General features: G+C 41.6%; 4 protein-coding genes and 1 long non-coding RNA gene across 9 annotated transcripts; 3 read left to right on the top strand and 2 right to left on the bottom strand.

Moving 5' to 3' along the window:
• Positions 1-91,621: 91,621 nt before the first annotated feature.
• On the top strand, positions 91,622-102,773 carry LOC146891559 (uncharacterized). Of its 3 annotated transcripts, XR_014997004.2 has the most exons (4): positions 91,622-91,767; positions 94,173-94,239; positions 96,448-96,599; positions 97,072-98,895. It is a non-coding gene; the product is annotated as an uncharacterized LOC146891559 (long non-coding RNA). The 3 variants fall into 3 exon arrangements; XR_014997002.2 differs by lacking the exons at positions 94,173-94,239; positions 97,072-98,895 and adding an exon at positions 102,025-102,773; XR_014997003.2 differs by lacking the exon at positions 94,173-94,239 and having other exon boundaries at positions 91,625-91,767.
• Positions 102,774-220,840: 118,067 nt separating this feature from the next.
• Tars1 (threonyl-tRNA synthetase 1) lies at positions 220,841-237,372 on the top strand. The gene is made up of 19 exons (XM_048429565.3): positions 220,841-221,020; positions 222,890-222,970; positions 224,225-224,415; positions 225,541-225,664; positions 225,944-226,065; positions 226,497-226,614; positions 226,797-226,861; positions 226,940-227,018; positions 227,721-227,867; positions 228,754-228,852; positions 230,123-230,289; positions 231,595-231,757; positions 231,840-231,977; positions 232,302-232,379; positions 232,500-232,600; positions 232,687-232,791; positions 233,901-233,973; positions 235,924-236,038; positions 236,857-237,372. The coding sequence occupies exons 1-19, from the start codon at positions 220,967-220,969 to the stop codon at positions 237,003-237,005; spliced, it is 2,169 nt and encodes a 722-aa protein (XP_048285522.3). The 5' UTR covers positions 220,841-220,966; the 3' UTR covers positions 237,006-237,372.
• A 23,267-nt stretch (positions 237,373-260,639) lies between these two features.
• Positions 260,640-513,331, bottom strand: Adamts12 (ADAM metallopeptidase with thrombospondin type 1 motif 12). 3 transcript variants are annotated; one of them, XM_087896951.1, is made up of 24 exons: positions 512,954-513,331; positions 505,952-506,313; positions 418,963-419,098; positions 376,497-376,693; positions 375,569-375,652; positions 366,052-366,176; positions 362,700-362,849; positions 356,386-356,529; positions 355,659-355,803; positions 354,583-354,675; positions 353,320-353,465; positions 351,022-351,191; positions 342,881-343,014; positions 334,255-334,375; positions 325,062-325,306; positions 322,843-322,981; positions 314,648-314,774; positions 310,164-310,374; positions 299,394-300,500; positions 291,761-291,913; positions 282,341-282,520; positions 278,814-278,957; positions 273,610-273,766; positions 260,640-261,097 (listed from the first exon to the last, which is right to left on the bottom strand). In XM_087896951.1, exons 1-24 carry the CDS (start codon positions 513,078-513,080, stop codon positions 261,033-261,035), a joined length of 4,662 nt encoding a protein of 1,553 aa, XP_087753077.1. In that variant the 5' UTR covers positions 513,081-513,331; the 3' UTR covers positions 260,640-261,032. The 3 variants fall into 3 exon arrangements, with proteins under 3 accessions (XP_087753077.1, XP_087753076.1, XP_085532757.2); XM_087896950.1 differs by lacking the exon at positions 260,640-261,097 and adding an exon at positions 263,970-267,816; XM_085676631.2 differs by lacking the exons at positions 260,640-261,097; positions 278,814-278,957 and adding an exon at positions 263,970-267,816.
• Positions 513,332-536,971: 23,640 nt separating this feature from the next.
• Positions 536,972-542,228, top strand: Rxfp3 (relaxin family peptide receptor 3). Its single transcript, XM_048430122.3, has one exon. The coding sequence runs from the start codon at positions 537,522-537,524 to the stop codon at positions 538,956-538,958; it is 1,437 nt and encodes a 478-aa protein (XP_048286079.3). The 5' UTR covers positions 536,972-537,521; the 3' UTR covers positions 538,959-542,228.
• A 2,857-nt stretch (positions 542,229-545,085) lies between these two features.
• Slc45a2 (solute carrier family 45 member 2) lies at positions 545,086-573,046 on the bottom strand. The gene is made up of 7 exons (XM_087896949.1): positions 572,465-573,046; positions 570,483-570,659; positions 562,430-562,752; positions 551,798-551,941; positions 550,667-550,790; positions 548,335-548,546; positions 545,086-545,831 (listed from the first exon to the last, which is right to left on the bottom strand). The coding sequence occupies exons 1-7, from the start codon at positions 572,847-572,849 to the stop codon at positions 545,607-545,609; spliced, it is 1,590 nt and encodes a 529-aa protein (XP_087753075.1). The 5' UTR covers positions 572,850-573,046; the 3' UTR covers positions 545,086-545,606.
• Positions 573,047-576,716: the final 3,670 nt, after the last annotated feature.

Genomic DNA, 576,716 nt, shown 5'->3' with positions numbered 1-576,716 from the left:
CAATTCCTACTTCAGCAAATCTCATCGAGCCTTCTTCAGTGCAAGCCCACAATCCTAATATTCTCTCTATTGTCAGCATTTCTACTAGAACCTAAGTCCAAGTTATAATTTTCTAGGAGCTGCACTAACTTTCTATAATGGTTAATATAGGTTATCAATTTTGATTGACAAGTTCTTAGGAGAACAGCAAAACACATTCAGGTGGATCTGTGACAGGGTTTTCAGAAAGGCATCATGAGGTCTTGGACCCTCATGGCTTAATCCACTTATTGTTTGGAAAATTGAATAGACTACTGAGAGCGGCTGGAACTGCAGATGGTTGGGGCCTGGTGGAAGGAAGGAGGTAGCTGGGAACTGACCCTTGGAGATTGCATCATGCCCTGACCCCTTCCTGTTGTTGCTTTTCTCTGCTCCCTGTCCACCATGAGTAGCTCTTCTGCCACATTGTCCCACCACCATGGTACCCTGCCCTCCCTTAGGCACAGAATAAACAGTGATTAAAGGCTGAATCTCTGAAGCCATGAACTAAAATAAATTATTCAGTTCTGAAATTGTTATGTATATTTTCTACAGTAGTACAAAAGTGACTAACACATCTTCCTATGATTTAATCTTAACACAGATCCTTTGAAGAATACTCATTTAGATCAGGTTGAACTTCTATTGAGAATTCATAATTTCTCAATTCACTCTGACTAAAAGAGTCAAATGCTCAAGGCCTTGTACTATGTGTCCTTTCTTTCATCTAAGCTCTCTGGCATCTTCTCTTACTTCTTTCTCTCTTGTTCTGTCTGCTAACACTGAACTATTTTCTGTACTTAAAACAAACCAGAAACTTTCTCATTTCTCAAAACTATTTGTTCTTGTTGCTTACCCTGCCTCGTGTCTTCTCCTTATACATGACTCAGTCCTAAAATTTCCTTTAAGGTTTTTGTCCAAATGTCACCTTCTCAATGAAACCTCTAATAACTATATATTAAAACAGAATCTTCTCCTAGCCTATCAATCCCACCAAATTTTCCTGTTTCACTCTTGCCTAGAGGATGTACAACTATCTGGAACATTTTTATTTTATTTGTTTATTTATTTTTCTATCTTCTCCTGTGCATACCTCCATCCTCACGATAATGAAAGATTCATGGCACACTTATAAGACCACAAAGAAATGGGAAATTTCATTGCATGAAAGAAGTTTACTTTTTACCTTTCTCATAGTGCTTAGCATGGAGATGTCTGTATGTCCCCTATCTTGAGCCAGACAACCCTTAAATACACCCATATTGGACTAGCAACAAGGGATGTTAAATCTGAAAGAAATTTAACAGATTATAAAGGCATCATTGGCTATGACAAACTATGGTGCTATGAATGTAGTTGAACACATGTCCTTGTGGTATGATTGAGCATCCTTTGGGTATATATTCAAAAGTGGTATTGCTGGGTCTTGAGGAAGGTTGTTTCCTAGTTTTCTGAGAAATTGCCACACTGATATCTAAAGGAACTGTACCAGTTTGCATTCCTACCAGCAATGCAGGAGTGTTCCCTTATCCCCACAACCTCTCCAGCATAAGTTGTCATCAGTGTTTTTGATCTTGGCCATTCTGACAGGTGTAAGATGGAATCTCAGAGTTGTTTAGATTTGTATTTTTCTGATGGCTAAGAATGTTGAGCATTTCCTTAAGTGTCTTTCAGCCATTTTAGATTCCTCTGTTGAGAGTTCTCTGTTTAGGTTTGTACCTCATTTTTTTAATAGCCAGAACCTGGAAACAACCTAAATGCCCCTCAACCAAAGAATGGGTAAGGAAAATGTGGTACATTTACACAATGGAGTACTACACAGCAGAAAAAAATAATGATATCTTGAAATTTGTAGGCAAATGGATGGATCTAGAAAACATCATATTGAGTGAGGTAATCCAGGCCCAGAAAGACAAATATCATATGTACTCACTCATTAGTGGTTTTTAGACACAAAGCAAAGAAAACCAGCCTACAAATCACAATTTCAGAACCTAGACAGCAATGAGGACCCTAAGAGAGACATACATGGATCTAATCTACATGAAAAGTAGAAAAAGATAAGATCTCCTAAGTAAATTAGGAACATGGGGACCTCGAGAAAGGGTTGAAGAGGAGGGGAGAGGGAGGGGAGCAGAGAAAAATGTATATCTCAGTAAAATAAAAATAAAAAGATGGCATTGGAAGCTAGGAAAACCACAGTCGTGCCCTTTCATAACAAAACTAGACAAAAACCTCATTAGGGTTTCTGAAATCTTGTTGGGAAAATGTTTATTGTCAGAATAAACTATAAGACATCATTGCTGAAATCTGAGCCAGGAGTACAGATTAGAGTTCACAAACTATGAGAAAATGTCCAGAAACATTGAACTATATGAGGATTGTATGTTTTATGAGGTCCTGGCAAATGCTCAGTCAAAGCAAGTCCCTGACTATATTCCCACTCTATTTTTTAAAAAAAGGGTTTTAATATACAAGATCTTAAAAAGCAATAAGGTATGTTAAAGCTTCATCAATCTGGAGGCCAGCAAAGTGACCTAGCTGTTGAAGAATATTTGCGGCTTTCTGTCTTCTTCTGTATTAAACAGATATCAATAAGCTGCTATAAGCTGACACTTGCTGAATGAACACTCAGTTACATCCAATTGCAGCAGAAGGAGAAACCCACTGAGAATTTCTCTGAGGAAAGAATGCCGCAGTCTTTAGTCAGTAATTCCATTTCCAGCTAAAGAGGCAAGGAAGTGATGAGCGCCTTTCTCAGAGGCTCACTGACACCTAAAATCGCACATTTCATGATTCCGCTCTGCAACATAAAGTTTTACCCCAAGTAAAGTCCCTTGGAAGTTCATTCTTTCTCAAAATAAAAAATAATCCTTCTCTTCCATGAATGTAATAATGAAAGCATGAAATTAAATGAACAGCAATATTCTTTAATTTTTTGTATTTTTATTTATTTTTTTCTCACATTTTGATCATATTTCCCCCCTCCCCCAGACTCCCCAGAACATCCATCCCTCTTCACCCACCCACTTTATGTTCTCTCTCTGTAGATATGTAAGAATTAACCAATAAGAAACTAGAGCTAATGGGCCAAGCAGTAATTTAATTAATATAGTTTCTGTGTGGTTATTTTGGTTCTGGATGGCAGAGACAAATGAGCAGCCTCTTTCCAACACTCCATTTTTCATGCCACCCTTTCTTCAGGTTCTTGTTCACTGCCTGTGACCACACATCTACCTTTTGTGTTGGTATCTGTTATTCACAGATACTGCTCTTCTCAAAGAAAGTTCTAGTGGACACATTTTTCACTACCTTGATGGACAAACCATATCTGAAATGTGATTACTGGGAAAAATGACAAATTAATTCCTTTGAGAAACCTGATTTTCTGCTACAAATACATGCTTTTTTTTTAAGTAAAGAGTAAGGATTAATAAGAACACCCTTGATCCTATCAATAGTTGAGAGAGGCTCAGACTTACAGATATTTTGACATCTTGTCAAAATATGACAATAGATTGTCAAAATACATAAAACTTAAATCATAGTCAAACTGATTTGAATAATCTGAATGTGATGGGCAGCCTAAGACAGCAAATAGATACCACTGGGACTCATACACACAAACCAGCAACGTTCTACAGACATAGTCAGCGCTGTCATAGGCTGGATGGGCCTGAAAAAGGCTAAGTTATGGAAATTCAGAAACAGTTATTTCTGAAGGGAGTTCTAGAAGATAAACATCTAAAAGAAACTAAGTAAGATGCTTTTTTCAAAACAAAGTTGGAAGGATGTTTTATTATAACTTGAGAGGCCGAGGCAAAGAATCCAAGTGTGAGGATGACCTGGTCTAGGTAGCAAGATGTTTCCTAGCTCTAAAACAGTAAATCAAGACAAGAAAGAATCACACAGGTGACTTTGTTTTTATTTGACTTATTTAGCAATTATACTGAAAATAGTTTTTTTTTCATGCAATATATTCTGATGATGGTTTTTCCTCTCAGCTCCTCCTAGCTTCTCCCTACCTCTCCAACTACCTAAACCCATACCTTTTTTTCTCTGTCTTATTAGAAAAGAAATAAGCATCTAAAAGAATAATAATTATAAAGTAAAATTAAATAAAAATAAATCAGAAAAATTAGGATAAGACAAAACAAAAACAAGCAAGCAAACAAACAATCAGGATAAAAAAAAAGCCAAAGAAAAAGTACAAGAAATACATATAGATGCAGAGATACACACATTCACACATATACAAAAAAAAAACCATAAGAACACCAAACTGGAAGTCATAGTATATAAGCAAAACAAAAACAAGAGCAAAATAAAAGCCCAACCAACCAACCAACCATCCAAACAAACAAACCAACAAAAACTCAAAGCATTATAAGACAAAAGCCTCCAAAACTACCATTGAGTTTGTTTTGTGTTGGCCATGTACTGCTGGGAGACTGTTGAAAGTGGACCATTCCAAATCAGAAAGGGGAACTGCGGCAGTCTTAAAACATCTATCTACATAAATTCTTCACCATTCTACTACTCACTCCCGAAAGTTTAATTCTACTTCCCTACAGACGGACTTGCCTTAATGTTTCACAGCTGATAAGAAGCAATGTGTGAATTCCAAAAGTAGGTTCACGATGCTGTGGTAGCCCATGATTATGAATCCTCAGCCAACAATCTTGCCCTTAAACTCAGAGAACAAGAAAGCTCATACCACCTGGAAATGTCTGCCTGATAGCGTCAACGAGGGTCTAATTCAATACCTGGCATCAAACATGGACACGAATGCAGCAGATTCCCAGTCTCTCTTCTCAGTCTTCCAGTTGACACCCCAGAAACCATGTGTAGAGGTCATTCTAACCCTGATGTACCTAGCCTACATTCTCCATGACTTACAGACTCTGTAAAGCTAATGAACGACTGTTTTGTACAGTGGTTTTCTTACATGGGTAATCTGTTATACAGCCATAAGATCTGTAAGAGGTAGAGAAAAATGTAAGCATTTCTGTATGAAGCTACTGAAGGAAAAGGGTTGGCCAAGCAAGACAACCCTCAGTGATTTTTTAAGTTTTACTTTTAAATTCTTCTGTAATTTAATATGTGGCTACATTATATTTAGATCATATTCTTCCCCCACTCCTCTCTTAGCCCCTCTAAGCAGAGCTCCACAACATTCTCCTTCCAATTTTATGTACTTCCTCTTTTCCTCTCATAATCCAGAGTTCAGTGCTGGCTGCATATGTATAGAGCACCTCCCCTGGGGTGATATTTGTCAGTTAAGGGATTTTGAAAAAAGATTTTCGCCTTGCAGATGGTTGGTCAAACTCATGGTATCATAAAACTTAATGAAAAGAACATGGGTCAGGGAGTCATAAAACTTGAGCTCAAATTCCACTTTGGCTATATGTTCCCGAATCTCTTATACTGAGCTTCCTGACTGTCAATATCTGGAAGATCATATCCATTTATCTAAGGACCAAATCAGAAAACACTTCAAAAATACCTGAGCTAGTGTGTGAAGTTTCAGTGAGGAGTCTGCTCTTCAGCAGGTGTGCACCTACTTCGCATGGGCCAATACTGTTTGATCAGCTTGTTCCGATGGGTGGTTCATCTTGCCAGTAGGGGGATCACTTGGAGCCTGTCTTTGACTTAGAATATTTTTGGTATTAGGAAATATTTTCACTCACTGAACCTAGACGATACTTGCTGATCTTAGCTCTTCAATCCGAAAGCCACGGCTTGTGCAGTCAATGTCTTAAAGAACATCCACAGCTCCCAGTCAGAGCGCCAATATTATTATTATTACATAATATGGCGTTCTCCATTATAGAAACCATCTTGCCTGCTGGAAATATTTTCCAAAATCATATTTGGTAAACCAAGAATGAAATGCATCCTTATGAAGTTATTCACCAGTTTCAGTTTGTGTTTGAAACTCTTCACAGATTTCTTTGTAAGCTGTTCATTTCACATGAAGCAAGGAAGACATGTCTAGACAAATATTTCTTAAGCTATTTTGAAACTAAGCCTTTTCTGAAATGGCTATATACTGTTGTGCCCTAATGTTCTACTTTAACCACTTCAGATAGTTGCTTTATTGAAAGCAAGCTAGTTCTCAAAAATTAATCAGACATCAAAGTGTTCTGATTTTTATGAAGAAAAAAATTTTCTGAGGTATGAAAAAAAGTTAATTCTATTAGCAGAAAGGCATTTGCAGAGTATCTTTGAAGATCTTTTTAAAATTCCAATAGATTTATGAGCCTATGGACATGAATAAAGGAAGAGACTATATTCTGGTCTTAAGAAGGGACCGGGGCGAGGGCTCAATGGGTAAGAATGCTTGTTTCATAAGCATGAGGACCGAGTTCAAATCCTCAGCATCCCTGTGAAAAGCCAGGCATGGCTACACATACCTGTAACCCTAGTATTTCAGGGTGGGACCAGGTAGGTCACAAGCGCTTACTGGTATACCAGCTTCGCCTAAACAGCAAGCTTTCAGTTCAATGTAAGACCCTGCTTCAAAGTAAAAAAATAGGGAAAGACACCAGGCACCCTTGCCTGCCTTCTCTTGAATGCTTATCTGTATACACACACACACACACACACACACACACACACACACAGAGAGAGAGAGGGAGAGAGAGAGAGAGAGAGAGAGAGAGAGAGAAGTGCCCTATATGAATATACTGAAAATAAACAAAAACAGTTGTGATCTATGTGGCATATTTAATTACTGGCAAAGCGACCTGCCAAAACCATAGGATATAAAATATTACTTGGCTTCCAGAATCTACTATGGCTTGCAAAGAACTGTATTTGACCATGACACATTCCCAACAAATGTTGACGACACAGAGTAACTGGTTCAGTTGGGTTCTAGGCTGCTGGGATTGATAGACAAACACTTCTTTCTCTTCATCTGAGAGGAACTTTCAAGACAAAAGTGTCAGAGTCAGATTCAGGTGCCAGGTGGATCTCCTGTCTGTCTAAGGATTGACATCATAGATATGCACAAAACAATAGTGCTCCCTGGATTTACGGAATACATTTTATGTGATGGGGAAGAAGATTATATGCAAATAAAATGAAGCTTTTAATGTTTCCGATTGTGTTAGACACACATGTGGAACAGGACTAGAGGACAGATAGAACCGTTGCTGGTTTAATCCCCATGGCATAAATGGCCAGTGAAATCTTTACAGAACTCAGAACCAACCCATTGCTCAAACACTGTGGCTCAGAAAAGTACAGCAGCCTACAGCTTTTCCTCACATGAAGAGGTTTCTGGGGTAAGACACAGTCTTTCCTTTCACCAGCTCCTATTATAAGATTGGTTTTTCTGAGGGTTATGTGAAGATAGTGAAGACAGGGTTATTTATCCAGCTATTATGTGCTGTTTGACAGGAAGATGCCAGTACCATCTTGGCACATTTGTTAAGCCAGAGACTACTAAAATAGATGAATGAAAAAGGGGTTTGATGAAGGAGAGCAACCAAATCTGGTACCCAAGCTCCATCCCACAGAACCTATAAAGACACACCCTGGGTCTTTATTAGGAGTAATATTAGCTTAAAACTAGTGTTGGCTGATATGTGTTAGACTAACCTGGAGGCTTAATTTGTACTCTGTTGGATTCCCAGGGCAATACTGGCATTCATTAACTGCTACATATTAATATTAATATTTTCCATGTTGCCTTCATTAAATTTATGCACCTTAATTAAATGATTATACTGGAAGTAAATCAGATGATTGGCTGATTGTAAAATATCTCAATCCCCAACGTCTAAAAGCAACATATTAAAATCCAGTGCACACTTCATAATTGACCAAAGAAAGCAACTTATGGCACCGCAGAGAAGGTGTGATTTGCTTTTCTCTCTTTAAACTCAGGAACAAGATGAACACCCGCTGATGATTTTGGCCAGTTGTCCCTCTCAGGATCTGTTATTAGAATGCCTTTGGGTCAGCTACGTGTTGCTTTCGTACAAACAGTGAGAAGCTCAGCTTGAAACCCCCATTACAGAAAGATTTGACGCTGGAAAATAGGACTTGGCTTATGGATGCTGCAGCTGTCTCAGCCACTGCCCCCAAATGACCTGTGTCACAGAGCAGAAGGTGGGAAAGACTGTTGTCAGCAGGGCAGCCATGTTAGGAGGGCTGTTGTTGGGGGGTCTGAAAAGAGAGTTCCTTATGGCAAGGATGGGAGGCCAATGCCACCTCGGTGTTACTACAAAGACTTTCCATCTCAATTCATTATTAAATCTGAGAGAGGAATGGTGTGAGGAAAGGAGATAATTACAAATATACACCAGAAAATCTAGAGGAAGGCCAAAGAACAATCTTAATACAATCATTAAAATAGTCTATCCATTTCAGTATCAGAGATCCAAATGTAAAAATGAAGTGTACAAGTACTAGGAGAGGTGAATTTCTGTTATACTCCAAGAGCAAATGATAAGGTTTTTGACTTCAAATAAAATAAAGAAAATAAATAAAATAAAGAATAAAAAATACGCCAAGAAAGAAAAATATTACTATAGCCAAAAAATGATGACAGTTTGGGAAGACTTGGACAGCTGCGAGCAAATAGTTCATAGGAAATTCTAGCATGAGGAGGCTCTCTGAGTGTGTATATGCAGTAAAGAGTCACTGCAGGAGGAGAGCTAAGTTGCTCATGCTTTAGTAAGCAACCCTGATTAAACTAAGTGAGTCCCAAGCTGATGCCCACAAAAGATACGAAAGCAGGAGGGGACTGGGAGGAAGGGGATCTGTGGCAGTGAAAAGGCACAAGGAAGAGTAATGCAGGTGAGTAGGACCAAAATATATACGTACATGAAAATGTCAAACTGCTTTGTAGAACCAACAGATGCAAACCGTAAAAGATTTTAAGAAAGCATTCTCCCCAGCTGGGCATGCCTGCAATCTTAGAATTTGAAAGCTGGAGACAGAAAGATCAGAAGTTAAGGTTATCATAAGTGAGGTAGAGGCTAGCCTGGACTACATGTGGTCCTGTCTGAAGTGAGGTGGAGGCTAGCCTGGTCCTGTCTGAAGAAAACTGAAGAAATTGTCCCCTACAGTTTCCTTAACAGAAAGCTCTTTTAGAGAAAACTGGAATATCGTTGGCGGCTCAAATTTGGTTTCATGGCTAATCAATTGCAGTATTGTATTTAATTTTCAAAAACTGTGGTTTTCAAAACTAGATTTTCTGGCAAAATGTCAAGCGAGACGTTCTAACTTAAAACTGCTCAGTTAGGAAGACTCTCCTCTTCATCCAGAGTGTGTAACAAGATCTTTTCTTTTAATCAAAAACTTGTATAAGGGGGTGCAGTACATTCGATCAAGAGTGAATCAATGACTTTGGTCAACCACAGAAAAATCAAAAGTACTCACAAGTCGAGAAGGTGTATATATTTCAATCTCCAAAGATGAAATGAGAAAAACGATCTAAGACAGGGCAAGAAAGTTCATGAATTTGGGTTACCTGACAGATCGCCACATTGGGTGATCACAGAGAGGTTGGGACAACGATGGATGACTTTTAGCTCTTATTTCCTTGGGCAAGGTCTTTTATTAGAAACCAGTAGATAAAGGATGACCCCAGATTTCGGATATATGCAAATATTAAGGATCTGTGACATGGATTCTTCATGGATTCTTTCTTTTCTATATGTCCTACTCTTTAACATCTTGAAACTGGCAACATTTATGCAATTAAGTACTAAGTATGAGTTATTAGTTACCCATGTTCCTTGACTTTGATGGAAGATTCCCCTTAAAAGGAATAGTTTAGACGTTGGAACGGCAGCTTAAGCCTGTAATTCTAGCACTTGTGGGGCTGAAGCAGGAGGATCACTGTGAGCTTGAAACCATTTTTGGTTACATAACACCCTATCTCAAAACAAGCAAACAGTCAAACAACAAAAAACAAAAAAGCCAATCAAATAAACAATTAAAGTAATGACAACAAGACCACACAAAACTAAACAAGCAAACACACAGCTCTATTATGGCTGTATTGTGAAGAGCTGGCATTGCTCTTGCAGAAGACCTGAGTGCTTTCCCAGTACCCACGTTTGGTGCCTCAGAACCACCTGTAACTTCAGCTTCAAGGGATCAGAGGCCTCTGGCCTCCTGTGCACTCATGTGCACATGACCACACAAAGATACAGACCGACACATAATCAGAACTAAGATAATTTTTTAAAAAAATACATAAGCCAGAAAGAAACAGTTTAAATGAACTTCCCTAGATGATGCTCAAGTATACTCGGAACTGGAACAGACTAGAACTTAGCTCTGGGTAAGGTATAGCATCTTTCTTCGACATCCATTCACATTCCTGCAAAGTGCTTGCTTCTTTTCTGTCTGCTATTCATGTAGCCTCAGCTGGCTTTGAACTTTCTATGAAGCCAAGGTTGGTCTTGAACACCTGATCTTGCCTCTACCTCCTGAGTGCTGAGATATGTCATGACACCTACAACATTAAGCACAATTTCCATAATTTCATCTATCAGAAGAAATTCGGTCAGCTTCTCTGCTGGTAACCAAAATGTAGAAAAGGAAAAAGCTGCCCTCTACAATGGCTAATTTTCTGTTTCTGCCTGCTAAACAGATTTGCATGGCATTTGCTTCTGTGGGTGTTCTGGCAGTAGTGATGATTAGGAAGTTAAACTTGTGAAGATTGTTTTCCTTTTAATAAAACAATTTAAGGCCATTTATAGTCCCTAATTTCAACTAGCCATTTTTTATGGCATGTTCTACATGAATATAAATTTGCTGGACCAAGGAAAACACCATGAATGTTGTATTCACCACTTTTAAAAGCTGTGTCTTCACTGCATTAAAACATAATTTTCCCGTCCTTGGTTTGGGTTTTCAACAAGTAGTTGAGGCTTGTTCATAGATTCAGCTCTGGAAGTGTGAGGCACAAGAACAGTTTCAGACAGTGTGGTTAGGAGTTCAGACAGTTAATCGATAAAATGACCACTGCTTCTTAATGAACTCGTTTTTACTCCAAATTTTTGCTAAGAGTAGTTGTAAAACACAAAGCAATGAAGACTGAATGAAGCTTGGGAAGACAATGATGGTTGCCATGAGGTTAGCAAGACTTTGCTGCTCCTCAGAGCTGTCTACTGCAAACACATTGTGGATAGTGAGCATTCTTCTGACCAGGCAACCCCTCCTACCCACCCCCAAGTACACATATTTAGGTTCCCAATTCCAGACATTCTTTCCTCGATGTTTTTTGAAGTTGATCCTGGTACCAGACCAGAAAAGATTGTGGGTTCAAACTAGTAGGAAGCAATTAGGCGTTGATGGACTGTACAGTCTATTGGCATGATGGGGATGAGGGCTGAGAAGCCAGGACCTTAGATTCAAAATACAGTATGGCAGACCACCCACAAGACCAGTTTTCTGACATCGTCTGGAAAATGCCTGCTACGAGATGCCATGGGCCAAAGAACAAACTCAACCAAAGATGGTTTTATTTTTGTGCTTGCTTTTAAATACTCTCTCTGTCTCTGTCTCTGTCTCTGTCTCTCTCTCTCTCTGCCCTTTCCTCCCTCCCTTCTTCCTTTCCTCCCCCCCCACAAACACTTATTTAAAATTCTTTCAATGTTGTGTATTTGATTTAAAAACTCTCAACAAACCAATGCAACACAATCTACTTATAATATTAATTTCAGAAAACAAGTTCTAGACTAGTACGGTGAAGAAAATTGTGTGTCAGAGTAAGTAAGAAAAAACAGCATGTACAGATACAGGTGTACTGTGAAAGGTACTATGTATGTAATATTAAATGGAAATGAAGTAATCACTTTGAAGGGAATACAAAGTGTTAAAAAAGACTCACTTATAGGTGGATGAAGTGTCTATTTGGTTCTCTCATCTTTATAAATACAGAAAACAATTTAACCTTCAACCATAGCACCTCACTTAAAACAGAGCCTTTTGTAGTTAACATTTATACACAGTGTTGTCCATGAATACTTTTATTAGTTGACCTCATTACTGCTATATTGGACACTCTGTCAAGTAGTGGATATTTTATTTTTATTGGTCAACTATATTTGAATGAATGAAATACTGAAGATGCATTTGACGACTAAAGAACAGCTTTCCTCTACAACTCTTGCCCCTTTCACTGAAACAGTTTAATTATCAATTGTGATTGCATATTGAAATTACCTCAACAGCCCAAGGAAGTGCACTAACATTCTCAAGTGAGCGGGTGCTGAAACACCTGGACATTAGAATTTTCCAAAGTTCCTTGGGCAATTATAACATGCAAAGTTGAGAATCATTGCTCTAAACACACATTATGAATATAACACAAAATGAAGGGGTTCCCATTTGCTAGGCAATAATCTTGACACATGAAAAGAGCAGCTCACCATCGTATCAGTGTGTGGGCAAATCTGGACTCTCTATGAGCAATTTACCACGTTCCATTACTGGAGATCTGTAAAGCAACATCCAGACGCTGGAGTCACAAGATGTCTTTAATGTTGCAGACGGAATCCACAACAAAGGTAAAGACATATTCAGAGGAATAAAACCAGCATTACGTAGTTACTTTATGTGACTTCCTAAATTAATATCTTCAGAATAATTTTCTGTTACTGAAGAACTTTCTACATGTCTTAAACAATGTGTTTATCATACTTGAACATTCCATTTAAATTCTAGGATCCTTTACCCATTGAGTTTGATCTCAAAATTCTCAGCCCCCATCCCGATGACTCCATTTTTATCCACTGCAATGTGGATCAAATATGTAGTAACTTCATATAGTAGATTTATTGTCCAACCAACAAAAAAGCCACATGAAAGGAGGGAAAATCTGAGATCTGTAATGTGGTCACTGCCAAGTCAGCCAAAACTAACTCTTTGATATCTTTATGCTCTTAACATCTGCATTTTTCGCAGTCTCCAGTGTAGCGGGAGAATTAATAGAGGAGACAGATGAGAAAAAATGGAGGAAAAACAGCATAATAAATTATTATAATGTATCTTCATTAATCATACTCAGCCATGGTTTCAGCTGTTTAATTTTTCAGTGGAGGTTTCTGGGTGAGAGAACGAAGCTTTCTGTCAAGCTGTTTTATGATTCCTTACAAACCTTGGGATGGAAAAATTCTTAGACCGTAGTACTTAGATCTTAATTGAAGCCTCATTCCTGCTGGAGCACAAGAGGAAGAGTTCAGAGGGCGCCCCTCTTTGGAACCTACAGATTCCTTTTCTTTGATAAATACCGCTAGATCACTGTCTTCCCCCACAAACTAGCAGATTTATTTTTCTCCCACATTTCAGAAGTGATAATTGTCTAATAGCATACAGATGATTTAAACTCTTCCATGTAATTACACTTTAAAGGTAGGGATATTATCTCCCTAACCCATGTAATCAAGTCTCCTCACTGTAGAACCAATATGTAGAATGTATTGCAGTATCAGAGCAAATTCTTTCTTTGGTTTTCATGATTTTTGCACCAGACTTCAACCTCTGGTCACAACATGGCTTAAATAGTTTGAAAATGAGCCTTCTCTCCTACGCCAGCTGAGGGTGGCCTTTTCTGAGAGCCCACAAAAGAAGGAATGTCTGAGATCTTGAAGGTCTCTCTCTCTCTCTCTCTCTCTCTCTCTCTCTCTCTCTCTCTCTCTCTCTCTCTCTCGGGAGCTTTAAGACAACTCCTCAAAGACATTGCCAAATTCACCAAATTTTTCATAAGTCTGACCCAAATTGTAGACTCTGCACAGGGCCAATCACCAAGCCAACCTCATCTGGTTTAAATGTATAATTTCATTTGTTAAAGTGGTTGCCTCTTGCAGAGAGAACAGAAGTGAGTGCTGAGGTGTAGCAAGTTTGAAAAGAAGTTGAGGGGAGGCATGGGCTGCGAGAACAAACTTTAATTCGGCTGCTGAATTAATTCTTTTGAAAATTGCCTATTTTTGTCATTTGAGAAAAATAAAACAAGTACTAACAATGATGTTAGCACCCAAATACCTTACTGCTGCTGTGAATTGGAGCTGTGTTTCCAATGGCTGAGACAGAGAAAGAAAAAATAAACGCAGCCATCAACACAGCCATGGATCTCGAGGCAAGGCCTTGTACATGGAGTGGAAAGGTGGAGACAGGAGAATTGGCCTATCTTGTCTGGAGTATCTGTATAAACATACCAGAAAGGAGAGAAACGCTGCCTTAAAACAGGGTGGAAGGAGAGCACTGGTTTCTGTAGGGTGATTGTCTTCTGATTCTATAGGTATACTGTTGTGTGTGTGCACCTGCACTCTCGCACATGCAAAACACATACATACACACCACCAATAATAACGACAAAAAGTGTCAGTGAGGGTAGCTTGTAAAAGGGACCTGTGGTTTAGGACAGTAAGAACCTGGGGTTCTGTTGCATCACATTTGGTGGCCATGTGTTTCCTTCACAGTTTGTGATATGTAAGAAGTAACTTTCTCTCTCCTTCCTCCCCCTTCCTTCTCTCCCTCCTTCTCTCTCTTCACACTTCTCTTCCTCCCTCTTTCTCTCTTTACCTCTGCCCTCCTGTTTCTCCCTTTCTTTCTCCTCTGCCTGTTTGCTCGCAGTGCTAGGGCCTTGCACATGCTAGGCAAGAGCTCTGCCACTGAGCCAAAGCTCAGTCCTCCTGCCTCTGTTATATTCTTTATTTTTAAAAGCCACATTTTTATTGATCCAAACCAAACCAAACCAAACAATCTACTACAAAACAAAACAAGAAGCTCAATCCCTTGAGATTTACTATCATCCAGGCTGACTGTTCTATGTTCTTTTTTTAAAATCATGACCTTGAAAGACATGGTTTTAGCTTAATACACAGAAAGGTGATTTCAGTGGGAAGCTAAAAACTGATGCTTTCTCAGGAGTAAAGAGTACCAGGCATGGAAGCACAGAACTAAAAATTAATGGTAGTAACAAATGGTTAATATGAGAAAAATGCCCTTTAAACTTAAATATCCCTATAATTACACACAAGTTAAATCAAGGATTGTGTAAGTTATCATACCAAATTTGAGAGAAAAAAAATCAAGAAGGATAATGGTCCTGAGCAATGGTGGGGGGAATACTGTTATTTATTCAGCAAACACTTTTGAGACTTCGGTCCCCATCTCGAAGCATTATTGACAAGTCACAGTGGAGTTATATAACGACAAAGTTTCATCTATTGTTGAAATCCCCTTGCCCTATAATAAATAAAAAATGTTGAATGCAACAAACCCTGATAAGCATATCAAAGCAATGCGATGACAAGGGAAAGGCAGAACGGCACTGAAAGATGAATCAAGGATCACTATGGAGGAGTGTGTATCTAGCCTGAATCATGAAAGATGCACAAGTTTGTATAAAATGAAAAGGGGGAGAGGTTATCTGCCTCGGAGAGCATGTCCCGTGTGGTACCTAACAGGGGAGTAGAAATGCACAGAAGGCATTTGAGGACTAGGAAGTAGGTACGGAAGATGTGTGTGGCTACTGGGGTGTAAGTGAGCTCTGTGTGAGAATGGTTTGTAACGAGTTGAGATACAATACCAAGAACTGTTTGACATATTTTCTAAGTCAACAGAGTCCTTTATAAGATTTGGAATAATTATTCATTAAGGTATGGATTTTAGCAAAACCAATTTAATAGTAAAATAAGCAGAGTAAGAATCACACACTGGGCACCAGGTAATGAATATTTTTTTGAGTGTCTTCTCACTGGAAGGATCTGTAAAAGATGTTACAAATACACAGATGAGCAAAGCACAGACATTTCCAAGGAAAAATTTATAGTCGGATGGAGAAAAACCTATAAATGAATTTTAAAAACATTCGGTGACTTAAAAAGTTCTGCAGAAACATAGCGGCAAAAGTATTTGATCTGAATTTGAAAGAACAGTAGATGCTCTGGGGGACAGAATGAAAGTAGGCCAAAAAAGAGACACCAGCAACAATTCAGGGATAAAAATGGAAGGGTTCTCGAGGACATGGTGAGCAGATTTTAAAGACTCTAGCATATAGCGTGGTTCAAGAGCCAGAGGTGATAGGCCTGGAGAAGAAAGAAGTCAGCTTTCTTAGGTGGCTCAAGCTGATCCAAAGGCAACAAAGATGCAGCAAGAAATTTTCAGCCGTGAAGTAAGCATACAAAGACAAACAACTTAGAAAGTGTTGTGGATTAATCAGAAGTATATGAAGAGAAGGCCAAACAGATCATTGAAATAAAGCAGTTAGAAATAATAAAGGATATGACCATGACAATCATGTGGGAATAGAAACAAAGGGATAAACTCAAACAACATTTAGAAAGTTTTTTTTTAAAAAAAAAATCCAAAAAATAAAAGAAAGGAAAAAAAAAAGATGGCGGGCAAAAGAAAAAAAAGAAAAAAAATAAAAGAAAGGAAGAAAAATAAAAAAAAAAATCCACCCCCAACAGACTCTTAGCAAGTGATTAGGTGTGGTTAGAAGTGGGGAAAGCAAGAGGAAAGGATGACCTAAAGATTCCTGGACTAGGACCACAGGGTGGATGATGGAGAGGAAGGACAGCCTTGGAAAGTGGGGTGGGGAATGGAGTATTGAGTTCAGTTTGGGGTGTGTTACGTTTCAAGTGTCTCTGAGTCAATACAGAGAAGGACTTTATTGGGGAGATGACACAAGTATTGGGGAAAAGGCTTGGACAGGCCCTGTGAGTCATCAATACGTAGACGATTACTGAAACCAGAGAGTGAATGAAGTAATCCATGAAAAGAATAAAGTAAGAAGAAAACCTTCACCTACTCCAGGCAACTAAGACCCTCTAAGCCCAAAATAAAGAGGAAATAAGGACAGCTTTTAAAAATGAAGAAAGGGAAAAAACAGAGTCCAATGAAAGCGCCTATCGAGTGTTGTACAAAAACTGTTCAGTTGGAGGTGAATGAATTACAACAAACACTAGAGAAAATTGGGTATGGTGATACCTAAGTCTTCTCAGAAACATTGGCAATGTGACATTTTGGATTTATTGTTGATCGGGGTATAAGGGCTGTTGTCTCTGGCAAATGGGCAACAGATTGGAAAGGTAGAGACATGCATGCTTTAGGTTATTTTCTTAGGAATGGTGCTTTTGGGGAGATGACTTAGTCAGTAAAATGCTTGCCACAAAAGCGTGAGGCTCTCAGTTTGGATCTTTACCACCCATATGGACCAGGTGAGGAGTATTTGTAATCTAAGCCTTGGGGAGGTGGAGCTAGTCAGAGCTCTCAGGCTGCTGAAAACCAGTCTAACCTGTCAGGGAGCTCCAGGTTCAGGGAGAGACCCTGCCATGATAAGCAGGGAAAGGGTTGAAAACTACACTCTGACCTCTACACACATGCACAAACATGGACATACACATTCTCGTTCTCACACACTCATACATGCACATAGACAGACATCCAGGCATGTACACACAAAAGAACAATATTCAGGAAGGAAGGAGAAGCAATCACACATTGGGAGTGGAGGGTAGAGGACAGACTTCTTTTTTAAGTTTGTATACTAGCTGGGATAAAAAAAATCAGTTAAGAGGAGTGGAATAAGGGATATGTGGTAGAAATAGTTTTGAGGTTGAGAACATCAGGTAGAAAATTCGGAGGTAAAAGTGGAAAGTAATCAGTTTTCTACAATGGAGTAACACTGAACATATCATCACGCTCATGATCAGGAGAAGCTGACCAACACAAAATGGACTCCTTGTCTTTTATATGTTTTTTTCATACGGTTTGGTGTTTTCTGTCTTTTTAATTTTTGTTTTCTTGATTATTTTTCTTGGTATTCTGAGAGAGAGAGAGGAGAGAGAGAGAGAGAGAGAGAGAGAGAGAGAGAGAGAGAGAGAGAGAGAGAGAAAGAGAGAAGGAATATGAAGTTGGGTGGTTATGGAGGTTGGGAGTATCTGGGAGGTCTTGGGGAAAAGGAAAGGATATGATCAAAATAATGTATGAAAAAATTAAAAATGATTAAAACTGCTTGTTTTCATCGGAGTACTTCTGGAACCATCACATTAAGATATCTTAGATAAAATGAAGCATTTTCATATATTATTTTCATTGCTAGGATCAGAAATACCTTTCCCTGAGGTTCAAATAAAGATGAGGCTATTTCCTCATCTTTAAAGAAGTAGCTTAGGGGAAAGATATTTGAGTTGAATTGTCTTCCTGATGAATGCTCAGCCAAAAGAACATTCTTTATAAATACATATCTACCTTTCCCAAATCTTAGACCAAAAAACAACTTCACAGATGAGTAAACCCAATGAAAGATAAACGAAATGTTTCAGGCCACTTTTATTACTTTAAAAGTTAAAGAAATATTCTTCTCTAATACATTACATCCTGACAACAGTTTCTTTTCCCTATCTCTTTCCAACCACCCTCCACTCTCCCTTCTTCCCAAGATCCACTTCTCTGTTTTCCTTCAGAAAAGAGGAGGCCTTCCACAGGTATTCCCTGAACATGACATAAAAATGTTGAGGGAGGCTGCTTGTTCATCCTTGACACCCAGAACCAAAATAACCACACAGAAACTATATTATTTAAATCACCACTTAGCCCATTAGCTCTAGCTTCTTTTTGTCTAACTTATATCCTAATTTAAGCCATCTCCATTAATCTGTACATCACCACGAGGTCATGGCCTACCAGCAAAGTTTCAGCACATTTGTCTCCAGCAGCAGCTCTATGGCTTCTCCCTGACTCTGTCTCCTTTTCTCCCAGCATTCAGTTTAGTTTTCCCCACCTACCTCTATTCCCTGCGCGAGCCCAAGACAGTCCTTTATTAACCAATGGTATTCACAGCATACAGAGGGGAATTTCACATCATAAAAACATAGACTAAGACTAGATATAAACCCTCATATCAAGACTGAATGAGGCAACCCACTAGGAGAAAAAGGGTCCCGAGAGCAGGTAAAAGAGTCAGACATACCCCTGCTCCCACTGTTAGGAGTCACACAGGAATACCAAACTTACAACCTCAATATATATGCAAAAGACCCAGTGCAGACTATACAGACTTTTGCTACTTCAGCCTCTGTGAGCCCCTCTGAGCTCTGCTTAGTAGATGCTGTAGGCTTGTTCTCCTTGTGTCCTTGATATTCTAGCTCCTATTATCCTCTTCCTCCTCTTCAGTGATGTTCCCTGAGCTCTCTCTAATGTTTGGCTGTGGGTCTCTGCATCTGCTCCCATCCGTTGTTGAATGAAACCTCTTTTATTATTTTTTAATTGTTTAATAGTTAAGGTTTTGATTTAAGCAATGATGAGGGTACATTGGTTTCAAGGGAATGTATCTTCTAAGAATTAAAGCTGCTATGGTTTCTGTTATAGACTACTAGACAGGTTTTTCAGTGACTCTGTGGACAGGGGCACTTACAGTTCAGACTTATTCCTGAACAAAACTAAATACAGTATGGTAAATTGTATCTTCAGAAGAGTCTGTGTAGACTCCAAAGACATATTCTTTTGTGGGATAACCCAAAATTTATAGGAAATTCTGGATAATAAGAGCCCTAAGATGGAGACAACATAAATATACTTGGGCATAGTCTGCAAGGAGTAGACTGTACCACACAAGTAGCTTCTGTATTGCCCAAGTCTGGTATGTGTTCACCACTCAAAGCTAACAGTACTTCCTGCCAAAGCCCACATTGTTTTCTGTGCTGATTTATACAGTGGTTGGGGTGTGGGGACAAGGAAGAGAAGGAGTGAGGGAAAAGTTAAGAGCGAGAGAGAGACCAAGCATTATACTGCGGTTGCTCTCATGTGTTCTCTTACCCTGGTTAAGGTGGAGGAGATGATCTTCAGTCATTTCTGCAGTGTCCACCGTGAGCCTCAGCATCACAGCACAGTTATTTGACTCAGTTGTGGGCAACAGCAGTGCTATTTTTTTTTCTGTTTGTTATATCTACTTCTACACCTCCACCACTACACTGGTAAGTCAGCTGTGGGATGTCACCTGACTGGGATGTCTCCTGATTGGACTGTCAGCCACCCATACCCAGTACCTAGAGAACAATACCTACTTCTATTCATATGTTCTTTTATAGTGGTGCCCCTGCTTCCCCAGGAAATATTCTTTGCGTTACTCTAACTCCACATTGACAAGCTTATTATGGCACTGTCCGCAGAGTTCTGCCACAAGCAGTTCACATTTTCATCTAGAATGACGAGCAACTCTTTGCCACCAGGCTATTAAGGACAGGGATCCTGCCTTTTTGCCTCCCAGTTTCCCACAGGTGACAGTAATGGGTATTGGTGGAGCAACCTTGCTCAGCCACACTTTGTCCCTGTGAGATGCAGGGAAAATAGTTGTAGTCTTGGAGAGAGGAAAAAATTGAGAGAGATTTAAGACCAAGAAAACGTACTGGTGGAATTCTACTGTGGGTGGCTGTATTTTGTAAGGCAGCTTTTGGAATAGAGAGAATCTTCAGAAGGAAGAATGAGCCAAGTGTGAGAAACAGGATGGGGGATAGAATGGGGTCATGTGTTGGTTTTCCTACACCTCCATGACACCATGTTCACATTTTCTGCAACACACCTACATCCATTGGCATTTAAACAATGGGTTTATGGTATGAAATACTGAAGAAATTAAACTCATTTCATCCTCATTATTATTTAAATGATTGCTGACTTATAAAGAAGAATGGTAGAAAACTGCCAGTAATATCTGTATTATATTGTACTTTTACAATGTTTGTAAGTGGTTTGCTATGGTACATCTCAATCCTCATTAAAGCATAAGCAGAAATAAAACCTGTCAGTCTGTCCACAGCCTGGACCATGTAATTACCACTTCTGGTACTTCCCACACTCTCTCTTATGAACCAGGCTATAAACTCTCTAGAGAGGGGTGTAGCATGATGTTTTTTTTCTTCCCCCTTAAATCTGAGGCTTTTGAACCAGTGCTTCACAGTGGTGGTCATTCCTCAGTATCTATCAGGGTTGGGTTGGAAAGTCCTCTCATGAGTATTCAAATTCACAGATGCTTAACTACCCTCTATGACATGATATGATATTAGTTTCATCTAATCTGTGTATATTTTCCCATATAGTTTAATTTTAAATTATTGTATCAATTACAGTATCAATTCTGTGTGACTAGTCATTGTAGTATATTGTATAGGGATTAACTTCAAGACCTCAAACATAAATATGTTCAATACAGCTACATTCACCCCTAATGTTTTTATCTACATATGTGGAGGGAAGACCAACTAACTATGTTTGTTAAATCAATGAGTCCAAGCACTACATTCTAATATAAGGTATAGGAAGAATCTAGAAGCCAATGTACTAAAAATACAAGTTTCACCATCTTCTCAATTTGTATATATTAACTGAATAATTTAATACATACTCAACATCAATGGCAACACGTGGGCTGATGGCATTCACACCTTCAACTACAGTCCAGACTTGTAGTGCTGGTGCCACGCTCTCCTCCTCACTTGTAGTTGACATGTCTGTGGACATTTCTGTCTTAACAACACCAAACACTGGTCTTCAAACCTCTCAAGTACATCCTAACTCCCTCTACTATTAAAATATATTATACAGGATGACATTTACTATACAGTGTGCCCAAATGGAAGACTGAATAATTCTTGACTCTTATTTCTTCTCTCCTCAAATAATAGGGAGGGGTATTGTGGGGGCATATGAGAGTCTTTCAGCTTAAAGGCTTGACAAGGCTTGGATTCGAGATCTAACAGTTGTCTGACCTCAAACACATTGCCATCTTTTGGATTATTCACATTATTTACAAATTGAAAATATGAATGACAAATTTAAAGCTTTCTGAAGCAACTACATATGGAGTATATAGTTTAATCTTTTAGTGCCCTAGGCATGTGTTTTTGCTGTGTCACAGAATACACAATGGCCAGTGTAGTTCTAAGTTCAGAGGAGAGAGGACTCCATTACTTCTCTTTGATCCTCTGAATTAACAGGCTAATGGATAATAGCATAATTTCCCTATAAGCCTTTAAAAGTAGATGGAAACAAGAAACAGAGAAAATTACAGAAGAAATGATGTCAGAGTAAATAAGAATTATTTTTTTAGTGTTTTGCCTATATGACTTCTCTTTCCACTCTTCTCTGTCACCATATATACATATATGTATACATGTTCATATGCATATACACACATACATACATACATAACATTAAGATGTACATATGTGCATGAACATAACTTTTCAAAATTATTTCCAAAAAGGTAAAAAGTATAATATGATGGGAAGAATAGTCTGCAATTTTCCTAGTGGGAGAAGAGAACAAAGAAATTTAATGAACAATCTAAATCAGACAGGGACCCATTAGACAATCAAAAACACAGCTAATATGGAATGTTTGGTCTGGCTTGCCGGGGGGACGGGATAGTGGGAGAAGGCATGGCCAAGAATTGCATTTTAGTGACTCACTAGCTCCTACAAAAACGGTGACTTCTGAGAAATACAATTTAAAAGAAAATACCTATAATAAAATCTGTGATGCCATACCAAAAATAACATTCTCATAGAGGGGGAAGCCCTCACTTTTACCAGCTAAGGAGAACTTACACAGAAATCACAGAGAATGTTTCTGAGGGTCTCCGGAGGCTTGTGTGTGAGGGTGTTTGTTTGTTATTGGTTCCGCTATTCACTCCTTCAACAAACTGTTAAGTGTTCCTACAAACTTAGGCCATTGCAGGTGATGACAGAGCTAAATTCAGGTATGTAGGCTTGTGACAGTTTAACAGGAATGAAGATAATCAGATACAGAAAAAGCAATAAGGTGTGGTGTGTCCTGAGTTAACACTGTGCTGGGGAACAGGGGATAAACCAATCAACTCAGGAATTCCCTCAAGGAAGCATCATTAAGATGAAGGAGTCAAAAGATCATCAAGCAGTAGGGATAGTGTATGCAAGATTTCAAAGGAGGAAAATGAAGAAATGAGGAAAGTTAGAGTTGGGTTTGAAACAGCTCTAAGTACAAGGCAGGATATGAAAATTTCTAAGTTAAAAATTTAATTACATTTATTTATTTGCTCATGAACATGTGTGGGAACACACTTGTCGTGGTATGTGTGTGGAGGCCAGAGTGTTCATTTGGGGGGTAAGTTGAGTGGGATGCCTGTAAGTTCCAAGGAACTTTGACACACACACACACACACACACACACACACACACACACACACACACACACATATATATATATATGCATTTGTAATCTGCACTCTAACCATGATAGTGGGCATTACCACCTGCTGTGAGGTCCATTAGTATCCTTGTCCAGTCCTCTGCCTTTCTTCTCCTATTATCTCATCAGGGTGAAGCATGTTCTTCTGCTGTTATTAAAGATTGGTTTTGCTTGTTCTAGGACTTTTTAGAAGCAGGGCATTTCAGATGAGTTTTTTCACTGTTAGCATAATAATTGTGAGATCCCATCATCTTTATTGCTGGGTAGTATTTGATTTTATGATAGAATTTGTTTATCCAGTCGTCTACCATAATCCATCATTTCCTGGGCTGAGTCTAGTTTTTGGTTACTGTGAAGCTGCTATTCAAGTATGTATATATTCAAGTATGTACCCCTTTGTAGATGGAAGTTTTTACTTTTCATGGGTAAATGTCTAGAGGATGAATTGCTGGGTCACATGGCAAGTTAAAAAAGTCTTTTCAGAAGGACTCTCAATGCTGTCAGCATTATCATCAATGTTTAAAAGTTTTATTTTCCAGATAATGGCTACAAAAGTCTTAAAATCATGGAAAATATAATTGTTAAGCAACCACTAAATTCTACACATACGATAAGAGAAATTACAACCAAAAGACCAGGAAAATGTACTAGCTATAAAACTAGAGACTGTCTTTCTTAGAGCAATATTTGACAGAAGAAATTCAGACACTGTCTTAAGAACAACGATTAGGAACTCTCTGATGATACCTGCTACAATGAAAACATCTTTGCCTCTGAAGTCACTTCCTTAGCTAGGAAATGAAATTCAAGTTATAACCATTAAGGACACACATCACTGAATTCATTTTTATTTTGGGAACGTCCAGGACAGCCTCACTGAAAAGATATTTTGTTTCCACTGCTGAAGGAAAGAGTTGAAGCAAACTAGAAAGAAAATAATAAACCTATGATATACACTTAATTAATAGAAAAGGAGGCCATGAATTTAAAACTGAGCAAGGAGGGGTAAATAAGAGAGAGGACTTGGAGGGAGAAAGAGAAAGGGTAAATAATGCCCTTATAACCTCAAAAAGTAAAAGAAACAGTGAAAAACTGCCATTCCTGGGATACTGAAACAAAATAAGTTCTTGTTGTGAAATAATCCCATTTGAGAGGTCAAAAAAGTGGCCATTGAAGTTAAAAGTCAAAGTTTTTGGTCTGTGAGTTCAGTACATCTGGTCTAGGTCAATATGTCATATATATCAAATGAAAGATGTCCTGTGAATTTTCATGATAAACAGTTACCCAAAATAAAACACCCCATAAAATCATGTTCTGAAAGAGTACTGTTTATGTTTCTCCCTGGAAACTTTTGTCCTGCTGATAACCCAAACGCATGGCTTGCGCCATCTGCCTCTCTGCTCATGCTAAAGAGAACAGTATAAACACTGTTTTTATAGCAGTGTGATGGTGCTTTGGAAGGCTGCTGCGCATTGTCAGCATTTTAATATGGCATAACTGAGATAGCTGGGGTTGAAACTGAGGCACATTTTTAAGAAGGGCTCCACAGGCATCTCTTTTGCCAAGGATATAGGCTTATCCAGCTAGGCACTGGGGTGGTAGCACATGTTATCAAGAGGAGAATAAGATTCACCACCTACAAATCTCCAACTTTACTGAAGAGCTACACATAACCAGAAAAAGAATATTTCTTAACACAACAGACAGTGAGATAGAAGTAGGAAAAAAAAGAGAGATCGATTTCTGAAGATTCAATCCTCCTTGCCTAGTTTCAGTATAGATATGTAAGTTCTCCAAATATTGGTTTCATAGTCCATAAAATGATCTTAAAGAACTTCCATGACTCTCTGGTATCTATATCCCAGATCCCATGCCTAGCACTTGTGAATATGACCCCATGTGGAAAAAAGTATTTTTATATATGGAACTAAGGATTTTGAGAAATAATTCTGGATTTTCTGAGGGCCTTGAAGCTTGTGTGGATATGAGAGAAACAGAAGAAAAGGGTATTATAGATAAAGCCATGTGTAGACAGAAGGTAGATGGAATCATTTAATTACAGCAAGGGCCACCCAGATTCAGGGGAGGCTAGAAGAAGCAAGGAAAGACCCTAATCAGAGGGCATCTCATTCTGAAGACATGTCAATGTAAGGATCTGAAGAAACAGTTTATTGTTTTAAGCCACCAAGTTTTGATGACTTGCTATGGTAGCCTTAGAAACCAATAAAGAGACCTCAGAAAGTTTTAGTAGAAAATATCAAAGACACAGTGCATCAGTGAGTGAGCATTTAACTAATGCTGGCTACTGTGGGAACAATATTTGTTCTTATAACATTTATGTTGAATGGTAGAAATCTTAGTTAAAAACTAAAAACATATACAGTGCTCTAAAACAAATTCAAGCAGTGACTAGAGTTTTGAGTGTGACAAATACTTCCATCACAGGGGCTAATTATCCAACTATTTTATTCCTAAATTCCTGGAATTTATGGATCTAATGTCTTCAGTTATTGAGTTATGTGCTTGATAAGTGATACTTACTGTTGTGTTATGACCCTCTCATCTACAAATGTGCTGGGTCATATTGAGAACTATTTTGGGGAAAATGGGGTCCAGAGACCACAGGTTGGACATAACTAGTATAAGGGTAGTGTGAATCTAGCTTTCTTGAGTGCTGATATGGAACTCACTTGTAAGACTACATTTATTGAAGACTTCAAAAGAGTAAGCCAGTGTGTTGATGTTCCTTCTTGTTTTGTGAAACATCACTAGAATGGAATCAGCAGAAAAATATTATATTATGTAAGTAAACAGGAAGTATATTGTAAGCAACTTCCAAAACTCTAGAATTGACAGAGACATCTTGCTGCCTGGACAGTTGCCCAAAGTTCTTCCATATTATCGAAGCATCTATCATTAGCCTACAGGCCCATAGTATCCAGCAGACTTTTCCATGAAGCAGGAAATTTCAAAGACAGTTCCACCTATATTGGCAGCTTGTCAGTCACTTTCTTCGTGTACAGCAGAATGTCTAGCAGACTCTTTTTGTTCTTTCATGAAGCAGGAACCCCCGAAGGACCATCTCATATCTAGGCAAGTTTAGCAGTCATTTCTCTGTGAGTCCTGTATGTCCAGTTCATGCAGCATAGCATCAAGAAGTTCAGGAAAGAGAAGTTTCTTGCCCAAATGGTTAACAAATTCCATAAGTAGCCTGTTCAATGCCCGCCATCCTCTTGAAGTAGATTTGTACTGGCAGAAGCATATGTGTCTCATTGTCATGAAAAGTCCTAAATTCTTAAAACATTTTAAATGCCATATTCTGAAGGTCTCTGAAAGATTTGAAGAATATCTGTCCAACTGAAATATATCTCTATATCTCTATATATATAGAAAACCTAACAAATATGACTATATGACTACAAGCTTGATTGACTATTACAGATGATTATTCATTAACCTATATTTCTTAATTATATATTACAGGTTTAAATGAGCTACACAAACACAATACCTTCATCAAGAGCATATATATATTATATATATATAATATATATATATAACAAAATTGATCTCAAATTTGTATCAATAAGCCAAGATCCATACCAATGCAAAGTATCCATCTCTATAACATATCCCCTTTTTAATTGTAAACAAACATTTATAAACAATATTTGGGAATTTGGGCATAGTTCTTTCCAAACTGCTTCCTACTTTTTGTTGGGCAAAGTAATTTTTGGGAGTTTTCACAATGACCTTTCAGGGGGTCTTGTTCCATCAAACCACATTAGCCTGGAAGGAATCCAGAGGTTTCATCCTCTGTGGAAACAAAAGCAGAGCCACTTTTCCAAAACAATATATCCTTAGACACAAATTTTGAAGTCAAGATACCTTTAAAATATATGTTGGTTTAGCTTAGCGGCCCATACAATGAAATGTCTCTCTATACTTAGCTCATTTACAGTCAAAAACTCAAAGAAAACACAGTAATATACAAAATCCAGACTCTCTGTGTATTTTCCATCTTTACATGGTTTATTTTTTTACTCTATTACTTTTTCTACAAGTTTAATATTTATTTTACTATCTTTACTCCTTTAAGCAATGACTGTCTGTACTCTTTTATATTATGACTGTCTATACTCCTTTTCTTCTCTTTCTCAAGCTTATGCACATTTTTAAGACACACTATGTCTCATTTAGAGGTCTTTTATGTATGAATTTGTCTTTATTATATGTTTTATCTGTAATTATTTTTTGACCAGGAGCAGTTTTAAAATGATAAGTGGAGTGACTAAGACTAAGACTGCTTTGCCTTTTGGCTCCACCTAGTCCAACATGGCAGAGGTTTGTTTACTGTCTCCTTGACGCTGGGTGGGAGCCACACTCACCACCTCGACTATGGTAACCAGTTGGCCCATGCTGCCACCAAGTAACTTACAGTATACTGTCCACAAGCCCCATTCAAGTGTTTGGCCTCCTGAAAGAGTCAGAAGTCATGCGGGTAGCATGGCCCAGGAAGCTGCCGTTTTGAAACTATGTGGTTTTTTTGTTTTGTTTTGTTTTTGTCTTGTTTTTGCTGTTACTGCTGAATCAGGAAGACCTCTCTCAAAGGAGACACTGTGGCACCCCTGTTTGCCACCAGCAAACAGAGTCCATCTAAACTTTGTTATTTTTGTGGGTGTCTAGAATTCCTTTCCAAGTTCTTTCAGGTTTTATGTGGATTTAACTGGCACATGTTGGTGCACCAATTTGTTGACTGAGGCTGTTTGCTCATTTCCCGGCTTCCCAGACTCCTGAAATAATCACACAGAAACTATATTACTTAAATCACTGCTTGACCAAACACTTAAGTGCATTGCTTGCTAGCTTTTATATCTTAAATTAACACATTTCTATTAATCTGTGTATTGCCACATGGCTGTGGCTCATTGGGCAAATTTCAGGTGTCTGTCTCCTCCTGTTTCAGCTACATGGCATCTCCCTGACTCTGCCTACTCTCACTATATATCTCTTTCAGCCTGGCTTTACTGTTAAGTCATTGGCCAAAAGCACCTTCTCTATTCATCAATGGCAATAAGACATATTCACAGCATACATCACCTCCCACATCACACATGGGAGGTATTGTTGTGATGCACATGGGAGGCATTTCTGTGATGCACATAGGAGGCATTTCTGTGATGCACATGGGAGGCATTTCTGTGATATACATAGAAGGCATTTCTGTGATGTGCATGGGAGGCATTTCTGTGATGCACATGGGAAGTATTTCTGTGATGCACATGGGAGGCATTTCTGTGATACACATAGGAGGCATTTCTGTGATGTGCATGGGACACATTTCTGTGATGCACATGGGAGGCATTTCTGTGATGAGCATGGGAGTCATTTCTGTGATACACATGGGAGACCTTTCTGTGATGCACATAGGTTCGTGAGTGCACAGTGTGGTAAACTGAGAAATCAGAAAACATTTTAAAATCAAAATGCATTCTCCTGTTAGGTTGAAAATTTTACCCTCGTGGTTAGGCTGGTAAGTCTGGATGCTTTGGAGATGTTGAAGCATTCCAAAGAGCCTCCAATGAATTTAGAATGCCAAGAATGTGCACATATTTGGTATTTAAAATTCTAGACTTGCATTTGCTAATCCAATTAAGTCTAGCTTTGCCAGGCAGAGGGGCTGAAAGTACATTTCAAATTATGTAGTTGAAACAGAAAGACTCAGAGTATTTGCATGAAGAAAAACTCTTTGCAACTTGACAATACCTATTTCTAAAACAACTGCAAATATTAAAGTTACTAGCATTCTTTGAAAATGGTAACTACCATCTTCAAAGTCTCTCAGACATTCCCAATGAAACTGACAATTAAGGTAGGAATCTTCTGGGGTTAAGATTATTTTAAGACCACTGTATACATCATTTAGCATTTCTATATCCCCATTTTTCTCAGGAGCATTTATCTTAAAATTTCTGCTTAATTAAATCATTCAATTATTTTGTTCTTTTTTAGAAAAATAATTCCAGTGAAGGTTTTAACTCTCTCAAATAATCACTGTATATATTTCATCACCTGGAGAACACTGTAGGCTGGTTAAAAGGACAACCTGTGTTAACGTTTCATCTAGACAACAGAGTCGTTGTGATAGATCTCCACTGGAGATATGCTGATTTTTATTTATTTATTTATTTATTTATTTATTTATTTATTCATCTCCAGTCTGGCATTTTTATACTGGCAAATAATATTTTTAAACTGCCATGTCATTTAACCAGTGGTAAATTGTATGTAGAAATTGGGGCTCTTAAAAGTGAAACCTCACATGAGAGAGGAAAGATATGTTATCTTGAAATTCTAAGTATGTCTCTTCTGGTTTTATAGGGGAGTTAGTGAACTTGAAAACTATCTTAAACCCCACTGTCAGAAGGAAGAAATTATATAGCAATGATAAACATCATAAAATAAATCATATTTAAACAGGGCAAAGCAAAACAAAACAGATAGAAAATAACAACAATATTCCCAATATGCAAGGAAAACTAAAGGAGCTTAGACATTATATACTGAACTAATAAACAAAATTACTAAGAGAAGTTGTATTTATTTTATAATATAGTGGAAATGGGCACGGGGAAAAGAAAAAGGGGAGAAAATTTAAGCGGAGAGCAGAAATATACAAGGTTAAGGTAAGAAAACAAGGCAAATACAAAACAAAGCGACTTGAAACAAACGTCTATGGTTTATTCTTGCCAAGAAGATGGAGAATATGGATGCTTCCTTCTTCTTTTCTTCCAAGATTCTCAGTCTCCAAGGCTCATTAGAGGGAGTAGAGAACTGTGAAAGGCGCAGACAAGTCAGCCAAGAAACAACTATATGAAGGTCTTTCCTTGCTTTCCCCACCATTAGGCATTAGTCAAGAAGAGGATCTCTGTCAGGAGGAAATTATGCCAATAATCTCTATACACACACACAGTAATGCCATAAATGCAGGAGATCTCCTCAGACTCCTCATACTGGCCAAACCTGCAGACCGCCCAGTTGAATGGTCCCTTGCTAAAGAGGCCCTCTGACAGTGACTGATAGGTATGGGCAATGTCAAGCAACAGCCACACTAGCTGTTTCTACGAAAAACCTCTGGGGTTCTGAGAGTGGAGATGTTCCACAAACAGAACAGTCTGCATTGGGTACTGAGCAACCCTCCTTGTCCATCCATTACTCTCAGCACCTGCTTATGTCTTTGCTCAGGTCTCGCTGCTGCTCCCACATGGAAGCATCTTCCATACTCCACCCATAACATAGCCTGTCATTTTCACCCTGTAGACCCAAATCTGTGTCCAATTTATGACCAGTTTCCTGGACACAGATTGAGTCTCAGAGTGATAGCTCAATTAGGCAGTGAAGTGGAGAAGCCATTGTGACTCATGACATAAAATATCTCCCCCATCATAGGGCGGTTCCTCAACATGACACCAGTGAGCAAGCTAGGAGATGAAGGGAAGCTCTTTTCTATGTATGTTCATTGTACAACTCACAGGTCTTTCATCTGAATCCATGCGTTTGTAGACAGTCAGATTCTGTGTCTATAGTATTCCTTGTGCTTCCCTTTCTTCTGCATTTCATGTCTCCAAGAGGACCCCTTTCTCCTCTACTATGCTGCTAAGTACCCATTTTATGAACCCAGAGTCCAGTCAGTGTTTATGAGCTTTACTTGGTCTCCACATACTGTTCAATAGTTTGCTCCTTGACTTTCCACACCCATCCATTCTCTCCCCACAGCCTTGCACCTGATATTTTGTTTTATGCTCACAGAAATGGGAGATTGAGTCTTGGGTCTCTGATCTACAATTACCCCCCCCCCCCCCGAGTGAAGAGTAGTATTTCCTTTGATGAAATTGAAAGTGTCACTCTCATGCTAACTATACCTTGTGATAGCTCGGGCTTTTAAGAATAAATGATGAACTAGGACAGAAATTAAAAAAAATAGGAGTATAAGTGTGAATGAGGGGAATTCATCTTTTGAAGTTCATAGTTCCAGTGAGAGGAAGATTTCTGAAGAAGACTGTATGGAGGGCAGAATATTTCATTTAGCATACTGGGAGAGGGAGATGTCAAGGCAGAGAAGAAACTGTTAGCTAACTGGAAGATGAAATATCGCTATTTTATAAAGGTAGGAGAAAAACAATTTTATTCAATGTAGTGATGCTGGGTGATTACAAATGCTGTCTAAAACTCAAGGAGAATCACTGGGAAAGTTTTGGTTTAGGAATTAAGGTCTTAGATATTTAAAAGAAACCCCTGAATTTTCTCATACAACTTATTTGATCATATTCTCTCTTCTTCCTCAACTCATCCTGGATTTCCCCTGTTCATTTAAGGCATCTTCAATGATGAAATGATTGAAGGCACTTTGATTAGACAATCCCTAGCACGCAGTGGTCCTGATGTTGATGGGGTGATGCTTTTCTGGTCATCATGGTCAATAATGACCTTTATGATGTGATGATAGTTGTTTAGATAAATAGCAAACCACACCATTGAACAGGTAAACAGAGACATTTTCACGTATCCTCGGCTTTCCAGAAATACTAGGCATTTATGGAAATGTAATCTTTGCTTCAAGAGGTTCATTTTTTCAAGCTGGGCGGCGGTGGCACACACCTTTAATCCCAGCACCCAGGAGGCAGAGGCAGGCAGATCTCTATGAGTTCGAGGCCAACCTGGTTCACAAGAGCTAGTTCCAGGACAGGCTCTAAAGCTACAGAGAAACCCTGTCTCAAAAAAAAAAGTGGTTCATTTTCTATGGCCAGCAGAAAGATCATAAAAGCCTGAGAAGCCCATTTAGCTGGCCTAAACTAGCTTCACATTCCCACAGCCACTATTGATGAGGTATACTAATAAATAAAAAGTTTACACATTTATAAAAATCCTTCAGAGGAATGGGTGCCAACATGAACTTTTTCTTGTAAATTATAGAGCAGATTTCTAAGAGTAAACAATGAATCAAGTGTTCCCCTCACCGCGGTCCTCTATTTTCCCTGCAACATCAGCATCATTAAAAACATTAATTTCTCAGCTTCTAATTGCACAGGGCTCTGGGCTGTGTGCAGAGTTAGAGGGCCGGCTCTTTTCCTTTAGGGGTTTCAAATATAAAACCATAAAAAAAAATAGAAAACACAATCTAAGTCAAGAACACAAACTGTGTTAATAAGCAAAAGGCTATTCAGAGTCTCTCTGAAGTTGTTCCCATGGAGATCCAGCAACTATATTGCTTTTAAAGGATATGTAGGATTTAAATAGAGGATATAGAATTTTGACATGATGAAGGAAGGGAGAGGAAGAAAGGTAAGTCAAGGATTATCTCCGAGGAAAAGTGAACAAAAAAATACTAATGAGGAAGGGTGAATCCATTTTGGCAATACTCACTAGAACTGTTTGACCAGAGCAGGGTTTTCTTGCAGGCGAGCAGGACAAAGAAGCCAATAGGAAGGTTACAGAGGACTCTGAATTCCAGTTGAAAAGTTTGAACTTTATCCTTCACTCATGAATGTCACCAGCAGAGACACTGCATCAACAAAGAAGGAAAGCCACAGGCTGTGGAACATTTAGGAAGGCTAACGTGATGACCTTGGACCACCCTTTTATACGACACAAATAGTTTTCTATTTCTAATTTCTCTTTCAATAGTTGCAGAATCCTGCTGTTTGTCACAACTGGATATTGATCGAGTGACCGCTTGTGGCAAGGCCTCTTGGGCATGCCTTCTGAGCCCTCAAGTTGGTAATCTCTCAGTAGACATTCCCGACACTTTGAGGAAAACCAAAGCAATCATAAATAGCATCGATTCAATTTGCATAGTGCCTTTCCTTCCAAATACTTCAAGTACCAAGGAGAGCCTGGCTCTTCCCGACGAGACCGTGCCAAAACTCACTGAACAAACTGCTTAAGAGGGATAAAATCCTTGAACAAATGCATCTGTAAACTTTCTCTCTTCCTCCCTCATTACAATATGTACAGAGTACTGCCCTGATCCAGAAAGTTGCCTGAAGCAAATTATCTCCGTGTCAGGAGTAGAAACTGAAAGGCAGCCTGTGGCAAGTGCTGTCCCTGAGTCTCGACCAGACTACTGGGATCAGAATATGTCTCATTAACTCTTGGATGACCTCTCTGACCCAAAGAAAATAAAGTATCTTTTGGAAAACCGTCACTGTAAATTGACAGTTTGTACCTGTATATGCATAATGGGGTACAAAGGGATAATACAATTTATGGGTACAATATAAAATTATTACATTAAGATAACATAGTCACCATTTCTGTTTTTTGACAAGAACATTTAAAATTACTCTTTGCTATTTTAGTATCTAATTTGTTATGGTCTACCATATTTACTATGTTATGTGACAGAAAATATTTTTCTCCTTGTCTGAGATTTTGTGTTGTTTGGTCATAATCTCTGTATTTCTATCATCTCCTAGAATTTGTAACCTCTGTTCCCTTCTGCATCTGTGAATTCAATTGTTTTAGATGGTGGATATAAATGAGAGCATCCAGCATTTGTCTTCCTCTCCCTGGTTTATTTAACACAGCGTTGTTTTCTCCGTTCATATTGTCAGAAAGGACAGAATTTTCTTTCTCAGCAGAGACTATTCCATTGCTATGTGTGCACACCATTTTCCTCATTCACCCAACTATTATAGGCGATGTCACTTCATAAATTGGCTATTGTGAATAGTGCTTCATTGAACTTGGCAGTACAGAGACTTTTCCCTGACATACTGATTTCAGATCTTTCAGTTAATACCCAGGAATGGACTTTCTGGGTCTTACAGAGATCCTACATTTAGTGTTTTAAGGGGCATCCATGGAGTTTTCCATAATGTTTGCATTCATCTAAATGACCATCAACCATGCACAAGGGTTCTTGTTTCTCCATTTTCTTGCCCAAACTGGCATCAGTTCTCATACATGGGCATTCTGAAAGATGCCAGGTGACAATCTACTGGGTTCCTGATAACTGGAGGTATTGAGCATTTTTGTATACCTCCTGACATTTGCATGTTTTTTTTGGCAAAATGTTTATTATCAATTACTTCTTTATTTTTTAATGTAGTGGTTTAAGCAAACCACTATTGTTTGTATTTTTGCACTCTTGGTTATATACACCCTATGTAAGAATTGATCACATGTATTTTCTCCCAGTTTATGGGTCGCATCTTTCCATTTTATTGTTTTCATTGCTGGCAAAGACTTTTCAGTGCGATGTAATCCCATTTTTGCTTTGTTGCCTGTCCTTTTTGGGGTCACACCCAGAGTTTCTGACTGTTAAGCCCACTGGCAGCACAGGCAAGCAATGTTCCCTTTATAAGTTGGCTGAAGGATTCCATAAGGCTCTCTGCTCTTCATACACAGAAAACAAGGGTTTCATTTCAGTACCTGAAATGCATATCTATCATAGGTGTGAGACCAGTCTCTAAGATACAGGCACTCGAATAAAGTACACATAGCATCATTTTCCTATGGAAAATATGATAATTCACAATATATCTTTTATCTGAGAAAGAATTCAAGATAAAGAAAATGTACCTAACAATTATAATAGTGTTATAATAGTGTGTGACAGTCAGCTATGACGCAACTCCACTGGAGAGGTGATACTTATCAAGGTGAAGTGAAATTTCAGGCCATCTGTCATGGTATCCATATCCTGTATAGTCTGGCTATTATGTTTTTGGTCATTGTGTGATAATTTGGAAACAAAGCATCTATTCCCAAAGCTCAAGTTTTAAAGATTGGTTGTGGGTGGGTGGCACCATTGAGGTCATGAGACTGGGCCATGAGAGTTCTAACTTCATCTCTGCTTTGTGTATGCCATGTCTCCTGGCCTCCAGTACTATAAAACAGAAACCTCCTATTTTCCTAAATAATTCTCTTGCAGGCTTTACCATCCTATCAGTAGGAAATAAATATATCAGTAGAATAAAGCGGTGGTTTAGTGTGCCCTGTGGGAGAGACAGTCCACAGAGGGCAGAACTATAAAACTCTTCTCAGCGGAGGCAGCTTTATTGGCAAAGACTACGGAGAAGTCGATGCCTAAGGACACTGAGAGCTGACAGTAAGTTCTGTGAAAGCAACAAGCTGAACCTTAGGCCATCTAACGTGTCAGAGACTGAAAAGAGAGAGCCAGTGAAAATCCTCAAAATTATTCCCTACAGCTACACACCTAAAAATGTAATTTGGCCTACCTTTGGCCTTTACTGACAACCAATAGAACAAACTGTTGGTTAGTAGCTCAGTACACTAATAGTTAATAACATACTAGCTAGAACTACTGGTTTATGGTATAAACTTCAAATACTGGCTTTAAGACATGTTATGTGATATTTTGTTTGTATTATGACAAGCCTGAAGGATCAGAGAAGCAGGGAGCAGCCACCAGTCCCTTCCTACCTCTCCCATTCCTCAGTCCAAAAAGGCCAAGATCCTGTCTTCACCTTCCCTTATCACTTCCTGTCTCCTCTCTGTACAGCCCTCCAGACCTCTATGCTTAACTAGTGGCTAGCTCTACCCTCTGACACCAAGCAAGCTTTATATGTCAGAACACAATGAAAATATCACGTAATAAGCACATAAACTCTTTCATATGTGTGCGTGCAGTGTATGTGTCTGTGCACATGTGCTTGCAAAGTCATGGTTGTGGCTGTGTGCCTGTGAAGATCAGATGTCAATAGCAGGAGTCTTCCACTGTTTTACATTCCAGCTTACTTGTGAGACAAGGGTCACCTGCTGAGTCTAGAGTCCACCTGTCCAGGGAGACTGGTTGTTTAGCAAACTCCTAGGATCCTCACATCTTCTACCTGATGGAACAGGTACATGACACCTCTGCCCTAGGCAAATATTCCACCAACTATGCTGTCTCCTTAGCCCTTGCTACCTAAACTCTTTCAACTCATCTCAATTTAACATTATAGTCTTCCTTCTTTCCAGATGTTATCCATAACTGCAGTCATAAAACATTTCCCTTGCCATGACCTGAGATCAAGATTTAGTGCGTGATGGAGGGACAATGAGTTTTGTTGATATGCAAAACAAAAATATTAGGAGAAAGCGGAGCATACTTTTCCAGATAGACAGCAAGTAGTAGGTGACAGAGAAGGCAGATAAAAAAAAATAATGATTTGTGTATTGGGGGGAACTAAAGAAATATTAGCAGTTAGACATGAATACTACTCTTGTTGGAAAACTTGGTTCACTTCCCAGAACTCACCTTGGGGGACTCGACTAATAACAGATACCAGCTTGTCACTTCAGCTCTGGGGAATCCTGTGCTCTCTTCTGACCATGGACACTTATGGTCACAAATATATAACTTCCTCCACATGCACACACACATAGGTATAAAGAAAAACAAATCTAAGAATAAACATAAATTAAATTAAATATGATTGGAAAAGAAGGTTAAAGTCAGACACACGCCCATCAGTATTGTTATGGTACTTGCATCCAATGAATTCAGTAGGAACACAGAACTAGACGATGCTGAATACTGCTCCTGAGGGAAGTGTGGAGTTAATGTCTAATAAACTTCTCATACGTTTTTTTCAACCAAACAACATGCAGCTTTGTTTTATATATGCTTCTGTTCAAATAGGTGCAATTTTATACGCATTCTAGATTCATAGATGCAATATTATTTACACTCTTGATTAATTAATGTTGAACTTGTAACTAGGCTTTGCTTATCAAAAATATCTATTATCTACCTTTATCTAATCTAATCTATCATCTATCTATTGTCTATCATCTATCCATCTATCATCTATCTATCTATCTATCTATCTATCTATCTATCTATCTATCATCTATCTACCTATCATCATCTATCATCTATCATCTACCTATCTACCATCTATCTATCAATCTATCTATCACTCACCTATCTACTCTCTAAAAGGCGTATCACAGCCTTTTCTACTTATGAACACTATTCAGCACAGCCACCTTAGCCTGATGACCATTTTAAAGAGTGAAATCAGCAACATAAGAGCACAAATATATGGAAAATGCCTCACAAAACTGATCGAGTATGAAAAGCATAGGTGACTTTATGAGGAAAAAAACAGGAATAATATCCCAGGTTCTAACCTCAGCCGGGAGCTGAGGGCATTCTCATGAGGCTACTCTTTTTCCTTTCACTGGTCTCCGTGTGCCCACAGATGACCGTGAGAATGCTACAAGAATCGAGAGCAATGGATTTTACTGAATTGGCAAATTAACCAAGATGGAATTTAGGAATAATAAAGGCTAATTTTTAAAATTCCTTTTTCAGCCGTGTTTATTTTATCTTTGTCTATCGGAGAAATTTTCCTCTCATTGGAGTATCTTGACTGTTCTCATGGTTTTCCTTGGAGTTGGGCAAGCTCTTATGAGCAGCTGTTTGCCAAAGAAATGAACTCTGCAGTAGCCTACACTCTTCCTGGACTCTTCCCACAAAAGCCTTCCGCCAACAAGCCTCTGTGCGCTTGCACTTTGTTGATGTCTGGGATGGAGACAAGCCCTGGACAATCAACAGAGGCCTAAATAAATAAATAAATAAATAAAAATAGAAATTACCCCAAATAAGGGAAAAGCATCTTTTTCTGTTAAGCTGCTGAGATTTAAGATGTATTTGCATTTAGCAGGCATAGCTACCTTAAGTACTGACCAGCTGCCATTTTAATCAGTGCAAGGAGGCTCTGTGCATACTTCTCCCATTTGATTTACCAGAAGACACACTCTGATTGCTCTGCAGGGTCTGAAGACATCATTTTATCAAGGCCACAATGATAAGAAGGTTCATATTAACTACAAGTTTCCCATGCAGATTTGCGGTATATGAATTGCCTTTTAATTGCACTAGCAAACTTAAATTTATTGAATGGATTAATTCACCAATAGTCATTGGCATGTTAGGAGATATACTATTATTTGTGTATCTGATTTAGTTGACAGATAGTTTGGCCTGAAAGAGGCAGAATCCACAGGGAAACCCTAGCTGAGTTCAGCAGGGCAAATGGTATTGAACGCACGTAAACTCAGGAAGTGAGGGGGCAAGTTACTTGTTTCCGCTCTCAGCATTTCGGGAATGCTCTTAGCCTCTGGCTCTGGGTTCAGCTTTTACTACTCTCCTCTCCTCTTTTCAGTTTTCTCTTCATAGAAAGTGAAATTTAAGAACCCGTTCAAAACTAGCCCCCCTTCACTTTGAGGGGAAAATTAAAGTTATTTTGCAGGCTGTCTCGTGAGCATGCTCTATATTTCGAAGTTACTCAACCTTTTGTTGAACTGAGAGCCTCTATCTTGGCTAGCTTTCCAACTCTGGGGGAAAGTTTTTTTTTTTTATCAACAAACATCTACTGAAAAATTTTGTTTAGAGCCACTGTTAGATACCATGACTGACAAATGACAAGGCCTTTTTGTTCTAGACAACAAAAATTTTGAACAGCACATTAAACATGGTAATAAACCCCGAACACAGGTATGCACAGAGTTCTACAAAGGCACAGAAGAAAGACCAGGAAAACCAGTGAAGGCAGGGACGGTGTGAGAAGAGCAGCTCAAACTTCACAGCAGAGAATATTGGAGCCTTTGCCTGGGGTTTATGAGAGTCTGACATGGGGGATTCCGAATAGGAGCTGTAGTCTGAACCTATAATAAACCTGAATAAAGTAGAAACAAGCAAACCTGAGGAGCCTTCGCATAACTTGTAACATGGGAGCAAGATGAGTTTTATCATCCCTCACTGCTGTGTAAGAACAGCTAAATCAGCAGCTGAAAGGCCTTCGTTCTTTCCCCTAAACATAGTGATGGCGGCGGGGGTGGGGGTGCATGTTCAGTATATTTGGTCTGTTATCAGATAGAGAATGGACAGAGACCGTTGGTATAAGTACAACAGTTACTGGGAGGAACCTGCATCTTCCGTTGGAGAGGGCAATAAAACATCCCTGAAGTCAGTCTTGGAAAGAGAATGAAAATGTGTGCTGGGGATTTATTGAGCTGTTTGCTCGGTGGTGAAGGCCTTCTCTCTCTCCCCTCAGACTGTATGTAACCTCTGCATTGCTCTCATTTGATCTGATGGGATCACTTCCTGCAGAAATCAAAGTCCTAAGTTCACCTGGGCTTCAAGGGCTAGTTGGGGGTGAAAACAAAGGCCATGGCTGTGGAAATCAAGTACTTAGGCTAAATTTTATCTTAAACCTTTGGCCAACCATGACTATATAGCTTTTTATATGTGGTTAGATAATCTCACACTGAGTTTTCAGGACTAATAATCCTAGACTGAAGCACATTAAATTAACTTCTGGGTTAACAGAGAGGATAAGGTTCTTAGCAATATTTGTGTTTCCCTATACTCTTAGCTAACATTGCTACCCCTTAGTCTTCTGTGCTTCACCCCAGGATTAATTTCAAACTAATTAAATGTGGGTAGAGATGCTGGACACCACTGCCAGTTCTATTTTACCACAATTTTTCTTTCAGCCTCTTCCACAGTCTTCTTCTTGGGCAGCTGACTGGAGGGAGGTGGGCACAGGGCTCTGTGGGAAGCTAAGTATGAAAGACAGAAAAGTTTCCTTGGGTCTGGGGCTTGGAACGATTGTCATTTGCTTACCCATTGCTCACTTTTTAAAGATGGATTTTTAGATTCGGTGTGTGTGACACGCACGTGTGTTCTTGCAGAGGCCAGAGAAGAGTGCAGGTGCGTTGAAGCTGAAGTTACAGGTGTTCGTGATGCGTGTGCTGGAAATCCAACTCAGGTTTCCTCTTCAGCAGCAAGTACTCTCGACTGCTGAGCCATCTCCCCTGTCCTATTTACCTCCTTATAATGGGATAGTCACATGAACAGGAAATAAACTTGCACTGCGAACACTGTACATTTTGGGTTGATTTCTAATAGCTATCAGAGTATCATAAGTAACGCAGAAAGTGAAAAACGCATCAGAAACAATCCCGAAAGGTGAGATGAAAACCTGAACCGAGGAGCAACAGAGGAAACAGAAAGAAAGGTTAACTAGGTATTATTACAATTGAGACAGGGATAACCTGTACCTAAGTCTGTGCAGTTGTATTAAATGGCTTAGTGTGACTCATCTCAGGGATCCATTAGTGATGTTGGATAATGGACTCAATGCTTTTTGGCATAGCATGCTGCCATCGATTGAACATGCATTCTGTTTCTCTCTTCCATTTGTAAATTGATGGTCTTTCCCGCTTAATCAAACATTCATCGTGTACTGGCCATAGTAAGTTCAAAGAAAGTATGAAATTTCAACTTGATGATTTCCCCACATGTTTATTTGTTGAAAGCAAGTCAGTCACTCCTGTGTACTCTGCAAAGCCCCGCTGCTTTAGAGCCTCTGGACTAAACCCGAATCGCTGTCTGCAGAGGCTCACACATTTTGTAAAGAATTGGAGCAATGAATTTGGGGTGGTAAAATGCTTCTACCGCACTCCAATTTAGAAGCACAATTATGGACTCCAGCCAAGTCAGACTGTAGTCATTTATTCCTTCCTGTCTAAAGTCCGCATCAGTTTCGAACTAAATGTCTTCTTTTTATTAAAACTTCCACAGCCATTATTCTGCCACTGTGGGCTCCTGTTTGGAACGTCAGATACTTTCTATAAAAAAAAAGTCACAAAATTTAACAAATAAATGAGGAAACATTAATTAATGAAAACTATATAAGGAGGAGGTGTTACTGCACCACATCACCCAGCTTCTTTATGTAATGTCGACTCTCTTCTAAGTCAAGTGGTCATGTTTTAAGTCAGCTGGGACTGACATTCAATTGATGTCTTTCCCAAAAAAGCAGATGGGTAAACTAACCTGGGCTCAGAGGTGCTCACAGAGCCTGATCCAACAACCAGGGAGCCTGCATGGGACTGACCAGGGCCCTCTGCATATATGCGACAACTGCGTAGCTTGGTCTTCTCGTGGGACAACTAACAGTGGGAACAGGGAATATTTCTGTCTCTTTTGCTGACTTTTGGGAGCCTACTCCTCTTGCTGGGTTGCCTTGCCCAGTCTCATACAAGGGGAAGTGCAACTTGATAGGCCACGTTTTGTCAATGTCCATGGGAGTCCTGCTTCTTTCTGAATAGAAAGGAGGAGGAATGGATGGGGGTATGGAGGGGAGAAGGGGTGTAAGACTGGGGGGAAGGTGGGAAACTGCAGTCTGGATGCAAAACGAGCAAACAAACAAATAAATATTTGGAAATGTAGATGAGTAAAGACTTCAAATTCCTCTTCTAAGCAATCCAGCTGTAGAGCTGTGCTAGTCCAGAGATCTCTATCAAAATAAAATTTGCACTGAGATGAACGCACCACCATGTTTGCCCCAACAGAATCAAGTGGAATTTATAACCTACTCCTATGACCTCTCGGATTGACTTCTTCTTCTTCTTCTTCTTCTTTTTTTTTTTTTTATTAACTTGACATAAAACAGAGACATCTGGGAAGAGGAAATCTCAATTGAGAGAAAAAAAAACCTCCATTATTGTCTTTCTGTCAAGCTGTAGGGGTATTTTATTTATTGATGGTAGTTACGGGAGGACCTAGTTCACTGTGCAGATGGTTCTAAATCATAGAAGAAGAAAGCAGGCCAAGCAGGTCTCTGCTTCAGTTCCTGCCTCCAAGTCCCGCCTAAATCCCCTTCACCATGGACTGTGATCAGGACTTATAAACCAAATAAACCTTTCTTTCATAAGTTGCCTTTGGCCACAGTGTTTATCAGTAGTAAAAAAGCAAATCATAGCACTTGCAGCATTTTGAGAATTCCTGGGGGGCAGAATCTCCCCAAATTTCCTGACAACATCACTACATCTACAGAAAACACTTATCATTTGTTCTCTTTACTTCCAAGTGACAGAATATTGCCTTTTCTCATTCAAAGAGAAGGAACACATATATGAATTAAAATTATAAGCCATGCATTTCTTTTTTTAATTAAGTGAATTTCTTGCTACAATTATCAAAATTGATGATATGTTATGTTATATTGCAGAAAATTCCTCTCTGCTTGGTGCATAGCTTAGCATAAGGAAGGACACGTCAAGAATGATCTTCCCCATGCAGCAATCGACTGTAGACCATGGCTGCTCTCCAAATTATTTAAGGGAAACAACCTTAATGAACAAACACTGGAGGAGAGCTGTTTCCATGGCAATTGAGCTATCAGAAAACACAAAGTCAGATATTCATTCTCTCACTAGTTTATGTAGTTCTATTTTTAACTTCTTGGAACTGGCAATTGGATCAACAGGAACTCATTTTCCAAGTGAGTGTTTACTTTTCAAAACAAGAAGACACAAATCATGGTTCAGTTATCATTTCTTGAAAATATGACCATTAATTCCCCAGAGGAAAATAGGAAAGAGGAGAGGAGTGTTTTTATAAAGAACTTGAGGCAAGTGGGTGATGAAGAGTAAACAGGAAACAATATGGTTCTTAATTGGGCTTCATAAACACACTAAACGCCTAGTATTTAGGGAACATTCCGATACATAGGATGGTGAGCTGATATCTCAAGGGATTCGGGTCTGACATATGCCATCAAGTGAAGAGAAAATTCCCATTCAGTTTTGTAAAATTCTGTGAAGTTTTATACTTAGTGTCTCAGAGCATTGAGGAATAAGTTTAAGTCCATTGACAGCAGGGTGGTGAGTTGCCAGAAGGATGAAGATCACATAGGCTTGGAAGGACGGGTTAAAGCTGGAACGGTCAGTGCAGACGGAACAGGGCACTGCGGGGATCGGAAGCAGTAAGTAAGCTGAGACAGATGCAGAGAGGTTAGCACAGGGAGTTCCCAGAAGCTGATTATTATCCCACTGAGTGTGACCAGGTGTCAAGAGATGACACTGGGACATAAAAAGATTCTGTGATTTGGATTGGTTCACATGAATGTCTATGGAGGACTTCAAGGTGCCCTTCTTGATAAAAGTAATTCGAGAAATGACCACGAGGATTGTAGCCACTTTTTATTTTTGAAATTATGTTTGTGTGTGTGTGTGTGTGTGTGTGTGTGTGTGTGTGTGCATATACAGCACACACACATGTGACTATGTAGAGATCAGAAGAATAACTTGTGGGAATTAGTTCTCTCCTTCCACTATGTGGGTTCTGGGAATTAAACTCAGGTCTTAAGAATTGTCAGCAAGCACCTAAACACCCTTCCCATGTGCCCTCTTGCAAGTCTACCATAAACTACTATAAAATCTGTCTTTACATAACTTACAGATTTTATGAGTCTATATATGGTCACTTATTCTTGTGTGGTCTTTCAGGAGATGGTTGACTTGGAGGCATACTTTTTATTCATAATAACTGGCTAAAATGGGCCATAAGGTTATTCAAAGACAAAATGCAGCTTTGCCACCCAAAAGTTGCACACTATATCATGCATAATTATGGATTTTACTATAACAGCTATCGAAATAGTTTTACTCTTCTTATAAGGTGGTAAGTTTGCTCACTGGCCGGCCACGAGCTCCACACAGTTCACAGAATTACGGCATTTAGATGGGTGGACATGAAAGAGTCCCTAACGGACTATGAGCAGAATGGATTTCAACACTTCAGAGACACGAAAAACATGGGCTTTTCATTCACTCACCTCCTGGAATGAACAAATCACACAGTTATTGGATTAAGCTATTTAGTCTGCTGGGACTCTACACAGATGTGTGGCTCAGATAACTTCTGCTAGCCCGCACTAACATGTGGGGGGAAGAAAGAGAAAAAACAAAAATGTTACTTCCAGGTTAATACGTTTACACAGCACAGTTAAGCTCAAACGAGACAGAAGCTCTGTCTAAGGAGCACAAGTATTTGACTAAGAAATAATTCATTATTTTGGATTAGTTCTAAGAAATGAATAATTTCCCACTGTAACACTGAAATACTAATGAGATACTCATGAAATGTGGCTAAGTTGATTTAAATTCACTAATATTTACTATAACCATTGTTCCAGTTTTACTTCTGATGTTACGGTAAAACACCCTGATGAAAAGCAACTTAGGGGATCTAGGATTTATTTGGCTTTCTACTCTAGATCACAGTCCATTATTGCAGGGTAGTCAAGGCAAACCGATTCCAAGAACACATTAAAAAAATTATCCATTGTGATCAAGTAGACTTCATTCCAGAGATGCAGGGCTGATTCAACATACGCAAATCTATCAATGTAATCCATCATATAAATAAATTGAAAGAAAAAACCATATGATCATCTCATTAGATGCTGAAAAAGCATTTGACAAAATCCAACATCCCTTTATGATAAAGGTGTTGGAGAGATTGGGGATACAAGGATCATACCTAAATATAATAAAAGCTATTTACAGCAAGCCGACAGCTAACATCAAACTGAATGGAGAGAAACTCAAAGCCATTCCATTGAAATCAGGAACAAGACAAGGCTGTCCACTCTCCCCATACCTCTTCAATATAGTGCTAGAAGTTCTAGCAATAGCAATATGACAACATAAGGGGATCAAGGGGATTCGAATTGCAAAGGAAGAAGTTAAACTCTCGTTATTTGCAGACGATATGATAGTATACATAAGCGACCCCAAAAACTCTACCAAAGAACTCCTACAGCTGATAAACACCTTTAGTAATGTGGCAGGATACAAGATCAACTCCAAAAAATCAGTTGCCCTCCTATACACAAAGGATAAAGAAGCAGGGAGGGAAATCAGAGAAACTTCACCTTTCATGATAGCCACAAATAGCATAAAATATCTTGGGATAACTCTGACCAAGGAAGTGAAAGACCTATTTGACAAGAACTTTAAGTCTTTGAAGAAAGAAATTGAGGAGGATACCAGAAAATGGAAAGATCTCCCTTGCTCTTGGATTGGGAGGATCAACATAGTAAAAATGGCAATTCTACCAAGAGCAATCTATAGATTCAATGCAATCCCCATCAAAATCCCATCAAACTTCTTCACAGACCTTGAGAGAATAATAATTAATTTTATATGGGAAAACAAAAAACCCAGGATAGCCAAAACAATCTTATATAATAAAGGAACTTCTGGAGGTATAACCATCCCTGACTTCAAACTCTATTACACAGCTACAGTATTGAAAACAGCTTGGTACTGGCATAAGAACAGAGAAGTCGACCTATGGAATTGAATAGAAGACCCAGATATTAACCCTCAAGGCAAGAACACAAGCACCACATCCTCGATCAAGAGAAATCAACAAGGAATCCTCCTTTGCTTGCTGGCTGCTATTCAGTGATCCTCCTCTCCTCTCCTCGAGTCACAAGCAGCAGACAGGTGATGATCTCTCGAGAAAGGCTCTGTCAAATCTGCCACTTTTCAACTTGGGGCGGGTGGGGGGGGATGACATAAAGTCTCTGATGTTTTTCTCCAGAAATTATGTGCTCTGCATTTTACAAAGACATTCGGCATTTTTAAATTCATTTATTTATTGGTGTGTTAGGTGCACATGCCAGAGGCTAACATGTGGGAGTTGGTTCCCCACCATCACCTTCACCGTGTGGGTCCGAAGGCCAAACTCAGATGGCTAGGCTTGGTGACAAGTGCCAAAAACAGACATTTTTGGTGTTTGTAGACAGATATCAAGGAGGTTGAAAGAGCGAAACAGATGCAGGGAGCTTAGTACTAGACAGGAAAGCTTTTCACCTCCCCATGGCTGCCAGAAAACACCGACATAAACTAATGTGGGGCAGGAGAGTTTACTTGAGTTTATGGTTTCAGACATTTCAGCTAATCAAGTCGGAGGGTGTGAGACAGCAGCAGAGAAGTTTGTGTCATAGTGGCCAGGAAGCAGAGAGGGAGAGTGGAAGGGAACAGAGAGGAGAGTGGAGAGAAACAAAGAGACAGACACCTGGGCAAGACATAGCAACCAAGGACATGCCCCAGTGACTTACTTCCTCAGTGGGCCTCATCGTGGTCCACGGGGGCACTGAACCTTCAACAGGTGCACTTGTTGGCTGAAATTCATATTCAAACCACCACAGGCATCAGCACAGTAGACGGAGAGTAAGACACTTCAAGGGTTGATCTTGTATCCTGCCACATCACTGAAGGTATTTATCAGCTGTAGGAGTTCTCTGCTAGAGTTTTTGGGGTCACTTACGTACACTATTATATTATCTGCCTTAACGAAAGTTTGACTTCTTCCTTTCCAATTTGAATCCCCTTGATCTCCTTTTGTTGTCTTATTGCTATTGCTAAAACTTCAAGAACTATGTTCAAGAGATATGGAGGGAGTGGACAGCCTTGTCTTGTTCCTGATTTTAGTGGAATCACTTTGAGTTTCTCTCCATTTAATTTGATGTTAGCTGTCAGCTTGCTGTTTATTGCTTTTATTATATTTAGATATGTTCCTTGTATCCCTGCTCTCTCCAAGACCCTTATCATGATATGGTGTTGGAATTTTTCAAATGCTTTTTCAATATCTAATGAAATGATTATATGCTTTTTTCTTTCAGTTTATTTATATGATAACTAGAACAGTATCAAGACTGCTGGTTGAGATGATCAAGCCTCACAGAATATTCTAGTCAGGGCTTGACCATAATTCTAAATTTTCTTTAGGTCCCCATAAGATTATCAATGCCCCCAATCAGCAGGAAGTAACCTAGAAAACTACACCCACATTACCAAAAAATGGATTATAGATGTTTGTCTTTGTTTAGAGTGTTGGTTACAAGTTATTATGGATAAGGGTCAGGAAAAAAGATAACCAAAGGAGATTAGATTCAGAGTTGTTGGTTTGAAAAAAAGGAGGAGGGGAAGTGCTGTGGGACAATGGTCTTGTACCCTGTAAAGATTTGTCAGTTTTATTGGTTTAATAAAATGCTGATTGGCCAGTAGCCAGGCAGGAAGTATAGACAGAGTGACGAGAACAGAAGAATTCTGGGAAGAAGAAAGGTTCAGTCTCCAGTTGTCACCCTGATTCAGAGGGCTCAAGATGAGAATGCCTCACTGATAAAGGTACCAAGCTACATGGCTAACACAGACAAGAATTATGGGCTACTATAAGATGTAAAAAAGTTAATAAAAAAGCCTGAGCTAATAGGCCAACCAGTTTATAATTTAAACAAAAAAAAGACACTTCAAGAGGACAAACAGAATAATAAAACTTCAAGATTGTCCACGCTAAACCTTGTAACAATATCATGGGGATTGAAATATCTTTAGTAAGGAGTAGAGAGCTAGTAAGAATATATAGGAACGGTTATATGGTTTTAATATTTCTTCTTATTTTATGTGCATTGGTGTTTTGCCTGCATGTATGACTGTGTGAGCATGTCAGATCTGAATCTGAAGTTACAGACACTTGTGAGCTGCCACGTGGGTGCTTGGAATTGAGCCTGGGTCCTCAGGAAGAGCAGCCATCTCTCCAGCCCAGGATATATGATTTAAACTGATGTTTGTAGATTATTGATCCCAATATCTCCTTCCTGGTCGTTCAGTCAGAGTTCTTCATATTGACTTTGATTACTTTTCTAATCACCTTTGGAGTGACCGTATAATTCCAGGGTTAATAAAATGAAAAGTAGGCCTTGAGAGACCTCTGATGCTTAATGCATGTCTACTCATACCTCAGCTACTGTTGTACGAGATCACCCTGATTGTCTTATTGGTCTCAGAATAGTGGAAGTCATGTGGAGCTGAGACAGGCATGGAAAATCCCAGGCAGCCTGCTAATGTGTGAGAAATAGTAAGAGATTGTTGCTTTAACTCACTGAGTTTGGGCATGAATATCAGGAAATTAGCTGTGGTCTGTTGGGGTGGAGTTAGGAGATTTAGGGGACTCAGGTTTTGTCTGTTTGTAAAATTCCATGAATATGTACATGTGATGAAGAAGTCATTTAGTATTAGACCCATTGTCTAGGCCTGGAAAGACACAGCTACCATGAGGCAAGAAAATTGCATCTTCAAGTTATACCTGCATTGCAGAGTGAATTTAAGGTCAAAGCCAGGCAACTTAGGGAGACTATTTCACACTGAAGAAAGGTCTGAGGACATAGCTTCATGGTAGAGCACTTGCTCAGCATGCACAGGATCCTGTGTTCAATTGCTACTACCGCACGAACTACAAAAGGCTATTCATATATGCAAAGGAAGGAAAACTGATCCCAACTTGGAAAGAGCACATACATGGAAGGGGAGAAATCAGAGCAATACCAGAAGACATGCTCATTTTAGTAATGTGGAATTTAAACATCAATTTTTCTATAATTTTGGTAGTATGTATTTCTAGATAATTGATCTGTGACTTATGTTTAAATATATATTTTTGAGATTATAATTTAAAATTACATTTCTCCCTTTTCTTTCCTTCCTCAAAACCCTCCCACATATTCCTCTCTACTTTCTTTAAAATTCCTGGCCTCCTTTTCCCCTGCCCAATAATTGTTATTGCATGTATATATGTACATACATATACATTTCTAAATATAACCCATAGAGTTTATATGATGTCTATATGTGAGTCTATATGATGTGTATCTTTTCGAGGCTGTCTGGTACTGCATAACAATTGATGTGCTTCTCTCTAGGGAAGGCCACTCTCCTGCTCCCAGCTTTTCTCAGATGACTATAGTTTGTCACGTAGCGTTGAAGTCTCATGGACATCCCTGACCAGTTTGACCTGTTCATTGGTGTGAACTTACCTTTTGAACACATTCCTGGAGATAATTCATTTATAAATCCATTGCATATAAAGTGTAAAATCATGACCTTTGACAACTGTGATCATGTATGAAAAGCCCTTGTTTCAATTAAGACAGAATGTGTTCACCACCCCCTGATGCTTCTTCATGCCCCTTGGCCATCATTTCTGTTTATTCCCAAATCTGCTTCCACAGGGAATAAGTGACATGCTTTGGTACTGCAAACTTGCTGTGTCTCCCTAAAACTTTACTTAAGTGATGTCATACTTGACTACTTTCTGGGCTTTTCAATGGCATTTTTGAAGTTGTCTGCATCGCTCTGTAGATCCACGATGTGGACATATCACAATTTGTATACACTGACCCATTATATGGATATAGAATTTTTTTTACAGGTTTGGGCAGTTGCAAATATGACTGCTATGAACATTCATGTGCAAGTATTTGCATAACCATACACTTAGTATATAACTATCTAAAGGAAATAAAGGCCGGTCTGCATGTAAATGTTCGTATACAAATTTTAATGACTGTACTGTTTAAGGTGGAAAGAATCAATGTTTACCAGTGTATGGGTAAAATGTAATCTATACATGGAATACACACACACACACACACACACACACACACACACACACACATATGAATGAATACTGTAGCATATTACCACATAGATAAAATTGCAAAGTATTATACTTAAGGGAACAGCCATATATTGAAAGCGCTCATGCTATATGATTCTGTTTATGTAAAATTTCCAGAAAGCATATTAGGGGTTGCCATGAAGTAGAGGTGAGTAAAGGAATAGGAAACTATGAATTAATATGTATAACTGTTTCTTTTTTCTTTTCTTTTTTTGCTTAAAGTTTACTTTAAGTGTTACAAATGCTGCTGACACATAATTTTTATATTTTAAGATGCTACTTATTAGTTCCTTGAGAATTTCATACAGGGTGCTTTGATTTTGATTTAATCAGTTTAATACTATGACCATTTAAGTTGAGTAATAGTAATAGGTTCTCCTATAGGGTCCATAACCTGTTTAGCTGTAGTTTGTTGGTTCGATAATGGTGCCAGATAAGAATTTATCTCATCAACTGGGGCTTAAATCTGATTCCACAGTTTGTATTTTTGACCTAAAGAAGCAATCAGCAGGAGTTGGAATCGAATATAAAACCAATAAAGATTTCTGCCACACCTAACTGTTGCTATGGTTTGAATGTTTGTTTCTCTAAATCCATCTGTTGAAACCTTACCATCAAGATCCTGGAAACAGCCTGTAGGGAAGTGATTAGGTCTCGAGGACAGAGGCATAAAGAATGGGGTGGTGCTCTTCCATTAGAGGTCCCAAGGAGCAGCCTTACCTATCCTTCCAAGTGAAGACATAACTAGAAGGCCTCGTCTGTGAACTCGAATGTGGGTTCTTGCCAGACACTGAAGCTGTCACTGCGTCACTATCTTGATTTTGGACTTTTTTGCCTTCTGGCCTGTGAGAAATAAATTTATGCATCATATAGTTTGAAGTGTTTGCTTTTGTTTTCCCAAAGAACTGAGCATTGAGTAAAAACAAATGAATTAATAAGAAGGAAAGAAAGAAGTTGAGGAAGGAGGGGTGGAAGGAGGAAGGACTGGCTACAGACATTAATCCATTGCATCATGTCTCTGGATGCTGTTTTCTAGAACATATCAATTGTTATACAAATTTTGATTTTTTAAAAAAAATTTCTTTTAAACATTTCTAAGCATAACAGACTAGGAATGGCATATTAGGAATCATAAAGTAATTCCAGAGATTCTAGAGTAGGAGTCTCCAATGCCTCAGAACATGAGCCTGGCTCCCAACCCAGAACCTACAGATACTCATCAACATTCCTGGTCGGAAGGATGAGAAAAACATGCCTCCCTTACTCCTTACTCTCCCCGTCAGCCCAGCCCTGACCAACATGTGGCTTCTTTAATTATTAAATAGACGGAACAGTTGGGCAGCTTATCCCAGGGAAGTGTGGGCTCTTATACACAGGGCTGGGGTTGTCTGAAGCCATCATCTCTTGGTTCCTTAGCACAAGGGGCTGTATTCATTTGCAGTCTCCAGCAACACATCCACAAGTTGGCCCCATAATTAACTAAACAGGCCCCTTCATTTAGGAGTGCCCAAGTCCTGGAGTCGGGCCTTTCAGATGCATCTCTTCGAGCCTATGCACTGGGAGGGCAGAGCTGTTTACAAAGGCAGACTTATCTTTGACACGAACCAACACACTAACACGCGTTTCGATTCAGTGTCAACGGCCCACGTTCTAGCTTCGCAGTGGCCGCCACTATGAGACTCTCCCAGTCTGTCCTGTTTCTCTTGTGTTCCTTTAAGGCGCTCTACTACCTGCTCCCCTGGAGAATACAGCCGCTAAAGGAAATATTCTTGCTGGTTCCCAGATCCTCAAGCCAAGAGACACGGTGAGTTAGCCCTAGGGCTCTGCAGGAAAATATCTTAAGCATAACGTACAACTGATTTGGTGAGGGTTTGCTAATGTAGGAACGGCCTCCTGCCCCTGAAGACTTTGCTATGGTGATGGGAGTGGGTCAGAATGATGTGACTCCCAATAAGAGGAGTATCAGAACATTTCTTCACCTAATTCTTTTAGACTTGGTGCAATCAATGTATTAAACATGCATCAATGCCTAGAATTATTAATGTTAATTTCTTTGCACTGGTTAAAACAAGAAAAGTGGCACAAAGGGTGCTTCCCATGCATCAGGAAGGCAGAGTCATATCGTCTAAAGCAGACACCCCACAGTACACAAGAGGCCTCCAAGTCTATGTATATTTCTTCTTCTCCTCCTCCTCTACCTCCTCCTTCTTATTGTTATTATTGCTTTACTGTAATTATTCTAAACAAAACCAAAAAAATCTACCAATTCTTTTATGCATGCTTACCAGGAAAAACGTCTTTATAGAAACATCGAAGTCAGAAAATCTTGGATCACACGAAACCTCTGATTCCTAGTAAGGAACAGAGAACTTACTGTTGGAATGGAGCTGAAACGTCATCTAGCTCGGATCCATCTGGAGAGTGTGGTCAGTAAAACCCTTCGGGAGATTTTAGCACACTCCCCGAGGAAGCCATGACTCTCGGTCACAGAGGACTATAAAGGTTTCATTCATGACCTGTGTCCTGACTTGGCTGGGATTCTAGTTTGGACTTATCAAAAAACCTCAATGTGCCTACATTTTTGATTTGTGTAAGCCAGCCAGCTGTGTGACAGTTACCAAAAAATAAACAAGCAGACAAAACCCTAAACCCCAAAAGTGGGGCCACCGTCTTCAAGGAAGTTGAAAGCACACTACCCTTCACAGCGCTTTTCTAGAGCAGCCCTCAGACCAACCCTATCAGTAGAGGAAGAGCCCACACCAATGGGAAAAGCATGAAAAATCAGATGCCTTTGTTAATGGGCAGAATAGGCTATTCCAAGGTAGAGACTTGGGAGTGTAAGCTATGGAGATTGATGAAAGTCATTGCCACTCTATTTGTGATGACAGGATTAGAGACCATTGTCCCACAGAAGATGTTATTATTTCCCTTATCCATTCTTTGGTTGAGGGGCATCTAGGTTGTTTCCAGGTTCTGGCTATTAAAAATAATGCTGCTATGAACATAGTTGAGCAAATGTCCTTGTGGTATGATTAGAATCCTTTGGGTATATGCCCAATAGTGGTATTGCTGGGTCTTGAGGTAAACTGATTCCTAATTTTCTGAGTAACAGCCATACCAATTTCCAAAGTGACTGTACCAGCTTGCACTCCCACCACCTCCTCTTATTCTGCATCCTCGCCAGCATAAGCTGTCGTCACTCTTTTTAATTTAGCCATTCTGACAGGTATGAGATGGAATCTCAGAGTCATTTTGATTTGCATTTCTATGATGGCTAAGGAAATTGAGCATTTCCTTAAGTGTCTTTCAGCCATTTGAGATTCCTCTGTTGAGAATTTTAGGTTTAGAAATGTACCCCATTTTTAATTGGATTGTTTGATATTTTGATATCTAGTTTCTAGAGGTCTTTGCATATTTTGGAGATCAGTCCTCTGTCTGATGTGGGGTTGGTGAAGATCTTTTCCCATACTGTAGGCTGCCATTTTCTATTGTTGACCAAGTCCTTTGCTTTACAAAAGCTTCTCAGTTTTATTAACTGTTTATTAATTTTTAATTAATTAATCAATTGTTATTAGTTATTTATTAATTGTTGCTCTCAATGACTGTGCTACTGGAGTTATATTTAGGAAGTGGTCTCCTGTGCCAATTGATTCAAGACTACGTCCCATTTTCTCTTTTATGAGGTTTAGTATGGTTGGTTTTATGTTGAGGTCTTTGATCCATTTGGACTCGAGTACAAGGTGATAGGTATGGATCGATTTCCATTCTTCTATATGTTGACGTCCAGTTATGCCAGCACCATTTGTTGGAGATGTTTACTTTCTTCCATTGTATATTTTTAGCTTCTTAGTCAAAAATCAGGTGTTCGTAGGTGTGTGGATTGATACCCTATCTGGGACTCCAATTCAATTCCATTGAACCTGTCTGCTTTTATGCCAATACCAAGCTGTTTTCATTACTGTAGTTCCATAGTAGAGTTTGAAGTCAGGGGGCGATGTTGACTCCAGAAGTTTGTTTGCTGTATAGGATTGTTTTGGCTCTCTTGGGTTTTTTTGTTTTTCCATATGAAATCAAGTTTTGTTCTTTCAATTCTGTGAAGAATTTTGCTGGGATTTTGATGGGTATTGCATTGAATGTATAGATTGCTTTTCATAGAATTGCCATTTTTACTATGCTGATCTTACCTATCCAAAAGCATAGGAGATTTTTCCATTTTCTTATGTCTTCTTCAATTTCTTTTCTTAAAGATTTAAAGTGCTTGCCATACAGGTCCTTCACTTGCTTTATTAGAGTTATCCCAAAATTTTTATGTTATTTGTGGCTATTATAAAAAGTGATGTTTCTCTGATTTCTTTCTCAATCCATTTATTGGAAATAGTCTTATTTTTTTTAAAAAAAATCAAGGCAAGGTTTAGTACAGAGAGTGCTTGTAGCTGTCAATGGCTTATTACAAGGAAATATTTATTCTAGCATATTTCTGTAATTACAAAACCATAAATATTTATATTTGATAATTATGAAAGCATAAATATAGTATAACTTTTTATGGTGATTAAAATGAGTCAGAGAATTTCATTGCTTTGAATAAAATGAAGCCTAGTTACACTGTAGCAAATATCAGAGCTCCCCAATACTCTCCAGGCCTGTTGTGTTTCATTAACTTACAACTTTCTAGTTGGCATCAAGTTGGCATGAGGACCAACTGGCAACAAAAGATCTCTTTTATCTTGACATCTATTAGAAATTCCAGCTTCTGCTGAAGTCTTTGGGCCAAGGTGAATTTTTATTATGATTATTTTAATTTTATTTATTTTTATCCATTTTACATTACAACTACAGTTCTTTGTCCCACCCTCCTTCTACCCCTGCTCACCTCTCTCCCACCCCACCCCATCCACTCCTCCCAAAGAGTAAGGCCTCCCGTGGGGAATCAACAAATCCTGGTACATTAAGTTGAGGCAGGACCAAGCCCCTGCCCCCTGCATCAAGACTGAGCAAGGCATCCCATCCCAGGGAATGAACTCCAAAAGCATAGCTCATGTACTAGGGATAGATCCTGGTCCCACTGCTAGTGGCTCTTCAAATAGACCAAGCTACACAACTGTCTCCCACATGCAGAGGTCCTAGTTCATTATCATAAAGGCTTTACAACTGTTGGTCTAGAGTTTGTGAGTTACCACAAGCTTGTTTTAGCTGTCTCTGTAGATTTCCCCATTATGATCTTGATGATGCCTTGCTCATATACACAATAAGACAGATTCAGACATAAAAGACCTCAAAATGAGTCACAGTGTTGGATAAATGTATGTAGGCTTGGAAGAGAGAAGAAAAGGAGTATAGAGAGTTATAAAAAGAAGTAAATGGTTTAAAAAAGAGGTAGTCTTTAAAGGGACAGAGTACAGACAGTCATAGATTAAAAGGAGTAAAGAAAGACTAAGCCACATAAAGATGCAATATACATAGAGAGTATGGACTATGTATATTATTGTGTTTTCTTTGAATATTTTGACTGTGAAGGACCTACACAGTACAGAGAGACATTTCATTGTATGGACTGTTAAACTAAACACACACACACACACACACACACAATCTTGATTCCAAAATTTGGGTCTAAGGATTTGTTGCTTTGGAAAAGAGGTTCTGCTTTTGTTTCCACAGAGGATGGGAATCAGTGGATTCGTTCCAGACTAATGTAGTTTAATAGACCACGATCCCCTGAAAGGTCACTGTGAACACACCCCCAAAAATTACAACTGCTGACTGGGATAAACCTAGCACACAGGGTACACCATGAAAGACCTGATTAAGAGTGACTCCAATCAGCAGGAAGTAGCCTAGAGAACTAAGCCCATATTCCAAAATATTGTTTATAAATGTTTGTTTATATTTAAAGGGGGATATACTATAGAGATTTACATTGGTATGGATCTTGTTTTGTTGATACAAATTTAAGGTCAATATTACTCTTTGTATATTTCTACTCTTGATTAAGATACTGTATTTGTGCAGCTCATTTAAAAATGTCATGTATAATTAAGAAATACAGTTAATAGATAATCATTTATAATAGTCTTATAGTCATGTTAGTTAGATTTTCTAGATGTACAGAGATGTATTTCAGATGGATAGGCATTCTTCAAACCTTTCAAAGACTACAGAATATGACATTAAAGATGTTTTGATAACTTAGGACATTTCATGACAGTGAGACACATCTGCTCCTGGCAGCACCAATTACTTCAAGAGAAAGATGGGCATCAAAGAGGCTCCTTATGGAGTTGGTTAAGCATTTTGATTCTCATTTATTGGCTTATTTTACACCATCTCTACATCGTCAGAGCATGCGAATGTTTCTAATTTTCCATCCTTGGGCTCATATTTGTTTTAATCTCATGTATATAATAATCTACATTGAATGTTTATCACCAGTCCCATTGGTAAGGTTTTTCAAGCCCTGTATTATTTAAACAAAGCCCATCTTTGAGTAGATTCTTTTTTCATTGTTTTAGGATCTGGATACAAAAATCTATTGTTCTTAATTTTTCCTAGATTTCTTTTTTAATATTTACATAGCTGTTCTTTCATTTGTGTTTTAAATGTTTCAAGTAGTTTCATGATAGTCTTTTTTTTAACTTGTAAATCATTGGATATTTTTGAGAAAAATTACTTCGCAGACTTTGAAACCTACAACTTTCTCCTTGGATACTTCTCTACCCTAGCTGTTGCAGGTCCATTTTTCCGAGTTCACTAACTTTTATGTCTGTAGATTTGGGTCTTTTTATTTTTAAAGTTTTCTTTATCATTTAAATATTAGCTATGTCCTTGGGCTCTGATGTAGGATTTGTTTTTCTTTATTGCTTATCCTCCATTTTAGCCATTTTCTTTCTGTTTCTTTTGACACAGTTCTTTGTTGCTTTTCCTAATCTTTTCTGTTTGATAGGCCATACTATTATCATTTGAGTTTGTTGCTTCCTGGGGATTTGGTAATCTAGTCTTCTTGCCCTGATACTGTCCCACTTTTCTTGTCTTTTTCCTGAGCTGAGTAAATCCCTTCCGAGAGTCACTGCTTTCTGTTTATTTTGTCTCTCGTGGTTTCACCTCGGCAAACACTTGTTCAAGAATTCTAAATCAGGTATGGGGAATTTCGTATGCCTTTTCTTCTGTTTTTGTGATGTATTTAGGTGAAGTATTTTGATTCTGGTTTTGTTGCTTTATAATACCTTTCACATAGGTACATTCACTTTTCTATAATACAACTTGTTTATTCATAGTAGCTTACAAATTTTTAGTTAAATGGTGCCCTCTTCTGTCAGTGTAGCAAAGGCTGGATTTTATGAGGGAGGGGGCTGAGGAAATGGATTTTTACTTAGTAGAAAGTTTTGTAAGTTTTCATTTTTAAGTACACGAAGCATCTTCTTACTTTTTAAATATAGTTTTCACCCTAAGAGTCTACTTTAATTTATTTAGTTTCTCTTCATGAGAATTTCAGTTTTACATACATTGCCAAATTGATCTGCACAAAACCTATACTGAAGCACACTTCCCATAGCAGTGTATTCACCGGGCTGTTTCCTTACAGCTTTACCAACGTTTATTACCAGATCTATTAATATGATCATGTTATCCAGCTATCTATGATTTAGTTGAGACTTTTTCTTGTGTCTAGTGATTTCTTATGATTATTTTTATTTTATTTATTTTTTATTCATTTTAAATTCCAACCACAGTTCTTGCATGTGCCAGGCATCACATGTGCCTGACCAAGCACTCCACCAATCAAGCTGCATTCCCTTCTCCTTTATTCTTTACTTTTCTTTTCTTTTTTAATATTTGGAAGCCATTACAACTTTTGCTTTAATGTGGGCCCATATTTAAGTACTTATTTGAACATGGAATTAGGGCTTGTTATGAATTTAGTTCTTTCCTTTGCCTACAAATACACAAAAAGCAGGACAATTAGACTAGACTGCACATTCACTGTAAGGGAAAATTTTACAGGCTGACCTAATCTAATCAAGTTCATTCACTCTCAAATTTGAACTGGCTCAAGGCTGAGTATCTGAGATAGATATTCATATGGTCTTAACACTAAAATGTCCTATGAAACTGCAATTTTAGTTTCTGTTGAAACTAGTATCATGTTGTGCTAAAAACACTCATCCAGTTTGACAGTTACAAGTAAAATGGAAACCGGAGAAAGCTAATTGCAAAAAGGAACAAGGAAAGACACTGAGTAACTAATAGGAATAATGGAGACTTCAGTTCTTTGTAGATTGTGAATGTTTATTTTGTTCCAGTGTTATTTAAATTATTTAATAAATGCTTTTGAGATTGTCTCTTTGTAGCTTTTGGAGAAAAATTGCACTTTTGCATAAGCTGTGGCTCCCTTTTTCTTAATTATAATACATTCCCTGTTAAAAGCAGTAAATTGTGCTCCTTATTATTCCGTATGTGCGAATAGAGTCAAGGTAGGAAAGAGCCAAGGAAATACAAGGTTCAGCTCAGTAACTTAAAGAATGTACATTCTGGTGTAGGCAGGTGGCTTTTTTAAAATTGCAGTTAATTCAGCACAGACTTGACACCTCCTTAGCAAGGTACAAACATCAAATAAATAGGAAATTTAGATGTTTAAATTTTTATACTAAAAATTTAAGATTATCTTTCTAGGATCTTAAGCATTCATCACTTGCTTGTGGATGAATTGAACTTGAAAATACATTAATTGTAACAAAAATAGACATTATAGATGGTTCTTCTAATACATTTTCTCCCAATAATATTCTTCCAAATTTTCTAGAAAAAAATGATCTGAAATTATACCAAATTTTCTATAAAATTTCCTAGTTAGTTAGAAAAGAGGAGGAGAAGAATAGGAGGAGGAAGGAGGAGGAAGGGGAGAGATACTATGGGATAATGCTCTTGTATACTGTAAAAATTTGCCACTTGTATTGGTTTAATAAAAATGCTGATTGGCCAGTATTCTGGCAGAAAATATAGGTGGAGTGACCAGACTAAGAAAATTCTAGGAAGAGGAAAAGCAGAGACACAGTTGCAAGCCAGAACCAGAGGAAGCAAGATGAGAATGCCTTATTGAGAAAAGGTACCAAGACACATGGCTAAACCTAGATTAAAAACTATGGGTTAATTTAAATTGTAGGAGCTAGTTAGCAATAAATCTGAGCAAGTGACCAAATAGTTTGTAATTAATATTAAGCCTTGAAGTGAATTTTCAGGAACTGGTGGGTGGGAGAGAAACCTCCAGCTACAGAGACATGCTTAGCTGCACTTCGCTGTGACTAAAGACTTGTCTGTGTGCTCATACCTGTCCACTGATGGACATAAACAATCTTACATAATACAAACATCAGATGAGATATACAAACAACCAAGAGAAAAGAATCAAAGCTACTTCATAATTTTCCAAAGCCTGTCACTACAAAACGCTAACCATTGATATCTCCGGGCTACTCTTGACTGCTGCTTCTTATGAATGAGTTACTTCTCATGCTCTCCTCCTCTAGTTGCTGAAACATAAAATTATCCCCTCTTTCTGAAAATATCCACTTTTCAATAAATCTCTGCTCTCTTGGATAGTCCTTTAAATCTCCCAGTCAAAGCTTAAATGCTATCGTGGTTTCATTCTGACAATTTTGTTAAAGTCTACTTAAGCTGTCCTCAAAAAATCCTATAGAGTGGATGGCATAGACAATAGAAATGTATTTCTTGCAGCTCAGTCAGGAAGTCTGAGGTCACAGGACAATATGGTGAGTTTCCTATGAGGGCTTTCTTCTTGATTTGCAGACCTGCCTGATCAATTAGCATTCATAAAATGCCTTTTCACAATCTGCAACTAATTTATACTTATTTTCCAATTCATCCCTTGTTCTGGAATCAATGATGGGTTGATTAAAGGGGATAAGACAACAAATTATTCATGGCTGCATGCATTTGAGAGCCTAAATGTATAAAACCAATATAACGAGCTGAGGAGATCAAAATCAGCTGACAAGCAACTTGTTTGATAAATCCCGGCTTTCTCCTTGAGCTGATGAGATCAGCTGAGGTATTGGCTTTTCCTTTGGCCCTCTTCCGAAGTTATGTCTACTGAATTCTAAGGCTAGATATTACTGAAGGGTTTTTAAAGTGATGTATTTTCCCCCATGACTCCAGATTCTCCAGTTCTAAGGATGATGACAGAAGTCTTCTAAATTACTCTACTACAAAAATTGACCCTACCTTTTAGCTTCAAATACTATTCTTGCGCTTTGCTCACTCACTGTGAGAGCCTCAGGATGCCTCTGTTTGCCCCTTTTTGTTGTGTTATTGTTTTCCAAGGAAATCCAATTTTGCACAATATGTTTTGACAACTAAGAGAAAGTCCAAACGCCTTAAAGAACCAATGCTTCTGCTTCAGATTCAATTGCTCTCACCCTTCTGGAGAGCTAACTAGTGAGCAAAGAGAAGTTATGGCAATTTGTCAACTGCCATCAGCCTCATGGGGCTCTTCAGGCTTCTCTATTCCCATCATCGCGGAGTTGGGGTGGCAACAAGCACACAACCCTCGTACTTTGGCATCGGTCCTGGATACGTTTCAATGCCATTCTGGTTTTACCATCACCATTGACAAACTTCTCTTCCAGCTTCCATAGTTCCTCACCTTCAAGACGTTTGCTAACACTTAAGATAATACTGTGACCGAACAAGGAAGCTGCTAAAAAATAATCGAAAGAGTACTGAGAAGACCGATTTTGCTGTTCTGGTCTGCTCACAGCAGGTCTTGCTATCTAACCAGGGCATCTTTGAACTGTGTGTCCTCCTTCCTTGCTCCTCTGAGTTCTGAGCTCCAGGTGTGCTGGCATAGCAGGTTAATAAAGAAGTGCCTAATATGACTGAATGTGTTTCAGAATCTCATGCTATCTCATGTACTAGAAATGGTCTAGATATCCTGATGGGCTGACTGAGTGATAGCAGTTAAGTTTGGCTGAACAAATAGATTAAAAGATTAGTGACTAACTTACAGGCTGCGCACCTATATAGTGAATGTAACTAATTCAAGGATAAATGTCTAGGGCGTATGGTGCTTTCTTCTTGTGATTGTTGCATTATGATACATTTTCATCCCTTTATATAAAGTAGATTTTCTTTTGCAGTAGGTTGCATATGAACAGATGTTTTTGAAAATCTAGCCCGGCAGACTGTCTTTTGACTGACATTATAAAATCCTCCATATTTCCTTATAAGTGATGTGGATATGTTTCTGTCATTTTGCTTTTGCTTCCATGGCTCCTGTCTCCTTTTGTCCCGTGTTCTCGTTCAGACTCTCCTTTTGTGTCAAAAGAGTTCTTCCTGTATAGTAGTTTAGTAGTTCGCTTTCTGATGTTTGTACACATTATAATTACTTCGTTGATATTTGCTCTGTGGCTCATAATAATGCAATTTTAACTAACCAGAACCAGCATAATATTTATATTAACTTAATTCTAGCATAACATGAGAATGTTAAATCCTATTCCCAGTCTCTGTTTTGTGGTGTATCTGCTGTTTGTGTTATGTATGTAAGTGTTTCCTAAAAAAATACCCTAAACAAGTCATTATTGCTATTACTTTACAAAAATCTTTTCCTTTTTAAACCTTGTAATATTATCACTTAAATAATTTTATAAAAGTAATGGTAGCAAATGCACACTTATGGGGATTTTAGCTATTACTATTCTTATTTTCATGCATATCTTTGTGTGTTTCTATAGGCTGCTATTACCACTGAGAATTCTTCCTTAGCTCAATATGACTTTGGCCCCAGGAGTCTCCTCTGTGGAGTTATTAGCAAATGTACTGCATTTCTCAATCACCAATCAATGTGGCTTTATATGTATATTTATATCTTTTATGTGTTTTGTTCTCATCAGTTTTATGAGTATAAATATGCCTTTATACATTGCGGTGGTTTAAATAAAATTGGCCCCTCTAGGCCCAAAGGGAATGGCACTATTGGAAGGTGTGGCTTTGTAAGAGTAGGTGTGGTTTTGTTGGAGGAGGTGTGTCACTAGGGGGTGGGCTTTGTGCTTTCAGGAGCCCAAACCTGGCCAGTGTGTCACTGTCACTCCCCGCTGCCTGTGGATCCAGATGTAGAACTCTCAGCTAACTCTCCAGCACCGTGTCTACCTGCGTGCTGCCGTGACAACAATGGACTAAACTTCGGTACTGTAAACCAGCCTCGATTAAATGTTTTCTTTTATAAGAGTTGTTATAGTCATGGGTTCTCTTCATAGCAATAAAACCCTAACATACAGTGTCACATGATTATACCTGTGCGATATGTTCTTCATTATCTTATCTGTATTTGAATGCCTGTCCCCAGGTTCATTTGTTTCCTCTGAAACAAATTTTTGTTTATCTGAAAAGTCTTTATGCTTTCATTGTTAGTAATAGTTTTGCTGTAAATAGAATTCTTAGTTGATAGCTACTTATTCCATCCTTTTCCATTCAGCACTTTGAAAACGCCACTATACCAAACTTCTTCTCAATAGCTCTTTCTGAAGAAAAGTGAGCTGCCAGACTTAGGGACTCTTTCTTTTGCTGATATCTCTGTCCCTTGTTTTCAGGATATTTACTGCAGTGTGCCAATCACATGCTATTGGGTAATATTCGGAACCACGTGTCCTATCTGCTTCATCTTTCTCTCCCCTGGGAGAAAATCCTTGATCCACGACTCTGGCACTGGAAATAAGGGAAATGAGTTTTCTATGTGATGTCACCTTTTGGAAGCTCAGCTCATGGAGCATAGCAGTTTAAAGGTCTCATGGATCTATCCATCTCAGTATGAAAATCTCAGACCATGACTGGGGTGCATTCTGGCGTGATGCTGTTTTGTGAGATTATGAATCCTTTAGACTTGGGACCTTATGAGCTGACATAGGTCATTCTGGATAAGCCCTTAGGACTGTATGTCAGACCCATCTCTGGCCTGATCATACAGTGATGGGGTTGATCTCTGGGAGCTCCTATCATCACCTACTGAGTCCTATTTGTCAACCTTCCCCACCAAGATGGACTATACTCTCTATACCATGTTCCCCCATAAATATTTCTTCCCTCAAGTTAATTCTTTTAGGTCTCCATCACAGTGACAAGAAAATTAACTAAATATGGAGTAAAGGCAAACATGGTCTCTAGTATTGTCACCTAAGATAGAATGGATCTCTGTATTGAAGTTAGTTGGGACTTCCCAGATATGTAGATCAATATCTTTCAAAATGACCAGTTACTATTTCATTGATTTTTTTTTTTTTTGGCAATAGCCTGGGTTGTTTAGGAGTTCCCAAGGGACCGTTTTTCCCTACAACTAGATTAGACATCACCCATTTCCATCACTAAAGGTTCTATTTGGTGGTGAAAGGTGTCTAGATGGGGCTTTGTGTCCCCTGGTTTTTTTTTGTGATTCAAGTTAGACTTCTTTCATGTATTTATATATTTTAAGAAATTTACATTAGTTTCCCATACAACCTCTCAAATGGCTGTTTGTTTTAGCTGTCCTGCCCATATTCTCTTCCTTGCCCATCCTTAACTATGTATCCTATTTCCCCTTTCTAGGGAGTCCCTTCTTTCTTCTAAGTTAACTCTATAATCAATCCTTGGGTTAATATGAATTATAGCCTGCTTACTTAATACTCGACAGCTAACATCCACATATTGGAGAATACATACTGTATTTGATATGTCTTGATTACCTCACTCGGAATGATTTTTTTTTCTAGCTCCATTCATTTACTTGTAAATTTTATGATTTCATTATTTTTTTAAATTGTTGAGTAACATTACATTATGCAAATGTACCCCATTTTCTTTATCCGTTAATCTATTGAAGGGCATAGTTTCTAATTTCTGGCTGTTTGAATAGAGCAACAATGAACATAGTTGAGCAAGTGTCTCTGAGCTAGATAAAGCATCCTTTGGGTATATACCATAGAGTGTTATAGCTGGGTCTTGAGGTAGATATATTCCCAGCTTCCTGAGAAATGGTCACATTCATTTACCTAATTGCTACACAATTCTGAAGCCTTATGATCAATGGATGTTTCTCTTACCCCACATCCTCAATAGCATAAGCTGTCATTTGTTTTATTGACCTTGGCTATTCTGACTGGTGTTAGATGAAATCTCAAAGTAATTTTGATTTGCATTTCCCTGATGTTGAACGTTTATTTATGTGTTTTTTAACCATGTGTGCCTAATCTTGTGAGAACTCTTTGTTTACATCTAACCCCAATTTAATTGAATTATTTGTTTTTCCAATGCCCAAGTTTTTTTTTAGTTCTTTATATATTCTGTATAATAGTCTTCTATTAGATGTGTAAAAATATCTTCCCATTCTGTAGCCCACTGCTCTGTGTAAATGATGGTGTCCTTTGCCATATAGAAGATTTTCAGTTACATGAGGTCCCATTTATTGTTGTTCTCTGTGCTTATGTTATTGGTGTCCTGTTCAGAAAATATTTTACTGTGCCAATAGTTCAATACTGTTCTCTACTTTGCTTTCTGTCAAATTCAGTACATGCAGCATTATGTTGAGGTCCTTAATTCACTTGGAGTTGAGTCTTGTGTAAGGTGAAAAATATGGATCCATTTGTATTCTTCCACATTCTGGCATCCCGCTTAACCAGCACCATTCATTGAAGATGTCATAATTTTTTCAATGTGTATTTCTGCATTCTTCATCAAAGATCAGGCATCCATGAGTATTTAGACTTATGTCTGTGTCTTCAATTCAATTCTGTTGATCTATGTGTTGGTTTTAAGCCAATGGCATACTGTTTATATTATTATAACTCTGTTAAATAATTTGAGATCAGGGATGGTGACATCTCCAACAGTTCTTTTACTGTTTGGGATTTTCTAAGCTATCCTGTGAGGCTTTGTTTGTTCATCTCTCTCTCTCTCTCTCTCTCTCTCTCTCTCTCTCTCTCTCTTTGTGTGTGTGTGTGTGTGTTGTGTATATGTGTGTTTCCACATGAGGCTGAAAATTGTCCTTTAAGGTCTATAAAGAATTGTGTTGAAATTTTGATGGAAATAGCTTTGAATCTGTGGATTGCTTCAGTAGCCTAGCACTTTTCACTATATGTATCCTACTAATCCATGAGTATGAGAAATCTTTCCATCTTCCAATACTTTCTTTTATTTCTTTCTTCAGTGTATGAAAGTTTTACTACACAAGTCTTTCATTTGCCTGCTTAGAGTTACTCCCAAGATATTTCTTGAAGCTATTGTGAAAGGTATTGCCCTTTGATTTCTTTCTCAGTCCATTTGGCATTTCTGAATATAGTCTATGTGTTGGCTGGCGATTTGTATTTTTCTCTGATGAGAAATTATGACTGATATTACATTACCTTCCTTTGTCCCTCTGTATTTTGCTGACCTGATGTTCCATATTTAGTTCCTATCTTTAAAACATTGTGTTCAACATTGTTTGTTCTTTCTTTGCATGCACTTATCTTGATGACTGTCTTGGCTTGACAGTCCTATGTTGCTCTTCATAGGACTTTTCTCATATCATTTCTTTGCTGAAATATAAGTCCCTTCACTTGCTTATGAGGACATTGAAGACTCTTGAGTTGCTCTTTCCTCTGAGGTCCTTGTGGAAAGTGCTGTTTTTATGTGGCTCCCATCCTTCAAATGAGAGGTCTGACTAATGGGAATCTTTCTCTTTTGTAAATTACCCCCACGTTCTATCCAGCTTTTTCTGAAGTTTCGGGCTCTTAGAGTTTTACAGGCGTGGGTCCATGTGCATGATTATTCTCAGCAGCTGTTCCTGGAATGCAGTGACCCCCCTGTCTGCCAGCACAGGCATCTTTGGGAGAGACATTTGCAACTCATAAAGTAGATGCTGGAAATGCTAGAAAAATTATAACAAAAATGGTGTACCTCCCAACTAACTAGGTAGCAAAGTACTGAATAATCAAAGTTAATTTTTAAAAGACATTTTTATTAGAGGAGGAGGAGATGAAATGGGGGTTAGGAAATTCAGGTATTTTGGGGGGAAAGGGGATTAGTGGAGGGTGAAATAGTAGAAGGTGACTATAGTAAAAATGCATTGTATGAAATTCTCAAAAACTAATATAACATTTTTAAAGAAACATGAAAAAATACACTTTCATTAAATCAATTTTTAAATCGCTTTTTGTTCTCAAACAGTTTTGCATATTGAACAAGAAAGATCATGTTGCTGCTATTTCCCCTCAGATATGTTAAGTGAAGATTTAACCAGCAGAACACTGATTGTTATTCATTAATTATTCATTTGTGCCAAAGAGTGATGTATTATGTTTGGACATGCTCAACAATTTTAGAGCTTCGGTCTGGAGTATTATAAGTAACATGCTCACAATGTACTTTGGCAACATTATGTATATTCATACCTTGTTCCTAGTCACACAACTGGAATATACTTCCCATTCTCCTCTGAAGTTAGAAACAACCATATGGCAGAGTTACAAACAAGATAAATTCAAAGGAAGAGCTGTGTACACTTCTTGGCTCAGCACAGAGTATCATGTGAACCTCTAACACTGAATGGATAATGCCCCAAAGAGTGAGAGAAACACAGCTTCAAGGTGGAGAGAGCCTGGCTTCTGGAAGGTGTAACCCAAAGCCCTTGAAATCTGCACCGATATATGTGAACATGAAGTAAGACCTTATTGTAGTATACCACAGAGATTTTAAAGATTTTAAAAACAACGAGGATTACTGAAGTGAGTTTTGATGTAGCTTCTTCCTTCATAAGGGATGACATCTTAAAGATATGAACGAATCATCTTCAGAGACTTCTTTGAATCCCACTCTAACTTTATAGATCTGAATCCACAACAGTCCCCAGTCCCATATGATCTGAATGTTACCACAATGATATACATATATCACTGAATCAAGAGTTAGATAGTAAGTGGGAAGAAGAAAGGAAAGCACATAAACATCTTCCTCAAGTGAACGCTTCTTCAAAAGCCAGGGAGATGAGACAGGTTCTTTCTAGAGCTGGTAGTGATGACCTACTTGATGAATACTTGAGGTACCACTATCACAAGTACACCGTTGAAGAGTCAACAGGATCATGTGAAAAATGAAGACATTAAGTCTTAAAAGAGTTGGATCTAAAGTATAGCATGCTTTGACTGCCTTTGCAAAGGAAGCAGAAGCCAAGGTCCAACTCAAAGGATACTTGATTGCCAATTCAAAATGATGCATTATCATAATTAAGTTGTGTACAAACCAAGAGATGGTTTCAAAATAAGAAATTAAGTATGCTGAAGAAATGCAACATCTGTTTAGTATCTCAGAGGGTTCTTTTTGTCAACACGTAGAAAAGAATGTTGAAGCTGAAATTATACTCAATTCTACTGTTAAACCCAGTATCTAGGGTTTTAAAAAACAATCCCTTAAAGAAGTGTGTTTTCTACAGAGTTCAATGCAGGAAACTTTGACTTTCTGATGGAAAAATGTGTGCTCCGGAATGTTTCTATCATTTTTCTCATGGAAAATGTGTGCTCTGGAATCTCTCTATCACCTTTCTCATGGAAAATGTGTGCTCTGGAACGTCTCTATCATCATTGTTATGGAAAAATGTAAGCTCCAGATGTCTCTGTCATCTTTATGGTGGAAAATGTGTGCTCCAGAATGCCTCTATTGTCTTTAGGGTGGAAAATGTGTGCTCCAGAATGCTTCTATTGTCTTTATGGTGGAAAATGTGTGCTCCAGAATGCCTCTATTGTCTTTGTGGTGGAAAATGTGTGCTCCAGAATGCTTCTATCATCTCCGCCTCTTTACTTTCACAGCTCATCAGCCCCTAGAGAGCATCAGTTCATACCTTTCATAAACCAAGGTTAATCTCAGAAGTACAGACAGCACTTTAGTTTTGAGCTCTTCCTGCACGGCATTGATTCCGAAACATTCAGTTGACTCTAGTTGAAGATTCCTAAAGTTTAGATTTTGTCTTATAAGAGGTGTCACATTACACTCTCCTAATGTACATCCACCCGTAGCTGTTGCTGCTGGAGAAAACTAGGCTTGCATTGCAAGGCGTGTCAGAGAGCTGCAGTGTATTAATGTGGGAATTGCTACCCAGAGTTATATTTCCCTGCCCCGATTTGAGGTGCTTATCTGCAAAGAATCATAACTTCCCTCTGCTTCTGGAGCTGGATAAGGAAGTTTGAGTGCACGTGATTATTCCCTGACCCCTAATGGGGTCAGGTGAGAGTCCCTCCTTGGGTCAGGTGACAGTCCCTTCACAGCCCCCTCCCCATTTGGTGCCATGGTATAAAAGCTAGCCCCAGCAGAAAAATAAACAAGCTGCTGTTTCACCTCAACCTCGTGCTCTGTGGATTTCATTCAACCTGGACACCGTCCGCTGAGACTCGTGGTTCCAGACCGTGCTGGCGCGGTACATTAACATTCAATAGTGCCATTATTTTATGAGTGCGAACAGTTTAACACTGACTTAGTTACCTCACAGCTCTGATGAATCTCTGATTGTACCCAATCGATTTAATCTTATGAAAAATCACTCAGGCTGGAGAGATGGCTCAGAGGTTAAGAGCACTGGCTGCTCTCCCAGAGGACCTGAGTTCAAATCCCAGCAACCACATGGTGACTCACAACCATCCACAATGAGATCTGGTGTCCTCTTCTGTATGTATACAGAACACTGTATACATAATAAATAAATAAATAAATAAATAAATCTTTTTTAAAAAAGAAAAATCACTCATAAAAGAATGTACAGAATGTTTCTTTCTACCTTTATTCACTACCCATAAGTTAATGTCTTAATTTTTATACTTGTATTTAAATTATGTGTGCTGTAAGATAATCGAGTATTCAGCTCTCTTCTGCTTCTGTGATGAGCATTGAAATATTAGCATTTCTAAACTTAAAAAATCATTTTCATGAAAGTAATTATATATTCATTAAAATGGGCAAGTGTGGTGCTCAAAATCAATATAGTAACCTTTTGCATGGATGTAAGAGATGATTGCTGAGTTATATTAACATATGCAATAGTTTAAAAAACTCTTAAACAAATCATATAAAATAATAATTTGGTGTTTTGGTGGCAAGAACTTGAGAATTTTCAGAGGGGATAAATAAGTTCATGCATGAACATTTTAATATATTTTGGATACTCATAAGTGACCCAATGAATGCGGTGTATATGTAGGAACTAATGCAGTGGTTAAAAACCAACTGGTGGTTTTACAAAATCAACTCTAATGAGGTGGGAATTATTTTTATAACCAAGGGAAAGAACTATCTAATATTAGGAAACATGTTCATGCTGGAAAAAAAAACATTAAGCTGCCTTTATACATTGACTAAAATTAAATGTTATATATATATATATATATATATATATATATATATATATATATACATACTTTTTCAGCTTTATAGGAAAATATAGCAACAGAACAATAGCACCGTACAATGATTCATAGTCTTCGGTATGTGCTGAGTGTTTAGGAAACTAATTGTTATAGTTTGGATCTGAGATAATTCTGTGTTTTACGTATAGTCCCCAGCCCATGATACCATCGAGGGGCAGTAGTGAAAACTTTCACAGATAGCGCTGAGGTGGAGGAAGTCAGGACATTGGTGATGTCACTGAAAGAGATCTTTAGACCATGATTCATGCCGCCTTCTTTATTTGTCTCCTCCCACTTCTCTTTCCTGGCTGCCATCATCAGTCACTCCTTGCTTACAGTGCTGATGCTTCCCCTGGTTACGTTCTTGAAGGCAATAGGATCAAGGATCGTGAGCCACATCCAGCAAAACTCTAAGTCAGAATCCATCTTTCCTTTTAGAAGGTGAATGTATCAGGAGGGTTTCTTTGCCACACTGACATGATGTTCACTAATGCATTAGTGTGCCTATTTCCCTTTGGCTAGCAGTGTTTTCTGTTGCTGCCTGGGCGGGGGGGGGGGGGGGGTAGTTCCCCAGACAACACAAGGCTCAAAATGAGTCCACAGTGCCAGCGAATACTAGACTTTTCTATCTGAGAGAGTTAGGGAAAAAGACACTCACACTCTGTCTTGATGGCATCCTTTTCTTTATTCTCTATTTTTCTGCATTCTTTCTCCTATATACTTTTTTCCTACATCTTATATACCCCAATAAAGTGTTTTTTTTGTCAGGCGATATAGGAATTACAATGCAGTTCCACTCTGTTTTTCAAGTGAATGATTACAATGAATATAAAACAAACAGTAAAAAAAAAAAACAGCATGTTTTTCATATCCCTTTCGTGATTAAACATTTTACATAGTACAGGTGAAAAACAAATTATCACGAGAACCCACATCCATTCATACCCAAGCAACTTGTTTTAGGTTAATCATGTGGGCAAGCGAGATATTTTCCTCAGTTGGGTCTTTTACTGTCAGGTTTCATTTTGCAGTTACAAAAAAAAAAGGATTAATTACTTTATTGCTTATCTCTCAAAGGAATCAAAACCCTAAACTTTTATATATACAAGCAACAAATGGTGAAAGCGAAAACAAGTTACAACAAAAAGACAAAAATTATCAAAACAAAACAAAAATCTCACTAAGCCCACCAACTGATGAAAAGATGATGAAAATGTGGTGCTTTTGGAGGGGTTCTTTTTTTAAATTTATTTATTAATTTATTAAAAATTTCCATCCCTCCCCGCCTCCCTTCTCCCTCCCACTCCTCACCTCCCCCCCCCCTCTCTAGTCCTAAGAGCAGTCAGGGTTCCCTGCCCTGTGGGAAGTCCAAGGTCTTCCCCCCTCCATCCAGGTCTATAAAGGTAAGCATCTAAACAAACCAGGTTCCCACAAAGTCAGTCCATGCAGTAGAATCTAAACCCAGTGCCATTGTCCTTGGCTTCTCAGTCAGCCTTCATTGCCAGCCACATTCAGAGTGTCCAGTTTGATCACATGCTCCATCACTTCCAGTCCAGCTGGCCTACGTGAGCTCCCATTAGATCCGTCCCAGTGTCTTAGTGGGTGGACGCACCCCTCATGGTCCTGGCTTCCTTGCTCATGTTCTCCCTCCTTCTGCTCCTCATTTGGACCTTGGGAGCTAAGTCCAGTGCTCTAATGTGGGTCTTTGTCTCTATCTCCATCCATCACCAGATGAAGGTTCTATGGTGATTTGCAAGATATTCATCAGTGTGGGTATGGGACAAGGCCAGTTCAGGCACCCTCTCCTCTGCTGCCCAAGGAACAATCTGGGGTCCTCTCCTTGGACCTGGGAACCCCTCTAGAATCAAGTCTCTTGCAAACCCTAAAATGGCTCCTTTAATTAAGATATTTACTTCCCTGCTCCCATATCCACCCTTCCTCCATCTCACCCATCCCATTCCCACAAGCTCTCCTGAATCCCCCCCTTCTCCCTTCTCTCTACCCATCTCCCCTTACTTCCACACCCCACCCCCTGTGCACCCAAGTTTTGCCTGGAAATCTTGTCTACTTCCAATATCCAAGAGGATAACTATATGATTTTCTTTAGGTTCACCTTCTTATTCATCTTCTCTAGGATCACGAATTATAGGCTCTAAGTCCTTTAATTAAGGCTAGAATCCACTTATGAGTGAGTACATACCATATTCCTCTTTTTGGGTCTGGGTTACCTCACTCAGTAAAGCATTTTCTATTTCCATCCATTTGCATGCAAAATTCAAAGTGTCATTGTTTTTTTTACCATTGAGTAAAACTCTAATGTGTATATGGTTCACACCTTCTTTATCCATTCTTCTATTGAGGGGCACCTAGGTTGTTTCCAGGTTCTCGCTATTACAAATAGTGCAGCTATGAACATAGTTGAACAAATGCTTTTGTAGTATGATAGGGCATCTCTTGGGTATATTCCCAAGTGTGGAACTGCTGGGTCCTGAGGGAGGTTGACTCCCAGTTTCCTGAGAAACTGCCACACTGATTTCTGCAGTGGCTGCACAGGTTTGCATTCCCACCAACAACGGATGAGTGTTCCCCTTAGTCCACATCCTCTCCAGAATAGGCTCTCATTGGTGTTTTTGATTTTAGCTATTCTGACAGGTGTAAGATGGTATCTCAAAGTTGTTTTGATTTGCATTTCCCTGATCACTAAGGAGGTTGAGCATGACCTTAAGTGTCTTTTGGCCATTTGAACTTCTTCTGTTGAGAATTCTCTGTTCAGTTCAGTACCCCATTTTTTAATTAGGTTAATTAGAGTTTTAGTGTCTAGTTTCTTGAGTTCTTTGTATATTTTGGAGATCAGACCTTTGTCTGATGAGGGGTTTGTGAAGATCTTCTCCCAGTCAGAAGGTAGCCTTTTTGTCTTAATGACAGTGTCCTTTGCTTTACAGAAGCTTCTTAGTTTCAGAAGGTCCCATTTATTCATTGTTTCTCTTGTTGTCTGTGCTACTAGGGTTCTTCCTAGGAAGTGGTCTCCTGTGCCCATGTCTTGTAGACTACTTCCCACTTTCTCTTCTATCAGGTTCAATGTGGTCAGATTAATATTGAGGTCTTTAATCCATTTGGACTTGAGTTTTGTGCATGGTGATAGATATGGATCTACTTTCATTCTTCTACAGGTTGACATCCAGTTGTGCCAGCACCATTTGTTAAAGATGCTTTCTTTCTTCCATTGTATACTTTTAGCTCCCTTGTCAAAAATCAGGTGTTCATAGGTTTGTGGGTTAATATCTGGGTCTTCTATTCGATTCCATAGGTCGACTTCTCTGTTTTTATGCCAATACCAAGCTGTTTTCAATACTGTTGCTCTGTAATAGAGTTTGAAGTCAGGGATGGTAATGCCTCCAGAAGTTCCTTTATTGTATAAGATTGTTTTGGCTATCCTGGGTTTTTTGTTTTTCCATATAAAGTTGATTATTGTTCTCTCAAGGTCTGTGAAGAATTTTGATGGGATTTTGATGGGGATTGCATTGAATCTATAGATCGCTTTTGGTAGAATTGTCATTTTTACTATGTTGATCCTCCCAATCCAAGAGCAAGGGAGATCCTTCCATTTTCTGGTATCCTCTTCAATTTCTTTCTTCAAAGACTTAAAGTTCTTGTCAAATAGGTCTTTCACTTCTTCTGGTACAGGGTCAGGTTCCCTTGTTGGCCAGGACCTCGCCCTCTGATGGATCTTCTGCTACAGGATCAGTGCCCCTTGCTGGCCAGGAATCTCGCTGACAAAAGGCCTACCTTGCTTCAGGCAGGCTATTGCAACACAGGAACTCCCTCCTGCCGGGTTGCACTTACCATCCTGTCCCAGTGCCTGAACAGGCTGGAGGTTTTCTTTTTTATTGATATTTATTGAGCTCTACATTTTTCTCTGCTTTCCTCCCTGCCTCTTTCCCCCCCCCCCCGCTTCAACCCTCTCCCATGGTCCCCTTGCTTCCAATTTACTCAGGAGATCTTGTCTTTTTCTACTTTCTACTTCCCATGTAGATTATATCTATGTAAGTCTCTCTTAGTGTCCGCATTGTGTCCTAAGTTCTCTGGGATTGCGATTTCTTTGCCTTCTCTGAGAAGGCTGGCTTTCTTTGCTTTATGTTTAAAAACCACATATAGGTGAGTACAAGTGATAATTGCCTTTCTGTGTCTGGGTTACCTCACTCAAAATAATGTTTTCTAGCTCCACCCATTTTCCTGCAAAATTCAAGCTGTCATTATTTTTTGGTACTTTTATACAATGGTGTATTATTCATCTGCTAAGAAAAATGAAATTATGAAATTTGGTTAGAGCTAGAAACAATCATCCTGAGTAAGGTAACCCAGAACCCAAAGGATAAATATGGTATGTTTTCTCTTATTTATGTTAACTCCAATCTGAATAATCACTTAGGTTAGATGGATAGTAAGGGACCAGAGGGGAGGAGGGAGTCTTCTAAGAAAGGGAAATAGGACATGGTGCTATAAAGGAGAAACTGGAATAGGAGGACTAAATGGTGAAAGGGATGAGAGGGTGTGGTAAAGGAGAAAATATGGGGGTGACAATGAACACTAAAGTCCCTTTAAGAAGCCATGTGGAAACCCATTACTGATATATACCTATGTGAAAAGAATTTAAATGGAGTTACCATAAAATAGGGAGAAAATGTCCCAACTAGACATCTTATGGCGGTTTATTTGTTTGTTTGCTCATTTATTGGTACAGGGTTTCTCTGTGTAACAGATCTGGCTGTCCTGAAATTTGCTTTATAGCCCAGCCTGGTTTTGAACTCACAGAGATCCACCTGTGCCTGCCTCATAAGTGCTGTGATTGGATGTGTGCCACCAGCAACTGACTATGCCACTTTACTTTTAAGACAGGGTCTCTCACTGAATCTGGAGCTCACGGATTCAGCTAGACTGTGAAGTTGAAGAAGCTGCCTGTCTCTGTACTCCAGTGCGGGGACGGATGCTGGTGATCTGAACTCAGGTCCTTGTGCTTGTGTGGCAAGCATTTTACCAACCAAGCCACTTCCTCAGATCCCTGAAGCTAGTTTTAACCAATCAAGCCACTTCCTCGGATCCCTGAAGCTAGTTTAAACCAATCAAGCCACTTCCTCAGATCCCTGAAGCTAGTTTAAACCAATCAAGCCACTTCCTCGGATCCCTGAAGCTAGTTTAAACCAATCAAGCCACTTCCTCGGATCCCTGAAGCTAGTTTAAACCAATCAAGCCACTTTCTCGGATCCCTGAAGCTAGTTTAAACCAATCAAGCCACTTCCTCGGATCCCTCAAGCTAGTTTAAACCAATCAAGCCACTTCCTCGGATCCCTCAAGCTAGTTTAAACCAATCAAGCCACTTCCTCGGATCCCTCAAGCTAGTTTAAACCAATCAAGCCACTTCCTCGGATCCCTCAAGCTAGTTTAAACCAATCAAGCCACTTCCTCGAATCCCTGAAGCTAGTTTAAACCAGTGTTTTAATAAACATATTTATGGTTGATGATTTTTCATTGATCAATCATTAGAAAAAAATTTCTTATTATACATTTGCCTCAATCTTAGTTTTTTTTTCTGTTTGCCAAATAGGACTTCCCACTTTACTTACATTTAAGTATTTAGAATGATAGGAAAGATGCCCAGGGTATGGAAATTCCTCAAATGGCATCAGTTATAGCATGAGGATAAAAAAAAAGAAACAAAGAAAATGCGATGAGAAGAAAATATTTCTTACAATTTTGTGTTAAATAACCAACAATTAGTAAAGTAAGGGCAGTCCAATCTCAGAGACTGTTAACAACCCCAATGAACTAGGTAGTAAGAAAAATAGCATTGCTACTCTAACTAATTGCTTTAAGACATGGATCTTCCTAATAGAAGTTGGCTGTTTTGTCTTGCCATGTTTATAACATATGTGTCTCAGAAAACAAGGCCCAAAGTACATGCAGGGCAGTTACATAACTAACCACATTGCAGTTCCAGGGAATGAAGTAAGGGGAAAAGTGCCTGTATTTTTAAATAGTAGTCTTCAAGATGATAACTCACATTTAAATAATCAAAACATGTAGATAGAGTCAAAATTCAAATTTTAGAATAAGAAAGATAAATTCGACCTAACTAAAAATAGGAAGTCTCGGATGGGAAAAAAGAAATCAAGTTTCTTCATCTTACACCCAAACAAACTAAGAGCTATAAAAAGCTAAAAATGAAGTTACAGCTAAACCAAGTGTCATTGACCTGCGGTCTTTGCCCCGAACACTCCTGTGAGACATCGAAGTGGCTGTTCATGCATACACCCTTGTGCATGAGGGCAGCACTAATTGGTCTCAGGGTATTGTAAAGAACAATATAAAACAATGGCAGGATGTGGGGTTAGAAGGGACACAGGGTTAGGGTACTGTAGAGAGGGTAATGAAGTAATGTAACAAAACATGACCAAAATACATTGAAAAAATGTGTGAAACTGTTTTTAAACTTTTTATTGAAAATAGATTCTTCTCTCATACACTATATCCTGAGCATGGTCTCTCTTCCCACCACTCCTCCTAGTTCCCCTTCCATCCCCCTCTCCCCAGATACATTCCTCCTCCATGTCTTCGTCATGAAAAACTCAAGGTTATAAGAAACAGCAGCCAGACAGGAAGAAACAAGATACAATACGGCAAGGGCAAATGCCCTTCTGTCCTGGTGGGGCGAAGAAACCCAATGGGAGACAAAGAGTCCTAAGAGCAGGCAAAAGAATCAGAGAGCTACGCCTGCTCCCTCTGTTAGGAGTCCCCCGAAAACATCAAGCTAACAGCCATAACGAATATGCAGAAGAAGATCCGAGGCAGACCCGTGCAGGTTCGGTGCTTGTTGCTTCAGATCGCCCTGTGCCCACCTGACCCCTGCTTAGTTGATTTGGGGGTCCATGTTTTCCTGGCGTCCTCCATCCTCTCTGGCTCCTATAGTCTGTCCTTTTTCCTGTTCCTTGGGGTTCCCCTGTCTTCAAGAGACCTGAAGGAGACCTCCAGTTTAGACATTCTCCCAGCATTGCCAGTTGTGGGTCTCAGCAGCTGCTCCGATCTGCTTCTCAGATGATGACTGAATCAATCTATACTGTAGCAGATCATCATTAAGAATCATTTCATTGACTTTTGTTGTGGGTGGGGGCAGTCATGTTTTGTTCTATCCTAGGTCCCTGGGTTATCCAGTCTCCAGTTCCTGACTCTGCAAGCAATAAAGGACCTGGGCTCCCTCTTGTGGTACAGGCCTCCAGTTAAACCAAATACCGATTGGCCACTCCCCCAAGTTCTTTACCACCTTTGCCCCAGCCCATCTTGCAGGCAGGACAACTTGTAGGTTGAGGGATTTGTGGCTGAGTTGGTGTCCAAGTCTTTCTTTCCGTGGCCTGCAGAGTACCTTCTCAAGGCAGAAACTGGAATGTTGGAGTGAAGACTCCATGCCAGCACCAGCTAGACCTCTCCGCATCCAGTGAGCTGTATGTAAGTTGTCCTTGGCAATGAAGTACCACTGCCAGGTTTCAGAAAGAAACCTTCTGTCCTAGCATCAGCCTGGGTTGTTTAGAGATCTCCATAGGACCTCCTCAGCTAACAGATTAAAAGAGTGTAACCCAGTTCCACCAATGGAAGACTTACCTGGCTACAAAAGATGGCCAGTTCAGATTCCATATCCTCCATGACTAGGAATCCTACTAATAGACAGCTAGGTGACTATCGAGAAAGAAATCAGTGGTATAAATGAGTTTATATGGTAGCAAAAGGTCAGGGGAGGTTTATTCTATTTGGAATACAGAGATAGGGAGAGAGGTCGAGGAAAAATCCCTAGAAAAGATAGCATTTAAGATTTATCTTGCCTTTCAGAAATGAAGATGTTTTCTACAAAGATGAAAGGAAAGGAAATGAATTTAAAATAAAATTGAAGACAGTAAATTAAAAATATAGATCTAAACATATAATTGTACCCACAGAATCTCAAGTGAAATCCAGTGTGCATTTATAAAAATGTTATATTGGAAAAGATAACAGATCTCTTCTGGGAAGTATTCCATTCATCACCAGAAAAACCAATGCTCGGTGCCTCTGATCTGCCCTGAACCAACTAGAAAGCGAGAAAAGAGCTAGAGAACAAAACTAAAATGGGGGGGGGGGGGGTCACTCTAGTAACACTGAGTACACCAAACAGAACAAAAAAGTCTCAGCGTAGGAGAACATGCTAGAAGGCCTGGAGAGGCAATAGAGAGGGTAAAACATGAACAAGGAAAAGAAAAATGGACCTTGGAGTTCGGGGAGGGTAATGTGAGCATTCCCTCAGCTATTTGCCCTCCTAAAAATAGAAACATCACCAGAGACACTTGGCAGGGTACCAATGACCCTGAACTCAAAGTTGAGGGAAGAATTCTCCAGTTAGAGATGTTTAGACTCAAGGGTGAATGACATGATTCTGATGAGAGATTGTGTGATTTAGGGGCGAAGAGTTTAGGCCCTGGAACGTGGCCGCCCTGTTTACAGGCCACCACATCTGCTTGGACTTTTGGGACAAGTTAGTTATTCTCTATCTATTTTGGTTTCTTCATTTCTGAAATAAGAGGAAAATATAGTGTCTTCCTTACAGAATTGTTACATGGATTAGAGAGTTAATATATGTCGAGTGCTTAGAAGAAGCAGGATAGAGGCAGAGGTATCAAACTTTAGGGAACTATTTTTAGATCCATTGTGAATATTGGGAGGTTTGAAGAAAGGGCCATGAAGAAATTCACAGGGTGGTAGGAACCGGGAACCTTTGGAAAGGAAAATAAAGGAAGCCATTTTAATACTGTCTGGGAGCTGTGGCTTTCTGTAAGAGCTGGGGACATGAAAAAGACATAGTCACATCCAGAGATCACACTTGAATTTATATAAAGATGTCTTTAAGAGGAGGGCCTTTGTGAAGGCTAAGCAGATAATGTGGACTCCGCCTTCACCAAGGCTTTCACTTTGTTTCTCTACAGTGGGTCAGGCCTAGCTGGGGTGGGGTGGTAGATTAGTTCCATGGGGAACTAATTTATTATAAATAGAGTTATTATAAATGATCATTATACTTATATAATATATCTATATCCTGGGTGACTTGTCCTCAATGACTTTATTCACTGGCAGTTTGTCTCTCTGCCTCTCAAGCCTTGCGGAATGAATGAGTTAACACCACGCATCGCACGTGGATGGAAACAGGTGTGAATTGCGAAGGTGGAAGACAAGGCCCAGGTCTCACATTCTGAGCACTGTTGCCTGCGACCTTCATCCCATTGACGCGTGCTGTAACTCATAAACTTTCACACCAAAACCTCACCTGGATTTCAGCCTTGGGACATCTGTAATTGGGTAAAAAGGAAATGGTCATGCAGCCTAGGGTGATGGGAACTCTGCCAGTGGGTGCCTATTGTTCCCAAGTGGTTATTAATAGCCTTCCCTCTTCTCTTGCTAAGTGCCACAGTTCAGCTAATAAATTACATGGCCTCAGTGTGTTCCATGTCACAGAGGCAGAAACGGCATGCACTCGCTGATAATGCTGGGCCCAGAATTTTATAAGCACGGTTCCATACCAATGCAGGCTACTATTCTTTTTTTAATGCAATATCCTGGTATTAGTTTTAACTACGGAAAAAATAACTTAAAGGCGTTCCCTATCTTACCTGCAGCGGGAGGGCCATCTGCTAGAGAAATCCGATATTCTCAGCACATTGACTTAGATTCCAACAGAAGGTGGCCGAGTTAAATGATCTCCGAGGTTCATTCCGACTGTTGCACCTGCAAAACAAAACAAGCAGCCCCCACACTTCCTGTTTCCTAAGCAACACCCCCTCTGACCGTCGCTGATGTGAGCTCTCCAGAGGACTGGTCTCTCTCGGGATTGTCCTTTTCTTCACCCAGTCCTTCCTGACATTTACTCTCAAGCTCTCTGCTACAGGATTTTGAGTTTAGTGATAATATTCGAAGAAGAGTTCTAATTTAGGGGTTTGCTTATTTTTGTCCTTATTTCACATAAACTCCTGACATAGTCGAGTTTATTAAGAGTCAGCGGTATTCAGCCTTCTTCTCGTGTGTGCCTCCTGGCTTCTCTTCCCGCTATTGTCCACTAAAGACTACGTACCATATGTGACTTATGGCTTTCTCCAGACTGTAAACATGCGTAGCCAAGCATCTCCTAAGTGTTCACTCTTTTTTTCCTTCCCCCCGATGTCTCTTTTCAGTATCTCTTCTTTCAACCTGCCTTTCTCTCACTGAGGGATATAATAAGAACTGAGTCTCTCACGTGATGCGCTGTATAACCTGTTCCCTCAAGAACGTGTGTATTTTAATGTATGCGAAGAGCAGCATGGACGTAGTTAAGGAGGGTCGGCGTAGAGTCCAGTTCGAAGAGAAGAAGGAGAAGAGGTTTGGAAACGCTGAACGATGGCGATAGAAGAGCAGAAACACGAAGATGAGAAGCGCCGAGAAGAAGAGCACCCGGCTGAAATCAGGCAAGCAGAACACCACTCTAGCTATGGTTTTTATTTTTGTTTTTATTTTTATTTTTTGAGACCGGGTTTCTTTGTAGCTTTGGAACTATCTCTTGTAGACCTGGCTGGCCCCGAACTCACAGAGATCCGCCTGCCTCTGCCTGCCGAGTGATGAGATTAAAGGCGTGCGCCACCACGTCCCGGTCACAACTCCTGCTACGTGACCCCTGGCAAGGAACAGGGAAATGCATACAGCGCTAACAACGCAGCTCTGCTGGCTGTGGTGAGGAACCTGACAGGACTACCCTCAGGGACAGGTTCACAACCTTCACTAACTTCAAATTTAGTTGTAGGTTTTGATGTAAAGTGGTGTCTCCAGCGGACTGGTCACAGGGGAACAGAATCGCATGCTTAATATATGAAGAAAGTGACCAGGTGCCAAGCTGAGAAAGGAACTATCCTCCAGTACTGAGATAGCCTAGGGTACAGAGAACAGGGAGCAACCAAGGTCTGGCAGCCCCTGCAGAAGGGAACCCGCCCCTCCTGAGAGTACAGGACATAGCAACACCAAATGCGGGGGAATTCCTCAACGACCGAACTCAAGGGTAATTTTACTCAAAGGTAAAATGCCAGATGGAGGTGGCAAAAACAAACAAACAAAAAACTTATTGGTAAAAATGATCAGTGACATCAGAGAGGGTACAAACAGATGAGTTAAATCCAGGGCCTACTGAGGAAAGTCAGCAACACAGAGGAAAAGGGTCAGAAAACCAACAGATGAAATTGCAACACGGAGAGAGGGAAAACTCGCAATGAAATTGAAATCTTCAAAAATAGAGAGGCCAGAGAAATGGCCAGGCAGGTAAAGGAGCTCGCCATGAAGTCTAGTCACCCAAAGGACCTATAAGATGGAAGGAGAGAGCTGACTCCCAGAAGTTCCTCTCTGACTGCTGTATGTGTGTAATGACACCCCTCCATGCACGCGTTTACAATGAATGAATAAATGTGCCTGAAATTTTAAAAGACAAATGAGGGAGATTAAAAAGTTAAATGAGTTGGGTGGTGGTGTCACATGCCTTCAATCCTATCTGAGAGAGAGATAGAGATAGAGATAGAGATAGATAGATAGATAGATAGATAGATAGATAGATAGATAGATAGATAGATAGATAGAGAGACTCTATGCTGACTGGCCAGTGAACCCTGGAGAGTCTCCTGTTCCCATCTTCTCTGTGCTGAGATTACAAGGGTAAAACCAGGCCTCTCCCTTTACACTGGTCCTGGGGATTAAGTCTGAATTTGGGTCCTCAAGCTTGTGTGTCTTTATAACCCTTTATAGTCTGAGGCAGCCTGCTAACCATTTATTTTTTTGTCTGAAAATATTCATATAAACCTGAGATAGGCGACGTCAATAATACATTGAACCTTGCCAACCCTTCCATTCTGTGACTCAAGCCCACTCTTTATTACAAAATACATGCACTAGAAATAGTATTTTAACTTGCTTGAGTTCATTACCATGGTTTGCCCTTTGACAGAGAGTGAGAGCAACAGCGTTCTCCTCAGGGGGAATCCAGTCAGCAGGCAGCCCTACCACGGCCAGCCTTCTTTTCACACCCTCTTTGCCACTGATTCCTTCAATTCATTGCCGCAGAAAGCCACAGAGCGGAAGCAGGATTTCCTCCACACAGGGAAACTTCTAGTTCTGCTCTTTCCCTGGCTGACTTCATGTTAGAAAGCGAGCACAGTCTATGGGAAGATATGCATTTTCTGTTCAACAGCAACAAAGACTTCCAGGTTTAAACATATTCCCCCTTTCCTATAAGTAGGTCCTGACGCCAGGCTGGTTCACTGCATGGCCCGTGGGCTGCAGCTGTGGATTCGCTGCTCTAGACCTGGGGTATCAAGTGCATTTCTTCCTCTGTGCTTGTGGCATAGAGAACAAAGGGAAAGATTTCCCTGAGAAAAATCCTGGAGCCAAGGACCCATAACCTTTTCTCACACTACAGAATAGGGGTGGGGGAGTGGCAGGCTGTCAGACCAACCCATGTTCTTTGTCAGCTTTCCTGTCTTCAAAGGGCTTCGGGGCTCATAGGAATTCCTTCCCAGGCACCGCTGCCCCATGAAGCTAAAATCACCCAGCAGCAGCTATAGAGTCTCTAAATTTATAACCTTCAGCCTCTTCCCACCTGTATCCAACTACAAGAAAACCTGTGAAGAGTTTAGGAGACTGAGAATGTTCTTTGTGCATCTTCTGGAGTTATTCCTCAACTGACAGCTGCAACTTCAGCTGCAGAAGCATGCATCTTACTCCTGGGGAGTAGTGCATATTACTGCTCCCATCTTCACTAATTGGGCATAAAATCTTCCCTTTCTCTTTGAATAATTTCCCTTAGCTGACCAGGGACCTTGTCTTCTCTATTGTGCTTGCTTTCTTTGAGAACACTGGTTTTTCTGTCGCAGTACGTGGTACACTACAGAACACAGTTAGGGAGACCATACAAACCATGTATTCTCAATAGGCTGCAAATCCTTTAATGTGGGGGATTCTGAATCCTTTTAACCCCACACTACAATGTATCTACTTCAAAAGTGCTTACCAAAGCAAAATCTATAAGAGGTGCATGTTCATAAACTCTTAAAAACTAGCATATTCAACTAGCAACTAGCCTGTTCATAAACTCTTAAAAACTCAGAATTCACTGTTTCTTTAGAAATGTCTTATCCTAGCATGCTGTTGACATGTGATTCTTCCTATCAATAACATAGTCATAAACAAACACACACTCACAAACATACATACACATATACATACCTCACACTCATACATACCACATGCACATCACACATAGTCACACACTCACAGACACATACCCACACATCTACACATACACACTAAACACATGTGCTCACAAATATATATACACATATACATAACTCACTACACCACACACGTATATACTGTACACACATACACACTTAACACATGCACTCAAAAACACATATACACATACACATACCTCACACACTACACACATATATACTGCACACACATACATATCACAATCAGACACTCAGAGACAGATACACACCAAACACTTGCATACATACCCCTATAGTCTCTAGTCACTCTCTCTCTCTCTCTCACACACACACACACACATACACACACATATATACACACATACATAATTAAGCAAAATTAGTGACCAATATGTTTAAAATGCCCTGAGATCTGTTCAGTGACACCTCAAGTTTCTTACGCATGAATTAATATATCTTTCTGTTGTTTATACACAAAAAATGAAGAGGAGAAAAGCAAATAAATAAACAGAACAAGTCAAATAGTTGAGAATGGAAACCACCTATTTCAAGGCTTCCAAGAAGTAATCCAGTAAACTTTCTTATAAGAATGGAAGTATTCATAACACTCCATCCAGGTCCTTGGTTAAACCTGTTCTTAATAGATACTGATTACCTCTGTAATCTCATGGAAATGCTGCCCCCATCCAGCAGGTTTAGATGTGTTGCCTGTGCGCAATTTCTGGGAGTTCTTCCTATTGGCTGGGATTAGTGCTCCTATGAGAAACTTTGATTGGAGTCGAAGAGAGCATGCTCTTGCATCTCTACTTCTTTGTTGTGAGAAGACAGGGTTGGATTCTGGGTTTTGTTCCAGCTGAACAATTCACATATGTTATCATACCCATCCCCCCATAAGATATTTTATATTCTATTACTGTTCCATCTAGAAGCCTTAAAGTGATCTTCTTGCATAATCGTTGTAGATGGTCGAAGTATTATACGAGTCACACCCCTTAGCATTTCTCTTACATGTTTCTTCCTCTCCACCGTTAACAAACTTTTTTGTGTGTTTATGTGATAAAAATTAAACCCAGGACCTTGTAGATGATGACTATGTGCTCCACCATTGGGTCACATTCTAAACCTTTACTGTCTTCTGATTCTCTTCAATTATGACTATAATTACTTATAAGCCATCCTGACTTGGTTCATTCTCCATTCTATTTCCCTTCAACATAGCAACATTGCCACAGAGGACTCTTGCTACCATCCAGATCTTATCACGATCCTTTCGATTCCCCTCCTCCTCTGGGTTTTCCTTCTCCAACACTAGTATCTCTTGGTCCACATCAGACTCTGGCATGGTCATGACTTTCACGGTTGTTCTTGGAACTTGTTGGCACCTTCACACCTTCACACCGCTATCCATCCATTCCTTGTTGCTTTCTGCAGTAGGTCTTACTAGCCGTATATGTCCAGTGCTAATCCATCAACTCTGCAATCCTCATGCGTAGATTATCCCCCTGAGGAAATTCATCTTTGCCTGCCACATGTTAAGGAAACTTTGCATGTACCAGAAGCATAGTTCCATTCCACTGTGCTGTACTTTTCCTACGACTATCTTCTTCAACATGTGTGTGGGTTCTTTCAGGTCAGAGGATAAGGATGCAAAATCTGTAATTTCAAAGTTCTTCTGATGACCAGTCAGATAGTATGTAAGGTTCCCATTGGCTCTAAAAGTCTGACCAAATCACACTTCTTTTATTGTACTCATGGCTGTTTGGATAAACCAGTCTTTAGATCCAGACACTGGGTTCCTCTGAGTGGCACAGAGTAAACAGAGTTGGGATGGTGAGTCTACCAGACCTCAGAATTAATGGCTTCGTCTACATTTTAGGCCAACAGGACCACATGAGAGCCCGGTTTCCTTTTCTTTGTTTTCCGACGGTAGCTTCTCAAATGAAAGAACTTGCATATTTTCCGAGAGTCTGACTATTCTCAACAATGTAAGGGTTGATTATTATTTTCATCTGCTAACATTTCCTGCTGGGCTCTGAGAGGCATCTAAAAAATGAAGAAATTCTGTCTTGTGTCTCACTTAACAAAAATACACTAAATAAAATCTGAACATGGAGACGTGGAATTTTCAACAAATTTCTGTTGCTTAGATAGTTAAGGAGAAAACAAAAGAGGCGAGCAATGCTTCACTGTGCCAAGCTAAGCAAACTTACTTGCTTTCTTTTCCACCCCCTCTCTTCTCCCTCCCTCTCTCTTCTCCTCCCTCCCTCTCTTTCTTCTTCCCCTCTTCCTTCTTTATTGAACTAGGCATTTCTAACCTCTAGAATCAAAGGCTAATAACTCAACTTTCAAAAACAGTAGTAATCCACAAAATGAACTTATTGACTGATGAATCGGGACTGTGGCATTCCTTAGAAACTGTTGGACTTTAAAAGCTATCCAGGGTTGAACAAATGCAATTAATCAACTTTATTTTTTATTAATTTTAAGTCACTGATCATGTAGTATAGAATTAAATTTAATATGAAGTCTTATAGTAGTGTGATGGTTGTTTTCTTAGATTCCTGCTGTCATTCGAGATTGGCGAAGGCTACAACTAACTACAAATTCCCCGGTATTTAACTGAAACTGTAGCTCTTTATCCTGTTCTCAGTCATATCACGAGAAAGAGTTAAGTCTTTCTAAAACCACGAGACGCAATATCCATTCATTCATTTAACAAGATTATATTGAACCCTTACTGTGAATGAAGCATATTTCAAAGTTGACCGTGACAGTTTGAGCCCGTTTTTAAATAGTCTATAAACAAAGACCCTTGAACAGACATGGAGAGCAATGCTTCACTTTTGGCAATGCAATTCGTGCCACAAAAAGCAAAACTTTGCAGAACGTGGGGAGAGTTTCCTGGCATAGAAGATGCTCGACATGATACTTGGGAAATAAGTAGCAGGTTGACAGAGCTTCAAAGGAGGAGACACTTCTAAGCAGAGAAAGCATCAAGCACAAAGGTGATGGATGTGAGGTTTAGGGAACTTTGAGGAGCTGTGTACGGCTTAGGAACGGCAAGATTCTGCAGAAGTGGTGGGAGCCATGTTTGGAGAGATGATTTAGGCAGTTGATGTCTTGGATTAGCAGGGCAGTATTTTCTTCAGAGCTCTTTCCACATTACAATGTGGTGTCTTCTTTTTAGGTTTGGCTTCCTCTCAAGAAGCCATTTAAAAACCTTCAAAGCATCAATGGAACCCCTTGGAAGTGATTTTCTTCCCAGTCTTCCAGGGATATGGTGTCGCCTTCTATCCTGAAGAATTTATGGTCAAATAAGGCGCTCCAGAAACCAAGTTCTTAAAAGGCTCCTCTATGTAATTAGAGCCCACTCTCTGTACCCATCTCTACCTGTTCTGGTTATCATTCTTCTCATCTCTCTCATTTCTCTGCAGTAGACAGCTGGCTGGCTCCAATGATGTTCCAAGTCAACAAGAGACATTAGGGCCCTGGTTGGCAGTGTTAATATTCAGAAAGGTACAAGTAGGCAACCCTTGATAGATGTGGTGAATGTAAAAGCTTAGGCATGTACTCAGAAATAGTCTTGTTTTCACACTTTAAGTTTAGACTTTAATAAGAAAGAAATTGAGTAGAAAAGCATCCTTTGCCATTGCCATTCATACTTTATCAACCCAAGGATAGGCACCAGCAGCTGTTGATTGTAGTTTATAAACGACTAAGCTGTAAAATGACAAATAACATGGTTTCATAAGAAAATAGCGTGGAAATGCCAGGGTTTTATAAAAACAAAAATTACACTAATTATCCACCGAAAGTTTCAACATACACGAACACAGCCTTTGGTTCTGAGCAAAGTTACCAGCTCTCTGCCATTTATAGAACAACAAAACTAGCAGCCCCATACATGCCTCACCCCATACATGCTTCACTATATACATGCTTCATCTCATACATGCCTTACCTCATACATGCTTCACCCCACACATGCCTCACACCCGTACATGCCTTACCCCATGTATGCTTCATTTACCCCCATACATGCCTCACCCCATACATGCCTCACCCCATACATGCTTTATTTACCCCCATACATGCCTCACCCCATAATGCCTCACCCCATACATGCCTCACACCTGTACATGCCTCACACCCATACATGCCTCACCCCATACATGCCTCACCTCATACATGCTTCATTTACCCCCATACATACTTCACCCCCATACATGCCTTACCCCATATATGCCTCACCCCATATATGCATCAACCCATACATGCCTCACCCCATACATGCCTTACCCCATACATGCTTCATTTACCCCATACATACTTCACCCCCATACATGCTTTACCCCCATGCATCCTTCACCCCCATACATGCCTCACCCCACACATGCCTCACCCCATACTTGCTTTACCCCATACATATTTCACCCCATGCATGCTTCACCCCCATACATGCCTCACCCCCATACATATTTCACCCCATGTATGCTTCACCCCCATACAAGACTCATCCCTGTGACATGGGATTCCCTTCTGTATATGTGTTGCTTTTATTGGTTAATGAATAAATAATCTGCTTTGGCCTGTGATAGGGCAGAATAGAGTTATGTGGGAAAACTAAACTGAATGCTGGGAGAAAGTAGACAGAGTCAGTAAGATGCCATATAGCCTCCAGAGGAGACATGCTGGAATCTTTCCACGAACTTGTGGTGATACACATATTAATATAAATGGATTAATTTAAGATGTCTGAGCTAGCTAGAAAGATGCCTAAGCTATAGGCCAAGCAGTGATTTAATTAATACAGTTTTCTGTGTGACTATTTTGGGTCTAGGTGTCCAGGAAATGAACGAGCAGCCCCTGCCAACACCCCTATACATTCTTAACCAACAGTGACCAAGAATCCTCTTTACACACTTGCCTCACCTAGCATAGCTAAATATGTGTTCTGTTCTTTCAGATTCCCCAGGGCTCGCATGCATTACTTTCCAAGGCAAAGATGAGGTGAACCCCCAGCCTGCCCAGTGGAACAGGAATGACTAGCCTGCTTTCATTTGCTTCTGGCTTTCCTTTGATTTGGTCCCCTCTGTATCTTGGGATCATCTTTCGATAGGATGGCCAAGATGCTTTAGCCAAAGACAACTATAAAAACCCTGTGTCCATCTCAATATGGTTTTCATTTTAAATTCAAAACCTAGTCACTCCTTATACAGGAGTTCTGGAATTTCTGACTTGAAACTGAACATATTGTTTGTTTCCTAGAATTGAGTCTCATAACAGGTCCTTGTTGCCAATAGAGAATGATCACATCAGAAACCAATCCATCTTTTCTCAAGTAACAGACATTGGCAGACACACTGAATTCTGGGATTGCTTTAGTCTTTGGCTGACCGGGTTTAGATTTTATTCAAGTTACATGTTCCAGAGATATGACTTACCAGTCCCTAACCTTGTGATGGGCCTTAATTCTTAGAACACATAAGGCAAACAGAGATAGAAGTAAGGGTAGATAAATGGTAAGAACAAGACAGGGAAAGATGGTCTAAATGGTAGAGTGCCACTGAGATGACTCAGTGGTAGAAATCCTTGCAGCAAAGGATCAACTCCCCTCAGGCTATATCTGTACAGAAACACATACACAAATGCAATCTTAAAAAGATGTATAGGTCTATTTTTAATTGAAATAGAATTATATCACTTTCCCAACTCTGTCTCCTCCTTTAGTCCCTTCCCCCAGCTGCCTCCTTTAAACCCACCTCATGTCCTTGACTCTCAAGTGGATAGCCTCTTTTATCTTTGGCTATTATTGTTACATACATATGTGTATGTAAGAATAAATATATATAAATACAACCTGCTGAGTATGTTTTTGTTGGTGGAATTCCAAGGCTGGCCACAATTCACTGATCGGCCAATAAGGATGCTCATCCCTGAGAGAGAGGCTAATACTTTCTCCTGGCAGTTATTAATTACCTGCACTTCCTAGATTAGGGGTGGGACCCTGTGAAATTTACCCCCGCTTCCACTTTAACATGCCTATTGATGTTGCCTTTGCTCCAATCTTGTTTGTGCAGCCATTTCTAGAGAAAGGGTTTCACAGCAGACTTCCTGGTATTCTGGCTCCTACAGTCTTTCCACTCTCCTATGATGTTTGCTGAGTTATAAATGCAGGACTTGTGCTGTAGATGTATCCACTGTGTCCAGGCTCCCAACAATCTGTTTATCTCTGCCTAGTTTCCAGCTGTGCTTTCTGCGCTGGTCTCCATTAGCTGTAGCGAGGCTTCTCTAATGAGGACTGGTAGTCACACTCATCTGTGGTACAAGGATGAGAGTTAGAAAGCAGTAAGGATTACGTTGGTCTAGTAGAGTAGGACTCGTAGATTCTTCTCTAAGGTCTGTGACCTCATTAGCCCTGGGAAGCTGGTTAGGCCCCCAGTACCAGGCATGATTTCCTTCCCGTTGAGTGGTCTTTAAATCCAATTAGACGGTTGTTAGTTGATACCGACATGTGTGTGCCACCAGTACCTTTATGAATATCTTGACATGCTGGTAATTAGGGGGGTCCCATATGCACACACACACACACACACATGCATGCATACACATGCACACACACACGCACACACACACAAAGTATATCTATAGTGTGACTTCTTCATTTACTCAAACCAACTTATCCAAGCTTTATTAGCTCTGAATGAGATCACAGAGTAACAGAGGTTACACAGTTTCAGAACTACAGCCTTATACTGTGGTTTATAAGGCTGTGAAAAACTGGTGGTAGAATTTATAGCAATAAATATGACATATTTAAAGGCAGAGCACTTTATTGTTCATGTTGCCTTAAATTTATAGTGTTTGACGTTTCTTTATCAGTGAATTTCTGAAAAGAATGAATAATTCTTGTAATAATAAGCCATGCTTGGATAGATAGAATTCTCTATGAGAATTACATAGACTATGTGTCATTTGGTTTAATATTTTTTCCTGGTATGAGTTTTTTTTTATCTCTTTTATTGGAGATAGATTCTTTTCATATAACATATTCTGATTATGGTTCTCCTTCTCCCTACTGCTCTCAGTTCCTTCCCACCTTCTCTTCCACCCAGATCCACATCCTTTCTGTTTTCTTAGAAAACAAATAGGCATCCAAGGAATAATAATAATATAAGATAAAACAAAGACAAACAAATTGAAATAGGGCAGACAAAACAGCCAAACAGAACAAAGAGTCACAAAACTAAAGTACAAGGAATTCATATAGAGACACGGAGACACATATGTTCTCACATAGAGAAATCTCATAAAAATATAAAACCAAAAGCCATAATATATATGCAAAGGACCTGTAATGTGCAAAAAGAAAAGAAAAGAAAAAAATGTCCTGTCTTAACATTATGAGACAAAGAACCTCCAAAGATGCCATTGAGTTTGTTCTTTGTTTGCTATCTACTGCTGGGTGTGCTGCTTACCCTTAAGAGTGGTTTGCTTCCCCGGGGACGCTCCCTTGGAGAAAACCAGTTTTTGTTTGTAAGTGGCTATCAATTGGAGATAGCTTCTGGGCTAGGGATGGGTGTGTTCGTCCACTTCTTTCAGCTCTAGGACCTGCTTCTTTTGCAGACCCATGAAAGGCTGTTTGCATGTTGCCTAAGTCTCTGGAAGCTCCTTTGTGCACCGGCTCTATTGTGTCTAAAGCCTTTACTCCTTGGTGTCCTTCACCGACTCAGGCTCTTACAATCTTTCCCCATCTTTGCAGAGTTCCTGCACCTGAGGGTAGAGATTTGATGAAAACATCCCTTTTGAGGGCTAAGGCTTCTGAGGTCTCTCATCCTCTGCCCTTTCTCTGGTTGACCCTGTGCACACTGTCTGGCTGTGGGTCTTTGAAACTTCTGATGATATCTGAGCAAGGCACAGATCTGAGCACAGCAGAATATTGTCAAGAGTCATTTTATCCCTATGTTCCTTTAGCAGAATAGTAGTGCTTGGCTTTTGTCTAGTTTCCTGGGCTTACCTAGTCTCAGGTTCTTAGCCATCTTAAAGTAGCATTGGTTTGGGGTCCCACATCATGGCGTGGGCCTTGATTCAGGTAAGGTGTTGGTGAGATGCTCTCACAAGGTTTGTGTCATCATTGCACCAGTGGATCTTTCAGGCAGGTGACCACTGTAAATCAAAGGGTTTGTAGCTGGAGTCTTATTTTCTTTTCTCCTTTGGTAGCCTGCAGGATACCTTCCAGGACCACGAACACTAGTGCACAGGGATGAAGGTTCTGTTTAGGCACCAGCTTGACTTCTCCATGTTCAATGAGTTGTGTAGATGTTTTCAGCAATAGGCCCTTACCATCAGTTTTTGGAGAGCCAGGTTGTTTTGGGATTCTCATGAGACCTCTCTGGCCAAGAAGTTGATTATATGTAACCCATTCCTGGTATTGAAAGCGTCATTTGTTGACAAGAGTTGTCCAGTTAGCAATTTTATTTAGATCACCTTCATATATGAATATATTTTTGGAAGCGTCTACTGAATTTAGTTTCCAGTGATCCTTCAAATGGCCTTCGACAAGTTATCTCTACAATTTTCTTTCTATTGTAGGAAATTTGGTCACCACAAGACCCTAAATATTGATAGAAAGATCTGTCTTAAGCAATTAAACTGAATAAAAAGAAATATACTCCCAGCAAGAAGATCCATACTTTATTCACTAAAAGGTGAATATTTTATATCTGCTCTTAGCCATTCTGCAGGTACTCACAATAATCTTTCATTTGAGTTTTAGGCTAGTGCTTATTATTATTTGAATAACTCCCAGTTGTCAGGCATTGTGTTGGGTACAATCTTACATTTCCCCTAAGCCTATCACCAATTCTGAATAGAAGAAGCTACCCTCAAGAGAGCATACTGTGGTCCTAGGTATAGTATATGATGCCGACTCCATCCTATTCCAATGATTTCAAATATTATCCAGATCTTAACATCATTTAAAATTTTCTTTGAAAGCTTATTAATCCAACAGTCACTTTTGTGAAATGTCTTTTATCCTTTTCTTCAAAACCATATGACTTGAAGTGAATCCATTTCCGAGCATGCTGACTCTGCTAAATGTCTTACCACACCTGCTCTGTATCGTAAGATTAAAATGCATTAAACAATCTGCTCCAAATTCACCACTGGCAATAAAAATAACGTGAGGTAAATGGTATTGTGATACATAGACTCCCCTACCACCTTTATCAGGACCACATTTCAGCATACTGCCTCGAAGTTGTGTTCCAGCAACTTCAGAAAGCAAAGCGTGTCTGACTTTTGACACGCTGCCAAGGCAAATGACAAGGACGTGACGAGCGGAGCGGAAGCAGAGTCTGGGGTAGTTGAAGGTCAATGGCAGAGGAGTTCTGAGGAGCACATCACAGGGAAGAGTGGGGGACAGAAATGAGGTAACGAGGACGTGCGTTGCTGAAGTGTTCATGGCCCTCGGAGAAATGAATCGGTAGGGCTAAATGCATTACAGCTGTATCTCTGTCGGCATTGTTTGGAAAAATTAACAAGCTTATTCCAAATGTCCTTTACATGAGTGAGACCAAACTAACCACAGTGGATGCTCAGTATAACTCACCAGAGTTTCTGAGTATAGACAATGCGTGACTTGCCTGGACACCATCTGATCCAAGCCAATGTTATGAGTTGGGTCTCAGGCCTCTGCTCTTTAAGTTAATAAAGGTTCTGTTTGAGTTTTAGAAAATTTTTCTTCAGAAAGTTTAACAAAATCCATCAAGTTAAGCTCTCTCTATCTTGTGTGTGTGTGTGTGTGTGTGTGTGTGTGTGTGTGTGTGTGCTTCCAAAAGAGACTTTCTAGGCAATAGAGCCTTCATCTTTTCTTTAGATGGATATTTTGTGTCTTTTCAGATCTGATGGATCTCAGTGAATCTTCTGAAATGAAGTATGATTTTTAAAAAAACATTTTGATTCAGGTTTGGCACTGTTTAGAATATACTCTGCTAATTCATCAAAACAATGACTCAATTTTTAACCTGTGGATAAAAGACCTGCAGATGTTGGCAATGCCAGCTAGGTGTATTTTTTAGTATCTCTTTAAATCTTTCTTAATGTAGAAAAGACATTTAAAAGCCTCCTTTTCGTGGCAGTTGGCAGAGTACCTAAGACCATAACAAGTTGCTTCCCCAGTAAATGTCATTTTCCCTTAACCACAGAGCTATGATTCAAATACTGCAGGGTTCTTTCCCTGCTCATCTATGAAAAAAATAGAGTTACTGTGGAGTAGGGGACTTCTGGGGTACCAACAATTTAGAATTAACAGCTTCCAAAATGGATTTTCAGGCCAACTATCCCAGAGGTCTTGCAACTGGTCTATCTGTGGACACTTGCAAAGAGAGGGAAACACAGACAAGGCAAATGGTAGGAGCTTAGACTGATACAGTGGCTAAATAGCACCATTACGCTCAAGAGATGAAGTTCAAATCTAGTGTCTATCAGTGCTAACTTTATAACCAATTGCAAGTGGACTTCTTCCACCTGGTTTCCCCATTATAAAATAATAGAAGTAATGACAGCCTCTGCCTGCTAGTTTTCTATTTCAGTGACAGAAATGGAGCAGCAGTAGTCGGATGTTTTGTGGCTTCAAATAACACCACTGTCTTGCAGTTTCCTCCAGCCGGGAACCACTTAGGTTTTCACAGGCAGAAACAAGGTGCTAAGCAGGTGCGTTCTCATCGGGAGGCTTGGCACATAGGTCTGCTTCTGAGCAGCGGGTTCATTTCCATGTCCCTGAGTAACTGTGGGATTTGCTTTCCTGACGGTTGCAAACGGAGGTTTCATTTTGAACTCTTAGGTGCTAAGGGCTCTCCTTGGCAGGTGTTCATCACAGCGTACCAGCTTGCCACATCAAGGCCAGCAGGAGAGTCTTAAGTATTCTCCAAGTCTCTTCTTTCAAGATTGTCCTGGTCCCTTTTAACGGTGTACTTGTTTAGATTGAACCCACACAGGAGGTATCGATTAACTCAGAGCTATCTATTTATGGACGTCGTGTAGATATTTCTTCCCTTTTCTTTTTCATCTTATAGAAAAACAATAACACAGGAATGGTCTTTACAGCCATAGGCTTTATAAGCTCAAAGAGTAGCAACAGTGACAACAGGTTTATGGTGTGGGAGAATTGTCTGTATTCTGTCAATCATGTTTTAAATAAAACGCTGATTGGCCAGGCAGGAGGTGTAGGTGTGAAAACCAGACAGGAAGTGGAAATGATGCAAGGAGAACAGGAGAATTCTGGGGAGGAGGAAGTTGATTCCTCCCGCTCCTGCCCAGATCACCGAAGCCGTAGGATGTGAGCTGCCCCACTGAAAAAGGTACTGAGCCACATGGCTAAAATAGATCAGAAAAATGGGTTAATCAAGATGAGAGAGTTAGCTAATAAGTAGCCTGACCTAATGGGCCAATCAGCTTTATAAATAATAGAGATCTTTGTATGGTTTTCTTTGGGACTAAATAGCTGGGGGGGCGGACGGGACAGAAAACCCCCAACAAGCAGGCCCCCTCATGTTACAGGTTTAGGGATATTTTAGAGTTCTGCCTACGTCAATAATCTCAGAAGACTCCTTGAGATTAATCTTTCAGTTATGTGAATCATCTAGAGCCTCGGTCTGGGCAAGTAGTATGTAAATTTTACCATTATTATTTTTTACAGGGTAGATTGTTTAGTCAAACAAGGTAGACCTGTGACATCATTGTGGTCTGTCCAATTGGCTCCTCTTAATTTGTTCAAGGGTTGCCTAGTCATGCCTCATTCACAGGAAACTTTGGTCTAACACAACCAGCCTGAAAAATGCTTCCTAAATGCAGCTATTCGGACAAAAATATCTGCTCCTTTTCATCTAGAACAGACTTGGCAGAGTCCTTCCCAGGACCAGTGCAATAGCTATGTTCCCTCCAGCAGGTGCCCAAGGTGAGTGCTGGTGGTACTGGGGCTCACACAAGACAAGGCTGCTGGGTTTTCTGTCTGAATCACTGCAGATGTACAGCCAGCTACAGCCAGACACGGATAATGTCTACAAGAGGCTGTTCTTTCCAAAGCCACTTCCCCACCCTACATCCCAGGTCACACTCTGATGCTGTAGGCGAGCTTGACTCCATCAGCTAACCCACGTCACTCAGACAAGTCAACAGAACTCCCACACTCAATCTGGGAAAGGAAAGTCCTTTACTTTGGCTTCGTATCTGATTAGATCCAGGAGCAGGTTTTACGTTCTACAGACTGAGGCACACTTCCTATGGAGAGGGAGGTTTCTCCTTTGTGCCCTCCTCAGCGGCATGCCTCTCAACAGAAGACTAATAAGAATCAGTTATTTTTTGCCTAGCTCGTCTTCTCTCTCTCAGAAGAATATGCTGTGTAGACATGCAGGGCCAGCCCCTGGAAGGTGGAAACAGATGGGCATAAATCTCCTGGGAGTTTGTCCTAATGTTAGTGGTAGTTAAGCCTGGGTGAAGGAAAAAGTATGCTGGGGCCTTTGAGTCTGAAATCTACATGATGAAGGATTTTTGAAAGCATGTACTGCTCAGTGGTAATCTTTACTGTGACTTGTGCTTGCTAGAATTGCCATCACAAACCAGGTATGTCAATAGCAGAAGCCTGCTTTCTCCCTTCTGTGTAAAGCTTAGAAGGTCAAGGTCAAGGTAGGCACACTGGTTTCTCCCTAAGCCTGAGAACTCTTTGACTTGTAGATTTTGTTTTCTCCCTATGCTCTCTTGAGGTCTTTCCTCTGTGTATGCCCTTCCCAGTGTACCCCCTCCTCTTAGAAGGACACCAGTCACAATGGATGGCAGCCAATCCATATGACTTCATTTTTCGTATCTTTTGCATGCCCTGTCTCTATAGAGAGTCATTAAGTTGAGGTTCTAGGAGATTAATACTTAGACACATGAATTTTAAGGGGTCATAATTCAGTCTGAAACACCAAGCACAATGTCCTTATGAAGACTGTCAAGCTCATATTTTATTATTGAGATGAAGGAATATAAACGTTGGTAGCATATTAACTGTTGATGCCTAGACCTTGACCAGAATCGAAATGTTCTCTGCCCCATGAACAAGCAACTGTGAGAACCAAAGGCAGTAGTGTTTGACTGCATATGGCAAAGGTCAGGTAGCTCCATTTCACTGTTCCCTGTATGGTTTTTACTCACTGATATATCCCTATGTCTTTGAACAGTATTTGTACTGAGGAACTGTTTAATAACTATTTGTAAATTGAAGGAAGGGTGGTTAAAATCAGTTAGGGAAACAAGATTTTGTGTTTTGTTTTTGTTGTGGACTTTGTTTTTTGTTTATTTATTTATTTATATCTTTTATTTTTTTTATTTTTTTTGGAATGAAATGCTGTCAAAACCTCACTTATTTTCCAATAAAGGTTTCTGTTTGCAGAACAGGCTAATCATTAATTCACCATTTCTTTGCTGTGTATCTTTCTTCCTCTCTCAGATTGGCACATCTTTAAAAAAAACCAAGAACCATTTGGTCTCACCACAATGTTTGGGACATCATGAGAGTTTATTTAATACCTATAGAATGACCTGGCTGTCTTTCTGCAGAGGGATTGTTCAGTTACACTGACAATGGATAGTTTTCCTTGGGCTTAAAGAAATAGTTCTTTCTACTGTATCTTTATTTTTCTGCAGGCAGGAAGACCTCGTGGCAGAATAATGATTACGCACGAATGGTTTTAGAGTCTTTCCTGCTGCCGTTTTCTTTAAAATAATCACCATTCCATAGTGTCCCTGAACAAGTCATTTACATCTGTGACTTGCCTAACACTACTTTGTTAAGCTATGTGCACACTTAACAGTAACATCCACCCTCATACCAAAACATAATTAAAATTAAAATTCATTACCCTATTCTGATAAGCAAATATATTTGAATATATTTAAATTAGAATGGATGTATATTTGTTATACATTTTACTTTTTATAATCTCGTACATATACAAAGTATTATGATCTCTCCCCCCATTACCTGCTCTCCTCCACTCTCTCCTGATGACTCCCTTCTTTCCAACTTTTCTTTACCCTTTTCATGTCTTCCGTGTGTGTAGCTCTTGTGCAGGTAGCCACAGCTACTGTGCGTTTATGATTGTCCTGGCTGTGTCTTATCCAGGAGACAGTGCCCCATGGTCCTCCACTCCAGCCCTGGATCTTATCATCTTTCTGCTACCTCTTCTGCCACATTCCCTGGGTCTTGGAGAGGTCACATAGAGTCACCAAGGCTGAGCACTCAGTCGCCGCTTGATCTCGGCATTTTGACCCATGGTAAGTCTCCATTGCTCGTTGCAAGAAGAAGCTTCTTTGGCTCAGGCTGAGAGCAACAGTCATCTGCAATTATAAATATTTAGGAGGCAGTTGGATATCAGTTCCACTTAGAAAAACTTGAAGGCATACCCCTGAAGGCCTGGGACCTCCCCAGATTTTTGACCAGATTTACATATCTTTTTGAATAATGATAAGTGTGTGGAAGCCACTGACCTGCAAAACTAAAGTTTCCATGACTGAATAATGAGTTTATCTGAAACGCTTCCCACTCAGTGGGTGTAGCAGCTGCCTCCTTGAATGGCTTCCCGGGGCTGGTGGTGCTCATGACCTTTGTAACTATTACAACAATTAAATTCATTCTTTAACTGTCTAGATTTTGAATATTCCAAATAATCTTTTTTTGTATAGACTTTATATCTGTGTTTCTATCATTTCATGAACAATGTCTTTCTTCTTATTTTTTTTTTTACAGGTCATAATGTCAAGAGGTCTAGAATAATGAGAGCAGACGATAACAGAACTGGATTTCTTTTTAAGTTAGGAGAAACAAAGATCCTCTACTTACATCAGTATAGGAGGCAACAGGAATCCCAGAGAAGGCAAACATTAAGACAAAACCAGAGCTCTGCATAATTAAAATTAAAATACATATTTCTGGTTCATTTCTAACATACCAAGTGACTCTCAGTTTTCAACACTATAACGTTTTCAAACTGCATATTAATGCCATTCTCACAAATTCTAGGCAAGGGAGGCAGGACATGTTTATCTTTTTTATATTTATTTATTTATTTATTTATTGTGCACATGTATGTATGAAAGGTGTGCACATGCCCTGGAATGTGCGTGGAGGCCAGAGAATAACCTGTGGATATTGGTCGTCTCCTTCCACCACGTGGGTTCTGAAGATCAAACTCAAGTAATCCAGCTTGGCAGCCCTCGCTCACTGAACCATCTTGCTGGTCCAGGACATTTTTCTTATCCTTATTTAGTAGATGAAGGGCTAAGGCATAAAGTGTTTTCATAAGGAATTAGAATTATTTAATAGAAGAACTAGAACAAGCATCCAAGCGTTCCAACTTTTAGTTCCAAATTAGTGGAATATTTTATTTTTAAAAAATGTTAGCTCCTACAAGATGGGCTACTATGAAAGGGATGGAACACAGGCTGCAGGGGGCACCCACAGTAACATCAGCAGCACAGCCTCCGTCCTGAGGAGCAAGACTGACTCCACTCTCTGTCAAATGACCCGCGTAGTAGCAAACTCCCCTTGTTCGAGAGCAACCCCTGTAAATGTTGGAGAACGGAAACTCAAGTGCCCGGCTCCTCCTGTGACTTTATGTTGGCAATGATTCTAACTCACCCAGTTTAAAAAAAAAAAATGAGGCAAGGATCATAAAGTCTTTAAAGGGGAGAAATTAATTGGACCCTATTTTGTTTTGTCAGCCAGAAAGAGAAAAATCCACATCCAGGTGCTTGCCTAAGACCAAAGGAATAAATTATATACACCAAGCCTCACAAATTCTAAACTAAGACTTTATGAGGTGTCAGATCGTGAACTGACTTTCCCTACCTGTGATCCCCACCAAATGGTTTTATGTGGCTTGTAATTCGAATGTTTAGTCTGCAGGACTCAAGGAACAAGTGAGTTCTCCTTGAACGGAAGCCTGGCAAAGAGCTGAGTCACTTGGCTTCATGAGGCTCAGCACAGGCTGGACCTTCGCCCGCGGAGAGAAAGAAAGGACAATGAATTTGAAAGTGACTGTGAGGAAGTGTAGTGCAAAGACTGGTGTGGTCAAACCTTAGGAAGTTCTCCCAAGGCCACTCCTTTATCTGCTTAGTAGAGGCAAAGCTGCCAATTGAAAAGAGCTGTGGTTCCAAAGCGGTTTATCTCCAACAGGCGGGGAGGTGGAAGAAGCAAAGCTAACAAAATACCCTTGAACTGTCTTCATTCATTCAAGGAGGGAGACCTTGTGTATTCCGTGAAACACCAAGGAGATCAAAAGACCGAAGGACAGAAAGGGGCCCGACAGAGCCATTGATCCTGTCGCTTGTGTAAAAGTCACTTTCAGGGCTACAGATACCCGTTTTAAACCTTAACTCAAAATTAGGATTCAAAGGAAGCCCATGTCAGCCTAAGAATCTGTTTTAACCCTGTTTCTTCATCTGTGGGTCTGGTGCTGAGTAGACCCTAGCTGAGCAGTCATGCTGGCCTAGTCCAGCTTTGTCATTTTCCTAACAAGGGAAAACTACGCCATCAGGTTAGAACCACGACTGAAGAAATCATGGGCAACAACACTAGAATTCTCTGTTTTTCTTTCCTTTGGTCAGGTGGTGACGGGGGATACATGACTAATTATTCTAACAAGCGTTTAATGAAAGCTACTTAACTTTATTAACAGAAAGCGATCACATTTTAAAAATAGTTTTCAGAAAAAACCTTATTCCTGTGTCCCACTTTATTATAGACAGTAGGGAATTAAGTATATCATACGGTAACAATGTTTGCGACTTAGATTTATGGCCTCGTTTAGCCACTAACTACTTAACTTCATAAACAGAGCTCACCAAATGTGGCCACATTACTCTTCAACGGCTGTCCCAAACACACAATTTGTTTGTGTAATCAGGTGTGTCACCTCTGCTTTATCCAGTGAGCCCTCAGAATTTGAGATGGCACCTCCCCAAAAAACAAAAACAAAAACAAAAAACGCTGCGGCTCTGGATTTGGGGATGGTCAAATTTCTTTTCCTTTTTGAGATACCAACACCTTAGTATTCTGCTCTCCTAGTTCCCCAGTTATTGGTCAAATACATCAGGGTTAAAAAGAAAAAAAAACCAAGAATCAAGAAACATGATGAGTGATACTTTCAAACACTGTATAGTTTGAGCCTTGTATGTAAGCAGAGCAAAAATATAGAGCCCTTTTGTTTCTATTTGGAAAAGCCCTTGTTTTGTTTACAATGTGTCAAAACGTAAAGAAATAGGATGATTCCATTTTTTCATTCCGTCCGTTTCAGCACAAGCGGCATGGAGACCGAAAACTGTTTAATACTATCTCTTCCATGTGAGCGCTGTTGCTGTCCACGGAGAAGGAGTGTGGTTAAGGTGCTGTTTTCATCTCATAAAGTTGTGGTTATTATTTCATATTTTTATAGAAATAATCACTACCTAAATGCATGGGGTGTTGACAATTTTTGAAACAGGGCCAAATAAATCAAATTCCCAGTCCAAAGTAGGCAGAGCCCAAAGGCAGACCAAGTCCAACACCAAACCAATGACTCAAAATAAACATGGTATCGCTCAGAGGCCCTTGCAGAGTGAGGGCTGTAGAAGCGGAAGTGGTTTCTGAGTGAAGAAAGAAGGGATCCCCCTAACGTGTGACAGAGTAATAGAAACTCGTGGAATAAAACGGGATTCTTAAGATTACTTCTCCAAACCAGGCTTTTCTTTAAGAGCCTCTACTTTCCCCAGGGAGAAAACAGATCCACTCCAGGACAACAAACTAGATGTCAAGTGTGCACAAACATGTTACATCTAGATGTGGGAGCACTGATGTCTAGACATAAAGCCACTCCATCCCTTTTAGTTATTGAGACCTGGAAAATGTCCTCAGCTTGAGATGCAAATGATGCCTTTCTCCTTAAGAAAATGGAAAAAGCGTCTCATGAAGAGTGGACGTACTTTGAACCTTGTTAATAAATCAATCTGTGAATACGAGCCCACTGCACAGCATGATCAATCAAAAGCTGTACATGAAATGGGAATTTCAGAGCAGAGCCCGGAGTCTTATCACAATTGCTTCCTCACAGAAGGAGCCGATAACAAACTCAGGACAAGGCTGCCGGAATGCTGTTGGAAACCTTGTTTCATGTTGCTCTAGGTATCAAAATAGGAAGCAAACAGCTTTCGAACTGTCCTGAGAATTGCCTAAAGGAAGTACTGTTTCCTCTCCCTGCACTTGTTCGGTTTGCTTATCTTTCGGCCTCCAGTACAGCCCTCTGCAATCTGGCTGAGACCGTACCACAAACACCTTCTTTTCCTATCTGCTTCTGACCTACAGTCATTCAGCTACCCCAGGATGTTCCCCTTTCTCTGTAGCCAACAAAATGTGATACGGGAAGGGAAGGTGCAACCCTCACTGATTTCCAGGAATTCATCTCTTATGCAGACAAGCAAAAAGATCAATTCTTGCTCATGGATGTACCCACACACTGTGGGACAGAACAGGCACCACTACTGCTTGATCAGTCTGTTGTACCACCCAAGCAGCATCTCAGCATGACCGAGCTACGTCATCCGGGTCCTCCGCACTAACCAATAAACAGCTCTGGGTCTCATTAGCTATTCAACCTAGTGCAAGTGCCTACCAAGAATAACATGTAAGCTTATTTTACAAGGAGCTGGGGTTTGTGTTACCACCTACTTGTGATTTTTAATACGACATCATCACCGGCCTGGCACCTGACATTTACACAAGGCTTTTCATGAATGTATACCCTGCAGAACATCCAGGCACCTGGCCGTCCACATCCTGCAATGGGCCAAAGAAAGCTCATGTATTCACCCTGTTGCCTCTGCTTGGCTTTGCATATTCCGATTCATGTAAAGGTGTTCTGAAAGTTAAAATTCCTAGGTCATCTGATTTCATTTAACCTGAGCATTTTAATTTGAAACACGAATGTTTTAAGAGGATAGCAATTCAGGAAAGGACTAATTAACTCATTCTGTTAGGTACCAAACCCACCTTGATTCATGGCTTGGCCCTCAGTTTTCCAACATCTACACAGTTATCTTTCAGATAACTGGATGGTTTAAAACTAAATGTGCTTTAAAAAGACAGGAAAATCTAGGTTTCTAAAAGCCTCTTAAATATTCTGGTGTGGGGAGAGGGATTAACACAAAGAAGACAAATTACTGGATACTGTATCTATTTTTAAATTTTCTTTACTAATCTAGAAAACTGTTCTTTAATTACAATTTGCTAAAATTGTACCAACTTTACCATAAACTAAATCCATTTTGATTTCTCTGTAAGTTGCGTTTTTTTCACTAAGATTGGAAGAGTATTTATGTTGCTCTATAGAGAACCATGTGATTTGATAGTACCTGAGGTATTGCCATTTCAGTGTTAATCAAATAAATATTAGGTTTCTGTGCACAGTGAACTAACTGCATCTAGTATTTATTATATTAAGGAAATCACTTCAGTAAAGCTTTATGGAGAAAATTTAAGCAAAATATGTGCAGAAAATTATTAGTATTATGCTTTGGTTGGAGAAATGAAAACATGCACTAAGTAAGATTAAGTTTTATAAAAGTTGTGCGAGAGTCAAATGAAAGAATTCATCTGTGCAGACTATTTACTCTCCCATATCATCCTATTAAGCATCAATTCCTTCTTTTCCACATATTTATTCAACAGGAAAACACAAGAGCTTTTCTGCAGAAAAATCCACCATCCTCTTCCAGGACAATTGAACTGAGTAGGACTATAATCTGAAGAGATGTAAGGGTCTCCAGTGAGAACCACCATGGAGGCTTGACCCGTAGAGATGTTAGCTCAGGTCTTCTAACCTACTGTGAGTGAGCAGTGGCTTAGGGACACGGCAAGAGGAAAGAGACGGCGACTCACAGGCCAGTGACAAGCCTGTCACTGCCGGATCTCCAAGCTTCTCTTATCCAGCTGTTTCCTCTCATCAATAAGATAAAGTTGTTCCTGTGACTCAGAATCCAACAACAACAACAAAAAAAGGAACAATGTCATATTCACTTTGTTAGATATGAAGAAGAGAAGCAAAACACTGGACTGTAATGTGATCCAGGGATTAACAACATTGAGCAGCTGCCTCCACTCTGCACTAGAAGATCCATAGTTTATAGTTAATATCTAAATTGACTCATTAATAACCATCCTGTTAGATAATGGAACCAACAAGGCAACATTTATTCACTTTGCGTATCATGTCTTCACATTCCTTTCTGAAGAGTAGTTCGTTGTTGAAAGAGTTGGATAGAGAGTGATTTATGAGGTGATAGATGTTCCCCTAAATGAAGTAGACAGCTGGCATCCATGAGTCCTTGCTTCTTCCCCAGGAGGACACTGTGGTTGCTAACAACAATGGTCTCTTTGGGGAGCTTTAGTAAACTAAAGTAAAGAAATATGAAAAGTGACATGAAGTTTTTACTTATTTATTCATATTATTTGTAGTTAGTGCTAAGACTCAAATTCAGCGCCTTAGACACTGTAGGATATCCCTGTACCACACAGTTACAAGTCCAGCCCCAGACAAGGGTTTTTGCTTATTTTTATGAACTCAAAACACAGAGTATGGATGGGTTTTTCAATTCTTCTTAAAACTTCTCTAAAATTTCAGACCATGGTTACAAGTTCCTTTGAACTTGAGGAGATGTAATATGTATCAGTCTCTAAAATAACAATATTGACCCTTCCATTCTTGTCTCTGTCTTCCAGTTTGCTGTAACCTCATTATACTAAGATTAATTCCCTTGCCTCGTTAACTGCACAATGGGGCCCCATCCTCACAGATGTATCAGGCAGCACTCAAAACATTTGCGATCAGTCAAACCTGCTAAGCCAGAAGTTGGATAGTCAAGACATCTTAACTCTCCATTTTAATGTGTACATTTGAATCTTAATGGATTACATTATTACAATATCATCCACCAACATAAGGTTTACAACTGGACGCCAGAGAATCCAAGTGGGATTTCTGTGTTTTCTATCCTCAGAAACTAACCTGAATTCTTGTAGTCATGCCAGATTCCAAGAGACATCACAATTAGGTCCCAGAAGAATACACTGCAGTTGAAGAGGATATCCCCTACCGAACTCTGTGGGGCAAAGGCTGGCCAAAGCAATGTCCGCATTCATGCAATTATGTACTTAATTACACATGGTGAATGGAATCGTTATAATTATGACTAAGGTCACACTAAGATTAAGCTCCCCCCCCCACCTCAAATAATGTGCCAGAGAAATGACATAATTCTGAGTTGGCTGTCGTTCAATACATCATACCTCATTTCCTTCCGAAGCATTCGGGTGAAAGTTCATTGAAGTCAAGGTTTCACCGGACTTTAAAACATAATGGGAAAATAGGCCAAGTGGAGGACAGGACAGATTTTAATCAACACCACAATACCTTCCATGACATTTAACTCACAAGCAGTCAATTACACTCACTTGGATTTTAGGTTCATGAACTAAGCAATGTAAGGTTTAAATAAAAGAACTCAGCAGGGCACCCCTGTGGTGAAACTATGATGTGTGGGAGACACTGAGAGTTGGGAATAGGAGCAAGGAAGGAAAGAAAGTCAGGTCCAGTTTTTCTCCTGCTTTGGCTTTTGTGGCAGCTATTTGCGGCATTGCTTTCCTCTTGTTTGCAATGTCTAATATACCAACTTAAAATTTCAGACTGGTTAATACAAACACTTAGAGAGTACCTAGTGTATATTCTAAGTCGTCTATCATATTAGATACCAGAAATTCTTGGACAATATGAAAAAATAGCAATTTTTAAATATGAGGAAAGAAAGTATGTATTCTTACAATACATATTTATTCTTTCAGCATCTTTGAGAAGCAGAATTTCAATCACATATATGGAAAGAAACAAAATCTAATAATATTTCAGTAGACTTTAATATAATATTTCAGATCTCATTCTGCTAGGCAAATATCTGAAATTATTTACTTCATTTAGGCATCACAAGCTCAAGATACATATTTTAGTCTTTTCTTTGTATAATTAAATAACTTTCACTGTATTTCGTGTAATTATTATTAGATTTATATAAGCATGTAATGATTTCTAATAAGTTCTTCAGATGTTTAGGGTAAATGATAGTATTTTATATATAAAACATGGTGCTCTTGACATAGAATAAAATAAAACACATAGTTCTTGCCTATAGGAGTTTATTTATAATCATGAAAATAAGTTTAACTTTGAAATAATATCCAATAAATTTAGTGATATTCTTAGAATCTCATTTGACTGGCACTCTGAATGTGCTTACCCTATAACAAATATTTAAAACAACTACTTCAAATTTAAAACAAGGGAGTTATAATCATCAGAAACTACTGATCAATAAAGACCGATGAAATATTATTTGCGCTGAAGAGCCTGTCGGGTACCAACTGAGGGATTTTAATGGGCTGGATGCTTAGCATGGGTAAGAAATTTTAGTGTGTTCGAAAATTACCTAGAAATAAAGAAAAGGGTTCAAACAAGGTTTAACAAATGGACTTTATATGACAAGGCTGTAAACTGCCACTTTAACCTTGCTGTGTTTCTCCACAAAACACAGCACAGGAAAATCCAAATGCTCAGGAGATAAATTGCAAGACTCTATCAACACATTCTATTGTTCTCCACTAAAGCACAAACCGTTTAAGCAAAATCTCAAAGTAGCTGTCGCTGCATTTTTTTTTTGAAAAAGCGGGTAGATTAGTTTTAATCAGACCATATTGCTACAGACCCAGCAAGAATGTTACTTTTTACAGAGAAAACCAACTGAATAACACCACGTGTTCCTCCCAGAAACAGTTGTCTTCAGAGATGCAGTTCTAGAAGCAGCTATAGTTCGCTTGCCAACACGATTATGTCTTTGTCTCCATAATCCTAACAAATACATCTAGGACTAAAGGTGTAAATGCTGTGCTGATTGTAAATTACTAGAATCACTGGCTAAAATATTAAAACTACCATCTTAAATTGCATGATGCTTTAATTTTTCGATGATTCCATATGGACTTTGCCTTATTTTGGTTTTCACTACTATTATGAAGATTGAAGACAGAATCAACCCATTTTATTGGTCTTTCTCAACTATAGCACAAAATTCCTAGGTAAAATCTCAACGTCTCTAAGTTATTTGGGAAAAAAATACTTACTGGCTCACAGACCTAGGAACTTGTGTGAGTTCAAATACAGAATATTATCACAACAAATGAACACGTACGCCAAATCCAGGGCTGCAGAGTGAGAAATTATTATGACAGGAAACAGAAAAGCCTCCTTCTTCATGATTCTCAGAAACAATGCCTGGAAAGCCTGCATTTCTCCCTGGACATGAATTACAACGACGTCACACTGGCCCTAGATGCCTTTTGAAGAAGAAAGACCAAGCATTGCTCTGAGAACTTTGGCCTCTTTTTTTCTCCTCCAGGATTGGGTTGTTTGTGGCTGCTTCTTCTCCTCTGTGGGGTTCCTTTAGTTTCTTTATTTGCTTCCTTATTTGCTTTCTCTGTCTTTCCTCTGTGTAACAGTGTAGTTTTAATCAAGAGCCAATTGTAAATAAAGGTGGTTAGATTCAGTATGTAAATCATCACTTCTAACAAAGTTCTTGTAATGACCATGCCAACTAAACATAATATAACTCATGGCAAAGGACACATAGTGTACCCAGAAAAATATTTTATAATAGCCCTTAAAACTCCCATCCTGAACTTAGTTTATGCTCTTTCCTTTATTGGTTATTTAAATTGTCTTTTAATTGATCAAACCAGACAATTTCTGCCAATGTCCCTAAATTGTGGTTTTAGACAAGTCTAAAATGAGAGAAAAAATTAAAATAATCAAGGCAAAATACAACAAGACAAATTCACAAGGTGGGGTGAAGCTTCAGAAGGCGGTCATTATAGAAATGTGAATGAGTCTTCCTGGAACATTTTAAGATCTGGTCTACAAGAGTCAGAAGAGTTAAATTGCTCTCCTGAATCTAGCAGTAGAGTGTGTGGGTTGTGTGAACATACTAGTCTCTCTCTCTCTCTCTTTTAAAAAAAAATCAGAAAAGACTTTTTTATTGGTGAAGTAATTATGTTGAGATTTTAATTGCATGAATATATGCTGTTGGTGCTCATTTACAATTCTTTTTTTAAAACTGATTTTTATTGAGCTCTACATTTTTCTCTGCTCCCCTCCCTGCTTCTCCCCTCACCTTCAACCCTCCCCCAAGGTCCCCATGCTCCCAATTTACTCAGAAGATCTTGTCTTTTTCTACTTCCCATGTAGATTAGATCTATGTATGTCTTGCTTAGTGTCCTCATTGTTGTCTAAATTCTCTGGGATTGTGGTTTGTAGGCTGGTTTTCTTTGCTTTATTTACAATTCCTTTTTTTTAATCTTTTTATTACTTTATAAATAATGCCAATCAAAATTTCCACTTCCTCTCCTCCTCCCACTTCCCTCCCGCTCCCCCGATCCCCCTCCAGTCCTAAGAGAGAGCAAGACACCCTGCCTTGTGGGAAGTCCAAGGCCCTCCCCTCTACATCCTGGCTTTTAATCCCAATGGTACATGCCTTTAATCCCAGCCCTAGAGAGGAATATAAGATATAAAGTGGGGTGGGGTGGGCAGGGGAGGAGGGAAACAGCTCTCAGACATAGTCTCATTCTGAGAGTCAGGAGGCAGGACCGCCATTTCAGACTGAGGTAGAGGTAAGAGCCAGTGACTGACTGTTTTGCTTTTCAGATTTTCAGATTGAATCCCAATTTCTCTCTCTGAGTTTTGTTAATTGTGCTTCAGAAGACATTACAGTGTAGTTATATTATTAGGGCAACAGATACTCTGTGTGATGATTCTGTATATATTATTTCATCAAAGGAGACTGCCTTTAAACTGTAGGATTCTCAAAAAATGAGATTATGGTATCTTATATAACATAAACACCCTTGCTGGTTTCTTATGCCTGCATACTTTGTTGTATGTGATTCAGTTTCTCTGATGAGCTTGGGAAAATTTACTTTAATATGCATAAAAAACCTCTCTATCTGTTGAAAATGTTTCTCTGCTTCCAAAAGAAAAAGCAAAAACAATGCTAACAACATTTTCTTCTAATATATCTGATTGACATTACATATTTCTAATATATCTGATTTGTAACACTAATTTGCCTCAATGCAGATCTTCTTTAGCCAATACAGACTAATCAACTTACTTTAGAATTACTGTGCAGTCAGTATTTCCCTATGAGGCTAAAAGACACACAAGGAACAAGTGCAGAACACGTTAAAGTTAAGTTGGGAGTATAGGCCCCAGCCCCTCACATCTATCCCAGACCCCAGGCCTGGTCTGGACTCCAAATCCCAGAAGGCTAAGTCCTGACACTCCCCAGGATATTTAAATGAGCTCCCCAAAGAGGAACACATGATCCCTTTTCCTTCCTCCCGGTGGTCACATTCGCGGCCCCTAGGGGCTACCCGACAGCACAGAACTCCCATTAAACCTGGATACTTCTTAATTTGGCTTGTTTTGATTTGTCTTGATTGGGAATTTTGCATCGGCAGGGAGCTCGTGTTAGGAAATATTTTTAACAGTCAAAACCTGTGATATTAAATGCGAAGACAAGTAACGAGAAGTTAACTCATATTAAGCATCCTAGGAAGGAAGCAAGTCAGAAGAGACAGGAACAGGGACAAAAAGAGAGTGCTGGAGGGGAAGTCAACTGCAGGGAGGAGGGAAGAAGAAGACAGGAAAGGGGAAAGAAAGAGGGAGAAAGGAAGGAAGAGCAGTTGGTGAGAGGGACAGGAATAGGAAAAGAAAGAGGAAGTGAACTGAGAGGTGGTAGTGCACACTCTTAATCCTAGCATTTGGGGGCTGAGGCAGGCAGATCTCCCTCTGTGAGTTCAAGGCCAGCCTGGTCTACAAGAGCTAGTTCCAGGATAGGCTCCAATACTACAGAGAAACCCTGTCTCAAATAAATAAATAAATAAATAAATAAAAAGAATGAAAAAGAAAGAGGAAGTGATGGAATTCAAAACTATTATCCTTATAATGTGTCTATATGTCATGTGTTTAAAATATAGCATCTGAACAAAATTGACCAGCACATGTCACATAATTGTTGTTAAGCCAGAGGGAATTTAACTGATCATGTGGCATCCCTCCACTGAATTGGATACTGTAATAAAATTTCAGAACATACCAGGTCATTTAAATATATGTAGATTTGGAGTATTTTAGCTTTATTTTATCTTATGATTGTTGCATAGCAATTGTGATAATTGCAAGGTGTGATGTGTTTCTTTCATACAAGTGTACCTTGTGTGAAAACAAATCCATGTTCAGGAGAAGTGAGAGTAGAACCCTGTCTTTACCATATCCAAAATTTATATACCATAAATTAAACACTTTATGGCTCCAAACTATGAAACCTTTAAAAGAAAACAGGAGAAGTGTTCATGATATTGTATTGGGCAAAAAGATTTTGGATAATATCTCAGATGATGGGCAGCAAATACAAAATTAAATAGAATTTTATATTAAACTAATCAGATTCTTTGCATAACAAAGATAATCATCAACTGTAGAGGGGTGAAAAAATGAGCTAACACACAGAAAATACAAAAAACTAAGTCAATAGAAAAATAAATAATGCAATTTAAAATCTAGGCTAAAGGCCCAAATACATATTTCTCAAATAGTTAATGGATACATGATTTTTTAAAAAAAGCTTGTTGTCACTAGCTATCAGAGAAGTGAAAATCAAAACCACCATGAGATGAGTTAGAAAGCACTACAAATACTGGCTGGGAAGCTAAGGACGTGGAGAGAGGCTCAAGCTTACTGCGAGGGAGAATGGAAACTTAGGACATCCATTGTGGAAACCAGTAGAGAGGTTGCTAAAAACTTTCAAACAGAGTGGTCATACGATCTGGCAATTCCAGTACTGGGTATATGCACAAAAGAAGCAAGATCAGTATGTCGAAGAAGTATCTGATACTCATTGATGTATCACTCTCAACTGCCAAGATAAACAAGGAAACCTGAGTGGCCATCAGTGGATGAGCAGATGAAGAAAATGTCCTACACAATATTCTATTCTACACAATAGAATAGTATCCAACCACAAAGGATGACAGTTTGTTATGTGTGACAGTGTGGACAAAGTTACATAATGCTGCCTTCACTGAAACGAGCCAGCCACAGAAAGACAAATGGTGCATGACCTCCACTCATGTTTGATACTTAGGTAAAATTCATCTCAGAGAAGAATGGAGGTTTTGGTCATTAGAGGTCAGGGAAGGGAAGGAGAGGGGCAAGTGTATAGGGAGAATTTAGTCAGTCGATTCTAAGTCACATTGGGACAGGAGGAATAAAGTCTGACTTGATACTGGGCAAGAAGTGGTTCTAGGTTCTAGGTTCTCAATAAAGAACTAGTAGGAATGAACAATTTAGCCACAATGATTCCAATCCGATTCCTACTCTGAAAAGAAACATATTTGTTACAGAAACACTATAATTCTTAGGTTCTCTCCTCTTCAATAACAAGATTATACAGCCACAATCTTGCCATTTAATCCAATCTCTGTGGGCTATAGATAGGTGAATGGCTTCCTTAGAAGTAGTAAAAGTGGGCTGTCAACTAGTTGACAGTAAATTAGCAATAAATAAGAACAACATGAAACATTAAGGTTATATACATAGATCTAACTAATCAGAAAAGTGTTACCAGGTATCACCACACTAACTAACACTTATGTTTATGTACAGAAAAGGATATGGTTTGTTATTACAAACAGCCACCTCAAGTCATTGTTGGAGACAGAAATTGTATATTGTTTGATTCCTTATGGAAAGCTGGAGTGTCCTCTGCTGCGTCGCAACTAAGAGCTAGAGAGGTTAACCAATGTGAATATGCGAACACTAAGAGCCATTGATAAGAGCTTCAAGATAGCTCCGTCTATAAAGTGTTTACCACATAAGCATTACTTGAATTCAACTTCCCCCTATGCCCAAATAGGGCATGTTGGCAGGAGGCACTCCTAATCCTAGTACTGGAGAGACAAGGACTGGAGATTTCTTGGGGCTCACTGACTAATAGTCAGTCTAGATTAATTGACAAGCCCTTGGTCACAGAGAGAGACCTAATCTCAAAAACAAGGTAGATGGCAATCCTGAGGAACAGTACCTGAGGTTGGTCTCTGGCCTTCAGATAAGCACAGAGGCACACAAGCACACAGGTGCACCAGCTCAGGTATGCACTCATACACACACAGTCAGTATTTTTATTCAGGAACATTTTTGACACTAAATCCCTGAACAACTGCTACTTTTAAGGCATCGACTCAATATTGTATAGAAAACAGTAGGAATAATGGGTAGACTCTTCTCTCAATACTTTATAATCTGATAGGAAACCAATACTCATGTTATTACCTGCAATGCCCGGGGCTACATGGTGAAGCACACTGGAGGTAGTTGGGCGAGTTAGCACTTTCTAAACAGAAATCTTTTGTTTATCTGTGGACACTAGCACAAGGAAAATGGTAGAATTCGCTGACACATGAATCCACAACCATGGAATTAGGATAAGTCTTTAAGTTTGAATTCCAACTCTCCTTCTTACTAGCAGGTTGATCTTGGGAATTCACCTTAAAATTTACTTAACCTTCCTCTTAATCTGTACAGAGTCTAAAAATAATAATTTGAAATAGTAGGCTCTAACATAGAGTGTGGATGCTTAAATATGCAACAGAAATAATGCTTAGCATTTATACTTAGTACTTGGTATTTATTCTTCATACTGTACTACATTCACTGTCTAAAACCCTCTGCATATTTAATATTGTGGGCACTATCAACAGTGCCTTATGTACATGGGAAAATCAAGACAAGTGTCAAGTAAGTGACTTACGAAGGAAACACCGATGTGTAACAATCAGTGTTTGGATTCACACCTCTGACATCAGAGCCTCCAAAGAGTGGCATGTGCTCAGCTCAGCAAGATCGCCGTGAGAAAGGAATTAAATGTTTCATAAGTAAATAACTCTTTCTCCATCCTTGAGTGGGGACATTTCCATGGAACTGCCCTAGGAAACATTAACCTAGGAAACGAAGTGGGAAGACATGAACACCATCAAGTCCAAGTCAGGAGGAGTGTGGGATCAGTATTGTGGTTCAATGAGGTAAGAGGGTGAGTATAAAATGACAGGCAGATACTCACCTTTTCTGTTTTGTTTTGTTTCTTTGGTTTTTCTTATTGATTTTTATTGAGCTCTACATTTTTCTCTGCTCCCCTCCCTGCTCTTCAACCATCCCCCAAGATCCCCATGCTCCCAATTTACTCAGGAGATCTTGTCTTTTTCTACTTCCCATGTAGACTAGATCCATGCATGTCTCTCTTAGTGTCCTCATTGTTGTCTAAGTTCTCTGGGACTGTGATTTGTGGGCTGGTTTTCTTTTCTTTATGTTTAAAAACCGCATGTGAGTCTTTGTTTTTTTGAGACAGGGTTTCTCTACAGCTTTGGAGCCTGCCCTGGAACTAGCTCTTGTAGACCAGGTTGGCCTCAAATTCACAGAGATCCACCTGCCTCTGCCTCTCCAGTGCTGGGATTAAACATATGTGCCACCACTGTCCAGCTAAATATTGATCACTTTTAATCCCTCTGTTAGAGTTAAGCAAGATTGTAAAACTCTTTCAGAATAAACAAATATACTAGGGAAGATTTCACAATTAAAGATCAATAGATCTAAGTCTCTTGCATTTTCCTTTAGTTTTTAACATGGGTAAAAGATTTGCTTTTTACCTATCACAACACTATTTAATGTCTATTTATTTGTTTTTATATGTATGGGTGTTTGGCTGACATAAAAAATATATGTGCATGTAATGCCTGCAGAGGCCTAAAAAGGGCATGGGGTTCTTGGAACTAGAGTTACAGGTTATTGTTAACCCCCATGGGGGTGCTGGGAATTGTACTTGGGTCCTCTGGAAGAGCAGCCGGTGGTCTTGATCACTGAGCCGTCTCTCCAGACCCACAAAACTATTTTATTAGTTAAATATTGGAACTGAAAGGTCCAAAATACTTTTTTTTCCCAGACAATGTTTCTCTGTGTAGCTCTTACTGTCCTGAAACCCACTCTGTAGAACAGGCTAACCTTGAACTCACAGAGATCCACCTGCCTCTGCCTCCCTGAGTGCTGGGATTAAAGGTATGCACCACCACAGTCAGGCCCACAATTATTATACTAACTTGATATAGAACATTCTTGGCTTGCAACAAATGTGAAATAAGTGACTTTTAATACAGAAACTTGCAAAGAACAAAGTAGCATTAAGAAATGCAGGTTTCCTGTGCCAAAGTATTCAAGTGTACTTCCCACTTTCTCTTCTATGAGGTTCAGTGTGACTGGCTTTATGTTGAGGTCTTTCATCAGTTTAGACTTGAGTTTTGTGCATAGCAATAGATAGGAATCTTTTTCATTCTTCTACATGTTGATATCCAGTTATGCCAACACCACTTGTTAAATATGCTTTTTTTCATTTTATATTTTTTACTTCTTTGTCAAAAATCAGGTGTTCATAGGTGTGTGGATTGATATCCGTGTCTTCAATTAGATTCCATTGGTTCTCCTGCCTGGTCTTATGTCAATGCCAGGCTGTTTTCAGTACTGTAGCTCTGTAGTAGAGTTTGAAGTCAGGGATTGTAATGCCTCCAGAACTTCCTTTGTTGTACAGAATTGTTTTGGCTATCCTGGGTTTTTTGTTTTTCTATATGAAGCTAAGTATTTTTGTTTTGAGGTCTGTGAAGAATTTTGCTGGGATTTTGATGGGCATTGCATTCAATCTGTAGATTGCTTTGGTAAAACTGCCATTTTTACTATGTTAATCGTTTCACGTTTTAGTTTAAAAAGTCAGTTATGGGAAGATTGAGAACCATTTCCTCTTCCATCAGATGAAGCAGATGTTAATTGGTTTGCCCGTCTAAGCAATTTCTTTCTTCCTTATTTGCATTCTTGATTCAATTTAAATCTCCTGTCCTGGCTTAGCAGTTAACAACAGACACTGTAACTAGAGTGCAGACTATGGTACAGTATCTATACTCTCTTTCCCTTGTAGGACAGGCCCACCAATTGTCCCCATCTGTGCAGTTTTCATCCTGTGACAGCCTCTCTTTCTGGACATGGTCATTGGTTAAGGAAAAACACCTTGATGAAAGTCATGCTTCTCGCCTGGCTCAGCACACACCATGTGACTAGCTGGTGCCCCCACTTGCCCCAAATTCAGGTCCTCCCAGCTCCGAAGGTCCTGCTGCCAGGAAATAATTGTCTGGGCATGACAGAACTATGCCAATACTCAATACTGTTCTCAATCCTGCTTCCTCACTTCCCTTAAGGGGCGGATTATCCATTTCTTCCCCAAGAGTTCCACCTGTGACAACTCTCTGCTGTTTGAAGTTTAATATATGAACTAAGTTTAATATATGAATATTTCATAAATGAGAAATGTAATAGAAATGAAAATTCCAAAGCTCTGACATTGATGTAGCATTATCAACCAAGGTCCCATGCCAGATGCTGTCTATTTTCCTAACATTATTTGCTGCAGGAAATTTGTTTTCTTTTTTCATAATTAAATTTCTAATTCCAAAGCAATATATTGTATTCACTTGTCGAGCCAGCTTATTCTAAATGGATTTTCTATAGTGCTTTTCTTGACATGGATGTTTTTTAAGGACATGAATGAATTATTCTGTAGATTGTCCTCCAATGTGAATCTGTGTTTCCGCAGAGTTAAAGCTAGCATTGCTTCCTTGTGAGTCATGAGTTCGGCAATACTGCCCTAATCCTGAAACTTATACAACTAATTCCAAAAGGTCTGAAAGGTTTTGTCATCTTTAATTGAATTGCTTGGCATATGATAAGCTATCTCCTCCATAATAATGAGACGGGATGAAGTAAATTGCAGAAGCACAATAGGATCCTTTTGAGGATATATAAAGCAATAATTTGTTACCTAAATATAAGGTTGTGTCATCACTGGAAAGCAGTCAGCGGAGGCATGAACTAAGTGAATACCTATCTTCTTGGCTCGTTCTCTGAAGTTCACCAATTTCCATTTGACAGTAATAAAAGACGCACTCTGAGTTTGAGAATTTTGAGAGGTGGAGTCAATGCTAAGTCGCCTATGGCTGAGTCATGTGCTGGTCATATATATGCTTTATTATTTCACTTTACTTAGCCTTCTTGGATACTTTATAATGATATTTTAAAAGATTTATTTTAATTATAATTGTGTGTGTGTGTGTGTGTGTGTGTGTGTGTGTGTAGGTACTGTGGAGTTCAGAAAAAGGAATTGGATCCTCTAGACCTGGAATTATATACAGTTGTGACCCACCCAGTGTAGGTACTGGAACTGAACTGCAGAAACAGAAAGAACTTTTAACCACTGAGCCATCTCTCCAGCCCTATAATAATGATAACTTTAATAACATCACATTTTACTGATGAGAAAACTCGGACTTTTGTATGGTGCCTTTTGTACAATGATGAAATAGACAAAAAGAATAATTGGAATCCATTGTGAACTTTACTTAATAGGAGTTTTATAGTTCATATTTCCAAACCTATTATCTCGAAAGGTATCACCATTACTATATCTTGATAAACATATCCCTTAAGTACTAACTGATTACCTAGAGCTGAGTTAAACATTTTAAAAGATAGAGAAAAAAATGATAGAAATATACCAGATTTCAAGAAAGGTACCGTCTCAGCTAGAAGGTTTCTTACGCTGGAAAAGTTTCCAACTGCATTCTAAATATTTGTTTTTTATGCCCATAGATAAGTGTAGCTCTCCCTGCAAGTCAAATGAGTAACAACTATTACAGAAATCCACAGTTGCTCAAGAAGGAAAGAAAAAGATGGGGTATCAAACCCTAGCTGAAACATCTGTATATGATTCCTATACCTCAAACTCAGGCAACAGTGCGAAAGAGAAGGTGGAAAGATTTTAAGAGCTAGAGGACCTGGCTATCTCCTGTGAGACAGTGTCTTCTTTATACAACAGGGATTCTAAGCCTATGATATCTCGAAAATACGGTTGCCTAAACAAGATATACACAATGCCATCAGGAATGGGGGAAATCTTACACAATCTTACCCCGAGATGAAGAGCAACAGGTTATTAATGGCTGAAGAAAGAGGGAGACTCAACCATACTTAGGGATGAGCCCCTGATAGGTTAGATATTCTGTCCTAAGTAGTCAGTCACGAGCACATACATAGAAACGGGCAACATTAAGTGGACTCAGTAGGTTTTGACACACACACACACCTTCATACGCATACACAGTACTTATATACACACATATGTATATATTATATATAATAGTTTTTAAAGGATAAGCAGTAGTAATAAAAGTTGTGGCCATCAGTTTGAGAGGGTGTTGAGAGACACAGGAGGAGCTGGAGAGTGGAAATGATGGTATCATAGCACTCATGCATGAAATCCTAAAAAAAGTTTAAAAAAAGAATGAATCAATCCTGCCTATGTTTGACCTTTAGTTTCTACTAAATAAATTTCTTTTGTTTAAATAATTTAGCTCATGATAACCTGTTGCTGAACTCATAGAACAGATGCCTCATCTAGCTCAGATGTTTCTAAGTCAAATGTGTGTGTGGTATGAGCAGTTCCAAAATATTTACCCAAGGATTTCCCCCCAGACAAATTCCAACTAGACAATAATGCCTAACACTGTTTGGTAAATCGGAAAATATCTTGAATGAAATCAGAGATTTCAATAGCCCAAAAGGGATAAAGTGAGTCATCACCACGTCCTGCAAATGGAAAAAAGAAAGAAAAAAAGCAAGCACTACTCGGAGAAAACATGTGTACCAAATGACACAGTACGGACCAAGCAGGGAGGCACAGGTGCCAATGACAGCTGTTCTGTAAACCCTAGAATATAAATCTCTACTTTTGCCCTTTTCTTTATCTGAATACAAGGACTAGTTGTTTTTACTGTTCTATGGTATTTACTCCTTTTGCTTGAGGCTTGATTTAGTGATCTAAACATATTTTCAATTAAAAATAATTATAAATGAAAATTGCCTGTGACATAGTACTTTTTGTTCAGGATTAATACTTAACTTAGTGTGATGTTTTAAGGCACATTTTGCAGTAAAGAAACAATGCATCATGCCCATAAATAAATTAACAAATTTGGAAGATTTTTGACCCAGAGAACAAACATTTTACCCAACTAAGGTTTGGTGCTTCAACTAATATCTGATCATAATCTACATCAAAACCTGTGTTACACCCTCATCTGTCCTGAAACTTATCCCTATTTTGGTTCCAACACTATTTTTCTACCACACAGACAAGGGTGTTCCCTTTCCTACTTAAAAAGTAAGATACTTTCCCACCATCTATTGACCAAAGCCAAATGTTGTCTCTAATCTGGCTGCGTCTTTCTGGCTTAAACCCAAACTTAGATATCTACTTCCCTACAATCCACCATTGGACACCTCATTTGGAAACAAAACAAGACAAAAAAAAATCAACTTGGCCACGTTCTATTCCCCAAATACTGCTTCTGCACCACTGAAAGCATCCCATTATTCCTGCCTGTTTTGTGTGTGAAATGTAACAGATTTCACATGTCATTATTACCGCCTGGCAGGTTTTGCACTGTCCCATGTTCCCAGTGACAATGGCACAGGGGTGGGAATGTGGTCAGATACACCCACTCAGAGAGGTTTTCGCTGACTTTCCTCCCTAAGAGAGTAGCTCTTTCCTTGTGCCCCATTCTGACCTCTCCAGCAGCTTTATTTTTCCTCTTAGCATTTATCAACATCAAACATGCAACACATTTACTTACATATATACATATTTTAAGAGTATATTACCTTTCTTCTGCCTTCAAAGTACTTAAATCCTAAAGACACATAAACTTTGACCCATTCATTTTTCTATTCTCTGGCTAGATTTTTGTCATATCACAGACACTTATTCAAAACCCTATTTGAATTGGAGAATGTATTTAATGAGCATTTATCAGCAGTTTGATATGTGTAATGAAATATTATAGATACTATATACCAAAAGTAAACAAAACAAGATCCTTTCTCTCATAGAACTCAATATGCTCTAGATGGAGGCAATAAATAAAACAGAGGTCTGGTGTTACTCAATTTCAGATGGTGATAACAGGACTTTATTCACTGTTTCTGCACTTGGTTTGAATTTATAATGATTTCATGATTCACAGTATTTGGGGAGGAACATGTTTCTTCAGGGATGGCCATATTTTAGCAAAATTTGAGTAGCATGTGAGTTGATTCATTTTTGGCAAAGTAAACTCAGAAAGGAACAAATAATGAAAAAGAAAGCATTGTAATATCATATATAAGGAAAGCTTTGTTGTTTTATAAGAGATAATTTTTAAATTTATTTCCTAAAACAAAAGACCCTATGGTTAACATCATGCAAAAGAGCGATGCGGGAGAGCAGCTGATCAAATAGTTTCAAGATGACTAATACAAAATGACAAAGTGGAGAATTCATATAATACACGTCATCATTGATTAATCAGAATGATGACCGGCTTAGACGCTGCTTAGAAACCCATTACTACAGATGGCATGAGAGAATCTCCACTGATTCCCCTCCAGACTGTTCACTCGGCTCTTCCCCATACTCTACAATATGCCATGCCATTTACCTATGGTACAAATTCCATAAGAAAACGTTTGACGCTTGTTTCTTTGAGGCTGGTTTGTTTTGCTTGACACAATGACCTTGAGTTTCACCCATTTCTGCCAAACAACAGCATCTTGTTCTTATTTGTGGCTGGTTATCCCACTATGTATATTCATACCCCTTTTTCTTTATCCGGTCATGCGCTGGTGACACCTAAGCTGATTTTATAACTTTTCTGTTGTGAGTAGTGACGTGATAAACATCTGAGGTGTAATTTGGGTCTTAAGTGCCCCCCCCAACCAGACACCAATCTTGGGCGAGTGGTCACTCTCATACAAGGCTACTTTGATGTAGTGGAACCCTTAGGAGTTCTCTGCTAGAAGGAGGAAATTCGAACATTGGAAGCATACCTTTTGATTTGTTTGGAACTCCAGCCCCTTCTTGTCACCCTCTTTGCTTCTCAGCTGCCATGAAATGTAGAGGCCTTTCTGCCATGTCCTTTGGTGATGATACATTCTGTTGCTGGGGTTCCAAAGCAAAAGATACAAGAAATCATTGTAAAACCTCTGAAACTGTGGGCCACATTCAACCTTCCTTTATTTAAAGTTCATTACCTCAATACTTTTATCACAATAAGGAAACTCCAACTAACGGAACTCTTAAGCCAGCAAGTCCATGAACAAAAGTAACTCTGAGTAGATAGGGAAATGGGGTTGACAAGAAGTCCATATATGTTAACCAAGTAGCCTTAACATTAGTTTTTCACATGAGTATTCCCAATACTTGTTTTGTTTATGTGAATAAGAAGTGTCAAGAACCTCAGAGTCCTTTATGTTTATGTAGTAGATAATAACCTAGTTATCCAGCATCCCGGGACATTATTAAATTCAAGCATCCAGTGCATCTGTACAGGAGAGTGCTGTATAATTTGAACAGATGCACAAGAGATGCTACTCAAGTTGCAAATTAGTTGGACTGAAAGATCTCTGTAAATATGTGTGTTTGAAACAGCAGTTCCAATACCCAGTCAAGTGATTTCAACAATACTCTATGTACAATTCTGACCACAATACTTTCCTACCAAGTCAGAGAGGGCTAGAATTGTAGCTAGATTCTATGGAAAATAAAAACATTTCAGTTCTAGTTGAACTAGAATGAACAAACATTCTAGTTCATAGAATACCTGAAGGCCAGAAGGCCTTCTTTTAGTGGACTATGTAAAACCAGGATTAAGGTAGTCACTGTAGGGATGGGCAGGTGATCTCTGACTTCATTGCAACTCCAACTACTCTCTAATTGACTTCCCCCAGTGCCATGGCAACACATAATTGCCGCAACGGCCAGAAAGAACCTTAAAAGAAATTATAGAAAGGCAGCATCCACTACCCATAAAATCTTGGCCCATTCCCAGAAAATACATGAGCATCTTTCCTTTGTTAACCTATCCCCCTTCAGTTCTTTACCCTAGACCTATAATGGGAAGACACTGACTCTCAGGCTTTGATGGGCAGGACATTGACTCTCAAGCCAACCACTTTTCACTTTTTGTGATCAAGAATAAAATTCTTTTTCCTACAGCCAATAGAGATTTAGTTGCATTATATTGTAATATTTAATGAGAACATGACCTATATTTAATGCTCTAACATGACCTATAAAATGAAGGATTCTACTTCTAATCAGGGTCTTCTTGAAGTAAAGGAATATGATGTGGGCTGGTCATTTAGATCTGAACCTCATTGACATTTTAGGCTCCCTCAGGAGAAAGGGAAGTAATTAGGGATTATTAGGAGCTAAGGTCCTAGAGAATCTCTTCCATCAAATATGAAAGATGAGATTACACAAGTGTGAATTCTCAAATTTTCATTGCTATAGCAAAGTAATCACGCCTGGTTCTCTTATAAAGAGAAGAGATCACTATCTTGCAATGGACCAGTGGGTTGTGTGAGTGCATATGTACAGACCAGAAGTCAATTCCTCAGGAGCTATTCTCCTTGCTTTTCTTCTGACAGGGTCTCTTGTTGGATCTCAGAGCCTATCAGTGCCCAGCCAGTGAACCACAGGGATCCTCTTGCTTCTGCTTCCCCAGTACTGGAACTATAAGCACGCACCAACACACATGGATGTTAATGTGAATGCCGGGTGTTGAACTCAAGTCCTTGGGCTGGCAAAGCAGGCACTTTACCAACAGAGGGAACTCTCTAAGTCTCAGTTTGCATTTGCTTAAATGTTATCTTGAGAGATTTTTTTCAAACAATGATAATGATTAATGAATAATGATAAGTTAACATTTTGAATTAAATTTGGCAAGTATTCGAAAAATGTACATTTAGTACTCTTGATACTTTCATTAGCTATATTTTTTCTCTTTCTTTCCATCTCTCTGCTACCTTTCTGTTCGAACAGATAAAAAATTTACAAAATTAACTAGCATCTTCACATGAAAGCCCAAAAGATCAAACTGAGAACCGTAGCTATAAAGAAGAATCATCTGAGATGAGAAGGTAAAGCCCAAGGTTCTTCTACTTGTTTCCAACGTAGAGTTGCCTCTAATCCTTAATAATGTGATTCCCACTACAGAAGAATGTTCACCGACACAGCATCCATTAATGCTCCCCATAAACACCACAAGTACCTCAGGAATCCAGGATCCTCGCCCCTCCTACAACCTTACCTAAAAACCACATTCATGAAGGGACTATCCAGGAGGCTCATCCTGTCTATTTTTCTAGTCCTTTCCAACACCTCTCTCCCACATGCACACACACACTCAACACACCCTTGGCTAGTAGCGCAGTTGTTTTTATTTCAACAGTAGGACATGATTCAGGACAGGAAATGAGAATTCTGTTAGATGAGAAGAGCAGCCATCTCATCCCAATAGTGGAGGCACTGCCTTTTCATTTCCTATGACTCATGATTCTTTCTTTCTGGCTTCTTGTAAGAGGGAGAAGAGGAGGGAAAACCTTGAGTTTTGACAAAGAAAGAGAAAAGTGTACTATGAAAATCAACTGTAAGAACTGCAAAATCTTTAAGCAATACATGGAGTTGTGTAAGGCACTGGTCTGAAAATCTAGTTCATCTTAATTATTCAATTAATTAAATGAACTATTAATTCATAAAATTCACGTTTGCATTTTTAAAGTGAAGGTTCCAGGACCTGTGACTTGAACCCATTAAACAACAGGCTTCAAAGATTAAGGCAAATGTAATGTTTCTGAGGTAGCATTATGAAGATGATAAAGTCCTAGAATTCATTTGTAATGGGTAAACAAAGTCATCCAATCTGTTAAAAACTGTGACCTGATAAGAAATGCTAATGAACAGATCATCGTACATATGCAATCTTAGATGAGCAAAGGATACGATTATACAAAATCATGTGTAGCAGGGAGCAGAGTATGAGAGTTTTGAGTTTTGGAAGAGAGGAATTTGCCATTTGGAGCTCCTTCACTCATTCAAGAACAAATGAACTCCTTCTGCGCTCTATACGCCAGACCAGGGTGCAGTTTTGCAATGATGGGATTTACAATTAATAAAAGCCGGGTATCAAGCTCTTGGCAGTGAAAGTGTAGCACAGAAGAAAATTTACAAATTTTATGGAATAGCGTAAAGAAAAAAAAGAGAGATAATGAAGAAAATCACTGGAGATCGCTACTTTAGATTGGGTTCTGAGAAAGTACTCGGTGGGAAATGTTTTATAAACTGAGACCTCTAAAACAACGATGAAAGAATGCGTAGATGACAAGGCTAAGTTCATGAAGTACACTGGTCTTGAAGGACCTAGCATAGTGAATCGATAGTCTGAAGGAAGGAGAAAGGGTTAAGACTGAAGAGACACAGGCGATACAGTCCTTTGTCTGTATGTCATGAGAAAGTAAAATACTCAGATCAGTCTGCAGAGGTCAGAGCGATCGGACTTTAAAAAGATGCCTTTGGATTCTGAGTAGAGACACAACTGAAGAAAGAACAAGAGAAGAGAGAGGTAGAGAAGGCTAAGAAGAAGTGGGAGATGAAGATTAGCTTAGTCCAACAGGGCTAGAGTCGCTTAGAGGTTCACGAGTAAAATGATCGACGACAGTTTTTTGGGTTTTTTTTTTGTTATTTTTTTTAAGATTTATTTATTTATTATGTATACAGCATTCCTTTCATGTGTGCCTGCAGGCCAGAAGAGGACACCAGATCTCATTACAGATGGTTGTGAGCCACCATGTGGTTGCTGGGAATTGAACTCAGGACCTCTGGAAGAGCAGCCAGTGCTCTTAACCACTGAGCCATCTCTCCAGCCCTCAACGACAGTTTTGAAAGTGGAACAGATTATATTTAGGGACAGTCAGATGCTAATATTAAGTGTGAGGAACAGAAAGAGTAACCAGAGATTTTGGTATGATATATATGTTGACGGAGTTGTTGTTTACTGATGAGAAGATATAGGAGCCGAAAATTTGAGTGAGACATAAAATTCAGTATCTGGTCTGTGAAGTTTGAGACGCCTGGGAGGAATTACAGATATGAGTTCAGGAAAATTGTGTTTACTAGAGCCCTGGATCTAGAGTTTCCAAATGAAGAAAGTGTTGAAGAAAGACCGGGAGAGAGCCTTTGATGTACAAGCTGCAGTAAAATCTTCAGTAATGGACGCAAACAGTGAGGTTAATAATCTGCCTTTCCTTACCAGGATATATCATCCAAATGATGGCTAACATTTCTTACCCAGGTAGTAACTCCTGCAGACAATCGAAGGATCGGTATGACGGAAAATTAGAGATATTTGGAGAGAATTTCAGGGCCATGAAAAGTCAAATGGAACTACCCAGAACTAAATACAGAGGATAAAAAGGGAATATGATCGGTGAATGGGGAATATAGTAACTAGACTATGGCTATGTGAAGTTGGAGTCCTACAGGAAGACAGGAACATACAGAGCATTATCTGGAAAGATAAAGACAGACATCTCCAAAACTGATAGATCATCTCTAGGACCAAAATTCTCCCAAGTCCCAAGTAGGTTTAAAAAGATTGACAAAAAATATTAGAGAAAAAGTACACAAAATAAAGAAAAATAAGACAGTTCCTCAAAGATTGCTTTTAAAGGAAGAAAAAAACCTGACAGCTTACTTCTTCATGCAAAAGCAGAAAATAAAGAATCAATGGTAAGAGACCGTCCAGGTTCTTAATAAAAATAATTCAGTCTAGGATATACTCAACAAATGACTGATCATAATAAAATGGAAAATACAGTTTTTATTTAGACAAAAAAATTAAAATAATAGCAGGGAGGTTGGAGGTCAGAAGACGGGGCTTGACTACTTCTGAAGGCCTTTTATAGTCTGAGGCTAGCAGTGTTGATTAATACTAGGTGCAAGAAGCAAGGGTTTCAAGCTACATCTCTAGGGAAGCCCCTAGAATGCTGGTGAATGTGATTGCGGGTGGCTCTCACCTGGAAGCCCAGCAACTGGGAAACTGAGACAGGAATACAGCAAGTTAGAGTCTGTTGCATATTTATCATTACCGTGTCTAACTAAAAAAAAAGTAAGTAGAGAGATGGAAATAAAGTCAGTGTCAAGAATGAGCCTACAGTGGACACATTCTGAACTAACTGTGCCAAGGGCTTAGAAAGCTCACGCCAAGTAAGTAAACTCCAAGAACTACAAACTCTTACAAAACTGAACAAAACAAGAAAAGATGGATACTCAGACATTTCAATAAACTGAATTCATAAAAAACAATCTTCTCCTTATTTACCGCAAATAAATTCTAGACTTCACCAGAAAACTATACCAAGAAACCAAGGAAATCTTGATTATCTATTTTACACATAACATTACATTTTTTTTTAAAAAAGCAGAGACCATTTCAATAATTTAACTTTATAAATTCAGCACAACATTACTCTGCAAAATTAGTCACAAGTTTCTGAAGAACATTACAGGAAAGGAGACTGTAGGCTACTCTAAGTCAGAAACACACACACAAAAATTCTAATAAATGGTCTAACAAAGTAATTCAGCAATGTACAAACAGGAAAATAGATTAGGACTAAATTGAATTTATTTCAGGAATGCAAAATTTATTTACAATTTGAAATATAATTTAATATAATTTCCATTTAGAATCAAGTGAGGAGGGCATGGCAGCGGGAATGCGAGGCAGAAGCTGTGGGCATGAGAGGACAGTGCTCCTGTTACACCTGTAGTAACGGTGCAGAGCTGGACAGGAAGTGGAGCGAGCCTGTAAATCTCAAGACCTGCCTCTGACGATGCTGTTTCCCTGTGCATTCCTCCATGACTCCAAGCCTTCCAAAATATCACCATCGTTTGAGAATAAAATGTTCAAACACAACAGCCTACGTGAGACATTTCACATGTAAGCCTCAATAATCTGCAATAGAATAATATGTGCACGTGTGCGCATGTGCACACACATGTGCATACAAATAGCATGTCTGTACACACATGCCCACACATACATACACACACAAATAGCGCGCACACACAGCAGGTACATAAACGAGAAATGAGTGTCGTCGTCAGTGTCATTCACAGATGATAAGATAGTCCTGCGATAGCATCCACAGGTATTTAGAATATACCAGTACTAAACAGAAAGTAAAATCCACTTTTTTTTTGTTAGAGACTCATTTCTTATCTGTTATGGGGCCAATTACCCTATTAAAGAAGTCTTGTTGTGTTTCTTTGGTTTCCTATAGTAGTGAGAATGAAATTCGATGATGAAATTCAATTCTTGATGAATAAGTGACACCAGGAGCTGCCATGTTTGTGTCTAATGCTCATCGCTGCTTATTTTGCCCACTCACTGCCCCTCTCGGTACACTGTCTTCTGCAGTTTCCTGATTTTCCGGTTCTCATTTCTCACCTCTGCCTTCCTTGCAATTCGGGACAAGTTTTTATAAAATGCACACTCTTACTGTTTTCTTAGTCTCTACACTTCATCTCCTACATTTTCTTTAAACATTAAAAGGGGAGGTGATGTGGGAGTCCCCTCTGTGTGCTGTGATTACCATTAATGAATAAAGAAACTGCCTTGGCCTAGTTGATAGGGCGAAACTTAGGTAGGCAGAGAAAACCGAACTGAATGCTAGGAGGAAGAGGAACAGAGTCAGAGAAAAGCCATGGATCCTCTGCCTGAGATGGACGCCGGTTAGAATCTCCAGTAAGCCACTGGCACATGGCTATACACAGATTAATGGAGATGGCTTAAATTAATATGTAAGAGTTAGCCAATAAGAAGTTAGAGCTAATGGTCAACCAGTGTTTTAATTAATACAGTTTCTGTGTGGTTATTTGGGGTGTAAGCTAGCCAGGCAGCCAGGACAAACAAGGGGCCCAGTCCTTGTAACAGGCTTTCACATCAGAAGTTGAAACTTCCCACATTCTGATCATCTTCCCCTGCTCCCTGCCTACTCTTACTGCCCTCTGTCGCGTATACAAATTCTCTGTAATGTCAGAAACTGGGCTCTTTCCTAAACCCAGCAGCTCTTTTTCTTCCCTGGGTTTTTGCTAGTGTGCGGTTGCCTTCCTTACGGAGTCAGTGTGACCTCTCTCACAACTTGACATTGCACTGAATGTCGATGGAAAAGCCAAACCTCAAACCCTAGTATGAATCTTCAGGGAAAAGATTGTACTATAAACTCCTGAAGTTTTGTATGGTCACAGTTCAACGCTTCTCAGAGTGGTTTACTCTCTGCATTGCGTGTGTCCATGTACATGTCCAGTCTCTCAAGCGCTTTCCCAGGGTGAAAACGAAAACAGTATTTTTGAAATCAAAATAATGTCACTTGTCAGTAGTTACGATGCCCTTAGCTTTTGGAGAGGTTTGCGAGACCGCTTTTGTTTCCATGATGAGCGACAAGCGCACTGTAGAAAACGCCTTTCAAAGACGGAGTCTAGCAGCAGACTCACACAAGCTGAACGCGGGAGAACTCAATGCTCAGAAAGCGGTTATCTGTAGCTAACTGAGAAACTGGGCTCATCTACCCTTGGCGTAGGTCTCAGAGAACTGGCATGTGCACTACAATTAAATGTCTGCTTCTCAAAATATACGGGCAAAAACAGGCAATAAAATTAAGTGCAAGAAAACACCAGATTATCATTACCTTCTGAGAACAGATCATGATATCTCCACGATGCCAAACTCGGGTTTAGTCTGTTTTAAGCAATGTGTAAGAGAATTCTTTTTTGTTTAGTTTCCTGCATCCCTTCCAAGACTCCTTTTCAACGTACAAGAAGACTAACTGGCTGGAACAAAGCAAGGATGGGCCCATTATTCCCATTACTTCAAAAGTTTCCTTGTACAGAGTGCTGAAAAGTTAATACCTCCAGAGAAAACTAATCAGAAGCATGTCTGTTCGATAGGAATGAGATGCTCTGGAAATCAGAGACCCAAGAATGACAGCAGCCAGAAAATTATGAATGGTTTTCCAATGGATCACTGCTTGGAAGTGAGGCCAAGAACATTCAGTGTAACAATCAAATCAATGTGCCATGTCACATGTGACATTAAGACCCTGCAATGATGTAATCTCACTGGTGAGGAATTAGGACTGGGTCGTGGAAGTACTGGCTTGTCATTGTGGGATTAAGTGTTGACAAAACGTGAAGCTAGCTGTCACTATTTCTCTTTTGTAGGAAGCAAGTGACAGTTATCATTGAGACTTACCTAAGAGTAAACCGATAGCCCTGCCCCGTGGATTGTTAAGTGAACCGACAACATTCTTACTTTCTCCCCAGTCTGATTCTGATCAGAGCTTCATAGTCCACACATAATCAAGTATGATGAGGGTGGGTCTGTGAGGATAACCCCATGGGGCCATCTAGCCAAACACAGCTGCAGAAAACAAGTCGTGCTGTCTGGAAAAATTCGTGATGGACAGGGAATGGGAAAGACTGCCAAGAAAAATGGTGGATTCCTCATCAGGAACGCTTGCTACAGGGGCCACTCCAGCACAGGGCAGAGCAAAGCAGCAATGACTGGTGCAGCCTGTTCTTGAGGACTGGTCCCTGTTGGGAAGATGAGCCATCAGAGCCATATAATTATTTCCATGGATTTATCTCTGTGCATTTTTTAAAAATGAGTTTTCGTGACACGGAATTGGCCTCACATGAGTGCTGTGAATGTCAGCACAGTTCAAAGACTGGAAAGTGGGGAGGACTGGGCTGCGTGCATCCAGCCCTGTCCTCGGTTCACATCAGAGCAGCAGCAAACAGCCTTTCATTTTCCTTCCAGAAAAGCCGTGAGTTCTTTTCATTTCATCCGTGGAGAGAGAAAAATGAAGATCACCAAAGCAAAAGTGTCACCATGCACCTCGCCAAGAGCAAGTGTGAGAAACAGGATAGCTGCTACAAAGTTGTCATGGGAAGCCCTACGTGACTTATGGACGTTTTAATAACACTGATAACAAGGGCCATTTGCCAAGACAAAGGCATAATTGGCTTTGTCAAGATTTTGTTTGGGGTAGAGACTATAAATGGTGTAATTATACATAGATATATCTGAAAAGGTATTCTTCAAAGTAGAAAAGAAAGTCCGATTAGAGGGATCAAAGGCTGACATTCTAATTTTTAGAATTGCAAATTTATTTGCAAATCTTAATTTTATTGATATTGACACCTGTGAAAGCAATGGACTGAGAAAGAATGAGAAGGCCAAAAGTGGAAGGTGCCTAAATCTGTAAATAAAACATGCTCAGTCCATTTAATGTTACTTTCATGTATGTGAGTTCAGGGTTGACTGCTTGGAATTGGATACTCAATTAGGGGTCTCATCCTTGGGAAAGGCTTTTTCTCCCACTCTCAGCAATATCCTGTATGTTTTTGTCTCTGGGTAGGACCCAGAGTTTTTGCTTCCATGTTAGCATGTCTGTTGGTGTTGTACTTGTTGAGGTCTTACGTAAGCAGCTATGTTATCAAGACATTCTGGATACCATCTGGCCACTTCAGAGTTAATCACATCACACTAAAGAACTATCCAGGCCTGACTTACCAAATAAATTGTAGTAACCATAGAGGAACCTGGAGTGGAGGAGTTTAAGGTGGGAGATGTGTAACTGAGGAGGGAAGACCCACCTGGATGCAGGTGGCATTGTCCCATGAGGTGGATCGCGGACTGAGCATAAGGAAAAAAGAGAAAGTGACCTGAGCACCAGCACTTACCTTTCTGTATCCCCTGATTGTGGCTGGCATCTCAGAATTCCACCACACAGCCCGACCCACCAAATACTGACTGTGTGCTCTCAGACTGTGAGTCAAAATAAATCTTCCCTTAGGTTGTTTTGTCAGCCATCCATCTGATCATAAAAATGTGCAAAGTAAATACTATACTAGAATGTTCATGAATTAGACCAAAGGCAATAGGTTAATTTACCATAACAGAAAGTAATTTGAAATTTGAGACTTATGGTCACAAGTTTTAGGCTAAGACTATGTATCTTTAGACAAGTTATTTTCTATGTGAAGTAATTTCTTTCCCCCTGTGATAAATATTTCAGACATGTTTTAAAGGCTGATATGGAGACTTAGAGTTATGTATAAGAAAGCAGTAAAGTGTGGTCTACTATACCCAATACCATTATGTAAAAACAAGCTATTAGAATTACAGAAGAATTAGATTTTGAAACATTAAAGCAAAAATAACATTTATTTTCATAAGACTTTAATCACTTAAATGCTTATTAATTTAAGGAAAAATAAATTATTTCTATACTTTCAGATGAAATCGGGCACATGCAGGTGGTGTGTCTGTAGATATTTCCATACCTTTGAATTAGATTCCTTTACATGTCAACATACTGCCTCAGTGGTTTCTAACAGGTATTTTGCATAATCCCAACAAAGTTCTAAGTGGCAGCTGTGGATAGCAAGAACCAATTAAACACACAGAGCTCTGGAATTGCCACTCAGACTTCAATCAGTGTAAATCTTGATGTAAATGCATGCTGTGGAACAGAATACTTGTTTAACCATGTAAAGATGTGTTGTGGTGCTTTTGTTTATGATGAATTTGTATAACTATATAAAGAGTCCTCAAGGGCTGTGAACCCAAACTAAACTCTGCAATCTTTATAAATAGAGACTCTGCCCTTCTACATTCTTTATCTTGGCCCTAAAATAAAAATCCTTTCATCTATTTATAGCTGAGCTGCTCCTATCTTTTTGTTTATTTAGATGTTGATAAAAGAGCCCTTTGCCTGCTTGTGACTGTCATTGCTCCCAATTTTAAAACCCAAAATGCTATGAGAAACTCAAACTTCACCTGCCCATTAATCTTTTTGTGTCACTTCCTGGGGGATCTGTGTCCAGTCACACACTTGAGTTCGGTGTGACTTGTAATATCTACATCTCCTCAATCTGACCTAAATGGCTCCGTCTTGGAAATCAACAGAAGGAGGTCATCTGGCTTTACATTTTCTATGTGGTCTAGGTAGTCTTTATAGTAAATACCAATCCAGCATGCAAGAATAAACACTGACCTTTATATTTTTTCTGCTAGTACTACCGACATAACTATGAAAGAAAGAAGTGTATTTGTCTATCAAGCACACTCGAGACAGTCACTTTTTATTGTAAGAGAACACTCTTCAGTGTCTGTCACTAATATTCTTTTCCATTCTTTTCAGCTGAGAATGTTCAGGGCACAGCATGTTTCCCTTAAAAACTGAAATGCCAAAGAGGAAGACAGGTTGGGGAGACTGCTCCATTGTTAAAAATCATGACAAAAAAATCACAAATTAATACCACCCATCTACTGTTCTGTCAAAGGTCAGCCCTCTGCAAGATGCTCTTCCCTGTAAAGAATGCAAACCAGTGTGTATTCAGAAAATCCTGAATTTCTACATCAGAAATAAGCAGGAAATCATTAAATAAAAGATGTTGGAGGCATTTTATTTTCTCCCAATGAATTAGGGCACTCCCGGGACATCAAAAAGTCATTGTATTTGGTCATCTTTGGGCTTTCCCTTTGAAGTGGCACAAGTAGCAATAGCCAAGGAAATGTGAGCCTGACAGCTTGTGGTCATCTCCCTTGAACTTGTTTATGGGGTGTTTCTTTGAGTTCCCAGAGTTGGTCCATGAAGATGCTTGCCTTTAGCCTGTTATCCACAGGTAACTGTTTCCAGCTTTTATATACATCCTTCCTCCCAGAGTTGAATTGATTGAAAGTATGCCTGCCCATGGCACCCTTCTACAGTCTCCGCCCACCTACTTAAAAAAGATAACTTTTCACCCTCCCAGGATCTTACAGCGATCCATGCTCCAGAAATGTCAAAACTTCTGAGATCCTAAACAATAAATCATTTTAAATATTAGCACCAGGATGGGGAAAATATTTATTTTAGTAATAGCATCACAAAATCTATTTGAGATAAGTTGGCTTCAAATTTGTCAAAATTGGAGAACCAGAATAAACTTGTCAGCAGGTAGCTCATTAAGATTAATTGTGATAAAAGTTCATCGTGTGGGTTTTGGTATTTATTATGAGGAGAAATATCACAGATTGTAGGGGATCTTGCGGGAACACCAAACCAAAGCTCACCACTGCTGCAAGCTTCTTCTTTCTAGTTTTTATCTACTTATTTGCATAATATTTTATTAAAATTCATGGATTAAAAATTAATAGAAATAAATGTGATGTTCAGCCTTGCTTTATCCTAGCAATAAATATCCACAGGCACAGGGGTTACTGGGTAAAGACACAGATTGCCCCAACTTTTTCATTAATAAGAGAAAAATAGATAATAAAAGTGCTTTTTATCTTAGGTGTGACAATTTGTAATGCAAGGCCTCACATATGCAAGACAATGCTCTGTGTTTTCTACCTCTGAGAGACATCTGCAATCAAATACACTTCTTTTGTTTTTAATAATAATAAAATAATAATACTGTAAAGACAATGTAATACATAAAGTTTTTTAAGTAGTTGGAGCTCTCTGGTCATGGAACACTACCAAAAAATGTATATAATAATAGATACACATTTTCAAGAGATCTGTAAAAATGACCTGTAAGGTCATAGAGTAGCCGGATGTGGTGGCACAGGACCGTAATCCTAGAATGTGGGAGACTAAAGTAGCAAGATCACTATAGTTTAAGACCAGCCTAGACTAGCCAGGTGGTGATGGCATACGCCTTTAATCCCAGCACTCAGAAGGCAGAGGCAGACAGAACTCTGTGAGTTTGGGGCCAGGCTGGTCTACAAGAGCTAGTTCCAGGAAAGGCTCCAAAGTTACAGAGAAACTCTGTCATGAAAAACAAAAACAAAATACAAAACAAAACCAAAAAAGACCACTCTAAACTACATGCTGAGTTCAAGGCTAGCCTAGGCTACAAACCCCACCTGAAGGAGAAGGAGGAAGAGGAGATGGCATATGAAGAAGAGAGAGACAGAGGGCAATGGTGGCGGCAAAGAGAAGAAAGTTATTCATATCATGACTTCTAATTTAACGGAAACTGTCATTTTAGGAGAGAGGAAGATATTGAATTTCTAAATACTAAGAACTTTTTCAAGTACTTTTGAACATAACTGTAGTCTGACACATCGCTACATTTCTATTTCATTATACCATGTAAGAAATATTACAGAGAAAGAGGAAATGGTTCAGTTGGCAAAGTGCCAACTACACAACTGAAGACCGGAGTTTAATCTCCAGGACCTGCAAAACATCCAAGCACAGCACTTCAGGTCAGTAGCCCAAGTCCTGAAGGCACAGCAGAAGGCAGAGACAAGTAGATCCCTCCCTGCATTTTATATAGTGGAGTAATTTTCCATTTTGAGAAAAACAGGCCAATGTCGGCCTAGTTGAATCTCTAGGTTTGGTGACAAACATTGTCTCAAAACTATCACTCAAAACAAGAGTGATAGAGGAAGACAGCTGAAGTCAACCTCTAGTTTACACACACACATGCGCATATGCGTGCACACATACATACACACAGAAACCTCTGTCGCATGTCAATAATTGTAACACAATAGCCAGTGTGTCATTTGCAGATAGTTTACTTACATAAAAATATGCCAAATTATTAATAAATGGTACCTCCTGAAACTGAGAAGCTTCTATAAAGCAAAGGATGTGGTCAACCTACAAGATGGGAAAAGATCTTCACCAATCCCACATCTGACAGAGGACTGACCTCTACAATATACATAGAACTCAAGAAAATTGACATAAAAAAATAATTCAATAAAAATTTCAGTATAGATCTAAACAGAGAACTCTCAACAGACAAAACTCAAATGATTGAAAGATACTTAAAGAAATGTTCAACATCCTTAACCATCAGAGAAATGCAAATCAAAACAACTCTGAAATTCCATCTTACACTTGTCAGAATGACCAAGATAAAAAACAATGATTACAACTTATACTAGAGAGGATGTGGGGTAAGGGGAATACTCCTCCATTTCAGGTGGGAGTGTAAATTGGTGTAACCACTTTGGAAATCAGTATGGCAATTTCTCAGAAAATTAGGAAACAACCTACCTTAAGACCCATCAATACCACTGTTAGGTATAAACCCAAAGGATGCTCAATCATACCACAAGGAAATGTGCTCAACTATGTTCATAGCACCATTATTAGTAATATCCAGAACTGGAAACTACCTAGATGCCCCTCAACCAAAGAATGGATAAAGAAAATGTGGTACATTTGCACAATGGAGTACTACACAGTGGTAAAAAAAATAATGACATCTTGATATTTGCACACAAACGGATGGATCTAGAAAAACCATATTGAGTCAGGAAACCTAGACCAGAAAGACAAATATATTATGCACTCATTCATAAGTGACTTTTAGACATAAAGGAAAGAAAAACCAACCTACAATTCACAGCCCCATAGAACCTAAACAATAAAGAAGACCCTAAGAGAGACAAACATGGACCTACATAAAAAGGAGAAAAAGACAAAGATCTCCTGAGTAAATTGGGAGAATGGAGTATCACAGGAGAGGGTAGAAAGGAAGAGAGGAGGAATGGAACAAAGTAGAGAAAATATATAGCTCAATAAAAAAATAAAAAATAAAAACATGTCAATTTAGAAATGCTCAAGGAGATTGATAAGTATTTTTCAATGATGGTGTGATTCTCCAGTATGTCCAGAGGTTATATTATTCAGTAAAGACAGTAAGGTTTGAAAGGCTCAGGCTAATGAGAACCATGTGCTCCTGTATCACTCACCCTAAATGCCAGCCAGCATTTGCTTAGAGGCCTCACTGGGGTCCGCAAAACTGTATGTGAGTTTTCCTTCAAATGCAGCCCTTCACATTTCCACTACATTGTCAAAGGCCTGATGGTGCTTCACTCAATCTTACCTGATGGTATTCATTTTAGTTTTTATATAGCATCATCACCATTAATGATGTTTCAGATGGAGATATGAACGTAGATGGGGGACAGACAACTCTCCAATGGCTACTTTCCAGCTCAGCCACCATTCTCGGAAACTCTACAGTGTCGGGCTTTCCATCTACAAAAGAAAGAAATGATCTTTTTGTAGATTCTTTGTTGTTGTTGTTGTTGGTACTGCCGACTCCCCAATAATGACACAGAGACTTATTCTTAATGATAAAACATGGGCCAATAGCATAGGCTTATTTCTAACTGGTTCTTATTTGTTAACCCTTTTCTATTAATTACTTTCTGCCTTGTGGCTTTATCACCTCATTTTTGTAGTTCTCATACTGTTCACTCTGCATCTCATGGTGACTACTAGCATATCTGCCTTCTTTCTAGCATTCTCCATGCCCAACAAATCCTGCCTATCTATTCATCATTTGGTTTTTTAACTAAACCAACCCAAGTGACACGTCTTCACAGTGTACAAAAAGATTATTGAACAAGTGTCTGCTTATTAGTTCACTGGGATTTTTGTAAGAAAAGTTACTCTATTGAATTTGCAAAAAAAATCTACAAAAACTCAAGTAGTGTGATTATTGTTTAATCTAATATTACCGATAATTTACTATGCCAAACACTATTTGGAAGAGGAAATACAGGATGCAATTTTCATCCTTAAGAGGTTTTCAAAGTAGTTAGAAAACAGTATGTGGAGTGTTTGTTAGTACAGATATAAACAAACAAACAAACAAACAAATAAATAAATAAATAAAAATGAATACAGACCACAAAGTAACATTGCTGCCCTGACATGCACATTCCTCAGGAACAGAGAATATTCTCTGGTTACGCCCTGGGGGACATAGTTCATGAACTTAAGGATGTTTTTCTGCTTTCCATCCTAAATATTAATTGCTTAAAAAAAGAGCGCTATGGATTCTCTGGCTAGCTCAGTCTCCAGATTCAAAGAAAGAACAGTGTAAGGGGAAGCTGGAATTTTCAACTTGTATATATATTTGTATGCTGTTTGGAAGCCTTGAGCTTTTTATGATGAAAGAGAAAACAGAAAAATCATGTATTGCTTATGGTGAGGATGCCTTTAAAGTAAACAGCAGTATGAAACAAAATTTAAAATTTCACGGTAGAGGGTAGGTCAAAACACACCTCTATTATGAAACTGTGTTCAGTCTGACAAGAGGGACAACAAAACGTATTCAAAGCTAAAATTGTTTATAGAGAGACACAAAGTGAGCAAATACAGAAGATCCAGAGGAAAAGTCAAAAAGAGAAATAAAATACAAGTTTAAAGACCCATTCGCTGGGAGTGTACTCACCATGTCCGAACAGTGAAGAGAAAGGCCAAGTGTTTTAAGAAAGGAAAGGAGGAAGTGTGGGGTGACATCATGGTCAGACCCAGAAGATCCAGGTGGCCTTTGCAACCTGTGTTTCCAAATTATACTTTTAATCTAAGTGTATACAGAAGGCTGTAAGCATGGAATAGATATTAGGTATGTTTTCAAAAGATTATTCTGATAGTTTTGTAGATATGTAAACTGGAGGTCCTGTGACTGATACGTTCTAAGAAGAAGGAGAAGAAAGGAGGAGAAGGAAGAGGGGAAGAAGGAGAAGAAGAAAAAGAAGAGATTTTAAACTCAAGGCATTCAAGGGGAGAGATGCCAAGAAAACTGGTGTTGAGACAGACTTTGAATTCAGCCTTGAGTCAATTACAAAAGCAAGCAGTCTTAAGGCAAGGATCTTCCTTGATTTACTCCTCTCCTCATCTGTCTTGCAGCTGTCCAGATGTCTCTGCTACTAATTTCCACCCTGCCAAGTTAACAAAATTCTCATCTTTATAAAGTCTATTGCCTTGATGAGATTCCTTTCTGATGGAGTTGTAGAAGGGAAAAAATCTTACTCTGCACACGTTAGCATAGTAGGCTAGCAACTGTAGGTCTCTATGCATTATTTTAAATAAAGCACAGGATAACAGTTTAGAAAGTGTATACAAATGTGAGGAGAGTTTCAGACTATCAGGAATGGCAGGGTGGGCAGCAGTATGAAGAGTATCTTTCTCTGTAATTCACTTCTGTGTATGACTATATGAAGTGATATTGACTCACCTATATCTATTTTAAAACCAGGGGAATTTTTTCATTATTAGAAATAGGATTACGTATTCTTTGGATAATATAATCAATAAATAAGTATAATTCTTTACTTTGACAAAAAATATGCCAAAAAGGTACCAATGTCTAAACCCATCATTACTCAAGTGTAAGATCAGCTAACATTCCTTTATGCCATTGAAAGCTCAACCTAGCTACTAAATAAACTCCAAGTTTAAAGTTGGAACTCTACCTACATTCTATTTATTTTTAAGAGTGACAAAATAAATAAGAAGATGTTGTACTGATAAAACACTTCAATTAAATTATCATAGCATTGCCCAATGTGCCAAACCCAACAAGGCGAGAAGATGCTCCAAATACATTTGGAGAACTTCACAGCCTAAGGCTCATGGAACATCAGGGAAGAGTGGGACTGAGACAGAGGTTCAGTAAATCTGCTGTGAGATTGTGACTCTTTAAATGACAGAGGAGCTTCGTCAAAGACACCACAACAATACAGCTGCCTTCCTGAACAAGGACATTTCTAATGTGGAAGGGGAGCACCTCGTAGAGCCCTATCCATAGACCAAGAACTGCACACAAATAAGAAATCTTGAGAGGGGGAAATTAGTCTTCCCCAGGCATGAGTCCTTATGTGTGTGTGTGTGTGTGTGTGTGTGTTTGAGGGTGTGTGTGTATTGTAGCAATATCAAAGATAAAGAAGCCATAATTTCAGAGGGAATAGGATGATGCATGGGAGGAATCGGAGAAGCAAAAGGAATAGGAGAAATAATCTAAATATTCTTTAATTAATATGAGGTAAAATACAAAAGCTTGATTAAAACTTGGAGTTGTGGTTATATGAAAAGTAATGTTAGGGAGGCTCCGTCCTTACCATGTTATGTGCTAATATCAGGCCTGGCAGTATGTCTTCTGGGGTGTGAAGAACAAGTAATAAAATTAAGGCAGCTAACACCAACACAGAAAGAATGGTTAAAACACTGCCATTCTCTCCTTTACAAGAGCCTGACTTTGGGCTTTCTTGAAGGCTTCAGGGTTACCTTGAGAATATTCTTCAAAAAGTAAAAACCTAGCTATGTTTTTAAACTAATATCATTCATATTTTTAATATACATGGGTGCATTTGTGTGTGTATATGTGGGAGGTAGCAGAAGTGTACTTCAGATGTCTTTCTCAATTACTTTCTACCTTAGTTTTTGAGACAGCACCTCTGAACTTGAAGCTCACTGATTAGGCCAGACTGACTGGCCAGCAAGCCCCAAGGATCCTCACAATTGTCTCCACCTCACCACCCCTGGGATAACAGTCATGTACTGCCACATCCTATTTCTGTTTTTCTAGATGCTGGAGGGATGAACCTACATCCTCACACCAAGTGCTATCCTGGATGAGCCACTTCTTTATACTCTATAACCATCACACATCTTGACAAACCCCTCTATACAGAGAAAGAGGCACAACACATTCAGCATCCAAGGGCAGTTAAAGTTGAAGCATTGAAACAGACTTGTTAGGTGGTGGTGCCATCTAGCTGCTGCAATGATGAGGCATTATTTATTGTTATCAACTCCCAGAAGAAAGAAAATGTTACCATTTTGTGTAGGCAATGAAAGATGTAGGCATCCTTTCTTACATCGTGTCTCCACACAGATGAGAAACGAGAATGACACAGGAACAATGTTGTGAGATAATCCCTGAGTAACCGGCCTCTTTGTGGCAGCTGGACCATGACAAGATACTTGAAGGAAAACAGTTTCTAGTTTTTATATGGGTTTCAATCACCTTGGCACAATTAGAGTTAGTAATCGAGTGTATAGATACAGTCCTCACATATTAATGCTTATGTACATGTCGAGCAGATATGAGGACAATGTTCAGTTTCTATTATTATTCTCCCCCACCAAAATATCCATGGTAGAACTATGAATTATATTTAAACTATAACATACAATAGGTACTCAATCACTTTATTTATTTGTAATACATTTTATCTCTTCCTTTTTCTAATCATAAAGAACATTTCAATAACCATTTTCATCTACATCTATTTTTATTGTTAGGGAAGTTAATATATTCATATAATGTGTCTTGATCAAACCTACCTCCTTTCCCCCTTCTCCAAATCTTCTTCTATCCCCACTAAGTTTCCTTTGCAACTCCATGTGCTCTTTAAAAATACAGCAATACTGAGTCCACTTAGTGCTTTTTTATGTGAGTATAGGATCACCCACTGCAGTGTGGGCAGCCTCTGGGGCCACAGCCCTGAAATATGCAGGGTGCTGTTTTCCCCATCTTCCCACCAAGTGACTATAGCGCCTCAGATCAGGATGGGACTTTGTGAGCACCTCCCCATCCATGCTGGAATTTGATGACTTGATCTTGTGCAGATCCTGTGCATGCAATACCAACCATTGTGAGTTCATGTGTAAAAATAAGCCTCCTTATCATGTCTGTAAAACACCGGCTAAATACAAGCATCTTATATTACATCCCAAACACAAGTTCCCATTACACTAATACAAAATAAATAAAATTTTAAAAATGAAGCCAACTAGAATCAACAAGATTGCTAAGTGAAAATATGTTTGTTTCCAAGGTGAATAAATATTTCTAGACTTTTTCCATAATAATCTCTTCACAATTCAACATATCCTTATAGTGTGTTTGTTGCTCGGTCCCATTCTATACATAGTAAGCTAAATGGCCAAAGCAGACAAAACTTTCATCTTAATGCAATGTAAAATTACTGACAAGACAGTACACAATCAATCAATTATCCAAGCAATGATATTTCAGATGAAGATAAATAAAGGGAAGGAAATGGAGTGTATCTCTGAAAAGAGAGTGAAATTTCAAACAGAATCATCAAGGAAGGCTTCATTCTGAGCGTAATTGGAAACAAGTGCAATATCCAAGGTGAACACACATGAGCTTTTCAAAGAACATCAGTGGCCCTGTGTTCGGAGCCCAAGCATGGTGGAAGACTAGTCACGAGAGTGAGGGTGAATAGGTAGGAGAGTGTAATGGAAACTCTTGGCTCCTACAAGCATATCCAGTCATTCCTAGGTAGTCTATGGAAATTGGGGCCAGGACACTTCTCCCCAATATCAGAATTTGTAGATGTCCAAATGCCCTTACATAGAATGGTATAGCATTTACATGTAACCCAAACTCACTCTCCTACATACATGGGTGTTCCCTTCCGGGTCCTTCACTCCCCAAGATCATCTCTCCTCTTCTCTCTTACTTGTGGTATTAGGGATCAAACCAATGACCCAGTGAAGTTAATCAGTCACTCTACTAACAAATCATATTCACCAGCACTCTGCATGTCTTAAATCATGCTTGCTTAAGTCTAAGGATGTGGAAGCTGTATATATAAAGCGTGAGCTGGGCTTTCAGGACTTTTGTGTGTTCCTGTGTGTGAATTGCCCCTCAGGGTGAAGTCACATATAAAGACACATGTCCCATGCATTGTCCTTATAGGAAATTAATGAAGTTGTCTCCTGTGAGGATGCTAAGATGTTGCAGGGAGTGGGCCCCTTGTTTGTCCCGGCCGCCTGGCTAGCTTACACCCGAAATAATCACACAGAGACTGTATTAATTAAAACACTGCTTAACCATTGGCTCTAGCCTTCTATTGGCTAATTCTCACATCTTGATTTAACCCGTTTCTATTAATCTGTATTCACCACGAGGTCATGGCTTACCGGGAAAGATTTAGCATGTCTGACCTGGCGTCTCCATGGTGGCTCTCTGACTCTGCTTTCTCCCTCCCAGAATTCAGTTCTGTCTTCTCCACCTACCTAAGTTCTGCCCTAGCAGGCCAAGCAGTTTCTTTATTGATTAACCCATGAAAGCAACACATAAACAGAAGGACCTCCTACACCACTAAGAGAATGAGAAACAAATAAGCAGCTTTTAAGGAAAAGTGAAGTATGCCTCATGAGTTTATGTTAATAGTAGTAGGCTGAGGCCGGGAGCACACTGAGACATGCATAGAACCCCAGAGTAAGGAGTGTTGAAGATAGAGAGGCTTGCAGCGCTGACCTAAAGACACGAAAACCAGGAGAGTCAAATCTCTTTTTCAAACTGTTTCATAAGATCAACCCTTATAAAAATGGCAGCCTTCACTATTGAAGGCGACTGTACTGAATAAATGTAACAATTGTTTTCTGTTGTGCCAGCCTTGTTTGGGCAACCAATGAAGATGGGGGAAATGTCACAAGATCCCATCTCTCAATATACGTTAAGTAACACTACAGGGATTCAGCATGGGGGTGTGTGCTTGCGTGTGTATAGGTGCATGTGAGTGTGTGTGTGTATAATAATTAGAGGATAAGAGGTGGACAGTTTGAGGCAGAGCGGTGACTATGGAAGGGGCTGGAAGGGAGGGGGAAGCGTGAACATGGTGTGAGCACAGCACTTGCATAGGACATTCTTTAAAAAAAAGTAACTAAAGAGTGTTTGCAAAGGAATTCCCACAAGCCATCTTTGCGCACAGTGAAATCCTGCTATAGTTAGAAATGTTGTGGGGTTTTATAGAACAAATGCCCTTTTGCTGTCAGCTACAGCTCAGAAAATACTCACTTTGTGAGGAAAGCCCTCGATGAAAGCTCGGAGGTCAAGGACCTCTGTCTGCTCCCATTCTTCCAGACTCAAACCAGTAGGTGCGTAGTAAGTTTCACAGCTTATCTGTGGCTTCTCTGCAGTTTTCAGAGAGCGGCATTCATGTCCCCGCGTCAATTCAACAAGGCTGTATTGTTGGACGATGTCTTGACTTCTGACATCTTCAGACCCCTGAGGTGGAAGTCAAATTTTTAAACAGAACAGCTCTATTCAACTCATCCTGAGGCTTAACTAGCATTTTTTCTCCAAAGCAAAAGATATTTGCTATCCTTTCTAACCCTGTCATTAACATTTGAACCTACTGCAGGCAGAAGACCTCTTGACCAGACCCTGTTCAATGGGCTCTTCTGTTGAACCCTTATCAGGAGGCCTATTTGGAAACCAAAAGCCTAAGGACTCTCGTGGCATCTCTAGTGATCATTAGGTGCTGAAACTATACCAGATTGTTCTAAAGAGAATGTCACTTCCTGGAAATGACCTGGACCGGGTGCTAATGTAGAAAAATGCATGCAAGCAGACCTTCTAGAATCAATGGATAAGGTATTTCACCTAAACTAATTGCTTACAAGATTTAAACTGAAGCAATATGCCTTTGAAACACCCATCTCAGGCCAGGCAGTGGTGGCACACGCCTTTAATTCCAGCACTTGGGAGGCAGAGACAGGTGGATCTTTGTGAGTTCGAGACCAGCCTGATCTACAAGAGCTAGTTCCAGGACAGACTCCAAAGCTGCAGAGAAACCCTGTTGAAAAAACAAAAAACAAAAAACAAAAAACAAAAGAAACACCCATCTCCATCCTGTACTACTTTAAAGTTCAGCAGAAAGTACGATACTCTTAAAACTTAGTTACTGTCTGGTTCTCTTTAATATAGTCTATGAATAAACTGGCTTAAAACACACATAGCACATCTAAAGCTAAGAATGAAAAAAGTAAGTTTGAATGATCAAGATTTGATAACTCATATGCTGAATCTAAGAAATATGGCTGAATACAAAGATCCATATTTAGGCTTAAAGCATCCATTGGAAATATGGAAACTAGACAAAGGTATAATTTAACATGCTTTGTAGGAGAAAGGGAAGTAGAGTAATTAATTGCAAACTTATTTTATGACACAAATAGTCCTCAGAAAAAAAACTTGTTGACTGAAAAAAAAATAATAGTAGATCCCTGGCCCATTTTATATGAACTGACCATGTGTGTTTGTTTGAGGAGAAAGAAAACTTTGTGGATCATGCTAACCAGTTTCAAACATGCAAGAGTGAGAAATTCTACCCAGTTTCAGAAGATCATTTAGTACGAATGAGTAGATGCCACAGAAGGTTGGTTTCTGCCCAGGGTTTGACTAGAACTTTTACAAATGGAATGCTTCCCATAGAGGAGAATGTTGGCTTTGAGCAGGCTGTCCAAGGGCAGTTTGAATATATTTGCTGGGTATATTTGATCAGATAAAAAAAATTCTAAGATTCCATCACAATTCTAACAGCCTTTCATTTTAAAATGAACATTTAGCAAACAATTCAACTGATTCCAAGCACCATTTAGTTAGGCGTTAACTAATGTACAAGAGGAACAAAGGCTAAGCCCACAGGTATTAACCCTAGAAAACAACACTACAGATTGGTACCAAAGTGCATAAACGTTATGAGAAAAAAACTCACTGATATTTCAAGCTGTCATCAAAGTTACAGAAATCTGATAAAAACCTTAAAGCAACAGACAACAGAAAACAATGGTCCCTTCCTACTCTAAGCCCTGACACAAAGGCAGAACAACTTAAGAGGACTAGAATACCAACCTGGGTTCAAGTATACTACAGTTCTTTTACTGCCCAAGAATAGCCATCACTCCCAATGAAGGAAAACTCAATAAATCACTTTTAGAAAGAGCAACTGAATCACACGAAGCTCCTCACTGCTACCAGAAAGATCAGAAAGAGTTATTATTAGCAACTTGGGAAAGGCACATTAAAAACCACAGCAAAGGCCTTGAATGTTTAAAAACTCACATAGTTTCCATCTGCATTTAAAGCCGTAACTAAATGTGTCTAAGCACTGGACACACTGAGGTAAGAGACAAACCAGATACACAATAGAGTGTACAGGGAAAGTAAACCACAGATGCGGAGGAGCATAAAGACTCCGAGCTCAGAACGCTCTTATACTGAATGTTACACAGTTCACATGTTGCTGAACTATGTGTGAATTTCCACATTTTACACAGACATTAAAGAACATTCCTGGCAAATAATGGAGGAGCTTAAACTCAAAACAGACATTTTCAAAACGTAGATTTTTGGAAACATCCTTAAAGGTCTGTGGAGCTTTTATCTGGAGCTGTCGGATGAGCCTCAGTCTCTCTTTGAGAGCTTGTCTCTGTCTTCAGTGGTACGGCCTTGTTACCAAGTCTCAAGGTGTCTCTAAATGTCAGAAGTTCCCATACTGCCTGAGAAGGTCTGTATGCCTGTACACATGCATGTCTGTCCTTCTCCCAGAACTGCATGTTCCAAAGCCCAGTCAATATCTCCTCCCCATCACAGTGGAGAGAGTAAATGAGAGACTCCTCCTGAGATGCAAGGCCATAGTCAGACCTCACTGTTCTTTCCTGGAAAACAAATTGAGAATCATTTACCTAAAAACATTCTGGGATTCGAGTTGGTGTCCCCAAGCATACCACAATTATGATATAGGCTTGGAGTATTGCCATTAACATATTTTTAAAAATTACTTCTGAAATCCTTTGAAATAAAATCTTTTCAAATACAAAGCTTCTTCTTCTTAAGACTGTTTCTGGATTTTGTTGCAAAAGTTGGTCTTGACTTCTTAACAAGTTCTCCATAATCAAAAGTAATACTCGTGAGTTAGAGCACACATGTTTTGGCTATTTATTTTCCCATTGTTGAAATGACAAACTTTCCCAACTCATCCAAATACTTCTAGTCTGGGCTCTCTTTAGCATTGATAATATATAACTGCAAGATAACTGGCCAGTGAAAGTATTAATTTGGGTCAAAAAATGGTCTTTCCCCTCTAATCAATATAGTTAGCCTCTAGGATACCTCATACTCAAATATACGAATCAATTTTTCAAATCCTAACTTTTCTTGCAGTAGTGGTGTTACCGTTGGGTAAAAGAGTCTCTTGAATACTAAATCTCCTGCCTCTGCTATCCCAGTCACACACATCTAAAGATCTTGCAGAAAACCACGAAGAAAATAAGGGTAAGTTAGGCAAAACACGCAAAATGTTGTGTCTGCTTAAGGCATGCTCTCTATTATTGTGCCACACATTTCTTTTAGGGCTTGGTTGCTTTTTAAATCTTTTGTTATGGAGTTTGGAGTGTGCCTTAAAATATAAATATTTATAGTAAAGAAAAGCAAAGCCATATAGTTTTACTGGCAAACTCCTCCCGGACATTCCAGGCTTATTTATTTATTGCAAGTGGGGTTTTTATGGTAGGGAAAGGAGTAAGGGCCTGAAACACATCATTAAAATATCTAGGAATACATAGGCTAGCTCTGTATCATATTCACAGCCAACTAGTATCGTTGCTCAGGGACATCCAACTCTCCGTGAGCAGTTTGTTAATCAGTGGCCCATCATGCCTTTTTCAGAACTCCGTAGGCCCCCAAACTAAATTATGATCCCAAGACAGTTAAACCTAAGACGGAAACTCCAAGCGAATGAACTCCATCTGAACTCCAGAGTGGCAGTTCCTTGACTCTCTCACTCCAAGATGGGCTTTACCCACTGCCTTTGGCCACTGCCAAAGCTGTTAAGTTAAACTTACAGCCTCTATACAGCCCCATTCCCCGAGCGACAAGCCTGGACAACTGTATCCTGTTCTGCCTCAGTAGCCTCAGCTTTCAGTATAACTAGCAAGCCATTAAACTGCTCTAATATCTCTTTGGGGGCCGAGTCCAGGTTGCAGAGCAGTGTAAAGCCAGTCTCCTGGAAAGGGCTGCACACTGAAAAATGCAAAATGACTCCAGGTGAAAGAAAAAGAACAGACTGTGGGGTCATCAAAAAGCAGCGTGGTGACATGCACTTAACATCTTTTGCAGTTCTTTCCGGCTTCTTCCTTCAAAATTGCAAAGAACCACGTTATAAAATAACTTGAACTATGTTTCCCTTCCCCTTTCATGTATAGCTATAACCTCATACAGTCAGAAACTATGACGTATTTATGAAATACAAGAGGAATATCACACTTCAGATGTCTGAGACATTGCAGGTAAGTAGATGCACAGATAACAGATATTAATACGTATTGAGTTTCCCTTGTGGAAATGCTCTGAATCAGAAGTGTTTTGGATTGTGCAGGATTTTGAGCATACATAATGATATACATTGTGGGTGACGACACAGTATAAATGGGAAAATAATTTGTTACAGGTATACCGTGCATGCATAGCTTGGAGGAAATCTATTGTATTGCAACCAATCACATTCGTTTAGCTGCAGAATTCTCCAACATGACATCATGTTGATCCTCGAAATGTATCTCAGATTTTAAAATTGGTTAGACTTCATATTTCATATTTTTGTACTGGGGGTCTCAACCTGTACGCCGTACATATCAATGATATATAACAGTGATATATAACAATAATATATAACAGTAATATATAACAAAAACATATAACATTACCAATAGACATTAGATTACGTGGCAGGGGAAATCTCACAAGTCCCACCCTAGAGAAAACTCGTGACTGCTAAGAGAGTGAAAAAAGTCTGTCTTTCCCAGAGATTAGCACCAAAGCTGGTTACCCAGTACCGAGTGGTCAGGCCTGAGAACATATGCAACGCAACACTAAACATATTCATCGGGTTGTATTTATACATTTATATGAGTATGTAACAATTATAATTAAAGAAAAAGAGGCCATAAATTTAAGAGAATGTGGGGGGTGACATGGAAGGAATAAGATGGAGGGGCGACATCAAGAAGGAGTTGGAAGAAGGAAAGAGAAAGGAGGGAAGTGATATAACTATATTTTAATTAGAATTCAAATTCAAAATATACTTTAATGTCAAATATATTTTAAGACATCTCATAAGCAAAAGCTATATTTTACATGGTTCATCAAGACAAAAAGGAATGTCTTCATGACAGACTGTATCAAATATGTAAATTACAGACTCGCACTAAGCCAACGCTAAAAATAGGTGGATATAAGCTGAAAAACATCAGAGGATTTTCCACTTATCAAACAAATGTTATCTTATGAAGACAGAACTGAAATTCTGTATCATTCTTGAAAAATGGAGAATACAAAATGCCCCTGGAATAGGAGAGAAACACTTAGCAGTTATAATCCGAATTTACCATCCTGTTTCCTCTTGTTCTGTATACTTTGTCCATCACTGTGAAGACTGACCCTGATCAAATAAACCTCTTCTATGAAGCAATTATGTTTGAATGTCCTCTTTGTGGTTCCCAATTTAAGATATAAACTTTTCAGACATTTTTCTCTGGGGAAAAAATCTTTTTTGGACCATCTTTCCATCTAGTACCCCAAACCTGAAAAAATAAAGGCAAGTTTATTCATGTTAAAAGAGCTTGGAATGTCAATAATGGATGAGGGGTAAGTAAGAACATGATGTGCCATCTTCACAGGTTTTCTGTAAGCTTAAAAATTATTCCAAAATAAAAAATATATTGAATTGAAAAATATTGATCACATATTGGTCCACTATTATCAAGCTATAACGAGAAGTTGCTTTTTTAAAAATTGCTTTGACATCAAGATATACAGCCTTATAAGAAGAGCTGTAAACTTTTCACTGTGAAAGACTTAGTAGCAATGTATTATTGTGAGCAAGTATTACTTAATTACCCCTTGATGTGTTAAAAATACGGCATAGTAAAGTGTGTTATAGGAATATATTTAGTGGTTTAGAGCAACCTCGCCAGGCAGAACCAGAGCAATCATGACGACGAAGAGTTGGGTTCACCAGGAAAATGCCCCCGTTTCCATAAATAACATTAGGATTAATATTTCCATGATCAGAAATCTCCTTTTCTCTCCAAGACGGACATAGTTTACTCTCCAATCTGAAAGCACATGAAGCTGTGGGAGGCGGTGCTTTCTCTAATGTCCCAAATTAGGTGGTACTTCCCTGGCTCGCTTCAGTGTTGAATGCATAGTGTGGGTTAGGTTGCCACTAAGGTTCTTGTGAGTAACAGCCAGTGATACTGTGTTCTCGGGGGTTTTTTATGTCCGAACCCAAGGTTGGTGGGGCTCTGGACTTCACCCATTTTATGGCAGAGTTAGAAATCATCTCAAGCAATCTCTGTTAGAGACATGGTGTGTCATCCCAAACAAACAAAATAAAAACAATGGTGCCTACTAGGCCACCACTAAAAACCAAAATCTTTGGAATTCTGGAAACTTGGTAGTATTACTCAGGAACTCACTTTCACTCCCTTTGGGGAAAGAGCATATGCTCCTCAGTGTTCACATCTCAGCTAAACACTCTCTTAAAAGAGAGTGTTCCTTGTTCTTCACAGCTACGTTGAATGCTTCACACCTCAGTCCTCATCTAAAGAAACTCCCCTGTGCAGCGATTATCAGTCCTGACTGTACTTTTGGCTTTGTCTGCATGACTATTCAGTTGGTATTTCAGTCTCTCCTTCTCAACTCCACTAAAGTAAAGGCCACCACTCTCTTTTTTATTTTCCTTTAGTACTAGGGATTGAATGTAGGTTCTCAGACACTCTACGCTAGTGGGTCTCAACCTGACCACTCTGGGGGAATCAAACAACTGGTTCACAAGGGTTCCTAAGACCATTGGAAAACACAGATATTTACATTACAATCCGTAACAGTAACAAAATTACAGATATGTAGGAGAAAGAAAAATAATTTTATGGTTGGGAACTGTATTAAAGGGTTGCAGCATTAGGAATGTTGAGAGCTACTGCCCTAGGTGAATGTCTAACAATAGCTACAAAACTAATACTTCATTCTTATCTTCTAAAGTGTGTATTCCACATTGCAGTGAAGGTTTAAACCTAACAGTTTCTTTCAACTGCCTTAAAGCGTCTGCTCAAGCATGACCTTGGCCATTGGCATTGGTCTTTCCTGACCACCTCCTGTCAACAGCAGCTCCATCGCTTTACCCTCGCTCTGGCTTAGTTTTTTTTTCCAAGGCATTTAATTATAACGTATTATTTATCTGACCAGTTTCTACTCACTCAAGCCTCCACGAAATTAGAATTTGTGTGATTTTTGTTCTCAAGAACCTACAGAAGTCTCAATAGATATTGGATAATCAAAAATAGCTTGCTCTTGACTGAAAATAGTATACTATTAGAAAGTCTACTAAAGATGAGGAGTTACTTTTAGAATTCGGGTGCAAAATATGACGAACAGATACAGGATTTAGTTTAATTTTACACACATACGCTAGCATGCCTCCAAATACATATTTGCTTTCTTTAAGGTCCCCGACTCAGGTATACATCTACTGATTCTCAGTAAGTCTTCCATTTTTCAGAACACTATTTTATTATTTACGCTGGGAGAAATTATTTCGAATTGTTTCAAGAGTACCAAGTGATCACCTTCTGAATTTGAATTTGATCTTCAATCCCTCAAAAGAATCACGTGGAGAAAGTGATGGCAGATGAAACAGATGTGAGGCTGAGTGAATCCAGTTCTGGTCAAAGCCCCAAGAGGAGCACACGAACTCGGTGATTCAGAATCCGGCTCCGAATGCTATCACCCTGGCAGTGTTTGGACGCAGTGAACACTCCCTCTGACAAATGTGCCATCATTTAGAAACCACTTGGAGGGAAAACGGCCATTTCCTGCAGACACTAACTTAAACTGAGTTTATTGCCTCCATTTCGGATGTATAAATTTTCTTCTGTAAGGGGTCAGAGAAAGTCCAAAATAAGTTCATGTGAATTTCATCCCCTTTGAGCTCTTAGTGTTTTAAAGTGTACATCCTCACCCTGTGTGCTCAGTTCACCAGACATGGCTTGCCTTTTCCTTTTCCCTAGAATCCCAAAGCTCTGTCAGGGGGCTCGTGACTAGGTGCTGCAGTGGGAACGGGTTAGAAGAGAATGTGTCCAATAAATGTGTCCCCTTTGTTTATAGCAATTCACAGTTCACACAGGAACTTATAAAATGAACAAAAGGAGATGCTGCCTGGCTCTCCACGGTTTCTGGGAAATATCAGAACATGAGTTAAGGAAAAGTCAAACGAGACAACTCAGCTGGTCACAGACACACCCTGTGTGGGTCACAAAAGATTAAACGAAGACATGGATGGCCTTTGGTGTGAGGAAACCCCCCGGAGATGACACCCACACATCTTGGTTTATGAGGCCCAGCAAATAATACTAGTAATGCTTCCAAATGGCAAACACATGATATTAAGATGTCACTTGGTCCCTTTGCCTCAAATTTTACCACCAAATATAAACAATTTATGAAGGATTTGGTCTGTAAAAGTTTCCTATAAAGGAGATACTTTTGAAAACTGGCCTTTGGGGGTTTGTGGTAAACTTTGTAATGCTCTCAGATAGCAGGTGCTAATCCCTGGGACTTGTAAATGCTACTTTATAAGTGTTGGGTTAAGGAAGCACAAGGCCATTGCAGCGAGAATGCCCTTCTAGTTCATAGGCTAACAAGCTGCAACCAAACTCAGCACTACACAAACAAAACATAAATTAGGCATCTATTTCCTAACAGTCAGCTGAGCTTCAACCAATCACAAACAAGCTTCAGCTGACTGCAATCAGTCTACTGATCAGAAGACATGCAGACCTGCAAGGCAAGTAACTTTCTGAAGGCCTCCTGGTTCTGGGTGCTGCTGAGTTCAGGAATCATCACAGCACAGATAAACTGTTAATCGGACATAAAGACTTTATTTTAAAATTAGGAGACAGTATCTTTACATATGTGATTGTGTTAAAGATTTCAACACATAGAAAGGTTCTCTTTGTGTGATCTCAAGAAAAGCATGTGTATCATTGGAAGAATGAAGAGAGGGAGAATTGTGGGAGAAGTGACTTTGGAAGCAGAGGAGACTGGAGAATGACAATCATGAGCCATGGGAGAGTCACGGACGCTGAAGACAGAAGAGCAAGGAATAGACCTTTGGACAGAATGCAGCCCTGCTGGCCTCTCTCCACTGCACCACAATCTCCATTCTTAGGCGACACTACTTTGCAGTTCTTTTTGCTTGCACAGGGTCTTACCATGTAGTCCACAATGGTGTCTTAGCACAGTGACGGAAAGGTGATGAAGATAAAATGTTTGCTACAATGCCTCAAGGTGAACTCGCCCCTGAGGAGCAGTCAGGTCAAACAAACACTTCTTCCTGTAAGTTTCCTTGGACATTGTGCTTTATTACAACACAAAGTAACTAACACCAAAGAGTTTGTTGGATTCTGATGTAAGACATAAACCTACGAAAACCCACCTTTGCTAAAAAGTTGCGGCAAAACTCTCAGCAAAAGACAAAAAGGAACTACCTGACAAGTCTGAAAAGGAAGCAAAACTACTTCGAAGCAGAAGACAGCTAATAAGGGTGTGTGTGAAGGTCTTGGGAGCTGCTGTCTCTTGGCTTCTTCATCGTTCTGATTTAGGGAACGTGGTCACTATTGTTCTTTTTCAAAAATAATATGATGTTGGGATGGCCCGGGCGGCCTGCAAGCCAGGCAGAAGCTGCCGCCAGAGCAGTACAGGGTCCCCAGGTGAGCAGCAGAGTCAGGCGGCTGGATGCAGTGGACGAAAGAGTAAATGGACATAAGGCTATACATAAAGCTAGACATTTATTACTTAAAAAAAGGGAGACATAGACAAACATAGAGAGAACAAAGACACACATGCACACGACACGAAACAAACACACACACACACACACACACACGCGCGCGCGTGCACACACACACACACACACACACACACACACACACACGAGAGAGAGAGAAGATGGCGGCGGGGGTGGGGGGGGCTCAGAAGTGGCTGGGGTGGGCGTGGTTAGTTCTTAAAGTGACAGCAGAAGAATAACAATCACCAATTGGAGACAAGGTGTAGGAACGTTAGAGGATACGAGCTCAGCATGAGAGAAAATGCTGAACAGTGAAACTAAAATATAGCAGCCCAGAGTTCCTTAGGTAAAACTGTGCACAAACACATTCAGGAGCTGTTTGCTGAGAAGTCACAAAACACAGATGGAAAAAAGAGAAAGAAAGCCTAGAGGAATGTAGAGATAACAACTGAAAGGCAAGGCTGTTAACCTGACGTTTCTCACCAGACTGAACTGTTGTTTCAGTGCACTTGTAATAAATATACCATAACTATTTTCCATAAATCTAAAAGGGTAGTGGCTTTAGAATCTTAAAACTCCTAGAAAAAGATCTCCCAAAATCTTAAATTAAGAAATTTACAGTACTTTATTTCGAAGTTTTAATGCTAAAGTAGTCCAAGGGTCACAGTCTTTCTAAAAGAAAAACAAACAAGCAAATGAAACCGAAGGAATTGAGAACCTGGGAATGTTTCTGCACAAATGTGGCTAATCGGATGCCGACAAGGTGCAAAAACTATTCAGTGCATAAAGGAATCGTCAATTTTCTTCCCACAAATGGACACTGTAAATAAAAACAAAGCAAACATTGACTTAAGCCTCGTTTCTTATATAAAAATTTACTGTAAAGGCATCATATATGCAAATGTAAAACACAAAGCTACCAAAATTTAAAAGAATACTTAAAAGAAAATGTTTCTGTTACGGAGTTAGGCAGAAGTTCTTAGAACAGTAGAATCTGCTATAAAATTTGTGATAAATTAGACTTCACCAAACTTTAATACTCAACATTAAGAAATGTTAAATCCCAAACATACAGCCTATGTTTCTTGTGTGTAATTTTAGGTAAATAGAAATTAATAGTTTTCCTTAAGGCTTTATCAAACAACCTTGATGAATATTAAAGGAAGTTAACCTAGTAGGGCTGACAATGTCCCCTACAAGAATCACAGACTAACAAAAACTCCAGTAGCAGACACAACAAACCTCTTCCTAAGGGTTGGTCGGAATACGACAATGACACCCCAAATGATGTGGATTATCAGTGCAGTCTTTTTTGTCTCTCGGGGGTTTAAGGTAGCCTCCTATTGCTGAAAACACCACACATTTAGGGCACATGACTCAATCGACTTGAACTGTGTCTAACCTGAAACCCTCTTTCCTGAAGTCTAACTTTCATGGATCTGAAAAATATTACAAGTTAGGTAAACAATTGATCAGCTCAACACCGATGAAGCACAGCAATTACCAGCATAGAAAGATAGGCATTAAAGGTGCAACGAGTGGTACTCACATATTGGATGCAACCAATAACTGTCTAATTGGATAGTAGTGGGGGGGTGGTATTATGCCTGGTAGTGAAAACCTAAGCCAGATTCCCAGGGCTGTGAGGTCATGGGCCTTAGTAAAGGATTTGTTAACACCACGCTGCTAGACCAGCATAATTCCTTACCACATCTAACTTTAATCCTTATACCAACAGGTAAGTATAGCTACCACCCTTCTTTTATAAAGAAACTTCTCTTTACAAAAACAGAGGCCATCATGAAAAACCGCAACTGGACACAATGAGAAGATCACTGGATCATGGTGAGTGCAGCATTTATATGACAGACACATTTCTAGTGCAGACACATCAATACTGTAGCTTCTGACCCTGTGGCTCAGGAACGATTATGGAAGAAAGGGCAAGAAAGATTCTAAGAGCCAGAATATCAGGAAGTCTTCTGTGAAACAGCCTTTCCCAGTTACAGCTACAGAAAAAGGACCAGAACATTAACAGTGTCAATGGGTATGCTACCATCGGAGAGGGATTCCACACCTAAACAGTGAACCATTGGCAGCTATTGGTTGATGGGAAATGGAGAATTAACCTCTCCCGTGAATGAGGCCCCTTGTTAGTCCTCCAACTCAGAGTATTAGCCTTGAAACCATATAAACTACCAACAAAGATAAACTCAGTGAGTTCTAGTTATATATATATATATATATATATATACACACATATATATATATGTATATATATATTTGTGTATGCAAGTACATGTGTGTGTTTATTTAATGACTATAATTAAAGGAAGAGATTACTAACTTGAGAGCATGGGGGCATGGGAGGAGCTCAAGGAAAGGTAACTAGGAAGAGCTAGAGGAAGGAAGTGGGAGGCATATCTTTCCATTTCAATTTAAAAATAAAATAAATAAAAATAATTAAAAAAAATCTTTAAAATGGCATCAGAGATGGCAAAATGCCTGAGCAGGTGAAATCACTTTTTGTTCAAGCTGATAACCCGCGTCCTATCTGGAGCCCAGGTTTGAAAGCTGTATGAAGTGGCAGGCATCTGTGATTCCAGAACTTCTACAGCAAAATGGGAAATGGAGGCAAGAGAACCCTCTGGAAGTCTGTGCTTGCTAGCCTAGAGAACATGTAATATTAGAAACAAAAGAGACCATGCAAACGTGAAAGGAGAGAATTGACTCCCCCAAATTGTTTCTGCACAGAGGTCACAGTGCCTTCACACAACAGCACACACATGCAGTAAATGTTGAAAAAAAAAAAAAACAGGAACAGAAAGGAAAAGGAAAACTGATCAATAAATGTGGTACAACCATGCAGCTAAGCATTGCCTAACCATAAAAATCAACAAAGTATAGATACGCACAATCACAAATGTAATCAGAGGATACAGTATGCTAAATGAGACAGAAAAACTTAAAACTTTACAACTCGTATTATAGTCTTTGGTTCTTTTTATATTACATTCTGGTAAAGGCACAACAGAAGAATGAAGAGCAGAGACCGGGCAGTTGTGGTGCTCGCCTTTAATCCCAGCACTTGGGAGGCAGAGGCAGGCAGGTCTCTGTGAGTTTGAGGCCAGCCTGGTCTACAAGAGCTAGTTCCAGGTCAGGCCCCAAAGCTACAGAGAAACCTTGTCTCAGAAAGAAAAAAAAAAAGGAATGAAGAGCAGATAGAAGGTTGCTATGGAGGGTGAGCAAAATGGAGTTTTTAGGGGGAGATAGGTGATGAAATAGCATTCTGTATTTTACAGTTGGCAATTCGTGTGTTTGCCAAAACTCACAGAAATACACACATGCACACTCATGGAGAGAGAGAGAGAGAGAGAGAGAGAGAGAGAGAGACAGAGAGACAGACAGAGAGAGAGAGAGAGAGAGAGACAGAGAGAGAGAGAGACACAGAGAGAGAGAGAGAGACAGAGAGAGACAGAGAGAGAGAGAGAGACAGAGAGAGAGAGAGAAACAGAGAGACATGCTTAGACAGAGAGACACACACAGAGAGGGGATGTTGCTGTATGGGGCAGTCAGGGGGATTTATGGAAAATTCTCTCTGGAACTGTAGAGGCACTAAAGGGATTATTAGTGGCTCTGGATGTTTTCTCGAGTCCACCGACCTATGCAGCGCTTCAAGTCAGATTGCCGAGGTTGTTTTGTTGCCTAAGAACACGAGTGAGCAACAAGGCTGTAGCTCTGGTTTTCATTTTCCCCGTGAAATTAAAGAGGTTGACATGGCACTGTGTAAAGCCCGTGTTCTTTTGCTTTATCTTAAACAAAAGCTGATGAAACATAACGGTTTCCATGGCAATGACATTTTTTATTCAACATCTAGACAAATAATTGTATAAAAATGCACAGTCAGATGGTGCGGAAATCTTGAGTGCCAGGACTGACTCGGGCTCCTAGCCGAAGAATTGGACACTTGAAAATCATTCCTGCATTTTCCCGACAGCTAAGTTGGGGTCTCTTGCTTTCACATTTCCTGTGGTAGGGAGGGGAGCCTGGGGTCTTTCTCTAGCTCTTATCACTGAGAACATGTATGGGAAAGCGGAAACGCTAGTGCTGTGGAGCCCGTCACTACACATGTCTGGGCATTGAATGTACGTGTATGGCTTGCATGTGTATGGTTTGCATGTGTATGGTTTGCATGTGTATGGTTTGCATGTGTATGGTTTGTATGTGTATGGTTTGCATGTGTATGGTTTGCATGAGTATGGTTTGCATGTGTACGGTTTGCATGTGTATGGTTTGCATGTGTATGGTTTCGTTCTTGGGGTCAAAGTAGAAGGTTTTTACAGATAAGGCCCATTCTATTTGTCTTTAAGGCATTTCATATAAACTTGGCACCACACAGGCTTAATTGAACGCTTTGTTTCAGACATTAAAAGAAATGGTCCAAGAAGTGATCGTACAACAGGGCTATGTGCCAAAACCACACCTAAAACCCCAGTCCTCTGTCCTGTGCTGTTTCCCCAGGGCCAGCTTCACAAGCATGTGACCTATGAGATCTCAGAAGACCAGGTCCTTTAAGACAGTCTTGCTCTTGGTTTAATGTTCTGCTGTTCCTACCTTAAAATTATTCTCATTTTTCAACAAGGAGGCACCCCTTTTTATTTTTAACTGGATCCATAAAATACGTAATTCATTATAATCCTATTACAAAGATTTCCATTGAAAGAAAATTCTGTACTCCAACCAACTAATAGGATGAAGAACTAGGGAAATGAAAAAATTTTAGACAAAATTTATGGAGATGCGTTGTGTATCTAAGAGACTATCAGTCAGCAGGGGCCTGGAAAATTGCATCATGGGAAGCAATAAAGAGCTAACTCTAATTAGTTTCACTAGAGCCCAAGCCCAACTGCTGTGGGACAATGGTCTGTACCCTCTCACTTGTATTTTAAATAAATGCTGATTGGCCAGTAGCCAGGTAGGAAGTAGAGGAGGAGTGACCAGGCAAGAAGCAGAGGCTGGGCAATGAGAATTCTGGGAAGAGGGAAGCTTCAGTCTGCAGTTGTCACCCAGACACAGAGAAAGCAAGATGTGACTATCTCACCAAAAAAAGGTACCAAGCCACGTGGCTAACATAGACAAGAATAATGGGTTAATGTAAGATGTAAGAATTAATCAATAAGAAGCCCGAGTTATTAGGCCAACCAGTTTATGATTAATGTGGACAGACCTCTGTGTGTTTATTTGGGACTAAACAGCTGTGGGACCTAGCGGGACAGAAATCTCTGTCAACACCCATCCTCAATCAATGAACCATACGTAGTGGTTAACTGGGAGAAGGGGGGCTCATGTTTTTTACTTGTGTAGTTTACTTGAATGTTATCCAACTAAAAAAGCCTCAAGGAATCTGATTTTCTTTCTCATGCAGAAATAATACAGGTATCTCATCATTTGGGGATAGAATATCTAGATAGGAGGAGTGTGTTCCATTTGGGGATTTGGGGGAACCTGATTGTTAGAAATATTAGCATTGGACAACAACGCCAGTAAGTACATTGGGGAAACTGAATCTTTCTGTTCAATAGTGGTGTCACCCAGGAGTATTTGCAGTTGGAGTTGGGGTTAGGTATAAAGAGTTGCTGATCATTCATTCTGTCCTTTCAGCAAATGTTTCCATTGACAATCACTTCTAGGAGCCTTAAAACACTCAGCTCCAATTCCCAGTTTCCCACTCCGTAGTGTCACAAGGAGCATCTCACCAATTCCTCTCACTGCACCTCAGTCACTGCATCTGTAAAAATCAAGACCAAACTTCCCTGGGTTTCAGTGGGAAAGAATCAACAGTACAACTGTGTTTAGTTAGACTAGCTATGGACAATTCCAAGTTCCAATACTGGTTCTGCTGCTGTGTGACTTTGTTTAAGTTTTAACCTTTCCATGCCTCTGCAAAAAGGGTACAATGATGTTGACATGGAAAATAACAGGGTTCTACACCATTGTAAAAGTGAGGGGTCATAAAAAGACTTCAGGGCTTCTGGGTTCCAGTCCAGTATGTAGGAAGACTAAAGTATCATTTCCATGAAGAAAAATGATGAACAAAGTGGAAAAGAAAACAGACATAACAACAACGCAGACTTCCTTAGATCATCAGAGAACTAAATCACAACTCACGCTGCTTGCACAAAGCTTTCAGACACAGTCAGGCAGTTGCTCAGAACCATATGTTATGGCACAAGCAACTAAGAAACAGAAACCTTTGAGAGAATTAGAGTGTCAGAGTGTTAAAATAAAAATTATAATCAGTGAGCTACCAAAGACAGTGTGGACAATTTGAAAATGAAAAAAAAAATAGGGAAGAATGGAGAAGATATAACCAGCTCCAGATCCCTTTAGACTTTAACAGCCTTTAACATGAAGAGATAAGCAGACAACTACATTCCCTTCTAAGTGTTGCTGGAGAAGCGATAGACTTGAAAAACTTAGTACTATGCTTTTAGTGAAACTTACAGCGTATCCAACTGACTCCTATACACCTGCCTTTAGGCCCACAGAAGAGTGCAATTCTCAACCCTTCCAGAGAAGCTTTTTTTGTAGTGTTTGTGTGTGTGTGTGTGTGTGTGTGTGTGTGTGTGTGTGTGTGTGTGTGTAGTGGAGGGGGTTTTAAAGAGATCACAACAGATCAAAATGCAGAGACTAGTAACTGTGGAATGGAATACCCACACCCAAACTGTATATCTACGGCATATTCTCTTATTCTTTTTAACTCTCAATCACTTTTAACTTTTATTTCTTGTTCTCTCATATAATACATCCCAACAGCAGCTCTTAGTCTTATTAAGAGATTTTAAAGACATTGGGTAGTATTCCTTCATAAGATATGCTTCAGAAATATGTTCTAACCATCTGTGAATTGTCTTCTCACACTCTTGAGTTTCTACTGCCTAGTCAGCTTTAGCTGTCAACTTAACAGTGTAGAGTTACCTGAGAAGTGAGTATGAAAACACACATACAAATACCATTGTACAGACCAAGCAGGTTATATTTATGAATATGTGTGTATGTGCAGATAAACGCATGTAACAGTAAGTAATGAAAAAAGAGGCCATGAATTTGAAAGAGAGGAAGGTGGAATACTGAAAGGGTTTAGAGGGAGGAAGGAAATGGAGAAATGTCATAATTCTATCATTCAACAAGAAAAAGAAAAAAGTCAACATACAAAAAATAAAAAGACAATTGTCTCTGAGAGTAGTTACACATTTTACCACATAGACAGGTTCTATTCCAAACCAAACTCAAACTTTTTTTTTTTTTTTGCAGTACACAGTGCATAAAACTAAAAATAACAGCAGGGGAGAGAACTTAACTACCATTTAAACAGGCAGGGATTACCTGGCAGACAAAAGGAGGGTGGTGCTTGGAAGGAGACAGAGTTCAAAGAGACCTGCCCATGTTGTCACATGTAATCAGAACCACATGGGTGACTTTCTCCTATTGTTTAAACTGCACATTTGTTTCGGAGGCTCTCGGCTTGCTTTTGACAAGGTCTCATTAGTTGGGACCAGCTTCACATTTGCAATCCTCCTGTCTCAGCTTCTTAAGCAGTAGGATCACGGGAGATAATACCACAGCATCTGGCATCTGGTATATCATATGCATTCTATTTGTTTCTTGAAATCATTTTTATTGTTTGGCAGCTTTATATATTTATACCATGGATTTTTGTAGCTTTCACCCCTATTTCTCCCCCTCATCCTATTTTCTATCCTCCTGGAACCCTTCTTCACGGGGCTCCTTCCTACTTTTATGTCTCCTTCTGCATGACACACACTGAGTTTAATAAGAGTTACTTGCCCGTGCATGGGTGGGAGGCTATGGAGCAAGGAGAATTTACCTATGACTACACCTCTGAAGGAAAAAGGATTCCCTCCTTCCGCTGCAGCTAATTGTCTATAGTCTCTTTAGGAAGGATGGAGCCTCAGGGGCTCTTCCTCCTTCCTTGCTGAAATGATAAAGAACCCGATCTTGTGAGGTTATTACATGGGAAATCCCAGCTGCAGAGAGCCCCTGAGTGCAGCAGTCACATCATGTCTAGAGGGCAGCTTTCTGGTCACATCTCCACAACCTCTGCTTTTTCATTCTTTCCTCTTTCATCCTAGGAGTAAGAGGCAGAATACTCTATCATCATGTATGCTTGCTACTCTGACCAGTTATGGTGATAAAGCAAATGGCAGATGAAACTCTGAGTTATGGATTGATGGTTTGTATTTTTCCTATCATATAAACCTTGTTACAGGGTGCAAAACAGAATAGCCTAGAGCCTTGGGATACAGCCAAGTTCACTAATTCTCCTAAGAGCTCTCACGTGCCTGTCATCCAGCAAATCACTACTTCCTCCTTTGCTCTCAGGGAAGTCCACGTCTACACTTCTCCTTGGCGGCTGTCAATGGCCTTACATCTTTCATCTGCTGGTTTTTAGCCTTTCATGTCTGTGTTTTGTCTTCCAGCTCATAGCCTGGCACACAACAGCCCTTTGCTCATATTTATTCATAAGAAATCATAAAGGTTTTTATGTAAATCCACATTAAAACACGTTAAAGCAGCCAGGCAGTGGTGGCGTGTGCCTTTAATCCCAGCACTCGGGAGGCAGAGGCAGGCGGATCTCTGTGAGTTCGAGGCCAGCCTGGTCTACAAGAGCTGGTTCCTGGATAGGCTACAAACCCTATCTCAAAAAACAAAACAAAACAAAACAAAAATCATGTTAAAGCAATGTTCCAGTATTTATTATCATCTTTTCCTGAGTGGGCCTAGGCAGTTTCTTTTTAGGTGGTGCTAGAATCAAACCTGAATGTGTATGCTAGGTAAGTTCTCTACCACAGCCATGTGTATCTCCAGCCATATTGAATCATCATTTTCAAACACCCTTTTCCAGTCCAGTTCTGAGCGTTGAACATTCGTAGAACACAGTTATTTATTTTCACTTCCTTGTAAAAAATGGATTTAATCCTGAAGAGAAATTAATTTCCTATTATGAATTAATTTTGCAGCTTCCACTTAAACCACAAGATTCAATTATTATTTCAGCAAGTATTGTTAGAGCCTACCACAAACATTTTGCCATGCCATTACCATGACTTAATAGGTCACCCTGAATATTCATTTCCCTCCTTGCCAAGCATATTCTCAGTTATAAGAACCATTTAGAGGGTAGAAGTATGTAACTCATTAATTACTATTAAAAAAAAATCCTTCCCTTTGAAATAGGAGGTTACAAGAAAAATTGCTAGATAGAATTGCTAGCTTCAACATTGCAAGGTGAAGGCCCAGACCAAACTACACATTTTCCAAGTAAATATTTACAGTTTGTTTATAATTCTGAAATCCCTCAGTGGCACCCCAGGCACTAAAAATGAGAGAAGAACAGAGATAGAAGAAAAAAACACCCGTGACTTCTCTCCTCTTTCCTTCAACAAGAGATATTCAGTTAGTAGTTTCTAAAACAGTCTAATGGGAAAATCTGAGAATGTTGTGGGAGATTTCCGTGGGGTATTTGGTAAAGAACAGTTTTCATTGTGCTGAGTGTCTCTCTCTTTCCAGGGATGAAGTGATTGTCTCCATCTCGACTCTAGTCAAGAACAATGAGAGCGCAGTGTAAACACTCAGAGAAAGTGCCAGTCATCTCCTGCTAGGCCTGCGCCCTGGCAACCGGCATCCTAACTACTACCTAGACACTGATGAGCGAGGCTATCTTCATCACGGCTGCTCAGAGACAAGCTGATTGAATTTCCTTTCTCTGCACTTTTGCATCTTTGAAGCAAAAGATGAGAGATGGGTAATCATGAGCTCAATATTGGGCACATCTAAGTGAGGACCAACCATTCAGGCACAAGTCAAAAGAGGTACCTGGGAGAAATAGAAGATGCTTTCAGGTTCCAAGAAAGCTTGCTCATGTGTCTACCTGCTTCTGTCTTTTACTCTGTTCAGTGAATTTCATGACAGTAATCGTATTTCTATTAAAACATAAAGATGCCATATAATCTTCTACTCAAAGCCCTCCAAGGGCTTTATATGTGACACAACGAATTGCCTGAGCTCGCTGTGACCTAGAAGGCCCCACACAAAGGAACCACTTTTGCACCCAGATTACTGTCTTTGCTCTATTTCCTTACACTGCAGATAAGTCAGCCTTGTATTCTTCTGCCCCCTATTCTTCTGCCCTATACACTTCCAATTCCCTCTGCTTGGAAATATTAAATGCCATGGAGACCTGGTCCTCAGCTTCTCGAAGCTGCCTCTGGGTCTCCATCTCAAATATCTTCTTCCAATCACTTTCTCTGCTTCCATTATCTCTTTTCTTGTTTACTCATCACTGTCTAATTCATATATGTATACATATTATGCATATACTCTTAGATATATATGCTATATTATGGCTTGTCTGTACATACTGAGAGATGTGTGTGTATATATTCATGTTTCTCCTGTTATAAACAAAATTTCCACGAAGGCAGGAATTTTGTCTATAGCTACTATGTACTGAAAGCCTAGACCCTCTGCATATATGTGACAGTTGTGTAGCTTGGTCTGTTTGTAAGGCTCCTAGCAGTGAGATAAGAATCTTTCCCTGGTGCTTAGCTGGTTTTTGGGAACTTGTTCCCCAGGTTGGATTACCTTGCCCAGCCTTGATGCAGGAGAAGGAGCTTTGTCCTACCTCAACTTGATGTTTTGTTCAAGCCCATGGGAGGCATGCCCCTTTCTGAATAGAGATGGAGGAGGAGCAGATGGGAGGGGGGTAGATGAAAAGTGGGAGGTTGGGGGATGGGAGGAGAGGAGGCAAGGGAAACTGTGGTCAGTATATAAAATAAACAAAAATGTCAATGAAATAAATTAAATTAAAATATTTTTTTAAAAAAGCCTAAACAAACGGCTCTGCTCAATAAATACAATTTGTTGAATGAGAACATTTTAATAAAATGTTTGTGAATAACTACATTTATAAGGCTGTTGTTCCAAAGAGGATGCCAAAGTGGAAGAAACCGGAGACTCAGAGAAGGAGGCAGCACATTTATATGCAGTTCTACTGGAAACAAGATGAGTCAAGCCTCTTCTTCCCTCATCTTTCACAATCCTGGTGCTCAGATTTTATTCAACTTTGATGAACTATGCTCTTTCTATTTGCTTCACTTTTGTTCTCTGTTCAATAAAGAAATTTCCAAAGCAGGACATACTGGCAGATACCATTAACCCAAGTATTAAGCACTCAGGAAAGGCAGAGACAGGAAGATCTCTGTGAGTTCAAGACCAGTCTGGTTTATATAGTGAATTTCAGGATAGTCAGAGCTACATGGTGAGACTCTGGATTGAAAAAAAGAAAGAAGGAAAGAAGGGAAGAAGGGAGGGAGGGGGGGAATACTTCCTTGTGATGTGGGATTCCCTTCTGTATGCTGTGAATATCATTGGTTAATAAAGGAACTGCTTTGGGCCTATAGCAGAGCTATAGGGGAACAAATCTAGGTGGGGAAAACTAAACTAAATGCTGGGAGAAAGGAAGCAGAGTCAGAGAGAAGCCATGTAGCCCTGCCAGAGACAGACGCTGGAACTTTAGCCGGTAAGCCACAACCATGTGGCAATGCATAGATTAATAGAAATGGGTTAAATTAAGATATAAGAGTTAGCCAATAAAAGTTAAAGCTAATGGGCCAAGCAGTGATTTAAATAATATAGTTTCTGTGTGATTATTTTAGTTCTGGGTGGCCAGGACAAACAAGTAGTCTCCCCCCAATGTCCTTGCTTCAAACAAACAAACAAACAAAAAACAAAAAACCAAAAAAAAACAAACAAACAAGTCAAACCAAAATAGGGACCCTCGTCAATAAACTTAGAAAAAATTGTACATTCTTTGTTCTTTTCTTCCAGAGTTATATGCCGAGGTGCCAGGCATCCTGCAGTGACTCCAGCAATGGTGGCACATGTCTGAAATCACAGTTCTGAAGAGACCAAGGCAGGAAAATAATGAGTTTGATGCCAGGCTGGGCTATATAGAGATTACAAAGTACACAGTGATAACCCTATGCAAAGCAAAACACAGAAATGTGACTTAGACATATGGTATTCTTTGTTTAACCCTGTATTTCCAAACTTAACTGACTGAAATTTCCAGCTCTCATACACCAACCAATAAACCCCTCAGAAAGATACATTTTGGTAGGCGATGGTGACTGAATTCAGTACCTCCAAGGGAAGAGATGGTGGCATAGCAATAGGCGGAGGTGAAATGCTGAATAAAAACAGTTGGTTTGCTGAAGAGCCAGGTGTGGTCCCCAGTTCCCTTGTCCTTTATTCCTCCAGACAGGAGTTTGTCCTGCTTTGTTTTTGCCTTAACTCCAGGAACCAAGAGTTCTTGGTGAGTCTACAGTGACGCCCTGGTGCAAGTCACACCTAAGATCACACATTTGCTGCTTTCACGACACCCACAGTTCATCTGCAGTCTCTGAGGATGGGATTTCGCCAGTGCACCAGCTCCCTTTGAGGAGAAAAGTTTAGTAGAAACTACAAAGAGAAATTCATAATTTTACCCCCCCCCGAAAAAAAATCCAAGAGTTTTGTATCCACCAAACTGCTTAGCAGTACATTTGTGAATGATTAACAACTACTTTCTAATTAATTTACCAAAATAAAATGTTAAGTTAATTTACTTTAAGTAAAAAGGTCAGGAAAATACATTTGGTTAATTGAAAGACATCTGGGTAGTTCGTCTCAGTAAAATGACCCAGAAATAGGTACTGTGGATGTAAAGGCACTTCACCAATGATTTCAGACTTTGATTATAACACCTCATATTTTTAGTGTTTCGTGACTCACAAACAGCCTGTGTCTCTTACCTCATCTGAAAATTCCTCATTCAATGTCATTTTTTAAGGTATAACAAAATCATGAAGTGTCACGATAAGCATTATAAAAGACAGCATATGGCCAGAGGTCACCCAGAAACACATGTTTTAAATGGAAATTGATCAGAAAAGTTTCAAAACAGAAATAAACTAGAATTGTAAAATAAAATTTCCAGAACAGACTCCAGTGCACTAGCCAAGGGCACTGTTTATTTCTGAATACCATGCTGCAAAATCTTAATATATGTATGGTGTGTCAAGACACTGTGTCCAGACAAAAGCGAATGGGATGAAGTCTGGAAGTCTTCTGAAATGACACATGAGACACGAATGTTGTTCCTGTGGAAGAGGACATGTCCAGGATGCCACCATTAGAAGCCTTTAGATTCCACACCTGTCAAGTGTAAAGGTGGCAGTCAGTGACACTGCAGTGCCGTGAGAGGAGATCCTGTACAGCGTACTGAAGGGAGAAATACCCATCCCAAGGCCACAGAGAACCTTCTAATTCCCGCCTCTCCCACATTCTCAGCCTTCCAGGCTGTTCAACGGAAAGACAAATCCCTAAGAAAAGAAACTATTGAATGAGAGACCAGGCTATTTGGGCACTAAACAAAAATCAAAAGAGATCTACTGCCTTCCTCCTCGGTAACTTTGAAAGAGATTTACATTGGTGAGGTCAATTAAGCAGCCTCAGCAAATCCTTGAGCTTTGAAGAATCAATGAGTTCATCTTCTGAGAACAGGCCATGATATATTGATCAAATTTTATGTATATGATCAACGTTCTCTCTCACAGTAGCAAGATTATTAAACATAAAGTCTGCTAAAAATATGTGTAAGCAAAATCCAGAATAAACTGACCGTCACTGAACACACCCAGGACCTAGGACAGCACCAGGGACGCAGCAGGAACTGCGCATGGGTGGTTTAGTGTGTGATACAATTGTACAAAAGCTGCTCAGTTTTTTCACACATATCACCTATCAGCTCACACCAGGTAGCTTGCTACACCTATTTTACACACTCTGTTTTGCCCTCTCTTACAATGCTTTTCAACTTAATGTTATAGCCTTAAGTTTCATCAAATGATACCCTAGAGAAGCTATGATTGAAACCATCACATCCCTTATGCAAGAAGTGTGTTAAATCTCTCCTGCAATTAAACACCTTTAGTAACGTGGCAGGATACAAGATCAACTCCAAAAAATCAGTGGCCCTCCTATACACAAAGGATAAAGAAGCAGAGAGGGAAATCAGAGAAGCATCACCTTTCATGATAGCCACAAATAGCATAAAATATCTTGGGGTTACTCTAACCAAGGAAGTGAAAGACTTATTTGACAAAAACTTTAAGTCTTTGAAGAAAGAAATTGAGGAGGATACCAGAAAATGGAAAGACCTCCCCTGCTCTTGCATTGGGAGAATCAACATAGTAAAAATGGCAATTCTACCAAAAGCAATCTATAGATTCAATGCAATCCCCATCAAAATCCCATCAAACTTCTTCACAGAACTTGAGAGAACAATAATCAAGTTTATATGGCAAAACAAAAAACCCAGGATAGCCAAAACAATATTATAAAATAAAAGAACTTCTGGAGGCATTACCATCCCTGACTTCAAACTCTATTATAGAGCTACAGTATTGAAAACAGCTTGGTATTGGCATAAGAACAGAGAAGTCGACCTATGGAATCGAATAGAAGACCCAGATATTAACCCACAAACTTATGAACACCTAATTTTCGACAAGGGAGCTAAAGGTATACAATGGAAGAAGGAAAGCATCTTTAACAAATGGTGCTGGCATAACTGGATGTCAACCTGTAAAAAAATGAAAGTAGTCATTTCTATCTATATGGATAGATAGTAGTCCATATCTATCACCATGCACAAAAATCAAGTCCAAATGGATTAAAGACATCAACATTAATCCGTCCACTTTGAACCTGATAGAAGAGAAAGTGGGAAGTAGTCTACAAGATATAGGCACAGGAGGCCTCTTCCTAAGTAGGACCCCAGCAGCACAGACAATAAGAGAAACAATGAATAAATGGGATCTACTGAAACTGAGAAGCTTCTGTAAAGCAAAGGACACTGTCAGTAGGACAAAAAGGCTGCCTTCTGACTGGGAGAAGATCTTCACCAACCCCTCATCAGACAAAGGTCTGATCTCCAAAATACACAAAGAACTCAAGAAACTAGGCACTAAAACTCTAATTAACCCAATTAAAAAATGGGGTACTAAACTTAACAGAGAATTCACAACAGATGAACTTCGAATGGCCAGAAGACACTTAAGGTCATGCTCAACCTCCTTAGCGATCAGGGAAATGCAAATCAAAACTACTTTGAGATACCATCTTACACCTGTCAGAATAGCTAAAGTCAAAAACACCAACGATAGCCTATGCTGGAGAGGATGTGGGGTGAGGGGAACACTCATCCATTGTTGGTGGGAATGCAAACTCGTGCAGCCACTGTGGAAATCAGTGTGGCGGTTTCTCAGGAAACTGGGAGTCAACCTCCCTCAGGACCCAGCAATTCCACTCTTGGGAATATACCCTAAAGATTCCCTAACATACTACAAAAGCATTTGTTCTACTATGTTCATAGCAGCACTATTTCTCTCCTGCAATTGATGCCGGTGAAAATGCTTTCGTCTTTGTCTCCTTCCGCCTGCTCTGCCTTCTTTCCCTTCATCCCTGCCTCCCCTTTCTTTCCTGAACAAGACAATGGTAACTCTAAACAAACTTAGTTCCTGTCTTCCCAGAAGTGCCAGGAAACTTAGGTAACCCTGTGTTCTAACCTTGACCTCCCGAATCCCTCTGCTTCCCTAATCTTATAGCAAATCAAGACTTAAAACCATGGTTTTGGCTGCAATGGATAGTTTGGTTGAAATATATATATTAAAATACATTGAATAAATATAGTTATATGAATATGGTATATAATATATTAATATAATATAGAATAATATATAAAGAAATCTGTTCCCTTGATATGCAAATCAATTTAAAATATAGTTATTAAAAAAAAGAAAAAAATTAAGAAAAAATATAGCTATTAAGGAAAGAACTCAGAACTTTTCTAGTCAAACCTCTATAAACTCCTGCCCTGAGTGCCCTAGATACCAAAATCATCCAGCAGTTCTCATTTAAAAACCACTCCACATATAATTTTTAAATTTTAGGTCATGTGTTCATGGGATACATGGTAAGCACCCATTTGAAAAAATCTAGCTTGTTTTCATTGTCTATGGCATGGAAACAATCAGTGCTGGGCATATGAAAAGTGTGTTATTTCCACACATGCTTACACATGGGGTTTTGGAAACAGGAAGGCATTAGGTAGCCAGCAGGTGGAATCAACACGAGAATTCAAGACGGACTGTAGACCCAAGAATATTTAGGCTAATGCCCGAGCTGCAGTGCATAAATGTATCAATAGCTATGAAAATCATCTATGAGTGAAATATTTCTGTAGAAAATGTGCGAACATATCTGCATGGCCATTGAGACAGGAAATGTAATTACTCCCGTCTTCACTGCTTTTTGCCTCTGACTACTCCGGCTTTAATGCTGCTACAAACAGATTTTTAATCTTCTTCCAGGGAAGTATGAACCTGGGAAACATCAGGACCCCAGAAAGCATTGGAAAACAAGTATAAAATGAGACTGCACAAGAGGAAGAGCTGGCCTGGCTCTTGCCACTCGCTGTGGAGACAGAAGTGCCGCTGACAAACTCGATGAACAAAAGAAATCAAGTCATCATAAAAGGCTAAAAATAAGACCCAAATTGAGATCAAAAGAAGTAGTGAAAGACTTGCCACTAATCCAATCGCCATCTCGTCAAATAGACACAGGCAGGTCTTGGCGTTTTGAGCTATGTTCCAGTCATCTAACTTTCAAAGACACACGTTAAATTGCTGGTATGTGAATAACTACGCCTGCAGCAGAGCCCTTGGGGGAAACGTTGAAGAGCGTTTATTGGTCCAGCCGTGCAAAACTGTCCTCCAGCTCCTCAGTCAGATCGTCCAACAGGAAATCTTTAAGGCAATGTTTTAGCTCCACTCCTGACATCTCCTTACAAATGGATGTGATGTTTGGCATGGATGACTGTTTATTTAGGTGTGTGAAGGCTCTGGCTGTTAACTTGGAAGGAAAGTTATTTCTCTACCTCCCTTAGAGACTGTCCAAGTATTTGTTTGACAGAGTGAACACCCATGACACAGAAGAGAGGGCCTGGGCCAGACTTCTATACAAGTTAGTGCTGAATTTGTCCTGACACTTCTCCCCCGCCTCTTTGGCGAGGAGTGGCATCCCCTGCCTTTAGCTGTCCTCCTGGAAGAATATAAGCATCCATCCTGATTTCTCTTGGCCAGCATTTTGTGGTCACCTCTAACAGTTGACATCTTCTTTCTTTCCGTCATTCTTTTAAGTAGAGTCAAACGAATAGAGTTCCAACGGGATGGTCGTATCTCATTTTGTTGCTCTTCATGAACGTGGAAAGCTTTTCAGAGTATAAAGGAGAGAAACTGGACTGGTAGAATGGGACATTCCATAATGGGTTTAACTGACCTGTTCATAGGTTCACAGGTTCGCGTAAGTTAATTACACATAAAAGTGATCACACCTTATGTCCAAGACTGACCTTGGAGAAATGATCATTTCCTTCCATCCACTGGGAACAATGTGCAACATATAATACTTGCCATCTATCCAATATGCTATCGGTAAGATGGGTAGGAGGTGAGTGTGTGTTTGGGGGTGGGGGACAGATAGACAGAGACCAGGAGACCCAAAGAGAGAGGCACATCCAAACCCAGTAAGTTTTCTTAAACTATTCAATGGATGCAATTTTAAAGTCATAAGACTTTTGAAATTCTTTCTATGATCTAATTTGACTGGCTGAAGCATCATTCTGTACTGTCTCCTAAGGCTGCTATCTGAATTAACAGACTTTTCCAATATAAATCTCCCAGACATCCAGGTGACCTCCACAGAACAGGCCTGAAACTCCCAGAAATCAAGCTGATAGCGGTAAGTTCCAAGAAACAGAAAGGCGCTGTTCTTATTTGTCCCACCCTAAAAATGCAAACTTTCCCAAGAATCACAGACACAGGCCATCTACATCAGGACTAGCTCCAGAGACACCCTGGCTATAAATGTGCACCATTCAAGTTTAGCAAAGGAAAGGGCTTGGTGAAAAAAGACAATGAGATGTTGTGGAGAACTTGGATAAATGAAACGAAGGTAGAATATGAAAAAAGGAAAGCACATAGGGCATTTAGATGCATAGAAAAATGGGAAATTTTAAATCCTTAATGTGTGACTATGACAAGGAGGTAATGGCGGGTATACTTTAAAGCTTGCAAGTACAGGACCAAGTGAGAAGTTCTGTGGAACTGAAGGACAGGCCAGTCGGTCAGTCTTATATTTCCTCCTCTGGACCCTCCTCAGCACTAGCCATGAACGATACATTACAGTGTTTAAACTGTTGGGGAAAGTGAAAGGGCCTGGTCTGTTGTTGCCTATTTGTTTGTTTGTTTGTTTGTTTTACTTTGTTACATGCTCGTACAAACACAAATTCTTCCCTCTGAAGCAGGTCAGAGGAAAAATTCGCATTATTGTTAACACCTGTAAGGACATAGACTGTGTCTCTGTGGACACAGAGAATGTAATCTATGTCTGAACAAAAAAGTTTTTGGTCCCTCTACATTCCTCGTCCCTTCCAGGGCACACTGAAATCTGGCCCAAAGATAGCTAATTGCACAGTAGAATTTTGACACAGATAGTTTGTCTGTGTACAGGACCAAAGGGAGGGTGAAGAAGCCTGAGGGCTGGGCGTAAGTACATGCTGGGAGATTACAGACACTCGGTGTGCAGAACAGTTGTTTGCCAGGCCACTCAGACCTCAGCACACTCTTTTTTTTTCTGAACTGATTTCCTTTATCGAACTTTGTTTCAAAGCTCAGATCTCATGCAACTCTGGCACGTGCGCTCTCTCTCTCTGTCTCTCTCTTGATGATTCCTCACATCAAGCACAGGCGTATGGGTTGGAAGAAAAGCTCAGTGTTTAAGAGCACTTGCTGCTCTTCCAGAAGACACAGGTTCTATTCCCAGCATCTCCATGGCCTGTAACTCCAGTTCTGAGGAATCTGAGTTCTTCTGGCCTCTTCAGATACTGAATGCATGATGTGAACAGATATAAATGAGGTGTCATCATGAGACACTCATCACATAAGTAAAAATTGACCAGGTTTATTATTCTTGACTGTAGTTAAAACAAAGGCAAAATTCTTAGAGTTTGTAATCTGGGAAGATGTGTGCCATTTGAAGGTTGGAGGCCGATATACAGGTGTAACTTGATAACAGCAGCCTACAGAATGGGAAAAGATCTTTGCCAACCCCTTATCTGACAGAGAGCTGGTCTCCAAATATACAAAGAACTCAAGAAAATGGTCATCAGAAGAACACATAATCCAATAAAAAATGGGATATAGTCCTAAATGGAGAACTCTCAACAGAGGAATCTAAAATGGCTGAAAGACATGTAAGGAAATGTTCAACATCCTTAGTCATCAGAAAAATGCAAATCAAAACAACTCTGAGATTCCATCTTACAACCTCTATGAATGGCCAAGATTAAAAACACTGATGACAACTTATGCTGGAGAGGATGTGGGGTAAAGGGACCACTCCTGCATTGCTGGTAGGAGTGCAAACTGGTACAGTTGTTTTGGATATCAGTGTGGCGATTTCTCAGAAAATTAGGAAACAACCTACTTCAAGACCCAGCAATACCACTTTTGGGTATATGCCCAAAGGATGCTCAATCATACCACAAAGACAGGTGCTCAACTATGCTCGTAGCATTGTTTGGCATAGCCAGAACCTGGAAACAAACTAAATGCTTATTGGCCAAAGAATGGATAAAGAAGATGCAGTACATTTACACAATGAAATACTACACAGCAGAAAAAAATGACATCTTGAAATTTGCAGGCTAATGAATAATCATAGAAAGCATCATATTGAGTGAGGTAACCCAAATCCAGAAAGACAATTATCATATGTACTCACTCATAAGTGGTTTTTAAACATAAAACAAAGAAAAACCACCCTACAAATCACAATCCCAGAGAACCTAGACAACAAAGATGACCTTAAAAGAGACATACATAGATTGAATGTACATAGGAAGTAGAAAAAGATAAAATTTCCTGAGCAAATTGGGAGTGTGGGGATCAGGGGAGAAAGTAGAAGGGGAAGGGAAAGAAAGGGAGGGGAGAAAAATATATAGCTCAATAAAAACAATAAAAAATTTAAAAAATTGAAGCGTGATTGAGGAAGAGAAAAAAAAGCAAATGTAACTTGATTATAAAAGAAGTTTAAATAGCAACAAAAAAGTATCCATAGGTAACCACAATCGGGAAATGTACAGAGGACTTACTTTGAATAGCTCATGCATGTTAATGGTGATCAGGGGAGAAAGGGCGTTGGAAATACTGAAAGTGCATGTTTCTCCTAATGCAAATAGTGTTTATGACCCTATTTATAAGCTTTTAAAGCAGTTGTTAGCACTGGGCACCAAGTCAGTTTCTAGCCAGGGCCTGGCAGCAGAGTAATTCTCGCAGTTAATAAAATGCAGAGTGAGAACAGGATATGGATTTATGCCTCCTGAGAATTACTGCCCTCAGAAATGATCGTGTTGGCATGGTAGTTTGGGGCACCTCCAAGGACAGAGAGCACCTGGAGGCTCGTTTAACACAGGAAGAAAGTGCAGAAGCAGATAAACCACACAGGTGATAGACATGGACGCATGCTGCTCTCCTGGGAGAGCCAAAGGACCCTGAAGGGAGGTGGGTGTGCTCCAGATGCCATGAAGCCAAGTGGAAATGGAAGGTGGGTTTTTTTTTTTAGGAGAAAATTGCAATTTTAGGTTGTCACATAAAATATATAAATGAAACAGACCCAAAAGAACAATATAAATGAGGAATTTTTCCTCGTTTTTGAGTGAGTAACATCATAAACTCTTTTCCTGTCCTTTTCAGTGCCCCTAGGGGTGACAGAGGTGTCAAGAACCATAAATTTTCACATTTTCTTGCAGTGCATTTTCTCTTGGGCTGATTGTGTCAGGTATTAATCCCGGATAAGTCAGTGAGAAAGGGTGGGGAAATGACCAAACCCCTCCCCAAAGGGCAATTAACACTGAAGAAAGCAAAAACTCTAAGATGAAGGGAAAAGACATATAGATGGAAGAACTTGTGGATGAACAATCTTTACACAGTTACAGAAACACTAAATGTCATACTGTGGGCAGTATGGAAAGCACAAGAAAGAAAAATTCCCAGTTCAGTTTATTCTGCAACACAGATGCTATACAGAATTGTACCAATGGAAACTTTTCATTTAAACATTTGGGAGTGATAGAAACACCTAGAATATCGAAAAAGAATCACCAGTTGAGGATTGGGAACCAGAGGTGGAGACAGAATGCAACATAAAGGCGATTTCTTTTCATTGTAAGCCTTGTAGAATTACGTCATCTTCAAAGTGTTTCTTCAGGTTCTTATTTCACAGTGCTTTGAATAAAACACAATTTTAAGAGCATGTATTGAAAGTGTAGCCACCATGAAACAAGACAGGCAAACACGTTGGGAAAGCACAATGACTGTATTAAAAACAGTTGCTGTAAGAGCTAATTAGCTGGCAGCGTGCAATTGAAAAGAAGAAAATAAATTTATTGAAATGCTGCATAGAGACATAATTATTTCTCTATGTGTGGATGTTTGGCATTCATCACTCCTGTGAAACAGCTGTGTGCTTGGTGCCCAGGGAGGCCAGCGCAGGGTGTTAGACCCCTGGAACTGGAGTTGCAGGCAGTTATGAGCCATCATGTGGGTCCTGGCAGTTGGATCTGTGTCTTCCTGAAGAGCAAAGCCGATGCTATTAACAGCTTTACCATCTCTCCAGCCCCACTGCACAGAGACTTCAGCAGGAAATAATGGAAGTGTGTAGAGATGCAAGGTAGAGAGAAACTTCCAATATATGCCTAACAGGACTGCCAATGTGTAAAAAGAAAAATAGATTATGAAAGAGAGGTAGTCCAAGGACAGCGTCAACATCCTCCCAGGCTTCCCTGTTCAAATTGCTGAGTTTGAGTCTGTACTGTTTACATCAAAGTGTACATATGTTTCTAAAGCTTTGCAAAGCATTCTTCTGAAATACCACTGGGTGGACACCATGGTAGACACCTGTAATCCCAGTACTTGGAAAACTGAGATAGGAAAAATCACAAATTTAAATCTAGAAGGGGCTACATATGAAGACCCTGTTTCAGAAACAAACAAAAGAGTAAATAAGAATTAGAAAGGGAGAGAGAGAGAGAGAGAGAGAGAGAGAGAGAGAGAGAGAGAGAGAAGGAAGGAAAAAGGGAGGGAAGGAGGGAAGGAAGGGAGGGAGGGAGAGAAAGAAGGAAGGAAAAGAGGGAAGGAAGGAAGGAAGGAAGGAAGGGAGGGAGGGAGGGGAAGGGAGGGAGGGAAGGAAGGAAGGAAGGAAGGAAGGGAGGGAGGGAGGGGAAGGGAGGGAGGGAAGGAAGGAAGGAAGGAAGGAAGACCACTAAGACCATGTAGGGCTTCTATGGATTTAAGTCCCCATAGTCTTGGCTGTTATGAAATTGCAGCGAAGTTCAGGTTAGGAATCTGAGACTGACCAGTTCTCAGCCACCTGTTCTCCACATGACATGAGTAAGTTCCCGTGGATCCTGAGTGGGGTTTTGTTTCCCTCTTTGTAAAATTCACATAACAATATACCTCCTTCATCCCAAGTTTGCATGGATGAAGAAGCCATTTGCCATGCCAGAGAGACTGAGTGAAATGCTTAGAGTATCACCTGCTTAGAATTTCACAACTCTTGACAGTAATATTTTAATCAGCCCTAGTAGCTAAATGAAGGGAGTTCTGAATTCGTCAACACACTGTGTAAGAAAATTAAACTTCTTAATTTAAAATCTAAGCTACTCACGTTTCTCTCTAGTACCTCTATCAGAAAAGTATGACAGTATCGAGTGAGAAACTAAAATACTAATTTCTTCATTCTAAAATGAAGACACTCCAGTTATGAATGCTTGCAATACTCAGCCTACAGATTGCTAAGAAAAATTAAGGAACCTATCTTTAAAAAAAAAAAGTGAAACCATAAAGATCTAAAACCTGTTTCCATCATCGCTTTCACACCATTTAGTCAAGGGAGCACTACCGAACGTGTGAGGGAACAGGAAGGCAGCATGCAATGCATCCTGGGAGGACTGTTCTAAGGGGGGAAGAGCCCCAAGCACTTATGAAAATGCTTCCCTTGGTTTGGTAATAAATGTCTACAGCACTGAGTGTTTGCCAGCATAGCTTTCCTTATACAATGGCTTTGTGAACGTTTTTTAAACGAATGGATGAACTGGCGCTGTGGATGATCTGGAACCACAAGATGAACACGCAGTAATGGTCTTACACAGGACTTCATGAACATTTCCAGATTTGATTGCTATGAGTCACAAATTCCAGAGGCCTAATCCTTATCCCTACCACAGTGCAGTTAGACTTCACAGGTCCCTGCGGAGAGATAGAGAATCAATTCTTTGCGAATTTTAGAAATAAAGCCGTCTGCTTAGGTTAGTAAGATGTGAAGACAAGTTTGGTACCTGAACAGAAAAATGAGAAAGAGCTACATGCAAACTTGCCATCCACGTTCACGAATAAACCTGACAGTGATTCCAGAGGACAGTCTTGCAAAACAGGAAAAGAACTACTATATCGATTCATATTTTCACCTAAGATGGAATTTTTAAAGCAAACTGCTTCCAACAGACTTCACAGTGTAACAATTCTTTTGGTGGACGCCAAGGGAAAAAGTGAGCCAATTAAAAGCACAGGTTTCGATGCTGACGTGTGTCATTGTTTCTAAACTTTTCCTCAAGAGAGGTTTAGGTGATTTCTTTTTTTTTAATTTCCTATGGAAAGGGGCAAGTTAAAGTGCCTCGCACTCCGAAGAACTGTCAAAGAAAATTCTTAAGGAAAAATAAAGTTAAGGAAAGGCATGTCCACATGAGCAGACTATAGCCTTTGAACCTGAAGCATGGTTAGAACAAGAGGAGCAAGTACCGAAAGGCCAGTCACGCAGCCGGATGCTGCAGTGTGGTGGGCTTTACTAGACCGTGGCCAGTGACAGTCTCAGAATGTGTCCCAAAACCTGATGGCACTTGCTTATTTTAAAATGTCCAGCAGAGTCTCCAATGTTGAAACCTGCATCCCTAGTTGCAGTGTTCTTCTGAGGGATGTGGAGTCTTACAAGAGGTGGGGTCTAGCTGGTAGAGGCAAGGAGGTCTCATGTCAGTCTACAGGGTTTCCGGGTCTGCTACCATGGGAACAGCTGCTCAACAGCTGCTCCAGGCACCATGGACAGATGCAGTCAGCCACCCTTGTCCACTAAGGTGACTGTGCCTCTCTGAGACCATGAGCTAAAATAAAATTTTCCATTCTGAAGTTATGTCAGGTAATTCCTCTGCTTGTAGCCCTATCTTGCCTTATACAATGGCTTTGTGAACATGTTTTCTTGAACTAACACACAAACCAGTGCTAGGCAAGATCTGGAACCACAAAATGAACACGCGATAATATTCTTTCAAAGGACTGAATGATCAGTCCCAAATTTAATTGCTACGAGTCACAAATTCCAAAGGCCTAATCCTTATTGCTACCATGGTGCAGTTAGATTTCAAAGGACCCTGAAGAAAGAGAATTAATTCTTTGCAAACTTTAGGAAAAAAATGAACACAGAAAACTGGTATCAGAGAAGTAGGGTGTGATGGTTTAAATGAAAATACCCCCCCTCAAAAGGCTCATGTGTTTGAATACCCAGTGCCCAATTGGTGGAAGAGTTTGGGAAGGTTTAAGAAGTATGGCCTTGTTGGAGAAGACGTGACACTGGGTGAAGAGGAATGTGTCAGGTGGGGGGGATGCAAATAAAGGAATCCCCCACTAGCTCCTAATATGGCATAATAAGGGGTTCTTTATTAAAAGAGAACTCACAGATCACAATGAAGAACAGGACTGGAGTTCAACATCCAGGTGTGGTGAGTGGGGAGCAAAAGAGCGAGTGGGTGGTTCCATGGGCGTTTTGGTACCCAAAGCCACACCCAACCTGGCCCAGCCTCTCAAAGGCCATTGGCTGAAGGAGGTTCCCCATCAACTGGGTGGCAGGCTTTGGGGTTTCAAAAGATTCATACCTGTCCTGTGCTCAGCCTTGCCTGCAAGAACCACGCGGGACACAGGATTCTTTTGCAGAAATGGCTTTAATCCTCTTGGGAGCTAGAGCATAAGCCAACATGGCGGAGACCCAGATATGATGGAACCCATCCCTTATATAGGAAACAGACCCTGCTTCGGACGTGTCATTCTTGGATTGGTCAACTGCTCCCAGTCCCAGGTGATACCTTGGGAGTAGTGGAAAGTTACCAACACGTGTGAGCTTTCTAGCTCACCTGGTGGTGCAGCGCCATCTATGGTGGAGAGTGTGGTTGCGGCCTTCTACATCTCCCCCTAATTTTACTTCTTTGCAGAAAGGCAACTCCCTCAAAAGGTAAAGATAGAGGTCGCACTTCCCAAAATGAAAACATTAAAATGGGCTTACACGGAATCTGCCCCTAGGCTCATGACACCTGGAACTTATCCGGCCTGCCCTCTGCCATTTTTCTGGGAAAGGGAACATACGGCAGGAAACCCTTATGCAGGACGACATATCTCTCAGAGAGGGCCATTCTCTGTGCGATGCTCTTCAGCTCGACAATCTTCAGGGCTAGCTAAGCCAAGCATTCCACCCTGTGCCATGGACCACAGTCCTAGGGGTGCAGGAGCTGGTTGGCTTAAACCTTACTGCTTTAACATAGATAACCATATGTCAATAGAGGCTCCCTGTTCTAGGGCAGCCAGCACTGTGCAAAAACCATTTTGTCCCTATGGCTTTGGGATTAGAGTCAGCAGACCATCCAGAGGAGAAACACTATTCCATAGCAGGACCATTCCAAACATTCCAACCCCCACCCATTCTTTGAAGTAGGAGATGAAGGACATAATCCAGGATTGGAATTCTTTGGCCAGGCTTATGTCCACTCGCGTGGAGTTGATTGTCACGATGGACCGTCTCAAGGAGGACAGCAAATCATCAAAATTCTCCTGCAAGATACAAAGACAATTCTCGGGACAAGTTAGCCATTTTTATAAAGTTTTTATATGGTACATTGGTCACACATAAGGCTGGAGTTTTCCATTCATAGCCCAATTGGGCAAGCTGCCATAAGATATCCACCTGTTCTTTATTTTACCTCTAATAGATGTATCTATGGTAGCCTGTTGATCCAGGGCTGTAGCCACTGTGGTAGATAACTGATTGAGGGTCTCTGTTTTCCATGGTAAAGGCCGTGCTGCCATTTAAAAAATGTATAATGAACAGAGCATCAGGGGCAGTTCCTTTATTATTCCCCCTTTTTTCAATTTTAACAAGAACTGGTAAGTTCTCCAGTCCAATTACCTAGAAGATAACTAGACAATTGCTTAATAATCTGGGATCGCAGGGGCATAACTCTCCAGCTGCATCAAGAAGTCTGTAGTATCCAATTTTTAATTTGAATAACCATGGCATTTTGTAACCTGTCTTGAAGATACCCATAGTGTTTAGCAAAAATAATTGACAGGATAAGGGAAACTGATAGCAAGCAATAACTGACAAAACAAGGGGAAATCCAGCAGCACAGCAATGGCACAGCAACAACAACATTGCAATGTACAGCAACAACAGCACAGCAATAACTGACAGACCAAGGGCAGGAGCTGGACCATCCCTCAGGAACCCGCCAGCTCCGCAGCAATCAGGCCAGACAACTCCATAGCAGAGGCTTTGTCCTCAGGCCTCTGGACAGATGAATCCACAGCATGAATGTCAGTAGATGTATGTTAGCATTCCTAGAAAAAAAACATCTCCCAAAATAACATTTAAGAATATTAAAAAACTCAGTGTAAAAATTTAGCATAGTCAGTACTGGAAGTAGGCTGGTCTTGAACTTAGAGACCTATAGGTCTCTGTTCCAAAGAGCAAATCTTGTTTGCCTGTGCCATTACAGCAGGCCTTAGAATTAAACCGTTTTAAATAGATTATTGCTCCAAAAATATGAGAAAACCGTTTTCCTGTTCCCAGCCTGGAGTCCTAAGATGACGCGGTCTAGCATTGTTTATCCCATCCGTTGCCTCAGGCGATAGGTCCGCCTTTGTTACCTAGGATACCGGTAACCAGGTTGTCGCGCTTTTATTATGATAATTACGACCAGCCCTGCCTGAAGTCAGCATCATTTAGCATAGCCAAATGGAACCAGAGTCATTTTAGGCTCAGAGACCAGCACAGTTTTAGGTACATAGCAAGCCTTCTGGCCTGGCTGCTTGTGGCATCGCTCTCATTCCCGGCACCGCCGTGACACCCTCTAGGCCAGGCACCAACCGAGCCGGTGCAACGTGCCTCCCACCATAGCCACAGAGCAAAGCTCTGCTCCAGCTGCCCTCCAGTCCCAGCTGCACCCACTCCGAGCCCAAACCAGCGTACGGAGCAAAGCGGAACTCAGAGAAGCAGGCTTGCTGCTCTGCAATCACTGAAAGGACCTCATTTAATCTTTTAGGGAATTTGGGCGCCGTTAGTCTCTTTGACTGCTTCCTGCTGAATTGGGCCGCTGTATTTTAGGGGTAAACACTATAACATTTCAGGAGGTCTCGGTGATTCAAACCACGTGGATCTCAAGCACATACTTAGGCTCCCATCCTCCGTGGAGGTGAAAACAGAACCTCTTTCCCAAAACATCATATCCTTAGCAGTTTTTAAGTTTAAATATCTTTCTCCTATCCAGTACACAAAAGACAACATGAACAACATAACATAAAGCTTTTGACCTTGTAAATCAGCCTTCTTCCCCATTTTTACTTTCTTAGAATCATTGGGGGGTCCTTTTTAACTTATCTGGGTGTGCACGCATAACCTCCCACTGCTGCTCAGTTTTTGATATGCTCTCTTGACTTTAGAGCATACCTCTCTGAGTATGCATGTCTGTAGTTCTGAATCCTCCTTGTGTCCAAGGGGTCTCCGGTGGTGTAAAGTTTTTCTGCTTCACGGGTTTCAGCACCAGATGTCCTGCGCTCGGCCTTGCCTGCAAGAACCATGCGGGACACAGGATTCTTTTGCAGAAATGGCTTTAATCCTCTTGGGAGCTAGAGCATAAGCCAACATGGCGGAGACCCAGATATGATGAAACCCATCCCTTATATAGGAAACAGACCCTGCTTCGGACGTGTCATTCTTGGATTGGTCAACTGCTCCCAGTCCCAGGTGATACCTTGGGAGTAGTGGAAAGTTACCAACACGTGTGAGCTTTCTAGCTCACCTGGCGGTGCAGCGCCATCTATGGTGGAGAGTGTGGTTGCGGCCTTCTACACATACCCTTCCCAGCGTGCCTCTCTCCTGTTGTCGCAGATCAAGATGTGATCTCTCAGCTCTTCCTTGACACCACATCTTTGTTCCGCTATCATTGACTCTAACCCTCGGAAACCGGAAGCCCAATTAAACACTTTCTTTTGTAAGTTTCCTCGGTCATGGTGTTTTTACCACAGTGATAGATGATACATCTAACTATGTACTTCACGAACACATGGGACTGCTCTGCAGATGCATGTGCAAATGTCTGAAGATGAGATCAGAATGCCCGTGAGAATACCAACAGTAAAATATATTCAAATTATCAGTTAGAAACAGAATCAGGCATGGAGGTGCAGAGTCTGAAGCTTGTTCACATGGTTTTTGAACTTGCTGTGGTCCAGTATTTTCCCACTATTCTCCCTCTCCTCCCTTTTGGAATGGTAATGAAGAGGCTGTGCCATTACATGTTGAAAGTATATGATCTGATTTTTTATTTTGATTTTACAAGGGTTGCAGTTAAGAGATTGCCTTGAGACTCAGAAGGGAGGGACATTGAATTCTGGACTTTTAAACAGTGTTGAGACTGTTATAGACCATGGGGACTTTTAGAGTTAGACTGAATATATTTTTTTCATTATGATATGGCTGCAATCATATGGGGGCCTGGGAGTGTAATGTGATGGTTTGAATAAGAATGGCCCCCATGGCTCACACACTTTAATGCTTGGGGAGAGGCACTATTTGAAAGTATTAGTAGATATGGCCTTGTTGTAGGAAGTATGTCACTGGGGGTGCACTCTGAGGTTTCAAGTCCTAGCCAGGCCCAACGTCTCTATCTCTTTTCTTGCTGCCTTCTGATCTGGATGTAGAACTCTCAGTTACCAACTCTGCCTGTGGGTCACCATACTCCCCACTATGAGAATAACAGATTGGACCCCTAAAGTGGTAAGCAAGTCCCAATTAAATGCTTTCTTTTATAAGAGACACCAGGGTCATGGTATCTCTTCACAGCAATAGAACACTGACAAAGACAGGGAGTCAGTGAATAGGTTCTTTGTGGTGCTGTGGAGGTAAAAATGCTGTGGAGATGCCAGGATGCTGGATAAGCAAGAAAAATGGGACAACTGCCGAAGTAATCTATAGGCCCTTAGTTAAACCAACTCAAATAACATGTGCTGAAAATTACAGGACTAAGGACAAGAGGTACCTAGTCCTTGTTGGAGTTCATATGATATCAACCCTTTCCCTAAAAAGGGAAAAAGCTTTGAGGCTTGCTGTTTGTCCTACTAGGCTTTTGCATATATTTGGTCCATTCCCTTTCAGAATAAAAATGTTTATTTTTGCTATTTATATTGGAACTTTGTAACTTTTTTATTTTACAGGCTCATTGATAACAGATTGCTTTGAGTTTCAGTAGAGACTGTAAACTTTTAATCACTCTTGGCAATGTTAAGATTTGGGGGATTCTTGAAGTTTAACTAAATGCATTTGGCCATGAGTCTCTGTGAGAATGGGATTAGAGCATCGTGATTTAAATCTGAAAAGCCCCCATGGGTTTATAGTTTGAACTCTTTAGGACTCTTGGTCCCCACCTTGTGGCAGTACTTGGAAGGGCACAGAGATTAAGAGACAGGGCCTGGCTAAAAGCAATCAATCAAATAAACAAACAAACAAAGAAACAGACTCCTAGGTCAGCCTTTGAAAATTATGCTTTCCCCTCGTGCTAACCAATTTCCTTTGTCTATATCTATTTCCTTCCTAATCTATGATATGGACAGCCTCTCTGCCTCACGCTCTCATTGCCAATGACAGACAATCTGCCATGCCTTCCTCACTGGGATGGACTGCAGCTGGACCGACTGCAGCCCTCTGATACCATGAATAAAAACAAACCTTTCCTCCCCTAAATTAAAGTATCACAGAAACTGAATGAATAAATAAACCAATCAATAAAATCAATGGTACGTTTTGCTGTCTTACAGTATCACCTGCTCCTTTACATCAAGCCCTCAGTCTTTTTCTGTTGTTGTTGTTGCAGGTATTCATGTCTACAGAGGAGAATTTGCAGTCCTAAATATAAGACCCTATGTTTATCTTCATGGAGTTTTATCCTGATAAACTTAAAGTAAATCCTAAACCATCAAAAGTTATTTGTGTTGATTCTGAGCAAGAGACTGCCCCAGCTTTTAAAGCCTGAGGAGATTTTGTTTTACTTCCCTTCTGTAGTTTTGACCAATGATGTTCCAGGTAGCGGTTACTTTGTCAGGACAGATCCCAGACCAGGGACAATGTTGTGATGCAGTAAAGCCTTCTGATGGCTTGTGGTGGACAGAGAGCGAGAACATGAAGTACTTATCCCCCGTTGGAAGCTTTGGTGTGGCTAATCGCTACAGTCTAGCCTAGCATGAATCAAAGGCTACAAGTTTTATGGCATAGTAACTGATACACTAGGTACAACATGCCAGCTTGAGCGCTCCATCTCTCATAGGTAATTGTAATGCTAAATGACAAAGAATTTCTCCCCTAGTCCCATAGTTTGTTGGAATAAACACTTCGGGCACTTGCTTTAACCTACCACTTCCACTTCAAAGGAACTAGTTTTCAAGCCAAAGATCAAGCTTTAAAGATAGAGGTACACAGTTGTTCTCAAAAGAACCTATTACAGCATCACGTAAGCATCCCGATATTCAATTTAATTGTAAGTTATGTTATTTTGTTCTCAGAAGGCCATCACCACACACAAAAGAATCCTCTGTTGTGTTCGCTTGTGGGTGGCTAGGGTGGGATCACAGTACTGGAAAAAGAAGGGGAACGTTCAAATAAAAATTACAGTTGGAATTTCTAATATGCGGTAGGATGAATTTGGCTGAGGGTCAAGTAGCAAGTCCAGAAACATACCAGAGTAGTGATTTAATTTAACAACTGTGTTAAGAGCACAGGATGAACTTCTCCAACTCTTAAAACATAGTCCTTTGCCCATATAATGATTGCACGGAACAGCGTATCATTAGCCATTGCTTATTGACTTCCAGCTTCATGCTTATTTCTATAATTTTTCACAAGAGAGTAGTAATTACGAAGCAAAACTTTCTTAAGTTTCATTTAAGCCAACTACCTCTCCTGGCAACACCTAGTCTACATGAGATGTACTCAACTGATGTCTTTTAAAGCACATTTTAAGGAGAATTTTGTCAGCTAATTTGCAACATAATTAACTAAAATGCCACCACATCTAAAGAAAATGTTAATGAAACCAAACTTTTAAAAAGCTCTAAAGATGAATTTATATATTTATACTTGTAACTTTTTCAAAGTAGCTCTCAATAGTGTTTGTTTTTATTACTATTATTTACTTCAGCTTCCTTTATGAGAACAATCATGTCACATACTGAAATTAATGCATGATTCTCTAATATTGGGGAAAATGAAAGTTTTGATACATTTAAATAAACTTTACATGTGTCCAGAATATTCAAAAATATTTTTAGATGTCATTAAAATTAGGATATCTGGCATTTTTGTTCATGGGCTCTAAGAGAAATGTTATTTCCCTTTGTATCCCAGTATCATCTGAATCATTATTTTCTTTTTCCCAAATATCTAGCTAGAAATAACTTCAAAAAATATCAAAGACACACCAGCTAACAACCTCCACTATATCTGTGACCACTGGAGGCTTGGCCCAGACTGCCCCTGGACAGGTAAGCATCTAGGCTCCCTATTGGAGGGCTCAGCTCTCTAGGCCCTTGCCCTGGGAAGAACATCCCATTGCCCCACCCCTACACACCCAGCCCTAGAGACCCCAAGAAACCTCCACACACCCCTTATCATCCTCCACCACATCTATGACTACCAGACCCTTGGCCCAGATGGCCCCTGGATAGGACCAGTCTGCCCTGGAGAGGAACTGAAGAGCCTATCAGCATCCACTGGGGGCATGTACCCATCTGCACCTGGACGAAGAGCAACCACCTAAGCCACAGGCCCCATCTTCACAGATTGGAGGAAGAGAGAATCCCTGAAACACAGACCCTACCTGCACCTGCTGGAGGAAGAGATAGGCAGACAGTAGTATAAGAACACATCCAACAACATAAATACCAATATGGCCCCACCAGAACCTAGTAGTCCTACAATAGAAAGGCCTGAACATCCAAACCCAGCAGAAGCAGAAGAAAATAACATTCAGTTTAACTTTATGAAGATATAGAGACCCTTAAAGAGGAAATAAAAATTCCTTTAAAGAAATGGAAGAAAAGACAAACAAAAAGTTGAAATAAATCAATAAATCTCTTTTAAAAACCCAAGAATAAATAATCAAACAAAAGAAACAAACAGCACAAACAGTTCAAATCTTGAAAATTGAAGTAGAGGCAATAAAGAAAGCACAAACTGAGGTGATTCTGAATATGGAAAATCTGGGTAAATGAACAGGAACTGCAGTTGCAAGCATAACCAACAGATTACAAGAGATGGAGGAGAGAATCTCAGGAGTTGAAGATTTGAAGATATGATAGAAGAATTAGATTCATTGGTCAAAGAAAATGTTAAATCCAGCAAACCCTTAACACAAAACATCCAAAAATTCTAGGACACCATGAAAAGACCAAACCTAAAATTAAAAGGGATAGAAGAAGGAGAAGAATTTCAGCTCAAAATCACAGAAAATATATTCAACAAAATCATAGAAGAAAACTTTCTCAACCTAAAGAAGAATATGCCTATGAAGGTACAAAAAGCTTACAGAACACCAAATAGACTGAACCAGAAAGTCTTCTCACCATACAATAGTCAAAACACTAAACATACAGAATAAAGAAAGAATATTAAGATCTGCAAAAGAAAAAGGCTAAGTAACATAGAAAGGCAGACCCATCAGATTATCTCCGCCTTCTCAATGGAAACTCTGAAAACCAGAAGGTTCTGATCAGATATGCTACAGACACTAAGAGACCATGGATACAAGCCTAGACTACTATACACAGTAAAGCTTTCAATCACAATAGATGGAGAAAACAAGATATTCCATAATAAAACCAAATTTAAACATTACCTATCCATAAATCCAGCATTACAGAAAGTACTAGAAGGAAAACTCCAACTCAAGGAAGTTAGCTGTACCCACAAAAACACAGGCAACAAGTAACCTCATACCTCACACTAGCAAACCCTAAAGAAGGAAAAAACACAAACACTACCTCCAAAAAATAACAGGAATAAACAATCATTGGTCATTAATATCTCTTAATATCAATGAACTCAATTCACCTATAAAAAGACACAGGTTAACAGAATGGATATGAATGGGGGTTCCTCTTTCTCCCCATCCTTGCCAGCATTGGCCAGCTATGCCATTGATCTTACCCCTTCTGACTGTGACCAGAAGAAATCTCAAAGTTGTTTCAACTTTTATTTCCCTAATTTATAAGGATGATGAACAATTTTTGAGATATTTCTTAGGCATTTTAATTTCTTCTTCTGAAAACTCTCTGTCCAATTTTTAATGGCCCATTCATTTTCTTGACTCTTTTGTCTTTTTTACTTCTTTATATACTTTGAATATTAGCCCTCTATCTAACAGATGTACAGTTGGCAAATATTGTCTCCTGGTCTGTGGGGTTCTTCTTCGCTTGAATGTATCCTTTGATTGAATGAAGAGTTTTAATTTTACAAGATACCAACTGTTAGTTGTTGGTATCTGAATGCAACAACCAGAGGACAACCTCAGGTGTCATTCATTGAGAGCTGTTTACCTTAGTTGTCTTGAGACAGGATTTCTCACTAAACTGGAGCTAGCCAAGTAGGTGAGGCTGGGTAGCCAGCAAGTCTGAGGGATCTTCCTATCTCTGTCTACCCAGCATGGGATTACAAGCACTTGCCTCCTCAATTGACTGTTTTTAATAGACTCTGGGGATCAAGCTCACGACAAGCACTTAAACAACTGCGATATATTCATCCCTTAAAACATGCTATCAATAGTTTTTGTTATAGCTTGAGTATGAAAGGCACCCCAGAGACGCAAACATTAGATTTTCAGCTGGTGGCATCATTTTGAGCCGTTAGAAAGTAGAGCTGACTGGCGGATACCAGCAGGGGATGTCCTCTGAACGCTATACCCGGCCCTGGTTCTGAAATCGCACTCAGCTTCCTAGTCCATTTCCCTTTCGCCTATTCCAACCACTGTGGGTGACGTGCTCCCCATACCACCCCATGATTCCCTGTAATGATAGACTGAAATCTTTTTGAAAGTTTGAGTCAAGAATTGAATTTCCAATCTTAAGGGGTTTCTGTCAGGGATCTTTGTCACAGCAACCACAAAAGCAACTAGGAGGATTTTGTCATGGGGAGAGGAGATCACCTTTGGGGTAAAAACTTAGAAATTTATCCCTTGATAGTTTGATATCAGTGATATATAAATCAAGAGACAAAAGAGAAAAATATAATGATATAAAATGGTGAATATTTTAATGAGAGGGTAAAAAAGGAACCTGGGTTTCCTTCCTGTATTGTATTCTCTTTTATTTTATTGAGATAAGATTTTGGCTGATCTTGTACTCTTGGGACTGCAGGCATGTATCACCATGATTATTTTTTCAGGCTAAGATTCTTTAAAAGTGGGTCAAAGATATAATAGTGAGTTGGTTCTATAACTTGCTGCTAGCATCTGCCTCCTTTCGTCAAATTTTATCATTCAGGGAAGCCTGTAATGCATCCCACACAAAAAGCAAAGCTGCTCTACATATTTCTACTACCAAGTGTCATGTTAAGGTGCTTCTGGGTTTCAACATTACAAATATATCCCCTGTACCCTGAGGAGAATGCTGGGCCCTAAGTAGGCAGCTGCCATGGTAGATCCCCTGGCTCCCAGATAACGGCCTTCTTTTATCAGTAAGCCTTTTCCTAAAGCAAATAAGCAAAGAAAGAAATCCCACAGAAACTAAGAACAACGTGGGGCCCTAGGGAATCCAGGGAATACTCAACTTTATCCAGACAAACTAAAACACACTCCCAGGATGAGATAAGGTTTGTGCAAAGGAAGCTAACACAATCACTTAAGAGAATTTCAGAACTCAGTCACTCAAACCAGGTCACAGGAAGGTAGCCACAACATCCAAGGTCAACCCTAAAGGAAATTCACACGAACTGGTGCCTTGATTTGCCTCTTTTGTTTCTCTGGGGCCTGAGGTCAGTCTCTCTGGTCATCATGTGTGGGAAGAGGCAGCAGGTACCGGTCACAGCCCATGTTTCTCCGTACTGAGCTCTGCAGCACCTCGGCAGTCTGAGAAGGAGTCCCTATAAATTAATAAATCTGGAACTTTAAATATCAGATAGAGTAGCCAGTTCAACAAAGTCACCAGATGAAAAGAAACACAGTAGCTTTTTTAATTTCAAATAAATCTGAATTTCAGACAAATAACAAATATTTTGAATACAAGTATGCTCCAAGTACAAGCATTTGGTATGTATCTGAAGTTAGAATTTAATTGGGCATCCTGTAACTAATTCCTTCGGTCTGGAAGTCCTGCTCTTGGCATTGTGGTCAACCATACTACTCAGACCAAAACCCCTTTTAAAGACTCTCCATGAGAATGGATTCAAAGGATGAAGAACATCCCTTCCCCTAGTCTCTGCAGGGTTAAGTGTTCAAACTTGTAGATTTGAGTACATTCCTGGAAACTGTCAGGAATGTAAAAATAAATGAGAGTGAATGGCCATGCAGAGCAACTTCACTGGAGATCACAACATGAGTTATGGTTCTGTGTTAATGGAACCAGTTTTCTTGTATCACTCATTACCCTTGTTTTCTGCCTTTGCCCACAGATTGAATTTTCAGTTTTGAGAATATACTGTACTGAATACAAGACATCCACATAAACCTATGTATCTAGCCTCAGGCTTTTATCTCATTCTGTAGACACAGAAGACTACTTAACAAGGAATCCTTTTATATGACTCCTAGTATTTTAACCTCTATCTCAAAAGCCCTTTCCAGCCCTACTCAACTGACACAAGGTCTTGCAAAACTCAGCACACATGCTACATCTTTAAAAGCTATCTAAAGCCCTTTCTGAAATATATGGCTGGAAGATTGAATAACTGATGCACGCGTTGATGAACTTATTGTTATTAAATTACCTTATAAAATGTTCTGGTCTCCATTTTTAACTTCCAAAAAGTGACTTTAGAGCATGGGTTTTAGAATAAAGCAGACCCTTCCCCCAAAATTAAGTATTAATTCTGTGACTGAGGTCTGACCTTGGGAAAGAGATGTAACATAAGTGAACTCTAACCCTTTGTTCCTAAAACTGAGACAGCATAGCCCATTTCCCAAGGGGTTAAATGAATGGTTAATTAGAGCACCAAAACCGAAACTCAGAGTGAATATTTGATAAACTGAAGCTTTTATCCATTTAGCATTATTCCTTTCAGTAACCCTATATTAGAACAATCAAACCTCTTTGCTGTACGTAATTGCTTAAATTTGACCAAGACAAGTTCATATATTGCTGTATATCAAATTATATCCATTTAAGGATCTATGTGCATAGTTCAGCTGCAGGGTACATGGTTAGATTGTGGGGACTCTAGGGTCAATCCTCAGCACATAGATAGATAGATAGATAGATAGATAGATAGATAGATAGATAGATGATGGATGGATAGATAGATAGATAGATAGATAGACAGACAGACAGATAGACAGTTGAGATTGAGATAGAGATGAGACATATCTGGAAGGAATAGAGAGAGAGATAGAAAGAAACTAAATTCTGAAAACTCAGTGATTCTTTCACAGTTCCAAGGCAGCTCATGAAGAAGCCAAGTTCATCTTTAGACCTGCTAGGGAAAAAGCCTGGACACACCACACACACCATAAGGTTTCTTTATTTTCCATTCCAAGCTCTTGCCAAGGTCAAGGTGATTAACTCCATGTGTGAGGAGAAGTGTTGGATAAAGGGGATACTGTGATAGGAGCAAGGGAATCATGCAAAGAGGTTACCCTCAAGCAGTGGTTCTCAGCCTTCTTAATGCTGTGACCCTTTAATACAGTCCCCTACGTTGTGGTGACCCCTCAACCATAAAATTATTTTTGTTGCTATTTTATAGCTGTAATTTACTACTGTTATGTGAGTTCACCACCAGCCTGGGCTACACACATTTCAAAGCTACCCACACATACACAGTGAGACCTCATCTTTTTATAAGAAAAGAAATGAAAAGTGACCTCTATAACATGTACTTTCTCCATGGGTGGGTGGAAAGCATCATTTTAGAGACATTTTGATAGGCATGAAGCTTATTTATTACTTAGTTTGGGGTAAGTCTATTGAAAACTGAATTGTAAGAAATAGACTTAGGGAAAAAAAACTCAAACAAAGATGAGCACCAAAATCAAGAACGGTCCACATTTTTTTTTTTGCATAAAACTCAAGCCAAACATTTGCAGAGTAGTTAAAATGCTTCCAAGTGAAGCCCTGTGGAAAGCAGTTTGCGGTCATGGGCCATCCCTTCTCTAGTGGTACACTACATCCTTTTAATACTCATTAGGAAAGCATCTCCATCTTCATCCAGATCATGAACAAAAAGGATGCAGTTCTCTGGATGCCTGACCAACCTCAGAAGGCCTAGGCCTGTGTGCTTCACTGAGGCTGCCATTACCAGGGCCACTCTGGGATTCAGAGGGTTCCTTCCTTCAATACAGACAGCCTCCTGTTGTTGTTGTTTCTTCCTGCTCCAGAAAAAGGACACAAAGATGTGTCTTCAAGCATCTATTTCCTCGTGGTGACTGGGCCTCCAGTACAATGGAGATGTCTCACTGAGAGCTATTCCCAGTCATTTCCGTCAATAGTGATGTGCCCTCTATTTCTGGGAAAGTCAGTGAAACCCAGCAGCCTCTTTATGGTAAACGTTGGGGGTTACTGAAGAAAATGACCAACAGTAGTGGATCACAACCTGAGATAGGAAGTTGGAGGAGGAGCCTGAGAGATGGGGGAACATGGGTGCATTATCCTGTATTCTCTGGAAACCCGTGTGCCCATTTTTGTGCATGAGACATGAAACACTGATGAGACTCCTCTCCTCTGACCTCCAGAGGTATCTGAACAGACTCCTGGGGCGAGGAGGGTTTTAGGTGGAAGGAGGCTATCTAAACAAAATAAATGACCCTCAGTACCAGGCTGCTGATGCGGTCTCATCTAGCAGTCGCAGACTATTTGATAGCAAAAGTCATATTGTCCTGCCTCTGGGTCAGGCTGCAGACTCAGCAGCTACATGCAGTGAACTCCAGTCATGAGCATCAGCCTTCATTTGGTCCTCTATGTCTTTGAATTCTGTTTCTTTACCCTCTCAATCTCTTCTCCTGGGACACTGCCCAGTCGGGCCTTTGTGATTAATTCTTAGTCACTTGATTCTACTTTTCTTAATGACAGAAGCCTTGAGACAAGAAGTAGAGACATCTCAGGCCTTCTATGGGTTAGAGTGTTTTATGGTTAAAATACAATCCACCATGTTCTGCTCTTGCCTCCGCATCTTATCACCATGGAAAAGTACAATGCAACCTTTAATCTGTCCTTCGGTGTTTACCCAGGAGTCTTTTGGCACCCAGGAAGTGGACACTGATGCTATAAAGAGATGGGAAATTTGTCACTTTCACACAATTCATCTGAGCTGGGTCAGAAGAGCCCACTACTGTGTGAAGGTAGAACTAACCACACTAAGGGATCTAAACTGCTGGGGCTGGGCCTGGCTCGCGAGGTTCAGCTGCATGCAACAGAGTGACCCAGTGTTCCCTGACCTTCAGTCTCTGTCATCTATATCTACCTTTCATGACTGGGAGATTCCTTAATGACCTAGAGGTATAGGAGGTCATAAGGCAGGGAATAGGGAAAGATCAAGGAGTAATTTGCACAAGAGATCTATGAGGAATTGGAATGCTTATCTTTTCAGAAGTACTGAACATAATAAAACTGTGATTATTCCCCAGCCCATTGACCTCCATGCCATCCCTAGTGACTCTGTGTTCCTAATTATGTGACTGTGTCCTAAGAAGGGACTCCATCACAGTGCTAGGCTCTGGAATATGACAACTACATCCTACGCACCTTCCTTATAATAGCTACCATTTTGTGGATTGCTATATGTGTCAGATGCTGGATTCTTACAGTTACTTTATCAAGCAGCTAACCTTTCCTCAGCAAACAAGAAAAACAGAGGAAGGAGTCTTGGACGTAGAAGACCAAAGCTATGATCCACATTTAACTTAAAATCCAGTGCACATATTCTAATTGACACTTCCCATAGAATTTCCATAATAAAAAAACCTTTCCAATTGCTGTCACCTATAGAAATGTCTAACTTTTTTGACTTCTTTCTATAATATTAAATTAAAACTTTCCCAGGCAACTCTGTAGTACTGTCTGTTTTAGATTTTCTTTTATAATTGAGAATTGCTCCAGTGGTAAATGGCTGAATATTTTAAATTCTTCCTGCACGTTCCATTCACTCTGTTTTCTACCCAGTTCCATACACTTTAAGGCCAGCCTTCATGGACAACGTTATTCATTTCTCTTCTTTCTGGCTTCAGTCTTGTTTAGCCAATGAAAGGCACTGGATGGACGTGGAAAAACAGTGGTGAAGATAATGTTTCTTTAGTCTTTGCATTCTAGCAGAGCTAGATATAGCCATGCTACCATGGTGGGTCCTTCTACAACAGTGGTTCTCAACCTGTGGGTTGTGACTCCTTTGGGGGTCACATATAATATGCACTGAATATCAGAAATTTACATTATGATTTATAACAGTAGCAAAATTATATCAATGAAGTAGCAACAACATAATGTTATGGTTCGAGGGGTCACCACAACATGAAGACCTGTATTAAAGGACCGCAGCATGATGGAGGTTGAGAACCATGGTCTACAACAACCACAGCTTCCTCTAAGACCACAACTATCCTCTTTATGATGAACCGCCACCTCCCCACCTGCTCAGTACCATGATCTCGCCACCATTTCTAGTGTCAATGTGCTTCACTGTGCCTGGTTACTTCTCCTTGAACCTATGCCCACCTGTTTCCAAATATAAAGAATTGTTAAGGCAGGCAATGCCACAGAATAGCTTTAAAATGTATTTAATAGAACGGGATCACTAAAGTTTGACAGATACTGAGTTAATTCTAGTTACAAAGAAGTTCTTAAATATTCCTCAGGTAGTCCATTTGGAGATCTCATTTACTCCCTGTCAGCACTCTGACTGATACAACATAAACTGAAATCTACCCTTTGAATCATTGCTAATAGTTCATCTCATTCTACAAATATTTATTGAGAACCTATCGTGTACTATACATTGGGTTTACAATGTTTAACAGACATGGCCATTACTTTCTTAAAGCAAAATAAAGCAAGGTAGATTAATATTAAACAAATGATCATACAAACAAGTGGGTAACTTTAATTGCAATGCTTTGAAGATTTGGATGGCCCGGTGATGACTTGTGTAGGGTATCAATGCAGTTAGGGAGATGAGAAAAGACTTGAATGAAAGAATTAACTGGGAATATTGCAAAAAAAATGGTGTGGGGGTGGTTAGAAACTGTGCATGGAAAGGAGGACTAATGATTTTCTGGGAAGAAGATATGATATGAGGAGAAAAGCCAGTTGAAATGACTGTTTACCAAACAGGAAAAAGGATCTCAGCATTCTACTAAGTTCTACGGCTCTCCCAGGGACTCTTATGCCTGACTGCATCTGCCAAACTACTGGTATAGGTGTGTGACTTTTCTGGGTCAATGATCTGTAAGTGACAAAGCTGGTATTCAAATCTGGTCTTAAATAACTAAAGGCTGAAGGTGTTTTCTCTCTGCCAAACATTTGCTTTTCTTCTCTTTTTCAGACACCATGGCTGTACTTGTCACTGGCTCAGACTGGAGAAACAAGCACCCTATTTTGTGGCAGAACTCTTCTGTTCAAATCCTGGTTCTGTTACTTAGGCCTTGGAGACCTTGGGCAACTCTTCTGATCCCACGAAATGGAGAGCCTTCACTACTGCAATTGTACTTCTCAGGTCATTTACAGATGTCAGTCATTCACATTCTCTGTGGATTGGCGTTTTCATTGGAAAACATGGTTACTAAATCTCAAAGTCTCTTTCTGGATGAGAAAGATACAAAGATTCAATGATCTGCCCCTGGTCACACAGCTAGTAAATATAGAGCCGGAACTGATTTCAAAGCTCTTGGCTTCCGCTTCAGGGCCGTTGAAACATACTCTCTAAATTCACATCATAGACTTCCAACAAAGAAAGAAATGTAAGTAACCTCAAATTATACTCTCAATACTGTTGGCAGGTCACAGTCACCAGCTCCATCCAAGCCTACAGAGAGGAGTCTGATCTAGCACAGACCGTCCGCAGTTCAAAGGGTACCTGGCCAATTTTCAGATGACTTCATTGGCTCTGGGATTACAAGTCACTCTACTACTATGGGCCTGAAGAGCAGAGAAAGCCATGGAGGCAATTTCTGGTTTCGATCTAGCATGGGTAGGAGCCATTGGCATGCATACTCTGCCTAGGTCTTATCGGAAAGCCATCCTTTGTTAGAGGCCAGAGGGATCATGCTTCCATTTATAACAGCTGAAGATGATAGTTACTCCGTTCTTGCAGCCTGTGAGGACTCGGGGAGCAGACAACCCTCACTGAAAAATTACAGAAAGGCAAATGACATGGATAGTCCCTGCTCTCAGAGTTCTGGAAAAGCAGTAAAGTAAGTAATGTCGTTGGTGAAACAAACCTGTCTTTGAAGTCAGACGTTGTGGATTCAGAATCTATGTCTTCCGCTCACTAGTGCTGGCAGCTCTTTGCACAGCCTGGCTTTGCTCTCCAGTCCCACATTAGAGCAAGGCTTCCTTGTCCACTAAAGGTTCAAAGGTGTCACGGGACTAGCTCTTCTCAATGAATCGTGGGGACAGCTGCATGTTATTTCAAGTCAACCATGCACTGGTGGAATGACATTAGGGATGTTGTTTCCCCTGGGACGGCGACACTTGTTCAGCAGCCTGGATCCTAATTGCAGCATCTGGTCCCCTTCCCCGACTCAGCATGAAGGTGTGGCACAGCAAGGAACAAACCTGTGTTTTCATCTCTGAGTGTGTGTATAACCGCTACACAATGCCGCCTATGAAATAGGAAGATTGGCTTTATTGTTTTCAGCAAGTACTTGACCTCTGTGGGTGAGTTTCTCACATTTACAATAGGGATGTACACTTTCTTTTCGCAGGGTGGTAAGAATTTCCCACAATCTCAGTAAACCACTCCACCGTTCTTCGCACATATTTGGTCCTCAGGCAATGTCATTAAAACAAGAAAGAAAGGCAAAGGGAAGCAGGATATCCTTAACCAAATAAACAGTGTGCAGACTCTGTTCAACCAGTCACCTAGGCCCACAGGCAGGAAGATGAAAGACAGCCATATCTACCTTCAGTCACATACGCACTCCCTCTTCTCACAGACAGAAGCGCACCCCCTGCGAAGTGGATTTGATTGGTGACAGTTTTCGGGTTCTTTGACTGCACCCTGGCAGAGAATAAAGAGACACCGAGCCTCGCAGAGAATAAAGAGACAGTGAGCTTAGACTCTGACACACCTGTTTTAGCTTTGGTCATTCCCTGGGAAAATTTGTGTGTACACTAAAATATTTAATTCCGAATGTATTCTTGCAAAAGAGGGATTGTTGTTCCTGTTTATAGTCATAGGTAGGAAACTCAGGACTGGGAAAAATTCTTTTTTATTTTATTAGCATTCAGCTACTTGATGGCATTGACAAAGCCAGAATCTGCACTCAGACATTCTTGGTTCACGGTACTGGGTTTTCAGACTTTGAGGTTTTGTTTCCCCTAACCTCTATTCGGCAAAAAACAAGACCCGAGTCACCATTTTATCTGGGTAAGTCCTGTGTGTAAATTCAACGGACTCCTGGGAATAAAAGCGTGTTGTGACAGCAAGCACAATGAAGTGGGGTGGGCAGGAAACTAGACAGAGCTGCACCAACACTACTCCGACGTCCCTGCTCTGTAATTCTATGTGTGCAGAGACCTGTAAACACGGGCAATGTGGCATCTGATTATTCTGACACAACATGTGATAGGTCCTCCAATTTAACCAGAGGGCAGTTGCTTACCCCAGTGCAATTATGCTCACATTGTGCCTGGCAGGTTGGTGCTGTAGTTCATAGGGTTCACAGCTGGATCAGATCACCCATGTCTCCTCTCCCACAGCAGCCTGCATAGCACTTTCTGGAACTATGAAAGCTAGCTGCCGGGGTCGAAGAGCACCATGTAGCTGTTAATGAAACAGGTAGGAATTGTTCCAAGGAGCTTATGAAACAATAGTCATCACTTTAGTAAGACTGGGAATACATTTTAGTCCTGTATTTTTTTCATTTTCATAAATGCAATCATCAAAAAGGCAACTGTGTAAATATGTATGGAAGAAATTCTATTATACTAATAAAATAAAATTATCTCAATTTGGGGGTTATATAACAAAATTTTATGATGATCAATAATTTATCCACTGACTATTTTTGCTGAAAGGAAGGAATTGACAACAGACCATCTGAAGTAACAATTTTTTTTTTAATCTGTCAGATTCACCTACATTCTCAAATCTGGGCAGCACAACAAAAAAAGTATTATTCAAAGCAAGCACATGATTGATATTCTTCTCTGAATTTTAGGAAATCTAAAAGGTCTGAGAAAATGAAAATAATGCTGACTCAAAACCATTTTTTTCTATATATCACTTAAGTAGATTTTATATTCCTTTAGGTTTTAAATGCAGTTGCAGATTCCATTCCGTTAACATTGGAAACATCTGTCATAAGCAACTTGGCAAAGCTTTACCTTATCCAATTAAGTCAGCTGAGTGAGACTCTTTTCTATTTAAGTTGTTAATACTGTCACTTACATACTCTAAATGTGGGAAGGAGAAAGGAAGAGAGGAGAGGGGGACAAAAGGAGAAAAAAACCTTTGCTATGACTACTATCATCTTTAACATTTACCCATTCAGAGGGTAGGCCCTGAGCAGTACCAGAGTACTCAGTACCAGAGTCTAGCTCCTGAATATAGAAACACCTAAAGCAGGTCCTTGATAGGAACTATTCCAAAAGAGATGGAAATTGTGCTGGTTTGAATGAGAATGGCCGCCACAGGCTCATCTATTTGAAGGCTTAGGCACCAAGGAATGGAACTGTTTGGGAAGGATTAGGAGGTATAATCTTGTTGGAGGAAGTATGCCACAGGGAGTGTGTGGAGGGGTGTTCAAAAGTCCACACTAACCCCATCCTCTGCCCATACACCCACCACCTGGAAACCAAGGTGTAAATCTCTCAGCTACTGCTGTAGTGACATGTCTGTTTCCCACATGATGATCATGAACTAACTGTCTAAAACTGTAAGCCCCAATTTGATGCATTCTATGGTAAGAATTACCTTGGTAATAGTGTCTCTTCACAGCAATAGAACAGTAACAAAGACAGAGGTTATAGGTAAGGTAGGTTTAGGAAGAAAAGTGAACTGTCTTTTGGATAATTTTTTTGAGATATCTTTTAGGCATTCAAGAGAATCAAACAATACCCAACTGAAGACTAGAGTCTCAGAAAAAAAAAACAAACAAATCTCAGTATTGATTTATAGACATGGAAATTGTTCTGGATGGAATCAAGGGATGAATATACACAAGAAAGACTAAGAGACTAATGAAATGTGGTGAGTGAGTTAAAAGAAAAACATATGATAATGATAACTAGACGGAAAGTTTCCAGATAGTGGTGTTTTCCACTCATGTTAGAGATTTCAAGTTCGAGTGGGCAATGGTCAATGTCACTGTTGTATTAAGTCAATAGAGGATCAGAGAGGCTTTGACAAGAGTAACTTCAGGTGATGAATGGGATTGGTTCAGAGTTTTCTACCCCCACCTACGACATCTGGGCATTTCAGGAACCAACAGAAAATGGAAAGTTTCTTGGCTTTACTTCTCACACCTGCTCTGAAGTAGACCATAGCTGACTGATTTTCTTCTAAAAGTAACAGTGCTTCCATCCCAGGGGACCCTTGCCGAACCTGGAAAGAAGTGATGATGTCCTTGTCCTTGAAGACACAGAGTTCTAAGAGGGATTTCAGTTATATATTCTAAGTCACCACCAGTTTACCAGCCTGGAACATATGTTCATCCTCTAACCATAATTCTGTGTTGCTGTTCAAAAATATACATCTGTCTCTGTTACTTTAGGCCTTCATTCCTAAGACCTATAAATCTTTTAAAATAGTATTTACATTTGTACATTCTTTATTGTAGGGATCATGGCATGACCAATCGAGATTCTACATTTTTTTTTCTCCCTCATACAGTGAAAAAATCACTAGATTTAAGAGAATGAGAGAAAAAAACTGGAGACAATAAATGAATACAGTTCCCCAAGAAATCTTGTTATAAAAGGGAATGAAAGAATGGGGTAGAGCCCAGTAAGAAACGAGAAATTCAGAGAAGTGTGTTTTAGTGTTTGTGGCATCAGAAATAGAAGTTTGGTTACAAACAGATTGGGAATAGTCGAGCAGGAGTTGAAAACTGGTAATCCTGGACAGAAGAGAAAATTCTATCTTTGAGAACATGATCTTCGCATAGACTGAACCGTGGGATTGAGCGCACAAATGAAAAGTCTGGCTCTTCATTTGGGTGTAAAGAACTTAATAGTGGTGATAGGGTAGTGAAATATACAGAAAACCAATGTTCAGTAGATATCTCCATGGTGAAATAGTAAAAGATTATGAAAAGTCACTTACCAATCCCATCATTGTTTTTCTGTGGGAACAAGGAAGACGCCGCTGGTTTGAAGACCAAGTGAAAGGACAAAGCAGTCACTTGGGAGAGTGAGATTTTGAAAAGACTAGGAAAATGTGAACTGTGTGTCAAGATGTCTAAGGGGAATGCTAGAAACTCGGGGCTTGAATTGATAGTGATTCCTGTAAGCAAGAGTTTGTCTTTTCCTACCATGTTAGCCAGTTTGATATAAGCACAGCGTAGAAGGAAAAGCAGAGTTAGCAGCAGTAGAGATATTGACTGCTATTTAAGGGTGATAGAAAGAGAGAACCTAGACAACAGAGAGGACCCCAAGACAAACATACATGGATTTAAACTACAGGAGACATAGAAAAAGACAATATCTCCTGAGTAAATTGGGAGCATGGGGGCCATGGGAAAGGGTAGAAAGGGAGGGGAGAGGAAGGGAGGAGAGCAGAGAAAAATGTATAGCTTAATAAAAACAATAAAAATGTGATAAAAAAGGTGACAGGATGGGGTAGGAGTTGATAACACAAAACGGAGTAAAATGACTATGGGCTGCGGAACTTAGCTAAATAGTAATGTGAACATCATTTAGATGACTATTTTCTTCTGTCTCCCCCTCGGTGCTTTGCTCTTACTTAATTGTGCAGAGGGAAGAATGGTAAGACTGTTCTTCCCACCCACGTGGCCTTATAATTAGAAGCAAATCATTTCAAATGGGTCGAAAAACTCAGCTCTAGCCTCATAGTTTATTGTTCTGTTTCACAAAAGTCACAGAAAGAAATAAGGCAGAATCTGCAGGAACAGAAATCCAGCCAGTGGTTGGCAGGGGTTAAGAGGGAGGCACGACTGCAAAGGGCAAGAAAGAGAGAGCATTTGTCATAGCAGACACGGTACACACTTTATAAGTGTGACTGCTCCCCAACATAGAAATGTTTTCAAAATTTATTGGGCTGTACAGTAAGAGTGATAATATTTATTGAATGTATAATATGCACACATAGAGCATTTTCATCACCATGAAAAGAAAATAACTCCTAACTCATTAAAGTTAATAAAGATTTACTGACAGCTGGTCTAAACTAGAGCTTCAAATGGTTTAGCGCATTTCCTGAATGCCATGTCCAAAGAAGCAGGCAAAGAGAAATGAGTGGTTGGTGGTGCCCAGGCTGTGCAAGCATTTGGCTAGGCTAGGTACGCTCTCACACGGCCTGACTTCAGTCCCTACAATAATTCCAAGACGAAGAGCACACATGTACGAGAGCTCTTCACAACAAAGACATGCAAATGTCACTGTATTCGTAGGCTTTATTTAAATAAAATTTGTCTTAGCCTTACTTCAAATGAATAAAAGTCAGCCACTACTTAATTCCTTCCCCTACCCAAAGCAATGCCCAACTTCCATACAAAGTTCTATGTGGTGGCTTTTTGGATAGGAACACCAGTGTGCAAAGAAATGCAATTCCTGTGTGGACTTGGAGCATAGAGTACCAGTGCTGTATAAAGAGGGTGAGAGGATGTGTCAGAGAAAGGCAAAAAATATCACCTTTTAGTCTTACATTTTTCTATAGTAATAATAACAAGACAAGAGTCAAATCTCAAAGAATTATGCAATTGTATAGGCAACTCTTACCTATATTTTAGAGGTTAAAAAAAATCTCAAATTTGGGCCAGACATGGTGGTATCTTTCTCCCAGGCAACTCTCCGTGAGTTTCAGGACAGTCAGGTCTACATACATAGTGAGTTCTAGGACAGCCAGGACTATGTAGAGAGACCTTATCAAAACAAAACACACACACACACACACACACACACACACACAAAACAAGGCAGGCAGTGGTGGTGCACAACTTTAATTCCAGCACTCGGGAAGCAGAGGCAGGAGGATCTATATGAGTTCAAGGCTAGCCTAGTCTACAGGGCTAGTTCCAGGACAGCTAGGGCTGTCTCAAATAAAAGAAAAGAAAAGAAACAAACAAACAAAAAAAGCAAAAAGCACAACCAAACTAAAATCCAAGGAGAGGAAGCTATTTGACCAAGGACACATTGGTTGACTGGTGTGTGTTGTATGTGCTCAGAATTTGGCAAGAACTGTGCTCAACCCAAGCTACAGCTAGAGAAAGTGGAAATGGATATCTCAGAGCAGGGTCAATGGATGCAAAGGTACTAAAGTAGACTTCAGGGAAAATGAGGATTTCAGCAAAAGTGAGCTGACAAGATTCTTACTGAAGACAGACAAGCACACATATCCCCAGGGGGTAAAAGTGGATGAGGAACCTGATCAGCATTGAAGGAGATCAGTAATCAAAGCTGACAGGTTTTGCTGAGCTGAATAAGGCATAAGGCTCTTTGGTAAACCTATTACAAACATGTACATAGATAAGCTTAGTAGGCGGTTCAGGCGTCACATTAGATTTTGGCCAAGCAAAGAGTTTTTGTCCATCTTTTCTCCTATTAGTTCCCTTATACCACCCGACGGGATTAGGAAACAGCTACTGAAACTAGAATACCAAAGGAGTAACTGAACTCAAGTCAGAATTGTGCACCAAACTGCCTGCCAGCTCCACTGTGCAGAAATAAGCTGACCATTGTTCGGTGCTTCAACTTATGACTGTGTATACAATCACGTGTTGTTGATTTTTGCTAGGCCAACAGAACAACAGAAAGCTCTTGAATACCATGACAACCAAGTGTCGGGAATGGCTGCAATTTATATGGTCTTCTTCCAGCTTTTAAACTACAGTAATTAAACATGAACATCTAAGCATATTTGCTCTGATTTCTCAACAGCTGTCACACATGAGTTTAGAAGGGTAAGGCAGACCCTCTAAGTGGATATCAGTATTTATAGTCATTAAAAATAAATACCCTGAGAAGTTGTTGGGGGTGGGAAGAGAATGCTACACAAAGATGGAGTAGGGGTTCAAGAGACAGGTGTCCAGTACTGAGGGTTCTATGATCTAAGTGGTTGTTTCACCCCTAGAGTTCACGGTGAAATTCAACATCCCCCTTCCCTACTGCGGTATCAAGAAGCGAGGCCGCCATGCTGATGAGACCTTATGTGTATAACTTCTCTGAACAACACCGGTGGAAAAGACAGGCAAACATGAGAAATGGTCTCAACCTCAGACAAAGAGCTACAGGGAACTAAGGAATGCTGAGGACGGGAGAAATAGTTTTCCCCAGGGAAAAGTCTCACAAGTGGTCAGCCCTGAAATCATATGCATATAAATAGCTTTGTATAGACTGAGAAGGTGTATGTATATACTTAGGAATACACACACACACACACACACACACACACACACACACACCAACAACTAAAAAAAAAAAAAGAGTCCATGAATTTGAAAGCAAGACAGGATACATGGGAAGTCTTGAAGGGAGGAAAGAGAAGGGGTAAAATTTAAGCAATTATTTTTTTTTTAAGTTTTAAAAGAGACAAAGTCTTTTGATAAAATGATTACAACATAGATTTCTCCTTCATGAACTGATTTTCTCACACCAAGGCAAGAGGGAGCAAGATGGGGCTGTTTTGCCCTTCTCCATCTCCCACTGCAAGTAGATCTAGGTGATACAGTGACCACCGGGAGAGGAGCAACATCCTATTTGCAGTACCATTTTGGAGTCAGAGCCTGAAGCCCTCATCACCTGCTAGCACCTTGATCATAGGTTTCCCACCCTCTCTATTTTGTAATTAGCTCAGTCTGTGGAGCTTTGTGTACAGCGGCACACACACATAGTGTTGTGCCCACTGGTATAATAAGGGCAAGACAATTATGCACGTTACCAAGTTCTCTCTTGATTGTACTTGAGCCCAACCCCAGAGGAGGGACTTCCTGTCTGTTGCTGTAACATGGCCAAACGTGTGACTAGGGAACTATTAGGCCCGAGGTGAGAATTCGTTGGTGGTGTTTTTCTAAATGATCATATTGTCATTTATGTCTATAGCCACAGAGTTGTGCTGTTTCCAGCCTCATCAGAGAATGTCTTACAGTGGTGAGTAGTGGCTAATGCAATGATGATTGCTATTAATATTCAGGGTGCTGATGTAATCAACTGTGCTGAGTCATAGATAATATACCTATGTTAACTACTACTGCCACCCCAAGGCTCAGGCAGCATCACGGCAGAGGGGGCAGAAAGAATGTAAGAGCTGGGGAAGGTGACAAGAAGAGCTCTGAAACTCTGTCCTCTGGGTGTGGCGTTTCTGTGTAAGTTTCACACAGGAACTCACAGTATCCGGGGTTACCTGCACAAAATCAAGCCCGTTAAAAATGCCAGCATGGAGGAGAGAGGGCTTGCTGAGGCTCTACCCCAGCTGAGGTAGCTGAAGGCAGCTGGGAAAAATACAATCACTTTTCTTTGCCTGTGTGGACACTGGTTGTTGCCCCAGGCCCCAGTGGGTGAGCCCACACGTAAGCATAGGACGGTACTGCTTGGTTTCAGCAGGTTAAATATATCGAGAGGCACACAGTTGGGAAGAGATGTGATGGCCTGGTCCTCGGGAACTGGAATGGGGAGTGAAGAGTAGTTATGATCAAGGGTATCATATTCGTGGTTGGAGTTTTCAAAGAATACATTTTTTTAAAGTGAGAATTAGCAAAACATGTATTAGCTAATGGAGGACTCTGTAAAGGCAATATATGGAAGAGAAAGCTGCAAATGAATAGTAACTTCAATTTAGAAGGTGATTCCTTCTACAGACAATATACTCTCCGACCTCCTTAGAGAAGACCTCATTACCTAGGCCCGGTAGAGTGAGCTTAACAAACAACCATGTCAGAATATAATACAGTAGCATGTACCATGTACAATATATACAAGAAAGCAGGAGGCATTGGGAAGGAAAGTCAACCCGCAAGAGTAAGCAATCTTACAGTCTTTTGTACACTTGCATCTTATACCTACTGTGCCAAATCACTCTCTCTACTCTTTCCACTGTTAAAATTCTAGTTTGTGCTGATGCCATTGTATTGCATTTTGCATTTCTGAAGTTTTTTCCTTGGTCATCTCCATTAAATTACTATAGTCATTTATCTTCATAATAACCATATTTAAGAGAGGGGGAATTTAACCTAGGCCATGACATACAATACCAGCAGTACCTTGAGCAGGTTGCTTAACGTGGGATCCTCATGCTCTCTGACTCCCACTTTATGTTCCACCCCTCCCCCACTACACTGATATTTGAAAATTAATGAAATAATTTTAAGTTTCCCATAGTGATGGATGCTTCTAAACCTTGCTTCATGTCCTAGATTTGGAAGGCTAAGAATAATATCCATAAGTTGATGGAAATTCAACAACAGAAAATGGCATTCTAGAGGGAAGAATGCCTTTTAAAGCCCTGAGTCCTCCGTTCCTGGCATGCCGCAGGTACCCAGTGAAAGCAGGGACTTCAAATGGGTTGGATGGGCCGATTATTGTTGGAATGTTCACAGATTAGTTATATCCAGTGTTTTCTACAACACTTTCTTGTATCCTTCCATAGGGTTGAGTAATCCAGGCAAGGAGCAGGTTGATCCAAACTCTCCAACTCTTCCTCAATGTCACGAATTTTCTAAAACCCCAATGCATTCCTACCTGGCAGTCTTTGGGCTGTTTGTATTTTGAGACAGGGTCTCAGGCTGACTTCAGACCTGAGAAGTCATGTATGATCCTCCTGCCTCTGCGACTGCTGGTGCTACAGGAGTAGGCTACCATATCTGGCTCCTCCCTGGCAGTCTGAGTTTTCATTTTTTTAAAAATCTCAATGAATATACAGCAAAGTTGAATTCTTGCTGCAGGTCTGCTGTTATTTCACTTCCTACAAATGCTAGTACCATCTAATGTTTGCAAAGGTTTTGTATAATAAAATCATAGCAGAGAATTCCAATCCACCCTTACACATACTCTAGGTGCAAAAACAGCCTGGATTAAAACTACATAGATGACAATATCCGAACAGGAATCCTCATGTATGGTCCAGGAAAATGAATAAGACATTGTCACCCCTGCACTCCTGATCCATCTATCTCTATTTCTTTATTATTTGAGATGTGTTACTTCATCTGTCTGGGCCGTAGGACCCTGTTTCTGCTCTAGGTGAGCTGGCTCTTTAATTTGGATCATTAAGTTCCTTTAGACTTCAGTGTTCTGTGGTTTTACAAGTTTCCTTACAGATTCTCGGGCTCTATTCTTTGGCATCCCGCCTCCTCTGTCCCTGCCTTGTCTCATGGCCTGTCAGTTGTACAACAATAAATAACTGGTTGGTTGCAAGAGAAGCATGTGTTGGATCAAGCTGATGTGTCTGCTCTCTGGCCCCCAGAGAGGACAGAGAAGGCTTTGATGTCTGAATGAGTTCCATGTTTTGACCTAGGGACCTCCCAATTCCACGTAGACACCCTTGCCAAGTATATGAAACAATTATTTACAATTAAAAAAGCATTCCATACCTCTTTCAAAACTGCCACGATTGCTTTATTTTTAAAGCGGGGGGAGTGTAAGCCCACATATTCCATTTCTAATCCTGAAACATAGAAGGGGGAAAGGAGGGCTGTATTGGGACATATTCTTCATATACAGATGCTGTTTAAAGACAGGAAAGGAACATGCTGAGTGAGCTGATTTACATGTTAATGTGGAGCTAAATGGACCCTTGTTAGCACATGGAAGAAGCCGCCATGCAAGACTAAAAACACTCACACAGTACTCAGCAGCCTGCTCAAACCAAGACCCCAGCCATTCCTGCATAAGAGCTTTATGGTGGCCCATGAGAGTGGATGTCTACAGGATACAGAATAATCTTTGTCTCATGAGATTTATTGCTTTTCTTCCCTAATATTATGTCAATGATTTCCATAGATCTGCCTTCTTCCACATCCTCCTTACTCCTTCAGAGAAGACTAGCAGTTTTCTCTGCAACTCTAATCTTGACAAATACATCACTTCCTTACAGATTCTCAGGCCCTATTGTTTGGCATCAAGCCTCCCCCTCGTGCTAAAGAGTTGGGATATGCTACAGAATATTTCCTCAATCAGTTCACTCAGCATATCAAAGGCTTTGCAAGGTCTTGCTCAGGGTAAAGGTTCTCACTGCCAGGGCTTAGATGTGATTTATCTTTCAAGGGATCATGTACTACGAGACCATCGGCATGATGGTACATACCTATTATCACAGTACTTGGAAGGCTAGGATAAGAAAACTGCCTTAAGTTCAGGGCCAACTTGGGCTACACAGTGAATTCCAGGCCAGTCTGAGCAATAGTGTGAGACCCTGAAAAAAAGCAAAAACAAAACAACAAGAAAAAAAAAACAATACGTGGAAATTAGGAAAGAAAGGTTAAAATGGTAGAACTTCTATGAGAAGGATCTTCATCGAAGGAAATTCAACCTGGGTCATCATTCTCAGAAGAAATTAGTATAGTCCTTTTAGAACCCTGATTACTTGCCACAAGGGTGGTTTAGTGCAAGATCAGCTGAGTTCTACAAACCCTCTCTTTCCTGTTTCACTGTTTGCTCTCTCTCTCTCTCTCTCTCTCTCTCTCTCTCTCTCTCTCTCTGTGTGTGTGTGTGTGTGTGTGTGTGTGTGTGTCTTGCTCTCTCTCTCTTTCGGTCATGCAACCAAAAACCTATCCACTGAGCCACCGTGTGCGTGCTGGGAATCGAACCTGGGTCCTAAGGAAGAGCAGTCAATGCTCTTGACTATTGAGCCATTGTAGATGGAAGTTTCTGTCCTACCTGGTCCTGCAGCCATTCAGTACCAAAGAAACACACAGAGGCAGAAGGGCGGGGCCGCTGCGGGGGCGGAGCATCACAGGTACCTGGTGAGTGCTCTGCTCTGCCAACAGAATGGCGGGCAGGGGTAAACTAACCGCGGTGATTGGAGACGAGGACACGGTGACAGGTTTCCTGCTGGGCGGCATAGGGGAGCTTAACAAGAACCGCCACCCTAATTTCTTATGATGCAGCCAAGGACTCCATCCTGCGCAGGGCCAAGGGCATGTTCACGGCCGAAGACCTGCGCTAGGGCTCCTCTGCCGCCAGCCCCCTCTCACTACCAGGCCTCTCCCAGTTTGCCATCCTCTATTTAAGCTTCAAGCCTTGGTTTCCGGCCCCTCCCTTCCTCTTCACGGAGTGGCTCCTAAGCTGTTGGGGTTCTGCTGTTCAGATCCAGGCTGGTTAGGGAGAGAAAGCCCAGCCATCTTCTCTCCCCACCCCTTCCTCCCTGTGCTGTTACACAGTGTCATTATTGATATTTAAAGAATATTCTCTCCAAAAAAAAAAGAAAGAAAGAAACACACAGAGGCTTATATTAGTTATAAACTGTTTGACCTATTGCTCAGGCTTATTATTAATTAGCTCTTACAATTTAAATTAACCCATAATTCTTGCCTTTGTTTAGCCATGTGGCTTGGTACCTTTTCTCAGTGAGGCATTCTCATCTTGTTTCCTCTGTGTCTGACTGGTGACTGACTCTCTGCCTTTCCTCTTCCCAGAATTATCTTAGCCTGGTTGACCTGTCTATACTTTCTGCCTGGCTACTGGTCAGTCAGAGTTTTTATTAAACCAATATGAGTGAGAAATCTTTGCAGAGTACAAAAGCATTATCCCACAGCAAGCCATCTCTATAGCACCCAGAAAATAGATTAATACAGCCAGAAGCAGCAAAACTTTTGGAACCCAAGGTTCATCTGATGCCATCTCATGTTCCCTAGTCTCAGACATCCATCCTGATTTCTTTTGCCCTTCATCACAATCACCAGTTAATCATCCGTTCTCCTCCTCTGAAGGACAATAGCTCTTTATTGCATTCGCTTCTAACTTGCAAGTCTACTTTAATGTTAGAGATGCATACAGGTGTGCTTTATTATTATTTTGAATCTTGTCTGTTTTAATTTTATGTATTCTGATATGAACAAAATCCTGGTTCCCCAGTCTTCATCTAACATACACCTGTTACAAGAGAGTAACCTATAGGTATTTGATATATGATTCAAACAGGTTAAGAACTAGCAACTTTCAAATGTCTACACCATCATATGCAAAAACAACAGAATTTTCAGTCATTTTTTTTAGTCCGATGCTCAAAGCTAGAATTTAGAAAGTAAAAATAGGAGACGTGAACACACCATTTGTCTCTGCATTTGTCTTTGCTAACTAGACAATTCCAGAGAAACTGCATAGCATCACCCTTTCATCCTCACATCTGGAACTGGGTTTCAGACATTTATGCAACTCATTTACTGCAATTAAATTTGACTTCATTGGAAAATATCAGTTTCAAGGAAGTTTCTATAGTGTGATCATATGGCTATGATGAATAGCATTTGTAGGCCCAATGTGGTGTTATAGGGTCTGATGCTAAAAATTTACTGCCTAAAATGATTATTCTGTTCATTGAATATTTTAATTATGTTTTAAGCTTACAAAATAAAAGTTATAAACAGATGATTACTTTTCAAAGTATTTTAATCCCATAAAATGTCACTAATATCAGTTTTCTTCATGGACAAGTTCCCAGATAGGTTATCCAATCCAACATAGCCATCCCTAAACATATGTATGTATTAGCCATGTCAAATGGTGATTTGTGTGTATGTGCGTGAGTGTACAACTACAGAAGAAGAGGCCGTTTATTTGAGGGAGAGCATGGGAGGATCTGGGGAGAAAGAGGGACAGAAATAATGTGAGTACAGTATTCAGGTGAAATTCTCTTTTAAAAATGTAAATATAACTAATATTAACACTAGGGTGCTGAAAGAAATTAGGTCTGGTTTTGAACGCCATGACAAACAAGTATAACAATAAATGTTCAATATTAAGTCCTCTGGGCATAGAAGAAGGAAAAAAATAAAGTACTTGTTATCAGTAAGGATTTGAATAAACCAGTAAATATTCATGTATTGGTCTCTTCTTTGTATCTAATTCCTGGACATGAATTATAATTTATAATTATATAATAATTCCTGGACAAGAAGATAATATGTCAAGTGGAAGCTTATGTAAATTACAAATGTAGTTAGCAGTAGAAACAGAGCAAAAAGTTTAAAGATACCTTTGTTCTACCCACATCCCCACAGTTTCTGCAATAGTTTCTCTCTCTAGTCCAGGCTCTGGAGGGCCACGCTTGTATCTTTCCTAGGGTCTGGTGCCAGTTGGGAGTTGACATGAGAAGAGACCAACCCGGAGATGTGCCTGATAAAAACCAGCAATGAAATTCCTGCACGGAAAGAATACACGTTGGATTTGAGAACAAGTTGATTTTAAAATCAACCTGAGGAATCCCAGACCTCTTTCCTGTGTACCATTCTGACTTGATTCATCCTTCTTCAACTACAGAATTCTCCTCTAACCCAGAGAAGAGCCTTAGGAGAGGTCTTGCTAGAGACAAAAAGGCATGCTCAAGTCTTCAGGCACCATGAAGCTGCCGATTCTCAAAGGGAATCATCTTTATGATGTAATTATGAACTCCTACGTAAAAGTCCTAGGAACAGAAACAATGATTGACAAATGAATGGAGTTCAAGTTTTTAACCACAGTGCCTCCCTTTGCCTTTGACCTTAAATATAAAAGTGGACCTGGTTCTTTTTATCCAGTCATCTAAACGTTCTCTTTCTATCAGAGATAAATTTGATATCAGTGATATATTTGTGTAGATATGTCATATGAAACTAACAAGTAAGTAAATCTAAAACACTCAAATTTCTTTGAAAGCCTGAAGGAAGTCAGTTGACAGATTTTCTTAGGAAGGAGCAGAGAGCAGGAAGTTTGAAGGCATTGTTAGCTTCTCAGGAAGATTGCCTAGGAGAGATAAGTTGGGGTGGAATCTGCCCTGGTCTATATATATGTGACTATACCTGGGTGGTGAAGGACAAACATAGATTCTAGTAGAAAATAAATGAAAACTGAAGAAGTTGTTAGATGCTCTGGATGAGGTTTATAAAAATCCCCCAAATCTACACAGTCAGACTTAGTCACCAGCTACTAGCCCTGTGCACACAATTATTTCCACTACAAGTCAGACAAACTTGGCGTCTCCACTTTCTCAGCCTTTCCCATGATGCTACAATGTTAAATATACTGTGAATGTGTTCTAAAATGTTGCCGAATACCAACTGTTTAGCTTTCCCCACTGTAGCCAAATTTTACTTGCATGAAATCATTTAGAGAGAGAAGAGGAAGGTCGCAAACCTGGAGGTGATAAGATCTGGTCCCTGACCCTGGGGACCCCAAGGACTCATATCCGAGTCAAGGGAAGAAAGAGGGACTCTATGAGACATAGTGACTGACAGTTTGGGTGAGAAAATATGGCACAAAGCGTGGGAGCAGGGCCCTCTCCCTTCTGCGTGAGGCACCCCTTCAGCACTGAGAAAATATTAGGAAGAGTGCAGGCAGGGGCACCCTCTGTAGCCCAGCAGAATTCCAGACAAAGAGAACAGATTGATTTTGATTAGTGTTCTGTGACCTCAAAGGTATACACATAGTGATGCAAACATGTATGGGTGAGGGCTGAAAGGAAATCACCAAAGTGGGAACAGTGATTATTTATGGCAGTAAGATGAACTGTGTTTTATGTAATTTCATAGGATATTATCTATTTTCCAAATGTCGTATAGTGAATATGTATGACATTTAGAAACATGAAAACTTTTTTTTTCAGAGACAAGGAGTTTGTACTCACCCTGTCGCTGATTTGCTCTGGACAGCATGGATCCTCCGTGGAAATGTTGATTGTGTACTGTATCTAGAAGTGCACTTGATGATCACCAGACCAAAATGATACACTGAAATGAAACCTGTTTTTAATTAGCAACTAAAGGGTCTTGTTTCTTGTTGCCAAGCCTGAGGACCAGAGTTAAATCTCTGGGACCTACAGTGTGGATGAACAGATCTCCATACATACACCCAAGCATGCTCCCATGGGTGACACACACACACACACACGCATGCAACACACACACACAATCAACATGCAGGCACAGACATGTGTGCATACATATCTGAAAAAATAAAAATAGAATAAATAAATTTTAAAAGCAGAAGAGGAGTTGACAAATTTCTCTGTTACTGGTATATAATTACAACTTTTATCTTTTGTTCTTTCCAAAAACGTCAGTTTTGTCAGAAATGACAGAGAAGACCATAATTATCACTCTCTGGGACTAATCATTAAAATTGGTGCGGTATTTTCCTAGAATATCAATTCTAACTCAATAAGTAGATAATTGATCAACTCTCCAGGCAGTTTGGGGGTTTTCAAATATTACACATGCTATGCTGGTGTCTCTAGAGAGGGATGAAATGGTTTACACGTGTAGCATGCTGTGTATCTTGCTGTCACTTATGTGTACTCTCTACTTCATCTGTAAGAGGTTCCCTTGAGACAATGGCCTTCAACAATTTAATTTAATCCCCATGTAAACCTGTACCTTAATCACATATATTTAATTGACTGTCCTAGAGAGCTATAACTCAACCTAGTATCTGAAATGTAATCTAGTCCCCCTCAGTTGGACCCAATTACAGCAAGAAAAGGATTCATTTTTCTAAAAACAATACAGGAAGATGATATTCAAACACAGGTGCCCTGTGGGCCTCAGGGTCAGACAAATGACTAAGGCATGGAGACACACAAACTCTGAGGGGCCGGGCTTGGACGTAGGTGAAAATGAAAGCAAGGCAGAGGATGTCAAATGCCAGCATTCCTAGAAATAAGAGTCTGCAAATGCATGATGCTAGGAAGGAAGATGGAGACCTAGAAAAGTGCTGCCCCCAGGGCATCACTAAGCCAAATATGTTTTGGTGAGTGTGATGTTAACAGCAACGGTGCTTTGTATCACTACTCCCATAGAATAAATTACAGATGTCGGTTTCATTGAATCATAACAACAGTTCATTCAAAGGACATTCAGAATTTTGAAAAGTTTTCCTACTCATCCACTCTCCCACCAAAGTGACCCCAATCTAAAGATCAGGGAAGGCTTCAGAAGTTGAATGATTTCATCATGATGATGCCATAAAAGTCTCCATCATAGACATTTGTATAAAGGCATGCATGGTTTTTACCTGGAAACCTGGTACTTGGCATATATTTATACCATTCAGAACTGATTGATTAAGAGGTAACCACTGAATTGAAGAAGTTCGAATTTCTTAGGTCGAGTTCACTGGGAATCTCTGAAACTTAAGAGAATTAACTACATCCTTGCTTTAGGTCCATGTTTTTCTTTCTGATGCCCTCTGTCCAGGTGGCCTGCGAAATCTAAGAGGAGAATTTTGCAAGACCCCCTCCATCATAGAAAATCTCGACACTGAAAATACGGACAACTAACTCTCTAGTCAGTTATGTTCCTGTTTGATCTCAGTCTGCCCAGGGAAGCAGGCAAAGCCAGCTGGGAGACAGGGAACAGAGCAGCGAGTGTCTCCTCCTTGGTGGAGAAAAACCAACTGAGATTGTGAATATACTTGTCTCATCAAATTAATGGCTCTGCCTGAGTAAAGACCCAGCAATCTTGTAAAAATGAATTCACTTTCCCCATTATAAACATTATCCAACCAAAGATAAAGCCCATCAGAGTTTGTCAAATCTCAAAGGAGGATGGGAAAGGCAGTCATGAGTCACTGTAATTCTCCATCAGCACTACCTCCCCAGGCTTTCTCACGGTTTTCATTTGCAAAGCACTGTTCTTTAATTTCATTGCCTGGAAGGAGAGTGGGAACAGAAAGTAAGTGCCTTGAGGGTTTGTTCTGTTTTCTAAGAAAAAGATAGGGAGGGAGAGAAGCAGAGAAACAGAGAGAGTCAAGTGACATAGAGAGAGGCAGGCACACACAGAGAGAGAGAGAGAGAGAGAGAGAGAGAGAGAGAGAACCCTGAACAGTTTTGCTTTCAAAGGAAGTACATAAAGTGAAAAGATTACTAAATACATCTGGAAAGTAGGAAAATCTAAATCCTACCTTTAAGGCAAAATGAGTTGAAGTAAAATAGTCCATTGTTTTCAAAGTGATTTTGACCCATATTATCAAGATAATCCAAGAAACATCTGTAAAACTTGTTCCTTGAGAAAATATGTTTTCACTTTTAATTTATAGCACTTGCCAGTTAGGGTGATAAAATTATTATCACATTTCCTAGTGTTCTTCTGGAAGTCCTTAGATAGAAAGTCAAGTTTAAGGCATAGAGAACACAGCCTGAGGCAGACGGAATGGACGCCGAAGCACAGCCCTGTGTGTGCTGTGTGTCTTTGAGTGGGTTAATTCATCTCTCTGAGCTTTGTCTTCATCACCACTAATCAAATCTTTCTAAGGTCGTGACCCCTTAAAACATTTCCTTATGCTGTGGTGACTCCCAACCGTAGAATTATTTTTGTTGCTACTTCATAACTGTAATTTTGCTACTCTTATGGATCGTAATGTAAATATCTGATATGTAGGATATCTAATAAACTACCCTTGTGAAAGGGTCATTAGACCCCCAAAGAGGCTGAGACAGGAGGGTCACGGGTGCCAGACCATCGTGGGCTGTACAGTAAAACACTGTCTCAAAGAAACAAAGAATGAAGTAAGTTTGCCAATTTCCACAGTAAAGATTTTTTTTAAGTATCGACATTATGATTACTCTCGTTTTTATGCACAGTGACTTAGAATCCCCATGTAAACTGGTGAGAGGGGAACTTTCATTCTCCATCTCAAATTTCTTCCCAAATTCCTAACTATGCTGATAGAGCAATGAGTAACAACAACTTTCAGGAAGAATGTTTGCAGGGAGAGCGGGACTCCCATATATAATATTTTTCACATATGCATTGTCTTCAGGTTCAAAATGAATTTACTAAAAATCATACATTATCACTGGCTCATCACAAAAAATAGTATCTCATAAATTTTCCTGAAAACCAAACAAAACCATGGCCCAATTATCCTCAACACATCTTGTTCTGTCTGAGCTCAGTTTTCTTTGAAGTTATTGAAAATAGGAAAATAGAGGACCTCCCCAGAGGGGTTCTGCACCTGACTCAAAGTTCACCCACAGCCTCTGGGTTCACCCAAATTATCACTAAAGGAATCTGTTAAAGGTGGAAGAGTGCAGACAAACTGGACTCTAAAAGTTAAAGTTTTCCAGAAAGGCACTTAAAGTGAGAAAGCACGTCCCCTCCACTATGCCCTGGCTTGCTTCCCGATAAACTGGAGAAACTTGGACAAGCTGACAAGAGACACTTCAAGGTGTCACTGTGTTCTGTTGGCATCTCCTATCAGAACACACTTTATAGTAAAATGAAAAGGTGAAAGCAAACGGTACAGACACCTGGCTGCTTATTTCTGAGGCAGAAACAAGCAACCTGGGAATAAACATTAGACATTTCCTCCGGAGACCTCGGCTGTCCTTTCTTCCCTTTGGCCGAGTCACCTTAGAAATTATTTCATTCAAACAGGAAACCTTTACAAATGTACAACTTTTCCTTCCAGTCATTGAACTTCAGAGACTGAATGCTAGGTTGTGAGTTAGCGTCGGAAGGAGGAGTCAGAAGCGTTAGAGCTCCTTGCTGTTTTGATTCGTTAACATTTCATTTCTTTCCTGAATGCCTCTGGGATTGAGCGGAAATGTAAGATTTGAGACATGGTGACAAAACTTACAAGGAAAATACATCACCTGAACACAATAAACAGGACCAATGATCCTATAAGGTAATCAAAGTAATCGGGTCGTAAGAATCGTGTTTCCCAGTAACGGGCAGGTAAACACAAAATTCCTGCACTAAAAGAATGCACACTTTCTGGTTATTTATTGACTCTAATTCCATTAACTGTTTTGCAAAGCACACGGTTGACTTAAGGGGATATAGAAATTCAATCAGGGCACACGTGTGGACGGACACACATGATTGCCGTGCTCCCTCCCTGAATCCAACTGGGAGCTTTCTGTACTGAGCAACTTACATTGTCCGAAGATTCTGGTCACGGAGAGGATTAAAGAAAGAGGGAGAAAGTTTCAATGCCAAATGACATAAAATAAGAAAACAGAATAACAACTAAACTGCACCCCAGTGTAGTCTCCGTTCGGGTCCTGGCCTCCCTCATGCTGCAACTAAGTAGGGCAAGCGAGACGGACGGGATAAAAAACAAAAGCTAGTCCCTCAGTTTCATAAAGCTCCATATAGCTGGAGAGCAGCGTTCCTAGATGCACTAATGAACAATCATGGCTGCGTCTCAGTGTTGTTTCAGAGGCTGCTCCCATTTTATCACCTGTGGGAAAACGTCTGATTTCTGTTGTGGGGTATCTACTAGAGAAGACGGCTTGGCCACGGGTTTAAGTCAATAGAAAGTCTTTGCCAGCTGTCTGGCGACTACCCTGTGTGTTCAGGATCCCAGCGTACCCAAGTTTTTCTCAGGATGAGCTTTTAAGACTAAAAACCATGTCCTGGGTTGACATACTTTGGTTCACAAGAACAGATAGTCGGAAGTTGAACTACAGGAGCCAAAATGCAAGGTTAGTACTTTTAGAGACTTTCCCGGAACTACTTTGATGGAGATTGTTTCCTTGGGACTGGAGGTGCTATCTACATCCTGAGTTTTACACCCTGAGTTTTACAATGGCACTTCTGCCACAGAGTCAGTTGGATGAAGGCCCGGGGGACTACTAAGGTCTGGGGACTTTTACAATTTCACCATCCATGAAGAAGTTGGCTATATAGAAACCACCACGTCTGGTGGGTCATGTCTGTAATCTCAAAATACAGGAAAGGAGGGAAGGAGGAAGGAAGGAAGGAAGGAAGGAAGGAAGGAAGGAAGGAAGGAAGGAAAGAAGGAAGGAAGAAGGCCTCATGAATTCCTATGAAGTTCTTGTATTCTCTCACCTCTTCAGCTTTGAGCCCCTTGGTTTTCTCAGCTCATCTTCACGGGGTGGGATTTCCCAGGAGGATGGGTGCACACCATTTTTTCTGCCATCTCCTTGACTGCTTCAATTATACAGCACTGGGCAGTTTCTGCGATTCACTCATCACATAGCACCTGCAAACATCAGTGTTCTTCTCCATCTCCTAAGAAAACAACGCCAGTATTAACACTCATCATTTCAGTATTAACACTCATCATTTATATTGCATGATCCATCCTCAGTTCCACTGTGGGAAAATAATTATCGTCAATTTTCACTTGTATGCCTTGTCTAAATGACTCTCTCATATAAGCAGAGCTTCCTGCTTTAGATACCAAAGCTTCATTTTAACCATTTTGTATAAAATCCTTCTAAATATTAAGAACTTGTGTATCACAAAGACAGAGAGTATAGATGCATGTATTCTTAAACGTGACTGCACTAACAAGGTTGTAATGATATCTGTTATCTTTAAATGATATAGTACAGTTCTGTTGCTTTGAGTCTAGAAAATCCTCCCCCTGTTCTTATCTGTGGTCACTGCTGTCTCTTGATCCTATTACTATTGCGGGTTCCTTCATACCACTGAATTACTATAAACCAAAAAGTTATGCACTCATATTTATTAAGAAATAGTTGCTAATCAAGGCTGCTGAGAGGGCATAAAAACTCATGTTAAGTAGTTTGATGCAGAAATCCTACAAAAGTGATTTCCTTTCTCAAAGAAAGCCCCTTCCAAGTTTCTCTCCATGACTGTGTTCTAGAAAGACTGGAAGTGGCCGAAGTCTGGAGCTCAGATTAGCCAGGGGGCCTGTGAATTTCAACGTCTGTCATTCAGCCGTAAGGAAAAGAAGTAGCCCATGAGTAATATTATTTTTGTAACAAGCATTTTATTGTTATTTTTTACTTCATTCATTCATTGTTTCATCCATTTGAGTGATGCTTTTGTTTATGTAAGATTCTGTCGTGTATCCCACACTGGTTTCAATTTGGCAATTCTACCTCAGACTTTGGAGTACGCGCCGCCACCATGCCCATCTGTATAGTATCTTAAGTCACAGATATTTTGAATAATACCTTCCCAAATTACTAAGAGGAAAAAGGTAAAATTTTCACATTTGAAAACTTACACACAGAAAAATCTTGTCCAAGCACCATTCCTTTAAAGAGAGATCAATCCAGTGAAATACCAAAGTTTGTGTTGACACCAACTAGCTGTCAGCACTTAAAGTCATTTGATTTACCTAATCCAACTAGCACATTTTCTAACAATTAATTCATAGCACTGGGGGGGAAAAAACTCATCAGGTATTTTGCCCTTTACTGGAAGACAGCAAAATATTCTGTGACAAGGGTGCCATCTAGTGGTCGCTCCGTTAACCAATGGCCTGACCGACGACCATCACTACATCCATTGTATGGTTAGTTAGTTACTGCTACTATAGGCACACATTTAGAATTTTACACTAAGAGGTATCTGGGGTAGCTACTCTAAACTTCTATACTTGATTTTTTCCCCTGTGGCTGTGATAAACCCTGACCAAAGTCAAAAACTTGTGGAAGAAAGGGTTTGATTTGGCTCACAATCACAGCCCATTGCTGAGGAAAGCCCGGAAGTAACTCAGGCGGAAGCAGAAATCAGAGAGGAGTTCTGTTTCCTGGCTTACTCTCCAAGGCTTGCTTAGTCGGCTTTCTTATACACCCAAGGACCACCTGCCTAGCGGTGGCACTGCATTCCTGGATCCTCCCACATTCATCATTAATCAAGAAATAGCCCACAAATTTACTTGCGGGCCAATCGGATTGGGGCAGTGAAGGTTCCTGTCTGATTCGTGCTTCTGTCCATTTGACCACAAGATAAAACAAACCAACCAACAAAATCCAGCACACCTTCTTGGTTTGCACTTGAGAGAACTGAGAACTGATATGGCAAATACCCTGACTTAATGTCATGCTCCTAAAAGTTACTCCATTGATTGACTCGAAATCAAGCACATTAGATGTTTATATTTTCTTGCTCCTCACAAAAGACACACACACACACTTGTGCATGTATGTGTGCACGTAATTTTCAAAAACACAAATGTAATACCTGAGTTATTCTTGATTTCTCCTGATAGCTTATAAAATAGAGTTCCTGGTTCAGTAACTGAATGTGTTTTGCTACACTTTGGGTTGTGATATTTTTTCCTTAAGTATACTGTGAGCTCCCTTAAAGCACAAATTACAGAGAAGCCTGGGACAAAGTATTAGCAAATGTTTGTTGATGTAAGACCACGGCGATACCTAACTATCCAGAATAAAGACAAAGAATGTCTCGATTAAATGAAGCAAGCAACAGGAGAGAGGATCAAAGAACCGACAGAGTTCCCTGCTGCGCGATTGCTTCCCTTCAGCCAGTAGCTCATAGTCTCCCCCAAATTCGATCTACTAAAATGACAGCAATCAGGGAAGATACGTGACCTCTAGGTGAAGATTATGTTCCTAAGTCTCGTTAGCAACCAAAGTTGATAAAGGAGCACACAGTGACTATGTGCCACTTCTGAGTCTGGGACTTCAAATGTTTGGGATGTGAAATTCGACTGTGGTTTTCTGTTTCTTTGCGAGGCAAAATGCAAAGTGCCAGCAGCCAAAAGTATAGTCGCTCAGGTGACTATGCCCTTTGTGCATCGAGAAGGACCCATAGCTCCACACTTGGGGTGGGGGATAGAGAAGGCAGAGACCAGCTACTTGTTTTTTTTTTTTTTTTTTTTAATGAAGTATTACTGGAGTACTGTTGTATTCAGTTTACTTTCCCGGTTGTAGCGGTCTGTGCACTGCAGCAGCTGAGTTCTTATAGTAGCCTGTGTTATCCTGGAACTCTACAATATTTATTTATCACTCTCAGAAAGGACTTGCCAACCCCTTCACCCTGAAGTACATAGAAGGTGGCACAGGAACAAGAGGAAATCATGTTGCTAAAGCCATCATTTTCGTTAATGATAAGAAAAAACCTAGACGTCCATGCTAATCTATTCTATTTAGAAACCCCTTTCCTGTGCCAAGTAAGGCTCTGCCTGTTATATTTTATTTGGATATCTGTGTGCCTTTTAACTCTTTGCCTAGGCGTTATTGGTGGGGGGCGAGGCAGGGAATGGAGAGAAAGCAAGAATGTAGATCCACTAGTGTTATTGGGGTCAGGGTAAATTTCACCAGCAGAGGGCTCCACTTGAGCTTTAATTTGCCTCCCATTAACAAATTTCACCAACAACCTGCATCCTGGATAAACATCATTGTTTCCACCGTAGTTCCACTGTCAACTTTGCCAAGATTAGTTCTCAAGGGTACAAATAATTAAAGGTGATCCAAAGTCAGCGTGGATGAGAGGGGTGGGGTGGGATGTGAAAGTTAATTCAGGCGTGCGTTTGACTAGGGAAGGGAACCCCGTACTATGGGGGTGCTCCCCTCTGGACCCCAGATTGGTCACAGACCACTCCCAAACACAGATTCCAAAGCTCAAACTCAATGCAAAAAGATCCTTTGTTAAGTAAAGCAGAGAGACCAGGTGGCTGAATCAGACCCAGGCAGAAACAGCTGCCAATAGTTTTGCAAAAGATGTGGAAAGAAGACAAAGGGGGAAGTCTGTGTTAAAGTGAATTAGGACGCATTGGTAAGTTATGATTGAATATTTTAATTAGGTTAGTCAAAATAATTAATTTTGATTGCTGGATCTTGATGTTTTGATAGTTGGACCTCTGTGATCAATCTCAGGAAGTGGCCATATAAGGGAATAGGCCTTGGTGGCTGGCTTTGGGAATGCAATTTATTGATTTAGCAAGGGGCAGAAGGGTAAAAGGCAAAACCCACTGGTGCCATGTTTGCCATGTTTAGGTCTATTTGCCATACTCGGGCCTGCTAGAGCCTTCAACTGTGCCTTAAATTCTCCGAAATTTCATCAACCATTTTTCAGGGTGTTCTTGCTTCTAGATGACAGCAGGTAGGTAAAGGAATGGAAATTGCCTCCCCTAATGTGGATGGGCTTCATCCAATCAATGGAAGATTCCTAGTGGGGGAAAAAAAAAGGCTGATCACTAGGCAGGGGGTATAGGCAGGACTTCTGGGCAGAGAGAGAGAAACTGGGAGGGGGAATCCAGGCACACAATTTCACCAGCAGACTCAGAACAAGACAGATGTAACCAAGCCGCATGGCAGAACATAGATTGAAAAATTATTAATTAATTAAGTTATAAAAGCTAGCTGGGGAAAAGCCTAAACTAAGGCTAACCTTTCATAATTAGTAATGTCTCCGGGGCATTACTTCAGGCTGATGGTCCAAAGTCTGACAAGAATGCTTGCTACACCAATTCCTTATATTAATCTCTCTCCATACATGCCATATATTACATGTAATACATAATATATTACATTAGTGTAAACTTTTAACTACATATGCATGCATGATATATAAGTGCACATAATTATATATGTCTGATATATGCATTATATGTTCACAAAAAATACAGCTCCTATCTCAAAGGGGATAAAATTTATTCTGAATGTGTGACTGTGGCTCAGAAACAATGACTGAAGATACCCTAAAGATCATGTTTTGAAGTTCTTAACAGGACGGTTTAATGAAGATTTTATAAAAGAACAAAGAAAATCATAAATCAAAATACTTCAAAATGTGTTGGTGGAAACATCAGTTAGACTGGACACTGCCAGACTGCTGAATCTCTACTGCAGACCCAGACGTCATCTGATGGCATTCTTCAGCTTTGGGCTCGGTCTGTTTCTACACCACAAAAACAGACAGACAGACGAACAAACAAACCATTTTACCTGAAAGCCACAAAGATGTACAGGACAGATAATTGTTCAACAGATGCTTATCCAGAAGCTAAAGACAGCCCTAGATAATTCAGCTCTGGTCCTGCAGCATTCCAGTGTTCTCAAATTACCAAGTTTGCAGAAATCATCGAGCCTTGAAGGGTGTTTAACACATAGAGCCTGAGGAACTCTCCCTTAAGCTCAGTTTTGTAGTAGACCACCTGCCGTCTCCTCTCCTTGCTCTCTGTGCCCATTCCCAGGGATCTAAGCAATTCCTCTTCCAGAGCTTTCTTCCTCACCCTTTATCTCAACTTCCTACAGGCCAGACACTGCCTCAGGAAAACTCTCAGGTCACGCTAGCCAGGGAATCAGGCCCTCCTGGAAGACTCAGTTTTCTGCCCTCATGTAACCTCTAACCCTCCTGCTTTCCAGCTCAATCTCCATTCCTAAGCATCAGCTCCCAATACCTAGAAACAAGTTCTACCTGGGATCCCCAGTGGTCACACTTGGCAAGGACTGAGAGGCAGTCCCTACCAGGTAACCTGCAGAAACCACACACTCCTAAGATCCAGCAAGGACAACAGAAACCAAGGACTGGAGAACCCACCGTGCAAAGAAAGACCAGATATCAACATCAAGAATTACAATCACCCCAAACCCAGATGCCTAGACATCAGACATAAATCTACACACCAATGTGCAATGAATGGTCTGTCCTGTCTCTTTAAGACACAGACCACGCCCACTCCCTCCCAGTCTGCTGAGGCAGGCTGATCTTCAGCTTCCAGCCTGAGTTCCTTCCTTTTCCAACTTCCTCTCGAAGAGGCAACTTCTGTCTCTCCCTTCTCTCTCTGTCTCTGTCTCTCTGTCTCTCTCCGCCTCTGCTCTTCTCCTCTTCCCTTCCACAACTCACTAAATAAATATCTAACCTCACCCTGCATGATGTGCCTATCCATGTCTCTGTCTCCTGCCTGCCGCTCTGTGACTCCCTGATGGGAACCAGCCGCCTTCAGAGACCTGTGGCATGGTCTCCTGGGGTGCCCATATGTCTGTCTCTCATAGTGGCCTGCTGCAGACACTTGGGGAACTGCACCGTCCCTGCCTAGGACTAGCTGCTCTCAGGTATATTTAGTCCCTTTTTACCAGCCAGTTTTGCTTACATCTGACTTAACATTTTTATGACTTTTGGATAGCATTATTGGACGTGTCTCTAAGTTTGATGATTAGCATTCACAAGCCCTAAAAGGAAGCATGTAAACCCTACCAATCCCCTGCCTTGCTGCAGTCTGTTCACCTGATGATCCCCTGGGCAGCTAGGAATAGAGATTGTTCATGACTTTCTTTCCTTGCCTAACACACATAGGTCCCCGGGTTTCATTCCCAACATGAAATAAAGATAAAATTCATGTAACTTTCCCATGGTAGGACATTTCATTAGGTGTAATTTTCACCCACTTTCTCAGGCCATTTTGCATCGTTGCCATTGATGTAAAATGAATTATCTCATTTCCTTAAAATAGTTGTTTTAGGACAACATTAATAACTCACTTATTTGGTGGCTGGAGCCATGGCTCAGCAGTTCAGAGTACTGGCTACTCTTCGAGAGGAACCAGGTTTGAAGCCCAGCACTTACATGACAGCTCAAAACTGTCTAACTCTAATTCTTGGGGATCCAACCCTCTCTTTTGGCCCCCACATATACAGGCAAAACAGCAATGTACATAAAATTAAGAAAAAATTAAAGACTTTAAAAAAATCACTCATGTATTTGTATGTGAATTACAACACCATTTACATCTTCATTGACAACTAAGAGTGATTCTAAGGACATGAGTAAGTACTCAGAGTCAGTGTGGGTGCAGGCCGATTTGCTAGGAGAGAAAATGATCTGACCATGCAGAGAAAACTGGGTCTTTCTTTACTGGCAATCGCTCAGGGCATTTCTAGTACAGTCTTCCTTTGATGATGCCCAAAGGTTGCACATCTGGAAGTTAGTCCTTTACACTATATTCTCAGCTGTGAGTCACTTTTGGCAAAGGTAGCCTTCTGAAAAATGAGAAGAGGGACAAACGCAGGATTTTACAAATTTACAGCAATCGGAGGATAGTATGTTCCCTGGAAATGAGAAGCTACTCATTGAAAAGTGATTCAGGAAGTATTTGTCCTAGGCAAGTGGATCTCTGTGAGTTTGAGGTCAGCCTTGTCTACATAGTTCCAGGACAGCTGGGCTACATAGTGAGACCCTGCCTCCCCCACCCTCCTCCGCCAAATGTAGTGGTGATGGTTTAGGGTGGACATGGTGGCAAACGCCTTTAATCCCAGAATTAGGGTGGCTATCGCAGTAGGCTCCCAGATCCGTCAGTTCTATATTGCAAGTTCGAGGCTATCCCTGATTAAATAACGAGACAAACAACAAACCAAGTAGGGGTTGCTATTAGGACAAGCGGTCCAACTAAAGTACAGATGCTTAAATAAGAGGAAGCTAATCTCGAGCCTCCCCGAGATACAAATGACTTTCGTGTGGATCAGAAGTTATTTCCCGAAATAAAATGCTGACTGTATTTGTGTGCACTGAGGAATGACTGAGGAATGGTGCTTGTCCTACAAACCAAATCGGTCCCGTTCCCATGAGGAAGACTTGAGTCACCGCTTCAGACTGTCCTTGTCACCCAACAGGCCATGAAGAGTGCATCTGAAATAAACCAAAGCGCCAGAGACCACATCCAGTTTGCCCGTTACTTCCGGGAAACTCAGTCCAAGCCGCTCGTTTTCGCTACGGTGGCCGCTAAGGCCCTAGAGGTGACAGTCAGACGAACAGGAGGGCGCTTGCGCGCTTCGCTTCAAAGTCTAGAACTGAGTAAAGGGATTTCCTAGAAAGGCTCGTCACTCCTCCAGCTATCCTATTGGCTGAGAAAAGGGAGAGCCCGCCTCTGTGAGTGTCCCATTGGCCGCACGCCCAAGGCAGCAGGACGGGGCCTGGCGCCCCATTGCATCAGCTGGTTCCGGCTAGGCCACGTGGCGCACGCGCAGTGTGGAATTGCTGGTCCTCTCCGCCGGCTTAGGCTCTTTTCTGGGGTCTAGCTCTCGTGTTTTGTCTCTCAGCGGTTCTTCCATGTCGGAGGAGAAGGTCAGCAGCCCTTCGGGGAAGATGGACGGCGAGAAGCCGGTGAGCAGGCGCGGTGGATGGGCGTGTCTTGGGAGCCGACACTGCCCGGCGGGAAAGTAGCAAGGACCTGCCGGTATTGGGGGTTCCAGCAGGCAGGAGCGGTCCGGGGGTCATCCTCGTCCCAGAGATCTGTGAACTGAGACTGAGTGGCTTGCTCAGAGCTAGACAGTGACCAGGCGGGGCTTGGGCTCCCACGCTTGTATTTTTATGCTTTTAAATAGGCGGAAAGAACATTGCAGAACTTTGAAAAAAATCGTCATCTTTGTGGAGCAGAAAGCTCTAGTTTAGGAAGGAAAAGCCAGTCCCCGAGATCAGATCCAGTTTGCCAAGGATTGGATGCTTTATGATATGCAAATGGTGAAGACTGGATGGCTCCATTTGACAGACTGCTTGGAAATTAGTCCGGGGCAGGAAGCGTCCTAGATAACTTCACACACGTTCCCCCTTAGAGGCAACAAATGTCCGGTGTATTTATTTGTCCTGGCACTTAGCCAGACAGCGCAGGTGGCAACACGAGTAAGAACGATTTCAGACGGGGGGGTGGAGTGTCCCCAAAAGCCTAGAACACAAGACTGGAAAATCGAAGTTTTGTATCATCAGCTTAGTTGAGTTATAGGTGAAGCTCCGAACGTGCTACCGTCAAACTGTTTTATTGGTTTTGAAAAAAATGAGGTCAGGTAAACCAGGCAGGGCAAGGCTGTCCAGGTACAGAGAGGGTGAGTTGTGTCTCAGCTATATTGGAAGAGACAGGAAATACAACAGTCCAAGATATCAGTGTTCTTCACGTGCAGGATTTTAAGCAGGGATTGTATTGTCAAAACTGACCTGGCACTGGGGTTTGAGGAGAGGGGAGGCCATGTAGCAGGCTGTTTCAATAGTCCAGGGGAGCTCTGCTAAAGTCCTCGTCAAGAGGAGTGTCCGTCCTGATTGGACAGGTCACTAAAATACTTATGTATGCATTCTAAACTACAAATTTAAGTATTGAGTAATGACTACACATAGATTTTATTTCTATTTCTGTGTTGTTTCCTTTAAAAAATTGTGTTTTACCATTTCAGCTTGGTTACCCCTCTGCTTCTTTCCCGACTGTCCTTCCATCCTACTCTTAAACCAACCCCTGTTAGGTCAGGGCCTCCCGGGTTCTTAAGATTAATGTAAGGCTAGACGTTAGCCAAGATAGTCGCCCCTGAGCAGGCTGTCAGTAAAACATTAGATGAAGATTTGGTGAATGAACGACTTGGAGTGTAAAATGTGATATTGTTGCCTCTGTAATAATCAGGTATCGTAAATTGTGGAAAGCTGACTCAGTGGGATACAGACCTAACCCCACAAGTCCTTTTGTCCCGAGCCCCACAGGCTAAAACCTTTATTCCTTTCACATTTCGTCTTCACAACAAGGTTGTTGTGAAGGACATAATTACACCCAGTTCACAAGACGGAAAACAGCCTAGAAGGAGTGAATGTAGTGTGTGGTCACCCAGTCCACTTAGCTCCCTTGGAGGTAGCTTATGGGCCATTAGGTAGGGAGGGAGATAATTACCCCCCAACACACTCACACCTAAGTGACTCTTACTGAATAGGTTCTTTCTTGTTGCTCTGTGTTTCATACAGGTCTGAGTCTGAAGGGGAAAGTTATAGGAGCATTAGAGAACGTGTACATTGATAAATGGCCTTCTACTTTTTTAGGGCTTGTTTTTGTTGCAACTTGTCTAACTTGTCTTTACCAGAGAAGGAATTTCCAATCTTTCAAAATAAGATTGTGTTTTTTTAAAAAAATCTTTTTAGGTATAACTTTTTTAGCTGCAATTTTGGAAAATATGTCAAATAGAGCTGAAAGATGAGAACCTCTCTTCTGTTCTGCTTCTTTAGGTGGATGCCAGTGAGGAGAAGCGAAAGGAAGGAGGCAAGAAGAAGAACAAAGATGGAGGCGGAGACGGAGGTCGAGCGGAGGTAATATAAGTGATCCTGCCATTGCTTGGGTTTCAAAGGCTGGTGGGGAACAGGGAACTGTCCCAGACTTACCCTCCATGAGGAGTGTGTGTGTGTGTGTGTGTGTGTGTATACATGAGTATCCATAGCGTGTCACACATGTGGAAGCCAGGGAACAACTTGCAGGCATTCCTTCTCCACTTTTCCTCCTGGGGATGGAGTTCAGATGTTAGGCCTGGTGGCCCCTGTGTAAAGATTCTAATGGTCACTGAAGGTGGTGTGGTAGCACAGGTTGGAAAACCTAGGGAGAAGATTAAAAAGGAGCCCATGGGGGAAGAAGGGTTTGCAGGCAGTTGACAGTGCAGAGGGCCAAGTGTATTGTAAGATGACCTCACAGTGGATTTTCACAGAATCACAAGGATAGAAGTAGAGGAAGGGCTGCGGTTGTCACTGGGCTGCCAAGACTCGATGCTGACTTCTCTATCTTTAAACGATGTGTTAAGGGGTAGGGGCTCTGTGCTGGGTTTCTATAAGCACATACGGAACCAAACAGAATCCTGTTCCTTGATTTCTTTCTTGTTGCTTGGATCTGCATCTGGGGTCTGGTTTACTTACATCCGGAGAATTATTCAGTTCCTAAGCTCAGTGACATAGAACTGCAGTTCAAAGCCATCCCAGAATGCACTTGGTTCCTGGTGCTTGAGGAGGCGGTTCTGCGTGTTGTTCTGCTGGTTTTGAGTTTGAACTCCTGTAAACTGTGCTTTGCTGTTTTGCATTTAGTCACTGCAGTTTTATTGGAGACCTTGGAAAGCTGCTGGGATGTAGGAACACAAAAGACTAAGCTTTTCTGAAGTAACTCAATAAATGGACTTTAAAGAGTTAGGTATAAAGCTGGAATAGCGATGAACACACTTCCTTAGTCCTGGCGTTTCGGATCTAGAGGAGGAGAATTGAGTTCTAGACCAACCTAGTATGCACAGTGAGACCTGTCTTAGAAAAACAAAACACAAACCCTGCTTGTGTAATGCTGATTAAGCTTAGAACCATTTCTGTTCGTAAAGGTTTTGCAGGTGATGTCAGATGTTATTGCCTGTGTTCATCCAATCCCTGCTCATTTTATGCCAGTGTCATTGTGGGAGGAATCGCTGATAGTGAACCTTAAGATTTGCAGGGAAAGAGTTATATGCTTGTCTCTTCATTTCCTTGTTGTACTTTGGATGGAATTGTGTGACAAGTATTAGTGATTACTTAACCACTTCGTTTGTTTGTTTACAGTTGAATCCTTGGCCGGAATATATTAACACGCGCCTTGATATGTATAATAAGCTAAAAGCAGAGCATGATTCTCTCCTGGCTGAGAAGGCAGCAAACGATAGCAAGCCAATTAAAGTCACTCTGCCCGATGGCAAGCAGGTGGACGCAGAGTCCTGGAAAACCACACCGTACCAGATTGCATGTGGAATTAGGTAAGCAGTACACCTCCTTTGACCTTCCACGGTTTATAATGTAACTAAGTGTTCATTTGTTGTCTCGCCAGGTATATCCTGATAATATTCTTACGTTTCTGCTCAAGGCGTGAGCAGAATTTACTTATTGAGATCTTTGAAAATCAAGGGGATGTAAGCTTTGTAGTCAAGACTCAGTGTTAGTTTCTGAAGGCTTAGGAAGCCACATATTAGTTTTTCTGTTAGGATTGTAAAGCTGCAGGAGCAGAACAGTGTTCAGCTTTTACTTAAGTGTCTCAGTTTTGAGCTTATTTATGAAAGTAGGTCACATAACAGGGAAAGTTAAAAAAAACCTGGTATATCATGTATGGAAAAAATATGTTCTGTGTTTATAAATTCAACAAAAAAAGCTATATATAGTTAGTCTTGAAGCCTATTGGATTATAAGAAATTATGAATAACAGGTATTTTACATACTTTGTGACAGGAAAAGCTTTCTTAATGTTGTTAATCTTATTTTTTAATGATTTATGTATTTACTTTATTTATTTTACTCATATTTTGCCTGCATGCATGTCTGTGTGAAGGTGTCAGATTCCCTGAAATTGGAGTTACAGGCTGTTATGAGCCGCCATGTGGGTGCTGGGAATTGAGCCCTGGTCCTCCGGAAGAGCGCTGGCTGCCATCTCTCTAGCCCCAACTTTCTTATTCTTGATCAGATTGATAGGTGATCACTTTTTCTGGACAGGGTCAAACGTCACACACCTTAGACCAGTTGTCAGCAAACTATGATGACAGCCAGAAGCCTTACATTTAAATGGTTGGAATAAAGCAAGACAGCTAAGAAGAATGCATACTATAAAGCTCATGTGGCCCTCACAACATAGGGTTGTAGTCTGTCTTAAATTTGACACAGACTGACTTGAAATATGTAAAAAAAATACTAGTGGCTAATTTTCTATTTGTAGAGCCGTGGCTTGGGGGTGCTGTGCTGTATTTAATACCTACATCACCTGGGTAGCTTGAGAAGCAAGTGTTTAATGTGGATGCCTCTGTTTCTGCATCATTGTTTCATTCTCTCCGAAAACCAGTAGTTTTTAATAACTAGTCTTGTCAGATGAGCACCTGGTTTGTTTCTGTTTGAAGTCAGGGCCTGGCCGACAACACAGTTGTCGCTAAAGTGAACAAAGTAGTCTGGGACCTGAACCGCCCGCTGGAGACAGACTGCACTCTGGAGCTTCTCAAGTTCGAGGACGAGGAAGCACAGGCAGTAAGTTTCTGCTAGCGCTTATTGGATTTACAGAAAAGCCTGGACCGCAAGCTGCAGAAGGGGAGTATCAGCGTGTCCTTGTGTGGGTCAGGGGTTCTCGGGGGTGACCTGGGGGCCACAGATGTTATGGACATCTCACTATTACTGTGGGGCCTCGATTCACAACCGATTCACAATGGAAACCTTGCTTTGGGTGTGCTCCCCTCCGTGTCTCTCACACAGTATCTCATCACGGATCTGCCCAGACTAGCGCCACCCCATCTGTCTCTCCATTTCCAGGTGTATTGGCACTCCAGTGCCCACATAATGGGTGAAGCCATGGAAAGAGTCTACGGTGGATGCTTATGCTATGGCCCACCAATAGAGAATGGGTTCTATTACGATATGTACCTTGAAGAAGGGTAAGTGAAGACCCTGGATGAAGGGAAATCTGAGTAGCCACATAGGTGTAACTTTTAAAGCATTGTCAGTGAAGGTGACAAATTTATAGCACAGAGTATAACGCTGCTAGTTCTAGTTACTGACAGAAGTTGAAGTACTGAGAGTTACATGTAGAGAAATCTCTGGGATTGGTGGAAGTGTGCCCAGAGGCATGTTGGGAGATGAAATGGGCTCTCATTTTCCTTATGATGGATTTTGGAGAGATGTCACTTGTGAGAAAGTTCTCCACAATAGCAGAGTTAGAAGCCCTTGAAACTACAAGTATAATTTATGAAAAATATAAATTAAATTCTAGTATATGTTGCAAGGCTCTATTTTACAGTAGTAGAGGAAAAAAAATCCCTGTATTGATTCAAATGGAATATGGAAAGATGGCTTTTTCCTCCTGCAGGGGAGTGTCCAGCAATGACTTCTCTTCTCTGGAAGCTTTGTGTAAGAAAATCATCAAAGAGAAGCAAACTTTCGAAAGATTGGAAGTGAAAAAGGAGACGTTACTAGAAATGTTTAAGGTAAACTGAGCCCTGACCACTTGTATTTTATCAGCCAATCCTTGAAGTAGTGCACCTAAGTTTCCTCTGGAGAAACATGAAGTGCTGGTGTGCTCTGAAAAGTGTGATTTGACTCACATTCCAGCTGCATGTTTAGAGATAAACACGAGAGGCCCTGGTGACGTCTCATTTCTCATTTTCAGTACAACAAGTTCAAGTGCCGGATATTGAACGAGAAGGTGAATACTCCGACCACGACTGTCTATAGGTGAGGATATTCAATGCTGTTGCACGCAGCTGGTGTGTTACTCTGCCTTTGCTAAACTGCCTTTTCCTTCATCTTTAGATGTGGCCCTCTGATAGATCTCTGCCGGGGTCCCCATGTCAGACACACTGGCAAGATCAAGACTTTAAAAATACACAAGGTAAAGCCTGCTGTGGATTGTCTAGCGTACTTACGCCTCCCTTTCCATTGCTGCCTCCTTCCTAACGGCTTGTTTCTCATCAGTATATGGAGGGTCAGAGCTTTTGTTTTCGATGCTGTGTCCTGACTGGGGTATTGTATGTGTCGTTTGTACCCCAGTACTCATGACCAGGGCTACCATATGGGGACGGGGTCCAGCACTCACAGGCCACCGTGGCTTCCAAAGCTTTGGGACTCGGTGTTGGGCTTGGCTAATGATCACCCAAGTGGCTCTTTTTCATACAGTTCATCCTGCCAGTTTTAGACCGGCTTAACATGCTGGAATGATTGGGTCCCCGAGTCCTGGGAATAATCATGTCAGCTGCAGGTGCCTTCCATCGTTTGCATGGCTTCCTCTCTGCTTTGCACGTTGGTTTTGGGGGAGGAGCCCTGTGTTGGAGTAGTGTTCATGGGGCTGTGATGTGGGAAAGAGCCTTCTTAAGAAAAGCAAGCAGAGGACTCTGTGCTGTGGAGTGAGTCCACCCACCTGGGGGAGACATCAAAACAGTGGGAGGTGTTACTAGGGCTGTGTGTTGTGTGGAGTCGCCTTGTCAAAGAAATTAGTGTGGATTTACTTTTTAAGATCATTGTGAGAAATAGTATATGAGTAACGAGAAATGTTTACAGATCTAAGGGTTGTGTCGTTGTTGGTCCTTGCTTTTAGAATTCCTCCACATACTGGGAAGGCAAGGCAGACATGGAAACGCTGCAGAGGATTTACGGCATTTCCTTCCCCGACCCCAAGCTGCTGAAAGAGTGGGAGAAGTTCCAAGAGGAAGCCAAGAACCGAGATCATAGGAAAATTGGAAGGGTGCGTTACAGTGCTGTCTGGCGTGAGCTTTCCTCCAGTTCATTTGTGTTGCGCCTGCTCAGCACTAGGTTTCCTTTTGAAGAGGGTCTTAGATTTCAGGTTCCCTGATCTGGGAGCCAGTCATATCCACAGTGTCCTTCGGAAACATTCAGAGTCCATTCCTGTGACTGTGACTGAGGACAGGGCTGGGGACCCACAGCGTTCTGTAAACAGCACTTTAGAGCTGGCAGAAGTAGACTGGGAGCCCATCTCATGGGTTCCTTGTGACGCTGTAGAGTCTGAGTCTGAGAGATCAATCTAGCTGTTTCTCCAGGGATATGCCAGGTCCCCAGTGGAGTCTGTGCTGTCTTTTCCTTACTGCCCAGCTGCTTCTGACTCTCCTCTTGTAGGAGTTACATTTGATTCTTTAAAATTTTTTCCTCTATAAAATGACGTTTACTTGGCTTGGCTGCTAGGTCTGCCCTCTGCCTCCTGGAAATAAATGACTTGCAATGAGGAAGCTGGCAGTGATGGGCGGGTTCCTCCCCAAGAGCTTTTAGCCACGTTCCTGTCTTTGACCATCAGGTGTTTTCCTTTGTTCTTTCTTGCTGTTCACATACAAGCAAAGAACAGAACAAGAAAACCCAGATCTCAGCGCTCTGGGGACTTCTGTCCCATGTCACTGCTTCCCAGCGTTGATTAGACTGGTGACTGTCAGGGAGGTGACAGATTGGTTCTAAGCTGTTAATCATATGCAATTCTGTGCCGTTAAATTGTACCCAAGAAACAATGACATGTATTCTTTAATATTGGCATAGTTAAAGCTTGGAACATAATGACAGATTTCTGAACTGAGGAACTCCAATCATATATACATTATAAATGATTTTTTGCTCTTTTTATCCAGGACCAAGAACTATATTTCTTCCATGAACTCAGCCCTGGAAGTTGCTTTTTCCTACCCAAAGGAGCCTACATTTATAATACGCTTATGGAATTTATCAGGGTAAACTTTTATTTGTTATTGTCTTCTGAAGAGTTAAGGTATAAGATAATTTTATTAGCTAGGGTCTGCTAAAAGAAAGATAAATCTATATTGGAGGGGAAAAATCCATTTTTTTTTTAAAGTTGAAGTCTGTGACTTCAGAGATGTTTAGGGGTTAGAGTGATTGCTGCCCTTCTAAAGGACCCAAACTCATTTCTCCAGCACCCACATCAAGTGCGTCACTTAAGCTCCAAAGGAGCTGCTGGCCTCTGCAGGCACCTGCATACACATAGCATTCACTCAGTAAGCACAAATACACACATAAAATAATTTTTTAAAAAGTTGGGTCTGGTGAGATGTCTCAGTGGTAATTACATCTCGACCAGAAGACCTGAAGACCTGAGTTTGGATGGCAGCTTCTGGTCTTGCAGCTCCCAACCATGTAGAGCTCCAGCTCCAGAGGATCTGATGCCTTCTCCTGGTCCCCATGGGTACCCACACTCGGTGGCACACGTTCATATAGACACATACATACGCACATGGATGTATCTTTTTTAATGTTGACAGTCTCATAAATTATTTAGAGTCATTCTGATGTTTGCTTTTGGGCATGGAAATGTGCAGATGAGGCCGCTCAGCACTAAGCAGCGAGCAGCTGCTGAGCTTGGAGGGTTGGTGGCCTTTCACCTGGGAGTGTGCTGTGTCTCTCTTTAAATTATGAACTATTTCAAGCATACACTTAAAGAGAAGAGTTAGGTTTACTTGCCACCAGATTTAACATATTTGTGTCGGGCTATATTTGTCCAGTTTTTGTAAAAAGAATAAAAGGGGTGCATACTGTTTTATTTTTAAGAAAGCCCCCTTTAAACTGTTGTGCAGTTGCTGTGGCTCCTCACCCCTGTGGTTTACACCTCCATATATATGTATCCGCCGTATTTTGTGCTTGTGTTTCCCTCAGCTCACATGCAGGTCCTGTTTATGTGTATTAGATAACATATGTCCACTTGTCCCATGCTGTAGTCGTCTGTGCCCGCTGTGGAGAGCTTCTTCCCCCACAGTAGCTGTACGCTTACCAATGCCCAGTGACACACGTCCTGTGCTCCTGTCCTGCTAGGCATGCCAAGGCAGTTGTATTTCTGAGTGTTGGTACACCACCTGCAGGTGGAACTTCCGAGTCATGGTATATGTGTCTGAGGTTTCACTCCATAGTATTAAATTGCTCTGAAGTTCTTTCCTCCCTTCACCAAGGCGAGCATTGACTTCCCCGTATGTGTGTGTTCTGCTCTAACAGAGCGAATACAGGAGAAGAGGATTCCAGGAGGTCGTGACTCCCAACATCTTCAATAGCCGCCTGTGGATGACCTCTGGGCACTGGCAGCACTACAGCGAGAACATGTTCTCCTTTGAGGTGGAGAAGGAGCAGTTCGCCCTGAAGCCCATGAACTGCCCCGGACACTGGTATCGAGCAGCTTTCTATTTTCTTCCCTTTTATTGAATTTACCTCCGTGTGTCTGCACTGAGTCTGTGCCACTTGTCTGTGAGTTCCTGAAGGCCCGGATGAAGGTGTGGGAGCTGCTGGGGTTAGTGGTTGTGAGCTGCCCCGGTGGGTGCAGGAACTGCACCCGAATGCTCTGGAAGAGCGGCGTGACTCTTAACCCTCAAGCCTCTCTCCAGCCTGCAGCTGTGCATGGCGTTGCTGTTTACAGTTCCTTGTTCCAGATTCCTGTGGCGCCTTTGACAGATGTCAGTGTAGAAAGGAGCCTAAGAGAGGAAAGAGGTGTGAAGGGAGCCAGGGGAGAGCATATGGGTCGTAGAATATCTGTGCCATGGAAGCAGAAAGGAAAGCTGCTGCTCAGAGGGAGGCAGGTGAGGGCGGAGGGGATGTGACCTAGAACAAAACATGAGGCTCTCCCTGTTTGAAAGTGTCAGAGGAAGCCCAGTGCATCTGCTAACACAACAGGAAAATCAGTGATTGGAATACAACATTTCACGCCGATTAGATCCCACCCTTTATCGACATTCAGGGGTGCTCCTGGGGTTATAGCAGCAAGCAGACTGCAGAGGGGGCTGGATGTGGGGCGGAGTGTGAAAGGGGGATGAAGAGTGACTTCTGGGAGGCCCAGGGGTGACACAGATGTCGATAGTCCGTCCATGTGTGCAGCTCCGGAGGAAGGGGTTCAGGCAGAGCCGCCGAGAGGGTGGCACTGTTCAGAAACGGGCCTTGCACACCAGAGAAACAGCGTTCAGTTTTTGAAGCTCTTTGCGTCTGACTAGAGCAGGTCTGGTCCTGATTTCCAGTGTAGAAGTAATTTGTATGCAGCTAAAACTGTTTCTTCATTATGAGCCATTCATTAAACCTTCGCATTATTTGAATATAGTGTTGATATTAATGGCAATGCTGAGCAGGAGGATCTGCCTGGAGCCCTGGGACTACATGGCTTCACCCTCTCTTGGCCACAGTTAGCTGCACTGTCAGCCACTTGTCGTTTTACACTCACACAAGGGCTTCTGTTGCCGTGTCAGGCTTGGGCCTTGAAAAGATGTTGCTTGTGGCAAACCAGAATCAGCGACTTTGACAGCCTCCCATGTTACTAAATAATATTTGAGGAAGGGTTTTTTGTGTGTGGATGTTTTAAGTTGTTCTCTTTGTTGTTACTTGTGATTCTCCCAGGTCTCACAAATGCTAGGCAAGCCCGCTGCTGCGGGACTGCATCCTTCACCGCGTGCAGTTATCCATGGCTTTTGCTTTGCTTTCTCCTTCAGCCTTATGTTCGATCATCGGCCAAGGTCCTGGCGAGAGCTGCCTCTGCGGTTGGCTGATTTCGGTGTGCTTCATCGGAATGAGCTCTCCGGGGCTCTCACCGGACTCACGCGGGTCCGAAGATTCCAGCAGGATGACGCCCACATATTCTGTGCCATGGACCAGGTATATTGCCCTGTGGGCCAAAATCTTCTTGACAGACATATTCAGCAGGGAGAAAAATAACTGCATTTTTTTCTTCCTTAAGATTGAGGATGAAATCAAAGGTTGTTTGGATTTTCTTCGCACAGTATATAATGTCTTTGGATTTTCATTTAAATTGAATCTTTCTACTCGCCCAGAAAAATTCCTTGGAGATATTGAAATATGGAACCAAGCCGAGAAAGTAAGTGATCCCCCCCCCCCCCAGGAAGTCTTAAGTGGCTATAATCTAAAGAAAATGGCAGTGTTTCTGGTATTTAAGTGGGCTGATTTTTTTCTGGATGGTCTTCGGGTACTTCAGAGTTGCTGGATGGTTTCATACTCAGTCAGTTACTACGGCATAGCTTTAAAGGGGCCTTTGGTTCATTAGGAGGATGCCCTTAGCTCAACACAATTACACAGCACACAGTAGGGTCAGGAAAACACCCTGGAGACTTTTACATCTAAATTAGGTGGAAGGAAGGAACATTGCGGATGAATAAAATGTCAAATTGTTTCTGCTTTGTAGCAACTTGAAAACAGTTTGAATGAGTTTGGCGAGAAGTGGGAACTGAATCCTGGTGACGGAGCTTTCTATGGTCCAAAGGTCAGTCCCCTAGAATATTCGGGTAGCGTGAATTTTAGTTGTGGATAAAGAAGCATCCCTTTAAATGGGAAACAAAGAAAATTAAAAGCCTCTTATTATAACTCAATGTTTGCTTTTCAGATTGACATACAGATCAAAGACGCGATCGGCCGCTACCACCAATGTGCAACCATCCAGCTGGATTTCCAGTTGCCCATCAGATTTAATCTTACTTACGTAAGGTGAGCTTCTGATATCTGCTCTGTGCTTCAGGCTGTACAGAGGACAACATAAATAATAAGATACGGCAAATCCCTCTTTTCTGTAGCCACGACGGTGATGACAAGACAAGGCCTGTGATCGTTCACCGGGCCATCCTGGGGTCGGTGGAAAGGATGATCGCCATCCTCACGGAAAACTACGGGGGCAAATGGTGAGGCCCTTCTGTTTGTTCCCATTAAATTGTGCAGGAGGAACATCTAACGTTCACGGAATGGGGAAGGAGGCCAATGACGAGAGTGCTCTAGAGGGAGCCATACTCTGGCCCTGGTGTTTTAGGATGAATACTTGTTGGGGCTAGAAATGTAGTAGTTCTGACTGGGACTCACGTTAATCCTCAGCACACATGTTCCCTGCAATACTTGTCATTAGAATTATTTTTTGTTTCAAAACTCAATTTGTTTGAATATTACATCAGGGGCTGGAGAGATGACTTAGTTAAGAACACTGGCTGTTCTTACAGAGGACCTCAGTAAGATCCATACATAATGTGTTTTTGATTGCTTCTCTTTGCTTTGTGGTTTTTCACCTGAATGAATGGATAGGTTTTTGAATTATCTTGTTCAGTTTTTCTCATCAGAAATGGCAAGTATTTTGCCATTTAAGAAGTCAAGCAGTTTTTTATTGAAAAAGAAGTAACTAGAACATGCTGAGCCACAGGACAGTGCCCAGTGACTTCATCTAAACCCCGAGAGCCGCTAAAAGGCTGCCAGGGTTAGCAGCACCCGTGGCAGTGTCTTCCATGTGAACAGTATAGGGTTAAAACTTTTGTAAAGTTATGTTGTGCGTTACTGTCATTTCAGTAAATTTTTCATGCTTCTTATGTTTTAAAGTACATAAAATCAAATAGGTCCCTGGTACACATTCTCTGTGTGCACATTTTTTAACACGAACTGGGGCTAAATTGGGAAAAGCCCACAATTAATGTGGATTCATTGCCTGCTCCACCCTTAGTGCCCGAGGCAGCAAACCAGCTACTGGGCTTTCAGCAGTGTGGTACAGGATTCGGGAGAGGAGGCCGTTCCTGTTACTAGTCTGTTTTACTGTCCGCTGAGCAGCACGAATCCTGTTCCAGATCTACACCGACGGCTGGATCTCCTTCCAAGCCATCTTCCCTCATCTTTAATAGTTTGCTTTCCAAAGCCAAGTTATAAAGGCCTGAAAGTCACGTTTGCGTGTTTCAGGAAAAGATGCTGCAGGCTGAGCGCATTCCCTTCTAGCATGTGCCCAAGCCTATACTCACTGCTGTCGTTTCTTCCGTAGGCCTTTCTGGCTCTCTCCTCGCCAGGTGATGGTTGTTCCCGTGGGGCCAACATGTGATGAATATGCCCAGAAGGTAATCCTTAAGTAGGGGTTTGCCTTACATTAAAGCTGTTCTTAAGCTTTTTGCCTTGGGAATCTTATTGTACAGTCCCCGATGACTGGGCCTCAGCTTCCTGTCCTAGTCTCTGAGTGGTTGGGGTTGCCAGCATGCACCGGCACACCTATCCTAGTGACTGTGCCTTTAAGCTTTCAGGTTGGTGGCCGTATATTCTTGTCAGATCGAGGGCTCCCTACATCAGAGCGTAACTTGTCTTTTAGAGCTTTTTCTTAATGATTCTGTGACCACATGTATTCACTTGGTGTTTCAGCTATATTTTAGTGTGATGTTATAAAGAAAGGAATTAGCAAATACAGCCTAAGCTGTATTATTACATAGAATTACGTATCCCACTGAGGTGCCTGATACTTGCTGATTTGTTCATTGCTGATGCAACTTCCCTCGGTGGCTTGAAGTTCTTTTCATCTCATGGTGGCAAGACAGTGTCTTCCCCTCTAGCAAGTATGTGAACAGTCCTGTGAACTTTGCTCCTCAAAGAACAGTCTGTTCTGCTAAAGAGTGTACATGCTTAGCAGACAGTCAGGAAGGCTGGGTGTGGTGGTGAGCCTGCATCCCAGTAGCTGGGTGGGTGAATCAGGAGTGCACAGGTTTGAGACCAGCCCGGACGACAGAGTGGTGGTAAGCCGTGGCAGGAGGGCCCAGTGGGCTAAGGTGCTTGCTGAGCAAGCTTAACAATGTGAACTCGATCCTTGGAACCCACATAAAAAAGCCAGATGCATACATGTGTGATCCCAGCACTCCCCCAGTGAGATGGAAGGTAGAGACAGAGTAGTCTAGAGGACACAGAACGTCAGAAACAAGACAGACCCTGTCTCAAGACAAGGTAGAAGTGGCCAGCAGGGTGGCTCAGCAGATAAAGACACTGCCACCTAGCCGATGACCTGAGTTCAGTCCCTGGAACCCCTCGGGTACAAAGAGAGAACTGACTCCCACAAGTTGCCCTCTGGTCTCCATATGTGTGCATGACTAGACATAGAATACTAATAGTAATACTAATAGTGAAATGTTTGCATTAAAAGTTTGGGCAGTGAGCAGTATTGTTAACATCAAAATAGATGTTGAGCTGGGCAGTGGTGGCACACACCTTTAGTCCTAGGGCAGAGGCAGGCAGATCTCTGAGTTTGAGACCAGCTTAGTTTACAGAGTTCAGGGCAGCCAGAGGTATACACAGAGAAACTCTGTCTTGAACCCTCTCCCCCCTCCACCACCAAAAATGATGTTTATTCTAGAGTATCAAAATTATGCTCTGAACTCGTTTCTTCAGTTTCTTCAGGGAGGTTGTTTGTTTGTTTGTTTGTTTTGAGATAAATTCTCACTGTTAGGTAGCTCTGACTGTCCAGGAACTAGCTTTATAGATCAGGCTGGCCTCAAACTCACAGAGACTCTCCTGCCTCTGCCTCCTGAGTGCTGGGATTAAAGGCGGGTATACCACCACACCAGGCTGTGTATTCGGATCATAAGCCTGTTTAAGAAACACGTTAACATTAAATCAGCCGTTCCTCAGAGCTTTCCTCGTTTTGTGCATGGTGGTTTTGTGTGCACAGCTGATTTCCTTGCACGTACATCAGGAACTTGGTGTGATCGTAAGGGGGTTCTTTATGTTTTATTTCTTTAAAAAGCTGATTAATTTGATTTTTGTGAGTGCTGACCTTTGCAGGTTTTCTAAAATGTTTATTTTATAAGAGGAAATGTCCTTTTTTGTTCAAGTGATGGGGATCAAACTCATGCGTGTTGGGCACTACAGCTGTGTTACACCCCAGCTCCAAAATGTAAATCAAGTCATAATTTTGTGTTATCAACTTCAGTATTTCTATTAGCATTTCCTTGCATAATTAAATTCACAAAATGTGTTAAATTCTGTAACAGAATTAACTGATTTTCATTTTGACTCCGAATTGTTTCTAGGTACGGCAACAATTCCATGATGCCAAGTTCATGGCGGACACGGACCTGGACCCAGGCTGCACCTTGAATAAGAAGATCAGAAATGCACAGCTGGCGCAGTATAACTTCATCCTGGGTAAGAAGCGAAGCTTTCCCACCGTGCAGGGAAAGCCACCGAAATCTTGAGCTCAGTGAGTCTTGGTTATGCATGACTTCACTTCCTGCCGTAGTCACTGTTCTGTTAGTGTGAGGAGGCACCATGACCAGGGCAAAGCCGTTAATTGGAGGCTTACAGTTTCAGAGGGTGAGTCCATGACCCATTGTGGCAGGGAACAGCAGTTAGGCAGGCATGGCTGGGGCGACAGCTCAGAGTCTGCGCCTGACCCACAAGCCCAGGGGAGGGAGGGAGGGAGAGAGAGAGAGAGAGAGAGAGACTGGGCCTGGGGTGAACTTTTCAAAGCTCAGAGGCAACCCCTGGTGATTCACCTCCAAGACCACACCTCCTAAACCGTCCCAAAGTTTCACCAACTGGGAAGCATGCATTCAAACACATTTTCATTCAAACCCCACAGTTCCCTTTTTGGTTTTTCTTACTTTTTTGTGGTCCTGGGAATTGGACCCAGCGTGTGCTAGGCTCCTATAAGCATGATTCTAAATAATCAGTGTGCTCTGTTTGCTAGCAAGGAGGTTTAAGGATTAGAAAACTGCCAAAGGGTTGTTCACAGAATGTCTGCCTTCATGGAATTGCTGTTACATCCTTTTTTTTAAGTTTGCTGGATTTAGTGACTCAGGATGAAAGTTTTAGGAACTTAAAAGTTTGTAGGTCCTTTTTTAACTACAAACTTTTATAACTCTAATGTACATGGTCACCTGTCCATTCAGTGCATCTTCAGTTACAGGATGATTTCTGCTGTCCAGGACAAATCCCACAGAGTCTTGTGTCTTATTTTCTAGTTGTTGGTGAAAAAGAGAAAGCCAGTGGCACAGTGAACATCCGCACCAGAGACAACAAGGTCCACGGGGAGCGCACTGTCGAGGAGACCGTGGCGCGGCTGCAGCAGCTCAAGCGGTCCCGCAGCAAGCAGGCAGAGGAGGAATTTTAACAGGAACGTGGCTGGCACCGGCTCAGCCTCAAAGAGGACCAGTGCTCCGTCGCATAACCTTGTACACTGTGGAACGTGGGTTTATCATGAACATGGAAAAGTTCTGCAGTCTGCATGAATCAGTCGTTTTGATCTGGACAATTCTTAGAGAATGTGTTAGGTGGGCATCAATAAAGAAATTGTTAAAATTATTTTATTCATTAAATGTCTCAGTAATGGAAAAATGGGGGGGACATGTTCCAATTTAACAGGCTTATTTTGTATAAATTCAATCAATTAAAAAATAAAAATTTCAAAAATGTGCTTAAAGAACAGCCAGGATTGAATTATGGTGTTAAAAATTAAAATTTCCTACTACAGATATCAAGACCTGGCAATCCTCGTGTTTCTGTGGAAGCACCTGGGTCAGATTGTGTGTCTCAGTGTCCAGCAGGCAGTGCAGGAGCGGCTCTGAGGGTGTGTGGGAGGGCAGGTCACAGGTCACAGGTCACAGCGTGTGCCGATCCCAGCTGGGGTGAGGTGAGCACTTCTGTTTGAGATGACACTTATTTCTTTCTGGGTAGAGAGCTTTAACGTAGCTGAGAAATAAACTAGAGAGCTCATGTGCCCAGGAGCACTCTGGGATAGATCTGACTGATGAGATAAAAGTAGAAGCCCCTGTGTAGACATTTTTAAATTTTTATTTCTTATTTTTGTATGCTCTAAGTATGCTCTGTTGGTAGTTTTAGCTCTGCCAAGAGAATACAGATTTTCTAATGGAACCGCTGACATTTAATTTCTTCGGTGTTCTCAGGTTTTAAATACACCTACTTGAAATGATTATTCATAGACCTGAAGTCAACCAGAAGCAACCACCAATGTCTAGGATTCTAATATATAGTAAGGACACTGCATTTATTAGTTTAGATCCACATGTGACTCCATAGCATAATCCCATCCATTTGATTACTGCTTGTGGCTGCTCACCCACTTGTCTGACAGACTGGATGTGTCAAGTCTGCATGTTTACTATCTGGTGTGGTAAAGGGAAGGAATTTGTCCTTTCCCTGCTGGTCTTGCTGCCTTTTTTTTTTTTTTTTGGTTTTGTATAGAAAGCAGTCTGGCTGACTTCCTGCAGTCTTGAAGTGGTGAACAAATGGAGGAGCGGGGGTCGGCTATGTGCTGTGGCACATGCGCAGGTGTGGTCCCAGGTATCGGGGAGGACAGGAGGACCCCACAAGCTTCAAGCCCATGTGGGTCATTTGATTAAATTACTGTGGCCAGATTTCTGATAGTGGTCCCTAGTTTACATACTCAGTTTCATCAAAGGTGACCACTTTTTCTGTCTTCTTTTTGAGATCGTTTTGAATTACCAGGATTGAACATCCTCCTATATTTATGTGCCGTTGAATCTCACCAAAGTTTAGTCTTTTAATTCCATCTCTGAGCATCTCCTGCCTCTGGTTCTTCTCAGGATATCCAAGGCCAGCCAATCATTTACAGACCTTTCGCCCAACACTTGCTTTGCTTGCAAGTCCTGCTTAACCTGTTGGATAAACACCTAGCCTCTTCTCCAGACCTAGAGGTATGAGGTCAGTCCTGTGTGAGAAGAGTACTGTATGAAGTAGGAAGAGTTAGACCCACTCCCTGTTGGTGAGTTTTACTCCCAACTGCTCCTAATTTGTCTGCCCAGGTGGAGCTCAAGGCCCTCCATAAGGAGTATGTCTTTCAAGTCTTGTCTTTCTCAGTTTGTGTTTTGGCTTCTGGAAAGCGCAGGACTTACGAGTATTTCCAAATGCCCACACTCCGTGTGCTCAGCCACCTGACTGAGCTCCTTCTACTTTCTTAAATGCAGCTCACACCGGTGCCGCCATCCCTGCATGAATGATATCTTCTACTATCGGCGAATCAATCCCACACCAGTTATGTTTTAAGGGGTTATTTATTTTGGGGGGTAAAACTTACATACACCATAAACCGTCAGGAAGGGAGTCTAGTCGCTGGAGCAGGAGCCAGGAGCAGGAGCTGGGAGCAGGAGCCGGGACCAAGCACCAGAACCAAGAGAGCCTGATCCGGATCTGCTTCTCTTTTTAAAAGAGAAATATACCACGCCCCAGTGGGCTGGTATTTCAGCAGCTATTGGCTGACGGAGCAGAAGTCGCTCCCCGCTGCACTGTGGGCTTGTGCTTCAGCGACTATTGGTTGAGGCAGCGGAAGTTACTCCCACAACATTCCACCTTTTAAAGCTAACCATTCTAAAGCTCCTGGACTTATGAACTCACAGGTATGGTCTGTGGGGTCAGAAAGGTGGGTCAAACTTCTCTGAGCCTCTTGCTGCTTGTTGGATGTGTGTGCTATATCTTGTGCACAACTGTTATGACAAGTCTATGAGTTTCGTTTCATATAAGAAAGTATTGATGTTCTGAAACCATTCATTGATTTGCTCCTGCCCCAATAGTTACCCTCTCTATGCCATCTTCTCAGTGGCCTCAGACCTCTCAGACTAAAAGTGTCGTTGTCCTTTCTCTTGTACTGTATGTACTCCATGCTTAGTGCTGACTTCGACTTCCACAGAACCAAAGCGTGGTTTCCAAAGAGCAAAAAGTGCTCTTGGTTGCACTGAGAACTCAGATTCCAATGATAGAGTTAGTCTGGGCGGTGAATGAACTGGATGTGATCCTTGCTCATCTGGCAAGAGAAAAAAGAAGTCAAAACACTTGCAATCTCAAGGCTTTGTTGGCTGAAGGGAGCTTTGGCTGTGGTAGGAGCGTGGTGGCAGCAGAATCCTATACAAAGGGCTGTGGGGAATGGAAGGAATGGACTGACAGAAAAGGTGTCCTGAGGAGAGGGGCCTGGACAAGTGGAAGAGAAGCAGCAACGGGGTAATGATGGAAGCTCAGATGGAGCAAAAGAATGAAGAGTTGAGTGAAAGAAAAGATGCCGTTTAGAGCAGCTTCACAATGGGATGAATGTGCGTTGTTATGGAAACAGAAACTGGTTTACCCGAGGCTTCCTTAAAGCTTGCTTCCCAAGGGATGGTTTCTGAAGTTTTCGACTTCTCCAAGTGCGGTTTGTATCTGAGGTAACACTAAGTTTTAATTTAAGGATTCGTCCTCCGACTACTGACATCCAGTATTTATTTACTCTGGTGAAGTTTGAACCCTGGGCATAGCTAGGTATGAAAAATACAAATAAAGAAATGTAAAATTTACCTTCAGACAGCAGAGGGCAGCCTTGCCCTCTTTATCCAGATAGATGCAGGCACAAAACAAGGTTGGAGCAATCAGTTAGATTACCTTAAGGTTAGCTTGAACTAACTTGAATTGCATTGCCCCTCCCCAGAGAGGAGTAATGGGCTCCAGCAACATCATTGAATCATACTTATAACTTGAAATGGGGCTTTCCCTGGCCATTTTCAGTAGCTTTTAGAGGAATAACCAATATTGGAAAGTACACAAGAGGCAACAAAGGGACTGGTAAGGACATGGGAACTGTCCCTGTCGCCTCTGATGTGACGAGGATGAAGGAAAAGTGTCAGGTCAGGAGAGACAGTGGAGAGATGTCTGTTTTGTAAACAGAAGCAAATGCTTATGCAGAATAAACCCCAGTGCTCAGTGCTTCAGAACGAAGCTGCCACAGAATGTGGAGCTGCAGCAGTTAACAGTGACGCCTGTCAAGAGAAAGGATCCCCAGGAGAGGAAGGGCTTTGTCATTCATCTTGGAAATAGTCCAGCCGAGGTGTATTCTCAGAGGTCCTGTGGAGTCTAGCAGTGTGTTTTCGGGATCCCGTCCCTCACATCACTTGCAGGGCAGGTTGCTGTGAAAATGTAGGCGCCTGCACACTGAACCAGTCTGACAAGAAGCCCAGAGGTCTCCGTTCTCCACTGGAATAAACAGCCTAGGAATTCTTCCACCCTCTCGCACCGTTTGGGAGCAGGATTAGATGGAAGCTAGTGTCTCTTGCAAACTACATATACACCAGTGAGCCACCCTCCAGCCCTCTTTTTACTTTTTGCTCTGAGATAGACTTTCATTAATTTGTGGAGGCTGGCCTTGAACTCACTCTATACTCCAGGCAGGTCTTGAACTTGTGATCTTCCTACCTCAGCCTCCTCCCAAGTAACATAAGCGTGCTTATGTTTCAGACTAAACTTAAAACACCATTGTTTTCAGGGTCCCTAGAAGCTGTCGGTGATTGACTGAGGTTGAACACTGGCTCACCACAGGTTACTATAGGCTAGCAGGAGGGCAGAACTCTTGGTGAATGTACATAGGTCTGGGTTTTTTTTTTTAAATAGCTGCATGGAATTCTATTCTGTGGCTTTATTACAGTTTAGTTCTATTAAATATTAGAAACTATTAGGAACTTCAAGTTCCTTTGTCACTTTTTTGCTTTGTTTTTTTTTATTTTATTTTTGTTGCTATATAAAACTATGCTTCAAAACCAGTTGTTTACGTGCATTGCTATGTAATGCTCCTTCCTCACTTACAAAGAAGAGTTTCTCAGAAGTGGGATTCGAGGTCAGAAAGTCTTCTTGTATCTTTAGTTTTGTAATCACTGTCTTAGATAGTTTAGTGGTATAAGAATGGCCTTCTTTATATTTGAATGCTTAGTCATCAGGAGGGCCACTGTTTGAGATCAGGAGGTATGGCCTTGTTGAAGGAAGTGTGTAGTAGGAGGCCACTTGTTCGTTTTCCAGCTGCCCAGATTCCCGAAATAATCACACAGAAACTATATTATTTAAATCACTGCTTGGCCAATCACTTAAGCATATTTCTAGCTAACTCTTACATTTAGAATTAACCCATTTCCATTATTTTATATTTTACCATGAGGTTCGAGACCTACTGGCAAGGTTCTGCCTGCTGACTTGCATCTTTCTCCTCTGGCAGCTCCATGGCTTTTCTCGGACTCCGCCTTCTTTTTCCCAGCATTCGGTTTAGTTTTTCCACCTAATTATATTTCTGTTAAGCTACTGGCTGAAACAGATTTATTCACTAAATAATAAAAGCAACACATAGACAGAAGGACTTCCCACACCAGAAGTAGGCCACTAGGGGTGGACTTTGAGCTTTCAGAAGCCCACACTAAGCTTGGCAGGGCTCTCTCTGCCTGCAAATCAGGATGTGGCTGTCAGCTACTATTCCAGCATCGGGAGTACTCTCTGCTCCTACCATGCCCCCACCACACTGATAATGGACTAACTCACTGAAACTGTAAGCAAGCCCACAATTAAATTCTAAGAGTTGCCTTGATCATGTTGTCTCTTAGTGACTCAAACAGATGGTCTAATAAACCCGTGCCAGACTGCCTTTGTTCCACTTGCTCACAAACACTAGTAATGGACCATTTCTCAAACAAAAACTACTTTCCCAATCAGGATTGAAAGGTACCAAAAAACAATAAAATTATTTTATTACTTTTTCTAATACTGTGACATAAGGCAGTATGTCTGTTGGGTGACAGAAATGTATACATTACTCCATTTAGAAGAAAAAAAATCACATTAATTTTGCTTAAAGATTCTAGCTTTGCTTTCAATCTAAAACTGGCAACAATTCATTCCCCCCCAAAAAATGATAACTAAGACAAGGAGAAAGGATTGAGTAGACAGACAAAAGCTGAAACAGAAAACAACTCTCATTTTGAAGTTCTGTTCCTCATGAGGCCAGCATAGGAGACAGAACAGAAGAAAGCACTGGTGGTTATCCTTCCTGGGAAGGATTCAGGTGGCGGGAACTCGGTTATTTTGACAACTGTCTCTGGTCTGTTTAGGGAATCTAGCTGCTACCTCATAATCCGGACTTTCTCCATGGTCAGTGTCCCAGTTAGGGTCTCTCTTGCTGTGAGGAGACACCACGACCACGGCAACTCTTATAAAGGAGAACATTTAATGCGGTTGCTTACATTTTCAGAGGTTCAGTCCATTATCATCATGGTGGGACACAGCAGCACGCAGGCAGACATGCAGGCAGAGAAGCAGCTGAAAGTCCTACATCTTGTAGGCCACAGGAAAGGAAACCCAGTTGTTATTTTAAGCACATGTGAGACCTCAAAGCCCACCTCCACAGTGACGCACTTTCTTCAATAAGGCCACACCTACTCCAACAAAGCCACACCTCTTAACAGTGCCACTCCCTTGGGGGGGCATTTTCTTTCAAACCATCACATTCTAAACCCTGCCCCCAACGACTTGTAACCATTTCATAACGGAAAAGCGCATTCAGTCCAACTTCAAAAGTCCCCAATAGTCTACAACAATCTCAAACTTATCTAAAAGTCTTGAGTTCAAAGTTCCCACCCACTGGGAAGCCCAGACTCATGTTCTCAGACATAGCTTACCTTCTTCTGAGAGTCTCTCTTCCTCGTAACCTTCATGCTTAAACCTACATTAAAATATTGTTAATAAAATTTCCAGTCCTTCTTCCCTATACTTGGATAGCCCTGAAGTTCATTTCAACTTTGAAGCCACCAATCCTGCGTTGGCGGGATAAATAAATACGTAATTTTTCAAAAAGAAGGGCAGGGGGAGATTGCAATCTGTAGGAGGTGTTTGAAGCCAGACAGAGAAGTTATGAAAGTGGCAGTTGCTCCCAAACAGCAGACCCTTGGCCCTGCTAATGCCGCCTGTGGAAGCAGGCACCTCTCCATCAGCATCACCCTTTCTGTTTGCTGCCTGGGTTCTCTTGGTCTTTCCTCATCGGTGAAAATCTCACCCTATATGGTATGACTTTGAGGCAAGTTTGGGAGAGGGTTACCACCTGATGACATACTAGCCCCCACTTTTCTTTAATTTTTATTTTTCCATTCAATTATTTACACTTCCTTCCCTCCTCCCAATCACCTCTTGCTCCCCCACACCCCCTCCTCCGTCTCCTGCCCTGCTTGAGAGAGGGCCAGGAATCCTGCCCTGTGGGAAGTCCAAAACCCTCCCCCTACATCCAGACCTAGGGAGCTGTGCATCCATATAGACTAGGGTCCTAAAAAGCCAGAACATGCTGTAAAAACAAGTCTCAGTGCCTTTATCAATGGCTTCTCAGTCAGCCCCCATTGTCAGCCACAATCAGAAGGTCCGGTTTGATCACATGCTCATTCAGACCCGGTCCAGCTGGATTTAATGTTGAGGTCGCTGGTACAGAGGCACTTTACATTGTAGCACAACTCTTCTGGGTGAAGATTTCAGCACTAATGCGATGGGAAACCTGTGACAGAGCGTGCCCGAGAAAGCCAATGGTCCACGTGAATCAGAAAGCTCACCTTGCATGATGTAAATATCCTCCTCACCTGTCATGCAGCATGTGCTATTTGAGCTGCTAAACAACCCACTTCCTCCTTTGCAAGTGCATCTTTCCCTAGCACAGTCTTTGGCTTCTGTTTCTACCCAAGGTCTTGTTCAGGGACCCAGGAATCTGGACTCCTCCAGAGGTGCCCACTGAACCCAGCATCTCCTGATGCCAATAGTTACTAAGTCCTGATGAACAGTGGGCACAACCATGCCCACAGCCACTTTTGCTCTCCTCTTCATCACTCAAATATCTGGCAGATGAAGTTTTGACAGGGTCTTCCCATGTTCTCGAGGCTGGCTTTGCACGTGTGATCTTCCCACCTTAGTCTCCCAAGTAGCAGGAATTACAAGCATGTGACATTTTGCTCAGCTTCTGGGACACTGAAATTCAATGCACCACTGAATGACCTGTGCTCCACACCATGGGCCAGAGGGCCATCCTAATTGTCATCAAAAATCTCTTTATGATATCGTTCCAAAAATATAACCTGGAAAAGAAAATGGCTGCTTTGGCTGTGGCTGTGAGGATAAGCATTGCATTGAACTGGTTGCTGACTATGAATTCAGCTGGGATTTTCTTGGGGTGGAAAAAGGGAGGTGACCGGGGGAAGCCCAGACGCTTCTGAAATGTTTTTCAAGTGCTGGCCCTTTAAATCACCATATCTAGATCACCTTATATTCTTGTTCAAATTCTAGGCTGATCTTTGACACAGCAGATTAACAACTTGAAGAGAATACTGAACAGTGTATTTTAACAAGATCTTTACATGAGTTCTCCTATCCACTGAAGCGGGGAAAAAAAAAACCTGTCCCACTATTCACATTGGAAATACAAATACCATGGCTCACAAATTCTACACTGAAACATTTTTCTTTGATGAGGACATTTGAATTTCATGCCTAGCATTTCCTTGTAGTCATTTAGGCTCATTTTTTTTCTAGGCAAATGCAGTCAGAACCCAGCCTTTTATTTAAGCTATTAAATCAATGTCTTTCTAGATCAGAAAACAGGGATTGCTTTCCAACTTCTGGACTTTAGCCTCTAGTTGGCATTTATTTCTTTTTAATTGTTTTACTTGTGAAAATGCCGTACTAAACACAACGAAATATAATAATACCTATGATCATATCCCTTGTTTCCCCCTTCAGTTCTCCCCATATCCCTATCACACCTCTCCCAACTTCATGTGTTTTCACTTATTTCTTTAATAGCCCACCAAGTAAGTGTTGTGCATGTGGGCCAGCCAGCGAAGCAGGAAAACCTACCAGTGGCCACACCCTCATAAGGAATGATTTGCCCTTCCCCAGAAACTACCTACAGCCAACAGTTCCTCAGTATGGGGTGGAGCCTCAGGGTCACTTATCCTATTACATTTTTTTCCTTGGAATTTATAAGTCACTCTCCTTCAGGAAAATATTCCCTCAACTTTTTTTCACTAGGCAGTCTTTAAAAATACCCTTGCTTTAAGTTTTCTGAGCACGAGGCTCTTGCAAAGGCTGCTAATCTAGAGCTTTGATGCAGGATGGCTATTGACTTTGCTCACTTTCCCAGTGGGTAGAGCGGCAGGACCCACCCTTCAAACTCACCTGGACCGCCCTAGCTCTTCACATTGTGATTATCCTTCTACCACAATCATGGTGAAGACAATTTCATTGAGTGAGAAAGATTGGATTGAATTAGCCAGGCCATGAAGAATGCAGACTTGTCGGGTAATCAAAATACTCCATCCAGATGGACAGAAATTCAGGGTGTGCAGCTGCACTGGCTGAGCTGGGGAGACGGAGCAATGACTGCTCGTCTTTCCAAATGCCTACTTGCTCACTGTTAGTCAGGGCTCTCTAAAGTGACAGAGCTTAAAGAATGCGTTGATTTATATATGCCTAGAAAAGGAATTTATTAGAATGACTCAAAGACTGTGGTCCTGCTAATCCACCAATGGCTGGCTGTGAGTGGAAAGTTCAAGAAATCAGGAGCTGCTCAGTCCATGAGGCTGGATGTCTCAGCTGGTTTTCAGTCTGTCCTGGAATCTCTAAGAAGGCTCTAATGCCAGTGAGAAAAAATGGACTTGCTAGCAATAGTGAGGGCAGGCAGGCAATGAGCTGCATCTTCCATGTCCTTATATAGGCTTCCAGCAGAAGGTGTGGCCCAGATTAAAAGTGTGTCTTTCCACCTCAAGGCTCAGATTAAAGGCGTGAACCCTCCATTTTGGGATTTTAGTTAATTCCAGATATAGTAACGTTGACAACCAAGAACAGCCATCTCACTCGCTCGCCACCATTGGTCACTGCGGACAGACAGGGCCTGCAAAGCAGGGTGAAATCAACCACACTTTATAGACGGCTTTAGAGTTTCATGCATGTGCTTATTCCTGACAGCACTGTGGAGAAGCCAGGGTTGTCAGCTTCATGCAAAGAAGTGAAGGTCAGTGAGGTTGGTCTGCTGAGGGTAAGAGAGTACAGGAGTTATGGCTTCCACTGTATCATGGTCACTTGGCCTCTTTCTTTGAAGAAGATGCTGGTACCCAGGGAACTCCATTTCCTAGAGTGAACAGAGCCTATTGTCCCCTGGGGCTCCTCTCCCCATGAAGACTGAGTCTCCCAAGAGGGCAGGCAAAGTTCTCAGGGAGCTGCCCAGCCCTGGAACCTATACCCTATTGAGAATTGTCCCAGGGCCGGTGGAACCTCCAAGGCTCGGTGCAGACTGGGATGAGAATGAGATCTCTTGTCAGGGCTCTTCTGCATGAACCCACGTTCACCAGCATAAGGTAGAACACATCCCACGTCAGAGCCATTTCTCTGGTGACATCTCAGCAGCGTTCCTCACTCACCCACTCATGTATAGTATGCGGTCACTTGCTTGTTTTCCAGCTGCCCGGACTCCCAAAATAACCACACAGAGACTGTATTAATTAAATCACTGCTTGGCCTATTAACTCTAGCTTCTTATTGACTAACTCTTACTTCATATTTTAACCCATCTCTATTAATCTGTGCATCACCACGAAGTCATGACCCTACCAGCATCAGTCTCCAGCAATGGCTCTACAGCTACTCCCTGACTCCACCTTCTTCCTCCCAGCATTCAGTTTAGTTTTCTCTACCTAGCTCTGTTCTACCCTATCAGGCCAAGCCAGTTTCCTTTATTCATTAATGGTAATCACAGCATACAGAGGGGAATCCCATATTACTCAGGTTTTATTTTCCTTCTACCCTCGTGTAGGGCTTTAGCACAAAGACTTGGGTGTGCCAGGAAAGCACCTCACTGCCGAGTGACAGCTCGCCTACTGCCTCAATTTGTACCTACAATTCTGGGGGATTGTTTTCTTAGAAAAGGTTACATCGAGTTACCTCAGACCCAGTCCTGCAACCTGCATGTGTGCCCACGCTCTGGGGGCATTAGCCATTCCAGGGAGCTAATGTCTGAGAACTTTCCAAGCCATGTGGCTCACTATTCTGGTGATGAGCCTGATTATTCTTGCTTGCTTTCTGATTTAAATTGATGTGCAGAGGGAGTGTGGGATAAGAGAAGTCACAGCAACATCTGAAGACGGGGTGCTCTAATTAATTGGAAGAGTGTGTTCCAATGCAGGGTCCTCTTTCCCTGGAGCAGGTAAGCCAGAATAAACTAATAATAATGTCAACACGTGCGTAGCAAACTTCAGCTCTTATTACTACATGCTGTCCTCATAGATAAAATAGCTTTACTGTAAGGTAGGCACAGAGCATTTAAGTGCGCAGAACAAGGAACAGAGCGGAGATTCCAAATAAGGTACTTGGGTTCGGGTACCAGATGGGTAACTGGGAAAACCTCCCACTGGTGCCTTCTCATCCAGGGCTTCCTCCTGCCCCTTCCCACATCACCTCACCTTCAGTCGCTCCTGGCCCAGCGCTTATCTCTTCATGAGTGGTTTCTTGAGATGGAAAAATGCCCTGTTGATTAATAGGAGTAGGAATCTTATAACCTTTAGCCCAGAGATCAAAGTAAAATTTTCAAAAGATTGCCATTTGTTCTATAAAGACAAAGACGCGGTAACGTATCTGTGATACGGTCAGTTGTTAGTAGCTAGCAGAACAATGAGGCTAATTAAACAGAAAAACAGTACGAAAAGGCGCTTTCAACTTTCTGGCTTCCTGAATTTGTCATTTAGAAGACAGACTTGGCTTGTAATTAGCCTTTATTTCTAGAAAGTTCCTCCTTAAAGTGATGTGCTCAGTGAGAAGAGAGTAACAGATCCCTTTAATGCTTTAGCATATTCTTGTGACTTAAATAGACAGGACTTTAAGGATTGGGATACGGTCTCCCATTGATGAAGCAGATACAGAGAGAAATGGGTGTACTTCGTTAAGCATCTCATCAAATGGATCCTGGGCTATAAATAGAAAGTTACCAAAGCTGCTTCTGCAAAAGCAAGGAGACAGATGGGATCCTGGCTAAGCGTGCATAGCCCCACCGTGATACACTCCTAGATCTGGATTATGACCTATAGCCTACAGGTTAAATGCTTGTCTCCAGTGTGGTTCAATGTTGGAGCCTTTAAATAATGACATCAAATAGAAATCTTAGGTCACTAAGGACATGCCTTAGGAAGAGGTTAGGGAATGTCATTAATAGTCTCTTTGGCTTCTTATCTGCCACTGAAGTGAGCAGCTTCCTCCATCACGACTTCCTACCATGAGGTACTTACTGCCAAACTACAGTCTCTAAAACAGTAGGGCGGGCTGGAGAGATGGCTCAGCAGTTAAGGGCATTGCCTGCTCTTCCAAAGGTCCTGAGTTCAATTCCCAGCAACCACATGGTGGCTCACAACCATGTGTAATGAGGTCTGGTGCCCTCTTCTGATCTGAAGACATACACGCAGACAGAATATTGTATACATAATAAATAATAAATAAATATTAAAAAATAAAACAATAGGGCTAACTGATGCTGGAACCTCCAGAGCTATGAACCCAAACAGACCATTTTCTCTATTATCTTAATGATCTCAGATACTTTTTTTTTTTTTACAATAACAGACGACCTACTAGCCCAGGAAGGTAGCTCTCTGACCTTCTCTCAGACTCTTGAGGTCACCTTGGCTCCATGCTGAGGTAGAGGTGACTGAGAGCTGGCTGGAGGTGGGGGATCGACACGATTGACTCTTGAAATGCTACGTCTAGATTTTGATAAAAGCTCCGAGCTACAGGCAATGCACCTAGAGCACTCACTTCTCTATTTTCTAGACAGGATCTTCCTTCACGAACTAGTATCAGGGAACTTCCAGCTCAGCCAGCACTGATATTAGCCCCGCTGGGAAGTGCTCAGATCACGCACCAAACTACAGGGGGAAAGTCTATAGCCCTTTGGCATGAAGTATTACACGTTTGTGCCATTCATTTGTCCCAGCTTAAGTAAAGTCTCTTTAAAACAGGGTGGCAAGGGTCTTTGCAACGTCACCTTTATGCTAACCAGAATATTGGCCTCTTAAATACATCCATGATCTAGGACTTACAGCAGCCTGGGAGTATGTTAGATTACATAGCCAGCTGTTGAACGGCTGACATTAAGACAAGGGGATTACCCCAGTTTATCCAGGTGAGCTCATTAAAGATGATTGCTGTATTAAAGGTCCAAAAAAGAGGCAAAAGGGAATCAGAACGATGATGTGAGAAGGGGATCCAGAGCCAAGGAATGGAGGCAGTCTCGAAGGGTGCTTTAAAAGGGGCAGAGACTCACTCAGAGACAAGAGAAACACAGGCCTACTGCTGCACTGATTTTAATCTAGAACAGCCTATAGCACCATAAGAAAACAAATGTGCTGTTTTACACACACACACACACACACACACACACACAAACACACACACACACAAATGTGCATACACAAAACAATCTCAGACAAGCTTCCAGAAAGGAAAGCCAGCAAGATTTCTTCTTTTCACTTTCCCCCTTTTTTTGTGTAGCTCCAGCACCAGCTGTTAGGTTGTGCGGCATGTGGCCGGGTGCCACAAGCATTGTGTTGCCTCTTCTTCCTGGTACGGAGTGGGAGAGTTACCATGAGAAATACTCAGAAGCTACAAACGTAAAGGAACTCATTTCAGCATATCTGTTTTATAGCTCAGCACACTCATAGGCAACGGGGAGTTGCATCCATCTGCAGGGACTTACTGTTCTCCTTTGGAATTGTCCAACACGGACGTGGGTCCTGGGGCTCTGGCTTGAAATGAAACATCTCGGTTAACTGTCGACCGGTGTTAATTAAGCAAACCAGCGGAAAATGCTCAGACAAAAGCAGCAAGCATATGTTTTGACAATAGGCTGTGCACCGTCTTTCATCACCAGCCACAGAAATAGGACATCAACATAATGACAAGGCCAGAGAGTATCAGTGGCAAAGGCTTTTCATCCCCGTCACACTGACGTCCCAGCAGAGATGAGCCTCTCAATGTCATCGGCCAACACAGGACTTCCTTCTCTGCTTCATGGTTCCAGTTGGCCCCTCGGAGCCTTCTTTTCTTAGATAGTTATGTGGTCACCACTTCTCTGCAGCTACGTCTTCCCTGCTCTGAAGGATGCTGGGAAGCGATGACCTCATCATAGAGAGTTCAGGATGATGGCCAGCCTTGGCACTCGGGAAGCAACCGCACAGGGCTGGGTTCTATTCATCTGACGTGACGATAACGATCGCTTCATTGAGAAGCCTGTCCCTGTAGTCACTACTTCTCTGTTCACATCAGATCTGACTGATTCAACACCAGCTGAGAGGAAGAACTCAGGTTCCCACCAGCTGTTCACTCGTTAATTAATTCAAGAGATGTTTATTATATGCCAGGAAGCCGTCTATGCCCTGAGGAAATGAGAGAGAGCAGTACCACTGGCATTCTTAGTCCCCATTTCAGTGGGGGAGAACTGATAAGTAGGAAAGAATACATGCTATGAAAAAAACACGACAGGAAGGGTTACAGCATCCTTGGGGGGGTGGTCAGGCTTACAGTTTTAAGTAAGGTAGTGACAGAGACCTCACTGAAAAGGCAAGATGTCAATAAAATCAGCGGGAATGATAGAGGGAGCCAAGAGGAGATGCTGTGTGCATGTCTAGGTCAAAAGCCTTCCTGGGAGAGGGGACAGTGCTTTCAACGATCCATTTATCACCAACTAGGGATTGTTTCCATCACTTCCTAGCCTGCTCTCTATGCACAGGGCTACTCTTTGAAAGCATCTTTTCTTTTGGAGTTTGGACCACGTAGGCAACGTTTTCCTGCCTTGTCCTCCTGCTTTTGAATAGCTAGCAGTCGCTTCCCATATGACTGACTCGGAGACTTAGTCTACCATTTCTGCCCCTTAGTTCCTGCTGCAGTTTGAATATAGTTAAAATGTGGTCCGCAAGGGTTTATGTTGAAATCATCCCTGCTGTGGTGTAGGAGGAGGGTGGGAATTTAACCTGCCTGTGGCGTTTAGAAGGGTTTGGATGCTGATAAGGAGTATGTATGGTCATGGGCATATGTTACCCCCAGTGGACTAAAGAAGGAAGATCACTGGAGTCATCCACACTCAGCTATTCGCCATGTGCTGTCCCGGGCCATCTGTCTTTGCCAGGCAAAAGACCGTCACTTGAAGCTTCTCGACATCGGAACTGCAGAACCATAAGCCAAAATAAACAGCCTGTCATCAGCTATGTGACCTCCAGTATTTGAGGGTGGTAATGAAAAACAGTTCAGTGTATGTCCCCAATATAAGATATCCATCCATTTGTTAGTGCTCGGAACATTAGACTCTGCCGTATAGAATTATCAATATGCAGCATGTTTTTTCTTTCTTTTAAAAGTAGCCATTTCTATGGTTCAAAAAATGGACCTTGTTTGGCACAGCTGTAGGACATGACCAAAAACCTGCTTATCATGCCGGTGCCATGCATACCCTAGGGAAAGAATTTGATACATGTTCTCTCTCTTCTTTTCCCCTCACTCCCGAGTTTTAGCAGCTGAACCTTTCCCACACTCATATTTGACCCTTCTAGGTAAATGGCCTTTGATGATGGTCAGCTGATCATGAACTGAAGGGACAAAGAAGGCAGGGAAGTCTTAAGACTTCTCAAAGGACTTGAGTAAGAAAGCAGGGCAGTCTTGAAACTTCTCAAAGGGCTGAAGTAAGAAGGAAGGGTAGCCTTGAGACTTCTCAAAGGGCTGGAATAAGAAGGCAGGGTAGCCTTGAGACTTCTCAAAGGGCTGGAATAAGAAGGCAGGGCAGTCTTGAAACTCCTCAAAGGGCTGGAGTAAGAAGGCGGGGCAGTCTTGAAACGTCTCAAAGGGCTGGAGTAGTGCCTCCAGGTGGAACTGTTTTCTGCTGTTGCCCTAAACGTGCTGTTGGATGCTTTTCCTCCCTCGTGTTGGTGTATGGGTACTGGGTACACACCTACTGATGGGAGTGGGGTTTTCACTTGCAGGTCAACTATCAGTTTAATATAACTGACTCAAAGAGTGGGACCCAAACGGGAGCAGTGATATTGAAGTCACTGGGAAGCTGTATCTAACGTCTCAATTCTTCTGTATGTCACTGTGGCGCTACAGCCAAGACCATTCATATGAACTGTGAATAGCAGTTGCCATCAGATGTTAACCTTGCCAAAGCTGTTGGTTGGACTGCATATTTGCTTTGCTGTGTCAGAAACACAAACACATGTATGTGTGTCTTTCCACAATGTCAGAATTTACCAAATAATTGATTCACAACGGTAGCAGTTTGTCAGATACTTCCACTTTGCTTCACAATCCTGGCCAAATCATACACAGGTTCTCTTATTCCAATGTGAGTTGATAATAATATCTCTATTACTAACTAATATTGACACATATATGCAAAGGTGCATGCGTGTGCCATGGCACATGTGTGGTGGTCAGAGGACAATTTGCAGGAATTAGGTTCTTTTTTTCGCCCTTATGGGCTTCAATGATCAAACTCAGCTCAGTAGACTTGGTGGCAAGTGACCTTACACAGTGAGCCACCTCACCACCCTCCCCTTTTGTGAGACAGGATTCCAAATAAACACAGCTGACCTCAAACTCATCATGTAGCTGAAATTGGCTTAACCCCCTCCTGGCTTAGCCTCCTAGTGATGGGAATGCAAATATGATCAATAACATTCAGATTTCATTTTCTCAAACTACAAATACCCTTGTCTTCTTCCAGACCGCTAAAAGGTTCTGGGCTAATTGACTTACTGGGTCAAGGATTTGGGAGTCGAGAGCCTCTCTTCATCCTTAGAGCATCGGTAGAACTATTTCTTACAAAGTTTGAGGTCTTCTCCCGACCTGAGCCAATCACTGGCACTTGGGCAAAAAACACTGCAATTTATGCAAGTCTTTCCATGTAACTTATTCAAATTCAGTGCTGAGAGCCGAGGACTGGAAGTTTGCGTCATTAAACCTCCCCTTAGGAAAATTGCAAGCGATAATGAAAGAGTCTAAGTAGACAAAAGGGCAATGGCTTTGTCTGTGACTCTGACCCACCGTCTCCAACCTGACCAGAAGACCAAGCCTAGAATAAACAAACAACCCAGAAAATCATCTTCCTGTAAGTCAAGATTGTAGGAAGCCAACATCAAAAATAAATAGACTATTCTTTTTTTGTTTTCCATTTAGTTGGTGGTTTCTGTTTATGTCCATAGAACAAGACCGGATCAGAAACTAAAAGTCTGGATTAATGTGGGAGAACAACAGAGTGTTTTTTGCTCTTGTTACTCGAGATGACAGAAATAGTTGACGAGGCAGCATAACTGTGGAGGAGCCAGCCTCCTGTGACAGCTGAGTGATAGGTCGTGCACTTTGGTCCAAGCATCTTTACCAGACCCTTCCTCATACATCAGTCTGTATAGGGATAAAGAGACTCTCCTGGAGATCAAATACTGTCGGGACCATCTTACCAGCTGAGACATAGATAATAGATGCCCTTGGCTCCCGGTTCTGAGTGCCCTTCTTGGCATCCCATTTCTGCTAACCTTTCAGATGGAGAGGAAACGGCAAATTCCCACACACTTGATTTTGCTGATATTTCAGTCATTAAATCTGCACATCATGCTTGATGACTTGATAAGGTGATACTGATTGAGTCTGGCTTCCTACGGTGAAATATGAAAGGTATTTGTGAGGAAATGATTTCTGATGACCTATAATTGGGATGAGAACGAGCTTCTTTGTTTAAGTCCAGAGGGAAGCTAAGTGGGACTTGGAGTTAGGTTTTTCCCACATATGGCCTTGGCCTGCACATCCTTTGCTTCTGGGATTTTGATGAGTCACATTCTTGGCAGTGAGCAGAGCTGGTAGGCAGGAATGGAGGCGGAGGGCCATGAGGTAGGTTGAGAGCATATGTCAAAGTTTGAGTTGAAGATACATTGTTTCTCAGTCACTGATCTCATTATAGCCAGGCACAGGCATGGTTTTACAGCCCGATTCCTTGGATGGCCTTTTGAAATCCTGGGCTGGCATGTTTATCGAGGCACCCATTTTCCAGACATTCATATAGTCCAGTGGTTCTTAAACTGTGGACCAAACTTTTCAGAGGGGTTAAATATCCCTTTCACAGGGGTTGCATATCAGATATCTACATGTCAGATATTTACATTTTTATTTATAACAGTAGCTAAATTACAGTTATGAAGTAGCAATGAAAATAATTTTATGGTTGGGGGGGTCACCACAACATGAGGAACTGTATTAAAACATCGCAGTATACAACATGAAGAATTACATGAAAGGGTTGCAGCACCAGGGAGATTGGGAACCGCTGATCTAGTCTATATTCAAGATGAGCCTGGATCCTATTTGACTACAGGTTTCCACTCCCATAAGAATCTCTGCTCGTGGTTAGAAGTCTCATGATCTGCACTGGTCCTGAAAACAGAGTGAAGCAACAGAGGCCTCTGTTCTGCACTTATTTTAGAAAGACGGCATGTCAGAAACACGGAAATACAAACATCTGTGGTTTACTGAGAGCTTTGTAATCAACGGAATAAACACGAATGATTGACGTGGGGTATACACACTTGGCTCCTCAGGCTAGAGAAGGGTGTGGCTGGGAGCCTTTAAGTACAGTGTGGAGAATTGGGACCCAAAAAAATAAAAAAAATAAAATCAAAGAAAGTGTTGCTTAATGGTCCTTGAGGGGCCTGTCACATCAGACGCCTGGATAACTGGATGCTCCCCTCATTCTTCCCCAGTGTGGTGGATGATTTCCATTTTCTATTTGACTGGAACTGGAATCAACCAAGAGATCAAAGTCTGGGCACATCTGCTCTAGGAGGGATTTTCTTGATTAGGTTCATTGAAGTATAAAAACATCATAATGTGAACTCACGTCAAAATGTGAGTGGCACCTAGCACTGGTCGTTCAAACATGATGTGATCCAGGGAGAAACATTTGCCTCTTCCCTGACTGACTTGGTGTCTCACTGATGAGTTCCAGCCTGTTCTTTCATTATTTCCTCTACCCTGCTGCGGTTGCCACCACTCCTGCCGCTGTCATCCTTCCCTGACCCCCCAAATTCAGATTTTTCAGGTTTCCAATGTGGAGTGAAGACCTATGGCTCTCTAGGACTCTGCCAAGCCTTCACCACCAGAATGGAAATGCTGAGAGCCTCCTGGACTGAACAGCTACTGGGTCCTAGCCTCCCCAGGTGAAGACAGGCATTGCTGTACTCTCCAAACCATACTGTGTAAGATAATCTAATAAATAAATTCCTTTTTAGTTTATATTAATTCTGTGGGATGGTTCCAGTCCTCTACAGAACCTAACACACCATGTGATATGGTTCTGGAAAGTTTTGAGAACTGTAGTAAATTATGAATTAGAAAGGGAAGGCGTGAAGCCAATGAGCCAACTTGTTGAACTCCATAAAAAGCTCAGTTAGGTAAACTTCCATCATACATCTGGATCTAGTCACCACGCAGGAATCCCAAGCCTGTCCACCAGGTTCTTATGGGCAGGGCTGGCTTGTTCAGCCTGTCAATCACAAGGGCAATTCTTTAAGGAAGATGTAGGTGATGCTGGACAGGAATAGGGAGAAGGCCTGGAACCTAGGCTGTTTTATGACTGAAATCCCCAGCATATATGGACCTTCTGTATCCTCTTACCCTTAGCCTAACAACTGCCGGAGCAGCACGGAGCAAGTATTGTTCAAACAGAATAGGCAGAGGGATAGCTGTTGGGGGAGGCTTCTTGTTCATTTTCCGGCTGCCCAGACTCCCAAAAATATCACACAGAAATCTATATTAATTGCAAAACTGTTTGACCAATAGCTTATTTCTAGCTAGCTCTTATAGCCTAAACTAACCCATCTCCATTAATCTGCGCATCACCATGAGGTCGTGGCCTACCGGCAAAGTTTTGGCAGGCTCCACCAGAGGCATCTGTCTCCTACAGGCGGCTACATGGCTTCTCCCTGACTCTGCCTATTCTCTCTCTATATCTCTTTCAGCCTGACTCTATTCTGTTAAGCCACTGGCCGAAAGCAGCTCCTTATTAACCAATAAAAGCAACACATACGCAGAAGGACCAGATATCAACCTCTTGGAGGCATAGTAAGCAGCTTTAGAAGAGGTTGGAACTTTCCTTTCTGGACTCCCTAGGCCACAGGAGGCTGGGATTTGCAAAGAGCAGGGCTCAAGCTATTGCAGGCCGAGGGCAGAAGGACCCATTCTAGTCCACTCAGCTGAGAAGCTGTTGTGTCCACAATCTCTGGTGCTGGTGGCTGGACACGGCAGGACTCTGGACTCTTTTGTGTCTCTGGTACTTTGTCCCCCAATCTCAGTCTTAACGCACTACCCCTACTACCACGCCTACAACAGCATCCTCCATCACAGTTGGTTTGCTCTCCTGTTGCTAAGGACGAACCCCTACTACCATTCCTATAACTGCATCCTCCCTCCATGACAGATGGGTTGCTCTCTCGTTGCTAAGGACAACCTCTGCATTCTCCCTTTTACCTTTTCCTCTTGTCTTCCTTAGTCCATTATAAACATTATCTCTCCCTCCTTCGTGTTCCATCGTGTGCAGTGTACTTGACTGCAATTAATAACTCCGCCTATTTTTAATACATCAGCTGCAAAAGGAATAACCTACCAAATGGTCTTCTGGTGAAGGTGGACCTTGGAGTTGTGCTATGAAAATACATAAATATAAGCATAGGACTGCATTGCATGAATTAATAGCTGAGTTTTAATTTGATATTTGTTTAAAGAAATAAAATCCTCATGAGGGAGGCATACAGTTATAACAGGTTCATTTCAGATTCCTCCCTTCTAAGGAATCTGAGGATTTAGTTTAAAGGTAACCCTTCTTTATTCCAGAGTTAGGTCTCCCTTAAGTAGGAGAGGAGGCAATGGTTGTAGTATAGTACTGAAACATAGTATTGGAGTATGTGCTTAGAATAAGATCCTATGTTTGATTCTCAGTACTATTAAAACACACACACACACACACACACACACACACATTGGAGAGAGATGTATTAATACGCTTGTCATCTTATTTCAACCTCCCTTCTTTTCTGAGGCTCAGTGCCCATTGAAGCAACCACCAGACACATGCAAGCACAGGTTATGCTCATCAGTGGTTCTCAAAATATTGCAATAAAGGAGTTGCTTTCTGGGGCTGTGCAACACATCTGTTTCCCAATCCACATGGGTTAAGGGAAACTAATTTAATCTCCTGATTCATTAGTTCATCGATTGTCTGTAATCTAAAACAGATGCAGACAATCAGCGGAGGGACAAACTGCCCTGCTATGCAGCCTCTTTACGGAGCCCCATGGCTCCATCTATTGACTTGATTCTTAGCTATCCCCTCCAAACTGGAGAGAGTGTTCCTGCTCATTCGGTGATCAGCGCTGTCCTTGTTCGCCACTCTAATTGTTTCTCACAGGGGCTTCTTTTCCTCTTGAGATTTGACGTTGGTTTGAAATGAGAAATGCCGGCTTTGGTTGGCAGGGGAACAGGTTATCTCTTCAAGGTGGCCACCTGGTTGCAGACGACTCATGACAGCCAGGTTCAGATTTGCAACCAAGACTAGGACTATGATGGGTGCCATGTGTCACTGGGTAATTTGCTGAAGGTCTACAGGAGGCTAAACCAGAAGAAGTCCCATGTAGAAGCCATGGGTGATTCACTTGCTGATGCCAGCTCAGATACCAGTGTACGTATATCAGAGGACCTGCGGAGGATTCCAGCTGGCAGGAGCTCAAACCACTGGCCTTTACAAGAAAAAAAAATCAGACATTATTAAAGACAAGCAAAGTTGGTCCCAAAGATTTTCAAGGCCGTTGCAAAAGGCGAGAGACCCCATTGTAATCTGCATTCAGCTCTGCTTTGTGTAGAACTTACTGGGTGTTTTAAGGATGGAAAGTGAGGTATTAGGGAGGGAGGGTATGTGGGGACTTGTAAGAATTAAGAAAGTAATCAAAAATTATAAGGAGCAGGTACAGAAACGGTCCCTATGAACTGCTGTGTGTCCTTGCTGGTTGGCGTTTACAAAGTCTGAGTTGTGCTCGCTTCCAGGAACCGAAGGACTTGAGCCCTAGCCCCCTACATGATTACATTTATAAGGAATGACTTTCAGGCCCCTGGGACTCCTGGGCTGTGGGAGATATTCTTTCCAAAGACAAAATGGAAGAATTTAGAGTTATAAGTTTTTAGTAAATGCTTTAAGAAAAGGGTCAGAGGCCTATGCTAACTGTTCTTTAGAACAAGTAATAAATTCTCTAGCAACCTTGAACTTTACCAAACAGTAATTTGAGTGCAAAGGGGCGTGTCACTATACAGTCTTTGGCTTCTAGAAACCACTCTGGAGTTTGATTATAATGAGCAATGTGGAGGTTTGAATGAAGTTATTTGTTTGTTTGGTCTTTTCACACTGTGGTTTGATTGGAACCCTTGGGAATTTTCCTGCCTTAGGCTCCTTAGTGCTGGCACTGCAGATGTGTGCCAATGCCCCTAACTTTGGTGGAGTGATCTTCATCAAGACCCTTTACCATTTTCAGTATCATGGAGGAGAAATAAGTTGCCACTCTGGGCTCTCAAGTCCTGCCTGACTGAATATGCGTCCATGTAAAGTAGTAGTTCCTACATTATGTTGGGGGATAATTTGTAATGCAGTAGTAGTAATTGTCACAGAGGTTTTTCTGAGCACAGATCAGCCTGTCAAGGAGCTGGGATGTTACATCCCTGGAGCCCTGGCCTGAAGAATATTCAGCGACATGGGTTCAAACAGGAAGATTCCTTCTTTTATGCTTGAAACTCTGCCTATGGCTTATCCCTAAGCTGGTGCTGGGTAGTGAGATCAGGGTCTTCGAGCGGGAAAAGCAAATCATGCACCATCAATGCTGTATCAACTATATCGGGAAAAACTCAATTAGCTAACAGCTTCCTGAGGGGGTTGTGGTAGGAAACTATATAATAGAGAAGGGTTAGCAGCGGTCAACAGTGGGCTTCTCCCACTGGCTAGACTCTAAGAAGTCACGCCACAGAATGTCAGCAGACCAGACCTCAGAGAGCCCTGAATTCAGCCTTAATAATTTCCACCCAAGAAGCCTACGGCAGAGGAGGCACTCACGGTCTTGATGTGGATAGTCTCCACGATTGAGGAAACGCTGTAAAGTTTTGTATTTTAAAATGCACGCTCCAAACTCCGATGACGTAAAACCATTTCTCTCAACATTGAATCCAGTTAATGAGTCAGCACTGCTTTCTGTTCTTTCTTCTCCTTGCTTTCCACATCCCTTGTGTGCCGGGCCATTGTCCAGCATCTTTGCTTCACGAGTAGAGTCATCCTACCTGCATTTCCTCAACGTCACGGGGCGTCCTCCCCTGGCCTGATGTGGCATTAAAAATGTGGCAGATTTGCTCATAGTCTATAGTTTTCTGTGGTTGAACTGAGATCACTGCTCATTTCTCTGCTGCTAGTTCAGACAAAATAGGCCATTTCCTTCCCTGGCACTCCGTGTCTCCTTCAAGCACTGGAAGGAACTCAGGGAAATTATTACTATTAGACATTAGCTGAGAGGACACAGGGCTCCTCGGGCTCATCTGATGGATCCTGTGTGAGTGGGCACCTCCAGGATCATCTTGTTCCTAAATACTTTTAGGGCTCCTGAAATTTGTGTGGCTGTTTCCGGAACCTGCAATAAATTGTGCTAGCTCTGATGGGAGTATAGCTCTATGTCTTGGGTCCAAGTGACTCACAAAGTTTAGCTCCCAAAATACTATCTTTCAAAGCTTAAAACAAGGTCGCCTGTTCTTGCTCCTTAGCTTGGCATTTACTATTTAATTAATATGTTTTATTATAACATTTCTTTACTCCTGAAATTTTCATATATGTTTACAATGTTATAAGATTATACAATCCCCCCACTCTCTTCTCCCAAGTCTCCCTATATTTCTCTCCAACCTGTCCCCCTCCCAACTTCCTGTCTTCTTTTAAAGTCCCATTTAGTGCTGCCCATCCGTGCATGAGCTGTGAGGTCATCCACTAGAACACAGGAGACACACCAGTTGGAACACCCTCAAGAAGAGTGGATCTCCCTCTCGCTGCAGCTAATATCTGCCAGCAGCTCTTCAGTAAGACCTGTGGGGCCTGGAGAGCGCCTCCCCCAGATAACATGGAAATTTTGATTGGTTTGGTGGTTTGAATAGAAAATGTTCCTTTACAGTCTTGGGCATTTGAACACTTAGTGTCCAGCAGGTGGCGCTGTTTGGGTAGACTTGTTGGAGGAAGTATGACACAGGATGTGAACTCTCAGCTGCCCGTTTCTGCCATTATGCCTGAAGTCCGCGGCCATGCTGCCGCCATGACTGTGGACTCTGGAACCGGAAGCCAAAACAAAGTTTGGTTACTGTGCCACATCACAACACTAAAGTAGCGAATTCAACAGCCTGTAGAGAAACTTACTATCCTATGAAAGTCAACCAGTAGGGAGGAGTCAACTAGAGATTGATTTTTCTGCATCCTGTAATCAAAGTATGTGGTATCTTCAGTAACAAGGACTTACCATCTCGATATTTTGGAAAACCCAGGGTAATGACAATAGCCTGTGTTGTTTTGGAGGCCTCTGGAGATCCCCTGACCAACTACTTCTAGGGAGGTATCCTGATCTTCGCACTGAGATTTTCATTTAATAACCCTTGTCTTCTAGGAGAGGACTTCTCCATCTATGCAGGGTAATTCGGTTTGAATGTTTGTTTAAAGGCATATTTTGGAATTAGATTACTAACTGGAAGATTTCAACAAGGCTTTTCTATACATGCTTGGTTTTAGTTAGCCTACCTGCTACTCCCTTCTCTACCCTGACCCTGTTCAATACACTCTTCTTTCATATAAAACGTTTTCTACTATCCCTGTAGCTACTCTTTACTAGAGTCTACTATACGCTTTTTAATTGAGTTGTGAGGTAATAGCCTTCCATATTGCTTCTATATACTCTTTCTTTCAATTAGCCCCACCCATTCCCCCTATTTCTCTCATACTCCCACAACACTCCCTATTTAAACCCCTTTCTCCAGTACCTTACCTCTCTGTTTTTGTTTGACCTATAATCTGCATCTTATCTCATTTAATGTAGTTCTATATTCTTATAAAGTACGTATGTGTCAGTTAGGGGACTAGGCTAGGAAATAAGAACTATGTCTGTTGTCTGAGGTTAATGAATCATGCCCTCCACTTTTCCCTTTCCCCTACTCCTCTTTCTTAGCTCAGTGCCCCTCTACAGGAAAACCTTTGCTTCAGCTACTTTGCTGCTTGCTATGGAGGGTGGAGATGTGGAAGGTAGGAAACCTTTTGCATCAGCAACCCACACATACTCTTCAAGCCAATGTCCCTATTAGGAAAGCTGATATTTTGATCTGACTAATTATGTGTACTTTCTGTTGATTAGAGTCCTCAGTTGGAAGAGGATGATTAATTCAAACCCTTTAGCATATCATTGTTCCACGATTTTGCTTTTAGCTAATTGCTCTGAGTTTAAAATTGAGGTATCCTAGTTCCTAGGCTAGCCCATGGGGTCCGGGGTTAGCTTATGATCACAGCTCCCTTCCAATGTCAAGATAATTTTTTTTCTTTTTTAAAAAATAGTGTTTTTACTATTTTTTTGAGAATTTAAAACAAAACATACGCACAATGTATTTTGGTTATAGTTATGCCCAACTCCTCCCCATTAACTCCACTTCATGCTTCTGGACCTTCCTAACTTCATGCCCTTGTTTTTTGAATATAACCCCCTGATTCTAATTTGCACTTCCCATATGCTTTCCATCAGCCCAATGTACTTTGAATCCATATGCAGTTTCTTTTGAGGTCTTTTGATCTATTTTAGCAATCCCTTCCTGGGGTTCTAAATTTTAGAGTAAGCTTCATTTTTATTTAACTCCATGCCCTGTTACCATCCCAAGGTGATAATTGCTTTAGCACAGATCTTTCCAACCTCAGCACAAATGATATTTTGACCCAAACAAAAAGGGAGGTAGCTGTCCTGTAGAGTGCCCAGCAGCATCGTTGGCCTCCAGTGATTGAATGGCAGTGGCCAGTATCCCTCTACTCCCACTTGTCAAAACCCAGGACATTCCAGACATTGCCATGTGTCTCCTGGGGAACAAAATCTCTCCTGAGATTTTAAGAGTGCAAAATGTGTAAAATGTGCAGGACACAGCCGGAGGAAAAGCAGGCCTTACTCTTCCTAACAGGACCAGGGTGGGCTTCCTAAGGTCAGAGACATTCGACCAGAATTTTTAAGGGCAAGAAAGAGTTCTCTGGTGGTCATAGAATAGTTTGAAAGGTACAAACAGGGAGGTGTCCCTGTGATTTGGCATTGACCAAACTCATATTTCCTACCACCCAAAGTGCATCTTCAAAAATTCTAGGAGTCACCTACCCAGTCCAGCTGGCTCTCTTTCAATGCTTTTGAAAACAATCAATGCTTATATGATTAGTGTGTTCCTTCTCCATAACAACACCTTTGCTGCCTGAGCTTAGTTCTGGGGGGTCTGACTCCACCAGATCCAGTATTGTGAGGTATTTTAGGCATCACTTCAGATGATCCTATTTTTTTTTTGTTCTTGTATGTGGTTGTATGAATGAAAATAGCTCCCATAGCCCCATAGAGAGTGGCATTATGGTGGTATGACCTTCTTGGAGTAGGTGTGATTTTGTTGGAGGAAGTGTGTCACCAGGAATGGACTATGAGGTTTCAGATGTTCATGCTAGGCCCAGTCTCTCTCTCTCTCTCTCTCTCTCTCTCTCTCTCTCTCTCTCTCTCTCTCTCTCTCTCTCTTTCCTTCTGCCTGTCACTTCAGATGTAGATCTCTCAGTGACCTCTCCAAGACCATTTCTGCCTGCATGTCCCTGAGCTTCCCACCGTGATGATAATGGACTAAACCTCTGGACTGTAACCCAGCCCCAATCAAATACTTTCCTTTATAAGAGTTGCCAGATCATGGTGTCTCTTCACAGCAGCAGAAGCCCTGACTAAGACACTGCACATTCATGAGTTAAGTTCGACTCACCTAGGGTATGATTCATTGGGTAATGTACTTGTCTAGGGGTGGGGAAGGAGGGAGTCTGGGAGGAATGTAGGAGGAAAAAATTGATAGCAACTTCTTCCATTGCTAAACTCCATGGTAACACCACAGTGGGAGGTGAAAGCCTCACAGTAGGAGTCAATGAATCACAAGGGAACCTCAATGAGTTTGACCATTTATTGATGCCACACAAAGACAAGCTATGATTACAATTTGATTTTAATACCGAGGTACTCATCCGGTACAGGAGGAGTGGGGGATCAGCTGGCGGGGGAGCATAAGAACAGAAAAGACAATGAATTAGTCATGTGTGTCATACCACCGTTTGGGAGGGCAATGATAGGTAGAACAACATTTCCCCCACCACATTACTTTTACTGACACAACTTAAAATAAAAATACTTGAGTTTAAAAAAAAATATTTGATTTAGCAACAAGAGTGTATCAAATATATTGGCTAGGTTATAGCACCAGGAAGCTCATGACATGTGGCCTTTCGCTGGGAAAGTGGATCACTGTGGATTGAGCACCAGATAACCTGTCCCAGAGCTTCATCTTGAAGTGAGAAAGGAGAAAGCCAAGACTTGTACTCTCTAGACTTGCAACACGTAGCTTTCAGAGAACTTCAGCTAGCTAGGTGGAAAGTTAGGGTCTGAAATACTTACTATAAGCCTCAAATTGCGCTTCAGATTCTTGTTGGAGGTTGTTCCAAACAGACTCCCTGAAAGCATTGCATTGGAATGCCAGTGGAGACATAGTTGCCTCAGGAGAACAGAAGGAGGTGTGTATGCTCTTGTTTTAGAAAACTTATGACTGAACAGTTATTCCTACACAAGAAAGCAATCCTTTGTTACGGGACACGATTCATGACTTGAACAAAATATTCATGATGAAGTTTCCAGGAAATATTGTTCGCTTATGACACAATACTGTTTTGATGTTCAAGAATTAAATAGCCTATAACTTTTTGGAGAAGAACTAAGTCTACCACTCTGAAAAGCAATGTAAACCTGACGTGATGTATTTAAGCACAAGGTCCTGAGGTGGACCTCTCTGGCTCATGGTAAGTGAGTATCCAGTGTCTCTTGTTCAACTTCTTGCTCACACCTTCAAAAGGTTACTGAAGAAGGACATAGATGAAATAAACCAAGGCTTCATATTTGACCCTGTGAAGACACTACCAGTTCTTGCTGTCAGAGTCATCCTAACATCCAAGGTCCTTCTAGCATCTCAAGCACCAAGGTTCTACGGAAACACGGATAGTCCATGGTTGAGCAGGTGACAAATGAACAGCAAGCACACATGACACCTGCCATAGGAGTCCCACTCTGCTAGAAGAAAGAGATAGCCAGGATTGTATTTGAGAAACTGGAGAAAGATCTAGAACAGAGCAGCTCTCCACAGGCTTTTGATGTTCACCACATGGGCAACAAATGACATGGCTTATTTTTTGTATTGGGCAATCTGGCCTAGTTTATCTTGCTGAGGTCAGTAGGAATCCAGGTTGTTCCTGAGTTCTGTAAGCCTGGTCACACCCAGGACTCTGATGGACTGTACTTTACCCTGTGCTAGAACAGTACCAGGTTAAGTTAAATTCACATGGCTTACTAAATTAATCCATCCGAAAGCCTAGACTACTAGTCTTTGCAAATTTTCTCAGTAGAAAAAGCCAGGTTCTCCTCTACTTCTCCATTCATGCCACTTACAAAGTAATGCAAGTATGTCTCTGAAATTTCTATTTCACAAGAGTTTGTCATTGACCAGCAATGTTTATATTTACAGACAGAGTATAAGAAAGTATGTTTACCTACACATAAATTCCCTGGCTTCAGCAAATATGTACTTTCTCCTATTTCTGGTATTCCTTTGAATCTTATACAAAGCCCAGTGTTTGTTTTCCACAGGAATTGACTAGAACAATACATACTAGTGGCTGGAAAAGGAGTTTAAAAGTGCTGGGTGGAAGCAGTGCGTGTCTTTAATCCTAGCATTCGGGAGGCAGCGACAGGCAGATCTTTGTGAGTTGGAGGTCAGCCTGTCTACAGAGTGAGTTCTAGGACAGCCAGGGCTACCCAGAGAAATCTTTCTCAAAAAGCCAAAAAATAAAAAAAAGAGTTTAAAAACACATAATATATAATGTTGTTTTCATGGTCTCAGAGCAAGTAAAACTGGCTTTAATCTGCAGCACCATCTCATACAAAGCAGGAGTTGTCTATCTGAAAGTTCATATATAATTAGTCATTCATATGACTACTAGCTAATGTCTCTGTTAGCTCCGCCACCATCTAGGTATTAGCACCAGGTTTAATAGCACCACTCTACTGAGTGAGTAGCTAACGCCAGGGAGATGTGGGAGACTGCACTCCGGAATGAAGATGATACATATTGGTGCGTAAGCCTACGACTATGTGATCCATCACACAAAGGCATACATGGCCTCAAATCCTGTCAAGGGCTGGTTCTGAGCTCTTTCTCTGGGGCTTATCTCTCTGAACACACCCATCCTTTCTGTCTAGCTTCAGTCCATTGGCTTACCTGGAAATTCGCTCTGAGTTTCTAATCACGGCCTACCCTGCGTTCAGTAGGAGGCAGTGTCTGGAATAAGCATTTTAACTTCTATTTCAGTGTTCCGGACCCTCTTGACTTGCTGGTCACCACAAGGTAGCTTAGCCTTTGTTTCTGTGTGTATGCATATAAGCATGCATGTGTGTTGCTAGAGATCAAACCTACATACTTGCACATGCTAAATATGAATTCTACCCCAGGTCTCTTTCTCTAGACACAAGAAAGTTTTAAAAGTTGCTAGGGTACACTAAATAGATTATCTCTCATACTTTTTAGATCCTTCTACCTAAACTATAAATTTCTACTAAATTCCTATACTTAGTACAATTTATCTGAATCTTTGAAGTGGTTTAACCTGTAACCTCACATTTCCTCTCCAGAGAGATAGGATGATTGACAGCCATCACTCTAGTTATAAAAGCTTTTGTGCATGACCCATTTGCACTGGGAGGAAGGTGGGATCTGAGGTCATGACCCAGACAGAAAGAAGCAGGACAGGAGAGAGAAAGGCAGTCATCTGTTCTGTGGAAGCCAGGAAAATTCAGAGAAAAAAGGTCGCATTTTCTTTCTTATGCTAGCAAGAAGTTGGTTTACGTTCATTTGCAGTTTTAGGACCTTTAGTAGAAACTGAGCTGAAGTCAGAGGTGACATCTGGATGGCTGCTCTGATCTCTTTGGGCTGAATCGACATCTGAGCATCCTTAATCTCAATCTCAAATCTCCATGGTCTCTCCCAAGATTTGAGACTTCCAGTTGTGAAGTCCTGCTGGGATGGAGGGAAGACCGAGAGCCGGCTGGCACGTCTTCCTGTCCTTAATAACTACTGAGTGAATGTTCCTAAAAAACCCAGGGCAGCCAAGGAGGATATATTCCTGAAGAAAAATTAAAAGGATTATCTGTTCCCTGGGTAAGTGTGGCTCTGCTTCTTGATACTCTTGAGGTAGTTTGGGAAAAACCTGTTCTCTGTTTTTATCTTTAAAGGGGAGAAGACATCTTTTTCACAGACTTGGCTAATCTGGTACTTTCCCAGGAACTCATCTCAGTTGCTGCAGAATTAATTCTCTCAAATACCTGTCTTCCTATCAGGGAGCAGCTCGCACCAAGCTTTCTGTGAAGAACATTTTGTGGCTAGGCAAACACATCGCACTTTGTTTTGTTATGATCCGAAGTTGAACCTAGACTGTATAAAGTGAAGTATTAATGAAGTGACCTCTTGGACCATGTTTCTGGGCAGCGGGCTGGGGAGGTTGATGATGGCGGCATCGTTCTAGAGGGGGTCACGAGTTTGGAGCAACTGCTGCTTTCTCTGCCTCTGGGTGTGGATGCTCTGTGTCTGCGGACACGAGAGGCAGCACTGGGCTCTCACTGAGGGCACAGAGCATTTCCTCATGGATTTCAGCGTCTGGCAGAAGCTGGTCGAAAGCCTGTCCTTTGTGCACGTTAAATCTGTGGGAGACGAAAGCAATACGAAACGAATCAACAGTGGCAGTTAACAAGAGACCCTCCCCTGGTCATCGCACGGGGAATAAGAGGCTGCGACGTGCTCAGCCCTACACAGGTCCTACATCTCGCAGCCCTCCCCACAAGGCTCAGGAATGTCTGAGGGAGGGAAGAAAGGTTGTAGGAGTCAGAGGTGGTGGAAAACATGAAGGAAACAGTGCTTTCTAGACGCAGCAGGGCCATGGCACATTTGAGCTCACAGCATTGGGAGAGCATCACAAGATCCGAGCAACCTCCAGCCAGAGCAAAAGACCCAGACTACAGAAAGGACATGGGCATGAAATCCCACCACCAGCTGAGGGACCATTGACCTTGATAGCTGCTAGGAAAGCGTCATTTCATTAACGATGTGACCCCTGTTGGTCTGTCCACACAATTGGGCGGGTCCCTACACACAAGACTAGATAAACAGCTGGCCTCTGAATGGTACATCAAGGATAAAGTTTAATTCAAGGGCAATTTGTGGGCAATCTGATAGCTAGAAGGACCATGCCTGCAGGTGCAGCTTCTGGGGGAAGTATGTTCTCAGGGTAGCTCTGATCCCTTATGACCTCGAAAGTTCTAGATAAGGCCTGGAAATCCCTGCTCTGTCCTTTACCTACACCAAACTAGAAAGCAAAATTGGTCTCTTTTCTCAATAAAAGGAACTCAGAGAGTCTGTGCATCTCTCTTCTCCTCCTCTCCTCTCCTCTCCTCTCCTCTCCTCTCCTCTCCTCTCCTCTCCTCTCCTCTCCTCTCCTCTCCTCTCCTCTCCTCTCCTCTCCTCTCCTCTCCTCTCCTCTTCATTTTCCCCTCTCCCCTCCTCTTCTCTCCTCTCCTCTCCTCTTCATTTTCCCCTCTCCCCTCCCCTCCCCTTCCCTCCTCTTTTCTCCTCTCCTGTCCTCTTCCAGGGACTCTAAGGTTTAGCTTTTGCTGCACCGGCACCGACAAGTTTGGTAAAACAAATTGAACTCAACAGTGAAGAAATAAGAAGACACAAATTTGGAGTGGGAAGGGATGGGAGTGTGGAGAAGTGGATTAGGGAAGAGTTGGGGGAGAGAGGATAAAATATTCAAAATACGTATTTATGAAATCCTCAAAGAAATAGTAAAAATGTTTTAATACATCCAAAGGCTAGCCTTTGTAGGCGAAAAGCACAACTTCTATTAATGTAATACATTCTAAATATACCAAAAAAGGATCATGGCAATTCACCATAGTAGATATTTAACAAACTATCAAGTATCAGACATTATAGAGTGTTTGTGTTAAACTACCATCATTCCTGTGTTCATGTTAGGCATTCCCATTGTGCCATAGCTACCTAACTGGTAGGCAAAAAATACCCATTCACTCTTTGCTTTGGGGCAATTCTAGAGTTGCTTAGAGATGTTAGTAAGTAAGATTCCTAGAGGGCCATTGGGTGTACAGCAATATGTGTGCAAGAATCTTGTTCACACAGCTACCAGACAAAGGGGATGAGAAACATTAAAGTAGGCTTATGTACAGTCTACATTTGCAGCCAGAATAAACCAAAGCCAGTCTAAATCAACAGGCATTGAATGACCTATTTATATTGAGAGGAAAGGAAGACTGTAGTTCTAAACTATGAGAACAGAGGTGTTTGGCCATGAGGCATTGTCAGGGTAATAGTTGAAAACAGTTCAATTCCCAGCACTACAAAAACAAAACAGAACAAAAAATTCAAGAAAATAGGTATAATAATTGGTGTAGGATGTTCTTCTGTTCATGTGTTGCTTTCATTGGCTAATGAATAAAGAAATTGCTTTGGGCCTGATAGGGCAGAACTTAGGTAGGTGGAGTAGACAATACAATTGCTGAATTGTAACAACAATTAAAGAAAAAAGAAGTTTGTGAACTTGAAATAGAGCAAGGGCTGGTAAGTACTTTGGAGGGTTTAGAGAAAGGAGGGAGGAAAGGGAAGAAGAAAACTATGAAATTATATTAATCTCAAGAAGACTTTTAAAACAGATGGCACCTAAAATAAGTAAAATGATCTATAGGAAAGCAATGAATTTTGTATGAACTCATACTAGATCTTACATAACGAATATAGGGTATTCATTGTGATGCCTATCTGGCAAGAATCTTGGTATTGAATAATTTGCTTTCAAAGCTTCTTGGTATATATGGGGTCAAGAAAAGTAGTTGGCACCTTAAGTCAAAGAATTTCTTGCAACCGTTCTTCCCCGTTGCCTCTCTATGAGTAAGCATGAAGTGAATAATTAAGTTGTGCTGTGCTGATAATTACTGGTGATCCGTTGTTATTTGCAGCAGCTGCCAGCTAACTGTTAATCACAATCTAGTCAACATGAGAGTTCAAGATGAAGAGTATGTTTACATTTAGTTCAGGTTTGGTTACCGAATATTTTATTGTCCAGAAATTGGACAGCTAAAGATAATCTATATATAGTTAAAGATGACCCATAATAACAGGCATGATTGAGGTAGACCAGATGGTTTCTTCCATTTTATAAAAGCCATATCATAGGAGGGGTTCAATAATGTCAGCATTTTACAATGGTTTAATTAGAAAGTGATAGGATGAAATCAAATTGGCTCCTTAATCCATGACACAATGTCCTTTGGATTCTAACTGGCACCTGCATCACCCATGAAGTGTTTCAGCACATGGTCTGATTCAGTAGGATTGTGGTGATTATGGCCTGAGATCCACTCTCTGTAGCAAACTTCTGACAGACACCAACCAGCTTGTCCAAGCACCACACTTTGAGTAGTAAGAGCTTGGCAGTTTTGGAAACGAGCCCTAACAGGATTCTTTTTGTATTTTCAGGGATGACAATTGGAAGTCCCTTTCAGGTGCAAAAATCACAAAGCAAGTACAGGTGGTAAATCTTATTTATCATATTTATCCCCCAGGACATCGGGATCAGGATTTCCAAGTCAGATTTCTCCTGGCCTCTATGCCTACATAGCAAACAAAACACAGGCCATGATCACTTAAGGGATTCATGAAGCCTGTAACAATCATATCCTACCTCAAATTCATGACTTTCAATCATTCCCAATCTCAATTGGACACAGTAACTTCGCCATCTCTAACACCCAGTTAAGAAATGCAGGCACTGGCTGTTCTCTCCCCTTTTTCCTTCCTTCCTTCCTTATTCCCATTAACTTAAAAAAACTGAGTTTATAGTCAACTTTTTTCTCTTCCCTTTCTTTCCTCTATACCCTCCTATATACCCCTCCTTTCTCTCTTTCAAACTCATGGTTTCTTTTTGCATTAATTGTTATTACATGCATACACACACACACACACAGAGACAGATAGATTCCTACATATAACTTGCTCACTATGTATAATGTTACTTGCAATGTATGTTCTCAGGGCTGATCACTTGATTTTGGATAGCCAGTAGGTGCCTTCTTCCCTGGATAAGACACTTCCTCCCACTCCCATCATTTCTCAGTTTCCTGTGTTCTTTGCACATGGTTAAGGTTTCAAGGCATTTTCCCATCAATGTTGGCAAACACCTAAGGCCCAGGGAACATTGCGGAAGAGGGGGCAGCAAGACTGTAAAAGCAAGACCAGGGAGTTTGCTGTGAGACTGTGCCTTCTAGTAATGTCAGAGGCTACACACAAAGAGTCGCACCAACATGGCTTCCTAAACTTGAGCTGAACAAGGATGACACCACTGGTCGTGCCAGAAGCAATTTCTTTCCTTTGCTCCCTCCTCTGGGTACTTCAGCAGCTCCTTTCTGCCTCAGAGAGGAAAAGCACAACTCTACCAGTGTATTCCGTGTGTTATTTACTAGTGGAGCTTGAGGCTGCTTCACAAGCTCTGCCATTCCCTAGCTTTCCTTGCGTTTGTGTCCTTGAGTTCGCTCCATCTAGCCTTTCTCCTGCCTGTTCCAGAACTTGAAATGTGCTCTTGTCCCCTGAGCTAGCTCTCTGTCCTTCTCCAGCTCTTTAATCTAGAGATTCTATAACCCATGGAGAAAAGATACCACGAAAATGGACATAAAAGCTTGTGTTTGAATCTGCTCATTTCTAGATGAGGACATTTCAGCCTACTGGCATAAAATGACTTGTCTGAAAGAAGTACCAGCTGTTTCAGATGAAGGACTTGTCTTCTGAGACAGTGTCTCACTATTTAGCTTAGTCTGGCCTTATAGCGCCCAGTCTCCCTACTTGAGTGCTTGATTACTAGTATATGTTGCCAAACCAGAATAGGCATTTTTTTCAAACCATATTTATTATTTTTGATGTGTATGAGTGTGCACCTGCCTGTGTTTATGTGTATCATGTACATGTAGGAGCCTGGAGAAAGACATTGAGTCACCTGGAACTAGTTATAGGTAGCTGTGAGTCTCTGATGTGGGCACTGGAAACCAAATCTGGGTCCTCTGCAAGAGCAGCCAGTGCTCTGAACTGCTGAGCTGTCTCTCTAGGCTCAGGATTGATTTGTCATTTTAAGTATATCTAATACATGGTGAAAGTCTTCACAAGAAGTCTGTAATGTTTGAGTTATTTTCTCTCTTTATACCCCCAAAGAACACATAACTCAGAGTTAAAAAAAAACTTTATAAAGTTACGTAGATGGAAAGTTACTGCTCTGGCATGGAAAATGACTACTGCCCATTTTCAAAGCTGGGGCCTCTCATCTGAAGACATGTGGCATGCCATATATGAAAGAGAGACCCAGGTTCTGCTATCAATTCTGTGTGTCACAAACATACCACGGGTAACCTCCCCAGGCCACCCTGTGGTACACCTAAAGTGATTCAAGGAACGCTATCAGACGTTACATTTTCAGCTATGTGGTAAGGAATGCTGGAGAACGGACCTAGCACCATGAACTCACTGGGTAGATGCTCTGCCTCTGACCCACCCCAACCCTAAACCAGATGCTTTTGAAAGTGAATTGAATGTAGCCGATGGTACTGATTGTCCACTGCTCAGCTCTTCCTCTTTGGACTCCTCTTGCCCACTGTTGTTGTCTCCCCCTTTCCCTACACAATTTCAAGCGTCTCTCCTTTAATTCCAAAACACTCAGACTCTAAGAAAGATGCCCACAGACTGCCAGAAGAACTTCTTTGTCTTTAGTATAAGTTTTAAATGCTAGCAAAATCAATTCCTCTGAGGTGGATAGCCCTTGGTCAGCGAGTAGAAAGTCCAGGAATGTGGACTCAGGAGCAGATGGCGTTTATATATACCTCATAATACCTCATGATACTGGAGCTCTCTTGCAGGTCAAGCTGCATTCTATGTACCGGGGACTCTGCCTGTTTCATTTTATGTCATGCTTCTCTCGCTTCCTAATTGTCTTCCCTGAGAGTATGTCCTTAATGAATCCTTTGCATATATACATATATGCAATGCTTCACTTCAGAGCTGAGTTGTTTCTGGGCAACCAGACCTAAGAGAGTATACTTAGATTTATAGATCATTCTGGACTTGGATGGGTTCTTGAGAAAGGCTAGAATATCTCTCAGACTTTGAAAAAAAGTAATTCTTATCTGTGTGAGATGACATCAGTGTAAATATACTCTGAGACAGGAAATGAGATGTGGTAGTTCCTCAAGGAATCACTCAGAAGTTATTAAATCACATTTCCTGCTCTCATAATTCCTGCCTACCCTCTTCGGCATCAAGATTTTCTGTTCAGCAAAGGGGCCAGAAAACTTTCCACAAGCTGAATCATGAAGGATGACTTACTCATGCAAAGACATCTCCACCACCGCATCCCTGCCCCACCTGAGCAACCAGTCACCTACCAGCACTCGCCCAGCAAGCTTGCTGGTTGCATTTCTGGAATTCTGGGGGTCTGAGTTCGTGGTCACAGAGGCACTGGTGATCTTCAGTTGTCCTGTTTTCTGAGGGGATACAGTGAACGGCCCTCTTCTGAGAGCCCCCGCCACAGGAAGCGGTACACTGAAAGAGACACAGAAAGAGTCACAGTTCCTCCCGAACGCTACCAAGGGAGCATCTCTAACCCCGCCACAGTCAACTGAGAGAATGTCTAAGTTACCAAGGGCCCTTTGGCGCTAGGCCCACTGTGAGATCAAGCTGTAATAAACACTGCACCGCCATAGTTGAAATCCAAATCAATCTAAACTGTGACTTTAAGAAGAGCCCCGTAGTAGAGGCTGTTGAAATGACTTTAACTCAGTGTGCTAGTAGGTTCTCTGTAGAATGAGTTTCTTTTTCCCACATCTGGGAATGCCCTGCTGGTCCTATCACACAGCTACAATATTGGGTCCAGCTAGCACATGCTAGTACGACAGGACCATGCCAACTCTACCATATTTGACTCACCCAAGGCAAAGTATTTGGATCAATGTGGGTTGGTTGGTCACTTTCTTGTCAATTTGTAACAGACGTGGAAAGAAATTCAATTTTAGTGTGAATGGTGCAAAAGTAAGTGTGGTTGGTGGCCACATTTCCTGCCAAGAAGCAGGAGGATAAGAAACCAGAAGTCAGAAACCGTGAGTGGGATGGAGCACACCTTTGAGGAGGAGTGAGAATGAAAGATGGTTTGCAGGGTACAGTCTTAACTCTGACTAAAACTCTCAACACCAACGCTCATTTTGACACTGATATATGACAAACATTCATCTTGACATTATCAATACATGATGTGAAACATAAGGGGAAAGGCTGAACTGAAAGGAAAATAGAAGAGAATCTCACTGTGTAGGCCATGGTGTTTCCAGTTTCTTTAGTTAAGTACTGATTTGGGGCTAGAGGTCAAGCACAGAACGAAGGGGCACAGAACGAAGGGGTGACGCTGTTAGGAAGATGAGAGTAGTGTGCGAAAAAGGGGGAGCTTGAGAGAAAAACAATGGACAATGGACATTGGACTGAATAAAGACTGTAGTGCATATAGGGCAGACATGGGTCTAGAGGTCTTTGAATCTCAGTCTTGTTGGGCCATGATTGCTCTCCAGCCCCACTGACATAGAAACCACTGCAATGCCAGGATTGGGCTCCCACAGTAGTGGCTGAGTCTCTGGCTTATGGAAGTCACTTCCTTGAGGCAATTCCTAATAATGTAATAAATTGTGACTATTTTCTTACTTTATTTGTGGTAAAATATAAAGAAAACTCATAAAATTTTCTATTTTAAGCTTGTATACACACACACACATCCTTTTCTGTTTTGTTTTTGAGATAGGGCCTTGTTGCATAGCTCAGCTGGCCTTCAATTCATAGTCATCGGCTTCCAAGTGCTGGTGTTCCAGGTGCAGGCCACTGCACCATGCTTCACTTTAAGTCTTGTTAAGTACACAGTGCAGCAGCCTTGAGAACATTCTCGATGTACACCAAGCATCTACTGAACTTTTTCATCTTATCAAACTTAAACTGCATTTTAAAACAACTTATCATCTTTCATCTCTACCCCAGCTCCTGGAGAACTCCTTTCTATCTTTTTAATCTCTTTTGATCACTGTAGGAGTCTCACTTAGTAGAATAAGACAGTTGCCTGTTTGTGACCAACTTATTTCAGGTAGCATAATTACTTCTAGTTCATCTGTGTCACGGTGTGTAGATTTCCCTTCTAAGGTGACACAATGCCCCATTTCTGTCTGTCCCACATTGCTTTTACATTCATTCAACAAGGGACATCTGTGCCCGTTCCATGTTCTGGCTTCTGTGATGTACATACACACTTACAGATTTTTATTTTATCCTATGATTTGTTATTTTTTAGACTTATCTTTTTTATACGAGCAAAACTTCCCAGAACAGAATCCAAGTTCCCCATTCTCCACGCTTTAAAGCAATCAGTATGATTTCCAATGAATATTCACTGTCTAAGTGGCTCAAAAGGTAGCTGAAGAGAAAAGACATTAAGCTTAGAAGAGTCTATTTGCCACTTGAGATATTATTGGAGGCTCAGAACACTAGATAAGACAATTTCCAGACTGAGATACCATCAATCAGCTCTGAATGTGGCTCACAAAAGCTCATTTCTCACAGAGACCTCTTAGATAGGGGACAGGTGACAAATGGGACTTTTCTTAATGTCTACACCTCTATTTTATTTTACTGTTATAAAGCCCAACCGTAACAGCAAGCAGCATGGGATCTCATGGTTGAATTAGAGAGAGTTTTCTGTGACTAAATCTAAAGATAATTTTAGTCAGTCAGTTCACCTCAAATATCCCACAGGTATTGGCAAGAAACAATGAAATAACTACTCAGATAAAGCAGGCAGGATCAATAAAAGTCTGTAACAAAGGCCAGAAGGAAGAAAGATGGAGAATAATTAAGCCAGATTCTGGAAGAGTCCTGGACTAGGGCTTTGGAGAATTGGGATTTCTGGCTGTTTATCATCCTGGATAATTTAATCCTCCTTTCTTTTTCTTCATCTGTAAGATAAGATTGCTTCACAGAGACCAAGTGTAATCATTTGGTTTCCTGTTCCCATGATAAACACTGACCAAAACCATCTTGGGGAGGGGGGGGTGTTGTCTTACATCCATCATCCAGGGAAGCCAGGGCAGGAACCTGGAGGCAGAAACCGAAGCAGAAGCTATGGAGGAACGATGCTTACTGGATTTCTCTGAAGCTTGCTTAGTTTGCTTTCTTACACAGCCAAGGACTGCCTACCCAGAGGTGGCACCATCCACAGTAGGCTGAGCTCTCTCACTTTAATCATCAATCTATTTACTATAGAACTCAGTCACGTAGGACAAGTCACACTAACAGCAGAATTTTTCTCTGGGATAGGGAACTTTCATTCCTCCCCATCATTAATGAGACAGTGTTATTTATGTAACCAACAAACCTTGGGAAGATAATAAATCTTGTTCTCAGCTACAGTTTAATTATTTTGTTTACTTCTCTATCAAATAGGCTGGCCATCTGGCAAACTGCTTTGTGGGGCAGAAGGAAGGCCCAAACTTATGAAGTCAGACTAAACCTAAGACTTAAGAGGCTGTATTCATGTCTAAAAAAATGATAGTGAACCCAAGGACTTGGGACCCAAAATAACCTCTCCTTGGGACTTTTGCTTCTGGAACATTTGTTATTTGATCCTTTCTCTTTTGAAAGTATTTGACATTTTTGTCTCTTCTAAACTCCAGATAATGAACATGGACTCACAGCAGCTATGAGACAAGTAGTACTTAGGGGATGAGCAATGAATGTGAACCGCATAAAAACACGTTACAGACCGGTGAGTATGGTGAATATCCATAAATACAAAGGGAAATTAATACTGAATCTAAGGTACAGTGGCCAGAAAGGTGACTCAGAGGTTATGGGTACTTTCTGCTCTTCCAGAAGACTCAAGTTATCGCTTCTCAGCCTTTTGGCTAAGATCAAATGCAGAAGACTCAAGTTCAGGGCCCACCACCCACGCCAGGTGCTTACAGCCCCCTGTAACTCCAGCTCTAGGGTATTCCAAATCTCTACCCTCCAGGGCATTGCACTCAGGCATGTACACCCACCTGTATGTAAACACTCATGCAGATGCATAATTAAAAAATAAGGCACAGTTGCTATGAAGGGGAAAATGCGAAAAATGGTTGGAAGAGAGTTACCTGGGGATCAGGGAGGGAGGGAAACCCAGAGGGTTAAGGAAGAGGGGGGATAAATAACATTAAAAAATGTTTGAAAGTGACATAGAGAATCATAATATTTTATGTTTACATAATAAATAAATACACACATATATCTATATAATTTAATTGAAACTGCCACTTGGGGTAACAGTGATCCCTTCAAAACTACACTGTCTAACAAAACACCTCAGTTCCAGACATGGGAGTTCAAGGGATCCTCTCAAACAATATACATCATTCCTGTTGCCCTGGATGCCTGCCAGAAAAAGAAGGTAAGATCCTTTCGCTGAAGACATCACATACTTTGGACAGAGGACTTGGAAGAATGTCTGGACCTGAGGACTAGCCCCCATTTCAGAGGAGCTCTCCAAGCTGACAAGAGAGAAAAGTGGCCAGTAGTCCTATTCGGATGTAAAGCCTATGGACCACAGCAATGAGCAGCGTGGAAGAGATTCCGGAAGGACAGTAGTGGTTCTGATATTCTGGGGGTAGCCAACAGCTGTGCAGTCAGACTTAGGACCCGATCGATAGGAGGGGATTTATGTTTGGCACTGTAAATGTAATCAAGCATTGGCTGGCAAGGCATTGGACTCTAGGTGATCACTCACTGTTGTCATTTTCCTAACCAATATCATGTCTTGCTACAGTTATCCTTACGTCTACACGAGTGTAGCTCCCATCCCTCAGCAAAGAAGCAGTAGGAGAAACACAGAAAGCAGCAGCTAAACAAAATGCAGAGTTCAACTCGTGGTAGCGTGCCTGCCCCCAGTTAATGCAATTATAGCATAATCCCTATGCCGAAGGCTCAGGGAACACTGTAGAGAGGGGGTGGTAAGGTCATAAGAGCCAGAGGACCAGGAATTCCGCTGTGAGACAGTCTCTCCTGGGAAAGGACAGAGAGCAGGAAGTATGGCAGAGTAGGGATGAAGGTTTGAATCCGAGAGGAGCTGGGGAAGTGTCAAGAGCAAATATAATTGTGATACATTGTATGAATCTCAAAGAATTAATACAAAACTAAAAACATTTAAAATCTCCATAAAATATTAAACATGGCCCCTTTTCATTCAGTTCTACAATCTCCAATCTTTTTGCTTGTTTGTTTTGTTTTGTTTTGTTTTGTTTTGAGACAGGATTTCTCTGTAGCTTTCAAGCCTGTCCTGGAACTAGCTCTTGTAGACCCAGGCTGGCCTCGAACTCCCAGAGGTCTGCCTGCCTCTGCCTCCCAAGTGCTGGGATTAAAGGCGTGTGCCACCACTGCCTGGCTCAATCTCCAATCTTATCAGCAAATTTTCATGTAAAGGGATCTGTAAATTTAGAAATTTCTTAAAATGTGCTATAAAGTTTCTTTGTAGTGATAACAGTAATAGTAATAAAAACAGGCAGAACAAGGCACCTATAACAACTCTTACCAGGTCCCAATTCCCTGTGGACCAGTGACAGCAAAGGTGGCTGTTGCAGGGCATGGTGGATGCAGGTCTTTTTGTCCAGTCACAGAGGCCTCCTGGGCAAGACACTTCTCTCTCCTGAACCCCACCTCCGCAGGACCTAGAGCACTGACAGACAACACGGAGAGGCGGAGAACTGAGGCTGAGGAAAGCCAACGATAAGAGCAAACTTTTTGGTGTCATTTTGGCTGCGTGCTAGAGAACTTACTAATGGTGTTAGAACCTGGAGCCTCTTCACATGCTCCTGAAGGGACTGGTCTTTCAGAATAGATGCAAGGCTATCTGTCTGGCACAGAACAGACTGGATGTTACCTGGTGCAAGTTTTTGGTAACAAAAGTGTAAATTTTAGAGTTTCAAATTTGTGATGATGGGGCTGGAGAGACGGGAGAGCAGTTAAGAGCACTGACTGTTCTTCCAGAGGAATCAGGTTCGATTCCCAGCACCCACACAGTGGTTCAAACTGTCTGTGCCTCAAGTTCCAGGGAATACCATGTCCTCTTCTGGCCTCTGCCGCCCATGGTATAGAGATATGCATGCAGACAAAATACCGATCCACATAAAAAAAATTATGTTTATTTTTTATTAATTAATTAATTTTCCCTGCTCAATCACAGTTTCCCCTCCTTTCCCTCCCTCCCTCGTTCCCTCTCTCTCTCCCTCCTTCTCTCCCTCCCTCCCTCCCTCCCTTCTCAACCCCACCCCTATTCACTCCTCCTCCTTTCTCTTTAGAAAAGGGCAGTCCTCTCATGTATATCAGTCAGTCATGGCATATCAAGTTGCATAAAATTTTAAACATATATGATTAGCTCTGCCACCCTGTAAGGGTGACAGAAAAATGTGACAGTCGTCCTTTCCCACTAAATAAAGTTTTAGAATGGAAGCTTCTTTTAGTTAGTAAAGTGAATGGGCTTGGTAAAGACTATGATACGTGGATAGTAATGCTCAGAAGATAAATTCAAGAGAGCAAGGTGGATTTCTGGAGGGACACATGTCTAAATATGTCAGGTTGTTGCTCATCAGAATGATTTTTACATGATACATAGTCTCGATTGCATGATGCTCCCAAGAGGAAACTAATTCACTAATAATCTTTGAAAAGTAATGCAAAGCCACCTTGAAGATGCCTCGCTATGACAGTTACAGCAATAACAAGCTGTGGTTGTCTTATCAGTGTCAAGTACACCTCTTGAGGCACTATGTGTATGGTGGCATCACAGAAAACAGGAAACTGTATACAATTAGCCACATATGCCCCCCCCAAAAGACCTAACAGGTTGTCTTCAGAAAATTCCAGCTTTGAGAATCAACCTATATTCCTGACCATGATTTATTCAACCTGTTTGTAACCCTATGTGAGGAGCAAAGTAGAATTCGATCTTTGGATTCTTGTGGCTCTACATGTATACAGATGGATTCAGGGCCAGTTGACTATATAGATGGAAAAGAATATAAATATTTCTGTAGCTCAGTGACTCTCAGATTAGCGGTATCAGCTTCTCTCCTAGAGGAGATATATTATAGATTCAGAGTGTCCCACCTGAGAGCCCTAATTAGACCCAGTGGGCATCATTCTGACCGGATGATTTTGAAGCATGCTAACAATCGACTAGCACGGATGTAGATATGTTGTTATAGGTAAAACACATCAGCCCTTTAATTAGTCTGCGATAGCTGACATTTCCCAAATGGGCCCCAAATATTCTCACGATGGTAAGCCATTAAATAGAGCAACATGACGACCGGCGAGTGTAAGCTTCTGAAGTTGTATAATCTCTAAACTGCTCCGGGAGTTACATCTCTTTTCTCCACCGTATCTTCAAAGAGAAATCTTCCACCTTCACACTTTGCTCAGAATAAAGACATTTAGAAAGGTTGGTTGTAGGAGTTCTTTGGGGGAACAGATTGTTATTGGGGCTCCCCAGCTACTGAGGAAATACAAAGATAATCTTTTACATAATAGACAAGACCTGACTGGTAGATCATCGCTGTAGAAGTGTTGAGTCAAGGTCTCACTATATAGCCTTGGCAGGCTAGTGGCTCCATTAGCTCAGTATGGAAACCAGGCTGTCCTCCAATTCATAGAGGTCTGCCTCCCAGGTGCTGAGCTTAAAGGCATGTGCCACCATTCCTGACCTCTGAGCACTCATTAAAGGCATGTGCTACTACTTCTGACCTCTGAATACTCATTTCTGATTTTCTAAAAATGCTATTTCCCTCGACTTGGAAATCCCAACTTCTTTATAATTTTTTTTTCGGCACTGAACAAGTCCAGGCTAGGTTTAGCGTACAAGAGGAACTTGGAGGCCTAGTTCCATGCATGGGAGCCCCAGGTGCTCCATGTACTCTAGAGTCGAGTAACGAAGGGAAGGAGGAAAAATAGAGGACCATGTCCCACTATCCCACACCGCCCCAGGAAACACCACACAGTGGTTCTGAGACCTACAAGTCAACATGAGTTAGTGATCAAGCATGAAGTAGGAAGTCCCAGGGGAGTCAACTTTCTGGGCTAAGTCTGTATCTTCAGGCTGTGAAGCTCCCTGTTCTTTCTTGTATGTTGCGAGTATTCCTAAAGAACGATAAGGCTTCAGCCTTTGTCCCCAGTTCCCTCAGCTCTCACTGAGCCAAGTTCTATGGAGACATAGGCACAGACACTAACTAGAGTCTGCCTTACATTTGAATAAATACTTTATCATTTATTTTCTAGTTGTGTAGCCTCAAGTATATTTTTCAACGTTGTTTAGTTAAAATTTCTTTATCTATAAAATGGAATGAATAAGGGGTACTGCCCATATCTCTGTGAGGTAACAGATAAAATACACTATGGACACACGCACATGACATTATAGTCTTGGCTTCTCATCTTTGTCCTGTGTGTGGGTATACTTAGAAGTATTATCTTAGCTATTGATTTATTTATCTCCTGGGAAATGAAAAAGATAACCTTTTTTTCCATAGTCTAGACACCAAATCCAGCAGACACGATCCTCCCATTAAAGAGGCACGCACAGTCTCTTTTATTGATGCGAACAATCATCTGGATATTTAATTGAGATAGGAATCTAAAACTATGTGGTGGGGGAAGGACCTCACCGTCTCTCTCAGGTTGACTGAAGAAGGCTCAGACCCGTGTGCGAGGCTATTATAAACAGCTCATCAAAGTAGTCTGTTTTGAATCATTTCATTGTGTTCCTATCCCCAGCAGGGTCCCCAATTATCCAATATTTCCATTGCGAGACTGAGTTCTTATTAAAAACCCTGCACTGTCACAGCTGAAACCATACCTATCATTTCCCAGTGGATTTTTTTCAGCTCCTGCAAGGGTTTGACGGGTCACTGAATGGAACTGAATCTCTGGCATGATTCCAATGTGGTCCTCTGCCACTTCTAGACTCATGTTAGTACAGCAACTCATGACCTATTGGACTCAAACTCTGGGACACTGTAGATGCTGAATAATACGCTGTATAAGGCACCCTTTGGGGTGCATTACCTGGCTCCAGGGCTCCACGTGCCATTCTTCACAAGGCTTCAGGTTACAGCTCATGCTCAGTGGAGGAGGAAGGCCGGCCAGGAACTGGCAGTGAAACGGCCGCAGGCTCCGGTGGTGGTCCTGGCTGTCCATGCACTGAATCTCACGGATCTTGAAGCCTCCACTGCAGTTTCGGGAGCACTGAACGAAGAACAGAAGCAAAGACAGAACCTGAGTCCTTGGCATGAAGGCTTCATACCCCATCACTGTGCAAGTTCCAGGCTCCTAATGTGGACAGGTCATGACTAGTCTGCACGTACTCTGTTTTCTTTCATATTCATAGAGAGACAATAACATAAGCAGATCTCCTGCTTAGGGCATCTTGGTGTCAGAAAACCCATGTTTATATGCATGAGAGTTTGGATACCTGTCAACAGTGCATGAGCATCCCAGTTTCATCTCTCACGGATTATGAACCTCTGTTGACTTTGACGTTGAGCCTCAGGTGACGTATTTATAACCTGAGAAGTGTAACTGCCACCTCACAGGTTGCTAGAAGAATTGTGAACTTGTGACAGTGGAGAACCTGCCCTGCCAGCACAGGGTACAGTCTGTCTCAGAGGATGCCCATCCCTGCTGAATATCTGCATTCACTTCAAGCAAGAAAGCACCCAATGCCTCCTGGAATGGGGCATTTTGGTCTCAATGGAAGGACCACTCTGACCGACCACCTTTGCTTCTTCCTCAGAACTCCTCTAAAAACCAGTTTTATCTATGTCTCCAAAAACAGCATAGGTTCTCATGTCTCTTAGGAAGGGCTTATATTAGAGAATTGAGCTGAATAATTGTCCAGTGACTTGACTCCCAGGAGTGAGCAAATCTGTCATTACCTACGTCAATCACAGAATGTTTGCTGGATGGGCACATGTCCACAGAAAGCCCGCAAATGGGCCTATTAGTAGCCCTCTTCCTCCAGCTCCAACCCCGTGATGCAGTCCCTGTATCCTGCTCTGTGCCAGGACATCGCAGGGTTCACCTGTTGGATTTTCATGTCATTTGGACCAGAAAAGCCCTGGTAGTTTAGGCTGCCCACAGTCAAGACTGTCTCCCTTCTGCTTTTGATTGGATTCTAGTGCTTTCCAGATCCCTGTGGTTTCTGCTTTTGCCATGCATTTGGGCTTGAAGTGGGAGGACAGGAGACAGACACTGACACTCACCAGGAGACTCTCTTGAGCTCAACACTGTGCCTTTGTGTTCCCTATATCCTAAATGTCCCTTCCTTCACTTTCTGAATTACATCTACTACTCTTTCTTTAAACATCAGATAAAATGAGAACACTAAAAGCACTTTCCTTACCATAGCGTGTACACATGGCTATGTGTCATTTACCACAGCGTGTGAGTACGGTTATGCATGTGTCAGTGTAGGTTTGTCACTGTGGCACAACTGTGGAATTGATTCTCTCCCTCCAGTTCAGATGGGCTCTGGGGCTAGAACTCAGGTCATCAGGCTTGTGAGGCGATCACCCTTTCCCAAAGAGCCATCTCATTACTTTTTAGAATGGAGGTTTTCCTTAAATAAACCGCCTCCTAATACTGATTTCCATTCCTTCTCTCTCTGTAGCACAGCACTTGAAATGCAAAAGCTCTCATTTATTTTGCCCATGGGTTCTGTCACCGTGACTGCCATGGTGGAGGGACCCTATCTACCCTGTTCAGCACAGCATCACCGTCACCACCATGGTGGAGGGACCTTATCTACCCTGTTCAGCACAGCATCACCAGCGCTTAGCATGGGGCCAGGCACAGCATGGATGGTCAGTGTGGATTTGTTGAGTCAAGAAAATGAATTCTGAGAAACTGCAGGCTGGACCTTCACAGGGTAAACCAATCTCTGCATCACCACCAGATAAAGAGCATTGTCCTTCTTTCTCCTCTCCTCCCCTCCTCTTCTTTCCCTCTATCCTTCTTTTCTGTGCCTTCTTCTCCATCTCTTTCCTTCTATTTTCCTGTTTTCATTTTTTTTTTAAAGATAGGGCATCTTGCTACATGGCCCAGCTCAGTCTGACACTTGTGAACCTCCTCCTGCCTCAGCTTCCTGAGTGCTGGGACTGCAGCTATGTGCCCCCGTGCCCACCAATAGTGTGCCGTTATCCTCTCAATTCTTTACAGTAATCTCCTTGACAATCTTAACTGAGAAAACGTGCCGCCGAGAAAGGAATGCAGGTCCTGGAGGATGGCTACACATTCCCCTTTGATTCTCCTCTCTAATCAGGAAACATTATGCTCTCCTGGCTTTCATAGAAACCATCAGTGGAGGGCTGTTACTGGGCAGAAAAATTGTCCCTCAAACAATTTTTAGTAGAAGAGTCCAAAAATACTGCTCAATCTTCCCCACTGTTCGAGAAGATTCACCAAGGTACCTGGGAAAACCTTGGCCTGCGTCTTAGTTTGCTTTCTGTTGCTATGATAAAAATGTCCTGAGAAATGCAACTGAATGAAGAGAGAGTTTCTTCTGGCTATAGTTGTAGATTCCAGCCCACACAACAGGACTCACAGTGGCAGGATTCCCAGGGAGGTGGTCACATCCTCTGCTCGAGAAGCAGGAAGGAATGCTTGTGCTCAGTTAACCTTCTCTTGTTCTGCGGTCTAGAAGCCGCCCTAGGGAAAGGGGCCACCCATCATAGAAGGGCCTCACAGGCATGCCTAAGAGACTCTCTCCCAGGTGATTCTAGACTCTCTCAAGCCATCACCACTAAACACCACAGTCTGTAACCTAAGAAGACATGGACCCTCATGACAAAGGGGTAGACGGATGCTCTCATGCCTCCAGAAATTAAGTATGGTCAACACTAGCCAGACAGCTTCAACAAAACACACATTTAAAACTTTATCGTCTTTTGTGTGTTAAGCAAAAATACAAGTAAATAAATAAAAATGTCTGTTTATTTAAAAGCAAATACATAAATATTTTTTAAAATTATTTATTTATTATGGACACAGTGTTCAGTCTCCATGTATGCCTTCAGGCCAGAAGAGGGCACCAGATCTCATTACAGATGGTTGTGAGCCACCATGTGGTTGCTGGGAATTGAACTCAGGACCTCTGGAAGAGCAGTCAGTGCTCTTAACCTCTGAGCCATCTCTCCAGTCCCTAAATATTTTTTATTTATCCAAAATAAATAAATAAAAGTAAAAAAGTAGTTGCTACTTTAAAGTTAATTAGTTAGTTTGTTGTTTATTTGTTTATTTATTTTTGATTTTTTTGAGATAGGAGTTCTCTGTAACTTTGGAGCCTGTCCTGAAACTTGCTCTGTAGACCAGGCTGGCTTTGAACTCATAGAGAACTGCTTGCCTCTGCCTGCCTAAGTGCCGGGATTAAAGGTATGTGCCATCACTGATTGGCTAAAATTAGCTTTATTAAGAAAAGGAATTTCACAAGAAACAAGTATAAAATGGGATTTTATTTTCTTATGGTCTATTTGTTGCTACAAATCACTGTTACCAAATACAATTTCCAAATTAGCATGCTTCTGTTGTCGAAAGCATATTAACACAGCTAATGGGAAATCAAATTTACTACCAAGCGATAGGCAGTCACAAGGAAGACCCTCACGGACTCTGAGGGCATCACCTTCTATTAGCGAGGTAGAAGTGGCAGTGTGTCGACGTCACTCCACTCCTCAAGCCGCTCTGCTTTTGTGTGCAGAAATCCAATTGCTACATTCCTAGTACGGAGCCTGTGGGACAGCTGAGGACAGGAGTCAGGCTCAGCCAGACAGAAAAACCGGCTAACGCTCTGTCAAAATCAAGTAAGCCTGATGTTTTCCAGTTACAATGTCAAGTGCTTTAACTGAAGTGTTTTGCAAACCAAATCAAGTTACAATCAAGCAACCAACAACAACAAAAAACGAAGAACAACAGCATCATCAAAACTATTCTCATTTTGCATGGATGCTTTGGTTTGGTGCTGGATAGGTGCATTAAGTACATTGGGTACAGAAAACGTGAAATTTAATCTAAGGTTCCACAGCTTCTGTTCAAATGCCTGTCCTAACTATAGAAGTTCATTGAGTTGTGTATACTTTGGGTCTGGCTAGTTTTAGTGTGTGATGTTTTTATTCATTTTCATTTCTTGTAATGAGTTTATAAAATTAAAGAGAATAAAAATATCTTTACTATTGGATTCACTGATAGAAATGAAATGGAATGTCCACCTCTTCTTTTGGGGATGAGTTTTTGTCACCTCCCGCCAGCCGACCGGCAGCGGGGTGGAGGTGGGGGGCAGCTGCGGCTTACGTCATAGCCTTCCTCCGGGTACTGATCCTTCCCACTGTCACTACAGCCTGTGTGCTTCCCTGAACGACGCATGCACCCCTCAAAAGTGTTCAGCTGTTATAATTCCTTCTCTTGTTCTCTTGTCTGTTCTGTCTGTCTGTCTGTCTCATGTCCCCACTCCAACATGACCTTTCGCTCTTTTGACCCACCCCAATAAACCTCTTGCCCCAGACCCCCGGCATGTGGCGTGTTGTCTTAGCGGCAACCGTGGCAGGGCCTGCCAGAGGAACCCATTTCACAGCCTTATCATTACGGTTTTGATTTGTGACATCTTTTTCACATTGGATTTGTACAGTCCGCAGAGGCCTATGATAAGGAAGTTAGGGAGTACAAGGTCAGGAGGTCACCACAGAGCATTTCATTATGACCCTGGCACCAAGTGGCTGCGTGAATGTGGATGAATTACTTTTCTAAGACACTACTTCTCCACGGATGTCAAAATAAGTATAAACTGGTGATTAAGGGGTACAAACATTCCCAAGTGTCAGAAATAAGCATGGATTGCTACTGTTGTATTTGAGAACCCAAAGTTTCTGGCCAAATACTAAACCAGACTATAGGCCTTAAAAGAACGCCTTCCTTTTTATTTTTTCTTTTGCTAAACATATTCATAAGACCTTTAAAATCAAGTAGTGATTGAATGGCGTACATTGAACTTGATAGAGTTTACAAATATGAAGATACACAGTTGGGTTGGTAGAGAAGAAGAACATGTATCTGGGAGGAGTCAGGTGGCGAATATGATCAGAATATAATGTATGGGTTTCTCAAATAATTAATAAAACCATTCCTAAAATTTTCATCATCCCTCTGTTCCCCCACTTCCTTTCTTCCCCTTTATTAAATAGTTAGCATGTTCCAAACTCTGCATCTCTAATGCAAGTGCTTTGTAATGGTATGCTGAAGAGATTTACATCAGTAAAGAATAGGCCGTATTCCATAAGTACCCAGGACCTCATGATGCTACAAAGAGGGGGTGGTCAGCTTCTCCTTATAAACGGAGGAAAAGCTTTATTAGAGTAGGGGAGTTTAGGCTAAATCTTTAAAGGAGGTGCTGAAGGCAAAGTAGAGTGGGGGTACAGAAGTGGAAAGTGTGACAGGCACAGAGGTCCACACTGCCATGCAGCATGACTCGTCTGAGAGCAGCAGGCTGGTCACAATGTGAGGCCAGGGTAAGCGAGGGAAGAGAGACTTAGTCAGAGGCCACCGCGGAGGGTCTTGTGGTCTGCACATCAGTGGTCCGGGGGTGAAGCTTTCTGTGGCCCTAATTGAATGAGATGACTTGATTTGCATTCTGTTGCTTCCAGCTATTTTTTCATTAGTGGTCTCTAAATTTAATAAGCTTAATGGTGTAAAAGACGTCATGGTTTAAAAACAGAATAAATTATTAATATATCCAGGGTCAAATAAATGCATATATTTTCAGTGTATCATCCACTTTCTTGCCACTCAGTTTTGCTTCCTGGGGATGAAAATGCCTCTCTGATATATAATTCTACGTGTCGACTTTTATGAATTAAATTTTAATATAAGTTTCTAAGAAAGTGCTTTGGATGGAAAAAGGAGTCTATTTGTATTTAGTAAGGCAAAGGCTATAGCCCATCGTATGCATTTGTAAAACATTCAGCTCTATAAAATGTAGCAAATACCATAGAAAACCTGCAATTCAAAAGCTATGCGAATCTGAACCAGAAAAGGACTAAGTCATTAACAATCTATGAGACCGGATGCTTCCAGGTTAGGCTGCAGTCTCCTCTCGTTTTTAGCAAAACTCCGGATGATGAAGTCAACTATTGCTAAAAAGAAAATTGCCCCAAGGGGGTGGAGGGGCATTTCTAATTCATTCCAGGAAGAAATACCATCTTTTTGACTTAATTCCAAAGAGGACAATGTTCAATTCAAGAAACACAGCAGGGAGACTAACAAGTCAGCAGTTTGCAGAATGGATGCACACTGTAAGGAAGTGTGTGGAGCTGAAAACCATGGGTGCACTGGGTGTCAGCACCAGTGGAGAGGTCTTCAGGAGCATCTTTGGAGCATGTTGCATTTCTCCCACCATTTCCATGTCCCTCAGAATTCATTCTGAAATTGGTGCGTGTTATGCAACTGCTGTGCGTATTTATTATGCAGTGTTTCCTCCCGTCTGCAAGGCTAGGATAGTTTCTCGGAACTGAGACTATGCAGAATGAGCTTCATAACCAAGTGGGTTAGGAGAGGAAACACTCAAACCCCAGTTTCTTCAATAGAGATTAAATTTCTTTGTTAACTTAGTAACACAATGGTTTTTGAAATCATCCGCACCAGGCACCTGAGGGTATTGGTGAGCGCTGGCATCTGCAGGTGACCAAAAGGTCGTGGAAAGTTGAGCACTTCGCTTAGCACTGGACAAACAACTTCTCTAGTCGGTACTCCTCTGACAGGATTCACCTGTCCATCGGCCTCTTGCTCCAAGTCCAGGAAGTCAGACATTAACAAACACCTAACAGCCACTTCCGGACCTTCACTCTTTAGCTCAGTCTTGCCTAGAGCTTTTCAGTTTTGAATAGGCTCTTAGCATTTATTGTTGTTTTGCACACTGTTTGAATCTAGAATGTTTCTCAAAGGTACATGTGGGAAAACCTTGTTCCCCAGCATGGTGCTATTTGGAGGTAGCAGAAATTTTAAGGAGTGGGAGGTCTCAAGGGTTGCTGCCCTTGAAAGGGATGTCACTTGTCTTTTCTGTATTTTGCCTCCCCAATGCCAGGGGGTGGCATTGTTTTACCGCGCATGCTTCCTACCATGGCTGCCATAGCCCAAAGCAACGAGATCAGCTGGTCATGGATCAAATCCTATAAAACCGTGGGTTAAAATAAGTCTTTTATTTTTATAAATTGATTATCTCAGGTATTTATTGTAGTGGTAAAAACAAACAAATAAATCTTTTGATCCTTACACAACCTCCTAAGTTAAGTAGAGGCAATATCATCTAATATATTACTGAAGTGGGAACATTAATCCTCCAAAGAGGCTAGATGAATGGATCAGTATACACACTAATTAGTGTTCACGATTCCCAGCGCACCACTGCCGCAAGGATGGTTTCATTTTCTGAGACTGAGTCTTGCAATGCAGTCCTTGCTGCCTTTGAACTCACTATGCTGGACTCAAATTTAAGACAATCCTGCTCCAGCATCTCCAGCCTGGGGATTACAGCTACGAACCACCATACCGAGCTTGCCTCTAGGACTCAGTTCTGTAGAGCTATGCCTTCCCTAGCTCACATGCATGACAAGCTTAGGACTAGAATCTTGACTTTGTTTCAGTCAGGTTAATGCAGAGAGAGAAAGGAAGCTATCTCTAGATACTGGGAAGACAGAAATCTAAACCTGCAACCTTGTTTCCTGTTGGATATGTGACAAATGGATACAGACACACAGCAGGCTTGGTCATGAGAAGGAAGTCACATCAATCTGGCCAGGAATCATGTGTTGGGAAACCCCCAGAGAGTAACTGGTATGATGCCTGTGGGCACAGGGAAGATGCTACCACAGCCTGGGGTCTAAGGAATTAAAGGGCTCTGTGTTTGGATAGAGATCTATAGACTAACGTAGAAGGGTTGACATAAAATTGAGTTTTTAATTCTGAGAAAGTCTCTGAAAAACATCAAACTACCAACTGGGAAAGTCTAAACTCTCTGGTGGATAGAGGAGTCTGGCCAAACCTCAGATATGAGCTCCCAAATCTTTCATTTGGGATGTTCCAATGGCTAGTTTGCCTCAGACTTGACTTGACCTTTTTGAGGGACAAGCCATTTCACTTCTCTGCCTTTCTCCTGTCATAAAATTCCAACAGAAATGATTATTCTGTTACAGGTGAATGGAATTTTGAGACAAAGGCAACACTTAGCAAAGTCTGAGAAATGAGACATTTCTTTGGATACTTTTGGGTATGAAAGATAATTTATAAGTAAGTAGTCTGTCTTTGTATCCCAGGTCTGTTATCAGTTGGAAGGAAAAAATAACAACAAAGGAATGTAAATTTATCCTTAAAAACAAATAGTGCCAATGACAGGGAGACAGGGAGGTTGGGAGGAGTCACTAGATTGCATAGTGATTTTCTCCAGAAACGAGCCCTACCCTCCATTCAGAATCATCCTTTGGGGAATGAATCATAAGGTATTCCAATGACATTTATATCCCTGTCTGAAAGTAAGTCTACCTAATGGGTAGGTCTATCCAGTGAGACACCTTATGATCTTTTGAGATATGAGCTGTCTGCTAGATGAAGGAAATAACATCTAGACTTTAGAGGGTCACAAGCCTTGGCAGACTTTCTAGGCTGCCCCCTCGCCAAGTCTTAGAGTCTTTGGGATCTGGTGCATTGCAAAGGAGACAGGGATCCATGGAAGCATAGAGTTGGGTCTTTATGGAACAAGGAAGGGGTAATAATAGCTCACACCTGCTTTTGCCAATGGTAATAAAACATTCATAGCATACAGAGGGGAATCCCATATCAGAGATTATTCTTTAAACCATCGTCATCATCATGAGTAGTAGTAGCATTTGCTATGTGTATGTGTGTGCATGTGTGAAAGACTGAGGGCATCAGCTCCCCAGGAGCTGGAGCTACAAAGAGTGGTGATCCATCCCATGTGGGTGCCGGGAGTTTGACTCAGTTCCTCTGTATGGACAGAAAGCACTCTTGACTGCTGAACCATATCTCTCACTTTCTTCCATTTTAGCCAAATGAAACTGTTTTGTGAAGAGCCATCGAGCCATGAATTAATTATATATGTGGTGAGGGGTAATTTTTCATCGTACAATTATAATTTTTATACAATGCAAAATTAAAATAATAGAGAAATATTGTACTGCATGTTGGACAAAGCAACTAATTTTGAAAACTTAATGTTTTGTACCAGCTTATCTCATGACAGTAAGGACACACAGGTAAAAATCTGTGGGTTAATACGAGTCTGACATCAAGGCACTGTCTAACTTAGAGTAAGCTGATGTCTGGTAGCATCTGTTCTTCTTTAAAGAGGCAGGAGGACACCTTGACCAAGGAAACACCTCTAGCAAGTGTTTATGCAAGACCCAGCCCTTCCCCTGGAAACACAGTTACCTCGCTCCAGTTTCCCACTCGCCAGCCAGCACAGGGGCGGAGGTGGCACTTCTTAGCAGGGTCTGGCCTCTGAACGGCTGCGCAGTCAGCCTTCCTCCCGGTGCTACACTCCACGCTCCTCCAGTAGGCCCCCAGCCCGCATGTGGTGGAGCACTGCAGCAGGAAGGAAGCAAGAGAAGGGAAATGAGAAAACTGTTCAGGTGTGTTCCTCACTTGGACCCTGGAGTCAAAGGTTTCCTGTCCCCAGAAGCTAGGGCTGTCCTGGATATGAGTACACACAGCTGCAGTTGGGGATCACCCAGCTGTATATGGAAGGAAAGCCCAGTGCAAATGAGAATGTGCTTTTGCTTGATCAGGTGCCTGACACAAACACCTGGGCTACAAGCATATGGCTATATTTCATACCACTCCAGTCCAGCATGGCTGTCAGATGTGAGCATATGCTCACACCTCATCTGTAAAGTGGCAGTGACTTTTATCCACTTCCTTTCAATGGTGTCAATTAGTATTATTATGGGATAGACAAAGACACCGAAGCTTAATGCTGCCTTGTCCACAGAGGACGATGGGGCGTTCTTCCTCTAGACCCTACACCATATATCCTGGTAGCACCTCTCAAACTTCAGCATCTCTAGATAGCATCCAGGAACCCTGATAAATGCAGATTCTAATCAGTCAGTATCCTCACTACTGCTGTCAGAGGCTGCATTTTTACCAAGTTCCCAGATGATGCTGACGCTGTTGCCTCTCAGACCACAGCTGGAGCTGGGAAGAAGTGACAAAATGCTGCTTGTCACTTGCTCTGCCGGCAGGGAACAAGGAGTCACCTTTTCCATAGGGAGAGCACCTTTGTCTCAGGCTGTTTCCAGTCACTGATAATTATTCAGTATCACAAGTTTAGCTTGCGCTCACCTTGAAGATTACACAGTTTTTCCCTGTTGGTCTTTTTTTCTCCTTGCATCCTCTTTCCTGCTTACCCTTGGGAAAGGTTTGTTTCTGAATCCATAAACACAGCTCTGAGCATATTTATAAGAAAGTTCTTTTGATAAATTATATAAATCAAGAACAGCCTTATGTTTCCTTGGCTACACATTTGCCCTCCAAATAATTTTGTGCTTCATCTGGTGCACATTTTGGTATTATATAGTGCACACACACACACACACACACATTCACATTTAAATCTTAGATGAAATGTAGAGAAGGGAAAAGTAGAACACACCAAACATCATAATCTTATTTCAATTTATTTATAGAGGAGCTCTTTCCTCACCCTTAAAATTCTTTAGGGCTTGATCTCTACCTTCTGTTTCTCTATGAATATCATTGCACGTCTCCACAGTAGACACAATGGCATCTGATGTGTAATTACCATCTCATGGATTAAGCCCCTAATGTTCCCTGTCATTCACACTCACACTCTCTCCGCTTCTCTCACCAAGAGATGGAATCATTTTTTTCAGCCACTAAGTGAAGGCCACTCTTGTGACTTCTTTGGCTAATAGGGTACGGAGGCTAATGACATGCTAGTTACCATGTTTTGCTTCCTGCTCCTGCTGCAGACTCTGCTTTTGCCATGAACATGTGCCTGGGTTGCACATCAGAGGATGAGAGCTAACAGGAAAGAGAACTAGACGACACAGTCGAAGCTACCCCAGGCCAGCTTTCAGCTGACCTCCGGCAGGGCCCCGAGAGGACAAGATGAGATGGAAAGAACCTCCTGGCGAGGGTATAACTATGTGGTGAACAATCACAGTTCTGCTGTTTGCTAACTGTGGGAGCCTTTGCCAATTAGGCAAGCCCGGAAAGCTGGTGGCCACAGTAGGATCCCCTCATGTTGGGTTGCTCTGAGAAATAGAAATTACTCATGCATACCACCTTGCAAAGGTCACAGAGACAGTAAGTACGCTGTGTTATTAACTTAATAATGTGACATAGAAGGAAAAATAAAAGTTAGGCAAGCCTAGGAAAGTTGCTAATGAGATCACATTGCCAGGCTAGTAATGATCTCATTAAATCTCAAGAGATGGCCATAGTTCCTTGGGCCATATTTGTGCTATAAATTATATATATTATTTCTGGAGCTTGGAGTTTGGTCCTCCTCAACAGAATTGGCTTAATTCTCTTTGACAGTTTCTATTTGGGCATCCGGCAACAGTCCAAAAGTAAAGCTGACAAGAGGAAATCCACAAACTATGGAAAAAGCAAAGCAAAAACCACATTCTGTCGACTAGAGGTTTCCCAGTATTGAATTACTTTCAAATTGGAGTAGGAGATGAGAGGAAGCAAGAGGACTTTGAGGAAGTGGAGGGATAACTTCATTCTGCCCTGTGACCCCTGCAGCAACTGAGTGATCAGGTCTAGGAATAAGGTGGGGTGCTAGAACTGGAACAGACTCTGAGGGTCAGGTCAGCAGCTACTGGGAAAAAAAATGCTCTGATAGATGTGGAAAATTATTCTGCCACTTTCGTTCTCTTGACTCTGCAAGACTTCATTTAACTGACTGGCCCAAGGAATCTGATTGAAAAAGGAAGCAAATCAAGGAGATGAGGGATTCTGCCAAAATAAGAGTCACAGCAAGGCACAGTACACAATGCTTACTGTTTCTGTTACGTGAGTGCAGATGGAAAAATGTCCCTGTCCCTTGTTATGTGCCTGGTATCCTTCTTTGATCTCATATCAACCTTAGGAGTCAGATCTGATGGTCTCCTGCTCAGATGAGGAAACTGAGGGGGTGACAGGATGCACCTATTCTGGGTTCAAGTCCAGTAACTGCATTTTCGAACTGCATGCCTTTTTATAGAGTCAACTTCATTTTTGCATCAACTATTAATTCTGAAACCTGAATTAGTAAAAGAGATGTGTTAAGTACAGTGAAGGCCTTGGGCAATCATTTAATGCAAGAGAGAGGCTGAGGGTGCATCCTAAGAGAGACTTCAGATCAGATCCTAAGAAACGTTAGAAATGGTTTCTGGTTTAGGGCCCAGAAAAGCTTTAGGGAGAGGAGGCTTAAAATGACCCCAAAGAACAGGAAGGATGTGAGGGCAGAGTGGGAGGGGTAGGAGAACCCAGGCAGAGGAACAGCATGGAGGAGACCCTGGACAGGGACAGGCAGAGAATAAAGAGCATTGGGCACTTGAGAGTTTTGAGACCTAAATGGATGTCTGAAAGCAGTAAGATTAGAAAGTCAGTTTATGTAAGGTTGCAGTGTCAATTGGATGTTGGACTAGATTTTCTTTATTTTCCATTTCCCTCCCTTTTATTATTGGCAGAGTACATTTCCTCTGATTTGTACTGAAAAGACAGGTGTTAGTAAGAAGGACACTGTGGTGGTTAGAACAGTCCTCTTAAATCTCTTGCAGTGGTGTGAGGAAAAATTTCGAGAAGGGAAAGAATGGAGGCCCTCGGACCAGTGGTGAGGCAGAGGCAGGCGTCCTGGGCAAAGCTATACACCGAGGGTCCTGCATCCCTAACTACCGAGCTACTATTGGTACTTTGGGCTGGGGGGTCCTTCCTTATTAAAGACTTTGCTGATTACTGTAGGGATTTTTATAGTTGTTGGCTCTCAGATATTAAATATGATCATTACTTAATAACAAACAAAACCAGGCCCATTATCTTTTATATCCCTCCTACTCAAAGACTAGGAACTTCGAGGCCTTCAACTAGCAGGGAAAAAAAGGGAATGACAGAATTGATGAGTTAATCTGACTTCAAACAGTATTAGAGCTTGTTTTCATGGGAGAGAGGCAGATTAGTTTCAGTGGTGATTCTCTGGTTTCTGAGATAATGTAATCGAGAGACGAGTGGTTGATTGTCCTGAGAGACAACCAAAAGAAATAGTTTCAGAAGTGGGCAGACATAAAAATTAGGGACCATTGAATGCTCAACAGCCAAGGCTTCCATTCTGAAGTCTGACTTTCTCTGGCAAACAAATATATGAAACAATTTATCTGAAAAATACATAAAAGGCGTAGTCCCTACGTCCTTCCATGTAAGGGACCCCTGCCAAGTAGAGAACTCTAATTTTCATTTGTATTCTTGTTGCTACCATGATTCAGTTCCTCTTCTGTAGTCAAACTGCTTACAGTCAGCAGCTCTGGTGACTGTAGCACTTGTCTATCTGTCGGGGAACTCGGATAAATTCAATATGATGATTATTTTTGTCAAAGTCTAATAACATTTGAGTCTAAATAAATTGTGCCTTGATTTACTATAATCAAAATGTCTTAACCTGTAGGATCAAAAGTCATTATAGTTTATGTCTACTCCATTATGCTTTAGTTTTTTTTAGCTATACTAATTTTTTATTGAATTAATTAACATTTGTCAACCGAGTAGCATCTATTGACTTCTAATACCAACACTCAGGTCACTGCAACACATTTCAATTTAGCAGTTACACAGCTGCCTTTGGATTTGAAGATGGATAAAAAGATAAGAAGATTGGTCATCCAGAAACAAATACTTGATTGTAGGTTTTTTTTTTCTTACTTATTCACATACTATCATATGATGATGACCTGGAACTTGCTATGTAGCCCAAGAGGGCTTTGAATTCACAATATTCCTGCCTCTGCCTCATGAGTGCTAGAATCACAGGCATCTTTGTTTGTGTTTGTTTCTCAAGGCAGAGTTTCTCTGTGTAGTCCTGCCTGTCCTGGAATGTGTTCTGTACGCCAGGCTGGCCTCAAACTTAGAAATCTGTCTGTCTCTGTCTCCCAAGTGCTGGGATTAAAGGCATGCGCCACCACCGCCCGGCCACAGCCATCTTTTAAATAAAACTTTCTTATTATTTCTGGACCAAGGAGAGCTGTTCATCCTTACTAATAATCCTAGTGTAGGACTCTCCCCAATTAGTGGGCTAGCGTCCTAAGGGATCATCCCTCATACTACACCTTCCTCCATTTAAGTACTAAGCCTATCTTCCCCAATGACATCTGTGACCTGCCAATGACCAAGATGACTCACTCCTACTTATAAACAGTGCCACAAGCCTTCGAGTAAGTCTTACATAACACGTCATTCCTTACCAGACTCATGTCTTTAAAACATGGCTGTTCTCTAGGGTGTCACTCCTGGGCCACAAGTTTTTACAGTGTACAGGTAGTTTGGGGGTAACCTCACTCATTTTCAAGGCTCTAACTACCACCCATTGATCATGGCTGCTAAATTCTCTCTCTAGCTATTACCTTCTTCAAGAACCTCAGACCTATATACACAAAACACCCTTGTTATACTTGGACATCTCAGAGGCACCCCTAGTTAAATTCCATCAGCTCAAGCCACACCCACTGAATTGCTTTGGCACAGGAAGATGGCAACCTATGTCTTTGTTACTTAGGGATATGGCATGATTTCAGAAAGAAAGACACATTTTGAGAATGCTATTTGGAAAGAGATCATTCCAAGAAACCCTGAGAATGTCAAACTTACTTGAAAATTTCTACACTGGATCAATGGTAGTGATATTGTAGGGGCCATTTGCGGTTTTGTTGTTGTTGTTGTTTGTTTGTTTTTGACTCCAAAAGTAACCAAAAGGTGCCCTCTATGTTATTATAAAATTCTTGTGGAATATATTATTTCATCGTCTGTCATCTTAGGGTTATCACATAACCGACATTATTTGTATATGTAATGCAAGCAAAGGCACAACAAATAAAGCCAAAGGCACAGAGGATGCTAATGTTTTCTCATTTGCAACGGGAGGGATTTCGGGTTCTCAACCATCTATCCGAGTTCAAATCCCTGTTCCTTCCCTTAGTGGTTATGATTTTAGTTACTTCACCTCCCTCAGCCTTGCCTCTGGTTTGTCATTAATCTCTTGGGCTGCAGTAAGTATTGTAGTAGATAACTCACGCTAATTAGCTTAAAATTATACTTCTAACACACCTTCGCCCTTTGTTTCCACGGTCAGCTCTTGTGCTTACAGTCCTCCAGAACTTACCAGGCAGGACTATGAGTGAAAAACTTGGCTTAGGAGATGCATCTTTCTCCTTTCAATAAATAAGATTACTATGAGTACGAATACCTTTTTATCTCTGAAGCTTGGCTTTTGTGAATAGAGATAAGAGGTTGAGCCACCAAGGGAAAATGTGATGACTCACTTTAGAAACAGAACACACATCCATGGGAAAACACAGTTCACATGCCAAGAAATACAGATTTGATACAGAAACTTTGGGAGTTTTGAATTTACCCCTAGGCTACCAGGAAAGTCAGCACCATGACCCACTGAGGCTCGTTAATTTACACAAAAGGATGCTATGCCCTTAGTTTGTAAGTTGGTGCTAGAATTCGGCATAGAGACAGAAGGTTATAATGAAAAAGACAGTTCATTATTACATTGAAAAGTGAGGTCTTTAGCCATTAGCATCTTATGTTTCCTATTTGTAAATCAGCATATATTGAATAGACAGTATCCACTATCTAGCGCAGCCAAAGGGAAAATAATAAGAGACCATACATGAGAGTGTTATAGAAATTAGCATGCCTTCTAAATTGCTGTTACTATATTTTTGTTCTCATAGTAACAGCTATTATGTACTAGATATTCATAATTAACTGCTCTAGCTTGGCTCCCTCTAGAAAAGAAAATAAGACATAAATTGTAAAAAACCTGAATTATTTGAATTTATGATTACACTATTTTATAAGTTTACATACTAAACTTTTATTGAATTTCAAAAATTAAAATAGCTAAAAAATTACTTTGGTGCCTCAGAAGGATGTTGCTGGTTGTAGAAATAAAACAAACAAGCAAACAAATATTTAGTCAAATATTTAAAGCATAAAAATGGGGCCCAAAATTTTACTAAAATGTTTAGTTATTTTTATTTATTATAGTTCTTTCAATGAACCATAGTAAATGTTTTAAAGAGGCCACTCAAAGAAAAATAATTAGATAATGAAGTGAGTGCCTAGCTCTGTCAACAGTCAGGTAATGTTTGTGGTATGTAATTATATATTAATAAAGCAATTTAAGTGTATCACAGGTCGACCTTTTGGTGGATATTTCCTCTCAAGCTTGTTTTGCCCACACAAATAAAAGATGCTAAGTATTCATCTACAAATCAAAGCATATTTATCCCTTAACACTAGAACAGGATACTTGTACTTAGATATAAAATATTGCTGACATAGTAAGCTCTGTAATTCAGAGTTTATCTCAGATTTCCATTCCAAGGACCTGTGAGGAAAGGTCCTTACAGCTGCCCCTCATCAGAGACCTTTGGAGTGCACGGCTGGAAGGGACCCCAGAAATCTCCATCCTAGACATATTGACCTGCAGCTTGAGCACCAGGTACAATACAGGAGGAGACTGGGTTCTCCACGCTCACACTCATCCTCCCTCCCTCCTCCTCTACTCTTTGCATTCTTTCTTTTCTTTCTATTTTATTTCATCAGATTTTACGTAACTAAGCTGGCTTTCAAATCTGCTCTGCAGCCCAGGTTGACATTGAACTCACAATCCGCCCATCTCAGCCTCTCAAGAGCTAGGACTATAAAGCATGCCTCCATGCCCAATTAGACAACATTTTTATGTAAGTTCATTTCAGAATTTGTGCAATATACCATTTCTAGTTATTATCCACATAGAATCAGGCCTGGAAAAGGAAACTGAATCTCTTACTTTACTCCAGTTTCCGACAATCCAGTATGCAGGGCTGTGGTCCTTCATCAGCTGCTTGTAGTTGGAAGCATTTAGCAGAAATCCCTCAGCAATCAGACTAGATGCATCTTCCTCAGTCAGGACAGGTCCAGAGCCTTGGGCTGGATTTGTATCATTTGGCAATGCCAAGTGGCCATGGTTTTCTAACTTTTCTGAGGGTTTCGGCTGGTGGCCTCCTCCAGGAGGGAGTGAAATGTTTCTTGGTTTTTCAGTGATTACCCACTCAGCTCTAGGTGTCTCATTTTTAAGGGACCAGTCAGGTGGCGAGCCTTCCGTCATTGTACTGAAGGGAGGCCATGAGGTCTCTTCGCCGACATAAGATGTTGGTGGAGGCTCAAGTGGTATTTCTGCCTTCCTCTCCACAGGCGACTCACGGTCAGGTGCTCTGACCTTGTTCCATATCACAGAGTGGTTTTCATCCTTGTTCATAGGCTGGTCACTGTCTTCCCCTGAGCCGCTGTGGATCTCCACTTCTGGATCTGGGGTCAAGGTATCATAAAATGGAGTTACTTGCCAAGTCACAGCGTGGCTAGATGATAAGCCAGAATTACTCGTGGTTGTCCCAAAGTCATCCTCTGAAGTAGGACCTATAGCTGAACTAGAAACATTTTCGTCATCGGGCTGGATACTCACAGACCAGGATGGGAGGGGGGCCTGGGAAGGGCTTCCGGAGGAAGTAGGGAAGTAGGAATCGTCTTTAGTTTGGGTTGAACTCTTCTGCCACGCTGTCTCATCTGGTTCTTCTTCGGGTGCTAGAGTGGGGTCGTGGCTGCTGACTGCTGTGGTGCTTCTGCTGACAGACTCAGGCACCGTGGATGTGGACAGTGGCGTGGGCCTTGACGTAGGTGCCGGGATGGGCCTGAAGGGGTCGTCCTCTGACGTTGGCTGGTTTTTCCCACCAGGGCCTACATCCTTCTTGAGTTTCAGAACTCTGCGGCTGGATGGGCACTGCTGGAGGCCGCACAGAGCTCGGCTGTTGGGTTTCCGTGTCTTGTCACAAGGTTCGTTATGGTTCTTGGCACACGTGACGCTGCGTGTGCGCACTCCACCACCACAGGAAACGGAGCACTGGAGAAGAGAGACAGGCGTTAGTTTAGTAGGAAAAAATGCCTTTCTTCTACGGTCGTGCCCAGTGGTGATGAAGTGTGCAACTAATGTTCTATCTCCGCTTGGCTTCTTTCCTTTAAGGTTTACAACGTCTCCTGGAGATCAGCCATCCCATGACCAGCATGAACAAAAACCATGATACAGGCAAACTGAGGGCTCTTTGGGTTTTAAAGCCTGGGCACCACAATCTACAAAAAGTGCAATGGGTCTCTTTAAGAACAGTAGAGATTATTACTTCTTTCTCAGGGCTACGATGCTATTAAATAAAAACAAAATGTTCTCAGATTCTCAGGATTGTACAAAACGAGTTATATCAAAGCTTTTATATTTAGAAAATAATGATTAGAATTCATGTGGTTTCTCCCAGGTGTCACAATCATTTATCTACGGCAGATAGAATTACATGGAAAGATAGATAATCACCATACTCAAATACTTATGTTCTAAGTTTTTTTTTTCTGAACTTGAAAAATGAGAAGTTAACCAAAGGTATAAAATATTCTTTTTCAAAGAATTAGGTCCTGCTATCAGTGTGACATTAATTTGCACACTGAGAATGTGACATATCTCCCACCCCAGTTTCATTTCACATTACTGAAGGTTTGCTGAAGCACAGGTATTTATATTTACACTAAACTTTGATTTTAGTGTAAAACCTGTTTCATCCAGCTCTATAGCTGTTAAGCATACATAGTTGCTATGTAACATGGGAAAATGATATACTTCGAAAGGTCCATACTTTTACCAAACTGCTTCATTTTTACTTTTCCTAACCACACATTTTTTTTTCAACCAACAAGCAGCTAGTACAGGAACATGGGCTACTCATGTCCCTTGCTGTCCATTTCACAGTGATTTATATTCTCTATCTTGTATCCTTGCAGTCACAGCAGATTTCTCCAGGGTATGCCTGCACACTACTCCACGGATTTCACAGAGCCTCATAGCCATTATTCTGTGTGATATTTGCAAGATTTCTGCAAGATTTACAAGGCAGGGGTGATTCTTTCTCCCTCTGCAAGAGAGGAACCAAAGGCTCCAGAGCTCACTTGGAAGGCTGCAGGTTAGCCTCTGTAAAACTCAGGTGTTTTAGCATGCTTTCTTTTTTGCACCAAAACCCAGGGCAACACAGACCCATAGGCTTTGCTTAGTGGGCTGCTCGGCGCTTTTGATGTTAGAAGAATAACCGAAAGGCTGGGGTGTTTCTTTTTCATACTTATATGCCCAGAGAATTAAGGTATTTGATCACTGTATGTATTTGCTAAGTGTTTGTTTTACATATATATTTTTGTTTTATGGTGGGGGAAAAAACCCAGGAATGGTGAAATTTTTACCTATAGGCTTATGCATTCTTTAAAGCTTAAGTTCCTTGCTTCCTCAAGTCCTATTGATGTAAGTCTCCTTTTTTTGTTTCAGTTGAGCACAATTCCTCAGGATGCATAATAGCTCCGGGGAGTCAGCTTGTTTGGAGGCAAGAAGCACCTTTGGATGCAGGACACTGCAGAGCTAAGGCAGTGTCAAGTACAGATTGGGGTTCAGGGTGCTGTTAGTAAGGGATTGGCCAGCAGCTAGAGTGCTAATCTATGGTGGGATCTGTTTTTTACACACAAGGAAACACATGCTATTTCCCACCAATGAGGAGGCTGTCACTTAGGAATTATTATCTTCTTCTGGAGCCTCTGTGGCTCCTTCTATTCTTCACTGGGAGCCTAAAAAGAGTAAGTTTGAGGTATTTATTTTTCTGCTTTGTCTCAGATTTCTGCCATTTTTGAATATGAAGACACTTCATGGGCCGTTCAATTTAGTCATCTCTCATCACCTTGGATTTTTCAAATCTTCACTTAGTAAATGAATTTATAACTACAACAAAGTAAGTTTCCTGAATACATTCCCCCACAGGCTAGCTTTGCTTCTAGTGTGGATTCACAAACAAGCTAATGCCAAGTAGTCTAAAGAGCATGTGGTCCCTCTTGCAATTTTTCTCTCCAACAACCATTATAATATCTAACAACATAAGGGGATTCTTCTGTGTCGTCCCTAGGCTTATGGGTTATTCCAAGAGCCCTGCAGTGGCCATGCCTTAGTCAGCCTTAGCACAGGGCATGCTGTAGCCAACAGGACGCTATCTACAAAGTACACTGAGTCCAAACAGGGAGTTGTCTTTTCTCTCAGCCGCCAGAACAAACAGTGCCTCTTTGTATTCAGCCCGGAGCTCCTTCTAACAGTGTTTATCTCCTCAGGAGATGTCAAGCCCTTCAGATGAGATAAATGCAACTGTGTGGTGTACATACTTAAACTGCATCTCAGAGTACTTTGGGAACTCTCACAACAAATCTCAGCTATGATTATCATATGCCCCGACCTTATAATTTTGAACCCTGTACCAGGCAAGTAGCTTGCTATTCTTTCTATTTGTGTCCTCTCTGGACACAAATTATTCTGCCCTTTCTAGTTACCACTCCTAGATTAAAGCCTTGAGAAAGCCTATGAGAAAGGGGTCTGCTGCTAACTCCACCCACCTGAGGTACACAGGGGCCAGGGGAGCTCAGTGGTTGCACAGAGGTCTGGCACGAGAGAGCCCATTCAAAGACACAACAGGAACTTATCAGAGGCTTTGCGCCAAAGGGGCTTAGTGAGAAACAGCTAATATTTTGCACATAAAACATTTCTCCATGTCTTATGAATTTGTAATTGAATGAGTGGGCTGCATACCAAAATTATGTTTGAACATAAACTAAAACATTACATGTTATGATTTAACATGTGTTCCTTCTTCTCTCTAAAAGTAGACACATCAGAGTCAAATTGGCTTCTATCTCAGAATGTGATCTAATTAAGAGACATGTTTTTTTTTTAAATAAAATCAACTTAAAATGAGTTTTGTAGAGTGGGTGCTAACCCTGTACAATCAGTATTCTTATACAAGGGGAAATTTTCAACAGAGAAACATCTTGTAGGAAGTCTACCATGAGAAGACGAAGGTAGGATGTTCTGGTTCATTTACAAGTCAAGGGAGCTCAACGATTTCTAAGAAACGTACATTTTTTCCTTTTGATTTTGCAATTATTTGGTGAGACAAAGTCATTTCATTCTGAGAGACTCAGATCTCAGTAATCATTATGTATATCGTGAATTCCAGCAAAGTGAGAAAGATGACTCTCAAATTGTTTCCAAACAGAGTATGTTTCTCATGAATTCTAGGAAGTACCATATTGCTTCATTTCACAGACTCTTGAATGTACGGCACTGCTCAAAGTGGAATCAGTCGTAGCCGCCTGCATTCACAGACTGCTTCATCACTTGGCAGCTGTGTGACTTGACCATGTTGGTAAGCATCTCTATGCTGCAGTTTCTTCACCTGAAAATGAGGCTATTTTGTTACTAACATACATAGGGTTGACTTCCAATGTTCTTTTGAGTTTTTGAAAGTAACACATTCGTTTGTTTTTAAGGCTCAAGCACTTGTGTGGAGTTTTGAAACACTGGGGTGGAGGGGCTGTGGAAGCAAGTCTATAATGCTTTATGAATTAGCATGGATCTGAGCTAAAGGATGGGGTAGTTTAAGATGTCCATAGGCCAGTTTCTTTGGGGTTTTGTATACCTTTGATGGACAAAGATCGGAAAACTAGCGTCACCCAGAAAGCCAGTCTTGTCCTGTTAGATAGTGGCACATCCGTTAGTGGCACACACTATTTTTTAGGCAATATAATGTTTACACAATTTATTTTATTCAACCCTTACAATAGTAGAAATGAGGAAAGAGTTAATATTAGGTCAAGATCACACAATTAGAGATTGCTAGGGTAGGAAAAAACTAGAAAATCATTATCCTACTAAGTCTCTCTAACAGGAGAATAAACATATTGGGTTATAGTTATTGAAACTGAGGCCTATGAAGTGAAATAATTACCTAAGATCGTACTGTGACTTTATGCATACAGAGTCTGAGTGGTTCTTTGGGGGGTCTTTTCTCCTTCCTTTCTTGTCTGAGATTCATAAAGACAGGCACATTTATTAATTACATGATGTTTCAAGGAGTTTCCTATCTATCCACCCACCCACCCATTCATCCATCCATCCATCCATCCATCCATCCATCCATCCATCCATCCATCCATCCATCCATCCATCCATCCATATATCCACCTGATGTGGGAGTCCCCTCTGTGTGCTGTGATTACCATTAATGAATAAAGAAACTGCTTTGGACCTATAGTAAGGCAGAACTTAGGTAGGCAGGGAAAGCTAAGATGAATGCTGGGAGAAAGAAAGGTGGAGTCAGTTAGACGCCATGGAGCTGCCGCCGGAGATAGACATGCTAAAACTTTGCTGATAGGCCATGACCTTGTGGTGATGCACAGATTAATAGAGATGGGTTAAATTAAGATCTAAGAGTTATTCATTAAGAAGCTAGAGCTAATGGGCCAAACAGTGATTTAATTAATACAGTTCCTGTGTGATTATTTTGGTTTCTGGGCAGCCAGAAAATAAACAAGTGGTCTACTTCCAACATCCATCCATCCATCCATCTATCCATCCATCCATCCATCCATCCATCCATCCATCCATCCACCCATCCACCCACACATCCATCCATGTAAAATGATGGCACAACTTGCATCAGAGCCTATAAATGAACCATTCTCTGTGTCTTGGATTCAAGACTATAATCCTGACAAAAGATGAGTGTGGTGAGGTACACCTTGTTCCCAGATACTCAAGAGGGTGGTGTAAGAAGATAAAAAATCAGAATCTAGCTTGGGTAATCTAGCAAGAATTAATTTTCAAATGAATGTATAAGTTTTGGAGTTTTGTTTGTTTAGCAGGAGAGGCCTTGCTTCACAGCAAAACAGACAGAAACCCATATATAACTTTGGCGATTATTTACCGTAGGGATGCCTCTTGCAGAAGACATGTGCCTCATCTATGCCCTAGAAAGAATGCAGCACCTACTATGTTGTTTTAAGTGCCTAATGCTTGGGGCTACACTGCAAACCACAAAACAGTAACCATGTGGGTTTCCTTCATGCTTAGATCGTGGTCTCTGTTCCTAGTTATGACCATAATTTTTATTTCACCACCACAATGTGTAGAGCCTTTTACTGTAAATAACTGAAAATTTTTCTGAAGAGACACTCTTTAGACATACACCTACATGTGGCTTAAAGAAATGACATTTTTGCTGAGTGTCCATGTCTATTAAATGGAGTGGACAGCAGCGACAGCCATCCATCAACCCATATTAAAGCCAGGCTGAATAAACAGGCAGGGAACTGCCACTTAGGCAGAGTGTACATAAAGCACACAGGAAAGTGGTTTAAAACCACTTTTAAATCTTTACTCTTCTGCCACTCAGAGATTGCCTTCAAATAAGAGATGGATGTGAATTTCAACTTATCATTTATTGAACTCTTGTGTAGGAAGCAACTTATATTTCAAGGTTTTCAAGTTGCAAAATGAAAGTTAATGACCTGTTTTAAGGGTTAAACAAAATAGCCTGCGTAGTCAGGGAAAGCATTTGGCAAATGACAGGTGGCATTATTGGTGCCTCCATTCCTATGCCTTGTGCGAAATGCCTAGCCAGTGTTTTCATCTGTAGCACTTTTGTTAGGACCTGTGCTAGCAAGAACTTGGAAATACAAATACATCTGTACCTAGAGAAAGCGTAAAAGTCTTAACTGTTGCTATGTTATGGGTAGTGAGAACATGGCAGAGAAAATGAGATTAAACCTAACACATGGTAGAGCCAAGATTTAAAGGAAGGGAGCCTTGATCTAGCAACCACAAACCCAATACTAGACTGACTGCCTCACACATAGCAAGCTACTGAAGTGTGGTACTTGAGCAAAAAATAGGAGCTACAGAAAATTAATTTGTCTTTCTTTACAATAAATAGAATTGCCATTTTTTGAGTTAAAAAAAAACTGGGCTGAGCAAAAGCAGGACAAGGTTCTTGGCGAGGCTTGAGATTAAGGTGGTTGTTGAGAGAATGAATTTAGGTTGGGGAGGAGTGGGAACCAATGGCTGGAGAGAAGAGGAAACAAGGGTTTCCTAGGGTGAACAGAGAGGAGAAGCCCCCTCCAGCCCACTCAGTGTTTCCCAGAGTTGATTGTATTGGCCTGTCAAAGCAGAACCCACTTTCCCTTTATAACGGGCTAATGGAGGAACCTTGCTTGGCTATCTCACGGATTTTGTAGCAAGGACCATTTAACAAAAAACTAGGGGTCCTAAGTTTGGGGATCTTTTGGTGAAGTTATCTCATACTTAAGCAAATCCACAGCTCAGTGTAGACCAAGGTAAATCTAGAGCACTTCTCTGCTTTACACAATGTAGGCAGCAAGGTGAAGTTCTAAGGACAAATACTGTGTGCTAAGAAATGCAATTATCATCACTTTTATGGGGGATGGAAAAGAACATTATCAAAATATACTCTATATTAAATATTCTTAATGGATATATTTTTATGCTCTAGATCAGTGCATCACTTAACCCTCATCAGAGAAACATCTTACAGTAGATAAAAATTAACACAGAGACCTACAGCTGGGCAATGTGCGGAGTGAGAGCACTTAGCCCTAAATGGAATGTATTTATCAAATCCTTCCTCTAAAAGTTCAAGGATGTATGCCAAAGAGGAGGTAGTAAGAGCCAGAGGTGGTGGAGAGCTCCAATAAGACAGGATCTTCTAGGCATAATGGGACTGATAACTGTAGGAACTCCCAGAGACTGGCAGCACACACAAGACCTGCCTAGGTTCAAACCAGACAAAAATCTCAGAACTGAGAAGGGGAAGCAGACACAAGACCCACACTTACTTAAGTTGTGTGCAATCGATCCCTACTGGGAAAGGGAAATCAGTTCTTCCCAATGGGGCCTCTGGGTATATCAACCACACTCCAGGCAAGGTCTTACGCCCAGGAGTAGTTGGCCAACCCAAAGCACACTCCACATTTTTCTGTGTGCGCTGTTTGATTTGTTTTGGTATTTTTTTTTTGCCTTACTGGGCTTTTGTTTGTTTGTTTTTGAGCTTTGCTGTTTGTTTTGTGATTATTTGGGGGATAGAAAGAGAGCAAGAACATAAGTTGGTTGGGTAGGGAGGTGGGGAGGATCTGGGAGTAGGGGGAGGGGAAATGCGATCAAAATATATGGTTCTGTTTGTTGTGTCCTATTCTGGTTTGTTTTTATTTTACTTTATTTTAAGGTGCCTCTTTGTCTTTTAAGGAGAAAGGGTATAGATTTGGGGAGAAGGGAAGTGAGAAGGATGTGGGGGGAATTGAGGAAGAGGAAACTGTGATCAGAGTATACGGTATGGAAAAAGATTCTATTTCTAATGAGCTAGAAAGTTAGATAAGATATGTAAGTAAAATTTTAATAAAAATATATACACATAAAATTGCACAAAGGTATCCTGGCATAGTCAGAATGTGAAAGACGTATTTTTATTTATCTCAGCAAAGCTCATTGAGGGTTGTTATCCAGACAACCAAAGGAGGAAAGAAAATCTACCCAACGAATCTGCGGATGCTGATTTACCTAGAGGCACTTGGCCTACATCTTCTAATGAAGGTGCCAGCTTGATTCCTGCACAGCACTGCAAGAGGAAGCTAGAAAGTGGATTCCACATGCGCTGTCAATCAGCAACACAATGACCTGCTTTGGGAACCATGGACACTAGCATGCTTGTCATCTCATGCCAACTCCTTTGGTCTCCTGCGCTCCAGCTAAGGCAGGTTATTATGTGCTGCACACATGGGCACAGGAAGGTCTCCTCAGCCAAATCTGTAATTACAGTCTTTTGAGAAAGCCCTGGGATTCTGGCAATTAGCAAATTCTACATGACAAGAATTATTAAGTGTTTTGGATGCAGCCAACACATTTTTTGGTAAACAAATTTAATGGGTCCATCACAATACCCCATTCAGCCTTATTTGACAACACTGTAATTTATAACAGTCTAGGTTGGTGGTGAACAGGTCAGGCCAAACACAGGCTACAATTGCTCCTTCCCAAGAATAGCAGGGAGAATATTCTGACTTGCCATTTATGTGTGCAGATGTACCAGTGCATAAATCCATAACATGTCTATATTAACTGCTAGACATACTATCATTACATGCACCCTCCATGGGTGTTCTCTACTACCCACCTCCCCTCTACTGCCCCAACTTTCCTTTGTCTCCCATTTGATAGGAAGTTTTCACACTCTGAGAACCATGAAAACCAATTCTTTACTTTAGCCCACATACTTACTAGAACACCTTGCACAGAACTAGAAGTTAAATGATCCCAATTATGATGGTATGTTAAGGAAATTGTCTAGGAAGGTTATCGAAGATGTTTGGTTCACACGAGTACTCTGCTTTCAAATAAGCATCTTCAGAAATGGTAATTTTATTGATGCAAAATCGAGACTCCTTTAGATGATGTTTTTAGAGCATCTTTATAAACTACACAAGAAATCTTTATTCATAATAAAACACATGTTAAAGGCAAATGTTTTATCTCAGTTAAGTACATTGCTTATTGAATCATCAATGCTTAATCTAGTTATTTTTCTATAATGTCTCCTGTGCCAAATATTTTCCACTTCCCAAGATAAGTCCTCTAGAAAACTTCTGAAAATTTCTGACCATTGTTATAGGAAGCTTGCAGCATCTCGAGAAATTGCACAGGGGCCCGTGGGCTGTCAAAGCTCTTGCTACCAAATTTAATGACCCAAGTTTGATCCCTGGAACCTACATGATGGAAAGATAAAACTGATGCTGCTCACAGTTGCTCTGTGTCCTGCACACGCGTGTCATGGCACATGTGTACACATATACAATAAATAAGTGCAAAAAGGTTTGCTTAAAGCACATACAGTGAGATCAGTATTGTTCTTAAAATTCTGGTGTGTTCATTTCTAAAGGTTATTGATGGTCTGGATGTTTCTTAGGTCATAACAGAAATGCACACAGCAAAACAGAAATAAGGCCTTTGGAGACACCATCTCCAAAGAAAGAAGAACCTGCCTCTCCTCAATCACCTTGGGGCACAGCATGGCCTTAGGGACCCAGATTTCACAGTGACACATAACCTTTAAGCCCTCTGATTTCTAATTATACCCACAGAATTAGATGAATTAATTTGCGAAAAATGCAATGCTAATTTGAGATTTTGAACTGCTAACAGATACCCCAAATGCATGCCGAGTAGATGGATGCTTTGAACAGTTTCTGAGTCAAGTGGATTTTCCATTTTGCCGCCAGAGTAACCTTTGGATTTAGTTAACTTCAGCAGTGAACTGCCAACTGCTTTTACAGACTGGCCGTGGGGGCTGTAGTATGTGTGTGAGGCTTTGGTTTGTTACAATAGCCTAACAACAGGTCAGTGGATATCACAGTAAGAATCAATTAGCTGCCATGAACCTGTATCAGTGAGATTCACCTGATCCCTGGTAAATAACTGCCCACTCAGTAAGCGAGGCTATGCGTTTGTAAGACTGGAAACAGGAAATGCAGTAAGCAAGTCAGATGGAATGGATACTATATAGTAGGCAATTTTATGCCAAATCAATGTGAAGAAATGAGTAAGAGGCTGATGAAGCAGGGATTACACCACCATCCCTTCAACCTCGGAGCTTACCTCACTCCAGTTGCCCACTGTCCAGTCTGATGGACACAGAATGTCTCTGTTACAGGAAACCAGGGCCTTGGGCTTCAGCAGATGCTTGCAGTCTGTCGCTGGGAGAGCCTGTTCATCAGAGCCCATGGTCTGGATGCACAGCACTGGTCTCTTTTTCTCTCCATAGGGTCCGCATGTTGTTGAGCAGGCTTCCCACTCCCCTGCCCACCACCTGCAGGCAGACATGGACATGTAAGGAGATCACCAAAAGTAGATGTACATTCATTCAACCACTGGGCGAGAAAATAGGCAGACATATGTTATAAAGCTGGGAGATTCCTGAGATGATGCAGGCTCTGTGGGTGTTTTCTGCAGACAGGGTCACTGTGACCTGGGTTCAATTATCAGCACCCATATGCTAGTTCACAATTATCTGTAACTTCAGTTCCAGAGGACCTAATGCCATATTCTAACCTCCAAGGACACAAGGCACATAAGTGCTGTACATACATACTAGCAAGCAAATCACTTATGCACATAAAATTTAAATTTTACTTTAAAAAGAATGCTGTCTTTTAATGGGAATAAATGCTTGTATTTTAAGTAAAGGAAATTGAGGTCCAAGGTTCTGTTGTGCAGCTTTGACCAACTTTAAGCTTCACTTTGTCATCTGTTTAGCGAGGTTACTATAGCAACCTCATCAGTACCATGGATTGAAGGAAATACCACTTCATGCAAACTGAAGAGCACAGAGCCCCTCACTCCCTACCATCACTGGTGATGCATTGGTATTTTGGCTGTAGACATGGAGTTATCATATTCAATCTTTCTCTAGGTCTCCTGGCTCTGAGTTGAATGTTTTTCTATGCCACTGCGAGACAGATATGAGTGCACCCCATTTATGATTTAGGTGATGTGGACTCTAACCATTGCCTTCACGTTACCCCCGATCTTCTGTAAGCTGCTTGTTCACAGTCTCACTTTCTCACTTTACAAAAGGAGAAAAATAACTTAAATCAGATCATTTCTTCCATCTCAGAAGTTCCTACGAAGTTGAACAGTCAGATAAATCAATGTTTTGGGGTTCTTTGCGGACAAGTTAATGGGGGAAGTTCTTTGCTTATGAGTGATTGTTTGAAAGTTCCAGAGCGGAACCAATGGCTTCAATGAAGTGTTGTGGAAAGCAGCAGGGGTCCCTACTGGAACCCTCTCGCTTCTTCCTTCTGCATCACGATGCAAACCTTCATCAGCACAGAAAACAGAATTAGTTTCTTTTCCTGGTGGAGCTGGGGTCCACCATTGGCCTGTGGACACACAATTCTTCCATATAAGGTTCTGTGCAGTAAATAAAGGAGACGCTTCTATCTTTCCCAGGAAAACAGCACATTATGGGAAACCCTGCAATTTTGACCAGGGGGAGGCCTTCTGGCCTTAAGATAGCATTCAATTTTGATAATCGTGATGAAGTTCTGTTCTGTTATTTTTATTTACCACTCTTAATTTTTGTATGGGTATTAGTTTTTATACATTTTATCTCAAGTTAAGACTTGTAGGAGAAAGCTCTTTCTCGATTCTATTAGTTTCTTCACTTAGCATATAATTAAGATCACTGATTTATTCTTTGGGCTTTAATTCTGGTTGCCTCATACGAATAAAGAGCTAATACTTGACAGTGTGATGTGAAAGCAAATTAATGCCCACTGTATTAATCTAATTACTTTGCCCTACCTCTGACATTTCCAGGGGAGGCAAGGCAGATTGCTGAATATATAAAATGTCATTTTGGAAAGGCCCTAATCTGAGCTGACTGAAAGCCTAATTTATCTAATTACTTGCTACAGGGCTTTCAGTTGTATTATAACAGAGCGATAATGGCCCTTTGTGTATTCTCTTTCTAGAACATCCTCCATAGTCCTCAAGGAGTGACCGTGTGCTGGTGATGTGATTAAAATCTGTTGCCTAAAGTTCATGAGTTAGAAACTAAGTCTCCAGTGCATCAGTGTTGGGAGGTGAAGCCTAGCGAGAGTGTTTGGGTCATGCGAACAGAGTGCTTATGCATGGATGAACGTTACTACACACAGCGCCTGTGGGAGGAGGCTTGCTCTCCCTCACTGTTCTACTGTGTGGGGTACATGCCTCTCTCTTATCCTTTCAGCTGATGTGTGAAGCTACAACAAGAGGGGCCTCACCAGACCAAGTGCTGATGCCTGTTCATCCTGACATCTCTTTTAACTCATACTTTTTTCTATTAGTGTCTCCCCATCCATTGACCCTTGCCCTGATACTCGGATACAGACTCCCACTTGTCAATATTATGTTTGGTGCTGAGACAAATATCTTCTCCTCAGTAAATTACTATTGTAGTGGTCCCCGTGCTTGTCATGTTGTTGAATAAAGGGTGTATTACTTTATTTTGACAAGTATCATTGAATAATTTTTTTAATAACAACTAACTCACAACTGGTCAATGAGCAAACATTGTGCGTAGTGTTCTTTAATCACAAAATGTTAGTTGATCTCTTACCTTTATGATGCAAAAATTCTAAGGACTGGGTCTATATCACATATTATTACTGTATTAACATTTGGGGAGCATTATGAAAGTGTTACTATCCCTGTCTGAATCACTTGTAAGGAGGACCAAGAAACCAAGGCCTTGTAATAAACACCCAGTGAATTATCTCATCAGGACTGGAAACAACTGGTGTTCTCAATGCCGAATAAATGGATATAAATTTCATCTGTAAATTTTGCCTGAAATAATGGACTCTGTTGTTTTTGTATGAGTTATAAATAATGTAGAAGTTTATGTCAAAGTGTGTGTGAGAGAGAGATAGAGAAAGATAGAGACAGACAAAGCCACAGACAGACACAGAGAGACTGTGCTTGACTTAAAGAGCCCTTAGCTTTCCTGGAATACTTTTTTATGGTTTGGATAGGGTCCCACTTTGACAGGGAACCTCTACACCCCTCTCTTACCTGTAGCTTATTTATTTATTTATTCAACCTATTTCCAGTGTTCGCTAGGGTAGCTGCCACTGCTATGAGCCAGGTTACCTCACTAACTCTCAGACAACTGAGATCAGAAATTCCAAGAAATTACCTATAACCACACAGGTGAAAATCCTGCACAACAGAGTAATCCAGTCTGAAAATTCAAAAGCCCTGAAGGAGGGAAGCCTGGGTGAAAGTCCCACGCCGTTCTTTCATGCAGCAAAACCACACAGCTGCCAGAGTTGAATGAAAAGCTGTGGTATTTATTAAATAATCTGAATAAGTATGTTCATAGCTGTAACCTTGCAGAACTTTGCTTTGCCAAAAAACAGAGTCAAGAAAAGTCAACTGGGGAGAAGGAACACAAATGACCTCTCCCTGCAGGCAGATCTTCCAAAGAATTGCTTTCTTGGCAGCTCTGGTCTTGAATCGTTGGCTGCATCATATACTTGCTCTATGGTTTGGATAATTTGACACTTTTATCAGATCTTTCTTAAAACGTCTGTCTTGGACACTCCTTGGGGGAAGATCAACCAATGGTGAATTTGGATTTAAGGCCTGAGACATTGCTGAAAAAAAACTGCCTCAAGAAAAAGAGAGTGAAACCCTTTAGGAGGGAGAAAGGTCAGTTGTAGGTGATGAATGTGAGCTTCTCCAACATCGTGGAAATCAGATGACTGAGAAAGATGCATGAGAACTTCATGTCCTGAGGAAACCTGACTCTGGAGGGCACATTGGCTCTGGCTGGGATTGCACAGTAGCTGTCTGGCACCTGGTGACCATGTGAATACATCATCCCTGCCCCTCTAACTGCCATGGCTGCATGACTGTCTGCATGAGAGGAAGCTGTGTAGCCGGACCATTTCTAACTTTTGCTGTAGATCTAAAGTTCCACCTATAAGCTCAGCTTAAGAAGCACAGAAGGAGGAAAGAATATCCTTTACTGTATTCTGGCATGCTTCTCTCAGATCCAAGAGATGATGAAATGCTAGTACATGATAAAGCCTCGAGGATAGGAGGGGATCTATGGATGGTAGCTGGGAGAACAAGGCCTAAGTAAAGTGCTGGACTGCAGCTCCAGCCCAGACAACAGCCTGTTTCCTAAATCCCCTCTTTGGGGAAGCCTGAACTAAGAGTAGACATGGTCAGTTCAGAGTATCAGTATGAAAACATTCTCATACTGTATGAGATTCAATGGGGACATGCCCTTGGAAACCAAGCCCGATAGTTAATCAACTTCTGGGTGAATGCTATGTATATTATTTTCAGCAGTTTGAGATTAAATCTTAGCAAAGAAAAACATACAGTGCATCAACTTTGTAAGAAGAATTGCTCTCTGGAAAGAAAACATCCCCACAGCTTGCCACAGGCTGACAGCACAGCCACCGAATCTTTCGCAGCTTTGCTTTAGCAACACAGCCCACAGTCACCACTGAGTGTGGGAGCCCTGTTAAATTAGCTGTCTGGGCAAGGGACGCACAGAGGCTCAGCTGCCTGGTATCAAGGGTTACCTGGGTGGACAATCCTTCTCATAGCACTTCTTCTGTCTGCCACTCGGCTGTGTTTCTGGGTTACAGAAGGTGGCTTTCACTATCCCATGGCCCTTCTTAACACAGTGGGCAGTCTGGCGGCGGATACCTGGAGAAAGTAGCACATATGTTGAATTCTGAACCCATGCCAGTGTTATTGTACAAAAAGCCCATGTCCTTTGAGAGGCCCTGGAGAGAGAATGGCATTGATACTTCCAGCCCAAGTTGAGCTTCCAGATGGTTCTGGTTTCCAGACATTTGAGCTGGCTTCTACCGAATCACTGCAATCACTTGAGTCTTCCTGGCGGAGAGGCCAGACAGATTATAAATTTTTCATCCTTTGTGTGCCTTGTACAAATGTCTGTCTCACCAATCTGTTAGTGTGATGGAGTACTGGCGCTCACTGCATTAAATGGAGAGTGGTTTCTCATATTGAAGAGACATCTATACGGACGAAATGAGTGCCAGCTCTCTTCCCTTCTCCCGTCAAGACCAATTCACCTTAGCTTCCTGAGTTTACAGAGCACGGGCTCTGCTGATTTCTTCTGTCTCTTTCTGTCCTGCACTCTTGTTCTTTCTTCCTTCCACACCTGCTCTGTTCCTCTGAGGTCCCTGCACTGAGCTCACGGAAGTGGTCCTATGGATGACTGTGATTTCTACTGAGGTCTAGAAATTGGTCTATCTTTTGTCTAACTACTCCTCCTAATTCTTCTAGTCTAGGGATAGTAACCTTGCTCCCCCCCCCCTCCAAGTGTTCATGGGCATCATTTGCCGTCTTTGATTTCTTTTAACACTACCCATGCCTGTGAAAGTAGCCATGGTGGTGAGCTCCAGTGTGACAACTGTTTCCCGCTGGGGTCTCTGAGTGGCATTATCTCCTCTCCAATAATGAACATGGCAGCTTAGAGTGAAAACTAAACCCATAGACTATTATTCTTCAGTGGTATGCTCATCAGTCTGGAATCCAGTTTTGGAACAGTGGCAGCTCTCTTTAACATGGGGATTGTAACAGCTCTAGTGGAGAGGTTAGAATCGGGTCATGCTTTTAAGAGTAATTACTATTATGTAACCTTGTAAAATCAGAGAGTATGAGCTTAGACTGTAGCTGAATGACGGTGATTTTTCTATGAAAATAAAATCCATGGCTTGTCACTAGCTTTTTTCGTTTTTAAAGCCGGACACTGCCCCCAAAGAAATTTTTCTAAGTAAGGATGCCAATTAACCCGTCCGATGCCATAACACTACATTATTTTTAACCTGAAGACATTTACTTGAAACTTCTAAGGTGGAAATCAGCCCTGTGCGATGGTTCACCAGGCTGGGGGAGCTTACAGCCAAGCCCGACAGCTTGAGTCTGATTTCCAAGCCCAGAGCAAGTAATGAGAGAACTGATTCCTGTCGGGTGTTCTCTGACCACCAATTATCCACAATGGCATGTGTGCCTGCACACACACACACAGAATGCTCTTTCCAGAAGATTGCAGATCCCTTCGCAAATACTAATCCTACTGGATATTGATGGTATAATGCCAATTAAGTGCCCTGCGCCTTGACTTTAAACCTGTAACCCACGCTTTACAACTTGTTCTCTTGAAAGGAAATCTGCCCCGAAAGCAGGGAATGTGAAGTTACTCATGAACAAAAAGGCTGCACAGTTCGTTACAGCCTCGATGTGACATTGGGATTTTTAAAATAGAGTCTGTGATGCAGTGAGTTTATTCACAATGTTTTTAATCCAAAATTTAGTCTAGGATGGCTGAGATAAAACAATTGAACTTTGCGACTGAACAGCTTAGCTTTGCAAACAAGAGTGCAGCATTTCCAAAGTGTCAAAACTTAAAAGATCAAAGCGGCTTCAGGCAGTGACTCAGAACATCATCTGGGCAGATTTGAAGTTGTATCAACTCAACCTTTGAAGTACTAAATATGATCTCTTTCTTTACGCCAACTCATTACAATAATATCAGTACAAGGTAAAGTTCATATTGTCACATAAATTATAATCCTAGTACTATATAAAATGATGTTAATAAGGTGAAAGTCTAACAATTTTGAGAATAAATAGATTTATCATGAAAAGCACTTCATAAATACCAGCACACAGAAATAATACCAACTCCAAAGCAAGAAGGAAATGGTGAAGATTGGATAACCATTTATATTATTCAAAAGTACAACTTATTCTGCCAATTTTCAACTTCAGTTCCCATGGAATATTGATCTCATTTATTTTCTTGACTCCCCCTTTGGCTCTGTTTTATTTGACCAATGAATCCATATTTAGTCACTAAAACACTAAACTCAATCAAGGAAAACTTGTATCCCACTACTAATAGTGTGCGTGTGTGTGTATGTGTGTGTGTGTGTGTGTGTGTAATTATTCCCACAGCACTATCTATTATAATATATATGTATGTACACACATATGACAGTATGCATGCTCTATATACTACTATATATTATATGTGTTATATATAACATATATTCATGGGGTATCAATTCCCTGTGAAGACACTCTAATTACTGGAGGTTTTAAGATCAAGGTTGAAGACACACTCTGAGATTGGGATACAGAGAGATTTTAATTTATCCAGTCCACTCAAACCTGCTTCCATTCCCCATAATTCAATTTTCTTCCTTTAGATGATTGAAGCATCAATTCCACAATTCATATTTTCCCGCTCAGAAAATTCACTGACTTACTACTGACTTCAACTATTGATTAGACATACATGAATATGCTTGAGTTTATCATTACATATTGCTAACATACTTACATATTTCATCAGTGAGTCCCAAAGCCAATACCATTTTCCCCACTGGAATCCAGGAACATGGTTATATAATTTCATAAACTAATTGTTATGTTATAGGAAACTTTGGGGAAAAAATGTGAAAATTTGTCCAAGTGAAAGAATGGGCTATGCTTGAAGAGTGTTGAATAACGCTGTTGGGAGATGATGTTTCTGCCCTGTGAAGGAACCATTCACAAAACTAAGCAGAATCATCTTTTTAACTCAACTGCGACTCCCTCCCTGTAGCCACTATGTGTAAGTCAGGCGAAGCACACAAAGAGAATCAGAAAAGCCTAGCAAGCCCCACAGCTCTTAACAACCACCAGGTAAAGCAGCCCTGCAGCATCTCACGGAGCTCACTGACCAAGCACGGCACCACCCGAGAAACAACACACAGCTGTAATATTAGAGAAGAAACCCGGAGAAGAGAGGGCCTAATCTCTGCAGGCTACAGAGGGTTTAAAAAAAGTAATGGGTTTTAGGAGAATAAGAGACCAGTAGATTAGCCACCGGGGTGGTGACGTGCACCTGAAAAGCTACTAGGTCTCCACTTTCCTCCTTTATGCACGTGGTAAACTATAGCTCATCTTCACTGGCTAGCATATGCTAAACCTCTGATAAGTAGTCTTATTATCTCTATGAAGTCTCACGTTAAAAAAGTGTCTTAAAGGTTTTGTTTGAACAGGATGCAACAAAACTTTCTCCAATTTTAACTAACCACTGTTTCTACTTGGGAGATGCCAACCTAAGAGACCTCAGGATGCTGCTAGATTACATTGTTATTGTGGTACCCACTCCATCCCTGTTTTGGTGGCTCCACTGCCACCTTTCGATCCCTTGTGCATTCCATTCTTTTCCCGTTTTATTCTCCATTTTTATAACGTGGAAAGTTTGAACTTAAAGATAATAACAAATGGCCACTGAATGATTCAGAGTTCTGTCTCTGTATTTTACATTGTGAATTGTGTGAATATCATGTCTCATCCTCTGTATCTCTCGGATACTACAGTAGATAACTCTGGAATTGCAATAGGCCATATGGTGAAGTCTACACGGTCACTGTGAAAATTCCACTGAGGCTTTATACAGAATGACGTTTTCCCACTTGGGCAGGGGTGCTGCTGAAGGATGAAGCTGTAATGAACCCAAATGACGCAGGGACATCAGCGAAACATGTTCTATTCCCTACCTAACTTCAGATGTAGCTTTATGTTCATAGTAAAATCCAGCCACTTAGCTCTTTGTCCCTGATGCTCTGAAATCCTGTGCCTGATCTGGTTATATCTTGAAACAGAAGAGAGTGGTGGAGGCTCTGCTTCTCTGTGTGAAGTTTAAACAAGAGCTTCCCTGAGAGCTGAGAATAAGATGGAATTACAGGTTGAACAAGTACTTGGAACTATATTCACAGTGACTTCATTTTTCTCATGAATGATCCTCCAGGAAAGAGTTTTCTACCCCCATTTATTTCCTGCTAAAATTGCCTTTGCCTCTCTGGGAGTCTGGCCCATCCCAGGCCACAGGCCAGGGCAATGCTAGAGGCAGCCACAGGAATCAAGGATGGATTATCTATAAACACCCATGTAACAGTTGTCAGGTTTCTGCCATTGGCCTAAACTGATTCCTAGTTTAACAGTTTCTAAACCTTATATATGTATACATTCATGATCAAAATACATCATATACATGCATGAAGTTCTCAAAGAGTAAATGAAATATAGTAAAAATGAACGTTTCAGGAGCTAGAGAGATGGCTCGGCCCTGTGTGTATGGCTCTTGCAGACAAGCCAAGTCCAGTTTTCTGCACCTGCATCAGGTGGCTCACAACTGCACTATGACTCCAGTCTCAGAGATCCAACACCTGTGGCTTCTGTAGGCGTTTGCACAAACATGCATACACACCATTTCCACACACACACACACACACACACACAATTAAAAATAAAGATATTTTTAAAGTAGACATTTTATTCTTATGACCTCTAAAAGCTATACCTAGTTTACCATGCTAAATTGGGGAAAGGAAGAATTGCTTATGAGCTAGATTATGCATGACCCAGTTTTCTGAGTCTGGACCCTATTCTATGACTGCTTCTTCAGGGTAGGGAAGCAAGGAAAGAGGCCAAGTAGAGTCATGAGGGAGCCTATAGAGGAGAAGTGTTGGGAGCCACCTGGAGGCACAGGTGGTCCTGCAGTTTGGAGGTAGCCACGTGGGGCTGAGCACCCTTGCCTGCACATGCTCAGACCAGCAGAATGGCATTAACCAATCAGGACAGCGTTCAAGCCTCTCCACCGCTTAAAAGCAGCTGCCTCGGGGCCCAACGCTCTCTCTAAGCTTTCTCTCGTCCCTGCTCTATCTTCCCTTCCCCCAATTTTCCTCAATCAAGGGAATGCTCCAAATAAAGATGTGACCAGAGAAGGAATTCTCGTTTTTGGTGGCGTTCATTCCTGCCGGTCAGGATGGCCCCCCGCAACTGGTGCTCGAAACCCCGGGACGCCAAGGGACCCTGACAACTACGCCGGGGGACCCTGAGAAGGAAGCACCCAGCAACGTGCTGTAAGCCCGGGAGAAAAAAAAGCTGAAATCAGACACCAGGACAGAGAGCCGTGAATTTCAGAACTCTGAGAACGTGGAGCGGTGAGTGATGTCAGGTGAATTCCTCCAGAAAGGGGGGGAAAAAGAATTTCAAAGTATAGGCCTAAAAAGAAAAGAAAATACAAAAAAAATCAAAGTTAAGGTATCTGAAAGAAGGTACAGAAAGCAACGGGGAAGAAAAATCCCTTAAGTTCAGTGCAGGAGGAATGTGAACAGCAGCAAAAAAGGCGAGGTAACTAAGGCGGGACTATGAGGACGATGGGGTACGGGAGACCGCGGCTTCCGCTCCCTCTCCGTCCACCTCCGTACTCGCTGTTAGAGACCGGGGCAACAGTCTCGTAGGGAGGCGGGCTTGATCGAGTTCGAAGACTGCCTTCCCTATTCTTAAAGAGCCACAGAGCTTTTGGAGGTGATTTTCGCCTAATTTTGTTAAGAGAGCTCAGTCTCTGGCTCTCAGGTACAGAAAACTTGAACTTTGTTTGAGGAAGTAGCCGGTGGTGGTGGCGCACGCCTTTAATCCCAGCACTCGGGAGGCAGAGGCGGAAGCTGCAAGCTGCGTGGCAGCGCCGCTAAAGACCTAAAGACGGAGAGGGGCCAAACTCTGAACTGTGTTTCCATAGCAACATGGGCGGGTGGAGATGAGTTCCTAGAGAACGGGGCTCCGCGCAGGCAGACCGGGCAGGAGAAGCCCCCCCACGGGTGGGCGGATGCCCCCCTCGCCGGAGCTTGGCGGTGCGAATTCAATGCCTGAGGTGAGGCTGAGTTACAGTTCGCAGTTACGGGATAAACGGCGAGCCCGCGCACGGCCCGGGGCGGAGCCATGCCTTTGGGCCATGCGGAGCGCGCCACAATGGGCCTCAGAGGCGGGGCAACCGCTGCTGTCTGCTGCTGCCGCTGCCGCTCAGCCACAGCCGCCAAAAATTTAGTCAGATAAAAACATTTGTCGCCAAAAATTCAGTCAGATAAAAACATTTATCCCCCAAACAACGTCCCTTTGTCAGCAGGAAGTAGTCAGATGATCGATGGTCTACGCCCACTCTCCCTCAAAGAATTGGTCCTAATTATCATAATAAAGGCGCGTCAACCTGGTTACCATTACCTATTGCCTGAGGCAACAGGTGGAATTAAACAATGCTACCTAGAGGTTTTTCCATCTGAATAGGGGAGCTGGAGAGATGGCTCAGAGGTTAAGAGCACTGCCTGCTCTTCCAAAGGTCCTGAGTTCAATTCCCAGTGACAACTGCTTTGGTTTTTAGACATAAGAGGGGGACTACATTACCAGTGACAGCTCCCCCCAGAGAAAGGATTTCTCTTGCATTCTTTACATTTAATTTTTAACTCAAAATTTTGCTGGTACAGGCAAACAAGATTTGCTTTTTGAAACAGAGACCTGCAGATCTCTAAGTTCAAAACCAGCCTACTTCCAGTACTGATTGTGCTGAATTTTTACACTGAGAGTTTTTAGTACTCTTAAATGTTTATTTGGGAGGAGAGCTTTGTTTATGTTTTTCTAGGAATGCTGACATACATCTGGATGCCAGCAAGACTGACAGGAGAAATAAAGAAGAGAGATGACCCAGTGGATGCTGAGTGTCCTGCTGTGGAAGATTCATGTGGAGGCAGCAGAGATGACCTTCTGGGCGGAGTCAAGAGCAGCTGTTTCACACCATCGACTTGAGCAACACCCTGTGCAACCTCTTATCTCTTAACAATTTTCTGACTGACTCTACTTTGCCTTTTCCTTCCTTAGGAATGGGTGGGAGCAGAGATATTCTTGGCATGCTGCGTCTAGGTGGAAGTGCTGTATGTCTTTGATTGGTGTGCTACCTGCTAGCCCAAGTGAGGTGGGGACCAGATTGGAAAATAGTTTTGCCTTATTGCTCTTATTAACAAGAGAAGAGGGAGATGTTGGGAGCCACCTGGAGGCACAGGTGGTCCTGCAGTTTGGAGGTAGCCACGTGGGGCTGAGCACCCTTGCCTGCACATGCTCAGACCAGCAGAATGGCATTAACCAATCAGGACAGCGTTCAAGCCTCTCCACCGCTTAAAAGCAGCTGCCTCGGGGCCCAACGCTCTCTCTAAGCTTTCTCTCGTCCCTGCTCTATCTTCCCTTCCCCCAATTTTCCTCAATCAAGGGAATGCTCCAAATAAAGATGTGACCAGAGAAGGAATTCTCGTTTTTGGTGGCGTTCATTCCTGCCGGTCAGGATGGCCCCCCGCAGAGAAGAATGGCTTCCTAAAGCATTCTGTCCTTCACTTGGATTTCTCCTGCTACATCACACACCTTGAATGTCTGCTACGCAGGTGCTCTAGTCTTATAGGCATTAGATCCAGGAAGGAGGCAAGAAGTTCCCCAACAGACTCAAGTGTGCTCCAAAGACAGTCACAGAAATGAAGCTCCCACATAGGACATTATTTTTAAAGCTCCTGAAATGAGTGGGAGCCCACACACCAACAGGCCTGGCTTCTTCCTTCACGGGCCTGAGCAAAGTTCATGTATCACTCAGACCACGTCTAGGCTTTCCACGTTAAACCTGCATCTTCATATTTCCCAGTCTCCCTTTGCGGTGGAGTCGTACCCATGTGACGGAAGCAGACCAATGAGATGTAAGCAGAATGCCCGTTCCTTTAAGCCACACCCCTCACAGTGACTGCTCAAAGGGATCTCTGGGATGCGTCTGTGAGAGTCTGAAGATGGACAGGCAAAGAACAGAAACTACGGACTCAGATCACCTCTTTGACCTACTCGGAAGCTGGTGGGGTTTGCAAGGACAGCAGCTGTTCCTCACCTGTCCCACACGTCACACTGCATTCGGTCCAGCGGCCAAACTGCCAGAAGTACAGAAACTTCTCCACGTCATTGTCAAGGCCATCTTTCCGGACTGTGTACTCATACTTGATACCGGGGTTAGTCACCTGGAAGAGGAGCTAAAATGCAAGAGAAGAGCCACGTCAAACCGTCATGAGTATAGATTGGAAACCGGTCATTTAAAAATGCTACCCAGAAGTTAGGGAGATGGAGAAGCAGGTAAAGTGCTTACTGTGTACCCATGTAAAAAGCCAGGCATGGGGCGAGCATGCACCAATAATCCCAGCACCACAGAAGCAAATCTTAGGGTTTGTGGGCCAGCCAGTCTAATTGAATCAGCAAGTTTAGTGGGAGGTATCTCAAAAAAGTCAAATAAAATGAGGCAGGTCATTGAGAAACATAGCCAAACTGACACCGATCTCTGGGATATTTGCACACCTGCACATACATATTGTTGTAAATCTGCTGGACTGGTCAGTCACCTGGGTACCCTGTCTCTTTAAGAGACAAGCCCCACCCACTCCCAATCTCCTCCTCCTGCCAAAGCAAGGGAGTTCTCTCTCTCTCTCTCTCTCTCTCTCTCTCTCTCTCTCTCTCTCTGTCCATCCCTCTTCTGAAAAGGCAGCTTCTGTTTCTCTCCCTTCCCTTTCTTCCACTTCCTTTTCTTCTTCTTTTTCTTTTTTTAAGTAAATTTTATTAAATTATAAAAGTTTCCATTTCCGCCCCCCCTCCCAACACCCTCCCACTCCCCCCACTCCCCCTCCTCCTCCCTCTTCGTCCCCCAGGGCAGTCAGGGTTTCCTGCCCTGTGGGAAGTTCCAGTTCCTTCCCCCTCCCTCCAGGTCCAGGAAGGTGAGTGTCCAAACAGACTGGATCCCCAAAATCCAGTATATGTAGAGGAAACAGGTCCCAGTGTCATAGTCAATGGCTTTTCAGAAAGACTTCGGGCCAGCCACAGTCAGAGAATCTGGCCAAATTCTGAGAATCTGCCCTTCTCTCCCTTCCCAATAATCCTTACTCTTATGCAGTTCCCAAATACCCACTAAACAAACTCTATACCCAAGCTTTCTCAGCATGGCATAGCTATCTGCCTCCCACCTGCCAAGGGACCCTCACAGTCACAGGTCACCCACCACTGCCTCTCCCGGGACCTGTCTCAGGTCACCGTCATCTGAATGATAACACATACACATACATGAACACATGCACATAAAACTTTACAGACTGTCTCTCATTTAGAAGTAGCTATAGAAGTATGTGTTACTGTGGGTGGTTTTCCACCTATGTCTCCCTGTAGTTGTCTATCACATCTACTTTTGCTGTCTATATTTATACAGTCTATATTTACACAGTTGTTTAGTGGCTGAAATATAGAAATTTCCATCCATGTAAATAGGGAATTTTAATCATATGGACATTTCACTGTGGGATTCAGCCAATACATCACCCTACGCCCCATGTACTTACTATCTTCAAAACAAACCTATGAAGTATCTATGATGGAGTTTGCATAAGGATTAACGCAAAAACATTTGTGCAAACAGATTACTATATGACATGAAGTTAGCAATCAGATATTAACTTGTATTACAGTTGTTGTCTTAAGGAAGCTCCTTCTCTAGCTCTTGGTGGAGGACTAACTTTAATGTCTAGTAGTTCTAGGACAAAATATGTTGATAGAAACATTGTCCTCCATCTTCCAAGAGTCTTCTGCCTTCTGGCTCTGAATTGACCTCCTTCTGGTTTTAGGATGTGACAATCTGACTCAGTTGGACCATCTCTCATTCCCGAGCTACCTTGACCTACTCAATACAGTCATCCTATTTTCTACAGTTCTCTGCCTCGCAAAGACAAAAATCTTTGATGCAATTCTATAATGCCAGCCCTCCTTGCGACACCTCAGTTCATCACTACTGCTGGGAAGCCAGCCTGCGACACTTTAGACACGTGAGGAAGAGACCAGCCTGACAACTAGGTTAAAACCTCCCAATGGATGGTTTTAAGATCTTGGATTTTGTTCCTGAGGTTACAGTAGTTCTAAAGAATAAAGAAGAAACAGCACAAATATCTTTCTTCTTCCCCGTCCTTTGTTAAGGAAACTAATGGTTCACTGTTAACATCCTCCATTAAACGGCGTGGGAAGGAAATGAGAAGGATGCTAGCAAACACACTGGTCAGCAGCTCTCTTCTCTTCAGTTACCTGGATCCACACTGACTCATTGGTGGGGCCTGGAGCCATCAGCTTCTCCAGATCGCCTTTCCTGTCATACTGGAAGACGGTCCCTGCCAGTTTATAGTTCCCATTCCACTGGATAATAAACCCTCCATTGAGGTAATACTTTTCTGGATCTTCACTCCGAATGGCCAGGAAGTTTCCAGCTGCCTTGATTTCCATTATCCTTATATCCCTCGCCCCTTTGGGAATAAGTCCGATGTCAACATACCCTAAGGACGAAAGAGACAATAATGAAGGGGGCATACTGGCTTCTCAGCTAGTACAGCCTATTAACCTCTTGTCAGCATCTCCACCCTTCGGTGCCCATGCTGCATGACTACAGGGATGGGCAGAAGCACCGACTGTGTTGAATTAGAAAGAGATTAGGTAGGGGCAGAATTCTCAGGAGCTTCATGACTTAGCAAGTCAACAACTCAGTAACAGTAGGTGAGCAATACAGAAGGGACTCTGAGAATTTATGGTTGATCCCACATTTATTTTTCTGTGACTCTATATGAGTGGCTCAAAATGTCTGAGCTCCATGTTAGCTTCTTACAGGAACTGCTCCCTCCCCCTTTTATTGTTGCCATCAGATCCGCTCTCCCAAGCAATTCACAGACTACATACACACTTTCCTTCTTCACCATTGCCATCGTGTCAAAAATAGATTCTTAGATATAATTTAACCCAAGCTGCCATTCATTAAGAACTTCCAGAAGGAACCCTGAATTGATTGTCACCTGGTTTGCTTCAATCAGCCCGTGATGAAAACCTAAGTTCTGAGCCTGGCTTTCTGTACCATTGCACAGTCCTGTTCATCAGGAGGCCGTCCCTTCTCGTTTCCTCCTATGTTCGGAAAATTACAAATTTATAACTTATTCCCAGTGCTCTCATCTGGGTTTCTGGGGAAAAAGCCACATATCTATTTTAGAGTATAGGTCAACTCTAGCTGCAAGCCTCTGTTCAATGGTTGTCATGGTAAGAGTCGCACTGGGGAGAGAAGAAATGGACACCTAGTGGTTGCCTTGTTCACTGGCTCGCTACACTCCCATGTTATGCTTCCCAGGAGCCCTGACTTCATAGGACGTAAGGAGCATGGGTTTTAAGATGGCCTTGGCTTCCAGTTTACACATTATCTCTATGAATTGCATCAGTACATCCCCCTCTTTTCAGTTCATTTAACTCTTTTGAATTTCATCTGTACAAACAATAGGAACTGAAGGATAATGGGTGAGGATTCTCTCAGATCTACCATTCAGAGAGTACATTTTCTCTAAGTGGTTTTAAGGCACTAGTCATCCTGCTAATTCTCCGTGAGTGCTTGTGTGCATGCCATGCATTCATGTGTGTGTGTGTGTGTGTGTGTGTGTGTGTGTGTGTGTGTGTGTGTACAGGCTCATGAACTAGCTGATTGGGTCAGAGAAGTGACTGGATCCTAAGAGCTCTAATGTAATCTGATGGCATTATCAGGCTGCAGTAAAAAGTAGGAGGTAGGGGCTAGCTAGAGCCAGGAGACCTCAGTGGGTATCCTCTGGAAATCCGATTGTCATGTGATTAATAGTTACTGTCACATGCTCCTGTTGCCATGACATTCTGTCATCTGGGACCCAGAAACAGTGGAGTCTGCCAAGAATGGACTGAAATCCCTAAAGCCCTGAGACAAAATCACTTTTTTCCCTTACGTTGTTTCCTCTCAGGCGTCTGTAATGACAACGCAAAGGTGTGACTAACACAGCTCTTTCCTCCGTCACCCGAACATGCCTAGGTCGCTTTATCCTGCAGTCGAATTTCAGGTGAGTCTTGAAAGAGTCAGTTCAACTCCATTTGGCTTTCATGACCTTGTTTGCTACAACTCATTAAAGCCATTAATTCAGGGAAAAAAACATTGATCACATGTAATTAGAACTAACAAAAATTGGAAAAATACCTTGGGGTATTGCTCTTTGTAACCATTTTCTGACTTAGGATATTACATGTCCTCACACCACAGGGCTCAGCAGGGAAAGAAAATGGCATTAAATATTATCTATGCCACCTTGTTTCTGGCTTTACATAAAAAGGAAAAACCACATAATCATTTTTTAAGTTTGATTTTTATTTTTCCACATAAGAATAAACTTTCCAAAGTGGTAAATAATGATCAGACAGACTAAAAATGGAGAAGTACTAAATGTAAAATAGAAATTCTTAGTGAATATCCGTACCTCTTCTGGATGCTTGGAAAGAGAAAAGGTACTGGTAAAAGTGAAATTTCTTGCATCTTCCCCATAGTTAACAGCTTCCACTTAGAGAAAAATGGAAATTACAATCTGACTCCAAAGAAGAAGTCTCTGGGTCCATAGAGACCACCCAGAGAATCTGCCTATCACATCCGAGTCTACAACACTCGAGGTCCATGAGGATAGGGCAAAAGAAGTCAGTCTTATGGAACTGTTTTCTTTTTTTTTTCTTTAAATGTAGTCCACAGAGGGGAAAAAAAAGTATCTGATTCACTGGCACACTGGGTTTCTGGTCATTGTCATGTCTAAGAAGCAGGTGCTCAGAAAGCCGTCCCATGACTAGGTCTGCATAAATTTCCTCCAATGATGTCTGCTAGTGGCAACCCAAACAATGTTCACTAGTGGCCCAATGCTCACAGTGTATGTGAGGAACCTCCTGAGAAAACGCTCAGTTTATTAAATCCATCTTCTGATTCCTCACAGGAGTGCAGTGGCCCGTAGGTGTCTGGCTCAGATACAGCTCTGTCTTTAACACGAGTCACAGAATGAGGAAGAACTATATAAAAATTAATGTTCTCAAAGTGGGGGAGGGGAGAGGCAGGGAGGGGAGCAGAGAAAAATGTAGAGCTAAATAAAAAATAAAAAGATATATTTGTACAAAGAAACAATCATAAAATATAAAATGGGTACATGGAAGTAAAAACATATTTGGTCAAAAAACAAAACAAAAACAAAAAACAAAAAACAAAACAAAACAAAAAGTCTTTTGTAAATCTGAGCAGCTCTGCCTTAGATCTAAAGTTTTAGTCTCAATTATTTCAAAAGTGTGATATTCTCATAACATGTGGTGAGATATCATAACTATCTTACTAAAGGTAAGTAGGAAGGAAAGGTAGGGGAGGGGACAGAAATTGATAGTGTCTTCCTGTCCTTACTTTCAGAGCACAGGATTAGAGTCTTCAACCCTGGGAGGATTTCAGAGCCTGGATGTAAAAACTCTGAAGAGTCTAACTGCGCCCCCTTTCTTCCCTTCCATACCAGCCAGAGGCTTCCCGGGAGAACACAACAAGGCAGGGCAGTAGTCTCCAGTCTCCGGTACTTTGGTTCTAAGACAGTCACACCCCTCTTACCACTGTGCACGACCTTTACCCTCAAATCCTCCCTGGAATGTTTTCTTGTGGGATTCTCCTACCTACTTGCAAGTCCTTGTCCAGGTCCTTAGTTCCTTAACTTGGATTAATGTTATGTCTGGTGGTGCTGAGTTTATCTATATCAAGAAACTTTATATGTTTTCAGAGTTAGCCTTGCTAAGATGTTGATTTCATGATATTTATCAATCCAACATCATACAACTGTCTCTGTTTTCCCAAATCAATAGCAAAGCACTGAGCTCCATGGTAGAACATGTAACTTTAAGTCTTAGAGAAATGTAATTTCTTTCTAAAAGTATCTCTCCCAGCCCCAACCCCTCAATAGGTATGTTACTTATTCATGCATGGATACACCCTTCCTCCTTCTGGCTGTGAAATGAAGGTCTTTGGAGGGTTCCACTCATTCAAATATTCAGAATATGCATTGTTGTGGACCTGGGCAGACAGCAATAGCAGTCTGTGGGCGCTGTCAAGCTCCAATGTGTATTTTATTTCCAACAAATAGCATGAGAGCAGTAAGACATTTCTATGAGAACTCAATGCAAGGCTGCTGGAAGCTGGTAGAATCTGGGCTGCCAGATGCACACATCGTTCCAGGAAGATGTGAACTTCCTTTGTCCTTTTACTGTTTTTTAAACTGTAAAATATTATTTTTATCTTCCATGCTTATTTATGAAAATGAAATTATAACTGAAGTGTATTGAGTAGAAAAAAACTCATTCAATTCAGATGTTGTGCTGAGTTGTAATAATATCCTTATGTAATAAAGCAACAAATGTACTAAACTCATATATATATATATGTGTATATATATATATATATATATATATATATATATATATATATATATACCTGTGGACATGGAACTTTCTCTCTCTCTTTCTCTCTCTCTCACACACACACACAAACACACACAACTGAAAAATAAAACTTTTCTTAAAAGAAGTTTGGCTGTAAAAAGTCATGATTACTATTAGGATCTGAATAATAAGCCTGGACAACCTTTGTGGGGGAAAAGCAGTTTAATGGTCCATCAACTTCCTTCTGGAGCAGAAATTAAATTTTAACTTCAACTAACAGGTCAAATGCCAGAGTGGCATCTTTGTCCTTAAAGAGGAAATAAAACATTCCAGGGGAGGAAAAGGTAAACAAACAATTGGAAGAAATTAGCAAATCCCTTAACGAAAGCAAAGAAAGTCAAGATGAAAACAATCAAACAAGTGAAGGAAATGGTTCAAGACTTGAAAACTGAAATAGAGGCAATGAAGAAAACACAAACTGAGGGAATTCTGGAAAGGGAAAATCTGGGTAAACGAATGGGAACTACAGATGCAAGCATAACCAACAGAATACAAGAGATGGAAGAGAGAATCTCAGGTATTGAAGATACTATAGAGGAAGTAGGTTCATCAGTCAAAGAAAATTTTACATCCTTACTGTTTCTTAAGAGCCCTCAAACAATAGTGAAAAGAGTTTGGCCAGTATTTCATGCCTCCTTAGCAGAAGGTAGTAGCAGCAACTGTTCCTCTAGTGAGGAAGAAGAGGGGAAGGAAGAAGGGTTGGGTCTAACTACCATGGACATTTTAATTGGAGACCATTTTTTAATAATGTAAACACCTTTAAAATAACTCTTGTAAAAAGAACCATGAGTAAAGGTGAACTCTGAAGTGACCAATACCCCAAAAAAGCAGCTTTGTTTTAGAAGACTTAAGACATCAAAGCAAAGCCATCAGGAAAAAAAAACAAAAACCAACCCAACTTGGATAACCCCTCATCTGAACATAGAACAGTCAATGGGGTGCTGTCCTTTATTAGCAAAACACTTAGGAATCAATCTTAAGAAAAAGTAATTTTACCTAAATTTATACAAACACTTATGAAATGCATACTCCAGATAGAGACTGTGGCCATCTGGAGTTGAGTAGGGTAGAGACAAAGACCAAAGACAATTCTGTTCTTAGTTAATAATCACATCAAGTTAAAAGAAGGAAGTGTAAGGCAAGAGACGGCAGCAGCATAGAACAGTTTGAGAACAAATACAAAGAATATATAATATTCTATATTATTCTATATAATGAATGCAGCTCCTTCTCTAGCTTTGAAATGTACATGAATTCTCTATACCAATTCAATGTAAGTGCATTTCATTGTTCTTCTGCTGCTTTTCCTTGCTTCATTTCCATAGTGGAACAGAGGTAGACAGTGCCTTTTTTCCCTGTGTCAACCTTCATTAATCATGAAGCAAAGATGGAATCTGGTAAGTACCCTGTGGTCTGTGGACACAGACCTTACTACATGCTGCAATCAAGAGTGACACTCTACCCTTCCCCCGTGCATTAAGAGGGGCAGGATCCAAAGCTTTTGGGAAATCTTCAGGCAAGGACAGTAAAAAGCTGACACCAATTCACAGGTACCAAGGACGACTCAAGCATTTCAAGCGGCAAATGGGAGAAAGAGAACAGAAATCACAGAGACTCAGAGCGATGTCAAAGGCGTTGTGATAGCATGTGGCTAGAGGTGCAGGCCAAACTGTTTATGGCCCCCTTCTCTTATGTCCAAGAGACTAGGGAAGAAGGAAAACAAACAAGAAAATAAACCAACAGCAGAAGTGAAGTCTAATTTCCTACTCTATTAGAAGGTCAAATAGAGAAAACGTGGGAATAACAACCAAGGGCATCACGTAAGAAGTACAGCATAGCGGAGCACAAAGTGACAGGTCTTTATGGAGAAATGAGCTGAGGTTAGGAGAAGAATTAGGCTGTTATGTTAGCATGACTTTTTATAATTTAGGCTAATGCAACCATATTAAATAATAGAAAGGATGTACACAATTCTTTTGTTTAGGTATTTGAAAAAGTAGCCATCACAAGGCGCTTAATCGTAAGTTTGACACATACTGGATTATCATTTTCACCCTCAGCAAGTCATTAGAAAGATGTGTTTCATCCATATTAAAGCTATCAGTGAAAACAGGAAAAGTAATCTGTCAGTATTATTACCAAAGGGCAGGGCAAAAATCATTTCACAATTTGACCTTAATCAGTCAACAGCCAAAAATAAAAAGATAAGGATAGAATCTAGATAAATTGAGGCTATTTGCTAGTATGTTTATAAGGGGGAATGGGTCATGTAATCAGTTGAAGAAAACCCCCAATATTTAAATACTTCATTCCGCATACTAAGTCCATGTAGCAGTGAGACACTACTTTATTGGGACTCTGAAAACCAGTGTCCTTTTATATCTGAAATTGCCACGATTTCCTATTGTGATGGTACCTCTAGGTAGCTGGCAATGCTTCTCTTTAAGGATCTATTTCAGTACTATGTGCTAGACTGCCCATGCCCAGCACCTATACTCTTTTAGAACCTGGAGATGAATTCCCACCCCACCCTGCCCAGTGGAAACCACTGGATACCATCTCACTCCACTCATATAATTTCTACAACTGAGCACCAGTTGGTGGCCCATCCTTTCTTGGATGCTTCCTCTTCCTCAAGGTCCTACTGATGTTTCCCAGGATCTCCTACCCATTAAATAATGATTTATATCTGAATTCTTGTTTCAGAGTGTACCTGGAGAATCTCAGTTAAAATACTCTAAGTAATCTTCATCTCTTTCATGTGTAAGACTTTACCATCCTGAAATCATGGCTGGTACCAATGAGAACTACCGTTAACGGAGGTGAATGTGCATGGGTCATAGCTCATGTGAGGTAAGTCTCACTACACCCACCTAGGTGCACCAGGAGCTCAAAAGGCTGTGCAAAGAAGAAACCTTGTAAGGTCTGAATGCAGGAAAGGAAAGGAAAGCGTGGGTAAATGGGAGGGTTATGAGATAAGAGAGATGAGTACTTTACATTGGTAAACTTTGGTTTATTGATACAAATTTAAGGTCAATATTTTATGTGTGTATTTCTACTCTTGTTTAAGGTATTGTGTTTATACAACTCACTTAAAATGTAATGTACAATTAAAAATTATGGATTAATAGATAGCCATGTAAAACAGTCAGACTTGTAGCCATGTTATTTAAGTTTTCTAGATATACAGAGATATATTTCAGTTAGATAATATTCAACACTTCAAAGATCTATATAATATAGCATTTAAAATGTTTTAAAAACTTAGACTTTTCTTGACAGTGAGACATGTCTACTTCTGGTAGAACCAATTACTTCAGAGAGATTGATGAGCATTGAAGAAGTTTGTTATGGAATTTGCCTTCAGAGTGACAAGGCTAGCTATTTGGGCAAGAAATTGTTCTTGCCTGGACTGCTTGATGGTATGCTGTATGAACTGGATATGCAGGACCCAAAGAAAAGTGACTGCTGAACTTTTGAAAAGATGGGATAGTCATTCAGTGTTCCTGCTTCACAGAAGATACTGCCAGGCATTCTGCAGGACAGGACACAGCAGAAAGCAACTGATGAACTTAGCCAGTATAAGGCAGAACAGATCTTCAAATTTTCTGCTTCACTGAAATGTCTGTCAGATATTATGGACCTATAGGCTGACGAAGGATGCCCCATTACAAAAGAGCTTTGGGTGACTGTCCAGGCAGCAAAATGTTCCTGTCATTTCTAGAATTTTGGATGTGGCTTACAATGCACTTCCTGTTTACTTAGGTAATACTATTTCCCTTCTCAGGCCTTTGATGGAGTTGAAGACAGATAGTTATAGATAAATTAGATATGAAACTTACCAGATATAAATAGACTAAATATTGTAAATGTATTTTTTGCTTAATAACTGTTTTGTTATATATAATTTTACTATGGAAAGTTAAAATTTTCCTTTTTAATTAGACAGAAAAGGGGAGATGATGTGGGATGTCTTCTGAATATGTGTTGCTTTTATCGGCTAATGAATAAAGTTGTTTTGGCCATGGCTTAGTAGAGTAAAGCTAGATGGAAAACCAGAACAGACATATATATATATATATATATATATATATATATATATATATATAGAGAGAGAGAGAGAGAGAGAGAGAGAAGGTAGAGTCAAGGAGAAGCCATGTAGGTGCAGAAGGAGAAAGACACCAGAACCTTAATGGTAGGTCACAGCCTCGTGGTGATATATATATATATATATATATATATATATGTATATAATTTATTTAAGATATAAGAGCTAGTTAGAAACATGTCTGAGCCATCAGTCAAACAGTGTTGTAATTAATATAGTTTCCACATGATTATTCAGGTCTGAGCAGCCAGGAAACAAATAAGCAGTCTCTGTTAACAGTTATGTTAAGGAGAAGAGCTTCCCTGAGACTCATAAGGCATAACTATGTGGGATTCACAAACTGGAGATCTGAAGTATTGCTGTCTATCCTCCCCTTTGACCCTGAAGCTACACCTTAGTACTGTTGTCTTCCTACCTGTTCCATCCTGACTTCCCCATCCTCAAATACAGAATCCATCTTCTGAGTATGTTCTTCACCAACAGCTTTTGACCTCATCTCTCCCCCGGTTTTTGGTTTAATCCAATGTCATTGTCTTTCTCCTGCTACTCTTAATGATGCATATTTTGAAGAAGGATGCCCTCCTAGAGACCACACTGTTATCTAATCCCTTGAGCAGCCAGGAGCCCTTTCAGGTCAGTGTGACACTTCTTGTATTTTCTTAGCAACCCATGTTTTTCCTGTAACTGCCAAAGGGAGCTGATTCCTTAGTGGTGAGAAATATATTCTATTTTGAAGTTTTTACAAACTATTTTTAAAATAAAAACAAGGAAATTAACATTTTTTTCTTTTTGGCTTTCCAACGTCCCTAGATACTTGAGTTGGCTGGGTTTGTTTATTACCGGATCCTTCCTTCTGTCTAAACAGCTTCTTCACAGTCTGGCAGGCAGAGCCATCTCCAAGGCACACACCACAGCGATCTTCAGTAGCATTAGAATCAATCTCATAGTCACAGCCGACCTTCTGTGGGGAAGAAAATGTTAGAATGAATGACTTGACTAGAAGACCTTATACCTACCTCTATCTTCACTTCTCATCTCCCACATTATTAATCATAAACTGAGGTGTTTGTTTTCTTTTCCTGGTAGCAGGTTCAGGAATAACCAAAGCACCCTACTATTGACCAAAAAAAAAAAAAAAAAAAAAAGAATCATCTCTCAACAGCCATGTGGGGGGGATTGGCCTCAAGACAATAATCAACATTTCAGATGCTCAAATCCCTTATACAAAGGGCATAATGTTTTCATATAATCTATTCTTTAAATCATCTGTAGGCTAATCATAATAGTCAATACAGAGGCCACACCTACCAGAAAACCAGGTAGACTACAGATTTTCTCTCTCTCTCTCTGTTCCCTCAGATCCAATCCCCAAGTCTAGTTCCTAGTGCTGCAACAGAACACCAACTATAGCCTTCCCTTACCCCTGCCCACATATCCTGTAGATCCCACAAACCATCCCCTCCTAACCTCTCCCCCCGCCCACTTTCCAGACCCTAACTCCAGCAGACATTATCTGCTAACCCAAGTACAGCTCCTCCCAGGGCAATAAGTAGCCCGAAGGCAGATCCACACCTCTCCTACTACTCCTTAAATCCAATCATCCCAGTCTCATTCCCAGTTCTGTAGTAGGAAACCTGCTGTGGTCTCCCTTTTCTCTATGACCCCATCCCCTATGGATCACAAAGGCATTCTCCTCCAATCTTCCTTCCTCAAACTCATCCCAGTGACCCAGCCTCCAACAGCAGCAGGCAATCCCCGTGAACACACCATGCCAGGAGAGCAGGTAACACAGAGCCATCCCACTTTCTAAAAATCCAGAGAGGAAACAGAAACCAAGGAGCAAAACACTCACCCGACAAAGACAAATCTAGAAATCAGCAACTAGACCTATAACCATTCCAAACCTAGATCCTGAGATGCCAGTGTCAAAGCACAATAAAAAACAGTCAGGGCAATATGTCTCCACTGGAGCCCAGCTGTCCTAGCACAGAAGACCCTGAATACTCCAACATGGCTGAAGCATAATACAAGGACCTTAAAACAGTCTTTATGAATATGATAGAGGTTCTTAAAGAAGAAATGAATAGATACCCTGAAGGAATACAAGAAAACATAAACAGGGAGGAATAAATAAACAGTAAGGAAAAAATAAAAATGTTCAAGAAGTGAGGGAATTCTGGAAATGAGGAGAGGGGAAGAGAAGAGGAGCTGGGATCAGTCAAGGGAGGGGAAACTATAATCAGGATATTTTGTATGAGAAAAGAATCTATTTTCAGTAACAGACAAACAATTAAAAATACCCAATACAATGTAAGTACCATATAATCAGTTGTTCTATTACATTATATATTTTATAACATATATATGCTATGCTGTAAGCTATATTTATATACTGTACGCTATAAGGAACAAGAAAAAGGTCTCTACATGATTATTTCAGGCATTTTTCCTCAAATGTTTTTGATCCAAGAGCCATTGAATCCTTGACTAAAGCACCAATGAGACAAAGGGTGACTGACCTTGCTTAGGAAGGGGACAAGAAGACAGTTACTGCAACTTCAAGTCCCCCTTGGTCAGAGTTAGAACTGAACACAGTATGAAACGCCCAACTGCAACAACCAATTGGAGCTGGAGTTGGTGGAGTAGCAAGTCTGTGTAGATAGACACCTGTGTAATCCTTCTTCTCACCCCAGGGATGATGCAGCTGCTCAATCCCTTTCATTTTCTCACTAGAGTTAGTCTTTTTGGTTCTTGACTGGGAGTAGCAGGCAAACGTTGGAGGATTCTAGCCTGTTGCTGAGATGATACCAGACCAAGAATCAATGAAATCTTTAACCTTGGGCACCATCATCAGGCCCTTTAGAGTCCCCCATGACCCCTGCCCCAGTGCACCTCACCCCTGGTAGTATCCAACCTATCCTGTGACCTTCCTTCCCCCCACCTTTGGAGAGAGAATTAGCTGTTCCCCCTCTTTACTAAACCCAAGTTTGTTTCCATGCTCTGGATTAAGTCCATCTTGTGTTCTGGATCCAGTTCATTCTGTGTTCTGGATTCAGTCCATTCCATGTTCTGGATTCAGTCCATTCCATGTTCTGGATCCAGTACATTCTGTGTTATGCACAGTGGTCCTTCTGGATCATCTTTGCCTCACTTCTAATTCATTTTTTTTAACATGGTTAACGAAATATTTGTTAACAAATCTTTTTCATTCTAAAATCCCCAGAATGGAAAGAGGGTATGATGAAATTTCAAGTTTTCCATAGCTCAAAACCCCTGAAATCAGGCTGTCAATCTGAAAATTCATGGAACAGGTGAATTTCAAATAAGTGTCTCTGGTTCAGGCCGCATGAGAATGTGGGGGAAACCACCATAGTCCTTAATTTCCTTTCATGTTGGGTATAAGAATTGTGTTCAGATAGATTATTGTTCTTCTCACAGATAGCTTTCTTCAAATTTTAAATCCACCTCAAATCTTACCATAGGAAGGGAAAAGGTTTGAGGCTTTATCCTCTTGGCCAGCAGAGCCTCATGGAAACCAGCTGACATCAAATTCTAAAGTTAGTCACTTTCAATTATCTTGTAGGTGCAAAAACTATCTGCTACCAAATTTAGTTGGTGAACAAAAAACACTAAGAGATTTTCTGAAAATCAAAACTCAATTATACGAGTCACAGTGGAAAGAAGAATGTGTGCAATAGATGTTTGCACTAGCTAGAAATAAAATGCCAACCCTCATACAAGTGCCATGCTTACGCCAACCTTGCGCACTCTCTAATAGGCTGGCCTTTATAAATCATATTCTCAGTGACCTTCATTCGTCCACTGACTTGGAGTAAGGCGGAGAAGCATATTCCGAGACATGTTGATTTTGAAGTGTTTTCTTTAATCTCTACCAACAGAGGAATGCTTTTAATGTGGACAGTCTGGCAAACCAAAAATTAAACACAACTCTCTCAAGTCCATGCCTTTCTACTTGAGTGGGTGATCGTGTTTCTCCAGCAATATCAGCACACATATCTAGGGGCAAGAGTTGGAGACAAGAGACCCGAGTATTTTCCTAGTATATTTTGTCATGGTACTCTAGATTACTGAGGAGACCTTCCTTTCTTAGTTACAGATGTCAGCTTGACACAGCCCAGAGTCATTTGAGGTAGTCTCAGTCGGGGACTGCACGCATTAGATTGACCAGTGGGCATGTCTGTGGGACATTTTCTTAAATGTTAATTGATGTAGGAGGACCCAGGCCAATGAGGGCAGAGCAAGCTTTTGTGCTACTGAGGTTTAGAAAAATGTTGGACTGTAACCTGTAAGCTGAAATAAACCTTTTCCTCCCCAGGTTGTGTTTACTCATGGTGTTTATCATAGGAACAGAAAGCAAAGGAGAACACTCCCCTAAGAGTTAAAAACTAAATGAAGTGCTTAATAGGTCAGTCCTCCCTGCTGTCCATAAGTCAAGGGGGGCTGGGAGGACTCTGAAGAGAAAGAAATACATTTGAATCTGACAGCATGTGCTTTGGCAACAGGGACCTTTCGTATGGCCTTTCTGCCGTCAGAGGGATGAGAGGTGGCTGTGCGGCTGTGAATGTGATCTTACGGAGGAGAGAGGATCATTGCAGATATAATCAAAAGAGGAAGAGGTCACGCGGGATTACAGTGGCTCTAAACTCAATAACCGGCGTCCGGATGAACAGTTCTGCAGACACAGACACATGGAGTGAAGACTGCCCTAATAAAGACGGATGGAGACAGAAAGTGAGGTAGCTAAAGGTTAGAACTGACATGGGGTGTCAAAGTCTTCACTAAGCCTTCAGAGGGAACGTGGCTGCCCCCACACTTCATTTCAGACTTCTAGCTTGAAGAATTCTAAGACAATATGTTTTTTTGGTCTTAAGTCACCAGGCTTATAGGAAGCAGTTTACGATAGCCCTGCTATAGTTTTATTTTTCCTGTTTAAGCTGTAGAAACTAGTTCAGAGAGGCTAAATCATTTCCCCAGTCACATTTGAAGCTCTTACGGCACCTTGCATCTTGGCTCTTTGATAGCTCACCATTGCTGTAAATGTGGAGCCCAAACCCTTATTGTGGGGTCCATGACCCCACCACACCCATGGCTGTTCCTCCAGGCTCACTGCACAGTCTCTCCCTTCAGCACCTCACACTGCCTCCAACACTCTCTCCCACGGTTAATTTATACTTTCACTCAAGACACTCTGAGGGGATACTTCTAGGGAACTTGCATCAGACTGTCACTGGGAAAGACATTCTCGGACCACTTGAGTAGAGGACACTGAGGGGTTGAAAGTTTCCAGAACAATCTCTTTGGCTCTTTGTCAGAGTCTCCAGCTACACTGTAACCACCTGTTACTGAGTGGCTGACCTCACCTGTGTTTCCAGAGCTTGTATTTGAACTCAGACTTCTTGGTGGCAGAACTTGTTTTGAAATGGTGGTTTGTTGTTTTCTGCTAAAGAGGAGTCAGGGCTTATTTTTTGTATCTGAAACTTGGTTGATAGCTAATTCAGAGAATATAGCAACAGAATAAGAAGACTAGAGATGCTAGAAAATTCCTACAACCTAGATCTTAAGAGGATATCTTATATCTAGGCCATTACACATATTCTTGACATAAGTTTTTGAACTTAAAAAATTAGTGTGAATCTATAGAAGGTAGCCAGTTGTTGCTCCTAAAAAAGATCATAACTGACATCTAGAAAAGAGGAGAAAGCCAACTGAGAGAAATTGGCTTATTCTATTAAGTTCATTTAATGGATTTCAGTAGATAGCCAGGACTCTTCATATTTTGCTCAAAACACTAGTTTTCATATGCAAAATAAAATAGTATCTTTATACATGCAAATTTACCCAGGTCTAAAAGCCAATATTAGCATTACCTTTCTGGTGACTACAGTTCTCAGCCCTGACTGCATAATAATCGTGTTGGAAGCTTTTAAAATATCACTGTCCCTGGCACAGGATTCTGAATTAACAAGTTTGAGACATAGCGCAGAAATCAGTAATTTTTAACAGCTTCCTGATGCTCTAAAATAAAGCTAGGATATCCGTGATAGCCAGAATTACTTCTTTAGAGTAAGTTGGAGCTGTTGGGTCCTGAAATATGTAAACTGACCTAATCCAAAATACATGTTTTGGGCTTTTTGTAGCTGCCACAAGAAGTAATTGGCTTAACAGAAAATTTTGGTTGAATGATTTTAAAATTAAAATCTAATCATGGCTTGTTATTAGCTCCCTGGAACCCAGAAATAACTGTCTTGCCTCCTGTGTTTTGGTCTCCATTCAGGTAAAGACAAAAGCAGTTTTAAGAAGGAAAGTACACCATCCAGGGACACTAAACATTTATGCAATGATTTTTCACTTTGCTCAGTTGAAAATAATGCCATAATTTTTTACAAAGCAAAATGCATTGAGCTTATTGTGCAATTGTGCATTTCAATCAGCGCTATTTTTGTAGCAGCTTAGGGAATATGATCTTATAAAAATATTTGGCAATCCCTATGAAGTAGACCTATTAAAATCCTAATTTTAAAATCACATTTTTATTTATTCTTTGAGAAGTTCCTACATATATACACTATAAACATCCTCATTTTTATTATTAGTCATTCAATACCCAGGCAGGCTGTTGTCATTTCCTGACTATTGCACATAGAGCAATAATGAACATCAGTGATCAATTACGTCTATTAGGATGTGGAGTTCTCTGATGCCTAAGAGTTGCACAGCTGCGTCATGTGGTAGAGCTATTTCTAGGTTTTGAGGACCCACTGCAGGGATTTCCATAGGGGATGCAGCAGTTTGCATCTCTACCAACAGTGAGCAAGCCTTCCCCTTTTACCACACCCATGCCAGCCAGTCAGCATTTAACACCACTGTATTTCACTTTTATTTGTTTAAACAAACTTGTTCACTTGTTTTTCTTTTTAGACCTTCTGATTGGGATAAGATGAAACATCAAAGTGCTTTCCATTAGTATGTCTCTGATAGCTAAGGATGTTGACATTTTTAAAATGCTTCTTGACTTTTGTATTTCATCCTTTGAGAACTCTCTAAAGTGTACTACATTTACACAACGGAATATTATTGAACTGTGAAGGAAAACAAAATTATAAAAATTTCTGGTAAATGGATGGAACGGGAAATAATCATTACAGGCAACACAGACTCAGAACGGCAAACAGTGCTTGGTTTCCTCTCATTTATAGATGCTAGTTTTGAATCTTTGGATATGTGTATTCTGATTGGAATGCCCACAGACATCAGGAAATTAGTAAAAATCCACGAGAAGCTCAAAAGAAGGGAAAGAGAAGACGGACGGCAGTGGTGTGAAGAGCTAAAGCAACACTGAAGAATAGAAGAGGGCTAAGTGGGTGGGGGAAACGAAGGGTAAAGTAGGGAACACAGAGAGCAATAACTAACCTTAAAGACATTTTGAATAAATCATATGGAAACTACTACTATAGATGCCTCCAAAAATAAATGTTTGCTAAATATAAAAAGATTTAAAAGGAAACTACCCTATAACAGGGCAACAATGCCTCTACTAGTTACCAGAGGCCAACAAATGAAAGATCCAGTACCAGGAATAGCTTATCTCTTTTCGAATTGTTGGTCAGTAAATTCCCATAGATCCTGCAAACATTACAAATTATTATCAGTTCTCTGGGCAACCTCACATTGCTAAAGATACCACATACTTGGATCGTAGAGCGTGGAGAAGTAAAGCTGGTTGGTACTCACTTAAAAGCTTCATCTCTAATGGCCAGCTTTCCGAGTGTTTAAACGTGCAACTATACCTCTAGAGGAGAAAATTGAACATCACTCTTATCCAGATGTGAAACCTGTGAGCTATGACTGACCTGACAGACTGGGGCCCTGGGGCAATAGTGACATGAATGTCTTGAAAGTAACCACTTTCTGATTGGATATCAGGCTTGCTCCACAAGTTGAACTTCATTCCTGACACTGTTATTAGGGTCAAGGACGCGGGCTAGACAGGCCATACACCCTAGGGGAAGAAGCTTCTACCATAGTACTAAACATCCTTCTAAGTATCTTATATCCATGGAGTGGTGTATCTCCCAACCCTTATCAGAGAAACTTATTTTTAAAGAAGATTAATAATAGAGATGCTCACAGCTGGTTATCTTGCAGAGAATAAGATATTGCAGGGTGCTTAGCCTTACACGGGACATCTATACCACAGTCTCTCCTCCTAGGATTCGGGAATCACTGCAGGAGAGGGGGCATAAAGGTCGTAAGGGCCTGAGGCAGCAGATGACTACAAGGAAATGGTGATTGCCAGACACAGCAAGGCCATTGCATCCATGCCCTGGCAGAAGTGGCGATGGCACACAGAAGACCTGAACAACTCAAGCCAAACAACATCAAAAACTCTCATCATGGAGTTATTGGCAACTGACGGCTGGTAGAAGAAGGAGAATCAATTTTCTTAAGGGCCTCCGGCTGATCACACGTTAGAGAAAAGCCACTTATTTAAGAGTACAAGGGCAACAGAAACTATACTTGATGGGAAGAAAAAGAGATACACAGCTGGGCGGGTAGGGAACTGGGAGTTGGATTGCGGAGAAGGTGAATATGACTAAAATACATTGTATGAAAATTGCAAAGAAATAATAAAAATGAGAAAAAATAATATCCTAATATTATGACAGAAAGCTGATTCTTGCAGAAAGATGTCCAAGATGGTATAGTTGGTAAATGATGGTGTGGAATGAGCTCCCAGTCTTGAGCATGAAGGCTAAGCCATTGCTTTATTAACAGTACATTAGGTGTCATGGTACCTTTTCCCTTTCACTAACTAAAAGCACCTTCTCTTTAAACAGATTTATGGCTAGACTTTGGATCACAAGACGTATTCTTTCATTTCTTGAAAAATTAAATACAAGCAACAAGAAGTAATTTTTAATGACTTTACTCTTAGCATTAACAAACAGGTCTAAGCAGGTAAAGTTTGAACTGATTACCAGGGTGAATCTAGAAAACACTTAAAAATCAAAAACCTGTGTTATTGCTTTCCCATCATGCACTCTCCTTATGAGACACTTATGTTGACAGTGGAGAAACTTTAGAGAAAACAGTGTTAAGATGAGTTTGTTTTTCAAATTTAATATTCTCGAAAGAGTCAAGGTTGCCTTTTCCTATAATGTGCCTTTAATTGGGCTCTTCAGTTTGGTTCTGCTTGATGTCTGAAATAACATCCTTGTGGCCAATAGAAAATGAAGACATAAAATATCAGCTGGAAAAATTATTCACAACAAACTGTCTTCAATGAGTGTGGAGAGGTCTTACCTTCTTGCGTATCTGACCATTTATTAGTAAAGAAATCAGACACATGTAAATGCCATAAAAGAATAAGCTAACAACTTCTGACTTCATAAATTTAAAACCCACCATTTTGTAAAGTTGTAGATGAAGGAAACATACCCAATACCTTACATATGCCATTAATACAGACATTTCTGCTGCTGCCACCTTCAAAGCAAGGGGTGCCGTCGATGACAGCATCCAGCATTTTCTCGGAAAACTGCTCATCTATGGGTCTGCAGTACAGCTCACAAGGATGTGCTGAAGCGAGAAGAAGACAAATCCCTGTGAGGTAACTCTGCAGCTCAGACCTTTCCCGGGATTCCTGTGTACTCATGACTTACAAGTACCATTTAAGAACCCATCTTTTGCCTTCCTAAGATACATACTAACATGTAGGCACTTTTGTTCCTCTTTTTGTCAACAAAAACCTTATAATGAATTGTATTTGTAAGACTAGTTGAAAATTCTGTATGCCCTTCGTTGTAAATGATCAATCCTACACTGAACTGTACATAAAAATAAGAAAGCCTGGGGCATTTGGTGTTGGCCTAGGAAATCAGTAATCATAGCAGGTAATGCTGGATCCAGACAAGTCTGATGCTCGCTCTTTGTAGCAAGGTGAGCCAAGTTCTAGGGGGAAGGCAGTCTTTTCCCGTGGCACCAACATCAGCACCACCATCTTAACACCCCCAACGAGGAGTCATATTTCACCAAACTCTAAAATGTGCTTCGATACAAATTCACAACTACATAGAAGTAAAGAATATGATATCCTGCAAACTGGAACCCAATATAATTATCACAGGAGCCCATCACTTTACTGCGCGTCCCACTTGGAAGTCATTCTAAGAGTCAGCTTTTCACTGCCTTGGGAATAAAGACAGGAACATCATATGAAACATACCTACCTAAATCTTCACACACAATACTCAGAAAACTAAAAGACTTAAAGCATAGGTGCCTCAAATTTTTTAATGGATAATATGTGAAGTAGTATTTTTCTTTTGAATGTTATATTTTGAGTGTTACGTTTCCTGGCAGTGCTAAAAAATTGAAGTTGATGCCACCCACACACTAGGCAAACACTCTACCATGGAGCTATACCCCAAGCCCACACTTTACTTTAGGTGAGAACTTGAGGATGTCTTCTTCAGAAATCCCTATGGGAAGCTCCCCTAGATCTCTGTGCTATGGGCAGAGCTGGTGGCCTCTTGATGCTGAGACAAGCCTTACCCTGCATGGATAAACATCAGAGGCAAAACTAAGGTGCCAGCTCTGACTACGTTGGTTTAAGGATGTGATGATCCATGCCACAAAATGAAAGTCTAAAACTCGAGCAAGCACAGCCAAGAGCTAAGAGTCTGGCACTAAATACTAAGGCCTCTGGACAAACTGGAGACAGAGGTCAGTGACATCATTATAAACCCAAAGGATGGGAAGATGGAAATAAAGAATGCCAAATGATTTCGTAGTTGCCGGAGAAGATGGACACAGTCAGACTGTTCTGCAAAGGGCCATGGAGAGGACCCTAGAACGGAGGGAGAAACAGAAACTGGGATTACTGTCAACTTCCTTTCCTGGCAGACAGATTGACACTACCACCGACCAACCTGGAGGAGAAGCACTTCGGAGTAGTCAGTCACCCAGGAGTAATCATGCTCTCTCAGGGATGAGAGCATCCATTTGTCTGTTCAGTCTAGGGAACCACTTACTAAGACGTTGATCTGAGTTTGAGAAACCAGATTCATAATTTTGTATTTGGACACATGCAGAAAAGGAAAGCATTCCTCAAAAAATTACAGAGATTTCCTTTAAAAACAGTTACACAGTGGCCAGGTGTGCTGGTATAGACCTTTAACCCCAGCACCCAGAAAGTAGAAGCAGATGGGTCTCTGTGAGTTAGAGGCCAGCCTAGTCTACATAAGGAATTCCAGGGCAGACAAGGCTACCTGGTGAGACTCTATCTCAAACAAAGAAAGATGCTTATTTACTTCAAAGCTGTTGGGAAGAGTCAGGTATGAAGTAGGGTGGATTTTAAAGGAGGTACTTAATCTTCTGTCACATAACTGTGTTTTTATAGTAAGTAACTCCCCCATCCATGTTAAGCACTACACCAAGTTCTGAGTGGTGAAGTCCCGATGCTTGTTATATGTTTGTGATCATATGGTTTTTTTCTTTCAGTTTATTTATATGATGAATTACATTGATAGATTTTTGTATGTTGAACCAGTCCTGCATCTCTGGGATGAAGCCTACTTGATCATAATGGATATTTTTTTAATGTGTTCTTGGATTCTGTTTGCCAGAATTTTATTGAGAATTTTTGCATCGATGTTCATGAGTGAGATTGGTCTGTAATTCTCTTTCTTGGTTGTGTCTTTGTGTGGTTTTGGAATCAGGGTGACTGTAGCTTTGTAAAAAGAGTTTGACAAAGACTCTTCTGATTCTATTATGTGAAACACATTAAGGAGTATAGGTATCAGCTCTTTTTGGAAATTCTGATAAAATTCTGCATTAAAGCCATCAGGTCCTGGGCTTTTTTTTGGTTGGGAGGTTTTTTATGACAGCTTCTATTTCCTCACAATGTATAGATCTATTTAAATTGTTCACCTGGTCTTGATTTAATTTTGGTAAATGGTACTTATCTAAAAACAAGTCCATTTCTTTTACATTTTCCAGTTTTGTGGCATACAGGCTTTTGTAGTAAGACCTAATGATTCTCTGAATTTCCTCAGTGTCTGTTGTTATGTCCCCCTTTTCATTTCTGACCTTGTTAATTTGCATGTTCTCTCTCTGTCTTTTGATTAGTTTGGATAAAGGTTTGTCAGTCTTGTTGACTTTCTCAAAGAACCAGCTCTTTGTTTCATTGATTCTTTGGATTGTTTTCTGTGTTTCTATTTTGTTGATTTCAGCCCTCAGTTTGATTATTTCCAATCCTCTACTCTTCCTGGGTGAATCTGCTTCTTTTTTTTCTAGAACTTTCAGCTGTGCTGTTAAGTCTCTAATGTGAGCTTTCTCCGTTTTTTTCAATGTGGGCACTTAGTGCAATGAACTTTCCTCTTAGCACTGCTTTCATAGTGTCCCATAGGTTTGGGTATGTTGTGTCTTTATTTTCGTTGAATTCAAGGAAGACTTTAATTTCTTTCTTTATTTCTTCCCTGACCCAGGGATGGTTCAGTAGTTGACTGTTCAGCTTCCAAGAGTTTGTAGGCTTTCTGGGGGTAGAATTATTGTTAAATTCTAACTTTTTCCCATGGTGATCTGATAAGACACAGATGGTTACTACTATTTTTTTTGTATCTGTGGAAGTTTGCTTGTTTGTGGGTCTGCGCTGTGTGACATCCCTCCTGAACGATAAAACCACCCAAAGAGATTTTTGTTAGTCTTGTTTACACAGTAAATTAAAAGAAAGCTGACTTGCTGAAATTAGCGGTAATGCTTTATTAAACATTATTTCTGGACTTCGTTTTCATTTATACAGGTTATCTCCTTTCGTAATTCCTATGCAGCTCGTACTTTTATCACCTATATCAAGATTTAGTAAATGTAGATATAAGAGACATAAATCCTGCGGTCTTCCAGTATGAATGGCAAAGCTAATCCACCAGATCGACTGAGTTCAGGGTCCAAAGTATTACCCCCTACGATGTGTCATTTAGATGATTTAATCCCACAAGAATGTCTTTGATGAGATCTTTAACAAGTCCCCATTTTGCACCATTATACAAACTCAGTAACACACCAACTGGACTCCATTTGAATATAATATACATTATCTCATGGTGCACATATATGGGGAAAGGACTAGATCCTGGAATAATAATTTCTACAGAGAACAGCTGAAATAGTTTCAGTTCATGAAAATCGAAGATTCTCTTTCTGTGCTTCAGCTGTATGCTAAGCACTCGGCCCTGTGCTGTACACACACAATAAGCGCTCAGCGAATGATGGCCATCATTTTTATATTCTCACCATTAACTTAAGGATTTCGAAAGCTCATTAAAAGTGGCATTGACATCTAGTGACTTCATTCCAATTTCTTCAACTAGTGAAGAGATCAGTGAGTGCTGCTCAGCTCTCATGACAAACAGCAACAAAACAGACACAAAACACCTCTGCAGATTATTAATTATTAACCAGGCTTGCATTAAGTTCATACTTTATTTGCATATTTTCTAAATGACTGGTGGTTTTGCCCATTTAGGGTAAAGAATATACATCTCGTTCAGACAGACGGGTATCTCCGGTCTTTCTTTACCAGAACTGTGGACGTCATCAGTGCTGTTCTGCTTGGGTCTTAACCACAGAGGTCCTCCTGTCTGCAGCTCGAAGGCTATGGGTTTGAAGTGTCCTCAACAGCCATGTTCTTAGGGACATTGAGGTCAAGTATATGTTGATTAGCTACTGACAGCCAGTAGAGGCTGGGAAGGAATATACGCTCAGTAAGATGCGGAAAGAAGTTCAGGATGGAAGATTTTCCTTCACGCAGCACTGAGTTTGAGATATTGGGGCCCAAATTTTATTCCCAGCTCAAAATTTTCAGAGTTTAGGCTGCACAGAGGGGACTCTTCGAAAGACAGTGTTGTAAGCATTGACACATCAACCTCTCCCAGAGTGATTACTGTTGAACATTACTATTGCAAAAGACGCCTGATTTATCTTTGCCAACTAAATGCTGTGGCATTATCAATGTTATTTGTGAAAATATTCTGTATGGATCAACAAGGGATGTCATTTTAATCATGAGACAATATTAGCTCAGGCTGTCATAAAAATAACTATGAACTTTATTAGTAGAGAAGTCAAGAGGATTTGCACAGCAGTGGAATGCTTACCCAGAGACAAACGCACACATCAACTAAGCTGAATTTCTGTAATGGGAAGCTGTGCTGTGCAATTAACTGAGAGGAATATGTGAACTTTCATTCCACGATCTACACTTAGGGAATCAAGAAAGCTTCAAAATCGACAAGGACAATCTATTCTTGTGCAAACAAAGAATGTGTTATTAACGATGATTACTTCCTGGGAACAGATTGAATGCGATGATATAATGAGAGTGCATTTTTCTTTCATTCGATTGGGAACATTTACAGTTTATAAAACACATATAATCCTTTCCACAGCAATGCCTCGGCTCTGGAACAAAACAATAGAAATTGAATACTCTCCTTCATTTCATGGTTATCACAACATATTTCCATGATGAGAGGTCTTCATTTCAAAACTCCCCATCCACTCTGTCTTCCCAGTATAGGATTGACACACCCTTTAATGTTAGACCATGCAAACATACATGAAGTATGCTGCACATACAAAACACAAATGTCTGTTGAATGCAAGTGTGCGGTTTGCTAGCCTCAGAAATATCTGTTGAGTGGTACTTTGAGATTATTCTGAAAATAAAGCTTGCTTTGAGTCAGAGGGTGGACTAGCTACTAGTTAAGCAAAATTGACCATAGGGATGTGGAGGACTGCGGACAGACAGGTGACAGAAAGGAATAAGGTGGGTTTGAGAGAGAATCTCAGCCTCTTTGGAGGAAGATCAGAAGAGGTAGGAAGTCACTGGTGGCTACTCTCCTGCTTCTCTGATCTTTCAGGTTCTTATCCCAATATCTGACTCTTGATTATTTTATTGGTAAAGAACAATTAGATAAATGCTTCAAATATCCTTAGATATCTGTGGCAAAAACAATAGCAGGCACTATGTAGATCAACAACTGTCTTTAATTTATCTTTAAAATTAGCATATAATATATTGCATAACATTATGACATTTTCAAGTAAAGTGTGTCTTAGTAGATTTCCCTCTCCCCTTGCCTCTACTACCCTCTTACCTCTCCTTTTCCCTCACAGTCACCCCCCACTTCTACATCCACTAGACTAACTGCTTTTATCCTTTCAGAGTTTATCTATGCTTTAGACCAGGGAGAACTCTGGTTGAAGAAGGCAATGAAAACAGAAGGTTTAGTGTCCCTTAAACAGTTTGTGATGCTGAGTCAAAACTCCTGCATGTGCCCCAGCCCCACTTCTCCAGCCTCTCTTTCATGGTACTTTGAGTGAGTCTGTAGGTATCATTATCTTGTCACAAGGGGTTCTAAATAAGGAGGCAAGGGTGGCAAAGGATAGTTTTCTTTCTCGCTGGTCCTCATGTGTACCAGAAATTCACTGACTCAGATTTGGGCCACAGAGTCTAAAACCTCTCGTGCTGAATTCATTGTCTGACATCTACTCTCCTGCCCTGCTGTATCCTTTCGTCTCGTCATGTGATGTTTTCCCTCTAGCTTTCAATAGCATTTGTAATTCGGCTAAGTGAAAGTACTAAAAACAATTTGCAGGTGAACTCTTGCCCTCAAACTGCCTGATTAACCTTTCCCACGAGCTTGTGTGACTGAGTGAATTTACTGAGTCAGAGTTTGTGCCTTCAGTTCTACAGAAATGTAATCACTTAATACTTTTTGTCAGTGACTCTATAAGTGATCATTATGTACAAAAATGCAAAAATTAAATAAAACTTGTTTTTAATAGATGAATCTTACTTCTGCACTGTGTGATTCATCCGCTCTCCGAAAAAAGCTCATATAACTGGATGTAATTATTGAATCAAAGGTTACATTTTTGATTCTGCTAAAACAGGATGGCTTGGCCTTTGGGGTTAATAATCTTAAGAAGTGACCATTAGAAGTAGAAACATCAAGCTTGAAATGAAGAATAAAAATATAAGATGAGGAAAAATTTGGATGCATCTTGTGTGGCTTGGGGAAAACGGCAGCTGTTCAGATGTGGGGAAAACACTAGCCTGGAGGGTTGATGCTTTGATCACAGATAAGCAGTTAGCTCAGCCATCATACTCAATTCCAGTGATAAATGCAAACCAGTCACTCCAAAGGATACAAAAGCTTTGCCTACTCTTAAGACCCTCATTTATTTAGTACCCACAGCCACAGTAAGCAAAAAGTAGGTACATAATAATTGCTTATAAATCAATGAAAAGTCAAATTGAATCAACCCTTTTTATGTCAAGTCAAGCTATTTGAACTATCAGCATTCAATACATTCAACTCCAATTCTGCACCCTTGGGGAGGGTATGGGATACGAACTGAGCACCCATAAGACCAAGGGACCTGTTTTCGTATGTTAGTCCTAGAAGGCTACTCATTCATTCCATGAATTCAGTGACCCCAACGCTTTCAACAAAATATGCAGGACATAGACACAGATGGCAGTGACTAAATGTTTCTTTCTCATTCCTTGTTTGGGAGCCCGTGAGGATGCACATTTGCTTTCCTAAAAGTGAATGTTTTGATTGCACCAATACCTGATTGCCTCACTCCCATAAAGCAAGAACTGGGGACAAGGAAAAATGATAGCTAACAAGATGCTTTGGAGACTCAATGCGGGCAAATCTCTGAAGAGCTTTTGAGTAGAGCTTTTGACTAGAATTGTTCTAGAAGCCAACTGTGAGATTCTTGCATCTGCGGCTCCTCATGACTCTCAGCACATTGGAATTTCAGGAATCTAATCATCATATGAAAGTTAGATTAGCTATTCTTTTCACTCCCTTGCCTCAAATAGCCTTAAGTTAGGGAGATCTTTCTTGTTTTAGTCCTTGTTCAAGTAATAATGATTAGCATAGACGACGGATTGCTGACTCCATGCTCAGGAAGGAATGTAGAACTATATCTGACAGTGGTCAATACAGTAGTTACATTCTTCATCTTAGTCAATTTTCCATCCCTTGGCACGCCTCCTTGAGATCTTTGATTTTACTGTGAATCTTCACGTGCTATGCTTCGCACATGAAATGTTGATCTCAGGCCCAGCACTCATCCTGATGAAGTCATTCTTACTATCTTGACTTTTTTGAGCTGTTCTCCTCTATATGGAATGACTTTTTTTTTCAACGCCTTACTTTTTCTTTCCTTCACAGAAAGACCTACTTACCTAAACTCATCAGCTGCCTTGAAACTATTCCTGCCTCATCTGTCCTGAATATCTACTGAAAATCACATTCCGGTCCATAGGACCACCAACAAGCAATGAGTATTCTAAATTCATGTCTCATTTACGCAAGCGAGGCACTATGTTTGAAGGACATCACTTTCATCTTCTACGGGGAAGAATAAGGCATACTCAGCCTTCAACATTTAGAGGTCAGCTTGAGCCAGTTAGTATACTTGTCTTCTACAATTGAGAACCCCTGATGACCTCTGTAAAGCTTCTGAGAAACTCTAGATCCGAGACTCATGTTGAAGGCCCCTTACCTTGATTAAACACGGGGAACCAGCGATAGAATGCATTTTTGTAGGGAACGGTGTCAAATTCACTGCACTGCATCTGCCGGAAAGTCGGAGTATCTGAGCGGCAGGGACGGACGTTGCATAAGCGATAGCGTTTTCTTTCTCCGGTGCAGTATTTCCCGCCAAACTTTGGTCTACAGATAAAATAGACAAGCTGTTCTTTAAGTTTCCCAAGAAGTCCACAATTTCCTTGTAAAATCCTTTGCCACCTAGCCATGACTGTTCCTTGTCAAGCCATGTCAGTTTCTGACCTGAAGAAACAGATAAAGCCTTCCAATTACTTGTGTTATGAGCTGCAGCCCGAGTTCTTAGCCATCTGCTCCCTCAGCTGATTTGCAGCCCCAAGAAACAATCCCACCAGACTAGTTGTGTTCTTGTTGTCTGTGACAACCATGAGACTCAGTTTACTTCCCCGTCCCCATCTTTCTTAGTGCAAGCTGAGCTTGGGTAGCTCACACAGCAGACTCTTCCTTCGCCTCTTCCTTGAGGAGGTATCACGAACTGTCCTTAACTTCCGAGGTCACGCAAGTCTTCATTCATTAACAGGGACTCTGTGACTTGACATCTGCCCTTCTCATTTCCAACTGACAAGTATTACCAAGAAGAGCCCCTTAGGAGCCAAGCTGTGCCAGTATTTCACAGTCCCTGTAATGGTCTCACTTGACCAGAGCTGAAGATAAGGTCAGGAAAAGAACCCAGGGGAAAATGAGGTTTCTAGACCATTGCATATCAACTGTGATCAAAGAAAGCTACAGCCTTTCAGCATAAGTGGGTCTGGTTGGCTCATACACGCTATGACAGGAGTCATAGAGGCCTTTATACAACCTGTTCCCATTGACAGGGGTCTCAAGAACATCAAGAAAATCAGATGTCATCAAATTTTCAGCCTTGGTGGTGGGCACGAGAAAACATTGTCCTCTAACTCTGGGCTGGGGATCATTCTGCGGTGCCTCGGCTAGGCCACCCCTTCTCTGAAGAGCACGTGTTACCAAACATCTTCCCAAGGAAGATGTGGTGGCTGAATACATACGAATCTCAGAGAAAATTGCCTCTATTTCCTGTCTCTAAAGGCATACTTCTGACCAACCTGACAAGTATTTTCTCTAGAAATAAAGTACTGCATATGACAGTCCTGCTGTTGAATTTTTGAAGTAATGGACTTTTATTTAGGAGCAATATTTTAAAACAATAACATTGTTGTTCCTCAAGCAAATCCTTACATTTGTAAGTGATAACCTCAAAAAGTACCACTTATTTGTAATTTATTATATAATAGGTAATATATTAAACTATAGATCTTAAAATCTAATCATCCAAAAAACACACTATCTATATAACAAATTATATGTATATTTAGCACATGTCCATATAGAGTTTACAAATAATATTATGTTAATTAAGAAAAGGGGAAGATTAAGATTTGGAACTTAGATACTGAGAGGCTTTGTAACCACTTTTATCACTTGCTTTAAAAAAAAGCCATGGATCTTATTCTGCAATAAGGAAAATCTAGAAAAAAGAAGCATAGTCTAGTTTCCACTTCTAGGAAGGAGCAAATGCAACCTTAAAAAAATGTATACATAGAAACTTGTATATGAAGAAATAATGAAATCAAGAATGCAGTATTTTTAAAAGCATGCCAAGTTAAACTTAACTTATATACACATATGTAACATTATAAGTTCATTATATAAAAATTAGATTACAAATTAGAAAGTGAATTATGAAATTATTTATAGGTCATTTTGGAATCCTAAGATTCATAAAAATATGTTGCTAGGATATTAGTGGTAATTAATTTCAGAAGTGTGCGTGCCCATTTTATTACTTACATAAGGGATGAACACACATTTGTTGTGATTAAAAGCTACCTATAATCATATCAACAAAATTGAGTTTAATGAATCTATTCTTACTGAGAGTGTGTAGTTATCTGGAAGGATTTAATTGCATAAGCTCCCGGAGACTTCCACACAGATAACATGTTCAAAAAAATTGTGTATGTATTTAAAAAAAAGTTTGCTTTGTTTCATTCAAATGATGGAACAAGATTACTTGTGTGTTTTGAGACTCAAAAGTCAAGTTAAAACCTATCAAGACAGAAGTGCTTTGTTTCACATGTGTGAATCATCTGGGTCTTTCTGTCTTCGGGAATTAACCTAGGTTTCTCCAGACACTTTCAAGAATGGGGTCGTGCCATTCGAGAACAGCCTCCCAGCACAGACAGAAGTGAGGAGAGCAAGTGTTGACACCAGGCCTTACTCAGGGTTGTTGCAGAGCCTCTCTGCACTCTGCGCTCCTGCCCCGCAGGTCCTGGAGCAGTGGGACCAGGGTGACCAGCGTCCCCAGCCTCCAGGGATGCTCTCCGGTTTCTTCCCCACTGTGATACACTTTCCAGCCATACACCACTGCAAAGAGATGTGATGGGGACAGGGACACATACGTCAGGATGATTCCATAGCAAGTGGGCCAAAGAATTTGTAAGTCTAAACCCAATTCTTTCCAGGCCAAAAGACTTCCTACAGTAATAAATCAAGGGCCACACAGAGAAAGGCTCACAGAGCTTCCCCAGATAAGCTTAGCTTCTAGTATCAGTTTTATACTATATCTATCAACTCAGGGATGAGGCATACTGTTGCAGGGGATGGAGTCCCTTGTTCATCCCGGCCACCTGGCTAGCTTAGCCTGGCAAAATTCTAACCAGTCTCAAGTGGAAGATCCATGGCTTCTCCCTCCCTCTGCTTTCTTCCTCACAGAATTCAGTTCTGTCTCCACGCCTACCTAAGTTCTGCCCTATCACCAGGCCCAAAGCAGTTTCTTTATTAACCAATGAAAGCAACACAAAGACAGAAGGACCTCCTACAGCATACCAAACTCCAGCTATATCAAGACACCCACTAAATTCCTAAGCCATAGATCCACAATAACCCAACTTGCTTAGTAGGTCACCATCCCCTTGGGCAGTCTGGAGGAGACCTAATGTCTGAGTTGTGGCTGTAAGACTTTTCCTCTTCAGAAATTGGGCAGAACTCTAGGACAATCAGTCATGCCAGACAGTGAGAAGCAAGGTAATTAATGAATTAATGACCCCAATCTGATGTTTATGAAAAGAAGAAGCTACTCCCCTATGTTTTCCAGCCTTCAATATTGATGGAGAAATATCAAAAATTAAAGTTAGTAGCAAGCTCAGAAGAGACCAGAAACTCCACAGGCGTTCATCAGGGGAAGATGGGCCAATGCCCTGAAGGTCAACTACAGAACTGTGCTGAGCCCTTTCTCACAGACCACTCGGTCCCAGCAATGGTTGGGAAGAGCAGCAGAAGGGGATCCTTTCCCATGTCTGTTCTGACTCTGTGAGAGACACCGGGTGCTCCTTACGCCCTCTAGAGCCTTTTGTGTCTGGTCCGACTGTGTGAGTGACATTGGGTGCTCCTCACGCCCTCCAGGACCTTCTTCCCACCTCTTTCCTAGAACTTCAGGACAGTTGCCCTCCCACCTTTCTTCCTCAGGCCAATGACACATCACCTTCTTTTCACCACAGCGCGTTCCATCTGCAGCCGCATCCAGCTTCGAGCGGCAGAAGCCTTTCACAGAGCACCACAGTGTCTGGCAAACATTCTGAAAAACAAACGTGAAAATTACTGCATGTGAGCATATCTGGGGAAAAAAAAAACAAAACAAAACACACACAAAAAAACCCGACTAACTTAAAAGGTAAGAAGCTAACAGGTACCAAGAATTGACAAATAGGATTACATGAAGTTAAAAAGTTTCTCCATGGCAAAAGAAGCTACGAACAAAGGGAAGAAACATGCAGAATGGGAGAAAATTTTTGCCAGCTATACTTCAGACAGGAGGCATCTATCTATCTATCTACCTATCTCTCTGTTTCTCTGTCTATCTGTCATCTATCTATCTGTCTGTCTGTCTATTTATAATTATCTAATATAAATAAAACATTTCAAAACTGTAGGGTCAGCTGAGTCTAAATCATAAAAGAATGTGAACAAGGAGTTGGGATTGTACCCAATGGCTAGTGGTGACTCCAAGAACAGAATAGAAGCATGGTTAGATTTGTGCTTTTATAATTATGGCAATAGCCCTTTGAGTAGGAGGTAGACAGGGTTGGTAGTTACAGTATCAAGAGGAGAGCGGCAGAGGTAATGGAGAAGGCAGGACTGAGGTGTTAATTATTTAAGAGCACAGCGTCAAGACTTGAAAATAACAGAGAAGAAGAGAGACTGTGGATATTCTTCAACCAAGGGGACATTTAGGAAAGGGGCCATTTTTAAGGATTAGGCTGACAGCTATGGAGTTTATAGGGGTTAAACGCTGTGAACTCTGGAAACCACCATGGAACTCCCTTCAAGTTGCAATAGGACTCTGGGTTCCACAGAGCACCTAGAAAGTTGGGTCTGAGAATGTCAGTGACTCCCATTGTAAGCGTCTGGTTTACATACACCTGAGTACATTTAAAAGAAAGCTTTCATTTCTGGGCTCAGGCCTGCCATTTCCAAGGTTTTTCTGGTGCGTCCTTCACAATGCTGCGGATCTCAAACCCTGCCCCCTCCCACCAGAGCACCAGGGAACCAAGCGCTTACTTCCACTTCCTGGCAGAATGTCGCATTTGGGCCATATTGGAGCTGGCACTGGTGGTGGACGTCATAGATCACTCCAGGAGCGATGACGTTGGACTTCAAACCTTTCTTCTTGGGAACATCATCAAGACAGAACCCCCTGCCCCGGCTGCAAACAAGTCAACAAACACCAGAGCAAGTGCTCGCAACTCTTTCCAGTCGTCCAATAGACATTTTCATCACAATGATTCATTCCTTGTTCTTCCTGACAACCTTATTCTTATAAGCAAGAGAACCCTGTGAGTCTTAGAAGAAAGTTAAACAAAGGAAGTGCAAATCCTATCTGACACAATATGTTTCGCTGTTTTCTAGGAAATACAAATTGTGTTTGTCTTAGTTAGGGGCTAAAGACTATGACCCAAAGCAACCTCCTCCTCCTTTTGGCCCTTTCCTTCTTTGTATATACATACATACATACACACACACACACACACACACACACACACACACACACACCACACTCCCCCACAGACACACTCAACAAGGGAGAAGCAGGTTGCTCACTTGCCTGTAGATAGGGGACTTAGTCAGAAAGCAGATGGGGCATCCACTCCTGTGGTGCCACCGTGATACTGAGGACTGGAAAATGAAACCAAGTCTTTCCCAGGCATTAACTCCTCTATGGAAAAGTCATTACAACTTCCAACTTAAGAGAGCCCGGTGAGGCTGCCCGGAACGGAGCTGCACTTACTCCAGGAAGCGGGTGATGTAGTCTTTGCTGCATTTTGACCATGTCAGTGGGGTGGGATCGTACTGAATTTGCTGGGACATGATGTATGGGTGCCTGCCTACAGGCTCACAGTCATTTTCTTTTCCATCATGCTGGATGCCAAAGCTGACACAAAACATAAGAACAGAAAGGAGACAGGCATTAAACAGGAGAAACTCACAGGTTTGCCACCATGATTAAAACCCACAGGAAGCCACTTTTGTTCCAAACGGGGCTATTTATGAAGTGAGAGTTTGAAATTGGAAGGACAAAGTTAATTTTTGACTCAGAAGTTCAGGGACGATTATAGACATGCCCTTAACCTCAGCTACACAACCATGGCAGCCATATGGAAAATTAAAACAAACCTCTGTTTGGCAGAAAGCCGAGCGTGCTCAGCCCGGCTCCCTGTATTCTGAAGTCAGAAGAGCAAAGCATGTCCCAGTACACCTGCCTTCTCTTTGAAGCAAGCCCAGTATAAGCAAATCCAAGAGAACCAAGAAAGCAGTCTAAGGCCTCTGGTGGAGGCCCAGGCACTGACGAACGGATTTCTTTACACTATTCCAACAGATCTTCAATGCCCACACAGTGGGGAGACCTCACAGTTCAGTGATCAAGAGCAGAGGTTATGAAGATAGACAGCCTGGATTGATTGATGAAATTTGAGTTACTGCAAGTTGTCTCATTTTCTTTCTCTTCTAGAAAATGGGCAGTCACCATAGTGCTAGGAAGAGATCTGAATGAAGAAACACCCGATAGCCACTGAGCAAGGCCCAGGCTAGATCAAAAGTTTCATGAGCAACAGAAATTTAACCTTTAAAAATAATTTCCCACCAGGTGGTGGTGGTGCATGCCTTTAATCCCAGCACTCAGGAGGCAGAGGCAAGTGGATCTCTGTGAGTTCGAGGCCAACCTGGTCTACAAGAGCTAGTTCTAGGACAGGCTCCAAAGCTACAGAGAAATTCTGCCTCAAAAAACAAAAAACAAAATAAAATTTCCCTTGGACGATGACTCAGCAAATCAAATTCAGCCAACTCCAGCACGAAGACATGAGTTCTGTCCCCCAGAACCCGTAAAAAGCCAGCATCTGTGATTGCAGTGCAGAGAAGATGGTTGGTGCTTGCCGACTGACAAGCCTGGCCTTCCGCGTGAGTTCAAGACCAGTGAGAGACCCTGTCTCAGATAATAAAATGCAGAACAGACGAGGAAGACACCGCCAACCCAATGCTGACCTCTGGTCTCTGTGCACATGTGCATACAAGTACACACACATACATATATACACAACTGCACACATATATGCACATACATGTGTACATATAACAGATAGCAATTGTCGAGATTAATTTCCTTCTTTCAGAGAATAATTTTGCAGGTCAAAAGCCATACATCCTGTTGAAGGCAAATGTGGTCTTCAGCAGAGATCTTGTGTTTTGAACCCATTTGTGTGTCTGTCCCCTGTTATGGCAGGCCAGGAAGGCAGTTCTGAAGGACTATAATATTTAACTGCCTGTCATGCCAGAGGTGCTTAGGAAATAAACTGACACAGAGTTGTCATTCTACAACTAATATTCTTAGGCTTCTCCAAAGATACCTGAGGTTCCAACAAAAATCTGTTCCCATGGAGATCTGGGCCACTTAGATCCTAGAGACGTTGGCTTAGTTTTCCAGGTCGGAATACAGAAAAGTATGATATTTTAAAAAAATTTTTCCCACTCCTCTGACTAAGAAACTCACATTTCATTTTAATGGAATCTGGTCAGCCTTAGCAGCTCATGCACAGAATAGACTTTGGAATTAAGAGATTTTCTTGTGTTTTATGTATTACAGTAGTAGCAACTTACTTGCAAACTTTAATTACAGTCCATGAATATAAAACTCACAAAGAAACACCAAGAATAAGTTTGCAGATTTAATCATCTACTTACAAAGAAAGCGATAGAGTAGAAACCTCTTGTAAGGCTTCCCCAGGCTGCTGCCCATCAGTCCCACCCAGTTCATTAAGTGTTTTCTGCACAATGTCATATATTCAGTAGCTAGAAAAGGTCTTGCACTGGGAGCAAGTCTCAAAAAAAAATTCACAAAGAAGATATTTCTGAGACAGGGTCTTATAAAGCTCAGGTTGGCCCCTAAATTGCTATGTAGCTGAGGATGGCCTTGAACTTGCGATTTATGTACTTCCACCACCCAGGTGCTGCAATTCCAGGTGTGTGCCCCCCTGTTTGGTTCATAAGGTACTAGGGTCAAATTCCAGGCTTCATGCATGCTGATGAAGCATTCTATCAAATGAGCAACAACCCCATTCCCAAATAATGACCTTTTCAGTGGAGGGTATTCTAATATACGAATCTGTGTGCTTGAGGTTGACTTTTTTATGTTTTCTTAGTATCAAGAACTGAATCTAGCTCTGAACTTAATGATTAGTTTAACCCTAGGCAGTCCAATAACAAACTCATTCAGAGAGTACCCATAGCAAGTCTGCTAAACAGCCTACCCACTCTGGTAAGTAGTAAATAAGTGCAACCTTTGTCACCAAGATGATAGAATATGTCCAGATAGTCATACTAATGGTTGCCCCAGAACGGGGACAAAATTGCTGTTGGGAGACTGATTTACACTTCTATGCGCACGCCAGAGTGAAATTGGGAATATGAAGGGTCTATCTGCTAAGCATAAATAACATTTACACATGCCTATTATCAAGATATTTCTTCTCAACTTCTCTTCACATGTGACTGCTAAGGAGGTTTTAAGCAACAGTAGTTTAGCTTGACTTGTTAGAAGGTGCTCTTGACACCACTGGTTCAGTGGGAGACTTCATGAGCCTCATCCTTCTACATAGCAGGATTGAGGAGGTGTCTATGTTTGTACATGAGAATAGCTTTCATTTTGCTAAGACTAACAATTACTGCTTGTTTTTGTTTTTTTGTTTTGTTTTTGTTTTTGTTTTTTTTGCCAAGACTAACATTTTAGTGAGCTCATCCAGATTGCTAATCATGGTTTAATTACAAGAAGTCACCTATGTTCTCTATCTATGAATTTTTGACAACCATAGATATTAAAAGATATCACTCCTGTCATTGGGGCTGTGTTGTGAGGATTCAATAAAGCACAGCACCTAAGAATTTGCCCGGTGCTGCCCACTCATTTAACAGACAAAGTAAAGTATAGCAAGATCAACAGAACCATCTAGGAGCATACTACTGGCTGATGGAAAAGTCAGAGCAAGTGTTTACTTTATCCAGTCACAGGGCAAAGTCACAGCCTTGTAGCATAGGTCAAATTATTTTGCACAGTTGCATGCTTTCTGGTGAGTGAGCCTGCACTGAAGAGGTTTCACACAATATTGTCTCCAGGGTTCTTCTCAACTCTTATTCTTCTCTAGTGCTTTACTGGGTGTGCCTGGTGTTTGTTCTTCTTTATAGAGAGGAGATCCCTGTAGAAACAATGGTGGGGCCAGGCTACCATGATGCAGTACGGGTGGTTTAATTGTTCATGGGACTCCTCACTCTGAATCTCCTGTTAGGAAAAGCTCTTTCATTTGTGGTTAGCACGTACACTGACAAGCAAAGCCCCAGTAGGCTAAAATCTTTACAGAGGGGAATCTTTCATGTCTGGCAAATTCAATATCTTTATCAAACTTTCACTCAAACTTTCTGGCATCTGAATTCAAGTAATGCATTTAGCTAAAACATATATTTAAATAACTCTACTAATTGGTGTGTAAATGGTCTCTGAAAGTTTTCGATTTCTTTCTTAATGTTGTCGCTTAACATCTACATATAAGACATAAGCTAACAATAGTGTCTAGTTCATAGACTGTTGAGATCAGTCATTACGCAATGAAAAATCGAATGGCATAAGTAGAAGATCAGGAGTGTTAATTTTGTATATTTTTAGTGACCTTAATTTCGTCATTCCACAGCCATACCAACTAAAATCAGATTAAAAGACTTTCATGCTTTTCCTAACCAGGAGCAATATTTTCTCTGGCTTAAAGTCCAGCCTCTAGTCAGTAAATTGCTTAGTAGAGGCCTTAAAGCTTCCTGCCAGTTACCCTGTAATATATCCTACTACTGGCCATTAAAGTTATTCCTCAAAATGATCTCCCAAGACCTCTTCACAACTACAGTGGCCATTTATTTTTCAGATGATACTGTAGTTAAATCTCTGGAAATCATTTATTTTACTCATTGCTTTCAGACCTCCACCCTCTGGAAAGATGGGGTGTGTTGATCAGTGTTGTGAAATATTATTTTAACTATGCAAAAATGTGTTACATTTGTTTATGCTGCGGAATATTACTTTAACTATGTGAAAGTATGTTATGTTTGTTTCTGCTGCCTTTGTTAACTTTGTTAAAGATGTAAAGATATGTTACATTTCTTACTGTTGCCTTTTTAACTTTGTTAAAGATGTGTTGCATTTCTTATTGCTCTTTTTGTTAAGGATGTAAAGATGTGTTACATTTCTTATTACTATCTTTGTTAATGATTGTAAAGATGTGTTACATTCCTTATTGCTCTCTTTGTTAAGGATGTAAAGATGTGTTACATTTTTATTGCTCTCTTTGTTAAAAGATTGTAAAGATGTGTTACATTTCTTATTGCTCTCTTTGTTAAGGATATAAAGATGTGTTACATTTCTTGTTGCTCTCTTTGTTAAAGATGTAAAGATGTGTTACATTTCTTATTGCTCTCTTTGTTAAGGATGTAAAGATGTGTTACATTTGTTTCTCCTTGCCTGTCTAAGGCACCTGATTGGTCTAATAAAAAGCTGGCTGGCAGGAGAGGGATAAGTAGGGCTGACAGGCAGAGAGAACAAGTAGGAGTAGAATTCTAGGTTTGAGGAAGAAGAAGGATATGAGAAAGAGGGAGAAAGAGGGGGAGAAGCTATGGGCCAGCCAGGAGTAGGCCACACAAAAGGAAAGAAAGGTAAAAAGTCCTGAGGAAAAACATAGATGAAGAGAAACAGGTTAAGTGGTAAGAGCTAGCAAGAAACAAGTATAAGGTAAGGCCAAGCATTCATAACTAATAATAAGTCTCTGTGTCATGATTTGGAAGCCCGCTACAGATTCGATTCTGAAGTTGTCCACTAAGATGTTTTTCAAGAAGTTTCATCTTACCTGGAAAGAAACATTACCAATAAGCCCTCTTTAGGGCATGCATGCCTGCCTGTCTTATTTTCTTTCCTGCCACTGTAATAAAATGCTCTGACAAAAACAAGCCAAAGAAAAGGGGATTTACCTTGGGTCATGAGGGAACAGTTCATCCTGCCAGGGAGATCAAAGTGACAGGAGCCTGAGGCAGGGGCATCATTGCATGAATTAGCCTCCCCTGTTCCTCTGTGGGTAAGATGATTAGGAAAGTCTGTGCATCATTTTGATGATTTTACTCATTACCATGGCAAGATACTCAAGGGGAAGACTTGGAGGGCAAGGGGTTTACTTTGAGTCATAGCTTGACTATCATGGTGGGCAAGGCATGGTCTCTGAAGCATCACGCAGCTGGCCACTTGCGTCTGCATCCACAACATGAAGATAAATGGATGTTGGGATTCATCTCTCATTATCCTTCTCATTCAGTCACAAAGACTATGGGATTGTAAGACTAAGGGGTCTTCCCTCTTGAATGAAACCTCTGGAAACATCTCATTGACACACCCAGAGATGTGTTACCATGGCGATTCTAAATCCAGTCATGTTGACAATGAAGATTAACATCACAGCATATCATCCCTGAATATTGTTTGATCCTTTGTAAATAGACATGGCTGTTAGTGTGGAATTATACAGGGACTGGAGATAATTTGGATCTCCATTTGTTGTCAAATGGTCTTTAACCAATAGAGGGAAGTTATATTACTAAACTTATAATTCATTTAATTCATTTCAAGATGGACATAGAGACTCATGCCTATAATCCTGCAGGTGGGAGGCTGAGGTGGGAGAATTGTAATGAATTAAAGGCTGGCCTGAGCTACATAGTGAGTTTCAGGCCAGTGTGGGATACACACCAAGACTGTGTCCTAAACAAAACTCAAACAAAGAAGCAAACAAACATTGCCTTTTGAAGCAAGTCTCACTGACTCTAATATATAATTGTTACAAGTAGTGAGGACAGAGTAGACGAAGGTTGGGAAATACAGCATCCTCTCTGCTTCTCAGATGAAGTTACAGAGCCTGTGCCACGTGCAAATCAAATCTTGTGATATTCAGTTTTAACTGCTTTCCACTCCCTTCAGTGCTAGGAATACATGAACACGGTAAGTGCATCTCTACTGCTGGAACTCGTTACCTGTGCCCCAGCTCGTGGGCAATGGTGAAAGCCAGGGGTAGGCCAGAATCTTCATTGATGTTGCAACTCCTGTGAGGCTGGCACATTCCTGACAGTTGCGACAGCCCCAGAGTCTCACAAGGGCGGTTGACACCAGCACAGATGTCCTTTCTGAAAGGAGAGACCAGAGATGCTTCAGCATCCAAAGAAATGTTTGAGCAAACCTTCTGCAAAACTACATCAGTATACACAATTATGGTTGGTATCTTCAAAGCATGTTTTACAATAAAGCCCACATGAGGACAGGACTTTGAATCCATTGGACTCATTCTGATCTTATCTCTTAATTAATTGAATTTCCCAAACTTTACAATGTTGGGAGAATTTAAAACATTTTATTTTGAGTGGTTTTTACACATATCTCAGGGGACTGGTATGACTAGGCTAACAAAATAGTGCACTGAAAATAAAAGTTAATCTGAACGTTGAATAAGGAAGAGGTGATTAGCAATTTTCTTTTCAGACATGAAACCCCTTTTTGGTTTTTATGAGGTCTATTTTCAAAACTCAGCTGGGGCTTGATTGTTTGTTTTGTTTTATGAAAAATACAGTTCCTCTCACTATCCCACAAAGAGATGAAATCAATTATCTATCTATCTAACCAGACTACACTAATAAAACTTACACACACATACTGTGTGTGTGTATAATCCGTGCACACTGTGACACCTGATCTCCCCTTTTCATCAGAAATTAGCTAGAAAAGAGGGAAGGAAAGCCTTCGAGAATCTCAGAAAACACTGCAGCTTTTCAAACAAAAGCATGCCCTCATATCCTAGAGAGATTATTTCAATCGTTGACAAGAGTTTTTAGAGAGTCATTAATTAGTCACTAGACTTTCTTCGAGCACAAGAAGCACTTTTGGTTAGCACAAGCGCTGATGATCTTTCCAGACTTCATCTGCAAAGCTTAGCGCTTGAGGTTTGTGTGGGCCTCATCTGCAGCAACAAACGATCTCTTGCTTTCTGTGTCATTTGGGAAACAGGAAGGATCCACAACTGGAGAAACTATGAGAGCTTTCAGTTCTCCAAGAGGCAATGGGTAGGGCTAGGGAGTGAGAGAAACAGCCCCCTTTCATGAGCAATGTAGCCGTGAATTTTAAGTTCACTGTCGGTAGCTGTTGAGGAACTGAGAGTTAGATCATACAGTCTCCAGCCAGATACATCCCAGCCTTGACTGCAGGACACGTTTTAATAAATAATCTAAACATACAGTTCTTCAGGGACTTGCTGTGGAAAAGGTATGACACCCATTGCTAATCTATTAACTCTTTCAGTTTGATTTACATGTATCGGATTTCTTTATTAACAAATGGTCAAGCACACAAGAAGGTACCTACTGAGAGCTTAGCATCAAAGAGTGGGAAAGGAGAGACAGCAAAGGAATTGTAGGAATATAGTTCTTTGAGACAAGGATGTTTGGATTTCAAAAGGAGGCTGACTTTATCTCTATCATATACTGAACACACACACACAAAAACCATGCCTTGGTAGGCTGCCTACAGGGAACAAGAGTGTAGTTGATTCTCACACATCTGTGCTCCACAAAAGCAATTCTATCAGGCACTGCCAATGTGGATCTCTGAAAAGTTCCTCAGTGGCAGCATTTAGTTTCACACTCATTCCCTCCTCATCTTTTCTTTACTTCAGACCAGCATTTTCCAGTATGGGTTGGAGTAGGGTGAGGAGGGGAAATTGATCTTGACCTTACTTCTTTCCTAAGGGACTTTGGATAATGTCTGAAAACAGTTTGGGATTTTACAAGTTGTGTGGGGTACTGGTCTTATAAGTGAAGACTAGAAGGTAGATAGCTACCTCTATCTACAGAAACAGCTTCCAAAACAAAGAATTATCAAGCCCTAAATGACGAGTCCTAAGCTCAAAAACCCAAGGTCCTGGGTATGTGTTGTTCTGTGAAAAACAGACCATCGAGATCAGAGCAGCCCTATCATTTTGACAGCATTAACCTAATGTAAAGGATGATAATGAATCCCATGTGATGCATATGTCTGTCTTACCCTCATCTGAAATTTCAACTATCAGAGTCCTGCTTTTGAGTGAAAGTACTAAAACCTGGTTACATGGAAATCTGTTCCAAGAGAAGTTTTGGTATAAACCTAGAGCAGTGGGTTCCTAGGATGTACTGTACCTTAGGTTGACCAGTAGTCCCCGTGGAGTAGGTTTGTGCAGATGTGGAACATCAAGCACAAAGGCTCTGATTCTCCCTATCAGAAGAGGCCTCTTTTAGTACACATCCTTAGATTTCTGGATGGCTGTAAGTTTGCATAAGCTACAACTAACACCACCCTCTTATTATATGAGCCCTTATTATAAAGAACATAGTAGGAAGTCAATACATATTTACTCAGCCATTGAAAAAAAAATCATAGATTTCAAAGAGCCTTGACTTGATTAGGAAAGCTCATTAGTGTTTCATAGTCTGGATCCTGAAGGTTTTGATTTTTTTTTAAAGTAGGATCCATCTGTTCTCACAACAAAATCATATCTTTTTTTAAAAAAGATTTATTTATGTATTATGTATACAGTGTTCTGTCTGCATGTATGACTCCAAACCAGAAGAGGGCCACAGATCTCATTATAGATGGTTGTGAGCCACCATGTGGTTGCTGGAAATTGAACTTGGGACCTCTGGAAGAGCAGTCAGTGCTCTTAGCCTCTGAGCCATCTCTCCAGCCCCCACAAATCATATCTTTGCAACAATGTGAACTGAACCCAGGGCCTAACCAATTCTAGGCAAGTGACCTACGTCTGCACTATACCTCCATGTCAAAAGCATAAGGGTGAAAAGAAGAAAGATACATTTACATCACCTTGTGTACTCAGGGAAGCATGTGTGCACTGTATTCTGGGCATCAGTCTGGAGTTGGTTAGAACAGCTAAGTTCCTAGATAATTGTGTCTTATAAATTGAAAAGGGGAGACTAAATAGAAATAAAAAGTTCAGAAAATCCACCAGCTGAGGGTTATAAAAGTCTTCAACCAAGGGTTTGAAAATGTATTTCTTGGAGCAAAGAAGGCAACTTAAAGGCAAAAATCTTTGTTATTATAGAAAAAGAGACTTGTTTGCCAACAGATGTAGTTTATAAGAGAGTTTTGCCGTATCAACAAGCTTGCTAACATGCCCTCTCCATGGTATGAGCCAGCAAGGGGCTCACAGACCACAGCTGTTGTGTGACAAATGACCAAGAAAAGAAAAGGGTAGTGAGAATCCCAGGAGGGTGTACATATGGTAAGATTCCAGCCATTGGCCTTTCTCAGCTGGTTACCCTCCTTTGCACAACAACTCTGAGGTACCTGGTGATAAGAACAGCCACATCGTGATGGACAGGGTTGAGGTCACTCTTGGGGTTGATGCTTTTCTGCCACTTGCAGAAGCTGGACAGTGTCTTCTCTGCATGATGAACTATCTTCAATCCTTGCTGAAAAAAGGAGAGAAAAGACAAGCATGAGTGGGCTGTCTGTGATTCAGCTTACTGAGTTAGACAGTAGTCCTCAGGAGCACTTCAGAGAGATGAGCTCAGGATGGTGCTCCAGGCGCTTAGAAGCTATTTGGCAGAGGCAAATGTATTCCCTTTGGACTGACTCTGCTTTGAGAGTCACCCACCCATGCCGTGACATTATTAAAAAGACCTAAAGGAGGAGCCTCAGGATAGAAACTGTCACCATATCAAGTACTCCTTAAAAATAAATTGGAAATAAAACAAAGACTCACACTACTTGATTTTTTTAAAGTGGGCTGATGCATTCTAAGATAATAAAGTTCCAAACAGCCTTTTATTTTATTTTTTCATTTCTCATGAGAAACGAATACATCTTTCACAAGAAGCTTCCTTTTCTGAGAAGGTAGCGGTGATGCTGGCTGCTGGGTCCTTGCACATTGCATCATCTAATTTCTTTGCAACTACTCAGCATTGCTGGCAATGAAACATCATTATGTTCACTTTATAATTAAAGGAAATTAAATCTGAGAGATGGGAAGAACTAGCTGAAGGTCTCTCAGCTCAGAAGCTTCGAGGTTCCTGGTGACGATGTGCTAGACATTAGTCATCACCTAACTGGGAAGGCGTCTTGCCTCTGCTTCCTTTATGCAGAAAGCCTGATCATTAGACAAAACACCAACTGTGACCAGGTTGCTTTCAGGTCTAGTATTAATTGTATATTTCTTTTTCTTTGGGGGGGGTATCTCTAAGAGACTACCTCCTACATTTAAAAAATTCACATTAAAATTTATAATTATTTAAAAATAGTGAAGTGTTCAGAAATAAACCCAATAGCCATGTACAGAATCTGTATTCTGGAAATGTCCAAGTGCTGGTAAAAGAAATTAGAGACATAAAGAAGAGAACTCTGACGCTACATTTATGGGTTCAAAGGTTCAGTCTAGTGAGGATTCTACCCTTCAAACTGATTTGTAACTCTATTGCAATTCATGTTAAAAGCTTGGCTGGGGCTTTTCTAGACATATTCAAGCTCATCATAAAATATGCATGCTTAATCACGGCTCTTATATTGGTTAAAATAAGTCTCAGAAAAGAAACATAAAATCTGGCAATTAATTGAATCCAGTTCTATGCTTTACTACGTTGGTTCACAGCCATGACAGTGTGATGGGGTGCTTGTGTGGGTGGGTCAATAGGCAAAGACCCAAAAGTCGACCCACAAAACCATGCTTGAGTGGTTTTTTTTGGGGGGGGGGGGAAGGCAAAGGTAAAAATGTAATTCATTGAAGGGAAGATAAACTTTTCAATTAGCAGTGCTAGATAGCAAAAAGAGAACTCAATTAAAAATGGGAAAGAAGAAATCATGAATAGGCATTTCTCAAAAAATGATACACAATGGCCAATAAGCATACTAAAAACACTCAAGGTTGGGTATTCAACACACACTTATAATTCCACAGTTGGGCAACTGAGGCAGAAAGAAGGTCTTGAAATGAGGTCAGCCTGTGCTACATAGGTGAGTTTCAGACCAACTTGGGCTACATACTGAGATAGGGAAAGAATTTCGAAAGGAGACAGTGGATGCTAATTAAAACTATAATGCCCTATTGCCACATACCAGTTAGAACAGTTACTGACAAAAAGGCAAATGATAACAGGCATTGGTAAGAATGTGAGGCAGAAACTCCTCAACAGTTTGTAAAAATGTAAGTTAGTATAATCTCAACTAAAAACAGCATGTAAGTTTCTCAGTAAATAAAAATAAAAGTACCATTGATCTAGCAATCCTTCTAGTGAGGATATACACAAAGTTATGAATTCTGTACGCTGAGGAGATACACACCCCCATTCACACTGCTGGATTTTTCAAAACAGCCAAGATATGAAATCAACTTAACATGTGTTTGTTATATGTATATGTTATAGGTATAGGTGCATAATGCATATATACAATGGTTGTCAGCTTAATAAATGAAATTGCATGGGAGAGAGAGGGAGAGGGAAGAGGGGAAAGAAGAAGGGAGTGAGGGAAGGAGAAAGGGGGAAAGGAAAACGAATAGTCAAAAGCCAAAAAGAAGGTACACCAAATTCGAGAGGCATATTCCAGGTGCTAGTTCCAGAGTTTCCAGCTTTCTCTGAGTTCCACTGAGATACTGAATTTTAAACTCCACCCTTGGGCTGGAGAGATGGTTCAGTGGCCAAAAGCCCATACTTCTCTTAAAAGGGTTCAGAGATGGTTCCCTGCTCCCAGGACAGATAGCTCACAACTGTCTGTAACTCTAACTCCAGGGGAAACTAACCCCCTCTCTAGTCTCTGCTGGCACCAGCACTTCTGTGCACACACTCACACAGAGACACACATTCCTAATTAAAAATAAAATAAAACAATCCAGCCACATTAGAGCATATTCGGGGTCATATATTACATCTCTATACTTCACTCAACTTGCTTTTGTAACTGACTCTTCTACAATTGAGAAGAATTTCACTGTAGCAATTGGAGTTGGTAGCAGTAGTTTTCAAATGGCAAAGCCACAGATTGATCTGAAGATTTTTTTGCTTCCCAATGCTCACACTAGAAATAGCATTCAAGTGACATTATTGTGAATATTTCTTTTTTCTTGTTTTTACTGTGCTATACAATTTTCTTTTCTCCCCTTCCTTCCTCCCTTTCCCCTTCTACCCTCTTCTGTGATCCGCATGTTCCCAATTTTCTCGGGAGATCTAGTCTTTTTCTCCTTCCTATTTAGATCTATGTATGTCTCTCTTAAGGTACTCTTTGTTGTCTAGGTTTTCTGGGGTTGTGAACCGTAGGCTGGTTTTTCTTTGTTTTGTGTCTAAAAGCCACTTATGAGTGAGTGCATATTATATTTGTCTTTCTGGGTCTGGGTTACCTCACTCTAGTATCTTTTTTTTCTAGGTGAATCCAATAGTTCATTACAACTGATTACACTGGTGATTGTAGGTACAGTATTGTTTTGGATGCTTTGGCTTCTCGTGGATCTTCCAGTATTTTATAATCCCAATGAGAACTCTATTTTCTCAGTAATTCCTTGTTTGCCTGAGTGGGCAGATAAATAGCCAAACCTTGCTACTGAGGAAACAGATTGAAAACTTACCAAGACCTCTTTGGATGTCCAAGGATGCTTAGCTATGAACTCCCGTGCTCCCTATGAACCACAGCTCACGCTAAACCATGACACTGTCTTCTAAAGACAGAGGACTAAAAGTCTCACCAGCTCAAGACCATATTCTCCTGGCAGTTGTCGTTTAAATAGGAGTGGCAGTCGACAATTATAGAAAAGTCAAACTCAATCTGTTAAGGCAAGAGAGGAGGTTTAAATTGAAGTCTTCAGATAGCTTTTAAGTTTGCAGAAGGCCTTTGAAGAAGTTCTCAACATAACAACACTATACTGTTGCTCACTATACTGTTGTTCCGGTCTCAAATATTTTTCCCTACTAGCATTTCTTCTATTGCACTTGGGATGCTTGGAAGTGAAGCCAGAATGACAAACTCTCAATTATGGGACCATGAGATAAACAAAACATGTGTTTGGAGATTTAGTGAGCTGTGTCGTGATGTCTGGAAGAGGCCTGGCATCTGTTTCGGCTTAGACCTTTTTGTCATAGTGACCATGATTTGTTTCACAGTTACAGGAGCCCTGGAGGGTTCTAACAAAGTAACTATAGGGTTTGCTCCGTTTTCATGCCCCATAGATCAATCTCTAGTCATCACACTTGTGGCTTTGCCATTGATTACACAAGGAAGCCCAAGGCTAAAGAGTTCAATTCAGCAATAAACCAAGTTCTCCAGGTTTCTTTTTTGCTGTTGTTATTTTAAGAGATGGAGACTCAGCTAACTTAAAATAAAATATAGACAGACTAAACCAATAATGAAATATAGATATTAATAGGCATAAAGTAAATTAATAAACAGTTTAATAATAGGTTTATAATAGAAAATCAATTATCTGACAGTAATTGTTATAATTAGTTGGTATTATAAGCTGTGTTCAGATAATGACAATGCTTTTTCAGCTCTTACTTTATTATGATTACTTCTAAAATTATTCACCAAAAATAATAATCTTTCCTCTACTGTTCTTGCTCATTTGACATTAGTTCACATTTTGTAGCCTAGGGTGACCTGATCCATGACCTCTTGCCTTAGCCTCTAAAGTGCTAGGATGGCCTGATCCATGACCCTCTTGCCTTAGCCTCTAAAGTGCTAGGATTAAGGGTGTGTATCACCACACTTGGTTCCATCCATCCATAATGTTTTCTTTATTAGTTATAGAAACCACATTATCGTGTGTGTTACCCTCCTGTAAATGTTGTATATGGTGTATTTTGTTGGTAATTATTTTGGTACTTCTGAGATGTATATTTATTAAACAGATTTTTACAAACAAACAAGCAAACAAAAAAGAAACCACATTATCTAATTTCAAGAAATCTTATGACAACATTTAGCATTGTCAACAGGCAGTTCTCACCCAGCCACATTCAACCAGGGACACTTTCTGGTCAGCCATGTGCCACTGGGTCAAGTCCCAGCATCACGATGGATGTGCAACTCTATTATATACGCTGTGGTCAATGCTTCAATGTGAGGAGACATTCCATTTGTGTAGCACTCTGCTTTGTCCTGGTCATCATAGAGCGTTTGAGCTTTGTTTGTCAAAATGATGTTATGTTTATTAAACAAACAACTGAAGGTCAGAAGGTAAGACAGTGGAAATGATGATGGAAAATGGGGATGGATAACTAACACCGAAGGTCTTTTGAAGAAGATATGTGGATGGAAGCCTATTACTGTGGAAACATAAACATGCACACATACATACATACATATATACATACATACATACATACATGTGAAATAAGAAGACTGGTTTGAGTTTGAGTGAGGATGAAATAGCAAAAACTAGGTAGACGCCCTCCAACTGTAGAGGGAGGATTTGGCTGCCTCTCATTGGCTGGAGGTACCTCCACATCACAGGATGTCACTTCACATATGTAAGCTGATGATCACAGTAATAAACTGAGTTTCTGCTTTGACTAGACTCCCTGTCGCATCTGATTGTCCTGTGTCATGGGGCTGCGGGAATGGGTGGATAGCACACTCACCTTTCCCTAGGGAATAAGGAGGCTCAAGAAGTCTAGCAGATACCCTTATGTACTAATGCAAGTCTTATACACTCGTAGAAGAATTTGCATTAAATAAACACACAAAATTACAGCTATGGTAGTTTCTGCCAAGGAAAACCGCAGTGTTGTGAGAGTCCATAATGGAAGGCTCTCTCAGCAGATGGATACCTGCACCAAAGTCATCTGAGCTGTAATAAGAAAACAGAATTGAAAGGAACGCAGCTGCTTCTAAGTGGGCCATAAGAACATTCCTACAATCTTAAACCCAGGAACATAGAGCCAGGTGGAGATGGTGACAGCCAAGCTAAGAAAGCATCGCCTGATGGTGGGCTGACTGGCTATAGGAGCGAGAGATGCACGTGTCATGGTGGCTTCTACATCTCTAACTTCTTTACTTGGAGGATCATGATGTCAGAGATAGGCAATGGTAGAACAAGCCCATGTGAGTGGAAGTGGGAGGGTGTTCTTCTTTTGTTAATTGATTTGTTATTTGACTGTGTGTGATATATATGTTTGAGTATATGCGTATGTATGTACATGTTTTAGAGACTAGAGGTCTTCTATGGGCAGGTTTTCATTTGATACCTTCTTTCTCACCTTCATTATCATGGTTTGTGTTCCATTACAGTAAGATGCTTGATCTTCTTCATTTGTGGTCCAGTATCAGAGATGTGTTCATTACTCTCGGATGTATAGTAACAGGCTAAACACTAAAGAAAGTGATCACCTGGGTCCTTTCATTTGGAATATGCTCTCTGAATGCCTTAATTCCTTTGTGCCCTCTAAAACCCCATTTAAAAATCCAAATATCCTCCCACACCACTGATACATACATATTTAACCTTTTGGTAATTTCAATTTGAAACTTTTGTGTTTGTACTTTTGACAGGAGTCTCCGAATTCCTCGGGGTCAGGAAATGGAATTTGTATTCATATTTATCTCGCCAGTGAGTGACACAGCACTTGTCATATGACTGATGGAACGTGGCAAAATGATGTGACGTTTTAAGGACTGTGTGCTGAAAGCTGGCACAGCCCAGTCACTCACTCTGTCCTTTCTCCCATGTCTGCCTGCCACCCTGATTTTAGGAAGGTATTGAAATCTGACTGTCAATGCTGTTTAGGTTGCTCCTTAGTCAAAGATGTGAAGAATAATTTGAACAATTTTCTGTGAATCAGAAAAAATGAGAATAGTGAATTGAAATTTGGCGTCAACTTTTGAACTTTGTACCACTTAGAGATTTTATAAAACCTTGCACAGGTATCACCAGAGAGAATTGTTGCAATAGACAGCCAGTAACAAACAGATCCATAACTGGACCATGGACATAGAGTAAGAGACACTGGAACCCCCAGTCTCAAATGGGGCATCTGCATCAACCACCTCCTCTCACGGCCAACACATCTATGTGGAAGAGGAGGCAGGAAGATTGCAGGAGCCGGAGATGTTCTTGGTTTTCTTTTTTTTTTTTTTAGTATTTTTTTCTATTTTGATTTCCAATTTTTGCTTTTTGTTGTTTTCTTCTTTTGAGAGAGAGAGCTAGAGAGAGAGAGAGAACATGCAGATGATCTGGGAGGAGCTGAGGGAGGGAAATGAATATGATCAATGCATTGTATTAAAATGATTAGATTAACAACAACAAAAACTTGCAAAAGGACACTTGGCAGTGACAAGGGTAGAGGGCCATGCTGTCTGCAACAAACCATTTGTTGTGCATTCACAAAATCAGAATTAGAAAGGAAAAACAATGCAATTGTAACTAATACAACGATGTAATGGTCCATAATATTCCCCTGAACAATGTCACTAGTGGCAAAGCAGTCAGCATTCAGTTGTTCTGATGATGCTCTTTCCTGCCTATGCCTGGAACCTTGATTTTTGTAGTCAAAGTGCTGCCTGCAGTTCTGCTGGGATTATGGAGGGTAAAATGTTCCCTTGTCACACCTAGACAAACCGTTCTTGTATTGATTTGAAAATCGTTGGCCACCATGCACAACTGTATCCAAGTATGCCCACCCACTCAACCACTGTGAAGGAGTGAACATTGGTTCTCCAAAATATCAAACCATAATTTTCAAAAAGTTAAAAGCAGAATTCTGTTTGCTTGTTGAGACAAGATCTAGCCTAGGCCTTGCACCTATGGCAATCCTTCTTCCTCCACAGTGTTAGGATTGAGGGCATGAACTACTGTGTCTGGTTAAACCTAATTCTTCTATGACTATATATTAGCATGTGCGAAAGATTCATTTAACTGGCTGACGAGGAGACAAGCGAGATGGTAAAACTGGTACAAAGACAGATGCAAGAAAACAAACGAACACAGCTGCAACCAGTGGAAAATACTAGAGTGAGATTGTTAAACTATGTACAAGGTCAGTTAATGCCACACAGGCCAATAAAAGCTTAACATGCTTAAGGATGTCTTTGGTGGACACATATCTACTTTATCTCTTCCGGACAGAAGCCGTTTGTACATCCCATTACTTTGCTACAAACCAGTATCTAACTTCACCACATCTGAATCCTCATCAATAACCCATCACAACCAAAGTTACATTCACAGAGGGTCAGATAGACACTAGTAGGTATTTTTGCCTGCTTCCCAAGTTTTGAATAAATTTTAATAACAAAAGGGTGACAGAAGAAGAAATATAATAGCAATGGAATTCCATGATGCTCCAAACATGGCCCCAAGTAATGAAAAGAAATGGGGCTGGCTGGGAAGAAAGGGGAAAGGCACTTAGGTCAAAGGTAATTTTTTAAATAACCTTTTAACTGATGGTGAAGATTTACACTATTAAGAAAATAATTGCCTTTTCTGGCATTTGGTGCCACATCTATTGCTGTGTGTCAACTGCTGCATAGTTTAAAAGGCATTTCATCAGCTTGGCTGTTTCCTTCATTTATTAAATTTCACTTTGTACATTTACTCATGTTCCATTCACTGCGTTAGGTACCGGGGATGTCGCAGAATAAAGAAACACCACTGCTGCATCCACACCGCTACCTTCCCTAATAGTTGAGATACACAAAAGAGCAAATAAACACAAAGAACCATAGTGAATAACATTGAGTGCTATCATCCCGTGAAGCAGAAATAAGAAGAGGGGCCGCCTTTGAATGGGTTAGACATTGAGAATTCCCTGAGGAATTAGTACTCAAACAAAGGCTTACATGATGAAGTTGCCAGTCATGTGCAGAAACAAGGGAAGGATGTTTGAGATACTAGGATCTATAAGTACACAGCCTATGATGCTGAAAAATGCCTTGCATATTCTAGAACTCATTCAAACTCCAGAGCGCACAAGCCGGAAACAAGGGAGTGAACAGCATAAGGAAAAACTGGAAAAACTGAAAAGATGGATGGGTTAAGACCATGAAGAGCTCTGTAGACCAAAGAAATCAGAATTGATGCTTTTTAAAAATGGAGTCTGGGGGGGGTTGAAGTTATTATTTGAGCTTGTATTTAAAATCATCCATTATAGTTAAAAATCATCCCTTATAGTTATATATAAAACAATCTTCCCAGAGACTATATTATGGGCAAAGTTGGAAATGGGAAAACCATTTGAGAATTCACAGTAGTAATCCAGGCACCATAAAATAAGACTTTAATCAACTTAATGATGGCAGAAATGGTGAGCACTGGGTATTTTTTGAACTCTGCTTTGGAGGTGAGACCACTATTGGCTTTGTTGTTGGATTTCAATAATGCAATAAACAAATAAATAGATAAATAAATAGCAAGGTCAGATATGATGGCACACACACTCAAGAAGCAGACACACAGGCTTCTGGGAGCTTGTTTATACGTACATATAGCAGCAACAGATAAAGAGCAGGAGATTACAAATATGGGGGTAGGAAGTGGGAGCACGGAAGGGCAGGAGGGAAGAGGGATGAGGAGGGGAGAAATAATGTAATTATATCTTAAATTATAAGACAGAAAAGAAAAAATAAAACAAGAATAAAAAAACATTAGTAGTAATAATAACTACCACCACAGATGAGAAAAACTTAAATAGTTTTGAAACTGTTCCCCATTTCCCACTCAGGATTGCTCAAGTCCCAGGAAAAGAACTCAGAAATACTGCTTTCCTTCCCTTCGGATTGCAAAACGACTATGCAGAGACCTCTTTCTTGCTTATCAAGAACTGTCCTAAAAGAGAGGGTGGAAATCGGATGGCGCCAGAAAGAGTGGGAGGAAGCCATTCCTTACCTCCTCTTCTTCAAGCAGAATGAGTCGAACCACGACTATGTGGACGGCGTTGCCAATGCTTGGGTTATGAAACAACCCCGTCACCTGGAGTCAGGAACAGAAAGCCATTTAGTGTCGCCTGCATGTAAATGTTTCCAGGGCTGGTCACTGGTGTTGGATAGCTAAGGTGGGGGTCTAATCCTTGGTAAGAATAATTTTCCCTCTTTCAGCAACTGTAATTTCTCTATTGCTCTTCATGGCTGGTACTTAATACCTCCCCAACAACAAATGTCTCAGCAGGACAGGCCACCTGCCCAGAAAATAAAGCACAGCAATAATGAAAAAAGGAAGCGTGACACTTGGGGGTGCAGAAGAAACTTATTCCGGTTCTAGCTCTCACTACCTTGAGGAAACCATGTTCAGTTTCTTTGCCCGAATTTTCTCATAGACTAAGACTAGCAGAAATGGATGATGCAAAGCCATCTAAAAGTATCAAGTCACTTAGCAAATAACAATAATTACATATATACAAGTGATGAATTATAAGTTTTCCCAGGGAAATTTTCCCAAGCACATTTTATAAGGAACAGACTAATTGGATGAAATTCCGTTACTATATAATTGAGTAAGTAATAGTTTTGTTCAAGTGTATGCATGCCAACACATGTGTGTGCATGTGTGTGGGTGTACGTGTTTGTGTAAGTGGTGTATTATAAGAAGCAACCACAAAATCTCTTTGTTCTTATTTTTTTTTTATTATTTTGAGACAGTTTATCACTACCTAGCCTAAGATACCCTCAGACTTGCAATCCCCCAGCCTTGGTCTACCAGATTTGGAAACTGCAGGTTTGTATCACCATGCCTGACAAAACTATTTTTTGATGAGGAAAGAGCATTTCTAAGGACATCTTCTTTGTCAGGTACTGTTCCCTCATGCAGGCTGACATACCATATTCATGATGGTGAGGATGTAGGACTCCACGTTCTCACTTCCGTGGTACTCAACCATCTTCGTGTCGGCCACCACGAGAGTCTCCACCCATCTGTCCTTGCTTATGGAGCGTCGGGAGAGGCTTCTTCTTGGCCAGTTTTTTCTCTCCCACTTCTCTCGCTGTAGCTCTAGCTTCTCAGAGTTACCTAGACTGTCTGAACATTAAAACAGAAGGCATAGTTAGTAACCAAATTATATAAATCTAATGTATATTGAATATAAAAACATTATCCACTTATATTTGCAAAAACACAAGGCTGTGTGTTTAATGTATGCCTAATGACATGTGAGTGCAATATTCTTATGTATGCGTGTGAAACGGAAGATAAGATCAATTTAAATGAACTTGAACAAAATTACTCAAATTGGAATCTTATAGGGATATTCGAGAAGTGTTTCTTTTAAAATGTCATGGTTCATTTCAGTGAATAGGGCTTTCACTAATAAACACATATTCCAGGGATCTGTGGTGGGCACATCTGTAATCCCAGTTCCTCCAGAAGTTAAAGTAGAAGAATGGCAAATTCAAGGATATCAGAGGAAGTACCTATTTCAATATAAAGTGTTAAAAGGCCAGGAGTATACTGAGTGATCAAATACTTTCCTAGTATGTGTGATGCTCTGAGTTGTGTGTTTGAATTCTCTCTCTCTCTCTCTCTTTCTCTCTCTCTCTCTCTCTCTCTCTCTCTCTCTCATGGGAGCTTTCTCTTTTGTGTTCTTTTTCTCTAAATTATTCATTGTCTGCCATAGGCAAATCAGTAAGTATATACTAGGACTAAAATGTTGAATTTTAGCTTCATAAATATTTGATGTTCATATCCCTCTTTCCATTTTACAAGTGAGAAAGCTGATGCACAGAATATATATTAATATATTCCACAAATTACTAAGCCCATTCAGTCAGTAGACAACCAGGATTTTCTGTCTCTCATTAATGCACTTTCATGTCTACTACAATATTCCTGTGAACAACGAAAAACACATAAGGCTGGAGAAGATGCAAACTAGAAAAAAATGCAGAAGGTTCAGGGCATCCTGACTCAAGAAACTGGAAATGACCCAAAGAATGACAGTCAAGTTATCAAGGTGATAGGCCTCCATATGAGAACCATTTGGTACGTGAGGATCAAGGTTTGGAAAGCTTAATCTAAATGACGCTATAGAGTAACAAGGTTAATTGGAAAGAAGCTGTGTACACTCATCCTTGAATTCCAGGATGTTGTAATGTAAACAAGGATCACATAACTTGAGAGACGTCTACAGAAAATCAGAATGGAATAAAATCACTGCTTCACCTACTGGGAAGTGGATGCTCAGTCCAAGTGATAGTCCAGTCTAAGAGCTGCAGTGGACTCCGGTTTGTGGAGGCAATTGAGGAGAGAGGGCTTGATAGAGGAAGAGAGCAAAAGGGGCTGGGCCAAAGGAGAACTAACATGGGTGTCTTAGTTAGGGCTTCTATTGTGATAAAGCAACATGTCTAAAGCAACCTGGGAAGGGAAAGGATATTATCTGGCTTATACTTCCACATTGTAGTACATCATTGAGGAAGTGAGGGCAGGAACTCAGACTGGACAGGGACTTGGAGGCAGGAGCTGATGCCGAGGCCATGGTGGAGTGCTGCTTACTAGATTGATCAACATGGCTTGCTCAACCTGCTTTCTTATAGAACGCAGAACCACCAGACTAGGGACAGCACCACCTACAATAAGCTGGGCCCTTTCCTATCACTCACTAATTAAAAATTGCCCTACATGCTTGTATACAGACCAATCTTATAGAGGCACTTTCTTAATTGAGGTACCCTTCTCTTAGATGACTTTAGCGTGTGCCAAGTTGATATAAAGCTATCTAGCACACCAGCCTTGGACGGTTCCTCTCAGGAATACAGTATTATCCATCTCTTGCCTGTCCCTTACTGACACCCTGCAGGCCTTGAAGTAGCTGAACTTGAGCGTGAAGAGGCAAACGTCATATTCCCATCCTAATCTCTGTTGATCCATGCAGCCTTGACCAGAGCACTCTCAGTGTATGAGAAGGTGCTCACAGGCTCAGGGTATCCTGTTCTTCTGGAAGATTCTCTCCTGTCCTGAACTAAAAGCCGCTTCTCTTAAATTTCTACTCATTGGTGCTTAGAAGCATCTAGCATAGGCCATCCCCTGAGGCTCTGCCTCGGACCTTTAATAGAGACAGCTTTAGCTGTTTCAACCCTACTCCTGTTTTCTTGCCAGTGCCCAGGATGCTGGAGTAAACCCCTTGGTTTTACTGTCTATGTGAAAGTGGCAAATATTAAACAATAGTGATGAAAGAAATAAAGACCACATAGGTCTGAGTCAAGCCAAATTCTGTAATTTTGGGTTTTGATTAAAAATGCTAAAGTTGTACTCTTAGAAAAACAATCCGGGGTTATGTAAACATCGAGGGAAGTCCTGTGGGGGTTTAGAAACGGAGATGGCTAAATTCTCATCTGTGGTAGAATAATTTTCTACTTTCCTTCTCCAATTACTTTACATGGTGAAGTATGACTTTCCAAAGAAGCCTCCAGATAATCAGTGCCTCCTAACCTTCTTGCCCCTTCTCAGGGGACTGATTCAAAGTGCTGTTTTCAAATCTGTGGAAGCCAGGCAGTCCACCACACAAGCTCCCAGGTTTTGGAAGAGGCTTTTGGGGGCTTGGTTAAGTACAGGGACCCTACCCACAAGAGTTAGATGTAGCCCCTTTCTCCTCTTGATTCTCCGCATCTTGAGGCTGTGCTCCTCAAAACTGCAAGAACGCCCAGTGCTTTCCACTGAACTCAAGTATTGGGGTGACCAACACAGGAGATTTTTTTCGTTAGCATTTTTATTAGAATTAATTAGTTATACACAGTGAGCTTAATTAGGAACTTTTTATGCGTGTATATAAGTATTCTGATTCCATTTACCCTCAAAATGTCTTGTTTCTATCACCCCTACTGGTCCACTTCTGCTTCCTAACTGGTCCCTCATCCTCTTTTTTTTTCTTTTCTTCATTTTCTTTATCAGAACCTCCCTCCATTATTCTCATCCTTCTAGGGAATAAAGAATTAACAAACGGTCCTCTGGGGACCATGCCACATTTAAACTCCTGCCCTTTCACTTCTTTGGTTGATTTCCTTATAACACTTTTTGGATCCAATAGGAACCTCCACAAAGAGAAGAAAAAACACAAGGAGGAAACATGAACTCCTTGAAGAAACAGGTCATAGATGTCTCCTTCCTGTCCGTAAATAAGGCATCACCTCCATTTCCATATAGCTCACTCATCGAGAGCAGGCATCTGTAATCCGAAGAGACATCAGCAGTGACTTAGGACACTCCCCTTCTTGGGCTGTTATGTCTGGAAAGTTGCATTTCCCCCAATGAAGCACCATGCAGCACAGCATTGATAGCTCTAAAACCAAAGCAAGTCTCAGTGTCAAGAGAAGAGTGTGCTCAAGGACTGACATGGGTGTCTTTCACATACTGACAACTCTGCATTCCATACAGAAGGTAATTGTGCAGAATTAAGCTCTTTTGTGAACACATTCAGCAGTAGAAACTTAGTGAGGACTAAGAGACCATATGAAGCTTCTCATATTGTTATGGGTGAGGTGTGAATGTTTTCATTACTCAACAATTCTTCAGTCACGGAGCTACAGGCAAACTGTCAACAGTGTTCGGTCCATGGTTAAGCATGTGGGATTCATTACCCACTCTGTTGACTATTTAGCTTTTTGTCTTTCTGCTGCCCCCAGCTGCCTTCTCTGCATCTGGTCTTCATTGTGAGAAATGCGTCAGCACATTTCTATAAGAGGGTAGGGAAGGGGAAAACACAAGTGGGGCTAGATATCACATCAGTTGGATTGCTTTTCCTGACCAGCATTGGCAATGAATGAGATGGGCAATTTATCAAACAACAATGTATCCAATTGTCCCATATTCTCATCTCATTCTGATCATCTGACTATCTGAAGGGATCTTGAAATGTCTCTTTTATTTGTGTTCTATTTAAAGATGGTATTTATGAAGCTTTACAATGTCCATGATCTCCTTCTTCCTCTGTGATGTATTCTCAGTGAAGGGCAGTGGCGATCTGGGTTCTGGAGATGGACATTTCATTGGATTTTTTTTTTCTGGTGCTTTTACATTCTGCTCCCACCTCAGCCTGGAGAGAGGGTATTTATTTAGGATGTCTACGAACTACCAATGTTTAGGCTTAGGCTGACTCTTTGTTTATCTTCAGACAGCTGTGTTCACTTCAAAGATGACCAGTCCAGAGGGTCAGGATAGCAAATTACCAAAGGCTAAAAACATTTTTGAGTCACAACGCGTGAAGCAAACTTTCTCTGGAATGAAAATAAGCATCCTAGCGGAGGCACCACGAAGTGCAACCCGAGCCAGCTTGAAGAGATCAATACCTCTGGCTGTGTGGCGGATGCACACACTAGCACCACTGGAACTCTGCTGCAAAAGGCCACGGTCTACTTCCTGCCAGGAAGATGGTTGGCAAGTGTGTGCTACAGCATAAAACTGACAACTGCACATGGGCAGAGGAAACATTTGTTTGCTCAGCTCAGAAAATACGAGAGCTGGTAGCAGCCTCAAGGATGTAGTGATTTAACACTGTGCTCCTTGTGGAGTCGCCTTGAATCCTATCCACCATCTCATGACCAAAGATGTAGTAAATTAGCACTATGCTCCTCTGTGGAGTCCCCTGGATTCTATCCACCATCTCCTGATCATGACAGCTTTGGAGATCTTTTGATAATCCTTCCTTTTAAAGAGAGGGCTAAAGCAAACATTTAAAGGAGTAATTAAAATTCATGTCCTTATTACACAGAGAAAACAATGAGAAAACAACCAAGGTTGAGGGCCTTCTAGGTGTTGGGATTCACCAATGCTGCAGTCTATGCCTACAGGGATGGGGGAGTGATTAATGGCAGGGATAGAAATGTGACATCAGCTCCCACCAACCCTAGACACCCTTCTTTTATTTTTTACCTTAAGAATATAAAGCCCTCTTCTACCAAGAGCTCACTCCCAAACATGGGACCAGGGCAACTTCTTTGAGTAGCGCTTGTCTACAAGAAGACCAGGATGTTGTCCCTACAGATTTACCATTAAAGGAACATTAGTTACTTATTGAGCTGCCCCAGCCAGATGACCTACAAGCATGCATGGGACAGCATGGATCAAGCGGGCTGAGACACCGTTGTTTCTTATTCCTGTTCCTTCCTTGGGCAATTGTGAACCAATTATTTTAACTCTTTACACTGTAATTTGAGGGGAGGTGATGCACTGTTAACTCCACTCTCATCTCCAGGCCAGCAACAAAATGAAACTCACTATGGATCAACTCTGTGGCTTATTTTCTATGTCATGAGTACCATCCAGAAGCCTCAGAGGACAGTCTGCCTTCATCTTTTTTTAAAAAAAAAATATTTATTTATTATGTATACAATATTCTGTCTGTGTGTATGCATGCAGGCTAGAAGAGGACACCAGACCTCATTACAGATGGTTGTGAGCCACCATGTGGTTGCTGGGAATTGAACTCAGTACCTTTAGAAGACCAGGCAATGCTCCTTAACCTCTGAGCCATCTCTCCAGGCCCTGCCTTCATCTTTATTAGAGCATTTGACCTTATCTATCCCTATCTCTCTTCCCTTCCTCCTCCCCCTTCCTCAGCTCCTCATCCCTATTTTACTATCTGTATCCTAAGAGGTTTATTTTAATGTTTTATATTATTTACTTGTATATTCTGCATATGTCCATGTATGACATGGTAATTATATGGAGGTCAGAGGAAGGTTCTCTCCTTCCACGTGGACTAATTATCAAACTCAAATTGATAGTCTTGTCAAAAAGCACCTTTACCTGTTTGGCTACCTCATCATAATCAAGTACTTCATTTTTTTAAAATGTTCTTTGCCCAGAATTCTTAGGTTTCCTATATTAAAGTAGTTGTTAGATACACAAAATATCTAGTCGGCAATATTTTGTGTCATTTTTCACAATGTTTCACTATGTTTACAAAATTGTATGTTTACTTTACAAAACATTTTTTGTGACATCAGATATGAGAGACAGGTGGTGGTAATACATGCCTTTAATCCTAGGACTCGGAAGGCAGAGGCAGGGGGATCTCTGTGAATTTAGGCCAGCCTGGTCTACAAGAGCTAGTTCCAGGATAGGCCCCAAAGCTACACAGAGAAACCCTGTCAGAAAGAAAGAAAGAAAGAAAGAAAGAAAGAAAGAAAGAAAGAAAGAAAGAAAGGGTAGAGAATACAATATATTTTGTTGGCATATTTTCTAAGCAGTCTAGAGATCCTGAGCATAGTTGTTTAAGTCCTCTGGAATACCACAGACCTGACCAGGGAAGTCAGAGCAAGGGGAGTAAGGAGGGTTCAAATAATAATACTCAGGGACTTTATGTTCTCAGCATTTATGAATTATTTTTATTTGGGGATATAAGAGCCTCCTTGTCCCTCAGGAAAAAAGAAATTCTGCAGTTGGTTTCCATGTAGTAAAGGTCAAAATGATGCTATAACCAAAAAATATATGACTCTTTTTACAAAGCAAAAGCAGGCTTTTCTCTACTACTAAACATGGTAAATATGGTTGCTTTGTTACTGTTAACTTCTTTACTTCAATACTCTGTGGTTCACATATTGTTCTTCAGCTTGAATCAGCCTACTGGTGTAGACTCAGCATCCTCCCTTGAGGAAAGACATCACACAAGAACTGGATAATGTCTCAGGGACTTGTGCAACTCAATACTCAGCACAGAACCTGGACACTTTTGAGTGCCACGGCACTCGTTAATTGGCAAATGCTAAGTCAGTCAAACAGCCGTGCTCAGACAATGATAACAATGGAGGTGACAGGACATTAGACCCAGCATAGTTCTCATGACTGGTTTCAAAGAGACACCAAGTCTCCCTCACAAAGGCCAGATCAGCCTGGGGACTGGAGGCTGATCCAGACCTTTGTCTGTTGCCTAGCAATTTCCTCTGAGAGAAAACATTTCACATTAAAGAGAAGTTACTCATAACTTATGGTGTTCAGAAGGGAGGTGAAGTGCTCCATCCTGCAGCGAAGTTCCTTAAAACTCAGGAAGTAGGCTGGGTGATGGTGGTGCATGCCTTTAATCCCAGCACTTGGGAGGCAGAGTAAGGCAGATCTCTGTGAGTTAGAGGCCAGCCTGGTCTACAAGGGCTAGTTCAGGATAGGCTCCAAAGCTATACAGACAAATCCTGTCTCGAAAAACCAAACCAAACCAAAACAAAACAAAAGCTTCAGGAAGCAAGCAACTCAAAAGCTTTAAGACGTTCCTGAAACTTAACAGATATATGAGACCTTTCAGTACCCAAAGTTATGTAATGGTAAGGACCACAGGAAGAAGCTCTCAGAGCATCTGAGCTACCTGAAGCGGTGCTCTACAGTGTGTCTAGCAGCCAGAAGGCTATGCAGTGACCTCTAGCTTTGCAGCTTTCATGAGCTGACATCCACGCAGGGGCGAACTTTCAGAAATGCAGAAGCCTTTGAATTAATTCTCATCCTCTAAGTAATCCAGAGAAACTCATTGGCTCACCAAGCAGGACTTTGATGGCACCCTTACTTTGTCCTGTTGCTCATTCCTTATTGTGGTGAATAATTGTTCATGTTGCCCCAGGAATAGTGTTACATGATACACGTCAGCACTGGGCATTTCCTGAGACTTCCTTCTCCTTGTCTCTCCACCCCTGTCTGTGGAGGAGTTACTGCCAAGATAAGAGAGTGTATCTCCATGACAATGAGCAGAAGAGAGGCAGTAATCTGGGCAATCCTCCGTAAATGTCTTGTTATAGGAGAAAATCACCCAAAGAGACAACTAGTCACACTACGTTAAGCAGATCAACCATCCAAGTGAGCTCAAGCTAACAGTCAGGGGTTGGCTATGATGGGAATCTGAATCCCACAGACACTGAACTGACCCATTTTCATCTGTCCTGGAAGACCCTTCACTCACTCAGGAATATTAATTTGACATATGGATTTGATGCTCTAAATGTTCTCATGGTGATTCATCTGCTGCTCCTTCCTAAAATTAGGTTTTTCATGGCTGTCTATTCCCTCCAATCCTCAGTCCCACACGTGAGTGCTGATAACAAACATTGAAGGTCCACAAAACCCCAGGTCAAAGTCAGGCAAATTCTATGTCTGAAAGCGAATGATATTCCATAAGATATGTTCCTGGAGAAGAGTACCTTTGGAGGCATTTAGAACTAGGTGAGAAAACTGGTATCAAAACTATGTAAAGAATCTCCAAAAAAAAAAAAACAAACAAAGAACTCCCCAGAGGAAAATAATCAAAAGATGAAGAGAATGTATGACACACCAGAAAAGCATGCATAAAAATAATTTGTCATTGTTAGCTATTAGGAATGTGTGTGTGTTTGTGTGTGTGTGGTACATGTGCATAGGGAACATTAATGTCAAGGAAACACAGACTATCAACTTGAGAATGGGAAAAGGACCATAAGAGGGGTTGGAGGGAAGAAAGAGATGGGGAAGATGATGTAATTGTATTCTACTAAAGCATATATAAGGGAAAAAACACAATGAGGTATTACTACACATTTACCAGCAAGGCTAGAGACAAAGAGAAAGACCCAACATCAAGCACTGTTGAGGATGTGGGAGCTGGGGTCTCACATGCTTCGACTACAAAATGGCACAGTTATTCCGGAAAGCAATTTGGCAACACCTTATAAAACTCCACATTCAATTGCCATACGGGCCAGAGACTAGTGGGCATTTCTCCCAGAGAAAGAGACATGTACATTAATATAAAAGAATATATTGGTGACCATAGCAGCTTCAAGCATGACCATCACATGTGGTTTAAAACATTATAGTGCATGGAAGACTCAGCAAGAGAGAATAGAACTCCCCTCCGGAAAATTACTATTACTGAAGCAAGCCACTCCTTGAAGGATTACATTAAAATGAGTGGTTCACAGAAGTCAGGACATAGAAATAGAAAGTCATAGCAAGAAGGCTCTAGGATTTTCAATAGCAGCCTTGTCGGGGTAGAGTTCAGTATATGGACTGTTGTATGCACAAAACTACTCACTGGAGCAAACTACAGGGGACTAGTTGGCAAACAGTAGAGGACCAAACTAGAGGACTGCACATGCTGTTGGTGGCTCCTGTTAGGGTCAGTGTCCCGATGACTTGAGACTGTACTATGTATGGTTTCAGCAGATGCTGCCACTGGGATAAATCGAGTGGAGGGTTCATGAGATTTCCTTATTATATTTACTACAGGTTATAAATCTATCATTAGTTAAATAAAATTTACATTAAGCAATGTCCAAGCTCATATAAACACTATATCTAACTGCCCTAATATCTAATCCAGAGCCAATGGCTCAGCACTACCGCTGAGACCTGGAGAGAGTCCTGACCTGGGATTTGTCTTTCTTATTTGAGAAGGCTGAGAACCAAGAAGATCAACCTCAGGACTGAAGATGTGGGGCCCCAAGTAGCATGATAGAATCACCATACGAAATACAATCCCAGGTCTGGAAAAACATTTATATAATGCATTGATCATTTGAAACAAGATAAGTGTAACTAATACTGTTTGGTTACAACATGTCCTGGCTGTATTTTCATCTGTGAGGCAATTCTCCCCAGGATCTATTTCCCAACATCTGGCTCTTAGAACCTACATCCTCTTCTGGATATTGCAGTGGGAGGAGGATGCAACTCCTTTTCAAAATCTCTATCTTCCTTCCATCCAATTTGAGCTGTGGCTGACTGCAACTTTTTTCAGTAAATGCGATCTGATGACCTCCACACCTCTACACAAAGAGTAGATCACAGATCACATCCTCTGGGCGCTGACAACTGACCCCCACAGCCTAGCCTAATTCCAGGATCAGTTCTGATAAGCCATTCAATTCTTTTTTTTTAAATATTTATTTATTTATTATGTATACAATATTCTGTCTGTGTGTATCCCTGCAGGCCAGAAGAGGGCACCAGACCCCATTACAGATGGTTGTGAGCCACCATGTGGTTGCTGGGAATTGAACTCAGGACCTTTGGAAGAGCAGGTAATGCTCTTAACCTCTGAGCCATCTCTCCAGCCCCAAGCCATTCAATTCTTAATATTTAGAATTACTGAAAGGCTCTCCTTGGATGTTAAATATTCAAAATATAACGTAAAACCAAAGAAAATAGAAAAGTTCACCCAGGGCAGGGTAAAGATTGCTATATACCATGGAAGCAAACATGCATGATGAGACCTCTCAGAGAACCACAGTCAGAGGTGGACCTCCTCACCCAGGCCATTTGCAAACTGGAAATGAACTTGTGGGGACTCAGGGGGGAGACACAAAGCACGTGTGACTGGCAGCACAGCTCCCTGCCGCCTACCTTAAGCCATCTGAAATGAAGGAGGAGAAATCTCCTCAGCCACAAATCCTAAAAATCCCTATCACCTTGCCTTTCCCAGGTGTCCGATAAATGTCAACCTAAAGAAAACCACTGACAACAACCCTCAGGGACTCTTGTGCCTGCTTTGGCTCCAGTGGATTTTCTGAGCAATCACAGATGGCTAAAAACCTCAAGTCTCCCCTACCTATTTCACAGAGAAACCACTATTAATAGGACAGTAGATGACTTCAAGTAGAGCCTTGAGAAGCATGACGGTTCTAGCAATACACAACCAGAAGCCATCTGTCCCTTTGCTCCTTAGGAGAGAAAGAAAACTGACCAAATGGGAAAGGTATTTATTTACATGAAACAATGTTGAGCTTCTAGAATCAGTCCAGCTTCTACAGTTTGCCATAGGATTTTCTGGTGTTGATCATGGTTATAAGGATGCAAAGACTGACAAATGTCTTCTCAACCACCAAAGAAACATGCATGTCTTTCTAAGTGGTCCTATGGGATATTTCCCATCATCTTCTGGAGTTTTAAATGCTGAGGATGTAGGATGGTATGGACAAAAATGAGTGTAAATTAAACTATCACTTTGTGTACATGATGTGATAGTGTACAAAGTAACCCCCAAAACTCTACCCAGGAACTCCTACAACTGATAGACACCTTCAGTAATGTGGCAAGATACAAGATTAACTAAAATAATCAGTAGCCCTCCTATACATAAATGATAAATGGCCCAAGAAAGAAATCAGAGAAACATCACCCTTTACAATGACCACATATATAAAATATCTTGAGGTAACCAAATAAGAGAAAGACCTGAAGAGACCTGTATGACATGAACCTTAAGTCTCCAAAGAAAGGAACTAAAGAAGACATCAGAATATGGAAAAATCTTTCATGCTCTTGAATAGGTAGGATTAACATAATAAAAATGGTAACCTTATCAAAAGCAATCTATAGATTCAATTGAAATCTATAGATTTCAATCCCCATCAAAATCCCAAAACAATGCTTCACAGACCTTATACATATATATATGAGTTCATGCTGATATACATACATATGTATGTATGCATATCATATGTATATGCATATATATTTATGAGTTATATAGACACCTCTGATTCTAATCCATCACCAGAAGTTTATGTAATACTTCCTCATTTCTCACCTTTTGCAAACCCTATTTCTGAAACCTACAATATATTTACTTTTTTTCTTAGTCCTTCAGCACATTAGGTTTTAGAATTACTAACATTTAGAATTACTGACATCTGACAACACTATTCGTATACAATCTTTTTGTTAGCTTCACAAAGTGGTCAGAACCGTTGTATGAACTTAGGTAAATTTGTTACTGCTGTGTGTTAATGTGATTTATTTGTGGTTCAATTAGATGTATCTGTTCCTGTTTGTTTTCTGTTTTCACTCAAACCGTATCTTGATGTGTTTTAAACTGCTTGAGAATTTAAAAAAATAACTGTATGGTATTGAACTAAAACTTATCCATAAATACAGAATTATACTCAAAAGAAGAAGAGGATTGTAGGGTAATTTAGCAAGAAGTCAGTGTAGAAACTTAAGCTCTATTGCAATTAAACTACCATGAAACAAAATATAAGACATGAATTTCTGATGGGTAAGAAAGGATAGAAAGAGAGAGTCACATAAATCAAGACTTAGATCCTTGCTATTGATGCTGAGGAAATCCTCTAACTTCTCTGAAGATAATTTGTAACTTCTAAGTGGAGTTAAATTTTGTGCTCTTCTCTTTATAACAGGTATGACTACATCATGAAAAGCTTCATACACACGTGGGAAATTTAGAAACAGAATCAGATGGATCCTTGATGGTTTGTGGGGAAGAATAGAAACCACTGATATACCCAACAGCCAGTTGAGTCAACGCTCACATGAAGTCTCTCTAACAGTGAAAGAAATGTGTACTGTCCTGTGTGTTCGGTTGACACCGAATGTCGTTACTGTACCTGGAGTAGCAGATGAAGGAGGTCCAGGTCATAAAGAGGACTCTTTTACAAGCCATTCTGGAAGAGCATTATGCCTCCATTTTCTATTCCCAAATAAATACATTTTTCTTTATTTTTATTAACTTTAACATAGTTATTAACATCTTATGAGTAAGATTCAATATTTATTAACACAAATATTTTATTAAGTTTTCGTTATGAGCTAGTCTTCCTGCTGGTGATGGAAGGGCAGCAGCAAACAAATAATGACGTGGTCCTTTGACCATGACCTTGACCCTAAATGGAGAAAGATTTAGGGTTAATGAGAAGGTTCAGTTGGCAAAATGCTTGCTTTGCAAACCTGAGGATCTGCATTCCTATCCCCAGCCACCACCTAAAAAGTCAGTCTTGCCAATGCATGCCTGAAATTCCTTCACTAAAAGTATTGAGACAAGATCTCTGGAGCATGTTTGTCAGCCAGTATAGCTAAGTCAGTGAGATACATGTTTATTGAGAGACCTTATATCAAAAAAAATAAGGTAGGGGTGACTGAAAAAGTACCTGACATTGACATCTGGCCTACACATGTATGCATACACATGTGCATATATATCACACATACATACAAATGCACAGAATAGTCACTTAAAAACAAGTGAGATAAGTCAGTCATAAATTAGAGGCTCGTATATGCACTATAAAAGACAAAAATGTAACTGCTTGAATAAATAGCTATAAGGGGGAAATGCATCTTCAAGAGTGGATCAGGAAAAAGCACTGTTGAGTGAGTGGTATTTAAGCTGAGATCGAGATGATGTCCCCATGTGTAAAACCAGAGAATCCTCCTACAGCAGGGAGAACATCTAGGGTAGAACACAGCTTAATCTGTCCTGGAAACGATTGGGAAGATTGCCCTGCATATAGGGCATGTGGGCAAGCGGGCTAAGAGCCTACCTAGGATAGACAACCAGAGTCAGAAGACTCAGCTAGAGCAAACACAAAAGGGAACAGTATGTTAGAAATGGTGCGGCCATTTCTTCCTCTTCTCTCTGGCTACAACTGTTATCTCCCCCACTTCCAAGTGCTGTCTCCTGCCCCCAGTGATGGGACCCAGATGGAAACTTGCACACCCACATCCTAGCCTGGACAGTAACTGATTGGCCCCATTTAATGTGTCCCCAGAACATTGAGATTGACCCCTTTCCAAGCACACTCTAATTTCCCCATCCAAATGAACATGAAACTTTCCAAGATATTATGTTACTGGCTCCTCCCAGGGGTAACAACCTTTGGTGACCTGGCCCTGCTGCTAGATAGCATAGACGTTTTTATAGCTGACTAGCCAGTTTTGCTTCCTTTTCAAACACATGGGAACGATTTTGGAGCTACAGATGGTTCAGGATGCTCTAAATTAAAGTCCTTGGTGAGCTGCAGCTGGCCCATCCGGGACTCTAGACTCTAGGGTCTGTGTAGCACAAACAGAACTCAACTTTCCAAGTCCTCTGCAGGCTCCAAACACCACTCCCTACTGCTACTCTCCTGAAGAACAGGACTGTGTCCACAAATACGAAAGCACATCTTTCCACAGATGAAAAGTGTACAACGGAAGCCAACAATAAAACCAGGGCCTCCCTCTTCCGGCATCTCTTCTGAACATGTCTGCAGCCTTAGCTTTGCTGCCCCTATCATCATTACCCTCATAGATGCAACTGCTGTTCCATATAGAGAATGCAGTGGGTCTTAGAGCGCTAAAGTGACCACAAAGATGCATGCAGCAGGGAGACCGCAATCTTCATCTCTGTTTTGTTGATTAGCATTATCTTGTAAATCCTAAATTGGCTCTGAATATTTTCTTGAACTATTATTTTGTCCTGTCTCAGTCTCCTCATCTGTAACAGGACAATGTAGCAGGATTTATTTTTCTGGAATCTTTTCAAGTTTAGGTTTTTTTAAAAAATATTTATTTATTTACTTATTATGTACACAATATTCTGTCTGCATATATGCCTGCAGGCCAGAAGAGGGCACCAGACCTCATTACAGATGGTTGTGAGCCACTATGTGGTTGCCGGGAATTGAACTCAAGACCCTTGGAAGAGCAGACAATGCTCTTAAACCACTGAGACATCTCTCCAGCCCTCAAGTTTAGTTTTTTAATTTAAAATTTCTTCCAACAATATATTTTAATTATATTTTTTCCCTTCACCAACTGCTCCCAGATCCTAGCCAACCAACTTCATTCCCTCTTTGTATATCTCTCTGTCTCTTTGTTACTAGCTCTCTCTGTCTTTCTCAACAGCATCAAAAGAGAAAACTGCAACAAGCAAAACCACAATAAGACAAAAACAACAAAAAAGTACACGCAAAAATAACTGAGTCCATTTTGTGTTTGTCAGCTACTTGTGAGCATGGAGCCTGAGAGGGATATCTAGACTCCACACAGTTCATTCTAGCTTTTTTGCAGGGAGTGAGTAAGAGGGTTTCAAGACAGGGTTTTTTTTTTGTGTGTGTGTGTGTGTGTGTGTGTGTGTGTGTGTGGTTTTTTTGTTGTTGTTGTTGTTGTTGTTTTTGTTTTTTTTGTTTTTTTGTTTTTTGTTTTTTTTGCTGTCCTGGAACTCGCTCTGTAGACCAGATTGGCCTCTCGGATGCTTGAATTAAAGGCATACACCTCTACCAGTGGGCTCAGTCTCACTTTTAATATACACTCAAGGCTTGGTAATGACTTGTATCTTGATTTTAAACAACTTCGAGCAAAAACCAACCAACCGAACAAGCAAACAAACAAACAAACTCCGAACTGGAAATGTAGACAAAGACTCAGAATCTGAAGTTTTAAGCTCCGAACTGATGCTTCTCAAACTAGGGAGCGGGTTCCTCATTTTCTCAGTTTGCTTCATAATGGGAATCGCAGCAAAGGGAACAATCAGCATACCAAAAGAGCCAATCATGAGCTATGATTACACCCTTCAGCGCATATTGTCTTATCAAGATTGGTTGTATATAGGTGTCCAGTCAGCAATAGCTGGGGGCACTATTAGCTGCTTGCTGGGGAATTCAAACTCCAGAGAAACAAAAGCAGAACTTGGTAAACAGAAAGCCACGAGGTCTTCATTAGTTCTCAAGTCTGAACGAGAGATTTTAAAAATACACACGATCCCCAACATGACAAGTTTCCAAGTTCACATTATTGCAAAGCACACCCACAGGACCATAACGTTTTGTGTTCGAAATCGTATTCAATAAATTAAGTGAGCAAGTCAACCCCATGTTCTGTTAGATGGCTTTGCTAGCCACAAATATGTAGACCATGTCTGTGGCAGAAAGGACAAGCTATGGTTGTCAATAGGTTTGGCGCATTCAAAGTCTTCTCAACTTAAGACATCTTCAAAGTGATATGTGTTTCCTAAAGCACTACTCTATACCAAGGTGAGGAATGTGACCCAGCTACAACTCTGACTGGCTCTTGGGGGAAGAAGCAGTGAATGCGGAGCCTCACACCTGATCCATGTGCTGGCAGAATATGACACGTGAGTGCCTGGTTCTACATGGCATCTCTACCACCTCTTCTGGAGTATGGGGCAGGAAGAATGTGAGGCTAGCGGACAGGAAGGAGAGCTGCAGAACACTGTCTTCTGGATGTGAGCTAGGCCATGCACCCATAAGATAGGGGTGGGGAAGGCAAGGGCTAGCTATCCTGGGCAATTAGTATTCAAGGTATGTATCTGAATAATCTAGTCTGGTCACTATGTCTCCTTCAGCTGAGAATATGGTAGGCTCTACTAAGCACCTGTTCCCCAGGAAGAGAAAACATGAACAAGGGTTGCCAAAATGGCATGGCTATATATAAATTTCAAATGATTAAATCATTAGTCTCCTGGGTGTTTTGATTTCCTGCAAATAGTTTCACAAATGGAAGACCATAGGCAGGGGTCAAAATAACAGCCTACAGCTAACTATGTGTTATGTCTGAGGAGTGGGAAAGAGCTGTTATGGCATCTAAAATGAGTGTTTGTTCATGTTCACGGTGTTGTCTTTTCAAGATAAGAGCCTAAGTTTAGAAAAAATGTCATGGCCAGAGCATTCAAAAGTATCACGTTTATTTGGAACTTACTCTATGGAGCCAAAATACCAACAAGTCAAATTCCTTTTTTATCTTGATGGTGTTTTTGTATGCTGTCATGCAGGAAAGACACTGGGATGGCCAGGCTATGTTCTGCATGTTCTTTGTTACTTAACTGAGCTAACAGTGTTGTTGGAGTTTCTCTCACTATGGGTCAAGTGGTCAAATTGTGGGAAAAAAATCACCCATCTTTTGCACAAGTGTGATGTTTCCAGTAATAGCAGTTGCTTGTACATTTGTAAAGGTGATTTTAGCAAAAACGTTACAGTAGTCTTGATATGTTGATGTCATTGTCATATATTAAATTAGTAGTCTTGTAGGATGTTAGTTATTGTTATCAATACAAATGCTTCAATGATGGCTCACACTGCATTATACATGGCCCTGAGATTTGCTATGGCTCCACTATCCAGTTTAGTTTTGTGAAGTCATTATAATATACCAGAGGGAGTGTTTTACTCTTTTCCACTCTTACAATGTTGGACATCATATCTGGTTGGACTTCCTCTACGGTGGTTTCTGATTTTCTTTCACGCTTGGTCAAAGCTTCTGCTAGATGTATGGGGGACATAAAACTGCATCTTTAAACAGGGAAGATCTAAGAGTTTGAGGAGCAACAACTCTACCATGTATACTTGACCACTCTAGTTAGACAAATGGTCACGATTGGCATTCATTGGGCAGAACTCCAACGGGGCCAAGACCAGATGGGTCATTCTTATTTCAGAAGAAGAACTGTTTTAGAAAGTTGACTGACTTAGAGTCCTACAGGACAGAAATGAACTAACTATGTGGTAACAAATGGAATCAGGAAATTAATCGAACCTGGTTATTTGAAAATATATGCTTTGGGAATAAAGCTTACTAAAATATTATGTTTTGTGATTAGCTTCTAAGAATCCTCTTCTCGTTGTCTAATGGCGAATCAATCCCACACCAGTTAGGCTTTAAAGGTGTATTTATTTCGGGGGGGTAAAACTTGCATACACACAAACCGTCAGGAAAGGAGCCTAGTCGCTGGATCAGGAGTCAGAACCAAGCACCGGAGCCAAGAGGCAAGCTGAGGCTTGCTGCTCTTTTTTAAAGAGAAATATACCACGCCCCAGTGGGCTGGTATTTCAGCGGCTATTGGCTGAAGGAGCGGAAGGCGTTCCTGCAGCATTGTGGGCTCATATTTCAGAGACTATTGGCTGAAGGAGCGGAAGGTATTCCCGCCAATCTCCGGTAGGAACAGATGACCCAGATGTCTGAGTTCTTCGTCCAGAACAGGTTCAAGACTGCTGCCTGAGATGGTCAAGACTCACAGGATACTTCAGTCAGGACTTGATCATAACTCTAAATTTTCTTTAGGTTCCCATAAGATTATCAACGCCCCCAACCAGCAGGAAGTAGCCTGGAATACTACGCCCACATTCCCAAAAAATGGACTATGGATATTTTCCTTTGTTTGTTTGTTTGTTTTTTAAAAAAAAGATGGGGAAGTGGTGTGGGAGAAATGTCTGTATTCTATCAATCATGTTTTAAATAAATGCTGACTGGCCAGGCAGGAGGTGTAGGCGGGGAAACCAGACAGGAAGTGGAAATGATGCAAGGAGAGCAGGAGAATTCTGGGGAGGAGGAAGTTGATTCTTCCCACTCCTGCCCAGATCACCGAAGCAGCAGGATATGAGCTGTCCAACTGAAAAAGGTACTGAGCCACATGGCTAACATAGATCAGAAAAATGGGTTAATCAAGATGTAAGAGTTAGTTAATAAGTAGCCTGACCTAATGGGCCAATCAGCATTATAACTTACAGAGATCTGTGTGTGATTTTTCTCTGGGACTAAACAGCTGGGGGGCCGGGCAGGACAGAAATCCGAACAAGCTGGCCCTACATGTTACAGTTGTCCTTGATCCATGTTGGTAATCCAGGCTTTTGCACACTGAAATGATGCATTATTAAATGGCAATTTGTTCTGATAGCTCAGAATTCTAAAATAACCAGCTTCGTGCATATTATTCTTACCTTATATTGCACAATAACTAACTTACATTTGCTCATAGTTCCAACTTTTTTATGGAGTTATAATTGGACAAATTGATCTCAAAACCTAGGTCAAACATGAAATATCATCATTCAGTCAAATCACTTTTTATTCAGAATGATGTTATTAAATCTGTTAAAGAACAAAGGTTGGCAAAGATTAGGAAGCGATGTTTGCAAACCCATGATGGCAAACAGGTATCTAGTCCATGGCTTACAGGACTCCAGAGTTATAGTCAATAGAGAAGAAAATTTCCTGACCATTTTCAAAATTCAATGGTTTGGGGGACCCTAAGGAAAAGAGAATTCAAATGGACTCTCACTGTGAAGAAAAAGAGTGAACAGCCTTTTCAGAACTCAGTGTTTTGCAGATGTTCACATATACATGGCCTTTGGCCTACTAACTGCTTTTCTAGAAATTTGCTTTTAAAATCACTGTGTAGATAGTCAGTTTCATTTGATACCAACAATACAGCCACTGGTCAGCCATCTGCGGAGGCTCTATCAATCACAGATCCGTCAGCTTCCAAGACCCTAAAGAAGTTCATCTTGCTAAGTGGCTTTTAAAATCCCAAACCAAAATATGTGTGCATAGGATAAACCTTCCTCAACTGAGTTATGTTATTTTTACTGACAGAAAGTCAGATGATCTTTTAGACAGTGTGAAAAGAAGAAATATTGCCAGTTAACTTAGAAGAAATTCCTACAGGGGCTGGAGAGACGGCTTAGCAGGTAAGAGCACTTACTGTTCTTATAAAGGGTTTGGGCTCAATTTCTAGAACACATCTGATGGCTCTTTCTGGATCTAACGTCCTCTAAGGGCACAAATACTCAAGTGGCACACATATTCACGTGCATGGGAAGCACTTACACACATAAAACAGGTAAGTGTTTTTAAGGCCTTTATTCATAAGCTCATAAAATAATTACTAAACTTGAAAGTCAAAGGAATACCTGTGGAGAGCTGAAAAAAAGGAGGGCCAAAGTCCAGATGTGTGTCTACTTTAAATGGCAAAACACTATCTGTCCACTGCTTATATAGTGACCTTGGTCATCTGTGTCTGTAACCTCAAAGCCAATACCTTCATTAAACACAGTTACCAAACATTTCACAACAAAATCTGCTGTTTATAAAAATATGCAAACAAACATCCGTGGTGGAAGCTAGCCAGAGGCTCCTACAATTATAAATAGTCCTCACAGGTGAGAATTGAAGAGATTTTAATATACCGATGAAAGCAGAAAAGATTTTTCTGGCATCAATATCAATATATAGAGACTTTTGAACAGGCTCTTCATAGCTTCTATTCCCTACCAGAATCAAAAATAAATAAACAAATGGACTCTCAATTCTAAATAGATTTTATTTACTTTCCAACTCCATTGAGTGTTTCATTCTGGAATCAGAACTATGTTTTCAAAATATATTCCAAGTTCATCTAAAAGTAGGTCATCATAATTTGGCTCTTATCAGCCACTATCAACAGAGCATGTGAAACAGGATTCTTGCTATTAGCTTTATTCAGTGCCAGAAATAACACAGTGTGAACATGTTTTTCAAGAGTTATCTGTTTATATCAGTGAAAATGGGATATCTCAAGGAAAACAAAAACTGTGGTAAGTTTTGTCAGTTAGTCGCAGTATGGACCATAATATTACGCCTGCTTTGAAAATCATCTTATATCGTGTCTTTGTAGTGAGTTTGGATGATCTTGCTGTGTGTGAACATTCTATGTGTAGTCTCTCATCCTGGTCCTAGAATCAAGGGAGAAAGGTTTACATGTAGAACAAGTAGAACGCTAATGCAGTGCTGGTAAGAGTGCAGACTGATGCAATCATTTTGCAGACTAGCCAAAGTCAGCTAAAGCTGAACATACACTACTGCAAGAGATACATGTGTTTATCTTCCAAATGTGTGTGTGTCCTCATTAGGATGTATAATAGAACACAGACAACATTAGCCATGTTGCGCAAACTACTCAGTGTTCATCATCCTTTGGAGAGAGAAGCCAAATATGGAGGGCTCATCCAGTAAAATTTTCAGTAGAAAAGAATAATATGAAACTGTGTCCCCACTACAGATATAAAAATTTTAGATTCAGAAAGCTTGTTTTGAATTATTCCACTTAGTTTGGATAAAGCTAATCTATTCTGTTAAAAGTCAGGATGGTGGTTAGCTTTAGGGAGGAGGATGTCCAGATTAAAGAGGCATTGGAAGACCTTGAGGATTGGGTTGGTTAAGCTCTGTTCCTTTTTTTATCCAAATATAATTACACTGGCCCCTCCTCCCCCAAGCTCTCCCATTCCCACTTCTTTTCAAATTCATGGCCTCTTTTTCTTTAATTATAGTTGTTATAGATACATATGAATAAACAAAACAATTTAGTTCAGTGTTGCTTATATGTATATGTTTTTAGGGTTGACAACTTGTATTGGATAGTCATTTAGGGGTACATCTCCTGGGAAGTATATTTTTCTCCCTCTCAGCCACCACTGTCTGCAATTTTTTGTCTTGGGGTGTGGTCCTTTTGAAATTTCCCCTATGCACATTAGCATATCAACTGGTGAGGCCATTGTTCAAGTCTTGTTTAGGCAGTCACATTGTTGAGATTTCATGAGTGTCGGTTCTCTGTCATATACAGAAGACATAGTCTTAGGGAATATTCTTGGTCCTCTGGCTCTTGCAATCCTACAGCCCACCTTCTCTGATGTTCCCTAGGCCTTAGTGTGGCGTTTTGTTGTGGACATGCCAACTGGAGTTGAGCACCCAACCATCAGTTGTTTGTCATCATATTTTGACTGGTTGTCGCTTTATGCAACGATCTCTGTCTGCTATCAAAGAAAAGTTTCTTTGATGGGGGGGGTAAGGGCTACACTATCTATGAGTATAACGATAACTATTTAGAATGTAGTTAGTACAGGTAGTAATTACACCGCTTTAGTAAAGTGGTTGCAGTTGGTTATCTTCTAAGAGACATGATCTCACTCACCCCAGGTGGTTGGCTAGGTTTATGGTCCCAGGTATGATTTCCCTTCTGATGGGAGGTCTTAAGACTAACCTTACAACTGTTGGCTGCCTCTAGGACATAAGCATCACTATTGCACCTTCAAGAATGTCTTGCTATCCTTGTCATTTTTGTGGTTCATGGGCATCACAATTGGGTAAGACTATTGGTTGCTTCTCTTGCTTGGCAACTTGCATAGATACTTTGGATTTAATGAAAGCTAGTTTTGGGGGAGTGGTCTTTCTGGGCAGATCCCACTCAATTCCCATGAGCCCTGTTTACAAACTATGTGGTGATTTCAGCAATAGGGATTTACTTCCAATTTCTGGGAAGCGACCAAGGGCACCTTCAACTTCCCTGACCAACAATTTGAGACGGAGTTCCTTATGATTGTTCCAGGAGTTTTATTAGATAGCCTGTTTCCTGGGTATTAGCTATATGAGTGTGTTAAGTCTTCAAAATTTATACACTATGCACTTATGATGGATGTAATGACTTTAAGTAGAATGAAAAGTAAAAACAATAAACTAACTTTGGTAGTTAAAATAAGAAATGCCCCCAAATGGGCTTATGGATTTGAACACATGGCCTCTGGTTGGCGCAGCTGTTTGGGAAGATTATGAGACTTTGGGGATATGGAGACTTGTTGGAAGAAGTGTGGCACTGAGGCTAGGCTTTGAGAGATTACAGCTTTGCCCCATGTGCAGTTCACTCTCTGCTTCTGTATATGGCCAAGATGTGATGTCTTTCTTCTGGAATCTTCCCTGCAATTCAGGATATCTAGCCCTCTGAAATTGCAAGCCAAAAGAAGTTCTTCAAGTTGCTGTTGGTCAGAGTATTTTATCACAGCTGCGGAAAAGTAACTAAAACACCCACCAACCTACTAACCAACCAGCCAGCCAACTGGCTACCCAACTACCCAACCAAGCAAACACCCACATCAACTCATCGAGCTGAAATGCGCGATGAAATGAAGAGACAGGAAAAATGATAGGTGAGAACTCTGTCATTTCCTTCTCTGCTGTTCCTATGTGGCTACAGAAAGGCACTCGGAGGTATTTTAACTTAGTAGGTCCATTTTTCCTACATCTGGATAACCACCAACAGAATTACAAAAGTTGTCACTTCGCAGGCTTTAAGCACGGAAGACTAGGTAACAGTACTGTTGAAAGAACATTTTTTTTCCCCAGTCACTCCTGTCCAAAGCAGATGGAGTATTGCCATTGGGCATTCTGTTCAGGGTGCATCTCACTTCCCTGAGAGGAGGCCTTCCACTTCCATTCCACAGCCTCCCCCCCTTACCACCTGTTTCTTCCTTTATTTATTTTAAAATAATAGCTTCTCCTGAGAGTAAACTCTGGCAGCTCAGCTTGCCTCTGACATAAATTAAACTGGTTTTCTCTCAGTAGTCTTTGGAGTCTCCAAAGGTCTAAAACCAAGAGCTGTGGTCTCCGTGCACAGTGATCCAAGCCTGAGATTTCATTGCATAAACAAGCGACAGGATCAGCGGGTGAATAGTATTCTTTTCATTCTGCTGGCGATAGCATAAGATTTCTCCTGTGTCCTGGCTTTGATAAAACTTTGCTTTATAATGAGATGAAAGCCCTTCCCTGGGGAAGAACACAAAGCTGTAACATGGCTAACCCTGCAACAAGATTTCCACCAGGTCTAGGTAACACATTTTTTTTTATGTATGAACCTAAAGAAGTTTTATTATAATCAAAAAGAGTGTGCAACTGTCTCTGATACATCCAATAATTACCCATATTAGCTTTATGGCCCTTTTGTTCTTAACCTAACAGGATAGAACGGAGATAAAAGCAGCTATTTTTAAGCTTTGGTATTCACACTGGCCTTATCTGTTTAATCCCCGATGACACTGTGTAGGTCTCTTCATCTCTGGCCTGGAATTCTCTCCTCTTGGACTGGGAGTTCAAAGCAGCACAAGAAGTGTGGAGTCTATGAGACCCTGAGACCTGGGGCAGGGGGGAAATAATTGGCACCTGTCAATGTCTCATGAGCTACAGTTCCTGTAAGCCCAGGGGACTGATGGAACCGTGTGTGCATCAGTCTCTCCACCTCCTCCTTCCCTACGTTCCCCCTCATTTGAAGATTGCATTTCAGACGGTAAAGATGGAGGACAGAGGAACACTGCCTGGCTCCTTCAGATGTGATGTGAGAAAGACAGGCACCTTTACTGGCCAGAGTTGCTGGGATTTTGGTAGTGATCTATGGCTGTTTTTGCTCTGCCTCCCCCAGAGCCTGAGACATGGAGCTGGACTCAGCATTCCTAGAACACAATTCCCTTTTTAATGGTCGATAGTCTGATTGTGGTCTGCTCTGGTGGACTCCAGTGTGAAAGCCTGGAGGTGGTCGGCGTCTTCTGAATTCAGAGGTAGGGACTAAAGGCGAGTGATAAGACTCAGGCAAACGTTGCAAAGAAGAAACCTTACAACATCAAATAACGTTCTATTACACAAGATCTTTTCTGAACAATGAATGCACGGAGACTTTGGAAAGTACCTTGTTGGTGAGTCAGATATTAGGCCTAAGCATCACAACACTATCTAGTTGTAGGAACTCCCATTACTAAGCCCGAGCTGTGGGTATAACTGGTAATTCTCCTATTAATGGTCGGTGTCATATGTTAACGCTATGGTTATGTGTATGTTTGGAGGGACAATCAATGTTATCACATAAAGGCTGACTCGTAGTGTGAGTACATATGCCTGAATTAAACCTATGGCAAGTTCAAGAATGGCTAACAGAAGTGTAATGACGGTGGTTGAAGCAGGTGTGGCACTTATTGATATTAAGCTGATGGAGCCCTCCCAACTAAATGCATAAGCAGATGGCTGAATTTTCCTGTAGTTATGGATTTTAAGACCATTTTTATTCTATTCTTTTTCAGAGTTAAGGTTTCAATGTCTTAAATATACTATTTAGGAATTTCATAATGCATATATTGAATTTTAATCAAGTTAATCCCTATCCTGAATCCTCCAACACTTCCCATATGCCCCACCACCACCACCACCACCATTTTCCCTCCAAACCTCACGTGCTCTTTTTAAACTCACTGAGGGCTACTTAATGCTGCCAGTATCTGCACATGGAGAGTCACTGGAGCATGGGCAGTCTATCAGGACTGTATCCCTGAAGAAGCTGGCATTCTCCCTCGCCCAGGAGTCCTCGGGTGCCAGTAACTCCTCACTTAGGGTTGAGACCTCACAAGCCCCTCCCTATTCACACTGGGATTTTGACTGGTTTGATGTTTATCGGTTCTTCTGCATGTAGTCATAGACAGTTTACACATCCAACAGCCCTGTCAGAGCAGGAAACACTATTTCACCATAGTTCCATTGAGATTGTTTTATAATATGAGATCCATTCATACCATGAAACCTGAAGTAGGAAACAGAGAAACCTGAAAAAGCTCCAGCTACTGGGGAGACTGAGGGGGACAGGGGCTTGTGGCCAATTTTTCCTTTCAGCTGCTGCACACAAAAGTCAATAAGCCTCCATTATTTCTTTATACCAGATAAAACTGGGAATAGATATAAATTTCTAATGCTATTTTAAATATTCCAGACCAAACAAAAGTGTAAGAGCTGAACTTTCTGCCATGCGTCACTGGAAGCCATGTCTGGGGACCTCATAAAGAGTTTAGTTATCACAGCTGGGCACTTGTTTATCAAAACTTATTTTTAGCCCTTTGCTTTGCTGAGGCCACCAAAACAGAGCCACCATAGTATCAAAAACTGTTTGCCACCCAAACCATTTCCACACTTAGAACCTTGACATCACCTAGTCCAGGTTAAAGCCCCATCACTACCTCCCAACTCTATTATGGAATGCTTCTGAGATCCACTGACCACCATGTTCTCTCTCGTGGCAGCACATCTTATCAGCTCAACTTTATTTGGTCAGTGTGCATTCTTGCTGTCCTTTGGAGGGGCTAATGACTGGCACCCCGGAAACAGTTGTGGCTGTGTTCCTATGGAAACCCTGCCTTTAACACCAAGAGCCAGAAGCCTCTAAAGCAGTGGTTCTCAGCCTGTGAGTTATGATTCTTCCACAGGGTCACATACCAGATATCCTGCATATCAGATATTTACAGTATGATTCACCACAGTAGCAAAATTACAGTTATGAGGTAGCAACAAAAATAACACGAGGAACTGTATAAAGGGTTGGAGCATTGGGAAGACTGAGAATCATGGCTCTAAAGCTTCATTCACTTTACCAATTCAACCTTCAAATCCACCCTCGGGTCTTTCTAATTCATCCTCTCTGTGGCCTGACTCTTTAGATACAGTTTCTTGTTCCGCAGTGGTTTAAGGCCAAATATTTATTAAAAGCTGTTCATGCAAGACTTATCCCTTTTTCCTCTGACTTATCTCCAAAGAAATTCTCTCATTATATGGAAATGTCATGTACAATGTCAAATTTCTGCCTCCCCAGAGCTGAGAGACTCTCTGAAATGCATATAGTTTTGGTTTATAAGCTTGCCAAACTGGAGGAAGAAGGAGAGGTGGCAGAGGAGAGTCATTAAGAAGTGTCTAAATGTACACATGTCAACCAAACAACAGAGTCAGGGACAGGTGCAAGTTAGAGTCCCCAAGGAAGGAGGCCCACAGCTGTAGCCATGAATGACTTTGCCAGATGGGTCACTGAACAAGGCCGGCTTTGTCAAGTTTGCCAAAACTGTTAGAGCTCACTTTGAGCACACCCTTAGGAACAGCCTTTCTGAGAGTGGGCTTGAGGAGCAACAGCAGCAGCTTCCCCTGGGACCTTATTAGAAATACAAATTCTTGTGTTCCTCTCCAGACCTACGGAACCAGACACTGCAGTGGTGGTGATGGGGGAGAACGCCTGGAAGCACATGTTTTAACAAGCTCTCTGTGGGACGCTGATACATGCGCAAGTTCAAGGACCACTGCTGCTTTAGAAAACACACCCTTCAGTCTCTTACTTTGCAGATGAGGAAACAACACAAGCACAGACAGTTTGGGCCACTTGCTCTGACCACACAGCTCATAAGTGTCAGGGAGAGGCTTTGAACATGAATCCAGTGTCCTAGTATAGGTGACGTTCAACTCTGTGACCCAAGACTTGACTGGGAAGCAGCCTGGAGTGCACAGGGGTCAGTGGGAAGCATCCAGAGGGAAGCACCTGTGGGCAGGGGTAGGTAGGAAGGGGAAGTAAGTATGCCTGGAACTTCCGGGCACCCATACTTCATGAGCTCACCGTCCCATTCACACCACAGACATTCTGGGGGAGATGAGGGCAGAGGACTACAGATACGGGCTCCTTTGATGGCTGACTCACTACTCTATAATCCAGAGACAGACAGAGTGTCTTGTAAACTGAATATCGATGAACAAAATCAAGTATCTGTGTCTATTCCAGTCTCCTGATGAGATAAGAGGGTCTCTGAATGAATGGTGTCCTTCAGGTTCACACTCAACCCTTGACCTTGAGGGAGGTTACCCAACAAATGTCTGCAGCCAAAGCCACAGCTTCACGACTGATGATCCCCTTATACTTTCCAAAGAAAGAAAATTAGGCTGAACAAAAATTGGCTCCAAGCCCTGGTGTGACCCTGAAGTGCACAGGTGGCAATTAAGTGACTGTGGGACATTTCATCTCTCTCCCAGGACAGCCCTGAGACGGTGCCATCCCCCCAGAAGAGACTGGATGTCTTCGCTGCTGCAGATCCTCTATGGCAGGGGACTTACTCCCACAGACAGGTTTCCTACACAGCAGAGTCCAGGTGAAAACCCACAGACAGAGAGAAGCAGAAGGCAGAGAAGAGCAAAAGCAGAACAAAGTGCTCACTGTGGGAAGGGTACCCAGCAGTAGCCTAGAAAAGAGGCCCCTGCGGGTACCATGTGCCTTGGGATAAGACCGGAGACCCTAGACTTCAGGGACAGTTACGAACCCCTCCTGTCTGCCAGTCCCGACTTCTGCCCTGACCCGCCTTCGTGATTCTCACACGTTCACAAAGCCTCTGACTGGTGGCCTTTATCATCTCCGTGTCAGTTCTCTTGTCACAGTGTGTGGTGAGTCAACGTGTCCGGGAACCTCTCTGCCAAGTCAGTCTGCCCTTTAAATCTCCCTTCTCACAGAGGGAGCCTGCGCCCCTGCTGTTAGATTCAGCTCTGAAGTCTCTCCTAAAACCAACCTGTTGTCACCTCAGGCTGTGAAAGGCCAGTTCTTCCCTGTGGAGGGCTTCCACAGGATGCAAGAGGAAAAGGCTGATCAGAACAGGAACTGGAAAGATTTCTGCATCATCTGTGATTGAAAATATCGCTAAAGACGTTCGTGGCGATTTCACTTATAACGTATCACACTACAAGGTAGCATGCATGCTATGCCTCTGTGTATGCATACGAACATAATACATAAGTGAATGTACCTGATATGTGTGTACGTTATGCAGAGAACAGGTGAGCATTGAGAATAAATGCGAAGAACCTCAGTTCTGTATGAAAGGTTATACGAGTAATTCATATTCTTTGTACGTGTATGGTATTTCCAAATGTTATGTCATGCGAACTGCCAAGAGGATGCACAGTACAATTGTTAAAGCATTGGTCTACACATACAGCAAACCATGAGCCAGGCAGGACCTAGCCAGGGAGATTTGGGAACTTCATTGGAGAAACACGGGGACAGGCTTTGGTTAAGTGAACCAACAAGCCACATAGAGAAATTACTTTTCTTATTTGATCTGCCCTGTTAGAAAATTGGTAGTTATATTTTGTTATTTGTTTAAATCTGGTTGGTTAAGTTTAGGTTCTGTTTTGCTCTAATACAAGCATCTATGAGAAGTGACTCCCATTGAATTTCACTTCTGTTTTCAATGTAAACAATATGGAAGGTTTTCTTTCCGAGGCGTAGCTGGCTTTTTCTCTTTGCTCTAACTAGAACAGGCCCTAATCTGGTTTGTACTGGTGTAGCAGGCTCCCGAGAGTTGGCAATTTGTAAAAATTATACATTTATTTCTTACTGTTCTGGAATTTACAAGACCAGAGCACAAGGAGCACACTGGAAAGGTCTTCTCTGCTGGACCACCACCCCAACACCCCCAGATCAAAAGGCGAAAGGGCAAGAGGTGAGGCTCGCAGCCTCATGCCCTATCCTGATCAATACACAGGTGAGAGTGGATCCCTGCTGACTTTATACACTTCCTTCCATTAGGTCCCGCTTCCCGAAACTGCTGCTTAGGGATTAGATGTCCAGCCTATGTTTTTGGGTCAACACGTTCAAATCATAACAGTAGGGAAAGAGTTGAAGAGAAAAATCACTTTCAGCCCTGGACCACAGAGGGTAAAGAAAATGCCCAGTAGGAATCAGAATCAGGTGTGGTGTGAAGACTCAGAAGCAGGAATGTCTGGGGCACCAGGGAGCAAGACAGGAAGATGGTGCCTATTGGAGCATGGAGAGGTAGCTCCAAATTCCCATTAAAAAAAAGAAAAACTGGTAATGTTTCAGGCCTTAGAGCAATAAAGATCAAGGCCAATGTGAGTGTATGGATTATGAGCCCCTGGGAAAGAAAGTAGGTCTTTAATAATACATTTAAATATTCAAATGTGGTAGTTAATTTTGATTGTCATCTTCATAGGACCCAGTGTCACATGGGAGGCCAACCTCTGGGCAAGTCTGCGAGTTTCTAGATTCCTTTGAGGTGAAAAAACTAACTCTGAAAGTGGGTGACAATATTCCATGGGCTGACATCCTAGACTGAAGAAGGAAAATAGGCTAAACTGAAGTGTTTACTGATCCCTGCTTCTTCATTGTGACCACAAGGTGACCAGCTGCCTCATGTTCCTGCTGCCATCTTTCCCTCACAGTAGAGTAGATAGTAAAAGCCATGGCCACATACAAAGCACAGAGGCTACTCCTATCTTATTCCGTAATCCCAATCTTGAGCCATATGTGTTTAGACATGGTCCTTCCCCTCCCTCATCCAATAATCCTGCCCTCCGTCCAGATGTGTTTAGACGTAGTCCTTCCCCTCCCTCATTCCACAATCCTGACCTTCATCCAGATGTGTTTAGACGTGGTCCTTCCCCTCCCTCATTCCACAATCCTGACCTTCATCCAGATGTGTTTAGACGTGGTTCTTCTCAAGTGCCTCAGAAAGATATGCAAGATACTGAAGCAGGGTGGCCCACCACAGGAAAGAAAATACTAGAATGCTATAGGCTGCAACATAGAGTTTGTAGTGACTCAGCCCTTTGTCATTTTTTATAGTGTAAATTTGGGCAATTTATTTAACTTCTCTAAGCCTTGGTTTTCTTAGCTGCAAAATGGTGATAATAATAGTGTCTACCTATAAGGTAGCTATGCATCCTACTTAAGAGATTTAGTGGATGTAGCAAGCCAGGTACAGAGGACAGAGGAGAGATTCAAAGACTGATAAGTACCTAGACAAAAAAAAAAAGCAAAACCAAAACAAATAAACAAGCAAAAAACCCCTGACAATTGACCTAGAATAGACTCAACTCAACCAGTGGACATGGCTGTGGTGCCCTTGGGTCTTTACACTGCAGGCAAAAACCAACATGATCATGCACTGTAGAAGTCCAGTTGGCTTTGCCATTGGCAGCTAGCATCCTTGTGAGCAAGTCCAGGCTTGAGAAATATCCTGAAGGAGTCTGGCTGAAGGAGGACCCCAGGGCTATCTAATGAACCAAGCCCAGTTTCTATGGCAGCATCTCTAATGTCTTCCTGAGCTTGAGACTTTGCTGTAAAATGTCTCTGTTCCTCCTAAGACTTACTACTTGTGGCTTCTCCTAAGTTCTAGCTGACTGTAAACTTCACTAGAAATTTTTTAATTAATACATGGTAATGTTAAATATGTGTAGGTTCTATTTCAACGTATGTATACAGTGTGCAGTTAACAAATCAGCGTAATCTATACTTCCACTTGTGTGGGACGGTTGCAATCCACTCTGATAGTTATGTTTAAACATACAAATTCCTAACTAGAGTGACCCTTGCCGTTCTATAAAAGTCATAGTATATAGAATGCACTCTTTCTTCCTAACTGTATTTTTGCAGCATTTAGCCAATATTCATTTTATATGGTTCCCCAAACCGCTTTTTAATAACAATAACAAATCTGAAATAACAATAGCTCCTGTGCATTGCAGATTTATTTAATGTGTTTTTACTATTTTAGTTCTTTAATTCTCACAAACCTTTAGTGATAAGAAACTCAAACACAGAGAGGGAAGTGCTTTTCCCCCAGGCCTATTTTTGCTAATGAATAATGGATGAAATGATTAGACTATGTGTCTAGTTCATTGGCTCTTAAAACTTCAGCATGCAATGCAAGTGTTGAGAGAATTACTTAAAACACAATTCTAGAAGCCACTTCCAGGGTTTTTGATTGGGTGTACCGGGGATGGATGTGTCTTGAAGATCTGCTCTCAAGTGGTTGCTGGCGTCTTTGGACAAGGGACCACATCTGAACAACCAATGGTTTAGTCTAGGACTCAGAAAGCTTGTTGTTAATAAGTAATAAACATTTATTTTTTTCTCTCTTTAGGCTCTGCAGACTGAGTGGCAAAATTGATAGTATATACTCATGCAACAAGTTAAAGGGGAGCTGTCTAGTCACTGATCTAGCGCTGTGAAGAAACGCCATGGCCATAGCAAGAAGAAAGCACCACAGAAAGAAACAGGAGTAAGAAGGCAGTCTCTATCCAAGGCCGTCAAGCTAGTATGGCTTTGAAGCTGTTTGCTTCCACTGCTAAGCCCTCGAGTCAAGCTACAGTGGACTTGGGTACACTCACGCAATTAGAGGTCCTTTGAGATCTGAAAAGAGCATCGCAGAAGTTACATCTCAGTCTGGGAACTAGTGGAAGTTGTGTATAATGGGTCCCTTTCAGTTTTGAAAATGGTCTTGTCCCTTTTGGAAGATGCCAATTCTGTTGTGCTACATATGAGCAGTGTTCTCAAAGCCTGAATCATGAGGAAAAACAAAAATCAAACAAACAAAAAACAAAACAAAAAAAACCAAACTTCTGTTCTGTCTCTAGCAGACCTGTTCTTTGATCTTTTTGGTACTAAAGTTGAAAGATGAAAATCTCTTCAGCCCAGGGGCTAGGGCAAGATTTAGCCTCCCTTTCTCCGAAGCAGATAGTGGCTTTCCATTTGAGCTGTTTCCAGAGAGCCCGGTGTGCAACTTAAAAGGTACTTGGGTGCCTGTTGTACATGACCTGGACTTGGAACTAAAGAGAGCTAAAGCATGAGAGAGCAAAGGAGAGAACTTCCGCTTCCCACCTCTCAAGTCTTCGGTAGTCTGCCCTGCCTTTTAGTTCTAGATGGTCCTGAATTCCAGATGTATTCATCAAAATCCTGCATTCATGTCACCCACACACTAATTAACATTAAGGAAACCTGCTAGGCGGTCAGTTTTACTTCGCATGCTCTTGGAATCAAGAAACATAAAGCCAAATCCCGGGGCGCTAAGGGCTGCCGATCCAGTTAGGAAGAGCTACTCAAAAAGGTTCTAGAGGAGCTGGCAACAAGGGACAGAGTGGGGAGGAGGGAGCTCCCTGACAATAGGGCCTCTGCTCCTTTCTCTTGTCTGTTCAGCAGCAGCAAATCTGGAACAGCTGCAGGCCAGCCTGACGGCTGCTGGTAGGTTGACATTGGCATTTGTAGTAACACAATTCTTCAGCCAGGGAAAGCCTTTCTTTTTGAGAGATTTGAACTCTCTCTGCCCTGTGAGATTAAACAAAGAACTCCTGTGTCAACTGGGAGAACACATGAGGCTCTCAACATGATGCATTTAAACAGAATGGAAAGAAGTCCCATAAAACCCAGAATCATCACGGCTAAGCTAGCCTCCTTTGCCTGTGGGAACCACTGGTGTGGGATATGATATGCTTTTAAAACAGGCACACCCTCCACATCAGAATGCAGAGAGGAATGCACATATACCACATATATTTAAATTTAAACATATAAATGCACACAACAGGCATGGGTGTACACCCCTCATATCAACACACAAACACACATGTCACACTAGAATGAGCAAAGAATATCAAGACTTTGTTTCTAGTCACTGCAGAGTAAAACCAGAAAGTCATGATTTATCACACTCAAGAGGATCTACCTTTCTACCCTTTCATATTGAAAATGAAAAATGAAATTTATGCCCTGGCAATGTTAAAGCATGTGTGGGCAGCCCGTATAAGGTGGTTCTGTTGAACTTGACCATTTTGGGTTTCATGGTCTAAGTTGAAAGTTGATGAGGACAACTAACTAGGTCTCTTCCTCAGGAGGGTGCCATATCTCATTACAGACGGTTATGACCCTCCATGTGATTGCTGGGAATAGAACTCAGGACCTTTGGAAGAGCTGGCAGTGCTCTTAACCACAGAGCCATGTCTCCAGCCCACCCTTTTATATTACTGATGAGGAAATGGAGGCCAAGCTTTATATCACTCGCCTTACCAGAGAATGGCGGAGGTGGCACCAGGCGTAGTGCTCACAATTTCCAGTCCATTCGTCTAAAAGAGGAAAATCTAAATGCGCATCTCTCTAGAGATAAAAGACTATATCTGATTATTTATATGACTAATAATAAGAGTTGTTATCTAAGGCTAATTACATAATCATCTCAGACATATTTTTACTATGTATTAAATATACTGTAGTATGATGGTTGGCTTGTTGGGGTATCTGTTCCCGCCCAGTACCCCACAGCCAGCAAGTCCCAGAGAAAATCAATCACACAGAGATCTCTATAAGTTATAAAGCTGATTGGCCCATTAGGTCAGGCTACTTATTAGTTCTTATAAATTATGTTAGCCCATTATCCTTATCTACGTTAGCCACACGGCTCAGTACCTTTCTCAGCTGAGCAGCTTACATCTTTCCTCTCCGGTGGTCTGGGCAGAACTGGCAGAGGAAACTTCCTGCTTCCCAGAATTCTCCTGTTCTCATTGCATCACCTCTAATTCCTGTCTGGTTTTCCCGCCTATACTTCCTGCCTGGCCAATCAGCGTTTTATTAAAGTACATGATTGACAGAATACAGATAATTTTCCCGCACCAATATACTTGTGTTTTTTTTTTTTTTCAAGAATAGGATTATGGTTCAAAGCCAGCATACAGTTCTCAAAACGGTGCAAACCAAAAGAACGAGGCCTGGCCAGGGCAGAAAAGTCGACTGTTCCTTCCTGCTATAAGCCACCACTCTCCAGCCAACAGAAGGATAGTCCTCAGAGCAATTCTTACTCTGACCCGGAACATATCTTAACAGGACATAGGAGAGAAGCATACCTAATAACCTGCGACATCATCCTGGGACCTCTTAAAATGATGCCTGCTGTACTGTGCTCTAAGACACTGAAGGGCATGTGTTCAGTCTTGACCATCTGCACACATGTGTCCTGGGAGCACAGAAGAATGATGATACACGACGGACTGCCTATCCGTGAGACCTTATCATTGTCCCAGAGAGCTATCCAGATCAAAGCAGAGAGGAAGAGGCCAGGAGGAACGGAGGAGCCAAAGGGTCAGGGAGAAAGTGCTTGCAACTCTGGCCTGGGAGAGCGAGGGGGAGGCAAGAGTGGCAAAGTTGACTCTCTGGGTGTATGGCAAACTATTATTTGAGCTATAAACAGGAAAATTCTCCAAATGATGAAAAATTCTGCAGATATGATCTTGGGCAAAATGACTTCCTTAAAACCAATGCTCTCTTTGCACAGGGTCAGTGTCAGGAGAGGACCCCATTAGTATGTAATCCTTGCTCTACACACCCATAGCATGTCACAATGTTGGAGGTGTGATTTTTTTACATTTTTTTCTCCATTCTTTTCTCAGTTATTGACAAGTCTGCCAGGGCAGGGTTCTACTGGGCACACTCAGAATTCTTTGTTTCTAGCTAAATTCACATTTCTTGAAGGAAGGAAAGTCAATCAATGATATATATATACAAGTAAAACTGTTCTAGAACTTTCTAAGCTTTGGCATGTTGGTCCAGACAGTTCCCTAAGGATCCATTCCTTTGTTTTTGTAGAGGAAGATTGGAGCATAAAGTAAATTGGTAACTTTCCTAAATACTTTACCTCAAATGTAACAAGGAAACTTTCCTCCCTCTGAAGAGTTTCGTGGTGGATTCATGAGACTTCCTACTGCTCCCCAGAATGGGATTGTGTGGGAGTGGAAACACTTGTTTCCTCAAACACTGTCATTAATCAAACTGTGGGACAAGCACACAGCCAACACTAATTTCTGCCAAGAGACCACTTTTTCCTTGACTCAGGGACCCAGAGTGATCGCGTAATGTTTGGCCCCAGCTCAGGTATGATCTCTCTATTCACACCTGCAGCATCCCACTGCACACACAAACCCACCAGTCATCTGGCGAGCAAACGTATCAAAGACACAAACATTAAGTGGGAGACCATACTCGGAGTACAATGATGTATCCCATGGTGGAAATCAAATACAAGCTCAGAGGAATAATCGTTAATACAGTATGATTTATCTACCCATTCCCTCATTCGTCTAGCATTTACCAGGTACTTAGAAGGGCAGGTTTTGTCCCATGGCTGACAATAAGGCAGAGGACAAAAATCAAAGTAGTGTTCTCCCGTGCCAAACTAAATTCTAGATATCAGAAGGCCACAAGATCAAAAGCACTGGATTATAACTAGAAATAGTAGTTATAATATTTTTAATATAATAATTATAATAAATTATAATAGAAATAGTAAATAATCAAGTGTTCACAAAGAGATGGAGGCAACACTATCTTGGGTGGTGATCAAGGAAGCCTTCTCTGGCTGGGTGGTTTTGAGAAGGGGCCTGGGTAGCATAAGAGTCTGCAGGAAGGATTTTCCAAAGCAGACAAAGCCGCCTAGTACAAGATGAACACTTCGGAGGCAAGGAAGGAAAGGGGGAAGCAACCGGAGCGAAGGTAGAAGTCAACCAGAGGTCTCATAATGCAGAAGATGTTGATGCAGGGTCAGCAACAGTCTCCCCAGATAATCTAGGGTAAAGAGAAATCGCAGGGGACAATATCTGAACGGGACTAGAAGCATGCCACGAAGAAAATCACAGTGGCAGATGGAGATGAGACTCTGTCCTTCTGTGGTCCACGGGAAACCGATGGCTGTGCGTATTCTAGGTTCAGAGGTCATTACCATTCTATAAGGTTGTGACCAACTGCTCAGCCATGAGGTCCCCAAGTCCAGTCCATCTTCTATTTGACACAAATAGTTTTCAAGCTAGAAGCTGAGATAGCTTCGTGGCCTGGAGCAAGTATGGTGCAGCCTCTGGCTTTCTGAGTTTTTATAGTCATGACCGTAGACTTTATTATCCTAACAAAACCACCAGAGTTACCATTCAATCTACTTATTATGAAGCAAAGTCAATAATAATATTATTATTAGCTCATTAATTAAATATTTCTCTTAGTGTTCTCATTCCTTTTGTTAATGCAAACCCAAAGTGTTTTCCCCCAAACTCCTACTAGTTCATAAAACAGATCATGTGAATGTACATGCACCTGCCATTCTACAGACTAAAAATAATTTTAAAAAAACAAAAAATAAATATAACACAGCAACTTTCCTTCACCCATGATAGCGATCCCTTAGGAGAGCAAACACATGAGCTACCCTGGATCCCTTTCCAATGAGGCTGTCAACGGCTGAAGAAATCCAAGTCAAGTGAAGAAATTTCATTGTCATACAAAGTAAACTAATTGTGCTGCCCACCGAGAACATTTAGACTAGAAACAGAATGACGGTCACTTACTGTCTTCAGCTCACAGCATATCAACTAAATCCTAACAAAAGTATAGACGTGCCCACGTATAAAGCTTTGCTCTGGTTTATCAGATTACTGATCCTATATGCTGAATAATCTAATGATCTACTGTTAAAGCCGCACTAGGTATCACCTGTTGGTATATATTTAATAGTGTCTGTGTGATGTGGGATTCCCCTCTGTCTACTGTGAATACCATTGGTTAATAAAGAAACTGTCTTGGGTCTGCACTGGGAATAGAGGTAGGTGGAGAAAACTAAGCTGAATGCTGGGAGAAAGGAGGAGGAGTTAGAGAGAAGCCATGTAGCCCCTCCTGAGACAGATGCCAGAACTTTAGCCAGTAAGCCACAGTCACATGGCGATACACAGATTAATAGAAAGGGGTTAAGTTAATAAGTAAGAATTAGCCAATAAGAAGCAAGAGCTAACTGGCCAAGCACTGATTTAATTAATACAGTTTCTGTGTGGTTATTTCAAGGCTGAGCAGCCAGGAATGAATCAAGCAGCCTCCTTCGACATCTGGGAAAATCACTTGGGAAAAAACCATAAACCCTTCCAAGTAACTCCCTGAGACTCTGATCTCTCGCACTAATGTGGGCTTGATAGCCTGGAAACTCCCCCAGTATTAAGCACCTCACAATAACACACACACACAAAAAAAAAAATCATGAAGACAAGGGAAAATTTCCAGATATCGAAAGTAGAGGACAGAAAAAAAAAACAATTTATAAACGATTCATGAGTAACACAAAAGATGCAGTATTATCTTTCATATCACCATGGCTAGATATTATCCCCAGCGCTGCTATCAAGCATTAAGTTGGGTGTCGCTGTGAAGGCATTTGCAGACATGAATAAGATCCATAATCAGTTAACTCTAAGTAAAGACAATTATCCTAAATAACCTAGTGATGTGCTCCAACAGTTGAAAGACCTCATAAATAGAGCTACAGTTTCTCAGTGGAGACATTCTACATATAGACAGCTGTTTTAGCCTGAACACAGCAGTCCCACCACGCCCTTTCTGGGTGGCCTGTTCGTAGATCAGACATTTGCAAGACTCACCCCTAACTGTTGCTAAAGTCTTTTCTGTGCAGTGAGCATCTCAAAATACATTTCCTGCTGGCTTTGTTTCTCTGGTTAAATCCTGACTGCTCCATGGCAGCAGCAGCTGAGCTGGGTCTGTTTCTGCCTACTTCTGCTCTAAGGACACGGGACATGTTTAAAGCATACATAGGTAGAAAGTGATATTAGAGACTACATGAAAAGTGAACATGAAAATACACAAATACTTGGCCATCTGGGTCATTGTTCTCAGTACAGGGAAGAAAACTATTGAGTTGCTCTATAGAGTGGTTCTCAACTCTCTTAATACCATGACCCTTTAGTTCCTTCTGTTGTGGTGACCCCCAACCATAAAATTATTTCCATTATGACTTCATACCTTCAATTTTGCTACATGTAGATTATCTATGTTTTCTGGTCATCTATTGGGACAGGCTGAGAACCACTGTTCTTGTGTGTGTCTGTCCCAAATTCAAAGTAGTTTTTGTGCAACTTTAACATGAAGCACTTCCTGTCCAGCAGACTGACAAAATCCAAAAGACAGAACACCATTAATTAGACAGGCTGCAGAACAAGAGACTGTTTCAGTCGTGCTCTCGAGCATCAGCCATGGAACGCAGTTATGGATCATCTAGTGAAGCCTTAGATCTGCATACTCTGTGTGTTTGATTTCATTCTCCTTAGTAGAATAACAAACTCACAGAACACCTGTAAGGGACGTGAAATCCCCACAAATCTACACTAGGGAACAGAGACATGAATGATCTGTGCCACACAATGATATAGAATGTCAAAACCTGGAAGCAGTTTACAAACACTGAAGGCTGGATCAGGTGTAGATGGAGGACTCAGCAGCAGAATAGATAGATAGATAGATAGATAGATAGATAGATAGATAGATAGATAGATAGACAGACAAAGAAATAAATAAACAGTGGCTGGCCGTTCTGGTACAAACAACTCACAGTAACAAAAACCCAGTCCGTGACTGAACGAGGACGTGATCCAACCAGATTCTCTGAATGTGGCCGGATTCTCTGAATGTGGCTGGCCAGGAGTCTTTCTGAAAAGCCATTGACAATGACACTGGGACTTGTTTCCTCTGCATATACTGGATTTTGGGGATCCAGTCTGTTTGGATACTTACCTTCCTGGACCTGGAGGGAGGGGGGAGGAACTTGAACTTCCCACAGGGCAGGAAACCCTGACTGCCCTTAGAGACGAAGAGGGAGGAGGAGAGGGAGTGGGGGGAGTGGGAGGGTGTTGGGAGGAGGGGCGGAAATGGAAACTTTTATAATTTAATAAAATTACTTTCAAAACAAAAAACAAAAACAAACAAACAAACAAAAAACCCAGTCCGTGTCCTAATATCCCACATTTCTTCATGATCTTGCCATGCATTATAAAGACAAGGTCAGGACTGGATGCCTACTAACTCATGTCCTTTATCCAAGCTTTCAGCTTTATACCAGAAGCTATATACTATTCACAACTGTATCCACAGAGCCCAGGGAAGCATTTGACGTAATGGAGATGCCCAGCAGACATTTATTGGATGAGCGGATGAATTGGAAAATGACTTTGCATGGCAGGGACAAGCTTAGGTGTTTCCAGCCTGGAATCCTGATGAGTTAAATCTCAGGTGCTGATCTGATCTGCCAGGATGCCTTCCTGCCAGTTGCTTGCAACCCTGTAGCCATTGTCATCTGCCCCATCTGCCTAATTACAACTTCTCCAGTTTTCCAGACATCTCCACCCAACAGGCACTCAGTGTGACCACATCTCATCAATAACCTGAAGACAAAGAAGCTCATCTTGACTGACTGAAAAAAAAAAGGATAAATCCTGCATATTTTCCATAATTTAGCATTGATTCCAGAAAGTTGATCTTAGAAAAAAATAAGAAACACAGGAGGCCACAGCAAGCAGTCAGGATATCAGACAACTCTGACATAGCAGATTAGGGAAACAATTAAAGTGATTAAGTCAAAGCAGGCCACTGTCACATTAAAATTCTGAGACAGCTGCAAAATCCCCTATACCTTTATGCGTGGGAAATAAGAATAAGCGAATTATCAAACTTTAGGGAATATGGATTCATCCATTTTTCTAACGAAGCATATTAGAAAGCCAGAACACTCTGCACGGGGCCAGGGTGCTCAGTGCTCACAGCACTAATTCAGCCTTGCTGCATCTGTTGACCTAAGTGTAAAGGGTGTTTTAATATCAGCCAAGGACACCACTGCCCACAGTTAACTCCTGCAGGGTGACATAGAATCAGACCACGATTCAGCAACACCAAGTACGTTTTTACTCTACCAAGGTTACAAAAGTCCTCATGTATCCATAGTTTGAGAATATTCATGAGCTCATTAGATATTCTCAAGTCACTTTAGCTATCATTTAAATTGTATCGTTTCACGGAACTAATACTTCTTCAATATCCAGGAAGGCTCGTTTGTTTTCTTCTTTCTATTAGTGTTACTTAGAGTATAAACTGATACACTCTGGCTTCTTCTTGGCTACAAAGTGCTATCTGTATCAGTTTCATTCCAGTGATTGACTAATCTGTTAGTTCACACACACTTGCCTGTATGTATTCTAACAGGACTGTGGGGAATATTTGATGAAGCATGATCAATACTGAAAGAAGACCTAAGAAGTACCGAAGTAGCCCCAAGCCTCGGGTGTAATAACACTGTGGCTTGTGAACTTAGCTGTTTGCTGATTCTCACCAGTCTCATGCTTTTGAGCACTGCCTCCCTTCTCCGAGCCACAGCTGCTGCCTTGCTGGAAGAAGCTTCACTGGGCACGGTCTACACCCCCAAGAGCACAGTTGATTGATTAGAGTTCAAAAGCGGAAACAAAAGTATCCTTTAGAGACCTTTAGAGTGTCCTTAGAAAAAGTCACACTAGGAAGATCATTCTAATGAAGGAGTAGCCAGGGGACACTGATAAGTGCCAAGTTTTAAGGTCTTCCTAGAAACACAATATAAAATCGTTTGACGAGTATTATACTATTGTATGATATAATCGTGACTATGATATTGTAAACCCCATTCTTTTCTTGTCTTTTCTTCTGCCTGCATGACTAAACATTTGCTATAATCAACTCATTGTTTAAAAGATTCATTTATCTTTTTTTTATTTTATGTGTATGAGTGTTTTGCATGTATATATGTGTATCACATGTAGAGGCCAGATGAGGGCATAGCATCCCCTGGCGTCAGAGGTTTGGACAGTTCTAAGCTGCCATGTGAGTGCTGGGAGTTGAATCTGGGAGCTCTACAAGAGCATCAAATACCCTACATGCTGAGCCATCTCTCCAGTCCCTCTGTGCATTTGTTGTCAGTCCAGTTCTCAACAGGGAGTCCAAGTGTTCGAGGGGGGTAAGTGAGAGTCTTTAACAACTGTCTGAAACAACCGCCCAGACAAATTCACTTATTGCCCTAGTAATTCTAGCTATGCAGGCAATCTAAACCTGGGAGTCTACCTTAAAGCCACAAAGTCACACACACACCACACAGTCTCCATTACCCGAAGCATAATAGGAATGGGGTAATTACCCAGTGATTGGGTTTCTGACAAACAGCACCCTAAATTTCACATTGAGATTATGTGGATTGGCACTTTCGGCAATCCAATCAGCCAGATGATTGGTGTCTTCCTTTCTTGTCACGCTTGCTACAAGCTTTTCACGGCAAATTATGTAATGTAGAACCCAGTTGCAATTACTTACTAGGGTTAAAGAATTAAGGCAGTCGTTTGATTTTATGCACATAACTCATTGCACATTTGAGAGTTTCCTATTGCTTACAATCACTGCTGAGACTATATGGAGCGAAGTCCTGGGAATGTTTCTACTGAGCATGCTCATGTGCCCCCTCAGCCTTCCGCTCTGACTGCAAAGCAGCTGTCCTCAGTGGCTCTGCCCAGAAGCCACTGCTTTAACTCCTTCCTCATTCCTTTCCCCTGTGAGACTGCCAGACCATTAAGACACAAAATAATACTCTTTCTTTTGTTCTTTTGGTCTTTCTGACATTGTTACCTTCTCTCTGAAGAAACAGACAAAAGAATAGCTGAAGAAATATTCTGATTTTGAGTAGCCCTTTAGACATAGGTTTTATTCCCTACACATTAAAGAAAATGTGAGTTGTGATGAAATTAGTTGGGTCAGTTTATATGTGAAAACCATTTTATTGTTTATCGTTTGAAAGTGAGAAGGATAAAATCATCCTTTTCCATTAAAATCTTTTTCCAGGCAATATATTTTGACCATGGTTTTCCCTTCCCCTAACTCCTCCAAGATCCTAACTACCAAAGGCAAGAAAGAATGGAACAGCTCAGATCATGCCTGAGAACAGGTAAGGGGACAAGGAGACAAGCAAAAAAGCAGAGGGACAGGTAGGCAGGGAGCCGGAGGACTGAGGAACAGGGGGCTGGAGGACAGGGGCCAGGAGGGCAGGAGGACAGGGGAACAGGGAGCGGGGGATAAAGGGGAAAGGTGGTAGGTAGAGGGGAGCAGACCCAGGGAGCAGGGAATATGGCTCAGCCAACATCAGACACAAAACAGTGTAGCCAGAAACATTGCTAAATTCATCATCTAATAATGAGTTGATGAGCTTTTTGGTTAATTTTCACACATCATTATCAAGCATTTGAATCTGCCTTCCATATGCAAGCTTGAAGAGCTGCCAGCTATTTGCTAATATTCTACACTAACACTAATGCAATCTCATATTGCTAATGTTTAAAAGCATTAGTTCTTCATGCTATTTCTTTCTAGGATATTCTGGAGAGGTTTTTTTTTTTTTTAATGCAAAATAGATCTGGAAAGGAAGCGGACTTTGACTTTAAGGATCCTCATGTCTCAGCCTTCTAAATATTTAGGGATTACAGTCACACCTATCAGAGCTGGCTGAAGAGGTCATGCTTACAAAAAAAAAAATAACAAAGCAGAACACTCTTTATCTGTGAAGATGCAGAAGCCACAATACCCTTTAATCCGCAGGTGGGCTCCTTTGTCTCTGGACTCCTGTACACGACGTGAGGGTGGTACCCTTCCTCCATCAGCAGATGCCTTTTAACAGGCTCGATGAAATAGTCTCCGTGTGGTAGGTGGAAAACTCCAGTCTGTAAATATATTCAATAAGAGAGTTTATATGAATCAACTCTGCAAAGAAAATTACTAAAATGAAGCATTACGTATGTAGACCTTGATAATCTCTGGAAATCCCCAAACCAGTGTTCTTACACTCTGATTCACACAAATAATTGGATCAAATGTCTTTTTAATTATAAGTGTTAAATGATTGGTCATGGATGCCTGTGAGATGCTAATGAAGATGTCCACGTGTCCACATGAGTCCAAAATGTCACATGCAGTTGCTCAGTCTCCTGGATCTTCCTTAGAACAACTGCTGGACATCTATGAGCCAGCCAATGCCGCTGCACTCCCCCAAGGAGTCCGTACCCATGCCCTCAACCCCTTGATAACAGAACATTTTTCTGTGGGCGATGATATGACCATATAGTCACCCTGTTGCTTTCCTGGATGTGTTTAATTCCTTACTCAGGCAAACAAACACACTGTTAAGTGTTTTCTCCAGCGGATAGCCCTCTGCCATGTTCCAAGCACAGAGGCTGTTCTAATTCATGGATATGGGCTCAGTTCTATAGCTCAGAATGCTGGCCCATGAGAAATTCAATTAATCTAGAAGTGCAATTCTTTCTACTCGCTTTCCCTAAGGAAAACTTCTTAGTGCCCATTTGAGGTCCTTAGCAAAGTCCTTGCCAGTCAGGCGTGGTGAAACATGCCAGTTATACTTAGCATATACTCTTATGCATGGGTTTGATGTCTTCTGGGCTACAAAACACTCAGGATTCCGATCCCATTAAGCATGAAACAAAGAGTCTACCCCTAAGTGACCTTTTTTAAAGTTTTATGCCAAAGTTATCAGAACACTAGACCCCGGAGTGAAACTGGGCTCAATCGGAACTGGTTCTCCACTTTTGATATTAGGTAAATGGTCTACTCAGTTTCTCAGATCTCAACTGAAACATGGGGATAATTACAAGTTATTGTAAAAGGCAAAAGAGTTTGCCTCTGTAGGACTTCCAGAGGCGGGGCAGGGTCTTGCCTTGCGTTATGCTCTTTCCAGACTCTGACAATGTGGTTTTACTGGAGTATTTGGGTTATAAACCTGGGGACTTGAGGGACACTGGGAAAGGCCTCCAGGTCCCAGCTCCTCACTCCACCCATCTCAGCCTAATGCCACTCAACTCCCAGACAAGACTAGTTGATCAGCCCAGGCAAACTGGAGGCAAGGTAGGCTCTTTGCAGTCGGGTGTCCCTCTAAGTTCCTCATTGTCTTCTACTGCATATCAGTGTAGACAGGAATATAGCCAGACCTCAACACTAATCCTGCAATTGGTTTTCTATTTTGATGCTAACCTCAAAATATTCTTAGTATGAAGGATGATATTGCGTAAATAGCCTACAAGATGAATTACCTCTAACCTTGGGTTTGTTTTCAGTCTGACATCTCCCAAGAGACAGGACAATTTTTTTCTCTGTAGCTTTGTCTGTGAAGAACTTGTGTGACAGAAATGACTGACAAGGCCCAGAGAACAGCAGCAAGTCACTGCAATGAGATAGTGGAAACGGGCTCCATGCATTACCGAGATTTGGTTTCATTTCTGCTGTGAATCAGAGACCAACAAGAGAGAGGAGAGCCTGCCTCTTGCTAATGAGGCTCATTGGTGTCATAGAAACACAGCAGAATCCAGGGCTCCTCAGGGAGCCTGGGCCCTGTGGTCATTGTGCACTGTTATCAACCTAATACTAATGTCCCTGAAGGAAACAATTACAAAACCACAAGGAAGGCTAATCGAGGATTCTTCAGACTCCAACTTTGGATCAAATAGTGGAGAAGAAACAAACAGAACTCCACCTGATAGCCTGGCTGTTCTAAAGCAATAGGACCAAGAATGCCTGATGGTCACACATTTTCCTAAAAGCGTTCTTACATTTGCATTCCTCCATGGGGTCATCCCTGCAAGTACACAGACACACACACACACACACACACATACATCGACATACACACATAGACATACACACACACAGAAACACACACACAGAGACATACACAGACATACACACACAGAGACACACGCACAGACACACACACACAGACACACACAGACACAGACATACACAGACACACACAGACATACACACACAGAGACACACGCACAGACACACACACAGACACACACAGACACAGACATACACAGACACACACAGGCATACACACACAGAGACACATACAGACACAGACACAGACATACACACATAGACACACACACACACAGAGACACACACAGGCATACACACACACACACACATCATCATCATCATCATCATATCTGTCTCAATAGTTCACAGAGGCTGGAAGGAGCCTCTGGAGAGCCATTAATTCCCCAGGGTAGGGGAGTAAAGGACCTGTGAGTGTGTAAGTGGGGCAGCTAGCTACAAGACCCACTGAACAGGGTCGTCGAGAAGGGACAGGCAGGAGAAAGGACGAAGACACATCTGTGGTATATGGAGTAAAATGGGGGTGTTCTCAGGCCAGGTTGTGCACTGTGTCTTCCAAATCACAAATACACACATGTGTCTGTGATGCTCAGGGCGTCCAGTGCCCCCAGTGTATTGGTCTCTTCTTTGTAGAAGTCAGGCCACAGTGGAGGAAACCACAGTTTGCTCCCAGTGGGAGGGCTGGCTTCACACTTTGCCTGAAGCTAGCTATCCCAGAAAATCATCTATTTTCAGCTGACTCTGAATGAACAAAGCCACCTACATCCCGGTCTCCGTACAGTTGATTCCCTTCTCCTACATTTCAAGGGGATTGTGGGAACAAGTGACAGGACACATGAATTCACTGGCCAGAGGAACCTATGCAGAACGAGGCCCTGGCTGAAGCCCATAGCAGATTAATTCCCTTCTCTGTCATGTTTTCCTCCTCCTTCTTTATCTACCATCCTTGGAACACAGCTAACTCACTTGTGGAAATCAACTCATCTGCTTTAACTAACTTAGAAATACCTGTGGATGCTTCCAAACACCAGGGCCTTTTAAAGGTAATTTAAAATAAGACTTAAATAATTATTATAGCATGGCAAACATAGAACGATATGCACGAACCATAACTGGCAAAGCACCATATATCTTTCATAAAGGGAGCAATCACATGAAGGAAAAGATGATTATCATCAGCCAAGAAGTTCCCTGTCCCCCTTTGTCATCAACAGCACCCTCAAAGGACCCTATTACCATGTCTGACACTAATCAATAAGTTTTAAGTCTACACTTAATTTCAAACCACAGCTCAGATTCAGACATCGGTGAGGTAAGGATAACGTAATGGCCCTTATAACCCACATCCCGGATGTACAGCATTGTCAAATCTAAATAATTCTCTCCACACATCTGGAAGCGACATTTTTCTGACCTTTTTTGTTCTCCATGAAATGACAAAAAAAAAAAAAAAACAAAAAACAAAAAAAAAAAAAACAACCTTCGCAGAGGACTAAGACAAGGCAGGACCAGAGGCAACACACTGACTGGTGGATCATCCCTGCAGACTGGATACCCAACGGAATGGCCGAAAGGTCCCAGCAGAGCAGAAATAATACAAGCCTGAGTCTTCCTTTCTGCTAGAGCCTTCCAGCAGGAGCTCCTCTCTAGTCTTCGACACAGGGCAGGAGGCAGACTTTCAGGCCATATCTTAGGAACAAGCAAGAGCAGTTTCTAAGCTGAGCTTTCCCCAATAAAGATTGCCGTTATCAGTTAGTTTTCCAGGTCCCAGGTCTACCAAGCCATAGCCTCCTCTTCTTTGCTATTAAATATACATTCTGGGTTTTTTTTCCACTTAAAAAAAACAGACTTTGGGGTCAAACAGACTTGAGTTCACCATTCAGCTCCATCAGGAAGAAGTAATGCATCTTTTTACAAGTAATTTGGGTCCTTCCGAGTCTCTGACCTCATCTGTCAAGTTGGGATGGTGGCATGCTCTCTGCTGAGCAGTTACTCTAGGGAACTAATGAGGTAATGCATGAAAAGCTTCTCTAAATCATGTCTGGCCTTCAATAAATGTCTCTCTGCAGAGTTTCTCACACTGATAGCACCTCCTCCGTGACTAGGTCATTCATTTCCTCATCCTGAGATAAGTGTGACACCGCTATTTATTTTTGGAGACAGTGATTGGTTCTAGAAAGAAGAAAGCCCTGCTCGTAAAAAGGTAGAAGAGCCAGGTATCTCTAAAAGACCTTCGTTTCTTACTTGGTAATACATGGAACTAAGTGTATTTGTCCTGCCATGATTCTTGAGCGCTCTTCCCATAGGTTCACTATTGTTGTTCATGAAAGGAAAAACTGGAATGGATTTAAAAACAAAGCAAAACAAAAAGCCACCCATGTAGTCATTGAAGTGGGTCTTCAAAGACTAAGAATGCAGTCACCAAACAGAAGAAGACATCAGGAGATACTCTGGTCTGGGCTTCTTGAATCTTAGTATGCTAGAGAATGTTATGGAAAACTTATTTAAAATGTGCATGTGGGGCTGAGAAGATGACTGTTTAAGAACACTTGTTAATCCTACAGAGGACCAAATTCCATCCCCATCATCTACTTGGCAGCTCACAACCATGTGTAACTTCAATTCAAGGGAATCCAATACCTTCTTTTGGCTTCCACAGGCCCCAGACACACACATGGTAGAAATACATACATGCAAACAGAATACACATTCATAAAATAAAATTGAACAAATATTCTTTAAAAATGTATGGGCCCTTAAGCCCACCTCAGGACTAGGTAGATGTGGTAGAACACCCCAGGGTCCACAGAGCAAGCATCTGATACATATAAACCATGTATTAGGCAGACGGTGGTAGTGCACACCTTTAATCCCAACACTCAGGAGGCAGAGGAGGACAAATCTCTGCAAGGTTGAGAGCAGCCTGGTCTACAAGAGCTAGTTCCAGGACAGGTTCCAAAGCTACAGAGAAACCTTGTCTCGAACTCGAACAAAAAACAAAAGCAACAACAACAAAAAAACGTATCACGGTTTGGAAAACACTGTACTCTTCCATTATGTGGTATTTGATGCGGGAGAATTGTCTGTATTCTGTGTTTGATTGCCTTTTATCTTCTTTACTTCCACCTGGTATAAAACCAAGGATGTGTGTAAAAACTACTTTGTTGTGCTTTCAATCAAAAATACCTGAAATCCACCCTCAACCCCAGGCTTGTGTTTTTGAACACCTGTTCCCCAGCTAGAGGCACTACCTGGGGAGAGCATGGAACTTTGGGAGGTGGGACATAGCTAATGGAAGTAAATCATTAGGGGTGGGTCTTTGGAGGCTATATTCAATCTTGGTTATTGTCACTATCTCTTTGCTTGCTGGTCCATCTTGGTATGCATAGCCTCTGTACAAACCCCCACCAAGATCAACTGACTGCTCCACTATACCTTCTCCACCATGATAGACAGAAACCTTTTGGAATCTCTCTCTCTCTCTCTCTCTCTCTCTCTCTCTCTCTGTGTGTGTGTGTGTGTGTGTGTGTGTGTGTGTGTGTGTTGTGACTAACCTTGGTTATCAACTTCACACATCTGGGAAGAGGGAATCTCAACTGAAGAACTACATCGTCTCCATCAGACTGGCCTCTGGGCAGGTCTATGAGGTCATTCTAACTGATCAAAGAGCCCATGCTACTGGGGGCAGGATGATCCCTTGGCAGATGTGATGGGGAAGCTCAGCCAATCACATTTGGCTAGGGTGTGGCCGCCTGGGGCCAGGGAAAAAAGACCTGTGGATCCAGATACACTTGTTCTCCCTCCCTCCCTCCCTCCCTCCCTCCCTCCCTCCCTCCCTCCCTCCCTCCCTCCCTCCCTCTCTCTCTCTCTCTCTCTCTCTCTCTCTCTCGGCTGCGCGTGGTGCTCGCTGGACCCTGGTCGTGTGAGTTTCTCTGTTTCCAATTATTAAATTATATTCGTTGTTTTTGAGCTGGACTGGTTAATTCTAACTACCAGTCGACTACGCCTATCACAGATGGGTCTAAGAAGGTAGCTAAACGTGAGTCTGGGAGAGGGACATTAACAGAATTTCTCCATGGATTCTCCGTCAGTTTCTGTATCCAGGTTTCTGTGTTGACTTCTGTAAAACCATAAACCTATTTCTGCCCTATGTTGCCTTTGGTCATGATATTTAGCACAGTCAACAGAAACAAAACCAGGACAACAGTGTGCATGTATTTTTTTTTGTGTGTGTGTGTGTGTGTGTGTGTGTTGTTTTCCTCCATTAAGTTGGTTGTGCTAGGCATTCCGTCACAGTAACATGAAATTAACAAATGCCACAGTAATAAACTCAATTAAAACCTTAGTTTGCCTCAATCACAAGGAATGTCAAGTATGACAGTGGCTAAATACAAGTTGTAAAAAACACTCCATGGCTGCAAGACTGCAAAGCAGAGCCACAGCATCTCTGTAGGTGAAGACTGTTGACAGAGACCACTTGTTTGTTTCCCGGCCACCAAGACACGAATAATAACATGGAAACTATATTAATTACAACACTGTTTGGTCAATAACTTAGGCATATTTCTAGATAACTCTTACATCTTATATTAACCCATTTCTATTAATCTGTGTATCGGCACGGGGCTGCGGCCTACCTATCAGTAAGGATTTGGCATCTGTCTCTGGTAGCTACATGGTAGCCCCTTACTCTGTCTACTCTCTCTCCGTATTTCTCTCTGGATTTCCCACCTGCCTTTGTTCTGCTAAGCCATTGACTAAAACAACTTGATTTATTAACCAATGATAATAAAACATATTCACAGCATACAGAAGGAAATCCTGTATCAAAAGAGAGTGCAAAGGTCTTCCTCAAAATATTCTAGCAAATAGATGTCCTAGGCGACTAAGCATTGTGGATTTGAAATATAAAACCATTTTGTTTAAAGAAGAAAATGAGAATTCTGAAGGAACCCTGCACATAAATGCGAAAGTGCCCCTCTGAAATCACCCTTACATTTTTTAAAGGACATTTTTTAGATTGCAAAATGCATTCCTAGGTAAGCTAAGAAAAGAATTATTAGCCAAAAGTCACTGTAGAAATGGCTAAAATCTCTATAGAACTGCTCCCAACACCGTCCTCTGGCAGAGTTGGGACCCCCACAGGTGGCTCCACCCTTACCAAACAGTCTTCCTTGTTCTGAATAAAAGATGATTCCAGAGAGTTAGAGTCACCCAGACACACCCTCTTCTCCCAATAAAGAATCCAACAAAAAGGCTTCTGCATCTACGAATTTCTCTGTGTCGAATTTTATTTTTAAACGATTAGTCATCGGTTTGCCATATCTCCCCAGAAAAATGAGGAGCCCAACAAAAGCAAAAGCGGGAAAATTGCTAGCACACCGGAAGCCAGGGAAAGGGTTATTAGAGAACAATGGGAGGGAACCGCGAACTAAAAGCTCTTTCTCTCCTGCGGGGATCAGAAAGCCACTCGGTGATTTCAGCCTCATGACACAGCAGGTCATCATTGTCCAACCAGAAGCCACCCTTACTGCGAGAACACAAAGTTTTCCCTGAGATATGAAGAAAATATCCCTGCTCTGTCTTACCCTATCTTGGTGTGGAAGGCTCCCACCCCTGCCGAGAAGAACACAACAGCCATGAAAGGCAGCGACTTTGACAGAGGGGCACCCCCTCGCTCACGGTGACACCAGAGACACAGCATTCCAGGAGGTTGAATGATGGCCCTGGCAAAGGGGAGGGCCTCTGACGGCCTAGTGATGGGCACAAACCAACCCTGAGGGGTTCCGGTGGCACATTCAGCTTCACTGTCACAGAGGTGACAAGTGACGATAATAAAGGAGTCTAATGCACAACACTGAAGTCCTGAATTTGTACGTCAACAAATATGTATATCCATATAATAGCTCTAAAAACAGAAGACAGGAAAACTCCTTTGAGGAGTTCTTTGTTTAGAAAAAAAATGCAGTTTCCAGAGCCGGCTCCTGTCACAGCTGTGGAAGAACAAGTGTGGTATAGTTAGATGCCACCCTCCGTGACTTTAAGGAGAGATAGATTTAAGTAATTATACTGGTTTCTTTTCTTCCTCAATAAGCACAAATGAAATCATTCTACTTGAGTCAATATATTTTTAAGCCCGTGAAGACAAGATTAAAGTACTATAGGTAAGGTAACTAGAAACTGGAAAAGTCTTGAATTGCTAAGGGGCTCCAAACCAGTCCAGGTGGAGTCAAATGAGCAGCTGGCGATAAAGATGCCCGAGAGGGGATAGAAGGAGGAAGACACTCACTATGACTATAAAAAGAAAAAGACCCAAAAGGAGCATGTGGAGATCTTTCTGTTGGAGGATGGTTTAAGATGTGCAGTACAAACCCCTTTATTTGTTCACCCGTAGAGTAGTAAACAGAGGGCAATAGCTGAAGCAACACACAGTAAGAACCTTTCTCTCTTTGAGAAGGTACGATTATCTTCTTGATCTAACAATTGCCTCTGTGTCTTAACTTTACTTCCCATTGTTGTGATAAATTACCCCAGCAAAAGCCACAGAAGGAAGACAGGGCTTAACTGGCTCACACTTCCATGTTACAATTCATCATTCAGGTTAAATTCAGATGGCAAGAACATGAAGGAATAAGTCATATTACATCCATGGCAAAGAGCAGAGAACATGAATTATTGCATACATGCTTGAGATCCTGACTAGAGACAGGCGCCGCCCACAGTGGTAAGTTTACTCCCCTCAATTAAGCAACCAAGATACCCCCTTACCCCGCATGCGTGCACAGAAATTCCAACCTGATCTAGATAATCCCTCCTTGAGATTCTCTTCCTATGTGTTTCAAGACTGTGTCATTATCAATTAAAGCTAACCATATCTGGAAGAGTGTCCTGAGCTCAGGAGGAAGGACCCCAGCTTTTCATGGAGCTGGACTACAGGCTTAGCTAAGACAAAGCAGGCCCACAGGGAGGACGAAGAGCAAATTCAGAGCAAGTGGTGGTTGGGAATGGGAAGATTAGGGTTGACATTAGTGACCTGAATGGAGTGGAGAAAAGATTTCCTCTACTCCACTGTCTCAGAGGAATTCAGTTGATCACTGCAGGGAAGACACTGTCAAGGAATCTCAGTTCACGTGACAGAGGCCATTCACATAATGCTCACAAGGAAGTGGGAACCAAGAACCAGTTTATAACCTTCACAGGCCCTGCCCCTTAAAGGATCCACAGCCTTCAAAAATAACCTCAGCAATAGGGAACACATGCTAAAAATGAATCTGTGGAGAGAATTTCAGATTAAACCCTAACAGTGTTTAATCCATGGTCAAAAGCAGAGAGCAATGAATTAATGCATGCATGCTTGAGATCTACTCTTACAGGGTTCACAGGTCCCCTACCTAGAGTAGGATGCCACCCACCGTGTTAAGTTTCCAAACTTTACAGAATTTGCAACACAGTTCTGGTGTTTAGGATGAATACAGTTTCCCCAAGATGTGACATCCTATTCCCCCAAACCTGCAAATGTTACTTTACACAGCAATAGGGTGTAGTTTGCTGATATAATTAAATAAGGACCCATCCGCGACAAAGAAATTTCCCTGGAGTGTCAAACATTGAGCTGCGTGATCTGAGGAGACTTGAAAAAAGGGCAGGCAGGTCAGAGTGCACACTTGGAGACACAATGGCAGAAGAGACTAGAGTGAGTTTCTGCTGCTCTGCCTCAGTGTTAGTGGTCATTGATTACAGCACCCTAGGAAAGTAAACAGGTCAGCAAAGTCACACAAATGGAAGCCTGGAAGGTTAAGGATCCAGAAGGACAGGACACTCACTGGTCATGACCCACAAAGATGCTCTTCACATTGAAATCCCAGCACTCACAAGAACGTATTCAAGGGTAGTACATTGAAGTTTTATGTTGAAGACATTCAAATATATTAGATCCTATGTTATTCTCCATCAATTGTTCTACCCTATCTTCTCTCTCTCTCTCTCTCTCTCTCTCTCTCTCTCTCTCTCTCTCTCTTCTTTCCACAGCACTGAGGATGGAAGACGGGGCCTTACTTGTGCTAGGTAAGAACTCCACCACCAAGCTACAACTTCAGTCCACACCCCATTTATTTGAAATTCTGATTCCAACACACTAAATTATTGCCGTGGCCAAGTAATGGACTCCAACCAACCTGCAGATTCAAAATCATCGATATAGTGAGTGCTGAGAGCTTGTATTTTAGAGTTAAACATACATTTACATTCTTATCGTGCCACTGTGTTGTCTTGCTGCGTGTCCTTGGTCACACCACGGGACAGGGTAGAAGCGCACCGGAGCAACCATTAAGAGTGAATTGCTCATTCAAAAGAAGCACGTATGTCAGTGTCTGTCACTTAGCATGGATTCAGAAACAATATCTAGTTCTGATGAAGTCAGAAAAGCTTAGTTAGCATTGCTTGAATTTCAAAGGCTCCATCTGCCAGCTGTTAGGGACCTTTCTCCTCACCTCCATTTACCCACACTCCTGAGGGCACATCCAATGAAGACCCACACAATCTGAAGTCATCCATTCCTGCCTAAATTGTCCTAATTGCTAGAAGCCTCTGCTTATTATGGTATGAGTTTCTGTTGCCCTGTGACTTCCACTAATCCTCTTAGTCTTGCCCTTTAGAATGACACCAAAATGTGCCCATTATTTTATCTGTAACATCAATTTAAATACATTGTATGCATTTGTATGTGCCTCCGAGGGTTCTCTCTTTGGTCTCAAGACCTCCATTTCCTTTGACACGTCGTCACTGGTCATTGGACTCATTCTTTAGCAGCCTTGTTCTTCTCTGCAGAACACATCACAGCTTAGCAATAACTCTTTCAAAAGAGCACCAGGTTTGGAGACGGGGAGGCCAACATACCAATGCCATAAACTAAATAGTGGAAAAATGTGTGTGTGTGTGTGTGTGTGTGTGTATGTGTGTGTGCGTCCTTCACAGAAATAAAATTCTTCAGGGAAGAAACTGGGATGAAAACAATTTGATTTAATCAGAAAGACTTACTTCATCCCCCAACAACAACCCAAACTGATCTATCATCTATTTTCTTCACTGTACAACCTGGGATCCAGGAAATGAGCTTCAGGATTGGAGAACGGAGACACTGACAGCATTCAGCGTGAAAAGTCTCAAACTCCCTGAAGCTTAATGATTTTTCTCCCTTAAGGTTGCACATTGATTAACGTTCGTTGGAGTTTAACTGTCATGCTATTCTTAGTGTCCTGTCAGCATCGAATGGGGACACCATGTGAACAGTTACATCAGGACCATTTGGATTATGAGCAAGTACCACAGGATAGCCAACAGTACAGCAGTTTTGTCTCTCTGCAAGCAGGGCATGAGTGCCACATATAAAACTGTAAAAGGTAAATTAGTCAAAAGAGTGCACGAGAATTATTTTTCCTATCTTTCCCCAATATATTATTTTAAAATTTTTCAAAAGCAAATACCATCCACTTAGTATAAAACACACTCATATACTAAGAGTTTCAACAAATAATTCACCACCTTTGGTGGCACTACGTGCTGAACCATCTGAGGGTTATCTGTAGATATTATAGCAATTCAACTTACTATACGTCAAAATGTATGTCCTAAGCTGGAAGCCCCATACATAATCATCATTCCATTGCTTTACCTAAGAAAACTGGCAATCACTTGAGGATGAAAATATGTGATAGAATTATGGCTAGCATCCCTCATCAAAGAAACTTCTCTGTAGAGCAAATGGAGACCATCACAGAACCACAACTGGACACAAGGCAGATGTGAACATATCATTGGGAACTCAGTCCCCGTGGACATCAGTATCACAGATTCTGCATCTGTGGCTCGGGAAACAGCATGAAAGAGAGTACAGAATGACTGTAAGAATCAGACTGCCAGGATGTCTTCTGTATCATAGACAGGACTGCAACAGTAGCAATAGATGATGCTAACATAGAAAGGAGAAAATTCCGTGGGGCTCCACCCCTAGGCAGAGAGCTACAGGCACTAAAGAGGGAAGGTTGGCATCTCCAGGGGATGAGCCCCGAGTTGATGATCTCATACAAAGTAACCAGCCCTGAAATCATATACACACAAACAATGAAAATGGACACAGCAGGTTGCATTCATATTCTTAGGCATACCTAGACATATAAATAAATGTATATAACAATAGTAAGGAAAATGAAGGTGTCAGTTTGAGGGGGCATGGAAGGGGTTGGAGGAAAGAGGCTAAGAAGGGATAGAGGGAGGAAAAAAGGGAGAAAGTGATATAATCAGATTTTACTTTAAAACTTATTTAAAATACCAGATTTTACCCCCCCACACACACACACACACTCAATTCATCTCTAATATCTAGTCACCAGTTTGCCCAATGATATCATTTACTAGAGTTTCCCAGATGAAGAGACAGAGGCCAAGCAAGGAGAGAGGGGATTACAATAGATGAGAAGGAAGAAATTCCGCTGGAAAAGAGAGGAAGGGAAAAGGAAATTAACAAAAGTAATGAGAAAGGTAAGAGAAGTAAAGATGGACCAGATTTTCTTTTGAGTTTTATTACTGTGTACTACTTCCGTAAAATGATAAGTTCAAGGAACAAGTTCTTAACCCATAGATAATGAGCAGAGAAAGATTGGGCTCCTTATAAAACAAAAAGAAAGTCATCTCTCCAACTGCAGTAAAATGCCCTGGGAGGCAGGTACCCCACGCACAGGCCAGTTGTTCAAGAGCAAGCAGGTGTCCGGCAGGAAGAGCAGAGCTGGCGGCCTGCATTCTGCCAGCGTGCACTGCACTGACATTGCTCTGGGCTTCCCACTCCAATTCCCTTCTTCCCTTCAACCATCGCTCTTCTTCCCCATGAAGGATGAGGACGCCCAGACTTTTCATTTTTTTAAGTCCATGTCTAAGCAAGAAGGATGATTTTTTAAAAAAAATACAATTGCAAGCTACAGAGGAAGTAATAATAGCATTAAGCTTTTGGAAGCATGAGGGTTTTCACTCACATTTCAAACATGCTGCAGGACTGTATTTCGCATCCTTTATGATTTTAAATGTGTTAAAATACAAGATGTACTTGCTCTACAGAACACGGTTATGCTCATTTTATAAGACTCGTCATTTAAGCTCATTATTCCTGGTTACTTTTACATGCCCATGCCTTTTTTATAGTACATTTAAGTTTTCACTATAATTTATTGACTACAAATGACCTCTGCGGGGAAATAAGATTCCATTCATAACAGTGCTCAGAAACATTTTATGCCATGATAAATAGCTGTACAAATTGTTATATAGTGAAGTTCACATAATTAAGAGACAGCTGAAATGTAGACAATATGTGCGTAGCCAAATGTCCTCCCTCCTCTCGTGTCTAGTGAGGTTGCTTATGCTCAGGATTACTGCAAATAAAGGTGACCAGAAGACCAGAGAGACCAAAACAAACACTAGACTATGAAAAACTGTTCCAGTGTTGTTGGCTTTGTGAAAGTAAATTGAGGCCATAGGCCATGGAATGCAAATGACCTCCAAAAGCTGGAAAGGGCCAGGATTCTTGCCAGGAGTCTCCAGAAGCAGCACTTTGATTTTGGTACACTGAAATCCGGTGAGGGAGAATTGTCTGTATTCTGTCAATCATGTTTTAAATAAACGCTGATTGGCCAGGCAGGAGGTATAGGTGGGAAAACCAGACAGGAAGTGGAAATGATGCAAGGAGAGCAGGAGAATTCTGGGGAGGAGGAAGTTGATTCCTCCCATTCCTGCCCTGATCACCGAAGAAGCAACATGTGAGCCGACAGCTGAAAAAGGTACCAAGCCATATGGCTAACATAGATCAGAAAAATGGGTTAAGCAAGATATGAGCATTAGCTAATAAGAAGCCTGACCTAAAGGGCCAATCAGCTTTATAACTTACAGAGATCTGTGTGTGATTTTTCTCTGGGACTAAACAGCTGGGGGGCCGGGCAGGACAGAAATCCGAACAAGCAGGCCCACTCATGTTACAGAATGGCGCCCACGTGGATAACTGCAACCACACAAAGCCTGAGAAAGCTTGGGAAAGACTAGAGTAAAGCATTTCGGTTTTCAGCCATAGCAGGAAAAAAGCTGCGCTGTTTTAGCTGTTTTAAAATGCCGGCTTTCTGGGCCGTCCTGCCAGGGAAAACTCTGACTCTTTCAAGCAGGTGGTCATGGATACAATGTTGCAGCTTGCTTCCTGTCAAGGACCTTGAAATGCCATAGGAGCTTTTGAGTGGTGTCTTCTCCATATTCCTTAGCAAATTAAAGACCGACATGGTCAGAAAGAGAGAGACATACAGTAAAGAGAGATTCAAAGAAAAAAAAAAACCTCTAAATGGTTTAAAGTCCTTAGAAATAAGAAAAAGAAAGAAAGAGAGTAGTTGGATGTGGTGGTACACACCTTTAATCCCAGCACTGGGGAGGCAGAGACAGACGGATCTCTGGGAGTTCAAGGATAGCCTGGTCTACAGAGGGAATTGCAGGACAAAGATATGCAGAGAACCTGTCTCAAAAAGCCAAAAGTTAAAAGTAAAAATAAAAGAAATAGAGGTTAAAAATAAAGCCAGGTAAAGATGGAAAATACACAGGGAATCTTGATACTGTATGCTATTATGCTCTCTTTGAATTGTTTAAATGCTGAGGAAGGAGCAACAGCTGCTAAAAAAATATTTGCTTATAAATGCTGCAGAATTAATCCAAGATAGGTATTTTGAAAATACCTTAGCTTCAAAATTGAAGTCAAAAGGTATGTTACTTTGGAGAAGAGATTTTGCTTTTGTTTCCACAGAAAATGAGAGGCTCTGGATTTATTCAGAGTTAAGAAAAATCATCTTTGAGCAAAGGAGACCACCTGAGCAGTCTCCGGTAGGAACAGATGGCCAGATGTCTGAGTTCTTCATCTAGAATGGGTTCAAGACTGCTGCCTGAGATGATCAAGACTCACAGGATACTTCAGTCAGGACTTGATCATAACTCTAAATTTTCTTTAGGTCCCTATAAGATTATCAGCACCCCTAACCAGCAGGAAGTAACCTGGAATACTACGCCCACATTCCCAAAATATGGACTATGGATATTTTCCTTTGTTTTTTTTTTTTAAAAAAAAAAGAGGTGGAAATGGTGAGGGAGAATTGTCTGTATTCTGTCAATCATGTTTTAAATAAACGCTGATTGACCAGGCAGGAAGTATAGGTGGGAAAACCAGACAGGAAGTAGAAATGATGCAAGGAGACCAGGAGAATTCTGGGGAGGACGAAGTTGATTCCTCCCACTCCTGCCCAGATCACCGAAGCAGCAGGATGTGAGCTGCCCCACTGAAAAAGGTACTGAGCCACATGGCTGACATAGATCAGAAAAATGGGTTAATCAAGATGTAAGAGTTAGCTAATAAGAAGCCTGACCTAACGGGCCAATCAGCATTATAACTTAGAGAGATTTCTGTGTGATTTTTCTCTGGGACTAAACATCAGGGGGGCAGGGCGGGGCAGAAACTCCAACAAACAGACCCTGCCTTTTCCTGTTACAGAGATCCATTTCCAATTACGGAACTGCAGAACTATAACATACTAAACCTGGGTCGTTTGGGTGATACAACCTGTCTGAGTAGTTAAATGAGGGAAAGGACATTAATGGAATATGGGTTAGATACACGGAATACAAAAGGAGGGATGAGGCCACCCAGAATGAGGGCAACATCACTTGCGGTTTTCTGCATGAGCCCTACCCAAGACTGGCTCCATCAATGTTTCATCATAGATAAAGGAGGGACCATAAGGAACCACCCCTCCCTGAGGTACTGTTGAGAGTTAGTGGTTGTTGAGGGAAGGGTGTTTTCTTCAGTATTGTAGCCAGTGGTATGTTGTCCTCATCCCAGTAAACAACCTTCTATCCATGTTCCAGCAAGAAACCCTAATTAAGCTCAGTGAGGTTGATAACAGAAGAAAGACGTGAAATCAGATGGGGACTTGTGAGAAGCAGGCTAAGAGGAGAATGGGAGTAGAAAAGACTAAAAGTCATATAAATGTATAAAACTATTGATAGAAAATATTTTTTTAGATTATCTAAACCTAGATAAAAACTAGTATCCAGCCTTGGGACTAATAGAACAGGCCAACTCTGTCCCCTGGACATTTTAGCTACTTGAACTAGTTCAAATGTTTGAAAGAACTGAAGATGAAGACATGTGTTTCCCCTTAACAATCAGAAACAATGATATTTTGACTTTGTCTTAGTAAGGGCTTCTATTGCTGGGATTAAATCATGACCAAAAGCAACTTGGGGAGGAAAGGGTTTATTTCATCTTACAGATGGTAGTTCATCATCCAGGGAAGTCTGGGCAGTAACTCAGGCAGGACCCTGGACGCAGGAACTCAGGGCAGGACCCTGGACGCAGGAACTCAGGGCAGGACCCTGGAGGCAGGAACTCAGGGCAGGACCCTGGACACAGAAACTGGTGCAGAGGCCATGGAGAGTTCTGCTTACTGACTTTTTCCTTATGGATTTCCCATTTGCTTTCTTATAGCACTGAAGACCAGTGTCCCAGAAGTAGCAAGCAGGGACCTCCCAGACCAATTATGAAAATGAACCACAGACTTGCCCACAGGACAACTGGTCTGGGCTTTCTTCTCAGTTGAGGTTCCCTCTTCCAAAATCTCAAGTTGACATAAGCTGGCCAACACAGAATTCATCTCAAACCCAAGATTTTTGCCAAAATCATTACAGTAACTACTAAGAAAAAAATACCAAGATAGCCAGTCCTGAAACACAGTTCATTATCTCCTGGGAAGCAGAGTTAGGGTGGGAAGCCCTGAGATAGTTGATTCCGTACCATGGGTGGACTTGAGGGATGGAAGGAAGTGACAGAGGCTGGGCAATCGGGGGATGCAGAGACCTGGTCTAGTATGGGCCTTTCACATGTTATCAGTCCCCTTGGGTCCTAGGCTTGTAAGTGAACCTTCCAAATGGGAAAACCTCTCCTACTGTAGCGTATTTATCTTGCTCGCCTCACATGACTCTATATTGTGGCATTGCACTCTCCTACCGACATCTAACACCCTACCTTACCCACACCTACCCATCTCACAGTCGTACCCGCCCAACAAGCAGCCCATCTCACAGTCGTCCCCCACCCCCACAACAAACAGTCTGGGCAAGACACACATGCATCGGGCAATACATACATGCATCTACAAGTAATGTACATGTGTATCCCCCTTCTTTTCAGCGTAACAGTCGCAAGAATGTATTTTCCACAGGTCAGATTATGTTCCAGTAATAGTTTCCCCTCAAATAATCGCATCCACTGGGAGTGGCAGACAATTGCTTTTTTTACACTATGACAACCATCTGACAAATTCTCATCGTGGACAGCACCATCACCATTCCAAAGATTCCAGAGGGACCTTTCCAGAACATTCTGGCTGGCCTCAAGGGCATTAAGAGGAAATGCCTTGTGTGACAGGCCTTGCCTTGATTGTTTTTAAGTTTGAACTAAGGACAGGGAAACTTGAAATCCCTTTGGGAAATGTGAGATCCCATTCAGATCAAGTCAGAGCCTTCCCTGAGCCTCCCGGGAGACTGGGGCGGGGTGGGGGGAGGTTATGCACAAACATTCCTAGGCATTTAGGAGTAACTTCTTTTCTGCTCTCTGGGCAGAGAGGATTCCTCAGAACCTGTGATTTGTTTTGTCTGAAGACCATAGAGAACTCCAACCCTCATGATGATGTGCCCACAGCTTTCTGGAGCTTCAGAGGTGTATAGAGATGTGTGTAAAACATCCTTCTCAAACCTATCTGCTCTCTGCAAAGAATCTTCCTTCTACTGGGCCAGGAGACGATGAGAAAAATGGCATTTCAAGTTCCTACTCTCACATTCTCCCATCATCTCCCTGCACATGTGTACACATTTGATGTTGCCTTAAGAAGGAAACAGCGGTCCCACCTGGGGACCCCTTCTGTCATGGCCTCCTTTCCTCTTCATCAGAGCACTTACTACAGTGTATAGAGCGGTGTGTGTTTGCCAGAACAATCTCGGTTAGTGCTGCTCTCGGGGCAGAATTTCAGTGCCATGGTGGATGTTTTCATCTATTTGCTCAGTGTTATCTCTGCATTGCTTAGCAACCGTCCCAACACATTGTTGGTCCTTAATATACACTGATGTTGAATAAATGACACTTAAAATCCTAATTATAATTTAATCCCCATCTTAGAGGAAATAAGGAATTTGAAACTAAGGCCTTGGGACAGTATCACACTATGGTATTCAATATGAGCGAGTGGGTGGATTCCAAACACTGCCTGGCTGCACACCTTGATAAACCAGAGGAAAAAGAGCTTGGGGCCTCAGTGACAAAGTAGAGAAGGGTTCCCAAAGAAATCAATCTCTCCAATCTGCCCAAAGGTTTCCTTCTTTTTTATTTTCTTTGATAGTCTAAATATCCTAAAATAATTAGTTTGCATTATCCAAGAATTTAGTTTAAAAAAGAAATATTGACCTGGTGAAAACAGGGACAAGGTTTAACAGATTTGATGCTTCAGTTGTGAAAGATGAAGGACATGGAGGGTGGATAGGGGTCACAGTAGCACAGAAAAGTGAACGGCTAACTCAGACCAAAGATGGAAGAGGTGTGGCCCCCACTGACATCTGCCCCATTTCCACAGCGCCTACTGCATCGTAGAAAGTGAGGTTATGCGTTCCTGGCATTGCCCCACATCTCTGCCCACCTCGCAGTCCGTCTCTACAAGAAGTCTGGGCAGCCTCCTCTACTCCCCCCAAAATTGGCCATGTGAGATGCAAACCTTTGACCCCTGTGATTCAGACATAGCTTCTTAGCACGTGTCAGCCACACCTGAGCTGGGAGCCTGCCTTAGGAATTGCTGTGAGGAAACACCATGACCAGAAAGAAAGCTGGAGAAGAATGGGTTTGTTTGGCTTACACTTCCATATCAAGGAAGGCTCTGACTTGATCTGAATGGGATCTCATGTTTCCCAAGGGATTTCAAGTTTTCCTGTCCTTAGCAAGTTGGGGAAGAAAGGGTTTATTTGTTTGTTTGTTTGTTTGGCTGGATCTTCCTCGTAATAGCCCAGCATTGAAGGACGCCAGGACAGGAACTCCAACAGGGCAGGATCCTGGCAGCAGGAGCTGCTGCAGAGGTCATGGAGGCGAGCTGCTTACTGGCTTCCTTCAGGTAACTTGCTCAGCCAGCCTGCTTTCTTACAGAACCCAGGACCTCCAGTCCAGGGATGGCAGTACCCACCAGGGACTGGGCCCTCCCCCACTGATCACTAATAGAGGAAATGCCTTATAGTTGAATCTCATGGAGGCATTTCTTCATCTGAAGCTCCTTCCTCTCTGCTGTCTCTAGCTTGGGTCAAGTTGACACACAAAACCAGACAGTACAGAGCACAAAGACTGAGCAATAATATAAGTTATAGAATCAACCTTGACTCACAATAACACAAGGTTGTACAAAATAAAATATAATGAATATATGGATACTATTCAGCCTTCGACAAAAAACACTGAGACTTACAGCAAAATCAGTGGGGTATTATTAAATGAAATGTGAGCTGCAGAAAGACAAATGTTACATGGTCCCTCTTATATGAGGATGTTTTGTAAAGTCTGTAAGAGAACACAATAGTGATTACTAGAGGCTGGGAAAGGTTGGGAGAGAGGGGAGTTGGATACATTGATACCCAAACCTCATTAAAGAAAACAAAAATGTTCTAACATTGTACAGAACATTAGAGTGTACAGTTTAGACTAACCTGTAATACATTTTATAAAAAAACTAAAGAGAGATCTCAAATGCTCTCAACACAAAGTAATAATGAGATAGAAATGTTAATTATCCTAATTTGGCTAGTACATACTGTATTTGTGTATTAAAACACTGAAGCAGAGTCCACAAATACCTCCAGCTGCGTGCTAGCTAAAACAGTCTCCAATGCTTAAGGAGACAAAAATGTTCTCTTTATTTCATCACCATAGACTATACATACACACACACACACACACACACACACACACACAATATATATATATATATATTACACTGTGTCTCATTCATCGATACAATTGAGATTTTCTTTTTCAAATGGTGAGATAAAAAGAGATAGAGACAGTTTTTTTTTAAGGGCCTTTTTGTGCACATGACAAAACACATTCCTGACTGAAAAATGAGATCATTCTATTCTGGGAATCCCCAATCTGTGACTGGAGGACCTTGGGGGTAGTATGAGTTCTGTGTCAATGACAGGTCTGCCCCACTGCGAAGAACAGAGCCCAACCTGTTAAAATTTTCATTGGATTTAATTCATTTTAAGCACTAGCTACTTACAGCACATTAAAGATAAGCCCTGCTGTATGAAAGGCTTGAGTTCTGCGTTGCACAAGCACTAATGAATAACCCTAAGGCAAAATGGACAGGGAGTAGAGCCCTTGCTGAGGATTTCTCTAGGAGACAGGTTTCAGTTGTATCTAGCTAGAGCTCCTATTGCTTCGATGAAACACCATAACCAAAAGGCAAATTGGGGAAGATGGGGTTTGTTTGGCTTCCACTTTCATATTGCCGTTCATCTTCAAAGGAAGTTAGGACAAGAACTCACACAGGGCAGAAACCTGGAGGCAGGAACTGAAGCACAAGCCACAGAGGTATGTTACCTATTGGCTTGCTCCATCGGCTTTGTTTCTTTCTTTGTTTTGTTTTGTTTTTTGAGACAGGGTTTCTCTATAGCTTTGGAGCTTGTCCTAGAACTCACTTTTGTAGACCAGGCTGGCCTCTAACTCACAGAGATCCACCTGCCTTTGCCTACCAAGTGCTGGGATTAAAGGTGTGCGCCACCATCGCCCAGTGGAACTGCTTTCTTACAGAACCCAGGAGCACCAGCACAGGGATGGAACCACTAAAAAATGACTGGGCCCTCCCCCATCAATCACCAATTAAGGAAATGCTCTACAGCTTCCAATAGAATAGATTGAAAGGCATTTAAAGAGAAGACATCAAAGGTGAAAGCATGTCTGAGATTCCTGGACACAAAGAGCTGGTCTTGGTTAAATCTTTACCAACTAGTCTTCCTTTTTTTTTCCCTAAGGGCATTGTTTGCAGCTTGTATTTTTACGTGGTAACTTTTCAGGATTAAGGACTTGTCCCTTCCTGAATACAGGCTCAGCTCAGCACAGGAGCCCTGGCTACTCCTCAGTAACTGCTCTACTTGGCACGACCACAGACTATATTCTTGACGTTTTAGTAAAGCACAGTTTTCATTTTCAGCTTTAAGAATCATGGTCCCTTTAATTTTCATTCTCCCCACTCAAGAAATTTAAAGTGAGAAATAAGATTAGCTTAATAATAATAATAATAATAATAGCCTTTGTCTGGTAGGTAAATGGTGTTTTTATGAAGTGGAAACCCACTGTCCGACAGCTTATGGACCGGCATATGGTCTAGATGCACATGAGTTTTCTCTAGAGCCTCTTCCATAGTTTACTATGGCTTCAGAATCCTGGCAGTCAGGTTTCTTCTACCCTATGGATTCATAGTCAGTAGAAAGAATATTACACAGACTCACATAACAGCGTGTGCCTAGAACTAGAAGGGAGGTGGCATGAGCCACTCTCCTTTGTCTCCCTTCCCTTTTTGTCCTGTCTAAACCCAAGCAGGTCCTGATGATACTCAATAATTCCCCTCTAGAAGCCTACTCTAACAATGGCATTACAATGACCTTCAATCCTCCCAACTTTGCAAAAAGCAAAGCCAAGCTGGCCATTCACTACAACAAGCATGGACAAGCTGAGCTCCAAGCATTTCCAGTAGCAGCTGCCCCTTGCTCTGAATCTAGCACCTGGACTTGAGTTTCCCTGCAGACTCACCTGCTCTGAGATCCCTGTCATTCAGTCATAAAGAAATACTAACTATGGGTGATTGCCATGTGCCAGGTTCTCTCTAGCACTCTGAAAACACAGAGGTGAAAGGCCCCAACACTCCTGCTCTCCTGAGGCTTACAGCCTTAGCAGAAACCGAGACTTAAACAAGAAATTAACATATCAATATTGGGGACTGGAGAGACGGCTGAGTGGTTAAGAACACTGACTGCCCTGAGTTCAATTCCCAGCACCCACATGGCAGTTCATAGCTGTCTGTACCTACAATCACAGGGGATTCAACACCTCCTTTTGGCCTCTGCAGGTGCTTCATGCACACTGTACATACACATACACGCAGGCAAAACACTCATATAAAAAATAAATATAAATAAAATATAAAATATCAATATTGCTGTTCCTATCAAAGTCTTGGGATGCTATGAAGAGTCCCAAGTGGAACTGCTATCTAAGATAACTTGATATCAGAATCATATTGGGGTTCTTTTCTTCTGCATGTGAAGTATGCTCAGTTTTCTGAGTATGGTTACACCTAGTGCTGGGAAAGCATTTCCAAAATGTTGGGATAAGGAAGGATGAAATCCCAGCCTTCGGACTTCACTCTAAAACAGTATCTAACAGGCCCAATGAAAGGCTGTGAGACTCTCTAGGTATTCCTGTTTGAGCTATAACTTACTCTTAAGGGGACACCAGACTGTGGAGTTACAGATAATTAGCAGAAGACGGAAGGTAAAATACTTCTATTAAGTAGAAATGCAAACGGTTACTGTCCAAGAGCAAAGGGAACTTGCTTTATGCAGGGTTACACGCTTGTCCTTGGCATGCTCTCCTGGCTTTCTCTGGTTGTCCTGCACTAACTGCTGATGTTCTTCTTCTTTAAACAGGCTTCACTTCACTTTGCTGGTCATTCACTCTTTAATGGGTTGGCTAATTTTCCTTCCTTTTTTCAAGAGAGTTATATTTTCCAATTTTTGAAAAGACTGTCTGCCAGTGAAAAACACTGGAGAGGAGGGAAAGAGATGTTGTAGCAAAAACAAAAAAAATCTACTCAGTCTCTAGTTCAAATTTCCATCTGAAATAATGCATTAGGAATAGCGTGTGTTTCCTTGGATTATATGAATAGCCACAGGTATGAATTTGGGGAGTTTGACCCCTGAGGTCAGAAGGGAGGTCTTATTGCACACACACACACACACACACACACACACACACACACACACAAAACCCAACATTTATACATCTACACAAAATATATATACACTCATAATATATACACACTCATAATAAACGCACTGATCCTAAATATCTGGGTGGGCCTGAAGTCTGCATTTCCAACAAGCCCCCAGGGAATGCCATATGACAAACTTCTTACCACACCGAGTAGCACAATCAGTATAAGCTGAAGGAAGAACCAGAGGAAAGGGACTAGCTGCCAATCATCCAGTGAAAACAAGCCAACAGAGCAGCTGCAGCAGCCACGTGTCCGAGAACAAACTCTGAGGGGACACTGGGGGCCAGAGACTGCAGTAGGAGGCTAACCCAAGAGCTCCATCCTGGTTGCTTTTGCTTTCTTCCTTGTCTGCTGGTAAACTCCTACACAACGATCAGAGACTTGCTAAATGATGGCTTCCAATCGGTACTGCTAAATTTGTTTGGATTATCTCTGCTTGAATCCATTGCAAGAAATGAAAATGTGAATTGATCAACAGAAAAGATAGTTTGCATTTCCGTCTTCCAAATGCTTTTAAACACACCACACATACCACATGAAAGAAGTCGTTGTACAGATGGGGAGAGAAGAAATGGAATCACACTGAGGCAAAGGTATGTACTGAACAGTCATATGCAAAACTAACTTGAAAATACAGCTTTACATTGACACAGAAAATTAAGTGACAGATTAAAAATTGTTTCTGGGGTAGGAGCGATGATTAGGTGGGTTAAAAGTGCTTGCTATCCAAGCACTGAGCCCTGAATTCGAATCCCTAGCATCTACATAAAAGCCAGGTATAGCTGTACCCATAACTCCAGGGTTGTAGATGGAGACAGGAGGGTCCCTGGGCTTTGGTGGTCACACCAGGCTAGTTCAGTTAAATACACTCTTGAGAAAGAAAGAAAGAAAGAGAGTCAGAGTGTAGGATTCCAGTGGTCTCAGGTCACACACACACACACACACACACACACACACACACCTGTACAAACACAAGTACACCACACATGCACTTCAATAAATAAGATGATTAAAAAAAAGGTGGGAAACAAAAACTACATGAGACATTGAGAATACATAGATCTTAAGGGAGTTGGGGAAGAAAAATATTGACAGAATATAGATGATATTAAAACAGAAGGAGGGACTATTAAGGGGAGGGAAGAAGACCCAAAGAGAACCAAATGCAGGCACAAGAGCTGTAGGATCATCCAGTGGGCAGACTCTGAAACCACTGTAGTCCAGAAACTATTTCTGGTTTCCGCACCGACTGCCCGTGTTCCACCATCATATCTTAGACCCTGGAGGACCTTAGGCGTTCATCATTACAGATGAGGTTCCCAGGTGGAAAGAAAGGGACCCCCCCCCCCAACTCCCAGCATTTTAAAAAGGTCAAGCAAGGAAGCATAAAAAGGAGCAATTTTCCTTTTTTTTATTGATTGAATTGAGCTATGCATTTCTCTCTGCTCCCCCCCTCTCTCCCTTCTTCTCCAACCCTCTCCAATGGTCCCCATGCTCCCAATTTACTCAGGAGATCTTGTCTTTTTCTACTTTCCGTGTGGATTAGATCCATGTATGTCTCTCTTAGGGCCCTCATTGTTGTCTAGGTTCTCTGGGATTGTGATTTGTAGGTTGGTTTTCTTTGCTTTATGTCTAAAAATCACCTATGAGTGAGTACATGTGTTAATTGTCTTCCTGGGTCTGGATTACCTCACACAATATGATGTTTTCTAGCTCCATCCACTTGCCTGCAATTTCAAGATGTCATTATTTTTTCTGCTGTGTATTACTTCATTGTGTGTATATGTACCACATTTTCCTTATTCATTCTTCGGTTGTTTCCAAGTTATGACTATGACAAACAATGTTGTTATGAACATAGTTGAGCACATGTCCTTGTGATATGACTGAGCATCCTTTGTGTATATACCCAAAACTGGTATTACTGGGTCTTAAGGAAGATTGTTTCCTAATTTTCTGAGAAATCGCCACACTGACATCCAAAGGGGCTGTACCAGCTTGCACTCCCATCAGCAATGCAGGAGTGTTCCTTTACATCCTCTCCAGCATAAGTTGTCATCAGTGTTCTTGATCTTGGCCATTCTTACAGGTGTAAGATGGAATCTCAGAGTTGTTTTGATTTGCATTTCTCTGGTGGTTAAGGATGTTGAGCATTTCCTTAAGTGTCTTTCAACCATTTTAGATTCTTCTATTGAGAGTTCTCTGTTTACGTCTGTACCTCATTTTTTTTTGATTATTTGTTCTTTTGATTGCCAGTTTCTTGAGTTCTTTGTATATTTTGGAGATCAGTCTTCTGTCTGATGTGAGGTTGGTAAAGATCTTTTCTTGCTATTGGCTGTCATTTTGTCTTGTTGACTGTGCCTTTGCTTTACAGAAGCTTTTCAGTTTCAGGAGGTCCCATTTATTAATTATTTTCTCAGTATCTACACTACTGATGTTATATTTAGGAAGTGGTCTCCTGTGCCAATGCATTCAAGTGTACTTCCCACTTTCTCTTCTATGAGGTTCAGTGTGGCTGGCTTTAGCACAGACACTGAGAGAGAAGGATCACCAGGCAGTGGTGGCACACGCCTTTAATCCCAGCACTTGGGAGGCAGAGGCAGGCAGATCTCTGAGTTTGAGGCCAGCCTGGTCTACAGAGCGATTTTCTTCAATTTACATTGAATATGCGCTAATCATCTATCTTGCTTGAAGGTATTGTTCAGGATGCCAGACACCAGAAAACAAACACAGAGTCTGCCTGTCTGCACAAAGCTCAGAGCTTAATTCAAACGAGAGAAGCAGAACTCTTCATGGAGTTCAGTTGAGAAGATCCTACAAGGATGTGAATTCTTACTTCTGTCTCAGCCATCTGGGGGTACAGATTACAGCCACTGCTCCCTCTACTGTTCTGGAACACAGTTCCTGTCCACAGATGGCCCCTTCTTAACAGCCGTCAGTGGTTCACATCAGTTAATTAGACACTGGAATAATACACCTTCTAATTAAAACAAGTGACTTTGGGAAACTTGGTAATGACTCATTAATAGTATAAAAATATGCTGAGAGAAGTAGAAAGAAAGGAAGGGTTGACTTGGAAGGAGAGAGACAAGAGAGAAAAGGCAAGATTATTCAGATATACCAGCTGGAGGTTCACGAGAGTTCTTTATCTTCCTCATGAAGACATTCTTGTGTTTGGGTGCAGAAACTGGGCTTTCTCCAAATCTCCCTGCTGTTCCCCCAGTGTTCAGCAAAGATTCAGGATTGTAGAAACACAGGAACTTAACTAGGATGGAGACATAGCTCAAGAGAAACAACTGCTGTCTCTTGGTAGGAAGGAAAAAACCTTGGGTCCACTTGTCAATCAAACCTCAGCAACATTGCCCAAATAGTTGATCCCCGAGAGCCCAGAAGCATTCCTAATAAAGGAGTGGATAGAAATCTATTAACCTCCTTTGCCTCTATCCCACAGATTCATAAGCAGCACACTCCTGGGGACTTGATTCTTTAAGGGGAAAACCAGGGGAGGAGTTGGTCTCATGGTCTCAAGGCAGGAAAGTGAAAATGAATAATTCTGTCCCGGCAGAAGGGAATTTGCCTAAGGCTAACTATCAGTGGTGTTCCCAGCAGATTGGAGAACAGAGGGCTGGGCACCAGCAGGGCTGTTTTCACAGTGGCACAGACAATGCTGACAGTAGGTTGCTGGGTCACTTCAGAGCTCTCTGTGGCTTGGTGTCCTAATGTGGAAATGACTTGATTTCCCAGTTGATCGAGACAGAGACAATTGAAAAGGTGTCTCACCCACAGGACCATCTACCCTGTCTTCGGCAGGAAAGGCGACCGGAGTGTGGCTTCTCCCTTCTCTCTAGATCCCGCAGTTAGTTCAAACCCCCACGTCATGCCTTCCCTTGAGCTCAGACTCTTGAACAAATTCCAACCATCATGCCATTGCGCCCTGCACTGCAGCATGGATCTCTTCAAACTGCGGACATTTTTAAAACATAACCACAATGTTACTGTTATACCTAGTGGGGTTACAGAATACAGTAAAGAATAGAGTTTCGGAGTTTTCTTTTCAAAAACTTCTCTTTGTGTTTGTTTATTTGAAGTAGATGAAACCAAGACCCACACATAGTCTTTAGGTGCATTTTCTCTTCTGTTTCCTTTCTCCTGCAGCAGACATCTTTCTTCCACAACCACTGGCTTAGTAAATCAACATGAGGGGCAGGAAGGGGACAGCATGTAGGATGAGGGTCTCTGCTTCGCCATGGAGATCTTGGGGATCGAACTCAGGTCATCAGTGTTGGCAGCGAGTACCTTTACTTACTGGGCTACTGTGATGGTTCTGCCCTAATTTCTTACACCTGGGTCACAGTTTCTCACAGGCACAACTGACCTAACTTCTAGCTCTCAGCAAGAACCAGTTTTTGGTAGTTATTGCATTAAAATAATCCACAGATTAGGATCAGGCTCAGCGTAAAAAAGTATCCAAATAAGACAACATGAACAACATTGGAAAGCTTGCAAAGTCAAAAATTCTAAACCTCAACACCACACACATACACACACACTACTATAGACCACTAGATGCACACACACACTACCACACCACACACACATGCGCACACACATGCACCCAACACTATACACCACACACACTACTATACACCATACACATTCACATATACACATGCATACAATACTATACATCACACACACACTATCACAACAATATACTACCACAACACACACACATACATGAATAAATACACACAGAAGCACACGCACGCACACACGACCATAGACCATAACACACTACCACACCACACCACACATACACGTACATACACTACCACAACCACACATACTACCTACCACACCTTACACACACAACCACACCACACCACACATCCACATATACACACTACCACAACACGCATGCTACCACACCACACACACCACCACAGCACACACTACCACAACACACACACCAGTAGCCTTAGCCAAGTAACCAAATGATTTTAATCTCCAACTCTAAAATAAGGAAGTCATTCTGACTTCTTCCAGTCCTAACCACATGTAGCATTTTACTAAGTGTTTATACATACAACCTTGTTATGTCTAGACACCTTAAAAATAAATGTTTCAAAACTCCAAACCAACTGAAGAGAAAACCACAAGTACTACTGAATGAAGCAACAACAAGGAATGTCCACCTCAGCAACTTGGATTTCCTTCTTCTGGGAATTAGACATCTGCACTTCAGTGCACACAATGACTAAGCCGGGAGCAGCCAGGCCACTTTAGTGAAAATTACCTGGAGAAAATGTCCGCAAGCACCAATGTCTTAGCCCCTAGAATTTCTCAATCATCGTTTGTTATGTCTCTGCCCTCCTGGGATGCTCCAGTTGGTCCGTCCAATAAATTCTCTTCTTTTGACTTAGGGTAGCCATGTTTCTGTTCTGGGGTAACAAAAGAACTTATACGAATATACCAGCTGCCAGCACCACCCTGCCCCCGGGCACATCGTTAACCAACCCCCCACCCCATGGCTATCATTACAGGTTTGCCAGTGTTGGCAGCCTCTGGGTAGGCAGGCAGCTGAGCATACACATGAGCATTCACTTCCCTCTGTATCTGCAAGGGTCAGACTGGTGAGAGACAGTCTTCAGAACTCCAGGGGAGAGGGAAGAAGCAAGGCAATTTCCAACACCGTGAGTCACATTTCAAGGAAAAAATTACTCCCTCAACAGCTGACATAAATCTTCAAAGGGCTGCTATTGAGCCGTGTCCTTTCCCTTAAAGAGGCACAATAATTTACATCTTTTAAAAAACCAATTACAAAGTTATAAATGCCTTCTTAAGACACTAGAAAAGCTTAATTTCAAACAGCTGGTGACGAGAAGAGACGTGAGTGCGCAGAGAAGCTGGGGTGTTATTTGGAAGCTAAAAATGCACGAAATTCCGTCCAGAGTTGAGGGTCTTCAGCGTAGGACTAACTGGCTGAGGGCGCTGTAGAGGAATCTGGAAACATCTGGCCTCACACCTGGGCTACTCGCACGTGCCACCACCTTGGCACTAAATGGGTGGAGCTCACTGGCCAACAAGGTCATCTACTGGAAATGTCTCCGGAGATGAAAGTCCACCGAGTCAACCAGCAATCGCAGTAGGAGCAAAATAAAAAGTGTATTCCTATCAGATGCACCAAGGTAGAGATCACCAAAACACCCAAGAGAGGGCTGGTAAAGGTGGGGACAGAAAACTTAAATTTGCTAAAAGGTTAGCAAATAGAGATGGAGAGTTTTGAGATCAAATCATGGGTCTCTGAGAGTCTGGAAGGATCATAATCAACAGATGTCTCAGGCAATCAAGGACAGTGAGTGTGACGTTGGAATTACGTTGTAAAATACTTCAGGCTAGTCAGTATGATATTATATATGCAAGAGCAGGGTAAGTTCAGATTCTAATATCAGCCAGGCTGATGACGCAATGCTCAGGTGCGCTCCGCAAGCACTAAGCGATAAAGAGCCACCCTCGGGCTTGGCTTCCGTGAATCATACTACTATCGGAGTCAATAGCAATAGCGCACGCTTTGCCAATTAACATAATGGATTAAAAAACATCGGTGAAAGTAGGGTCTTGTTAGTCAATCGAATGAATATCAGAAATTCTATTTCAGGGACAAAATCAAGGATGTTCAAGGTCCATTGGCTGCTAAGTCGATGGGACAACTCTCCACGTGTCACGAACAGAAGTTAAGAGTATAGCAAATCCGGACCTGTGTGGAGCACCTGCGGCTCCATCCGCCTTTGGATCTATAGCTCACAGTGGTTTGGATTAGGAGGAACATTGACTGCACTACATCCTGCCTTCTAATGTGGCTTTGACAGCAGCAAATAAGCAGTTTCGTACAGAGCAGGGTCAGAACACCCAGGAGCAGAGACAGAAGAGGGCTCATCGGGCTCCTTGAGTAGCGAGCTATGCACTGCTTGATGCCTGCCTTGCTAATGCATGTTTGTGTACTAATGCCGCATGAGTGGCAGGCAAAAGAGGCCGTGTGCAAGCTCTTAAGAGTCCTTTTCCAATGTAAAGAGGAAAAGTAACTTGAATTGTAGTCTGCTGCAAACTGGGAGATAAATAAGTATAAGCCTCTGCATTAGGCAATTTTGATAAATTTAAATATGATTAACTAACATTAAAAGAACTCATGCTTTAGAACTACATACATTTTATTCCTTTTATCCACCATAGACATTAGAGACATTTTGTGAATTTCAGCTTACTCAACAGGAGGATGCAAAACTTTATGAAAACAGGAAAAAAAAAACTCTGCCATTTCTTTTTCTTAAATTATTATTTACAGCTGTGAGTGTTTTAGCTGGATTTATGTCTGTACGCTATGTTTAAGCCTGGCGCCCACAGAGACCAGAAGAAGGTAACAAATCCTCTGGAACTGAAGTTACAAACAGTTGTGAGCCACTGTGTGGGTCCTGGGCACGGAGCTCGGGTCCTCTGGAGTGCTCTTAACCACTGAGCCGTCTCTTCAGCCCCGCACTGTATTTTCAGTAAACATTAGTTTCCTTCCGTCCTTTCTCTTCTCATTTCCCATGTGCACACATCCCTAATGAGCCTAGAGATGCATTCAGTCTGCACACAACCACTGGAAGCACAGCCCAAACACAAGCACATCATTCAGGAGGGGCATCTGCTAAGTTACGCGGTCTGCTAACACTATTCCATACCGTGGGATGGTGCTGGCCTGTTACAGCAGAAATGGTTGTCAGGTATACTGCCCTCCCACGGAAAAGTAGAAGCTTCAGCAACTATAGCTGATTTGTTTGCTGGAATCTAAGTCTTGGAAATTCGGTCTAGTGATGTAACTAACATGCAAACGCTTATTTTCTGCATCCTTCTTGCCAAGAGCACATCACAGATGTTTTGGCAAAAATCCAGGACATTCACATTCTAACTATTTTTAAAAAGAAACTCAGGGTGGGTGTAATGGTGTGCCCTACATTCCAGCATTCCAGAGACAGGCAGATCTCTGTGGGTTCAAAGCCAGTCTGATCTACATAGAGAGTTACAGGCCAGACAGAGGTACATGGTGAGACACTGTCTTAAAATCAAACAAACAGAAAGGAAGTTTGGGCTGGGCTAGAACTCAGTTTGTAGAGGGCAAGTATGAAGGCCTGTGTTTGATCCCCAGAATGCTATAAACCAGGCACAGTGCTGGACACCTACAATCCTAGCACTTTGGAGTGAAAAATGAAGATCAGGACTTCTGGGTCATCTTCGGCTACATAGTGAACTAGAGGCCAACCTGGGCTACATGAAACTCTAAAGAGAAAGAAAGAAACAGGGAAAAGAGGCGAAGAGAATGGGAGAGGGGAAGAGAGACAGAGAAAGAGGAATGGGCAGATGAAAGGAAGGATGGGGAAAGGGAAGTAAGGAAGAAAGTTCAGTTTTTTTAAATATGTAACATCTGGATTTATAGCTTCTGAATATGCTAACATCCATAAGATCAAAAAAGAAGAAATCCGTGCTTTTTTTTTTAATTAACACTCTTACATTGCTCACCTCCATTATATACTATTAATCTGGATCCTACCTACATATGGAAACTGAGTTGTGTGACCTTGGTCAAGTCATACCCTAGTGTAAACTCTGCATTTCCCACTGCAATGGCAGCTGACAGAAGCTTGCGATTTTGTCATTTGGCGGAAGGAAAGCTGCCTAGCATCAGAAACCCAGGTTCACTCCTGAATTTCTGGTACTTCACTTAACATGACTTGACCTTGACAAGTAGGTGATTCCTCTGAGCCCTGACTCCTAATTTCCAACAAAACAAACTGATCAATGCCATACCTAATATACCTTCTATCACAAACATGACCTAAGAATTAGCTAGGTAAAATATCTACATATAAGGCTGGGGAGATGGTTTCAGTCAAATGTTTGATGCACAAACATGAAGACCTAACTTCAGATCCCTAATTTCCATGTGAAAAAAAATTATGCCCCATGGTTCATATCTATAATCCCAGCGATGGAAAGGTGGAGGCAAAAGGCTCCCTGGGATTTACTGACCAGCTTGTTCAACCAGATTGGTGACCTCAATGTTCAGGGAGAGACACTGCCTCAAAAATAATTAGGTGGAAAGCAACTGAGGAAGCCAACTGACATCAACCTCGCACCTTCACACAGGTGTTCACCTAGCTACAGGTGTGCTCATGTGAGCACACATACAGAGAGAGAGAGAGAGAGAGAGAGAGAGAGAGAGAGAGAGAGGCAGAAAGACCGAGAGAGGAGGGTATTCAATCTAAATAGCCATTTCTCGTGGCAGGTCTCTGAATTCCACATTATTTTCTATTTTCCCTAGTCCTGATATGTAGCTAATAATCTTTCATTTGACATACATGATTTATTCTGCATTCATGAAGAAGTTTCATGCCCATGATATATTAATTATGCCATTTTTTATCACATTAGTTTTAAATCTAAAGAAGCAAACATGAAGTCAATTAATGGAGGGGTTAACAATTAAATCTACAACACGATACAAGATTTTGGTTTAATGAGTTGTGTGTAATGTGTTGCCAGTCTCTGTAACAACTATTTTACAACTGCTAACTCAATTCATCCTCACGGGTACTGAGATGTGTAGAAGAAAATAAGAACTGCAAAATTGCTGCTTTTGACTAAGTTCACAGAGATAATATTTGATGAAGTTGAAATTGAATCTAATTCTGGGACCATGCTATTGTCTTCCTGTATTGCACTGTGCAACTCAGATGTTTCTTAAATGAACAGGCAGATGAAATGCCTACAAGGCCCTTTCTCTGGATTTCAGTTTTCTTATCAATGTTTCTGGGTGTACAATTGGCAAACGCCTGACTGTAGAAGAGACCGTGGAGAGCTGGAGATTAGAAAAGGTAAACAGTGTTCAAACAGAAGAGAAAGAAGGAAAACCATGATGGGAAAGGGGACTGCGTGGAGAGCCAGAGATGGCTGGTAAAGCACAGGAGTAGGCATGCCTTAGAATCCCATGGAAACGGTAAAGTGGGGATGGAGGGAAATAGGTAAAGAACAAGCCAGGGGGATCTGGATCAGTAGCCATTGTGTGTCAGACTGCACAGAGATGGATGGCAATGACAGGGGAAACGTGAAGGGCAGAATCAGTATGGAGCATCTTATCGCACAGGGGGATGACTGGCAGAGGGCATGCAGAGTTCTGGATTGTGTCACTGGACCATCCTGATGTCATATGCCAAGACAGGGACACTTAAACACAGAGGGCTAGCAAGAGAATGAATTCTGCTTTGGACAGACTGACTGTGCCTGCATAACATCCATGTGCAGATTGTTAGGAATCAGTTGCATATAAAAAACAATAATTTGGGGTCAAAAATGTGACTTCATAGATGAGGAAAGACATAGTAAAAAATGTCATGAAAATGAAATGAAAGACATAGGAGTAAGTCCTGAGAAGATTAAAATACAGTATGAGACACAGAAATGTAAAGAAGCTAATTAAATGACCAAGCCAAAGCAGGAAGAGCTTGGACAAGGGGACAACCAATATCAACGAAGCCAAGGTTACTAAGAGTTCAGGCAATTCATTGTTGGAGCATGTCTCTGACTTCAGCAGTGCAGGGGCACTTGGTGTGGGTAGCTTAGGCAATGGTCAAGCATGGGAAGCGATTTGTGGAGGGCTGTGGGTAGGGGTAACGTCTTCAAAGTTGGCATCTTCATAGTCAGGATGTTTCACTGTGCCTGAGAAAAGCAAGGTAGGATCAAGGAAGTTCTTTTACCCCCAATGGCTAAGGCATGTTGAGAAATCCATTGATCTTACCTAGCTGAAGATAGAGTAAGGTTTTAATGCAGGACTGGGACAGTTGTACCTCACTCCTCATGGTCCCCAAGAAGAAAAGTACAAGGTCGAAGGGTCACGGGAAGGGTCAGCATGAAACTTAGATGGGAGGAAGAATGTTCTCTAATGTAATCAGAAGGAATTAGAAAAGAGTCTTTCCACATTCCAGAGCAGAATTTTGCAATGGTTGTAGGGAGCCATTAAAAAAAAAAAAAAAAAAAAAAAAAAAAAAAAAAAAAAAAAAAAAAAAAAACTCCAAGAAAAGATACATTCTGCTGCAGAGATGCCTCCTGCACACGGGAGTCTCTATCAGCAGTTTTCAAATGTAGCTAAGCCTTGAGCCCCTTGGAAGCCTTTCAAGATCCTGATCTCATTCATCCTCCACACAGTTGAACTCCGTGGCAGGATCCAAGTTTCAGGGATTTAAAAACAAAAAAACAAGAGATTCTGATTTGCAACTAATCTTCAGCAGTAGTTATCTAAAGATATTGTATGAATTAATTGCAAGGCAGGTATGGTGACACACATCTGTAATCTTAGCATTTGGGAGGCTGAGGGAGGAAGATTTCATGTTCAAGACCAGCCTAGGCTGCACAACAAGGTCCTCCTCAAAATAACGATGATGAAGATGATGATGATGATGATGATGATGATGATATGAGTTTATTACATGTAACATGATGGGGGCTGCCTTGTTCGGATTTCTGTCCTGCCCTCCCCCTCAGCTGTTCAGTCCCAGAGAAAAATCACACACAGATCTCTGTAAGTTATAAAGCTGATTGGCCCATTAGGTCAGGCTTCTTACTGGCTAACTCTCACATCTTGATTAGCCCATTTTTCTGATCTATGTTAGCCATGTGGCTCAGTACCTTTTTCAGTGGGGCAGCTCACATCCTGCTGCTTTGGTGATCTGGGCAGGAGTGGGAAGAATCAGCTTCCTCCTTCCCAGAATTCTCCTGGTCTCCTTGCATCATTTCTACTTCCTGTCTGGTTTTCCCACCTAGACCTCCTGCCTGGCCAATCAGCATTTATTTAAAACATGATTGACAGAATACAGACAATTTTCCCGCACCAATTACATATGGCTGGTGTTGGGAACTGTGAACCCCCAGATTCTGAATTTCTTGTAAACAACATGTTATGCTTGCAGCTGCTCTGAGCACGAGACCCTTGGGAGTTCCTGAAGGCAGGGAAGTGGTTTCTGGTGGGTTTGGCTGGGACATGGCTATCAGTTAAGGATCCCTATATAAGCTGCCCCTGGACACAATAAAGGGGCATTCCTGTTTCAAAGATAACATGTGTCTCTGTCTGTGTGTCTTTGTGTGTTTAAATCTCCAGGCCCTTGCCCAGTAGGCAAATGGTCTTGTAGTGCAAGCAGGGCAATATAGGAGTAGTACCACTAACACACTGTCATGTGGTACAGGCAGGCGGTACAGCTGGAATGGGAAAAAAACCTTAGAGAGGCTTCAGCTGTGTTATTTTCAATCAAAAACCAATGGATTTATAGAAGAAGCAGAAGAGGAAACATATGTGCGCTATGGCATACAGAGAGGAAGGCAGAATGTTGATGAGATTTTAGATTTATTTGGGTTCATATGAATGAACTGGCAAAAAGGTAAAGTGTTTTCATCTATGAGTTAGGAGCACAACACTTTGAAAATTTGGAAGTGAAGGATTACACAAGGCAGGAAAGATTTCAACGCTCAAGAAGTTGACGTTTAACCGGGAGAACGGGGCTTGAAGCACTGAACAGCCACACACCATTGATGCCCACCTGCAGAGTGCTGAGCGCCTAGCACATGGGCAACCCTGGAAGTACCAATGGTGTCCCTGGTGCAAATCTGTCCTTCCTGACCCCCGCACGCCCACGACTCTAGCAGCTGTAGACTGATCCTTAACTGGCTAAGCAGGATGTTCATCTGGAAGAAGGAAAACAGGTTTGAAAACAGGCCTGAAAAAATTAAAAATCCACTAGAGGCTTTTAGCATCTCTAAAGTACGATTTGAGTAATAAGTTCCTTCTTGTAGGCATCATCATGCCCCCATAACAAATGATCGGCCATGTTTTAATCAGACAATGGTAACTTCTCATTTCCTCTTCAGCTTCCAGGGTGATTAAAAACAAAAATCAACACAAGGAAATTCTCCAGCTAAGTTCTGTTGGTCCATTGCACCCCCTTATTTCCACACATGCTTATTTTATGTTCATGCTGCTGCACCGATTAAACAGGTGTCTTTCATCATACACTCATATCTGCTGAGAAGAGAAGCTGGCATCAAGAGCACACTGTGGCGTGATCTCTAGAATCATGGTTTGTCATGGGACCCCCTGAGGCAACTGAGCCCCTCCCCAAGGGCTGCGAGCACCTGCTGAGCAAAGGACGTAGGTACAGACTCCGGAACTTCACCCAGGAAATGAGCAACGGGGGTACTACAAGGTCTGCCTCTCTTCCATCCCACTTTGGGTCTTAAGACATGGATAAACCAGGGCTGTCCTTGCTTGACTTCCTTGCAGCCCCTTGGGACAGCAGGCTGCTTATTCCTAGCCAGTTCTGATCTTCTATGTCTGCTTGCTCACTTGCTCCATTTTCCTTCGTGACTCAATTAAGTTCCGGCCACCCCTTTCGCTCTTTGGCCTCTTTCTTTGCTGAACCCCTTCCAGATCTTATCAGCTGCCAAATGGGGTGATACGTTGCAGCAGAAACAGCACTGACTGGCCTCAGAGTCAGCTCTTAAAAACTAATGCACAATTCTTTTTTGTTATTAAAAATCGTTTTTTTCATACAATATATTTAATTATGCTTTTCCTCCTCCAACTCCTCCCAGATCCTCCCTACCTCCCTCCTCAATCAACTTTATGTTCTCTCTCTCCCTCTCTTAAAAACAGACACACACAAAATGAAAATCAAAGCAAACAAACAACAAAACACCAGTAAGATTAAAAAATGCCAAAGCAAAACAAACTGAAACAAAAAAAATCTACACACAAACATGGAGTTAGTTTTAGGTTAGGCAGCTATTCCTGGGCATGAGACCAGTCATGGAGTGTGGCTTATATACTCAATGAAAACCCACTGGAAAAACTGATTTTCCCCTTTGCCAGCAGTTAGCAATTGCCAAGAGGTTCTTGGCGAGGGGCGGGACCTGTGTACATTTCCCCCTCTTTGTACTGGGAGCCGTCAGGCTTGAAACTGCAAAGCAGGATTCTTGGCACTGTCCTGTGCTTGCTGCTATGCTTTAGGTTCTAGGATCCTCATAGCATCTACTCCAGCAACTCCCGAGGTTAAACTGAGCTCAGAGATGGGAAGTTGGCTCTGGGACCAGCCCACCTTGAGTTTCTCAAGCCTTAAACAGTTTCAGAAACTCTCTGTAAAAGAGAAAGATTGATAAACATAAGAAAAACAAGAAAATGATGTAGATTGTCACAAGCCAGTAACAGTCACTGAATTTCAAAGCATGACAGGAGAACAAGGGAAAGACGCTTTTAAGTAGGATGGTGAAAACTTCGCTCATGTTTCCTTGGTTACCTCATATCCTGCCCACTCTTTGTCAGTGGGGTGGGTCTTGGTAGTTTCCTTCTGGAATAGATGGAGGCTTTTCAAAAGTCATGCTTGCCCACAGTGTAGTCTGTGGTAGTCAGATGCAAGAATGTGTGGTAAGGACAACATGCCTTGCATATGTTAGGGGTGGGGGCATCATGGGAGCCAGTTGTAGCCTGATTTTCCTGTCTTGCCTTTTACCTGATCAGCTTGGCTGTCACTTAACACCCAGCTACCAGCCCTCTTATTTACTTCCCTCCATGTCCCTGCCTTGATGTTTTCATCCTAACAAGCTCTTTCACCTTTCACACAGATGAAAGTGCCCACCCCTTCCAGAGTCCCTGCGCTCTTTGCTAGAATCAAAATAAATCAGCAGTCTGGTTAATTCAGGCCATTAAGCAGTTTATCAATCAGTCAGATGAGAAGCATGCTTTTATTTTATTACTTATCTTTGTATATGCACATGTGTGCCTGTGGAAACCGGAAGGTGTTGGAACCCCTGGAGCTGGAGTTACAGGCATTTGTGAGTCCAGTGAATATGCCAGGAACCAAACGGAGGTCCTCTGTGAGAGCAATGACTGTTCTTACCCCACTGAGCCACCTCTTGAATCAAGAAATATTTATGCTGGGTGGGGCTTCCCTCTCTAATCTCTAGACTCCCAAGGAGATGGAGTTCCTATTTTCCCAATAAGTATTCTGATAGAAGCCTTTATTCTGAAGAAGTGTTACAGAGTAGAACAGCATCTAGAACTCTCTATGCATACCTACTTTCCAGGATTATCAATTCTTAGATACTTCCATCTAAACTAAGCCCAAACACATCCCTCTGTTACTGGATATTATTTTATATATGTTATATATAATATTTTATTATATATTATAAAACTAAAGAACAGAATATAAGATAAAAACCTGAGGTGGGTCACAAGTTACCACGGAAAAAATCCCGCCACAGCAGCTTCCTGGCTCGAAAAGCCATGGGACCTCCCTGGCTACCTCTCCCTTCAGGTCACTCTTTCTCTTCTTGATTCTCCGAGACTCTTTGGTGCATTATGGTCAAATGAATGGACACTCCACCTCTTTTCAATTGAACTACAGACCAGCAACATAAATAGAATCTCTGCAACAACCCTCAAGCTATGTCCTGGGGTGATTTTGTGTCAAATCACAGATAATTTCACCAGATAATATTTCAGAATGCATCTCCAAAAATACAAATTATTTTTTAAAATACAACTACAACATTATCTTCACAACTTATAAAACTGACCAAATTTTTAAATGAGATATATCCGGTGTTCAGATACCCCTAAAATTGTCTGTTTGTGTTCTAAATATATAATGCCTTCTCTGCTTTGCTTTTGACACATTGTGCCATGAAAATTATTTCATAATAGCATATGGAGAAATTTAAAAGAACATTCTTATATAAATTAATTATTGAGGCTTTCACATGTTACAACAAGGTGTAGTTGATTTGCCCCACAGAGAATCTACTCTGAGGAACACGAGAGAAAGGCCCTAGGCACACCAAAGACAGAAGAACTATCTCTATCTTATACCAAAGTTGCTAGGGAAGTCTTCTGCTCAACACAGACAGGAAGGGCAGTGGGAAAGGGGAGGGAGAGAGACCAGGGAAGGTAGTTGCTCTCAGTACCCTCCTACAGCTGCAAGCAAGGCTGGAAGGGAAAGGCAGCATTACCATTCCCTGGCTGCCGCTTTTATATTTCTATATATGCCGTATTTGTAATTCTCTGGGTACTATTCCCTTTCCTTCTAGTTACTAGGTACTCCAGACGCGAGTCTCATCAGTAATAGTTTCAGGCATGATTAACTGTGGTCTTAGAGAAATCACTTTATTTCTCTGGGTTTTGATTGTAACATCTGTAAATAAAGTCTGGGATGTACACTCTCGAATAGTCCTTCAGACTCTAAAGGTACTTACATATTTTGATGCTTTTGCCAAAAAGAGCTGGAGTGGACAGAATTACTTGCGAGTGTCTGATGTTTGAGTGCTTGGGGGATTTTCATTACCTTCAAAACCAAGAGAAGTGGATTTCAATTGAACATAAGCAAATTGCTTGTGATACTTGAGCTTCCTTGCTATGCTACAATATGGCAAACATGACTGCATGGATTGTTTACTCTTAAGATTACTCCATGTAAGGGCTGTCTTTGGCTTCTTAAAGACTTTATATGGAATTTTTAAAAGAATATGTTTATTAAATTATTCTGAGATCTTAGAATAAATTTCTTAATTGGTAAGATAGATGACAAAGTGACCCACAAATAGTTGAAGTGAAGATAATTTCAAATCAGAAAGTTAATTTCAGATTGATTGAGGGGCTGGGAAATTGCAGGGTTTTTTTTTAAGTATTAGGCGATAAATTTCTAATAGTAAAGCATAAAGAAAATTCAGAAAACATAGATTATGCAAACAATGATACATGTTCACAGTTTGTAATGAGCATTAATAGCAATCCTATGGAGTTTATACTTAAAATTATAGTACATTTATACTTATAATACTTTAAAATTTTGAATAATGACATTGTTTTTCATTTTTGACAGCAAAATCAATTCTTTCCTTTATCAACAAAAAAATCTTCAAAACAACTAAGAATGGCGACACACAGGGAAACTGCATGGAGGTGGTTTCCACTTCACGTTTTTCTTTATGATAAGCAACGTTGCAAACATGCCAGGAGCTGAATCTTAAAGCAAACACTAGGAATGGAGCTGTTACATCTTAGGGCGTACACACTCTCATATTATGTTTTGATCTACATTAACAAGCATCCCTCTGCATACATGCACCACAATCCATTGTGACCAGTGTGTGTATGTGTGTGTGTGTGCGCGCGCGTGCACGTGCAGGTGCGTGAGTGTGTGTGCGTGTGTGGGAGAGAGAGAAGGAAGGGGTAGGGGGAGTCCTGTTCCCACCACTGTCAAGGCTCACCATCAAGGTTATGTTAATGAAATATGACTACAAAGGACATGTGGTGTGCAACATTTTAAACACAAAATGCATCAGTCCCTTGGCTTTACCTCTCATACTTTCCTCAAATGCACGAAAGTGCTTTCTTCCAACCCCTAATCTGAACTTGACTTGCAGATCCTCATCACCTACATATATCCTTTCGACTCCTTTACCGAGGAGCTTCAGCTATCATGGTGTTTCTCGGCCACTGAGCTCTTAAGGATTGTTGAATTATATATTTACTGAAACTGTCTACACTCTATGTAGACTAAGATGGTAAAGCTCACTTCTCTGAAAGTGTTTAGGCAAGATGTAAGAGTTCTTTTTTTTCTTTGTTTGTTTTTTGTTTGTCAAGAGGGGGTTTCTCTGTAGCTTTGGAGCTTGTCCTGGAACTAACTCTTGTAGACCAGGCTGGCTTTGAACTCATAGAGATCTGCCAGTCTCTGCCCGAGTGCTGAGATTAAAGGCGTGTGCCACCACCGCCCAGCTGATGTAGGAGTTCTTGATGTAGGAGTTCTTAAGTCATGTTGTTTTACATTGTAAAATAATAAGTTTATAATTATTCTCTGCAACATTTTTATGGAGAATATTGTTTTTACTTCATAGTCCCTTCCCTTGATTTCCTTTGATTGTAGAATACCCTGTCCCCCATGAGTTTCTGATTCTTCTATGATGTGCTTGGTATGTACCCTGCATGTATGTACTGTTCTCACCCTAATACTTGGGAAACTGAAGAGGCACATGATGTCTCAATAGAGTTTATTACATGGGTGGTAAATTCACTTTCTAAAATGCTGTAACGTGGCAAACCTCATCCTGAGGACATACAATGGCCCATGTGAGCAGTCAGAACACGCAGAGGGCAGATCTCATCCTGGGGACATACAATGGCCCTGGTGAGTAATCAGAGCACACAGGCCCGGCCGCAGAGGGCAGTCTGAGTCCTAGCTCCAGTTCTGTAATTCTACTCACTTTTTCAATGAGTCTCAGCTGCAAATGGGGAAACTGAATTAGGTTCTCTACAAAACCTCTTTCATCTCAATAGCCTTCTTCCGAAGCCTCCAAATTCCCCATGAGAAGGAAATTTCAACACATCACATATTCTCCTCCTTGGCACTGAACCTGTGTGGCTGAATTTAATTCTTTTTTTTGCAAGTTATTGTGCACATATATATTTCCTTGGCCCATGAATCAAGACATTGGAACTCTTGCTGTGGTCATGTAAGGGTCCTGCAAAATTAGCTGATCCTTGAAAGGAGGACTCTTCTTGGTAATATTTAAATCGATTCAATCAAAGATTTAAAACAAAAATGAAGAGATGCCGATGTGCAACCATCAAATATAACAGAGAAAAATCCCACGTCCTCCTTCAGACTGTCCAAATTAGTGACTAAACTTTTTCCCGAACGTAAGTATACACTGCCCTGGTGCCAACAAGTTCAATTGCCTTCAGAGTAAAACTGGAAGCCTAAATAAATGAAGCGTAGTGACTCACATTCTTTCAAAGCTGGTACATCCTCCTTTATATTAGACACATGCATGTTCTTCACCTTCATGAAGAATTTCACCCCCTCCCATGTTCACAAGATATTTCACACCACGAGTGGATCCTCTTGTCCTCTCTCCTGTTTAGATAAGTAGCTACAGTACAAAAGAAAATCTCCAATGATTAGAAACCAAAGGTACAAATGTGGAAAGTGGTGACCGCCTATGTATTGCCCATCATATGAGATACAGTTCAGGAAGTGATACAGGGCGCCATGCACTGGACAGGAGCCGGCACTGTGGCTGGGGGACATTTGGGCCACATTGATGTTGGCCTCGTAGACGTGCAAGCCTGTGAAATGAGGATTTCTGGTTTGTTACTGGTAAGAGTCAGTGTTGTTGTTTATTTAAGAAAACAGCTGGGGAGAGAATCACGCAATACAACAGGGCTCACAACAGAGGCTTATTGGAAGAGGAGAGAGAAGGGACAGAAAAGGGGACAGAGAATGGGGGCAGAAAGAGGGGCAGAGACTGATCCTTGAGGATTAGAATAGCGAGAGAGAGAGAGAGAGAGAGAGAGAGAGAGAGAGAGAGAGAGAGGAAGAAGAAGAAGAAGAAGGAGGAGGAGGAGGAGGAGGAGGAAAGAGAATGAGAGAGAGTGTGTGTGTGAGGGAAAGAGACACGGGTGGGAAAGGCCCACCTTTTATTTTGGTTTTGTTTTTCGAGACAAGGCCCACCTTTTAAAAGGGAACATAGCAAATGTGCACAGGAGATGCTCCTAGTGGCTGCAGTTGAGGATGGATCCTATAAAAACCCAAGAGCAGGCCAGTACAGATGCCTGAATACTAACCTTCTTTCTTTTTGCTTATCATAAAAAGATGAGGAGCTAGAAAGGGGTAGCAGGTAAGGCGGGGATGAGGATGCCATGTTCTCGAGACCGCTTCCTGCTGACCTCGGGGTGTCAACCATCTTTGGGGGACCCACAGAGACTGGACAGTGAAGTGAAACAGTCAGCTACCTCAAGACCTGTCAGGCGCCACTCGGACCTGGCTGAAGCTCATGAGAACTTTAAACACCTGTTCCTTTCCCAGCACCACGGCAGCACCTGGACACCCTCACGCTTGTTTACCAGGAGATGTGGGTGTTTGATTGCTGAGGGTAGTCAATAGGAAAAGGTGAAACAGAACAAATTTATACCAAACTGGTAAGACTGTCTCCTGAGAAGAGAAGGAACAGTGACGGGAGAAAGATAACCAGAGTCAAATGGGAACAGGAGTCAAGTAAGTGAAAAGAAAGGGAGAACCAGTGTGTGCGGAACAAGAGGAAGCTGCTCCTCCACCTGACCTGCGCATTGCAGCAAACAGACAGGACCTTTAGAGGGAGAGAGCAGACAAGTAAAGGCATGCATTGTAGCAACGAAAAAGGAGAGAAAGTGGGAAATTCTTTCTCATTTCCCCGACTGTCTGATACAGAAAATACTGAGGTCAGATTTAATTTAAAAGGGCTGTGCTAGAAAAACCAGCCCTTTTAAATTTCCACACCCAGGGGAAGGGTCAGAGGTGGGTAACCCCACCAGAGATTCGACTGCCAGTATTGAATGGAAGATGAAGCCACCAGTGAACAAGAAAACAGACTTGTTTCATGTGGAAAAGAACTGATCAGAAAGCAACATCTAACGGGTATTTGGGCCAGATCTGAATGGAAAGGCCAGTAAGTTCAGAAGCCCTTAAATCAGGCACTGAGCACAAAAGTCTGAGGTTTCCCAAAAGACATCCCAGTGGGGTGCTTGGAGCTCTAGACTATAACACATTTCCCGTGAGTGAGGCAGAGAGTAAAACCCAAGGGTCTGCAAATCCTAGAGTCCCAGGAATTCAGAGAGGATCAGGTTAAGTAGGCAAAGGCTGTCCTGTGTGTTGTCATGCAAGAACAGGGGCCAAGAGCTCTGAAGCCGAGAGAGACACAGTCGCCTGTATCTTCACAGAAAGTCATAAGACAAGGAGAAAACTGTGCTCAAGAAATGAAGCTTCACATCCCGGGAAATGATCAGAGGTGTAGCCCCGACAGAGACCCAGCTGTCAGCACTGAATGGAAGGCTGTCCAGAGAACTAGAAAGCAGATTTGTTGCAAGTGGAAGACAGATCTGTTGAGAGGGTAGAACAGGAGGAGAATGTCCCAGCATAAAGTGATTACCTTTCAGAGGGCTCTGCCACTAAACAAACAAGCCACACATAACAGAGTTAGTGTAAGAGGTCTACTGGGGGAGGGGGAAAGCGGAAGAGCGGAAGGGTGATACCTTCTTCCATCTATTGAAACTCTGGCAGAATGTTGCAAAAGTCTCCTAAAATATTGGGATATAGAGCGCCAGGAAGTAGCCATTTGGGTTGATATCTAAGGAGTACTGAGACCAGGTCTGACTGCAAAGGTGGATGCAGTTCCCATGAGTGAGGCAGAGAAGTAAGACCCAAGGGTCTTTAATTCCTAGTGTCTCAGGAGTTCAGAGAAGATCAGATTAGTAGGCACAGACTACCCTGTACATCATCACACAAAGAACAGGGGCCAAGGGCTACAAACCCAAGAGAGCCAAGGTTGCCTGGCACTTGGACTTAACAAGGTAAAAGGCAAGAAACCACACTCAAGAGACAAGTTCTCAATCATGGGAAATAGCCAGAGGTAAAAAAGGGGGGCTCACCAATCATGCAGGTGTTGGATGGAGTGGCCCAGTGATCCATTAGTTGGAGAAACAAGGCTGTCACACAGGGAACCAGGTTCCAGGGTCACAGCCTGCCTCAGGGTGTTGGGAGGGCCTGCTGAATCTCCTGGCACCAATGTTATAATTTTTAAAACACTGAAAGGGAGAGTCACACCATACAGCAAGGGTTCACACAGAAGGTTCACTGTAAGAAGAGAGAGAAGGGGCAGAAAAGGGGACAGAGAAGGGCAAAAAGAAGGGCGAGGAGGGGAGGTGGGCAGAGACCAGTCCCTGGGGACATGAGCAGCAAGAGAGAGAGAGAGAAGAAAAAGAGGGAGAGGAGGACAAGGATGGGAAGAAAGAAAGAGAGGGGGAGAGAAGGGAAGAGAGGGGAGACGGGAGAGGGGGAAGAGGAAGGGAGAGGGAGAGAGAGGGAGAGAGAGGAGGTGAGCAAGGCCCACCTTTTAAAAGGAAGCTTAGCAAATGTGCACAGCAGGTGCTCCTAGGGGTTGCAGCTGAGGACACACACTGTAAAGGCCCCCAAGGGCAGGCCAGCACAGACGCCTGAATACTATCAGGAAGCTAACACTTTTAGATTGATAGTCCGGATTCTTTTTATTACCTGGCTTATTCTCGTGCAAGACTGATAAGGTTTGTTACAGCTCTTGTGGGACAGTTTGGGGAAAGAATCTTGAGATAAAGTCAAGGAGAAGAATGAGAATGATTCTTGTGCCTGAGGCAGTGGCCGTATCTTCGATTCAAAAAGTAAGAGTGGGGAGTGGGAGGGAAATGGGAGGAGGTGGAAAGTTTTAATAAATAAGTAGATAGTAAGAGTGGATTGAGGAGGAGAAAGATCGTAACAATAACAAAGCAATGAATATCATTGAATAATTTGATTATGGCAGTTAAGTGCATACATATCAAATCACCATTCTGTATATTTTAAATACACACAAATTTTCTTTTCAATTATACTTTAATAAAACTGAAGAAAATAGATTAAAATTACTAAGTATCTTCAAGGGCATCATATTTATAAGCCAGTTCTCTCCCTGAGGATAGTCGCTCTTCAACTGTAGATAAGGAGAAGTACCAGTAGGGACCAACCAAGAATTGTATCGCATAGATTAGATAAAGTTAATGTAGTTCATTTCCCTTAACCTACAATCACATAGCACATCCTGACTTAAAGCATTATTGCTATACTCCCATGAAGCCGCTGGACAAGGAAGGGGCAAAATGGAGTGATTTGTGGGTACATAGCAGCCCCCAATCCTCCTTGAAGGCAGACCTCCTTCCATAACAAAAGATTGCTTGACCACTTCCTTTTCAAAGAAACTGAACCCAGGTTTTGCATTTTTGCAAGTTGTAATGGGGCAATTCCACCAATACAGAAATAAGCAAATGTAACAGTGCCTTAAAAAATGACTCTCCCACTTTAAGCCACTCAGACTTTATCAGATCAGAGGTTACGCAAGAATGAGGTAGCAGGGGAGAGAGAAGAGCTGGTCATTAACTTTGAATGGCCAACTGGGACAGGAAGTCCACTCATGAGCATTGCTGCAGAACAAAGGCTCTGTGGCTAAGACGCCTAGATGTTTACAGAGTTCCGTTTTCTCTCTCCAGTCTCAGAGGACAATATCAGTCCCAGCACGCCTGCTCAGTGAAAGGATACAGACACAGCTAGGACTGCCCTTCAGACTCCGTGCCTGAAATCTCTTAGAAGAGTCTCAGCCAGCAAACTGAAGCCACTCAGTGTGGTCATATCTTGTCTGTACTCTAACAAATAAAGCCTTCCCGAAGATCAGAGGGCAGAACTAGCCACCAGTTAACCATAGGGGTCTAGAGGTTTGTACAGACAGACAGGAAGTGATACGGCTGGGTGGAGAGAGGAATACAAGGCGGGAGGAGATAGGAGCTCAAGCTCTTTTCAGCTGAGGAGCTCATGGAGGTAAGAGGTGGCTGTGGCTTGCTCCTTTGTCTCTTGGATCTTTCAGCATTTACCCTGATATATGTCTCCAAATTTTATTATTGAGACCAATTAGAACTTGTGCTATCTCAGCAGCCTAGGAGGTGAAGAATCCAACACAAGGAAACCTCACAAAGGTTCAGTTGTTCACAAAGCCAGGTTGGGATGGACGGCAGTCCACATCTGCTGCATATAGCTCAAATTATATATGAATTGTTTCTTCTTCTGGCCACCTCTGCCTCTTCTTAGTACTTTGCAAAATTTAATTATGCACCCGGTGCTCCTCACTTGCTTCTGTCATTGTTAATGGTAACAAAATAGACCTCTCTTCATTGAAGGAGAGAAAGATGTATGGTTTGTCCTGGGCTCTTTTTGAAGTGGGCACCTCATGGTATTCTGCTCGTGGGACATTTTCGGTAGGAAAAAGGCTTGTGAGCAGTACTAATTCTGAGTACAGTTTTGTTTTGTTCATAAGTAAATTAATGTCTGCCCTGAAATATTGTTTATCTACTTATTTCTTGGGGAAAAGACAATCAGATATCAGTCCTAACAGATGTTGCATGTAAATTAGAAGCAAGTAATGACTGCAACGCAGATGATTAAGACTTTTGTAGCAGAAAGCTCTGCTACATTTTAATTTTATATATGACTATGATAATTATCACATCCTCCATAAAACTGTAACACTACGATTTTTAAAACCGTTTTTATACTTTATCACTGTGTAGTGTAGTATTGGTTTCATAAACTAAATATTATACATTGAATAAATTAAACATTATTTTAATTACCATAATTCATATTAATACTAGGGCTTTCAGGTGTCTTGAAACTGTTTCGGTTAACATTTACACAGAAATACTAAATGGAGCATAACTACATGGTTGAATTTTAAGGAATCAATAATACATGTATGTTGATGGAGATTTCTGTCCCACAAGGTCCCACAGCCATTTAGTCCTAAATAAACACACAGAGTTCTACATTAATCATAAACTGGTTGGCCTAGTAGCTCAGGTTTCTTATTAGTTAATTCTTACATCTTATTCTTGTCTGAGTTAGCCACGTGGCTTGGTACCTTTGTCAGTGAAGGATTCTCATCTTGCTTCCTCTGTGACTGGATGAAGACTGCCTACTGAGCTTTCCTCTTCCCAGAATTTTCCTGTTCTCATTGCCCCACCTCTACTTCCTGCCTAGTCACCCCCACCTATACTTCCTGCCTGGCTACTGGCCAATCAGCATTTTATTAAAATACAATTGACAGGGTACAGACCATTGTTCCGCAACACATATACTCTTTATATCATCTGAAGTAATAAATAACTATGAGGGCTGGAGGATGGCTTAGCAATTAAGAGCCCTTGGGCAGCTGTAGAGGGCGCAAGTATAAACGACTCACAACCACCTGTAACTCCAGCTCCAGGGAATGCAACATTCTCTTCTGGCCGCCACATGCACCCACACATTTGAACACATGCACACATACACATACACACGCACATAATTTAAAAAGTATATAGGCTAGACTAGAAAGACTGCTTGGGGGGTCTCTTAGCAGCATTTGCTGCTCTTCTAAAGGACCCAGGTTCAATTTCCAGCACCCACATGGTGGATCATAACTATCTGTAACTGCAGTTCCAGGGGATCTGATGCTCTCTTCTGAACTCTGTGGACACCAGGCCCATACACAACATTCAGACATTCATTAAAGCAAATACTCATGAAAAAAAAACATACTCATACACATAAAATAAATTAAAACGGTACTACAATAGTCATTTAAAATAAAGAACAAGTAAAGAAATGATCTTGAAAAAGAAAACACATGAAGAAGTAGCCTGGAGGTCTCAGTGATCTCAACGAAGAGACCCAATTTTAGGACATGAACAAGAGCTCTGGGCATGATGTAAATGGGCAGTAAATTTTATTGATTAGCCGCTAAGATTTGTCAGCTAACCTAGGCACAGTAGCTCAGCGTTATAATGCTCACACTGAAGAGGCTGAGGGAAGAAGATGGTGGATTGAGGCCAGCGAGGGATACATTGGGAGATCCTGTCTCAAGAAATAAAGACAGAAAGACTGAAACGAAGGGAGGGAGGGAGAAAGGGAGAGAGGGAGGAAGGGAGGAAGAAGAGAGAGACAGAGAAAGATGCTAGTTTATAGGCAAATGTTGTGAATTTCCCGGGAAACTGGAGGTTTGCTCCATGTCATTCCGTTCTTTCCTGTTCTACAAATGGTCACCAAGCTTATTACTAAGAAGCCCCAGATAAGACTCCACAAAACTTTCTGAAAATTCCCTCCGCTGTGTAACAAATCAGGTCACTTCCTGAAATGTCCGAGAAGCACTCCTGGCCACACAGTTACAGACAAGTGAATGTAACCAATAAGCATCCAGAATTCTGCTGATACCACTGGGTGCACTGGGGACTCAACCTCATTAGCTGCAAACATCATTTCACTGGACTAGAGCTTAGGGCAATAGTCGAACCTTTATGACTGTAAGCCGTGAACAACCAGAAGGACACCTGCTGCCAAAGCTCCTGCCCAGCGCAAAGGTGGGGTTTGTCTTTCAGATGCCACACAAACATAAAAGGAACTCTAAGCTCATTCAAGGCTCTAATATAAAACACAAAATAATTATATTGATATGAGAGCCTTGAAATTATTTTCTGCTAAGAAGGGATCAGATAATTTGCCTTGAATAATTCTACCACAAATGGGTTTTGCTCTACTTACTGAGGAATGTATAATACTCAATTATGTATAGATTTCTTGGAACTAGAAAAGTTGCCAGCAAACTGACAGCGGTTCCTTCCCGCACAAGCCTTTTTTCCACTCTTCCACGGAGATCTGGCCAGCGGCATTGTAGGTGCTCATGTAGGTGCTCAATGTCATAGCCAGAAAAAAAGTGACTCCAAACTGGAATCAGACTTATCATAGACTTGTGGATGTGCCAGGTCACTTCAGTAAATTGGATTTAGAAAACACACTGGGACGGTCTCTCCCTTGACATAGTCGAATGGGCTAGACACAGCATTTGACTCCGTTGCCTGAACTGCAGCTAGGTGTTAAAAATCAAAACAGAAGTCATTGGGTAAACAAGGCAGATGAAAGTGCACCATGTCCGCACCTCGACGCTCCTACATGATTTGCTGGTGATAAGAGCTGAAGACATCTCCAAGAGAAGTCAAGAAATAAATTGGTTTTCTACTTCTCTGCTCTAAAAGTTTATATTCAATTTCTGCCTTTTGGTGAGGCTACAACAGTAAGCTTACAAAAAATAAATAAACTCTTCTTCTTCAGTCATAGAGCTTAAACTTTGTTTGGAATATTTTTGTTTGTTTGTTTTTGTTTGTTTGTTTGTTTGTTGTTGTTTCAAGACAAGGTCTCACTTTGTAGCCCTGGCTGTCTGGGAACTCACCATGTAGACAAGGCTACCCTTGAATTCATAGAGATCTACCTGCCTCTTCCTCCTGAGTGCTAGGATTAAAGGTGTGCCCCACTATTCTCAGCTTAAGCAGCTTTTTAAGGCATACTAATTATAAGGCAAAATAACCAAAGACGTAGCTTGTCAATCTGTTTTCTTTGGTTAATCTTCATGGGAAACATGGTAAGAATAGTACTGGCAGATTTGAATGACTGTTCTCATGTAGTTGCTCAATTTCATAGCCAGAGAAAAGTGACTCCAAACTGGAATCAGACTTAGCATAGACTTGTGGTTTGCAAAGCTCTGAGGAATAAAGTAAAAGTAGCTCAATGAATATACAAATACATCCATGCTTCATATGTTCATATGAGTCTATTTGTACACATATACAAAAGTTTAAATATTTAAAAATATATTTAAGACTCTCCTGATCTAAATGTGAACCACAACATATTAGGTGATTAGCTATGCAATAAATGACAAACTAAATTAATAAGTCCACAGTAAGAAATTTGTAATTAATAAAATAATAATAACAAATTGAAAGGAACAGCTTGATATCACAAAGTAGTGAGGACAAAATTAGTGAGACGCTTTTGAGAACACGTAGTGGGTTTGGATGACAGGGGGAACCTCAACAATGAAGTCAGTCATTGCAGGGCATCTGAACATCTAAGCAAAGTACCAAATTAGCATCTATAATAAGTTTTAGTAAGGCACTAATTGTAGTTTAGAGACAGAAAGGATTAATGATCCTTAACTCACATGACAGGTTGCTATCAAATAATTCTCATTCATATTCAGAAAGAACAATTTATAGAATCATTTGCCTGATTTGTCTCATAAGGACCTAGCCTCTTTCTTGGCCCAGGACAGTACTACTTAAGGTTGACAAGGGGACCTGGCTTAGTAGATCAACCACAATCTGGAGCATCGTTGACCAGGGTCAGATGTTTTGGGGGAGGTAGGAGAAGAAGAAATGTCAGTATAGGGTAAAAGGGCCAGCCAAAGAAACCCACTTTGACCTTGAAACCAGAGTCAGTGAAAGAAACACACCCTGTTGTCTGAAACTTGAGTCACTGAAAGAAAATCTTTATCTCTGAACCTAGAACCTAAGAAACACACCCTGACTCTCAAACCAGAACCAAAGACACAGACTATAGCCATGGAACCAGAGTCAGTGAAAGAAATATGCCATGGCTCCAAAACTAGAGCCACAAAGCTAAAAAACGCCAGTGAAAGAAATAGTTTGGCTCTGAAAGAAGAGCCAACTATATTCAGGGGACCAACTGAACATGAAACCAACCAATCCCTAAGTAAGAAACCAACCAATCCCTGAGCAGAAAATCTAGTACTCTGATTCTGAACCCAGAGCCAGTGAAATACTTTAGCCTTGAACCCAGAACCAAGGAAATACACCCTGACTCTGAAACCAGAACCAGAGAAACACACTTTGGTCCTAGAACCAGAGTCAGTGAAAGAAATATGCCTTGGCCTGAAAATATAGCCAAAGGGCTAAAACAGGATCAGTCAAAGATGCCCGAACTAACTAAATTAACCAATCTCTGAGCAGAAAATTATTCCCCTGGGGAAAACCCCGCCCCTAAGAAGTCCTATATAAGTCCCCCTGCTTGTTGTGTAGTTGGTTGGTTGGTTGTCTTTATCACAGTGACAGAGGCAGCCACTCTCCTGGACTCCTCCTTCCCAATTAAATCTCTTTCTCAAAAGAGTTTTGGGTGAAGATCTTCTTTTGCCTGCACAGAATAGAAGAACTTTTGCTAAAATGTTCCCTTAATGGAAACGAAGGGGAAAAAAGAAAAAAAAAAAAAAAAGAACCTTCGCTGAGGTGGTCCCTTAGGGGAGCAGAAAAAGGTAACAACTTTTGGAGGAGCCTAAGGAGATTGCTACATTTCTGCAGGTGCTTCCCCTTTAGCAGAGCGAAGCAGAAGCAACGTCTTGGGCCCCAGCAGAAGAAGAGGCAGATAGCTCTGCTAGGACGTTCCCTTAAGGGAACAGAATGGTTATGTGGGATTCCCCTCTGTATGCTGTGATTACCATTAATGAATAAAGAAACTGCTTTGGAACTATAGTAGTATCTGCTTTCTCTCGGAGAGGAGCAGGATTGCTATGTCCTGCATGGAGACCATTCCCCACTGCTGCCCAGTTCTGGATATCACCTGACTTCCAATGAATCAGGCCTGACTTCAGCATCCCTTTACCTCCAGAGTGATCCTATTGCAGCTCCAGTCTCTAGAGCTGCCCCTCTTTGGCTGCAGAGCTGTGACACTTGCTCACACTCAGACTTGAAACTGAAGCTAGAACTTGACACTTGTAGCTCAGGGTGATTGTGTTCTCTAGTCATTCATAACACTAGAATAATAAACCCACATGTGTTCCCATGGAGTTATCTCTCTTGAGGTAATGAGGAGAACCCATAGCTCACAGAGTAAAAAGAACTGGGCTGTAAGGTTCTACTAGAAAAGTGAATGCTAGGTTTTCTGTTTCTTTCTTTCATGGCCTCAGATAAATTAGACATTAGATTACTCATCTTTAAAAGTCGGATGATAATAGTTTCTTTCTATGGGTTCGCATTGGGGGCATGCATTCCTGCCAATAAAAAAAAATAAGAACCTGGAAGGTTGCTCAATGGATAAAATGCTTATTGTAAAAACATGAGGACCCCAGTGTGGGTCTCCAGCACCCATGCAGAAGCAAGGCATGGTGGCACGCATCCGTCATCCCAGATCTAAGAGGATGCAGAAAGATGGATAGCTCTTTGGCACTTGCCAGCCAGCCAATCTAGGTAAATGGTGAGCTCCAAGTTCAGTAAGAGATCCTGTCTCAAAAATGAGAGACAGAGAATAGTACAGAAGGATGGCCATTATCAAACTCTGCCTTCTACCAGTGTACACATAGGCATGCATACTTTTCCACACATATACACATGTATGGCATGCATCATACCAGACAGACATACAGACCACATACACCTTTTAATAAAAATAGAGTTGTTTTGATTGAATGCATGGCAAAAAGCCTAGAAAAACACTAAACTACCTTGTGTATACAAACCTGTAGATATGCCTAAAGCTGTTTACAAATCAGTAGAAAATGGTCTAAAGTCTGAATGAGAGATGACCGTCGATTGGTTGCTCACACACAAAGGCAACTGATAGCAATAGCATAAGGCAACTAAATTCCTAATATTTCCTCGTATATAAATAGAAATTCCCAGATGGCTCCTCAAGTTAAGTCTCACTTCTTGGTAGTCTTTTCTTTTCCTTGCCTTATGGATTGCATTCACTTTTAAAGGGACTGCTTTGCAGACACAGCAATGGGCAGATGGAACACTCGTTTGACAGTTCTTGATGGTGGACTTGGAGGGAAAATTGCAACATCTCCAGCAGGATCTATCTTCTGCACAGTTAGGTAGATGTATTGTTGACTGTGGGCCAAGTACAACACCAGTATGATACCATGCAGGACAAAACTGGGTGCCCTGAAGTTGAGGAAAACAGCCCTAGGCCAACAGGACTAAGGAAACACAGATTAATAGATATTCTTAAAGCCAGTGGTGAAGGACATTAACTCCATCCTGAAAAGAAAAATGCACTTGCTAGACTTGGCAGGCTATGGGGAAAGGATGAGACAGCCTGACACAGTCAAGGCATCCACAAGAACATGATGTTTTTTTGGTGTTGTTTGGAACACTGGCTTCCGCTAGATAAGCCTAAATTGCTTCTTTTTTAGCAAGAATTGCCTGCTGCTCATTACATCTATGCCAGTGTCAGGCTTGTCCTGACTCATCCTATGTTAAATCTACTCACAGACCAGGTCAAGATGGAAAGGGGTATGAGTTTTCTGCAGGGTTGGAGTTTTGACATGAACACAACAAAACAAAGTATCTGAAACTCTTGTCTATAGCTCATGGACACTGAGACAGACAATTATTTTTTCCATGAGGTCATATAGTACACAGACTTCCTATAAGGTTCCCAAAATTTTTGCCCTGATAATTGCACAGATGTTCTCTTAGTCACGGGAACTCTAGTCTAGGTGGTGCTATGCAGGCATTTAATCGAATTAAAGTTTCAAATCAGCTAACTCTAAAGTAAATGATCAAGAAGGTTATGGCCTATTCATGTGTGTTCTTCCTACCGCTGGCCACAGGGGAAGATGTCAGCAATCAGAAGCAGGTGTAGATCTGAAACATTAGTGCACACCAGGAGGTAGATTGGAACCATGTAACAAGGATTTCAGGTCACCTCTGGAGACCAATATTTTTCCTGGCTTGTTTCCTCAAGAGAATAGGAAACTCATTACTACAACCTCAGAGCTGAACTCAGATGTAGATTCATCTTTAGAGTTTCCAGAGGATCCAGTCCAGCTAAGTAAGAGCTTCCTTTCCTGCGCTTTTCACATTTTACCAGATTTCTAATCTCCAGAATGATGACCAACTTTGTAGGTTCCAAGTTGCTTAAGTTGGTAATAATTTAGTGCATAACAATGGAAAACTATCATCAAAGCAAATTTTCTGTCATCTTCACTCTCCAGTCATGCCCCTTTACCAAATGGCTCAGCTGTTCTTGTCATTGGATTTGGATATGACCTTGGAAATGTGAGTGTTTGCTCTTGCTTTGTGTGAGTTAAATCTCATAAATAGTATGGTCCCACAAACGGCATGTTTTTACACACAGATACAGCTTTTAACACTTATCTTCTACTGTGGGTATATCTAGTATCTAGTATACGCTTCTGTTATGTAGTCAATGCATTTTTATTTACATATTTTTCTACGTTTATGATGTGGGATTCCCCTCTCTATGCTGTGAATATATTTTATTACCATTAATTAATGAATAAAGCTGTTTTGGCCAATGCCTTAGCAGAGCAAAGTCAGGTGGGAAATCTGAACAGAGATAGACAGAGAGTAGGCAAAGTCAGGGAGATGCCATGTAGCTGCTGACGGAGAAAGACGCAGCTGTCGGAACCTTTCCGGTAGGCCACAGCCTCATGATGATACACAGATTAATAGAAATAGGTTAATTTAAGATATCAGAGATAGGTAGGACTACACCTAAGTTATTGGCCCAACAGTGTTGTAATTAACATAGTTTCTATGTGATTATTCAGGTCTGAGCAGTTGGAAAATGAAAAAGCAGGCTCTGCTTACAAGTTTACCCTCAACTGCCTACATTAAAATTATCAGTACAATAGGCATTTTCATCAACGTTTCCTCATAGGCATGTTAGCAAACTCGTCTAATCTATATGCTCAGCAACAGGATAATGGGTCCAAGGTTAATATGAGCCCATGTTACTCTCAATTTTTTTTTTCTGTTTATTTCTTAGATGGACACATCATGCTAGCCCCAGTGGTGAAAAGGTACCATGGGATAATGTTTTTCATACACTGTCAAGATTTTTCACTTGAATTGGTTGAATAAAATGCTGAATGGCCAGTAGCCAGACAGGAAGTATAGATGGGGAAACCAGACTAAGAGAGTCTGGAAAGAAGAAAGATAGAAATGCAGTCACCAGCCCGAAGCAGAGGAAGCAAGATGAGAATGCCTCAGCGAGTAAGTTATCAAACATGTGGCTAAACACAGATAAGAATTATGGGCTACTTTAAATTGTAATAACTAGTTAATAATAAGTCTGAGCTAATAGGCCAAACCATTTATAATTAATATAAGCCTTTGTGTGTTTCATTGGGACTGAACAGCTGCGGGACTGGGAGGAACAGAGACTTCTGTCAACAAAAGGTTCTTGTTTTCTACGTCTGTCCAGATTTGACTTTTTGCCAGCCTCCTTAGTGTAGTGCCATCTGATTCTTTTCCATTAGGAGTACTATGAATCACAGAAGATGAGTATTCATATTAATTGTTAATTCATATTAATTGTTTGGTGGTTCTTCCCTTCTGTGAATAGCTATGTACATATTTTGTCCATTTTTCTGATATATTTCTGTGGTGGTTTGAATGATAAGGCCTCCATAAACTCATACATTCGAATGCATGGTCTCCAGTTGGTGGAACTCGCATCAGGAAGTGTGGCCTTTTTGGAGTTTTGTGGTTCTATTAAAAGATGATTGTCAGTGGGGGTGGGCTTTGGGGTTTCAAAACCCCATGCTGAGCTCTCTGTCTCTCTGCTTCTTTTAGATCAGATGCAAACTCTCAGCTACAGCTACAGTGCCATGCCTACTGACCTGCCACCATGCTTCCTGCCATGATGATCACGGACTAACCCTCTGAAACTGCAAACAAGCCCTCAGTTGAATGCTTTCTTTTATAAAGTGCCTTAGTCATATAGAACAGCAACTAAGACAATTTCCCATCCTTGTTTGAACAATTCCTACGAAGTCCTTATATTCTCTAGATACAAGATTCTTCTATTATATCTTTTTTTAACTCAGAAAGCTTTAATTTTATATAATCATATTTTTTTATGCTTTGTGTCATAGTTTGTGCTTGGGTGGGAGGGAATCTTCAAGAACTATTTCCTGCAAGGATTTTGAGAGATATATTAGTGTTAGAATATTTGCCTAGCTCATGTGGAGGTTCAGGTACAAGCCCTAGTACCACAACATACATGGAAAAAGAAATATTTTCTTACCATTAAGTCATGGAAATATTATTCTATCCTACATTTTCTCCTATTGGCTTTGTATTTACACCTTTCACATTTCTCCATAAATATGTCTAGGGCCACATTTGTATAACTGCCCAGTTTTAATCTTCTCCAGGTTGTAAATGCCTAAACACTTCCTTCTCAAGCAATCACTGTGGGCACGGCAGGCATGGATGCAGACTAGGCACTGCCAGCAACAATGACTCAAGATCTCATTCAAAGAAAGGAGGAAAAGAAACGCTCAGTCTTGGTAGATACTGTTATCAATGTCTCCTTTGGCCTCTTTACTGCCATCATTAGCCCGTACTGTGTGTTCTATCAAAGATGACAATCCCTTGAGACCTGGAAAATGCAGGAGGTTCTGACACCAGCGTTAACTCGCTGTTCTGGGTGAGTTTCACTGTACCACATGCTTGCTTTATTTTAAGTTCTTTTCCGTCACAAACTTGATTGCATTAATGAGAGAAACATTACAGTGCATTCTCTTACACTATAAGGATGGGGAAAGAACTTACTCATTCACTGATTCACTCATCAGTCGTGCCTTCTCCTTCAGGAGCAGAACAGGAGAAAAGACAGTGGGACTTTGGTAGGGGTTGATGTCACTGAGTCACAAGCCAGTGCCTAGGTTTGAGGCTGAAACTGTATATACTTGAACTCGTTACTCTTTTATGAAGGCTTGAGGGTAGGTTCTTCAGTCATCCTCTCTCGGGCAGGATGTTTCTTCCCGTCCTCCCAAAGCAGCACAATCTATCTGCTTCCTATGACTGCACCCTTCAGCTTCTAACGAACCCCAGATGGCTTCCCAGGAAGTGCATGAGAGGAACATCTGGCTGCCAGCCTTGGGACTGCCCCTGCCTAGTTTAACCTCTGTGGGTCTTAATAAATAATTCTACTAGAGCACTATTGCTTCACTGGACTCTTTATTCCCTTGAATTCATTCCCTGTAAGTAATTTCCCTTTACATCTAAGAATAGATTCTACTGAACTGAGTAGCTGTGGTCAGAAAGAACAAAGACTTGGTTCTACTAATGTCAATATACTTTTTTTTTTCAATTTTCAAAACATTCAAGCTCTTATTACTAAGGCTCATCCTTTTGGCAACAGTGATAGAAAACCTTAGCCCTTGTAGCAAGGATAAATAGTCCTAGTCAACATATATGTCTTACTCTATAAAAATGTTAGAATTCAGTCCCAGTGAGATAGCTCAACTATTGAGCATGCTTGTCACCAAGACTGACCACTTGAGTTTGATACTCAGATCCTTTAAGATCCATGTGGTAGAAGGAAAGAACCACTTCTCTTGACAGACATTCAGTGACATGTTCATGTACACACACACACACACACACACACACACACACACACACACATACAATAAAACCTCAGTGTATAAAGTGAGGTAGGAAAGGTGTGCTGAATAGTTTTATGTCAGCTTGACACAAGCTAGAGTCTCTGAAGAGGAGGGAGCCTTGAAAGAGAAAATGCCTCAATAACACGGGGCTATAGGCAGGTCTGTAGGGCATTTTCTTAATTAGTGATTGATGGGGGAAGGTCCAGGCCATGGTGTGTGATGCCATCCCTGGGCTGGTGGTCCCAGGTTCTACCAGGAAGAAGGCTGAAAATGTCAAGAGAATCAAGCCAGTAAGCAGTACTCCTCCATGGCATTTGTATTTGCTCCCACATACAGATTCTGGCCCTGTTTGAGTTCCTATCCTGACTTCCTTCATTGGAAGCATAAGTCAAATAAACCCTTTCCTTTTCAACTTGCTTTCTGGTCATGGTGTTTCATTGCAACAGTAGAAACCCAAACTAAGACACAAGAAAAGTCAGAGTAGAACACAGGGCAGAGTCATGAGACATTACTCAAATCCAGGTCAGAAATTGGATAACCATGTCTAGTTACCCTACAGGATTGAGGTTCTGATTGAGTAAAGAACAAAATCAAGACGGCTTTGGGAGACTATGTGGTATATATAAGGGTAGTTAAATTACCCAGCAACAGCTCCAAAGATCCATGCAGCCAGATCCCCCAGGAAAACATGAAGATATGAAAGATTAATTGTAGAAAGGGACAAAGACAACTGAGATGCAGATTTGAGTCATATTTCAATTTTACATAGAGATTAATGAATACTTAGGCATATAGTCAACAGAGAAGATGTTGAGAAAACAGTGACCTTACCAAGAAAGTGTCTGGTTGCTATGCAACATAAAAACAAGGCAGAGAATCCTAAACACATGAAAACCACTTGTTATAGGACTCTGATTTTCTTTTTGGCTTCTGCAAAAGAGACCCCATAGCTATAGAGCTGCTGGCTGGTTTAATAATTTGATTTTAGAAATGATTTTCAGTGAGCCTGTGTTAAAGACAGACTCTTAATTTATGAAGTATAACCTCACACATGAATACACATTTAAATCAATATGGCACATTGAGGAAGAAATAGGAAAATGTAACAACAGGAAAGAAGAATAACAAATAATTACGATGCACCAGACATTCTTCTGAGCAATGTGTAATGTACTCACTGAGTCCATACCCTATAAAATAGCTACTACCATTTGTGTCCATAGAAATGTAGTCACCGAAGCATGTCCAGATTAAAGATCACATCCAAAGTCACACAATGAAAAACAGGCAGAACTCATACTGTAGTCTGAAAGTGTCTGGTGTTACCAGAATCCATCAGTACAGACCCTGCAATGCTGCCTCACAAGTTATGGTGATTACCTGCCTGAAGAAAAAAAGACACAGTGACCTGAAGTCTAGCTTTAATGTGAAAGGTTCCTCACTAACTCAAACATCAGTGTGGCTATCAAAGGTAAAACTTGGCTTCACCTTCTGTATTTCAAGAACTACAAAGCAAGAGGTACATGCTGCTTCCATTGAAAAGAGCTGCTTTTATCTTTCTTTTTTTTAAATTGACTTTTATTGAGCTCTACATTTTCCTCTGCTCTCCTCCCTGCCTCTCCCCTGCCTTCTTCAGCCCTCCTCCAAGGCCCCCATGCTCCCAATTTACTCAGGAGATCTTGTCTTTTTCTACTCCCCATGTAGATTAGATCTATGTAAGTGTCTCTTCGTGTCCTCATTGTTGTCTAAGTTCTCTGGGATTGTGATTTGTGGACTGGTTTTCTTTGCTTTATGTTTAAAAACCACCTATTAGTGAGTACATTTGATAATTGTCTTTCTGTGTCTGGGTTACCTCACTCAAAATAATGTTTTCTAGCTCCATTCATTTTCCTGCAAAATTCAAGATGACATTTTTTTTCCGTTGTGTAGTATTCCATTGTGTAAATGTACCACATTTTTCTTATCTATTCTTCAGTTGAGGGGCAATTAGGTTGTTTCTAGGTTCTGGCTATGACAAACAATGCTGCTATGAACATAGTTGAGCATATGTCTTTGTAGTATGATTGAGCATTCTTTGGCTATATACCCAAAAGTGGTATTACTGAGTCATGAGGAAAGTTGTTTCCTAATTTTCTGAGAAATACCCACACTGACATCCAAAGAGGCTGTACCAGCTTGTACTCCCACCAGCAATGCAGAAGTGTTTCATTTTCCCCACAACCTCTCCAGCATAAGTTGTCATCAGTGTTTTTGATCTTGGCCATTCCAAAAGATTCTTACTCTGAAAACCACAAGGCCACACAACCCTCCCAAGCAAAGACTTGCTGCAATCACATTCACTGTGCTGCTAATTACACAGCACAGAAAGGATGGTCAGTGGAATTCAGCTGGCCTCTTCCTTATCTTTTCTTTTTTCTAGATACTTCTGTACTTACTATCCTTCCTGATCGCAAAGAAAACAAAATATATTGACATGACAACTGATTGCCTCTCTGATGTTAAAACTCCTCCAGTGGAGCAGCAACCATAAAAGCCTTGCTCTGTGGCCAAGGCCATGGAACTAGAGGTGTGCAGGCTTTCCTGATCCCTGTGAAGCATCTTGCTTGGAATGGTGAAACAGGAGTTACCACTAGGACCCACCCAGGGGGTGCTAAGATCTTGAAGAGAATGATGTTTTCTTGAGGTTTCAATGTCACATGGATCACAAAGTCTTTCATTCCTGATAGCTGTTTAATCAACTCAGAAGATTTAAATGGAGGAAATAAAAATTGTATCTGAAACTAGACATACAAAGGCAAAACCAGAGACTGTGAGAGAACCTGTAGGTTAGTTAATGGAGGGCTAAGGCATTCATTTCCAAGTGTGGCCCTGACTCGGTGTGTTTTATTGAAGTCTCCCTACCTACCAAGCCTCAGTTTCCTTGTCTACACTATATGAGCATTTCCTGTCTCACTATTTGCCTTGGAAAGATGGTAACACAGTAAATCAAAGGACATTTTCTGAGACAAACAATAATGATGGATGTCATACATACATTCAACATGACCAAAAGAAGCCCCAAACAACCAATATAACTAGAAGTTCCTCAAGCATGTAAAATAGAATTTGATCTCTGAGCCAATGTGGTGAGCCTTATAACCCTGCAATGCAAATTATATATCCAATTTCCAACCATTGTTATGGCCCGTGCTCAGAAAGAATTCCCACTTGGCCTTGGAGGAGTGGCAGGGTTTTCCCTTGTGATGGTTTGGGACAATGGCACAACACTGGAATGATGCTTACAAAAAAAGATGGATTTTTCTTCTTTTTAACTATAGCCTGTACTTGATCTCCGTTGCATCATCTACATTGAAGGCTAATTCTGATTCTCATACATGCACACCAGACAACCATAGGAGACAGAGACCAGACTGAAAAATTGGCCTGAGGTCATAAAACAAGGGGAGAGTAAATACTGGGTTGTCTTTCATCTTCTGAATTTAATTCTTATAGCACAGTCAACACAATCCCTCTTACCAGCACACATTCTAAGGGGACCCTTGTTTCTCCCTAGCAATTGATCAGAAAAAATAATGAGCAAATCACCATGAAATGAAGGCAAAAGATGTGACTCATCACCCTCATCCTTTCCTAAACACACATGGAATTAGCATGTGATGGCAGCAATGAATGACTAGCATGGTAGAAGATGGGCAGAGATAAAATTTGCATTCAAGTTCCAGTAAATTCCAAGTCTATTTCAGGCTGATAAGACCACTTGCTTTCTTAGTTCTGTACAACCTGACTCTTTGGATTTAAAATCAAAGATTATAATCTGACAAGCATTTCTGATTTGTAGGCAAGAATACACAAGGTCACACAAGAACACACAAGGTCAAGATCACACTCACAGCAACGTGAATTCTCAGTAGCAGTCTCCACAGAAGAGCTCCAGGACTCTTGCCATCTGCATTATCTCTGTTTTCTTTCAGAAACAAAGAGGGTTCATTGCTCCAATGTGTAAATTGCATTTGACTCTATGTGGAAATTGGGTGCCTTACCATGGAAAGCAGATTCAACCCAGGAAGATGGGCAGTTTGGATGAGATGGCCCCCATAGGCTCATGTATTTGAATGCTTGGTTCCCAGTTAGTACAACTGTTTGGGAAGGATTAGGAGGAGTGGCCTTGTTGGAGAAGGCGGTTCACTGGGATAAACTTAGAGCTTTCAAAAAGCCTCTACCAATCCCAGTCCCAGTTCTCTGTCCTTCTCTCTCTCTCTCTCTCTCTCTCTCTCTCTCTCTCTCTCTCTCTCTCTCTCCTACTTGGAGATAATGATGTGAGCTCTCAGCTACTTCTCCACCATCATGCCCACCTTCCTGTTGCCATGCTCCCTGTCACAATGGCCATGGACACTAACTAACTCTGGAACTCTCAGCCCCCAATAAGCTTTTATGTCTGTAAGTTTCCTTGATCATGGTGTCTGTCGAAAGCACCAGAGAATAAACTAAGACAAAAGAAAGAAAAAAATCTCTCTACAATATTCCTCATGGGTGAGCACTCCCCTTCAGGAAGTCAAGCTTAGATAAATGGTACACAGATGGTGACAAAGCCATTTAGTCAAGCTTTTGGCAGCCATAAAAATTCATTTGTAAAAATAAAATTGACAGCATGGGGAAAAAATCTTAGAATAAAATAATAAATAAGGATAGAATTCACCGGGCAATGGTGGCACATGCCTTTAATCCCAGCACTCAGGAAGCAGAGGCAGGTGGATCTCTGGGAGCTTGAGGTCAGCCTGGTCTACAAGAGCTAGTTCCGGGACAGGCACCAAAACTATAGAGAAACCTTGTCTCAAAAAAAAAAAAAAAAAAAAAAAAAGAATAGACTTCAAAACTATACCTACAGAATGATGTGATTACATGAACTGGGAAGTAAGAAGAGAATATTAACCTGCTAGTACTGTCATAACATATTGCCACCAATAAAAATTTATTTTTATTTTTTACAGTTCTGGAGGCTCCAAGTCTGAGATCAGAGTGTATATAGTGTTCTGGGGCTCTAAAGGAAAAATTTTTCTAAGCCCCTTGACTTACCAATAGCTTTCTTATGCCTTATATTATATTCCCCTTTGCCTGTGCCCCATTTTTTTTTTCTTATGAGTCTTATGGGTATGAGCTTCATTCCTCAGAAGTTCAGAGGGGGTAATGAGTAAGCTAAGAACTGAGGGTCAAGAAGGAGCTGGATATAAATCAAGAATGTTCTGGACAATGGAGCTGGAGTGGAAAAGAGCCTGGCCAGGAGATGCTGGGCCATGGAGTAGAACTAGCCTGCAGCATAGGAATGTCAAAGTGTGTAGTGAGGAACATGTCTACCTCCTGAAAGAGGGCTGTAAACCCAAAACAGTGAATGGAATGGCTTAAGCACACCAGCTATGCCCACTGATGCACCTTCAAAAAGGTCTCTCTCTGCCTGTTCTGAGTAGGAAGAATGAGACCAGGTCAGAGAGAGTGTCATGGGCTAGCGCTGGGGAGTGGACAGATAGGGGTAGTAGGTGGAAAAGAACTTCAATTTGGAGACAGAATCAGTATGAGGACGGATAGACTAAGCTCTGAGGGTGAAAAGAAGCATGTATTGCTTCTCCTACATTAGGCCTGTCTTGTGTGTATTGTGTCTTTCCATTGCCTATTACAGTCACATATCAGAAGAAGGCCATTGTCAAATTGCTGCTAGGCACATCTGCACAAATAACTTTCTTTGATATTCAGTGACTTAAGCCCACCAAGAGATTCTAGAACAGCATCCATGTCTTATAGGAATCAGATGCCCTAGGGCAGGAATGCCTTAGCATCCCACTGAATTGGGGTTCTTAGCTCCCCTTTTCACTTCCTGATTCCTCCCTGGCATGGGCAGCAGCTTTTCTGACTGGTACTTCCTGTGTGTGAATGTTTAGAAGTCTGTGTGGGTCCAGAACAAAACTAAGGAGTCAAGTCAGTGAGACAAGTCCAGTGGTTGAGTGAGTTACTAGTAAATATTTCTGACAATTGGAATACTAGTGAAAATTAATTATGTGGAAAAAATATCTTCTTTGTAGCGTATTATATTTTTGATTATGAGCCTAGCCTTTAACAGCTGAGCCGCCTCTCTAGCCCTGCAGTGTACTGTAATGAATACCTGATCTTGAGGAATTTAAAAGTTGTAGACATTAAAGAGCCCAATATAGAAAAACTATAATTTCCTAGGGGTATTAAAATGTCAAAATAAAATTAAATCTGTTTTGTGATTCATCTTACCAGGGAACTTTAATATTTCTTCTTATAGACCTATTTGGACAGCCAGATTCCATAAAGAGCAATGCTACACAAACTTTCTGAACAAGAAGCATTGGGGAAATTTTTAGAAAATATTCAGTCTTAAGAACCATAGTACCTAATTAGTTCCTCAGAACCACAGCACCGAAATGAGCACAGTCAAAAAAGTATCGTGAGAGAGAAATAAAGAAGAGCCCAGATGGGGGAACTTGTAGGTCAAGGTTGGGGGCACATGTCCATAACACCAGTCCTGGAAGGCCAAGGCGAGAAAGTTTCAAGTTTGAGGCCTAAAGGCAGAATTAACATCAAGTGTGCGGATAAAGAGAAAGAGAGAGAGAAGGAAGAAAGAGAGAAAAGAGGAAGAAAACCCAGCGTGAATGGGAAAGAGTCTGGCAAGGTAAGCGACCAAGCAGGAGCATGTGGAACAGAGAGCGGGAGAGAAGAGCAGTCTCCCTGAAGCGGAAGTACGGCCATTTCTAAGGGCACATGTGCCTTATGCTAGACAATGTATTGCAATGCCTAGAAACATCCCTTGGGTAAAAACCCACTGGGTCGGAATGTTCCGCCTGCAGCACTAATCTGAGATGTCACTCACGCCTGTGCCCAGTCCCCCTCTATCGCAGTTCCCCTTCTGTAAAGCAAAGCTCCTAGAACAAATCTCATTGGAGTCTGTAGAAACTGGAAAAGAGAAAAAACAGCGTTGGGATTATGAGTCTAGAAACGCAGAGTAGCATCTTCCTTCACTCCCTTTTCCTCTCCAAACACTGTATTCCACGCGGTGCCTCAACTCCCTGATCTCTAAGTAGGAGGGAGGTAAGAATATCTGCCATTGAGTTTGAACAAAAAGACTGAGTAAAACAGAAGACCGAAGTAATACAAGTAGTCTGAGCTATTCTTAGCAGAGATATTTGCCCCTGACACCAAGTGTCTTCCATAGGTTAACTGCCATATGGAATAATGGGATAACTACATTTGGTATCCGAATTTTACTGTATGCTACCATCCAGCATTTTGTAATCATGCTAGTTGGCATGCATGTGTTTTTTCTACATCTCTATATTATTGAATCATACTGAGCCAACGTGTTTATCCAGGCTTCCAAGTTAACTTCCCTTCCTGTTTGGATGTATACTGGTCTCTCTGCTCTGGCTGCAGTCTGAACAGAGATTGAGGTCTGCTCTCCAGCCGAAGGAAGCAGACTAAAGAGTCAAAGCCATTGTCCCCACCAAATTCAAGTATCTTGCCTTCTAGGTCTATCTGGTCACTTCGAAGTTCCTTCGGAAAACATTATGCTGTCTCTAGCCTTCTGACCCGTCTGCCACCTTCCCCATCTCTCGCCCACTGAACAAAAACACAGCGTGCTTCTTTACTCAAACACCTCCGCCTCTTTCCCCTGTTTTTTTTATCTAAACTATCTTATTACAGTGCTTTGCTTCATAATTTCATGAAATAGAAAAAAGGGACGTTCTGTGTTTTCAGGGAGTGAAGTCAAATGACAGCTGGAAGAAAAAGACACGACACAAAGAAGATGGCTCGGGCCATTTAAGAAGCTAAGGCTATTCTCCCAAATGTGTTTGGCAGAAAAGGTGCATAATTCTAAGCACACCCTCTGATTTTCATTCTCTGCCATTCCTTGACAAAGCCTAGCTGGGCTCAATCTGCTGAAAGATGCCAAACTTCAAGGAAGAAGTAAGCGCTCTAGAGGCGTGTTCACAATCAAATGTTTTTCCCCCTCCAGCTCTGTAAATGCAACCCAGTCTACGGCTAGGACTCAAAGATTAGATGGTATGTTTTATTCCTTTTATAAAAACCTTTATCTCCCTTTTATAACCGCTTAGGGAGTGACATAACTGTGCTTTTCAGGGACCCACTACACTGTGTGACAGGAGGAGTGGGCGGTTTGTCATCTCCGTAGCCCAGCTAGCTTACACCCGAATTAATCACACAGAAACTGTATTAATTAAAACACTGCCTGGCCCATTCTCTCTAGTTTCTTATTGGCTAATTCTTACATCTTAATTTAACCCATTTCTATTAATCTGTGTATTACCACGAGGTTGTGGCTTACCGGGAAAGATTCAACATGTCTGACCTGGGGGCTCCATGGCGTCTCTCTGTCTGCCCTTCTTCCCAGCATTCAGTTCTGTCTTCTCCATGCCTACCTAAGTTTTGCTCTATCAAAAGGCCAAGGTAGTTTCTTTATTCAACCAATGAAAGTAACACATAAACAGCAGGATCTCATACACCATCTAAAGTCTCTCTTCACCAGCCGAGAGTCAGGCAAGGTTCTGAGATCTGTGCATCTTCCCTTGCCTCCATCCCACTCTTGAACTATCAAAGGGTAGAGTTAGCATCTTGGTGAAGAACAAGTCAAGGCCCCATGACCTTGGATTGCATTGAATCTCAGCATAGGTTTAAACTTCATGGGTTCACTTGGCTTCTCTGTGCCCTGTTTCTTCTTCTGACCTTCAAGGCACCACTCCCTCGCAGGCTTATCATGAAGGTTACACAAAATAAAAGAAGAACACATATGCTTTCCCTGGGCATACTGACAAATACTCAAGCTTATAATATTCAGAGGTGAAAGACTGGCAGTATGCAGTCTTGCTATGTCTAAGAACTTATTGCATCCTTGGTTTGCCACTATATGAGATCCTGGATTTTTAAGGTCAACCTGTAGGAACCAGGATAATTTTCAGCATGTACCTCAGGTCCCATTCAGTGTCCAAATCAGTTGGTGACTCTCTCACCCTCAAACCCCTTAAGTAACTGTCGTGTCCACATGAGAATATAGACCCTTACGTGTTTATCGACCTGAGCTACCTCTAGCCCCAGTTCAGCAGAGTCTCTGGGTTCATATAAAAACACTGCTGAGTTCTCTCTTTGTGCCCTAGTCTACAGCCAGGGCACACTGTCCACATTCTTAATAAACAAAGCATGACCGGAGCTCCATCTTCCTCTCAACTGCCATGGTCATGGTTTTCTACAACAAACCATGTTCATTTCATCATTACTCTTTGTGTTGAGTTCCTAATTCTTTCTAAGGCAAAGTCTTAAATCTGTGAACGGCACTATCTCAAATAAAATAAAATAAAATAAAAAAGTGGTCGGCACCTGTGGAAAGACAATTAAGACAATTAAGATTGACCTCTGACCTACCCATACACACACACACACACATACACACACAACTGCTGTATTGGAAGTTTTGTCAAATGTATAGATTTGAGCTGTTATTGTCAGGCATATAAAAAGTAGCTACATGAGATGATAGCTATTTTAATTTGCTTCCTATTTGGATAGATAGACAGACATAGATAGATGTATTTACACTTATACCTGTAACTTCTTATTGTCAACTTCAACTATTCATAATAAAAGGTATTTAAAGGTAGGTGGACGGAGGACTCTGAGAGAATGGGATACATGCTCTTCTCCTTGGCTGTCTGAGCCAGGACGAACTGAGGTATGTATTATAGAGCTGTTTCCTACTCGCTTTGTTCTCCCTGCTAACCATGACACTTCCCTCCTGGGACCTCTTCACTGTCCCCTTGCGTGCACCCTTCCATTCTGACTCAGACAAATGGCTGTAATATGTCAGTGTTCTCCTTAACTGGCTCTTGCCAGTTCTTCCCTGATCTCTTGAACAAAAGTACTGCGATGATATTTTATGAGACCACCTAGGCAGAAAGGAACAATAGGGGATGGGAAACGTTCATCTGTGACTCACAAGAGAAAGAAAACGTGGAGATCATACAAGATCTTGAGCTTTTTAGGCATCATGCTGTAGATGGAGCTAAACCCATTTTTCCTTCCTAACTTTTATACAAATCCGAAAATGAAATTTTGCTTGGGGATATCTTTCAAGTCAAATTACAGCTGAGTACGTGACAAGATAGAACTTGCTGTAGTGATGGCCCTGCTGAAAGCAAGCTTACCAGGTTGCAGCGACCCAGCAAGGACGAATTAATGACAGCACAAATCCTCCCTAGCACAGAGCTCTTTAAAACCAAAGAAATTTTAAACAAGAGTTGTCCACACTGCAACTTTTTGTGCCAAAATTAGCAAGAATTTATTTAATATCTATAGAGCTGCAGAAAGCACTGTTGAGAAAACACCAGGGGCAGCTGTAAAAACACAGGGAAGTCAAGGGGAGGCAGGCACCGCTCCAGGTACCCGGGCAGCCTTTCCATCTCCGCCTGCTAACAGTTAGAGAAGGGACCCTAAAAGTAACTCACAGAAGGCGTCCCCAGGACACCAGAAAAGTGGGCATCACACCAAAGCCAGGGTCACAGCAGGCTGTGGGCACAGAGACAGAAAATTAATGCAGTGGCAGCTTTGGTAAGCCAGGCTTGCTGAGCACCAATGCCCAGCTGAGAATCTAGTCACAGAAGGATGGGGTCACAGGCTGTCTGCACTGGAGGAGCCTCTGGTGATCGCTTGGACAAACACGGTGTCCTCTCTGACCCTAACCTCCCATCCTAAACAGCTCAGTCTTAACTTCCTAAGTAGAACAAGAGGAAGAACACATGTGTATGAGTTGGGATTGGGAAGTTGAAAAGGGAGGGGAGCTAAGGCAGAATTCAGCAGCGCCTCAGGACACACGTGAGGAACTAGTGTCATCCTGAGTTTCAGAGCCTTTAGGGAGGGATTGAAAACTTCCACAAGGAAACCATGTAGCAGGGGAATTAAATTCCCATGGTCTTGAACTGGTACAGAGCCCAAACTGGGTAAGCAGGGGAAACACAGGACAGTCTGCACTGAACGCAGGAACCCATCTGTATTGCGAGGAGGCCCTGGCAGCGATGCAATGGTGGTAACAGGATACTAGCTTTAAGGAGGAGAACCAATCAAAATCTAGGACGAATGAGCATCCTTGGTGTCAGAGGAAACGCTTTCGCCCCTGTGGAAAAAGAGGAAGTGGGTCCTCTGGTGGATTAGAATTAAAGGTAGCTACATAAACCCACAACTTCCTATTTGTATAAATGTGGGCTGTGGGAGGGAGGCAAGAGCGGGATGGGAGCGAGAGGAATCAGCGTGCTTCATACACGTGTTTGAAATTGTCAAAGAGCAAATTTCATGTTTAGAAGACTGCCCTGTAATCCTCAGAAGGATCAAACAAGTAGGAGCCAAATACTGAGGACTTGGGGTAGATTTAAGAGCCTGCTAGTCTGACAACCAAATGCATCTAATGAGTCTAGATTCCTTTTTTCCCCTATAAATAACATGATAAAACAGCAAATTTTGATGGGGGCCTGAAAGTTAGAGAGTAGAAACACATCACTTGTACCTTCTGGTCTGACAGTTGACAGTTGTTTTCATGGGAGACTTCCTTTGTTTGTATGAAATACATGCTCAATTACTGACTTTGATTCCCAGTTACCATGCACAATTTCCAATGCTTACAAGATGTTCTGTGGATTTGTTGAACTGGATTCATCGAGACCTAAAATAAACAACCACTAAACACCAAGCTTCCACCATGACTCACCCTTCCCTCTGTCTCTCCACTCTCAAAATGAAACCAAACATTGAAATGTTGTCCTAGCCCCACAGCTAGTAAAACAATTGAGTTTGAAAGCCTGTTGTTTTCCTTCATCTTTCTGCTCATTTTTCTAAGTATGGCCCAAATTATATCTGCTAGGAAAAAAAAAATAGCCTTTCTTAATGCTCCAGACCTCACATCCCCCCCCCCAACATCTAAAGAACAATTAGAGCTGGGTAGTGACGTAAGCCTTTAATCCCAGCACTCAAAAGGCAGACGCTGGTGGATCTCTGTAAGTTCGAGGCCAGCCTGTCTGGTCTACAAGACCTAGTTACAAGACAGGCTCCAAAATTACAGAGAAACCCTGTCTCAAAAAACGAAAAGAAAAAAAAAAGAAAAAGAAAAGAAAAGAAAGGAAAAAAGCAAAAGAAAGAAAAGAAAAGAAGAAAAAAAGAAATGAACAATTAGTAACATCACTAAATCCAGCCATTCAGAAGATTGCCACATAAAGACTTTGCGAACAAAGCTAGGTTATCTTGACAGAGGTAGAGAAGCTAGGAAGCTGCATGTAAGTAATATCTCTGTGTGACTCTAATAACAGCCAATGCCATTCAGAATATGCAGGAGAACCCAATAACTACTTCTTGACAGGTTCCAAGAGCTATAGTCTGATTAAGAAATTGTCTGAACACCGAAGTTTAAAGGCCTTTGGACAGAGTCATGGAATGGTGAGTTCTACAAAAATAATAAAATAAAATTTACTCCACTCCGCTCATTTGGAATCCAGAGGCCACACTCTTACCCTTTGTAAAGCTGAGCCAACATTCCTTTTTTATTCTGAGGAACCTCATTACCAACAGTAGCCTCTCTTGGCTACCGGGGTTGCCTTGCTCTTTACGGTCCCCATGTGCTTCTCTCCCAGGAAGGATACCCGCCAACAGCTGTGTCTGATCATGTTCCAGAGACTGAAAACAAACATCTCTTCCGAGGAGATGTTCCGAGGAGCTTGGCTCTGTGGGTCACTAGTAGTGGAGGCTTCATCCTACACAAAGAGACCCGAGAGGAGGGAAACTGCATAGTGCTCATCTCATACAGATGTGGCTCTTTAAACTTTCATAAGTATTTTCCACTTCCGTCTGAATTCATGGCTGCCTTCTCTTAGGGTCTGGTAGAGCCACATGCCGACTGTCCTAAGCTTGTACAAAATAATTGAGATAGTTTTGAGGATTAAATCAAAATTAGCATGATACAGTCAAAGGCCACTTAAGGATGACTCGGAAGCTAGGAGAAAGTGCGAGCGGTGTATGAGGTGAGACTCACTCCTCACCTAGGAGAGATGTCAGAAGGAAACCGCTGCCTGGAATGGACGGGTTGAGTACAAGATGAACAACACAGAAAACTATTTTCCTAGACCTTTCAGAGAAAATCACTGTCTCTTGGAAGGCTGTCTCCCATCTTCTATGAAGGATGAAGCAAGGAATATTTGGATACACCTTAGAGTGTTTCCACTGAGCCCAACTCCCATAGCTGGAATAGAGGTCACCACTCAGAAGCAGTCAGAACGAGGCCATAGAATGTACGGATGATGAGAAAGGGTGACGCAGTGTGAGACACCAAGTGAAGCGGGGGTTAAGGAAAGAATATTGTCTGTGGACTTTGAGAACATTTTCTACCTGAAGTTTCCTAGGAGATGAATATTCATACCAGAGCAGCAGTGCTTTGAAATCTTAGAAAGTCAAGTTTCTAATTTCCCCTCATTGGGATTGATTACAAAATTGGACGCTTGGGCGTCCCACATCTCATAGACTTTCCGCAGCTGTTGGGCTTGTTAACGCATGCTCTGAGCAATGTGCTGATGAGATGCTAGAGGAGAGGTAGCCCAGGTTCTACTCTTAGGAGTGTGTGCAGCATCTGTCACCCAGAGTACCTGCAAAGCTACAAGTCGAAATATAGATCTGGAGGGCCGGTCTTGGAGCAGCAAACAAAAAGGCTGGTGCTAAAAACTAGATTATCACATAGTCTTCCCAGCGTCTCTCTGGAATCCTTCGATCGGAATCTCCAAAGGCAGAGTTGAAAACCCTAAGTTAGCTTTTGCCAGTTCCTCCAAAGGACTCAGAAGTCTGGCTAGACTTTATCCCGACTGTAGATCTAAGAAGATGGGTGACTTTTCTAGGTTAGTAGTAACACCTATTCTCAAAGCCAAAACAGCCGGTAGGCTGGAATAATCTCAAGGTCCTAATTGTTACACTTGCTACTATCCCCAATTGTATGCATGTGGTGATGTAACACTAACAGCTAGGTACAATCACATCGTTATAACATAGATGTTTGTTAGTGGAAACACGGAGGTGCACTCCGTGTCAGCATGAGTGCAGAGGAGCGAACGTTTAAGAAACTCACAGGGCACCTGTAGAGGATGGCCCAAGGGCTCTTTCATTGTGCTTGGCTGTTGATATCAATCCTCTAAAGCAAGATATAGTCACAGGAGGACTTAAAATGTAGGTCTTTTGGTTCCAAGTTCACAGCCTGGCCCTACGGTGTCACCAAGTTTCAAGGTGCCTTATTTCTTAAGCAATTTCTATAGTTCCTAGAGAATAGGCTTTGTTGTTGTTTTTGTTTTGTGAGCATTGGTGTTTTGCTTGGATGTATGTCTGTGTGAGAATGTCAACTCTTGGAGTTACAGACAGTTGTGAACTGTCATGTGGGTGCTGGGAATTGAACCCAGATCCTCTGGAAGAGTCGTTAGTACACTTGCCCTCTGAATTATCTCTCTGACACTAAGGTTTTTAAACTCTATAACCACATCTCCTTTCTTCGTTTCTCCTTTTTTCTATGTATTTTACATGTTAATTTAAATTGTGTGTGTGCGTCTCTCTCTCTCTCTCTCTCTCTCTCTCTGTGTGTGTGTGTGTGTGTGTGTGTGTGTGTGCCCATTAGTGCAATGCCTGCAGGGCCCAGAAAAGAACATGGGATCTTCTTAAGCTGTGGTTAAAAGTACACATGAGCCACTCAACGTGGGTGCTGAAAACTGAATTCCAGTCCAGTCCCAGAGCAGTGCTCACGTCTAACTGTTGGACAAAACAATTGCTTCTGACTCTTGTCTGTGACAAACAGATTTTGCTACAAAACTGTGACTCATCGTCACCATGAAGGCTAAGGTGTCCCAGAGAAGAGCAGTCCCCACTCTCTCAGGAACCACCTGCAGACTGGCAAGAGCCAGGGAAGGGAAACTTCCTGAGCCAGGATGCCTCATGATGACAGATGCCTCTAAATTTCAGACAGTGCCAAGCTGTGAGTTTTACCAGGATGTGGGGGTGTGTCAATCAGACCTCAGAAAGAGAGAGCTACTTACAAAGGAAGAGCTACCTACCGATACTCCTGGGAACAGTGCTCTTGCTTTTCATTGGAGTTAGTGCAGTACCCTGCTGTGGCACGCACGAATCCCACACACAATGAACAAGTGACCCAGGCATTATTAGCCCACTCTCCAATTTTAGGATAATTTTCCCAAAGTCACATTGATAATGACTAAAGCCTCTGCAGCAGGCTCTTTACACTGTATGTCCCTTCTATCAAAGCTGCCATTTCATCACGGGAAAGATCTTCATGTTGACATCATCATCCCGCCACCCACTGCTGTGTACAGCACAGGAAACGTCACAGTGAAGGCAGGCACCCCATGCCTGTGTGTGAGATGGGCTATTAAATCTCACTATGCGTCTGCACTCTCAATTGTCAGAGCGCTTTGACCCACACACCAATAAAACCATGACAACCGTGTAGCCGTTTTTACACTCATGCTCACGTGAGAAGAGAGGCCAGCATCCCAGGTGCTCAGTTCTATGAGATCTTAGAAATCATTCAGGCTTGATTTCACAGACATGGACGCTGGAACCATGAGTGTTCAGACATTTCCTTCGGAACTCTCATCTAGTTGGGAACATTCATAATTCCAAGAAAATCGCAAAATAGCCAGGGATTTGTATCCTAAGCCTAAACCACAGCAGGCCAATGTAGAAATAAGGAACAAAATTGACTTTTAAAACTTGATTTTTTTATTAAAACAATTTAATGAATAGAATTAACTTAAAATAGAGAAAAATCCTTGCCAGAGAAAACATGCAAACGGGAACCAACACATCTCAAGTTTTCACCACTAAGGCAATAATCATTCAGTCATGACAGCCTTTCAAACAGAAAAGACTGTCTACAGAGAAAGGGAAGGAGGGAGGGAGGGAGGGAGGGAGGGAGGTAGGGAGGGAGGGAGGGAGGGAGGGAGGGAGGGAGGGAGATGAGAGACAGAGCAGATAAAATCCCAGAAAGGAAGCTGGACTTTTGCCCATTTCCCATACCTTTGTCCATCCCTCAAGTTCAGATGAACACTTTGCTCCAAAACAATTTCAAATAGATGTGTCATAGAGTGAGGCAAAACTCCTTCCTGTAGGCTTTGTCTACACTAGTTTAGCCCTCCCTCTGCTCCCAATACACATCACACAAGTAACTCAATGGGAAATAACCACTGTGTACAGTCATGCAGAAAGATTTGTACTGAGTTGCAGCTAGAGTGGACGGTCTGCCTTAAGTGACCCCCTTCTAATCGAGCTATGTAGAGACTGGAGGGAAAAAAGAAGAAATGATTGACACTCTCTAAGATTTATTGTAACCTCTCAACCACCTATATTTCTTTTACAAATTTTTAAGATGAAGGAAAAGGGATAAAAATTAAAGCAGAGGCAAGCAAGAGAACAAGAAAGTAGAAAGTTAGAAAAATCACAACTGGAGAGAGGGGTGATCCTGTTCTTTCTGTTCTTAAAGACTGGAAGATACATAATGGTAGGAGTGGGGGCTCAGAAGAGGAAACTCCAAGTGCAAAGTCAAACTGAAAGAGCATTCTAGGAGAAAGGAAATGAAGAGTTAGTACTTAGAAGAAAGACAGGGGTGCCTCATGACCCAGGAAGAGATGATGGATGCTGTTAAGTGGGATCATTTAGTATTAAATCCTTTTTTTATCACTAATAACATTGTTTCTCAAAATACTGTTTTCTTAGCCAATGTAGCTACAGAATTATGAAGGAATGTAAAAATGGGAATATACAATCGGATAGCTGAGAGAACTAAGTCTGGTCGGAAATATTAATATATTAAACAAATGCTTGGAGTATCTAAGGATGGAAAATGATGAAGCCCAGCAATACATACCATTCAGAAAAGTCAGATAAAATCACGCCTTATTCTGTGCTATTTCACAGGAACTTTTTGTGCCTTTCTGAAAAGTCTTAAAAGAAAATAACCAGATAAGCTACCTGAGAGAAGACAGACAAGGCAGCTGTGGAATTAACACATGATTTGTGGAGACGTGGAAAGGGAGACAGAGTCTCACCTTCTTCCTCGATCCTCCACTCATTTAGCGAGGGATATAGCTAAGGTGACGTGCGCGCTTGACCATGGCCCTCAGTGCCTCTCAGCTGTGCTGTGATTGGTAGTCCAGTCTACAAGAAGAGTGTCTGTAAGGAAGTCTGACTTTTGGTTTGTCACCCCTGTTGTTCCCAGACTGTGATTACCACCTTGGAGAGCCCCACACTTGCGCTCCTAAGATGGTATTTGCAGCACCAGCATCTCCCCATCCTTAACCCAAGTTTACCATCAAGGCCCATCCCTGGGGGTGGGAACAGAAATGGAAACAGTGTCAACTGTCACTGTGTGTCCCAGAAAGCCTTCCTCTTCTCCACAGCTTGGATGAAGACACCAAAACAGCATCATAGCTCAGCACACCCACCAGATAGTTGAGAATGACAGAAATCTAAGAAGGGCTAGCAGCTGTTCTGGTAAAGTTTGTGCACATAACAAAATAGCATGGTGAGCAGAAAAGGCCTGCAGTGAGGTATATTTGGTCACTATAAACATTCCTATTTTGGTGTACAAGGTCCCATAGGTCTTCTCAGTCGGAATATGTATCACACATGAGTACATCATGTTCCTGTGCACGTGCACATGTGTGTACAAATGCATGCACATGCATATAGAGGTCAGAGGTCAGTGCTGGGTGTCTTCATGGTTTACTCTCTCACTTGTTTTGCGGGGACTGTGTCTTTCGTTGAGCCTGTGGCTTTCCAATTCCGCTAGTGTCTCTTGCCATCAAGTCCCTGTGATCATTCTGTTTCCACCTCCCCAGCGCCAGGATGAAAGGGTATACTGCCCCATATCCATTTTCTACATGGGTGCCAGGAATCCAAACTCCAGTCTTCCTCCCTACACAGCAAGTTCTTTACCAGTTAAACCATCTCCCCAGCCCCTTGGATCTTTATCGGAATCTCAATGAATCGCTGACACTCTTCTGTTATGGTTTGCATTTTAAATCTCTCTCGAAGACTCAGGTGCTAAAGCCTTTGCTTCACCCCGACAAAAACACCTGAGACAATCCATTTTATCTGGCACCATTCAAAGGAAGGATTTGTCATTTTAGCTACTCTTCAGTTCATGGCCAGATTTGGGTCGGAGGCAAAGTAGACTAGGTGGTAGAAATACAAAGTGGAAAGAGGTTTCTCTGTTGGCGCTGGCCAATAAGCTAGGCCACCTCCTCAGAGCCCACTCATGTATGGAGCTGTCAATGAATTCATCCGTGAACGAGGTGCTGACCCTCATGGTTCAATACCTCCCACAGGCCCATGTGCTGAAGATCTAGTCCCCTGCTGAAGGTGCTCTTGGGAGGGTGCATTTCATTTCCAGAATAGCAGGCTTGGTTTCCGGGCAATGGCACATTGGTGGCACACTTAGGAAACAGAACTTTGTGGAGGAAGCTAGGTTGCCAGTATCATACTCCCAGAAGCTTTTCGAAAATATCCCTTTCTCTCTCTGTTTCCCAGTTAGCATAAAGCAAGCAACTTTTTCCCCGCCATGATATTCTGCTTAGCCAGAGGCCCAAAACAACAGAAATGATCAGAGACTGAAATTTCTATACCTATTTAGACTGTTCATCTCAGGACACGGCAAAGTATACAGTCTGGGCAGGGCTCCTGACCCCAGGACCCAGGCAGTGGATAAAATAACACAGGTATTGTTGGTCTCACCGTGTCACTTCCAATGCATCATTATAGGAATGTATTAGGTGGAAACAATCAATTCGATATGCCAGACTTTGTTGACTCCCCCTGGGAGGCCTTATCCTTTCTGAGAAATGGATGCAGGGGCGGGGGAGTTGATGGAAGGAAGATTGAGAGGAAGGGCAGGAGAAGGGAGAAAGGAGGAGAAACTGTGGTTGGTATGCAAACTGAAAGAAAGAACTTTTAAATAAAAAAGAAAACCTAAAGAGAGGTATTAAAAAGGCAAAAGGGAAGTAGGGGCCCACTGCGTTTAAGAGCCTGCCCCCGCTAAGCATGCGCAGAGACAGAGATCTATCTACCAGTCAGAGGTTCCTTCTAATGTCTCACGTCTGAGTCAGCGTGGGTTTGAACAGGCCACCCCAAAGGTCAGAAGTCAGGGGAAATTCCTCATCTTGAGACAGAGGCAGGGGATAAACAGAGCATTTGTTTTCTTTCCCCTGGAAAGGAATAATGACCCCTGATCTCAGGCAACCAACCACCACGCAGATGAGCCCTTTCTACAAATGAGTCCCCACATTTGTGATTGGGAAGCAGGCAGGAAGCCCGAGGGGCAGGCGAGTTTTCCCACATAGCTGGCCAGTGGGTTGTACTTCTCAGCTAAAACAGCAGACTTCCTATAAAGTTCCAGAATGAGAGCTGAGAAACAATTGCATTCTTTCTGTGTGTGGTAAAGGAACCAGCAAGGCTTTCCAACTGGCCCGGTACTGGACCGCCTCTGAGGCTGTTCGTGGCCTGAAACTTACCTCCCCTAGCGCTGCCGGCTATCACAGGACACATTTAAATGCCACTAATCCTCGCTCTTAGCACGAGCACAGCAAGAGAATACTTAATCCTAGCTGTCGGGGAAATTAGAATCTAACAAGTTTAAGGCGTTCAAAATGTAACAGCATAGCCTCCCTAATTGAAAGCTTGTTCATTAGAACCTGCTAGACTGTTCCACAGCTCCAGGGCCTCCGGTGTCACAGGGAAACGGGGGCTACATTTCTTTTCAGAGCACACATTTCATTTGTTACCATGACAAAAACAGAACTCTTTCTTTATCTCAGAACAACTTAGCAGACCAGGAGACAAGGGCTGTTTTCCTAAGTGACTCCCGAGCACGTATTTCAGTAGGAATGTGTCAGAGCCTCAGAAGCTTGGGACGATCCACAAAGGACTTTGCTCCAGCAGCTCACACAATGGTATCATTTATGTAACTGTTCCAAGTCGTTATTTAAGAAGGCTCAGAAATAAAGAGCTCGACACTTCTGGAAATAAACAGACTTCCTCTTTACCTCGAAGTAAATGAGCTATTGGGAGGACAAACTGGTAAGGACGTTTTGTCAGCACACGGGGGAAAGTCTATTTGATTAATACACATGCATGCACACATTACATACACACCTCCTCTTCCTCCTCACACAAGTATTTAAAAATGAATGACTCAGGCTTTGGAAAACATGATTAACAATGGACTATTATGTCATCAGGTGACTGTCACCCTAGATCCACGAAGCTGGGACAAATAGTGTGGATGAAAAGGCTCGGGGGTGTGACTGTAAGGATTCATTTAACAAGAAAGCACTGGGGGCAGGGGTGGGGACGGGTAGAGGACAATTTAAAGGTTCCCCTCCAAACAAGTGAATTTTATAAAGCCCCCCCCCCAATCTAGGATGACAATCACTTTAGTCAAAGGTGTTCGATTAGAGGTTTCTTTCCCTCCAATAGGCAGAACGTAATGGCTTGTGGCAGCTAGCTGACCTACAGCTAGAGTTCAGCTCCCTCTACTCTCTGAGGAAGCATCTCTGCAGGTACACATTGTCCACACTGCACAGCGAGACCCAGAGCCGGATCTTGGGGGTTCCTTTGAAGCTAAGATCCCTTGGGAAAAAAACGTAACACCAGGAAGAACTGAAAGCAAAGATGGCCTGATGTCAATAGATGGTAGACAAACTCCATCTCAAAGGCTTCATGGTTGGGTTTAGGACTCAGGAGAGAAATGTGTGCTGCATGCATCCTTTAACAGGGAGAGATCTGGCCAGCAACCCTTTTAGAGCTAGACTCAAAGCACAGCCTGAAAGCTGAGCACAGCCAGGATGAGTGCACGGTGTGTGTGTGTGGTGTTGTATTTTCCTTCTGTTCATATGAAAACCTCTTTAAAATTCTTTCTGAAGTTTGTAGTTAAGACTCTGAGGTGCTTTGCAGGGAAAGGTTGGACCAGTCTCAGAACTGCAAAGGTAGTAAGTATCCTTTCCCGAAGTCATCAAGGCCAGCACGACGGTAGACTGAATACACAGTGCTCTTAGAGCCATGAACTAAGACCATAGAGCAGCTGCCCCAGACCAGTGCTACCATGGCTACAGATGTGGCTCAGGGACCAGTCTGCACTAGGAGAGTGAACTGTGGATACCAAGCCACTGTTTGGAAACAACGCCTGGGAAGGTCCGTCAAAGAAAGACTCATCCATCCAACCATAAATTACTGAACGTCCATCATGGGACATGATGTGAACAAGACAAGGCAAAGGAAAAAGCGAAGTAGAATGAAGTAAAACATCAGGTTTGATAAGGGTTCGTAGGGCCAGGGAGATGACTTGATGCATATAGTTGTACTCATGATAATCTTAGTTTAATGCTTAGGTGCTACAAAGAGATAAAGAGAGAATGAATCCTTGAGAGTTCTCCTCCTCTGACCTCAAGAACACCATGGCATGAATGTACCTGTACACACACACACATGCACAAACACATGTACATACACACATGTACACATACAAAGTAAATAAATAAACAAATAAAAATGACAAATTTGTTAGAAAAAGAAAGGATAGAAAAAATGGAATAAGCATGTGCTTGAATACTGAAGTCCTCTGTAGTTTGGGCTAGAATAAAAGACTTTAAGCTAAAGATCTAAAGATAAGGAAATAAACTAAATAGAAATCAGCGCTTAGGAGTGGTGGAGTGGGGCTCTAGGTCGAAAGAAGAGCAGACCCAAAGGCCACGAGACTAGTCATTTGAGAAGCAGAGAAAAGACATAGTTCTGAAGGATAGTATATCGGACAGAAGGCTGGCGGTGGGCAGTGCCAAGCCAGAGAACACCCTGGAAACCCGAACAAAAGATTCATCTTTCGCTCTTCTTTGATGTACAGTGAGCAGCGAACTTTAACAGACGAGTGTTACTGCGTGCAGACATGAAGACCAGGCTGGCCGCCATGGGCAATGGCTTCAAGGAATTAGGAGAAGAGGTAGGGGGAACTACTGGGAAGGTCAAAGCAGGGTCCAGATGGCAGAAGGCAATGAGGACAAGGGAAGGGTTTCTCAGCCTCAAGATTACTGAGATCTTGGACCACCGAATTCCTATTGTGAAAGATCGCTGATATCTTGGACCACTGTATTCCTATTGTGAAAGCATCACCCTGGCCTCTTCTCACCAGATGGCAGACACCATTCCCTCCTCCCCAGTCACAGCAATCAAAAAAGTTCTCCAGATATTCCCAAACATACCCTGGAGAGGCAAACTGTCCCCGCTGAGAATAGACGGGCTGACGTGGTAGCCGCAACTGGTGACAGCAATGCAGATTCTGAACATATTTTAAAGACAGAGCCGATGGGATTTGCTGACAAGAACAGATGCAGAGTATGAGAGAAAGCGAGATGTTAGTGATAAGATATCCCAGGGGGCTTGATGCTGGGCCACTGAAGAGTGGAGGTGACAAGCATAGGAATGAGAAAACTGAAGGAGGGGAGATCAACTGGAGCTTAGAGTGTGTGGGGTTTGGGGTCCCTATGAGGTTTTTATGCAGAAAGGAAAATTGACCGTTGGAGCTCTAAGGAGGTAATGGGGTTGCATGCTGGACGTCAAAAGTATTCATACATCTATATAGAAACAGACATAGAGAGAGGTATAATAAATATATGATAAATATGATGCATACATAGATGACAGATGGAGGTCATCTGAGCATATAAGACTAGAGAATAGCAATAACAGAGCAACGCTAAGGGCACTTCTTCAGCAAAGTGTACGGAAAGAAACAAAGGACACAGACACAACCGGAGACAAATAATGATGAGACAGCACTTTCAAACAAAGGGGATATATATTTTAATTAACAATAATTGACTGTGAATGGAGCAGAGAGATATCCTGTTTGGTGAGAACAAAGGAGTGCCGACTAGCAAGACAAAGCTCATTAGAAACTTTTCAATAGCAAACGTAGTGTAGTGTGGCAATAATCTGGGTAAAGACACCCAACTACTGCTCATAAGCCAATGAATGAACCAGAGTACTGAATATTTATGTATGTGATGAATATGAATATTATATATAATTAATATGAATATTTGTATATAATGAATATGAATATATATATTTTGTAGTCTGTTGGTCTTTTTCTTTTGTTGGAACCTTTTGGTTTTATAGTCTTGTGTAGCTCTCTTGTTGCCTGTGATTTTAGTGCTGAACATAAATAATCAAATAACATTGCTATGCAGATCTGCGCCAGAAAGGAACTTTAGGCTTCAGTACCACCACTTTAATTCTCTGAGGTAATGCACTGATGAGTTGTTTTCTTCTCTCTCTCTCACATGTTTGATCCACAGAGGCTCGAGGACTTCCACTTCTGTCCGTCCATGAAATCTTTCTAGATTTTCTAGTTGAACCAAAGGCTCTGTGATCTTTGGTCCTCTATTCCCTACCATGCTGAGATTTTTATACCTTGACTGGGAGGTTGACACCAAGTGGTGGTGAGCGTATGGAAAAGTGGCCTTGTACCTGGCTATACAGCTGATGGGAGTGTAACTTAGAGCAGTCACTTCAAGAATGGTATGGAGATTTTTCAAAAACTGGAGTATAATTACTCTGTGATTCACCAATTCTGTATCTGAGTATGTAGCCAAGGAATTGAAATCATGATTCAGAACATTCACTACAGAGAGACAACCCAAATGCCCAAACATGGGTAACACATCAGTCATCCCTTGGTATAGTAGAACCCCCTCCGGGCACCCAGAGATCACAAGAATATGATGCCCTGCTCTATTGCATATAGTTACTATATAAACTAAATACATAAATATGACTAAAATGCAGAAAACTACACAAAACTGCTAGAGGAAAAAAAAAAACAATGGATGATCTTAATAGGTTTGAAAATACCATTCAATTCCAGAAAAAGTCAACACAGCCAAGATATAATTTCTCCCCCAAGTTCATGTATAGGTCCAGAATAATTCCTATCAAGATTTCATCAAGTTTTGGTTGACAAGATTATTTAAAAACTTCTATGGGAAGTCGGGAGAACTAGAATCGCTGAAAACAGTTCAGAGAAAGGAGACTAAAGCAAGAGCGGTCGGTCAACTGGCTTCAAAGCTAATTACACAGCCGGGCAATGAAAGGTGTAGGCTATTAGAGCTGAACCGAAACTTAGAACTAGACTCAAAAATTTGACCGGGGCATTTTCATAAAAGCACGAAGGCAATTTAAGAGAGGAATTACAGACTTTCAGTAAATGGCTCTGGAGCAATTAAGCAAATAAAGAAGGGAAGAGTTAGGTGGTAGGGGGGAAGGGAAAGCCTGGGGGAGAGGAAAGGGGAAAGAAAAAGGAGGGGAGGTAGACAGGAAGGGAGGGAGAAGGAAGGAAGGGGAAGGAATCTCTGCTTCAGTATCATATGTCACACTAAAAGGAATTGGGGCGGAATACTGAACTTAATGTAAATGTAAAAGGGCACATGGGAGGGTTGGGAGGAAGAGGGCGAAGGGGGACCGACTTAATAAGGCAGAAAAAATGGTTGCAGCTACAAGGGACTGAGGGAATTCTTATGATGGACATGCTTGACATGTTGGCTGCGCCAGTGTCAAAATTCTGGTTGTTATCATACGGTGATTTTGCAAGATTTGGGGCCATTAGAGGAAAATGGGAAAAGGGTACATGGCGTTTATTTCCCTGTATTCTTGCAACTACATAAGAATCTACAACTAACTCAAAATTAAAAATTTGACTTAAAAAAAAACTAGGAAAATAGTGGATTCCAATTTTAGTACACATTTGAATCTAAACAAGAAAGCAGCTCTCAGCATTCCTAAGAGAAAAGAAAGCAGAAAGCTAGAACCGAATGGAAGTCATGGCTAGGTGGCCCTAAGAAGACCCACAATCAACTCTTCCCCAGCAAGGGCTGGAATCCAGGCAAGAGTTGGCAAGCCAAGACCAGCATTCATTTTAATAAGACACTGTGTAAGAAAGGCTGGGACCAGGGGAAAAAAGTGTTTACTGACCAGGATACTCAGTAAAGAAGGTGAATACACAAAGGTATTGGTAGAAGTAGAGTGCCCATAAAATCACAAGCCTGGCTCTGTGTGGGGTGGGAGCACAGAGTCTAACTTTTGCACTACCCCTCCAGTGCATAAATATGAACTGAAATACAGCACACTCACTTGGAACCAATCCCTTAAAGGCCCCTACCAGCAGCAAACCCCAGACCATACCCACTGGGATTCTAACTCTTTCTGAGGCTGCAACCCAAATATAACTCATTGGAGGCTTTGGTGTCTCCATCAAACAGCTTAGATGAGAACAAATCCACGGGGCTTTGCGAGCGAAACAAATTCCACCATTGCAAATGTATGAACATTTTGTGGAGATGGGAAGATGGCCATGCTAGACAGGTACTGCTCAGTGGAGGATGGGGATTATCCAGTCTGGATGGAGCTTCCAGGGTGATGGGGACCTGAGCTATGCGAGAGGGTGCTAAATGAAGAAAGCTGTTCCACATCTTTATATGAGCCATTTCCCACGAATCTTCACCTTGAAACCCGTTAGCCCTGCTCCAGAACAGATTAGGAAATCTCATAGACATAAATCTTCTCCTTTAAGAAGGAGAAGAAAAAAAAAAAAAAAGACCACAAAAGACCACACCTGAGCAAAGAATACATGATTGCTGAACCCCGGAAGTGAGAAGTAGATGTTCCAGTCCCTGCATTCAGTTTCTGTTCCTATGATAAAACAATGGCTGAAATCATCTTGGAGAAGAAATGGTTTCCCACATCACGGGCTGTCATCAGGGTAAGCCAGGACAGGAGTCAGGATCATGGAGGCATGCTTCAGTAACAGACACAGAGATCACAGGAAAACAATGCTTAATGGATTGCTCTGACTTCCTATCCAGAGGTGACATCACCAGCAGTGAACCGGGCCCGCCCCCCAGTAATCAACAATCAAGAAAATGCCCTCACAGAAATCCCCATAGGCCAGTATGATGGGAGCAGTTCTGTAATTGAGGTTCTGCCTTCCCTTGGACCCTCAGTTTGTGTCAAGTTGAGGAAAACTAACTGGCACATCATGAAAATGTGTGTGCCATTCCTCCAAAAGACTTCCCAAATGCTCTCGGGGTGCGGTCATGCCTGGGTGAAAGAGAGGATGAATATTCCAAAGGTCAGATTCCAGGTATGTGGTCAAACAAAGTCAGATGCAAGCCCATCCACCAGCTTGCATCCACCAGTGATCTGACCAGGATCACTCTAAGTGGGCATTGACCATTTTGGTACATTAGCTAACAAACTTAACAGCCGTCAGCTTTGAGCTGACCAAACGGAAAAACTTATTTGGCTTTTGGTACCATTTTGTGACACCTGGAATTTCTAAATCATATGTAAGAACACACACACACACACACACACACACACAATGCCATTGAAGCATTTCTAACAAAATAATCCAGGTGATTTGGCTCTAAGAGTTAAACTTTTTGTCATCTTGACTACCCCTGTGGCTTCCTGTATTTAGTATGAATCTGAAATCTAATTCTGAAAAGGAAGCTGAAGAGATTCTAGCGTTCTATCCCTAAGGCAAAAGTAAGGTTCCTATGCAACTTCTCTTGAAAAAAGACAGGAAAGGTTCTTGCCCCAGGCTGCCTAATAGAATCCCCAGAGGAGAACAGCTGCTGTGTTGCTGACCAGTTGCTAATTAAGACCCATTTTCCTGGTAACATTTATTGGCTACACTCACCTGGGAAGCTTAAGGAAAGACAGGTGCCTGGCGCCACTATCAGACCAATTAAATCGCAGCACCTCAGACATAAAATACCAGGCAACGGACACACACTTCATTAATATTTGGTTAGCACACGAATAAATAGAGTTTGTTGTGACATTTTCATTCAGATCATAAGACCTCTCGGGCGATCCTAATACTGATTCGGGGCTCAGAACAAATGTTCCAGGCCAGGCTTCTCGGACGTCCATGAACATGAGTCCCAGAGGCCAGGTTTGTGATACATTTCAAACAAGCAAATCTGTGGTGTATTGGTTATTTGGTATGTTGCTTGGCCAAACCATGAAGATAAAGAATTCTAAACCATGCAGATTAGGAATTCTCAGGGAAGGACGGTGAGGGAAGACAGTACAAACACGTTCTGCAAGAATGGTGATGTCCGAGTGACTTTGGCAAGCCTCAGAGCAACCATAACCCTCAGGTTTCTGAAACATCTTCTTTTATGAAGAAGCTTCAAGAAATAGCAGGTCACCACAGTGTGCCATTCCCTGCTCGGAGCCTGGTTTATCATCGTCTCCACTTTACAGATGGAGAAAGAAGAAGAGGGGGAAGTTGGGGCACAGGAGGGGCAGGAGGATCGACCGAGAGCCAAGGTTCTGGTCACCAATGCAGGTAGTCAGCCAGGCTTATACTGTGAGGGCAGGTGGCCCCTCCTTTCAACCTGAGGGGAACCTCAGCAAACCTCAGGGTACCTCCTAAAGCATTTCCCATGCAGTGGCTGGAGAGCTGTCACCGTGGAGGCAGCTAGAAGGAAAGGGTGCAGGAATCAATCTTTTACATGCTCGCATTTGTCTACCACTCTTAGAGACTGAATTCAGGGCTTCAAAGACGCTAGTCAAGTATTCTACTATGCAACCCCACAGCTCCACCAATGCATAAACATGGGTGCAAACTTTGAAAAGCAAATGTTGTTACACTTTGAGAGGGGGTGTATAGTAGTGGGAATGTACACTGACATTAACAGTACAAGAAACCTATTCGGCACGTCTAAGCTTCCTCACATGTTCGCTGAAAAAGAAAAAAAGAAAAGGAAAGAAAAGAAAGGTGGGAGGGAGAGGGACTTCACACAAGCCACATCATGGGCCACGCATTTTAGAAATGTTGAAAGAAGAGGGGAGGGAGCTGACATTCATTGAATATAGTTATGTACTAAACATCCTCCTGAGGCTTAGCTGTGGATTAATGCCCTTAATCCCTAGAATACATCACAACAACTGTCAAGGAACTTCTTCCATGGAAGCCTGAGAGCATTTTCAGCTTTCAGAGCCACAAGCAGACTAAAAGGGGCCAAGGGTTCCATGTAAATCTCTGGATACAAATGTGTTTCAGTAAAACTTTATTCAAACAACAGATGGCCACATTGTTTTCAACCCTTCTCTGAGCCTGTTTTCTCATTGCCTCTGTTTTACAGTAGGAAAAAGAAAAGGAAACAAAGGAAACACAAGACCAACAAAATCTCCTGAAAGTTAAGGGTCCTCCAGGAAGTCTGACGACCAAGAGCAAATCCTCAACTTGTTACAACCTAACAGCCACAGTCAGTATTGGAAACATTCTTCCTCAGTCCAAATCAGGAGTTTCCTAATTCAAAGCAAGAGGAAGAGTCAATCAGCAGGTGGCCCTTAGGGCTGCCCCAGGGAGTAAAGAGACTCAAACTCCCCTGCAGTTTTTCCAGTTTGTTCCACGCTGTTCTCTCTCTGCCTTCTTGGAATCAGTATCCTTCCTATCCTTATTCTTTGCTTCTCAAAACTGATTGTAATTTAATTAGTATCTACATTTTTTCAATTTCTTTGGAAGCCAGGATTGCCCCAACCACAAGGCACAATTGGCGTATGGCCAGTCCCCTGTGAACCTGTTAATATAGGGTTTACAGGCTTAGACATAGAGCAGAAAGGGGACATGAGGGGGAAGATACTCACCAGTCCTTGGCAGGCACTGAGGGCTGCTGTCCCGATCGTGGTGCCCTGCTGCAGAACTGTGCCCCTGAGATGGCAGGGTGAGCCTGAGGAAGTCACCATCTTAACCTGGGAAAGATTCCCATATCGCCTCTCCACAATGTAGCCATTGGACATAAACTCCCTGTTGACTGTCAAATTGAAAAACAGGTCCTTGTCTTCATGTGAGATTCTATAGTACACCTGGTCCTCAGAGCCACCCACAGCTCTCTTTCTCCTGCTGCTGGTGACAGGATGCTGCAGTTCGTAAGACAGAAATTGTCCGCTGGCATCTACTTGGACTGGTCCCACCACATGGTATTCTGGCAGGGCCTTGATAAAATGTTCTGTAGGAAAAGAAAACAGAATAAAATCCAGAGATCCAAACTGCGTACAAGCAAGACAAACCCACTCCCATTTTGGACTGAGATTGCTGCTTGCTGATTGCAAAACTACCACTGACTTAAAGCTCAGAGAATGTTTCCCCCACATTAACATTGTCCCCGTGAAACCCTCTGAGCAGTTAACATGTGCACAGCATCTGTCTTCAATGGTGTACAGCAGTCCGTCCCAGCTGACCTACAGTAGACCTCTGGGTATCAGCTATTCTATCACAGTTCACTGAAGATGAGATTTAATTCATGAGAAATACTGCAAGGAAAGAAGCAGGATCAGTATGCCAGGGTAGGGTCCACTAATGTGAACTACAGACCTCCAGTTTATAGCATGGTGCTTCAGTCTTCAAGAACGTCTTGCTATGTCAGACTACAGGGGGAAGAAGTCTAACCACACGGCGAACTCATCATACATGGTCCCTGTTTACCTCAACAAAATCTCACACCTATGACAGCATCAGAGTGATCCATGATGTAGCAGGGTACTTAAGTGGACTTGGGATTTGAAATACACTCAACAAAAATGATGAGGGCACATCCTTGAATCTAAGGTATTGGCTTGAACGATGAAAACTGCCGCTCTGGAAATGCATTTTGCTGAGTCATTGGAGGTTTGGTTTACTTACTCTAAAACCCAGAAGGACAATTCGTTACTAATTAGATCCATTGTTAGTTAAGAACATAAAGTACCAAGATGCACAGGGATTCTAATGGGGACAGGTGGTCCTGCAATGCACCAGAATACTCATTTTGACTCACCCAAATTTGATCTTCTGCAAAAGAAGGAGGGGAAGAAAGAGAGGAGATGGAGAGGGCAAGGAAATAGGAACCAGGGAATCATGGAAAGAAGAGGAGGGGATGGGGGGGGGGGGAGAGAAGAAGCAGGGAGGGAGGGGAAAGGGAAGATTCTACCAGATACTTTCTAGCATGCACTACATTGCTCACGGAATTCTCACAATTATAGAGTCTTTGCATTCTGTCAGAATCTCATGTATGCTTTAAGAAAAAAAAAAGTGAAATTCAAAGTACTAGGCATGACGGCACTACAGAGGCTGAAAGAGAAGACCAAGGATTTGACCAATCCGAATTAAACAGTGAGGCCTCCCCCTTCAAAGACAGAAGAAAAGCAGAGTTCAGCTCTTCCTTATCCATTCTCCTAACATTTCCAGACAACTGAAGTTCTAGCTCTTTCTACTGAGGGCTCATGTTTGTACTTCCCAGGATGACTTTTCTTCACACTGCCTTTTCTTTACGATATTACATATTCCTGATACTTTCGGAGGCAGAACCTCAGCATCACAGGCTGTATGTCATCATCATAGGCTGAATGTCATCCTGGGTCGTATGTTATCATAGGTTGTATGTCATCACAGGCTATCATGTATCATGTATTATGTATCATCATGACTGTATGTCATCATGGGCTATATGTCATCACAGGCTATAAGTTGTCATGGGCTGTATGTAGTCATAGGCTGTAAGTTGTCATGGGTTGTATGTAGTTACAGGCTGTATGTCATATATATGTCATAAATCAGTAAACATCCATGATGACGGTCTTTGAAGGAACTGGACTTTAAGGGAGTCGGGAAATTGCTTTTCCTCATAAGTAAATTCCTTCAATCCTAATTTTTTTGACCCATTCTTCTCAGGCTTCAATGAACTATGGGGCAGAGCACAGTGTCCACTTTCAGGCACTAACAAAGAATCTTATTAATCATAAAATATCCATGCCTATTATAACTGCAACATTTAGGCACAAACCACATAGGGATAAATCTTATAAACAGTGTTAAATAAGAAGAATTTAAAAATAATCTAATAAGCAATGTTTAATGAAAAATAAGAAGCAAGAAAAAAAAATCCAAACAGGACTACTGGTATAAATGGAAAACACACACACATACACACACAAACACACACACACAATTAAGTTTTCCAAAGCACATGCAAACAAAAAACTACATATGAAACTCATTTGAAAGGGTTTCCATGGGGGATTATGACAAAAAAGCATCAATAACTAAAAAAACAAAAGTTATCAATGAACTGAAGACGACAGTGTTCTGTGAACTGAGGAGTATAGCCGACTAGCCCCTCACGCATTTACTTCCCATTCACTCCTCCAGAAATATCTGGACCAACCCAGGATGGGCACTTCCTGCCCCTTCACATTCAGACCCAAGTTAAGAGCAGAGCAGTCAGGTACTACGGAGGAAACATAGTTTACTTCCGCAGCCTTCCCTCCCTGCCCTTAATTACTGGTACTTCAACAGAGGCTGGAGCACTGGAGGAACAACACGGGCAAAAAACGTCTTCCTCTGCAGGCTGAGTGCTCAGATACGGTTACTCTAAAGATTCCGACCACTTTTCTCAAGAGAAGTTCTCTTGCGGAGGGGCACTAGGGAGATAGCTCGGTCAGTAAAGTGTGTGCAGATCTGAGTTCAGACTCCAGCATCCAAGTAAAACCACAGGGGTGGGGGTGTCCGCCACCAATTCTAACACTGGGGAGGAAGAGACCTGAAGATCCTGTGGGTTTCTCTGGAAACCTTAAGTGATGTTGCTACAAATTAAATAAACTCTTTTCTGCATATGTCAGCCACCTCCGGTGTTTTGTGATATAAACAGAAAATAGACTCGTGCATTTTTCTTGGCTTCTATTCTGATCTCAGACAGAAAGAGAGGGTTGGAGTCACACCTGTGAAACCTGAACTCAGAGCTCACTTCTACATTCTGTCCTGACTGCCTCTGAAGGTTCCACTACAGACAACCAAATGTCCACTTGGCATCCTTAAGCCTGGGAGAAGGCCAAGGGGCCGAGACAGAGGAAAACTATACAAAAGGTTACATCAGCATTTGTGGAAACAAATGAGAAGCCTGGATGGAAACTGTATTTGAAAACCTAAACCACGGGTTTCAATTACTTGATTTCAATTCCTTGAAACCTGTAGAAAAGAAACTTCATGAGAAGTTCTAGGAGCAACTGTGGGTACACAGCATTTTGAAAAGACAAAACACCAAGCCATCATTTGTCTTCATCTTCAGAAGAAGAGCAGAGGATGAGAGAATGTCGATCTGGTCCCACGCTCAGGGTAGATCTGTGTATTATGGTTGCGGGACTAGCCCATGAGTCAGTTCACTGACTGCTCAGGGGCCATGCTCACTTTTCCTGTACAACTCTAATTGTGGTGTGACCTCCGCTAATAAGGGAGCGTCTATAGTTGTTCTCAACTATTTCTAGTAGTAGTAGTAGTTGAATTTCGGAGACTCTTTATTTAAAGAGTTGTTACTATTTTAGAGGTTTATTTCCATAATTATCTTCCACAGGTTCTTCTCGCTGTGCAACTGTTTGATTATAGAAATCAATAAAATTGATTGGCTTTTTTTTAAAAAAAAAAAAAGAGTTTGGCTTTGCTTCCTAACCACATAATAATTATCTACTGACCAGATAATTTATTATAAATACCACAAAGTGACATAATTGTGAGATCTCTTTGTATAATAAAAAATGCTAGAATAATTTTTCTTCTAATAGGTTTGTTTCCAAATAGGAGAAATGAAAGATTAGATTTTCCCCATGATCTTCTATGAACCTGTGCAGCCAGAGTCCATCTCCAAGATGAGATAAAAAGCTTGCCCTGTAGATGTCACAGAGTCACCCAGTGCAAAACGGAACGCGGAAGTTACCAGTGCCATGTAGACAGCATAGGTGGCTTTTGAACTACAGTGGCCTGATTTCTGGTCTTCTCACTCTATAATGTCACCAGAGCAGCAATTAACTTTGCATTTTGCTCTTTCCTTGGATTAGAGATGTTGGGTGTGTTACTCTTGCAATGCTGGGCAGCAGGAGTGAGATGAGGAAGGCATTCCGTCACATAGTCACAAAGTGACCACCAGGCTCTGCAGAACAGTGCTCTAAGATGTGGTGTGGTGGAAGCTGAGTGTGGTGGGGGGTATTTCCGACAACAGTGTTTGCAACTTCTGATGGGCTTTTAGCAAGTAACCACATCACTTGTCAGGAAGTGTTTGTATAGAGAAAACTAAATCCAGAGACCAATGCTGGATATAGAGGAGAGGAAGCATGTTGTATGCAAAACCAGGAATCTTATTCTTTGATATTCGGTTGTAAATCAAGAAAGTCTAGAGAGGCGTAACACATCCTTTCACCAACTACCTGATGTAGGAAGGGGGCTCTGCAGAATTAGCCCAATCTGTCCTGGAAAGGATTAGACTTGTCACTATACTCTTTCTGCGGACTAAAACCTTCATATATTTACATCTTTGTGGTGCTGGGGATGGACTTAGGGTCTGGCGCTAAGCAAGGGTCCTGGGACCGAACTATAGTGCAGCCCAGAACTGAAACTGTGATTCTGTGCAAACCCAAGAACTAGAAAGAGCGAGCAAGGTTAACCAGTGTGTAGACCCTTTTCCAGCTGTTCCATGACTCTCTTCAACGCCCTGGCTGAACGGTATTTCATAAGTGTTCAATACCTACGTGCAAACACAATCAATTTGTAAAAAAATAAGGATGGGTGGGATGATCTCTGAGTTTGCAACTCTGAATATTTGGAATTTGGGTGCAACTCAAAAATCCTGTCAGGTTAGAAATGGAAGATCACCTGGGGGTCAAATCCAGGTCTAGTCCCAGGAAGCTTTAGAATGTCCCACCCTTACTCCTCTCCTCTCTTGCTCTCACCCCTCCTCTCTCTCCTCTCTTCTACTCTCCTTTCTCTCCCCTCCCCTCCTTTCCTCTCCTTTCCCCTCCTCTTCTCTCCTTTTCCTTCCCTCCTATATTACTCTCCTCCCCTCCCTTTTCCCCACTCATCTCTTTTCTTCTCTCCACCTCTCTCTCCTCTTCTCTTTCCCTCTGCTCTCCCCTCCTCTCCTCTCCCCTCCTTCTTTCTCCTCTTCTCTCTTGCTCTCCTCCCTCTCCCCCTCAGTTCTAATAAAAATCCACTAGGAAATTTCTTCTTAGCACAAAGAATTAATTACTTGTCAATGCATTAATGAAGACTGATTAAAAGATCAGCGCTCTTAAGAACTGAAAGTATTCTTAAAATCGAAATATATTCGCATCATTAACACACATAGTGAACTTTAGAGCTACTTCTGAACATCAAATATTCTCAGCATACCCCAAAGGTCACCAGGGAAAAGAGTCATATCCCACTTTCCAGAGAACAAGACAGGCCCAGCAGTGTCTGCTCTACACCAAGATGAATTTTCCCTTACAAACATGCAAAGCAAGCAGAGTTGGAACGCTAACCCAGGAGAATGTCTTTGAAGGAAATCATCTCCGCATGCCCTGGGAAGTGCTGGCAGGCTGTGTTTGGGCTCCCCCAGAACAGGGACCTTTCACAAAGGCCCTGGTTTTCAAAGAACAACAAAAGCTGCTATTTTAAACTTGGGGGCTTGAGATGGTATCTGGACGGTTTACACAAGCAAGTGCTGGCTGATTGACATCTAACCCCAGTGTTTGCCCACTCCGGCTTCCAAGTAAAGCAAAGGGAGGGAGGGATTTGCATCTGGCCGCTCTCTAAGCCGCCGCAGAGGAATTCTCCAGCAGCATTTGACTTTGCAACGTGGGCAGAAAACACTGGCTAGCAATACCTTAAACACGGACAAGTGCGCGCGCGCGCGCGCCTGTTATCCCTGCCATTGCCGTCAGCATGGCTACTTGACTTTAAGTCAGGATACCTGCTTCAAAACCGTGTTCCACAACTACAAAGCTCATAAAGTCTTCAAGTTCCAGTTTCCCCATTTGTAAACCAGGCATGATAGCACACGAACTCCAGAAGGGCACTGTGAGTAATAGGAGGGGCTTACAGGAAATCTCTGTGCCCCCCCTTCCCTGCCTCTCCAACTCACCCACTGCAGAAGCCCTCTCTCAACAGCAAACTCTTCTAAGTTCAATTAAAAAACAGAAGCAACAGCACCACTTTTCCCTGGGCATTAGGATAACAACAACAACAACACCAACAATAATAATAATAATAATCTGCCAATTATCTTCAGAGTGATCACAAAATTTAGAAAAAGAAAAGCTTTCAAAGCAGGGCAGAGAACCGTGAGTCCCCAGGACATAATTTTTTCCCCAATAGAGGTGTCATTTGAAAAAACAAAACCCTAAATCTTTCCAGGAAACCCAAACACAGCCAAGTATGCTCGCTCAGCAGGGGACCGGAATAAAATTTCTACCTTCCAGATCCGGAATTTTAAATTGAGGAAACACTACCATGACTGCCTGTGACCAGCTGGATCTTTTTAATAAAAATAAATTTCCATGTCAGAATCTGCAAGTGGGGAGCTGAAAGTGAGAGCTAGGGGATGGGGGGACTGGTAGGGGAGCTCGCTTGCTCTCGGGTCTTTCATAGCAAGGGTGTCTATCACCCCTCAGTGGGTAGGGAAATATGTAAAAATATTCATAAGTCCTAGGTCAGAAGAAAGTCGGAGAGTGAACCTACAGTCCAGTTTTCCTTAGATGGGACAGAAGACAGAGTCTTCTGCCTGGCGGGGGAAGAGATAGAGGACAGACCAAGTTCCACTGTCCTACAAACACCGCTTGAAAAACAAATAAAGAAAAGCCACTAACCTTGCCTTGGGTCTGGGAAGCGAACCAGGACGGGCAGAGCTTGTCTCCCATGGCCCAAAGCCCCTAAGTTAAGCAGCTGAGCCACCATCGAGAGCTTTGCCAGCCAGCTCCTCTGAGCACATGGCATGATTCAGTTGTTGGGGAGAAGAAAAGTCAAAAAAAGTTTTAGCTCTCAGCTGCAGATAGCGGCGAGTCCTCGCCTGTGGCCGCGCAGGAGGACGCAGAGGGGCATGGTCCAGGCGTGGGAAGGGAGCGGCCAGCAGGCTGCCCGCGAGCTCTAGGGGCGTTTTGTGAAGCAGAAGGGGGTCAGAGAGCTTTTATTCTCTGCCTTTCCTGAAGGGCAGTGAATGAGCTGGGAGCTTCTGCTTTCCGCAGGCCAGAGCGTGGACTGGGTCAGAGCCAAGGGGCGCAGCCCACCGCAGGTCCCCACCCCTCTGCTTTCCCCACCCGCCCGGCCTTCAGCCAGCTCTCACATCTTCCTTAGGGACGCCTTCCTCTCTCAAGCTCCTCCCTTCAGGCTCAGAGCCTGGGCCCGCGGGCCAAATAGGGGAGACCCCAGACAGCTGGCCAGGAAGGCCCTAGAGTAAGTCAGCTAGAGGCTCCTAGGAAACACCCCCCAGAGAGAGGGTGGAAGGGGAGAGGGAAGAAAGGAGGGAAGGAGGGAGGGAAGAAGATAGGGAGGGAGGGAGAGAGGGAGAGAAAGAGAGAGAGAAAATGAATGTGAAATGTATGCATAAATAATGAGTTATGGGCCAGAGGGGATCCCACTTCCCAGACCCTGAATTTACCCCATTCTGTCAAGACTCCCACCCACTACCAACCCTCTGGGACTTTTCTTCCAGTGCAGGCTAAGTTTTCCACTTAACAATTAATAGGCAATTTTTCTCGTTGCCAAGTCACACAGGAAATGACCCAGGCGAATCTGCTACCTTGACCCTGGACAACTCTGTTCATCTGCAGGATGGGGTGACTGGAGCAAACCCCTGGGAGGCAGTCTGAGGCTGCAGTCCAGTGCCTGCTTTTCCATTTCCAAAACCCATCTCTCTTCGTTCACCTGCCCCAGCACACGATCATGTGCAGAGAAAGGAGGCAGCCTAAGCAGACCTTGAGCGTTTATGCAGTTTACCAACAAAGGCTCCCCAGTGTGTGTGTGTGTGTGTGTGTGTGTGTGTGTGTGTGTGTGTGGTGTGCTGTATGGTGTGTGGTATGTGGTGTGTGTGTGTGTTTGTGTGTGGTGTATGGTGTGGAGTGTATGGTCTGTGGGTACATGTGATGGTGTGGTGTGTGGTATGTGGTATGTGTGGTGTCTATGTGTGTGTGTGTGGTGTGTGGTGTGGAGTGTATGGTCTGTGGGTACATGTAGTGGTGTGGTATGTGTGTGTGATATGTGAGGTGTCTGTGTGGTGTGTGTGGTGTGCATGTGTGCATGTGTGTGTGGTATCTGCGTGTGGTGTATGTGGTACGTGTGTCTGTGTTGTGGTGTGGTGGTATGTATGTAGTGTGGTGTATATATGGTGAGTCTGTGTCTCTGTGTGGTGTGTGTGTGTGTGGTGTATGTGTCTATGTGTGTGATGTGTGTGGTATGTGTGTGGTGTGCATGTGTGTATACTGTGTGTGGTGTATGTGTGTGGTATGTATATCGTGTACATGTGTGAATGCTGTGTTGTATGTGTGTGGTGTGTGTGTATGGTATATGTGACATGTGTATCTCTGTGGTGTGGTGTATGTGTGGTGTGTGTATGTGTGATGTGTGTATGTGTGGTGTGTGTGTGTGGTGTATGTGTCTGTGTGTGTGATGTGTGTGGTATGTGTGTGGTGTGCATGTGTGTATGCTGTGTGTGGTGTATGTGTGTGGTGTGTGTGGTATGTATATGGTGTACATGTGGTGTGTGTGTATGGTATATGTGGCATGTGTATCTCTGTGGTGTGGTGTATGTGTGGTGTGTGTGTGTGTAGGGGTGGTGTCCATTCAGATACTCAGACTTTCTCATCAGTGAGAGAATGGCACAAAGCAGGAGCTGCCAGGCATCTTGAGAATTTACTAGGATAACCCAGCCAAAATTCTTTACCTCTGTGTTAAAACAGACCTCCTTACTCCATTCAGAAGGAATTTGGCCTCCTATATGGAGGTCTCTTTGGCTGACAGCCAATCACATGCCTTCAGCAAGATGTCTGGGATGTCAGTTCACCCCTGGCCTTGCACTGGGACAGGACAGCCAAGCCATCCCTAGGGGCCCAGAATGCAAGGCCTAAGCTGGGAGGTCCAAAGGACCTCATTCTGGGAAGCGGAGCTACGGAGACTTTCTGAGGAAGTCAGCTCTCTCCTTTACGCTCATGCAAATTTTCAAATGCAGCGTCTTATAACAACACAGATCTATTGTCTTCATTTCTGGAGCTCTGAAGCAGAATTCACTGGGCTCACCAAGGTGTAACATTCCTGTCTGGAGGTCTTCGAGGGAGTCTATTTTCTGACCTCCTTCAGCTTCCAGCTCCTAGAATTCTCTAGCCTAGCTCTCCTCCCCCATCTTCTTCCGCAATGGCGGTCTGAGTCGTACCCATGTAATGTTCCTCTGACTCTCTTCTGTTTTTCCACTCATTACCCTTTCTGAGTATACTTTGGGTATCACCCTAGTCATCATCTCCTTGAGCTGACTGTGTGCTGATTCTACCTGCAACCTCACGTTCCTGTTGCCATGGAGTAGAACATGCTATGGCATGGTAAGGGAGCAGGGGAAATGTGTGGCTGAGTCTCTGTTCCTATCATGTAAGCAGGAGGTAGCAAGTTCACATCCTGAGTCAAAATAGATGGAAATTAGTAGGCACCCCGGCCTGCCAGATAAGCATTTACAAGTGCAATAAAAAAATACTTTGAGCTGAACTTTTATGCATATTCTTTTAATTCTCTACTCCCCACCCCTGGCCTTGTACTCCTCCTTTTTTTTTTTTAACATCAAGGGTGAGGTGCTGAATTCTGGCTTTGCAGATTAAATTCCTCAACTCTGATACTAACCTCTTGACCCTCTTACCCACCTACTTTCATGCTAAGTTTGAGTGTGGACAGTGTTCCCCAAAGGCCCATGGGTTAAAATAAACCTCCCCAATTTCTAGGGTAGTAGTCTTGGAAGGTACTGTGAACATTCATAAGATGGAGTCTTGTGTTAGATCATTAGTCACTGGGGGTAGGGTATCAAAGAAAATCATGTGACCCTCCTAGTCTCTGAATCTCTGTGTCCCCAGCTTGTACCATGATGTCTTTGTTCAGATATCTGCTTTTTACTCTGTCACCTGGCGACCTCACCACAGGTCTAGAGCCACGAACTGTGGTCCTTAGTGTGTAGGCTTGGACTGAAATCTCAAATAAACCTTTCACTTGATAATTTTAATTGCCCCGGGGAGTTCACTGAAGCAAGACAACGAATGCAGACCCTAACTAGGAACATCATTCATTTAGAAGCCATCCAAGACTGAAAACTTCAAACACAAAATCCCACTAAAGCCTTTTATTCTGTCAGCTTGTTCAACCCTGTGTAGTCCTGGTCCTTAAGACCGTATAGACTTTCTCATTTTGGTCTCTCCATCCTAAGTTTTCCAACACTCATAAGCTATGTCTGGCTCATTCCCCTTTTGTCCAGTGACAACTCTATGACCTACTTCTTTAAACAAGTACCTTTACGAGTTCACATTTTCCTTATCGAAATGTACCCTTGTTCCACCAACTACTGATTTTCTCTGTCTGCCCTTTGTTGAAAAGATCCTCACTGACAATCAGCAGTTTATTTCTCCAGCCCTCACGATGTGGCTCAGAATAATCATGGATTCTGTTACTTTTCTATCAGCAATTCCTCACACTCTTTCAGAGTTATAAAATTCCTCTGACCTTTCAAGTTTACTCAGAGAAAGCCTAATCCTTCTCAACTTCTCCTCTGCTCAGTGTTCAAGTGTTGACTTGTGTTCAAGTTTGTTTGTTTGTTTGTTTGTTTTTCCAGACAGGATCTTTCTGTGTATCTCTGACTGTCCTAGAACTCACACTGTAAACCAGGCTGGCCTCAGATTCGCAGAGATCCACCTCCTCTGCCTCCCGAGTGCTGGGATTAAAGGGGTGTGCCACTACTATCTGCTGTATTCACGCTTTTAATTGCCGTAGACTGCTTTCAAAAGCCAACTGTCTTTCATAGCCACTGGAGAGCACAGAGCTGTGGATCACTGCTTAATCTCTAAAGCATCCTTGACATGATGTAAGTGTTTGGCCTTGAGGGCAAACTACAAAAACATGCATAGCCCCAGAGTGGAAGGACCACTAGGAGTGGAGAGTCCCACTGATGCTGACCATACTTGGTATTGTGCTAACAACTCTATCTACATTGCTTCCTTCAATCACTACAAGAAGCCCTACTAAGTGGATACTATTAGCATCCTCACGCCGCAGGGAAACTAAAAGCCCTACTAGGTGAGTATTATTGATATCCTGATGCTGCAGAGAAGCAGGCACTGAAACGTTAAGCAACTTGCCTTGAAGATGAGAGAATGAATATGCAGGATAAAACAGTGCAGTCAAGACATTTAGAGACCTAATCATGTTGCTACATGGATCCAAAAGCAGCTCCATTTTTCCAAGGGAAATGACCTCTTGGAATATCCCCACTCAAAAGCCAGAGAGGTTAAGACTAATAAGACATGCTTCAATATTGTCAGAGTGCCTTGGGTGGTGTCCTAGCTTGCTTTCTGTTGTTATGACAAAGACCATTATTAAAAATCAATTAGGGGGGCTGGAGAGATGGCTCAGTGGTTAAGAGCACTGGCTGCTCTTCCAAAGGTCCTGAGCTGAATTCCCAGCAACCACATGATGGCTCACAACCATTTGCAATGAGATCTGGCGCCCCTTCTGGCGTGTGGGTATACATGGAGGCAGAATGTTGTATACATAATAAGTAAATCTTTTAAAAAAAAAAAGATTTTAAAAAAATCAATTGGGGGAAAATAATCTATCTCTTTTTTTTTTCTTGGCTTACACATCCTGATCACGGTTCATCACTAAGAGAAGCCAGCGGGAATACAACAGAGAGGAACCGGGAAAGAACTGAAGCAGAACCCATGGATGCTTACTGACTTTATCTCATGGCTCACCGGGTTTGCTTTTTTTTTTTTTTTTTAAACACACCCAGGATTATCTCCTGAGGAGCAGCACCACCTGCAGTGAGCTGTGTGCTCCCACAAACATCATTAATTAATTAATAAAATGCCCCATATGCTTATCAACCCATTGAGGGTCACTCTTCGCAGGTGACTCCAGCTGGGTCAAGTGGACAAAAGCTAACCACACAGGCAGTCGTTTAATTCATCACATTAAAGCGTTTTCCACAGAAGTATATAAACTATGACTAAAGATTCAGGATACCTTTCAAAAATCCCCTCTGTTCACAATTTCCTAATAGTACAAGATATGGTTGAAGGGCAAGAAAAAATAGCTCATTGTATCTTTCATATTTGTTATTGTCCTAGACACTGGAAAGATAAAGGAAACTGAGCCGCGGACACAGGCACGCACGCACGCACGCACACCATGACTTAGCCCCAAGAACTGAAAACGATTACTGCCACAAAAAGACATTTCCCATTTGCCCACTGTTTAAACACCACACACAATCTCAATTGCTATTTTCTTTTAAACATCTCTAAAGCCCTTGGAACAAGATGGAGATTGTTCTGTGTGGCCTTCAGGAGTGTCAATTCACTTTGATTCTTCCAACCAATTGTACTAAATGAGGAGGTGGGTCAATAATCAACAGAAACCCCTTTGCACACTCCGAACTGCAGAGATTTTCTCTTCCCAAGCCAGCTTAAAGACCCTGTTTTCCATCTGTTACAGGTTATATAAAGCTTCCTGGCTTTGCAGTTAAGTGGTGCCATTCTGGCTGATCATTCTTCTGACGCTATAATTAAACAGCTTAGTAAATGAAGCAATGTCACAGCAATGCCCCCTTGAAAGCCACGGCTAAAAAGTCTTTGGAACCCTGATTAATAAAACATACTGTTGGATTCGGGAAACAGCACACCTCGAGCAGAATGTGTAGCACTAGGTAACAATGCTGCCGTATACTGAAACCTGTGTCTTCTTGCACATTAGTTAAGCCTTACAAAAAGGAAATGTAGCCGAGATGGCCAGATGATAGCACACAGGGGAAACTGATTTAATCAAGGTCACTGTTGCTGCAATGAAGCACCATGCCCACAGCAACTTGGGGAGGAAACCGCTTATTTGGATTACGCTCCCATAACACTGTTCATCATTGAAGAAAGTCAGGGCTGGAACTCAAGTGGGGCACAGCTCCAGCCCAAGGAGCAGGGTCCTTCCCCCACCAAACACTAATTAAGAAAATGATCTACCGATTTGCCTACAGCGCTCTCTCGTGGAGCTGTTTTCTCAAGTAGGGCTCCCTCATCTTCAAGGACTCGAGCTTGTGTCACGCTGACACCAAACACCGCCAGCACAGAGATCAGCCAGAGGCAGGCCAAGTGAGGGAAGGGGAAGACAAGGAGAAGGCTGTGGCAACGCGTCAGCGTCTAGGCAATGGGTATGGGGCAGCATCCCAGCACAGCGCAAGATAGCAGAGGGTGAGGAGCAGGAGGAATGCATCATCTGAGGGAATGCCCCCCTGAGCAGGGTATGATAGGTGGGGTGATGGTGACAGCTGGGCGGGACTGAAGGAAGGAGCTATAGCAGGAACAACAGGAAGCAACTTCCTCGCTGACCGTTCAGAGAAGTAGACTATGAGGAGAGATAAAAGGAAAATGAGCCCTGAAAGAAAAATTAAGGGGCTGATATGGGTTGGTAAGTATGTTGTAGGTATAGATGCATGCAGACATGAAGTCAGGAGTGTGCACAGTAGTGCGAGCATGTTTTTGTGATTGTGTATAATTCCTAAGTCCATCTACTTAAGGTCATGAGACCAAGGACCTCTACAAACAATGTGCACTCCTGACCAAAGATTCTAACCACTAGTCTCTTATTGAAAAAGGGCCCGTGCTCTTTAGAGAGGTGTCTAACACAAAACCTTAGGAAATGGACGAGCCTGCTCAAAAAGCCCAATGAACCTTGAAGATGTGATAAAGGGATGCCATTTATCAAGCCTCAGCCAAAAACTTCTCACAGCAATTAAGAGTTAACGGTATCATAAAAGGTAACTCAGTCTATACTGATCCAAGTAGATAACTAAATAGGAGAGCTGTTGAAGATTGGAAACTTCATATAATATTAAATATATCCTCTCAGACATTTATTACCTATAAAAGCCAAGAGCACACTGTGGGGTAAATCTAGCAGACATCACCTCGACCATATTAATAACACAAGCAGTAATGCAGGCAGTGGAAGCTATGTGTTATCCGCTGGGTTGCAGTGATCAGCATCGCTTACAAAGCATCACTGCCAACGATACATGACCGAAATCTAACAAGGCAGAAACACTAAATGTGCCAAAATTGCAGGAGATTGCACAAAATCACTGGCCTTTTACTTTACAGGCCATAAAAGCCAAAGAGAAATGGAAAAGTCAAAAGGAATTTTCCAGGTGGAAGGAGATAGAAGAGATTCGGTAACCTAATATCCCACATAACTCTGAAGAAGGTGCTCTTGTCAAAAAGGTCATTGTTGGAACAGTTGGAGAAACTTGTAAGGGGACTGAGGTGCCGAGGACAGCATGATGGTTTTATTGCCATTAATTTCCTGCTTGTGACAATGGGGATCATGGAGGGATAGCCGTGTTGATTTCTGACCTGCACTAAGGCACATGGGAAATGATGAAGTGTGTCACTGACAGCTTACACTTAGGGCTGACTCAGAGCACAAAGGCTTTTTCTCCTATGCCGTCTCCAACTGCCTACAATCTGGGGACAGTTTCTAATCTAGAAGGCACCAGATTTCTCATTCTCTATAACTATTGAACACTGGATAGGGATGGCCCAGCAAAATTAGAGAAAACTATGAATGTGATGTGTATGTTCTGGAAGGCAGTTGCCAAGTGCAGGTCAGTGTATGGCGGTCCCTTGACAAGTAAGAGAAAGGAAGGATACAGACTGGTAACCATGAACTTACCATTATCAGACTGTTCCTATGCTGGTCTTGAACCTAATAGAAATGACCCCCTTTCTTTTATCCTGCCACAAATACTAAGCATTAAGAAAAGAATACATACACACACACACACACACACACACACATACACACACAGAGAGAGAGAGAGAGAGAGAGAGAGAGAGAGAGAGATTGCTGCAAGGAGAGAAAGAAATAAGGGATGAAATGTGCCAGGGAGCTTTTGAGTGATATTTTCAAAACAATCAGTTATTCATTCATTGTATTGTATTGACTACTTACTGTGTCCAGACATCAAGAATACAGCAATAAATAAAACAGAAACTTTTAAATTGTGCTTACATATTCTCTACTTTGGAGATGTGGGAGACTGAGGATAGAAAATAAACAAACCTAAGTATGTAATGTGTAACGCATTGATTAACAGCCAATGGATACCAATAAGTAGGCTAAATATTATAGAACAAAGAATGTTTGGGAGCATAGGATCTTTATTTCGTTTAAGAGGGCCAAGAATGTCCGCTCTCATAAGATATTATCCGAAACCTAAAGAAAATAAGAATCTGGGTAAAACAGGTTTCCTAGACTGAGGAAACAGTAACATCTAAGTAAAAAAAAAAAAAGTTTAGAGAGTGTAAGGAAAAGCAGCAAGATGTGTCTGGGGCATCTGGCAGGGACGCAAGGGAAGAGGGGCATCATGGAGATCCCAGAGGCTTTAGGTTTTACCCTGAACAAGTCTGAAGACCACTGGAGATTTGTAACAGATGGTTGACAAAGGACAAATATAGAGGAATCTCTTTGGCTGCTGGGTTGGGAATGGTTGCGGGAAGCGAAGCCATTAAAAGTAAACAACACATTTGACAGATAATTGAAGTAACCTAGGTAGGAAACAATGTTGCATTAGACAAGGTTTTTTTGTTTTTTTTGTTTTTTTGGTTTTTTTTTTTTTTTTTGAAAAAGCATAGTGAGAGCTGGATAGATTCTAGATTGTGATTAAAGACATAACCATTAAGATTTTTGATAAAATAGGATGTGTGATAGAAGGGAAACAAAGAAACCAAGGGTGATTGTAAGATTTCGAGTTCTCAGCTACAGAGGCAGGGAAGACAGGAGATGTGAGGTGTTTGCTATAGTGGGGAACATAAGAAGCTCAATAAGAGTCTCAGCCATCCAAAAAGAAACAGCAAGTAGGCTGGTGGATATACATAACAGACTGCAGAGTAAGTTCTGGATTTGAGGAATATACTTCAAAACCATCATGGGTACATGGGTCATATTGATATCCATGAACATTAGTGAACTTTCCAACTGAATGGAGCTAGCAGATAATAAAGATACACGATGACTGGACCCTGAGGTACTTCCTTACTTTCTAAATTATTTAATATTTTTCAAACTTTTATATGTGTATATGCTGTGTGTTGAACATGTTTCCCGCCATACTTTCTATATATAATTTCATATATCTGTAAACAACCTAGGAAGCACAAATGAGAAAAAACCTACAGTATTGTCATTCTGCAATTGGTTTAGTTTGCTTCACGTGATTCTTTCCTGCAATTTGTTCTTGTTTGAAGTATTGAGAAAAATGGAAGAACACTCAAGAAGACTGCAGATTGATGAGATCAGTGGAGAATTACAAAAAACGTACTCATCAAAAGTGAAATAGAAGAGTCTAAAAATGTAGACCCCTCAACGACTCCGACAGTCCATCAGTATAGAAGAATTCTGCCTCTCAAGGCTCAGAAACAAGACAGACAAAAATGGAAACGACACCACAGGTCTTTGTCTAGTTAAGAAATGACAAGTCCACCCACCAGTAAATGTGGTGCACTCAGTGCCCTTGAAATCCATAAAGGTGAGAAATTCCATCATGGGGGATATCAGGAAGAGAGGGAAATGCCGCAAAATGTCTAAGTCTTGATTTACAGCACTCTTTCCGCTCACTTAACACAATGCACGGAACCAGAAGGCTAGCGGTAGCATGGGAGTGTGGGGAGGGCTCTCATCCTCAGAGCAGGGACCAGCTGAGCATCAGCACACCTTGTTCTGGTCCTGGAGAACCACTCCCTGGCATTACAGGATTTGGGTATCCCCCACCCCCAGGACTACTGAAAACAGAATGTTCATGATGTCCCCAAGAAAATTGGAAGTGGAAAGATGAGATCAGTTTAGGCAGTTTGTAAATAGCTATGATTAGAGTATAATTTCAGCATAAGAAACACTCAATCTTAAAGTACACAACTTTATATATGTTGAAAATACGCGTATAGACCTGTGAGACCATCACTACAACATTAATCTAATTCACCTAACAGTAAACATATATGCACCAAACCAGCTATTTCCTAGATAACTGCTTTGAAAGATTTCTCCTCCTGGGTCTAGTTAAATGATCCATAACTAAACATAGCTACCGCTCTGCTTCCTGACACTAATATTTGGGGGTTGTTTGGAGCCTATCTGTAGAATTTTGTACGAATGGGTAAGGCATGATTAATAAAAACTCAGGATCAGAAATTGGGGCTCAACCTGAAGATTCCAAGAGCAAAAGAGCCAGCCACTGGCTCTTACTTCAACTTCAGTATGAAATGGTGATTCTGCCTCCAGGAATCTCAGAATGAGACTGTGTGTTGAGACCTGTTTCCTCCCATTTTATAATCCTCCCTAGGGCTGGGATTAAAGGCGTGTACCACCGTCATTAAAGGTATGCACTGCCCAGTTTCTATGGCAATTAGTGTGGCTACTGAGATTAAATATGTGTGTTACCATAACCTAGTCTGTAAGGCCAGGAGGACTGTTTTACTCTCAGATCTTCAGGCCATCTTTATTTATTAAAAATACAATTGAAATGCCACTACAAATGGGTTACTCAGAAGTTCTAATTTCCATTTGTCTTGTCTCATTGGGCATTATTTTTGAGAGGTGTGAATGTTGTGTGTTTCGATTGTTCTTTCTGATTCTGTTCTTTCTGGAATCCAAGCTGTATTCCACTATATGGCTAACAATTAGTCAACTGAGTCTCCTCATCACTGAATATAGAAATGATAGAAAATGGGACCTAAAACCAGGTGGAGGCGTTCGTGCTGCTGATGCAGGTCGGAGATCTTTCTCTGGAACTGAGGAGACAACTGCCCCACATACTGAGATGATGAGTTTCCACAGACAGTATGTTTCTTCTCAGAATAATATAGCAAAAAAAAAATTGACCTTGAGATTAATCCTCGATCAAGACTAAAGAGTTTTTTTATAATTTTTGCTGAATTTCGACATTGCTCGCCCACATTGCTGGAGAGACATGTGAGTCATCGCCATGGCCATGAGACAAGCATTGTGTCACCCTGATTTTTCACAGCACAGAAAGTCAGACTGCGTTCTTCAGCATCCTTTCCTGAGGCCCATGAGACAGCCGTGGAGGGCCAAGATCCATCTCGAAGCCTGACGGCCTCGGTGGCAGCCAGGGACTCCGTTGTTGTTTTATAATCCCCGTCTGTGGCAGATAACACTGGCCCACACTCTTGGTTATTTGTTTTGCTGTCACACAAAATCCCGACCGGGCCACCTGAGAGGGCTCCAGATCAAAGAGTGGTGTTGATTCAGCCACTGTTTCCTAGAGTAAAGCTGGATCTATGATCAGATGAATGTGCCGCCATTCATCCTTAAAGGTGAGAGTGTTGATCTGCCTGTGAATAGACTGGGCGTGTCTCTGAAACCGAGTGTGAGAAAATCAGAAGCACAGGCTATGTGGACTGAATACACAGACTGATATGGAAGAGCAGGGGAGGTCTGCAAACACAGAGAAGGGATGGCTCACTTGGTAGTGAGTTGGAACGTGGGCAACTGAGACGCATCTCATGCAGAAAGACTCATGTTAATTGGGTGGTTTGGATTGGCTTCTCACTTGATTATGAGCAGTGGGCGTGGGGACTATGTTTTATTCATTTCTGCAGAGCTCTCAAAGATGAACCTGCTCAATATTTGATCAGAGGATGGATATATGGATGAATAACTTAGTGAGTAACAGTATGAGAAATTATTGAGACTGATAGACACACTCTTTTGCTGAAAAGATTTGGATTTTTCTCCTAACTCCTACCTGACCTTGGAAGACAAACCCTGGCTTAAGTATTCCACTCTTCCCACCTTCCTTTGCTCACAGGAATAAGTATTCTCCTTCGGAGATCCACTGAAAGCAGAAGTAGCTGCCTCTGTGTTCACATGCACACACATGTACTACATTCCTACGGGATACATAGTATGTACTCAAACAGTAAATGGAGCATTAGTCTGTTCAAAGGGCCACCATAGTGTCATTTCTACACATGGTCTAACCTCTAAACTTGGGGCACATGCAAGAAAGAGAAACCAGGAGTTGTTGTCCTGGTTGGGAAACTGAGGCCTATCACATGTCCGCCGATGTTTCCTTGCGGGGCTGGGGTGGTGTTTACTCTTTGTTTCCCAATATTTAATTATCGGTAGTGGTATATATTATTTACACTCTTAAAAATGAGCACGAATCTTGAGAAGACTAGATAACACATTGTCAAAATCTCACACTTGCAGCGGCAACTTGAAGTACCTCAGCAATCTTTCTCGCTAACAACACCAGATGTTTCTTATTTAGATGGCTGGTGATACGTGGCTTGATGAAGGTATTGGGAAGACACTTGCCTACCTTGTATAGACAGAGTATAAATATCTAGCAAAAGGGATGTGGATCTTGAACACTGACAGAGTTACCAGAAGTCCAATCCTGTCTTCCTTTGTAAACAAGGTGAAGAAGATGGTGACATTAAGTAAATAAATGAAATGAGAGATACTGTGGCGGTCTTACGGTCAAGAGAGACTCTGTGGATACCATGCAGATGACCGGATGGGCTTCTAACAGTTCGCTGATCTGTCACTGGGGTGAAAGTCAAGAACCAAAGCTGGCCAAAATGGCAAGGAGTTTAGAGGAAAGGCTGCAGGAGAGGAAGGGCCTACTAGGAGGAAAGAGAGGTAAGGTAGAAAGCTCTAGAAATTAACAGAGGGTCCTCACCCTCTTTATCAAATTCTAATCATCCTATGCATGTAATAAAATTACCTAAAGCAAGATGAGAAAGAAAATGTTCACACAAACAGTGCCAGCAACTTCATGTAGCTAAGAATTCTAAGTGCTACAGCTCTGAGGGGGAAGGAGAGGGAGGAGAATGAGAGCGAAATGACTGAAATTCATTTTATATACATAGTCAAAGAATACAAAATAGTCAAAGAAATATCAAAGGAGCTATTATCTAATTATGTAAAGTTTCTCATATGTATTATCCAACTAAAAATATTATTTCAGAAGTTGGGGGTTTCGTTCAGTGCTAGAGCATTTGCCTAGCAAGCACAAGGCCTCAGCTTTGTTGGGTTTTGTCCTCAGTTCTGAAAAAGAAACAGACAAAGCAATAACACCAAAAATTACTTCAAAAAAGCAATTAAGGACCTGAGTTCAGTCCTCAGCTCTGAAAAAAAAAAGACTAAACAATAACAGCAATTACTTCAAAGAAATGAGGAGAAACAGACCCAGACAAGATCTTGTTGATTATTATTAGTAAGGAAGAATAATTTTGGATTAAAGTGACTAGATTATTTAGGAAAAAGGCAAAGAAAGTAAAGGCATGGCAAAGAAAGACTCGGGAGATATAAAAAAAAGCAAGTCAAACTTCTAGAGATTAAGAAAACAATGTCTGTATTACATTGATGTGAGATCCCCTCTGTATGCTATGAATATGTTTTACTGCCATTGGTTAATAAAGAAGATGCTTTGGCCTATGGCAGGGCAGAATATAACAAGGCAGGAAATCCAAGCAGAGATAGAGGAGGAGAGAAGGTGGAGTCAGAAAGACACCATGTAGCTGTCAAATGAGAAAGACACCAGAACCTCACCGGTAGGCCAGAGTCTCATGATGATAGATTAATAGAAATGGGTTAGTTTAAGATGTAAGAGCTAGCTAGGAATATATCTAAGTTATTGACCAAACAGTATTGTAATTAATATAGTTTCTGTGTGATTATTTGAGTCTGGGTAGTCTGGAAATGAACGAGCAGTCTCCACTAACATTACATTGTATTGTTAGTTAATTAGACACTGCAGATCAAAACCCAAAGGCTAAAAATAAATACGAAATGTGACATTTAGCTTGTAACCACAAAAATAAGGTAAGGCATTCCACATGTGAACACAAAGCAGAATGAGACAAATTTTCATCTAAAGCAAAGCAAGCCAGAGGACAGTCGATCCATGCCCCTGAAATCCTGAAAGAAAAAGGGGAAACTACCTAAAACAAAAAGCATCCTCACCATCCCGGAGGCTGAGAAGTGTGAAATCAGGGCCTCAGAAGATCCACTGTCTGCTGAGTATCTGCTTTCTAGTCTATTTGGACAGTATTATTCTGTCTCCTCACACATGAGTCAGGCTCTAGGGTTTCCATACCCAAAGGCCTCATCTACTGACAACATCCATTTAGAATTTCAATTTATAATGTAGAAGGATAGCAACATTTAAACATGTTGAAACAGCTTACCAGTTTCTTAAAATTTTAACTATTCTACCATGATTTAATCCATTGCATTCATTGGCACTAGCCTGATACAAATGAAAACAATTATATATCTACCCAAAGATATACGCTCCATTGTTGTCTTAGTTGGGGTTTCAATTGCTGTAAAGAGACACCATGACCACAGTAACTTTTATAAAGGAAATTTTTAATTGGGGTGGCTTACAGTTTCAGAGGTTTAGTTCATATCATTATGGTGTGTCATCATGGTGGGACATGGTGGCATGCAGGCCAACATGGTGCTGGGGAAGTAGCCAAGTGTTCTACATCCTGACTACAGGCGACAGGAAGTAGTCTTACACACTGGGCATGGCTTGAGCATATATGAGATCTCTAAGCCCGCCTCCATAGTGGCATACTTCCTCCAAGAAGACCACACCTCCTAATAGTACCACTCCTGTGGGGGGCCACTTTCTTTCAAATTACCAGATTCTACTCCCTGGCCCCCAAAAGCTTGTAACAGTATCATAATGCAAAATGTATTTTGTCCAACTTTAACAGTCCCTATAAATCTGTCACAGTCTCAACAATGTTTAAAAGTCCAAAGTTCAAAGTCTTTTTTGAGAGTCATGCAATCTCTTAACTATAATCTATAAAATTAAGATAAAAAACAGATCACGTATTTCCAACATATAATGCCACAGCATATACATTATCATCCCAAAATATAGGGAAGGGATCATAGTGAGGAAATATGAGCCAATAGAGGCATTCCCTATGAGTTTATGGGGGTCATTATATTTGAGCTACCATGATCCTCTACAGCAATGATTCCCATGAAAGCGCCAACTGGCAATAATCCAAATCTGTCATTATAAGCAAACTTTATACTCATCTTGTAGACTAATACTCAGCAATAAAATGAGCAAACTATACTTGGAAGTGCAAATAACACCATTCAGAGCTAAGAAGCCAGACCCTTGCCTCCTCATGTATCAACAAGCATGATGCAAAGTGTGAGCTCGCACTGACAAACACACTTTTAGGAAAAAACAGACTACTTTGTCGTGACGGAGGCGCACCCGAGCGAGCAATTCAAAAGGGATCGACTACAAAGGGAGTGAGAGGAAGCTTTTGGATGTGTTGGATTCTGATGCAGTAAATGTCAACTATATAAGTTTTAAACATGCTTCTATAATAGAATCTAATCAGTCATCTGTCTTCCTAAATGGCACCACTGTCCTCATTAGAAAATAGACCTCTGGTTCCTCTCTGGTTTTGAGTTTTGTGGCTCCAACTCATCACATCATTCTGATAAATCCTTATTTCAATTTCCTCAAGTGATTTTTGGTAGAGACTGGTGAGATTCATTGAGCTTGTGGGACAAGATAAATGGTTCTTTTATTTTCCCTTATAAAGACAGACATAAAGTGGTTTGGCATTAAGTACTCTTCCTTGAAACTTTGGAAAGAAGTGGTAATTACAGGCAATTATTGAATCGTTAAAAAGGAGCCTAGGGGTCAGTTAGGTGCTTGTCAATGTAAGCCTGGAGGCCTGAGTATAGTCGCTGGAACCCACATAAAGGTGTAAAAGGAGAACCAGGCCCACAAGAGTTGTTTTCTGAGGCTGGAGAAATGACTCTGCAGAGAAGAAAGAGCACTGACTGCTTTTTCAGAGGACCCAGGTCCATGTAGGCCCACAGCCTTCTGTAATTACACTTCTGTGGCCATTCGACACTCTGTTCTGACCTCTGCTGACACCAGAGATGCGCATGGTACACCAACACACGTGCTAGCATTAATGCATACAAAATAATGACTAATTAATTAATAGAGCTGTCCTCATACCTTTAACTGCACACCAAGGCATGCATGCCCTCTATCTATGTGCTCAGGATGCTCCCACATTCACACACACACAAACACAAGAACCTAAAAGCCGTACATGCAAATCCAACCAGACTAGTTAAGCCACGTTTGACAGGTTTAGAATGATAGTTAAATTGACATTTTCTTTTGCCCTCAGAACTTTGTGAAGTAATAAAGACTGGCTTCAATTTCTTCTGCTAGAACAAAGTCCTCATCAGTTCTTTGGGAGTCCTGATTGTTAGCCTGAATATAGAAGTCTCCTTATGGCAAATGAGACCTGTTCAGGCCTCACTATGCAAGAAATCACTTCCTATGCATTGAAAATGTCAGCATTTGTGTTGTGCAAGGTGTGATGAGGAGGCCTGGAGAAGTGTTTGAAGCAGAACTTCCTCATTATTATAGGCTATTCTAACTGGAAATTGCTTCTTTTTTTTTTCTATTGTTAAAGGGATGTTGGTGGTCAGGAAAGAACTGGAATTAATGACTCATTCGTGAATTCAGGCTCCATATAGCTTTCCAGACACCTTGTCAAAAGCTGAGGATACAAAACCGGATGAGACATGACTACACTGCTCATGATGCATTCAGTTCAGAGGGCTGTGTCGTTGTGGTTTAGTGAAAATAAGCACACTAGCGGATGTTCACACAAAGTCCTACGGGAACATAGAAAGAGTGATCGCTTCTCTTTTGGGAGTACTGAGAATTACAAAATCCTCCAAAAAGAAATAATGTGGGAGTTGAATCTTCAAGACAAATTATTAGTCCAAAGTCAAAGTGTTGAGAATACCTAACTATGGAGTGCTCAACCCTACATGGGACATCTCTATCAATCCCCTGCCCCCGCTCCCGGCTCAGGGAACATCAAGAAAGATGGGCAAAAAGAATGTAAGAACCAGAAGATGTGCAAGAGTGCTGGGAAACACCAGATGCTGTGGTCTCAGCTGTGGTTACCTGTGTAAGACTGGGCCTATCACCATTTCATCTTGCATAGGGAAGGAATTCAAGAAATTCTCTAATGTCCACTCAGGGACTTTGGCAGCTAATGGTTACTAGTACTACAGCCCCTCTTCAGTGGATGCATCACTGATAAGTTGCCAGTGTTCTGGGAAATAGCACCCAAGTCATGTTCACGCAAGTAACTGCAGTTAAACTCAGTGTGGGGGCCTGGAAGTAGGAGCATGGGAAGGAGAGACACAGGGATGAAGGAAGGGAATGGGGATAGAAAAGACAAAAAAAAAATCCTTATATGTTTATTTATCATTTTCAAAAGAAATTTAAAGCTGACAGTGACAAAATATATTCCTAAGAAAGAGAACTTACGGTTCGAACAACAGAGATGAGCTAGAAATTTCCCCATGAGCGAAGAGAATATACATGGTGGACAAAGCAAAAGAGTGAGAGGTTGCTGAGGCATGTGGTGAAGGACTGCTGAGTTAATATTCCTGTAGGCCAGGGCCTGGAAGCTCCAATGACAAGATAATGCACAACACTGTGAAGATCCATGTTTGTGTTGAATTGAGGTGTGCCATGATGAACATCAGAGGCTTCCAAGAAGCATGCATATTCCTACCTACCTATCAACTAACCTCTTTTCCATGACCTAAGCAACTCTATTCCCAGATGCTCTGGCCTCCTCCTGAGACCTCTCTACGAATACCTCTATGACATAGCAGTAAGAAAGTCAGTCCCTAATACAACCGAGGCTCTACCTGTGTTTCTCTGTTCCTACCTTCTGAATATAATGTATTGGTCTTCTTCCAGTATCTTGAGTTGGCAGCTTAGATCATTAATGTTAAACCTTTCTTTTTAAAACACATTTTGTGCTTATGAGCTTCAGGAATGGTCACATACATCTTCCCTGCAGAAAAAAAACTCTATAGAAAGCTACAGAATCCATTGTATGGAATGTGTGTCCGAAGAGAGGTACTGATGAGGTCAGAAAGATGCCTGTTTTTCAGTGAGTTAGGGAACCTTTCTCAAAATGGTAGCACTTTTGCCTGCACTTGAAGTGTACATGAAACTGAAATATTTTGACATGGAAAAAGAGAAGAAACATTTGCAAGGCTGTTTTGAACAAAGGCAGTGCCAGCCAAACAAAACAATTTGACATGTGAACGCCCACAGTGGCAAAACTTGATAATCAAAATAATGGACTGGAAGTGAAGAAGGGGCCATGGCCGGCTTAGAATCAAACCACTGAACAAAGCAGCATCTCTTTTCATTTTTCTGCAAGGTTTATACTCTTGAACAATATTAGCAAATTATATATTGTTCAATGTTCATTGGGAGGTTTTCATTTTCAAGGGAGGGATTCAGAGGGCAAATCATATGATTGGTGTTGTTTTCGGCAGCACAGCTAACGGCATTTCACCCTGCCAGGTTTTCTCCCTTGAGTCTGTCTGTGCTGGCTGAGTAAAATAGACTCAACACTGTCCAGAGAAATCGTCGAAAGTTTAGCTTTCTCTGACCGTGAATTTCTTTGAAAAGGGAATTTGCCCTTCCATAATTCAAACCTAGTCAAACACAACTGCAAGTTTGTCCACATTATCTGTGATCCATTTGGAAAAATAGACTAAGAAATGAAGATCTTTCTAGGCATGCTGGCACTTTGGCAACACTCTGTGGAAGTGCGCAGGGGGACAGCCATCTCTGAGGGTTCAGGCCGAGTCCTATGTTAACTAGTTCTCAGAGCTACTCTGCAGCACAAGACCCTTTCAGATTGACAGGTGCTTAACTGTGACATTAAGAGAATGTGACGAAGCCTTTTCCATATCTCCTTCACCTCCCACCAAGTCAAATGTACAATAAACTGGCATGGAGACCGTTGTTCTCAAGAACTCATATGATCTGCCTAGAAGTTTTCAGCTTGCATCCAAGTTAGTAGAGAGGTGCAAACTTGGGGAAAAATTAGATGCCTGACAGGATGTCAAATTGTAGACCTCTGGGCTCCTTTCCAACCCCTTTGAGAGTCAGAATCTCCGGGGTTGGTGTGGGATGTGGAAAGGTCTGTAATCTGTATTTCTAACAAGCTCCCCAGTAACTTTCATGTTGCATGCCCAGCCTCTACCTCAGGCTATTCCCGAGTGCCAGTTACTTCCTTACATGGGACTCTGAGGCTAGCAGCAGCCCTTGACTGTAGAATGGAATCATTAGCTGGTTGCTTGGGGTCAGCCGCAAGATCAATCATTTCCAAACAAGAGCGGCAGAGCTGTAGACTTCTCTTTTCCATACTCAAAACATCTACTAACTTGGAATGCCTGTTCGAGGAGTCTAACCTGAAACTTCATTGGGAGACATCTAAGAATAAGATTGTAGAGACAAACACTTGCCTTTTGTTCTTTCCTTTACTTCCAAAATGGGCTGTGCATATCTAGCAAGGGGGGGATCCCCTGGCTTTGTTTACAGCCCCTGGGTGACCTGAAAGGGCTCTCAGCTCAACAATAATGGTAATAGAATCAGGGGAATCAACTGCCTTACTACAGATGGGACCCAGTTTTCCCAAACTTTTCTTGTATTCAGACAAGGCCCAGAGTCTCAGCTATCATGTATGAACCAGAGCTTCTGGCTTCCTGGGAAAATTTCCCAGTTTAATCAACATTCTGATATAATGCCTTCAATAGTATTATCAACTCCATTTATTTTAATTCAGGAGCATAAAGAAGAGAGACAAGGCTCTCTAGTTGGAAAGGATATATTCCATCAACACTGAGATTGCTATGTATGTAGCCTAAGAGAATATACTATGGTATTTTTCTGGATGCATTCTTAACTTCCACCTGAAGGTGAGACCCTGTAAATTATTTTCCTAGCAATGGGAATGGGGTTGCAAGGATTTTTCCATATCCTGTACACCACTCTTTTGATATAATCTGTCCTTAAATCACAGTTTCTTAAAAATAGAGGAGAAGGGAATGTTTGCTCCAGGTAATGCCTGGTCACCTACACAGGCATTTCAGGAAGAAGAGATATTACTGGTCACCCTCCCACAACAAAGAATTACCAGTCTCAGAATGTCCACATTTCCGAAGTTGAGACATTGGAATTGAGCGACACAAACTGAGGACCCAGGAGCCCAAACTCATGACTTCATTCTTTCTTTTTGGCAGTTGTTTAGGTGAATCTTTCAGTCTATGCCATAGATCTCCAAAGAGCAAAATACGAATCAGCATGTCTGAATTCTATCTAGTTCCCTTGGCTCCACTTCTTTAGTGGCCAGAAGTCAATGAGACTCTCTTCTTAGTAATATTAGTAGCCCCTTTGCCCAGCATCTGCGTCATTAGACACAGCCTCTTCTTTCCTCTTACATTTATGTTTCTTGTCTTCCACGTCACATGGTCTTAACCTTCTCCTGCCCCTTATTCCATCCGTTACCATCAAATCCAGACCTACTGTCTTCTTTGGTTATTTTGATTCTCAAGCTTCTAACAGACAATGTGAAACCTTTGATTTTTCAATTCTGCCATTGACTTACAAAGTTTTATCTTAGATCTAGAGTTTAGAGTTACAGACTCACATCCCCAGCTGTCCCCCAATTTCTCATTGATAGTGTTATAAGCATTTGCAGTCTCATTTGTCCTAAATGAATTTGTCATTTTCCCATCAATTCTTCTCCTCAGTATCCCTCCCTACCCAGGTGCAGAGGAGATTCCCACAGGCTTTTGTCTCCTGTTCACTTGCACCCCTGCAGGCCGCCCATCAAGGACCCAGAAGTCAGTTTTCAAACCATCTATGTAACCTTTGTTTGGTTCTTTTCCATCACAGGTTGAACTACAGCCACCTCTGTCATGCATCTTGCTTTAGCTCTTTAATTGGTTAAATGGTTCTCTGTGTTCCTTCCATCCACCCCACCACACCGCTAAAGGGATGGTTTGGATTTGTAAAGCTGGCCTTGCTGCTTCCTTTTCTGAATTTTTCCTCTCATTGTTCTGATGTTGAGGACCACAGTTCTTGGGCTAGACACTATCTGACTCACCATACCTCGCCAGTCCCATGTGCTGGGCTTGTGTCCAGGAGTTTAGTTCCCTTTCTGGCCAACAAAAGCAACCTATTCACTACTAGCTGCTGTCTTCACTCACAACATCCCTTCTGCACAAATGCTCTTTCTTTTCCTGTGGAAAGGGAGGAGCCCTTTACATAGACTCTGAATTTTCTTTCCTTAAGACATAGCTTCGCATTCATACCATTTATTAATAGTTTTCCAGAGAGGAAAACCCTTATCTCATTAGATAATCACACAGTGATTGGAAATTATTATTGATTTTAAAATGTTTAATCTGGAGAGTTGCTAAATGGATAGGCTCAGAAAGTTCAAAATTCCTTGTAGATGGTTTATAATTAATTTTACTTTGTTTTCCTTCCTGAAATTGCAATCACATAACTTCTAAATATGCGTATCAGCTCTCTGAATATGCACTTTAACAGACTGTATTTACCACGAAGTCTTCTAGCCCTGGAGTAACACCTGACACAAAGCAATATTAAATAAGTATTTGTTGAATGAGTGAAAGAATAATAATGATTAACATTATTAAAATAATAATAAAATAAAATAATGAAATGAAATGATATGCTTAATCCAGAATTGTTCTAGCAATTGTGCCACAACAAACTGCCACAAATGTAGTGCCTTAAAACAAAGCAAACCGAAACTCTCCTGGGACTCAGAATTACCAAATCATTGTCCAGAGACAATCAAGGCACTGGGGCTGCTACTGCATTCAGGAGGCCCCATGAGAGGGTCCACCACCTGCCTATTTTCACCTTTCAGTGGCTTAGCTTGTCCCCCTTTTCTATCTCAAAGTAGAGCCTCTTGCTTCTGCTTCACTGTCACGCTGACTTCTCCGATCTCCACATCTCGTGCTGCCCTTTGTAAGGGATTTTGCAAATGTCTCGGGTCTGTCTTGATAGCCAATGAACATCTCTCTCATCTCATGACCTTCAGTCATATCCGTGTGATCCTTTTGTCCACATAAGATAATATCTGAGGATCCAAAGTTTAAGATGCATATATTTTGGAGAAAATTACTCGGTCTGCTAGTACAGTAGACTACTTATTATCTACCCACTTCCTAAAGTACGGGAAAGAGCTGAAATTATTGTCCAGGCCTCTGTTGCAAGTCAGTTGTATTCCAGAAACTGAATCACATGTAAGCTGAAACAAAAACTTCAGCCACAGTGCTCCCAAACTACACATTCATTTTGACTGAGTTGCAGAGGAGACCAAAAATAAAGGACTTACGTCATGGCAGTGTTTCTCTCAACGAAGCTCAGAGCCCAGCCAAAAGTGCCTGGTCACTGAATCTGAGATGGCATGAATCTCCTGCATAAGTTTTATCAAGCGTGTGACTGCTTTATGGCACTTGGGGCATATCAAAAAGACATATTCATGGATGAGACTGGAAGCATGGAGACATCGAAGCTATTTGTGTGGCTTAGGGAGTATTGATATGAACACACTGAAAACTGAACTGCAGAGGGTTTTTGGTATTGCCACAGGCTTCCTTGTTTTTCAATAGCTTTTGAAATACAAACAAAGCAAAAGAAAAAATGATAGAGAAGGGAAAAGCTTTTTAAAAATGAAAAAGTGAGACTGAAGACGGCTATAAAGCAGGGATGCCAAGAGATACAAGGGTCCACAGTCGCACACAATTACCAAAGCATCTTCAGATAGAACGCAACAACTGCTGTTCGGTTTGATTTTTTACTAAAGCTCTGGCGGCCTCTATTGGTAAAATAGAGAAATGCAGAGTCTGCAGCGAAGTGCCCTTTTCAGATGCGCTTTGGAATTAAGACATTAAACTTCCTAAGGCTGTTGAGTATCTCTTTGCCTTTCTTGTTGTTTCTTTGTTTGGTTAAATGTCTTTACCTCTTCCACTCTATCTGATGCCACACCCCTTAACTTCTGTTTTTAAAGTCAGGAACCCTTTATTTTCCCCAAATTAGGTCAATTTCTGCATACTTAGGATACTTGGATTTCAGCTTAATTCTTCAGTAAAACAAACACTCCAAATTCATTAGGTCCTTCTTTAAAAGTGTAGTTTACACAAGAGCGGCTATTCTGGCATTTAAATATACTGAAATTCTGAGATGAAACTCCCACAGTACCACTACAGTTTCAGTTTTCAAAATACACCCAATTCCAGGCAAACACCAACCCTTGAAATTCTGTCACAGGCAAACACCAACCCTTGGAACTCTGCCAATCTGCTAATTTAAGGGGAGATGGAGCTCCACTTTGAGTATTCAGAAAGTATTGATTGTCATTTAGTTTAAAGAAAAATGGTGTCACCATTGGGTTGACTGAATGATTTTAATATTAAAGTGAAAGGGAGAATGGCGAGGGAAGCCAGAATAAGAAAGGAAGAAAGCATACTCACTCCAGCCATAAGAGAAAATAAAAAGGTCAAGACCGCTCCTTCTGCAACTAGGGAGAAGAAAAAGGGGAGTTACCCTTGAAAGCTGCCTCCCCGCGTCCCGGGAGGCGCGCGGGGTTCAGCACCTCGGAAAGCACCCCCTTCTATACGGGGATTACGCATGCTCTTTGGGGCTCTCCGCAGAGGCTCTGTGGGTGCGAACGCAACTCCGGTAACTCTGTTAAGTCACTTGGGGGTGACAATATCGGACAAATAGAAAACACCAGCGGAGCTCCAGGCAGTGCCGGCGTGCATCAACCTCCAGACAGTCAGAGTGAGACACGGATGTTCCCGATTTCTGTTATCCTCTGAAAGGAGAGAATCTCGTCCGGGCAACAGCAGAAGCCGACAAAGGTACTGGGAAGAGAAGCGGCAGGAGAACTGTGCTCTTGAGCAGGGGGCTGCGTCTAAGTGACAACGGGGAAAAGGAGGACCCTTGATCCGGGCCACTTTCCTAGAACTGCCCTTTTCTGCTCTAAACCCGATAAGACCTGACGCTGAGCTCAGCCAACCCTTGAGTCCAAGGCGGTTCTGGGTGCGAAGATTCGGTTCAGCATCCTCTTTCCAGGTGTAGTCTTCAGTGGTTTCTTAGAAAGCTCCAGTATCCGCCCCTTGGACCCCTTGGGTACCACACCTGGAGCGAGCGGTGCCACTCGGATAGTTGGCTCGCAGAACATGACCCAGAGGCACTTGCGCGCGCAGGTGGCTTCTGCAACCACAGCCGCCACCATGAGTAAGGCGGCTGCGGGTGATGAGCTCTCAGAATTCTTCAGCCTCATCCCAGACTTGCTGGAGGTTGCCAACACGAGCAATAACGCGTCGCCGCAGCTTCCCGACTTGTGGTGGGAGCTGGGGCTAGAGTTGCCAGATGGTGCAGCGCCAGGGCATCCCCCTGGCAGCGGCGGGGCAGAGAGCGCAGACACTGAGGCCCGGGTACGGATTCTCATCAGTGCGGTTTACTGGGTAGTTTGTGCTCTGGGATTAGCTGGCAACCTGCTGGTTCTCTATCTGATGAAGAGCAAGCAGGGATGGCGCAAATCTTCCATCAACCTCTTCGTCACTAACCTGGCGCTCACTGACTTTCAATTCGTGCTCACTTTGCCCTTCTGGGCGATAGAGAACGCTCTAGACTTCAAGTGGCCCTTCGGCAAGGCCATGTGTAAGATAGTGTCCATGGTGACGTCCATGAACATGTACGCTAGTGTCTTCTTTCTCACCGCTATGAGCGTGGCACGCTACCACTCTGTGGCCTCTGCTCTGAAGAGCCATCGGACCCGAGGGCTTGGCCGTGGCGACTGCTGCGGCCAGAGTTTAAGGGACAGCTGCTGCTTCTCAGCCAAGGTGTTGTGTGGATTGATATGGGCTTCTGCCATGTTAGCCTCGCTGCCCAATGTCATCTTCTCTACCACTATCAGGGTGATGGGCGAGGAGCTGTGCCTCATGCATTTCCCGGACAAGCTGCTAGGCTGGGACAGGCAGTTCTGGCTGGGTTTGTACCACCTGCAGAAGGTGTTGCTGGGTTTCCTGCTACCGCTGAGTATCATCAGTATGTGTTACCTGTTGCTGGTGCGCTTCATCTCGGACCGCCGCGTAGTGGGGACAACGGATGGAGCCGGAGTTGCAGCGGCTGGGGGAGGTCTGAGTGCAGCCAGCGCTCGGAGGCGGTCCAAGGTCACCAAGTCAGTGACCATCGTAGTCCTGTCCTTTTTCCTGTGTTGGCTGCCCAACCAGGCGCTCACCACCTGGAGTATCCTCATCAAGTTCAACGCGGTGCCCTTCAGTCAGGAGTACTTTCTGTGCCAGGTGTACGCGTTCCCAGTCAGCGTGTGCCTAGCGCACTCCAACAGCTGCCTCAACCCGATCCTCTACTGCTTAGTGCGCCGCGAGTTCCGAAAGGCGCTCAAGAACCTGCTGTGGCGCATCGCGTCGCCTTCGCTCACCAGCATGCGACCCTTCACCGCCACCACCAAGCCAGAGCCGGAGGACCACGGGCTGCAGGCCCTGGCACCGCTCAACGCCGCTGCAGAACCTGACCTGCTCTACTATCCGCCCGGTGTTGTGGTCTATAGTGGGGGACGCTACGACCTGCTGCCTAGCAGTTCGGCTTACTGAGACCTGCCAAGGCTCAAGAGGGCCTTCCACCGACAAGGAGAGGGGAGAGCAATTTGGGGGCTGGAAGAGCGGGGTTGGAGAAAAAAGTAGGAAAGGAATGTTGTTGGGAAGAGCAGACTGTGAAAAGGCCAGAGGGCGGTCTCTGCAGAGATCAGGTTAAACAAGAAACATCTGCAGCTGGGTAGAGCCAGCAGCCTCGGCTCAGGCTCCCTACTCCCTGCTCCCCTGTCCTTTACTCCAGTTCCCACTCTCCCACCCTGCCCGTTGAACGCTGTGGGACACCTAGGAGCCGTGGGAAGTGAGAATAGCACTGGGAAGCAGAGAGATTGGGTTGCTTAGGAGCTGGGCTTAGCTAAATGGTGTCCAGACCAGGGATCATTTGGCCCAGAGACTTTTATGGAGAACTTTATGGGGCCTCAAGCAAAATTCCAGAGGGTAAGTTACCCATAAAGCCTGTCTAAATGAGCTTTGACCTGCGAGACTGTCCCAAGCAAAGATCTAACTTGTCGTGACTGTCTTGGAAAAGGAAAATGAGAACTAGAAACTTTTATCCTTTATCGTCCTGGAGAGGGCTAATGTGCACAAGCTGACCCCAATCTCTCTGCTGTTCCTCTGAGCACAAATGTCACCCGTGTCACCGGGAGTCTCTAGGGAGTGATGCGAGGGACAAGAAAGAGTGCTGTGGTTAGAAAAAATAATGGAAAGAAACCTTTTTATGATGCAGCCCCTGAAGGAAAGTGGCGGCGGGTGGAGGGGGCTAGGTACAGAGTGGGAAGTGAAGTGTCTCCACTGAAAGTCTAGGTACCCAGATATGGCTACCTGGCACTTTGGTCTATTGCTGCAGATGAGGCAGCAAGCACCCTGAAAGCTCTCCTGAGTGTTGGGGTGTGTTAGCAACCCCCTCACTCTTTGGGAAGGCACTGAAGTAGCAGATGAGACACTGAAGTAGCAGATAGAGAGATGGCTCGGTGCTGTTGGGGACTTCGAAGAGCAGGAAATGTTGTCCAGTTGTTTTCTAGAAGTTGGGGTTTGATCTTTCTGAGGGGGAGGGAGGATTCGAGTAAAATCTATCCTAAAGAGAAAGAAGGGACAGTTCCCAAGAGCGTAAATGTATGAGTGAAGCTATGTAGCTGACAGAAGGAAAGACTTGGAATTTGAGTAGAAGACTAGCTAACCAAGTTCCAGGTACTTTTGTGTGTTTTGCTCATTGTGCATGCAGGGCAGCCACAGGGCTGCCTCGAAGGAGCGAGCAGACTCCTCACGACACCCCAGTTCTAGTCACAGTGTAAGAGACTCAGTTCTCTGAGAACTGAGATCAATCCCTTCCTCAACCAGGTCAGTAGAGAGACTCCCTTTCCTATTTGGCTGGTTCTGGGGTTAAGTGACCTGTAGAGCAGACACCTCACCCTGCGGTGCAGTCACTTTAATCCAATGAAGAATCACTAGAAAAGCACAGCTGCTTAAATGGCCTCCTGAACGACAGGACTGCTGGGTAATTTTGTCAACATTATACTGTTATATATGAGACTTAAAACTTAGTCTACGGAATCTACGTGCCTGCCATCAAAACTGCATTTTCTGCAACACAGCTCCAGGCACTCAGATACCTTCCCACAACAAGAACAAGAGCAAAGCAAGTCCCGAGGCCTTGTTCTGAAGCACTCACACCAGTCCTCCTTTGCTCTTTGGCGTTATTAATGCTGGCATTGACTAGCAACCAGGCTAGCACCTCTTGGAATGTGAGCCCCCAGGGCTCTGTGCTGGCTAATTTTATGTCAGTTTGACACAAGTTAAAGCTAACTGAAAGGGGAGGACTGCAACTGAGAAAACTGTAAGATCTAGCTGTAAGACATCTTCTTAACTAGTAATTGATAGGGAGGGCTCAGCCCATTGTTGAGTGATGCTATCCCTAGACGGGTGGTCCTGGGTTCTTTAAGAGAGCAGGCTGAGCAAACCATGTGGAGCAAGCCAGGAAGCTGCACCACTCCATGGCCTCTCCATCAGCCCCTGCCTTCCGGATTCTGCCGTCTTTGAGCTTCCTTTAAAGAGGAACTACAATGCCAAATAAACCCTTTTCTCTCCAACTTGCTTTGTGGAGTATTTCGTTGCAGTAATAGAAACCCTAACTAACATGTATTCCAATACACAAAATAAATAAAAGGGCCAACATAAGAGGAAACAGACAATACCACGTCCATGTACAGCATCAGTATTAGACTGTTCCTGGGAGATTAACATCGCTTGCTGTTCCAATTTTGAGAGTGCCATTGTTTGTGGATAGCTCAGAACTCTTAAACAAAAGTACGGATGTGTGTGTTTCTGCTGTGGGCATTACAGAAAGAGAAGATACTGAGCTGGAGCTAGGACTTCATGAAAATCTCTGTAAAAGGAACCACTCTGTCCAAATCCAAGGCTGAGGGCTTCAGAGAACAACACAGGGGGAGTCAAAGACTATGGATTCTGTCCACTCAAAGACAGGACAGCAGAAGGTGGCTGGGCAGCCCCTCTGTGTGCCTGTGGTTAGGGCAAAAACCAGCACAGTCCAGACTTCACAGTTAGAACAAACAGCCAGAGAGTCAAGCAAGACAATGCATAAAACAATGATTTGGACATTACATTGAGGCTACAAGAAAAGAAAGAGGTATGAGAATCTGGGAAAAAAAGACAGATTATGCTCAAAATAATATTTGAGCTGGGTCTAGGTAATATGGATGCAAGGTTGACAAAGATGCTGAGGGTGTTGGGGGAAGGGGAAGCAGGAAGCAAACAGTGTACCTTCCCTTTATCTGTTAAGAGTTCCCTGGATTACTTCTGAAAATGTTTACACCTGTACATTAGTTTTGTCTACAGTTAAGATGCTTTTTGTCAGAATGAATTGCATTTGTCAAAGAAAATGAAAATTTGGGTTTTCATAGGTTGTTAAAAGCTTTTAAAAATTGGATTAAGTCCACTCATTCAAACTTAATAGAACTGAGTTAAATGGGTAAAGTATTTATGTATGGTATGTGTGCGAGTGTGTGTGTGTGTGTGTGTGTGTGTGTGTGTGTGTGTGTGTGAGAGAGAGAGAGAGAGAGAGAGAAAGAGAGAGAGAGAGAGAGAGGAGATTGCTCTAGGTCCTTACCCCAGCCCAGTACTCTATCAAGTGTTGCAAAATCAACATTGTACATTGATATAGTCATATTTATTGTTTCTTGTGTTAACCTTTTTTTCTCCAAACGATGATCCATTGATGTTTGGTCGCTTGTAATAAAGTCCATGTCTTGTGACTGATCAGTGGTGGTCGGTTTTGACTTCTTTAAGGTCCAAGTAGCATGGCCCTCAGATGAAGGACATTCCCAGCTGACCCATTCATTCATTCATTCCCAAGCCTTCAAAGACCAAAACATGCCCTTGGAATTACACTTAAGGATGACATGGAACTCTCCAGGTTCCATAGAAACCTTGTAGATGTGAGCATATGTAGATTGAGTTTTCCTTTCTCAACTCCATGTTCCCACACAACCAGCAGCCACTTTTCAAATAACTGACTCAGAGACTTAATATAATTTATAAATGCTTGGTTGATAGCTCATGCTTGTTCCTATCAAACTCCTACATTTAAATTTACCAATATTTCTTGTCTATGTTTTGCCACGTGACTCATGGCTTGCTACCTCATTTTCTATACATCTGGCCTTCTCGGTGGCTGTCTGGAGACTCTTCTGACTCTATGCTTCCTTATCCTAACATTGTTTATTAAGCTAGTCACAGCAGCATATATTTATACAGTGCACAGGAGGATTATTCCATAGCAAGTATAAGTAGGAAGAGTGGTAGCTTTGTCTGCTTCTTTTATCAGGAGAACCGACACAGGACCTCTTAGAAGCTGCTCGTCACAGTCTCAGGCTACAGAGTTCAGAGGAGGTGCTGCTTTCCAGGGCCACATTTCTAGTCTGTCAAGTTTTCAGTTCTCCGACATAGATCATGGTGGTTGGGACAAAAACTAGGACAGTTGGGGTGATTTTATGTCCAGCCCCTAAGAAGATGAGATGATTTTATTTGTGAATTAAAGTACCAATAGAATATAGGGAGACCTGATTGAGGGGCAGCCAATGAATGGCACCTATGTGGGCAAAAAGGAGAGCAAGGTAGCAGGTAGATTGAGAAGTAAAGCAATAGCACACTCAGGTCAGGGAACAAAGCCCAAAGCCAGAAAAACCAGGGATCCAAAGAGATGAGTTATTATGTGGAATTCCGGGGTGCCTACCTTCCGACAAGAAAGCTGTATGTCCTGTAGGTAATGGGGGGGGGGATGAGTTGATGAAGGGCAGCAGACAGGAAACAGCATTTACTTTAGCACAAGCCCCCGCCCCTTACCCTCCACCTACTGGCCACAACTCGGGTATAAGTAATAAATTTAACCAGAGGCACAAGATTCTAGGTTTCTCCTTGTTCTATGATAACAGAGCAGCAGCAGCGAGCAGGCTCTTTAAATACAAAGGAGACCTCTGGGAGAATTGTGACAAGGTGGATGTCAGGCAGCAGCGGGAAGGAAAGAGTGGGCGCAAACTATTTGGGACCACACAGAAACAGGAAGTGGCAAGGAAGCATGACACACGGCAACCCATGTCTGGCTGGGTTTTAAGGCCAGTAGTTTGCAGTGCTGCCTCGTTCATAGACAGTCAGGGCCCACACCGGCACCGCTTCACTAGAAAAGAAGGGTCAGCTTCCATCCTACTTTCCGAGCCTCATGCAGGAATGGAATGTCCTCATTCCATACTCTCGATCCCAGAAACCCCCATGGAAACAACTCGTGGGGATTTTTGTAAAACCTTCCCAGGCCTTTACTGAGCTGATCTTGCAGAGGCAAAGCACACCACTCAGTCTGTGCCCTTGGGTGTAAGGGAGCGAAGGGGGGGCTGAGGGCAGCTGCTAGAAGGGTAGAGGTGGAGACGTACGGTCGCCACAGATGCACTAACACGAGTGTTAGCATGGGTAAGGACTGTTGCATCATGGGATAGAAACAACAATGAACAACGGGATCTGGCCATGGACCCCACCATAATCCATCCTGTTTTCTGAGCTCGGAAAGCAGTGGGGAGTGCGCCCTTTATGCACAGGGCATTTGAGTAAAAGAGGACACAGAGGCCTTTGGAGAACAACCTGAGCATTTCTTCCCTTCCCCAGACTGCTAATCCAAAATGGACTGATACTGCACATCCACTCTGCTGTGCACAGGACAAACCAAGGCAGCATCCCAGTTCCCAAACAACCACACTGGGAGAGGTAGCTCATTGCCTTTCTCAAAATTCCCTTATGCCAGGAAAAGATTTGGATACCCATCAGGAGCAATGACTATACCACCAGACTCTAGGATGAGGAAGGAAACACATAACTTTCATCTTTTACATCTAAAGGCATATGGACCAATGTCCTATCTGCACGGGCCAGGCACATTTGGAGTTGTACAGATATTACTTAACAAAGGCTGTAGAAAACCTAAGGAGAAGGGGCTTAGTGATGAGGGCTTGCCAGCAATGACCAGGGCATTCATTAAGCACTGATGCTGATCACATGCCAGCCGTCTGCCTGTGCTTGCTCTTCCCGGGAAGCAGGAGAGACAAGGCCCTGAATCCAAAGCCCAGCTCTGCCACTTGTGAGGTGGGTGGCTCCAGATGAGCTACCTCATGGCTTTTTGCCTCAGTTTCCTCACGTGAAAGTGAAGACCAGCCATAGCACCCATGGTCAAAAATGCTGTATCAACAAAGTTTAAATTTTTGCAACCATGGGAAGCACTTCCCAAGGGTTTGGCACCAACTGTTACAAGACTCTGAGAATGGAATTCATCATACCAAACACATACATACTTGAGCATGTGTGATTTGGGGATATTAACTACGTTGCCACTGAGTACCAAAGAAAGGATCAAAATAAGGCAGGCTCCAAAGTTCATGACTAGTTTTCCTATTAAATAATGTGGTCTCTCAGCATGGTATCAATGCAATCTCTTCAGGCTGCTAAAAATTCCCCACATGGGAGCCCACTGAGGAGTTTGGCTAAAGAAAAAGTGTTTTTAGTTGGGGTGGGACACCCCAGATATTGTTTCTTGAAAGTGTCAATTCCAGAGGATGAAATGACAGTAAAAGACTCAAGAAAAATATGTTTACTGCATCAATGAAACAAATGAACACTTCTAAGTTGCACAGCTTTCAGAAGGGAACACTCCAAGCAGATCTGTTAAGAGTGCCATACATTAACAGGAACTAATTATGAGCAAGTTAAATGTGAATAAATCAACACTATGAAACAATCAGCAATATTTTTGGATTTGCTGAAATATGTGATTTCCAGTGATAAATGGACTGCTTTTTGAAAATCAGATTATAACACCACAGGTAGGATCGATTTGCTCCTCAGGTGTTATCCAGGCTGGAAATGACCTTGAGAAGCAGAAGCTGACTTTCACCATCCCTGCATCTAGGAGCAAGTGGTAAGGAAGATGTAGTGAGGCAGGCAATCCTACCACATTCCATGTGTGCAGGCAAAGTGGGATTCCAGCCTGGGACGTACAGTTCCCCAAGCCGAAGGGTCCAAGAACATACTGGTTTCTTGCCATGAGCTTCACCTCCTTCATTTGTCCGAGGTTTGAGCCGATGTCTCTTTATAAACCTAATCTACATATCTAACAAAGAGAGCCACAAAGCAACAGCCTATCAGTGCCACTGCAGAGGCGGTGATCACCACCACGATGACACTCCCAGCCATGTTGACGAGGAAGCCCAGACCAACTCCAACCAAGATCTGAGCCAGCTGCACCATGGAGGTGAGGGCAGCGCAGTCCACGCCTTTGCCTCTGCCATTGTTGTCGGGGACTCCTGGGGCTCCCCGCTGCTTCTGCAAGAGACACACAGGGACAGATGTTGATCTACAGGGTACTGTCACGGGGGGGGGGGGGGTGTCAAGGGTCAGCTTACTTTTCCTGGGAAGAGTCCAGTGGTAAGTACCTTTGTGTCTTGGGTGGAACTGACTCTGAGCTCACAAATCAAGAACAAGTTCACATAAGAACAAACAAAATTCCAATGCAACCTTATTGGATTCCATGCCATTCTTCTGCATCACAAAACAGCATCCTTCTTTGAACTTATTTCAATCTTTTAAAAACTTAAAAGGGATTATCATCTTATAAACTATCTGAAAACAAACAGTAGCCTGGCTTTGACCAGCAGGCCACAGTTTGCTAACTCCTGATTGAGGGACTCCAGGGAACTCCGTTGTTACTGTCTTCCTTATTTGCAAGGAAGCCTTTTTCCTTCAACTTTAATGATAGCTTAAACATGAACATGGTCAGGATTCTCTTTGTAAGACGTACATGAATACAATGTTGCAGAAACTCAACAAAGTGTCCATTCAAATCTTTTTGTCTTCCTTGCTGTTAAAAAGGCAAGCAGTTTCAAAAGAAAGCTAAATTACATTTAAACAGAGGAGAAACAAGTTTCAACCACTTCTTAGCATGGTTATTTGGTTAATATGTTAACACTTGGTAGATAGTTGATATTTGGCCCCTATTGGTTCACATTGCCATTTGGTGTCTCTTACAGTCAGGGCCTTGCGCAAGGCTGAATTGCAGTTAGAACCTTATTTTGTCATTAGCACTTACCTAGGGCAGATGTTGCTGTCACTGTCTCCAGGACAACAATAACTCTAGCTGTCATTTTTGAAGTTCTGTGAGGTATTAGCTAGGTACTATGCTGAGCACAGTATATGTATGTATATATATATGTATATATATATACAGTATATAAAGTGAGTGAGAAACTAAAGATGTATATATACACATATATATGTATATATACTAGGTACTATGCTGAGCACAGTATATATATATATACACATCTTTAGTTTCTCACTCACTTTAGGTCGTGAATATTACTAATCTCTGATTATAATTATAATTGACTGATAAGGGTATCTGGTGTCTGAATGATCATTCCCTCTACTCGTGAGCAAAATAAAAAAATAAGCCTTGGTACAAGAAAAAAAAATATTATCTTTTTAATAAAAATAGGTAAATAAGAAAACACATTCATGTTTTCTTGATTTTCATTTTAAAGTATTGAAAAGATAAACTTTAAGAACTCTAGCAAGAGGGATAACATAGTATGTGTGGGTTGGGGGTGCAGACAGAAAAATTATGGAGGGAGCGACTTCATTAGAACACTTTTGTGTATCGTTGTTATCGACACTGTAACCTTTGTAAAAGTGAGCTCATTCTAAGTGCTACTTAACGACTAAATGAAAAATATAGTCAGTGTTACACAGCTTCAAAGGGGACAGCATTTCAGCCTAGTTTTCTGTGACTCTAAACTTGTTAGTTTTTTCTTTGCCTTGAGTTAGATACAAAGGAAACTCCATGTCCCCCAGACTCCATCGGTTAGACCAAAGACAGCATTCTTCAATAACTTGTGAAGCCGGTTCTCCTCTACCAAAAGGAATCATTTCCCTTCTCACTGGCAGAATGGAAGAATGAACAGCTATGATGGCTCTTGGCATACAAAAATGCTGGCCTCCAGGCTCCCGCGGGAGCACAAAAGTACCTGTTACACATGTCAGAGTTCATGCGAACATGCTAACTCTTCTCACCTTCTCCCCTACCCTAAACTCCTCCAGTTTATGGACTTCCCTCCTGCCAGCTACTCATTCTCCTTATAACCCTGCTATTTCAGCCCCTCTTTCGCTCTCTCTCTCTCTCTCTCTCTCTCTCTCTCCTTGTCTATATCCTATCTTTTCTTTCCCTCTCTAGTCTAAACTCTTCCATATACCTCTGGATATTTTCTCTCCCTCATCCTCATAAGAAACCCCTTGGTGATGGAGCAGCCATTACATTAGTTTCTCTACTGCACTCTTGAATACAGTTAGGAGGACAACATAAGGTCCTTCCTGCCTTGCAGCCTGAATTCCAAGCCCTAGGGTGGCATCTCTCCAGGAAGCGTGGTAAGGACCAAGTCATGGCTCCAACCCATAACCCCAAGAAATATCAACTTGCTCTTCTACAGTGCTGGTAACTGGTAAGACATCATTGTGAGCATCTAGAAATACTGAAGTGAACAGGGAATTCCCATAAGGTAGTTTCAGAAGAGTTTGGTCCCCATTCCTTTCTCGGTCTGATCGTGGACTGGTTTCTCAGCATCGCTAAGACTACCTTCTTTCATCAGATAGTTAGGAGTCACTATCATGATCCTAAAATTCAAAAAATACTCCACAGTTCACAGCAAGGAGAAAGGAAGAACTCAGCTAGGCTGGTTGTCATGTCTGTGTGATGATAATAGTTTATGCAGTCTTCTTCCAAATTCTCCCCTCCCCCACCCCATTCCTCAGGTAAATTCCCTTTGCCACTCACCTCCTTCTCCTCCTCACGGTGGTACTCGGCAATGAGGTTAAAGGGCACAGTGTACAATGTGCTGGACATCACACCAAACATAGAACAGAGGACCAGGGTAGAGTAGACATTCGGGAAGAGTCCTATGAATCCTGTTCCCAGGCCGAAGAGCAAATATCCAATGAAATAAAGGCCCTTTAATCCAATGTAGGAAACCAAAGCTTTATGAAAGTCTGTTGAGAGAATAAATAGGAAAAATTGCAGCTGGCAGGTGCCTCACAATATCTAACAATTTCAGATAATCCTTTCTCTTGAAGATGCATTTTTTTTTTAGACAGCTTCCTTTGATACTACGTCAGGAACAAAACACTTCCTTATCTGTGTGCAAGAAACAGCTGAATTTGGGGATCAGTTTTAAAGCCTTTGCGTAAAAGGCAGCACAAAATTGCCTTGCTGGTTTGTTGTCCATAGAGGAGAACCAGGTACTTTTTAGCAGTCAGCCAAATAGCAAAAGAATGTGAAAAAGAAGAGGCACAAAAGCAGACCTTGGTGATGGGGGCCAGAGGATGAAAGACACAGAGGAAGAGTCATGTCCACTCTGATGAGAGGGCTCTGGCACCAGTGGACCCAATGGACCATGTGTGCCTATCCTGACCCTGCCGCCAAAAGTCAGGGTGGGAATATTAAAACAATCAGGTTTTGCAGAACCATTCAAATCATTCTCAGTTTCTTAATCCCAACCCAAAGGTAGTCTGCGCGGGTAAGAAAGCTGTGAGGTTCTCTGCAGACATTTTCCCCGCCTTGTCAATCGCACAAAGGCTGTGAAAGGTTCCTACAGTTCCCCCATGGCTGACTCCGTGATGGAGACAGGTTTCTTATTTGCTCATCATCTCCTCTTTCTTACCTAGAAAAATGGAAGTAAAATGCAGTTCTTCATGGTAGGGGTTGTTAGTTAGAATCAAATGAGGTGAAAGATATGAAAACCACCCAGTCCACGATAGGACACATTGAAGCTATTCAGTTCATGTAGCTGTTACCATTTTACCAACTGCAGGGTGGGCCAAAGTAGCTGACTTCGGACTTGGTCCTCTTCTTAGCATATACTTTGCGCATACAAATATAAAAAATACAGAGTCTGGACTATCCCTCTTCTACTTTAGTCTATTGGTCCACATTAGCCAGAGAATAGATGATAGATGCTTGAAATGTGCCTATTAAGAATAAAACGTTGCTCAGCCACTGGAATTATTATTGAACTTATGCTTCATGGACAGGAAACAAATCTGTATCATATTTGAATCAATTACAAAACAAAACAGTGTCTTGGGTCACTGGATGAAAGACAAGCTGCAGAAATGACAAGCAGACAACATGACTTCCCCTTCAGATGCATTCCATGTCCGGAGCGCTGTTGCTAAGGCTTGAGAATAGAAGCAGGGCAAAGCGAGGTCAGTTTCAGAATAACCCCTGACATGCCTGCTTGTTTAATGGTTTATATTTATGCAGAAAATGTAGTCTAAGGTGTCTCAGTGCACAAAAGATATCAGCAATGCATAGCTCTTTTCTAGGTGTGTACAGCAAGTCAAAGAGAAGCAAAGAAAGATAAAGAAATACTTGAACGTATCTCTAACAACAGCACAAAGGTTGAAAGTCTGGCTTAGAGTGCTTTATTCATGAAAAGAAGCCAATATATCTCAGACACAAAATCCCCTGGCCTCTGCTGCCTATGATATCAGGGTGGGCCACATCCTCAACAGTGCTGTCTTTGTAGTGGGAAGAAATGACTGAGTTGAACACTAGCCATGAGCACTAGTATAGGATAGGGCAGGCAGCTATGTCTCCGCGCAGTTCTTGCAGTAGCTGCTAGAAGGCTGTCTCTTGGCTGTGCGGATGGAAATGAGAATAAGTCCGATTCTCTGTCACTACCCCACCCAGGGATCCAGGTTGACCTGTGGAGCTCTGTGGAGCTGGAGATGCTGAAGCTCTACAGATTTGCTAAATCATCTGTGAAATCCACAAAACACGAGGGGTCTTGCTCCAGCAGAACATGGAGCTGCTGGAATCCACATCTCACCCGTCCAATATCTCGCCATCTTACTCACAGAATCCCCTTTGGTTTTCTAAAAAATATTCCCCAGAAACCCACTGATTACAAGCACAATTCAAGGTCAGTCACTCCTAGAACTGACCATGGAAAATGACACGGCACATGATCCTCTCTACAGGAATAGCTTTCCCTCATTTCCTAAACATTATCAAGAGTCTAATAAAGAGAAGAAAATAGATTTTGAAGTATAAAATCTGGGTCCTGCTGCCAGCCCGTGGAAGGCTTTCTTAGGAAAAGAACACTTACATGAGTAAAGTGAAGAAAACAGGGAGTTGATGCACAAGCCCCAGCATCCAACCTCAACTCCTCTCTCATAGGTGAGGAACTCTGTGGAGTTGTGGGAACTGTAGGGATCCCCATGGTACACAATCTGAAAGAGAGGGGCTAGCAGTTGAGTAAGGAGCGCAGGGTGGCGCAGCTCTTCTCTTGCTTCTCAACCCTTGGGGAAAGGGGCCCTTCATCAGGTCCAGAGTCCAATCAGACATCACCAGGCCACTGTATTCACCTAGTATGCCTCCTTCAAGGACCTTCATGAGGTATAGCTATGCATCAGATATAAAGAACATTTCTCTGGGGTGATCTTTAATGGTCCTCCCTCTCATCCTAACTCCTGGTCCCACCTGGTTTAATCCCATTCTCTAGTATGGCTAACAGACTTCCTACTCACCTCTGCCTGTAGTAGGGAGGCCACTTGCTTGTTCCCAGCTGCTCAGCCCCGAAATAACCACACAGAAACTGTATTAATTAAATCACTGCTTGGCCTATTAGCTTATCTTATGCATATTTAGAGCTCACTCTAATATCTTAAATTAACCCATTTCTATTATTTTATATTTTACCATGAGGCTCAAGGGCTACCAGCAAGCTTCCAGCTAGCAGCTCACGTCTTTACCCTCTGGTGGCTACATGGCATCTTTTGGCTCTGCCTTTTTTCCTCCCACAATTTAGTTTAGTTCCCCCCCAAGCTCTCCTCTACCCTATCACAGACCAAGCCAGATTCTTTATTCATTAACCAATAAAAGCAACACATATAAAGGACTTCCCACACCATCTACCCACACCCTTCCTATGCCCACTTAGAATTCTTTCTTGTCCTGTTTTATCTTTGAAACTCTGAGTCATCCCTCAATGCCAGGATCATGCCATATATCTCTTTCATGAAGCTTGACATGAGTTCCAAAGATAGTACCTTCTCTTGTCTAGTTGTTATATTTGATCACATAGTGGTTGATATCAGAGTATTTAGGTTTACAGGATGTAGCAACCTACTTCTAGAACATACCTGTAAACCACCAAAGGCACCCTTGGCTGTATCTACTCCAAAGGCCTGACAGAAGAAGCTCCCAATGAGTGTGTGAATATAAGGCACAAGTTTACCTGTCCCATGAAATCTGTGAAGAAGAGCATGTTTGACAGGAAGGCTGTCCATCCAATGAGGTGGCTGATGCAAAGGCAGCGATAATGGGAAGGCATGTTCACTAACGTCCTCAGAAGTGACTTCATCGACATTGCCCTCTGACTCTGGAAAAAAGCATGGGTGTCTTCAGCGTGGGTGCCCAGGCAGAACAAGAGCTATGTGACATCTCCATCACTTGTCTAGCATAGGACGTTATATGTGACATCTCCATCACTTGTCTATCATGGGACGTTATATGTGACATCTCCATCACTTGTCTATCATGGGACGTTATATGTGACATCTCCATCACTTGTCTATCATAGGACGTTATATGTGACATCTCCATCACTTGTCTATCATAGGACGTTATATGTAGGCTTCCACAGAAGAAACTTATTGATAATGTGCTGTTAAAAATGAATGACAGCTTAGCAGTTCCAGGTCCATAAATAACTTTTATAACCTAAGACTAGAGAGTCCAGGGATGGAGCTACACCCAGTGCAAGGCATAAGTGACGGCTGACACTCTGTCTTTAAATGGGACTCCTGCAAGAGGACAAAGCCCACGAGCCTAAATTGTCCACTAGATAATTATTGTTATTAGAGCATGGTAGGCTAATTCAAGATGATGTCCATGATCTCTTGTCTGGATGGTAGCCACAATTATGTTTTGATACATGTAAAAATGGATCTGGAAAATACGCTTAAGGTTACTAGTTAGTGGACCCTGAGGGAGTTAACAGACGGTGACCTGGTTAATACTAGCTAAATTACACAAGTCCTTAGAAAACAGCGGGTTGTTTTTGTCCCAGCTGGGAACAGGAGCAGAATCCTGAGCAACTTGAAGCATGAGGGTTGAAAACGGTAAGGGTCCCATGGAAAGGAGCTTGAGAGAAGTCCTTCAAAGTTTAGAGAAGTTCCTGGCCAATAATCCATGTGAAAATAGGGACCTTACTCTCACACCACAAGGAGCAGGGTTCTGCCAATGACCTGAATGAGCTTAAAGACGGGTTCCGTCCATCTGAACCTCCAGATGAGGACACTACATCATGACTGCGGGGATGCAGGACACTGAGCAGAAAACCCACGGGAGCCCACCAACACTTCTGACCCACAAAACTGTGACATGATCGGTGAATGCTGTTCTAAGCTGCTACATTTGCAGTGATGCTCTAGGAAGGTAACACAGAGAGCTAGTCAGTTCCCTTCGCTAGGTAGGTTCCCGCTCTCGGGTCACTTCCCTGTCTCTTGCCAATGATGGGCAGGTGTAAGAGTGCCTTATGGAGCATCAAAATGTGAACAGTATGTAGAAGATGACTACCCATGCCCCAAATTCCTCACTTTAAATTTATGCATTGACAGCAGGGGCTGTAATTACTCTTATTATTTGGTTTCCACAAGCTTGAGAGAGCTAGAATTGACACCATTGATGACATAAAAAGTCTTTAACATCTTGTCACGTAAGAGAAGAAAGAATTAAGCAGTCAGCCTCCCTGAGGAAGCCAAGTGAGGTGGGTTGGTGGCTCTCTCTTCGTGAGTTTTTAAAATTCTGGGTCTTGACATAACGAAATTGAGACCTAATTAGAAGAGTTATCAGTCTCCTGAGATTGTCTATTTTCTTTATAATAACATATTGTCCTAAAGCTCCTTTTATTATATATTGTCATATAGTATTGTATTATGAAATATGTTTTTTTACATAATTGGAAATGTGAGGAAAGGATCAATTTATGATAAGATAACCATTCACTTTGTTATATTAAATGTCACATTCTTGGTTATTTTCTGCACATGAGGCTTCTTTCTTGTCATTGTTCTGTTCTAGAACTCTTTTAAAAAATAATTTATTATTTTTTATTTTATGTGCATAAATATTGGTATTCAGCCTGCATGCATGTCTATGTAAAGATGTCTGATTCCCGAGAACTGGAGTTACTGAGAGTTGTGAGCTGCCGAGTGGGTACTGGGAATTGAACCCAGGTCCTCTGGAAGAGCAGACAGTGCTCTTAACCACTGAGCCATCTCTCCAGCCCCCTGTTTTATAACTCTTAAACTTATCCGATATCTCTTTTTATTTCTATGTTAAAAATATTAGATTTAACAATTCTAGGATCATCATATGGTTGATACTTTCAGTTTCATCATACTTGTTTGCATTTTGTGTGTTGAAACAGGATCTCGTGTAGTTCAGGCTGGCCTTGAATTTTCCAGGTCCCTGAGGGTGAGAGAATGACCTTGAACTCCTAGTCTTAACTTCCCCTCGTAAATGCTGGGATTACGGGTGTGCACAATCACACCCAGCTAACACTACACATCTTGTAGTATTTAACCCACTATGCTAATTTTCTTATACACACACACACACACACACACACACACACACAAAACACTCTCTTACATACAAGAATATAGAACCTAAAATAAAAGATTACTGTAACAAACGTGTAGAATTACTTATTCTTCTTCCAAGGGAAAGGTGGTTATTGTCCAGGGAATGGCAGCTTCATGCTTTTAACTAAGCACTTTCTCTTCATTTTGTTTCTCCTTTCACCCAAAAAGCACACACTCGGGAAAATCAGTCTGGCAAGCAAGCATTCTGCCTCAATCCAAATATTAATGGATCTTTCTTCTTTCCACATAATTTTCAGCCTTCTCCATTGTTAACCTAATTTCTCCTTCTTTCCAAAAATAAATGTGAGCCTTCAAATTAAGCTTAGCATTTCTGTAAAAGCTGGAAATATAAATATTCAGTTTTTAACTCAGAATAAAAAAAAAATCTAGCTGGCATCTTACCCCTGACCCATCGGTTCCCTGAGAAAAGCCCTTACAATGGCTTTGAACTCCTAGGAGATATTTTTGAGAGGGCCAGGGAGCCAGGCAAGGGCCACGAAAGGCCCTGCTAGTAACCCTCCAAGACCAGGCCTTAGTTTCAGTTTACTGGAACCAGCTGGAGCTGATAAAGCAGTTCTCTGGGTAAACCACACCTCAGGGGCAACCAATCAGCAGGCAACCCATAGCCTTCTGCTAGCTCTGCAGAGGACTATGCCTCCCCCTAGCTAAAGGTAGCTTTCCCTTCCCTGCTGCTGGAAAGTTCCTAACCATTAGAGCCGCCCACAGAACGAATCTCTTCTCTCTGGAAACTTCAATTCATCTTAAAAGGGCCCTACAAGTCTCTCCAGCTGTCTCCGTTTGCCACCCCAACATGCTGGCAGTTTATTATTATTATTATTATTATTATTATTATTATTATTATTATTATTATTAAACAGTCTTGCTGATTGTATGCGTGACTGGTGGTCTTTTGTGGAACTTCTCGCGGATTCTAACAGTTATATTGCGCAGACTCTACACCATCCATCAGCTGGTGACTGGAGAGTGGTGGATTTGCGAGTGAACACGCTTCAGGGTCCTCAGGAGGAAGACACCCCAAAGACTTCCCTGATGGAGAAAACAAGTGTTGAGGAGATATACTGTTTTGCCACGCAGGGATGGGAGATGGGTTTTTATGGGATCTAGTTTGAACTCCAAAACAGGCCAGGTCTCTTCCTATTCAGAATCCTAGTTCTAAACTGAGCCACCCTCAGTTTGGAATCAAGCACTGTGAGAAAGCCTATTAACTTTGACCTTGGCTTTGATCCCAGCCCTGACGCGCACATCTGGGGGCAGCCCTAGAAAAGCATGGAGAAGAGAAGTGCGTGAAGAAGGAAGGCTTCGCTAGGAGCCCACGATGCCGTCTCTGCTACTTCTTTATTGGCTTCTTTACAATACTCTTTTTTTTCTTGCTTGTTTTCTCCTTCCTTCCTTCCTTCCTTCCTTCCTTCCTTCCTTCCTTCCTTCCTTCCTTCCTTCCTTCCTTCTTTCTTTCCTTCCTTCTTTTCTTTTTTAGATTTGCCCACTTTAATGTATTTTTTTTTTTTAATTTGTCTTGGAACAGGTCTTATTTGCAGAAGCCCTGCCTGGCCTGGAATGGATACATAGACCTGTGCAGATCTGAACTCACAGAGATCCGGCTGCCTCTGCCTCCTGAGTGCTGGGGTGAAAGGCGTGGGTCACCACACCTGGTCTAGTTTGTCTCTTAAGCCAAACAACAAAAACCATTCAGATTCTAAAGCTTGTATGTGACACACTGCTATTGTTTGCCTCATTTTTCTTCTTGTTATTCAACTGAAATACATTGTTTGACATTGCTACACGATGGTTTGAAATATGCATACACCATGGAATAACTGGAGAGGATTAACTGACCATGCCTCGTTGACTGCATTTATCTTTTGTTTTCTCTCTCCCTCTTGCTTCCTCCCCTTTCCAGGTTTTTGCCCTTCTCTCTCTCAGAAGGAAAACAAAACAAAACAAAAAATGAAAATCAAAACCAACAAATCAAACAATAGGCTAAAAAAATAACAAAGCAAAACAAACAAACAAACAGACAAAAAACCTTGCACACACACTAATCCCAACCAAAACAACAACAAAAACCATGGAGTCCCTCATTTGATGAGTCCCTTTTAGATGGTAACTCATTGCCAGAGTATATAATTTACAAATTCCTTTTCTCATCTGGCACCTTGCCTGCTCACTCTGTTGATAGTATCCTTTGCTGCGCAGAGATCTTTTAGCATCATGCAGGCCCATGTTTCTCTCCTAACTTTCTACTTTGGGATGATAACTAATTAAGAGTCTCTGTTCCCAGATTACGGTGGCTTTCCCTGCTGTTTTCTTCTAGTTGTTTTACAGTTTGAAGCTTAGGTTTAAGTCTTTGATCCATTCTCATTGGCTTTCAACATAGGACGTTATTGTGACCTCGCTTCATTCTTCCATGTGTGCATATACAGATTCTCCAACACTATTTATTGAAAACTATCTTTTTTTTCTATAGGGTATTTTGGCTATATTTTTTTTGTCATCGATCAAATATGAGGATTAATTCTTGGTTGTCTGCTCTATTCCATTGATCTACGCATTGGTTTTCATGCTTTACCATGCTTCGTTAATTATATAGCTTCGCAGTAAAGTACTCAATGCCTCTAGCTTTGTTCTTTTTGTTCAAGCTTTGGATATCTGTGGTCTTCATGATTTTATATAGAACTAGAGATTTTTTTCTATTTCTGTGAAAAAAGTTATTAGAATTTTGATAGTGAGGAAATCAAATATGTAGATTGCTTTGAGTAATACGGATATTTAATAATGTTAATTATGATCATTTCCATTTAATTGTGTTTTCAATATTTTTCATCATTGCTTCATAGTTTTTAATTACAGATATTCCTAAGTATTTCTATAGCTGCTGTATATTGATTTTAGTTCTAGATAGTATCCTGGTTTACTTTCTATTGTTGTGCTAAAAGACACCATGACCAAAAGTTACTAGGTGTGTTGACGACTTTTGTGTCAAGTTGACACAAGGTAGAGTCATCCGAAAGGAGGAAACCTCAGTGAGAAAATGATTCTTTAAGGTCCAGCTATAGAACATTTTCTTGATTAGTGGTTTCTGCAGGAGGACTCAACCCATAATGGGTGGTGCTATCCTTGGGCTTGGGCTAGTGTGGGGCTCGATTCTATAAGAAGACAGACTGAGTAAGCTATGACAGCAAGTCATTAAGTAACACCCGCCTACCATGATCTCTACATCAGCTCCTGCCTCCGGGTTCCTGCCCTATTTGAGTTCTGGTCCTGACTTCCTTCAGTGATAGATTATGAAAGGGAAGGGTAAGTCAAATAAACCCTTTCTTCCCCAGCTTGCTTTTGGCCATGGTGTTTCATCATAGCAATAGTAACCCTCACTAAAAACACTTGTGGAGGAGCGGGTTTATTTGACTTTCACATTCCAATCACACACCATCATGAAGGGAAGTCAGGGCAGGCAATCAAGGCCAAACCTAGAGGAAAGAATGAAGTAGAAGCAATGGAACAAGGCCACTTACTGGCTTGTTCCCCTACTTTCTTAGACAATCCAGGCCCACCTACTTGAGGTGGTACCACCCAAAGTGGGCTGGACTGTCCTGCATTAACCTTTACTCCAGAAAATGTCCCCACAGACTTGCCCACAGGCCAATGTGATGGAAGCATTTCCTCAGCTATGGTTCCTCTTCCTAGATGACCCTAGCTTGGGAGAAGTCGCACAGACAGCCTGCTGGAAATATTTGCCAATGTACAGACTTTTGTATATCCTCACCTCTACTTAATTCACGGTCTGGTTCTAACAGATTTTGAGTTGTGTCACGAGTCTTATGAATATAAGAGTCTCTCCTCCACAAACAGAGACAATTTCTGCTCTTTGTTTCCACGGGGACACTTTCTTTTTCTGACCCTTTCTATTTCCTTCTCCTCACTGATCGCTCTACTACTGTTACACAGAACTGACGGTGGGTATCCTTAGCACAATCTATTAAGAGTTTTTAATCATTAAACGAAGGCGAATGTTGTCTAATGGCATTTCCACATTTCTTCCAATAATCCCAGTGTTAGCCCTTTGTTATATTAATGCGATACACTCGGCCACATTTATAGGGAGAAAATTCCACCTGATCATGGTAAACAATCATTTGGAAGTGTTGCTGTATTTGGTGTGCTAGTATTTTGTTGAGGCTCTCTACACCAGAGTTTATTAAGAACACGGGCCTGTGAATCTTCATTCGCTTCTCTCCCTGCCAGTGTCTCTCTTTGGTATCGGCATAGTAATGATTTCACAGAAACATTCAGAAGTTTCTGCTTTTTTGGATTCCTTTAAAAGGCTTTGAGAAGAATTGGCACTAGCTATTTACACGCTTGGTGGACTCCAATAGGAGCTCATTCGGCTGTAAACACAGAATGGGATACTGTCATGCTTCTTTTGAAACCTCTCCTGGGACCCACGGGCTGCTTATGAGAACATTGTTTCATTTCAATATGTCTGTGAACAATCTGAAGTTCCTTGTGTTATTCACTTATAGTTTTACACTACTCTAGTTGTCAAAGGCCCTCAATCTGGAAGGGGATTGTAATTTTTTTAAATTATAGGTTTTATTTAAATTTGTAATAAAAAATTTTAATTTCTTTCTTTTTTGTTTCTTTTTAATTGTTTTTATTGAGCTATACATTTTTCCTACTCCCCTTTCTTCCTCCTATCTCCCATTATATCTTCCCTCTGCCCCCTGACCCCCCCATGCTTTCAATTTACCCAGGAGATCTTGTCTTTTTCTCTTTCATAAGTGGATTCATGTATGTCTCTCTTAGGGTCCTCTTTGTTGTCTAGGTTCCCTGGGGTTATAGACTGTAGGCTGGTTATCCTTTGTTTTACGTCTTTATATCCACTTATGAGTGAGTACATACTATATTTATCTTTCTGGGTCTGGGTTACCTCACTCAGAATGTTTTTTTCCCCTAGTTCCATACATTTGCTTGTCAATTTTAAGATGTCATTATTTTTTTTTACCACTAAGTAGTATTCTATTGTGTAAATGTACCACATTTTCCTTATGCATTCTTTGATTGAGGAGCATCTAGGTTGTTTCCAGATTCTGGTTATTACGAATAATGCTGCTATGAACATAGTTGAGCACATGTCCTTGTGGTATGATTGAGCATCCTTTGGGTATATGCTCAAAAGTGGTATTGCTGGGTCTTGAGATAGATTGATTCCTAATTTTCTGAGAAATCATCATACTGATTTCCAAAGTGGCTGGACAAATTTGTACTCCCACCAGCTGGTGGGGCTTGCCCCGCACACCTGGCTCACCCTTGCCCCTCAGTATAATTTTAATCTCCTTATTCCTAGGGAATATTCTCTATTCTGTTCTATTGAGAAAAAGGTATATTCTAATGCTACTAGTTAGGTTCACATGGTATAAAGTGTGGTTCTAAGCCCATGTGTCCTCGTCGATCCTCTCTGGATGATTTACCTCCTGCTGTGGAATGTTCCCTTACACTGTGTGACTAGATGTTGCTGGGATTGGTTTAATAAAGAAGCTGACTTGTCAACAGTTGGACAGGATAAGGTTAGACAGGACAGTCAGACTAGGAGAAAAGTGGGAGAAGGAAGGGTGGAATCCGGAGTGGCCAGCCAGAGGGAGAATGAGTGAGACACACCAAATGGGATAGAGGTAAGAGTAATAAGCCTTGGAGCAGCACATAGATGAATTTAGAAATGGATTAAGTAGTAGGTTAGTTTAGTAACAAGCCTGAGATATTGATCGAGCATTAACAAGTAACCTTAAGTCTCTGTTTGATTATTTGGGAGCAGGCGGTCAGGACATGAAAACTCTGCCTACAACCTAGCACTGTGGGTGTTGCCTGTGGTCTCTGCTGCACTGCACCTCGCTCCAGACCTGCCAGTCACGGTTGCTAAAGCTGATGGAGTCCTGCATATTTATAATGATTATCTTTCTGTAAATTGATTTGTTTATCACTAATACCCTTCAACATCTTTTAAAATTTGTTTTTGTGGAGCTGGGGACCAACCCTGGAGTCTTGCACATGCTAGGCACATTCTCTACCAGGAAGTCCTACCTTTGGCTCTGGTTTTATGGATTTGACTGAAACTCTGTTTTATCTAAGACTGGCCAGTGTGCATTCCTTCCCCCCATATGCACTAAGGGGATTTTTGAGTTTTTTAAAAATTTGTTTGAACTCTATAGCTTTCTGCTCCTCTTTTCTCTACCATGAGCATTCTCCCCAAATCTCCACCTCAAATCCTGATTAACATGCAAAGTACCACTCTGGGGTGATTTTATTTTCTTTATCCATGACTCCTTACTCTATTCGCTTAAGAACAATCTCAACTTTTTTTTTTTTTGCAAAATCAATTCTACTTGAACGTATGGATGAGTGACATTCAAAGTGCCGTCTCTCTAGATTTACCACACATTCTTGACAATGACCATGCAAAATGTAAGGTTCTAGTGCCAGCCTCTTCTGGGTTTGGCTCGGGGGAGAGGGACCCTTAGAAGTTCAGTGCATGCAAGAGACATCCTGCTCTGCCCATGTCCTGCGCTGCCCACATCCCTTCCCTTTCACAGGTGTGTGCCTTTTCTCTTGACAGGAAGACACCACTTCCTACTTCTTTTTTCCTTTGTCTTTGTGGCATCACCCCTGAGAATCTCTTGAATATGTAATTCTATCCAAACACCTGCTGTTTAGAAAATCTTAAAGGATACACTGCTTTTTACAGCATTTTCTACTTTGCCTTATTGTGAGGCCATAAATGGCTCATGCTCATTTATAATTTCCCAGGCAGAGAGGCTGGCTTATAGATTCCTCAGCACAGGGTCTGGGCATCAGTCAATGTAATAGTCTCCAAATACCTAGTACCGTGCCGTGCACATGCTCAGTTTCCAGAGCAGCTTGTTAAATGAATAATAATTATAAATAATAGGTTGGATACTTAATGTCAAGTCTAAGAGACACCTTTCTATCTCTATATTAGTTGTAAAATATAAGAATTCTGGCAAATTGGCTAAGACAACAGGAGAAGCCGATCTCACAGAGAGCGGTGGTTCACTGGGCTGGTTATATACCGTTAGCTTAGATAGCATTCCCTGATTGTGCTCAGAGCGCTCAGCAGTCTCACAGATTCATTAGAACAGGGCCTAAGGCTACCACCTAGCTCACCAGGGGGAACCATCCTGAGTGACTGACCAGATCATTCCATGTGAACTGCACAATGCCCTTGCTGGTAGACAGAATTATTTTCCCATAATATATAAATGTCCACGGTCAGACATTTTCAAAGTTGGCAGTGCCAGGATTTGATCATGCTCCAAACCTTGAGGCTATTCTAAAGCCACCCTGTCTGCCAATGAATAATGCAGGTCAGTCACGTACAAGACTTCGATGTCTGTGCTAACAAGAAGATCTTTTGTACTAGAGCCCAAGAAATGGCTATTTAAGGGCAGCTGATGGAAGAATGCGGTTCCAGCATCAGTACTGTCCAATCTAACTCTTCAGAACAATGGAGAAATTCTACATTTGCCATGCTTGGGTCAGAGGTCCTGGTCCCATGTGGCTTTGAGCTTTAGAAATATGGCTAAGGCATTAATTAATTGTAATTTAAGTCATTATGTGGAGTTAGTGGCTTCTATATTGGTCAACATGAGTCTAATCTCTTCTCTGATCTGACCATTTCCTCGGAAACTTGATCCATTTCTCTGTCATGGGATTGAGGGTTTTGCTGTTGCTGTTGTGGTTGTAGGGGTTTATTATTGTTTTGGTTGTTGTTGTTGTTGTTGTTATTGTTTGTTTTTATTTTAAAGTTGAAGCTAATGAACCTTTTGTCCAGCCAAATCATGTTATGCAAAGTTTGTGTGTCTAATCCAGTCATCAACTCAATGACTTTGTCATTCGGAGAAACAAAGTTATAGATCATAATTCTTATATAAGAGACTGTTTTCTGAAGCCAGAGGATGGCTGGAGAGCTCTCATACAGTCTAACCTTTGACAGTTTTGATGATGATTTGAAAGGAGTAAGAGGCAAGAGACCTATGGAGGCACAAAATTCTTGTTCTGAAGGCTAATGACTGATTGAGTCATAGCATTCACAAAAGTCTTCACATCAGACCAGCAAACAAGATAAGTTTCCACCAAGAAGAACGTGAAGAACATTTTCCAAGAAAAAGAACAATATTACGGGTCTCTACCTGTTCAGAGGCTTTTTTGTTTGTCCCTCCCTTTACCAGCTCTGTGTCGTCACCATCGGGTTTAACTCTCTCAATAGAACCATATTCGTGTATTGCGTCTGCCGACAACGACGAACCCTGAGGGACTTGGCACGAGGGAGGGTCTTCGGCAGCATCTCTGAGTGGGGCTTCAGGGATACTGCACAGGTGGACGAGAAAGCACAAAGTGAGCACCAGGCCAGAGAAGAAGAACATGACCTGGAACTCGGTGCCCAGCAGCCTTCCCAGTTCCAGATGCATCCAGTCTATGGCACCCAAAAGGTAGCCAAGGGCACCACCAAAACCTGGAAAGCAAAGGCAAGAGAGAGATGAGTTGAGCGAGAGATGAGTTGCCATAGTCAGCTAATCACACTTGTTCCCCACCATGCACAGGCCCTCCCCTTCTGGGGAAGAGCTCCCTGAGGGGACCAGAGACAGCCTAGTAATCATGAAAAGACAATATAGCTAGGAGCTAAGACCTCATTTTGTTCTACTTGTCTCACACCGCCATAGCCAGTCCTCAAGACAACGCTTTGAGGAAATACGCTAGTTCTTTGCACTCACTACAACCTATGGGCTGCCACTAGCAATGTGCTAGTACAGTATGTTCATGGGAAAAATTCAGACTGGAGCCCTGGGGGGTCTCCCTCTTGTCACACTTTTGGTTGAATTAAAGAATTCTGTTTAAACACGTTTTTACTCTAGTCTGTTTATAGCACAGCCTCCTTATAGAAACACCAGGCAACATTTCGTCACTATACCCAAGGCCACTGGAGTTTCCTTTGGGATGAGGACTCTAGCCTTGAAATGGCGATCCGCCTGCCTCTGCCTCCTCAGTGCTGAACCAATAGACCAGAAGTACCATGCTTAGCTACTCTGCATCGGGTTAGATAACAAACTCTCCAATAGGGGACACACAAATGTGATGTACAAGGCACCAGATACCCCATTAAAAGGTGTCTATTTATAAAACACGAGAATCAAAATAAAAATGCAGAATTTCTCCTTATTTAAAGACACTGTTCTTACTACATTCTATCTATTAGCCTGGGAACCCAAATGGCAATGTGTGAATTTGCTGACCCAAATATTTTTCAACTCTGCATTAGAGGTCCTCCATGCAAATACTGGCTTTGGTATCCCACATAAAATTCTTGTGTGGACAAACATGAGTGTGTGTGTACTGCAACGATAATAAGTATCTCGATTGTATTCTATCTTGCTGTTAGGATGCAAGGAAGCCCGGGTGTGGAGAGTTTGCAGCTCAGAGCTCATCTCCTACCATCACTGAAGAGGAGTAGATGGCCTGGGGGAAGCTGAGCATCCGTAGTCTGAGGAAGCCTTGTGAAGGGAATGCACCCTCGTGAATGCGGCTGGGGGCCGATGTCGCTCAACCTATGTCCTTTCCCTCCCACACCTTTGCTTTCTATACCACTAATGCTTGGATGCAACTTCTGAGGAAAGAAATGGAAACCATTCCAATCTGATTGAGGCCAAGTCCCCCCCCCCCCCCAACCTGTGTCAAGGCCCTTACTGTAGAAGCAGCTGAACTGTTTGCCTTTATGGATTCGCAACCATTTTAGACATAAGATTTTATCCAATGCTACCCTTTTCTGGATGATATCTATACCACAGGCTAGAAAAATTTCAGCAAACCATTGTCAAAATCACAATGTTCTTATTCAACCAAATAAATGCTGATAGCATGCCAAATGCATTTGCCCAAAATTGCATAGTCTCTGAGATCAGACTTTTTTTCCCATACTGGAAGTTTCTAATTTTTTCTAACGTGCCTAATACAATAATGATTCATGCAAAAACATCAACTGCAATTACCTCGCCATTTTACTAGAAATGAGTTTCTCAGTTTCAGCACAGAAAATGGCTCACCAGCCTAGTTCAGAAACTTCCCATTTTTGATTGTACTCATAAAATCTGACTTCCGTTTCTTCTCGTGGCTAAGGATTAGAAATAAGGATATTTTCAGCTAGTTAATTGATCTGGCTCTTGAGCCATTTGTGACTACCTACAGTTAATTTTTCAAGTCTACAGAATATTTATAACTCTTGCATGCTTATGCATCAACGGGGTGAAGTCCTTTGGAAATGCACTAGCGCCGTCTAGTGGTGACCAAGAAGAACGGAGTACAGATGTTGGAGATAATGCGCTGAGGGGAAAACCCTTTTAACCACGCTGCAAATCTCAGCCTAATTCCCTCTTGCTCCAGCAGCGGCTCTGGTGAATTTTGCAAAGCCAAGCAGATGCATCTGGACCTCCCTTCACCCCAGAAAACCACACACATCCTGGAACCACCTTGGGTTAGTGGGGGTGATTCTTCCATCCTTCATCCCCTGAGATAAAGAGTTCTGAGATGCCTTTTGCTAGGCTCCTCAGGAAGCATGGAGAGACAGAAGGTAGAAGCCCACTCCATAATGCCTGGTTAGCACATTTGATAACAATTCCCTCCTTCTCTACAGTATTAATTCCCAAATAAACTGTGTGTCCATATTCCTGGGGATCGACTTGTACCATAATCCAAATGAAAACAGACACCACATCTTCAGTTAGGTATTGCCTTGTTGGATTTTACCCCTTCTCAACACCCCGTCAGGTGGCCTTGGGTTAGTCACTTTAACTCCCAACAACACATACTTAACCATTGTTAAAACTGAGGATGTTAAAATAGAATATTCATCACACAAACAGTTTCTGAGGCCCTTCCGTATTCTATGCACTGCACCGTTGAAAGCACTGGTCATAAAGCAATGAAAAGACAGTTTCTGCTGGTGGGGGGTGAGGAAGCAGACAAAGAAACCACAAATGAATGAATGAATACTAAGAGATCACATGTGAGCACAGGATCTGGAAGGAGAACAAGGAGGCAAAGAGGGCTGTTGGTATCAAGGGGCATTGCGCTAAGTGACAAAGTTCTCCCAGGGACATCGTGTTAAGTGACAAAGGCAAGCTGGAAAGTATACATAGTGGGTGGAAGCAGAAAGAGCTTGAGCACAGAGAAGAAGAGCCTAGAGGCAAAGCCAAGAGGTAGAACACAGGGTCAGAGCACAGAGGTAGAACACAGAGGCAGAGACAGAGACAGAGCACAGAGGTAGGACAGAGGCACAGCACAGAGGCAGGCACAGAGACACAGCACAGAGGCAGGCACAGAGGCACAGCACAGAGGCACAGCATAGAAGAGTAGTCAGTTCATGGAAGCAACAGTCGGTGAAAGCGACAAGAATGGTGATGGCCCTGACCGCTGTGCACTGTACACAGGCATTGAAGACATTTTCACACCGAACCCTGTAAATAGAGATGGCACATGCTGGGTTTGAAACTAAACTAATTAAAGCGAAGTGGGGGGGGGATGTCTATGGTTTCTGCACTGGCTGTGTCCCTCCCAGGCTGCCTGAGGGAGGAGATGTGAAAGTTCCCGACAGGCACAAACTTCAAAAGGAATCCAGTTGATAAAACAAAACCACTCACTCCACAATTATTCACGAGTGAGAAAAAGTGAAGATAGCCCCAAACATGAAAGAGGTTCTTCCAAACTGAATTAAAAGTTTGGTTAAATGGGGCTCTATCTGAAATTTATTTTTAGCTCTCCTCTTGGCCTTTTACTTTCTAGGCAGAGCATTTTATTTTTACATGTTAGTATTTTGTGCCCACTTTGAAGTACTTTTTTGAAGTTAGGAGAAGCCAAGCCCACTGAGTTTCCTCCTTTTCTTCTGCAGGAATACACAGGGTCGGTTTCTCCCTGCAGCATTCATTTCTTTACAAGTACGACTTTTTCAGATGGAAGCATAGAGAAGCCATGTGAGCAACAGCTCTGGCCTTTGACCCTGGGCACGTCTCTTTGTTTTGCGCATGGGCCCTTTCGCCAGTTTGTTTGCAACTAGCATCATAGGCCCACAGGCTTGGGGACAGGGGACACAAAGTTCAGACCTCTTGAGCCTGCACTGTCACAAAGGGGAGGCAGGATTTCCCAGCCTGCCAGCTGCAAGTTTGCCACCCACAGGTAGATCTCACTGCCCAGGATATTGCAGTCTGCAGTTCAGTTTAGTACAGATACACCAGGTTAGGAATTCCCAACACAAAAAAGCTACTTCCTCCCACTAAGCATGAGTTTGGTGGCTCACTGGGCTGATCTCCACAGTGACTGATGTGCATGTGGAGAGACTGAGAGTTTGTCCACCAAACCCATCACAGCTCCTGCTGAGCCGGGCCAGGAGAGTTGATCGCTACTTTTTAGTGTGAGAGACAAAAGACCAAATAAAATAGCTTTCTAGGGGACAGTAGAGAAATTCCTCTAACACATCCCCCACACACTCACACACACACACGCACACACACACTGCATGTGCCCATTTACATACAGAACAAAAAAATGGTGCATATTACGAGTGACCCAGCTGTGACTGTTGTGAATAATGCAGAGTGCCATCATCAAGTAGTCCGAGACCTTAGAAACGAAGCTCTAAATTGGGTGGGGCTCCAGACTACTGCTCTGGAAGGGGAGGGGCTTGATCCTGCTCTTCTGTTGAGGAATGGACTTGCTAGAAGCGAGCCACACACAGTGACCTCCCACAGGCCCTGGAGACACTGACTGACATCTACAGCTTGGTGCTTACCATGAGACCAAACAAAGGAAAACCTAGAAATCAAATGTCTCATAAGTGCTGTTAGGTCTATATTTTTTTTAACTATTGGATTTCTTCTAGTTAGTGAAAAATGCCCCTTCTTCCGTGGTAATGGATCCCAGTTTGCCCCAGGGAAGTAAGTGCCACTGTCCCTAAAAATTAAAAGCTAAGCAAACCCTCACTTTTTAATTTCAAGAGCCTTAATGATCTAATTGTGCTCAGTGAGAAACAAATAAAAGTCTGGGGGAGTAGAAAGCTTTTGCTTTCCTCGTTTAAATAGATGATGCAGGTTCTTTCCCCAGCTTCCTCCCTGACTCTGCTCTCCATCACTCCTGTCTAGAGAGAAACACGATGGCACTATAGCAACCATTCTGTATCCAAGAGTAACCAATGAAAGTTCAGTTGGTGCTGATGTGGACGGCTGACCAAAAGCCACTATGTATTCACTCCCAGGTTTCTTGTTATTTTTTTTTTAAAAAAGGAAACCAATACAGGCGTTTAAGCCACTATTGTGTGAATGTTGTTAAGATCAAGTCCTTCCCTACGCGATGCGCTCCTTGAACACCTGCCATGGGAGAGTGGGAGGCATCAATAAAGCATAGTGACTCCAGCAGGATTGTAAGTGGCTCACTAATCTGCACAGAAGGCTGGTCACTCTCTGACACATCTTCCTCACCTTCTCGCTCATTAACACACACTTCTTCTGTGGATAGTTCCTTCTTTGGCAAAATGTGTGGTATAACTGGAGTGACTAGAAATGTCCTAAAATAGAAGGCAGAACAATAGCAAACGCCATAAGGATTATATGAAAATCTCCCATTGAGGACAGCCTGGTCTTTTAAACTGAGAAGTACTGGACTTTTTCCTCATAGGTGGACCGAACTTTCCCTTGTCACCAGCTGCTCTCCCACCAGAACCAGGGGCTGCAGGTACTTTAGGAGACTTTAAAAGAAGCATCATGTGGAAGGGCCTGAGAACCATTAGAATGAGACCCAATAGTCATAGTTTTTAGACCATGAGCATTAAAAAAAAAGAACATTAAAAAAATCTCTTTATAAAGAATTTCTGTGCTCTTATGTTTATTCAAAAAATGAGACTATCTCCAGTATGCTGAAAAGGAAAATGAAAGGGATGGGGGGGGGGGGGAGAGAAAAATGGGTATGCTCAATCAATATGCCATCTTTTCTTTGAAGGGGAACTGGGCTCAGGGTCAATGGCCACTGTATGGCCTAGAGCGCACCTGTTCGCACATTCATGCACTGACATCCTAAACCCTAGTGTGGCTGTGTTTGCATGGTGTCTTTAAGAGGTGCTGACAGTTAGATGAGACCTGGAGTCACCCTAGTCTAGCAGACTGATTTTCCTATACAAGAAACACCCCCGGGGCCAGTGAGAGTGAGGTGGGAAGCATATGAACAGCAGCGAAGTCACGTGAACAGCAGCGAGGTCATGTGAGGACTCAAGAAGATGGATGTCTGCAAGCCAGGAAGAGGCTTTGGCAGAACCCACCTCCACCGACATGACCTTAGACTGCAGCCTCTATAGAGGATAGCCTTCCTGCTGCTCAAGCCAGTCAGGCAGCAGTCCTGGGGTACAGCAGTCAGGCTGACCAGAGAACCCCTGGGGTGCTGCACTAAAGCATGCCTGAAGGCTGAAGCTCAGCCCATCTCTCCATGCTGGAGCCAGCCACCAGATCCCCTTTGTATCCACTCAATAAACTGTGCTTTGATTGTTTTCTGGATTAAAAACCAGTTAGATAGTAAGTCTAATTGTAATTTAGAAAACAGGAAGAGGTGGGAATTCCAGACCATTTTTGATTTCTGAAGGGATTTTCTGAGCGCCAAGACCTTGAACCCAGAGAAGAAAAGAAAGAGGGTCTGGGAGGAGTTGGGGGAGGGAAATAAATATGATCAAAATATATTGTCTGAAATTCTCAAAGAATACATAAAGGCATTATTAAAATGAAAAAGGAAGAAGTGCTAGGTTGGTATTTATTTTGAGCATCGGCAATTTGACTGCTGGTGGCTGGAGAGCCAGGGAAGTGAAAATGAAACAGACTTGATGTCTGTGCTGGAAACATTCTGAGAGTTATTCAGCACACAGAGAATGTGGAGGGGCCCGTAAGACATAAAGCTTGAGGTGCAGAATGAAAATAGTGCATGGGCTCGGTGGCGGGGGGAGAGAAGACTTAGTAGCTAAGAGTGCCGGTTGCTCTTAACAGCAAAGGAAAAATTTGATGGGACCAGACATCCATGTGAGAGAGTGAGGTTGCTGAGCAATAAATGCAAAGCTGAGGCAAGAGTTTCCCCAAACTCCAGCTTTGTTCTGCAGCATTTAGACCTCCAGAGATGTGGGGGTCAGATGCCACTGACACGCAGGACTGCCCCTGTGACCTTGCACCTTCCCCCAGCGTGGGAGGAACAGCTGGCTGTACTGGGGCTGCCTCACCCCTCCATAGATTCACTACTCAAATATTTGCCAAAATGACAGAACTAGACTTCATGGATTCCATGTGCAGGAACTAGTCTTGGCTCTGGGAGTAGGACCCTACATGGTCAGGGAAGGAGACAGAGTGCTTCAAAAATTTAACATGCATTTGGCTTGACTATGAAGACAGTATAATAAAGCTGCCTGATAGTCTCCCTGCTAGATATAGAAATCCCCCTGGCTCAGGGTCTTATCTTCACTTGACAGGCCAACAGGGACTAGCTCAAGGATGCCTGGTGTGCTACCAATAACTTCTTAGGAAATGGCCCAGTGGCAATTGAGGGAGGCCGGCAACAGCCCCCTAGGCATGGCGAGAGCCCTCCCTGCCCACCCAACATGAACATTTAAAGTGAGCAGGTTGATTTCTTGATATAATTAAGAATTCTTGAAGACGGTGAGGGTTCACTTGCTTTCTCAATTTTAGTTTGCGTTTTCACTGTATTTCTTAGGACACCTGCCACACTCTCTGGGGTCCTTATTCAAATAAAAGGCAAATTGCTGAGCCCCATCTGGAATGCACTGAATCAGCATAGCTGCAGAAAGAACCCAGAAACCTGCAGTTTCAACACATCCCTAGGCAAGGCTGATGCTGCATGGTGAGCGCCTGAGGCTCGCTGCTTTAAAGAGAGGGGTCAGTGCACAGGGCTCCTTTTTAGTTCTGCTGCACGTGTTTCCACAGCATTCGGAAGAAACCTCTTGCGTGAACATCCTTTTCAAGAACTCTGAAGCCCCAGTCATGGGTTTACTTTGTTCAGAGGAACCAACGGAGACAGGGCGGAGCGCGTGACAGGCGCTTCCTGTCAACTGATCCATTCATTCGAGTGACAAAGTGCAGAGACCCTGGCTGCCTTCCACTGAAGTTCCTCCCCATCTGCAAAGCCCAAGGAGAAACTTTCAGGGATAGCCCCTACCTGTGAAGAGGGCGTGGTAGTGGAGGCCCCTCTCCTTGTCCCTGTGGGAGCAGACGTCGAACAAGTAGGCTTTGATAGGCCCATCAATGAAGTCAGCAGAAAAATCGAAGAGCACCACACCTGTCATGGTGATGCTTACGGCCCAAACCAGTTTCTTCCTTGGGTTAGCGACCAAAGCTAAAACAGAAACAAACATGGGTCTTCTGCAGGATGTCCAGAACAATCCTTATATTTTTATTCCACTTAAACTGCCATCAAATCATCCCTTTTCGGCTATGTAGTTTTATTTTTACATCCAAAAATGACTTTTTTTTTTTTGTTTTAAAAAGTATGCAACTGAATGCCCAGGAAAGACAGATTTATAGACAGGAAGTAAATTAGTGATTGCCTGGTACCTGGTGTCTGTAAGAAAACAGGGAGTGACTGCCAGTGGGGAGTGGCTTTCTTTGGGGAGGGGCATGAAACTACCCCATATGGGCACAGTGGTGACGGTTGCTCAATCTCATGACTACTCTAAAAAGCACTGGGTTGTATACTTTATCTGAATACTCTGGGATTTTAATGATATCTCTTTACATTAAAAAATAATAATAATGTGAAATAACCCAAAGAAAATCCCTTAAATACTAGGCCCAGTGACAGCTACGATCTGGGGCTTTCCTTTTTGCATGCGCAGACCTGTAATTCTACAGAGGGGCCCAAACACAGGACTTCTCAGACTCTGGAGTGCCTGACTGCCATCGGAACCACTTTGCCGACGCACAGATTGCTGGTGCTATTTCCCAAGGCTCTGACTGGGCAGGTGTAAGGGGGCAAGTATGACAGCTCGTAACTCTACAGCCCCTTGATAGACAATTTTGGGCAACCCAGGAGAATGAGATCATGGAGTATAAACACGTCTATCCTCAACCAACTCCCCCGATCCTTCCATTTGTTAAAAAGCCACTGTATGCTTCTAGCACTTAAGTAGAGTCCATACCACACGCTCCACTCATCCGCCAGATCTGCTGAGAACAATATACTATGTGTCCTTTGCTTGTGGTTTATTAACCTAAAGATAGTGTGCAATATAGAAACGTATTTGAAACAGTGGAAAAGTAAGTGAAAATGAGTCAACCTTCTCTTTCTTACCTCAAATTTTCTAGTTATATCCTACGTTTCCTTATCTATACACCCTTCTAAATCAGTGGTTCACAACCTGTGGGTCGTGACCCCTTTGGAAGCGGGGGTAACACATCGGATATCCTGCATATCAGATATTTACAATTCATAACCGTAGCAAAATTACAGTTACTGATATAGCAAGGAAATAATTGTTTGGTTGCGGTTCACCCCAACATGAGGAACCATATTTAAAAGTCACAGCATTAGGAAGGTTGGGAACCACTGCTATAAATATATACAAATATTACCTACTTATCTTGTATCATAATCACTTATTCTTCTGGCATAAATGATCTAAAACTGTGTGCTTCCTGATGATCTCTTTTTTAATGTGCTGGCAATGAGTACTTAGGAATTGGTAGCTGGTTTGTAGATAGAAACATTGCTTTAACATCAAATTTCTTTTTCAGAATTCACAATACAAAGATGTCTCAAGAGCTGGCAGGTCTGCGCTCTGTTCCAATTAAAATGCCATAGGCCCAGAATCAACTCGTATTTGTATGCAGCAGCAGTATTGACAAAGTATTCTACGAGACATGATACCCACAAAAGTCCTTCAACTGAATAAAAAGCAAGAATATTTAGTTTGGAGAAATGGATAAAAATTCAATCCATTTGAAAACCTTACAATAATAAAAGACAATGTTGTTATGTTTCTAGAAGTGAAGGCTCTTCAGCCACAGGTTTGGAAGTCATTCAACCGTAGGAGGAAGTTTCCCACGTGCTAGGAGAGATCACTGATTGTAGCCAGTTTCTGGCAGGCACTAAAAAGTATTTTACCTTAACAGTTAACTGTTAGGCCCGTGCACACCACTTACCTGATACAACAGCATCTCCATTGAGGTACAGGGCCATCCCCAAGAGCATCATGATGCCCAGGGTCAGGATGTAGGGTCTCCGGCGGCCCCACCTTGCCTTACAGTGATCACTGATGGATCCCACTACAGGCTGCAGAAGGAATCCCATGATGGGGCTGAGGAGCCACACCACGCTGTACAAACTCTTAGGCAGGCCCACGCTGAGCAGAACCGGAGTCACATAAGCGGCCTCCACGGCGTAGCAAAACTCTCGGCCAAACATGGCCATGCTGTGCATGACGAGTCTCCCTGTGGATCTCTTGGGCTGCTCCACAGATCCAAACGGGCAGTCCTCCGAGAGGGATTGATAGGTGTGGGTGTCAGTCTGTCCATGGCTGCCACTCATGACCGCAGAGATAATAACTTTCCTGTGTGCTCCTCAGGTTTGGAGTCCAAACCGGCTCTGACATGGAGTCTGTCTGAGCAGAGATGGGCAGGCTGGAGGAGGGGCTGGAATTCTTTCATTCCTTCAAGATCACAAGTTATGATGAGAAACAAAGGGGAGCTGGCACTTGGAAGCGTGACAAAGATTAGCTGTTGCGAGCTCTCTGGCTCCTTAGAATGCTGGTGTTTCTCTAAAGTCTCTCTCTCTCTCTCTCTCTCACACACACACACACACACACACAAACACACAATTGTACACATTGCTTCCATAGTTTTCAAATCATAAAGGCTCCTAAACAGAAACTAATAAGATGTAAATAAATCTAATAATTTCTATAAACTTCTTTCTATCGAGCTGGACATTCTCTTTCCCTGAACTCACATTTTCTGCACACAGCTTAAAAGATAAATTAACTAGACTTAAAATGGTGGGTGGGGGTGTCACCCTTCACCCAACTCATTGTCACCTGAGTCCCTGAACGGTTTTCTCACTGCACTCAATACATTTTCAAATGAGATAATTCAGGCAGTTTGTTATATCCTTTGTTATTTCCTTAATATATCCTTTGATTAGCCTTGATATTCAGGACAGAGATCAGGTTGATTAATAATATCCCCAGCATGTAGTCTGGCCCCTTTTAGGTCTCCCAAAATAATTGCTAATAAATACAATGAATTTGAATGAACAGAATATAAGTCTGTTTTGTGCCCTTCACTGTCTACTTTGCTTAGATCTTGGAACTACATTTCCCAGGTTTCTTTGTTCTTTGGCTTCTGGGTATATTTGCCAACAGCAAGCTTTGGTGAAAAGCTAGGGAGCAAGGGAAAACATGTGTAATCCAGTTTTATTCATCCCAAGGTATTTTTGGTATTGACTGTACATCCACTGTGAACCTACCTTCTATCAGCCAGTTTGGACTGCTGGATTTCCTTAACTCCCCATAGCCATTGTTCCCGCAGCCCTAGATGTGACCCTGGCTCCTTGATTCTGCTCATATCGGGGTGGCCTCACTATCTCTGCTCTTTATCGCCAATGTAATCCTCTAATTAAACTTACTGTTTTAAAGACTTCAAGTAGGTCACATTTTCCTTACTGGACCCTAATAAAAATCCTTGGTACGAAAAGTATCTTAAAAGAAATACCTTTAACAATGGTTCAAGTACAAGGTATGGAGTCGAAATCTTAAAATTTAAATTCTCGGTATGCCTCGCATAAGCACTTCCCTAGGCAGCTCCTGATTTGATGCTTTTCAAACGGTGTCGAGGCATCAAAATATCACATAGCACTCTCTGGTGTGTCTCAGACGTTTACATTTTCAAATCAAGTCAACAGTGAAACTTGACATTTTGGCAGCAAATTTGAGATAGTTCAGACTCTCAAGGTAAGATTGCACCATCATCCCTCCAATTTCATTTTTTTTAGAAAGTAATTTTATTAAATTATAAAAGTTTCCATTTCCGCCCCTCCTCCCAACACCCTCCCACTCCCCCCACTCCCTCTCCAATTTCATTTTTGTGGAGCTGGGTTTCCAGGTTGCCCGGGCACTGTGATTCCAGGGCATTGGAAGTCATGTAAGAGCAGGCACATGCATCCTCCTGGTAAGCAACTCACTTGCAATAAAGAAAAACTAGTATGTTTTTTTTCATCTCTGCAAATGATGCCTTTCAAACAGCTTCTGAGTTCTTAGGGTATGGTTACCTTGGACTTGATTATTTAGAGCTGGAAAGGTTAGGGTTTTTTTGTTGGCTAAGGGGTACCACGAAGGCTTCTAGCACATTAAGAAGTGAACTAAGAAAGAGGTTAAGGGCCTTTTGCATTTGTTTGTGTCATCTGAAACATGAGGCAAGCTGCTCTCCTGTCTCCCTTGGGCCTATGGAAGGACAGCTGTCATACTGTATATGGTGGCCCTTTTGGGCTGTCTACCAACATTCATTCTCCATCCTGGTGGAACTTGGGTTAGATTCTGGAACCCACATGACCATTTCACATCAAAGTGTGGCAGGAAGCTGCGATCATGGCAGCTCCAGAAACTGGGTGGTGGTATCTAAGATTATCTTATTGTCCCTACCCAAGATTGGCCTAAGGACGGCGGTGCTTTCCTTCTGTTCTGAGACACAGGACAAGGTTAATTCAGGCTCCTCTTCAGGGATGTCACTATGTATAGATACAGAACTTATGACCATCCTAAGGGGATCTATGCATAGAGGTAGGAAAGCTCAGGGAACAGGAAACTGCAGAGAAATAAGGCCAGAGAGACTCTATGCAGTCAGTCCTAAACTCTTTATCTCTCTGGACTCAGGGTCGTAAGTCAAAGCACATCCTCCCTTATGAACAGTGTTTCTTGAAGCAGAAAGCATCTGACTTTATGTAGAGGAAGAATTCTGTAAGTGATAAAGAGCAATGGCATTGCTACTAATGCCCAGGGTGTAGCTAGGAGGAGGAGGTGGACACAGATAGACATGTGGTCGGGATGCATCTGTGATGTGATTTGACCTCACAGTTTGTCACTTCTCATCACTTCCAATATGGCACCATCAACAGAGGGAAAATACTCGCTGAATGATGGTGCAAGAATATCATTCCTCTTTCTTTAGATTTTCCTATATTTAGTTGCCGGCTTCTTTTCCATCCTTCCCAAAGCCCACACTTTCTCCTTTATTTTTTTTAAATTTATTTATTATATATATAGTGTTCTGGGCACCAGATCTCATGATAGAGGGGTGTGAGCCATCATGTGGTTGCTGGGAATTGAACTCAGGACCTCCGGAACAGCAGCCAGTTCTCCTAACCTCTGAGCCATCTCTCCAGCCCTCTCCTTTATGACCATATTCCTACATCTACAGCTTCAGTTTTTCACACAGAGAACTTTATTTTTTTTTTTTAAAAAAAGAGAAAGTATGGAATTTTCTTTAGTCCCTGAGCTCCAGAAAAAGGAAAGCACACATCACTAACACACTACTAACATTACTTACATACATTTATTCTTTCAATTCACAACCTTCCAAAAACGTATCATTCTCTTTGTGTAATCACCTAAACTCAGAAATCAGCATCAATGTTAGCTCCTCTGATTAGCCATAGATCTTAACCAATTTGCATTTATTTTTTTCTAATCACTCCATTGAACAGATTTTTTTTTCTGAAAACATATTCTAACAATAATCATGGTTTAAAAAAGACTTGCTTGGTTTATATCTCTTAGAACAATGCCACTTGTAATGGTTAGTCTGTCTTTTTACGTATGTGGGTGTTTTCCTGCATGTATGTCTGTGTACCACATGCATGCCTAGTGATGATGGAAGCCAAAAAGAGGGTGGTGGAGCCTCTTGGCCTGGAAATACAGACTGTTGAGAGCTGTCATGTGGGTGCCAGTTCCTCTGAGCCATCTCTCCAGCCCAGCAATTGCTAATCATGATTGCCAACAGGACTGAGTTGAGAAGTCCCCAGGAGATCAGTGAATCATATTTCTGGGTGTGTTGGTGAGGGCGTTTGCATTCAGGATAATGAGGACTTTCACCTGAATGGTTTAACCCCCTGATGGATTGATAATATGGATAGCCTCTTGGGAGGCAGTGAAGTTGTGGGAATGGAGCCTGATTAGAGATGTTTGGTTGCTGGTGTAGGAAGGCCTCCTTGGGGGGGGGAGTTACTTCATACCTTGGCCCCTCCCTATTGTTGCTCCATCTGCCCCTGCATGCCATAATCCTTGCCTTGCCTTGATGGTCCGAAACTTAGCAAAAGTAAACCCTCTCTGGTATTACCTGTCTCAAGTATTGTGGTCACAACAGTAAGCAAAAGCAACAGAAATTAAGCAAGGTGAAGCCTTTG

The sequence above is a fragment of the Myodes glareolus genome, chromosome 15 (genome assembly GCF_982192425.1).
Source record: "Myodes glareolus chromosome 15, mMyoGla1.1, whole genome shotgun sequence".
Lineage (NCBI taxonomy): Eukaryota > Metazoa > Chordata > Mammalia > Rodentia > Cricetidae > Myodes > Myodes glareolus.
The sequence above is the reverse complement of the archived record's forward strand: the minus strand, read 5'-3'. Positions and strand labels throughout refer to the sequence as shown.

Excerpts from the sequence above, each read along its gene's own strand:
- Tars1 (XM_048429565.3), top strand. The coding sequence starts at position 220,967 with ATGTCGGAGGAGAAGGTCAGCAGCCCTTCGGGGAAGATGGACGGCGAG. Across the intron at positions 226,862-226,939 it reads CCGACCACGACTGTCTATAG|ATGTGGCCCTCTGATAGATC; the intron begins GTGAGGATATTC and ends CTTCATCTTTAG. Across the intron at positions 227,019-227,720 it reads AGACTTTAAAAATACACAAG|AATTCCTCCACATACTGGGA; the intron begins GTAAAGCCTGCT and ends CCTTGCTTTTAG.
- Adamts12 (XM_087896950.1), bottom strand. The coding sequence starts at position 513,080 with ATGCCATGTGCTCAGAGGAGCTGGCTGGCAAAGCTCTCGATGGTGGCT. Across the intron at positions 375,653-376,496 it reads TCCTCACCATCATGAATATG|GTGACGGGGTTGTTTCATAA; the intron begins GTATGTCAGCCT and ends TCCTGACTCCAG. Across the intron at positions 362,850-366,051 it reads GTGGCTGTTCTTATCACCAG|AAAGGACATCTGTGCTGGTG; the intron begins GTACCTCAGAGT and ends CTCTCCTTTCAG.
- Rxfp3 (XM_048430122.3), top strand. The coding sequence starts at position 537,522 with ATGACCCAGAGGCACTTGCGCGCGCAGGTGGCTTCTGCAACCACAGCC.
- Slc45a2 (XM_087896949.1), bottom strand. The coding sequence starts at position 572,849 with ATGAGTGGCAGCCATGGACAGACTGACACCCACACCTATCAATCCCTC. Across the intron at positions 551,942-562,429 it reads ACAAAAAAGCCTCTGAACAG|AGTCAGAGGGCAATGTCGAT; the intron begins GTAGAGACCCGT and ends GCTTTTTTCCAG. Across the intron at positions 548,547-550,666 it reads GTTTTCTTCACTTTACTCAT|ACTTTCATAAAGCTTTGGTT; the intron begins GTAAGTGTTCTT and ends TTCTCTCAACAG.